General features: G+C 46.6%; 1 protein-coding gene across 2 annotated transcripts; it reads right to left on the bottom strand.

Moving 5' to 3' along the window:
* Positions 1–70,182: 70,182 nt before the first annotated feature.
* Positions 70,183–457,962, bottom strand: NPHS1 (NPHS1 adhesion molecule, nephrin). Of its 2 annotated transcripts, XM_030213102.1 has the most exons (30): positions 457,858–457,962; positions 436,408–436,513; positions 407,441–407,638; positions 360,208–360,330; positions 335,973–336,104; positions 326,612–326,693; positions 325,459–325,562; positions 320,979–321,100; positions 311,373–311,544; positions 310,524–310,681; positions 289,989–290,130; positions 289,519–289,643; positions 255,813–255,981; positions 255,227–255,356; positions 254,499–254,671; positions 229,541–229,681; positions 228,182–228,322; positions 218,471–218,592; positions 207,913–208,078; positions 207,619–207,775; positions 200,701–200,852; positions 191,154–191,265; positions 180,395–180,576; positions 179,568–179,627; positions 171,005–171,127; positions 147,070–147,094; positions 135,673–135,796; positions 107,824–107,938; positions 82,022–82,179; positions 70,183–70,691 (listed from the first exon to the last, which is right to left on the bottom strand). In XM_030213102.1, the coding sequence occupies exons 2-30, from the start codon at positions 436,466–436,468 to the stop codon at positions 70,557–70,559; spliced, it is 3,804 nt and encodes a 1,267-aa protein (XP_030068962.1). In that variant the 5' UTR covers positions 436,469–436,513; positions 457,858–457,962; the 3' UTR covers positions 70,183–70,556. The 2 variants fall into 2 exon arrangements, with proteins under 2 accessions (XP_030068962.1, XP_030068963.1); XM_030213103.1 differs by lacking the exon at positions 360,208–360,330.
* Positions 457,963–497,532: the final 39,570 nt, after the last annotated feature.

The raw sequence follows: 497,532 nt of genomic DNA, 5'->3' as shown, positions 1-497,532 counted from the left end.
GTCTGTGCTCCAAATTTGAATAGTGACTTTTTCCATATCCACTGGCCTTTCTGTATTGCTATTTACCATGGCAGATAAGCACTTTTTGATCCACCTGGTCTATCCAGTTATCCTTGAATATTGCGGACCCCATGATGCAAGCTGCTAGGCAACCGCCTATACTATGAGCTCTGTGCGCAACTAACCCACAGCCTCTATGGCCTGCCAGCTAGACAGTTTCTACTACAAGCTCTCAGCTACAGCCTATCCTGCCTTCCCAATCTGGGTCATGAGGCAGCCCGCTGTAAGCCCTTTACTGCTTGCAGTCTATACCAATATTGTCTCTCCATGACTGCAGTTCTTTAAGTTTCCCAGAGACATGTACAAATAACTCAGACATTTAATAAAGTTAAAATGACTTATCTTTTTATTTGCATAGTGTAGTTCGATGTATCTCACAAGATTAAGGTGAGCAGGTTTCAAATATACAGCATACAAGTCAGAAGCCAGGAACATACAGAAACAGCATCCAAAATTCTTCTTGTCTGTCTTCAGAGCTCTGCTTAGCTGTAGAGCTTCTTTTGCATGAAAAAGGCCAATAGTCCCATGAAAAAGGAGGTGAAAAGGCAGAGAGTCAAGGAGAAAAGGGCGCCAAAATAGGCACCAAAATAGACAGGCACTCTTCAGCTCTGACCATCCCAGGTTGGCTATTTATTTTATTTTATTTGTTACATTTGTATCCCACATTTTCCCACCTATTTGCAGGCTCAATGTGGCTTACATGGTACCGTAAAGGCGTTTCCCAATTCCAGTATGAACAAATACAGTAGTGTTGTGGTAGAATAAGGTTTGTGTGTACAGACACATTAGGGAATTGTAGAGAGGAAGACATTATATGTCCATTACAAGCTTTGGTTTCGTTGTGTTGCAGGGTACAGGCATTTAAGTTGGGTCAGTAGGGTATGCCATTTTGAACAGGTTAGTTTTTAATGATTTCCGGAAGTTTAGGTGATCAGAAGTTGTTTTCACGGCTTTTGGTAATGTGTTCCATAGTTGTGTGCTTATGTAGGAAAAGCTGGATGCAAAGGTTGATTTGTATTTGAGTCCTTTGCAGCTTGGGTAGTGGAAATTTAGGTTTCCATATCATCATGCTGATCAATCCATAGACTGGTGGGTTGTGTCCATCTACCAGCAGGTGGAGATAGAGAGCAAACTTTTGCCTCCCTATATGTGGTCATGTGCTGCCGGAAACTCCCCAGTATGTTCTCTATCTCAGCAGGTGGTGGTCACACACAGCAGCAGCTCTGGCTAGGCCTCCAAGCCTAATTTTTAGGTTTTGTTGAGTGCCTGGGGTTGAGGGCTCTTCTTGAGCAAGTGCAAACCTGGTGGCGCCAGGTCCCTCCTCTTCTCCCCCCTCCCGCTGGCTCCGTTAAAAAAAAAAAAAAAAATTTTGAACGTCCTTAAAGGCGTTTATTTCAACGTTTATTTAAACGTTTATTGCAGCTACTCACTGGGACACCAGGTCGTTACAGCTCGGAGCTGAAAGCAGGTACTTTTTACCTTTTTATAGCGGGCAGGGGGTTCCCTGATTGATCTCCACGTGGCCTATGGCGTCGGAGGGCAAGGGCGCAAAGAGTCGCTCCCCGGATCGCTTGGGCGCTTCTAGAGGGGATGCGGGGGTCTTAAAGTCTGATTCGCCCTTGTTGGGTGACAGTTTCGTGACCGATGAGTATCCCGGTCCTTCCTCCGGTGTGGCGGTTTTTCCCGCCATAAACGCCCATCCCCCGCTGCTCGCCTCCGCCATCTTAGCCGGCCACACGGCTCGGACGGCTTCTTCTTGGGCCGCCCTTGAGGTAGGAGACATTAATGCCATGAACGCCCTTAATTTGGGCGACGGCACAAAAGCGGCTAAAGTTAAGCGCCGTTCTTCCCGCGCGGCTCCTTCGCGGAGTGTCGCGCCGGACGCCATCTTGGATGCGCAGCATGTCTCTCCCCCGCTCTTGCGAGCGCCGGTTGAGGGTGCGTCTAGGGCTGTAGCCCAGGCTGCGGAAGTGCACAGTCTGGGGGGTTTCTCCCCCGAGTTTGTTTTGCTGCTGCATCAGGCCTTCCTTATGCAAAACGCTGCCCCTGCTCCCTCGTCTGGTAAAGAGGTTGAGGCCCCCGGAGGTAAATGCCCTCGGGTTGATTCCCAGGCCTTGGAGGACTTTGTCTCCTCCGATGTAGATGAGGGCAGCGTATCTGAGTTCTCCCAACGGTCCTTTGCGGATTCCTTGGAGGAGACGGATCCCCGCTCGGATGGAGCGGATGACCCCTCTGCAGCGCGGCTCTTTAGCTCAGAGGATTTGCCCAACCTGTTAGTGCAGGCCATGGGCATTTTGAAGATTTCCTCTCCGGAGGACGTCTCTCCCTCAGCCCCTGTGGGTTCTGCCATTATGCTGGGGACGAAGCGCCCGCCTAGAACCTTTCACGTGCATGTTGCCATGCACACCTTAATTTCGGCTCAATGGGATGTCCCGGAAGCGAGCCTTAAAGTGGCTAGGGCTATGTCCCGCCTCTATCCTTTGCCTGAAAGTGAACGTGAGGCCTATCTGTGGCCTACCGTGGATTCTTTAATCACTGCGGTGACTAAGAAAACGGCGTTGCTGGTGGAAGGTGGCACGGCCCTAAAGGACGCCCAAGACAGAAGATTGGAGGCGGCCTTAAGGTCGTCCTTTGAGGCGGCTGCTTTGTTTGCAGGCCTCAGTTTGCGGCTCCTATGTGGCCAGGGCGTGCCTGACTATGGTGCAGCGGGCTTCCCCCTCGGATCATTCCTTGAGGGCTGATTGGCCGGCCCTGGAATCGGGCTTAGCCTATTTGGCAGACTTGCTGTATGATGTCTTGAGGGCCTCAGCTAAAGGCATGGCTCAGACAATCTCTGCGCGGCGGTGGCTTTGGCTGAAGCATTGGTCTGCTGACCACGCCTCTAAATCCCGCCTGGCTAGATTGCCTTTTAAAGGCAAGCTACTCTTTGGGGTCGAGCTGGACAAAATCGTGACCGATCTCGGCACGTCTAAGGGCAAGAAGTTACCAGAGGTCAGGGCTCGGGCTAGTACTCGCCCCGGTACCTCCAGAGGACGGTTTCAGGAAGCCCGTCGGTACCGCCCGGGCAGGTCGGTCTCCTCTGCCTCCTCTTCCTTCAAGAGGAACTTCTCCCCCAAGCAGCATTCCTTTCGCAGAGACCGCCGTCCCGGAGGTGCTCCCTCCGGTCCTCCCCCAGGGTCTCGTACCCAATGACGGGGCCTTGGTCCACGCCCCAGTGCAGATTGGAGGACGGCTGTCCTCGTTTCTGGGCGAGTGGACCATAATAACTTCAGACGCTTGGGTGCTGGAAGTCATCAGAGACGGCTACAAGCTAGAGTTCTGCCGACCCTTAAGAGACGGGTTTGTACTCTCTCCCTGCAAGTCTCCGGTCAAAGCTGTGGCAGTGCAGCAGACCTTGGACAATCTGATCCGCCTGGGTGCGGTCGTCCCGGTGCCAGAAAATCAGCTTGGCAAGGGGCGTTACTCCATTTACTTTGTGGTACCAAAGAAAGGAGGTTCTGTACGGCCTATCCTCGACCTCAAAGGGGTCAATTGGGCCTTGAAAGTTCGGCACTTTCGCATGGAGACTCTCCGCTCTGTTATAGCGGCAGTGAAGGCAGGGGAGTACCTGGCATCCTTGGACATCAAGGAAGCGTACTTGCATATTCCCATCTGGCCTCCTCATCAACGCTTTCTGCGTTTTGCAGTCCTGGGCCGACACTTCCAGTTCAGAGCCCTCCCGTTCGGGTTGGCTACTGCGCCGCGGACCTTCTCCAAAGTAATGGTGGTCATCACGGCCTTCCTGAGGAAGGAAGGAGTACAAGTCCATCCTTATCTGGACGACTGGTTGATCCGAGCCCCCTCTTATGCAGAGTGCGGCAAAGCTGTGAACCGGGTGGTTGCTCTTTTGAGCTCCCTGGGGTGGATCATCAACTGGGAGAAAAGCCAGCTGCGCCCAACTCAGCCCCTGGAGTATCTGGGAGTTCGATTCGACACCCAAGTGGGCAGAGTGTTCCTGCCGGACAATCGGATTGTCAAGCTTCAGGCTCAGGTGGACCAGTTCCTATTAGCCTCTCCTCTTCGGGCTTGGGACTATGTGCAGCTGTTGGGCTCTATGACGGCCACGATGGAAGTAGTGCCCCGGGCCAGGGCTCATATGAGACCACTACAACACTCTCTGCTGCAGCGCTGGACTCCGATGTCGGAGGATTATGCTGTGCGCCTTCCCTTGGACCCAGCAGTGCGCAAGGCGCTGAGCTGGTGGACGCAGACAGACAAGTTGTCTGCAGGAATGCCTCTGGTGACCCCGGAGTGGATTGTTGTAACAACGGACGCCTCTTTGTCGGGCTGGGGAGCCCACTGCTTGGGAAGGACAGCGCAGGGGCTCTGGTCTCCTGCAGAGGCAAAGTGGTCTATCAACCTCCTGGAACTCAGAGCCATTCGGTTGGCGCTTTTGGAGTTCATCCCGGTACTGGCGTTGAAGCCAGTACGGGTCCTGTCGGACAATGCCACGGCTGTGGCCTATGTCAACCGCCAGGGAGGTACCAAGAGCGCCCCTCTAGCCAAGGAGGCCATGAATCTATGCCAGTGGGCGGAAGCGAACCTGGAACAGCTGTCAGCGGCCCACATTGCCGGAGTCATGAATGTCAAGGCGGACTGTCTCAGTCGCCATACCTTGGAGCCCGGAGAGTGGCAGCTATCTGCTCAGGCGTTCTTGGACATCACGAAGCGCTGGGGCCAGCCGAGCCTAGATCTGATGGCGTCATCGGCCAATTGCCAAGTGCCGCGCTTTTTCAGCAGAGGACGGGACCCTCGATCCCTGGGAGTAGATGCTCTTCTCCAACAGTGGCCGACACAAGAGCTTCTCTATGTGTTCCCGCCCTGGCCCATGTTGGGCAGGGTGCTAGACCGGGTGGCAAAGCATCCAGGCCGGATAATCCTGGTGGGTCCGGATTGGCCCAGACGTCCCTGGTATGCGGACTTGATCAGGCTCTCAGTTGACGATCCTCTGCGGCTGCCAGTGGAGCAGGGCCTGTTACATCAGGGTCCCGTGGTGATGGAGGATCCCTCCCCCTTTGGTCTTACGGCCTGGCTATTGAGCGGCAGCGTCTGAGAAAGAAGGGCTTCTCAGACAAGGTCATCGCCACTATGCTGAGAGCGAGGAAGTGCTCTACTTCTACGGCTTACGCCAGGGTTTGGCGTACCTTTGCAGCGTGGTGTGAAGCGGGCGCACTTTCTCCCTTCACTGCTCCAATTTCTTCAGTGTTGGCGTTCCTGCAAGAAGGTCTGGAGAAAGGCCTGTCGCTCAGTTCCCTTAAAGTCCAGGTAGCGGCTCTGGCTTGCTTCAGGGACCGCCTGAAGGGTGCTTCCCTGGCTTCACAGCCAGATGTGGTGCGCTTTCTCAAGGGAGTTAATCACCTGCGCCCTCCTCTGCACTCCGTGGTGCCTGCGTGGAATCTCAACCTGGTACTAAGAGCTTTGCAGAAGCCGCCTTTTGAACCCTTGTCGAGGGCATCTCTGAAAGACCTGACGTTGAAAGCAGTCTTTTTGGTGGCTATCACTTCAGCCAGAAGAGTTTCCGAGCTCCAGGCACTCTCATGTCGAGAGCCTTTTCTGCAGTTCACTGAGGCAGGAGTGACTATTCGCACAGTGCCTTCCTTCCTGCCCAAGATTGTTTCTCGCTTCCATGTGAATCAGCAGCTCTGTCTCCCTTCCTTTCGTAGGGAGGACTACCCAGAGGAATTCTCTGCTCTCAAATATCTGGATGTGAGACGAGTTATCATCAGATACTTGGAAGTGACCAATGATTTCCGGAAATCGGATCATCTGTTTGTCCTGTTTGCAGGTCCTCGTAAGGGTCTGCAGGCTGCTAAGCCTACAGTGGCAAGATGGGTCAAGGAAGCCATTGCAGCGGCTTATGTGGCCGCGGGGAAGGTGCCGCCTATCCAGCTGAAGGCTCACTCCACTAGAGCTCAGGCGGCCTCGATGGCAGAGGCCGGGTCCGTCTCCTTGGCAGAGATATGCAAGGCGGCAACTTGGGCATCGGCCCATACATTCTCCAAGCATTACCGCTTGACTGTGGCTGCTCGGGCGGAGGCCCGGTTTGGAGCTTCAGTGTTGAGGTCAGGGATTTCAATGTCCCGCCCTGGGTGAGTACTGCTTCGGTACATCCCACCAGTCTATGGATTGATCAGCATGATGATATGGAAGGTAAAATTATGTATCATACCTGATAATTTTCTTTCCATTAATCATAGCTGATCAATCCATAGCCCCTCCCAGATATCTGTACTGTTTATATTCTGGTTGAATTTTAGGTTCAAGTTTAGTCTTCAGTTACTTCAGGAGGACTTCGTGTTCAAGTTTTTTCACTTGGATTCTTCAAGAGTTGAGACGAGTTTGTGTTACAGTGAGCTGCTGCATTCCTCTCCCCTCCGTTTTACGGGGCTGGATTGAGACTTAAATTCTGCCGGCACTCCCTCCCGCTTCGTGCGGCTGTAGGGCAGCTTTGTACCCCTCCCGCTTCGGCGGTGTTAGGGTCAGTCAGCTCCTCCTGCGGTTGCGGTTGCAGGATAAGCCAGATCCCCCCGCATCGGCGGGGTGGTGTCCCTCCCCCGCTCCGCGGGGATGAGCTGGACGGATTCCCCTCCCCCACTTGTGTGGGGATGAGCTGGGTTAATTCCCCTCCCCCGTTTCGGCGGTGGTGAGCTGGGCAGAGTGTCCCTTTGTGGGTGTAATTCTCTAAGTGCTGAGTCCTGCGGATGGAGCTTTGATATCGACATACTGAGGAGTTTCCGGCAGCACATGACCACATATAGGGAGGCAAAAGTTTGCTATCTCCACCTGCTGGTAGATGGACACAACCCACCAGTCTATGGATTGATCAGCTATGATTAATGGAAAGAAAATTATCAGGTATGATACATAATTTTACCATATTCGTGTTGATCCTGTTGTATTTCTGGTTGGTAGGTCTATGAGGTCTGTCATGTATCCCGGGGCTTCGCCGTAGATAATTTTATGAACCAGGGTACAGATTTTGAAAGCATTATGTTCTTTGATTGGGAACAAGTGCAGTTTTTCTCGGAGGGGTTTGGTGCTTTTGAATCATGTTTTTCCAAATATAAACCTGGCTGCCATGTTTTGAGCGTCTGAAGTTTCTTTTATAATTTGTTCTTTGCATCCCGCATAAATTCCATTGCAGTAGTCTACATGGCTTAGTACCATTGATTGTATCAAGTTGCAAAATATTTCCCTTGGGAAGAATGGTTTCATGCGTTTGTTTCCACATTGAGTGGAACATTTTCTTTGTTGTAAATTTCACTTGGTTCTCTAGTGTTGAGGTTAAGGGTTGATTGTAACACTGAGAATTTTCAGGCTGTCTGAGATAGGGAGGGTATAATCTGGGGTGTTTGTGGGTTTGTTCGTATTGTATTGGGATGAGAGGATGAGACAGTGTGTTTTTTTTCTGTGTTGTTTTAGTTGAAGTGCGTTTGCCCATGAGTCCGTAATATTCAAGCTGAGTTTGATTTCATTGGTGATTTCTGTCAGATCACATTTGTAAGGAATGTATATTGTGACATCGTCTGCATAGATGAAAGGGTTAAGTCCTTGGTTGGCTAAGGATTTGGCTAGTGGAGTCATCATTAGATTGAAAAGGATCGGTGATAGTGGTAATCCTTGAGTTACTCCGCATTCTGCTTTACACGGTGGTGATATGTTTGAGCTTGATTTCACTTGATATGTTCTAGTGGTTAGGAAACCCTTGATCCAATTAAGTATGTGTCTGCCAAAATCCCAAAGTAATCTAGGAGTCTTAGTAGTATTTTATGGTTTACCATGTCGAACGCACTGGACATGTCGAATTGGAGGAGAAGTATGCTTTTGCCTGTTGCTATTTCCTGCTTGAATTTGGCTAGGAGGGTAATTAGTACTGTTTCAGTGCTATGGGGGGGGGGGGGGGGGGGGGGATCCAGATGGTGATTCAACTAATATTGTGAATTTGTTTATATAATCAGTAAGTTGTTTGGTTACCATGCTTTCCATCAGTTTGGCCACCAGTGGGATTGATGCTACTGGGCGGTAGTTAGTGATTTCATTTGATTTTTTCTTGGGATCTTTTGGTATTAGGGTGAGTAGGATGTTGCCATTTTCCTTAGGGAAGAGACCTTGTTGAAGCATGTAGTTTAAGTGGGATATAAGGTCTGCTATGAAGCGGTGGAGGGGGCAGATTTTATTAGGTAGCTGGGGCACGTATCCAATTTACAGTGAGAGTTGGAGAACCTATTATTCGCCTGGGTGACAGTTTCCGCGGTGGGGAGTGAAGTTTGACCAGGTTCGGTCCGCTGGGTATTTACCAGGGGTTGGGTCCAAGCCAGTGATGAAATTTTCGATATCGGTGTTGTCCTGAGGTAGCGTGTTGTGTAGGTTTGCAAATTTTTCATTGAAGTATTTAGCAAGGTTGTCTGCAGATAGGATGTCTGTATTGGTTGTAGTGACCAAGGTGATGTCTAGTAGTTTGTTCACAAGTTGGTATAATTTCTTCATGTCTTTGTAATCTGGCCCTATTTTAATTTTATAGTATGATCTTTTGGTCTGCCTTATTGCGTATTTGTATTTTCTTTGTATTTGTTTCCATGCTTTGAGCCAATAGGGAAATCCCTGACAACTCAGAATGCAGTTTACTAATAGCTAAAATAATGTAATTTATTTTTTGTTACATTTGTACCCTGCACTTTCCCACTCATAGCAGGTTCAATGTGGCTTACATATTATATACAGGTACTTATTTGTACCTGGGGCAATAGAGGGTTAAGTGACTTGCTCAGAGTCACAAGGAGCTGCCCATGCCTGCAGTGGGAATTGAACCCAGTTCCCCAGGATCAAAGTCCACCACGCTAACCACTAGGCCACTCCTTCACTCCACTTTGGCAGCGATTTTTCAACCAGGTCAACTTTGTAAGTAGTCTCATTATGCATCTCAAAAGTTATAGCGATAAGCTAACATTTTCAGAGTGTGATCTTTTATATAAGAAAAAGAAGAAAAAAACTATAAAGAAAAATTGTTTGACAGCCATGGGTAGATCAATGAAGATTTGTACAGCGCCATGAGTATATGGGATGTTGTTCCCGAATGGTTCTGCTGTCAGTTACTCTGAAGATCCCCGTTAGGAAAGAAATTAAGTTGGGACAGTATTGCATGTATTCCTATGGGCACCTCTAGTGTTTAGCATGCCCCTATTTTTAGTGCGTGCTAAAAATGGCAGCACGCCTTAGTAAAAGACCCCCTCAAATTGTGATCCCTGCAGGGACAGGGAAATATTGACTAATGTACCTGAATGTAACTCACCTTGAGCTACTACCAGAAACGTTGTGAGTTACATCCAAATAAACACAAAAATATTCTTTCAAAGTTTTGATCACTTCCAGGCATGTACTACCCTCTCAATGAAACAGCATTTCCTCACATTGCTCTGAGCCTTCCTTTCTCTGTCCAACTTGAGAGGAGGAGTAGTATAATGTTTAATTCAGTGGGATGAGAGCTGGGGAACTGGGTTCAATTCCCACTGCAGCTCCTTGTGTCTCTGTGCAGGTTACTTAACCCTCCATTGCCCCATGAACAAAACTTAGATTGTGAGTTCACTAGAGACAAAGAAAGTGCCCACATATAATAAGATATAAACCATGACTCTTTACCCCTTTAATCTGTAAGCTTGATAGGGCAGGGAAATACCTACAGCACCTGAATGTAACTTGCCTTGATTCCTTATATGTATGCTCAATCACTGAGATCATCTCAACAACACCACCTGATCATTCTGTCCTTCAAATTTGTTTACACATCATCCCCCTAATTCTATATACATAGCACTCAAAATTGCACATGCAAATTTGGGCATGCACCCAAATTAGTGTACAATTTAATTGCTTAAGTCAATTAGGGCTGATATTTAGGTGCTAACATTTATTGGTGCAGGCTGGCAATATTTGGAATTTACATATGCATCTTTATAGTCACTACTCTATAAAGACGTGTGTGTAAATTTTCCATATGGATCCAAAAAGGGGGGGTGGCCATGGGAGGAGTATGTGCAGGTCAGGGGTGTTATAGAATGTGAAGGATCCACACCTAATTTAAGCACGAGGACCAGGGTTTCAGTTGGTGTAAATCCTTGCGCTCAAAAACTGGGCACTAATCTATGAACGGTGCCTAATTTAGATCACTGTTTATAGAAAGCGAATGCTACATACCTGTAGAAGGTATTCTCCGAGGACAGCAGGCTGATTGTTCTCACTGATGGGTGACGTCCACGGCAGCCCCTCCAATCGGAATCTTCACTAGCAAAAACCTTTGCTAGCCCTCGCACGCCGATGCGCACCGCGCATGCGCGGCCGTCTTCCCGCCCGAAACCGGCTTGTGCCGGCCAGTCTCATATGTAGCAAGACAAAGAGAAGGGAAGACACAACTCCAAAAGGGGAGGCGGGCGGGTTTGTGAGAACAATCAGCCTGCTGTCCTCGGAGAATACCTTCTACAGGTATGTAGCATTCGCTTTCTCCGAGGACAAGCAGGCTGCTTGTTCTCACTGATGGGGTATCCCTAGCCCCCAGGCTCACGCAAAACAACAACCATGGTCAATTGGGCCTCACAACGGCGAGGACATAACTGAGATTGACCTAACAATTTATCCAACTAACTGAGAGTGCAGCCTGGAACAGAATAAACATGGGCCTAGGGGGGTGGAGTTGGATTCTAAACCCCGAACAGATTCTGAAGCACTGACTGCCCGAACCGACTGTCGCGTCGGGTATCCTGCTGCAGGCAGTAATGAGATGTGAATGTGTGGACAGATGACCATGTCGCAGTTTTGCAAATCTCTTCAATAGTGGCTGACTTCAAGTGGGCTACCGACACTGCCATGGCTCTAACATTATGAGCCGTGACATGACCCTCAAGAGCCAGCCCAGCCTGGGCGTAAGTGAAGGAAATGCAATCTGCTAGCCAATTGGAGATGGTGCGTTTCCCCACAGCCACTCCCCTCCTGTTGGGATCAAAAGAAACAAACAATTGGGCGGACTGTCTGTTGGGTTGTGTCCGCTCCAGATAGAAGGCCAATGCTCTCTTGCAGTCCAATGTGTGCAGCTGACGTTCAGCAGGGCAGGAATGAGGACGGGGAAAGAATGTTGGCAAGACAATTGACTGGTTCAGATGGAACTCCGACACAACCTTTGGCAAGAACTTAGGGTGAGTGCGGAGGACTACTCTGTTATGATGAAATTTGGTGTAAGGGGCCTGGGCTACCAGGGCCTGAAGCTCACTGACTCTCTACGAGCTGAAGTAACTGCCACCAAGAAAATGACCTTCCAGGTCAAGTACTTCAGATGGTAGGAGTCCAGTGGCTCAAAAGGAGGTTTCATCAGCTGGGTGAGAACGACATTGAGATCCCATGACACTGTAGGAGGTTTGACGGGGGGCTTTGACAAAAGCAAACCTCTCATGAAGCGAACAACTAAAGGCTGTCCTGAGATCGGCTTACCTTCCACACGGTAATGGTATGCACTGATTGCGCTAAGATGAACCCTTACAGAGTTGGTCTTGAGACCAGACTCAGACAAGTGCAGAAGGTATTCAAGCAGGGTCTGTGTAGGACAGGAGCGAGGATCTAAGGCCTTGCTGTCACACCAGACGGCAAACCTCCTCCATAAAAAGAAGTAACTCCTCTTAGTGGAGTCTTTCCTGGAAGCAAGCAAGACACGGGAGACCCAAAGAGGCAAAGTCTAAGCTCTCAACATCCAGGCCGTGAGAGCCAGGGACCGGAGGCTGGGATGCAGAAGCGCCCCTTCGTTCTGTGTGATGAGGGTCGGAAAACACTCCAATCTCCACGGTTCTTCGGAGGATAACTCCAGAAGAAGAGGGAACCAGATCTGACACGGCCAAAAGGGAGCAATCAGAATCATGGTGCCTCGGTCTTGCTTGAGTTTCAACAAAGTCTTCCCCACCAGAGGTATGGGAGGATAAGCATACAGTAGACCTTCCCCCCAGTCCAGGAGGAAGGTATCCGATGCCAGTCTGCCGTGGGCCTGAAGCCTGGAACAGAACTGAGGGACCTTGTGGTTGGCTCGAGATGCGAAGACATCTACCCAAGGGGGTGCCCCATGCTTGGAAGATCTGTCGCACCACTCGGGAGTTGAGCGACCACTTGTGAGGTTGCATGATCCTGCTCAACCTGTCTGCCAGACTGTTGTTTACGCCTACCAGATATGTGGCTTGAAGCACCATGCCGTGACGGCGAGCCCAGAGCCACATGCTGACGGCTTCCTGACACAGGGGGCGAGATCCGGTGCCCCCCTGCTTGTTGATGTAATACATGGCAACCTGGTTGTCTGTCTGAATTTGGATAATTTGATGGGACAGCCGATCTCTGAAAGCCTTCAGAGCGTTCCAGATCGCTCGTAACTCCAGAAGATTGATCTGCAGATCGCGTTCCTGGAGGGACCAGCTTCCTTGGGTGTGAAGCCCATTGACATGAGCTCCCCACCCCAGGAGAGACGCATCCGTAGTCAGCACTTTTTGTGCCTGAGGAATTTGGAAAGGACGTCCCAGAGTCAAATTGGACCAAATCGTCCACCAATACAGGGATTTGAGAGAACTCATGGACAGGTGGATCACGTCTTCTAGATCCCCAGCCGCCTGAAACCACTGGGAAGCTAGGGTCCATTGAGCAGATCTCATGCGAAGGCGGGCCATGGGAGTCGCATGAACTGTGGAGGCCATGTGGCCTAGCAATCTCAACATCTGCCGAGCTGTGATCTGCTGAGACGCTCGCACCCGCGAGACGAGGGACAACAAGTTGTTGGCTCTCGCCTCTGGGAGATAGGCACGAGCCGTCCGAGAATCCAGCAAGCTCCTATGAATTCGAGTCTCTGCACTGGGAGAAGATGGGACTTTGGATAATTTATCACAAACACCAATAGCTCCAGGAGGCGAATAGTCATCTGCATAGACTGTAGAGCTCCTGCCTCGGATGTGTTCTTCACCAGCCAATCGTCGAGATATGGGAACACGTGTACCCCCAATCTGCGAAGTGCCGCTGCTACTACAGCCAAGCACTTCGTGAACACTCTGGGCGCAGAGGCGAGCCCAAAGGGTAGCACACAGTACTGGAAGTGATGTGTGCCCAGCTGAAATCGCAGATACTGTCTGTGAGCTGGCAGTATCGGGATGTGTTTGTAGGCGTCCTTCAAGTCCAGAGAGCATAGCCAATCGTTTTCTTGAATCATGGGGAGAAGGGTGCCCAGGGAAAGCATCCTGAACTTTTCTTTGACCAGATATTTGTTCAGGGCCCTTAGGACTAGGATGGGACGCATCCCCCCTGTTTTCTTTTCCACAAGGAAGTACCTGGAATAGAATCCCAGCCCTTCCTGCCTGGATGGCACGGGCTCGACCGCATTGGCGCTGAGAAGGGCGGAGAGTTCCTCTGCAAGTACCTGCTTGTGTTGGAAGCTGTAAGACTGAGCTCCCGGTGGACAATTTGGAGGTTTTGAGGCCAAATTGAGGGTGTATCCTTGCCGGACTATTTGGAGAACCCATTGATCGGAGGTTATGAGAGGCCACCTTTGGTGAAAAACTTTCAACCTCCCTCCAACCGGCAGGTCGCCCGGCACTGACACTTGGATGTCGGCTATGCTCTGCTGGAGCCAGTCAAAAGCTCGTCCCTTGCTTTTGCTGGGGAGCCGAGGGGCCTTGCTGAGGTGCACGCTGCTGACGAGAGCGAGCGCGCTGGGGCTTAGCCTGGGCCGCAGGCTGTCGAGAAGGAGGATTGTACCTACGCTTACCAGAAGAGTAGGGAACAGTCTTCCTTCCCCAAAAAAATCGTCTACCTGTAGAGGTAGAGGCTGAAGGCTGCCGGCGGGAGAACTTGTCGAAAGCGGTGTCCCGCTGGTGGAGCTGCTCTACCACCTGTTCGACTTTCTCTCCAAAAATATTATCTGCACGGCAAGGCGAGTCCGCAATCCGCTGCTGGATCCTATTCTCCAGGTCGGAGGCACGCAGCCATGAGAGTCTCGCATCACCACACCTTGAGCAGCGGCCCTGGACGCAACATCAAAGGTGTCATACACCCCTCTGGCCAGGAATTTTCTGCACGCCTTCAGCTGCCTGACCACCTCCTGAAATGGCTTGGCTTGCTCAGGGGGGAGCTTGTCCACCAAGCCCGCCAACTGCCGCACATTGTTCCGCATGTGTATGCTCGTGTAGAGCTGGTAAGACTGGATTTTGGCCACGAGCATAGCAAGCACCCCCGGTAGCGGAGGGGAAGGGCGCAACAGCTCTCCCAGGATCTCTGGGAGGACGGCCCGGAGACTCTCGTGCAGAGCGGCTGTGGAGAAAGACGTGGAAGCCGATGCAGGTGTCGATGTCAGAGTCTGTTCCGGGCGTGGAGGCTGTTCCGGGCTGTCCATAGTGGAGCGCATCGACACCTCTTGAACAGAGGGTGAGCGGTCCTCTCGGTGCCGATGCCTACTGGGTGCCGACTCCCTCGGCGACCCAGAGCTCTCGGTGCCGATACGGGAAGGGGACCGGTGTCGATGCTTCTTCGACTTTTTGGAACGAAGCATGTCACCGGAGCTTCCCGGCACCGAGGAGGAGGACGTAGAATCCAGCCGTCGCTTCCTCGGGGCCGAGGCCGAAGAAGGTCGGTCTCGGGGGGGCTGTACCGCAGGAGCCCTCAGGGTAGGGGGAGACCCACCCGAAGGCTCACCGCCACCAGCAGGGGAATGGACAGCCCTCACCTGCACTCCAGTCGAAGCACCACCGTCCGACGACATCAGCAGAAGTGGAGGTCCCGGTACCTCCGACGCAGCCTTCCGATGTCTCAGCCCCGATGCAGAGGGTCGATGCCTCGATGCACTCGCGGCCGAGGACGGAAGTCTAGACACTGGCGACGTCGATGCACTCGATACTCCCGGTGCCGATGCCGACGAAGAGCCCGAGAACAAAATGTTCCACTGGGCCCAATCTCGCTACCTGAGTCCGCTTTTGTAAAAGGGCGCACAGACTACAGGCCTGTGGGCGGTGCCCAGCCCCCAGACACTGAAGACACGACGCGTGCCTGTCAGTGAGCGAGATTACCCGGGCGCACTGGGTGCACTTCTTGAAGCCGCTGGGAGACTTCGATGACATGGGCGGAAAAATCACGCTGGCGATATCAAAACTCGTGATTGCGTAAGGCACCAAAAAGAGGGGGAGAAAAAATTCGACCCGAGGCCTCAAAAGGGCCTACCCTGAAGATGAAAAGAAACTTACCGGGGCAAAAACTGGAAATAGAGGAAAGGGAAAGACCGAAAAGGTCTTCTTCCGAAATCCTCTTTCTTTTTTTTTTTTTTTTTAGCGAAAAGTCAAAAGAGACGTGCGAGGTCAACTTAAGGGGCGCGAAGGGCGTAACACGACCGTACCGAGCGCGGACAAAAGAAGACTGGCCTGCACGAGCCGGTTTCGGGCGGGAAGATGGCCGCGCATGCGCATCGGCGCGCGAGGGCTAGCAAAGGTTTTTGCTAGTGAAGATTCCGATTGGAGGGGCTGCCGTAGATGTCACCTATCAGTGAGAACAAGCAGCCTGCTTGTCCTCGGAGAATAGCGTTTAGCACGCATTTTTTTGGGCGCCCAAATTTGGGTACCATATACAGAATTGAGTTCTGTTCATCTATTTTCAGTGTTGGTGGCCCTTGTTGTTTTACATATGGAATCAAATTACATAAATTCAATACTGGATTTAATACCTCTCTTTTTGACAAATGTTTTCAATAGTAGTATACTCTACTGTTGCGGACCTTCCTGACGGTAGGGTACATGTGGGAGGCAGCAGCATGCATGACACAGGATTTCTAGTCTATTAGGTTATTGTAACTCTTTTCTTCCCAGTATGTTTTTGTACCATTGTAAACTCTGTATGCTCTGGTGGATCCTCCTTCACTTCTATCCCACTATCAATTGGTGTACCTCAGGGCTCTGTCTTCGGACCTCTTCTTTTCTCCATCTATACTTCTTCCCTTAGTGCTCTGATCTCCTATGGTTTTCAGTATCACTTTTATGCTGATGATTCCCAGATCTATCTCTGCACACCAGAAATTTCAGTAGGAATCCAGGCCCAAGTATCAGCCTGCCTGTCTGACATTGCTGCCTGGATGTCACCCCACCATCTGAAACTAAACATGGCCAAGACTGAGCTTCTTATCTTCCCCCTAAACCCACCTCTCCTCTTCCCCCATTCTCTATATCTGTGGATAACACTCTCATCCTCTCTGTCTCATCAGCTCATAACTTGGGGTCATCTTTGACTTCTCTCTGTCTTTCTCTGCACATATCCAACAGACTGCTAAAACTTGTCATTTCTTTCTGTATAACATCACCAAAATTCATCTTTCTGAGCACACTACCAAAACCTTTATCCGCACTCTGATCACCTCACTTAGACTACAGCAACTTGTTTCTCACAGGTCTGCCACTAAGCCATCTCTCTCCCCTTCATTCTGTTCAAACCTCCATGACTTATATTCCGCCAGTGTCGATATGCTAATATTAGCCTTCTCTTTAAGTCACTTCATTGGCTTCCTATCCATTTCCGCATACAGTTCAAATATCTCTTACTGACTTACAAGTGCATTCACTCTGCAGATACTCACTACCTCTCTACTCTTATCTCTCCCTGCACTCCTCCCGGGGAACTCCATTCATCATCTCTTATTTGTACCCTTCTCCTCCACTGCAAACTCGGAGTCTGCACTATATACCTGGAATAGCCTTTTTGAATCAGTACGTCAAGCTCCAACTCTGGCAGTCTTCAACTTAATGTCTTGTCGCACCACCTTTTTGAGGCTGCTTTCAACTTCTAACTCCCATTCACTTGTTCAGTACCCATGCCTTGTTTTATAATTCCCACATCCTTTAATTGTCCTGCTTGTCTGTCTTGATTAGATAGTCCCTGCTAGAGAGCTTACAGTCTCTTACATGTTCAGTGTAATTGAGACTAAGGTATGATTGATGATAAGGGGTTGTAATAGAACCGTCGAATCATCAGAACGTTATGTTAAAGGAATGAAAAGGGGGAGTAGGGAGGGGGGGGGGGAAAGGATTGTTGATAATTCAGTCTATGTTATTACAATGTTGATAGCATTATTATAGGAAATGTTGTACAATTGGATTAAGTGTTGTATTATTTTGGAATATACTCAATAAAAATGTTTGAAACTACATGTTCAGTGTACAGTGCTGCAAACATTTGGTAGTGCTATAGAAATGATAAATAGTAGTAGTAGTAAACTGCCTGGATGGCATTTGCCAATGGTGTGCTATAACAAATAATAAATACACTTGGAAAAGGTGAGAAATTAAATACAATCTTTCCCAAATTCATATCACTGCTTGTCCTGGAGAAATTCTCTTATGGAAAATGCCACCATTGTCTATCATATAGAATCCAATGCCTGGGAATGGAAGGTTGGTTTCTTTTGGCAATACGTACCTTATATATGACCCCACAAGCATCACTCCTAACAAATGAACAGATTCTCCGAGGACAAGCAAGCTCAATATTCTTACGTATAGGTCGTTGTCCGCGACGGCCCAGGAGTCCGGAACTTAGAAAAAAACAAAACTCTCCAGAACGCGCCATCATGCGGACCGAACGCACTGCACATGTGCGAATGGCTTCCAGCCTGTGACGCGAGCATGCCCCAATTAGTTCTTTTTCCGTGACTGACAATTGGAATAATGAAAACAAAGAAGAAGAAAAATAAAGCGATAAACGCTCAAACATGGTTCTCCTGAGCCAAGAAGGAACGAGGTGAAAAACCAACTTTCCTCAAATATATATATATTTTTTTTTAAAAACCTTTTTCCCTTTATTTCTTAGGTTTTTCTTCCTCTTTAAAGTTTCCTTATTTTTTCAACGCAGCCGTCTTTTAGGCTGCTCGGCCGGGCTGTTTTTCCCTTTTTGTGCCCTTTTTTCTTGGCACCATCGAGCCTTTAGATTTCGTGACCGCCGTTTTTCCCTCCATGTCATCAAGGACACCCAGCAGCTTCAAGCGTTGTACTCGGTGCAACCAGACCATTTCAAGTACTGACCCCCACGCCTGGTGTCTCCAGTGTCTTGGGCCTGACCATCTGCCAGCTTCTTGTAAGCTGTGTAAGTTGATGAAAAAGCGGACTCAGGTGGCTTGAGAGCCTCAGCGTGAGAAACTTTTTTCCCAGATCGGTCTGGTCCTTTGATGTTGTCATCAACATCGGTACTGAGGTCGGCGGCATCGACATCGGGAGCGCAGGTAATGGATGCCGAAAGACCACAATGTGCTGGGAGCAGCGAGGCATCGAGCGGGTCTCCACCTGTCTCGAGGCCTACTGCTATGCAGGCCCCCCGGGACCAACATTCGTCGGACCCGGCCCCGAGGAGGTGTGAGGATTCCACGTCCTCTTCGGTACCGAGGAGTCTTGATGACGGGCATCGAGCAAAGGCGAAGAAGCACCATCATCGATCTCCTTCCATGCATGGTACCGAGAGCTCCGGGGAGCCGAGAAAGTCGGCACCCGAGAAGCGTCAGGGCCAGGAGGATCGCTCACCCTCCATTCAGGAGGTGCCGATGCATTGGTCAGCTGTCGGCCTGGTACCGGCTCTCAAGCCCCCTCAGATTCTGGTACCGACTCCTTCACCGGCCTCCCAGCCTTTTCCGATGGAAGTTCTCTACGAGTGCATCCGGGCCCTTCTTCCAGAGCTCCTGGAAGGCTTGCTGCACCAGTCTGCCTCGGTGTCGGGGGTGCTTGCGCCTTCTGTACCGACTGCAGAAGCACCATCTGGGCTATCACCTGTGAGGAGGTCCCCGTCCTCTGTGCCGCTTGCGGTACCGGCGTCAGCTGCCACCCGGGTCGATTCCCCCTCGACGTCGGTGGAGGAAGCTTCGCCGGAGTCTAGGCAGGGGTCGACTTCTCGACACCCCCCACGAGGTCGTCGATCCTCGACGTCGAGACAGGCTCGGGTTCGGGCTGCTCTTAGGGAGCTATTGTCCGACACCGATGAGGAGCGCTCGTGGGAACAGGAGGAAGACCCTAGATACTTTTCGGAGGAAGAGTCATGTGGGGTTCCTTCTGATCCTACTCTGCCAATTGAGAGTAGAATGTCTCCACCTGAGAGTCTCTCTTTCATCTTTTTGGGAAATGTTTAAGGACATTCCATTCCCTATGGAGGTTGTGGATGTGCCCAGGGCCGAGATGCTCGAGGTCTTGGACTATCCTCCGCCTGCAGAGGTTGCTACTGCCCCCTTGCATAATACACTGAGGGAAGTGCTTATGCGAAATTGGTCGTGCCCTCTAATCCAGTTGTCCCCAGAAAATCTGAGTCCCAATACAGAGTCCATGGAGAGACTGTAACGGTGAAGGCCCAACTTCCTCATGATTCTATGGTGGTGAACTCTGCTCTCAGAAGTGCCAAGAGTACTAGAGACTATGCCTCGGCGCCCCCAGGCAGAGAGTCTAGGACCTTGGATTCTTTTGGGAGGAGAACGTATCAGGCCGCTATGCTCGCCGCCAAGATCCACACGTACCAGCTCTACGCAAGCATCCACTTGCGGAACTCGGTGAGGCAACTGTCCAGTTTAGTTGAAGCACTTCCTCCGGAGCTTGCTGAACCTTTTCACCAGGTAGTCAGGCAGTAGATTCCTGGCTAGGGGGTCTTACGAGTAGCTGCTCAAGGAATAGTGATGCGCAGACTCTCATGGCTGCGTGTCTCTGACCTGGATCAGAAGACCCAGCAGCGAATGGCGGATGTTCCTTGCCGGGGGGAAAATCTTTTTGGTGAAAAAGTAGAGGACATGGTCAATCAGATAAAAAAGCATCATGACGCCATGGATTCTCTCTCCCGCCGGACATCTGCTACTGCCTCCTCTTCTAGGAGGTTTTTTGGAGGGAAGAGGAGTGCTCCCTATTCCTGTAACAGGCATAGGTACACTCCTGCTCCTCAGCAGCCGGTTCAGGCTCAGCCCCAACATGTGCGTTCCCATTAACGCCGTGCGCCTAAGGCCCCTAGGGCTCCCCAGCAAATGAGACAGGCTTTTGACTGGCTCCAGTGCAGCATAGCCTCGGAAACAGTGTCCATGCCGGACAGCTTGCCCATCAGGGGAAGGTTGATACTTTTTCACCAAAGGTGGCCTCATATAATCGCCGACAGGTGGGTTCTTCAAATAGTCCGGCTAGGATACAATCTCAATCTGGTATCAAAACCTCCAAATTGCCCACCGGGAGCTCAGTCCTTCAGCTCCCAGCACAAGCAGCTACTTGCAGAGGAACTCTCCGCCCTTCTAAAGGCCAATGCGGTCGAACCCGTTCCACCAGGGGAAGAAGGGCTGGGATTCTATTCCAGGTACTTCCTTGTGCAAAAGAAAACAGGGGGGATGCGTCCCATCCTAGACCTAAGGGCCCTGAACAAATTCCTTGTCCGAGAAAAGTTCAGGATGGTTTCCCTGGGCACCCTTCTTCCCATGATTCAGGGAAACGATTGGCTATGCTCTCTGGACTTAAAGGATGCCTATACTTAAATCTCGATACTCTCAGCTCGCAGGAAGTATCTTCGATTTCGGTTGGGAACTCGGCATTTTCAGTACTGCGCATCTGCGCCCAGAGTTTTCACAAAGTGTCTAGCTGTGGTCGCAGCATCGCTACGCAGACTGGGAGTGCATGTGTTCCTTTATCTCGACGATTGGCTGGTGATGAGCATCTCGGAGGCAGGGGCTCTACAGTCCTACTACTGGAGCTACTGGGGTTTGTAATCAATTATCCCAAGTCCCATCTTGTCCTGGTACAGAAATTGGACACATGGACGTCTCGAGCTTATCTTCCCCGGGCAAGGGCAGACAATCTCCTGGCCCTCGTGTCCATGGCTCGAGCATCTCAATAGATCACAGCTTGGCAGATGTTGGGACTCTTAGGACACATGGCCTCCACAGTTCATGTAACTCCCATGGCACATCTACATATGAGATCAGCTCAATGGACCCTAGCTTCTCAGTGGTGTCAGGTCACCCGGGATCTAGAGGATGTAATCCATCTCTCTGAGTTTTGCAGCTCCCTTCAGTGGTGGACCATTCGATCCAATTTGACCTTGGGACGTCCATTCCAAATTTCTCAGCCACAAAACTACTGACGATGGATGCATCCCTCCTGGGGTGGGGAGCTCATGTAGATGGACTTCACACTCAAGGAGCTTGGTCCTTTCAGGAAAAAGATCTCCAAATCAACCTCCTGGAATTACGAGCGATCTGGAACGCTCTCAAGGCTTTCAGAGATTGGCTGTCCAATCAGATCATTTCAATTCAGACAGACAACCAGGTTGCGATGTATTACACCAACAAGCAGGGGGGCACCGAATCTCACCCTCTGTGTCAGGAAGCCGTCAAGATGTGGCTTTGGGCGCACCATCAAGGCATGCATCTCCAAGCCACGTATCTGGCAGGCGTCAAAAACAGTCTGGCCGACAGGTTGAGCAGGGTCATGCAACCTCACGAGTGGTCACTGAACATGGAAGTTCTCCACAAGATCTTCCGAGTGTGGGGCACCCCCTCAGTGGATCTTTTTGCCACTCAGACCAATCACAAAGTTCCTCAATTATGTTCCAGACTTCAGACCCACTACAGATTAGCGTCAGATGATTTTCTCCTTCATTGGGGGACAGGCCTTCTGTATGCGTATCCTCCCATACCTCTAGTAAGGAAGACTTTGCTGAAACTCAAGCAAGACCGTGGAACCATGATTCTGATTGCACCCTTTTGGCCCCATCAAATCTAGTTCCCTCTTCTTCTGGAGTTGTCCTCCGAAGAACCGTGGCGATTGGAATGTTTTCTGACCCTCATCACACAGAACGGGGGGTCGCTTCTGCATCCCAACCTCCAGTCTCTGGCTCTCAAGGCCTGGATGTTGAGAGCTTAGAAGTTGCCTCTTTAGGTCTGTCGGAGGGTGTCTCACGAGTCTTGCTTGCTTCCAGGAAAGATTCCATGAAAAAGTGTTACTCTTTCAAATGGAGGAGGTTTGCCATCTGGTGTGACAGCAAGGCCCTAGATCCTTTTTCTTGTTCTACATGGACCCTGCTTGAATACCTTCTACACTTAGTCTGGTCTCAAGACCAACTCCGTAAGGGTTCACCTTAGTGCAATCAGTGCTTACCATCAATGTGTAGAAGGTCAGTCTATCTCTGGACAGCCTTTAGTTGTTCGTTTCATGAGAGGTTTGCTTTTGTCAAAACCCTCCACCAGTGTCATGGGATTTCAACGTCGTTCTCACCCAGCTGATGAAAGCTGCTTTTGAGCCACTGAATTCCTACCATCTGAAGTACTTGACCTGGAAGGTCATTTTCTTGGTGGCTGTTACTTCAGCTCGTGGAGTCAGTGAGCTCCAAGTCCTGGTACTGCATGCACCTTATATCAAGTTTCATCATAACAGAGTAATTCTCTGCATTCACCCTAAGTTCTGTCCGAAGGTGGTGTCAGAATTCTATCTGAACCAGTCAATTGTCTTGCCAACATTTTTTCCCCGTCCACATACCCGCCCTGGTGAGGACAAGTTGCACACCTTGGACTGTAACAACAACAACAACAGTCATTTCTAAAGCGCTACTAGGGTTACGCAGCGCTGTACAATTCAAACATAGGACAGTCCCTGCTCAAAGAGCTTACAATCTAAAAGACAAGAGAACAAACTAAGGACAAGTGAACAATCTAGAGGACGAGTGAACAGTTAATCTGATAGGGTGGTTAGATTGGGGTATTTTATATTTCTCGAGCGGTTAGGCGCCGAAGGCAGCATTGAAGACGTGAGTTTTAAGCAGAGATTTGAAGATGGGTAGGGAGGGGGCCTGGCGTATGGGTAAAGGAAGATTATTCCAGGCATAGGGTGAGGCAAGGCAGAATGAGCGGAGCCTGGAGTTGGCAGTAGTGGAGAAGGGTACTGAGAGAAGGGCTTTGTGTTGTGAGCGGAGGTTGCGGGCGGGAACATAGGGGGAGATGAGGGTGGAGAGGTAGTGAGGAGCCGCGGCCTGAGTGCATTTGTAGGTAAGGAGGAGGAGCTTGAATTGTATGCGATATCTGATCGGAAGCCAATGAAGTGATTTGAGGAGAGGGGTGGTGTGAGTATAAAGGTTTTGGCGGAATATAAGACGTGCAGCAGCGTTCTGAACGGATTGAAGGGGGGATAGATGGCAGAGTGGGAGGCCGGTGAGGAGTAAGTTGCAGTAATCGAGGCGAGAGGTAATGAGAGCGTGGACGAGAGTTCTGGTGGTATGCTCAGAGAGGAAAGGGCGAATTTTGCTGATATTGAGGAGGAAGAAGTGACAGGTCTTGGCAGTCTGTTGGATATGCGCAGAGAAGGAGAGGGAGGAGTCGAAGGTGACTCCGAGGTTGCGGGCAGATGGGACGGGGAGGATGAGGGTGTTATCAACAGAGAAAGAGAGTGGAGGAAGAGGAGAAGTGGGTTTAGGAGGAAAGACAAGGAGCTCGGTCTTGGACATGTTCAGCTTCAGGTGGCGGTTGGACATCCATGCCGCAATGTCGGATAAACAGGCCGATACCTTGGCCTGAGTCTCCGCAGTAATGTCAGGTGTGGAGAGGTATAGCTGGGTGTCATCAGCATAAAGATGATACTGAAAACCATGAGACGAGATCAGCGAGCCCAGGGAAGAGGTGTAGATTGAGAAGAGAAGGGGTCCAAGGACAGAACCCTGGGGAACTCCAACAGATAGTGGGATGGGAGTGGAGGAAGATCCATGGGAGTGTACCCTGAAGGTGCGGTGGGAGAGATAAGAGGAGAACCATGAGAGGACAGGGCCTTGGAACCCAAAAGAGGACAGCGTGGCAAGAAGTAAGTCATGATTGACAGTGTCAAACGCGGCGGAAAGATCGAGGAGGATGAGGATGGAGTAGTGACCTCTGGATTTGGCCAGGAGCAGGTCATTGCAAACTTTAGAGTGCCGTTTCAGTCGAGTGCAGAGGGCGAAAACCGAATTGAAGTGGATCGAGGATGGCGTGAGAGGAGAGAAAATCAAGGCAGCGGCTATGAACGGCGCGCTCAAGTATTTTGGAAAGGAAGGGTAAAAGAGAAATGGGGCAGTAGTTGGAGGGGCAGGTAGGGTCAAGTGAAGGTTTTTTGAGGAGAGGTGTGACAACGGCGTGCTTGAAGGTGTCGGGGACAGTTGCGGTGGAGAGAGGTTGAGGATGCGACAGATGGCGGGGGTGACGGTATGGGAGATGGTGTTGAGTAGGTTGGTGGGGATGGGATCAGAGGAACAGGTGGTGCATTTCGAGGAGGAAAGAAGGCGGGAAGTTTCATCCTCGGTGATCTCAGGAAAAGAGGAGAAAGAGACCTGGGTAGGTTGGTTGAGGGAGAGGGTTAAGGGGTGAAGAGGAGGTGGTGGCTTGGTCGTGAACTCAAGGTTGATCTTTTGCACTTTGTCGCGGAAATAGTCGACCAGTGATTGAGGAGAGAGAGAGGGGGGAGTAGGAGCGGGGGGGCACTTTTAGGAGGGAGTTAAGGGTGGTGAAGAGACGACGAGGGTTGGAGCTGAGAGAATTGGTCAATTGGGTGTAATAGTCCTGTTTTGCACGGAATAGGGAGGAGTGGAGGGAGGATAGCATGAATTTGTAGTGGAGGAAGTCTGAAAGGGTACGAGATTTCCTCCAGAGGCGCTCAGCGGATCGGGTGCAGGAGCGAAGGTGACGGATGCAAGGAGTCAGCCAGGGCTGGGGATTGGTGCGTTTTGTGGGACGGGAGATTGAAGGTGCGAGGGTATCCAATGCAGAGGAGAGAGCGGTATTGTAAGCGGAGACCGCTTTGTCGACAGTTGCGGAGGACGTGATGGAGGGGAGGAGATTAGAGATAGTAGATAAGGTGGAGGGGTCAATAGCCTGGAGGTTCCTGGAGGTGGTGGTTAAAGTTGGACGGGGTGAAGGGGGGGGGGGGTGAAGAAGTGTGAATGTGATCAGGTGATGGTCGGAGAGAGGAAGAGCTGAGACGTGGAAATTGGAGGGTGAGCCGGAGGAGGAGAGGACGAGGTCAAGACAATGGCCGTCACGGTGAGTAGGGGTGGTGGAGCACAGCTGGAGGTTGAAGGAGGATGTTAGGGTGAGGAACTTAGAAGCATGGGGGTCGGATAGGTCATCAGCATGTACGTTAAAGTCTCCGAGAATGAGGGACGGAGATGAGGGGTCAAGAAGAGCAGTAGCCTTTTACATGGAGCGGACAAAGCCCTATCGACAGTCCGCCCAGCTGTTTGTTTCTTTTAATCCCAATAGGATGGGAGTTGCCATCGGAAAACGCACCATCTCCAATTGGCTAGCAGATTGCATTTCCTTCATTTACGCCCAAGCTGGGCTGACTTTAGAGGGCCAAGTCGCGGCTCACAATGTTAGAGCCATGGCTGCATCAGTGGCTCACTTAAAGTCAGCCTCCATTGAAGAGATTTGCAAGGCTGCAACGTGGTCATCTGTCCACACATTCACATCTCATTACTGCCTTCAGCAGGATACCCGACGCGACAGTCGGTTTGGGCAGTCGGTGGTTTAGAATCCAACTCCTCCCTCCTAGGCCCATTTTTGTTCTGTTCCAGGCTGCACTCTCAGTTGTGTTTCAGGTCAATCCAGGTTATGTCCTTGCCGTTGCGAGGCCCAATTGACCAATGTTTTTTTTTATTTTAAGTGAGCCTGGGGGCTAGGGATACCCCATACATAAGAATATTGAGCCTGCTTGTCCTCGGAGAAAATGAAGATACATACCTGTAGCAGGTATTCTCCGAGGACAGCAGGCTCAATATTCTTATAACCCTCCCTCCTCCCCGTTGGAGTTGTTACAGTTCTCTCCTTTGCTTTTCACTAACTAATTGGGGCATGCTCGCGTCGCGGGTGGGAAGCCGTTTGCACATGCGCAGTGTGTTCATTCCGTGCGACGGTGTGTTCTGGAGAGTTCTTTTGTTTTTTTTCTAAGTTCTGGACTCCTGGGCCGTCGCGGACGATGACCCATAAGTAAGAATATTGAGCCTGCTGTCCTCCGAGAATACCTGCTACAGGTATGCATCTTCATTGTCCTTTCTGATTCAAAGAGGCACAAGACAAGGGTGTCCACTCTCACTTTTACTGTTTTTAATTTATTTAGAACCTTTAAGAAATGATCCAAGAAATCCAACTAGGCCCTATTACCATCAAAGCCCTTGCCTTTGCTGATGATACTCTACTGGTTCTCACTAACTCCCATGATTTGCTGCATTCTCTAGATAAATTTTTATTTCTATTTTCAGTTTGTGGTTACTTATTCTATACTGGCTGAGGGTCTGTGTTCTGCATTACTACTACTATTTAGCATTTCTATAGCGCTACAAAGCGTACGCAGCGCTGCACAAACATAGAAGAAAGACAGTCCCTGCTCAAAGAGCTTACAATCTAATAGACAAAAAATAAAGTAATCAAATCAATGTGTACAGGAAGGAGGAGAGGAGGGTAGGTGGAGGCAAGTGGTTACGAGTCAAAAGCAATGTCAAAGAGGTGGGCTTTCAGTCTAGATTTAAAGGTGGCCAAGGATGGGGCAAGACGTAGGGGCTCAGGAAGTTTATTCCAGGCGTAGGGTGCAGCGAGACAGAAGGCGCGAAGTCTGGAGTTGGCAGTAGTGGAGAAGGGAACAGATAAGAAGGATTTATCCATGGAGCGGAGAGCACGGGAAGGGGTGTAGGGAAGGACGAGTGTGGAGAGATACTGGGGAGCAGCAGAGTGAGTACATCTATAGGTTAGTAGAAGTTTGAACAGGATGCGAAAACTGATAGGGAGCCGGTGAAGCGACTTGAGGAGAGGAGTAGTATGAGTAAAGCGACCCTGGCGGAAGACGAGACGGGCAGCAGAGTTTTGAACCGAGGTGGGAGGCCAGCAAGAAGCAGATTGCAGTAGTCTAAACGAGAGGTGACAAGGGTGTGGATGAGGGTTTTGGTAGAGTGCTCGGAAAGAAAGGGGCGGATTTTACGGATGTTGTAAAGAAAGAAATGACAGGTCTTGGCGATCTGCTGGATATGAGCAGAGAAGGAGAGAGAAGAGTCAAAGATGACCCCAAGGTTTTGAGCTGAAGAGACAGGGAGAATGAGAGAGCCATCAACAGAAATAGAAAACAGGGGGAGTGGGGAGGTGGGTTTGGGGGGGAAAAATGAGAAGCTCGGTTTTGGTAATGTTTAATTTCAGGTGGTGTTGAGACATCCAGACAGCAATGTCAGACAAGCACGCTGAAACTTTGGTTTGGATGCAAGGTGAGATATCAGGGGTAGAAAGGTAGATTTGGGAGTCATCAGCATAGAGATGGTAGGAAAAGCCATGGGATGAGATTAATGAACCAAGGGAAGAAGTGTAGATAGAAAAGAGGAGGGGACCATGAACAGAACCTTGAGGTACGCCGACAGGCAGAGGGATGGAAGTAGAAGAGGATCCACCAGAGTGAACACTGAAGGTGCAGAGGGAGAGGTAGGAAGAGAACCAGGAAAGGACAGAGCCCTGGAATCCAAGTAAGGACAGGGTATCGAGGAGTATGCTGTGATCGACAGTGTCAAAAGCAGATCAAGAAGAATGAGGGATAGAATAGAGACCTCTGGATTTAGCCAGTAATAGGTCATTGGAGACTTTAGTAAGTGCAGTTTCGGTTGAGTGGAGAGGCCGAAAACCAGATTGTAGTGGGTCAAGAATAGCATGTGAGGAGAGAAAATCAAGGCAGTGGTGGTGAACAAGCCCGCTCAAGTAATTTGGAGGGAGATGGGTTGGTAATTAGAGGGACAAGTAGGGTCGAGTGAAGGCTTCTTAAGGAGAGGTGTGACCACAGCATGTTTAAAGGCAGTAGGGACAGTTGCAGTGGAAAGTGAGAGGTTAAGAATGTGACAGATAAAATGAATAAGAGCAGGTGAGATGGCATTAAGAAGTTGGGTGGGAATGGGATCAGAGGAACAGGTGGTACATTTTGAAGAAAAAAAGGAGAAGTGTAGTTTCCTCTATAATAACTTCAGGAAAGGAGGAAAAGGAATGAGGGGAAGGAGAGAGAGGGGAACGGACTAGTGGAGGGAGAGGTGGCGAGGTAGAGAATTCCAGGTTTATCTTTTGAACCTTGTCGTGAAAGAATTCAGCAAGGGTCTGAGGAGATAATGAAGGGGGAGTTGGGGGAGGGGGTTACCTTGAGGAGAGAGTTCAATGTGGTGAAGAGAAGTCAAGGATTAGAGCCAAGAGAGTTGGTCAGTTGGATATAATAATCCTGTTTGGCGCGTAAAAGAGCAGATTGGAAGGAGGTCAGCATGAACTTAAAATGTAAGAAATCAGCAAGGGCCTGAGATTTCCGCCAGAGACGTTCGGCGGAGCGGTACAGGAACGTAGGTAGTGGATATTAGAAGTCAGCCAAGGTTGGGGTTTTGTACGCCTTATAGGGCGGATGATCAAAGGTGCAAGAGTGTCTAAGGCAGAGGATAGACCCTGCATGTGTGAAAGACATGGTTTTCTGTTACCACAGACTGCAGGATCAATCTGTATCTATCTGGCTTGTTTAGTTTTCCAGTCAGTATATTGATGTTCTAGTGCCCACTGTAGTGCTGTTTTCCTTGTTGTGTGACTCATGGACATTATTGCTATTATGGTATGTTGGAATTGCTGTGCGGGTATGTAGCGTTTTATATTTCTGGCTTTTCAGTTTGGAGAAGAGACGGCTGAGGGGAGACATGATAGAGGCATATAAAATAATGAGTGGAGTGGAACAGGTGGATGTGAAGTGTCCACGCTTTCCAAAAATACTAGGACTAGGGGGCATGCAATGAAACTACAGTGTAGTAAATTTAAAACAAACCGGAGAAAACTTTTCTTCACCCAACGCATAATTAAACTCTAGAATTCTTTGCCGGAGAATGTGGTGAAGGCGGTTAGCTTGGCAGAGTTTAAAAAGGGGTTAGACGTTTCCTAAAGGACAAGTGCATAAACCACTACTAAATGGGCTTGGGAAAAATCCACAATTCCAGGAATAACATGTACTATTACTACTTAACGTTTCTAGAGTGCTACTAGGGTTACACAGCACTGTACAAATTAACAAAGAAGGACGGCCCCTGCTCAAAGGAGCTTACAATCTATAAGACGAAATGTCAAGTTGGGGTAGTCTAGCTTTCCTGAGTAGAGGTGTAGTGGTTATGTGCCGAAGGTGACATTGAAGAGGTGGGCTTTGAGCAATGATTTGAAGATGGGCAGGGAGGGGGCCTGGCTTATGGGCTCAGGGAGTTTGTTCCAAGCATGGGGTGAGGTGAGGCAGAAAGGGCGGAGCCTAGAGTTGGCGGTGGTGGTGAAGGGTACTGTCTTGAGAGCGGAGGTTATGAGTAGGAATGTAAAGTGAGATGAGGGTAGAGAGGTAAGGAGGGGCTGCAGATCGAGTGCATTTGTAGGTGAGTAGGAGAAGCTTGAACTGTATGCAGTACCTGATCGGAAGCGTGAAGTGACGAGGTGAGGGGTGATATGAGTATATCGGTCGAGGCGGAAGATAAGACGAGCAGCAGAGTTCTGAACGGACTGAAGAGGGGATAGATGGCTAAGTGGGAGGCCAGTGAGGAGTAGGTTGCAGTAGTCAAGGCGAGAGGTAATGAGAGAGTGGATGAGAGTTCGGGTTGTGTGCTCAGAGAGGAAAGGGCGAATTTTGCTAATGTTATAGGAAGAAGCGACAGGTCTTGGCTGCTGGATATGTGCAGAGAAGGAGAGGGAGGAGTCGAAGATGACACCGAGGTTGCGGGCAGATGAGACAGGGACGATGAGGGTGTTATCAACTGAGATAGAGTGGAGGGAGAGGAGAAGTGGGTTTGGGTGGGAAGACGATAAGTTCGGTCTTGGCCATGTTCAGTTTCAGGTGGTGGTTGGACATCCAGGCAGCAGTGTCGGATAAGCAGGCCGATACTTTGGCCTGGGTTTCCGCAGTGATGTCTGGTGTGGAGAGAGAAAGCTGGGTGTCGTCGGCGTAAAGATGATAGTGGAAACCATGAGATGAGATAAGGGAGCCCAGGGAAGAGGTGTAGATTGAAAAAAGAAGGGGTCCAAGGACAGATCCCTGAGGAACTCCAACAGAGAGCGGGATAGGGGTGGAGGACGAACCATGAGAGTGTACTCTGAAGGTACGATGGGAGAGATAAGAGGAGAGCCAGGAGAGGACAGAGCCCTGGAACCCGAAAGAGGACAGTGTGTCAAGAAGTAAGTTGTGATTGACAGTGTCAAAAGCGGCGGATAGGTCGAGGAGGATGAGGATGGAGTAGTGACCTTTGGATTTGGCGAGGAACAGGTCATTGCAGACTTTAGTGCCGTTTCAGTCGAGTGTAGGGGGCGAAAGCCGGATTGAAGCGGATCGAGGATGGCATGAGAGGAGAGAAAATCAAGGCAACGGCTGTGAACGGCGCGTTCAAGTATCTTGGAGAGGAAGGGTAGGAGGGAAATTGGGCGGTAGTTGGAGGGACAGGTAGGGTCAAGTGATGTATAGAATGTTTGTACGTTTGGGAAGCTTGCCAGGTGCCCTTGGCCTGGATTGGCCGCTGTCGTGGACAGGATGCTGGGCTCAATGGACCCTTGGTCTTTTCCCAATGTGGCATTACTTTTTACATGAATTTGGACTAATATCAGGATTTAGATTGAATTTGCAGAAATCTAAAGCTCTTCCCATCCATTTAGAGAGATGCCAGAATTGGGGAGGAGATTTTCCAATAACGTGGGCAACTGACCCTCTTATTTGGATGGAATTATTCCAGCCAACTTAGCTCATTTGTATGTCCTTAATATCCAACTGCTTTTGGAGAACCCAAATAAGAAATTACAAATGTGGCAGGCTTATTCCTTATCCCTCATGGGGAGGGTACATGTTTTTAATGATTGTATGCCTCAATGAGGTGGCTAGCTGGCTTACAAAACATCATCTAATACTGAATCCGGATAAGACAATAGCATCTTGGATAACACGTCATGGGCCAACGCCATCTTCAATACCTACTCTATTTGATAAGCAGATAGTTCCAGTACAATCCTGTAAATATTTAGGTGTAATTATTGACTCTGCCCTTTCTTTTAACGAACAAATATCTCATGTAGTAAAATCTTTTTATCACCTACGGAAACTGCGTTCTATTAGAAACTCGATAGATAAAGATTCCATGTGTAACCTAACGTATGCCTATATCATAACATATCTCGATTACTGTAATATCATTTATGCAGGTCTCACTAAGGTCAGTTTAAAACGTTTACAAACAATCCAAAATACGGCTACCCGTATTATTTGTCAGGCCTCAAAATATGATATGATCACACCTTTCTTTACACTATCTTCACTGGCTTCCGATTGAAATCAGAGTAAAATTTAAGGTCCTCATTTTGACATATAAAGCACTTAATTTATCAACCCCATCGTATCTAGCAAATCTTACTATACCGTACTCACTGACACGTACACTTCGTTCACTTACAGCTAACAGATTAGTAATGCCTTCACCCTTAAGGGCTAGATGGGAATCTACGCAAGCTTCAGCTTTCTTTTTTTATCCCCTACACTGTGGAACTGCCTTCCAAAAGCAATTAGAATGGAAGAATCATATACTTGCTTTCGTAAAGCTTTAAAAACATATTTTTTTCAGTGTATTCAAAAACATCACATCATAAGGGGAAAGAAAATCAAATAGATATAAAGGATGTTCAACTTTATAATGCAGCATTATAACTTTTTGGTTTTAGAATGAATGGTATCATATTTGTTTAGTTACTACTTCAGTGTGGATGTTTTTGGTTTGTGCTTTCCTATCAAATATGGATTTCTTAGTTTTATTTTTTGTTTTAAATGTATATTTTTATAATGTAAACTGTTTGATTTGCTGATGCAATAAGTGCCTGTATAGTAAACAAACAAATGATAAATGCTAAAAATAAGAAGTGGCTTAAAGGGATAGTGACATTTTTATGGCAAGGTAAAAAAAAAAAAAAGCTAGATTACCAATCTTGAAGGCAATATCCCTATGGGAGACAGTATCTCAAAGTAAAAGTCAATTTCAGGAGATTAATGTGTTGGAGGAAAAAAACGGAGACTGTAGAGACCTCGGTCATACAGCGTCAAGAGACTCAAGTTGCTATTATAAAAGACTAGTAAGAAATGCCCGTTTCTTGCAAAAATGAAACGGGCGCTAGCAGGGTAATCCCCCCCCCCCCCCCCCCCGTCCTCCCTCCCGAGTTGCAGACACCCCCTCCGTGCCTCCGTTCCGAGTTGCACACCTCTCCTCTTCGTCCCTTCGTCCCTCAGTGATGTGGTTGCGAGGGCCACCCCGCCCTCAACGTCATCGCGTTTTGACGCGAGGGCCACCCCGCCCTCAACATCATCACGTTTTGACGCGAGGGCGGAGTTACAGTGACTGGAGCCTGCAGGCCAAACCGGATATCTCGGGTGCCTCAAGTTTCCGGCTTGAGGCTTCAAAGTGCCTTTTATATATATAGATATATATAGATGTTTCGGCATTAAGGTAAAATTGGAAATTGTGGGAAATAATGTACAAAGTTCTAATCTGCAATTTATTAATTTTCCACATGTTGGGGGAATTTCTCCAAAAGATGTCTTTTTCAGAACATCTTCAAATACCAGCACAGGATATACCATCTATCTTATCTACCAGAGAAGCAGCATGGATTAGCCAGAAGAGGGAGGAGATCTCAGTGTAGATTCATTGGAATTATCACTTAATATTGAGGCCAAACCTGAAAAATCTGAAATTGCTGGAACAACTTTAGTTGTAAATTTTACAGTTCTGATGATAGAGATCATATGCTACAGCAATATTTTAGGAATAGAGGGAGACCCTATTTCAGACTAAGGGGTCCTTTTATCAAACCACGGGATGCATGCCCTATTACTGAGCAGTAGGCCCACATTAGGCCTACCATGCCTTAGTAAAAGGGCACCACAATCTTATGGCTTTTCCGGATGTGTCTCGAGAGAATCAGAGGAAGTGGAAACAATTTCCTTTGCCAAGGGGTGTGGTAGCCGTGTTAGTCCACTCTTAAGGTTATCAATAGAAATCAAACAAAATAAAACATGGAAAAGAAAATAAGATGATACCTTTTTTATTGGACATAACTTAATACATTTCTTGATTAGCTTTCGAAGGTTGCCCTTCTTCCTCAGATTGGAAATAAGCAAATGTGCTAGCTGACAGTGTATATAAGTGGAAACATTCAAGCATTACTATGACAGTCTGACAGGGTGGGAGGAGGGGGGTGGGTAGGAAGTATGCATGGGGACATCAAAGCATATCATTGATATTCTAACAGGGTGGGTGTGGATAGGTGAGGGGAGGGTGATATGCTTTGATGTCCCCATGCATACTTCCTACCCACCCCCCTCCTCCCACCCTGTCAGACTGTCATAGTAATGCTTGAATGTTTCCACTTATATACACTGTCAGCTAGCACATTTGCTTATTTCCAATCTGAGGAAGAAGGGCAACCTTCGAAAGCTAATCAAGAAATGTATTAAGTTATGTCTAATAAAAAAGGTATCATCTTATTTTCTTTTCCATGTTTTATGTTGTTTGATTTCTATTGATAACCTTTGCCAAGGGGTACTTCAGTTAGGGGCCTCATTCTATCTAAGATGTCTATGTAAATATATAGTAGTATATAAGCCTGTTAGGTATATCTTTTGGGATCCTTCCCGCTTGCCCTCCTTTTTAGCTACCAATAGGATCACTGGTTCAGAGGCCCTAGGGCAATTGGAATACATTATCCCTTATGTTCAGCATACTGTTTCATATTTTCCTTTCTGGTTTTTTTTTTCTTTTCCTTTTAAATTAACCTTTATTTGAAGGCTCCTCCATTGTGGATTTGAGCAGTGTTAAAGTATTTTTCCCTTTAAAAATCTTTCCTTTTTCAGGGGAGAAAGTTAAGTACACCAGAATCCTACATGGTAGCATAAGCATGGGGTTCAATCCCAGTAAGTTCTAATTTGGAGATAAAGACCCTGATTGCCATTATCTCTACCTTCTAGTAGCCCGGGAGAGATCCTATTAGTCCTGAGGGTTACTTTTCGAAGAGAACTGCACAGAAAGCTTCAATGCAGCAGATAGTGAATGATACATACCTGTAGCAGGTGTTCTCCGAGGACAGCAGGCTGATTGTTCCCATGAAGTCCGCGGCAGCCCCCACCAACCGGAAGAAGCTTAGCGGGCGGTCCGCACGCAGGGCACGCCCACCGCGCATGCGCGGCCGCCTTCCCGCCCGTGCGCGACCGTTCCCGCCAGTTGAATGACAAGCAAAAAGATGAAAACGCAACTCCAAAGGGGAGGAGGGAGGGTAGGTGAGAACAATCAGCCTGCTGTCCTCGGAGAACACCTGCTACAGGTATGTATCATTCACTTTCTCCGAGGACAAGCAGGCTGCTTGTTCTCACGACTGGGGTATCCCTAGCTCTCAGGCTCACTCAAAACAAGAACCCAGGTCAATTGAACCTCGCAACGGCGAGGGTACAACAGAAAATTGACCTACGAAGAACAACTAACTGAGAGTGCAGCCTGACCAGGATAAATTCGGGTCCTGGAGGGTGGAGTTGGATTTACACCCCAAACCGATTCTGCAGCACCGACTGCCCGAACCTTCGACTGTCGCGTCGGGTATCCTGCTGGAGGCAGTAATGTGATGTGAATGTGTGGACAAATGACCACGTCGCAGCCTTGCAAATCTCTTCAATAGTGGCTGACTTCAAGTGGGCCACTGACGCTGCCATGGCTCTAACACTATGAGCCGTGACATGACCCTCAAGAGCCAGCCCAGCCTGGGCGTAAGTGAAGGAAATGCAATCTGCTAGCCAATTGGAGATGGTGCGTTTCCCGACAGTGACCCCTAGCCTGTTAGGGTCGAAAGAAACAAACAATTGGGCGGACTGTCTGTGGGGCTGTGTCCGCTCCAAGTAGAAGGCCAATGCTCTCTTGCAGTCCAATGTGTGCAACTGACGTTCAGCAGGGCGGGTATGCAGCCTGGGGAAGAATGTTGGCAAGACAATTGACTGGTTAAGATGGAACTCCGACACCACCTTCGGCAGGAACTTTGGGTGGGTGCGGAGTACTACTCTGTTGTGATGAAATTTGGTATATGGAGCATGAGCTACTAGGGCTTGAAGCTCACTGACCCTACAAGCTGAAGTAACTGCCACCAAGAAAATGACCTTCCAGGTCAAGTACTTCAGATGGCAGGTATTCAGTGGCTCAAAAGGAGGTTTCATCAGCTGGGTGAGGACGACGTTGAGATCCCATGACACTGTAGGAGGCTTGATAGAGGGCTTTGACAAAAGCAAGCCTCTCATGAATCGAACGACTAAAGGCTCTCCAGAGATGGCTTTACCTTCCACACGATAATGGTAAGCACTAATCGCACTAAGGTGATTCCTTACTGAGTTGGTCTTGAGGCACGGACACTTTGAGGGCGGCTATGTTCCCGTGGATCCAGTCAAAAGCCCGTCCCCGGCTTTTGCTGTGGAGGCGCAGGGGGCTGCTTAGGCGCACGCTGTTGACGAGAACGAGCGCGCTGGGGCTGTCCCTGTGCCTGACGAGGCCTTCGGGCCGGCTGGGTGTACCTACGCTTCGCAAAAGAATAGGGTGCAGCCTGCCGGGCCCGGGAAAAACGTCCACCTGTTGAGGTGGATGCTGAAGGCGCCCGGTGGGAGAGCTTGTCGAGGGCGGTTTCCCGCTGATGCAGTTGGTCCACCAGCTGCTCGACTTTCTCACCGAAAATATTATCCCCCCGGCAAGGGACGTCGGCCAGTCTCTGCTGGGTGCGGTTGTCCAGGTCAGAGGCACGCAGCCATGAGAGCCTGCGCATCACTATACCTTGGGCCGCAGCTCGAGATGCCACGTCACAGGTGTCATAGATACCCCTGGACAGGAACTTTCTGCACGCCTTCAGCTGCCTGACCACCTCCTGATAAGGCCTGGACTGCTCCGGCGGGAGCTTATCGACCAGGTCCGCCAGTTGCTTCACATTGTTCCGCATGTGGATGCTCGTATAGAGCTGGTATGACTGGATGCGGGTCACGAGCATGGAGGATTGGTAGGCCTTCCTCCCAAACGAGTCCAGAGTGCGAGACTCCCGCCCCGGGGGCGCCGAGGCGGTATTCCTCGAACTCCGTGCCCTCTTGAGAGCAGAATCCACGACCGCCGAGTCATGGGGCAATTGGGGCCGCATTAACTCTGGGTCAGAGTGGATTCTGTACTGTGATTCCGCTTTCTTGGGGATGGTGGGATTAGATAGCGGTCTCATCCAGTTCCGAAGCAGTGTCTCTTTGAGGACATTGTGCAACGGCACCGTGGAGGACTCTCTAGGTGGTGATGGATAGTCGAGGACCTCGAGCATCTCAGCCCTCGGCTCATCCACAGAGACCACGGGGAAGGGAATGCAGATAGACATATCCCTTACAAAGGAGGCAAAGGAGAGGCTCTCCGGGGGTGAGAGCTTCCTCTCCGGTGAAGGCGTGGGGTCAGAGGGGAGGCCCGCAGACTCCTCTGAGGAGAAATATCTGGGGTCCTCCTCTTCCCCCCACGAGGCCTCTTCCTCGGTATCGGACATAAGCTCATGTAGCTGAGTCCTGAACCGGGCCCGGCTCGACGTCGAGGCACCGAGGCCTCGGTGTCGTCGAGTGGTGGACTCCCGCGCCGGCGGGGACGAAGCTCCCTCCATCGACGTCGACGGGGACTCCACCTGCGTGGCGGTCGAGACCGGCGCCGCAAGCGGCGGCGGTGTCGACGGCCTCGGCACCGGGCTAGAGCTCGCCGGTGCCACAGTCAACGGCGCCGAGGGCGCAAGCACCCCCGGCGCCGGCACAGCCTGGCGCATCAGCCCTTCCAGGATCCCCGGAAGGATGGCTCGGAGGCACTCGTCCAGGCCCGCTGCCGGGAAAGACGGTGGGGCCGGTAGAGGTGTCGGTGCCGGAAGCTGCTCGGGTCCAGGAGACTGCACCGAAGTGCTGTGACCCTGACGCGTCGGTACCTCCACAACCGAAGGGGATCTCTCCTCTCGACGAGGACGCTTCGGCGTCGACTCCTCACCGGCACCGGTATCCTGGTGCATCGAGGGCGATCGATGACGGTGCTTTTTTGACTTTTTGCGGTGCCCGTCATCGACGCCAGGTGGAGCAGAGGAGGAGGAGGTCAAACCCCCTCGGTCCCGAGTCAGACAGGGTTCGGTCCCGAGGGCCATGGGCCGATTGCCCACGCGGCCTCTCACCCCTACCTTCACCGGAGGACCGGCGGGCCGACGGGACCTGTGCTCCTGGGGTCGATGCCATCGGTGCCGATTTCTCGGGCATCGATACCGGTACCGAAGAACCGCCCGTCGATACCGATGCCGTCGAGGTCGACATCGAGGGGCCGGCGCAAGTTCCAAAAAGACGGTCCCGAAGAACTTGCCTCGCAACCTGAGTCCGTTTCCGGAGACCGAGACACAAGGAACACGACTTGATATTGTGCTCCGGCCCGAGGCACTGGAGGCACCAAGCGTGGGTGTCGGTCTGCGAGATCGGCCGGCCGCACCGACCACACTTTTTAAATCCACTCGGGACCTTCGAGGACATCGACGGAAAAATCGCGTCGGCGAAGTTAAAGTCGTCGATGGTGGCGGTAATCGTACCTCGAAAAATAAAACGACCGTGCGGCCACTAGGCCGCAACGCGACGCCCCCGCTAGAAACGAGGGAAAAATGGGAGCGCGTGCTCCTTTTTTTTTTTTTTTTTTGAACAGAAAGAAAAGGGGAGCGCGCGGCACCTAAATAAAATAAAACAAAGAAGTTCGCGTAAACGCGACGGTTTTTCCGGGGCTGAGAACAGAGAGAGCGGCGAAGGCACGACTCTCTCCAGTCGCAGAAAAAAAGGAACTGGCGGGAACGGTCGCGCACGGGCGGGAAGGCGGCCGCGCATGCGCGGTGGGCGTGCCCTGCGTGCGGACCGCCCGCGAAGCTTCTTCCGGTTGGTGGGGGCTGCCGCGGACGTCACCCCAGTCGTGAGAACAAGCAGCCTGCTTGTCCTCGGAGAATTAAGAGGTTCTCCATTGGTGTGTGTTCTGATCATCTTAAGATAGTGCCAGTTAACTCCGAGGAATCAGAGGCTGACTGCAGCACTGATGCTGAGTGTTTGTTTGACACTAACTTAGACTTCACGCTGTATAGGCAAACGGATGTTGGACCTTAAAAAAGACTTCTTGATAGTGCGACAAGACATTTAAGTTGGCGCTTGATGATATCAAGGAGGAGCTTGGCATTCTCCGTGAGTGGCAAGAGGCCGCAGAGCAGCGTTTAGCTGTCTGTGAAGAACAGTTGGAAACCGCTAGATCTTCATGGGAAGGCTCAAGCAAGGATATCCAGGCCTTATGGGATAAGACGGAAGATCTTGAAAATAGATCTCACCAGAATTATATTACAGTACATAGGATACCAGAGAAAGCTGCTTTTAATGACTGTATAACAGTTGTGCAGGAGTTGGCTAAAATATTATTTGATCCAGAAGGATCAACTGAAGCTGCGACTGGTATAAAAGTGAATCGGGTACATAGGTCTCTTGGGCCATGATGAGAGAACCAGGCTCCATGACTAATCCTTAAAGAAGCAAATTTTAGCAGCGGTCCAGTCTAAGGGACAGATTAAGTAGAAAGGGACAATGATAGGCGACAGGTCCAGAAACAATTCTATCATTTTGCAAAAGCGGCATGAATTCAAATGTCTGACAGCTTTCCTGCAAAGGGAACAGATTAGATATTGGTGGAGCTTTTCTTCTTGAATAATTATCACTATATAAGGCTCTCAACAGAGGGCTCTGGATGTTACAGAAGCATGGAAATTACTGTTGGATCTTAAAGTATTGAATCTACCAGAGGAGGCATGCGCAATCCCTGAGCTTTCTGAGAAGTTCCGAGAGAAGAGAACATTTCTCTGGTAAGTGAATGCTATTTTGCTTTGTGCTTTGGGAACTTAAAGATTGGGGTTTAAAGGAGGAATTGTAGGTTAGTGTTAGGCAAAATAAAAATATAAAAAGTAAATTTTATCAACTAATCTCCATAGTCTTTTCCACTTAATTTTAAAAACTTTGTACCACAGCATTAACAGAATCTAACAGGCACTGCAGGATCTAGTTTAGTCTTCCCACCCACCTCTAGGACAACTCTTCATTTATAGGCAGTTGTTGTAATTAGGGTAACAAGCAAGGATTGCTCTTACAGAGTTTTAAATACATTTCATTACCAAAGAAGGAAACACTACTATCCTACTTATAATCGAAAGAGAAAAACGCCTATATTGCGACCCAAATCGGGAGATGGGCGTCTTTCTCCTGTAGGCGCCCAAATCGGTGGTATCGAAAGACGATTTTGGGCGTTTCCAACTGCAATCCGTCGCGGAAACAGGTAAAGTTGACTGGGGCGTGTTGGAGGCGTGGTGAAGGCGGAACTGGGGCGTGGTTATCGGCCGAGGAGAGATGGGCATCTTTAGCTGATCGAATAAAAAAAGGCATTTTTACTGCGATTTTGGATCACTTTTTTTTACCCGTTTTTTTTCACGAACAGGTCCCAAAAAAGTGCCCCGACCAGATGACCACTGGAGGGAATTGGGGATGACCTCACCGGACTCCCCCTAGTGCTCACTAACCACCTCCCACCAAAAAGACCCCACTTTAAAAACTTTTTTTCTAGCCTGTATGCCAGCCTCAAATGCCGTACCCACCTCCATGACAGCAGAATGTGTTCTATCCTGTGACAGCCTTTCCCTGGTTCTGATGTGGCTCTCGGGTGAGTGTGACACCTTTTCTGTTATGCGCACTGCAGAGTCACATCAGCAATGCATTGTGGTGGGTGTAGGATATTGGGCTCCGTGATTCCACTAGCTTGTGGCAAATGCTCACGATGTTGGTAGTTGGTAGGCTCTACTCCCATGGTGCTTTTCCCCCTGCTTACTGGGTCAGAGTGTGCCCTGTTTTGTTTCCGGTAGTCCATGAGGTAGTGGCCATTTTTGTAAGCCAGTTTTAGATCCCTTTCATGTGTTAGCCACGTTACAGAACTTAGTTCTTACCTTGAATGTGGCTGAAAGAGGGCATTGTACACCATTCTGCCAGCTCGGACCTACTGCTCATCTCAGTACAAGGGAGACTCATTGCCAGTGGGGCACAACCTCTGATCTGCAGTTAACTGTGAGTAAGCGTGCTTATTCCAATAAAGGACGTTTTCGGAGAGATTAGTCTTCAGGTGTCAACTGCTGTGCCAATGTTATATAGCAGCAACAAGTCCTAGAGGCCTGCGTGTATGCAGGTCCCTGCAGCACTTTTAGTGAGTACTGCAGTGCACTTAAGCCAGGTGGACCCAGGCCCATCCCCCCCCTACCTGTAACACTTGTGCTGGTAAATGGGAGGCCTCAAAAACCCACTATACCCACATGTAGGTGCCCCCTTCACCCTAAGAGCTATGGTAGTGTTGTACATTTGTGGGTAGTGGGTTTTGGGGGAGGGGGTTGGGTGCTCAGCACCCATGGTAAGGGAGCTATGCATGTGGGAGCGTTGTCTGAAATCCACCGCACTGACCTCTAGGGTGTCCATTTGGTGTCCTGGCATGTCAGGGGGGCGAGTGTACTACGAATTGTAGCCCGTCCCATGACCAAATGGCTCGGATTAGGACGTTTTTGAGCTGGGCATTTTTAGTTTCCATTATCGTTTAAAAAAAAAAAAAAAAACGCCCAGTTGAAAAACGTCCATTTTTTCAAAATACGGTCTGTCCCGCCTCTTCACGTACCCGTTTTCGAACATAGACGCCCATGGAGATAGGCCTTCGATTATGCCCCTCCACATAAACTAAAAGACACTTTTATATTAGGCTAATATCCTTAATACTGTAGCAAGTTCTAAATTATTGAAAAACTCCAAAACACTAAGATGGAGTCAGAAGTCCAGCAGCGAGAGGGGTGCTATCCAGTCTTTTGCATTGTCACATATATGATTATCTCCCAGTTGGTGAGATGTCATATGTGTGTGCCCGATGCAAAGAGCTCCTAGCTCTCAGTTCCCTTAAGGCTAGAGTAGCAGACTTGGTGGAGTTGAGGGAGACAGACAGGTACGTAGAGGAGACCTACAGGGATGTTGTAGAGAAGTCCCAACTCCAGTCTGGTAGCCCTTGTGCTAACTTGGAGGAGGGAGGTCTCCTAGAAGGAGAGCATCACCCTGGTGAAGTAGGAAGTACTCCTGTAGCCAAGACCTGCCCACCAGGAGATGTGCTATCCTCTCGCACTGAGGATATGTCTCCAAGTGCTGCCCGGGAGGGAAAGGTTAGGACAGCTGTTGTAGTTGGTGATTCGATCATTGGCATATAGATAGCTGGGTGGTTGGTGGACATGAGGATCACCTGGTGACTTGCCTGCCTGGTGCGAAGGTGGCGGACCTCACGCTTCAGCTAGATAGGATTTTAGATAGTGCTGGGGAGAAGTCAGCTGTCTTGGTACATGTGGGTACCAATGACATAGAAAAATGTGGGAGAGAGGTTCTGGAAGCCAAATTTAGGCTCTTAGGTAGCTCAAATCCAGATCCTGTAGGGTAGCATTTTCTGAAATGCTACCTGTTCCACGCACAGGGCCAAAGAGACAGGCAGAGCTCCGGAGTCTCAATGTGTGGATGAGACGGTGCAGGGAGGAGGGTTTTAGATTTGTTAGGAACTGGGCAACATTCTGGGGAAGGGGGAGCCTATTCCGAAAGGATATGCTCCACCTTAACCAGGGTGGGACCAGACTGCTGGCATCAGCATTTAAAAAGGTGATAGAGCAGCTTTTAAACTAGAAATGGGGGGAAGGCCGACAGTCGCTCAAAAGCGCATGGTTCGGGATAAGGTATCTTTCAAAGATATCACCAAAACAGGGAAGATAGGGTATCCTGATAGTGAGGTTGCAAAAGAGACCATAGTAGATCAGGTGTTCTTAAATAAAAATAAAAATCAGACAAAAGATTGCAGATTAGTAGTGTCAAGTACTAAGCATGGTGTAAATAGGATCAACAAACACAGTTTGAAATGTCTATATGCGAATGCCAGGAGCCTAAGAAATAAGATAAGAGAGTTAGAATATATTGCACTAAATGAAAAATTAGATATAATAGGCATCTCTGAGACCTGGTGGAAGGAGGCTAACCAGTTGGACCCTGTCATACCAGGGTACAAATTATATCGTAGTGATAGGGTGGATCGAATTGGTGGAGGGGTAGCATTGTAAATAAACATAGTAAACATAGTAGATGACGGCAGAAAAAGACCACGGCCCATCCAGTCTGCCCAAGAAGATAAATTCATATGTGCTACTTTTTTATTTGTACTGTCCTCTTCAGTGCACAGACTGTATAAGCCTGGCCAGCCCTATCCCCGCCTCCCAACCAACAGTTCTGGCACAGACCCTATAAGTCTGCCCAGCACTATCCCCGCCTCCCAACTACCAGTCCCGCATCCCACCACCAGCTCTGGCACAGACCATATAAGTCTGCCCAGCACTATCCCCGCCGCCCAACCACCAGCCCCGGCACAGACCATATAAGTCTGCCCAGCACTAGCCCCGCCTCCCAACCACCAGCTCTGCCACCCATTCTAGGCTAAGCTCCTGAGGATCCCTTCCTTCTGCACAGGATTCCTTTATGTTTATCCCACGCATGTTTGAATTCCGTTACCGTTTTCCTTTCCACCACCTCCCATGGGAGGGCATTCCAAGCATCCACCACCCTCTCCGTGAAAAAATACTTCCCGACATTCTTCTTGAGTCTGCCCCCCTTCAATCTCATTTCATGCCCTCTCGTTCTACCGCCTTCCCATCTCCGGAAAGGTAAAATTATGTATAATCATACCTGATAATTTTCTTTCCATTAATCATAGCTGATCAATCCATAGACTGGTGGGTTGTGTCCATCTACCAGCAGGTGGAGATAGAGAGCAAACTTTTGCCTCCCTATATGTGGTCATGTGCTGCCGGAAACTCCTCAGTATGTCGATATCAAAGCTCCATCCGCAGGACTCAGCACTTAGAGAATTACACCCACGAAGGGACACTCTGCCCAGCTCACCACCGCCGAAACGGGGGAGGGGAATTAACCCAGCTCATCCCCACACAAGTGGGGGAGGGGAATCCGTCCAGCTCATCCCCGCGGAGCGGGGGAGGGACACCACACCCGCCGATGCGGGGGGATCTGGCTTATCCCGCAACCGCGGGAGGAGCTGACTGACCCTAACACCGCCGAAGCGGGAGGGGTACAAAGCTGCCCTACAGCCGCACGAAGCGGGAGGGAGTGCCGGCAGAATTTTAAGTCTCAATCCAGCCCCGTAAAACGGAGGGGAGAGGAATGCAGCAGCTCACTGTAACACAAACTCGTCTTAACTCTTGAAGAATCCAAGTGAAAAAACTTGAACACGAAGTCTTTCTGAAGTAACTGAAGACTAAACTTGAACCTGAAATGCAACCAGAATAAAAACAGTACAGATATCTGGGAGGGGCTATGGATTGATCAGCTATGATTAATGGAAAGAAAATTATCAGGTATGATTATACATAATTTTACCTTCCATATCATCAAGCTGATCAATCCATAGACTGGTGGGATGTACCGAAGCAGTACTCACCCAGGGCGGGACATTGAAATCCCTGACCTCAACACTGAAGCTCCAAACCGGGCCTCCGCCCGTGCAGCCACAGTCAAACGGTAATGCTTGGAGAATGTATGAGCCGAAGCCCAAGTTGCCGCCTTGCATATCTCTTCCAAGGAGACGGATCCGGCCTCTGCCATCGAGGCCGCCTGAGCTCTCGTGGAGTTGAGCCTTCAGCTGGATAGGCGGCACCTTCCCCGCGGCCACATAAGCCGCTGCAATGGCTTCCTTGACCCATCTTGCCACTGTAGGCTTAGCAGCCTGCAGACCCTTACGAGGACCTGCAAACAGGACAAACAGATGATCCGATTTCCGGAAATCATTGGTCACTTCCAAGTATCTGATGATGACTCATCTCACATCCAGATATTTGAGAGCAGAGTATTCCTCTGGGTAGTCCTCCCTACGAAAGGAAGGGAGACAGAGCTGCTGATTCACATGGAAGCGAGAAACAATCTTGGGCAGGAAGGAAGGCACTGTGCGAATAGTCACTCCTGCCTCAGTGAACTGCAGAAAAGGCTCTCGACATGAGAGCGCCTGGAGCTCGGAAACTCTTCTGGCTGAAGTGATAGCCACCAAAAAGACTGCTTTCAACGTCAGGTCTTTCAGAGATGCCCTCGACAAGGGTTCAAAAGGCGGCTTCTGCAATGCTCTTAGTACCAGGTTGAGATTCCACGCAGGCACCACTGAGTGCAGAGGAGGGCGCAGGTGATTAACTCCCTTGAGAAAGCGCACCACATCTGGCTGCGAAGCCAGGGAAGCACCCTTCAGGCGGCCCCTGAAGCAAGCCAGAGCCGCTACCTGGACTTTAAGGGAACTGAGCGACAGGCCTTTCTCCAGACCTTCTTGCAGGAACGCCAACACTGAAGAAATTGGAGCAGTGAAGGGAGAAAGTGAGCCTGCTTCACACCACGCTGCAAAGATACGCCAAACCCTGGCGTAAGCAGTAGAAGTAGAGCGCTTCCTCGCTCTCAGCATAGTGGCGATGGCCTTGTCTGAGAAGCCCTTCTTCCTCAGACGCTGCCGCTCAATAGCCAGGCCGTAAGACCAAAGGGGGAGGGATCCTCCATCACCACGGGACCCTGATGTAACAGGCCCTGCTCCACTGGCAGCCGCAGAGGATCGTCGACTGAGAGCCTGATCAAGTCCGCATACCAGGGACGCCTGGGCCAATCCGGACTCACCAGGATTACCCTGCCGGGATGCTTTGCCACCCGGTCTAGCACCCTGCCCAACATGGGCCAGGGCGGGAACACATAGAGAAGCTCTTGTGTCGGCCACTGTTGGAGAAGATCATCTACTCCCAGGGATCGAGGGTCCCGTCCTCTGCTGAAAAAGCGCGGCACTTGGCAATTGGCCGATGACGCCATCAGATCTAGGCTCGGCTGGCCCCAGCGCTTCGTGATGTCCAAGAACGCCTGAGCAGATAGCTGCCACTCTCCGGGCTCCAAGGTATGGCGACTGAGAAAGTCCGCCTTGACATTCATGACTCCGGCAATGTGGGCCGCTGAAAGCTGCTCCAGGTTCGCTTCCGCCCACTGGCAAAGATTCATAGCCTCCTTGGCTAGAGGGGCGCTCTTGGTACCTCCCTGGCGGTTGACATAGGCCACAGCCGTGGCATTGTCCGACAGGACCCGTACAGGCTTCAACACCAGTACCGGGATGAACTCCAAAAGCGCCAACCGAATGGCTCTGAGTTCCAGGAGGTTGATAGACCACTTTGCCTCTGCAGGAGACCAGAGCCCCTGCGCTGTCCTTCCCAAGCAGTGGGCTCCCCAGCCCGACAACGAGGCGTCCGTCGTGACGACAATCCACTCTGGGGTCACCAGAGGCATTCCCGCAGACAACTTGTCTGTCTGCATCCACCAGCTCAGCGCCTTGCGCACTGCTGGGTCCAAGGGAAGGCGCACAGCATAATCCTCCGACATCGGAGTCCAGCGCTGCAGCAAAGAGTGTTGAAGTGGTCTCATATGAGCCCTGGCCCAGGGCACAACTTCCATCGTGGCCGTCATAGAGCCCAACAGCTGCACATAGTCCCAAGCCCGAAGGGGAGAGGCTACTAGGAACTGGTCCACCTGAGCCTGAAGTTTGACAATCCGATTGTCTGGCAGGAACACTCTGCCCACTTGGGTGTCGAATCGAACTCCCAGGTACTCCAGGGACTGAGTCGGGCGCAGCTGGCTCTTCTCCCAGTTGATGATCCATCCCAGGGAGCTCAAAAGAGCAACTACCCGGTCCACAGCTTTGCCGCACTCTGCATAAGAGGGGGCTCGGATCAACCAGTCGTCCAGATAAGGATGGACTTGTACCCCTTCCTTTCGTAGGAAGGCCGCGATGACCACCATTACTTTGGAAAAGGTCCGCGGAGCAGTAGCCAACCCGAAAGGGAGGGCTCTGAACTGGAAGTGTCGTCCCAGGACTGCAAAACGCAGAAAGCGTTGATGAGGAGGCCAGATGGGAATATGCAGGTACGCTTCCTTGATGTCCAAGGATGCCAGGAACTCTCCTGCCTTCACTGCCGCTATAACAGAGCGGAGAGTCTCCATGCGAAAGTGCCGCACTTTCAAGGCCCGATTGACCCCTTTGAGGTCGAGGATAGGCCGGACAGAACCTCCTTTCTTTGGTACCACAAAGTAAATGGAGTAACGTCCCTTGCCAAGCTGACTTTCTGGCACCGGAACGACCGCGCCCAGGCGGATCAGATTGTCCAAGGTCTGCTGCACTGCCACAGCTTTGACCGGAGACTTGCAGGGAGAGAGTACAAACCCGTCTTTTAAGGGTCGGCAGAACTCTAGTTTGTAGCCGTCTCTGATGACTTCCAGCACCCACGCGTCTGAAGTTATTGTGGTCCACTCGCCCAGAAACGAGGACAGCCGTCCTCCAATCTGCACTGGGGCGTGGACCAAGACCCCGTCATTGGGTACGAGACCCTGGGGGAGGACCGGAGGGAGCACCTCCGGGACGGCGGTCTCTGCGAAAGGAATGCTGCTTGGGGGAGAAATTCCTCTTGAAGGAAGAGGGGGCAGAGGAACCCGACTTGCCCGGGCGGTACCGACGGGCTTCCTGCAACCGTCCTCTGGAGGTACCGGGACGAGTACTAGCCCGAGCCCTGACCTCTGGTAATTTCTTGCCCTTAGACGTGCCGAGATCGGTCACGATTTTGTCCAGCTCGACCCCAAAGAGCAGCTTGCCTTTAAAAGGCAACCTAGCCAGGCGGGATTTAGAGGCGTGGTCAGCAGACCAATGTTTCAGCCAAAGCCACCGCCGTGCAGAGATTGTCTGAGCCATGCCTTTCGCTGAGGCCCTCAAGACATCATACAGCAAGTCTGCCAAATAGGCTAAGCCCGTTCCAGGGCCGGCCAATCAGCCCTCAAGGAATGATCCGAGGGGGAAGCCCGCTGCACCATAGTCAGGCACGCCCTGGCCACATAGGAGCCGCAAACTGAGGCCTGCAAACTTAAAGCAGCCGCCTCAAAGGACGACCTTAAGGCCGCCTCCAATCTTCTGTCTTGGGCGTCCTTTAGGGCCGTGCCACCTTCCACCGGCAACGCCGTTTTCTTAGTCACCGCAGTGATTAAAGAATCCACGGTAGGCCACAGATAGGCCTCACGTTCACTCACAGCCAAAGGATAGAGGCAGGACATAGCCCTAGCCACTTTAAGGCTCGCTTCTGGGACATCCCATTGAGCCGAAATTAGGGTGTGCATGGCATCATGCACGTGGAAGGTTCTAGGCGGGCGCTTCGTCCCCAGCATAATGGCAGAGCCAACAGGGGCTGAGGGAGAGACGTCCTCCGGAGAGGAAATCTTCAAAGTGTCCATGGCCTGTAACAACAGGTTGGGCAAATCCTCTGGGCTAAAAAGCCGCGCTGCAGAGGGGTCATCCGCTCCATCCGAGCGGGGATCCGTCTCCTCCAAGGAATCCGCAAAGGACCGTTGGGAGATCTCAGACACGCTGCCCTCATCTACATCGGAGGAGACAAATTCCTCCAAGGCCTGGGAATCAACCCGAGGGCGTTTACCTCTGGGAACCTCAACCTCTTTACCAGACGAGGGAGCAGGGGCAGCGTTTTGCATGAGGAAAGCCTGATGCAGCAGCAAAACAAACTCGGGGGAGAAACCCCCCAGACTGTGCACTTCCGCAGCCTGGGCAACAGCCCTAGACGCACCCTCAACCGGCGCTCGCAAGAGCGGGGGAGAGACATGCTGCGCATCCAAAATGGAGTCCGGCGCGACACTCCGCGAAGGAGCCGCGCGGGAAGAACGGCGCTTAACTTTAGCCGCTTTTGTGCCGTCGCCCAAATTAAGGGCGTTCATGGCATTAATGTCTCCAACCTCAAGGGCGGCCCACGAAGAAGCCGTCCGAGCTGCGTGGCCGGCCAAGATGGCGGAGGCGAGGAGCGGGGGATGGGCGTTTATGGCGGGAAAAACCGCCACGCCGGAGGAAGGACCGGGACATTCATCGGTCACGAAACTGTCACCCAACAAGGGCGAATCAGGCTGTAAGACCCCCGCATCCCCTCTAGAAGCGCTCAAGCGATCCGGGGAGCGACCCTTTGCGCCCTCGCCCTCCGACGCCATATGCCACGAGAAGAATCGGGGAACCCCCTGCCCGCTATAAAAAGGTAAAAATTACCTGCTGTCCGCTCCGAGCTGTAACGAACTGGTGTCCCAGTGAGTAGCTGCAATGAACGTTTAAATAAACGTCGAAATAAACGTCGAAATAAACGCCTTTAAGGACGTTTAAATTTTTTTTTTTTTTTTAACGGAGCCAGCGGGAGGGGGGAGAAAAGGAGGGACCTGGCACCACCAGGTTTGCACTTGCTCAAAAGAGCCCTCAACCCCAGGCACTCAACAAAACCTAAAAATTAGGCTTGGAGGCCTAGCCAGAGCTGCTGCTGTGTGTGACCACCACCTGCTGAGATAGAGAACTTACTGAGGAGTTTCCGGCAGCACATGACCACATATAGGGAGGCAAAAGTTTGCTCTCTATCTCCACCTGCTGGTAGATGGACACAACCCACCAGTCTATGGATTGATCAGCTTGATGATATGGAAAGGTTTGTTTGCGGATTAATACCTTTCAAAAATTTGAACGTCTGTATCATATCACCCCTGTTTCTTCTTTCCTCCAGGGTATACATGTTCAGGTTCGCAAGTCTCTCCTCATACGTCTTGTAACGCAAATCCCATACCATCCTCGTAGCTTTTCTTTGCACCGCTTCAATTCTTTTTACATCCTTAGCAAGATACGGCCTCCAAAACTGAACACAATACTCCAGGTGGGGCCTCACCAACGACTTGTACAGGGGCATCAACACCTCTTTTCTTCTGTTGGTCACACCTCTCTCTATACAGCCTAGTAACCTTCTAGCTACGGCCACCGCCTTGTCACACTGTTTCATCGCCTTCAGATACTATGACCCCAAGATCCCTCTCCCCATATTAACGAGAGCCTTGAATCAAATAGATTGAAAATTCTGCAGGAAACAAAACACTTCTTGGAATCACTGTGAATTGAAATTCCATGTGTAAAGGGGAAAAGGATAATGATAGGTGTACTACTGTCTGCCTGGCCAGGATGAACAGACGGATGCAGAAATGTTAAAGGAAATTAGGGACGCAAACAAACTGGGCAACACAATAATAATGGGTGATTTCAATTACCCTGATATTGACTGGGTAAATGTAACATCGGGCTATGCTAGGGAGGTAAAATTCCTTGATGAAATGAAGGACAGCTTCATGGGGCAGCTGGTACAGGAACCGACAAGAGAAGGAAAAATTCTAGACCTAGTCCTTAGTGGAGCGCATGATCAGGTGCAGGAGGTAATGGTGCTGGGGCCGCTTGATAACAGTGATCATAATATGATCAGATATGATATTAGCTTTAAAGTAAGTATACATAGGAAAACAAATACGTTAGCGTTTAACTTCAAAAAAGGAGACTATGATAAAATGAGAAGAACGGTGAAAAGAAAACTTAGAGGAGCGACTGCGAGGGTCAAAAATTTACAGCCGGCTTGGTTAAATAGTGACGTGAAGGAAGCTATTAAGAGCTAAAAGAAAATCCTTCAGAAAATGGAAGAAGGAACAGATTGAAAATAATAAGAAACAGCATAAGAAATGTCAAGTCAAATGCAAAGCACTGATAAGGAAAGCTAAGAGTGACTTCAAAAAAAAAAAAGATTGCGTTGAAGGCAGAAACACATAGTAAATTTTTTTTTTTTTTAGGTATATTAAAAGCAGGAAGCCGGCAAAAGAATCAGTTGGACCGCTAGATGACCGAGGAGTAAAAGAGGTGATCAGGGAAGACAAAGCCGTAGCAGAGAGATTAAATGAATTCTTTGCTTCGGTCTTCACCGAGGAAGATTTGAGTGTGATACTGGTGCCGGAAATGGTATTCGAAGCTGACGAGTCGGAGAAACTTAATGAATGAGGATGTAATGGGGCAGTTCTACAAACTGAAGAGTAGCAAATCTCCTGGACCAGATGGTATTCATCCCAGAGTACTGATAGAACTGAAAAATGAGCTTGCGGAGCTATTGTTAGAAATATGTAATTTATCCTTAAAATCAAGTGTGGTACCAGAACATTGGAGGGTGGCTAATGTAACGCCGATTTTTAAAAAACGTTCCAGAGGAGATCCGTGAAATTATAGACCAGTGAGTCTGATGTTGGTGCCGGGCAAAATGGTAGAGATTATTATTAAGAACAAAATTACAGAGCATATTCAAAAGCATGGATTAATGAGACGACCATGGCATATTTTCAAAGCACTTAGCCTTCCAAAGTTCCATAGGTTTCTATGGAACTTTGGAAGGCTAAGTGCTTTGAAAATATGTAGTTAACATGGATTTAGTGAAGGGAAATCTTGCCTCACCAATCTACTACATTTCTTTGAAGGGGTGAACAAACATGTGGATAAAGGGGAGCTGGTTGATATTGTGTATCTGGATTTTCAGAAGGCATTTGACAAAGTACCTCATGAAAGACTCCAGGGGAAATTGGAGAGTTGTGGGATAGGAGGTAGTGTTCTATTGTGGATTAAAAACGGGTTAAAAGATAGAACACAGAGAGTAGGGCTAAATGGTCAGTATTCTCAATGGAGAAGGGTAGTTAGTGGGGTTCCCCAGGGCTCTGTGCTCGGACCGCTGCTTTTTAACATATTTATAAACGACCTAGAGATGGGAGTCATTTGGGAGGTAATTAAATTTGCTGATGACACGAAGTTATTCAAAGTCGTTAAATCGCGGGAGGATTGTGAAAAATTACAAGCAGACCTTACGAGACTGGGAGACTGGGCGTCTAAATTATAGCTACGTCATGCAAGGTTCCACGTTAGGAGTCGCAGACCAAGAAAGGGATCTAGGTGTCGTCGTTGATGACGCGTTGAAACCTTCTGCTCAGTGTGCTGCTGCGGCTAAGAAAAGCAAATAGAATGTTAGGTAATATTAGGAAAGGAATGGAAAACAAAAATGAGGATGTTATAATGCCTTTGTATCGCTCCATGGTGTGAGCGCATCTCGAATATTGTTCAATTTTGGTCGCCGCATCTCAAAAAAGATATAGTGGAATTAGAAAAGGTGCAGAGAAGGACGATGAAAATGATAAAGGGGATAGGACGACTTCCCTATGAGGAAAGGCTAAAGCGGCTAGGGCTCTTCAGCTTGGAGATAAGGCAGCTGAGGGGAGATATGATACAGGTCTATAAAATAATGAGTGGAGTTGAATGGGTAGATATGAAGCGTCTGTTCACGCTTTCCAAAAATACTAGGACTAGGGGGCATGCGATGAAGCTACAATGTAGTAAATTTAAAACAAATCGGAGAAAATGTTTCTTCACTCAACCTGTAATTAAACTCTGGAATTTATTGCCAGAGAATGTGGTAAAGGCGGTTAGCTTAGCAGAGTTTAAAAAAGGTTTGGATGACTTCCTAAAGGAAAAGTCCATAGACCATTATTAAATGGACTTGGGAAAATCCACTATTTCTGGGATAAGCAGTATAAAATGTTTTGTACATTTTTGGGATCTTACCGGGTATTTGTGACCTGGATTGGCCACTGTTGGAAACAGGATGCTGGGCTTGATGGACCTTTGGTCTTTCCCAGTATGGCAATACTTATGTACTTATGAGCTCAGTAAGACACTTCCGGTGCCCTCAAAATGGGAGCACAACACCAAGAGCCAGAGATTGTCCAAGTTATTAGATGGTACTTTGCGTTTCATGAAGGCTTAAGGAAAGTTAGATCAGCTGGATGGTTCTACTACTTACCAGGAGGAGACTGGTTGTTATTTTGAAGTTGTTGGGTTTTTTCTCCGCTGGGTTCATGAACTGATTGCAGTGGGAATGTATTTGCTTTTTCACCTCTTGAGTTGGAAATGTTACTTGCAGTTATTAGCATGTTTAATGTCGCTTCTAGGTATCTCTGACAAGTGTACACAGGTATTATTGGGCATTAGTTCTTGAAGGGCATGTGGGAAGAATATTTTTTTTCTTTGATAATTAAATTGTATTATTCCATGGTCCTTGTTATCTTTAAATGTGCTGTCTGAGACATTGCTGGGCACAGCCTCATACATACATCTGAGAGGGTGGATGAGGCGGCTCAGGGACATTTATTCAGGGCCGGTCCAACCCAGTAAACGAGGTAAGCATGGCAGGAGGGCGCCACCATGCCATGTTGACCCTCGCCGCTTACCTCAGCTCCCGGACCCCGACAACAGCCCTGCTTTTGGTTTCCTGTTCCGGTACCCGCGCCGCCCTAGGGCATTTAAATCTTGTATTTAAATTTACCTCCGACGTCGCAGCAGCTGCGCAGCATCAGTGAAAGCGCTGCTGCCTGACGTCTCTAGCTTTCCCTTCGCTTGTTCGTTCCCTTCTCAGTGTCCCGCCCTCGCAAGGAAATGAAGTCAGAAGAAGGCGGGACACTGAGGGAACGAACGAGCAAAGGGAAGGCTGGGAGACGTCAGCAGCAGCGCTTTCACTGACGCTGCGCAGCTGCTGCGACGTCGGAGGTGAATTTAAACACAAGATTTAAACCTGAGAAGAGGGCAGGCAGGTGGACATGGGAGCGGGAGGGCAGGGAAGAGAGGAGCATTGATCGATGGCCATGGATGGGAGGTCAGGGCCCTGGGAGACAGGAGAAATTGCTGGACATGGAGGGGAGGGAGAATTGCTGGATATGGATGGATGGAGGAGGGAAGTGGAGAGAGGAGCATCGATGGACAAAGATGGACATGGATGGGAGAGCAGGGCCCAGGGAGACAGGAGAAATTGCTAGACATGGAGGGGAGGGACGAGAATTGCTGGATATGGATGGATGGAGGAGGGAAGGGGGAGAGGAGCATTGATGGACAAGGATGGACATGGATAGGAGGACAGGGCCCAGGGAGAGAGGAGAAATTGCTGGACATGGAGGGGAGAAAGGAGAATTGCTGGATATGGATGGATGGATGGAGAGGGGCAGCCGGGGAGAGGAGAATTGCTGGAATTGGATGGATAGATGGATGAAGGGCAGGGGAGTTGCTGGACATGGGTGGATGGAGGGGGAAGGCAGGGAGAGAATTGTTGGACATAGATGGAGGGGAGGGAAGGGAAGACAGGTGTAATATTTTCAATGATGCCATGGCTAGTAAAAGGGGTGTGACTACTGTAGGGGCGGAGCCATAGTGATCCCGCCCCTGGATGGGTAGGGGCGCCGACTAATAGGCTGCAGGAGGGCGCCAGAAACTCTAGGACCAGCCCTGCATTTATTGATGGTGGGGGGGACTATAACTTTGTGCATAACCCAGGCATCGATATGCAACCTAGCAGGCCTAAGGTGCAGAATGAGGCTGCTTTTTAACATATTTTTAACATATTTATAAATGATCTAGATGTGGGAATAACTAGTGAGGTAATTTGCTGATGACACAAAGTTATTCAAAGTTGTTAAATCGCAAGAGGATTGTGAAAAATTGCAAGACGATCTTATGAGATTGGAAGACTGGGCATCCAAATGGCAGATGATGTTTAATGTCAGCAAGTGAAAAGTGATGCATGTTGGAAAGAGAAACCCAAACTATAGCCTCGTGATGCAAGGTTCCATGTTAGGAGTCACCAACAAGGAAAAGGATCTGGGAGTCATCGTTGACAATACTTTGTAACCCTCTGTTTAGTGTGCTGCGGCAGCAAAGAAAGCAAATAGAATGTTAGGTATTATTAGGAAAGGAATAGAAAATAAAAATGAGGACGATATAATTCCTTTGTGTCGCTCCATGATGCGACCGCATCTTGAAATACTGTGTGCAATTCTGGTCACCGTATCTCAAAAAAGATATAGTGGAATTAGAAAAGATACAGAGAAGGGCGACAAAAATGTTAAGGGGAATGGGATGACTTCCCTATGAGGAAAGACTGAAGGCTTGGGCTCTTCACCTTTGAGAAAAGACAGCTCAATCCGCTTCAATCCGGTTTTCGCCCTCTACACTTGACAGAAACGGCACTCTCTAAAGTCTGTAATGACCTGTTCCTTGCCAAATCCAGAGCCACTACTCCATCCTCATCCTCCTTGATCTATCCGCTGCTTTTGATACTGTCAATCATGATTTATTTCTTGCCACACTGTCCTCATTTGGGTTCCAGGGTTCTGTCCTCTCCTGGTTCTCCTCCTATCTCTCCCACCGCATCTTCAGAGTACACTCTCATGGATCTTCCTCCACCCCAATCCCGCTCTCTGTTGGAGTTCCCCAGGGATCTGTCCTTGGACCCCTTCTTTTTTCAATCTACACCTCTTCCCTGGGCTCGCTGATCTGATCTCATGGTTTCCAGTATCATCTTTATGCTGATGACACCCAGCTATATCTCTCCACACCAGATATCACCGCGGAGACCCAGGCCAAGGTATCGGCCTGCTTATCCGACATTGCTGCATGGATGTCCAACCGCCACCTGAAACTGAACATGTCCAAGACTGAGCTTATCGTCTTTCCACCAAAACCCACTTCTCCTCTTCCTCCACTCTCTATCTCAGTTGATGGCACCCTCATCCTCCCTGTTTCATCTGCCCGCAACCTCGGAGTCGTCTTCAACTCCTCCCTCTCCTTCTCTGCGCATATCCAGCAGATAGCCAAGTCCTGTCGCTTCTTTCTCTTTAACATCAGCAAAATTCGCCCTTTCCTCTCTGAGCACACCACCCGTACTCTCGTCCACGCTCTCATTACCTCTCGCCTTGACTACTGCAACCTACTCCTTACTGGCCTCCCACTTAGCCATCTATCCCCCCTTCAATCTGTTCAGAACTCTGCTGCACGTCTTATATTCCGCCTGAACCGATATACTCATATCACCCCTCTTCTCAGGTCACTTCACTGGCTTTCAATCAGATACCACATACAGTTCAAGCTTCTCCTTTTTACCTACAAATGCACTCAGTCTGCAGCCCCTCATTACCTCTCTACCCTCATTTCCCCTTATGTTCCCACCCGTAACCTCCGCTCACAGGACAAATCCCTCCTCTCAGTACCCTTCTCCACCACCGCCAACTCCAGGCTCCGCTCATTCTGCCTCGCCTCACCCTATGCTTGGAATCAACTTCCTGAGCCCTTACGCCAAGCCCCCTCCCTACCCATCTTCAAATCCTTGCTCAAAGCCCACCTCTTCAATGTTGCTTTCGGCATCTAACCTTTATACCTTTCAGGAAATCTAGACTGCCCCTATTTGACTGACTGTACATTTGTCCTTTAGATTGTAAGCTCCTTTGAGCAGGGACTGTCCTTCTATGTTAAATTGTACAGCGCTGCGTAACCCTAGTAGCGCTTTAGAAATGTCAAGTAGTAGTAGTAGTAGAGGTATATAAAATACTGAGTGGAGAGGAACAGATAGACATGAATTGCATGTTTACTCTTTCCAAAAATACTAGGACTAGGGGGCACGCAATGAAGCGTTTAAGTAGTAAATTTAAAACTAACAGAGCAAATATTTCTTCACTCAACATGTAATTAATTAGCTTAGTAGGGTTTAAAAAAAGGTTTGGATAGCTTCCTAAAAGAAAAGTCCATAAGCCATTATTAAAACAGACTTGGGAAAAGCCCTGTATCTGTTTCAGTGTTGGGGTATTATAATAAGCCTGAAATAAGTCTTCAAATCTAGGACTGACTTTTATCCCCAAATACTTAAGATGGGTTGAGACCCACCTGAAGGGAAAATTTTCCTTAGTTGAAACTTGAAAAGGCTCAAGGAAATATTCAGGGCTTCTGTTTTATCAGTGTTGGCCTTAAAACTCGACACCTTCCCGTATGCTTTCATCTGCTGGATAAGGATGGGATAGAGACAATATCACGTCGTTGGCAAAAAGGGAGATTTTATGTATCTTAGACCCTATCCACACTCCATGAATCATCTCTTATGTGTTGTTCATAGGACTCCATCATTAAGGCGATTAGAAAGAGGGAAAGGGGGTGCCCCTCCCTAATTCAAAACTGGATGTGTACCTCCCATTAATTTTTATAACAAGCCCTTGGATTGGTATACAGGGCATTCAACCACGTGCAGAAGCCCTCACCTATCTGAAATTTCCAGAAAACTGCAAACAGCCAGTGCATGCACTCAAATACCTTCTCAGCATCTATGGCAACCAGAACTGCTGGGTTCTTATGTTTCATGACCTCCCAATTAATGTGAAGAATGCATTCAATATTATCAAATCTTTGCCTGCCAAACACAAATCCAGCCTGGTCCAGGTTTATAAGAGTTAGCAACCACCGAACCAGGCGATTATCTAAAAGCTTGGCTAAGATTTTTAAATCCACGTTGATCAAAGATATCCTATATAATAAAACGCACCTCCCAACGTTCTGAAGCTGGCAGCATGGACAAAAACCTTGAAGCATTCGTTCGTGCTTCTGTATCCATATCCTTACATGATGACGTCTCCCACTTCAGGGTGTGTCACCAACGGTACTGCCCTATCACAGATAGCAGCGCAAGCCACCGTCAACAGACTTTAAACAAACAGGCTCGGGACAGTACATTCCGAAAAGGGGAGATTGGGACGGAGGTGGATGCTGTAACCTATAGAGAAGGGCGAGCGCCACCCCACCCTTCCTTTCATAGCTCTACGTCCTCTCCGCCGCTGCATCACCCCACCCGTCCTTTCAGACCTCTCCATCCTCTCAGTCTCCTTGGTACGTGCTATCTCCCTTCTCAGCTTCCTTTTCGCTGAGGCATTCGTGCTTCTGTACCCATCACCTGAGATGATGACGTCTCAAATCACTCACGTGACAACCTCCCCCCCCGGGGTACAATCCATCGCCCATCCAAAGTCGTCACCGGCCAAAGCCCCCCTCACCCACCCTCCTCCCCAAAACGCACCCGTATAATTCTCTCTCTTCTCCAACCTCGAAACAGCACCCTCCCCCTCCTACCCCAGCAACTCCCTCCCGATTCACCGTTAACCCCACCCCTCCATAATCTCCCCCCTCCCGTCAAAAATCGCCTATGGACTTGGAGGAAAGGAACCCAGCAAAGGCAGCGTATCAGGCAGCAGCAGATTGCATTTGGATCGTTCTGAGAGAGCTTTCGGTTTGCAAAAACACAGGAAGAAGCTGAAGCTTTGAAAGCAGCAGCTTGGCAGGCGCAACAGATTAAAATAGAAGCTAGGAAATAAGTTGTTCTGAAGGAAAGAAGTGCAATAGCCAGAATTCAATCCTGCCTTTCAGACGGCTCATCTTTTACTAACCAGTTTCGAGTGTCAGAGAAACGTGGAGATGAGTTTAAAAAAAAAGGCACAATTTATACATTGAGGACTCAGGATGATGACGAAGAAAACACTTGGAACGGGATCTCTACTCAGCAAATGTAGTTTCTTCAAAGAAATGGATGTGCAATAACCTTTTTTTCTTCTATGATTACATTCAACAAAATATCTGCAGGATGGGGTATGGGGAGAAAGTTTGGCTCTCAACAGGGAGGCAGAAAAAGAATAGGACATGAAATGTTTAATATTTCCATATGAAGGTAAAGAATTCGGACCTCTCTCTCTCTCTCTCTCTCTATATATATATCTATATATGTATGTATGTATGTAAAAAAGCCCCGTTTCTGATGCAAATGAAACGGGGGCTAGCAATGTTTTCTTCTGTGTGCATGTGGGAGTGTGTGTGTCCCTGCCCTCTGGCTCTCTCCCCTCCCCCCTCTGAGTCCTTCACTGTTACAGAGCCAGCGATTTGATTTTGTGCTCTGCTGTTTTTCCTTCACTGACTGTGTTACAGAGAGGGCGGGGCAGACACTCATAGGGAAACCGGATATCTCGCCCCCCTTCACAGTGTTGCCAGGTGGGCGGTTTTACCGCCCAATTGGGCGGTTTTCCGCGACCCGCCGCGGGAAATTTTTGCCCGCGGCGGGTTGCGGTTTTTTGGGCTGGTTTTTGTGCTTCGGGCGGTTTTTTTCGGCCGCGGGGGGGCGGGGTTAATGACGTTTTTGGGTGGGGTTAATGACGTTTTGGGCGGGGTTAGTGACGTGGGAGGCGGGCCGATGACGTGGGAGGCGGGGCCGATGACGGGGAGGCGGGGCCGATGACGTGAGAGGCGGGGCCGATGACGGGGAGGCGGGGCCGGTGACGTGGGAGGCGGGGCCGGTGACGGCGGGGGGCGGGGTTGATGACGGCGGGGGCGGGGGTGATGACGCGGGGGCGGGGGTGTCAGGGGCGGGGTTTGTGTTTGGGCGGTTTTTGGGCTGTTTTTTGGGCTCCAGTGGGCTGGAAAAAAATTTTCCACCTGGCAACCCTGCCCCTTCACACTTCTGGCTGGAGGCTTCATAGAACGTTGCTTTTGCCTTTTATATAGAGACTAGTAAAAAAGGCCCGTTTCTGACACAAATGAAACGGGCGCTAGCAAGGTTTTCCTCGGAGTGTGTGTGTTTGGGAGAGTGTATGTGAGAGTGAGTGTTTGAGAGTCAGAGTGAAAGTGTGAGTCCAATCCATGCTCCTCTGTCACCTGGCCCCTCCATTCATCCCTATCCAGCAATTCCGCTGTCTCCCTGAGGCCTGCCCTGCTATCCATATGCATCCATGGCCATCTGTCCCTTCCATTCATCCCTATCCAGCAATTCCCCTCTCCATGAGTCCTGCCCTTCCAATCCATGCTCCTTTGTCACCTGGCCCCTCCATTTTTCCCTATCCAGCATTTCCCCTCTCTGCCTGAGGCCTGCCCTGCAATCCATATCCATCCATGGCCATCTGTCCCCTCCATTCATCCCTATCCAGCAATTCCCCTCTCCCTGAGTCCTGCCCTTCCAATCCATGCTCCTCTTTCACCTGGCCCCTCCATTCATCCCTATCCAGCAATTCCCCTCTCTGCCTGAGGCCTGCCCTGCAATCCATATGCATCCATGCCCATCTGTGCCCTCCATTCATCCCTATCCAGCAATTCCCCTCTCCCTGAGTCCTGCCCTTCCAATCCATGCCCATCCATGCTCATCTGTCACCTGGCCCCTCCATTTTTCCCTATCCAGCATTTCCCCTCTCTGCCTGAGGCCTGCCCTGCAATCCATATCCATCCATGGCCATCTGTCCCCTCCATTCATCCCTATTCAGCAATTCCCGTCTCCCTGAGTCCTGCCCTTCCAATCCATGCCCATCCATGCTCATCTGTCACCTGGCCCCTCCATTTTTCCCTATCCAGCAATTGCCCTGTCTCCCTGAGGCCTGCCCTGCAATCTATATCCATCCATGCCCATCTGTCCCCTCTATTCATCCCTATCCAGCAATTTCCCTCTCTCCCTGAGTCCTGCCCTCCCAATCCATGCCCATCCATGCTCCTCTGTCCCCTGCCCCCTCCATTCATCCCTTTCCAGCAATTGCCCTCTCTCCCTGAGCCCTGCCCTCCCAATCCATGGCCATCCATGCTCCTCTGTCCCCTGCCGCCTCCATTCATCCTTTTCCAGCAAGTCCCCTGTCTCCCTTCCATGACCCCCCCTTGCATCCATGCTCCTCTCTCTCCCATGTCCCAGCCTGGGCCGCCCTCTTCTTCCCCCCCCCCCCCCTTCGCATCCATGGTGTCGTTTCTCCCCTGCCTTCCCGCTCCCATTGTTTTTCTTTTGTGGCCACCCTCTTCGCTCCCCCCAACATGGTTTTTATTTTTTTTCTTGTTTTTAAATGTACCTCCGTGGTTCCGGCAGCGAAGCGTCAGGGAAGGAGGCGGTGCTCCCGACGTCTAGGTTTCCCTTCGCTGTGTTCCGCCTTCTTTTGACGTCATCCTTGACGTCAGAAGAAGGCGGAACACAGCGAAGGGAAGGCTAGACGTTGAGAGCGCCGCCTCCTTCCCTGACGCTTCGCTGCCGAGCGTTGCGATTGGATGAGTGTCATTGCTCCGCCCTCGACGTCATCACGTTTGACGCGTGGGCGGGGCAGACACAATGCGATCTCACCCCCTTCACTTTTGGCTAACAGAGGCTTCATTCGAACGTTGGAGGTGCGTTTTATATAGAGAGATATATATATATCTCACACACACTCACACTCTGTCACAGTCTATCTGTCTCTCACTCACTCACACACACATACAATCTCACATTCACACTCTCTGTCACACACAGTCACTGACAAACACACACACTGTCAAACATACACAGTCAAAGGAAAACCTTGCTAGCGCCCGTTTCATTTCTTACAGAAATGGGCCTTTTTCACTAGTATGTCTTTAAGACCCACAGACAGTGCTGTCCCTGCCAGGCTTACACAGAATTGTTATCCCTGCAGTACTGGCATGAGGTGGAAGCACAGCTCCTGTTCTTAAGGCATTAAAACATTGTACCAAAATGGGGGAAACTCTTGTGATACAGGTTTTATTTAAAAAAAAAAAATTATGAACATATCTAAGCCTGGGGATTTACCATTAGGAAAGGCCTTGATTGTCTGTTCTACCTCATGCAAAGTAATATCGTATCAATGGCTTTTGAGCTTCCTCATCAAGACCAGGAAACATCACCCTCTCTAAAATAGGAATGGTTATCCCTTTCCACTATAGAGTCATCAGTGCCATATAGGCGAGCATAAAAATTTAAAAACCTATCATTTATTCACTCTTGTTTTAAAGAAGGTCCCCCTTCTCATCCCTAATTTTAGCTATGTGTTTCTGCACTTGATGTTTCTTAAGGCATCTAGCTAGCAGCCTGCCTACTTTATCCCCATGTTCATAGAACACTTGTTGAGTTGCCGTAGCAGATACTCTGCCACCAAACTGCATTTGTTGGAGGTCATCATGTAATTTATCCAGTAAAAGCCTATCTTTATGTGTAGCCCCCTTTTTGCAACTTTCTCCCCAGAGCCAAGATTTGGGACAATAACAAATTCAACCTTTCCATTTTTTCTCACTTAACCATGCAACCCACTTCACTAATGTCCCCCTGAAGACAGACTTCAGCCCCTGGCCAAGAACTACACGCCTTCTGCTGCTTAACCAGCTGGTGAATAGATTTAGCCTGCTCCGGTGGGAGAGATTCTACTAAATCAGTCATACTATGCACTAAGGACCCCAAGTTACAGGCTCATGTAGAGCTGGTATGATTGAATAAGGGAGATGAGCATAGAGACCTGATCTTCCACCCAAAAGAATCCAGGGTTCTAGCTTCTCTGCCAGAGGGTGCCGAAGCATAGTCCCTAAAACTCCTGGTCCTTTTGAACGCAGATTCCACTGCTAGGGAATGATGAGCCAACTGAGACCTATCAAATCAAGGGGAAGACTGAATCTGGTACATAGTGCCAATCTTTTTGGGAAGGACAGTGACCAACAGAGGGGACTCCCAGTGCTTCACTTGAAGATCCTGTAAGATCTTGTCAAGTGAGGCCATCACAACCTTTCCAGGAGGAGACTCGTAGACCAGGACCTCGGACATCTTAGCCCTGGAATCTTCCTCTATTTCCAAAGGAACTGGAATGGCATTCACCATTTCCTTAACAAAAGATGGGAAGGAAAGGCTCTCGGGTGGAGACTTTCTCCTTTCCTGTGGATGGGAGGGATCAGACAGGATGCCATAAGAATCCTCCAAGAAGTACCGTGGACAGTCCTCCAACTCCCATTGGTGTCAGCCAAGAACTCCTCATGGGAGGGCTGAGACTGAGCCTGCCTCGATGAAGAGGAACCATGTCCCTGAGAGGGGCATCGAGATGTTGGCCCCTGTATGGAGGGGGAGTGGTCCTCTTGACACCAATGCTTTTCAGGTGCCAGGGAATCCCTTAGTGCCCTGGAGCTCCTGGCATCATGTGTCAAGGGCAATCGATGCTGATGCTGGGCATCGACGCTCCTCTGTGTCAACGAGGATGATATCAAGTCCTCACGTTGCCTCAGGGTTGGGTCTAACACCCGAATAGTCTGAAGTCGATCGGTCCTGGGGGGCCTACATAGCGGCCAGCATTGAGGCAGGTGGAGGAGACCCACTCGGTGCAAGGTCACTCCTAGTGTCTATGGGTCTCGCAGCCATATGGACTAACGCACCCGATGCCGACACCAACGTCAAGGTTTCAGACCTGGCTCCAAAACGTTTCTCTCATTGAGCCTCTCTGGCTAACTGTGTTCTTTTCTTCATACGAAAAGAGTTAAAAGGCGTATGCTCAGGACCCAAACACTATAGACACCAAGAATGGATGTCTGGCAGCGCATAAAGCCACTGGGAACCTTCAATGGCATGGAAGGAAAAACAATCATAGCTAAATCAAAAGACTCAATGGTGCCAAAAAAGAGGCAAAGCACCAGGGAAAAATGGAGGGAAAATCCTGACCGAAGCTCAGGCCTAAATGCGGCCTACTGAGCATGGTAAAATAAAGGAAACCTAAAAAAGGGGAAAAATTAAACTAAAAATGTAAGGGAAAGGGAGGAAGAATAAAAGAGAAACCGAGACAGCACAAAAAGAAGCTCTGTCAGCAAACAGAACCAGTATTGTGAGGAGAAAAGAGAAAAACGTGTTCACTCCTGACCATGGAAAAACAACAGAACTAATGTTCCTGCACTCTTGCAGCAGGTGGGAAGGTACTCGTGCATGTGTGGTGGAGTACGACTCATGCTCGAAAGAGCTCTGTAAAAGCTTGTTTCAAGCTCCGGACCAGCAACACCAGATCGCGTTACCTACATGTGAAAATCATAGGCATGCTTGTCTTTGCAGAATAGTAATACACGTTCTATAAATTTAAAAAAAAAAAAAAAAATATATATATATATATATATATATATATATATATATATATATATATATTTATATAATATAAAAGAAAAGGCGCAATCAAGAACTGATCCATACAGAACATAAGTACATAAGTAATGCCACACTGGGAAAAGACCAAGGGTCCATTGAGCCCAGCATCCTGTCCACGACAGCGGCCAATCCAAGCCAAGGGCACCTGGCAAGCTTCCCAAAAGTACAAACATTCTATACATGTTATTCCTGGAATTGTGGATTTTTCCCAAGTCCATTTATTAGCGGTTTATGGACTTGTCCTTTAGGAAACCGTCCAACCCCTTTTTAAACTCTGCTAAGCTAACCGCCTTCACCACTTTCTCCGGCAACGAATTCCAGAGTTTAATTATACATTGGGTGAAGAAACTTTTCTCCGATTTGTTTTAAATTTACTACACTGTAGTTTCATCGCATGCCCCCTAGTCCTAGTATTTTTGGAAAGCATGAACATACTAGGACTAGGGGGGCATGTGATGAAACTACTGTGTAGTAAATTTAAAACAAATCGGAGAATCCCATTGGTGTCAGCCAAGAACTCCTCATGGGAGGGCTGAGACCGAGCCTGCCTCGATGAAGAGGAACCATGTCCCTGAGAGGGGCATCGAGGTGTTGGCCCCTGTATGGAGGGGGAGTGGTCCTCTTGATACCAATGCTTCTCAGGTGCCAGGGAATCCCTTAGTGCCCTGGAGCTCCTGGCATCATGTGTCGAGGGCAATTGAGGGCAGGGAGATGGCTGGACACCCCCTAACAGTTTGCCACTCTTGGCTTGTTTTTAATTTGTTTTTAGTATTTCTCTCTTTTCTGTCAACGATTGTAGTTCTTTTTCTATTTTCTGAATTTTATTGATATATTGTAAACTGCTCAGATGGTGTACTCATGGGTGGCATATCAAGATGTAAATAAAACTTGAAACTTACCGCAGAGACCTTTTGTTGATTTTTACTGTTAGTCCGCATTATGTGCAAAATCCTAATGCTCTTTATAAATCTGCCCCTTCCATATCATCAAGCTGATCAATCCATAGACTGGTGGGTTGTGTCCATCTACCAGCAGGTGGAGATAGAGAGCAAACTTTTGCCTCCCTATATGTGGTCATGTGCTGCCGGAAACTCCCCAGTATGTTCTCTATCTCAGCAGGTGGTGGTCACACACAGCAGCAGCTCTGGCTAGGCCTCCAAGCCTAATTTTTAGGTTTTGTTGAGTGCCTGGGGTTGAGGGCTCTTTTGAGCAAGTGCAAACCTGGTGGTGCCAGGTCCCTCCTTTTCTCCCCCCTCCCGCTGGCTCCGTTAAAAAAAAAAAAAAAAAAAAAATTTTAAACGTCTTTAAAGGCGTTTATTTCGACGTTTATTTAAGCGTCTATTGCAGCTACTCACTGGGACACCAGGTCGTTACAACTCGGAGCGGACAGCAGGTAATTTTACCTTTTTATAGCGGGCGGGGGTTCCCCGATTCTTCTCCTCGTGGCACATGGCGTCGGAGGGCGAGGGCGCAAAGGGTCGCTCCCCGGGTCGCTTGAGCGCTTCTAGAGGGGATGCGGGGGTCTTAAAGCCTGATTCGCCCTTGTTGGGGGGCAGTTTCGTGACCGATGAATGTCCCGGTCCTTCCTCCGGCGTGGCGGTTTTTCCCGCCATAAACGCCCATCCCCCGCTCCTCGCCTCCGCCATTTTGGCCGGCCACGCGGCTCGGACGGCTTCTTCTTGGGCCGCCCTTGAGGTTGGAGACATTAATGCCATGAACGCCCTTAATTTGGGCGACGGCACAGAAGCGGCTAAAGTTAAGAGCCGTTCTTCCCGCGCGGCTCCTTCGCGGAGTTTCGCGCCGGACGCCATTTTGGATGCGCAGCAGGCCTCTCCCCCGCTGTTGCGAGCGCCGGTTGAGAGTGCGCCTAGGGCTGTTGCCCAGGCTGCGGAAGTGCACAGTCTGGGGGGTTTCTCCCCCGAGTTTGTTTTGCTGCTGCATCAGGCCTTCCTCATGCACAACGCTGCCCCCGCTCCCTCGTCTGGTAAAGAGGTTGAGGTTCCCAGAGGTAAACGCCCTCGGGTTGATTCCCAGGCCTTGGAGGAATTTGTCTCCTCCGATGTAGATGAGGGCAGCGTGTCTGAGGTCTCCCAACGGTCCTTTGCGGATTCCTTGGAGGAGACGGATCCCCGCTCGGATGGAGCGGATGACCCCTCTGCAGCGCGGCTTTTTCGCCCAGAGGATTTGCCCAACCTGTTGTTACAGGCCATGGACACTTTGAAGATTTCCTCTCCGGAGGACGTCTCTCCCTCAGCCCCTGTTGGCTCTGCCATTATGCTGGGGACGAAGCGCCCGCCTAGAACCTTCCACGTGCATGATGCCATGCACACCTTAATTTCGGCTCAATGGGATGTCCCAGAAGCGAGCCTTAAAGTGGCTAGGGCTATGTCCCGCCTCTATCCTTTGGCTGTGAGTGAACGTGAGGCCTATCTGTGGCCTACCGTGGATTCTTTAATCACTGCGGTGACTAAGAAAACGGCATTGCCGGTGGAAGGTGGCACGGCCCTAAAGGACGCCCAAGACAGGAGATTGGAGGCGGCCTTAAGGTCGTCCTTTGAGGCGGCTGCTTTAAGTTTGCAGGCCTCAGTTTGCGGATCCTATGTGGCCAGGGCGTGCCTGACTATGGTGCAGCGGGCTTCCCCCTCGGATCATTCCTTGAGGGATGATTGGCCAGCCCTGGAATCGGGCTTAGCCTATGTGGCAGACTTGCTGTATGATGTCTTGAGAGCCTCAGCTAAAGGCATGGCTCAGACAGTCTCTGCGCGGCGGTGGCTTTGGCTGAAACATTGGTCTGCTGACCACGCCTCTAAATCCCGCCTGGCTAGGTTGCCTTTTAAAGGCAAGCTGCTCTTTGGGGTCGAGCTGGACAAAATCGTGACCGATCTCGGCACATCTAAGGGCAAGAAGTTACCAGAGGTCAGGGCTCGGGCTAGTGCTCGTCCCGGTACCTCCAGAGGACGGTTTCAGGAAGCCCGTCGGTACCGCCCGGGCAGGTCGGGTTCTTCTGCCCCCTCTTCCTTTAAGAGGCATTTCTCCCCCAAGCAGCGTTCCTTTCGCAGAGACCGCCGTCCCGGAGGTGCTCCCTCCGGTCCTCCCCCAGGGTCTCGTACCCAATGACGGGGTCTTGGTCCACGCCCCAGTGCAGATTGGAGGGCGGCTGTCCTCGTTTCTGGGCGAGTGGACCACAATAACTTCAGACGCTTGGGTGCTGGAAGTCATCAGAGACGGCTACAAGCTAGAGTTCTGCCGACCCTTAAGAGACGGGTTTGTACTCTCTCCCTGCAAGTCTCCGGTCAAAGCTGTGGCAGTGCAGCAGACTTTGGACAATCTGATCCGCCTGGGTGCGGTCGTTCCGGTGCCAGAAAGTCAGCTTGGCAAGGGGCGTTACTCCATTTACTTTGTGGTACCAAAGAAAGGAGGTTCTGTCCGGCCTATCCTCGACCTCAAAGGGGTCAATCGGGCCTTGAAAGTGCGGCACTTTCGCATGGAGACTCTCCGCTCTGTTATAGCGGCAGTGAAGGCAGGGGAGTACCTGGCTTCCTTGGACATCAAGGAAGCGTACCTGCATATTCCCATCTGGCCTCCTCATCAACGCTTTCTGCGTTTTGCAGTCCTGGGCCGACACTTCCAGTTCAGAGCCCTCCCGTTCGGGTTGGCTACTGCTCCGCGGACCTTTTCCAAAGTAATGGTGGTCATAGCGGCCTTCCTGCGAAAGGAAGGAGTACAAGTCCATCCTTATCTGGACGACTGGTTGATCCGAGCCCCCTCTTATGCAGAGTGCGGCAAAGCTGTGGACCGGGTAGTTGCTCTTTTGAGCTCCCTGGGATGGATCATCAACTGGGAGAAGAGCCAGCTGCGCCCGACTCAGTCCCTGGAGTATCTGGGAGTTCGATTCGACACCCAAGTGGGCAGAGTGTTCCTGCCAGACAATCGGATTGTCAAACTTCAGGCTCAGGTGGACCAGTTCCTGGTAGCCTCTCCTCTTCGGGCTTGGGACTATGTGCAGCTGTTGGGCTCTATGACGGCCACGATGGAAGTAGTGCCCTGGGCCAGGGCTCATATGAGACCACTACAACACTCTCTGCTGCAGCGCTGGACTCCGATGTCGGAGGATTATGCGGTGCGTCTTCCCTTGGATCCAGCAGTGCGCAAGGCGCTGAGCTGGTGGATGCAGGCAGACAAGTTGTCTGCAGGAATGCCTCTGGTGACCCCAGAGTGGATTGTCGTCACGACGGACGCCTCATTGTCGGGCTGGGGAGCCCACTGCTTGGGAAGGACAGCGCAGGGGCTCTGGTCTCCTGCAGAGGCGAAGTGGTCTATCAACCTCCTGGAACTCAGAGCCATTCGGTTGGCGCTTTTGGAGTTCATCCCGGTACTGGTGCTGAAGCCTGTACGGGTACTGTCGGACAATGCCACGGCTGTGGCCTATGTCAACCGCCAGGGAGGTACCAAGAGCGCCCCTCTAGCCAAGGAGGCTATGAGTCTATGCCAGTGGGCGGAAGCGAACCTGGAACAGCTGTCAGCGGCCCACATTGCCGGAGTCATGAATGTCAAGGCGGACTTTCTCAGTCGCCATACCTTGGAGCCCGGAGAGTGGCAGCTATCTGCTCAGGCGTTCTTGGACATCACGAAGCGCTGGGGCCAGCCGAGCCTAGATCTGATGGCGTCATCGGCCAATTGCCAAGTGCCGCGCTTCTTCAGCAGAGGACGGGACCCTCGATCCCTGGGAGTAGATGCTCTTCTCCAACAATGGCCGACACAAGAGCTTCTCTATGTGTTCCCACCCTGGCCCATGTTGGGCAGGGTCCTAGACCGGGTGGCAAGACATCCCGGCAGGATAATCCTGGTGGGTCCGGATTGGCCCAGACGTCCCTGGTATGCGGACTTGATCAGGCTCTCAATCGACGATCCTCTGCGGCTGCCAGTGGAGCAGGGCCTGTTACATCAGGGTCCCGTGGTGATGGAGGATCCCTCCCCCTTTGGTCTTACGGCCTGGCTATTGAGCGGCAGCGTCTGAGGAAGAAGGGCTTCTCAGACAAGGTCATCGCCACTATGCTGAGAGCGAGGAAACGCTCTACTTCTACTGCTTACGCCAGGGTTTGGCGTATCTTTGCAGCGTGGTGTGAAGCAGGCTCACTTTCTCCCTTCACTGCTCCAATTTCTTCAGTGTTGGCGTTCCTGCAAGAAGGTCTGGACAAAGGCCTGTCGCTCAGTTCCCTTAAGGTCCAGGTAGCGGCTCTGGCTTGCTTCAGGGGCCGCCTGAAGGGTGCTTCCCTGGCTTCCCAGCCAGATGTGGTGCGCTTTCTCAAGGGAGTTAATCACCTGCGCCCTCCTCTGCACTCAGTGGTGCCTGCGTGGAATCTCAACCTGGTGCTAAGAGCATTGCAGAAGCCGCCGTTTGAACCCTTGTCGAGGGCATCTCTGAAAGACCTGACGTTGAAAGCAGTCTTTTTGGTGGCTATCACTTCAGCCAGAAGAGTTTCCGAGCTCCAGGCGCTCTCATGTCGAGAGCCTTTTCTGCAGTTCACTGAGGCAGGAGTGACTATTCGCACAGTGCCTTCCTTTCTGCCCAAGATTGTTTCTCGCTTCCATGTGAATCAGCAGCTCTGTCTCCCTTCCTTTCGTAGGGAGGACTACCCAGAGGAGTACTCTGCTCTTAAATATCTGGATGTGAGACGAGTCATCATCAGATACTTGGAAGTGACCAATGATTTCCGGAAATCGGATCATCTGTTTGTCCTGTTTGCAGGTCCTCGTAGGGGTCTGCAGGCTGCTAAGCCTACAGTGGCAAGATGGGTCAAGGAAGCCATTGCAGCGGCTTATGTGGCCGCAGGGAAGGTGCCGCCTATCCAGCTGAAGGCTCACTCCACAAGAGCTCAGGCGGCCTCGATGGCAGAGGCCGGTTCCGTCTCCTTGGAAGAGATATGCAAGGCGGCAACTTGGGCTTCGGCCCATACATTCTCCAAGCATTACCGCTTGACTGTGGCTGCTCGGGCGGAGGCCCGGTTTGGAGCTTCAGTGTTGCGATCAGGGATTTCTATGTCCCGCCCTGGGTGAGTACTGCTTCGGTACATCCCACCAGTCTATGGATTGATCAGCTTGATGATATGGAAGGTAAAATTATGTATAATCATACCTGATAATTTTCTTTCCATTAATCATAGCTGATCAATCCATAGCCCCTCCCAGATATCTGTATTGTTTTTATTCTGGTTGCATTTCAGGTTCAAGTTTACTCTTCAGTTACTTCAGAAAGACTTCGTGTTCAAGTTTTTTCACTTGGATTCTTCAAGAGTTAAGACGAGTTTGTGTTACAGTGAGCTGCTGCATTCCTCTCCCCTCCGTTTTACGGGGCTGGATTGAGACTTATAATTCTGCCGGCACTCCCTCCCGCTTCGTGCGGCTGTAGGGCAGTTTTGTACCCCTCCCGCTTCGGCGGTGTTCGGGTCAGTCAGCTCCTCCCGCGGTTGCGGTTGCAGGATAAGCCAGATCCCCCCGCATCGGCGGGGTGGTGTCCCTCCCCCGCTCCGCGGGGATGAGCTGGACGGATTCCCCTCCCCCACTTGTGTGGGGATGAGCTGGGTTAATTCCCCTCCCCCGTTTCGGCGGTGGTGAGCTGGGCAGAGTGTCCCTTCGTGGGTGTAATTCTCTAAGTGCTGAGTCCTGCGGATGGAGCTTTGATATCGACATACTGAGGAGTTTCCGGCAGCACATGACCACATATAGGGAGGCAAAAGTTTGCTCTCTATCTCCACCTGCTGGTAGATGGACACAACCCACCAGTCTATGGATTGATCAGCTATGATTAATGGAAAGAAAATTATCAGGTATGATTATACATAATTTTACCTTAATACTCTCTCCTGGGTATTCTGACCCCTTTTTCTAAGAGGTCATCTCAATGGCTCTTCTACAGTAGTACTGCACCTCAGACCCTTTACTACAGAGCGGCTATTATTAACCTAGCTTGTTTTTTTTTTTTTCACTGGTCCCTAGCCGGTTTTCTTTTGGGCTGTGGTAAAAGTGAGAGAGAGGAGGAGCCAGAAAAAAAGGCTTCACTACAGCATGGCTGATCATGAATTCCAGATTTGTGTGCAAACTGAATCACGATATTGTGGGATACTTTGTTGTCAGTATTTTCTATAGTTTTTCTTTAACAAAAATGGCAAAAAAGTTCAGATGTAGAAATTATGGTCTTTATATTTTACAATCTAGAAAATGATTTGGAGGCAACACATGTGCTAGTCTAGTACTATTAGGGGACAAGTTGATATCTTAGAGATTAAAGCATTGAAATATAAAATTTAACTCATGTAATGCGAATTCACATCCTGTCTCTGACTACAGATGCACTCTGTGACCTCAGAAATGTCACCATACCTTTCCATACCTTAGTTGTTTCTTCCCTCTCTTGTGGAAATGTTCATGTAGTCCCATAAACCAGAAAGCTGCTGTGAGACCTTGTAGCCCAGAAGAGGAATTAAGCTTTAAAGCACTTTGAGGTTGTTTGGATGAAATATGCTGCATAATTTTGGTAATTTTTCTATTATGGCAATCCGTCCAACTTATAGGTGTCTTACACCAGCTGACCCCTCATCTCAAAAGGCACCTCATAATCCTGACCCAAGGGAGAGAGCTCTGCTACATCACTGTAGTATCTCTTTGGTTCCTCAAAGCTAGCCAGCGACTTTCCTTTCCAGTGATTGACTCTCTGATAGGAAGAGGAAACAAAAACAAAGCTGTGAGATTTATTAATAGTTGCTGTCAGTAGGGTGCTAATAGGCTCATACTGAAAGGGTCAGGATATTATAACATAAGAATTGCTGTACTGGATTAGACCAAAGGTCCATCTAGCCCAGTAATCTGTTTTACCAGAGACTAATCCAGGTCATAAGTACTTGACAGGATCCCCAAAGTACATAATTTATATGCTACTTACCCCCCCCCCCCCCCCCAATCAGGAATAAGCAGTGGCTTTCATCCAAGTCTACCTTAACAGTTTAGACTTTCTCCAGGAGCTTGTCCACCATATTTATTTTTTTGTAAATTTACAGGTTTTCAAGAACAATACCTATGTAACATTACACAAAACTGGTATTTTCCATCCCCTCCCACCACCCCTTTCCCACCTTGGCAACATATGGAGTCAATATTCAAAGTGATTTGAGAGGCTCCTGCCTAATTAAATCACATGTGCAGGGCTATCCAATGATATTCTGTGGCAGGGCTGGTCTTAGGCAGGGGCGACAGGACCAGTCGCACAGGGCCCTGCACCTCCAGGGGCCCCGCAGCACTCCCTCCTGCTCCCTTCCATTGCCACGATCTGACTCCTTGCCTCACCTCCACCGAGCCACAGAGTGCCCTCCCAGCACTTACCCGAACCACCCTGGTGGTCTAGTGGAGTCTTTGGGGCAGGAAAGATCCGCTGTCTTTTCTGCCCACTGCTGGTGCTGACCCCCTTCTTGCTGCCTTGCTCTTTAAAAATGGCTGCCGAGACTTCCAGCGGCGGCCTCACAAGACTTCCGCTGAAGTCTTGTGAGGCCGAAGTTGGAAGTCTCACAGCCATTTTAAAGAAGATGTGGCAGCAAGAGGGTCAGTGCTGGCAGCGGGCAGGAAAGACGGGGGATCTTTCCTGTCCTGAAGACTCCACTAGACCACCAGGGTGGCTTCAGGTATGTGCCGGGAGGGGGCACCCTGCGGCTCGAAGGAGCAGGGAGGAGGTCTGAAATAAGTGGGTGGGAGGGAGGGAAGGGAGGATACTGTTTTAAAAAAAAAGGTAATATCTGTGTCGTTTGGAAGGGCTGGTTAAAGGGGAGGGGAGGATACTGTAAAAAAAAAATCAAGGTAATATCTGTCATTTGGAGGGGCTGGTTAAAGGGGAGGGGAGGATACTGTAAAAAAAATCAAGGTAATATCTGTCATTTGGAGGGGCTGGTTAAAGGGGAGGGGAGGATACTATAAAAAAAATCAAGGTAATATCTGTGTCATTTGGAGGGGCTGGTTAAAGGAACACCCTAGTACTATTATATTCATGCAGAGATTTTTTTTTCTCCTGATAAAGGGCCACTAAACAGACATCATGCTATGAGAATTAGGTGCTCAACATTCAGAGTTTCTATCTATTTATTTACTTATTTATGGCATTTTATCCCACATTAAAAATCTATTTTTTCCCTGTGCCTACATCAAAAGAAAAAAAGATGGAATGTGGGAACTTGTTCCTTTTGTGGAATGCAGTGGTATATTATAAAAATACACTTGACTTTTTTTTTATTATTATTACTATATTTCACAGAGAAGGTATTGATTAATGAGGGAAAGGTTTCCTTCATGCAGAACTGTCCAATGTCAGTCTAAATGTGCCAACATTGTCCAGTTCAGCACACTATTAGCAGCCAAGTTCATACAAAGTTAATTATGTTCAGTGGAAAATAAATCTGTTGGCTCGGGCTGCTTGCTGTGTGAATATTCAATCACTGTTTCATTATTGCTACCAAGTATTACATATTAAGGGAATTTGTTTTAATTCATTTATCCAGTCCTTACCAGCATGTGTTTTTTTTGTTTTTAAACCCAAAGGTTTCCTTTGATAGCATTGTGCATATTTGAATTAGTTTTTCTGTACAAGTTTTGCTTGCTTTGCCTTTATTTGACATTTTAAAAAACACATCTTGTCAACAAGGGGTGGGGCTACGTATGAAGAGGGTAGGTGGGACAGGGGGGTCCCACCAAACTGGTCTGCACAGGGCCCCGCAATTGCTAAGACCAGCCCTGTTCAGTGGCACTTAACTGGACAGTGCCCTTGAATATCAGCACTAACCAGTTGGTGAAACTGGCTATTTTGTGGGCGTTCCAGAGGCGGAGTCAGGTCAGAGTTGACACTTAATCAGTTAAGTGCCGATATTCAGCCTTAGCTGATTAAGTTTAACTGGCTAAATAGGACTATGGTCCTATCTTTCTCCAGCTGCATTTAACCAGTTAAAGCTGAATATAGGCACTTAACCACTTAATTCCCGGCCAGCCTCATCAATTTAGACATTAACAAGCTTTTAATGTTCTATCTGATAGCTGCAAATTGGAGACGGAAAGACTGATCCAATGATTAACTGTTCTTCAGAGTAGATGTCCTCCTGTCTCCAATCTGCAGACAGCACTACCAACTTCTCTTCTCAAAAGATAATGCCGTAGACAAGATTATTATATTCCAATAAGCCCATAGTTTTACTCATGCCCACCAAATATGAAAGTCCCCTTACCAGGGCCGCCGAGAGACTAGGCCGGGCCCGGGGCAAGGCCGGCTTGCTGCTGCCGCCCCCCCCCCCCCCCGTCGCTCCCCCTGTCGCTGCAGTCCGTGGTCTCACCTGCCTGCCATCACGGCTCCGGGCCTCCTGCATTCAAGGCGGCAGTCGCAGATCGCCTCTCTTCTGGCCTTCCCTCCCTGTGTCCCGCCCTCATCTGATGTAACTTCCGGTTTCCGTGAGGGCGGGACACGGGGAGGGAAGGCCCAAAGGGAGGCGATATGTAACTGCTGCTTCGAATGCAGGGGGCCCGGAGCCGAGGAGGCAGGCAGATGAGACCGGGAACTGCAGTGCCGGCAGCCTGACCCCGGGGCCGGGACCCCCTTGGAGGTCCGGTCCTGGGGAATTTTGTTCCCCCTGCCCCTTACCCTCACACTCTCTCCAACAGCACTCATCAATCTTTTGGAACACTTTTACATCTGTACTATAATGTGCACCCATTTTCTAAGAGATTTCCAGGCAATGATTTCTAAACCTTTTACAAACCCACTTAAACTAACTCCTTTTACCTCATGCTTTGGTAACTAATTCCAGAGCTTAATTATGCATTGAGTGAAATAGTATTTTCTAAGATTTGTTTTAAATGTACTACTTTGTAACTTCATGGCATGTGTCCTTGTTTTTTATATTTTTTTGAATGTGTAAACAATTGATTTACATTTACTGTTCAAGCTGAAGAGTCCTAACCTCTTTAGCCTTTCCTCATAGGGGAATCATTCATAAGTACATAAGTAATGCCACACTGGGAAAAGACCAAAGGTCTATCGAGCCCAGCATCCTGTCCACGACAGTGGCCAATCCAGGCCAAGGGCACCTGGCAAGCTTCCCAAACGTACAAACATTCTATACATGTTATTCCTGGAATTGTGGATTTTTCCCAAGTCCATTTAGTAGCGGTTTATGGTCTTGTCCTTTAGGAAACCGTCTAACCCCTTTTACACTCTGCTAAGCTAACCGCCTTCATCACATTCTCCGGCAATGAATTCCAGAGTTTAATTATGCGTTGGGTGAAGAAAAATTTCTCTGATTTGTTTTAAATTTACTACACTGTAGTTTCATCGCATGCCCCCTAGTCCTAGTATTTTTGGAAAGCGTGAACAGACGCTTCCATATCATCATGCTGATCAATCCATAGACTGGTGGGTTGTGTCCATCTACCAGCAGGTGGAGATAGAGAGCAATCCTTTTGCCTCCCTATATGTGGTCATGTGCTGCCGGAAACTCCCCAGTATGTTCTCTATCTCAGCAGGTGGTGGTCACACACAGCAGCAGCTCTGGCTAGGTCTCCAAGCCTAATTTTTAGGTTTTGTTGAGTACCTGGGGTTGAGGGCTCTTCTTGAGCAAGTGCAAACCTGGTGGCGCCAGGTCCCTCCTTTTCTCCCCCCTCCCGCTGGCTCCGTTAAAAAAAAAAACAAATTTTTGAACGTCCTTAAGGGCATTTATTTCGACGTTTATTTAAACGTTTATTGCAGCTACTCACTGGGACACCAGGTCGTTACAGCTCGGAGCGAGAAGCAGGTACTTTTTACCTTTTTATAGCGGGCAGGGGGTTCCCCGATCGATCTGCACGTGGCCTATGGCGTCGGAGGGCGAGGGCGCGAAGAATCGCTCCCCGGACCGCGTGTGTGCTTCTAGCGGGGATGCGGGGGTCTTAAAGTCTGACTCGCCCTTGTTAGGTGTCAGTTCGGAGGCCGGTCAGTGTCCCGGGTCTTCCTCCGGTGCGGCGGTTTTTCCCGCCATAAACGCCCATCCCCCGCTGCTCGCCTCCGCCATCTTGGCCGGCCACGCTGCTCGAACGGCTTCTTCTTGGGCCGCCCTTGAGCTGGGAGACGTTAATGCCATGGCCGCCCTTGATTTGGGCGACGGCAAAAAAGCTGCTAAAGTTAAACGCCGTTCTTCCCGCGCGGCTCCTTCGCGGAGTGTCGCGCTGGACGCCATCTTGGATGCGCAGCATGTTTCTCCCCCGCTCTTGCGAGCGCCGGTTGAGGGTGCATCTAGGGCTGTGGCCCAGGCTGCTGAAGTGCACAGTCTGGGGAGTTTCTCGTTTATTTTGCTGCTGCATCAGGCCTTCCTTATGCAAAACGCTGCCCCTTCTCCCTTGTCCGATAAAGGGGTTGAGGCCCCCGGAAGTAAATGCCCTCGGGTGGATTCCCAGGCCTTAGAGGACTCTGTTTCCTCTGATGTAGATGAGGGCAGCGTATCTGAGTTCTCCCAACGGTCCTTTGGGGATTCCTTGGAGGAGACGGATTCCCGCTCGGATGGAGCGGATGACCCCTCTGCAGCGCGGATCTTTCGCTCAGAGGACTTGCCCAACCTGGTAGTGCAGGCCATGAGCATTTTGAAGATTTCCTCTCCAGAGGACGTCTCTCCCTCAGCCCCTGTTGGCTCCGCCATTATGCTGGGGACGAAGCGCCCGCCTAGAACCTTCCAAGTGCATGATGCCATGCACACCTTAATTTCGGCTCAATGGGATGTCCCGGAAGCGAGCCTCAAAGTGGCTAGGGCTATGTCCCGCCTCTATCCTTTGCCTGAAAGTGAACGGGAGGCCTTTCTTTGGCCTACCGTGGATTCTTTAATCACTGCGGTGACTAAGAAAACGGCGTTGCCGGTGGAAGGTGGCACGGCCCTAAAGGACGCCCAAGACAAGATTGGAGGCGGCCTTAAGGTCGTCCTTCGAGGCGGCTGCCTTAAGTTTGCAGGCCTCAGTTTGCGGCTCCTATGTGGCCAGGGCGTGCCTGACGATTGTGCAGCGGGCTTCCCCCTCGGATCCTTCCTTGAGGGCTGATTGGCCGGCCCTGGAATCGGGCTTGGCTTATTTGGCAGACTTACTGTAAGATGTCTTGAGAGCCTCGGCTAAAGGTATGGCTCAGACAGTCTCTGCGCGGTGGTGGCTTTGGCTGAAACATTGGTCTGCGGACCACGCCTCTAAGTCCCGCCTGGCTAAGTTGCCTTTTAAAGGCAAGCTGCTCTTTGGGGTCGAGCTGGACAAAATTGTGACCGATCTCGGCACGTCTAAGGGCAAGAGGTTACCAGAGGTCAGGGCTCGGGCCAGTGCTCGCCCCGGTATCTCCAGAGAACGGTTTCAGGAAGCCCGTCGGTACCGCTCCTCTGCCCCCTCTTCCTTCAAGAGGAACTTCTCCCCCAAGCAGCATTCCTTTCGCAGAGACCGCCGTCCCGGAGGTGCGCCCTCCGGTCCTCCCCCAGGGTCTCGTACCCAATGACGGGGTCCTGGTCCATGGCCCAGTGCAGATTGGAGGACGCCTGTCCTCGTTTCTGGGCGAGTGGACCAGGGTAACTTCAGACGCTTGGGTGCTGGAAGTCATCAGAGACGGCTACAAGCTAGAGTTCTGCCGACCCTTAAGAGACGGGTTTGTACTCTCTCCCTGCAAGTCTCCGGTCAAAGCTGTGGCAGTGCAGCAGACCTTGGACAATCTGATCCGCCTGGGTGCGGTCGTTCCGGTGCCAGAAAATCAGCTTGGCAAGGGACGTTACTCCATTTACTTTGTGGTACCAAAGAAAGGAGGTTCTGTACGGCCTATCCTCGACCTCAAAGGGGTCAATCGGGCCTTGACAGTTCGGCACTTTCGCATGGAGACTCTCCGCTCTGTTATAGCGGCAGTGAAGGCAGGGGAGTTCCTGGCATCCTTGGACATCAAGGAAGCGTACTTGCATATTCCCATCTGGCCTCCTCATCAACGCTTTCTGCGTTTTGCAGTCCTGGGCCGACACTTCCAGTTCAGAGCCCTCCCGTTCGGGTTGGCTACTGCTCCGCGGACCTTCTCCAAAGTAATGGTGGTCATCGCGGCCTTCCTGCGAAAGGAAGGAGTACAAGTCCATCCTTATCTGAACGACTGGTGATCCGAGCCCCCTCTTATGCAGAGTGCGGCAAAGCTGTGGACCGGGTGATTGCTCTTTTGAGCTCCCTGGGGTGGATCATCAACTGGGAGAAAAGCCAGCTGCGCCCGACTCAGTCCCTGGAGTATCTGGGAGTTCGATTCGACACCCAAGTGGGCAGAGTGTTCCTGCCGGACAATCGGATTGTCAAACTTCAGGCTCAGGTGGACCAGTTCCTAGTAGCCTCTCCGCTTCGGGCTTGGGACTATGTGCAGCTGTTGGGCTCGATGACGGCCACGATGGAAGTAGTCCCCTGGGCCAGGGCTCATATGAGACCACTACAACACTCTCTGCTGCAGCGCTGGACTCCGGTGTCGGAGGATTATGCTGTGCGCCTTCCCTTGGACCCAGCAGTGCGCAAGGCGCTGAGCTGGTGGCTGAAGACAGAAAGTTGTCTGCAGGGATGCCTCTTGTGACCCCGGAGTGGATTGTCGTCACGACGGACGCCTCTTTGACGGGCTGGGGAGCCCACTGCTTGGGAAGGATAGCGCAGGGGCTCTGGTCTCCTGCAGAGGCAAAGTGGTCTATCAACCTCCTGGAACTCAGAGCCATTCGGTTGGCGCTTTTGGAGTTCCTCCCGGTCCTGGCGTTGAAGCCAGTACGGGTCCTGTCGGACAATGCCACAGCTGTGGCCTATGTCAACCGCCAGGGAGGTACCAAGAGCGCCCCTCCTAGCCAAGGAAGCCATGAATCTATGCCAGTGGGCGGAAGCGAACCTGGAACAGCTGTCAGCGGCCCACATTGCCGGAGTCATGAATGTCAAGGCGGGCTTTCTCAGTCGCCATACCTTGGATCCCGGAGAGTGGCAGCTATCGGCTCAGGCGTTCTTGGACATCACGAAGCGCTGGGGCCAGCCGAGCCTAGATCTGATGGCGTCATCGGCCAATTGCCAAGTGCCGTGCTTTTTCAGCAGAGGACGGGACCCTCGATCTCTGGGAGTAGATGCTCTTCTCCAACAGTGGCCGACACAGGAGCTTCTCTATGTGTTCCCACCCTGGCCCATGTTGGGCAGGGTACTAGACCGGGTGGCAAAGCATCCGGGCCGAATAATCCTGGTGGGTCCGGACTGGCCCAGACGTCCCTGGTATGCGGACTTGATCAGGCTCTCAGTGGACGACCCTCTGCGGCTGCCAGTGGAGCAGGGCCTGTTGCATCAGGGTCCCATGGTGATGGAGGATCCCTCCCCCTTTGGTCTTACGGCCTGGCTATTGAGCGGCAGCGTCTGAGGAAGAAGGGCTTCTCAGACAAGGTCATCGCCTCTATGCTGAGCGCGAGGAAGCGCTCTACTTCTACTGCTTACGCCAGGCTTTGGCGTACCTTTGCAGCGTGGTGCGAAGCAGGCTCACTTTCTCCCTTCACTGCTCCAATTTCTTCAGTGCTGGCGTTCCTGCAAGAAGGTCTGGAGAAAGGCCTGTCGCTCAGTTCCCTTAAAGTCCAGGTAGCGGCTCTGGCTTGCTTCAGGGGCCGCCTGAAGGGTGCTTCCCTGGCTTCGCAGCCAGATGTGGTACGTTTTCTCAAGGGAGTTAATCACCTGCGCCCTCCTCTGCACTCAGTGGTGCCTGCGTGGAATCTCAACCTGGTGCTAAGAGCCTTGCAGAAGCCGCCTTTTGAACCCTTGTCGAGGGCATCTCTGAAAGACCTGACGTTGAAAGCAGTCTTTTTGGTGGCTATCACTTCAGCCAGAAGAGTTTCCGAGCTCCAGGCACTCTCATGTCGAGAGCCTTTTCTGCAGTTCACTGAGGCAGGAGTGACTATTCGCACAGTGCCTTCCTTCCTGCCCAAGATTGTTTCTCGCTTCCATGTGAATCAGCAGCTCTGTCTCCCTTCCTTCGTAGGGAGGACTACCCAGAGGAATACTCTGCTCTCAAATATCTGGATGTGAGATGAGTCATCATCAGATACTTGGAAGTGACCAATGATTTCCGGAAATCGGATCATCTGTTTGTCCTGTTTGCAGGTCCTCGTAAGGGTCTGCAGGCTGCTAAGCCTACAGTGGCAAGATGGGTCAAGGAAGCCATTGCAGCGGCTTATGTGGCCGCGGGGAAGGTGCCGCCTATCCAGCTGAAGGCTCACTCCACTAGAGCTCAGGCGGCCTCGATGGCAGAGGCCGGGTCCGTCTCCTTGGAAGAGATATGCAAGGCGGCAACTTGGGCATCGGCCCATACCTTCTCCAGGCATTACCGCTTGACTGTGGCTGCTCGGGCGGAGGCCCGGTTTGGAGCTTCAGTGTTGCGGTCAGGGATTTCAATGTCCCGCCCTGGGTGAGTACTGCTTCGGTACATCCCACCAGTCTATGGATTGATCAGCATGATGATATGGAAGGTAAAATTATGTATAATACCTGATAATTTTCTTTCCATTAATCATAGCTGATCAATCCATAGCCCCTCCCAGATATCTGTACTGTTTATATTCTGGTTGCATTTCAGGTTCAAGTTTAGTCTTCAGTTCCTGTTCAGGAGGACTTCGTGTTCAAGTTTTTTCAATTGGATTCTTCAAGAGTTGAGACGAGTTTGTGTTACAGTGAGCTGCTGCATTCCTCTCCCCTCCGTTTTACGGGGCTGGATTGAGACATAAATTCTGCCGGCGCTCCCTCCCGCTTCGTGCGGCTGTAGGGCAGCTTTGTACCCCTCCCGCTTCGGCGGTGTTAGGGTCAGTCAGCTCCTCCCGCGGTTGCGGTTGCAGGATAAGCCAGATCCCCCCGCATCGGCGGGGTGGTGTCCCTCCCCCGCTCCGCGGGGATGAGCTGGACGGATTCCCCTCCCCCACTTGTGTGGGGATGAGCTGGGTTAATTCCCCTCCCCCGTTTCGGCGGTGGTGAGCTGGGCAGAGTGTCCCTTTGTGGGTGTAATTCTCTAAGTGCTGAGTCCTGCGGATGGAGCTTGGATATCGACATACTGAGGAGTTTCCGGCAGCACATGACCACATATAGGGAGGCAAAAGGATTGCTCTCTATCTCCACCTGCTGGTAGATGGACACAACCCACCAGTCTATGGATTGATCAGCTATGATTAATGGAAAGAAAGTTATCAGGTATGATACATAATTTTACCTTTACATCCACCTGTTCCACTCCACTCAATATTTTATATACCTCTATCATGTCTCCCCTCAGCCGTCTCTTCTCCAAGCTGAAAAGCCCTAGCCTCCTTAGTCTTTCCTCACATCCCCTTTATTATTTTGGTTGCCCTTATCTGTACTTTTTCTAATTTATATACAGTGACCAGAATTGCACACAATACTCAAAATGCAATTACACTACCGAGCAATGCGGGGGTGTTATAATATTCTCAGTTTTATTCTCCTTTCATTTCCTAATAATTCCTAGCATTCTGTTTTGCTTTCTTAGCCACCACTGCACACTGAACAGAAGATTTAAACATATTATTCATCATGATACCTAGACACTTTTCCTGGATGGTGATTCCTAATGGGCAACCCAACCTCATGTAGTTGTAGGTTGGGTTGCTGTTCCCTATGTGTATCACATTGTTCTTGTCCCCCCCAAGCTGCGCTAGTCCTGGTTTTTTCCACATGGCAGCTACCAGCCCTATAGTTCCAATTTTGCTAAGGAATGCAAAAACCAAAAGCCTGTATATGCTGTAGGGGTAACACTAGGAATAGTTCAGTTGTCATTTATAACATAGAACACCTTGGCAATTCCAGCTGTCAGTTACACAAGGATTACAAATTGTACTATATGGTACTTCTGCCTATAATAACCTCTGCCTGTAACTTATCTTGGAACACTTTTTTTCTCCCCTAATAGAAGATCAGAGATGGAGACTCTTACAGAACTACTACTACTACTACTATTTAGCATTTCTATAGCGCTACAAGGCCTACGTAGCGCTGCACAAACATAGAAGAAAGACAGTCCCTGCTCAAAGAGCTTACAATCTAATAGACAAAAAATAAAGTAAGCAAATCAAATCAATTAATGTGTACAGGAAGGAGGAGAGGAGGGTAGGTGGAGGCAAGTGGTTACGAGTCAAAAGCAATGTCAAAGAGGTGGGCTTTCAGTCTAGATTTAAAGGTGGCCAAGGATGGGGCAAGACGTAGGGGCTCAGGAAGTTTATTCCAGGCGTAGGGTGCAGCGAGACAGAAGGCGCGAAGTCTGGAGTTGGCAGTAGTGGAGAAGGGAACAGATAAGAAGGATTTATCCATGGAGTGGAGTGCACGGGAAGGGGTGTAGGGAAGGACGAGTGTGGAGAGATACTGGGGAGCAGCAGAGTGAGTACATTTTGTAGGTTAGTAGAAGAAGTTTGAACAGGATACGAAAACGGATAGGGAGCCAGTGAAGCGACTTGAGGAGAGGGGTAGTATGAGTAAAGCGACCCTGGCGGAAGACAAGACGGGCAGCAGAGTTTTGAACCGAACGGAGAGGGGAGAGGTGACTAAGTGGGAGGCCAGCAAGAAGCAGATTGCAGTAGTCTAAACGAGAGGTGACAAGGGTGTTGATGAGGGTTTTGGTAGAGTGCTCGGAAAGAAAGGGGCGGATTTTATGGATGTTCTAAAGAAAGAAATGACAGGTCTTGGCAATCTGCTGGATATGATCAGAGAAGGAGAGAGAAGAGTCAAAGATGACCCCAAGGTTTCGAGCTGAGGAGACAGGGAGAAGATCAAAGCATTCTGCCTGAGCCCTATGTTTACAGTGTGAGTCAGGGTCTATTTGGCCTTTAACAGGACCTTTAAGTTTGTCTTGGCTTATCCAACTCTAGCCTCAGTTCTTCCTCCTAGCAGGGAAGGGTGGTGTCCATACCTTGGACCCCAAAAGAGGTCCTTACAGCAGATGCTAAGGAAAATAGAGGCGTTAAAGTAGAAAAGAGGACTTAGAGTATATCTCACCAAAAAGTTATCATTTGGCCAGTTGGTTCTGGTAGAATAGGTAGAAGTGAGGGATTGTGGGTAAGGCCCGCCCACTTCTTCATAGACAGCATGATCTGCCACTTCATCATACTCATAAGGGTCCAGTGGGTCTGACCAAGTGGACTGGAACGTCCTGCCTAAATCATGAAAAAGAAAGGAAAGACTTATTTATTTAATATTACACCTAAAACCTGGGCTAATACTATGTAAAAAAAAGTAATGACCCAGGAAACACCCCTACGGAAGAAGCTGATAACTAATGAGTTACATTCAATGCCTTATAAAAGTTTCACCCATTTCCACATTTTTCACATTCAATTACCCAAAAGAAAAATTCAAAATGCACTGAAGAGTTTGTTTAATTGATCTATTTAACATACTCTACAATTATCAACATGAAACAAATGTGGAAAGCATGCATGCAATGTGTGTGTGTGTTGGGGCAGTTGTGTTGAGTTGTATTTCTGTTAGGTCAGATTGCAGGGTGTTGAAGCAGTTACAGGGTGGTGGTGGGTAGTTATGGCATGTAGGTTTGGCAGTTGGAACAGTTGTGGGATACTTTATGGGGGTGGGGCATTTTGTATTGTAGTGGAACACTTTTGGAAATATTTCTTAGAGAAACAGCTTTCAGGATGTGGAGAACCTATAGGTAGTGTTTGGGGTAGAGCATTTTCCAGGGTGGTGGTTTTTGGGGTGAGGTAGTTTGTGGGGTTTGCAACAGTTTTGAGGGTAGTTTTTGAAGTGGAGCAACTTATAAGGTGGTGGCACAGTTACAAGGGTAGTTTTGGGGGATAGGGCTTTTTGCAGGATATTGGCGCAGTTGTGAAGAGTGTTGAGGGTGAGGGCAGCTTGTGGGTTGGTGGGACTGTTATGGAAATTGTTTTTGGGGTGGGAACAGTCTGCAGGGTAGTGGGACAATATGGGTGGGGTTAGTTTTTGGGGTGCAACAATTTGGGGAGTTGGGAGAGTAGAGAACAAGGAGAAGTTTGAATGGAGGAATTCCTTAGCTGCTACATTTCATTGTATGCTAAATTCCAGCTTCTGTAACACAGAGAATTGCATTGGGCTGTTTTTTTCTGGGGATAGGGTGCAGCTTATTTCTTAGATCCCCCAATCTGATTTGGCCTATTTTCAAAATTGATGTGTGTTTTTTTTTTACTGTTTTTTCCCACATGCCAGAATATCTACAATAAATATATGTATGCATTTAAATCACAAGGGGTGTATGTTGGAGACTGGATTTGGCTGTTCCCAAAACTTGGACTTTCTGCCATAATGGAACAAAGCGTCCAGGGCTTAAAAGTTAGACGTTTTGGTCTAGACCTATTCAATCACGACTAAGTTACAAGAAGGTGCCCTAAATGACCAAATGACCCCCAATGCCGCTCCTCTTCCTTGAATCCCCTCAGGCTGCTGCTCCTACCTCTTTCCACTCCTGCTATGGCCTTTCTCCAACTCCTTCCATGCTTTATTTAGGACAATGCCTCCCTTCTGCACCTATTCCCTACCCCAGGCCCTCCACCTCTCCTAGCCTCTGCACCTCAACCATAATGGGCTGAAGCACCTTTCCATCCTTCCACCTCCCAGGATGTCTATCCTTTGCAATACTCCTTTTATCAGCTACAGGATCAGCTGCAAGATCCACTCACTCAACTGGATTGGGATCCATCTCATAAGTACATAAGTATTGCCATACTGGGAAAGACCAAAGGTCCATCAAGCCCAGCATCCTGTTTTCAACAGTGGCCAATCCAGGTCACATATGCCTGGCAATATCCCCAAAAAGTACAAAACATGTTATACTGCTTATCCCAGAAATAGTGGATTTTCCCCAAGTCCATTAATAATGGTCTATGGACTTTTCCTTTAGGAAGCTGTCCAAACGTTTTAAACCCCGCTAAGCTAACCGTCTTTACCACATTCTCTGGCAACGAATTCCAGAGTTTAATTACACGTTGAGTGAAGAAACATTTTCTCTGATTCGTTTCAAATTTACTACATTGTAGCTTCATCGCATGCCCCCTAGTCCTAGTATTTTTGGAAAGTGTAAACAGACGCTTCACATCTACCCATTTAACTCCACTCATTATTTTATAGACCTGTATCATATCTCTTCTCAGCCGCCTTTTCTCCAAGCTGAAGAGCCCTAGTCGCTTTAGCCTTTCCTCATAGGGAAGTCGTCCCATCCCCTTTATCATTTAGTCGCCCTTCTCTGCACCTTTTCTAATTCCACTATATCTTTGAGTTGCGGCAACCAAAATTGAACACAATATTCGAGGTGCAGTCGCACCATGGAGTGATACAAAGGCATTATAACATTCTCATTTTTGTTTTCCATTCCTTTCCTAATAATACCTATTTGCTTTCTTAGCCGCAGCAGCACACTGAGCAGAAGGTTTCAACGTATCATCAACGATACCTAGATTCCTTTCTTGGTCTGTGACTCCTAACGTGGAACCTTGCATGATGTAGCTATAATTCGGGTTCCTCTTTCCCACATGCATCACTGCACTTGCTCACATTAAACGTCATCTGCCATGTATACTCCCAGTCTCGTAAGGTCCTCTTGTAAATTTTCACAATCCTCCCGCGATTTAACAACTTTGAATTTAATTAACTCACTAGTTACTCCCATCTCTAGGTCATTTATAAATATGTTAAAAAGCAGCGATCCCAGCACAGAACCCTGGGAACCCCACTAACTACCCTTCTCCATTGAGAACACTGGCCATTTAACCCTACTCTCTGTTTCTATCTTTTAACCAGTTTTTAATCCACAATAGAACACTACCTCCTATACCATGACTGTCCAATTTCCTCTGGAGACTTTCATGAGGTACTTTGTCAAACGCCTTCTGAAAATCCAGATACATAATATCAACTGGCTCACCTTTATCCACATGTTGTTTGTTCACCCCTTCAAAGAAATGTAGTAGATTGGTGAGGCAAGATTTCCCTTCACTAAATCCATGTTGACTTTGTCTCATTAATCCATGCTTTTGAATATGCTCTGTAATTTTGTTCTTAATAATAGTCTCTACCATTTTGCCTGGCACCGACGTCAGACTCACCGGTCTATAATTTCACGGATCTCCTCTGGAACCTTTTTTAAAAATCGGCGTTACATTGGCCACCCTCCAATGTTCCTGTACCACGCTCTATTTTAAGGATAAATTACATGTATTACTAACAATGGCTCCGCAAGCTCATTTTTCAGTTCTATCAGTCATGGGCGTAGACTGGGGGGGGGGGGGTGAGGAGAGGCATTGCCCCTCCCCAAACGACGATGACTGGAATGGCGACTTTTTTACCTGAAGTCGCAGCGACGAACGGGCAGGAAGCGCTGAGGTAGTAAGTAAAAGCAACAAGGAGGCAGGTTCGACTCCGCCATTCACTTCCCTACCCTCTCAGCGTTCCGCCCGCCCGAAAGGAAATGACATCAGAGGAAGGCGGGATGCAGAGGGCAGGGAAGTGAAGGGCGGAGTCGAACCTGCCTCCTTGTTGCTTTTACGTACTACCGCAGCGCTTCCTGCCCGCCTGTTCATCGCTGCGACTTCGGGAGTGGAATGGAAGTGAGCCAGCCTATCTCGTCCACTGTAAGTAAGGAAGATATCACTGTTTCCACTCCCCCGCGCAGCCGTCGCCGTTCACTTAATACAGCAAGCAAACCTGTGAGCTGCTGCATCCACGTCGTTTTACAGATGCTGCGAAGGGGGAGAGAGGGGGGGGAGACGCTGGATAGAAGGGGGGAGGGGATGACAGAAACAGGATGGGCAGGGGAGAGAGGAGAATTGCTGGACAACAGGGATTGATGGAGGGGACAGGGGAGAGGAAATTTGCTGGAGATGGATGGAGGAGAGGGCAGGGGAGAATGGAGAGTTGCTGGATGGAGCGGAGGGCAGGGGAAGGAGGAGAATTGCTGGACATGAATGGATGGAGGGAAAAGGGGAGAGAGGAAATTTGCTGGAGATGGATGGATGGAGGAGAGGGCAGGGAAGAATGGAGAGTTGCTGGACGGAGCGGAGGGCAGGGGAAGGAGGAGAATTGCTGGACATGGATAGATGGAGGGAAAAGGGGAGAGAGGAAATTTGCTGGAGATGGATGGAGGAGAGGGCAGGGGAGAATGGAGAGTTGCTGGATGGAGCAGAGGGCAGGGGAAGGAGGAGAATTGCTGGACATGAATGGATGGAGGGAAAAGGGGAGAGAGGAAATTTGCTGGAGATGGATGGAGGAGAGGGCAGGGGAGAATGGAGAGTTGCTGGAGGAGAAATGTTGGATATGGATGGAGAGAAAACTGATGCATTTAAGGGCTGGATCGGAACACTTTGAGGGCAGATACTGAAACTGGAGGAAGGATAGGGACAGGGCTACAGATGGTAGACTGGACGCATAAGGACACAGGAGGATGGTGGACATGGTGAGTGAAAAAATATCAAATGGAAAGAAGACACTGGGACCAAAGCGAATAGAAAAACGAAATGATCAGACAACAAAGGTAGAAAAAAGTATTTTATTCAGAATTTATTAATTGGAATATGTTAGCTTTTGGAAATGTGCATCTGTGGTATGGGAAAGGGGGTGGGGAAATACTACTGGAGAGGAAGAGGGAGTTCTGGGTAAGGAGGAAAGAAGGAAGGAAGGGAGGGAGGGAGAAAGAGCTGGCTTTTTTGGGAATAACCATAATGTATATGTATGAGATATCTCATACATATTCATTATGGTTATTCCCAAAAAAAAGCCAGCTCTTGCTCCCTTCCTTCCTTCCTCCATATTAGCATAATTTGCATATGCATATATGCAAATGAATATGCTAATATGCCCGGCCCTTCCTTTGCCCCCCCCCCCCCCCCCCCCCCCCACAAATGAAACAGTCAAACTACGCCTATGCTATCAGTACTCTGGGATGAATAGCATCCAGTCCAGGAGATTTGCTACTCTTCAGTTTGTAGAACTGCCCCATTACATCCTTCAGGTTTACAGAGAATTCATTAAGTTTCTCCGACTCGTCAGCTTTGAATACCATTTCCAGAACCGGTATCCCACCCAAATCTTCCTCGGTGAAGACCGAAGCAAAGAATTCATTTAATCTCTCCGCTACGGCTTTGCCTTCCTTGATTGCCCCTTTTACTCCTTGGAAATCTAGCAGCCTGATTCTTTTGCCGGCTTCCTGCTTTTAATATACCTAAATTTTACTATGTGTGTTTGCCTCCAACGTAATCTTTTTTTCAAGTCCATCTTAGCCTTCCTTATCAGCGCTTTGCATTTGACTTGACATTCCTTATGCTGTTTCTTATTATTTTCAGTCGGTACCTTCTTCTATTTTAGCAAGGATTTTCTTTTAGCTCTAATAGCTTCCTTCACCTCTCTTTTTAACCACGCCGGCTGTAATTTGGTCTTCCATCCTCCTTTTTTAATACGCGAAATATATTTGAGCTGGGCTTCCAGGATGGTGTTTTTGAACAGCATCCACACCTGATGTAAATTTTTGACCCTCGCAGCCGCTCCTCTAAGTTTTTTTTTTGTTTGTTTTTTTGTTTTCACCGTTCTTCTCATTTTATTATAGTCTCCTTTTTTAAAGTTAAATGCTAACGTATTTGATTTCCTATGTATACTTACTTCAAAGCTAGTATCAAATCCGATCATATTATGATCACTGTTATCAAGCTGCTCCTGATCATGCGCTCCACTAAGGACTAGGTCTAGAATTTTTCCTTCTCTCGTCTTCTCCTGTACCAGCTGCTCCATAAAGCTGTCCTTGATTTTATCAAGGAATTTTACCTCCCTAGTGTGCCCCGATGTTACATTTACCCAGTCAATATTAGGGTAATTGAAATCACCCATTATTATTGCGTTGCCCAATTTGTTTGTGTTCCTAATTTCCTTTAACATTTCTGCATTTAACATTTAAAAGCTGCTCTATCTCCTTTTTAAATGCCAATGCCAGCAGCCTGGTCCCACCCTGGTTAATGTGGAGCCCATCCTTTCAGAATAGGCTCCCCCTTCCCCAGAATGATGCCCAGTTCCTAACAAATCTAAAACCCTCCTCCCTTGCACCATCATCTCATCCACGCATTGAGATTCTGGAGCTATACCTGTCTCTTGGGCCCTGCGCGTGGAATGGGTAGCATTTCAGAAAATGCTACCCTAGAGGTTCTGGATTTGAGCTTTCTACGTAAGAGCCTAAATTTGGCTTCCAGAATCTCTCTCCCACATGTACCAAGACAGCCGGCTCCTCCCCAGCACTATCTAAAATTCTATCTGGGTAACGCGTGAGGTCCGCCACCTTCGCACCAGGCAGGGAAGTCACCAGGCGATCCTCACGTCCACCAGCCACCCAGCTATCTATATGCCTAATGATCGAATCACCAACTACAACAGCTGTCCTAACCTTTCCCTCCCGGGCAGCACTTGGAGACATATCTTCAGTGTGAGAGGATAGTACATCCCCTGGTGGGCAGGTCTTGGCTACAGGAGTACTTCCTACTTCACCAGGGTGATGCTCTCCTTCTAGGAGACCTTCTTCCTCCAAGGTAGCACAGGGGCTACCAGACTGGGGGTGGGACTTCTCTACAACATCCCTGTAGGTCTCCTCTATGTACCTCTCTGTCTCCCTCAGCTCCACCAAGTCTGCCACTCTAACTTCAAGAGAACGGACACATTCTCTGAGAGCTAGGAGCTCCTTGCATCAGGCACACACATATGACATCTCACCAACTGGGAGATAATCATACATGTGACACTCAATGCAAAAGACTGAATAGCACCCCTCTCGCTGCTGGACTTCTGACTCCATCTTAGTGTTTGAGTTTTTCAATGATTTAAAACTTGCTACAGTATTAACGATATTAGCCTAATATAAAAATGTCTTTTGGTTTATATAGTATATTGTATGATTTATTTAGTGTTTCCTTCTTAGATGGTAATGAAATGTATTTAAAACTCTGTAAGAGCACTCCTTGCTTGTTACCCTAATTACAATAACTGACTAAATGAAGAGTTGTCCTAGGGGTGGGCAGGTGTTGGGGATGGTGGGCGGGAAGACTAAACTAGATCCTGCAGTGCTGTGGTACAAAGTTTTTAAAACTGAGAGAAAAAGACTATGGAGATTATTTGATAAAATTTGCTTTTTATATTTTTGTTTTGCCTATCACTAACCTACAGTTCCTCCTTTAAAACCCAGTCTTTAAGTTCGCAAAGCACAAAACAAAATAGTGTTCTCTTACCAGAGAAATGTTCTCTTCTCTCGGAACTTCCATCTATTCCTTTTCTCACCATCCCTCGCCCTCTCAGGAATTTTGGTCAGACACAGAAGTGGAGCCTGTATCCGCACCTGAACTGCCTCCTCCTCCTCAGAACCAACGGAGGAATACTCCTACCCTAAGTTCTCCAAAAAATCTCCAATTTTCTCAGTCTCAGGCACACATTTCCTTTCAGGCTCTCAGATTTCTCTTCCCCCTGCCAGACAATTCCTCTCAGATCACCCCCACATCCACATATTTTCTCACCACCATAACTCTCATGCAGCATCTCTCCCCCTATCACCCCTCTCCATTGAACATCTTTCCCTCCCCCCCCCCCCCCCCCCCCATGCAAAGTCTCTCCTTCCTGCCCAAACAGCCTTGTTTAAATGCAGAGAAAAGCATTTCAAATGTTAATACCATGCTGGAATTTAGGGAATCCCAGTAGAGAGGTTTCAACAATGCTGAAAATAAGCCAGGTATGCTTAATGATCTACATCCCATTCAAACAAGACCTAAAAGAAATTTCCAATGACATCAACCAAAGTCTCCATATCATGCATTCTTGGGCGGACGCATTTCTGCTGAAACTCAATGCAGAAAAAACCCAGTGCCTAATACTCACCTCTCAACACAACAAGAGAGAATTCACCGCCATTAACATGCCAACTCTAAACCTTCCTATTTGACACCCTAAAAATTCTTGGAGTCACCATTGATTGACACCTAACACTAGAGAATCCGCGAAAAACACAACCAAGAAGATGTTCCACTCAATGTGGAAATTTAAAAAGAATAAGACCTTTCTTCCCAAGGACTGTATTCCGTAACCTGGTACAATCAATACTGCTCAGTCATCTAGACTATTGTAACGCACTATATGCCGGCTGCAAAGAACAAATAATCAAGAAACTTCAAACAGCCCAGAACACTGCAGCTAGACTCATGTTTGGCAAAACAAAATTTGAAAGTGCTAAGCCCCTACAAGAAAAATTACACTGGCTCCCACTTAAGGAACGCATCACGTTCAAAATATGCTCACTAGTTCACAAAATTAGCCATGGTGATGCACCAGCTTACATGTCAGACCTGATAGACCTACCACCTAGGAATGCCAAAAGATCATCCCGCACATTCCTTGATTTGCACTTCCCCAACTGCAAAGGTATGAAGCATGCATCAAACTTTACCTACCTGAGCACACAATTATGGAACGTGTTCAGGGCCGGTCTTAGCAAGTGCCCTATGCAGACCAATTTGGTGGGGCCCCATCCTAGCCACGCCCACCCTAGCCCCGCCCTACCCTAGCTCCACCCCATTGATAAGATTATTCCATTTTTAGAACATTTTTTTATTTATGAAATTTCAAATAAAGACAAATGAAGCTAAACTTGTACAAAAAACTGATTGAAATAATAAGCACAATGCTATCATGAAACCTCCCCTCCCCAGAAATTATTCAGTTCAAGTCCACTACAATTAGTAGTTCCAATTCTCATAACAAAGGAGAATAAAGGAAAAATATTAAGAAAAGATCCAGTACTTTCAAATTCCCCTATTACTCTGTAACCCATCAAACCAGAGAGGCAAGTAGCCACATCAGTTACTAAATAGTTTGAACTGATTGTACCTACTTTATATCAGATTTTGCTACTTCATGATTTCCATTCTCAGATTTTAGCGTAGTAATCTTTTCTTCCTGTGATTGCAGTCTAGCTTCCAAATGATTAATTCGAGGTGTCATATCATTAATTACTGGAAGCAGTGTTTTAGCTAAATCTGCTATTGCCATCCAAATTTTTATCAGGAGAAATATCTGCAGATCTATGTGAAAATAACCCAGATATGTTAGAAACAGCCTCTTCCAAGCCAGAAGATCTTACTTGCTCAGCTTCTCCAGCAACTAATGTTGTTGGGCCAAATTCCTCTCAGGGAGGCAGACATTTCCAACCCTTGCACCGTCCGCAAGCGTCGTTAGATGAGAGAGACACTTCTCCTGATCTCCTGCCTGCATGGAATCCGATTTCGATTTGGCATAAGTGCACAACTGTTGGCGTCAGCAACGATGGCTCACCTCACGTCCTCACCAACTCCGACCAGGCTCCAGCTTTTCTCGCTCAGTGACTCCCGCCCTCGCGTCCAGAAACAGGAAATACATCAGATGGCGGGACATTGAGCGGGAAGCTGGAGTCTGGAGGTGAGCCGTCGCGCTGCAACTGTCTGTTGTCGCCGTTGGGGCCATCACTGCCTGGGCTGGCTCGCTGGCATTGCTCAGTTAGTCACCGGGGTCTGGGGACTTGGGAGCTGACGGCGGGCTCAGTGGGCCCAAGCCGGGAGTGGGTGCCGCACCGGTGGTGACGGGAGCAGAGCGGCCGAGCCGTGGGAATGGGGATCATCTCAGGCGACTAAGGTGAGCAGCGGCGGAGGTCGGAGCGGAGTTACGAGCGAAGCAGAGTTGAGCACGGGGCCCCCTTAGGCACGTCGTGCGGGGCCCCCTTAGGCACGGGGCCCTATGCGGTCGCCTTGGTCGCCTCTGCCTAAGACCGGCCCTGAACGCGTTGCCGCGCAGCTTGAAATCGATCTACGAAAGAACGAACTTCCGCACACTACTGAAGACCCATCTCTTTAATAAAGCGTACCACAAAGATCAACCAATGTGAATATGCACAACTCGCCCATTTATATTCAGAACTGTATCATAATATATGCTTGTATACTATTACTATGTCTTATTATCATCATGTTGACCAAAATCCTTCTGTAATACTAAATGTTTATTTTCTAGCACTCTTCCACTACTCATGATGTATTGCAAGCCACACAGAGCCTGCAAAGAGGTGGGAAAATGTGAGATACAAATGCAACAAAATAATAAATAAATAATGAGAGAGCAGGATAAAGGATGCACATTATCCCCTTCAACTTCTAAGCAGCTTGTAGATCCAAGGAAAAAGCACAATCTGAAGTGCTTGTATACAAATGCTAGAAACCTAAAAAATAAGATGGGAGAGTTAGAGTATATAGCACTAAATGATGAGGTAGATATAATAGGCATCTCAGAGATTTAGTGGAAAGAGGACAGTCAATGGGACACTGTGTATCACAGTGATAGGATCAAATTGAAGGGGGGGGGGGTTGTGCTATATGTTAAAGTGGGAATTGAGTCAAATAAATTAAACAATCCACATGAAACTGATAGCAGAGTGGAATCAATCATTATGGATAGAAATTCCATGTGTGAATGGAAGGAGTATTCTTGTAGGGCTGTACTACCGTCCGCCGGGACAGAACGAACAGACAGATGAAGAAATGGTTACAGAGATTAGGAAAGCTGGCAAACTGGGCAACACTTTAACAGTGGGTGATTTCAATTACTCTAATATTGACTGGATAAATGTTTCATCAGGGAGTGCCAGGTAGATAAAATTTCTAGATGTAATAAATGACTGCTTCTTGGAGCAACTAGTCCAGGAACCGACACGAGGGGGAGCCATTTAAAATCTAATCCTTGGTGGCATACAGGGCATAGAACGAGCGAAGTGTTGAGTCCCCTGAGAAGCAAAAATCATAATATGATCAAGCTTGAGCTACTATCTGGAATGAAGCCACAAAGGAAATCTACTGTAGCTGCATTTAATTTTCGAAAGGGCAACTACAATAAAAAGAGGGAAATGGTTAAAAGGAAGCTAACAGGATCAACTTCAAAGGTTAGGACACTAAATCAGACATGGACGTTGTTTAAAAATACCATCTTGGAAGCCCAGGCCAGATGCATTCCATGTATTTACAAAGGTGGAAAGAGAAAATGACAGCCAGCATGGTTAAAAAGTGAAGAGAAAGAGGCTATTATAGCCAGAAGAATGGAAAAGGACCTAAATGAAGAAAATAACAAGCAACATAAGCACTGGCAAGTCAAATACAAAGCACTGATAAAGAAAGCTAAAAGAGAATATGAAGAGAAACTTACAAAAGAGGCTAAAACTCACACTGAAAAATCAGAAGCAGAAAGCCTGTGAGGGAATCTTTGGGACCGTTAGATCATGAAGGAGCAAAAGGGGCACTTGGGGGAGGACTAGGCCATAGCAGAGAAACTGAATGAAGTGTTTGCTTCAGTCTTTATGGAAGAAGATGTAAGAGATCTACCTTTACAAGAAAAGGATTTCAAGGGTGGTGATGCAAAAGAACTGAAAGAAATCTTGATGAACCTGGAATACTGAGCCAAATCGGCCAATTAAAGAGTACTTTGAGGCTCATTTTCAAAGCACTTAGCCTCCCAAAGTTCCATAGAAACCTATGGAACTTAGCCTCCCAAAGTGCTTTGAAAATATGCCTCTAAGTCACCCGGACTGGATGACATACATCTAAGGGCACTGAAAGAACTTGAGCGTGAAATTGCTGATCTGTTGTTAGTAATATGTAACCTGTCATTAATATTGTCCATAGTACCTGAAGTTTGGACGGTGGCCAATGTATCACCAATTTTTAAAAAGGGTTCCAGGGGTGACCCGGGAAATTACCGACCAGTAAGCCTGACGTCAGTACCAGGTAAAATAGTGGAAACTATTATAAAGAATAAAATTATGGAACACATAAACAAGGTTTAATGGGACAGAGTCAGCATGGGTTCAGCCAAGGGGAAAGGGAATGGGACTTAATATACTGCCTTTCTGTGGTTTTTCCAACTGCATTCAAAGCGGTTTACATTATATACAGGTACTTATTTATACATGGGACAATGGAGGGTTAAGTGACTTGCCCAGAGTCACAGGAAGCTGTAGTGGGAATTGAACCCAGTTCCCCAGGATCAAAGTCCGCTGCACTAACCACTAGGCTACTCCTCCACTCCTGTTTGCATCACCAATTTGCTTTATTTCTTTGAAGGTGTGAACAAACATGGATAAAGGTGAGCCAGTTGATGATGATGATTTTCAGAAAGCTTTTGACAAAGTTCCTCATGAGAGACTCCTGAGAAAATTAAAGAGTTATGGGATAGGAGACAATTTTCTGGTCTGGATTAGGAATTGGTTATTGGACAGAAAACAGAGGGTAGGGTTAAATGGCCACTTTTCTAAATGGAGGATAATGAATAGTGGAGTGCTGCAGGGATCAATACTGGGACTGGTGCTATTTAACATATTTATAAATGATCTGGAATTCGGAATGACAAGTGAGGTGATTAAATTTGCAGATGACACAAAACTAATCAAGATTGTTAAATCACATGTAGACTGTGAAAACTTGCAGGAAGATCTTAGGGAATTGGAAGACTGGGCATCCAAATGGCAGATGAAATTTAATGTAGACAAATACATAGTGATGCACATTGGGAAGAATAATCTGAATCATAGTTACTTGATGCTAGGATGCACCTTTGGAATCGGCACAAAAATAAAATCTAAGGGCCCTGTTTACTATGGTGCATTAGCATTTTTAGTGTGCGCTAATGCTAGAGACACCCACAGCTTAGTAAGCAGGGCCCCTAAGTGTCATCAAAGACAATATGCTGAAATCTTCTGCCTAGTGTGTGGCGGAAGCCAATAAAGCAAACAGGATGCTGGGAATTATTAGGAAAGGGATGGTAAATAAAACTGGAAATACTATAATGCCTCTGTATCACTCCATGATGCAACCTCACCTTGAGTACTGCGTTCAGTTTTGGTTGCCGTATGTCAAATCAGATATAGCGGAATTGGAAAAGGTTCAAAGAAGAGCAACCAAAAGAATAAAGGGGATAGAACTACTCTCGCATGAGGAAAGGCTAAAGAGGTTAGGGTTCTTCAGCTTGAAAAAGAAAATGGATGAGGGGAGATATGATTGAGGTGTACAAAATCCTGAGTGGTATAGAATGAGTGAAAATGAATCAATTTTTTACTCATTTCAAAAATACAAAGACTAGGGGACACTCAAGGAAGTTTCATGGAAATACTTAAAACAAATAAGCGGAAATATTTTTTCACTCAATGAATAGTTAAGCTGTGAAACTCTTTGCTGGAGGATGTAGTAACAGCACTTAACATATCTGGGTTTAAAAAAGGCTTGAACAAGTTCCTGGAGGAAAAGTCCATAGTTTGCTATTGAGACAAATATGAGGAAGCTACTGTTTGGCCTGGGATTTGTAGCATGGAATGTTGCCACTATTCAAGTTTCTGTCACTATTTCTGGGATAAGCAGTATAAAATGTTTTGTACTTTTTTGGGATCTTGCCAGGTATTTGTGACCTGGCTTGGCCACTGTTTGAAACAGGATACTGGGCTAGATGGACCATTGGTCTGACCCATGATGAAATCAAGGACAGCTTTATGGAGCAGCTGGTACAGGAACTGACGAGAGAAGGAAAAATTCTAGACCTAGTCCTTATTGGAGCGCATGATCTGGTGCGGGAGGTAATGGTGCTGGGGCCGCTTGATAACAGTGATCATAATATGATCGAATTTGGTATTAGCTTTGAAGTAAGTATACACAGGAAATCAAATACGTTAGCGTTTAACTTTAAAAAAGGAGACTACGATAAAATGAGAAGAATGGTGAAAAGAAAACTTAGAGGAGCGACTGTGAGGGTCAAACATTTACATCAGGTATGGATGCTGTTCAAAAACACCATCCTGGAAGCCCAGGCCAAATATATTCCGCTTCTAAAAAGGAGGACGGAAGACCAGCCGACGTGGTTAAATAGTGAGGTGCATAGGAGCCAACTTTTCAAAATGATTGGGGGTGCTGAATTTTTTTTTTTTTTACAGGCAGTGCATGCGTCCCCTGCCTCAATACCTTAAAATTCTGTCTACTACAGTCTTCACCTGGGCAGTAGCAGCGCCACTCGTAGGCTGCCTGCAACCTGCATCAGGACTTCTTCCCTGAACAGTCCCACCCCTCAGTCCCCCTGTACTGTGCAAATATAAAGAGATGCAAATTTCAAAAACTGACATATTTCAATCACTATAGTATAGGCTAACAAATACAAATAAAACAAAAAATGGAAAATATGATATCATTTTAGTGGACTAAATACATTTTTCAATTAGCTTTCAAAGGCCAAAACCTCTTTCCTCAGGTCAGGACAGTATACTGCTGTTATGGTATTCTATTCTGACACAAGAAAGGAGGGTTTGGTCTCCAAACATTAGTCAAAAATGTATTAAAATTAGTCCAGTAAACATTACTTCCATTTTCTGTATTTATTAACACAGGTACCACACTACTTTATCCTAAACTAAAATTCATTTTTCCTACCTTTGTGATCTGGCCGTTTATTGTTTCTAATTGTGTTGGTCCCAGTCTCTTGTTTCTTCTTTCCTCAATCTTTAACTTTCCCCCCTTTTCATCCAGCATCTACCCCCTCTTTCTTTCCAGCATCTGCCCCCTCTCTTCCTCCTTTCCATCCAGCATCTGACCCCTCTTTCTCTCCTTTCCATCCAGTGTCTGCCCCCTCTCTTCCCTCTTTCCATCCAGCGTCTATTTTCTCCATCCATGTGTAGTTTTTCTCCTCTTTTCCCTTTCTCTCATCTGTCAGTATGCATCTCCTTCCTCTTTTTTCACTCCCCTCCATCCATATGCTACTTCTTCCACTCTCTTCCCTCTCCTCCATCCATGTCCACCATTTTTCCTCTCTCCACCCCTCCATCCATGTTCATCTCACTTCCTCTCTTCCCTCCCCTCCATCCATGTCTAGCACTTTCCTCTCTCCCCTCCATCCATGTGCATCTCCTCCTGTCTTCCCTCCCCTGCATCCATGTTCAGCGATTTCTCCCTTCTTCCCTGCCCCCTGCAACCATGTTAAGCGATTTCTCCCCTCTTCCCTACCCCCTTTCCTCCCCTGCATCCATGTTCAGCGATTTCTCCCCTCTTCCCTGCCGTGCATCCATGTTCAGCGATTTCTCCCCTCTTCCCTGCCCTGCATCCATGTTCAGGGATTTCTCCCCTCTTATTTATTTATTGCATTTGTATCCCACATTTTCCCACCTCTTTTCAGGCTCAATGTGGCTTACAATACATCATGAATAGTGGAAATAAGAAGAGAAAAGACATTTGGTATTACAGAAGGATTTTGGGTTACATGACAATGAAAGAAACATGATTGTAATATAACAGAAAAACATTATAAGACAGTTCTGGATACATGTGGTTGCCCTACCTCTTAAAACTCATTTTACCTGTTGCTCAGAAGAGCAGTGACAGCTGAGATATGTGCTGGAAATTCAACTCACTGGTGGCCCTAGAAGACTGAAAGTGAGCACAGCTGACCTAGCAATTAACTGCAATTAATTCCACAAATTCTGTGTGGAGTATCTCTAAAAGAGTGCCACACTGAAGAATAAAGTTGATAGTCTAATTGGGAAGGCTTTAAGATCGCATACACCTGCTATATTATCAGATTTTCTGTTTTCGGTCCACTGTAACTTTCAATATGAGGTCAGTTTCTGTCAGAACAAGCACAGCAGGTAAGCAGCATGGTGAAAGGCTGGATAAATGTGTTAACATAAGATTTAATGACTGGCTTCCAATTCTCCTAGGATGCAAATTGTTGACCCCCGGGCATACAGAAGAATAAACCATGTTTGTCACTTTGCTGTGTTGATTTGAAAATTGAGTATGTAAAATTACAGCATAACAAGTATTTCACAGATTCCCATACAGCCAGTGGTTAAAGTCAATCTGCACAGCTACTATGTTAGGTTTGACAGTTTAGGGCAAATTTTTCAATCTTCTTTACTTGTGTAACAGCAAATGAAATGCATCAATTTACAACAAATTACAGATAACCTGTGAATCACTGTTAATGCCTTGCAAGCATAATTTGTAGACCTTTATATTAAAATAACTGGTGATTCAGAACTTAAAAAAAACAAAAACAAAACAACAACCAAAAACTCATTTTACCTGACTGAATGGAAGTGAAAGGAGCAGAGTACAGGCTCCGTCTTCAGCAGCTTTCTCCTTCCCTCCCAGCTGTGGTCCCGCCCTCATTTCCTGTTTACGCAAGGGGGGACGCTGAGGGAAGGAGAAAGCTGCTGAAGACGGAGCCTGTACTCTGCTTCTTTCACTGCCGTTCAGTCAGGTAAAATGAGTTTTAAGCTGGCTGAGCGGCAGGAAAGCAAGGAGGGCAGGTTTGAAAATATTGGGGGTGCTCAAGCACCCACAGCACCCACGGAGTCGGTGCCTATGGTGAGGTGAAGGAAGCTATTAGAGCTAAAAGAAAATCCTTCAGAAAATGGAAGAAGGAGCTGACTGAAAATAATAAGAAACGGCATAAGGAATGTCAAGTCAAATGCAAAGCGCTGATAAGGAAAGCTAAGAGGGACTTCGAAAAAAAGATTGCATTGGAGGCAAAAACACATAGTAAAATTTTTTTAGGTATATTAAAAGCAGGAAGCCGGCAAAAGAATCGGTTGGACCACTAGATGACCGAGGAGTAAAAGGGGTGATCAGGGAAGACAAAGCCGTAGCGGAGAGAATAAATGAATTCTTTGCTTCGGTTTTCACCGAGGAAGATTTGGGTGGGATACCAGTGCCGGAAATGGTATTCGAAGCTGACAAGTCGGAGAAACTTAATGAATTCTCTGTAAACCTGGAGGATGTAATGGGGCAGTTCTACAAACTGAAGAGTAGCAAATCTCCTGAACAGGATGGTATTCATCCCAGAGTACTGATAGAACTGAAAAATGAGCTTGCGGAGCTATTGTTAGAAATATGTAATTTATCCTTAAAATCGAGCGTGGTATAGGAACATTGGAGGGTGGCCAATGTAACGCCGTTTTTAAAAAAGGTTCCAGAGGAGATCCGGGAAATTATAGATGGGTGAGTCTGACGTCAGTGCCGGGCAAAATGGTAGAGACTATTATTAAGAACAAAATTACAGAGCATATTCAAAAGCATGGATTCATGAGACAAAGTCAACATGGATTTAGTGAAGGGAAATCTTGCCTCACCAATCTACTACATTTCTTTGAAGGGGTGAACAAACATGTGGATAAAGGTGTGTGCAGGCCTCTAAGACTTGTTGCTATAAGTCCTATATCCTGCCGTACAACCTTGGCACACCAGTTCACACCTGGAGACTCTATCTCTCTGAAAAGTCCTTTATTGAATAACAATGCTTGCTCACAGTTAACTGCAGATCAGAGGTTCTGCCCACTGGCACAGAGTCTCCGTGGTACTGAGATTAACAGTAGCTCAGAGCTGGCAGAATGGTGTACAATGCCCTTTTTCAGCAACATACAAGGTAAAAACTAAGTGCACTAACCAAGGGTAACACAAGAAAGGGTTCTGAGCTGTCTTACAAGATGGCAACTACCTCATGGCTAGAGGGAATAAAACAGGGACGCTCTGACCCAGTAAGCAGGGGGGAAACCCACCAAAGGGAACAGAGCTTACCAATTGGCAACAGCTTAAGCAATCATTTAACAGTTCTAAACAGACAGGCAAGTGGAATTACATTGCCCTATAACTACACCCACCATAACGTATTGCTAATGTGACTCTGCAGTGAGCATAACAGAAAAAGTGTCACACTCACCCCAGAGCCACATCACAACCAAGGAAAGGCTATCAGAGAACAGAACACTCTCCGCCTGGTATCGCTAGATACCATTATTACTATTATTACACTTTAACAGCTTAATAACATGCAAAGTCCATTATCTGTATTCAGGCTATCTGTCAGCTACAGGGTCATCTTCTTCACCACTCAGGACCTGCAACAAGAGACAGACAACAACAACAACACTATACACAAAAGAGAGAGAAAAAGTCTTTGAGTCTCTGGTCTTCATGGGTAGATGATGACTCGCTGAGCTCATGCCTCTTCATGCGGTACAAGGTGCACAACTTCAGTGATGGATCTGCAGAAGTTCTTTGCTGTTCTTTGTTTCACAGTTCTGACTTCAATTTTTCTGACTTCCATCTGCACTGAGAATGGTTTTGGAGACTAACGCCAGGGGCCAATCATTGCGTTGAGTCTGGTTGTCCTAGAGTAAGACAATGTCACCTTCATGTATGTTAGTCTTACTGGTCTGCCATTTACTGCGAATCTGTAGGGTCAGGAAGTACTCTTGCCTCCATCTGCTCCAGAAGATGTCGGCAAGACTTTGGACTTGTCTCCATTGACGTCTACACAGATCTTTTTCATCAAAGTCTCCGGGCAGATTTGGTGGTACACCTATCTTTTGTGTTAGGAGCGTGGCTGGAGTCAGGATCAAAGGCGACTCTGGATTGTAGAACACTGGAATTAGAGGTCTTGCATTGATAATGGCAGACACCTCTGCTAGGAAAGTAGTCAAAACCTCATGGGTGAGGCGGTTAGTCTCTTTTTATGATAGCATAGAATCAAGGATGCGGCGAGCGAGCCCAATCACGCGCTCCCAAACTCCTCTCATATGTGAAGCATGGGGAGGGTTGAATATCCATGTGCAGTGGTGATCATTCAGGTACTTTCCAATGGACAAATCGTTAATCTTATCTGAGTTTATTTTCAACTCTTTGCAAGCACTAATGAAGTTGGATCCACAATCAGAATGGATCTGCTTAACTGGACCATGGATTGAGAAGAATCTTCTAAGCACATTTATGAAGCTCGAAGTGTCCATCGACTCTATCACTTCAGTATGGACAGCGCATATGCTCATGCACGTGAACATAACAGCCCATCGCTTGCTGTTCGCACTTCCTCCTCTGGTCCGTCGTGAGATAACTGACCATGGCCAGAAGATGTCCAACCCCACATAGGTGAATGCTGGGTCAACGCTCAGCCTTTCAGGTGGCAAGTCTGCCATTCTCTGATCCTGATGTTTGCCCTGCAGCTTATGGCACTTTACGCACTTGTGGATGACTGCAGTGAAACAATGCTTTGCTCAGACGATCCACACGCCTGCGGCCCTGATTGCTCCTTTGGTAAAGTGTCGACCTTGATGCTTAACTTGCTCATGGTAGTGGCGCACGAGCAGGGTGGATACTGGATGTCGACCTGGGATAATCAGAGGATTCTTTTCATTCTTGTCTATTTTGGCATGGGTGAGATGACCGCCTACTCTTAGCAAACCATCCTCATCCTTATAGGGGTTTAGCTTCCAAAGGGGGCTATATTTCAGAATGTTCTTCCCTTTACTGATGCACTGAAACTCTGTAGCATATGCTTCCTGCTGCACACTATGCAGGACTACCTTCTCTGCTTGCACAAACTCTTCTACTGCCAAGGGCTTGCTGTAAAGGTGGCAGTGGTGACACCTGTTTACTCTACTATCAGGTCTTTGCTGGAAAGAACGTGTGATGTGGATAAGATGGGCTATGGCTTTTTTCAATGTCACCCATCGCGAAAATCGCTTAAAGCAGTGAGCCCCCAGGTTATCATTAATTGAAATACTTGTGGCGAGGGTGGTTACAACTGAGTGAACTTCCACATCGTCTTCAGGGTTCACTAATTCAAAGGAGTTCACTGTAGTTAGAGGGTCGCTTGCTGGTTCTGTGAGAAAAGTCAGCCCTGTTAACCATGTCATTTGTGCTAGGTACGCCGCTGAGACAACTCTTGTGGCATGGTCTGCTGGGTTCTGGTCAGAAGATACGTAGTGCCATTGTTCAGGTCTGGTAGATCTTCGGATGCGTTCTACCCGATTGCTCATGTATACATAGAATCTTCTACTCTGGTTGTATATATAGCCAAGTACAACCTTGCTATCTGTATAGAACTTAACTGTACAACCAGTTTGGCTATTTCTACTGCCAGGACTGCACCACAAAGTTCTAGGCATGGCACAGTCTGACTAGGCTGCAGGGCCAACTTGGCTTTGCCGAAGATGAATCCCATCTGAACATTGCCGCAGGCATCTTTGGTTATAAGGTATGACACTGCAGCTATGGCTTTCTCTGAGGCATCAGAGAAGACGCACACCTCTTTGTGACAAGCATTCACGAGGGACATGGAGGCATAGGTCCGTGGGATGTGAAGTTCTTCAAGTGTCTTTAGAGAGTTTCTCCATGTGTTCCACTCTTGCATCTTTTCTTGTGGTAGTAGAGCATCCCATTCATTTGAGCTCAAAGAAAGTTCACGAAGCAATGTTTTCTCTTGGATGGTGACTGGTGCCACAAATCCTAGTGGGTCATAGAGGCTATTCACTATAGACAAGATCCCTCGTTGGGTGTACGGTTTCTCTTGCATACAGACCCGGAAGATGAAGGTGTCTGTCTTCAGGTCCCAATTTAGACCAAGGCTGCATTGTAATGGGGGTGTATCCACTCTTAATTCTAGATCTTTCAAGTTTGTGGCATGATCTACTGTAGGAAACGCTTTCATTACATTGGCACTGTTAGATGAAATTTTGTGGAGCCTCAAATTAGCTTCCGCTAACATCATCTGTGTCCTTTTCAGCAGGTCGATGGCTTCTGCTTCAGTAGGCAAGGACTTCAACCCATCATCCACATAGAAGTCTCTCTCTACAAACTGTCTGGCATCAGCCCCATTTTCTTTCTCTCCTTCTCTTGCAGTTCGTCTAAGGCTGTAAGTGACCACTGCTGGTGATGAGCTGTTCCCAAAGACATGGACTCGCATCCTGTATTCAACCACATCTCCGTTGATGTCATCCTCACGGAACCACAGGAACCTTAAATAATTTCTGTGATCTTCGTGAACAGTGAAGGAGTAGAACATTTGTTGAATGTCAGCCGTCACAGCAATAGGTACTTTCCTGAAGCGGATTAGGATTCCCAGTAGGCTGTTGGTTAGGTCGGGCCCAGTAAGCAGCACAATGTTAAGTGAGATGCCATGGAACTGGGCACTAGAATCAAACATGATTCGGATTTGCTGTGGTATCTGAGGATGGAATACCCCAAAGATAGGTAGGTACCAGCACTCTTCATTCTTTCAATGGTGGGGCCAGCTCTGCGTGACAGTTGATGAGCATATTCTGCATGAAAGTTATGAAATGTTGCCTCGTCTCTGGTTTCCTCCTCAAGGTTTTCCTCAATGAGACAAGTCGGGAGAGAGCATAACTTCTGTTTGGGAGTCAAAACCTGGGCCTATGGAATGGGAGGGGTGCCACCCAGCTGTTTGACTCATCTTTTCTAAGCTCTTTGTTCATAATATTCAAGAATTTTTTATCTTCTATGGAGAAACCAGGTTTGTCATCATCTTTGGTGGTCTGGAACACTGAACTTCCCAGATGTTCTCCTAAATCTGCTGCGGAGATGGTTTTATAAAGTGTTGAGCCAATGCCCCTCTCTTTGTAAACAGGAGCCTCTTTGGTAGTTAGGTGGTTGTTACATGCTTCAAACAGTGAAGTGCACCCATTTTCTAAAACACTGGTGAAGAGCTCATTGACATTTGCTTTTCTCAATTGGTTGAGGCAGACTTTGCCCACGATTGTCTACCCCAGGTCGAGACGCTGGTCATAAGGAGCACCACGTGGACCCTTGCACGATTCATGGATCTCCAGGAGTTCTGGTGCATCTCGGCCCAGCAAGGGTAAGATTTCAGCATCTGGATCTAAAGGTGCAAGTTGATTGGCATCAGATGGGGATGGTTCCAAGCAACCTTTGGTGTAGGAATCTCATCCTTATCATCTGGAATCTGGTCACATTCAATTGTTGCAGTTAATCGTGACTTGGTGCTTCCATTCATTGCTTCTATCACAAAGCCGCTTGCTACTCTCCCCGACATTTGTGCAACTCCTGCACAAGTTTTGGTGCTATATGAGGAGTAGTCTTGCTGGATCTCAAACAGGTCGTAAAACTCTGACCTTGCAAGGGACTGGTTGCTCTGCTCATCTATGATGACATACATTTTGATTGCCTTCTCAGGCCGCCCTTCAGGATACAGTTTGGCCAGGCATATCTTGGTACAGGATCTACCTTCATGGCCTTTCCCACACACTGTTGTGCATTTCGGAGTGACTTGGAGTACATAAGTATTGCCATACTGGGAAAGACCAAAGGTCCATCGAGCCCAGCATCCTGTTTCCAACAGTGGCCAATCCAGGTCACAAATACCCAGCAAGATCCCAAAAATGTACAAAACATTTTATACTGCTTATCCCAGAAATAGTGGATTTTCCCCGAGTTCATTGAATAATGGTCTATGGGCTTTTAATTTAGGAAGCCGTCCAAACCTTTTTTAAACTCCGCTAAGCTAACCACCTTTACTACATTCTCTGGCAATGAATTCCAGAGTTTAATTACACGTTGAGTGAAGAAAAATTTTCTCTGATTTGTTTTAAATTTACTACATCGTAGCTTCATCGCATGTCCCCTAGTCCTAGTATTTTTGGAAAGCGTGAACAGACGCTTCACATCTACCCGTTCAACTCCACTTATTATTTTATAGATCTCTATTATATCTCCCCTCAGCCGCCTTTTCTCCAAGCTGAAGAGCCCTTGCCGCTTTAGCCTTTCCTCATAGGGAAGTCGTCCCATCCCCTGTATCATCTTTGTCGCCCTTCTCTGCACCTTTTCTAATTCCACTATATCTGTTTTGAGATGCGGCAACCAGAATTGAACACAATATTCGAGGTGCAGTCGCACCATGGAGCGATACAAAGGCATTATAACATCCTTATTTTTGTTTTCCATTCCTTTCCTAATAATACCTAACATTCTATTTGCTTTCTTAGCCGCAGCTACCACTGAGCAGAAGGTTTCAACGTATCACCAACGACGACACCTAGATCCCTTTCTTGGTCCGTGACTCCTAATGTGGAACCTTGCATGACGTAGCTATAATTTGGGTTCCTCTTTCCCACATGCATCACTTTGCACTTGCTCATATTAAACGTCATCTGCCATTTAGATGCCTAGTCTCCCAGTCTCGTAAGGTCCTCTTGTAAATTTTCACAATCCTCCCGCGATTTAATGACTTTGAAGAACTTTGTGTCATCAGCAAATTTAATTACCTCACTAGTTACTCCCATCTCTAGGTCATTTATAAATATGTTAAAAAGCAGTGGTCCCAGCACAGAGCACCGGGGAACCCCACTAATTACCCTTCTCCATTGAGAATACTGTCCATTTAACTCTACACTCTGTTTTCTATCTTTTAACCAGTTTTTAATCCACAATAGAACACAACCTCCTATTCCATGACTCTCCAATTTCCTTTGGAGTCTTTCATGAGGTACTTTGTCAAACGCCTTCTGAAAATCCAGATACACAATATCAACCGGCTCCCCTGTATCCACATGTTCACCCCTTTAAAGAAATGTAGTAGATTGGTGAGGCAAGATTTCCTTTCACTAAATCCATGTTGACATTCTCATTAATCCATGCTTTTGAATATGCTCTGTAATTTTGTTCTTAATAATAGTCTCTACCATTTTGCCCGGCACCAACATCAAGACTCACCGGTCTATAATTTCACGGTTATCCTCTGGAACCTCCCTAGCGTGTCCCGATGTTACATTTACCCAGTCAATATCGGGGTAATTGAAATCACCCATTATTATTGTGTTGCCCAGTTTGTTCGTGTCCCTAATTTCCTTTAACATTTCTGCATCTGTCTGTTCATCCTGCCAAGGGGGATGGTAGTACAGTCCTATCACTATCCTTTTCCCCTTTACACATGGAATTTCAATCCACAGTGATTCCAAGAAGTATTTTGTTTCCTGCAGAATTTTCAATATATTTGATTCAAGGCTCTCGTTAATATACAATGCTACCCCTCCACCAATTCAATCCACCCTATCACTACGATATAATTTGTACCCCGGTATGACAGTGTCCCACTGGTTATCCTCCTTCCACCAGGTCTCAGAGATGCCTATTATATCTAATTTTTCATTTAGTGCAATATATTCTAACTCCCCCATCTTATTTCTTAGGCTTCTGGCATTCGCATATACACATTTCAAACTATGTTTGTTCCTATTTACATGATGCTTAGTACTTGACAGTATTAATTTGCAATCTTTTTTCTGATTTTTATTTTTATTTAAGGACATCTACTACGGTCTCTTTTGCAACCTCACTATCAGGATACCCTATCTTCCCTGTTTTGGTGATATCTTTGGAAGGTACCATATCCCGAACCATGCGCTTTTGAGTGACTGTCGGCCTTATCTCTCTTATCTGCACCATCTTCTCCTCCACCACTAACTCCAGACTATGTTCCTTTTATATTGCTGCACCATATGCCTGGAATAGACATCCTGAGCCAGTATGTCAAGCTCCATCCCTGGCCATATTCAAATCTAGGCTAAAAGCTCACCTTTTTGATGTTGCTTTTAACTCCTAACCCTTACTCACTTGTTCAGTACCTGTATTTTATCATCCCCACATTAGTAATTCCCTTATCTTTATTTGTCCTGTTTGTCTGACCTAATTAGATTGTAAACTCTGTCGAGCAGGGACTGTCTCTTCATGTTCAAGTGTACAGCGTTGCATACATCTAGTAGCGCTATAGAAATGATAAGTAGTAGTTGTTTTGGCGATATCTTTGAAAGATACCTTATCTCGAACCATGCACTTTTGAGCGACTGTCGGCCTTCCCCCTGTTTCTAGTTTAAAAGCTGCTGTATCTCCTTTTTAAATGCCAATGCCAGCAGCCTGGTCCCACCCTGGTTAAGCTGGAGCCCATCCTTTCGGAATAGGCTCCCCCTTCCCCAGAATGTTGCCCAGTTCCTAACAAATCTAAAACTCTCCTCTCTGCACTGTCTCATCCACGCATTGAGACTCTGGAGCTCTGCCTGTCTCTTGGGCCCTGCACGTGGAATGGGTAGCATTTCAGAAAATGTTACCCTAGAGGATCTGGATTTGAGCTTTCTACCTAAGAGCCTAAATTTGGCTTCCAGAACCTCTCTCCCACATTTTCCTATGTCATTGGTACCCACATGTACCAAGACAGCCGGCTCCGCCCCAGCACTATCTAAAATCCTATCTAGGTGATGCGTGAGGTCCGCCACCTTCGCACCAGGCAGGCAAGTCACCAGGCGATCCTCACATCCACCAGCCACCCAGCTATCTATATGCCTAATGATCGAATTGCCAACTACAACAGCTGTCCTAACCTTTCCGTCCCGGTCAGCACTTGGAGATGTATCCTCGGTGCGAGAGGATAGTACATCCCCTGGTGGGCAAGTCCTGGCTATAGGAGTATTTCCTATTTCACCAAGGTGGTGCTCTCCTTCTAGTAGACCTTCCTCCTCCAAAGTAGCACAGGGGCTACCAGACTGGAGGTGGAACTTCTCTACAACATCCCTGTAGGTCTCCTCTATGTACTTCTCTGTCTTCCTCAGCTCCACCAAGTCTGCTACTCTAGCCTCAAGTGAATGGACACATTCTCTGAGAGGTAGGAGCTCTTTGTATCGGGCACACACATATGACATCTCACCAACTGGGAGATAATCATACATGTGACACTCAATGCAAAAGACTGGATAGCACCCCTCTCGCTGCTGAACTGCTGACTCCATTGGACAACTAACAAAATTCTGCCCTTCTCATTAGGAACCTGTCACAATCACAGTTTGCTGAGAATTTCACTAAAAAAACATCAACTATGGCCTGGTCATGATTTGTTTTCTTGGCTAAGTCTAGGTTTTTGAAGCTGTTGCATAAAATCTGGTCACCAACCTTGGAAGCTCTGTGTGTCATCTGTTTCCCCCTCTGTCATTTCATGGTGAATCATCAGGGAGGGTTTGTAATCTCTTATGGGATAGTAATAAAGCCCAGCGTCTGATGAGCTGTCCTGAAAAGAGAACAAGTACAGGCAGCCTAAATAAAATGCTCAGATTTTCATCAACTTCTCCATCTCAACTATTGTGCTTCGATACCGTTATCGCTAACGTGTGCTCAAAAATCTCAGCTGGTGAAAGGGACACGTGGTAAAGGCGGTTATCTTAGTGGAGTTTAAAAATGTTTGGATAGCTTCCTAAAGGAAAAGTCCATAGAGCATTATTAAATGGACTTGGGGAAAATCCACTATTTCTGGGATACGCAGTATAAAATGTTTTGTACTTTTTTGGGATCTTGCTATGTATTTTTGACCTGGATTGGCCACTGTTGGAAACAGGATGCTAGGCTTGATGGACCTTTGGTCTTTCCCAGTATGGCAATACTTATGTTCTTATGTACCTGACTGAGAAGTAAAATACAGGGCTGACAATGCACACCATGAAGATGCTGAAGTAGTGTGCCCATATTTGCTCACTGGCCCCATGGCAGACCTACTACCTCACCTACTTGCATTACTTTTGCTGACTTTTGGAAGCTGCTGTACAAGTAAAGGAGACAGCATGACAACTGAGGAGATGGTTTTCTCCTAACCAGTATATTAAGTACTGAATAAACTTGAAACTGAAGAAATGCTGAGCACACATGCACACACTCTGTCACTATCCCTGTGTTGGCATCCTCAGCCCTGCATTCTGCTGCTTGCACTTAAAGTGGGGAAGGCTGAGGTTTAGGGAGGGGTCAAAATGAGTGAGGGAGATTAAAGCTGGTTGGGTATTGAGGAAGGAGCTTGCATAGGTCATTGAATGAGAAGGATTATACAAAGGGGCCAAGAATGGAAAATAGGTAATGTAGATGCCCCTAGTGACTTAAGAGGTGACTTTTGCCACTCAGAATGTTCCAGTGTTTACAAGCTTCCCATGTCAGTGATGTAATGCTGAATTCATCGAAATGAAGGGAGAACTGACTGGTATAAATAGTATGCCCCAAGGCAGTTTCCTGTCTTTGGCAAGCAAAGTCATTGTATCACAGTAACATAGTAACATAGTAGATGACGGCAGAAAAAGACCTGCTTGGTCCATCCAGTCTGCCCAACAAGATAAACTCATATGTGTATACCTTACCTTGTTTTGTACCTGCCTTTTTCAGGGCACAGACCGTACAAGTCTGCCCAGCAGTATTTCCCGCCTCCCATCACTGGCTCCGGCACACACCGTATAAGTCTGCCCTCCACTATCCTCGCCTCCCAACCACCAACCTCTCTTCCCCCACCTGCTCCACCACCCAATTTTGGCTAAGCTTCTGAGGATCCATTCCTACTGCACAGGATTCCTTTATGCATATCCCACGCATGTTTGAATTCCGTTACCGTTTTCATCTCCACCACCTCCCGCGGGAGGGCATTCCAAGCATCCACCACCCTCTCCATGAAAAAATACTTCCTGACACCTTTCCTGAGTCTGCCCCCCTTCAATCTCATTTCATGTCCTCTCGTTCTACCGCCTTCCCATCTCCGGAAAAGATTTGTTTGCGGATTAATACCTTTCAAGTATTTGAACGTCTGTATCATATCACCCCTATTCATCCTTTCCTCCAGGGTATACATGTTCAGGTCAGCAAGTCTCTGCTCATACGTCTTGGAACGCAAATCCCATACCATTCTCGTAGCTTTTCTTTGCACCGCTTCCATTTTTTTAACATCCTTCGCAAGGTACGGCCTCCAAAACTGAACACAATACTCCAGGTGGGGCCTCACCAATGACTTGTACAGGGGCATCAACACTTCCTTTCTTCTGCTGATCACACCTCTTTCTATACAACCTAGCAACCTTCTCTCTACGGCCCCCGCCTTGTCACACTGTTTCGTCGCCTTCAGATCCTCTGATACTATCACCCCATGATCCCTCTCCCCCTCAGTACCTATCAGACTCTCACCGCCTAACACATAAGTCTCTCATGGGTTTCTACTCCCTAAATGCATCACTTTGCATTTCTTCACATTGAATTTTAATTGCCAAACCTTAGACCATTCTTCTAGTTTCCTCAGATCCTTTTTCATGCTTTCCACTCCCTCCCGGGTGTCCACTCTGTTGCAAATCTTAGTATCATCCGCAAATAGGCAAACCTTACCTTCTAACCCTTCGGCAATGTCACTCACAAATATATTGAACAGAATCGGCCCCAGCACCGATCCCTGAGGCACTCCACTACTCACCTTTCCCTCCTCCGAGTGAACTCCATTTACCACCACCCTCTGTCGTCTGTCCGTCAACCAGTTCCTAATCCAGTTCACCACTTCGGGACCTATCTTCAGCCCATCTAGTTTATTTAAGAGCCTCCTGTGGGGAACCGTGTCAAAAGCTTTGCTAAAATCTAAGTAGGTTACGTCTATAGCATGTCGATGATTCAATTCTCCAGTTACCCAATCAAAGAATTCAATGATATTCGTTTGGCACAATTTCCCTCTGTTAAAACCATGTTGTCTCGGATCTTGCAACTTATTGGCTTCCAGGAAATTCACTATCCTTTCCTTCAGCATCGCTTCCATTACTTTTCCAATAACCGAAGTGAGGCTTACCAGCCTGTAATTTCCAGCTTCTTCCCTATCACCACTTTTGTGAAAAGGGACCACCTCCGCCATTCTCCAATCCCTCGGAACCTCTCCCATCTCCAAGGATTTATTAAACAAATCTTTAAGAGGACCCGCCAGAACCTCTCTGAGCTCCCTCAATATTCTGGGATGGATCCCGTCCGGTCCCATGGCTTTGTCCACCTTTAGCTTTCCAAGTTGTTGATACACACTCTCTTCCGTGAACGGTGCTCTATCCATTCCATTCTCAGGTGTACTTTTGCCAGTCCCTCACGGTCCTTCTCCAGGATTTTCTTCAGTGAAAACAGAACAAAAGTATCTATTTAGCAAATTGCCTTTTTCTTCATCATCTACATAGCGGTTCGCTGTATCTTTTAGTCTCACAATTCCCTTTTGAGTCATTTTCCTTTCACTAATATACCTGAAGAAATTTTTGTCGCCCCTCCTTACATTTCTAGCCATTTGTTCTTCCGCTTGCGCCTTCGCTAGTCGTACCTCTCTCTTGGTTTCTTTCAGTTTCATCCGGTATTCCTCCCCGTGTTCCTCTTCTTGAGATTTTCTATATTTCTGGAACGCTAACTCTTTAGCCTTTATTTTCTCAGCCACTTGCTTGGAGAATCATATAGGTTTCCTTTTTCTCTTGCTTTTATTTACTCTCCTTACATAAAGGTCTGTGGCCCTATTTATTACTTCTTTCAGCCTGGACCACTGCCCTTCCACTTCTTGTACGTCCTCCCAGCCCATCATCTCCTTCCTCAGTATTCCCCCATTTTACTAAAGTCGGCACGCTTGAAATCCAGGACTTTGAGTTTAGAGTGCTAGTGGGCTAGGCTGCTATAACTTCTTTTATTTATTAAACTGAGGAGCCAGAGGCAGAAGGAGAGCTACTGTCAGACTGGTGAGTTCTTGTACCAAGTAGAGCGCTGCTGAGCCCGGTCCTCAGACCAGGTTCTGCTTGGCGGCCGGACAACCCCGAGTTTCACCTGCACTGACCGCCATTCCCCAGAGGTTGAGCCCCTAGGTGCGGGTGGCCTGCAGGAATTACGAGACGGAGCTGGAAGCGGGGTGGTGAACATATCGGCCAGGCAGGCAGCAGGCAAGAGAGTGTTCCAGGTACAGGCTAAGTCAATAGGCAGGCAGCAGGCAGGGGAGTAATCAGGAACAGACAAGCAGCAGGCAGGGGAGTAATCCAGGAACAGACAAGCAGCAGGCAGGGGAGTAATCCAGGAACAGACAAGCAGCAGGCAGAGGAGTAATCCAGGAACAGACAAGCAGCAGGCAGGGGAGTAATCCAGGTACAGGCAATGTCAATAGGCAAACAACAGGCAAGAGAGTAATCCAGGCACAGGTAATGTCAGTAGGCAAACAGGCAAGAGAGTAATCCAGGCATAGGCAACGTCAGTAGGCAGGCAGCAGGTCAAGAGAGTAATCCAGGTACAGGCAAAGTCAGCAATGAGGGTCAAAGTAGAGAAGAAGCAAACTACTGACCAAGTAACACCTACCAAAGTAGAAGCCGAAGCATGGAGTCCAGGAAGAGCTTAGCTGATAAAGTGCTGGTGTCTGACATTAGCAGGAACCAGCAGGGAGAAGGAGCATAGCCATAGGACAAGAGCAGGGGAAGGAGGAACCGGAAGACCAATAGGAGAGAAACAAGGGAAGCCAGGCAGAGGGAGAGCAGACCCTGGTGGGTTTAAGCAAAGCAATCAAGGAGCCTGGAAGCCAGGCAGAGAGAGAGAGAGCAGATACAGGTGCATGGAAGCAAAGTAATTAAGGAGCCTGCTACCACAGCTCTCTGAACAAACCCAGAGAAGAACTACACACACATGGCTCAGGGCAGTGCCAATCAAGTGTGCGTGTCGACGGGACCCTGTGCAGCCCAAGGATGCCGCTTGCATTGAGGTAGGGGACATGAAAGCTACAGATTTCCTTTATCATAGTAGAGGAGAAAATTCAAACAACTCTAGGAGTTGAATCCAGGAGGATCAGGGATCAATGGGAAGACATGCCTGTTGCTTGACCCTGCAACCTGTCTATAGTAACTTCAAGATATCTGACACATGTTCACAGGAGAGTGGACTTCCCTTTACTTGGGAAGAATCTCAATCTGAGGTAGAGAACCAGGTGAACTGAACTATACTATTTCTATTATTTTGAGACACAGCAGTTTCAATTAATTTCTACTGTTTCCACTATTTATAGAATTTCAGAGTAAAGTACTAGAAAAATTGCTATATGCTTAGTGTTTTAAGTATATAGGAGAGAAACCTTTTCCAAAATAAGTTGAACAAGTTTCAAACTATTTTCCACATTTGTTCATGTTTGTTAAAAAATGAATGTTAGTTACTTAATTTTCTAGCTAAAATATTATTTTCAAATTCCAACTATATAATGTGTGTCCCGGAAGTACAGGAGCTTGTATCCTAGCAAGAGTCCCCATACCATCAGGCACACCAGACTAACAAAGCTTCCAGGTGTTAAGGAGTGGAGGAGTAGCCTAGTGGTTAGTGCAGTGGACTTTGAACCTGGGGAGCTGAGTTCAATTCCCACTGCAGCTCCTTGTGACTCTGGGCAAGTCACTTAACCCTCCATCGCCCCTGGTACAAAATAAGTACCTGAATATATGTAAACCGCTTTGAATGTAGTTGCAAAAACCTCAGAAAGGTGGTATATCAAGTCCCATTTCCCTTCCCCCCCCTCTTAACAAGGTGTACTATTTATTAACCATTGGAACTGGGACTGCCTTACCTCTGACGCTCCATCTCCAATGATCTCCACTCCCCCAGCCCCACTTTGAAAGCTAGATCCTTGGAGCAAGCAGGGGCCTCCCTGCCCTTTCACCGGGGTCTTGCAACCTATTTATTTATTTATTGCATTTGTATCCCACATTTTCCCACCTTTTTGCAGGCTCAATGTGACTTACAATACATCATGAGTAGTGGAAATATATTAAAAAGACATTTAGTGGTACAGAAGGATCTTGTACAACATGATAATGATAAAACATAATAATAGGATAACAAGCAGATATTAAAATACAGTTCTAAATAGATGTAAAGGAGTTATTTATATTCATATTGGTTGATCTTTGTGGTATGCTTTGTTAAAGAGATGGGTCTTCAGTAGTTTGCGGAAGTTCGTTATCTCGTAGATCGTTTTTAAGTTGCGCGGTAGTGCGTTCCATAACTGTGTGCTCAGGTAGGTAAAGTTTGTCGCGTGCATTAGTTTGTATTTTAGACCTTTACAGTTTGGGAAATGCAAATCAAGGAATGTTCGGGATGATCTTTTGGCATTCCTGGGTGGTAGGTCTTTTAGATCTGACATGTAAGCTGGTGCATCACCATGGATGATTTTGTGAACTAGTGAGCATATTTTGAACGTGATGCGTTCTTTCAGTGGGAGCCAGTGTAGTTTCTCTCGTAGGGGCTTAGCACTTTCATATTTTGTTTTGCTGAATATGAGTCTAGCTGCATGATAACCTACCATGATAATCAAAACTTGACCCTTGCTTATTATTATGGCTTATCCCCCCATGAGCTATAACCCCTGTAGCTCGGGTGTCCGCCGCAGGGGCCAATGACATCATGTGCCCACCCAATCATGTCTAAGCTGATAGCCCCCCTGAGCCAACAGCCAAGCCCCAACCAGCCTGTTGATTTTTACCATACCCCCGAGTCCACTTCTGCAGTGCTACATGAGCAGGCCTGGGAATGATGTCAGATCAAACCACCCAGGAAGAAGAGTACCAAGACTTTATGACTTTTAAATCATTCTTTACAGTGTCTATAAGTCGCTTTCCAGTCCAGTTGTCCGAATTATTTCCTCCCAGGTGGATGATCATCAGGTGTGGGTGTTGGGCTCAGACTGCAGATAATACAGGAGCAGGAAGAGCTGGCACCACTGCATGCCTCGCTCCCCAAGCCAAAAGATCTATATCCCCCAATGCGCCATGCCCAAATGGCTACAGTCCAGCCAATGTGGAGCTCTGTGGCCAGCCAATGAATATACGAATGTCTAATAATTCAAATAGACCACACTCGACCAGCTGCATCTGGAAGAAACAACCCAGTCAAAGGGAGAAAGCAAGGGCATTATTGCCTGGATCACAGACAGTGCCCAAACCACCAGCATAAAGAGGAGTTGAGCAAGAAGCTTGAGATGAAAAGGAGGGAACCTTGCATCATGTAGCTATAGTCTGGTTCCTCTTTCCAACATGCATCACTTTGCACCTGCTCAAATTAAATGTAATCTGCCATTTGGATGCAGTCTCCCAGTCTTGTAAGGTTCTCTCGCAATTTTTCACAACATTGAATAACTGTAATCAGCAAATTTAATTACCTCACTAGTTATTCCCATCTCTAGAACATTTATAAATATATTAAAAAGCAGCAATCCTAACACAGACCCCTGTGGAACCCCACTATCTGCCCTTCTCCATTGAGAATACTAACCATTTAACCATACTCCCTGTTATGGGATAGGAGGCACATTACCTCCTATCCCATAACTCTAATTTCCTCAGGAGTCTTTCATGAGGTACTTTGTCAAATGCCTTTGGAAAATACAGAGGCCAACAGATTGTTTGTAATTGGTCATCTAGAATCTGGCATGGTAGGGTGAATCCTCTCCCACCCTGCAAACATCCGATGCCCATGAAAGCCAAAGACTAGATTCCCCCAACCAAAGGCCATACAGAAAAAAGCAAAACCAGCCACCTGTCTGACAACTGCGCCCTTAGATTATCATACTCTGCCTATATGGCATCCACCATCGGCCTCGTATTCCAGTCACCATGCTGTAGAAAGGATTTTTCAAAACTCGCAATATAGGCCGACCAAGTTGATAGTGCTACAGAGTTTTTCAGCATTGCTCAAACCTTTGTCTCCCCAATCTCCATAAATGAACTGGCATTGGCACTCCCTTCACGTCCATGTCTGATGTGAGGGTCTGAAACAGATTGAACTGGAAATGAGAGAGAGCAGATTGAACTGGAAATGAGAGAGAGCATCAGCAATCCTATTAGTGGCTCCTGGGACATGTCTAGCTCTAATGTATAGGTTAAGTTTCAAACAGCATAGGACCACTTTCCTGACTAGGAAGTTCACCAGCAAACAACTCGCCACCTGCTTGTTCACAACCTCCACCACCCCTTTGCTATCACACCACACAAGGATCCACTTGTCCCGCAACCTGCCTGGCCAAATCTCACAAGTTACCACAAATGGAAAAAACTCAAGAAAGGTGATATTCTTTGTCAAACCGTCCTCTATCCAGGATGTAGGCCAGGATGTAGGCCAAGATGCCGTGCACCACGAATCCTTACAGTATATGCCAAAACCCAAACCACTGGCTGCATCCATGAACAATTCCAGGTTGACACTGAACTCCTCTGCACTGCTAAGGTCCCATTAAAAGAACCCAAGATCTCCAGCCAAATATGGAGATCTATCCCGATACCTGGCGACAAACGCACAAAACGATGAGGCCCCTTAATTCTAGCTGTTGCTAAGGCAAGTTGCGAGAAAAGACTCAGCCCATCGTAATGACTCTACATGCAAAATTTAAACTACCCAAAAAGGACTGGACAGTACATAGAGTGGTTTTCTTAGCACCAAGAACAGAAGTACTGAGGTCACCTAACTGCTCTACTTTGTCCTTCAGCAATCTAGTAACCATCTGTACTGAATCGATTTCAATACCCAAAAAGGTGATAATAGGAACTGGACCCTCTGTCTTGACTTCAGCCAAAGGTATCCCAAAATGGCCAGCCACCTCAATAAAGGTATACATGAGTTCCTGTCTGCAGTCCACAAATAGGAAGTCATCTAGGTAGTGGACTATGCTGTCAAGGCCTGCCCTCTGAGCAAATGAGCTGAACAATTCAAAGTACACACATGAAATAGAACAGCCCATGAGCATGCACTTGTGAAAACAGAATGCATTGTTGAAGCTCAACAATGGAAAGGAGGAAGGATGAACCACCAACTGCCGAAAGGCAGATTCAGTTATATACACTTTCACTAACCTGGCCCCTTTTCTGTACCTGCGGATGAGTCCTAGGGCACAATCAAAGGAAGCATATTGCACCGTACACAGTTCCTTCAGGATACCATCACTGAATGACAGACCAGATGGGTGAGAGAGGTTATGAATCAATCTGTACTTCCTGAGCTCCTTCTTAGGGATCACTGCCAATGGTGACAGTATCATTGTCAGGAAAGGCCTTGGAACCAAAAGGGCCTGTTATCCGACCCAAATGGCTCTCCTCACCTAATTTTCTTTCAACAATCTCCCTCAACCACCTAGTGGATGGTGAATTGTGAACTATGTTATGAACAAGCATGCCCAACCCGAAAGAGTGAAACGAGCGATTGGCCCCAGTGGGGGACACCAAAGCCTTTCCAGCACCATTCCCACTGGTCTACTACTACTACTATTTAACATTTCTAAAACGCAAATCGAGAGGCCATGTGCACAAGCCACAGGTTAATATCCTTAATTCCTTATGACATATGGAGGTTTTCCTCCATTTTATCATGGAATCAACTACAACCACCCCCTATAGCACTGGAAAGCATCAAGCGCCGTGTTGGCATAAGCCAAAAAAGGCTGTATTGATCAGGGTCTCTGTGTCCCCACATGCTAGCTAACCTGAGAAAGGAATACATCCAATTAACTATAGTTCTCTAAATCCTTTTTTGCTTTCCTGCTTCATCCCATAATTTAGACCTCAATCATATCTCCCCTCATCTGTCTCTTTTCCAAGCTGAAAAGCTCTAACCTCTTAAGCATTTCCTCATAAGAGAGGGGTTCCATCCCCTTTATCCTTTTGGTCACTCTTTGAACCTTTTCTAATTCCGCTGTATATTTTTTGAGATATGGCAACCAGAACTGAATGCATTACTCAAGGTATGGACACATTATGGAGCGATACAAAGGCATTAAAGCATTTTCGGTCTTATTCACCATCCCTTTCCTAATAATTCCTAGCATCCTGTTTGCTTCTTTGGCTGTTGTTGCCGCACACTGAGCAAAAGATTTCAATGTATTATCTATGACGACACCTAGATCTTTTTCTTGAGTGCTGACCCCCAAGATGGACCCTAGCATCAGGAAACTATGATTCAGATTATTCTTTCCAATGTGCATCACCTTGCATTTGTCCACACATTAAATTTCATCTGCCATTTGGATGCCCAGTCTTCGAATTTCCTAAGGTCTTCCTGCAATATTTCATAGTCTGCATAGTAACATACATAGTAACATAGTAGATGATGGCAGAAAAAGACCTGCACGGTCCATCCAGTCTGCCCAACAAGATAACTCATATTTGCTGCTTTTTGTGTATACCCTACTTTGATTTGTACCTGTGCTCTTCAGGGCACAGACCGTATAAGTCTGCCCCGCACTATCCCCGCCTCCCAACCACCAGCCCCACCTCCCAGCCACCAGCTCTGGCACAGGCACAGACCGTATAAGTCTGGCCAGCACTATCCTCACCTCCCCACCACCAGCCCTGCCTCCCAACCACCGGCTCTGGCACAGACCGTACAAGTCTGTCCAGCACTATCCCCGCCTCCCAACCACCAGTCCTGCTTCCCACCACCGGCTCTGGCACAGACCGTATAAGTCTGCCCAGCCCTATCCCCGCCTCCCAACCACCAGCCCCGCCTCCCGATCTTGACTAAGCTCCTGAGGATCCATTCCTTCGGCACAGGATTCCTTTATGCCTATCCCACGCATGTTTGAATTCCGTTACCGTTTTCATTTCCACCACCTCCCGCGGGAGGGCATTCCAAGCATCCACTACTCTCTCCGTGAAAAAATACTTCCTGACATTTTTCTTGAGTCTGCCCCCCTTCAATCTCATTTCATGTCCTCTCGTTCTACCACCTTCCCATCTCTGGAAAAGGTTCGTTTGCGGATTAATACCTTTCAAATATTTGAACGTCTGTATCATATCACCCCTGTTTCTCATTTCCTCCAGAGTATACATGTTTAGTTCAGCAAGTCTCTCCTCATACGTCTTGTAACGCAAATCCCATACCATTCTCGTAGCTTTTCTTTGCACTCCTTCAATTCTTTTTACATCCTTAACAAGATACGGCCTCCAAAACTGAACACAATACTCCAGGTGGGGCCTCACCAACGACTTATACAGGGGCATCAACACCCCCTTTCTTCTGCTGGTCACACCTCTCTTTATACAGCCTAACAACCTTCTAGCTACTGCCACCGCCTTGTCGCACTGTTTTGTCGCCTTCAAATCCTCAGATACTATCACCCCAAGATCCCTCTCTCCGCCCGTACCTATCAGACTCTCCCCGCCTAACACATACGTCTCCCGTGGATTTCTACTTCCTAAGTGCATCACTTTGCATTTCTTCGCATTGAATTTTAATTGCCAAACCTTAGACCATTCTTCTAGCTTCCGTAGGTCCTTTTTCATGTTTTCCACTCCCTCCGGGGTGTCCACTCTGTTACAGATCTTAGTATCATCCGCAAATAGGCAAACTTTACCTTCTAACCCTTCGGCAATGTCACTCACAAATATATTGAACAGAATCGGCCCCAGCACCGATCCTTGAGGCACTCCACTACTTACCTTTCGCTCCTCCGAGCGAAATCCATTCACCACCACCCTCTGGCGTCTGTCCGTCAACCAGTTCCTAATCCAGTTCACCACTTCGGGTCCTATCTTCAGCCCATCCAGTTTATTTAAGAGCCTCCTGTGGGGAACCGTGTCAAAAGCTTTGCTGAAATCTAAGTAGATTACGTCCATAGCTCGTCCCTGATTCAATTCTCCTGTCTACCAATCAAAGAACTCAATGAGGTTCGTTTGGCACGATTTCCCTTTGGTAAATCCATGTTGTCTCGGATCTTGCAACTTATTGGCTTCCAGGAAATTCACTATCCTTTCCTTCAGCATCGCTTCCATTACTTTTCCAATAACCGAAGTGAGGCTTACCGGCCTGTAGTTTCCAGCTTCTTCCCTATCACCACTTTTGTGAAGAGGGACCACATCCGCCCCCTCGGAACCTCTCCCGTCTCCAAGGATTTATTAAACAAATCTTTAAGAGGACCCGCCAGAACCTCTCTGAGCTCCCTCAATATCCTAGGGTGGATCCCATCCAGTCCCATGGCTTTGTCCACCTTTAGCTTTTCAAGTTGTTCATACACACTCTCTTCCGTGAACGGTGTTCTATCCACTTCAATCTCATTTGTACTTTTTGCAGTCCATCGCGGTCCTTCTCCAGGATTTTCTTCTGTGAAAACAGAACAGAAGTATCTATTTAGCAAATTTGCTTTTTCTTCATCATTATCCACATAGCGGTTCGCAGTATCTTTTAGTCTCACAATTCCCTTTTTAGTCATTCTCCTTTCACTAATATACCTGAAGAAAATTTTGCCACCCCTCCTTACATTTCTAGCCATTTGTTCTTCCGTTTGCGCTTTCGCCAGTCGTATCTCTCTCTTGGCTTCTTTCAGTTTCATCCGGTATTCCTCCTCGTGTCCTTTTTCATGAGTTTTTTTTTGTATTTCTGGAACGCCAACTCTTTAGCCTTTATTTTCTCAGCCACTTGCTTGGAGAACCATATCGGTTTCCTTTTTCTCTTGCTTTTATTTACTTTCCTTACATAAAGGTTCGTGGCCCTATTTATAGCTTCTTTCAGTCTGGACCACTGTCCTTCCACTTCTTGTATTTCCTCCCATCCCATCAGCTCCTTCCTCAGGTATTCCCCCATTTTACTAAAGTCAGCATGTTTGAAATCCAGGACTTTGAGTTTTGAGTGGCCACCCTCCTCTTCAGCCGTCATATCAAGCCAAACTGTTTGATGGTCACTGCTGCCCAGGTGGGCACCCACTCGGACATTTGACACATTATCCCCATTTGTGAGTACCAGATCTAGCGTCGCTCCCTCCCTCGTGGGTTCTGACACCATTTGTCTGAGCAAAGCACTTTGAAAAGCATCCACGATCTCTCTACTTCTTTCCGATTTCGCAGACGGAACCGTCCAATCTACATCCGGCAGATTGAAATCTCCCAGCAACAGCACCTCTCTTTTCTTCCCCAACTTTTGAATATCAGCGATCAGATCTTTATCTAGGTCCTCCAATTGTGTCGGAGGTCTGTAGACAACACCCACATGGACAGAGGTTTTATCCTTTCTTTTTAAGGTGATCCATATCGCTTCTTCCTTTCCCCAGTTCCCTGTCATTTCAGTCGCTGTGATATCATTTCTCACATACAGAGCTACTCCTCCACCTTTACGCCCCTCTCTATCCTTCCTAAAAAGATTATAGCCTGGTATGTTTGCATCCCATTCATGGGAACCATTGAGCCATGTCTCTGTGATTGCAACTATGTCCAAGTCTGCCTCCAAGATTAGGGCATGAAGGTCATGAACTTTATTGCTTAGACTGTGAGCATTTGTGGTCATCACTTTCCATCTACATTTCCAAGTATGTGTTTTGGTTTTAGTGATTTGGGGGGTGTCTTTTCTCTTTGGGTACCTTCATATCTTTTTGTTCCACCTTCTTTGCTTTTTCTTTCTCTTCCGCCTCAGTTTTATTTTCAGGAGCATCACAGTGCTGTAGTGGAGCAAAGGAATTCTATAGGGGCAAAACTTGTGAGGGCGGATGCTTCTGTGTCACATAACGAAGCCTGCCTGAGCCTACTGTGAACCATCTATTCTTAGGTGGTATTATCCTTTGAGGCAATGGTGAGAATTTGGTATGATTCTGTGCAGTATGATTTTTTGCAGTCCTAGAAGTTGCTTTAAGTGCATTCAATTCCTGCTTTACTTTGCTGAGCTCCTGTTTTAAACTAGCAAGCTGAAGACAGATAGGACAAGCTTTAAGTCTCCAGAAGCTTGGTCTTGAAACTAAAGCACCACAATTATTACAGAGAATAAAAGTCATCTTGATTTGTTGAAATGGGTATGAACAGGTGTACTATGATGGGGTTGTAATTAGGGTGGGGTTAATTTATATGTAGTATATTTGGTAAAGCTATATAGGAAGTGTCAGTCTTGGGGTGGGTGGGCTTAAGCATAAGACCTATGGAATGTGTTTGCTGTAACCTATCTCTAGAACAGCATTGAAATGCCCAGAGCCACAAGTATAAGGTGGGGGGAATCAGAAAATAATCTTATCTGAGAAGATCCGTCCAGCTTCTGTTCTGTGTAGAGACAAAAACCACGTGGAGAGAAAAAAGCTCCACCTGTGCTATGCAATTACCTTACAACAAAAGCAGATGGGGGAGGGGAGGAGTTTCACACAGAATGGAAGCAGAGGGGAAAAAAAAATACAAGAGAAACTACTACCGATTTTAAAGCACTTGTTAAATCCAGTTCCTAGATTATCAACTATCAAATACAAATAGCCAATAAGCAGTTTTAAAATCAGTTACATAGAGTACAGATATCAATTAGAAATAGCCACTAAGCAGTTAGTTAGGAAACACAGATTATGAGATCACAAGTTTAGCTGAGCAGTTTTAACAACCTTGAATAGTTTTGTGTCATCTGCAAATTTAATCACCTCACTCATCGTTCCAATTTCCATATCATTTACAAAGATGTTAAAAAGCACCAATCCCAGTACAGATCCCTGCGGCACTTCACACTCCTCCATTGAGAGAAATGACCATTCAACCCTACCTTCTGTTTTCTGTCCAATAACCAATTCCTAATCCATACCAGAACCCTTCCTCCTATCCCATGACTCTTTAACTTTCTCATAAGTCTCTCATGAGGAACTCTATCAAATGCTTTCTGAAAACTTAGATATACCACATCAACAGGCTCACCTTTATCCACGTGTTTATTCACGCCTTCAAAGAAATGAAGCAAATTGGTAAGGCAAGACTTCCCTCGGCTGAACCCATACTGACTCTATTCCATTAATCCATGTTTGTCTACGTGTTCTGTAATTTTATTCTTTATAATAGTTTCCACTATTTTGCCTGGCACCAACGTCAGGCTTACCAGTACATCCTTAGAACCCTTTTTAAAAATCGGCGTCACATTGGTCACCCTCCAATCTTCAGGTACTATGGATGATTTTAACAACAGGTTACATATTACTAACAGCAGATCAGCAATTTCATGCTTGAGTTCTTTGAGTACCCTTGGATGTATGCCATCCGGTCCAAATGATTTACTACTCATTTGTCAACATGGCTCTGTACATCTTCCAGGTTCACTGAGATTTCTTTCAGTTCCTCCACATCATCACCCTTGAAAACTATTTCTGGTACAGGCAGATCTCGTACATCTTCTTCTGTAAAGACAGAAGCAAAGAATTTATTCACTTTCTCCGCTATGGCCTTTCCTCCTTGAGCACCCCTTTCGCTCCTTCGTGATCTAAAGGTTCCACAGTTTCCTTTGCAGGCTTTCTGCTTCTGATGTAAGTGAAAAAGTTGTTACTATGAGTTTTAGCCTCTGTGGCAAGTTTCTCCTCATATTCTCTTTTAGTCTTCTTTATTAATGCTTTGCATCTGACTTCCCAGTGCTTATGTTGCTTCTTATTTCTTCATTGGGTCCTTTTACATTCTTTGAAGGACAATCGTTTGGCTGTAATGGCCTCTTTTACTTCACCTTTTAACCATGCTGGCTCATGTTTTCTCTTCTTTCCATCTTTGCAAATACGTGGAATGCATCTGGGCTGGGCTTCCAAAATGATATTTTTGAATAGCGTCCATGCCTGATTTAGTGTCCTAACTTTTGCAGCCGATCCTTTCAGTTTCTTTTTAACCAGTTTCCTCATTTTGTTATAGTCGCCCTTTTGAAAACTAAATGCAGCTACAGTAGATTTCCCTTGTGGGTTCATCCCAGATAGTAGCTCAGACTTAATCATGTTATGATCACTGTTTCCTACATGCTGAAGTAGAGCCCTCACCCACTACTCCTCGATGAGGTTCCCCCACCACAGGTGTCCTGACCCAGCAGGACCAGACCCAACAAAGACATTTGTAAAGGTTGTTGCAGATTGCTGGAATGCCACTGGCCCCCTTGCAGCTGTAGTCACACTTGAAGGTTCCACTGGAGGTGCTGTCCTCTCCCAGTCACCAGCCAAAGACTCCTATGATGAAAAGCAGAGATACTAGCAGACTCAGCCCCCAGTTCACATATTCGTGTCCTCCCCCTCCCCAGCCAAGGGAAGCACACCATCACCATTCCCACCCACAGTTGGGCGCTGATCTGTGGTTATGGGCCCTGCTCAACCCTCCACATGAACCCAGAGGGCCCACAGGCCAGAATCTGGCTACAGCAGGCCAGAAGTAAGGGGACCAGTCAAAGACCCAGGGCACCACAAGGCCAAGGGGGCCCTGTTGTGACCAGCCCTAGCAGGTGCTCGGTCCATTTACACAGACCCAGCATTAGAAGGCAAAATTGGGACTGGAGCAGCTGTAACAGGAATCACCCCAGCCAAGGTACCAGTGGGACACGAACTTGCAACCTCCCGCACTCTAACAGTATTGCCACTGTTACTCAGGGCCGGGATCAGCAGGGCTGGAACAACAACTGCCAGCACAGACAACAATGAGCCACAGGAAAAAGCAGATGCAGTTGACAACTCGAGAACCAGCATAACAGGAGAGACCAGCAAATGCACCGTATCAGAGCCAGCAAGGGGAGCAACTGCCAGCACCACAGGATCTGCAACCTGAATTGGGACTGCAGGAGCAGAAAAGACTGTAAATCCAGCAAGGTCATGACCTCCTCCCAACAGACCCCCACCAAGCCAGACCAGTTCTCTCCTTTTCCCCGCCACAGGAAGCCCCTTTTCTATGGTATTTGGTACCATGAGCGGAGGCAGCCTCCACTGAAATAGCGACCCAAGCACTTTCCTTAGAGTTACGCACTGGCAACAGAGGGGGACCTGTAAAAGGGTAAGATGATGCATCCACCTGCTCAGGGCTCCCATTGCCATCCAATGAATCACTGGACCACAGGGAGACCTCATCACCAGCTGGGTCCTTGATCACCACCTCAGGTATGTCACCCAACGCCATCCTAACCCACCTCCGAGGAGCAGGGAAAAGGCCCTGATCCTCAGAGGTCACCTTAAATACCCTCATCCTCACACCCACATCTCCAGGGGGTCAGCCCAATCAGGAGGTCTAGGTGTGAGGATGTTATAATGCCGTTGTATCGCTCCATGGTGCAACCACACCTTGAGTATTGTGTTCAATTCTGGTCGCCGCATCTCAAGAAAGATATAGTAGAATTGGAAAAGGTGCAGCGAAGGGCGACTAAAATGATACCGGGGATGGGACGACTTCATTATGAAGAAAGACTAAGGAGGCTAGGACTTTTCAGCTTGGAGAAGAGACGGCTGAGGGGAGACATGATAGAGGTATATAAAATAATGAGTGGAGTGGAACAGGTGGATGTGAAGCATCTGTTCACGTTTTCCAAAAAATCCTAGGACTAGGGGGCATGCAATGAAACTACAGTGTAGTAAATTTAAAACAAATCGGAAAAAACGTTCTTCACCCTACACATAATTAAACTCTGGAATTCATTGCTGGAGAACGTGGTGAAGGCGGTTAGCTTAGCAGAGTTTAAAAAGGGGTTAGACAGTTTCCTAAAGCACAAGTCCATAAACCAAAACCACTACTAAATGGACTTGGGAAAAATCAACAATTCCAGGAATAACATGTATTGAATGTTTGTACATTTGGGAAGCTCGCCAGGTGCCCTTGGCCTGGATTGACCGCTGTCGTGGACAGGATGCTGGGCTCGATGGACCCTTGGTCTTTTCCCAGTGTGGCATTACTTATGTACTTATGTCTCAGCGGGAAAATACATTTTTATTTAAAGTTCCCAATCCCGTAACCCCACCAGGGCTACAGACACCATCTCCTCCTGTGATCCCATGCCTTCTAGAACCTACATCTGATCCTCGAGCTCGGTATCTTGCATAAGTAGCCCAGCCCAGGGTTAACTGGGCCATTCAAGACAAGCTTTCAGGGCTTGTCTCTAATGAATTAGTCTTCTAGGGGCCAAGAACACTTCCTCTAAATCCAATTTGTACTGGCAACCCTAATCTACCTTAACAGCTAATTACAAAAAAGAAATAGCATACAGCAGGTACAAGCACCTTGTGTATGAAGGTGATGCCTATATTGGCAGTTATGCATGCTAATGCACTATATGCTATTCTGTAAGATTGCATGTAAGTGCCCTAGGCACCGATGCTCAAAACTCTGGTGCTGTTCTGAATAATGCTGTAAAAATACTGCTGGAACAGTGCAGAAGAACAACGCCCTAATGCTCAATCCTAATGACATGTAAATATAGGCAAGTTCATTGCATTGAGCATTAGGGAGTTTGGTGGCAGGATTGAGCTTTGGCACAGAAGGGTTGTGCTTGGCGCAAAAGAGTTCCTCGGTAAGTTCAGCTCCTGTGCTCATGGGCCTGGTAAAACCCGAACGTGAAGCACACATTGCTGTCTATTTTCTGTGAATAAATAAAAGCGTTTTTAATTTTTTTTTTTTTAGCTTGAACGCTTATATTTAGACACAAGAAAGAGAAAATCCAATGAGTTTTTTCACTTTGGTTGTTTTAAATTTTTTTTTAGCATGGACACTTTCAATTTAGATGCAGGAAACATACGCCAATGTGTGCTTTTGCTTGGGCCTGCTGTTTCTCACAACCAGTGCTTAAGGGGTTGCATGGGCATCCTTCTGTTTCCAAAAGCAATCAAAACCAGCAGATTTTGTAGAAAGAATAATGAGCAATCCTTTTTTCCAACACCCTAATGCCTGCTCCGACCTGGCGTTATTTTTTGCAGCAGTAAGGCAGTTTTGTTTCAGGCACTGTTTACTGAGCATTGGAAAGGAATACAAAATGTCCTCATTTATATGAGCTTTACTACATCAGCATGCTACTTGCATTGTTTGTCTGCTCTCTTATTTGTTCTCGCATTCTAGGCCTCTGAATATTCTGCACAGGTAAATGTGGGCCCTAGTGTGTTGCTAATAGTCTCTAGTGCCCACGTTTACTTTTGAGCATTGGGGCCTGAGTGCTTACCTACACAGGGCAGGGTATGAGTAGGCCATCATTTCATGCATCTTACAGAATGCTATCCACTGCCCACGTTGAGTAGCGCATTTAAGTGCACCCACTTAGCTTGCAATTAACTTGGGATAAATGTGCATGCTTTCCTTTTGGGTGCGCCGATGCAGGTTTGCACTAAAATTCTGTAAGAGAATCAGAGTGCCCCGATTCCATTATAAGATTGACGTTCCCTGTGCTGCCATCAACAAACAGGGTGGAGGAATGTTCCAAAGAATGAACAGAAGTCAATAATCTTCCAAAAGGTTTATTCTCCTCAGAGTCACATGTGTCACATGGACCCAACACGGTCCATATTTCGGCTGTAAGCCTTCTTTTAGGGGTCACAGTTATGTTACATTTACAGCTGTAATTGTCTATAGCTTATGTCTGAGTTGTTCTTGCTGTAGACTGCCTTGAGTGAATTCCTTCAAAAAGGAGGTAAATAAATCCTAATAAATAAATAAATAAATAAATATCTTCAGCATTTAGGCACCCACAGCTACACAAGCTCTATAGATGGTGTAAGTGCTTGCGCCTGTTATAGGCACATATTTTTGATGCCTATGTTCCCTTTCAGAATAGGCTTCTATTTGTAGGTGCCCTGTTATAGAATTGCCCTTTATACAGACAGTGCTGCAGTGGTTAGAGTGATTTTTGCTATATATCACTCCTAAAAAATTGGTACCAAAACAAAATATGCCTAGGTGTATTCTATCAAGTACACCTAAATTTAGGCATACTTTATAGAATAAACCTAAACTTCCACGTGGTTTACAGACTACACCAAGCACCCGCCCACACGATTAAATTTAGTTGCAGACAGTTATGCTAAGTAAAACTTGGTGTTAATGCAGATGTCTAAATTAGACACATACTGGGTTTATGCTCATAGATTTTTTAAAAAGCCCATGACCCACCCGTTCCATGCCCATAGCCACTCCCCCTTTCCAACTATGCGACTTAGAATTTATGCACATCATGTTATAGAATATGCTTAGACAGTTCTGCCCATAAATTCTAATTAATGCCAATTAGTCTCTAATTGCTTAAGTGGCAATTATTGTTGATTGGCTTGTTAACTAATTAAGCTGCACAAATAAATCCAGAATATGACTGGATCTGCATGTGCAACTTAAGTCGCACTATAGAGAATCCCAGGGATTCTATAAAATAGGTGTGAACTACATGCACATAAATGTTTAGAGTACTACCATATGTATGTGTGAAACTTCCACATAAGCACTATCCTGAAAATATTTGCCTATCCTGTATAGCGCATATTTGCAAAGGCGACATACACACGGGTGGAGCACATGCAGGACACACATACATGCCTACCTTATAGAATGCTGTAAAGCACATGGGTGTCGTCAGCATTTAAGCGCCTGCTGTTACTCCAGCTCTAGGTCTGGTATATGTGCTCATGCCTAACCACTAGGTGCATATATAACTGGTTAGGCTAATTATCTTAAAGGTAGATGCCTACCAGGCACCCACTTATAGACTTGCCCTTATAGGGGGTAATTTTATGAGTGCATCTATCAAGCAGAACAAACATCCACTTTCCTTTATAGAATACTAGAATGATTGTGTCCATGCATACATTTGCGCTTAGTTGTAAGCGCTTATGCCAGCCACAGAGTTAGCGTAAGTGTGTGCACCAAAGTTCCAGTAAAGCGAATGCTACATACCTGTAGAAGGTATTCTCCGAGGACAGCAGGCTGATTGTTTTCACTGATGGATGACGTCCACGGCACCCCCTCCAATCAGAATCTTCACTAGCAAAGACGTTTGCTAGCCCTCATGCGCACCGCGCATGCGCGACCATCTTCCCGCCCGAACCGGCTCGTGTTCGTCAGTCCCGTATGTAGCAAGACAAAGACAAGGGAAGACATAACTCCAAAGGGGAGGCGAGCTCTATAGATGGTGTAAGTGCTTGCGCCTGTTATAGGCACATATTTTTGATTGTTCGTGAGAACAATCAGCCTGCTGTCCTCGAAGAATACCTTCTACAGGTATGTAGCATTCGCTTTCTCCGAGGACAAGCAGGCTGCTTGTTCTCACTGATGGGGTATCCCTAGCCCACAGGCTCACTCAAAACAACAATTATGGTCAATTGGGCCTCGCAATGGCGAGGACATAACTGAGATTGACCTAACAACTTATCCAACTAACTGAGCGTGTAGCCTGGAACAGAATAAAAAATGGGCCTAGGGGGGTGGAGTTGGATTCTAAACCCCAAACAGATTCTGAAGCACCGACTGCCCGAACCGACTGTCGCGTCGGGTATCCTGCTGCAGACAGTAATGAGATGTGAATGTGTGGACAGATGACCATGTCGCAGCTTTGCAGATCTCTTCAATAGTGGCTGACTTCAAGTGGGTCATTGACGCTGCCATGGCTCTAACATTGTGAGCTGTGACATGACCCTCAAGAGCCAGCCCAGCCTGGGCGTAAGTGAAGGAAATGCAGTCTGCTAGCCAATTTGATAAGGTGCGTTTCCCCACAGCCACTCCCCTCCTGTTGGGATCAAAAGAAACAAACATTCGGGCGGACTGTTGGGCTGTGTCCGCTCCAGATAGAAGGCCAATGCTCTTTTGCAGTTCAATGTGTGCAGCTGACGTTCAGCAGGGCAGGAATGCGGACGGGGAAAGAATGTTGGCAAGACAATTGACTGGTTCAGATGGAACTCCGACACCACCTTCGGCAAGAACTTAGGGTGAGTGCGGAGGACTACTCTATTATGATGAAATTTGGTGTAGGGAGCATGGGCTACCAGGGCCTGAAGCTCACTGACTCTACGAGCTGAAGTTACTGCCACCAAGAAAAAGACCTTGCACGTCAAGTACTTCAGAGGGCATGAATTCAGTGGCTCAAAAGGAGGTTTCATCAGCTGGGTGAGAACGACATTGAGATCCCATGACACTGTAGGAGGTTTGATGGGGGGCTTTGACAAAAGCAAACCTCTCATAAAACGAACAACTAAAGGCTGTCCCGAGATCGGCTTACCTTCCACACGGTAATGGTATGCACTGATTGCGCTAAGGTGAACCCTTACAGAGTTGGTCTTGAGACCAGACTCAGACAAGTGCAGAAGGTAGTCAAGCAGGGTCTGTGTAGGACAAGAGCGAGGATCTAAGGCCTTGCTGTCACACCAGACGGCAAACCTCCTCCATAAAAAGAAGTAACTCCTCTTAGTGGAATCTTTCCTGGAAGCAAGCAAGACACGGGAGACACCCTCCGACAGACCCAAAGAGGCAAAGTCTACGCTCTCAACATCCAGGCTGTGAGAGCCAGAGACCGGAGGTTGGGATGCAGAAGTGCCCCTTCGTTCTGGGTGATGAGGGTCGGAAAACACTCCAATCTCCACGGTTCTTCGGAGGACAACTCCAGAAGAAGAGGGAACCAGATCTGACGCGGCCAAAAAGGAGCAATCAGAATCATGGTGCCTCGGTCCTGCTTGAGTTTCAGCAACGTCTTCCCCACCAGAGGTATGGGAGGATAAGCATACAGCAGGCCTTCCCCCCAATCCAGGAGGAAGGCATCCGATGCCAGTCGGCCGTGGGCCTGAAGTTTGGAACAGAAGTGGGGGACCTTGTGGTTGGCTTGAGATGCGAAGAGATCTACCAAGGGGGTGCCCCACACTTGGAAGATCCGGCGCACTACTCTGGAGTTGAGCGACCACTCGTGAGGTTGCATAATCCTGCTCAACCTGTCGGCCAGACTGTTGTTTACGCCTGCCAGATATGTGGCTTGGAGAAACATGCCGTGACGGCGAGCCCAGAGCCACATGCTGACGGCTTCCTGACACAGGGGGCGAGATGCGGTGCCCCCCTGCTTGTTGATGTAATACATGGCAACCTGGTTGTCTGTCTGAATTTGGATAATTTGGTGGGACAGCCGATCTCTGAAAGCCTTCAGAGCATTCCAGACTGCTCGTAACTCCAGGAGATTGATCTGTAGACCTTGTTCCTGGAGGGACCAGCTTCCCTGGGTGTGAAGCCCATCGACATGAGCTCCCCACCCCAGGAGAGACGCATCTGTAGTCAGCACTTTTTACGGCTGAGGAATTTGGAAAGGGCGTCCGAGAGTCAAATTGGACCAAATCGTCCACCAGTGCAGGGATTCGAGAAAACTCGTGGCCAGGTGGATCACGTCCTCTAGATCCCCAGCAGCCTGAAACCACTGGGAAGCTAGGGTCCATTGAGCAGATCGCATGCAAAGACGAGCCATGGGAGCCGCATGAACTGTGGAGGCCATGTGGCCGAGCAATCTCAACATCTGCCGAGCTGTGATCTGCTGGGACGCTCGCACCCGGGAGACGAGGGACAACAGATTGTTGGCCCTTGTCTCCGGAAGATAGGTACGAGCCGTCCGAGAATCCAGCAGAGCTCCTATGAATTCGAGTCTCTGTACTGGGAGAAGATGGGACTTTGGATAATTTATCACAAACCCCAGTAGCTCCAGGAGTTGAATAGTCATCTGCATGGACTGTAGAGCTCCTGCCTTGGTATTCTTCACCAGCCAATCGTCGAGATAAGAGAAAACGTGCACTCCAAGCCTGCGGAGCGCTGCTGCTACCACAGCCAGGCACTTCGTGAACACCCTGGGCGCGGAGGCGAGCCCAAAGGGTAGCACACAGTACTGGAAGTGACGTGTTCCCAGACGGAATCGAAGATACTGTCTGTGAGCTGGCAGTATCGGAATATGCGTGTAAGCATCCTTTAAATCCAGAGAGCATAGCCAATCTTTTTCCTGAATCATGGGAAGAAGAGTGCCCAGGGAAAGCATCCTGAACTTTTCCTTGACCAGATATTTGTTCAGGGCCCTTAGGTCTAGGATGGGACGCACCCCCCCTGTTTTCTTTTCCACAAGGAAGTACCTGGAATAGAATCCCAGCCCCTCTTGCCCCGGTGGCACGGGCTCGACCGCATTGGCGCTGAGAAGTGCGGAGAGTTCCTCTGCAAGTACCTGCTTGTGCTGGAAGCTGAAAGACTGAGCTCTCGGTGGGCAATTTGGAGGCATGGAGGCCAAATTGAGGGCGTATCCTTGCCGGACTATTTGAAGAACCCAACGGTCGGAGGTTATAAGAGGCCACCTTTGGTGAAAAACTTTCAACCTCCCCCCGACCGGCAGATCGTCCGGCATGGACACTGTGATATCGGCTATGCTCTGCTGGAGCCAGTCAAAAGCTTGCCCCCTGCTTTTGCTGGGGAGCTGTGGGGCCTTGCTGAGGCGCACGCTGCTGACGAGAGCGAGCGCGCTGGGGCTTAGCCTGGGCCGCAGGCTGTCGAGAGAGAGGATTGTACCTACGCTTACCAGAAGAGTAGGGAACAGCCCTCCTTCCCCCATAAAAACGTCTACCTGATGAGGTAGATGCTGAAGGCTGCTGGCGGGAGAATTTGTCGAAAGCGTTATCCCGCTGGTGGAGCTGTTCTACCACCTGCTCGACCTTTTCCCCAAAAATGTTATCCGCTTGTCAAGGGGAGTCCGCAATCCGCTGCTGGATCCTATTCTCCAGGTCGGAGGCACGCAGCCATGAGAGTCTGCGCATCACCACACCTTGAGCAGCGGCCCTGGACTCAACATCGAAGGTATCAAATACCCCTCTGGCCAGGAATTTCCTACATGCCTTCAGCTGCCTGACCACCTCCTGAAACGGCTTGGCTTGCTCAGAAGGGAGCTTGTCCACCAAGTCCGCCAGCTTCCGCACATTGTTCCGCATATGGATGCTCGTGTAGAGCTGGTATGATTGAATCTTGGCCACGAGCAAGGAAGAATGATAGGCTTTCCTCCCAAAGGAGTCTAAGGTTCTGGGGTCTTTGCCCGGGGGCGCCGAAGCAGGCTCCCTAGAACTCTTAGCCTTCTTCAGGGCCAGATCCACCACACCAGAGTCGTGAGGCAACTGAGTGAGCATCAGCTCTGGGTCCCCATGGATCCGATACTGGGATTCTATCTTCTTGGGAATGTGGGGATTAGTTAGAGGCTTGGTCCAGTTCGCCAGCAATGTCTTTTTTAGGACATGATGCATGGGTACTGTGGACGCTTCCTTAGGTGGAGAAGGATAGTCCAAGAGCTCAAACATCTCAGCCCTTGGCTCATCCTCCGCGACCACCGGGAAGGGGATGGCCGTAGACATCTCCCAGACAAAGGCCGAGAAAGACAGACTCTCGGGAGGAGAAAGCTGCCTTTCAGGGGAGGGAGTGGGGTCAGAAGGAAGGCCATCAGACTCCTCGTCAGAGAAATATCTGATGTCCTCCTCCGCCTCCCACGAGGCCTCATCATCGGTATCAGACACAAGTTCACGAACCTGTGTCTGAAGCCGCGCCCGTTCCGACTCCGTGGAAACACGGCCACGGTGGGAGCGTCGAGAGGTGGACTCCCTGGCCGGCAGCTGCGAAGCTCCCTCCCCCGACGTCGTCGGGGAGTCCACCTGGGAGGCAGCCGAAGTCAAAGGGCCAGCCGTCGCCTCACTCGACGGCACCGGTGGCGCAAGCACCCCCGGTACCGGAGGAGAAGAGCGTAACAGCTCTTCCAGGATGCCTGGAAGAACGGCCCGGAGACTCTCGTGCACAGCGGTTGTGGAGAAAAACTGAGAAGCCGGTGCAGGCGTCGAGGTCAGAATCTGTTCCGGGCGCGGAGGCGGTACCGGGCTGTCCGAGGTAGAGCGCACCGACACCTCCTGGATGGAGGGTGAGCGGTCCTCCCGGTGCCGATGCCTGCTGGGTGCCGACTCCCTCGGCGACCCAGAGCTCCTGGTACCAAGTCGGGAAGGTGACCGGTGACGATGCTTCTTCGACTTCTTCGAGCGAAGCATATCACCGGAGCTCCCCGTTGCCGATGAGGAGGACGTTGAATCCAGACGTCGCTTCCTCGGGGCCGGGTCCGAAGATGGTCGATCCCGGGGGGGGGGGGGGCTGTACCGCAGGAGCCCTCAGGGCAGGAGGAGACCTACCCGAAGGCTCACCGCCACCAGCAGGGGAATGGACAGCCCTCACCTGCACTCCAGATGAAGCACCACCGTCCAACGACATCAGCACCAGCGGGGGTCCCGGTACCGCCGACGCACTCTTCCGAAGTTTCGGTACCGTCAATGCAGGAGGAATACGCCTCGATGCCGTCGACGCCGATGCACTCCCCGAAGACTTCGGTGCTGCCGACGCCGATGCACTCGACGAATCCCGAGATGCTGTTGCCGTCGAAGCAACGGAGAACAGAACGTTCCACTGGGCTAATCTCGCTACCCGAGTCCTCTTCTGCAAAAGAGCACAAAGACTACAGGCCCCAGACACTGAAGACACGAAGCGTGCCTATCAGTGAGGGAGATTATCCGGGCGCACTGGGTGCACTTCTTGAAGCCGCTGGAAGGCTTCGATGACATGGGTGGAAAAATCGCGCCGGCGAAATCAAAATTTGCAATGATGACAATAGGCACCAAAAAAAAAAAAGGGAGAAAAACCCGTACGGGCGGCCAACAAGGCCGCTCCCGAAAGCAAAAGGACACTTACGCTGGGAAAAAGCTAGAAATACAGGAAAAAAAAGGGGAATCCTCTTTTTAATTTTTTTTTTTTTTTATAACAACACACAGAAAAAAAGTAGAAAAAACGCGAAAGACGCGCGAGGTCTTCTGAGGGGCACGAAACGGCGGGAAAACACGACCGCCCCGAGCGCGGACAAAAGAAGACTGACGAACACGAGCCGCTTCGGGCGGGAAGACGGTTGCGCATGCACGTTGTGCATGGGTGCGCGAGGGCTAGCAAACGTCTTTGCTAGTGAAGATTCTGATTGGAGGGGGTGCCGTGGACATCACCCATCAGTGAGAACAAGCAGCCTGCTTGTCCTCGGAGAATACATGGATTAATTATAGAATTCTATAAATGACATGCATAAATGTTAGCCCTGCAGATATCCACATATATAGAGAATAGCACACAGATGCACATTTTAGCATGTACAGGCATCTATTTGCACATATATATGCAAGTATTCTAAACATTTACATTTGTAACTGGTGCTTTATTGTCAGCACCTCTTTTGTAGAATTAACCATATAGTGCCTTTGTAAATCAGGCGCTTAAGGAGTTTTATGTTTACCAGCTGCCAATAAAAGTAAAACTCGGTTAGAACATTGGCCTGATGATGTCATAGGACAAGAAAAGTTCCGGGCGCGTCTCCAGTGGTGAATCGTCTATTAGTCTCTACTTTTGCCTTCTGTGATGTCATAGGACAACCTAGCTCCTCCCCTGTTTTGTCCTCTCCCTTTCCCTCTTGTCTCTTGCAATATCTTCTGAACCCTCTAGTCTCTATTTTACCTGTCTCTACCCTGCATTTTCTGTTCCCTTTCTGTGCTTTATTCCTTCCCATGTGTTTTTTTTGTTTTGTTGTGTCTTTTTTTTTTTTTTTTTTTTTGCACCTGCTTCTTTGGGCCTTCAGCTCAGTCAGACCCAGGGCTGGGATCCAGCATCATGAGCTATCATTCATAATTGCCTGGAGATTTCCCCCGAGTCTAGTCATTGCACTGACAGGCCTTTGGCTGAGGACCATGCACCAGGGCTCCTTCCAGAATCATGTAATCATGGGTCCTGAAAATGGTTATGGGTGCAGACCCCAATTCACTTCCACCTCAGTATCTCCAGGCCAGCCTTAGCTGAGCCAGGGAGTGAAGAACATTTAAATATTCACATGACCCTAGATGATGATGAAAACAAAATAGTAGACTATCAATCCCCTCCACTTTCTCTTCCCCCCCCCCCCCCCCCCCACTTATCCAAAGCATAAAGACAATAGCAGCACTTAGGGCAGGGCCCTGTATTATGCATGACTTTCCAGTATAAGAGGAAGCCCACAGGAGGAGGTAAGACCTGTGAATTTTTATGAACTTGCACACCCAATGCTTACTGCCACTACAGTACACAGATAACAGTGGAGATCCAGAGGGCAATGGAGCAACCATGTTCCTGTGGACCCAACCACTATTTGAGAACCACTGTCCTAGGTATTGAACCATGAACTTTCCACATAGTAGTGCACAACACTCTCACTGAACCACCAGGCTGGCTCACCTTCCTTCATTTCAGATTGCTTTTTCTTTACCTGCTCATAGCTCTCATAGAGACTGGAGCTCCTTTCAGATGTGCTGTCAATCAATAAAGTTTGTTTTGCTCCCACATTGATTAGTTCTCCATTTCCATATTCATTCAAAGAACCTGATTTAGGACTAGGGAAAAAGAAGTGATAATAGAAAATATGGAAATTACCAGCTGGGTTTCAAAATATTTTTGGATTTTCTTCATAAGTTTAAACCAAGACAAGTGTGTCACTGAAAGCTATGATATCATGTACTGAGTGATAGAACCTAGTCATACTAATTATTACACGGGCCAATATTCAGCCTATTGGAATCAGTGTTATTTTAAATGTTGACCACTGTGGAGTTTTTATACCCCAATATTCAGCACCAAGCTATACATGAATTGATTGTTTACTTTTTCAAAAAGTACAAGGACTAAGGGACACTCGAAGTTACACAGTAATTTACTTTAAAACTAATAGGAAAAAATATAAAAGGAATATTTAAGCTCTGGAACTCACAGCTGGAGCAAGTGGTAAAAGCAGTTAATGTAGCTAGTTTTTTTTTTTATGGTTCAAACTTTTTATTCAGCAACATAATAGGAAAGAAAACAAACAAACAAACAAACATTATAATTTTCAATTAACAATCCAACCCAAATCCCCTCTCCCTCTTCCCCTACCTGCAAACACTAAATGGGCACAGTTTATAAGCCCACCAACGCTTGTCTAACATAATGAAAAATTTTAAAAATTTAATAGACAGCTCCGGGCAGCCAGAGTCAAAGTGTTCCAGAAAGGGCTCCAACACTGTTGAAAACGTTCTCCAGCACTAGTGTTAAATTCCCATACACTCCAGACACATTAAAAATAGCATGCGCGCACGCCACTGTTGAGTCAAAGGATACTTGTAAGATAACCACTCCGCTAAAATGATTTGCTTGGATACTATAGTAGCTTTTGAAACAAATGATGCAAATCCTCGTGGAGCTGGAGGGCCCAGTTTGGGATGGCCAAACAAGAGTGCAGGATCATAGTGCCAGCCTGCCTTCCACATGCGAGAAACTTGAAATATGATTGCTTTCCAAAAACACACAATGCCTCTACAGGACCAGAACATATGTCCTAGTGTTACACCACTAGCTCCACATTTTAGGCACGATCCCCAAGAAGAAAATCCCATGTGGAAAGCTTTTCAAGGGGAGATATATAAGCAGAGAACAAATTTATATTGAAGCTCCCAATGGCATTGGAAAAAAACTGGAACAAATTGGCTTCAACACATTTATGTATGCAGATGGCATCACCATCTACGTACCTTTCCAAAACAATATCACAAACATACAGGACAAAATTAAAAAAGGACTGGACCTCATGGAAGAATGGGCAACAACCTTCAAACTCAAACTGAACAGAGAAAAAAAAACAAATTCCTAGTACTATCCAGCCCGCACAACCCCACATCCTACCAACAATTCATATTCAACCAACAAACATATACAAAATCGAAACGCATCTTAAAATACTAGGGATCATGCTCGACAAATACCTAACACTGGAAAACCAAATATCAGCGGTAACAACAAAATGTTTCAGAACACTCTGAACACTAAGAAGGATGAGAGACTATTTCCCTAGACAATCTTTCCGAATACTGGTCCAGTGAACTATACTATCACAACTAGACTACTGCAATGCAGCATACATAGGGTGCAAGGAAAACACAATAAAATCACTGTAAATAGTCCAAATTATGGCAACAAGACTGATTCTCATGAGATATGAAAGAGCAACCCCACTGTTTGAAAAATGACATTGGCTACTAGTCAAGGCAAGAATATTTTTCAAAGCGAGCACCCTAATCAATAAGATACTATTCGGAATGGCACCCGAATATATGCTTGACATAATCAAACTATCGACAAGACATTCAAACCCAGAAAACAGAAACTACATACTCCTACCTAACTGCAAAATTACCATCCACAAAACCATCTACACAGCAGGATTTAGCTACCTGGATTCCAAATGGTGGAACTCAATACCAAAAACCATAAGAAGCATTACAGATCTCCTCCAATTCAGGAAAGAAATCAAAACCCATCTCTTCAAAAAATTCTACAGCTAACACAAAGATATTGCCACCTCCTCGCAACATTACCTCCACAAAACTATGGGGCCCTTTTACTAAGCCGCGTGGAGGGGCATAATCGAACGGGGCCGGCCATCTATATAGGCGGCCATCTCTAAGGCCAGCCCTGTAAAGCGGTATATCCGACCGTATTATCGAAACAAGATGGCTGGCCATTTTTCGTTTCGATAATACGGTCAGGACCAGCCAAATCTCAACATTTCGGCCGGCGTTAGACATGGGCACCATTGGTGTCCCGCCGATAATGGAAACTAATGGCGGTCATCTCAAACCCGGCCAAATCCAAACCATTTGGTCGTGGGAGGAGCCAGCATTTATAGTGCACTGGTCCCCCTCACATGCCAGGACACCAACCGGGCACCCTAGGGGGCACTGCAGTGGACTTCACAAATTGCTCCCAGGTGCATAGCTCCCTTACCTTGTGTACTGAGCCCCCACAAAACCCCCCAAACCCACTCCCCACAATTATGGGTGAAGGGCGGCACCTACATTACTACTACTATTTAGCATTTTTATAGCGCTACAAAGCGTACGCAGCGCTGCACAAACATAGAAGAAGAAAGACAGTCCCTGCTCAAAGAGCTTACAATCTAATACACAAAAAATAAAGCAAGCAAATCAATTAATTGTGTAGAGGAAAGAGGAGAGGAGGGTATATGGAGGCGAGTGGTTACAAGTCAAAAGCAATGTTAAAGAGCCTGCCATGAGTGGGAAAGCGCAGGGTGCAAATGTAACAAAAAAAAAAGAGGTGGGCTTTCAATCTAGATTTAAAGATGGTCAAGGATGGGGCAAGACATAGGGGCTCACGAAGTCTATTCCAGGCGTAGGGTGCAGCGAGACAGAAGGAGCGAAGGCAGTACTGGAGAAGGGAACAAATAAGAAGGATTTATCCATGGAACGGAGTGCACGGGAAGGGGTGAAGGGAAGGATGAGTGTGGAGAGATACTGGGGAGCAGCAGAGTGAGTACATTTATAGGTTAGTAGAAGAAGTTTGAACAGGATGCGAAAACGGATAGGGAGCCAGTGAAGCGACCTGAGGAGAGGGGTAGTATGAGTAAAGCGACCCTGGCGGAAGACGAGACGGGCAGCAGAGTTTTGAACCGACTGGAGAGGGGAGAGGTGACTTAGTGGGAGGCCAGCAAGAAGCAGATTGCAGTAGTCTAAATGAGAGGTGACAAGGGTGTGGATGAGGGTTCTAGTAGAGTGCTCGGAAAGAAAGGGGCGGATTTTACGGATGTTGTAAAGAAAGAAACGACAGGTCTTGGCGATCTGCTGGATATGAGTAGAGAAGGAGAGAGAGGAGTCAAAGATGACCCCAAGGTTACGAGCTGAAGAGACAGGGAGAATGAGAGAGCCATCAACAGAAATAGAAAACGGGGGGAGCAGGGAGGTGGGTTTGGGGGGAAAAATGAGAAGCTCGGTTTTGGTCATGTTTAATTTCAGGTGGCATTAAGACATCCAGACAGCAATGTCAGACAAGCACGCTGAAACTTTGGTTTGGATGCAAGGTGAGATATAAGGGGTAGAAAGGTAGATTTGGGAGTCATCAGCATAGAGATGGTAGAAAAAGCCATGGGATGAGATTAATGAAGAAGAGATGAACAAGACTATGGGGAGGGATACGTATATCCATGGATGAAAAAGGAACAGACAGAGAAAGGTAATAAGAAACAGACTAGATTTCAATTTTCCTCAGATAGCTCCAGTAGTGGGGAAGAAGTGAATAATACATCTGGGGAAAAGAAAACAGTACTCGAGAAAGATATTAAAACAGAGGTTGGCGTGCTCATGGAAGGATAAATCGAGGTCAAAACCAACGACCACAAACGAGATCACAGAGACGCGGCCAGCAGTGGTAAATATATCTAATAAAATATTGAATAGGGAAGAAATCAGTGTGCTCAGTAAAGGTCTTACATTCATACCTACAAGTTTTCATGATGCCTTTCAGATACGTATGGATGTGGAAAAGTTTATTCGAAAATTAAATCTTAAATTGTTTTTTTCTATGTCTAATCAAGAACAAATCCCAGACAGGTCTATTGTTAGTGAACCCTCAAAATGGACACCAGTGGGAACTTTAGATACAGGATTAGCTACGTTTAAAAAATGTATTTTACAGGATATGGAGGAGACAGAGCCTAATTTACCTAAACATGGTCTGAATTTGAATGCCAAAGAGCCGACTGCCCTAAAAAATTTGAGAAAGGATACGGCTATTGTGATTCGTCGAGCCGATAAGGGAGGGGTGGTGGTAATTCAAAATACAGCCGACTATATGTCAGAAATACAGTGGCAATTAGCAGACATTAATACTTATATGGAAATGGATCAAGACCCCTCTATCCATATACAAAAACATCTACAGGAGCTAATTGGTGAAGGTAGAAAATTAAGATTTCTAACGAAGAAAGAGTATGCATTCCTCGATTATCGTTCCTTTAAAATCCCTGTATTCTATACCTTACCAAAAATACATAAAAATATACAGAAACCACCTGGGCGCCCTATAGTAGCAGCTAGGGGGTCATTATTAGAATGCCCAGCACAGTATATTGATAAAATCTTGCAACCTTTTTTGTCTAATATTAAATCCTATATACAAGACAGTTCTCATTTTTTACAGTTACTTGAAGCAAAAAAGACCGAAGTACACTCTACCACTTTGTTAGTCACTTTAGATGTCTGTTCACTTTATACCTCGATTCCTCAAAATGAAGCTATTCAGATCTTGGAACACATTTTGGACAGTAGAGAATGTCCCCATTTGGTACCAACTGATTTCGTTTTAAATTTAGTGAGAATAACGCTAACAGAAAATTATTTCACATACAATAAAAAATACTATATACAAAAAACAGGAGTTTCTATGGGGGCAGCATGCTCGCCTACAATTGCTAATTTATTTATGGAATCATTTGAATGTCAAAGGGTTTACAAATCGAGATGTAATCAATTTTTAAAGTGTTGGTGGAGATACATAGATGACATTTTTGTCCTCTGGGAAGGTACCGGAATTACAGCAATTTGTGGCATATTTGAATTTGTATCACGATACTATTAAATTTGAATACAGTAGTAGTTACTCTACCATCTCCTTTTTAGATGTACAAGTGAATATAATTCAGAATAAATTGGAAACATCTGTGTTTGTGAAACCAACTGATAGAAACACAACTTTACATTTTCAGAGTATGCACCCGAGTCACTATAGAACTAATATTCCTTTTGCACAATTTTTGCGGTATCGTAAAATTTGTTCTTCAACAGAGCAATATTTTTATCAGACATCTAATCTACAAGAAAAATTGGAAGAAAGAAGATATCCTAAGAATCTAGTAACTAAAGCAAGGAAACGGGCATTTTATAACCATAGAGAATGGTTGTTAAATCCCTATGAACATCAGACAGAAGATGAAGTGATAACATTTGTAACAAAATATCACACACACATGAATAAAATGGTTAAAATAATTAAAAAAAACATGCTTCTATGTTAAGGATTTATCCTTGTTTTCGAAATTTGAGAATTATGTTTGCGTATCAACGACAGAACAATTTAAGTGATTTATTATGTCCAGCAGATACGTGGAATCGACGGAATAATAATGATAATATAAAGGAACATCATAACGCATGTGGGCAATGCTCGGTGTGTCAAAATATGATAAATGGAGATAATTTCATTGATGTACATACTGGTAGGATGTATGTTCTTAAAGCGCTAACTAATTGTCAATCTATGAATGTGATCTACCTTTTGAAATGTCCTTGTGATTTATACTACGTGGGACAGGCATCACAAATGTTGAAAACATGGTTGATTGAGCATAGACACTGCATACAGGCAAAAAAAATCTTATGAACCTTTAGTTTCTCATTGCCTATTGAAACAACATGAGTTTTCGGACTTACAATGCATGGTCTCTTGGAACAGATTCAAGTGACAGAGCGAAGAGGAGATGTCAGGAGAATGTTAAGACAAAAGGAACAGAGATGGATATATTCATTGCAAACAGTAATCCCTAAAGGTCTAAATATATCAATTGAGTGGAAAGCATTTCTCTGAAGGGATCGTTTATTTGTGAAGCTCTAATGCTGATTAAGTCTTTATTGGTATACGTCAATGAGGAAGTTGGTGAAGATGGAGGAAATGACGTATATATGGTGAAGTGAAGTCTCCCAAAAGCCAAAGACGCCAAGAAGAGGCTACTAGCGTGGTGATTGCGAGAAACTTGGGATAGAAATTATGGATGCAGTGTTTAGCCCTTGAAACAGCCCGATAGTGGTGAAACAGGGTTCTCCTGTTGGGCTTTGTGGTTAATGTATGCTGTTGAAGATTATGCAAATGGGTTGCACCACTACTTTCCAAGTTAAGTAATGAGTTAATGTTTATTTCACCGGAGGAATGGCGTTTTAATGAGCCTCTACCATAAGGTATTGTGAAAGGTGTATTTACATATAATTCATGAATAAGAAGAGTGGAGTTTTTTTTTGTGAAGACTAGTGATTGAAGAGGGTCCTCTAGATATTGAAAGGTTTTCCTTTAAAGAGACAACTCCATGGTTTCTGAAGTCTTTTTTTCTCCACATTTATATTCATGTAAAATTGTGACTTTACACCTTCAATACTGGGTTTCATAGGGTAGAATTCTTTGTGATAATAGTTGATTTGTATTCTACTAATTCCAATATTGATATCAATGAGATTAATGAACCAAGGGAAGAAGTGTAGATAGAAAAGAGGAGGGGACCAAGAACAGAACCCTGCGGTACGCCTACATGTGGGTACAGTGGGTTTCGGGTGGGTTTTGGGGGGCTCACATTTATCACCACAAGTGTAACAGGTAGGGGGGGATGGGCCTGGGTCCGCCTGCCTGAAGTCCACTGCAGTACCCACTAAAACTGCTCCAGGGAACTGCATAGTGCTGTCATGGAGCTGGGTATGACATTTCAGGCTGGCACAAAAATGTTTATAATTTTTTTTTTTGGGTGGGAGGGGGTTGGTGACCACTGGGGGAGTAAGGGGAGGTGATCCCCAATTCCCTCCGGTGGTCATCTGCTCAGTTGGGGCACTTTTTTGAGGCTTGGTCCTAAAAATAAATGGACCAAGTAAAGCCGGTCAAGTGCTCATCAGAGCCGGCCTTCTTTTTTCTATTATCGGCCGAAGCCGGCCATCTGATATCCACGGCCCCATCCCACCTTCGGTACACTGCCGACACGCCCCCTTGAACTTTCGCCGGCTCCGCGACGGAAAGCAGTTGAAGCCGACCAAAATCGTATTTCGATTACCATATTTTTCGGACTATAAGACGCACTTTTTTCCCCCCAAATTTGGGAGGAAAATGGGGGTGCGTCTTATAGTCCGAAGGTAGCGATTTCCCTCCCTCCCGCCCTCCCCCCGGCCCTGTCACCACTTCTCCCTACTCACGTCACGCGATCTTCCCTGGTGGTCTAGTGACGTCGGGGCAGGAAAGAGCCCCCTCTTTCCTGCCCAGCGCGCTGCTCTCTGTCCTCCTGTATGCAGCCTGACGGTCTCGGCGAGATTCAAAATGGCCGCCGAGACTTCAATTCTCGGTGGCCATTTTGAATCTCGCCGAGACCGTCAGGCAGCATACAGGAGGACGGAGAGCAGCGCGCTGGGCAGGAAAGAGGGGGCTCTTTCCTGCCCTGACGTCACTAGACCACCAGGGAAGATCGTGTGACGTGAGTAGGGAGAAGTGGTGACAGGGCCGGGGGGAGGGCGATCCCGAACTCGGACAAGATGCACCGGAGCACCTAGGTTTTAGAGGAGGGAAAAAGGAAAATTTTTTTTTTCCTATTTCCCTCCTCTAAAACCTAGGTGCGTCTTATGGTCCGGTGCGTCTTATAGTCCGAAAAATACGGTATACCGATTTGGCCGGGTTTATGAGATGGCTGGCCATCTCCCGATTTGTGTCAGAAGATGGCTGGCCTTCTCGTTCGAAAATAAGCAGGATAGACACCTACGCGCACCCAACATGCGTCAATTTTGAGTTACCGCCCGACTACCGCGTGGCCCTTCTGGTAATTTCATTTTTGACATGCGTCCGCTATGTGCACCGGAAAATATTTTTCTGGTGCGCGAGTAGTAATCGGGATTTTATGTGCGTAGACCATTACCGCCCGATTACCTCATGAGACCTTACTGCTAGGTCAATGGCTGGCAGTAAGGTCTCAGACACAAAATGGACACGTGCCAATTTTCATTTTGCTGCACGTCCATTTTCAGCAAAAATTTAAGAAAGGCATTTTTTACAGGTGCGCTGAAAATGGTTCTGTGTACGCCCAAAATATGTGTCTACACTACCGCAGGCCATTTTTCAGTGTACCTTTGTAAAAGAGCCCCTAAATGAATAAACACCACCAAAACTCAACAATGAACACACGAAACAGAAATTATATAAACAACTACATGAGCTATGGATGCCCTCTCCACATTGCACAACATTATTCTAACACCACCAAAATGTAAAATGTTCGCCACTTTGAACCAAAACTTGTTTTTGGATAACAGTAGGATACAAGAATGCATAAATAAATAAATATTGGACTATATACATTTTTTTACTAACTTTCAGAGACCAAATCCTACTTTTTCAGGTCAGGACAGTATACTGCTGTATTAGTAAGCTTGTCCTGACTTAAGGAAGGAAAGAAGTTTGGGCCACCAAAAACTAGTAAAAAAATGTTATAAGTTACTCCAATAAAAAGGCTTCGCTTTATTTTCTACTTTTGCTTTATTTTGTTAATTTTTAATGTAGTAATTGGAATGTGTCAGTTTTTGAAATTTACATCTGCTCTCTCTATATTTTACATGGTACAAAGGGACATTTCACTGGTTTTGCACTGTATGCAGAGTATGGCTTCTTGGGGGTTCAGTTTAATTTGTGTCTACATATATCTATTTTTAGTTTGTGGTTACTTATTCTATATTTCATGAGGGGCTACCTTTGTTATGTGTGAAAAAGGTGGGGTACTCTTAATATCAAGTGCCTGTGTAGGACTAATCTATACCAATCCAGTTGTTTTGTTTTCCAATAGGTGTATTAATGTTTTTCTGCCCATTGCAATGTTCAGGGTGGGGTTTTTTTTTCTAGGAAGGACCTTGTGTAACCCCCTGGAAATTACCTTGTAAACATACTAGATACTGTGATCCAACTTGTTAAAAATACTTTTTACACTGTAGTAAAAAAAAATTAGTTTTAAGAGCTGTACTTTATTACTTTTACTTGAGTACATTTTTTGGATAAGACTTTCTATTTTTACTTTCCTACTTTTGAATCCAGTACTTTTACTTTTACTTAAGTACGTTTAAAAAGTAACAAACCCATCTCTGGAAGTCATCTGCTCATAAAGTACTCAACACTATCATTTTTGTTCTCCCTTAATAGTGCACTGTGAAAACGTAACCCAATATAACTATAACTGAGTTCAAGGTTTATTTAATTTGATATACTGCTCAAGAGAAAACCATCCAAATGGTGTACAATACATTTCAATTGGAGGGATAGAGAATAAAAATCAGAAAGGAGTTACAAACAATATAGGACAGAGAAAAGAAACAGTCAGTCTGCTGCTGCACCCACAGTACACTGTGCTCCAGCATCAACAAACCTGAGGGATGCAGAGGGACAAAATAACTAGCTAACTACCATATGCTGGGGCCCATTCTGTTCAATATATTTGTGAGTGACATTGCCGAAGGGTTACAAGGTAAAGTTTGCCTTTTTGCGGATGACACCAAGATTTGCAACAGAGTGCACACCCCGGAGGGAGTGGAAAACATGAAAAAAGATCTGAAGAAGCTGGAAGAATGGTCTAACATTTGGCAATTAAAATTCAATGCGAAGAAAAGCAAAGTGATGCACTTAGGGAGTAGAAATCCAAGGGAGGCGTATGTGTTAGGTGGGGAGAGCCTGATAGACACGGACGGGGAGAGGGATCTTGGGGTGATAGTATCTGAGGACCTGAAGGCGATGAAACAGTGCGACAAGGCGGTGGCAGTAGCGAGAAAGTTACTAGGCTGTATAGAGAGAGGTGTGACCAGCAGAAGAAAGGAGGTTTTAATGCCCCTGTATAAGACGTTGGTGAGGCCCCACCTGGAGTATTGTGTTCAGTTTTGGAGGCCGTACCTTGCGAAGGATGTTAAAAAAATGGAAGCGGTACAAAGAAAAGCTACGAGGATGGTATGGGAGTTGCGTTCCAAGACGTATGAAGAGAGACTTGCTGACCTGAACATGTATACTCTGGAGGAAAGGAGGAACAGGGGTGATATGATACAGATGTTCAAATATTTGAAAGGTATTAATCCGCAAACGAATCTTTTCCGGAGATGGGAAGGCGGTAGAACGAGAGGACATGAAATGAGATTGAAGGGGGGCAGACTCAGGAAAGATGTCAGGAAGTATTTCTTCACGGAGAGGGTGGTGAACGCTTGGAATGCCCTCCGCGGGAGGTGGTGGACATGAAAACGGTAACGGAATTCAAACATGCGTGGGATAGGCATAAAGGAATCCTGTGCAGAAGGAATGGATCCATAGAAGCTTAGCTGAAATTGGGTGGCGGGGGGAAGAGGGGTTGGTGGTTGAGAGGCTAGGATAGGGGAGGGCAGACTTATAAGGGGTCTGTGCCAGAGCCGGTGATGGGAGGCGGGACTGGTGGTTGGGAGGCGGGAAATACTGCTGGACAGACTTATACGGTCTGTGCCCTGAAAAAGACAGGTACAAATCAAGGTAAGGTATACACATATGAGTTTATCGTGGGCAGACTAGATGGACCGTGCAGGTCTTTTTCTGCCGTCATCTACTATGTTACTATGTTACATAAGCCATGCAAAGAAAAAAATGTCTTCAGTAGAGTTGATTCCTCTAACAAAATACAGCTACATTGTCCATTCCAATACTCATTCATGTTCAGCAAACACTGCAGGAATGGAAACTTGGTCTTTTCTGCAACTTACGTGGTCCTCATTGCACAGTGTTTTTTCAGCAACAGTGGTGACCGTGAGAATTTAAACACCATAGCTGGCATTTAAATTTTTATGTATAAGCAGTACCACTATATGCCTGAATATATATGCAATGCAGTCAGTCACTTTTCCCCCATTTTTTCATGTTTTCTTAAAAACCTTAAGTCTATTCTGTGATCGACCTCTAAAATCAGGTGGGAGGAATTGTATGGTAGCTTCAGTACAAACCACATTAGTGTGAAGACAGGATGCTGAAAACTAGAAGTTCATGATTTACTCACCTGCCTCCCTTCTTCATGGCATCACCTGCAGTTTGAAGGAAAACACCTGAATCATTCAACATGGCTTTAGAATCAGAAAAAAATGTCACTTTACATTTTCAGATGCTTCTAAAGGATCACTGCTCTTGATGTGTATACATTACGGGGTCCTTTTACTAAGACATGGTAAAAAGTGGCCTGCAGTAATGTGGGCATGTTTTTTTGGCGCACCTTGGGCCATTTTTTAAACACAGCTGGAAAAAAGGCATTTTTCAATGAGGCAATAAATGGCCGTGTGCTAAAACTAAAAGTAGTGTGTGGCTATTTATTGCTTGCGCCCTTACTGCCACCCATTGACTTAGCAGTAAGGGCTCAAGCACTACTTGTATGGTAATAATGCAATGCGTTCCAATGTGGCCACACTGCTGATTACTGCCGGGAACACCTCCCTCGGTAGAAAACAGAAAAATATTTTCTACCGTGGGAAATACCATGCGCCAATTTTGAAACTACTGCAGGGTGCCCGCGTTATCCCTGCGATAGTGCCGATTTGGCGATAATTGGGAAGCAAAACTAGTGCTGGGCAGACTTCTACGCCCTGATTGTGACTGAATAGATATGGATGGACTAGAGTGTAAATTTTAAGGGGCTTCAACGTTAATTTCAGAAATGTTAGTACAAGAACAGTGCTGAGCAGACTTTCATGGTCTGTGCCCTGAGAATGGCAAGGACAAATCAAACTCGAGTATACGTATAAAGTACCACATACCATGTAATTTTACATGGTATGTGATACTTTATATGGTACAAGATAAACTAATTTTAGAGTTTACCTTGATGGGCAGACTGGATGGACCGTAAGGGTCTTTAACTGCCGTAATTTACTATGTTACTATTATTTGGTGTGCGCTACCAGTGTGTTAGTCCTACCACTGCTTAGTAAAAGGACCCCTAGGTGAACTAAACTCCAGTGAAAATTCTGCAGTCTTAAAACGCAAAATTCAAATGATGGATAAAAGCTCCTATGAATTTGGTACTGTAGTTTCTCACTACTTTCTTCTTCACGTTTCATGACCAACTGCCACATCACAGGCAAACCCAAGAAGAGGAAGCCAGTGGTTGCAGCATTGGATTGTAATTCAGGAAAAATTCTCCAAGATATAAGTTAATGAATCCCTCTTTGTGACCATCTTCAAAAAGGTGCATAGCCAGCCCTCCAATTTTGAGGGTGCCCAGGGGTCAACACATTTCCTCCTTCCTCCTCTCTCCCCCTTCTCCTGTGCGTGTGTGTGCATGTGATAAGTATATCTACTACTACTTAACATTTCTAAAGCGCTACTAGGGTTACGCAGCGCTGTACAATTTAACATAGAGGGACAGTCCCTGCTCAAAGAGCTTACAATCTAAAAGACAAGTGAACGATCAGTCCGATAGGGGCAGTCAAATTGGGGCCGTCTGGATTTGTTGAACGGTAGGAGTTAGGTGCCGAACGCAGCATTGAAGAGGTGGGTTTTAAGCAAAGACTTGAAGATGGGCAGGGAGGGGGCTTGGCGTATGGGCTCAGGAAGGTTGTTCCACACATAGGGTGAGGCGAGGCAGAATGAGCGGAGCCTGGAGTTGACGGTGGTGGAGAAGGGTACTGAGAGGAGGGATTTGTCCTGTGAACGGAGGTTACGGGTGGGAACGTAAGGGGAGATGAGGGGCAGCAGACTGAGTGCATTTGTAGGTAAGAAGGAGAAGCTTGAATTGAATGCGGTATCTGATTGGAAGCCAGTGAAGTGACCTGAGGAGAGGGGTGATATGAGTATATCGGTTCTGGCGGAATATAAGACGTGCAGCAGAGTTCTGAACAGATTGAAGGGGGGATAGATGGCTAAGTGGGAGGCCGGTGAGGAGTAAGTTGCAGTAGTCAAGGCGAGAGGTAATGAGAGTTCGGGTGGTGTGTTCAGAGAGGAAAGGGCGAATTTTGCTGATGTTAAAGAGGAAGAAGCGACAGGACTTGGCTATCTGCTGGATATGCGCAGAGAAGGAGAGGGAGGAGTCAAAGATGACTCTGAGGTTGCGGGCAGATGAGACGGGGAGGATGAGGGTGTTATCGACTGAGATAGAAAGTGGAGGACGAGGAGAAGTGGGTTTTGGTGGAAAGATGATGAGCTCGGTCTTGGACATGTTCAGTTTCAGGTGGCGGTTGGACATCCAGGCAGCAATGTCGTGTAAGCAGGCTGATACCTTTGCCTGGGTCACCGCGGTGATGTCTGGTGTGGAGAGATACAGCTGGGTTTCATCAGCATAGAGATGATACTGTAAACCATGAGATGAGCCCAGGGAAGAGGTGTAAATTGAGACGAGAAGGGGTCCAAGGACAGATCCCTGGGGAACACCAACAGAGAGGGGGATGGGGGTGGGGAAAGATCCATGAGAATGAACTCTGAAGGTGCGGTGGGAGAGATAGGAGGAGAACCAGGAGAGGACAGAGCCCCGGAACCCAAATGAGGACAGTGTGGCAAGAAGTAAGTCATGATTGACAGTGTCAAAAGCGGCGGATAGATCGAGAAGGATGAGGATGGAGTAGTGACCTCTGGATTTGGCAAGGAATAGGTCGTTACAGACTTTAGAGAGTGCCATTTCTGTCGAGTGTAGAGGGCGAAAACCGGATTGAAGTGGATCGAGGATGGCATGAGAGGAGAGAAAATCAAGGCAGCGGCTGTGAACGGCACGCTCAAGTATTTTGGAGAGGAAGGGTAGGAGGGAGATGGGGCGGTAGTTGGAGGGACAGGTAGGGTCAAGTGATGGTTTTTTGAGGAGAGGTGTGACTACGGTGTGCTTGAAGGTGTCAGGGACAGTTGCAGTGGAGAGAGAGAGGTTGAGGATATGACAGATGGAGGGGGTGACAGTATGAGAGATGATGTTAAGTAAGTTGGTGGGGATGGGATCAGAAGAGCAGGTGGTGCATTTTGAGGAGGAAAGAAGGCGAGCGGTTTCCTCCTCGGTGATGACAGGAAAGGAGGAGAAAGAGGCCTGGGTTGGTTGGTTGAGGGAGAGGGTTGAAGGGTGAAGAGGAGGAGATGGCTTGGTAGAGAACTCAAGGTTGATCTTTTGCACCTTGTCGCGGAAGTAATCAGCCAGTGATTGAGGAGAGAGCGAGGGGGGGGGGGGGGTGGGAGCGGAGGGCACTTTGAGGAGGGAGTTAAGGGTGGCGAAGAGATGACGGAGGTTGGAGCTGAGAGAATTGGTCAGATGGGTGTAATAGTCCTGTTTGGCAAGGAATAGGGAGGACTGGAAGGAGGATAGCATGAATTTGTAGTGGAGGAAGTCTGAAAGGGTGCGAGATTTCCTCCAGAGGCGTTCAGCAGATCGGGCGCAGGAGCGAAGGTAACGGATGCAAGGGGTCAGCCAAGGCTAGGGATTAGTACGCTTAGTGGGACGGGAGGTAGATGGTGCGAGGGTATCTTTGCTGGCAGGGATGCCGAGGCCCTGCCAGCCAAAGAAATACAGTTTCCAAGCCTCTCCGCTCCTTCTTGCATGCTTCTTTAATGCAGAAGTCGGCAGGGTGCCTCCAGCCACCAACTCCAGGACTCCCTCAGCATGCATGAGAATTCCTGGCATCGGCGGCTAGATGCATGCCACTGACATCTGCATTAAAGAAGTATGCAAGAAGGAGGGGAGAGGCTTGGAAACTGTATTTCTTTGGCTGGCGTGACTTCGACATCCTCACCAGTCATTTAAAGGGGTGCTACAGTTCCGGAGGAGGCCTGAACCCAAAGTGGGGGGTCCAGGCCCCCTTTGGATACGCCACTGGCTACCTCCATGAGCAAGCTGAAGTCAGTAAGTATGACTTTCAAAAGGTTTAGCCAGATAACTTCACCAGTTATCCAAGTAAACCTAAACTTCAAAAGGTGTACAAATTAAACCAGTGAGGAAAAGACCAGCTCTGGAAGCATTTCTAGGGTGAGTTTTCAATTTAGCCATGTGAAGGGCAATTCTATACCTAAGCACCCGCAGTTACACACACCTTATATGTGTGAGAAAATTGGCAGTTAAGGTGGTGCACAAGTGTTTGAGGGGCTGTGGTAAAAAGGGCCCTGTGGCAGCGGCAGGGGCTGTTTTTTCCACATGCCAGGGCCCATTTTTACCGCAGCAGGTAAAATGTCCTTTTAAAAAATGGCCATGTGGTAAGATTACTCTTACCACGTGGCCATATGGCAGGGAGCACTTACCGCCACCCATTATAAGTACATAAGTAATGCCATACTGGGAAAAGACCAAGGGTCCATCGAGCCCAACATCCTGTCCACAACAGCGGCCAATCCAGGCCAAGGGCACCTGGCAAGCTTCCCAAACGTACAAACATTCTATACATGTTATTCCTGGAATTGTGGAGTTTTCCAAGTCCGTTTAGTAGCGGTTTATGGACTTGTCCTTTAGGAAACCGTCCAACCCCTTTTTAAACTCTGCTAAGCTAACTGCCTTCACCACTTTCTCCGGCAACGAATTCCAGAGTTTAATTACACGTTGGGTGAAGACAAATTTTCTCTGATTTGTTTTAAATTTACTACACTGTAGTTTCATCGCATGCCCCCTAGTCCTAGTATTTTTGGAAAGTGTGAACAGACGCTTCACATTGAGGTGAAACAGAAATTTAAAAAGCTGGCAAATTAGGCAACAGTATAATAATGAATTAATTCTTTGCAGAAATGGTTTTCAAGGGTGAAGATGCGGAGGAGCTGAAAGAAATCTCAGAGAACCTGGAGGACGTACTAAACCAAATCGACAAATTATAGTACTACTACTACTACTACTTAACATTTCTAGAGCGCTACTAGGGTTACGCAGTGCTGTACAAATTAATAACTAAGGACGGTCCCTGCCCAGAAGAGCTTACAATCTTAAGGACGAAATGTCAAGTTGGGGTAGTCTAGATTTCCTGAGTGGAGGTGTTGTGATTAGGTGCCGAAAGCGACATTGAAGAGGTGGGCTTTGAGCAATGATTTGAAGATGGGTAGGGAGGGGGCCTGGTGTATGGGCTCAGGGAGTTTGTTCCAAGCATGGGGTGAGGCGAGACAGAAAGGGCGGAGCCTAGAGTTGGCGGTGGTGGAGAAGGGTACTGAAAGGAGGGATTTGTCTTGAGAGCAGAGGTTACGGGTATGGACGCAAGGGGAGATGAGGGTAGAGAGGTAAGGAGGGGCTGTAGATCAAGTGCATTTGTAGGTTAGTAGGAGAAGCTTGAACTGTATGCGGTATCTGATCGGAAGCCAGTGAAGTGACTTGAGGAGAGGGGTGATATGAGTATATCAGTCAAGGCGGAAGATAAGACGTGCGGCAGAGTTCTGGATAGACTGAAGGGGGGATAGGTGGCTAAGTGGGAGGCTGGTGAGAAGTAGGTTGCAGTAGTCAAGGCGAGAGGTAATGAAAGAGTGGATGAGAGTTCGGGTGGTGTGCTCAGAGAGGAAGGGGCGAATTTTGCTAATGTTGTAGAGGAAGAAGCGACAGGTCTTGGCTATCTGCTGGATATGCGCAGAGAAGGAGAGGGAGGAGTCGAAGATGACACCGAGGTTGCGGGCAGATGAGACGGGGATGATGAGGGTGTTATCAACTGAGATAGAGAGTGAAGGGAGAGGAGAAGTGGGTTTGGGTGGGAAAACAATAAGTTCAGTCTTGGCCATGTTCAGTTCCAGGCAGCAATGTCGGATAAGCAGGCTGATACTTTAGCCTGGGTTTCCGCAGTGATGTCTGGTGTGGAGAGATACAGCTGGGTGTCGTCCGCATAAAGATGATAGTGGAAACCATGAGATGAGATCAGGGAGCCTAAGGAAGAGGTGTAGATTGAAAAGAGGAGGGGCCCAAGGACAGATCCCTGAGGAACTCCAACAGAGAGCGGGATAGGGGAGGAGGACGAACCATGAGAGTGTACTCTGAAGGTACGATGGGAGAGATAAGAGGAGAAACAGGAGAGGACAGAGCCCTGGAACCCAAAGGAGGACAGTGTGTCAAGAAGTAGGTTGTGATTGACAGTGTCAAAAGCGGCGGATAGGTCGAGGAGGATGAGGATGGAGTAGTGACCTTTGGATTTGGCGAGGAACAGGTCATTGCAGACTTTAGATAGTGCCGTTTCTGTCGAGTGTAGGGGGCGAAAGCCGGATTGAAGCGGATCGAAGATGGCATGAGAGGAGAGAAAATCAATGCAGCGGCTGTGAACGGTGCGTTCAAGTATCTTGGAGAGGAAGGGTAGGAGGGAAATGGGGCGGTAGTTGGAGGGACAGGTAGGGTCAAGAGATGGTCGACAAATTATAGAGTAGTAAATCACCTGGACCACATGGTATGCACCCCAGGGTACTGAAAGAACTCAAACATGAAATTGCTGATCTGTTGTTAGTGATTTGTAACTTGTTGTTAAAATTGTTTGTAGTAACTGAAGATGGCCAATATAACACCAATTTTTAAAAAGAGTACTAGGGGTGATCCAGGAAAATACAGGGGTCCTTTTACAAAGCTGCGGTAAAAGAGGGCCTGTGCTAGTGTCAGTGTGTGTTTTAGACACATGCTGAGGCCCCCTTTTACCGCAGCAAGTAAACAGCTGTCTTTTTGCTGGAAAAGAAATGGCCATGTGGTAAGAGAAACACTTGCTGTGCAGCCATTTTAGGGGGGAGCACTTACCAGGTGGTGGTAAGCAGTGGCGTAGCCAGGGGGCACCAGGGGAGCGGCTGCTCCCCCAAACGGAGTTCGGCCGGCGCCTATTTTTTTCAATGTGTTGCATTGAAAATGTGCGCTGGCGCCGGTGGAAGTCCACTCTCGTGCCGCTCTCGCTCCCCCCGCGCTGTCAACCTGGCTCCACTTTTGGTGGTAAGGGCTCCTACGCTAATCAGCGGTAAGCACCAGCACTACAAAAATAAAAATCATTTTGTAGCATCGGAAATGGCGCACGCTGGTGGTGAGAACTACCACCAGGCTCCTGCAGTAGCCCAGCAGTAGTTCTGGATTGATGCGTGGCAAGCCTGTTGCCGAGTGATAACACTTTAGTTGAAGGGTCTCACAGACTGGTAAGCCTGACTTCAGTGCCAGTCAAAATAGTGGAAACTATTATAAAGAATAAAATTACTGAACACATAGACAAACACGGCTTAATGGGACACAGTCAGCATGGATACGGCTAAGGGAAGTCAAGCCTTGCAAATTGCTTCATTTCTATGAAGCGTGAATAAATATATGGATAAAGGTGAGCCAGTTGATGTGGAGAGGCATAATCGAACGCGAACGCCTATCTCCATGGGCGTCTATGTCTGAAAACGGGTATGTGAAGAGGCGGGACAGACCGTATTTTCGAAAAAATGGACGTTTTTCAGCTGGGCGTTTGGTTTTTTTTTTTAGCGATAATGGAAACTAAAAACGCCCAGCTCAAAAACATCCTAATCCGAGCCATTGGGCCGTGGGAGGGGCCACGATTCATAGTACACTCGCCCCCCTGACATGCCAGGACACCAACTGGGCACCCTAGAGGTCAGTGCGGTGGACTTCAGACAACGCTCCCACATGCATAGTTCCCTTACCACGGGTGCTGAGCCCCCAACCCCCCTCCCCCAAAACCCAGTACCCACAAATGTACAACACTACCATAGCTCTTAGGGGTGAAGGGGGCACCTACATGTGGGTTCAGTGGGTTTTGCAGGCCTCCCATTTACCAGCACAAGTGTTACAGGTAGGGAGGGGATGGGCCTGGTTGTGCCTGGCTGAAGTGCACTGCGGTACCCACTAAAAGTGCTCCAGGGACCTGCATACACGCAGGCCTCTAGGACTGGTTGCTGCTATATAACATTGGCACAGCAGTTGACACCTGAAGACTAATCTCTCCGAAAACATCCTTTATTGGAATAAGCACGCTTACTCACAGTTAACTGCAGATCAGAGGTTGTGCCCCACTGGCAACGAGTCTCCCTGGTGCTGAGATGAGTAGGTCAGAGCTGGCAGAATGCTGTACAATGCCCTCTTTCAGCCACATTCAAGGTAAGAACTAAGTTCTGTAACGTGGCTAACACGTGAAAGGGATCTAAAACTGACTTACAAAAATGGCCACTACCTCATGGACTACCGGAAACAAAACAGGGCACACTCTGATCCAGTAAGCAGGGGGAAAAGCACCATGGGAGTAGAGCCTACCAACTATCAACATCATGAGCATTTGCCACAAGCTAGTGGAATCACGGAGCCCAATACCCTACACCCACCACAATGCATTGCTGATGTGACTCTGCAGTGCGCATAACAGAAAAGGTGTCACACTCACCGGAGAGCCACATCAGAACCAGGGAAAGGCTGTCACAGGATAGAACACATTCTGCTGTCATGGAGGTGGGTACGGCATTTGAGGCTGGCATACAGGCTGGAAAAAAAGTTTGTAAAGTGGTTTTTTTTTGGTGGGAGGGGGTTAGTGACCACTGGGGGAATCCGGGGAGGTCATCTCCAATTCCCTCCAGTGGTCATCTGGTCAGTTGGGGCACTTTTTTGGGACCTTTCGTGAAAAAAGGGTCCAAAAAACTGACCCAAAATCGCGGTAAAAACGCCTTTTTTTTCGATTATCAGCTAAAGACGCCCATCTCTCCTCGGCCGATAACCACGCCCCAGTCCCGCCTCCACCACGCCTCCAACATGCCCCCATCAACTTTACCCATTTCCGCGACGGATTGCAGTTGGAAACGCCCAAAATCGTCTTTCGATTATACCGATTTGTGCCCACGGGAGAAAGACGCCCATCTCCCGATTTGGGTCGCAATATAGGCGTTTTTCTCTTTCGATTATAAGCTGGATAGTGTATCTATATCCAGATTTTTAGAAAGTTTTTGACAAAGTGCCTCATGAGAGACTCCTGAGAAAATAAAAAAAGCCATGGGATAGGAAACAATGTTCTGTTGTAGATTAGGAACTAGTTCATGAATAGAAAATAAAGGGTAGGGTTAAATGGCCATTTTATTTATCTATTTATTTTATTTATTTATTTATTTATTTATGATATTTATATCCCACATTAGCCTGAGTAGAACTCAGGTTCAATGTGGCTTACATAATAATTAGAAAAGCATGAACATGTTCAAAATATATTAACAGAAAGTAAAATACATCATATACTGTAATGTTAGATCAGTAAAACTTGAGTTAGGAGCAGATGTAATTAAGTACTTAAGGTCCTGTTTACTAAGCCAGGCCGTAGGCGCACTAACATTTTTAGCGCACGCTAAAAATTAGCATGTGCTAACACTAGAGACACCCATCGGAATATATGGGTGTCTCTAGCATTAGCATACGCTAATTTTTAGCATGCGCTAAAACACTAGCACGCCTTAGTAAACAGGACCCTTAGGTGCCATTTTACAAAGGCGCATAAGGGCCTATGCATGTCCAGCGCACACCAAATCAGCATTACTGCCCAGCTACCATGTGCCCCGGGCGGTAATTCTGAATTTGGTGTGCGCCAAAAACACATGGTAGAAAATATTTTCTATTTTCTACAGTGTAGTGCTTACCCAGTGTGATGCCTACTGCCTGGGTAGCACGTGAGACCTTACCGCTAAGTCAATGTGTGGCGGTAAGGTCTCAGGCCGAAAATGGATGCGTGTTGGTTTTTATTTTGACGCATGTCCATTTTCCAGCCCCTTAAAAAAGGCCCTTTTTCCAGGATGCGCAAAAAACTGGCCCGGCATGTGCCTAAAAGATGCACTCACACTGCCACAGGTCACTTCTTGTTGTGGCTTAGTAAACGGGCCCAGTGGAGGGGCATAATCAAATGGGGATGACCATCTCTAAGGACGCCCATCTCTAAGGACGTCCCGGCGAAGGGGCAGGGAAACCCTTATTATTTATTTTATTTTATTTGAGGGTCTTCTCAGGGGACCTTTACCGCTGACTGCTGCCGCTTCAGGCGCTTCGGCCCCGTCCCCACTCGTTTCCATTTCGGCTGGGCGGCTTGTAGGTTTCTTCTTTGAGTGCTGGCGGCATCCGTTAGATCTTTCTCTGGCTCGACATCCGGGCATATCGCTCTCGCCTCCGCTATAGAGCGTACCTGATGTTGTTTACCATCCTTATAAAAAACCAATGCAAATGGATACCGCCATCTATACTTAATGTTCTTCTCTCGCAGCATTCTCGTGAATGGACGCAGGTCATTTCTCCTCTTCAGTGTTGCAGCAGCCAGATCCTGGTATACTTCTATCTTATATGAATCCCAGGTAAAGTCCTGCACCTGACGAGACGTTTTAAGGACTTGTTCTTTAAGCTTGTAGCTGCTGAAGCATGCGATGATGTCTTTCGGCGCGTTATTTCTAGCGGGGCCCAGCGCCCTGTGCGCTCTCTCAATCTGGATAGCGTCCTCTGTGGTCTGCGTGCCACCCGTACCCAGTAGCTCCACTACCATCTTTTGGACCACTGCTTCGCAATCCTGATAGGTTGGCGTTTCTGGAAGGCCCTGGAACCTCAGGTTGCTCCGGCGGCTCCTATTCTCAAGATCTTCTAGCTTGTCTTGTTGCTGTTGCTGGGCAGATAGCAATTCCAATACTTGCTGATCCATCTGGCCCAGGGCCTCCCCCTGGTTCTCCATCTGCGTTTCAATCTCTTCAATTCTGGAGCCCAGGTCCCGTATGTCGGTCTTAAGATCAGACCCCATCTTCGCCACTTCATTCCACAGCATCTGCAGGTAAGTGCTGATCTCTTCGAGCCAGCTCTTCAGCTCCGCTGGTAGTGCTGACCCTGGTGGGAGTTCCTCCGCCGGCCCGGGCATTGTGGCTGATGTTTTGTGCTCCTTCGGGCCTTCCGGCGCCGATTTAGTCTCCGGAGCCGCCATTTTGTTCGCCCCTGCTTCCACTCGTGACGCGTATGCAAAATGCGCTAAATTCGCCGATGCAGATTGCTGGATCGATTGGAGGAATCGCGCTGTTTGCAGCTACCGTCGAGGTGCTTTTTTGCAGTTTTCTCTCTTGGCTTGCACTGATTAATCGCCTGTTTTAGCGAGGGGTGAGTGGGAGCTCTTTGCTCAGACGTCCATTTTTCTCGGTGACGTCACTTCCTCCCCCTATTTTATTTTATTTGTTACATTTGTATCCCACATTTTCCCACCTATTTGCAGGCTCAATGTGGCTTACATAGTACCGTAAAGGTGATCGAACAAATACAGAGTGATGCTGTGGTAGGGTACAGTTCATGTGTGACAGACACATTAGGGAATCGTAAGGAGGAAGAGTTATATCCAGTACGAGCTTTGGTTTCGTTGTGTTGCAGGGTTAAGGCATTTAAGTTGGATCGTTAGGGTATGCCTTTTTGAACAGGTTAGTTTTTAGTAATTTCCGGAAGTTTAGGTGGTTGTTTGTTGTTTTCACGGTGCTTGGTAATGCGTTCCATAGTTGGGTGCTTATATAGGAAAAGCTGGATGCATAGGTTGATTTGTATTTGAGTCCTTTGCAGCTTGGGTAGTGGAGATTTAGGTATGTTCATGTTGATCTTAATGTGTTTCTGGTTGGTAGGTCTATGACGTCTGATTTTATGAACCAGGGTGCAGATTTTGAATGCAATGCGTTCTTTGATTGGCAGCCAGTGCAGTTTTTCTCGTAGGGGTTTGGCACTTTCGAATCTCGTTTTTCCAAATATAAGCCTGGCTGCTGTATTTTGAGCGGTTTGGAGTTTCTTTATGATTTGTTCTTTGCATCCCGCTTAGATTCCATTGCAGTAGTCGAGATGGCTTAGTACCATGGATTGTACCAAGTTGTGAAATGTTTCCCTCGGGGAAAAAGGTTTCACTCGTTTGAGCTTCCACATTAAGTGGAACATTTTCTTTGTTGTAGCTTTCACTTGGCTCTCTAGCGTGAGATTTTGGTCAATTCAGGCTGTCTGAGATGGGGAGGTTGTAATCTGGGGTGGTTATGTTGATGGGTTTGTTCGTGTTGTATTAGAATGAGAGGATGAGACAGTGTGTTTTTTCTGTGTTAAGTTTAAGTTGAAATACATTCGCCCATGAGTTCATGATGTTTAGCCTGAGTTTGATTTCATAGGTGATTTCTGTTAGATCATGTTTGTAAGGGATGCATATTGTGACATCGTCTGCGTAAATGAAATGGTTAAGGCCTTGACTGGATAAGGACTTGGCTAGTGGGATCATCATTAGGTTGAAAAGGAGCGGTGATAGTGGTGATCCTTGGGGTACTCCACAGTCTGCTTTCCATGGTGGTGATATGTTCGAATTTGATTTCACTTGATATGTTCTAGTAGTTAGGAAACCCTTGATCCAGCTAAGTACACTTCCGCCAATCCTGAAGTATTCTAGGATGTTTAGTAGTATATTGTGGTTTACCATGTCGAACGCACCAGACATGTCGAATTGTAGGAGAAGTACGCTTTTGTCTACTGCAATTTCTTGTTTGAATTTGGCTAAGAGAGTAATTAGTACTGTTTCGGTACGGTGGTTGGAGGAAAATCCTGATTGTGATATCGAAACAAGATGGGCGTCCATCTTTTGTTTCGATAATACGGTCAGGGACGCCAAAATCAACATTTAGGTCAACCTTAGAGATGGTCATCCCCGGTTTTCGGCCATAATGAAAACCGAGGTCGCCCATCTCAAAAACAACCAAATCCAAGCTATTTGGTCATGGGAGGAGCCAGCATTCGTAGTGCACTGGTCCCCCTCACATGCCAGGACACCAACCGGGCACCCTAGGGACTTCACAAATTGTTCCCAGCTGCATAGCTCCCTTACCTTCGGTGCTGAGCCCCCCAAAACCCACTTCCCACAACTGCACCACTATCATAACCCTAAGGGGTGAAGGGGGGCACCTACATGTGGGTACAGTGGGTTTTGGGTGGGTTTTGAAGGGCTCACATTTACCGCGACGGACTGCAGTTGAGGGTGCCCAAAATCGGCTTTCGATTATACAGATTTGGGCGACCCTGAGAGAACGCCCATCTCCTGATTTGTGTCTTTCGAAAATGCCCGTTAGTGATTTAAGCTAGATCATTGTAGTGGGAGGTGGGAGAAGGTATTAATACCTTGAGTTTATTTGAGAAGGGTGCTTATTTCCTTAAAGGCTAGACTGAAGAAGTGAGTTTTCAATAGACTTGAGAATAACAAATAATCATTGTTGCATTTGATGGTTTTAGGTAAGGAGTTCCACATTTTGATGCCTTGATATGAAAAGTTAACAGTATGGATTGTTTTGTAGGTTACTTTCTTACAATTTGGGAAATTTAGGACAAGATATTCTCTAGATGATTCAGAGGCAGTACCTGAGGGTAATTCAGTGAGGCTGTTCATGTAAATTGGGGCCGAACCATACAAAAGTTTGTGAATGAAGGTACATAGCTTGAATGATATTCTATCTTTTATTGGCAGCCAATGCAAACCGTACAGAAGGAGGGATCGCTTTGGCGAAGCGTGAAAGTCTGAATATGAGATGTGCAGCAGTGTTTTGAGCAGTTTGTAGTTTTTTTTAGGAGATCCCTTTTAAGTCCTGTGTAAATAAAATTGCAGTAATCAAATTTTGTTAGGACTAGGGATTGAACTATGGTATGGAAGACTGATTTTGCGAAGAATGGTCTTAGTCTCTTCAATTTCCATAATGAATTGAAGACACTTGAAACTACTTTGGAAATTTGGTTATCTAGAGAAGAGGTTTTCAACCCAGTCCTCAGGGCACACCCAGCCAGTCAAAGTTTTCAGGATATTGCCATTGAATTCAATGGGGATACCTTGAAAACCCTGATCTAGAGTGAGGAATTGGTCAATTGTGACTCCTAAGATTTTCATAGTTGAGTCAAGGGGATATGTGATGCTCTCAATGGTAAATAATTTAAGATTTATAGCGTGATGAGAATTAGTAACTATTAAGAATTTAGTTTTATCAGTGTTGAGTTTTAATTTGAAATTGGATGCCCAAGATTCCATTACAGAGATACCTAATCTGATGATTTGAGTAATTTCATTAATTTCTTTAGTGAGTGGGGGGCTGGAGGGGTTGAGTGTGATGTATATGGCTAAAGCCTGGCAGTGCTCTAGAGCTTTAATGTTTCATTTTCTGATATTTGTGATAAGCACTATCTTACCTAATGAAGTATTCAAGTGTATGATATTAGGAATATGAGTCATTTAAAACCTAATGTTAACATGGGCCAAGGAATCGTTAAGAGGGGAGGGGGGAGAAAAATGGGGACGAAAAGTGTTTGGCGAAGTTGAATATGTTGCAAGAATGCTGTTTTGTATATCAAGCAATGCTATATGCATATTCTCCACTACTTTGTATTGTGATAATCGTTAATAAAACAGTTTAAACATAATTTCTTTAGTGAATGGAATATAGATGGTAACATCATCTGCATAAATGAATGTTGAGAGACCATTTTCTCCAGTAAATTGCCTAATGAAATCAACCTTGTGATTGGTTTGTTACAATGCAGTGGTAAAGGAAGGTCCAGTATAGCCTCCTAGGTGGACTGGGGCTCTGAACTGCAGATACTAATGATGTTTAGAGGGTGTAGGGTGGATTTCAATGCTTCAGTAGTTGTATTCAAGTTCAAAGAGGATAGGAGACCTTATTAGGTACTAGAATGTGGGCCCTTCTTCTTCTGAGGAATCCTACCTTGATAAAGTTCGAAGTGATGCACAAAGGGATGTGCCCCTTTGGCGCGACACCTCAGAAGCAGGTTGCCTATTGTGGGAAGTGCTTGCTGATGTCACCAACCATCTGCCTGGTTTGAAATTTTGTTGTGAAAGATGGTAGATGATGGCTAAGGAAAGCTTTCCCCAAGAGCAGGCTGCAATGAAGGCTGGAGCTCAGCAACTCTAATAAGAGTGTAGGCTATTGTAAAAATGGGAGCTCAGCAACTCTAATAAGAGTGTAGGCTACTGTACAAACGGGAGCTCAACAGTTCTAAAGTAAGTGCAGGCTTTCAGTGAGAGTGGGAGCTCAGCAGTTCTGATAGGAATGCAGGCCACATTTTTAAATGATCTGGAAATCAGAATGACAAGTGAGGTGAATAATTTTGCAGATGACACAAAACTATTAAAAGTTGTTAAAATGCATGCAGGAAAAATTGCAGGAAGACCTTAGGAAATTGGATGACTGAGTATCCTAATGGCAGATGAAATTTAATGTGGACAAATGCAAGGTGATGCACATTGGGAAGAAAGCGAATGATACATACCTGTAGCAGGTGTTCTCCGAGGACAGCAGGCTGATTCTTCTCACGACTGGGTTGACGTCCACGGCAGCCCCCACCAACCGGAAGAAAACTTCGCGGGCGGTCCCGCACGCAGGGCACGCCCACCGCGCATGCGCGGCTGCCTTCCCGCCCGTGCGCGACCGTTCCCGCTCAGTTGAATGACAAGCAAAAACATGAGTAAACGCAACTCCAAAGGGAGGGTAGGTGAGAACAATCAGCCTGCTGTCCTCGGAGAACACCTGCTACAGGTATGTATCATTCGCTTTCTCCAAGGACAAGCAGGCTGCTTGTTCTCACGACTGGGGTATCCCTAGCTCTCAGGCTCACTCAAAACAAGAACCCAGGTCAATTGAACCTCGCAACGGCGAGGGTATAACAGAAATTGACCTACGAAGAACAACTATCTGAGAGTGCAGCCTGACCAGAATAAATTCGGGTCCTGGAGGGTGGAGTTGGATTTAAACCCCAAACAGATTCTGCAGCACCGACTGCCCGAACCGACTGTCGCGTCGGGTATCCTGCTGGAGGCAGTAATGTGATGTGAATGTGTGGACAGATGACCACGTCGCAGCCTTGCAAATCTCTTCAATAGTGGCTGACTTCAAGTGAGCCACCGACGCTGCCATGGCTCTGACACTATGAGCCATGACATGACCCTCAAGAGTCAGCCCAGCTTGGGCGTAAGTGAAGGAAATGCAATCTGCTAGCCAATTGGAGATGGTGCGTTTCCCGACAGCGATCCCTTTCCTATTGGGGTCAAAAGAAATAAACAATTGGGCGGACTGTCTGTGGGGCTGTGTCCGCTCCAGATAGAAGGCCAATGCTCTCTTGCAGTCCAATGTGTGCAACTGACGTTCAGCAGGGCGGGTATGCGGTCTGGGAAAGAATGTTGGCAAGACAATTGACTGGTTAAGATGGAACTCCGACACCACCTTCGGCAGGAACTTAGGGTGAGTGCGGAGCACTACTCTGTTATGATGAAATTTAGTGTACAGAGCATGAGCTACCAGGGCTTGAAGCTCACTGACCCTACGAGCTGAAGTAACTGCCACCAAGAAAATGACCTTCCAGGTCAAGTACTTCAGATGGCAGGAATTCAGTGGCTCAAAAGGAGGTTTCATCAGCTGGGTGAGGACGACGTTGAGATCCCATGACACTGCAGGAGGCTTGACAGGGGGCTTTGACAAAAGCAAGCCTCTCATGAATCGAACGACTAAAGGCTCTCCAGAGATGGCTTTACCCTCCACATGATAATGGTAAGCACTAATCGCACTAAGGTGATTCCTTACGGAGTTGGTCTTGAGGCCAGACTCTGATAAGTGCAGAAGGTATTCAAGCAGGTTCTGTGCAGGGCAAGAACGAGGTTCTAGGGCCTTGCTCTCACACCAAACGACAAACCTCCTCCACTTGAAAAAGTAACTCTTTTTAGTGGAATCCTTCCTAGAGGCAAGCAAGACACGGGAGACACCCTCAGACAGACCCAACGAAGCCAAGTCTATGCCCTCAACATCCAGGCCGTGAGAGCCAGAGACTGAAGGTTGGGGTGCAGCAACGCCCCGTCGTTCTGCGAAACGAGAGTCGGAAAACACTCCAATCTCCATGGTTCTTCGGAGGACAACTCCAGAAGAAGAGGGAACCAGATCTGACGGGGCCAAAAAGGCGCGATCAGAATCATGGTGCCGCGGTCTTGCTTGAGCTTCAGTAAGGTCTTCCCCACCAAAGGTATGGGAGGATAAGCATACAGGAGGCCGGTCCCCCAATGAAGGAGAAAGGCATCCGACGCTAGCCTGCCGTGTGCCTGAAGTCTGGAACAGAACAGAGGCAGCTTGTGGTTGGTCTGAGAGGCGAAAAGGTCCACCGAGGGGGTGCCCCACTCTCGGAAGATCTTGCGTACCACTCTGGAATGGAGCGACCACTCGTGCGGTTGCATGACTCTGCTCAGTCTGTCGGCCAGACTGTTGTTTACGCCTGCCAGGTATGTGGCTTGGAGGAGCATGCCGAACTGGCAAGCCCAACGCCACATCCCGACGGCTTCCTGACACAGGGGGCGAGATCCGGTGCCCCCCTGCTTCTTGATGTAATACATTGCAACCTGATTGTCTGTCCGAATTTGGATAATTTGACAGGACAGCCGATCTCTGAAAGCCTTCAGTGCATTCCAGATCGCTCGGAGCTCCAGGAGGTTGATCTGAAGATCTTTTTCCTGGAGGGACCACAGTCCCTGGGTGTGAAGCCCATCGACATGAGCTCCCCACCCCAGGCGAGATGCATCCGTCGTTAGCACTTTCGTGGGCGTCCCAGGGTCAAATTGGTCCAAATGGTCCACCAGTGCAGTGAAGTGCGGCAACTGGTGGAGAGGCGGATGACATCTTCTAGATTCCCGGTGGCTTGAAACCACTGGGAAGCTAGGGTCCATTGAGCAGATCTCATGTGAAGACGAGCCATGGGAGTCACATGAACTGTGGAGGCCATATGACCCAGAAGTCTCAACATCTGCTGAGCTGTGATCTGCTGAGACGCTCTGGTCCGAGAAGCCAGGGACAGGAGGTTGTTGGCCCTCGCTTCGGGAAGGAAGGCCTGAGCCGTCTGAGTATTCAGCAGAGCTCCTATGAATTCCAGAGACTGGGCTGGCTGGAGATGGGACTTTGGGTAATTTATCACAAACCCCAGCAGCTCCAGGAGGTGAATAGTGCACTGCATGAACCGGAGAGCTCCTGCCTCCGAGGTGTTCTTGACCAGCCAATCGTCGAGATATGGGAACACGTGCACTCCCAGCTTGCGTAGATATGCCGCAACCACCACGAGGCACTTGGTGAACACCCGTGGGGCAGAGGCGAGCCCAAAGGGCAGCACACAATACTGAAAATGCCGTGTGCCCAGACGGAATCTGAGATACTGTCTGTGAGCTGGCAGTATCGGGATGTGGGTGTATGCATCCTTTAAATCCAGGGAACATAGCCAATCGTTTTTCTGAATCATTGGCAGAAGGGTGCCCAAGGAAAGTATCCTGAACTTCTCTTTGACCAGGTATTTGTTCAGGCCTCTCAGGTCTAGGATGGGGCGCATCCCCCGTTTTCTTTTCCACAAGGAAGTACCTGGAATAGAATCCCTGCCCTTCCTGCCCGGGTGGCACGGGCTCGACCGCATTGGCGCTGAGAAGGGCGGAGAGTTCCTCTGCAAGTACTCGCTTGTGCTGGGAGCTGAAGGACTGAGCTCCCGGAGGACAATTTGGTGGAGGGGAGACCAAATTCAGGGCGTATCCGCACCGCACTATTTGGAGAACCCACTGGTCAGAGGTTATAAGAGGCCACCTTTGGTGAAAAAATTTCAACCTCCCTCCGACTGGCAGATTGTCCTGTACGGACACTTTGATGGCGGCTATGTTCCCATGGATCCAGTCAAAAGCCTGTCCCCGGCTTTTACTGTGGAGGCGCAGGGGGCTGCTTAGGCGCACACTGTTGACGGGAACGAGCACGCTGGGACTGTCCCTGTGCCTGATGAGGCCTTCGGGCCGGCTGGGTGTACCTACGCTTGTTATAGGCGTAGGGCGCAGCCTGCCTGGCCCGGGAAAAACGTCCACCTGCTGAGGTGGATGCTGAAGGCGCCCAGTGGGAGAGCTTGTCGAGGGCGGTTTCCCGCTGATGTAGTTGGTCCACCAACTGCTCGACCTTCTCACCAAAAATGTTATCCCCCCGGCAAGGGATGTCGGCCAGTCTCTGCTGGGTGCGGTTGTCCAGGTCAGAGGCACGCAGCCATGAGAGCCTGTGCATCACTATACCTTGGGCCGCAGCATGAGATGCCACGTCACAGGTGTCATATATACCCCTGGACAGGAACTTTCTGCACGCCTTCAGCTGCCTGACCACCTCCTGAAAAGGCCTGGACTGCTCCGGGGGGAGCTTGTCGACCAGGTCCGCCAGTTGCTTCACATTATTCCGCATGTGGATGCTCGTGTAGAGCTGGTAAGACTGGATGCGGGTCACGAGAATGAAAGATTGGTAGGCCTTCCTCCCAAACGAGTCCAGAGTGCGAGACTCCCGCCCCGGGGGCGCCGAGGCGGTATCCCTCGAACTCCGTGCCCTCTTGAGAGCAGAGTCCACGACCGCCGAGTCATGAGGCAATTGGGGCCGCATTAACTCTGGGTCCGAGTGGATCCTGTATTGGGACTCCACTTTCTTGGGGATGGTGGGGTTAGATAATGGTCTCAACCAGTTCCGAAGCAGTGTCTCTTTGAGGACATTGTGCAACGGTACCGTGGAGGACTCTCTAGGTGGTGATGGATAGTCGAGGACCTTGAGCATCTCAGCCCTCGGCTCATCCACAGAGACCACAGGAAAGGGAATGCAAATAGACATATCCCTGACGAAGGAGGCAAAGGAGAGGCTCTCAGGTGGCGAGAGCTTTCTCTCTGGTGAAGGAGTGGGGTCGGAGGGAAGGCCCACAGACTCCTCTGAGGAGAAATATCTGGGGTCCTCCTCCTCCCCCCACGAGGCCTCTTCCTCGGTGTCGGACATGAGCTCCTGCAGTTCAGTCCTCAACCGGGCCCGGCTCGACGTCGAGGCACCGAGGCCTCGGTGGCGTCGTCGAGCGGTGGACTCCCGCGCCGGCGGGGATGAAGCTCCCTCCATCGATGTTGACGGGGACTCCACCTGCGTGGCGGTCGAGACCGACGCCGCAAGTGGCGTCGGCGTCGAAGGCCTCGGCACCGGGCTAGAGCACGCCGAGGGCGCAAGCACCCCCGGCGCCAGCACAGTCTGGCGCATCAGCCCTTCCAGGATCCCCGGAAGGATGGCTTGGAGGCACTCGTCCAGGCCCGCTGTCGGAAAAGGCGAGGGGGCCGGTAGAGGCGTCGGTGCCGGAAGCTGTTCGGGTCCAGGAGACTGCACCGAAGTGCTGGCACCCTGACGTGGCGGTACCTCTACTACAGAGGGGGACCTCTCCTCTCGACGCTGCCGCTTCCTCGGCGTCGACTCATCCCTGGCGCCGGGAGCCGGATGCGTCGTGGTCGACCGATGACGGTGTTTCTTCGCCTTTTTGCGGTGCCCGTCATCGGCGCTCGGTGGAACCGACGAGGAGGAAGACGATCCCCCTCGGCCTCGAGGGATCGGGTCCGACAGGGTTCGGTCCCGAGGGCCCTGGGTAGAGGGAGTGACCGGGGCCGATTGCCCACGCGGCCTCTCACCCCTGCCTTCGCCGGAGGACCGGCGGGCCGACGGGACCTGTGCTCCTGGGGTCGATGCCGTCGGTGCCGATTTCGTGGACGTCGATACCGATGCCGTCGAAGTCGACGTCGAGGGGCCGGCGCAAGTTCCAAAAAGACGGTCCCGAAGAACTTGCCTCGCTACCTGTGTCCGTTTCCGGAGACCGAGACACAAAGTACACGTCTTGGTATCGTGCTCCGGCCCGAGGCACTGGAGGCACCAAGCGTGTCGGTCTGCGAGATATGCCGGCCGCACCGACCACACTTTTCAAATCCACTCGGGACCTTCGAGGACATTGACGAAAAAATCGCGTCAGCGAAGTCAAAGTCGTCGATGGTGGCGGTAAAAATCACACCTCGAAAATAAATCGACCGCGCGGCCACAAGGCCGCAACGCGACGCCCCCGCTAAGATACAAGGGAAAACAAGTTAGCAGGTTTTTTTTGGTTTTTTTTTCTGAAGGAAACTAAAAAAGAAAACGGAGAATCAACGAAAAAGAGAAAATTCGCAGCGAAAGCGCGATCCAATTTCCGGGGCTGACAGAGAGAGAGATGAACGCGGCTCTCTCCAGCGCGGAAAAGAAAAGACTGAGCGGGAACGGTCGCGCACGGGCGGGAAGGCGGCCGCGCATGCGTGGTGGGTGTGCCCTGCGTGCGGGACCACCCGCGAAGTTTTCTTCCGGTTGGTGGGGGCTGCCGTGGACGTCAACCCAGTCATGAGAATAAGCAGCCTGCTTGTCCTTGGAGAATAATCTAAATCATAGTTACTTGATGCTAGGGTCCACCTTAGGAATCAGTACTCTAGAAAGAAATCTAAGTGTCATTGTAGACAATATGCTGAAATAAGGGAAAGGGGATGGGACTTGATATACCACCTTTTTGTGGTTCTAACCAATGTGGTTTTACACATTATATACAAGTACTTATTTTGTACCTGGGGCATTGGAGGGTTAGATGACTTGCCCAGAGTCCTTGGGAGTTGTAGGGGGAATTGAACTCAGTTCTACAGGTTCTCAGGCTGCTGCACTAACCATTAGACTACTCCTCCACTCCAATCTTCTGCCCACTGTGTGGTGGCTGCCAAAAGAGCAAACAGGATGCTAGGAATTATTGGAAAAGGATGGAAATTAGAAAAGGTTCAAAGAGGGGCAACCAAAATGATAAAGAGAATGGAACTCCTCTCATATGAGGAAAAGAGACAACTGAGGAGGGATATGATAGAGGTCCACAAAATCTTGAGTGGTGTAGAACAGGTAAAAAAAGAATCAATTTTTTACTCTTTCAAAAAGTACAAATACTAAGGGACACTCAATGAAGTTACATGGTAATATTTTTAAAATGAATATGAGGAAATATATTTTGTCACTCAATGAATAGTTAAGCTCTGGAACTCATTGCCAGAGGATATGATTACAGCGGTTAGCATATCTGGGTTTAAAAAAAAGTTTGGACAAGTTCTTGGAGGAAATGTCCATAGTCTGCTATTGAGACGGACATGGGGGAAGCCACTTTTTGCCTTGGGATCGATAGCATGGAATCTTATTACTCTTTGGGATTCTGCCAGGTACTTGTGACCTGGATTGGCCACTGTTGGAAACAGGTTACTGGGCTAGATGGACCATTGGTCTGACCCAGTATGGCTATTCTTATATTCTTATGTATATTAAGTCCAGCATTGAATATCCAGGTCACATTCAGCCCTCAGCTGTCAGCGGCTTAAATACCACTGACTGCAATGGGCTGAATGTTGTGTGTGTGTGTGGGGGGGGGGGGGGGGGGGGAGGTTATTTTAATCACTTCCTAAAATCAAATTTTCAATAATATCTCTTTAACAATCCATTAATTCAAAGAGAGCCACTTAAATGGTACCATTTTTTTCCCCAAATATCCTATCACTAACAAAGATTTTAAAAAATATGGCATTCAATTTGGTTACTCTTGACTTGCTGTTTATGTTGTAAAACTTAAACAGAATGGAACACACAAAAAAAACATATGGCTCTCAAAACTACCCAACACTAATGATGTTTCAGCCTCAGCCTGCCTCAGGGGTCTCAAACACTTTCCTCTTAATTCTATAATCTTAGACCCTAAATGAATACTAGCCCTTATACAGTTAAATGTAATGCACATGCATTTTCTCCCAGTTTGTGAGAGAATTGCCTTTAAAATGACTTGTTTTGCTTTTAAAATATTTCAAGGAGACATATTAGAAGACTTTATTTCACTAGTACGCTATTTTTTTTCTATTAAGTTGGTCAGGAGTAAGATCACCCAGTAACTGTTGGATATACTGAATACAGAAAAAGCCAGTAACTTGAGTAAGACCATATAGTGAGTCTAGCAGAGCTGGGATTTGATCTCACGAGTCCTAGGATTTGTCCTTTTTCATAGCTTGCTGTTGCATGCACTCTATCTCCTCACTTTCAATTGTTCATTAGCAGTACAGTGAAGGAGGATGTTGTGATACTGAGGCAGCATGGGCAGAAAAATTATATTTGTTAATTCTATTTTAACTCTTCAGTCCTGCAAGTGATGGAGGAATGTCATATGGTTTTAATTATTCAAATGTCTAGCTTTTGCTAGGCTACAGGTTAGAAAGGTCAGAGAGAAATGGAACTTTCACTGTCCCTTTTTGGGGTTAATGTTAGTTCAAAGGTATTAGTTTACCACATCTGTATACCATTATCAGTAAGGCATACTGAACGGCTTTGTAGGCAGATTAAAGGATTAGTTTAAAGTGCTTAGAAGAAAATAGTTAGATTTTAGAAGTTCTTGATATGTAGATTTTGTCTTATAAGGAATTCTGATTTCTGTTTATTTTAGAATATGTTTTATTCTGTGTAATTAATAAGTTCTATTTCTATGTAGAATATTCTTTTAAATCCAGTGTCCTGACTTTTCAAGTGGAGCTTTGTCTGCAGTTTTAAGAGGTCAGCATCTGGTTTGAATTATCTACAGTCCTAGCGAGTTCTGTGAAGGAAGCTAATAGGTGAAAGAGGTCAGAAAAGTCAACTTACTTCCTTGATGGATTATAGCAAAATTTATAGCAAAATGTAGGACTGTATGCCATTAAGCAAGACTGGCCCCTTAGCCCCTAAATGAACCCAGTTTAAGCTATGACTGGGATTATGTGAATAATAATAAAATGCCAAGAGATAGGTGCCCTATTGTCTAGCGTGAGAGGCCCCAGGTCATAGGTTAGTTTGGGAAAATATCTTAAACCTATGTAACTGATATTTTTGAATATATGTGTAGAGATGATTGGTTCAGACAGGGTAATCAATCTATTCTTTACCATCTGGAAAGTAAGGGGGGCTAGAGGGGTTTAAAACTGTATATAACTGGGAGCAGAAGCAGTTTACGTCAGAAGAGAGCTGAAGAGGACAGACAGAAGCCACAAGACACAGAGAGCTGAGAAAGAGAAGAAGAGACTTAGTGCTGATGTCCTACTTTGTTTGCTGGCAAATAAAGAAGATTTCTCCCTCATTCTGGTGTGTGGTGTTTGACTCTTGAAGTACCACAGATTCTGCTAACAATAGTGGTAATTCCTGCAACAATACAGTACCTGCCAGGGGATGGATGTAACACTTCCGGATGAAACACCCCAGGAAAGATGCATTGGAAAGAAGAAGGATGCCCCCAGCTACAGATAGGATGGCAATGAGGTACAATGGCAACGCATATGCTTCTAGGAAAGGAAACATTAAAAAGAGAAATTAGTTCCATTCTGGATCTACAGGGTTATATGTAAAAGCCTGCAATCAAACAGGAAAATGTCAAACATGAGGTGCTGAGTAAACTGGGTTTGAAAATCAGATTGCACTGCTGTCACAGATTGTCTGTCTTGGCCAGATGGCAGCGTGCACAGGTGAAAGGGCACATCCTGTGATTGTTTCTATCTATGTAATGGTGATAGTCATTGCAATCTATAAATGAAGCTGGTTTGCTTATTTTCCCTAAGTAGAGATATGTGGTAGCCGTGTTAGTCCACTCTTAAAGGTTATCAATAGAAATCAAACAAAATAAAACATGGAAAAGAAAATAAGATGATACCTTTTTTATTGGACATAACTTAATACATTTCTTGATTAGCTTTTGAAGGTTGTATTAAATGTATTAAGCAGTGGAAATACAATGGTAGATTTCAACCCTCAGCTGTACTTAAGCATGTGCACTGTTGGGTGTACTCCTTCCCCAATCTCTCTCATAGGTACTTGCCAATTCTGTCTATTGGTAAATCTGCCCCTGAACAAAAGCCTAAAAATAGCCCTAGGACTGCTTCTTTTTTTTCATATGGGAAATTTGGTATGTTATTTATTTTTGTTACATTTGTACACCGTGCTTTCCCACTCATGGCAGACTCAGTGCAGCTTACATATTGTTTATAGGTACTTATTTGTACCTGGGGCAATGGAGGGTTAAGTGACTTGCCCAGAGTCACAAGGAGCTACCTGTGCCTGAAGTGGGAATTGAACTCAGTTCCCCAGGACCAAAGTCCACCACCCTAACCACTAGGCCACTCCTCCACTATGTGCATATTTTTAGGTGGTCGAAAATTCATTTAACTCACATACCACTGGCTTATGTTTATAGGAAGTAAATTTATCTCTGTATGTTCCGGAGCCTGAGGAAAGAGTTACTCGGTGGAATACATTCACATGTAGAAAGTTGTGAGGCATGAAGCCTCTGTTCAGCACATTACAACAGGCTACTAAGGAGAGTGTCATTATTAGTTTTCCAATTACGTTGAAACTTTTGGAATGGATGTAATCAATACTGTTTGTATAATTGTTCTCTTTTACTATGAGTGTTTTTTCTGTACTCTGCCCAGGGCCAGCCCCCCCCCCCCCCCCCCCCCACCTCAGTTCTCACCCATATCAGCTCCCTTCTAGCCAATGAGCCTGTCTGCATAATCCCAGCAGGGAAGATGGAGTCAGGGTCAGTCCCCACTTGTTCTTGCCCTTGTGACTGCCTTCTTCAAAATGGTGTTGCAAGAGGGTTCAAGCTGTCATATAAGAGAAAAAGCCCCCCCCCCCAGTAGTACTGCAAGACTGCTACTAGGTGTCAGTGGTACCATTTTGAAGAAGCCTGTAGTCTAGATCATCAATACACCTACTGGGAAAACTAAACAAGTCAGATTATTAAACATCCCTACATAGAATTTCAATGCTAACAGAATACCTACTTTTATTTTTCTAATCATGTTGATCTCAGTCATTGGTTTCTGCTTTCCTCCGTCTTCTCTTAGCTCTCCTTCCAGGGTCTTCAGTCCATCTGATACTTCTTCTTTTCTCTTGTGTCTTCCTCACTTTCTCTCCTACATCCATCTTGCACATTGATTTCTACCTCTCAGCTTGCTTCCATTTATGTATCATCCTATGTATCATCTGTTCCTCAATCTCCCTTTTTTACTGCGTCTCGCTACAGTTTTTCACCATTTTCTCTCAGCACCCATTCCCCATCTCTCTTATTTTCCACAGCCTTTCAATAACTTGCTCCTCCCCGTGTCCAGCATCTCTCCCCATTTGACCAAAATCTCCCCCTCACATTTCTCTATTTAGCATCTTCCCTCTTTTGCTTTCTCTTCCTATTCCCCTGTGCCTAGAAATCCTGTCTCTGTCTCTCTCTTTCTCTTTTCCTTCCTTGCGTCCAGCATCTCCCTCTCTCCCTCCCTCCCTCTCTCTCTGTCTCTCTCCCCTCCCTGTGTCTTGCATCTCTCTCTTTCTCTCTCTAACCTCTGTGTCCCACATCTTTTGCTCCTCACATATCCTCCCTATGTCCAGCAACTTTCTATATTTATCTTCCCTTTGTCTGCATCTCTCTCTCTCTCTTCTCCCTTTGTCCAGCATCTTCTCCATTTTCTTTTCTCTTATGTAGCATCTGCCTTCCTCTTTCTCTCCTCCTGTGTCCAACATCTTCCCTCCATCTCCCTATGCCCCCTGAATCCAGTATCTCATCTCTCAGTTCCCATCTCTCATGTCCAGCATCTCCCCTCTCAATTCCCACCTCCTGTGTCCAGCACCTGCACTCTTTCCCTGTCTCTCCCAAAATCCATTTCCTTCTGCCCCATATCCAACATTTCCCTCCATCTCTCTATGCCTCATGTCCAGTATTTCCCATCCATCTCTGTTTCCCTCTTTGTCTAGCCATCCTCCCTCTATTTCTTTATATCCCCCTGTCTCCATATGGTCTTTCATGGCCAACATCTCCCTTCAATCTATGTGTCCCATCTCCTTTGTTCTTGTGTTAAACATCTCTTTATTCTCCCCTCATATCCAGCATCTCCCCTCTATCTTCATATGCCCCTCACTATGTTCCATATCATCCTTCTATCTTCCTATATCATCCTATGTCAAGAATTTCTATCTCCCAACTCCCACCTCTCATGTGTCCACTATTTGAACTCTCCTGATCTCTTCACATATTCAGCATCTGCACTGTCTTCTCATCTCTCCCCATATCCAGATTTTACCCATTTCTCTCTCTGTCCAACATCTTCCCTCCATCTCCCTGTGTCCAGAATTTCCCTTACAACCCCCTTTGATCCAGCATCAGCCTCCCATCCCCATGTCCAGCATCTTTTTATGTTCCTCCTATGTCCTGCATCTTTCCTCTTTCCCCTCCATCCCTAAGTCTAACATCACTCACTCTCTCTCTTCTCTTCCTCCCGCCATCCCTTAGCCCAACATCATTCCCTCTCTCTTCCCTCCCGTAGTCTAACATCTCTCCATCCCACCTCCCATTTTGCAGCATCTCTATCTCATTTTGCAGATCTCTCCATTCTCCCTCACATTTTCCAGCATTTTCCCTTACCTCCCCTCCATGTCTGAGTCTAGGCCCAACATCTCTCCCTCTCTCTTCCCTCCTTCCCCTCCACCCTGAGGTCCAACATCTCTTCAGCTCTCCTTCCTCTCTCCCAATGCCCAGCATCTCTCCCTCCTATCCCCTTACCTCTAGGTCTAGGTCAAACATCTCTCACTCCCCTCCTCCTCCCATTTGCTCTCAGGTCCAAGATCGCTCCTTAACTCTTTCTTCCCCACCCCTCGCCTATTGTTCATCAGGTCTTTCTCTATGCCTAGGTTGGGTATCTACCCCTCTTTCTTTTGACCCCCCCCTCCCTACTTGCCTGTGATACAGCAGCTCCCCACTCTATTTTCAAATGCAATTTTCCTCTCCCAAGCAATGGCAGTAGTAGCATTTTACATAATGCTGCCTGCATTGGCCCCAGTGTTTTCCCTCTGCCATGCCCTACATAAACAGGAAGTTACTTCAAAGAGGGTGGAGAGTGGCAGAGGGAAGATGCTGGGGCCTATGCAGGTGGAGTTACTGAAATTTTACAACTGCTGGTGCTTGGGAGGGGGAAAACTGCATGTAAATGTAGACCGGGGTGGCCTGAGAGGGAGGGGAGTTGTAGGACCTGGGGTGGAGGGTAGGCAGAGAAATGTGATATGTTGGAGGGAAGAGAGATGCTGCCACTAGCCACAGGGGCATGGAGTTGTCTGCTGCAAGGGAGCTGGTGAGGCACACTTTCAATGTCCTTGAGGCTTAGTACTCTGAGATAGTGCTCACCTGGCCCTTGCCTTGAGCCAGCCCTGACTCTGCCTTGGGTAAAGGCAGAATAGAAATGAATGAATAAATATATAAAATAAACATTTTGGAGCACTCTGTGCAATTAACTGAAATCTAAAGTTAATGGATCCTCTTTTAGAAAAAACGAAGTACTATATTTTAGGGAGGCTTTTGATAGTGTTACATAAAAGATCTCTGATGGTTTATTTTTTTCAGTCTTTATTCTGGTGTAATATCCTTCATAACAATATTGAAACATTGTGGTAGGCCTTTTTTTATTTAAATGACAGCTGTGGCATTTAAAAATATTCCAAATATTCACCACTGCTATCTGAATTGCAAGTGGCACTGAATATCTGGCTAAGTGGCAAGAGGCCATACTCTGGATAGCAGCGATATCCAAACAGCTGTCTGGATGGCTTTATGGATAAAGTTAGCAATTTTTCTAACCTAACTATTCAGTTAATTATCTGGTGTGAATTTCACTGCTCTCCAAATACTTGTTGCTAAATTCTTGTTTCGCCAATGCAACATCCTGGATGGTGCAAAGGAAGTCCTTAAGGATATTCAGATGCATCATCCAGATAGTACTGCTTAAGGAAATTATGCAGACAACAGCTGCTGTTATCAGGGATAATTCCTTTTGATTATCAGGCCTACTTTTCAGTAGTTAGCTTTACTTTTTTGGAGCATTTTCCATTAGATACAGCTGATGTTTTATTTCTGATGTGCTTATTTTTGTTGTCGTTTTCCTTGTTTTTTTTATAATTGTAGGTTTTTGAACTAATTTATTTTATTCAGCAAAAACTGACAATCTGGGAGAAACCTTTCACCAATGGCAAGATCACAATAAAACAATAAAAGGCTTTCATTTCTAATTGCATTACTGTTGTGTTAAATAGGATGGTTTTAACATTTTTTGGCTACTGGTAAATGATGTAAGTTATGAGCCACATTTTGCATAGAATATCTATGTAGAAATTGAGAAGGTCCAAGTCAGGATATTCTGAGTTTCCCAAGAATTTTACAAAAGACTCCATGGAATACAGAGGGGTAGATATTCAAAGCAATTTAAATGGCCAGGAGAGGCTCCTAGCCATTTAAATCACTTGGTTGGGACTAAGTGGGATATTCAATAGCACTTAACTGGATAGTGCCAATGAATATTCCCACTAACTGTGCTAAAGTTAGCAAGTTAAGGGCCGGCTGGGGACAGAGTTTGGGTGGAGCTGTGACCAAGTCAGTTAGGAAAGAAAAAAAGCTGTCCTAATTTTATGCGGTGAGGTTAACCGGGCACCAATTTGAATATCGGACGGTGCCTAGTTAATCTCCAGGTAGCGGTTGATAAGGTCCAGCAGCTCTCCTACCCCCCAGAACTTCAGAACTCCTGCCACCCCCCCCCCCTAAAGAAAATCTAAGCTGGTCCTCCTAGGCCCACATTTGTGGGTCCATGCTGGTCTAGGGGAAAATGGGCAGGGGCAATACCCAATCGCTCCTATCCAGCACAGCCTGCTTTTCACTATGGCTTCCACAACTTCTAGCGGCAGCCTCATGATACTTTAGCTACCCCCCCCCCCCCCCCACGAACTAAATATCAGCCAGAGATGTTTTGTAAAATACAAATATCATGTGCTTGCCAGCATGCCCAGCTGCAAAAGCCATTTCATTAAAAAGCATGTTCAGAAAAGGAATGGTATTATCTGGGGTTTACACATATAAGCATTGGCAACTCATCTGTAAATGCCGATTGAGCAAAAACAGAGAAGTGGGAAATAGACCAGGCAACCCAGAGACAAACATTTTTCTGTTTGTAGCTGTATCAGCTTGATTACGCACCAACGCATTGCTCACCTAAAAGTCTTTTTAAAGACCAAATTGTTCCTTTTTCTTGAATTTATGGTTATTGACCATTTGATGATGTTGCATTTTATTTAAAGACTCCTGATGCAGGCTACCAGCCAAAACACGGTGCTGTGGCGAGTCTGCACCTCATAATCGACTGATCTCTCCTCATTTGTCTCTGGATTGCCTGGTCTATTTCTCACTTCTCTGTTTTTGCTATTGCTTCCTCAAGGGATCCTCGGTGTTCCCCCGCCTCAGCGGACTCTCACCATTGCTGATTGAACAACATACGCTGATATTTGCATATACACATATTGGATTTCACAAAACTATATGTAACAGAGGAACCTATTAAGGAACCAAGTGAAATAACTCTTTTTTAAACATTTTGAGGTGGTGGTAAACACCACAGAGTTGCCCCCTCAGCCAGTGGTTTAGACCCCAAGTCCAGGTTAGCAGGCAGCTGATAGTTATGCATGCCTCCGAGTAGGTGTAAATGCCAACAGGGAAATATTTAAAAATATACGTAAAATGAGAATACAGCCCAAACTACAACCAGAACACACTCCCTGTAAATCTGTGCAACCCTCAACATCTGTACATGTCAATAGTGGTAATCTAAAATCAGCATTTCCACATATATGCCATTTACAGGCTTCAGAACTCTTCTAAAATGACATCCTATAAGTTACTGTTTTAACAACAGCAGAGATAGTACATTTCCCTTTCCTGATGAGGCCCAGGGGACGGTGTGTTAGGTGATCATCTTTTGGTGTCCTGGTGCAATGTCATTAAGGGGTTAGCTTTGTTGTTTTATTAGGCATGTTTATTGTAATCCACCCAAAACTGTAGATGGTGTGGATTATAAATTTAAAAAAAAAAAAATAAAATAAAGATGTTGACTTACTGGAGGTAATTTCATTAGGAGCTGCCTAAAGTTACGTCATAAGTACATGTCTAAATGCCAGTATTCTAGTTATGTATGCGCATATGTGAACACAAACCCATGTAAAAAATAATCTGGCTATATGCAATCTTGTCCATATGCACATATCTTTGAAAGCACATGCTTCACAAATAGGGGTTCATATGAGCAGAGTTTGAGCAGTGCATTTATGCACATTGTGAGAAGGGAGAGGCTGTCCTACCCTGGTTAGGCCCCTAGAGGGCGCTGTTCCCCTAAAATGTCCAGGGAGAAGGGCTGGGTGAGTTGCTGAAGGGAGCCAGTAAGGGGAGGTATAGCTGGAGGTCGCTAGGACCGAGGAGAGTCCTGGGGATAGAAACAGGTGCAGCAGGTTATGGGCTGGGTCCTGTTTGGTCATTAACCACTTAATACCCCACCTGAGTGTGAGGGGGGAGGAGGAGAGCTAGCAGCTGAAGAAGAGAGCTGGTAACTGAAGCAGGAGAATCCCCATGAGAAGTACTGGCTGAGCCCTTTGGACTGGTGGTGAACTGTGAGCAAAGCAAGGAAGCTGACTGGGGTAAGAAGGCCCTAGATTATCAGGTATAAGAACTGTGTGTTACAAGGAGGGACTGTGTGTCCAGGTTACAAGGAAGGACTGGGTGTCCATGTTACAAGGAAGGACTGAGTGTCCAGGTGCTTAAGCTGGAAGATTGAACTGACTAGGAAAAAATGTTTAAGCTGGAAGGACTGTTTAAGCTTGTAAAGGTGTTTTAAGCTGGAAGAAGTGTGCCCCAGGAAGGGGGAATAAAAGATTTGTATGAGAAATATCCTGTTGGTGAGACCTGACTGTGTTTGCCTTTTGAGAAGCAGGTCACCCTGAGCAGAAAGGGGTAGTAGAATAATTTGCATAAACTCTGCATACTGTGAACCAGCTCACCCTGAGTGAAAGAGGGACCTGGGATCCTGAGGTGGGAGCTTCAGCTTCACAACATAGAGGTGAATTCTATAAATTGTGCCTAAAAAATTGGCATGGAAAAAAAACACAAGCGCTATGGCACGATTTACAGAATAGCACTTAAGCACAGGGGTCACATGTAAATTTAGGTGTGTCCATTTGCACCAAAGAAAACGTGGTGTAAATGCCCCTGCCTAAGTTTATGAGGGAACCCCCTTATTCTATAATTGCACACGTAACTCGATTCCATGCCCATGACCCTCCTATTTCCGTGCCCCCTTTTCCAGAACTCCTGTGAATTTTTGGCGTGGATCAAGTGCCTAAATTTATATGTGCACATATTAATTGGTTTCAACTTGCACCAATAATTGCTTGTTAAAAAGTGAATTATTGGCATTAATTGGCTCATTATTCAATTAAATTGTGCACATGCCCAAATTTGCAAGTAAAATTTTTGACAACTTTTATAGAAGTAGGGGAATAATTTATAAAATGCTATAAGCGGATAAAACAAGCAAGGTAGAAAGAAATTGCTTCCAAGCTAATTTGTTATATACACTACAACATGTAAACATTCATTAAAATGTTTATAGTGTCTTTGTGCAGACCACAACCTCTCTTATTCTTTACTTTTATAGAACAGGCTCCAAATAAGCATCCTTTAGGTGCCTAAGTATAGTCACTCTTTTACAGAACTGCCCTCATTATGTCTGAGGCTGGTAGGGTGGTGCAGTGACGACAGTACTGCCATGTTTATTAATACAAAGAGTACTTTGGCCCATTCCTCCTTTCCTTTTCCGTTTATCTGCTGTCCCTGGGGGAGGGGGGAATAGTATGAAAAGTGATGCATGACCTCACCTGGCTTGGGTAAAGTAGGAGCACTAGGAGTCACCCAGGGAACGTCTGGCATTATTTTCTCTGAAAGAGATGATTATGATATCAGTACAGTAGTTATAAAGCAAGTAGAGCAACAGTGACCTTCCCTCTACAGAACAGGTTCTAAGGGTTGCCAGGGTTTGAATCAGGTGCTGCAGAGTACTTAGTGCAGCTGTTAAGCCAAAGAACTGGTGAACATAATAACATAGTAGATAGCAGATAAGGACCAAAATGGCCCCTCTAATCTGCTGCTCAAGGTTGTAACTGCCACTCCATGAAGATTACCCACCCATGCCTCCATTTATGATTGAAGATATGGCATCTTCAATAGGTGACTGGCTCTTCCTCCAAACATGAGAGATGCCATGAGAAACTCTGACTGGGCCAGAACATGACAGGTTCATATTCAACCTCCAGTCAGAGATCTAACAGCTGCAAGGATCCTTTTCTGGTATAAACAGTTCCTCCTGAGATTTTGCCTGTTTCTCAGCTTCTTTGTTGACACCTGTGTTTGGACCTCTTGCCTGGTATTCTCCTGGACCTTAGTTTTGTCTGGGACCTCAACCTTCAAACGGGTCTCCAGCTCCAACATGCACTGTAGGCCTTGCCCTGATCAGGAACCCTTGATGGGTTACATAGACTCCGTATTTAAGGTATCTGTTACTACCTCAGGTACCCATGTGTCTCCTAGTTACCTAACACAGGCATAGAACAAATCTCTGCAGTTTCCTTCTCTATATATGGCCTCCTGCCCCTTTGCTAGGCTACTTTCCCGCTCAACATCCATCTTCTCTCAGATTCTTAGGTACCCTGTGTTGTGACAGTCAGCACAGCACCACCATCAGCATAGTCACTTTCTCCGAGGATATTGATGGCATTGACAGAGAAGTTGTATGGTGTGTCTGGATTCAGGCCTGTGATGGTGAAAGTTGTAGCTTGTGGTGGAAACACATCAACATACATGAAACTGGGAGCCTCCTTCCAGTGGTACCTAAAGAAGGAGAAACATGTGCAGGTAACAGAAGTCTCCTTATACACCGAAACATATATATCCAGACTTCTCCCCACATACATCCATTACTTCTTAGACACACTCTTCTGCTACTTACTTCCCATACTTGGCCTTTTACACCTACCCCTTCCCCTGTACTATACACATAACTCCTACCCCTTCAATCTCCACCCATCATATACGTCATAGCCTTTCCATCTCTGCCCATGTCCCTCCTACCTTTTTTGTCTCCACCTGGCATACACCCAATCAAAGCATAGAACATGACAGCAGATAATGAGCAGGCAGGGCTCTTATGTGCAAAATGCAGTTCTTTCTTTCCTCTCCCCATAACAACTGATCAACACTGTGGACGAAATGAAGGAGCAACTAGAACTGGGAGCCCACAAAGCAGTAGGTAAGGATCAGAGCAAAGCCAAGGAGTAGCCTAGTGGTTAATGCAGTGGACTTTGATCCTGGGGGAACTGAGTTCGATTCCCATTGCAGCTCCTTGTGACTCTGGGCAAGTCACTTAACCCTCCACTGCCCCTAGTACAAAATAAGTACCTGAATATATGTAAACTGCTTTGAATGTAGTTGCAAAAACCTCAGAAAGGCGGTATATCAAGTCCCATTTCCCTTTTCCTTCTTTCCCTGATCTGTTATTTCCCTTCCTGTTCTCCAGTCAGCCTGGTTGCAATATAGACAGGAGGGAATGGCTAGAACTTGGAGTAGAGGCTTTGTACTGCTCTTGCCTGCTATGTTCCTCTCCTCCTATACCACAACCAGCAGCACTGGAGGACAAAAGTGGAGGGGGGAAGATGGAGCTGAAAAGAGCCACTCATCTCTCTGCTCCAGTACTCCCTATCCTGTCCTCTCCTCACCACTCCTGGGGTCCTCTGGATTAGAGGGCTTTTACCTTCTGTCTAAAAAAAGGAGCAAGAATGGACACTGCACCAAGCCCAGCAGATTATAGTGCTTTATGTTTTATTTACATTTACTATACCACTATAACTGAGCACAGACCTAAGCAATTCACAGACTAAATAATAAGAGCTACAAAGGAACTACAATATTAAAACAGGAAAGCAAAGGAGCAACAATTGATGAAGAAAAAGCCAATTGATGAAGAAAAAGCCAATTGATGAAGAAAAAGCCAATTTGCTAAATAGATACTTTTGTTCTGTTTTCACTGAAGAAAACCCTGGGGAAGGACCGAGAGGGACTAGCAAAAGTACACCTGAGAATGAGGTGGATAGAGCGACATTCACAGAAGAGAGTGTGTATCAACAACTTGGAAAGCTGAAGGTGGACAAAGCCATGGGGCCGGACGGGATCCACCCCAGAATACTGAGGTAGCTCAGAGAGGTTCTGGCAGGTCCTCTTAAAGACTTGTTTAATAAATCCTTGGAGACGGGAGAGGTTCCGAGGGATTGGAGAACGGCGGAGGTGGTCCCTCTTCACAAAAGTGGGGATAGGGAAGAAGCTGGAAACTACAGGCCGGTAAGCCTCACTTCGGTTATTGGAAAAGTAATGGAAGCGATGCTGAAGGAAAAGATAGTGAATTTCCTGGAAGCCAATAAGTTGCAAGATCCGAGACAACATGGTTTCACCAAAGGGAAATCGTGCCAAACGAATCTCATTGAATTCTTTGACTGGGTGACAGGAGAATTAAATCAAGGACGTGCTATGGACGTCATCTACTTAGATTTCAGCAAGGCTTTCGACACGGTTCCCCACAGGAGGCTCTTAAATAAACTAGACGGCCTGAAGATAGGACCCGAAGTGGTGAACTGGATTAGGAACTGGTTGACAGACAGACGCCAGAGGGTGGTGGTGAATGGAGTTCGCTCGGAGGAGGGAAAGGTGAGTAGTGGAGTGCCTCAGGGATCGGTGCTGGGGCCGATTCTGTTCAATATATTTGTGAGTGACATTGCCGAAGGGTTACAAGGTAAGGTTTGCCTTTTTGCGGATGACACCAAGATTTCCAACAGAGTGGACACCCCGGAGGGTGTGGAAAACATGAAAAAAGATCTGAAGAAGCTAGAAGAATGGTCTAACGTTTGGCAATTAAAATTCAATGCGAAGAAATGCAAAGTGATGCACTTGGGGAGTAGAAATCCAAGGGAGACGTATGTGTTAGGTGGGGAGAGTCTGATAGGCACGGACGGGGAGAGGGATCTTGGGGTGATAGTATCTGAGGACCTGAAGGCGACGAAACAGTGCGACAAGGCGGTGGCATTAGCTAGAAGATTGCTAGGCTGTATAGAGAGAGGAGTGACCAGCAGAAGAAAGGAGGTTTTAATGCCCCTGTATAAGACGTTGGTGAGGCCCCACCTGGAGTATTGTGTTCAGTTTTGGAGGCCGTATCTTGCAAAGGATGTTAAAAAAATGGAAGCGGTGCAAAGAAAAGCTACGAGGATGGTATGGGATTTACGTTCCAAGACGTATGAAGAGAGGCTTGCTGACCTGAACATGTACACCCTGGAGGAAAGGAGGAACAGGGGTGATATGATACAGACGTTCAAATATTTGAAAGGTATTAATCCGCAAACGAATCTTTTCCGGAGATGGGAAGGCGGTAGAACGAGAGGACATGAAATGAGATTGAAGGGGGGCAGACTCAGGAAAGATGTCAGGAAGTATTTTTTCACGGAGAGGGTGGTGGGCGCTTGGAATGACCTCCCGCGGGAGGTGGTGGAGATGAAAACGGTAACGGAGTTCAAACATGCGTGGGATATGCATAGAGGAATCCTGTGCAGAAGGAATGGATCCTCAGAAGCTTAGCTGAAATTGGGTGGCGGAGCAGTTGGGGGGAAGAGGGGGTGGTGGTTGGGAGGCGAGGATAGGGGAGGGCAGACTTATACGGTCTGTACCAGAGCCGCTGATGGAAGGCGGGACTGGTGGTTGGGAGGCAGGAAATACTGCTGGGCAGACTTATATGGTCTGTGCCCTGAAAAGGACAGGTACAAATTCAAAGTTGCAAGTTAAGGTATACACATATGAGTTTGTCTTGGGCAGACTGGATGGACCATGCAGGTCTTTTTCTGCCGTCATCTACTATGTTACTATGTAACCATTTCACACTTAGTGGGAAGGGGGGGGGGGGAGTAAGAACATAAAGATGAGGGGAAAATAGTAAGAAAGAAGAAAGGGAGGAGAATGAGGAAACACCTCAGTGGTTTGGCTACCTAGCCACCGAAGGCCTGCCAAAAAAAACAGGCTTTAATAGCTGTTTTAAACCTGGGAAGGGATAGCTCAGCATGGCTATCAGCAGGGAGGCTATTCCAATGCATTGGGGCAAGAAAGTAAAAGGTAGTATTTCTAGTTCTTTCATGTTGTGCTAGCCATGGACCCAGCAAAACCATGTGATGGTGGTCAAGGAAGCACAGAGTGTGAGAGGGGGATTAAGGAATGATGAGGGAAGCAAGATAGTGTAGAAGCCCAAAGCGAAAGGCTTTGAAGGCTAACAGAAGAACCTTATACTGGAAATGCTGAAGAAATATCTTAAAGAAGTTTTAAAGACCTTTATGGATGATATGCCATCCATTATGCAAGCTTACTATGTTGTTGAAAGACATTGTGGCCCTAATGAAGATGTGGGAAGGGACATCGCTTGACTAAATTTGGCAGACTTTTTGGAGAATTCCCCGGCTGTATTATCTAAAGCTACTCTCATCGTTACCTTTGCCTTAGATCTCAACTATGTTTGGGATCTACATTTACATTTCCACTATAAAGATCAGAAAGTTTCTGTATTTCCTGACTTCTCTAGGGAAACACAACTTAGGAGGAAGGCCTTTTTGGTTCTTCAACCTTAGCTGGTAGCCCTAGGGGGGACGTTTTCCCTAATATATTCATGTAAATGTATTGTTAAGTTAGGGGGTAAAATTTATGTTTGTGGATCTAATTCATTTGAAGAATTTTGTTGAAACCAGGTCTCAACTGGCCTCCTTCACCATCTCATCTCTTATAATGGAAAATTCACCTGCTAATTAAAGTGAAAAATCTGTTTACTTTTTCTTCTCTATTAAGAAATCACTTAGAATTTATTATTTGTATTTTATTCGGATAGTGACTTCCAACTTTCTGAGTTTTGTTTTCTTGTCCTTCCCTCCCCTTTTTTCTTAATTAATGGGGTTAGTTTGTAATACATTCTGTCATACGTAATTTTTTTACGTATGACGCTGGATCTGGTGCTCACAAATGGGGATAGCGTGTCAAATGTCCGAGTGGGTGCCCACCTGGGCGGCAGTGACCATCAAACGGTTTGGTTTGATATGACGGCTGAAGAGGAGGGCGGCCACTCAAAACTCAAAGTCCTGGATTTCAAGCATGCTGACTTTAGCAAAATGGGGGAATACCTAAGGAAGGAGCTGACAGGCCGGGAGGACGTACGAGAGGTGGAAGGACAGTGGTCCAGGCTGAAGGAAGCTATAAATAGGGCCACAAACCTTTATGTAAGGAAAGTAAATAAAAGCAAGAGAAAAAGGAAACCGATATGGCTCTCCAAGCAAGTGGCTGAGAAAATAAAGGCTAAAGAGTTGGCGTTCCAGAAATACAGAAAAACTCAAGATGAGGAACACGGGGAGGGATATCGGAGGAAACTAAAAGAAGCCAAGAGAGAGATACGTCTGGCGAAAGCGGAAGAACAAATGGCTAGAAATGTAAGGAGGGGGGACAAAAATTTCTTCAGGTATATTAGTGAAAGGAGAGTGACTAAAAAGGGAATTGTGAGACTAAAAGATACTGCAAACCGCTATGTAGATAATGATGAAGAAAAGGCAAATTTGCTAAATAGATACTTTTGTTCTGTTTTTACTGAAGAAAATCCGGGAGAAGGACCGCGATGGTCTGGCAAAAGTTCATTTGAGAATGGAGTGGATATAGCACCGTTCACAGAAGAGAGTGTCTATGAACAACTTGAAAAGCTAAAGGTGGACAAAACCATGGGACCGGATGGGATCCACCCCAGGATATTGAGGGAGCTCAGAGAGGTTCTGGCGGGTCCTCTTAAAGATTTGTTTAATAAATCCTTAGAAACGGGAGAGGTTCCGAGGGATTGGAGAACGGCGGAAGTGGTCCCTCTTCACAAAAGTGGTGATAGGGAAGAAACTGGAAACTACAGGCCGGTAAGCCTCACTTCTATTATTGGAAAAGTAATGGAAGCGATGCTGAAGGAAAGGATAGTGAATTTCCTGGAAGAAAATGAGCTGCAAGATCCGAGACAACATGGTTTTACCAAAGGGAAATCGTGCCAAACGAATCTCATTGAATTCTTTGATTGGGTGACAGGAGAATTGACCCGTGGACGTGCTATAGACGTAATCTACTTAGATTTCAGTAAGGCTTTTGACACGGTTCCCCACAGGAGGCTCTTAAATAAACTGAATGGGCTGAAGATGGGACCCAAAGTGGTGAACTGGATTAGGAACTGGTTGACCGACAGGCGCCAGAGGGTGGTGGTGAATGGAGTTCGCTCGGAGGAGGGAAAGGTGAGTAGTGGAGTGCCTCAGGGATCGGTGCTGGAGCCGATTCTGTTCAATATATTTGTGAGTGACATTGCCGAAGGGTTAGAAGGTAAGGTTTGCCTATTTGCGGATGATACTAAGATTTGTAACACAGTGGACACCCCGGAGGGAGTGGAAAACATGAAAAAGGATCTGAAAAAGCTCTAAGAATGGTCTAAGGTTTGGCAATTAAAATTCAATGCGAAGAAATGCAAAGTGATGCACTTAGGGAGTAGAAATCCACGGGAGGCGTATGTGTTAGGCGGGGAGAGTCTGCTAGGTACGGACGGGGAGAGGGATCTTGGGGTGATAGTATCTGAGGATCTGAAGGCGATGAAACAGTGTGACAAGGCGGTGGCCGTAGCTAGAAGGTTGCTAGGCTGTATAGGGAGAGGCGTGACCAGCAGAAGAAAAGAGGTGTTGATGCCCCTGTACAAGTCGTTGGTGAGGCCCCACCTGGAGTATTGTGTTCAGTTTTGGAGGCCGTATCTTGCTAAGGATGTAAAAAGAATTGAAGCGGTGCAAAGAAAAGCTACGAGGATGGTATGGGATTTACGTTACAAGACGTATGAGGAGAGACTTGCTGACCTGGACATGTATACCCTGGAGGAAAGGAGAAACAGGGGTGATATGATACAGAAGTTCAAATATTTGAAAGGTATTAATCCGCAAACGAACCTTTTCCGGAGATGGGAAGGCGGTAGAACGAGAGGGCATGAAATGAGATTGAAGGGGGGCAGACTTAAGAAAAATGTCAGGAAGTATTTTTTCACAGAGAGGGTGGTGGATGCTTGGAATGCCCTCCCGCGGGAGGTGGTGGAGAGGAAAACGGTAACGGAATTCAAACATGCGTGGGATAAACATAAAGGAATCCTGTTCAGAAGGAAGGGATCCTCAGGAGCTTAGCCTTGAATGGGTGGCAGAGACGGTTGGGAGGCGAGGCTAGTGCTGGGCAGACTTATACGGTCTGTGCCAGGGCTGGTGGTTGGGAGGCGGGGATAGTGCTGGGTAGACTTATACGGTCTGTGCCAGAGCCGGTGGTGGGAGGCGGGGCTGGTGGTTGGGAGGCGGGGGATAGTACTGGGCGGACTTATACGGTCTGTGCCCTGAAAAAGACAGGTACAAATCAAGGAAAGGTATACACAAAAAACTAGCACATATGAGTTTATCTTGTTGGGCAGACTGGATGGACCGTGCAGGTCTTTTTCTGCCGTCATCTACTATGTTTCTATGTTTTAAAACTATTGTATTTGAATATGTGATATGTTTTTTTTCCTTATATTTATGTATTTCTACTGATAGACTGTATTTTCTGTTTTCAGGTTTTATACTTGTGGTAACCGTGAATTCAAATAAATAAAAAAAAGAAAGAAAATTGCTGAACTAGACAAATGCAGATTCTGTGAAATAGGACTGGAAACAGTTACACTTCTTATTGCTAGCTGTAACATTTTGATGTAGGAAGACCTCTATATGGAAAGACAAAATAAGGTAGAACATCTCATCCACTGGAAACTGGGTAAACACTATCACATATCTTTACATGAAAAAAGAGTGAGATCACAGCTCCAACAAAATTGTGGAGAAAGAAGAAGTCATATTCATTGGGGGCTTTCCCATTCCAGTTAACAAAATTTGGTGCATGAAAACCAGATTTAACTGTAAAGGAGAAAAATACAAGAACCCATGCCTGATACAAGTATAAAGTACCAAGTCACTATTCTGTAGAAGAAGATCCTCAAATTCTGAACAGTGCATTCAAAGAACAAGAAAATGTGGCAGAAAGACACAAAATGTTCCCAATTGTAATGAGTGCCACTAGCCTGAACGGAAAGAATTTCCAGGTGAACCTAAATATGTGGTCTGTAAATATGAACTCTAGCAGGGAGGCATTCTTTGGCACAGAGAAAGTATTAAGGTGAGCATTAGCAGTAAATCTGAGAGAGACTGTGATCGTACCTATCCCCCCTCACTTAGGAGTGAATTTCATTCCTATAATGGTATGTACAAAAGTGACAAAGAGCACTAGCAAAAAATGGCTTCGATTTTTTTCAATAAAACACTAATATGTCCTCATCCAATCAGTGTTCTCCACATCATGGAATTACGGTGTGCAGCGAAGACCAAACATGAAGAGCTGTTGATAGTAAATCAGGAGTAACTTGCTGTCATATAAAAACAGACCATCTTAATATTGTCACAAATGCAGTTCTAAACAGCACGCCCTATAAAAAAAAACCAGCAGCCCTTTCAATAACAGTATTCAGCACAGCAGGTTCCAAATATTTCTAATTGTAAATCCACCTCTGTTCGTGTTGCAGAAGGAGGCAGGCTCGATCACCACCACGGGTACTGCTCTTCTGATCAATAATAAAACAGAAAAACTGGGTAAAAGTATGTTTTGTAGTTGTACAGTGGGCTACTAATGGCGCTCCGATTTTGAGCCTAGAAATGCATGATTTATGTTCCAAAAGACAAGTTTGTAATTTCCTGGTGGTTTCACCTACACACAGTCTATTACAAGGACATTGCAAAATGTACACCACAAAATCTGATGTACAGTCTGTTTTAGATCTTATTTTGTAACACTTGCAATCCACAGGATTTACAAATTCTGTACATTCTTTAGTAACATTGCTAGTGCTGCATCCACCACATTTAGAGTGTCCTGAGGTTACAACTAAAGAATCAAATTCATTTGCCTTGGGTAAATCAACTGGTTTTAACAGTTATTTCAGATTGCAACTCCTTGAGAAGGCAATCTGTAAACTATGATCTTGATGACACGGGTGTGTTTGAATGATGTCCCAGTATTTCTTATTAAGATTATTAAGAAAAACTGGGACATCATTCAAACACACCCACTTCTTGAACATCATAGTTTACAGATTGCTTTCTCAAGGGTTATGGAATGAGGCTGTGTATTTCTTAATTTAAATTCATTTTCAAGCTTGGTTAAAAGGTCTTTAGAAATTCAGCTTGGAATCCAAGATGGCCGCAGTCTATTGAGGCGCTGTGAGTCGCGCTTTACTTTTGTTTCTAAAATGCCTAAACGACGAGGGCGAGTAGCAGCCAGAGCCCCGCTATCTACTCCCTCCTTACCTGGTCCTATTGATCGCTTCGTTCGACCACAGAGTGTTGCTTTTGAAAGCGGGACGTTACCAGTTGGGACGTCCGGCATGTTAGGAGATTCGGTCTCCCCTGGTTTGGAAACCACCCTTAGTCCCGCTATGCGGATTCCGCCTCCCCAACCGGTTGCAGCAAGCTCCTTTCTTGTTGACTCGATCGGGTCTCCCAACGAAGATGAGAGGGACCCGGAAGAATATCGAGTGGAGGACTCGCTTTCATCTCAAGTTGGAGAAACGCTACCACCGTTTAATGCGGGGAGAGGTACCGAGGAACAGAGAGAGATCCATGCGACGGCATATGAGAGGTTTGAAATGCCTAAAGAATTAATTGTTAAACCAAAAGAGGTAACTTTAGACAAACTATGGGATTTGGTTTCTGCCTTGGGACAAACTTTTCTGAAACAGGCAAATGAAATTGCCCCAAAAGTAAATTTATTAGAGAAAGACTTGAGACAGCTGGAGGGAAAAACTAAAGAAATGGACAATAAAGCCGAAAAGGCTGAACAAAGAATTGCAAAATTGGAAACATTACAACCTTTGATGATAAATGACTTGGCTAATCTTCGAAAAAAAATGGAAACATTTGATAATTATACTAAAAGTCATAACCTAAGATTTGTAAACTTTCCTAAGATACAGACAATACCTCCTCTTGATATGTTAAAGAGATACTTCCGAGATGTCTTGAATGTAACAGACCAGAATTTACCACCATTTACTTCCGTTTATTATGTCCCAGGAAAAGAACTGAATCAAATTCCTGAAACTCCAATAGATGTATCTCTTTTGCTTGAGACTTCTGATTCTGAATTAGCAACGGCCGCGACTTTGGTCGCTACCGTTGCTTTGCTGCCGGATAAGGGTTGGATCTTCCGTCTTTTCTTTCGTAATAGAGAAAAACCCTTTTTGGGTTATAAGATATTATTATTTCCTGATGTCTCTAAGGAGACAAGGAAACGGAGGAAACAATTTTTGCTCCTTAAGTCTGGAATAGTGCAGTTGGGGGGTACCTTTTTTTTAAGATACCCCTGCAAGTGTATAGTTAGACTTGATGGAAAGAAATATGTGTTTACAGAGCCTACGCATGCATCAGCTCTTATAACTTCGAGAAAAAAGGATAACGCTTAATAAACAAGTAATACACCTCAATGGCACTTGCTTAATCCTGTTAATTTTCAAAATTTAACTAGATTCTCCTTGTATTCCTGAATCTTGGATTCTCAGTTTATGGACTTGAGTAGTAATGATTTCTTTATAGATTGTTAATCTTTATTGTTATATGGTTTTTTTTACTCTTTATGTTCTTTTCCGACCAAGATGTTTTCTTGAATGTTTGATGAAAATGAATAAATAATAAAATAAAAAAAAAAGAAATTCAGCTTTATAATATTAAAGTGCGTGTTCTACTTGTATAAAGGAAAAAAGAAAGTAATGTTAGTTTCCTCAAACATATCTTTAGTAGAGTCTTTTGAGAAAAATGGGTCACCCTTAATGAAATGAACATCTTTAAGTAGGATTATTGAAGTAAATATGTAATCTAATCCTGCACACATGGAAAGGAGTAGGAAAGAATTCCATGAGCCATGCTTTCCCCACTTGTTCTACTGAAAATACCTCTCTCTCTATGTATTCAAGCATTCGTCTGACTCTCACAAATACTTTGTCACATTCTCTTGCAACCTTGAGATCAGAAGACACATTAGTGCCTCATCCTTCTCCCCTTCTTTTGGATTACTGTATCTTAAAAGTATAGCTCTACACCTTCGGTTTTAAATCTTAGTTGCCACACTCTTGACCATTTTTCAAGCTTCTGCAGATATGCATTGTTTTTAGCTTTATCTGTTCATTCTATTGCAGATCTTAAGATTATCCCTTCAACCCTGAGTTTGCTCCCTTCACTCACTGCACCCGCAACCCTGAGTTTGCTCCCTTCACTCACCGCACCCGAAACTTCTGATCCAGTCCCCCATCAAAGCCGGCACTCCATGCCAGGGTCACAGAATTATGGGTAAAACTGACAACTGTTAGATGCGTTGGAGGGTCAGGGCGACCTGTTTATTGTAGAAAATAGAGACAACAGTACTGTTAGTTCAGTGTAATCTCACAGTTGTTAAAACAGAGTAATCAGATTGCTCTAGTTTAGCAGAGAACAGATAACCCAGTCCTGGTTTTGCTCTGGTGCATCCTTCAATTTATATTTCCTGCTTTTGGTAGAGTAACTCAGTACAAGCTGACAAGCAGGACTTGCCTAGTTTAACTCTGATGACCTGAAACTAGTTGATGAACCTCCACTAAAGCAAATGTCAGTGTTACAAACTGAACTCCGCGACATCATGAAATGCTAGTCCAGTCCTGGTTTTTACTGGTTTTACTGGTTTTTACTGCCTACATTCAGACAGCCTGCTGATGTGGGTTACAAAATTAGGACAGAGAGAATTTGGGACCTAGCAGTAGATATTGAGTTGTGTGTATAACGTACAGTTATTCTGTCTAAACTGGCATCTATATGTGATTTACCAAAGCTCGCTCTCTCTCAAGATCTGGCAATAGATGAATAAATAAATGTGTGCAAAATAGCAAGTCTAGTATAGCTTTTATTCTTATTTTAAGCCATTTTCTAATGAGGAAAAGACCTCAGGTGTGCAGTGCTTTCATGTGAACTTTTATACACAGAATTGCCGATGGAACCTCTTCACCAGTCTTAAAAACCTCTGGGTTAGTTTATTAGTCTTTTTTCTAGGCTTGAGAAAGATATTTCTTTAATATATTTTTGTACTTTTTATATTGTGTAGCCAAGAGAGGGAGCAGAGTACAAACAGAAGTCCAAGAAGCAAAACAAAAAGTACCAAGAGCCTTCAAAAAAAGGGAAATGAAACCTTTAATCATGTATTTTGAAGAACAAATCTTTAAATGGACCCGACACGGTCCGTGTTTCTACGCTGAGCGCCTGCGTCAGGGGTCTTCATTGAACATAAACATAATTGAAAAATATACGCATATATATGCAAATACACATATATACGACTTTAAACCAATAAAACAATAGGAACCATAAATATTGGAACATAAAAACTACATATGCATAACATATTACTTTATAATATAAACAAAATACAGATGAAAATATATGTAAATAAAATCACCTTAAGATTTCTATAGGAATGCTAGTCAAACAATTAGGTAAATTGCAGTAGTAACGGCGGTCATGTATCATAAGTAAATAGCTGATTGGTCATTCTGATTTTAGCGTCCCTTTAAAAGAAGTAGACGCCATCTTTAAACCAGACCTGCCGAAAAAAAAACTTCTGCGAGTCGGTAAACAGGTAATGGCCAGTACAAACCATGAAGGTTATTCTTTAAATTTTAAGTTATGTTAATCCATATTTTGTATTGCTTTATCGACAGGACATGTGAACTGAAGAATCTGTACCACAATGACTTACAAATAGCTGGTTGTCTCTCAAAGAAGCTGTTTGTGAAACGGAGATGCTCTGTTGAGATAACCGCTGAGAAAATCTTTGCACTAAGATAAGTGTCTATATATTCTCTCCTACTCATGATGAGATGTCCTTTCACTGGAAAGTCGTATACAATAAGTTAACGTTAAAATAAAAAGTACAAAAAATATATTAAAGAAATATCTTTCCCAAGCCTAGAAAAAAGACTAATAAACTAACCCGGAGGTTTTTAAGACTGGTGAAGAGGTTCCATCGGCAGTTCTGTGTATAAAAGTTCACATGAAAGCGCCGAACACCTGAGGTCTTTTCCTCTTTAGAAAATGGCTTAAAATAAGAATAAAAGCTATACTAGACTTGCTATTCCTATTAGATATCCTTCTTTTGACCTGGAAAAGAGGGGAAGAAGCTGAATAATAGGGAGACCAAAAAAGAAAAAGAAAATAATACATTTAGATAAAGCTCAGCCTAGCTCAATCCACGGTCCAAATAATAATAACTCAACTTAATGTTCTTAATTTCTGGATATCTTCTTCAAGTCCAAAAAAAGATCTCAACTGTGAAGATGTGAAGAAAACATACTTTACACCTAAAAAACGGATCATACAGTTGCAAGGAAAATGCAATAAAAATGTAACCCCCAGAGATCTGGTCTCTTCTCTCATGAGCAGGAACTCCCTTCTCCGCTTCTGTGTAGATCTAGTCACATCCGGGCACATCCAAAGTCTTTGACCACAAAATAGCTGTTGGGGCTTTTTAAAGTAAAAAGTCTCACAACTGCATTTAATTCTTGTTCAAAGATAAAGGAAACCAACAGTGTGGCTCTAGTTGTAACATCTGATAAGGAATCTTCCAAAATTGCAGATGTTTTTCCAATATTATCATTATTATTGGCTCCACCCTCAGATTGAACTTGATCGATCTGTGTGGTGCTTTATCCAAAGGGGTGACCTTAGATGGCAAATAATAGCCCTTATTTAAAAAAGGAATCATTTGAAAGGAAAACTTTAAAACTTCTATTAAATACTTTTTGAAAAGATCTAATGTGGTTACACCTATGGCCTTAGGAAAATTCTCAAGTTCAAGTGCCTGTTATAATTTTCTATCTGATCCAATCTTCAATTTATATTCATATTATCCTGAACCACAGTGGAAACAGTATCTTTAAGATCTTTAAGCTCAGACTGAGCTTGCTGCATTTTCTCTGAAGATTCCACTTTAAAACTCTCAAAGGATTTTGAAAAAGTTCCATTTTACTCATGAGTTGAGCCATTTCCTGTGTAGATTTAGAAATCATTGAGTCCAGCGTATTAATGGCTCTCCAAAGCATCTCCAAAGTCACTACCGACTGAACCTCAGAAAAACTCTGGGCATTTTATCTTTCATTTCTGTAGACCTTCCCACTGGGGGGGGGGAGGCTTCCTTCACCACCAAGTACTTTCTCAGGGACTTACACTGCAGTGAAACTCAGCAGCCCTTCCCGCTGTGCTGCAGGGCACGGTGGAAGGTTGATCACTTGTGGGTGAAGGTAAGCTCTTCACAACGCCTTTTCTTTTGGTATGAGGCATCTTTAGAATAAGGAAAATGGACAACACCAGCAGCTCAGACACACAGTTTGCTTAGTCACACTAGACCACCATCATGGCTCCTCCCCCAATATTTTCATAAAATATGTATCTACACACAGTCTTCAGCTGTATATGTTTACACCAGCTTAGGGGGCCCTTTTAAATGTCCTACTTATCGGGTGCAAAATACATAACAGTCTCTTTCCCCTCATTTTACTGATCCTGGTAGGAACTATGCTCACACTGTGAGGGAGGGGGAGGGAAACCTAGTTCCTAAGCAGGCTGTACATCCCACCCCTCATCTCAGTTTTGTTTTATCCATTGTAGTGATCAGACCTGTTAACTTACGAATGTTTATTATTTTACCACAATAACTTCTCCTGAAAAGAAGCTGAGATTTAAGCGTTGTACACGCTGCAATCAAAAGATGTCAGCAATGAACCCACATGAGCAGTCTCCACAGTTGGGGCCAGAACATCGCGTTGACAAATGCCCTAATTGTGCTAGTATATTGCCAAGGGTGCTTAAAATCATAGACCTCAAATTGAGGGATTATAGTCAATCTAAATCCCAGTCAGAAAAACCCTCTTCTTTGGGCTGTATACAACAGATACACTCCCATAAGTCTAAACACTCTAATAAGAAAAAGGCTACCTTAGCTACTGATCATCAATCTTCACCCATTGTTCCAGTGGCTATTTCCCCTGCACGCTCCAAAGCTAAAATGCTTGGAAATCAGGATCTAGCTGAAATCTAGTCAAAATCGGTCCCAATGCTGATGCTGGTAGCTCGATGATCCAGTACTCCTAGGATGCGAAGCAGCAGTCACATGACATCATTGACTTGCCCCGAAAGCGCACCTTGATGCCAAGGGACTCTCTGGATTCTCTGACACCGAAACAGTGCAGGCTAAGTGCTCACCTTGAGCCTCCTAGCCACTGCAGCCATTCAAGGGACCTTTTCTCTTCCCACAGCTGACACCAACATCATGTTCATGATGCCGATGAGCACCATCGACATCATCACCACCACCACTCCTCCCATCACAGATCTTCAGGGGCTACACATTCCAGTAGGTCAGAAAAGTCCTCCAGTTCCCTCCATCTCTCTGCCTCTCATCCTTGTCTCACTGTGTAGCCAGTCCAGCCACAGCAACAGGCTACAACTGCCTGCAGATTCTTTTGCAATTGCTTAAACAGTTGATCCAGCAGCAGCAGCAGCCTTCTCCTGTTGTATGATCTTTAGACCAAGCCCAGCAACTGTCAGGCCATCTGCATCCAGGAAAAGATCTTGGTCCATATCCAGCTTCTATGGAAGCAGGGATACAGTCCTGCACACTCAGCACTTCGTATAAGAACTCATCTCCCAGCACCAAGTATAGGAACTCCAGGGCTCCCGTCTGATCCCTCATATCCGAAGTTTTTAATAAAAATGGTGAAAGTGCTGTCCCTGCCAAAAACCTGTAAACCTGACCCAAGGGCAAATAGTCTCAATATCCTCAAATACTTAGACGCGCCTAAGGACATCATCACCCTGCTGAAGCAGCATAAGACCCTGTTTACACCCGACCAACCAAGCGCAGTCTGGACACTAAGTATAGGGTGCAAGAAATTATGGGCCATGGGAAGCAACAGTTATCCCATAATTCAATTGCTAAGTAAAAGTAAAAGTTCCAGAGATTTTTCAAATTGTCCACCTAAGAAAGTTTTAAAATTCATGGATCTCATGGGCAAGCGCTTCTATCAAAGTGCAATGTTGGGAATACACATCGCAGTCCTTAGCTTTCACTATACTCAGTATCTCTATACCATTATGGATGAGCTCCATAAGATGTTGGAATTGTTACAAGTCTAGCAGACCATCTTTCTGTATAATCATGGAAAATATGATACATGCTTCACATGATGGGTATGACATAGCAGCAAGAGGAGTCACCATTGCTATTTCCACCAGGCATTTGGCTTGGTTAAAGGCTCCTGTTCTGAGGGAAGATGGTCATGAAAAAGTTGCGGATGCGCAGTGCATGGGGGAAACCTTGTTTGGGGATAAAGTCAAGGAGACAATCGGTGGCATAAAGGATGATTGTACCACCTTGGACTTCCTAAAGGAAGATAATTTGGACAGTTCAAAATCCTCATATAAAACCATGCCATATTACTCCTCTAAGATGAAATATCAAGTGAAAAGAAATTTCCAGTATCAGAAATCATTTTACAATCCCAGAAATAATCCACAGAGAGCACAATATAATAACAAAGGTGGCAGGGACAAACAAATTGCAAAAACCAGCAGCATTGCAGCCAGCTGTGAGGCACTGGGTTTTGACCCACCTCCGCAATTGGAGATTCCAGTAGAGGGTCGGCTTCAGTTTTTCTGCATATTTAGAAGACTATCACTACAGACATGTGGGTGCTGAAGATCATTCAGGATGGTTTTCAATTCATCTTCCTTCAGTCACCACCAACAAGGCTGCTGCCTACTTGCATGACACTGTCTTCACAAACACAACTTCTAGAAGAAGAATTGTCCAGGCTTTTGGCAGTTCATGCGATCGAAGATCTTCCAGCCACAGAAACCTGCCCATCCAGCTAGAGTTGCTACCAGCTTCAGGAAGGAACTGAGGTGAGGGGTGGGATGTACAGTTGATACAGTAAGTACAGTATGGTGGGAAAGTAGGGGCATGCGCAAAAAGCTGTTCTAGAGCTTTCTGAGCTTTGAAAGGGCTGGGTCAGCTCCATCACTGTGACGTCATTTCAGTTGTGTGGCTGAAAAATCTTTTGTCCATGGAGAATCATCGTTAAAAGTAAGCAAGTCTTTTTTCTGTCCCAGGGCTTCAGACTGCTTCTAGCTGGCCCTGTTTTAGAAGCCTGCCTGAGACCAGAGAAATAGGCAGACAAGCAGATGGATTGGGATGCAGCCAGTCAGGTTCCCGAGCTCCAAGAAATAGCCTTGGGGAAGACATGGACACCTCCTAACTAGATAGTCAGTTTTGTATCACTGTTCTGTGATTTTGGGTTGGACTTGTAGAGCTCTGAACACCTCCCTGGGGTGGATTTCTCAGTGGTTTCTGTAGCTGAGAAGAAATGAGAGATTCATAGGTTGGGAAATGGGGCGAAGCGTTTTGCTGCCACAGGAACGGTTAACAAATGCTACAGCACTCTGTGTGTGTGTGTGGGGGGGGGGGGGGGGGGGGGTTCCCATGGCCTGAACTGTTGTTTGAACTTACATCCAGCCAGGCTCTGAAACTGCTGAAGCCTTGTTTTCTAGTTTTCATATTGGGATTTACTGAACTGCTAAATTGAATTAAGCCGAGGTTTATGTATTTGGGTTTTCATTTTTGAACAGAGCAGGGGAGAAACTCTCCCCTCTGATTTGGACATCTGCACTGCAAAGTAGTACTGATTTTTAGTTGACTGTTGAGGTCTTTTTTTTTTTTTTTTGCTTGGCCGGGGCAACTCATATTGGGACAAATTTGAAAGAATATAGAGAGTATTTGGATCAGAACTCTGTTAACCTGGCCAAGAGGGTTTTTTTTTCCACGAGAGTGTTTATTCTGTTGTTTTTGTGCTTTTAACGAATTTGGACTCAACCCTGCTGTTTGCCAGTAGCACAATGATCTGACTGCCTTCCTGTTTTTCTTCCCATAGTACTGCAGTGTTAAAGTGTCTGCTGATTACCTTGCTGTCCACCAAGGAGTTGAAGTACAGTCTTCTGCCTTCCCTGCTTGCACTACGCCAGCGCAATGCCCTGGCATGACAGTGTACACAGCCACATTGTGCTACTGGTTTATAGAATAGCCTCAAAACAGACACCTAATATGGCCTCCCTATCTAGGCAACCTGGATAAAGAGTGGGCGGAGCGGGAGCAGAATCAGCATTTAAAATAGTAGTCTTTGTCTTTCTTTATCCTTCTGTTCCTCTCTGGTGCTAAAGTTGTTTTTAGTGTTAATAATTGAGAGGTATCATGGACAGCTGACAGCTTGTTGTTCTAAGCAGTGTGTGCTAGTGTGTCCACAGTCATATCAAGTATATTGTCTTTCTATATTTTAAAATAAAATACATGATAAGTTCGCAGGAAGTAGATGTAAATCAATATTAGACAATATTGCCCCAATTCAAACTAGAACCTCACACAGAAAGAATTCAATACCATGGTTCAATGAAGAACTGAAAAAACTCAAAACACAAGTCAGAAGATTAGAACGTGCGTGGAACAAAAAGAAAATCGACTCCACATTGAATGCTTGGAAACAACTTCGAAGAAAATATAAATACACCATAAGACAAACCAAAAGACTATATTACAAAACTGAAATTGGACCAAACTACAAGGACACACATAAAATCTTCCAACTAGTGAATAAACTATTAGACACCACACCAGTCTCCAATAATAGTAAAGACACACTAGGAGTCGACAACCTCGTGAAATACTTCAAAGAGAAAATCATACAATTGCGAGCCAAAATACCTGTCAGCCCCACCGAATACGCTGTACTCTTAGACTGCCTATACCCAGAACCTGGAGTATACCCAGTAGATAGAACTTGGACTGAATTTGAGATACTATCAGAGGATCTCATCACACAAACGCTTAAAAGATTCGCCAAATCTCATTGTAAACTGGACATATGCCCAAACAACCTTATGACAATGGCACCTCAACAATTCATAACAGACCTAATGAACCACGTGAACATTATGCTACAAAATGGAAACCCCGAAGGAGAAAGGAAACATTCTACTCACCCCCATACCCAAAGATGCAAAGAAAAATGCTAGTGAACTAACCAACTATAGACCAGTAGCATCTATTCCCTTAATAACCAAAATAACAGAAGGGATGGTGACCAAACAACTCACAAACTATTTAGACAAGTTCTCAATACTACACGACTCCCAGTCAGGTTTTCGTTCTAACCACAGTACTGAAACAGTACTAGTCACGCTCATGACGAAATTCAAATAAATGATAGCAACCGGCAAGAACATACTACTTCTACAATTCGACATGTCTAGCGCCTTTGACATGGTCGATCATGGAATTCTACTGCATATCCTCGAATACTTCAGTATCGGAGGCAACATTCTCAATTGGTTCAAGGGGTTCCTAACCACACGCTCATATCAAGTGACATCAAATTCGAGTACATCAGCCACATGGACACCTGAATGCGGAGTTCCACAGGGATCCCCCCTTTCACCGACCTTATTCAACCTAATGATAATACCCTTGGCCAAACTACTATCAAACCAAAACCTCAACCCATACATATACGCTGATGATGTAACGATCTACATCCCATTTAAGAAAGACTTAAAAGAAATTTCCAATGACATCAACCAAAGTCTACATATCATGCACTCATGGGCACATGCATTTGTAGCTGAAACTTAACGCTGAAAAAACCCAATGCCTAATACTCACCTCTCAACATAACATGAACAAATTTACCACCATCAACACACCAAAACTGAACCTACCAATTTCGGAAACCCTGAAAATTCTTGGAGTTACCATTGATCGACACCTAACACTTGAAAATCACGCGAAAAACATAACCAAAAAGATGTTCCAATCAATGTGGAAATTAAAAAGAGCAAGACCATTCTTCCCAAGGACCGTCTTCCGTAATCTGGTACAATCATTGGTACTCAGTCATCTAGACTACTGCAATGCACTTTACGTCGGCTGCAAAGAGCAAATACTTAAAAAACTCCAGACTGCCCAGAACACTGCAGCTAGACTCGTATTTGGAAAACCAAAATATGAAAGTGCCAAACCCCTACGAGAGAAGCTACACTGGCTCCCACTCAAAGAATGCATCGCATTCAAGATATGCACCCTAGTTCACAAAATCATCCATGGTGATGCTCCAGTCTACATGTCAAACCTGATAGACTTACCACCCAGAAATGCCAAAAAATCATCTTGCACATTCCTTAATCTTCATTTCCCCAGCTGCAAAGGCTTAAAATACAAACTAATGCACGCATCAACCTTTTCCTATATGAGCACACAATTCTGGAACACGCTGCCGCGCAACCTAAAAACGATCTACGAACTAGCCAGCTTCCGCAAACTATTGAAGATCCATCTCTTCAACAAGACATATAACAAAGATCAAGACATGTGAAATTCCCCACATGCACCTAGAACTGTCTTATAATGTATATTTTGTTTATCGCTACTATGCTTTATCATTATCATGTAACCCAAAATCCTTCTGTAATGCCAAATGTCTAAACTGTCCTATCTCCACTATTCATGATGTATTGTAAGCCACTTTGAGCCTGCAAAGAGGTGGGAAAATGTGGGATACAAATGCAACAAATAAATAAGTACTGTACTAAATCAAAATCTGCTGAGGACACAGAATGGCTATGAACAGAAGTATCCCCTTTTTCCCAGCCTGATGATAACATGTCTTTTCCGCCATCCCCCATCTCAAACCCTTCTTACTGGTGCTAACGAGCTGGATATCGAAGCTATCCACACCCAGCAGGTTGGTGGCAGTGCAAGTGAAAAGGGCGTAGTCCAGCACTGCACTGACGTTCACAATGGTGAGAGTGCTGGTGTGAAGAGAGCCTTCATGCAGGGTCTTCATAGAGTACCTTTGAGCAAAGACAAAATCGATGAGAAGGCACAACAAAGAAGAGTCTAAAGCATGGCTCCCATCCGCCCCATCTGTACTCTAGTAGTTACCAAAGAGAAAGTAAAATTACCAGATTTACCATATGGTTCCAGATCTTCAGGAACTAGTTGACCCAGTCCACACCTGTTGTGCTCTTATGCCTTGGTCTTCACTACTAGTCATTGAGGGCTGCCAATGGGTCAGGTTTTCCAGATACCCCTAAAGAATATGCATAAGAAAGATCTGCATGCTTACTGCCTCCACTGTATGCAGATCTTTCTCATTCATATTCATTACATATATCCTGAAAACCTGACTTATTGGCAGCCCTTGAGGACTGGGAGTGACGGCCAAGGCTTTATGGACTTGTACCAGAGTTCTATAAGATGTACAAGTGCTGACATGTGTTGGGTGTTACATACGTACATAAATACATAAGTGTTGTCATACTGGGACAGACCAAAAGTCCATCAAGCCCAACATCCTGTTTCCAATAGTGGCCAATCCAGGTTACAAGTACCTGGCAAGATCTCAAAACAGTACAATACATTTTATGCTGCTTATCCTAGAAATAAGCAGTGGATTTTCCCCAAGTCCATCTTAATAATGGCTTATGGACTTTTCTTTTAGGAAACTATCCAAACCTTTTTTAAACCCCGCTAAGCTTACTGCTTTTACCACTTTCTCTGGTAATGAATTCCAGAGTTTGATTACACATTGAGTGAAGAAATATTTTCTCTGATTTGTTTTAAATTTACTATGTAGCTTCATTGCATGTCCCCTAGTCCTAGTATTTTTTGGAAAGAGTAAACAAGTGATTCATGTCTACTTAGTCCACTCCATTCATTATATTATAGACCTCTATCATATCTTCCCTCAGCCGTCTTTTCTCTAAGCTGAAGAGCCCCAGTCGCTTTAGCCTTTCCTCATAGGGAACTTATCCCATCCCCGTTATCATTTTCATCGCCCTTCTCTGCACCTTTTCTAATTCCACTATATCTTTATTGAGATGCGGTGACCAGAATTGCACACATTATTTAAGGTGCGGTCGCACCATGCAGTGATACAAAGACTTTATAATGTTCTCATTTTTGTTTTATATTCCTTTCCTCATAATACTTAACATTCTATTTGCTTTCTTAGTGTCACGCTCCTCACCTCCTCACTGAGGGCGCTCCCACGGCGGGGAACGTTGGCCATCTTGACCCCCACTGGTGGGCTTGGCGCCCGAGCTTGTCCTAGTTCTCGGGAGTGGAGCGCCGGCCATTTTGGTGGGGCTGGCGCTCCGAGGGTTGCTCCGGCTCTCGTCTTTCAGGCGCGGAGTTTGCTTCCTGGGTCGGTTTCTGCTGTTTGCCTGCGGTGTTGACCTGTGTGGCCCTGGAGCGTGGCTGTTTTCTTCGCCCCACCTCCTGCCTCAGCAGGATTGGAGCTCGTCGCTGCCTGACTCCTCCTCCTCGGCGGACCAGCCAGTGGGAGGCTCTCCTTCCCAGCTGATTCCGTGGCTCCTGATGGGGGGGCTATTTTAGGAGCATCTTCTCTCCACTTCTGTGCTTCGGCTTCTACTCCTGTAGGTGATTGCACTGTATCTATTTTCTGTTTGTTGCCTCCTCATTACTGACCCTGTATGTATCCTGACTACTCTCTGCCTGCTGCCTGTCACTGACTACTGCCTGAACTTGGATTACTCTTTACCTGCTGCCTGCCTCTGCCTGAACCCGGATTACTCTCTGCCTGCTGCCTGTCTCTGACTACTGCCTGAACCCGGATTACTCTCTGCCCGATGCCTGTCACTGACTACTGCCTGAACTCGGATTACTCTTCCTGCTGCCTGCCTCTGCCTGAACCCGGATTACTCTCTGCCTGAACCCGGATTACCCTCTGACTACTGCCTGAACTCGGATACTCTCTGCCCGCTGCCTGCGGCCACCTCTGACCCCTGCCTGCATCTGGAAGTCCTGTCAGCCGCCTGCACCTGGGGACTCAACCCTTGTGGAATGGCGGTCACCACAGGTGAAGCCATGGGGTTGCTCGGCTGCCCAGCTGAGCGCAGGTGTGAGTCCTCATCTCTGTGCTCCACCTGGCACAAGGACTCATGAACGCGACAGTAAGCCGAAGCCATGAGTTCGCCGGACAAACCCGACATGGCGGACACCCATGAGGGCCACATTGAGTATCTGATGATGCCTTTTGGCCTCTGCAATGCCCCAGCTGTCTTCCAAGACTTCATTAACTTTATCTTTCGGGATCTCCTGTACTCGTCCGTAATTGTCTACCTAGATGATATTTTGGTTTTTTCTACCTCTGTTCGAGACCATACCCATCATGTACATACCATTCTCCAACGGCTTCGGGACAATCGCCTTTTCGCTAAATTGGAGAAATGTGCATTCCATCAGCAGGTAATTCCCTTTCTGGGGTATATTGTCTCCTCTGAAGGGCTCCAGATGGATCCCGCGAATTATTAGTGACCGAGGGTCTCAATTTACATCTAAATTTTGGAGGGCCATATGCTCCGCTTTTGGCGTTACCACACACTTCTCCTCGGCCTACCATCCCCAAACCAACGGGATGGCGGAAAGGACCAATCAAACACTCAAGACATTTCTACGGGTCTTTACTAACAGTCACCAGGATGACTGGTCACTTTTATTTCCCTGGCCAGAGTTCACCTACAATAATAGCCTCCCAGACATCACCATTCTTTGCTATATATGGACATCACCCTCATCTACCACCTCCGATTCCGATGAATCAAGCCTCTCCGCAGCTCAAGCATACCCTTACGAATATCTGAGAAACTTGGAGCAAGGTCCACCAGCATCTGCGGCAAGCTACAGCGAAGTATAAACGTTTTGCTGACCAAAAAAGATGATCAGCTCCAATTTTTCAACCAGGACAGAGAGTATGGCTCAGTACCAAGTACCTGAGGCTCCGTTTGCCATTTCTTAAATTTGCTCCTCGCTTCATTGGCACGTTCCTATTCAGTCTCGAATTGGGACAGTAACCTATCACCTCCAATTGCCTGGCAATCTCCAAATTCATAATGCCTTTCATGTATCCTTACTGAAACCATTCGTGGCATCTAAATGGCATAAACCTGATCCTGAATTTGAAGTGGAAGAAATTTTGGACTCCAAACGTCAGAGGGGGCAACTCTTTTATCTGATTTCATGGAAATACTTTGGTCCGGAGGACAATTTCTGGGAACCAGCTAATAATGTCCATGCACCAGAATTGGTCCAAGAATTCCATAACCGTTATCCTTCTAAACCCGGGCCGAGACGGAGAGGGGGTCTTCCGGGGAGAGTACTGTCACGCTTCTCACCTCCTTGCTGAGGGGGCTCCCGTGGCGGGGAGCACAGGCCATCTTGACCCCCTGCTGGTGGGCTCGGCGCACGAGCGTGTCCTGGTTCTTGGGAGTGGAGCGCCAGCCATCTTGGCGGGGCCAGCGCTCCGAGGGTTGCTCTGGCTTTCGTCTTCGGGCGCGGGGTTTGCTTCCGGGGTCGGTTTGCGCTGCTTGCCTGCGGTCTTGACCTGCATGGCTCCGGAGCGTGGCTGTTTTCTTCACCACGCCTCCTGCCTCGGCAGGATTGGAGCTCATCACTACTACTACTACTACTTAACATTTCTAAAGCGCTACTAGGGTTACGCAGCGCTGTACAGTTTTACAAATAAGGATAGTCCCTGCTCAAAGGAGTTTACAATCTAAAGGACGAAATGTCAAGTTGGGGCAGTCTAGATTTCTTGAATAGAGGTATAATGGTTAGGTGCCGAATGCGACATTGAAGAGGTGGGTTTTGAGTAGGGATTTGAAGATGGGTAGGGAGGGGGCTTGGCGTATGGGCTCAGGGAGTTTATTCCAAGCATAGGGAGAGGTGAGGCAGAAAGGGCAGAGCCTGGAGTTGGCGGTGGTGGAGAAGGGTACCAAGAGAAGGGATTTGTCCTGTGAGTGGAGGTTTTGGGTAGGAACGTAAGGGGAGATGACTCCTCCTCCTCAGTGGACCAGCCAGTGGGAGGCTCTTCTTCCCAGCTTTCCGTAGCTCCTGATGGGGGGGGGGGGGGGGGGGGGCTATTTTAGGAGCATCTTCTCTCCACTTCTGTGCTTCGGCTTCTACTCCGGTAGGTGATTGTTTGCGCTGTATCTATTTTCTGTTTGTTGCCTCCTCATTACTGACCCTGTGTGTATCCTGATTACTCTCTGCCTACTGCCTGTCACTGACTACTGCCTGAACTTGGATTACTCTCTACCTGCTGCCTGCCTTTGACTACTGCCTGAACCCGGATTACTCTCTGCCCGCTGCCTGTCTCTACCTACTGCCTGAGCCCGGATTACTCTCTGCATGCTGCCTGCCTCTGACTACTGCCTAAACCCAGATTACTCTCTGCCCGCTGCCTGCCTCTGACTACTGCCTGAACCCGGATTACTCTCTGCCCGCTGCCTGAACCCGGATTACTCTCTGCCCGCTGCCTGCCTCTGACTACTGCCTGAACCCGGATTACTCTCTGCCTGCTGCCTGCCTCTGACTACTGCCTGAACCCGGATTACTCTCTGCCCGCTGCCTGCCTCTGACTACTGCCTGAACCCGGATTACTCTCTGCCCGCTGCCTGTCTCTGACTACTGCCTGAACCCGGATTACTCTCTGCCCGCTGCCTGTCTCTGACTACTGCCTGAACCTGGATTACTCTCTGCCCGCTGCCTGTGTCTGACTACTGCCTGAACCCGGATTACTCTCTGCCTGCTGCCTGTCACTGACTACTGCCTGAACTCGGATACTCTCTGCCTGCTGCCACCTCTGACCCCTGCTTGCATCTGGAAGTCCTGTTGGCCGCCCACACCTGGGGGCTCAACCCTCGGGGAATGGTGGTCACCAAAGTGAAGCCTCGGGGTTGCTCGGCTGCCCAGCAGAGCGCAGGTGCGAGTCCTCATCTCTGTGCTCCACCCGGCACAAGGACTCACGAACACGACATTTAGCCGCCACCGCCGCACACTGAGAAGAGGGTTTCAACTTATTATCAACCATGACACCTAGATCCCTTTCCTTGTCAGTGACTGCTAATGTGGAACATTGCATCACATAACTATAGTTTAGGTTCCTCGTTCCCACATGAATCACTTTACACTTGCTCACATTAAACGTCATCTGCCGTTTGGATGCCCAGTCTCGTAAGGTCCTCTTGTAATTTTTCACAGTCCTCCTGCGATTTAACAACTTTGAATAACTTTGTGTAGTCAGGAAATTTACCTCACTAGTTATTCCCATCTCTAGATCATTTATAAATATGTTAAAAAGCAGCAGTCCCAGCACAGACCCCTGGGGAACCCCACTATCTACCCTTCTCCATTGAGAATACTGACCATTTGTTATAACTGCAATTGTGAGCCCTTGTGCCCCGACAGAGCACGGTGGACAGAAAGGTGTCGCCGCACTTGGTCGGGCAGCTGAACAACCCCAGCTTCACCTGGGAGCGACCACCGTTCCCCAGGAGTTGAGCCCCCAGGTGCAGGTGGCCACCAGGACTTCCGGTCACAAATGGGGTCAAACGGCCGCCGGCCATGGCAGGCAGCAAAGCAGAGAAGAGTCAGATCCAATCCACAGTCAGGGCAGGCAGCAAAGCAAAGAGGATTCAGGTCCAATCCACAGTCAAGGCAGGCAGCAAAGCAAAGAAGAGTCAGATCCAATCCACGGTCAAGGCAGGCAGCAAAGCAAAGAAGAGTCAGGTACAATCCACGGTCAAGGCAGGCAGCAAAGCAAAGAAGAGTCAGGTACAATCCACGGTCAAGGCAAGTGAAGAAGCAGACGGAGTAAAGCACAATCCAGAGTACCAGACCTCTAACAAGATAGAAGCCGAAGCAAACTAATGACAGTGTTCTGTTCTTAAATAGGCCTCTCATCAGGAGATCCCTGCCACAGCTGACAGGCGAGGAACCTCATTGGGCACACCCATAGGAATAAGCCTCTCAAGATGGCTGCCCCTCAGGAACTGATGCAGATGCTCTTCTCAAGATGGCTGACCTTCAGGAACTGATATCGAGCCTCTCAAGATGGCCGCCCCTCAGATGAACCTCTCAATATGGCCGCCACCAGGAGCAGCAAGGTAGGAGTGTAACACCATTTAACCGTACTCTCTGTTTTCTCTCTTTTAACTAGTTTTTAATCCACAATAGAACACTACCTCCTATCTCACGACTCTTCAATTTCCTTTGGCAAATGCCTTTTGAAAATCCAGATACACAATATCAACTGGCTCACCTTTATCCACATTTGTTCACCCCTTCAAAGAAATTAGTAGATTGGTGTTAAAGGAGGCTGGTCTCATCCTCTCTCTGATCATCCTGACACTTGGGGACCAAATCACTTTAGGATGGATGATGAAAGTGGAAGTGGCAATCTTTCATTTACAGTATATTTAAAACCAGGGGATATGGGAAATTTGTTTTGAAATTTGGGGTGTCAGTCATGAACTTTGGGCACCAGGGAGATTTTGTTTGTTTGTTTGTTCAATTTTCCTACTTATTTTTGCTCCATTTGTTGTGTATTTTGCTTTTAATTTTTCCATCTTTTGACCCTTTACTTTCTTTTTTTCCTTTCTTCTCTTCTCCACCCCCCACCTTTTAGCTTGCTGTTTCCCACTAGTTTCTCTGGTAATTACATGGTAATCTGAAGATAGATCCGCAGCAATGTTATTTCCACTTTTTAGAGAGTCATGAACATGCTAAAATTCTTCCACAGAGATATGTGATCACCTGTGACTTTGGGAGTCCAGGGCTACCCCTTTCTTAGCCCAACTGAACTGAACGTTGGGGATCCCCTCTGCTTTGCACACAAGAACTGCAGCACTAGTCCCATCTCCAGATGCAGCAACCTTACTCAAGTGGACTCCTTTCTGAATCTCTGGCTTAACTGGAAACAGAAAGGGAAATAATTTTAATATCTGCTCTCTCTTTTCGGGAAAGACTTCAAATCATAGGCTTTTGTAATCTGCCTTGAGTTGGAAAGTAAAGCAGAATATAATGCTCATATTAAATTAAATTACACACAGCGCACAATGAGCTTGGCATCTGCCTTGACAGATGGTGCAATGCCATTGTCCACGGCACATTCATATCTCCCTGCGTCACTTCTCTTGGCATCTCTGATGATCAGCTTCCCAATTTCATCCTGTGTCACCTTCTCGTATGACCCCAGGTCCCTTTCGTCATCACCCTGCCAATCAAGAAGTCAGAGGTGAAGAAGTCAGAATGCCATAAAGATCATAGAAAAAATGCTGATGACAGGGACAGAATCAGGAAAAGATAGCTCAAGAAAGAAATGATAGGTTAGACAATAGAATAAAAAAATGAGGGAGGAAGGCAGAACTGGAAATACAAAAGGAATGAGAAGGTTGACTGGAGGAGAGCAATAGGAGTTTATCGAACAGTCAGCTTCCTAAAGGATTAATCAGCTAATTTATGGACCCTTTTACTAAAGCTTACTATGCATTAAAAGGTATAAAATAGGACATGCAGCACTCATAGCCTGATTCTATAAATGGCATGCAAATTTACTGAGATGTGCACACAACTATTTTGGCTAATGAGCCAATTATTGTCAATCATTGGGGGCTAACAATCGTTATTGGCATTTATTGGCAACCATTTGGATTTGCGCACACATCTTGCTGAGCGCTATTCTATAAAGATACAAACATAAATTTTATAGTCCGCAGCTCAAAAGGGGGCATGGTCGTGGGAGAGGCATGGGTGGGTCAGATTTGCATACAATGGATGTAGTAGACATGCAAATTCATTTGGAATATACTGATATACCCATTGGCAGCGCTCAGAGGATGAGAGTGAATACTAGTGACCTAGCTAGTTAGATTTGACTGGAAAATAGCTAGTTAAAATGAGCTGGTTATTTTTACCAACTTTTTGAAAGTTGACCCCTTGAGGAATATAAATCCATGAAGCCGAAAAATAGTCTAGAGTTATTAATCCACTTCTAATATGACATGTTAACATACATTGTTATTAATCTCAATGCACATTAACACATTTTGGTAAATAGGCTTCTTAGTTGTGCAATGGACATTCCTTTATAATGTGTGACATAGTTTGTGTCTCTCCACTGTCCACCATGGGTGGTTCTGAGGCTGAACATAGGCAACCATTTGGCTTTTGCATATCCTGAGCCTGTTTAGCAGGGACAGTTCTTGTTTAGTTAATTCAAAGCCAGGAATTTCATGGGAGGGGGGGGGGGGGGTAGAAGGAATTTCTTTGCAGCTTATTGGTTATCAATAGAAATCAAACAAAATAAAACATGGAAAAGAAAATATGATACCTTTTTTATTGGACATAACTTAATACATTTCTTGATTAGCTTTTGAAGGTTGCCCTTCTTCATCAGATCGGAAATAAGCAATGTGTTAGTTGATAGTATATATAAGTGAAGCATCAAAGCATTTCAATGACAGTCTAGCAAAGTGGGGGTGGGTAGGAGGTATGCATGGGTACACCAAAGCATTTCATTTCATTGATAGTCTAACAGGATGGGTGTGGGTAGGTGAGAGGAGAGTGATAAACAGAGAAATACAACTTTATGGTTTATAATGGGCTAGAAAACCCAGATCCTTGTTAAGTCCTGTCTGTTGGGTGTCAAAATATTCAATCATTCTGACTTCAAAGGTCTTACGTTCCTGTATTGTTTTAAAGTTACCCTTCATGATTCTTACTGTGAAATCACTGGTGCAGTGTCCTGGTCCTGTAAAGTGTTAGCCCACAGGGATGGGAATCTGACTGGCACCAGCTTTCTTCATGTTGTGTCTATGTAAATTGAATCTTGTCTTAAGCATCTGGCCTGTTTCTCCAATATAGCATCCTTCGTTACATTTTTTTACACTGAATGATATATACCACATTGGAAGATGAGCATGTGAAAGATTCCTTTATGTTGAACGTTTCTCCTTTGTGAATGACTGTGGGGTCCTGTGAAATGTTTTGGCCCCCTGGGGGCCAACACTTTACAGGACCAGGACACTGCACCAGTGATTTCACAGTAAGAATCCTGAAGGATTCTGGGTTTTCTAGCCCATTATAAACCATAAAGTTGTATTTCTCTATTTATCACTCTCCTCTCACCTATCCACACCCATCCTGTTAGACTATCAAGGAAATGAAATGTTTTGATGTACACATGCATACCTCCTACCCACCCCCACCTTGCTAGATTGTCATTGAAATGCTTTGATGCTTCACTTATATATACTATCAACTAACACATTTGCTTATTTCCGATCTGACAAAGAAGGGCAACCTTCGAAAGCAAATCAAGAAATGTATTAAGTTATGTCCAATAAAAAAGGTATCATCTTATTTTCTTTTCCATGTTTTATTTTGTTTGATTTCTATTGATAACCTTTAAGAGTGGACTAACACGGCTACCACACATCTCTACTTTGCAGCTTATTGAAATTCCCAATTCTTGATCCAAGTGGTATGCTCAGATAAGTCTTGATGAGGGAAGTTGCTTTATAAGGTATACTGTAAAGAAAGACAGGCTCTGCGTAGGTTAAAGTAGTCTTTTTGGAGTGATAGGGAAGGTGCAGCATGAATAGTTTCAACTACTTGATGGGTCATCATCAGCTGATGGATGATATTTGCAAGGACATGAAGCCCATGGAGGGGAGCTGCATGGAGGGTTCCAGTTACAATATATATGCATTTGCTTTTGCCAGACAGTTACACAGTACTCTGCAGCTGAGTTCAATAGAGTGAGAGTTGATGTCCAAAATGTTTGTAAAACGTGTTGATCTAGTAAGCTTGACAAGCAGGTTGTTTTGGGATTTGATCTTTGCTGATGTTCCTTTCAGGCAAATTAGTAATATAGGGTTGATATTCAGACAGACTTAACTAGGCGACCCTCAGGGGGAGGAATGCTGGCTTTGGCCTAACCCCTGGTAAGCCTTCCTCAGCTGAGAGGTGCCTAGCTCTACTACCGGCTGCCTTTCAGGTGCTGTGGAGGACTTGCAGCTCATCTGCATATTCTTTACAGCCTTCTCCAGGGTGACTCCCAGGTCCACTCCGATCCACTCAGGGCCTCCGCTCTTGGTGCCGCAGACATTTTTCTCTTTACATCTATTTTCTCCCAGTCACTACTGACCTCACCCAATTATACCTAATTCTGAATCACGCTATGGCCCCTATACACATTCTCTTCCTTGCCCTGTCCCTTCCTAATCTTTTCCCTCACGCCCTACTCAGGGGCGTACCTACGGGTGGGCCTGGGTGGGCCCAGGCCCACCCACCCACTTTTCCTCCAGGCCCGCGCCAGCCCCAGCTCCCATTGCCAGCCACTGCTGCTTTTTCTGTTGAGCAGCAGGGCCAGCGCTACAAAAAGAAACGCTAACGACGAGAAAAATGTTTTTTAAAAAGCGCGGCACCGCAGGCAGCCTCGAAGCATTGGCTGCTGGCTCTGCAGGCTCCTCCCGTCTCTTACGTCACTGCCCCTGTTTCGCTCCAGGGGCAGTGACATAAGAGACGGGAGGAGCCTGCAGAGCCAGCAGCCAATGCTTCGAGGCTGCCTGCAGTGCCACGCTTTTTTTTTTACATTTTTTCTCGTGGTTAGCGTTGGCGCTCAGCTCAGTCAGCTGAGCGCTTCTTCTTTTTGTAGCGCTGGCCCTGCTGCTCAACAGGAAAAGCAGCAGTGGCCGGCAATGGGAGCTGGGGCTGGCAGGCCTGAATTGGAAGAGGGAAAACGGATGGCAGGATGGGGAGAAAGAGGGAAAACGGAAGGATGGGGAGAGAAAGAGGGAAAACAGACGGAAGGATGGCAGAGAAAGAGGGAAAACAGACGGAAGGATGGGGAGAGAAAGAGGGAAAACAGATGGAAGGATGGGGAGAGAAAGAGGGAAAACAGATGGAAGGATGGCAGAGAAAGAGGGAAAAAAGATGGAAGGATGGCAGAGAAAGAGGGAAAACAGACGGAAGGATGGGGAGAGAAAGAGGGAAAACAGACGGAAGGATGGGGAAAGAGACACTGGATGGAAGGATGGGGAGAGAAAGAGGGGAGATGGATGAAAGGATGCAGAGAGAAAGGGGAGAGACTGGAAGGATGTGGAGAGAGAAGGGACACTGAACAGAAAAGGGTAGAGAGATAGACACTGGTTAGGAGGGAGAGAGACATTAGATGGAAGGATCAGGAGAGAGGGTAGATGGGTGGAAGGATGGGGAGAGAAAGAGGGAAGACGCTGGATGGAAAGGTAGGGAGAAAGAGGTGACACTGGATGGAAGGATGCAGAAAGAAAGAGGGGAGACTATTGGAAGGATGGGGAGAGAGAGGGGAGACGCTGGAAGGATGGGGAGAGAAAGAGGAGAGCTGCTGCATGGAAAAGGGGAGTAGTGAAAGATTGGAGAATAAGAGGAAGGGGCATGGGGAGAACAAAGGTGAGAAAAAGATGAAAAGCCATAAGTAGATGAAGGAAATTAAAGAATGGATAGTAAGAATGAATTAAATCTGGACAGAGAGAGAGGCAGAAAAATATTGAAGAAAGCAAAGAAAAAGGAGAGAAAAATGACAAATGGTCAGGAAACCCTGGCAGAAGAGTTAAGCGAAAACGAAGGAAAGCAGAATCTACAGACTGGGAGCAACACAATGAGAAAAAGTAAATGGCCATACAACAAAGGTAAAGAAAATAATTTTATTTTTAATTTAGGATAAAGTAATATGGTGTTAATAAAGTTTCAGAGACCAATACTTCCTTCCTTAGGTCAGGAGAGGATACCGTAACAGCATTATACTGACCTGAGGCAGGAGGTTTTGGCCTCTGAAAGCTCACTGAAAAGGATTAGGCTATTAAATAAATTGTCTGAAATCGGATGCACTGAAACACAGCACTTTACCCTGTGTGACAAATGCATCTGAGTGTTACTAAATTTTGCTGGGGGGGGGGGGGGGGGGGTAGAGAGAAAATTTTGTGCCCACCCACTTTGGGTTCAGGCCCACCCAAAATTGGCAGTCTGGCTACGCCACTGCCCCTACTTCTCTCCACTACAGGAACTCACTGCCCATCCATCGACTTCATCACCTCACCTTCTCTCCTACCCTCTTCCTCCCTCTTAGCTTTTAATCTTCATCTCTTTCTTCCTTCCATTTTGCCTTCCCCATTCCACCTAAATACCTCTCACCTTCGACACCTTCATGGCCTCCTACTCTCCTCCGCTCTCTTTTACTCCTTCTCTTACTCTCAGCTGGTGACATCAATCCCAATCCTGGCCCTCCTCACCAACTATTATCCCAACTCTACAGATCTCACCGTGACCTCTCTAACCTCATCACTATTCATCTACTCCCCTCCTCTTCTCTGCCCTTCTCTTACGCCCTTTGGAATGCCCGCTCTATCTGCAACAAACTCCCATATGTTCATGACCTCTTTATCTCACGTCACCTCCATCTGCTCGCCATAACAGAAACCTGGCTCTGCCCTGATGACTCTGCTTCAGTCGCAGCCCTCTGCCATGGCGGTTATCTTTTTCCACATACTCCTCGCCCTGCTGGCCGAAGGGGCAGTGTTGGATTACTTCTCTCTCCCTCCCCTTCTTCCACCTCAATCTCACTGTTTTTCCTCCTTTGAAGTCCACTCTATCCGCCTTTTCTCTCCTCTGCCTCTTCGAATAGCGGTCATTTATCGTCCCCCTGATAAGTCCCTTTCATCCTTTCTCAGTGACTTTGATGCCTGGCTTGCATTCTTCCATGATCCTTCCTCTCCCTCTCTCATCCTTGGTGACTTTAATATTCCTGCTAATGATCCTTCTAACTCTTATATTTCCAAGTTACTCGCTTTAACATCCTCCTTTAATCTCCAACTATGCTCCACCTCCCCCACTCATCAAAATGGTCACTGTCTTGATCTTATCTTCTCCTCCAACTGTTCACCCTCTAGTTCCCTTGCCTCTGATCTTCCCCTCTCTGATCACTATCTTATAACTTTCACACTTAAATCTCCTCCCTCCCAGTCCCGTCCTATCTTATCTAATTTATCTAGGAATCTACATGGTATTGACCCTTCATCTCTATCCTCCCATGTTTCAAACCTCTTCTCGACTGTGGCATCATCCACGTCTGTCAACTAGGCTGTTTCTTCTTACAACAATATTCTATCATCTGCCTTAGATACTCTTGCACCTTTGATGACCCGCCCTATAAGGCTGACTTCTAATATCTGCTACCTACGTTCCTGTACCCGCTCCGCCGAACGCCTCTGGTGGAAATCTTGGGCCCTTGCTGATTTCTTACACTTTAAGTTCATGCTGACCTCCTTCCAATCTGCTCTTTTACGCGCCAAACAGGATTATTATATCCAACTGACTAACTCTCTTGGCTCTAACCCTCGACTTCTCTTCACCACATTGAACGCTCTCCTCAAGGCGCCCCCTCCCCCAACTCCCCCTTCATTATCTCCTCGGACCCTTGCTGAATTCTTTCACGATAAAGTTCAAAAGATAAACCTTGCATTCTCTACCTCGCCACCTCTCCCTCCACTAGTCTGTTCCCCTCTCTCTCCTTCCCCTCATTCCCTTTCCTCCTTTCCTGAAGTTACTATTGAAGAAACTACACTTCTCCTTTCTTCCTCAAAATGTACCACCTGTTCCTCTGATCCCATTCCCACCCACCTTCTTAATGCCATCGCTCCTGCTCTTATTCCTTTTATGTCACATTCTCAACCTCTCACTTTCCACTGCGACTGTCCCTGCTGCCTTTAAACATGCTGTGGTCACACCTCTCCTTAAGAAGCCTTCACTCGACCCTACTTGTCCCTCTAATTACCGACCCATCTCCCTCCTTCCCTTTCTCTCCAAATTACTTGAGCATGCTGTTCACCGCCGCTGCCTTGATTTTCTCTCCTCACATGCTGTTCTTGATCCACTACAATATGGTTTTCGCCCTCTCCACTCAACCGAAACTGCGCTTACTAAAGTACTACTACTACTACTATTTAGCATTTCTATAGCGCTACAAGGCATACGCAGCGCTGCACAAACATAGAAGAAAGACAGTCCCTGCTCAAAGAGCTTACAATCTAATAGACAAAAAATAAATAAAGTAAGCAAATCAAATCAATTAATGTGAACGGGAAGGAAGAGAGGAGGGTAGGTGGAGGCGAGTGGTTACAAGTGGTTACGAGTCAAAAGCAATGTTAAAGAGGTGGGCTTTCAGTCTAGATTTAAAGATGGCCAAGGATGGGGCAAGACGTAGGGGCTCAGGAAGTTTATTCCAGGCGTAGGGTGCAGCGAGACAGAAGGCGCGAAGTCTGGAGTTGGCAGTAGTGGAGAAGGGAACAGATAAGAAGGATTTATCCATGGAGCGGAGTGCACGGGAAGGGGTGTAGGGAAGGACGAGTGTGGCTAAATCCAAAGGTCAATATTCCATCCTCATTCTTCTTGATCTTTCCGCTGCTTTTGACACTGTCGATCACAGCATACTTCTCAATACCCTGTCCTCACTTGGATTCCAGGGCTCTGTCCTTTCCTGGTTCTCTTCCTACCTCTCCCTCCGCACCTTTAGTGTTCACTCTGGTGGATCCTCTTCTACTTCTATCTCTCCACCTGTCGGCGTACCTCAGGGTTCTGTTCTTGGTCCCCTCCTCTTTTCTATCTACACTTCTTTCCTTGGTTCATTAATCTCATCCCATGGCTTTTCCTACCATCTCTATGCTGATGACTCCCAAATCTACCTTTCTACCCCTGATATCTCACCTTGCATCCAAACCAAAGTTTCAGCGTGCTTGTCTGACATTGCTGTCTGGATGTCTCAACGCCACCTGAAATTAAATATGACCAAAACCGAGCTTCTCATTTTCCCCCCCAAACCCACCTCCCCGCTCCCCCCATTTTCTATTTCTGTTGATGGCTCTCTCATTCTCCCTGTCTCCTCAGCTCGAAACCTTGGGGTTATCTTTGACTCTTCTCTCTCCTTCTCTGCTCATATCCAGCAGATCGCCAAGACCTGTCGTTTCTTTCTTTACAACATCCGTAAAATCCGCCCCTTTCTTTCTGAGCACTCTACCAAAACCCTTATCCACACCCTTGTCACCTCTCGATTGGACTACTGCAATCTGCTTCTTGCTGGCCTCCCACTTAGTCACCTCTCCCCTCGGTTCAAAACTCTGCTGCCTGTCTCGTCTTCCGCCAGGGTGGCTTTACTCATACTACCCCTCTCCTCAAGTCGCTTCACTGGCTCCCTATCCGTTTTCGCATCCTGTTCAAACTTCTTCAACTAACCTATAAATGTACTCACTCTGCTGCTCCCCAGTATCTCTCCACACTCGTCCTTCCCGTGCACTCCATTCCCTGGATAAATCCTTCTTATCTGTTCCCTTCTCCGCTACTGCCAACTCCAGACTTCGCTCCTTCTGTCTTGCTGCGCCCTATGCCTGGAATAGACTTCCTGAGCCCCTACGTCTTGCCCCATCCTTGACCATCTTTAAATCTAGATTGAAAGCCCACCTCTTTAACATTGCTTTTGACTCGTAACCACTTGTATCCACTCGCCTCCACCTACCCTCCTCTCCTCTTTCCTCTACACATTAATTGATTTGTTTACTTTATTTTTTGTCTACTAGATTGTAAGCTCTTTGAGCAGGGACTGTCTTTCTTCTATGTTTGTGCAGTGCTGCGTACGCTTTGTAACACTATAGAAATGCTAAATAGTAGTAGTAGTAGTAACTAAGTATGAAAACCACTGAATACTTGGGTAGACCACCGCAATATGATCTGAGTAGTGCCAGAGTGGTCCAGGGGTGAAGCCTGAGCAGAGCAGAGAGTTACCCAATTAGCAGTGGTTTTCAGTCCACTAATCGGGTAACTATCTGTATAAAATTAGGACAGCAAAAAGGCTGTTATAAACTTGTCCGGGTAGTTATCCATGTACTGGTTTGAATATTGCTGGTACCTGGATAAATCCCATGGCTGTATTACACCCGAATTTAGCAGGGCCAACAGAACGCAGTAAGCAGGATATGCATGGCAGGGGGGTGCCAACATTTGAGGGGAATCAGAAGCTGCCATGTTTACCCTGAACTACACTATAGCCCTCCCAAGAAGATCTACCTAGATCCTTGAAGGCCGCCCTGGTGGTTCAGTGGCCTCTGTGTCTGCGGGGGCAGGAAAGAATCCCACTCTTTCCTGCCCTCTGCTGCTCCTCCTTCTCCGCTTTGCTCTTCTGTGCTGCAGGCGGCGCCACAGTATTCTCAAAATGGCTGACGAGGTTTCCTAATTGGCCAGCAGATGGCGTTTGTTTTGACCCTGGAGTTCAAATCTAGCCAGGAGGTACTGGATTTTCTTTAGTCTCAGCTTGGGAGTACAGAGGAGAAACATCTCTGTCCTAAGACCCTGTTCAAGACTTGTGAGCAGTTAATTTCCTGAAACTCTTCAGGTGCTACCCAGGCAGTAACAAAGTGTTTAGATAGTTTTAATATTGATCCTTATTCAGTTACCTGTTGTTGCTTGTTGCTTTTCCATCTGTTTTATATTGTTCAAATTTTTCATGATAATTTATTAGCTCTGTTTGTCCTGGACTGACTAAGAATCCTGGTGGTTTATGTTTTGGGTCTGTGGGTGCTTTCTAGGAACTCTGGGACCCCTGGGAGTGCGGCCCCAGTGTCCTAGAAATCATTGCAGAATAACTTGAGAGTGGGAGACTCGCCCAGAGGCAAGTGAGACCCAATTGGTGGGGTTGAGGGTGCTAGTATAGAGCACATGCCCAGGTGTAAGTAGGCCTGAACAATGTTGGGGACAGACCCTCCAGGTGGCCACAGGCTTAACCCCAGGCAGCTGCTAGGCATTCTGTGACAGTCTCTGACTACCCATATACTATAGATGTTAAATTTCTCTTTGGTTCTGGCATTGTGAATGTGCAAGATACTGGAGAGGCCAGCTTGAACTTCCAGCTTTATCTGATCTTCATTCAGGACCTGGGCCAGTAGATGAGAACATGATGCTCATGTGGCCCAGTAACAATTTGTGAGGGGTAATCATTGAGAGGTAATTCTGTATAGGAGTAGAACAGAGTTGGGGCTATCACTAAACTCTGTGCAGTCTCATTGGCATGTCTCCTCCTTGAGCTTATCCGGTGCCTATGATGGACTCTGAACCTTCTATAAGAACCCAACAGGCCAGTGAGCCATACTGTACCGTGTGATAGCAGAGGATGGTGAAGAGGGTACAATAGACAAGAAGAAAGGAAAGGAAACACACAGGAGAGCAACAGAATAACAGGACAGAAAACAAGAAAACATCACTGGAGAGAGACAGGAATAAAGACACAATAAGGAACAGTAATGAAAAGTGTGGAATAAGGATGATAAAGAATTAGAGAGATGGTGGAAAAAGGGCAAAAATAAGAAAGTGAGAGGAACAGGGGGAAATGAACAGACAGAATAGGAATGAAGAGGATGGGCAGAGGGAGGAAAGGGGATAGAAACAAAGATTGAACGGAGGCAGAAAGGGTGAGTGAGAGAAAAAGACAGAAAGCAACGGAAATAAGGACAGATAGGGAGAAGGCGGAAAGAAGCAGAAATAGAGGGAGAGGGAGGGATTTGAGCATCTGCAGGCTGTTTCTTACCAGCCATGTCCACTCGAACATGGAAGGAGTGACTGGATTGGCATCAGCAATGCATATTATCTCCGCTATTCCCCCAATGTCTACCTCCGTCGGATCACCGATGCTCTTAATGGATGGTGAGTCTGCCAGGAGAGAACATAAGGTTATTCCTCCAGCAGTAATACTGCAGCCTTTGGATTCATCTTTACCAGAGGTTGAGGAGGGGCAGGATGGATTGATAACACTATTGCATACTCTTTTAAAAGGTTTGGGAATTTACTACCATACATACGCAGATGATATCCAATTTTTTTTCAAAATTGAAAATTCTATGAAAAAGAGTATTCCATTGTTATGTTTATATTTCAAGATGATTAAGCAATGGATGAGAGCAAATCATCTTAGTTTGAACATGTCCAAGACGCAAGTTATTGTTGTATCTGGCAACCCATTGGTTGATGTTCCAGAATCCTTTTCAAAAGAGGACATTAAGACTATGAAAATTTGACCTCTGGATGTCTTGATTGATCCATGTCTTAATATGAACTCTCAGGTAGCCAAAGTAATTAGCACTGTATTTTTCAAATGAAAATGTCAGAAGATTTATCTTTTGAAAATTTTCATTTGGTGGCTCAAAGCATAGTAACACCTCATGTTGACTGTTGTAATGCTTTGCTCTTAGGTCTTCCAAAATATGCTTTACAGTCAATACAGTTAGAACAGAACGCTATAGCCCGTGTTGTTTTATGTGTGTTTGATTTTTTATTTTTATTCCTTATTTCTGATATATTCTTTGCAGTTTTCAATATTGTAGTCTTATTCAGGGCCGGTCTTAGGCAGAGGCAACCAAGGCGGCCGCATAGGGCCCCGCGCCTAAGGGGGCCCCGCTCTGCCTCCGCTCCGACCTCCGCTCACCTCGGACGACCGTCCACATCATTCATGATGATCCCGCGGCTTGGCCACTCCACTTCTGGGGAGGGGAGGTTTCATGATAGCATTGTGCTTATTGTTTCAATCAGTTTTTTTGTACAAGTTTAGCTTCATTTGTCTTTATTTGAAATTTCATAAATAAGATTATTCCATTTTTAGAATTTTTTTTATCAATGGGGTGGAGCTAGGGTGGGGGCGGAGCTAGGGCGGGGCTAGGATGGGGCCCCACCAAATTGGTCTGCACAGGGCCCCGCACTTGCTAAGACCGGCCCTGGTCTTATTTATTCATTTATTTAATGATTCAATTATTTATTAATCATTTACTTGTTTATGTTTATTTTTATTGCTGTGTATTGATTTTAAACTTTGTGTTTTTAGACCCCTGAAGAAGGCATTTTTGCCGAAACATGGACAGTGTAGGGTCCTAATAAAACTTTGTTTGGAGCTCTTACTCCTGTGTTTTGGCTGATCACTTGGTTTTCTTCCACCTTTTGTTTGGTGTGCTTTTAGGAATGAGGCATTTTGTACATTTTTTTTGTTTGTTTGTTACATTTGTATCCTGTGCTTTCCCATTCGTAGCAGGTTCAATGCAGCTTACATATTATATACAGGTACTTATTTGTACCTGGGGCAATGGAGGGTTAAGTGACTTGCCCAGAGTCACAAGGAGCTGCCCATGCCTGCAGTGGGAATTGAACCCAGTTCCCCAGGACCAAGGTCCACCATGCTAACCACTAGGCCACTCCTCCACTCCATATTACTCCTGCACTTGTTTATTTACATTGGCTGCCAATTCAGAGTGCAATATAAGATGCTGTTGCTAGTATTTAAACAAAATTTCTCTGGTGATTGCAGCATGATCACATGTACATCAGCCTCCTCGGCCTTCTTCTAATTTGCTTGAAATTCCATCTTTTAAGACTGCTTATTGAGGAATATAGACACTCACTTTTCTATATTGCAGGACCAAGGCTGTGGATCTCTCTGGCTAATGAGATTAGAGCTTTAAAGACTGTTATGTTTCAGCAAAACATTTAACATTTCTTCTTAATGGGCATTTTTCTTTGGATTGAGTGTTATCAGTAATTGCTATTTTTGTGATGTTTTAGAAGATAATCTGTGTTGTGAGTTTTGTGATGTGAAATTTTATGATTATGAGTGTAAATTGTCCCCCGCTTTGAATGGTAGCTGTGCAGGCTACAATTTTTTTTAAAATAAATACTAGTGCCTAATTTTTCTTCAGATTCTGTCAGTGTTTAGCAAAATATGCTAAAAAAAAAAAAAAAAAGTGTGTGTGGAGGGGGGGGGGGGGGGGGGGGGGGGGGGGGGGGAGAAACACTTCCAGCAGTCAAATGTAAAACAATGCACTTTTATTGACAAAGCACTGCTCATAAAAATACCCTGCCTAGTTCAGGGGTCACAAATGCTCTGTCAAAAATGTATCTGGAAACAACCAAAGAAATGATGATTTGAAGTGCAGAAACCAGTGAAGAAAATGTCACCTGACCCGAGAGGTGTTGTTTCCAAATATACTTTTGACAGAGCATTTGTGACTCCGGAAACAGGGCCCCATGTCAGGCCCTGCTGTGACAGGAACAGCATATCATTTTACATTTGACTGCTGGAGGTGTTTTGGTCCCCCCTACTCTGGTTTTTGGAGCTTTTTACGTAGGGTGTTTTTCCTTTTCTTTGGGTTGGCATCCCTAGTAAAATATGCTGCCAAGTTCCTTTGTTGATCCTAAACAATTGAGATTGTTTCTGTATACTATGGAATAAGTCCCTGAAAACAGGACTTGCTGAGTTAGGATGTTTGTGGCCAGGACCGGGCCAAGGGTTTAGATACGCTTGGAAAACTTTCAGCTGGGCCACCTGGATTCCCCCTCCCCCCTCCCATAGTCAAGCATCTCCCTTCCCCTTTCTACCTCCCCCCAACAGCCTGCAGGTGTCCAGCATCTCCACTTCCCTTCTAAACAGCCCCCCACCACCACCAGTTTCTCAACATCTCATCTCCCTTTCCTTACCTGACAGGAGGATGATCAGAAGCAAACACCAGCGCTAGAAGCTGTTAGCGCCATACTAGCGCTGGCGTTTGCTACCGCCCTATGATCAGAGTCCCCAAGCGCGTGAAAAAATGCGCTCGAGGGCTCTGAACGCAACTAACATGCAAATGCATGCAAAACAGGGCTAAACATATTCATCCCCAATGATCAGCGACCAGCGCACCAAAGATTGGGTCGCTGGCTGCGGCAAACCCTACGCCAGCACCAAGCTGGCGATAGGGTTTGCAGACCATTGGGGAGGAATGGTGAGCCCTGTCCAACATGCATTTGCATGCTAGCAGCCCCCATTCCCCCCAACAAAGCAAACCCGAAGACCCCCCCCCCAGCGACAGGGGGCTGGAGGTCCGGCAGACCTCCGGTCCCCCCGACGATCCCCCCCCACAGGTTCAGGGAGGGCTTGAGATCCGGTGCGTCTCCAGCCCCCCTAACTCCCCTCAACATTCCCAAAAAGTCCCTGGTTGCCCAGTGGGTGACCAAACCCCCTCCCCCAAGCAACAGGGGGGCGGTCCGCTGGACCTCCGGTCCCCCCCGACACAGTTCAGGGAGGGCTGGAGATCCAATGGGTCTCCAGCCCCCCCCTAACCCCCCAGCATTGGCAAGGGTCCCTAGTGGTCCAGTGTCAATCCGCCCCCTCCCCCCCCCTACCCTGGGTTAGAGGAGGGAGATAGCCTGTCTCCCTCTTCTTCCTTCGACACCGCAAAATGGTGGCGTCCAGCCCTGCCCAATGTATCCTGGGATGCGCTGGGCAGAACTTCACACCATATAAGGGATCTCCAGTCCTCCCTGAACTGTGTCGGTGGGACCGGAGGTCCAGCAGATCTCCAGCCCCCTCCCCCATCGCTCGGGGGGGGGGGGGGGGTTGGTCGCCCACTGGGCCACCAGGGACTTTTTTGGAACTGTTGAGGGGAGTTAGGGGGTGCTGGAGACTCACCGGATCTCCAGCCCTCCCTGAACCTGGGGGGGGGGGGATCATCGGGGGGACCGCAGATCTGCCGGACCTCCAGCCCCCGTTTTGCCTTGCTCGGGGCAGGGGTAGTTGGGGCCTGGTGGTCCAGACCTGTCAAACAAGTACAGGAGGATTGTGCTGAGCGCATGCTCAGGCACAATTCTCCAGCACTTCTACCCCATGATCAGAGATAATTGCTTGCTTAAATTTGCATGCAATTATCTCTGTTCATAGGTCTAATAATGCCCCACGCTGTTCCAGCGCTATTTTTGGAGCACTGTTTGGAACAGCGCAGACTTTTGATCATCTGTCTGTATATCCAGTATCTCCCCACTTCCCTTCTCACTGATAAGCCTGCTGTTGCTGCTCCCCATTACCTCCTCCCAGGCGGCCAGAAGATTAGACTGCACAGACGTTATAAGCACAGAGCCACACTGAAATGCCACTTTGTATCTCCCCCCTCCCACAGAAAGTCTGCCTAAGGGGCAGGACGAAAGAGTGCTTCAGCGCTGGTCTGTGCTTACAGAACGCATGTAGCACTGATATTTCTTTAATCTTCGGGCTGGCCCAGGAAGAGGTACGGAGGCAGTAGCGGTAGTCCTGGCAGTGAGAAGGGAAGGGAGGGAAGCATGACAACCACACTCCCACCCCCTCCCCCACCCCCAATGTTGCTACCCTAGGTGAGAGCCTAGTCTACCGAATGGCTGGGCAAGTCCTGTTTGTGGCTAGTATCTGATGATAGCTCTGTATTTAGTATTATTTTTATCTTGTAAAACATTTTCTTTAGGAGAGATTCCTAAAGGACAAGTCCATAGACCGCTATTAAATGGACTTGGAAAAATTCCGCATTTTTAGGTATAACTTGTCTGGAATGTTTTTACGTTTGGGGAGCATGCCAGGTGCCCTTGACCTGGATTGGCCACTGTCGGTGACAGGATGCTGGGCTAGATGGACCTTTGGTCTTTCCCAGTATGGCACTACTTATGTACTTATGTACTTAGATAAAATAAATGAGTGATTTTTCTGTTTAAATCGGTGTGATGTGAGTTCAACAGAGAAAATATGATCTACCAACTCAGATGCTTTTCTGATTTTTGTTTATTCCCAATAACTGCATCCCACTTCCTGTTTTTGAGTTATATGTTTGGAGTAAAGGTATATTTTTCTTCTGGGCTTGTCTGACATTTCCTTTTCCTTTGCTTATGGTAGAATTGTTTTCCAAATTTCTTCTGTATTGCAATATTTGAAATCTATTCAAAATGTTATAAAATAATCTAGTCAGTATTTAGCCGTCAGTGGTCAGCGTTTTTTAAAATACTGATTATTGTTGACTAAACTAGCCCCAGATATTTAATACCGGCCCATGTGTGGGAACTGGAATTTAATATTCAGGCCTGACCAGACTGCTACTAACAACTGAAACTTATGTGGGTCATGTTGATATTCAGCCGGAACATGTGTAAGTCTCATATGCGGGTCCCAGCTGAATATCAGTTACCTTCATAAGTGGAAAACACTATCCTGAAGCAGCTCCGTCCAGCTGAAGCAACTCTAGCCCTCCCCCACTTGCTCCTGCCCCTTGTGGTCCCTCGCTGAAAATAAGTGCCATGACTTCTAGAGTTTGTTTCTGTCCCAAGGACTACTAGGGTCAGTAAGTAGGCCTGATGAAGCCTTCTGGGGCTTGGGGGATCAGAGCTGCTTCAGGGGAGTGGGAGGAGAAGCGTAACTGCTTCAGGAGAGGCAGGAGGGGGAGCATAGCTGCTCAAGGAGGGCAGGAGGGGAGATATGAGCTACTTCTGGAGGTTGAGAAGGTGGACTGGTCCAGTTTTGGGGGCAGTGGGGGTCAGAGCTGCTGCGGAAAGGAGGAGTGATGAGTTTCAGCTCCATGTGAAGATACTAGAAATCATAGGCCCAAAAAGGTCTAAGAACCTAAGGATAGCTATACTGGGTCAGAACGATAGTCCATCCTACCCAGTATCCTGCTTCCAACAGTGGCCAATCCAGGTCACAAGTACCTGACAAAATCCCAAATCGTAAAGAATCCATGCTACCAATCCCAGGGACAGCAGTGGTTTTCCCCACATCTATCCCAAGAACAGACTATGGACTTTTCTTCTAGGAACTTTTCCCAACCTTTTTAAACACAGATACTCTAACTGCTGTAACCCACATCCTCTGGTAATAAGTTCCAGAGCTTAACTATTCATTGAGTGAAAAAATATTTTCCCCTATTCATTTAAAAAGTATTACTATATAACCTCATTCTAGAAGTATTCTAAATAAAGGTAATAAGATGAGCTCAAGGCAATGAAGTGAAGGCAGTCTCTCCATATTCAGAGAGATCACTCTAATAATGTTGAGTAGTCCAATGCTTTTAAATGCTGCTGTTCTCAGATTGATCCTTTGGCTCTTAGTGATGAGCAGATGAACTGACCCAACATTTTCAACTCCCTGCCTGACAGATTTTCACCATGAGCAGCTCCCAGAATACTTTCAAAGAGGTGTTGGAAGCACCAGGATCAGCTTACCTGTTCCCTAAAATCCAGAGGTAGATGAATTTCCTGAACTTTACCACTGTGGATCAGGAGCCCTCCGAATGCAGGGATGTATTTGCTAACACCGAATGCAAATAGAGCCCTAGGGATAGCAAAATGCTCTGTGTTGTACATAAGAACAAAAATGTTGCCATACTGGGACAGACCGAAGGTCCATCAAGCCCAACATCCTGTTTCCAACAGTGGCCAATTCAGTACCTGGTTACAAGTACCTGGCAAGATCCCAAAACAGTACAATACATTTTATGCTGCTTATTCTAGAAATAAGCAGTGGATTTTCCCCAAATCCATCTTAATAATGGCTTATGGAAGCAATAGGTGCTGAGATCCAAGATGGCGACGGTTCAAACAGCTTAAGCGGACACACTCGGAAATTGCAGCAGCCGACTCTTGTGAGAGCGTCTTACCTATCTAGCGATGGGGAAGAGGAGAGGCAAAGTCCGGGAGGCTCCCCATGTCCCGGGCGGAGCGCCCCAGCTACTCCAGACGACGTTGGAGCAATTCCGAGTTTTCTCCGCTCCTGAGTTGGCGTCTACCCCTTCAGCCGAAGCTGGCGCGTTGACGCTAGACGGCAGTGTAGACGGGGCTTCCTTGAGCCCCGTCGAGCGTGCGGCACCCCCACAACCCGGAAGAGAAGCTCTAAGTGCGAGCCCTGTCGCTACAATCCTGGGAGGAATACAAGGCGAACAGAGAGGGAGCCAGCACGAGAGGACAACTGGAGCCGATAAGCAGGAGGGACCGGGACTGCCATCTACTCACGTTGTTTCTAAAACAGTGAGTATCCTGGAGCAAGCCTCCAAGGCCCCTCTCCCGGAGTTTCTAGTGGGAATGGTAGTGAAACCTGCCGTAGTGACTGGAATCACTATGGGACCTAACCTCTACAACCCAATCTGCATTACAAGCTTTAGTTTTGAAAAATATGGAGACAATTAAAGCACTTTCGGAGACTGTCTTAAATCAAATACAAACTTGTGAACTCCAGGCTTCGGAGGTCAAGAAATTGTCAGAAAAAACTGAAAACCTTGCACTTGTGGAACAAACTTTAATTAAGGACAAAAACTTTACCTTAAGACGCTTGGAGTATCTGGAGAATTACTCTAAGAGATTGACTTTACGTTTTATAAATTTTCCTAGATCCCCCTTAATACTTCCAATCCAGATGGTTAGAAAATATCTAATAGAAACTCTGGGAATGCCTGAAAATTCATTGCCACCTATAACTTGTGCTTATTATATACAAGTGGTTGGGAATAACCCAGAAAATTTACAGAGGCAAGATGCAATGAATCTTACGGCATTCCTCGAGTCTTCTCTTGAGGTTATAACCCAAAGGACCACTTTATTGGTCACATTTGCATTGGAAATAGATAGAGACGCTGTGCTCAAACTTTCTTTGAGATATTTGGATTCGCTGTTTTTGGGTTCAAAAGTTAGAGTATTTCCTGACCTATCTAGGGAAACTCAGAGGAGACGTAAGCTGTTCTTGTTGTTACGCCCTAGGGTGATGGCAATTGGGGCAGACTTTCTCCTCAGATTCCCATGTATATGTAGAATAAAATTTCAACTTAAACAATATCAATTTTTTGAACCAAAACAGCTGGAGGACTTTATAATAAGCAGAGAAGAGGTTAGAGTACAGGTTTAGTCTCATATGCAACACTGTATGGCAGATTAGAGTAACCCACTCAGGAATTAAGCTGTTTTTTTTTTTTTTTTTTGAAATTGCTTAAGTTTTAAGTATAGATATTTCCTTTTCTTGGATCAGTTACCTAAATTTGTGGGCGATAGTTGACTATCCTTGAGGTTGATCATATATGTATATTGAACGATGATTTTTCTTTTGGTGTATTTTCACTCATAAGTATATATTATGAATGTTAAAATTAATAAATAAAGAATAAAAAAAAAAATAATGGCTTATGGACTTTTTTTTTTTAGGAAAATATCCATACCTTTTATAATCCCCGTAAGCTAACTGCTTTTACTAAATTCTCTAGCAACCGTTTAATTACACGGTGAGTGAAGAAATATTTTCTCTGATTTGTTTTAATTTTACTACTCTGTAGCTTCATTGCATGCCCCCTAGTCCTAGTATTTTTGGAAAGAGTAAACAAGCAAATCACATTTACCCGTTCCACTCCATTCATTATTTTAGAGACCTCTATCGTATCTCCACTCAGCTGTCTTTCCTCCAAGCTGAAGAACCCTAGCTGCTTTAGCCTTTCCTCATAGGGAAGTCATCCCATCCCTTTTATCATTTTCGTCATCCTTCTCTGTACCTTTTCTAATTCCACTATATCTTTTTTGAAATGTGGTGACCAGAATTGCACACAGTAATTGATGTGTGGTCGCACCATGAAGCGATACAAAGGCATTACAATGTCCTCATTTTTGTTTTCCATTCCTTTCCTAATAATACCTAAAATTCTATTTGCTTTCATAGCTGCTGCCGCCGCCGCACACTGAGCAGAGGGTATCAACATATCATCAACGATGACGCCTAGATCCCTTTCCTGCTCAGTGACTCCTATTGTGGAACATTACATTACATTACATAACTATAGTTCGGGCTCCTCTTTCCCACATGTATCACTTTGCACTTGCTCACATTAAACGTTATCTGCCATTTGGATGCCCAGTCTACCAGTCTCATAAGGTTCTCTTGTAATTTTTCACAATCCTCTTGCAATTTGACAACTTTGAATAACATTGTGTCATCAGCAAATTTAGGGGTATGTTTACTAAGGTGCGTTAGCTTTTCTAAAACACCTTTAAATTTAAGTTGGTTAAATGCTAATGCACCTATACATTTCTAAGGGCGCATTAGCATTTAATGTTTGTAAACCATTTACGCACAATAAAAATGCTAACGCGCCCATAGCACACCTTAGTAAACATAGGCATTAATTACCTCACTAGTTATTCCCATCTCTAGATCATTTATAAATATGTTAAAAAGCAGCACAGACCCCTGGAGAACCCACTATCTACCCTTCTCCATAGATACAGCCCTGAGTTTTCTCCATGCTATGCAAATAACTGAGGGGAAGAGGAGACCAGTGATCATTCTGCCATGTAGAAATAAATCCCTTTATCAGTGTCTATTACAGTACGAATATCCCCATTGACACTGCCAACATTCTTGTCCTGACTTTTTTTTTTAATTTTTATTACAAGTGCTTGATATACTGCCCTTCAAACAATAGTGCCTTTAGGTGGTTTGCAAATTCCAAATACTTACACTGGATATCCAATTTGATGGTGGTCTCGTTCTCTCCCTCAGCATTCTTGCAGTGGATCCTGTAGTTGCCTGCATCAGAGCGGGTCAGATTCCAGATCTCTAGGCTCCCTCCATCGCGCAAGTGATGCCTGGGAGCTACATCTGTAATCCAATGTGACATCTATCATTTCAAGCAAGACAGACACACTAGAAGGCAATACATCATCCCCAGAGAGAGACAGAGAGACAGAATCCTGCAATTGGGATAGGGTTCACCAGCCACATCTCATAGTACCCTGACGCAGCTATATGCGAAACATGCTGCATGTCGGTGAGTGGTCCCAGGATTACTAACTACATTTAAGTTAAGTACACTTCATTTTAGTCAAGAATAAGATGACATTTTTTTATAAAACTAAAATATTGAAAAAATAAAAGAAAATGTTTGAAGATTTATTAAAGTAATTATTGACCTTTGAAGAGGCAAGCGAGTCAAGAGCAAGTTGGCTCTTGTGAAACGAGTCGCTACTGAGGTCCATAAATAAAGCATTTTGATTATGCATGCTGGTTGTAGTGTGGAGGCTTGCTAAGAACACATTTAGCACTGGGTGATTTGTAATTCTTGGATATATGACCTCCTGCTATTTAAATTTCTATTGTGGCCAAACAATAAGATTTATCGTTCTTCCTTAAAGACATATATATCTCAGCTTTGTGAAATCAGGATTTTGATGTTTATGTATAAATATAAATGTCTAAATGACGGTTTATGCACATCTAAAATGTGAATAACATTTTTAAAATAAGCACCTTAATGGGGTTAATGTCATGTAGATAGTGGTTGTAAGGATGAGTTTTTTAAAATTATAACTGTAGTTGTCTGTTTATATTAGTATATTGTGTAATATGTTGCTTTTTATGAATACTTTATATTAAATCTCAGAGACCAGTTTTGTACTTGGTGTGTGTGATATAAGTGCTATAAATTAGATAAATATTCGCTGGGCAGACTTTCTGGAACATGTTGATCATTATACTGTTGGCAAAGCTTCCTTCTGATACGAGCTAAATGTACTGAGTGGTAACATTTGCAATATCTTTGTATTACTCTTGTGCACTTTAAACTGTTTCTTATTCTCCTGGGGAAAACTTTCTCTCTGCCACTGCCTCTCCATCTTCAGGGATGCACCCTTTCTTTATTTCTGCTTATTTCTCCCCACTATCATTTTTCTTTGTGATCAAGCCTTTTTGTCCCTCTCTTTCTTTCCCTCTTCTCTGTCTCCTCTTTCTCTTACTTTCTGTTACTCTTTTCTCTCCAGCGTGCCTTCTGTAACTGTTTTTGCAGCTGGCTCTCATTTTTCATGCATGCGTCTCACTCACCTTTAATCAGCATTTCTCCTCGGAAGCTCCAGGTGTAAGTGATCTCAGTGGGGTTGGCAGAGACAAGAAGAGGGATCAACACAGCACCATGCTCCACCGCCTGCACAATCTTCAGCTGCAGCTCCGAGAACTCAGGTGGAACTGTGACCAGAGAGAAACACAACTATCAGACACTCAGGAGGAAAGGGTTCTCCCTATGGACAGAGTTTCCCCTCTAGATAATCCTGGTTCTCTGATTCCTTATCGATGAGCAGGTGTGGCAGCTTGAGCAATTCAGCAGTGAGGAGTGTTTTACTCCTGGGGGAATTTTGTGCGACTTTTTTTAAAATTCTGCACACAATATTTAATTCTGCATTGTGTATTGATAATGTTTTATATAGAACTATCCCATCATAAGGCATGAAATCCCTTCCTGCTTTTTCCTTTCTCGGACTCCAACCTCTTCCAGTTCCTTCTCCCTCTAACTCCCAACAAGACCCCTAATTCTGTTTGCTCCCAAAGTCGTCTCCCACATGCAATACCCCACTTTTCATTGTTCTTCTCCCAGGCACACTTTCCCATTTCTCATTCTGTCTTCTCCCCTCCCCAGCTATCATTGTATCCCTTTTCCCACCCTCCTCCATGGCACACTGAAACAGGACTAATTAGCAAGTAAATCAGGAGGCCGAGACGCTGACTTCCAAAGCAAGGCAACTTTTATTAGCTAGCTGTCACAGTACTAAGTTCAGACTCAGGATACTGCGCCACGAGCGTCACCTGACACTCGTTCTTATACAGATTACTGGTCATGCACATAAAACACACCATACATCACACATACACATGCGCAGTACATGCACATGCGCAATACATTAGTAGTTCTGTAGTTCTCACAGAGAAAAGATACGTCAGTTTCATAGCTTTCATAGAAATTGTTACTTTGCAAGAAATGTAACTTATTGCAGTGTTCCAGCACATTTACACAATACAGCCTCTATGCATGGATCACGAGACTGCACTGGCAGAGCCAGCTGCCTTCCTTACAAACCTAAATTGCTGACTACTACAACTTGTTATCTAGCTGCTGGTTAACAAATAGATACTACTAGTAAAAGTCCAAACTGCACAGGTTTAGGTTTTAGTCTAAGCTCATTATATAAAAGCAGAGGTTTTGGTACAAAGTAAAGGTGCAAGTGTGAATGCAAAGTCCAAATAGAAAATCCTGCTAGTGCAAAAGTCCACAAAAGTCCAAATAAAGTAAACAGTGAAAATCAATTTTTGCGAGTTCAGTGGCAGTGCAAGTTCTGCCCCCTACAACACCATCAAGCTTGATCTCCCCCTCCCTCCCCCCACAACAGTGGCACACTTTCAGCTTGCTGCTGCCACCCCTATGAAACAAACTCAACTTTCTCTACTTTCCCCAATCCCCATATTATAGGCCAACTGAATTTTGGGTTCGATTTTGGTTACAGTGCAAAAACTGGCCCAAAATCCTTTTCCGCCCAGTTTTAGTTTCGACCAAAAGGCTATGGCTGCTATTTCGTCCAAAACTGACCATGTGTTTTCGATGAAAGCTGAAAATTTGTGCTTTGTCCTGTTTGTCTCCCTCCCTCCCCCTTCTCTCCCCCCTGTCCACCTGTAGGTGTCCACCCCTCAGGCCTCTCTTACAATCCCTGGTGGTCTAAGGGTGTAGTCAGGGCAGGAATGCTGGCTCTGCTCTCAAAATGGCTGCCATGACCTCTAGTGGTGATCTCGCAAGACTGCCTCAAGAGGTCACAGCAGTCATTTTGAGAGTAGAGCTGACATGGGCAAGAGTGACTTGGGATCACTCCTGCTCTGACTACACCCCTAAACCACCAGTGTCATCTTGGAGGGGGGGGGAGCTACTATTTGCATTCTTTTTGTTTTCTGTAATGCAATTGCAAGTAATGCAGTTATGATCTTGCATAGTAGTTTATATGGTAAATAGAGTACACCAAATAAATGCTTTTTGATACAAAAGTTTAGCAGGAATTTAAGTCTGTAAATTTAGAATGATAAGTTCCTTAGGAATTATCCTCTCTGTGGAGTATGACATCTGCCGTCACTCCAAATGTGGTGCAAAGTCAGCCATTGTGGCTTTTAGTTTTCCATGTGTGTGGAGGTATTTTGCTTGGAGGTAAAACATGGTCTTTCATTATTTAAATTATTACATATATTCTGGCTTTGATACTATTTGGGTGATTCTAAAGAATTTCCAGGCTCTGTCAGGAATGATGAAGATGCAGCATTTTAATCAAATGTGTGGCATGCAGAAACTACATTCTATGAGAAAGGAAACTGCAGTGATTGTTTTCAAGCACAAGTACTAGTCAGCTTATAGTCTTAGTAGGGAAATGATATATGTTTATGTTTATTTGAAAATTTTGATTTATCGTCAAAATTGGACTGGCCAAGACTGGGCGATGTACATAGGCGCCCGGTATAAGAGGCTTGGCCCCAAGCAAGCCACGTCCCTCACCTGGTTTTTGTCACGCGGCGGCGGCACGACATCGACGGGCCACGGGTTGGCGAGCGTGGCGCTCTACGATTGGCTGCAGCGTGCTGAGGCTTCACGTCGGACTCGGAGTTGTTTGGCGCTTGGGGCTGCGCCTCGCGTAGCGTGTGTAGGCTGGTTTCGGCCTACATCAGGCTCGTCTGGCTGGCTCCGCCTCCTAGGGTCTGGATTGGCTCCTCAGGTTCTGGACTCCTCCTGCCTTGTGATCAGGAGCCTATCAGGAGCGTTTCCTGCCAGCTGATTCTTTGCTGCTCCTGCGTTTAACAAGGAAGCTTTCCCTCGTCTCAGCCGCGTGTTACCCGCGCTCCTCTGACCTACTTCCAATCCTCCTGTTCCCGCAGGGGTGGCACGCGGCAGACGGAAGGCTGCAGGCAGACCAGGAGTTAAACACTGCTGCCAGCATGGATGAGGAGCGAGAAGAAGAAAGAAGAAACCAAGGACTTCAGGTCATATCAAATTTCCTTGGAAAAAAAACTCTGGACCGGGAGGGAGGGAGGGGGGGAGTGGGAAAAAAGTTGGTGCCATGGTATAGGGGGAAACAAACAACTGGAGAGATGCTGCACCACAACAGAGAGCGCTACAGAGGGCGCAGTGAGAGAGGCACAGATGCTGGATATGGGGGCGAGGGATGAAAGAGACAAAGATTTTTTTTGGGGGGGGGGGGATAGGAAAAATTTTGGACATAAGGAGACGGGAGAGTTGCTGGATATGTTAGAGCATAAGAATAGGGTCATGGAGGAAGGATATGGTTAGAGAGAGAATATTGGAGATGGGCATATGAACATAGGGAGCAAGCACAGGGTAAGGATACTGAAGATGCTGGACATGAAGGGGGGGTTGCTAGGAACAAGGATACACAGGGGTGATATGACAATGGAAGGGTTTGAGACAGAGGGGTGATATAGGGAAAGGGATGATGTTAGACATGTAGAGAAGGATATAGACACAGACTATGCAGGACAAGGAAAGATAGGGACACCGAAAGGGGAAATGATGTATCTCTGAAGCTAAAGATACAGAAAAGGGAGATGCTGAATTTGGGGGCAAGATAGACGCAGAGTGGCATAGCTAGGTGGGGTGCAGGGGGAGTGGTCGCTCCCCTAAACAGCTCGTGGCAATAAATATTTTTTTCTGCTCCCTTCCTCCTGAGTCCTCTTCTGCCCGTCTCTCCCCACCCGTCCGCGTGGTCACTTTTTACGTCCCTAAATCCTTCTCCCCCTCCTGCACAGCACCGGCGATTCAATTCACAGTCAGCCTTCTGCCAGCGTCAGGGCCTCTCTCTCCTCAGGCGCATCTCACCTCTGCGGAAAACAGGACGTTGCAATAGAGTAGGCGGGACGCACCTGAGGAGAGAAAGGCCCCGACGCTGGCAGAAGGCTGACTGTGAATCGAATTGCCGAAGGCTTCAGGGATGTAAAAAGTGACCACGCGGACGGGACGGGAGAGACACTGGGACCAAAGCTAAGAGAAAAACTAAATGCTCAGACAGCAAAGGTAGAAAACATTTTTTATTCAGAATTTATTAACTGGAATATGTCAGCATCTGTGATATTTTGCATGTAAGTTTCAATTTTTCTAGTATTGCTGCATGCTGAGTCTGACTTCTTGAGGTAACTTTCCAGTTCAGTATTTTGCCTTCATATCTGTTGTGTCATGTGTTTTTCATGTGTGATCAAGATGCTGTATTCTGCTAGCGTGTAGTATTTGCATCCCTTTTTGTTTCACTAGGTTGTGTACTGGTGTTTTAGAGCCCGGTGTAATCATAGTGCTGCCTTTCCACGCATAAGATTGTAGCTTGTCTTGTCCCTGGAATTAGTGCTGTTATGGTTTGGTAAGGTTATGAGTGTGTTTTTGCACAAGTTTGTGTATAGTGTTTTGCAGTGGAGAGATTGTGTGTTGGCCTTACTGAGGTGGCACCAAAACATCAGAAAGGGTGTAGAGGCTAAATCATGACTACTCTTCAAGGATCTACATATGGTCGTTAATAAAGGGAGCTCATTGTGAACACTATCCACCGTAAAAGGGTGTTTTGTGGCTCTACATGAGAATTGTGATATTATGATCCCTTGTTTCATATTGTTGACGGTCTGCATTTTCCGTATGGGTGGTATATTGGTGTATTAGGTCTGCCCAGTGTAATATTTATGGTACAGTAAGATTCTGAGTGTGTTTTTGCACAAAGTTGTGCATAGTGTTTTGCAGTTGAGCGATTGTGGTTAATATATGCTTTGAGCAACCACTTTATTCTTTGACATATGATACATATCTAATATCTAAATTTAATAAAAGGTACTAATTGTGATTATTTTATTTTACTTATTTTGTTTCTGTGTTGTCAGACAATTATGGATGTAAGCCCCGCCCCTGGCCCCACCCCTAACCCCACCCCCTTTAGCCTCCCCAAACAGTTGGGCCACCGACCGCCTATGGCGATGTGTAATTTAAACTCATATAAAAAAACTGAAAAGAATTCCATTTAAAACAGAAAAGGCATACCAATCACACCAGTAAGCGAGGGAAAGAGAAGAGGTAGACAGCCTTACACTAGTTTATATTGAGGGGCATAATCAAATGGTGCCGGCGAAATCGATGGCCAGCCATCTTCGGGGCCGGCGCCATAAGCGGGCGAAGCCAAGCGTATTTTCGAAATACACTTGGCGCCGGTCAAATCGCTCGCCGAGTTTAGAATAGGATCACCGGCGGATCACCGGGTTTAGATGAGAGGGCCGGCTCCATTTTCCAGCCATAATGAAAACCGGACCCGGCCATCTCAAACCCGGCGAAATGCAAGGTATTTGGGCGTGGGAGGAGCCAGTATTTGTAGTGCAGTGGCCCCCCTCACATGCCAGGACACCAATCGGGCACCCTAGGGGGCACTTCTAAAAATTTATAAAAATTACACAATTAGCTTCCAGGTGCATAGCACCCTTCGCTTGGGTGCTGAGCCCCCAAATCCGCCCCAAAGCCCACTGGACACAACTCTACAGCATTACCATAGCCCTAAGGGGTGAAGGAGGGCACCTACATATGGGTACAGTGGGTTTTGGGGTTTTTTGGAGGGCTCCCATTTACCACCACAAGTGTAACAGGTGGTGGGGGGTGGGCCTGGGTCCACCTGCCTGAAGTGCACTGCACCCACTAAAAACTGCTCCAGGGACCTGTATACTGCTGTCAGGGAGTTGGGTATGATATTTGAGGCTGGCATACAGGCTGGCAAAAAAATGTTTTAATTTTTTGTGTGTGGGAGGGGGTTGGTGACCACTGGGGGAGTAAGGGGAGGTGATCCACACTTCCCTCCGGTGGTCATCTGGTTAGTTGGGGCACTTTTTTGGGACTTGGTCCTAAAAATAAATGGACCAAGTCCGGCCAGCGAAATGCTCCGGCCTTTTTTTTCCCATTATAAGGGGAAGCCGGCCATCTCGTAACCACGCCCCGCCCCACCCCCCTTCCTGCCTTTGCTACCCTACCAACACGCCCCCTTGAAGATTGGCCGGCGCCGCATTGAAAAAGCAATTGGGGCCGGCCAAAATCGGCTTTCGATAATACCGATTTGGCCGGGATCAAAGGCGATCCCTTTCGAAAATGGTAAAATTATGTATCATACCTGATAATTTTCTTTCCATTAATCATAGCTGATCAATCCATAGACTGGTGGGTTGTGTCCATCTACCAGCAGGTGGAGATAGAGAGCAATCCTTTTGCCTCCCTATATGTGGTCATGTGCTGCCGGAAACTCCTCAGTATGTCGATATCCAAGCTCCATCCGCAGGACTCAGCACTTAGAGAATTACACCCACAAAGGGACACTCTGCCCAGCTCACCACCGCCGAAACGGGGGAGGGGAATTAACCCAGGTCATCCCCACACAAGTGGGGGAGGGGAATCCGTCCAGCTCATCCCCGCGGAGCGGGGGAGGGACACCACACCTGCCGATGCGGGGGGATCTGGCTTATCCTGCAACCGCAACACGGGAGGAGCTGACTGACCCTAACACCGCCGAAGCGGGAGGGGTACAAAGCTGCCCTACTGCCGCACGAAGCGGGAGGGAGCGCCGGCAGAATTTAAGTCTCAATCCAGCCCCGTAAAACGGAGGGGAGAGGAATGCAGCAGCTCACTGTAACACAAATTCGTCTCAACTCTTGAAGAATCCATTGAAAAAACTTGAACACAAAGTCCTCCTGAACAGGAACTGAAGACTAAACTTGAACCTGAAATGCAACCAGAATATAAACAATACAGATAACTAGGAGGGACTATGGATTGATCAGCTATGATTAATGGAAAGAAAATTATCAGGTATGATACATAATTTTACCTTCCATATCATCATGCTGATCAATCCATAGACTGGTGGGATGTACCGAAGCAGTACTCACCCAGGGCGGGACATTGAAATCCCTGACCGCAACACTGAAGCTCCAAACCGGGCCTCCGCCCGAGCAGCCACAGTCAAGCGGTAATGCCTGGAGAAGGTATGGGCCAATGCCCAAGTTGCCGCCTTGCAAATCTCTTCCAAGGAGACGGACCCGGCCTCTGCCATCGAGGCCGCCTGAGCTCTAGTGGAGTGAGCCTTCAGCTGAATACGCGGCACCTTCCCCGCGGCCACATAAGCCGCTGCAATGGCTTCCTTGACCCATCTTGCCACTGTAGGCTTAGCAGCCTGCAGACCCTTACGAGGACCTGCAAACAGGACAAACAGATGATCCGATTTCCGGAAATCATTGGTCACTTCCAAGTATCTGATGATGACACGTCTCACATCCAGATATTTGAGAGCAGAGTATTCCTCTGGGTAGTCCTCCCTAAGAAAGGAAGGGAGACAGAGCTGCTGATTCACATGGAAGCGAGAAACAATCTTGGGCAGGAAGGAAGGCACTGTGCGAATAGTCACTCCTGCCTCAGTGAACTGCAGAAAAGGCTCTCGACATGAGAGCGCCTGGAGCTCGGAAACTCTTCTGGCTGAAGTGATAGCCACCAAAAAGACTGCTTTCAACGTCAGGTCTTTCAGAGATGCCCTCGACAAGGGTTCAAAAGGCGGCTTCTGCAAGGCTCTTAGCACCAGGTTGAGATTCCACGCAGGCACCACTGAGTGCAGAGGAGGGCGCAGGTGATTAACTCCCTTGAGAAAGCGCACCACATCTGGCTGCGAAGCCAGGGAAGCATCCTTCAGGCGGCCCCTGAAGCAAGCCAGAGCCGCTACCTGGACTTTAAGGGAACTGAGCGACAGGCCTTTCTCCAGACCTTCTTGCAGGAACGCCAACACTGAAGAAATTGGAGCAGTGAAGGGAGAAAGTGAGCCTGCTTCACACCACGCTGCAAAGATACGCCAAACCCTGGCGTAAGCAGTAGAAGTAGAGCGCTTCCTCGCTCTCAGCATAGTGGCGAAGACCTTGTCTGAGAAGCCCTTCTTTCTCAGACGCTGCCGCTCAATAGCCAGGCCGTAAGACCAAAGGGGGAGGGATCCTCCATCACCACGGGACCCTGATGTAATAGGCCCTGCTCCACTGGCAGCCGCAGAGGATCGTCGACTGAGAGCCTGATCAAGTCCGCATACCAGGGACGTCTGGGCCAGTCCGGACCCACCAGGATTATCCGGCCCGGATGCTTTGCCACCCGGTCTAGCACCCTGCCCAACATGGGCCAGGGCGGGAACACATAGAGAAGCTCTTGTGTCGGCCACTGTTGGAGAAGAGCATCTACTCCCAGTGATCGAGGGTCCCGTCCTCTGCTGAAAAAGCGCGGCACTTGGCAATTGGCCGATGACGCCATCAGATCTAGACTCGGCTGGCCCCAGCGCTTCGTGATGTCCAAGAACGCCTGAGCAGATAGCTGCCACTCTCCGGGCTCCAAGGTATGGCGACTGAGAAAGTCCGCCTTGACATTCATGACTCCGGCAATGTGGGCCGCTGACAGCTGTTCCAGGTTCGCTTCCGCCCACTGGCATAGATTCATAGCCTCCTTGGCTAGAAGGGCGCTCTTGGTACCTCCCTGGCGGTTGACATAGGCCACAGCTGTGGCATTGTCCGACAGGACCCGTACTGGCTTCAACGCCAGTACCGGGATGAACTCCAAAAGCGCCAACCGAATGGCTCTGAGTTCCAGGAGGTTGATAGACCACTTTGCCTCTGCAGGAGACCAGAGCCCCTGCGCTGTCCTTCCCAAGCAGTGGGCTCCCCAGCCCGACAAAGAGGCGTCCGTCGTGACGACAATCCACTCCGGGGTCACCAGAGGCATTCCTGCAGACAACTTGTCTGTCTGCATCCACCAGCTCAGCGCCTTGCGCACTGCTGGGTCCAAGGGAAGGCGCACAGCATAATCCTCCGACATCGGAGTCCAGCGCTGCAGCAGAGAGTGTTGTAGTGGTCTCATATGAGCCCTGGCCCAGGGCACTACTTCCATCGTGGCCGTCATAGAGCCCAACAGCTGCACATAGTCCCAAGCCCGAAGAGGAGAGGCTACTAGGAACTGGTCCACCTGAGCCTGAAGCTTGACAATCCGATTGTCTGGCAGGAACACTCTGCCCACTTGGGTGTCGAATCGAACTCCCAGATACTCCAGGGACTGAGTCGGGCGCAGCTGGCTCTTCTCCCAGTTGATGATCCACCCCAGGGAGCTCAAAAGAGCAACCACCCGGTCCACAGCTTTGCCGCACTCTGCATAAGAGGGGGCTCGGATCAACCAGTCGTCCAGATAAGGATGGACTTGTACTCCTTCCTTTCGCAGGAAGGCCGCGATGACCACCATTACTTTGGAGAAGGTCCGCGGAGCAGTAGCCAACCCGAAAGGGAGGGCTCTGAACTGGAAGTGTTTTCTTGGGCGTCCTTTAGGGCCGTGCCACCTTCCACCGGCAACGCCGTTTTCTTAGTCACCGCAGTGATTAAAGAATCCACGGTAGGCCAAATAAAGGCCTCACGTTCACTTTCAGGCAGAGGATAGAGGCGGGACATAGCCCTAGCCACTTTGAGGCTCGCTTCCGGGACATCCCATTGAGCCGAAATTAAGGTGTGCATGGCATCATGCACGTGGAAGGTTCTAGGCGGGCGCTTCGTCCCCAGCATAATGACAGAGCCAACAAGGGCTGAGGGAGAGACGTCCTCTGGCGAGGAAATCTTCAAAATGCTCATGGCCTGCAGTAACAGGTTGGGCAAATCCTCTGAGCGAAAGATCCGCGCTGCAGAGGGGTCATCCGCTCCATCCGAGCGGGAATCCGTCTCCTCCAAGGAATCCCCAAAGGACCGTTGGGAGAACTCAGATACGCTGCCCTCATCTACATCAGAGGAAACAGCGTCCTCTAAGGCCTGGGAATCCACCCGAGGGCGTTTACTTCCGGGGGCCTCAACCCCGTTATCGGACAAGGGAGAAGGGGCAGCGTTTTGCATAAGGAAGGCCTGATGCAGCAGCAAAATAAACTCGGGGGAGAAACCCCCCAGACTGTGTATTTCAGCAGCCTGGGCCACAGCCCTAGACGCACCCTCAACCGGCGCTCGCAAGAGCGGGGGAGCAACATGCTGCGCATCCAAGATGGCATCCGGCGCGACACTCCGCGAAGGAGCCGCGCGGGAAGAACGGCGCTTAACTTTAGCCGCTTTTTTGCCGTCGCCCAAATCAAGGGCGGCCATGGCATGAACGTCTCCCAGCTCAAGGGCGGCCCAAGAAGAAGCCGTCCGAGCAGAGTGGCCGGCCAAGATGGCGGAGGCGAGCAGCGGGGGATGGGCATTTATGGCGGGAAAAACCGCCGCGCCGGAGGAAGACCCGGGACACTGACCGGCCTCCAAACTGACACCCAACAAGGGCGAATCAGACTTTAAAACCCCCGCATCCCCACTAGAAGCGCACACGCGGTCCGGGGAGCGATTCTTCGCGCCCTCGCCCTTCGACGCCATAGGCCACGTGGAGATCAATCGGGGAACCCCCTGCCCGCTATAAAAAGGTAAAAATTACCTGCTTCTCGCTCCGAGCTGTAACGACCTGGTGTCCCAGTGAGTAGCTGCAATAACGTTTAAATAAACGTCGAAATAAACGCCCTTAAGGACGTCCAAAATTTTTTTTTTTTTTTTTAACGGAGCCAGCGGGAGGGGGGAGAAAAGGAGGGACCTGGCGCCACCAGGTTTGCACTTGCTCAAGAAGAGCCCTCAACCCCAGGCACTCAACAAAACCTAAAAATTAGGCTTGGAGGCCTAGCCAGAGCTGCTGCTGTGTGTGACCACCACCTGCTGAGATAGAGAACATACTGAGGAGTTTCCGGCAGCACATGACCACATATAGGGAGGCAAAAGGATTGCTCTCTATCTCCACCTGCTGGTAGATGGACACAACCCACCAGTCTATGGATTGATCAGCATGATGATATGGAAAAGCCTGATTGTGACCCTAAAATGTGTTTAATGACTTTACTGTTATTCTCACTTCTAAGGATTTTTACTGCTGCAATCCTCACTGCAAAGGTATATGAGCAATGCACTGTGTTTAAGGTAGTCCAGTGGCGTACCAAGGATGGGGCGGTGGGGGCGGTCCACCCCGGGTGTAAGCATTACGGGGTGCTCCGCTCCGGAAACTCCTGACCCAAAGGCCGCTGGCGCCGCAGTCCCCAGTCTCCACCTGCCTAACCTCAGCTCCTTCGACAGCCCCCTTCTCTCTGCCACCCGGCCCCCTACATTTTAAAAATCTCTGAATCTGCGGTGCAATGCCTCGCGTCTGCCTGTGAAAGAAGCGGATCGCTTCGTCAGACCTTCTCTCACTGCGTCCCCCCTCCTCCTTTGATGTAACTTCCTATTTCTGCGAGGGCGGGACACAGTAAGAGAAGGTCCGACGAGGCGATCCACTTCTTTCACAGGCAGACGTGAGGTGCTGCACGCTGGTGCAGCACCGCCGATTCAAAGATTTTTTAAATTCAGGGAGCCAGGTGGCAGAGAGAAGGGGATTGTTGAGGGAGCTGAGGGTAGGCAGGTGGGGACTGGGGGGGTGCTCAGATGGGAGAAGGGGCTGGAACTGGGGTCTGAGAAGGGGACAGGAGGGAGAATGGGCCCTGGCAGGGGCAGGTGGGAGAATGGGTCTGGGGCTGAAAAGGGGGGGGACAGGTGGGAGAAGTGGGCTGGGGCTGGAACTAGGGGCAGGTGCGATAATGGGGCTGAAAAGAGGGGGCAGAGAGAGAGAGGGACAGATCCTGGATGGAGAGGACAGAGAGGGAGGACAGACCCTGAATGGAAGGGAAAGAGAGGGAGGGCAGACCCTGGATGGATGGGAGAGGGAGGAGAAATGGTGGATGGAAAGAGCAGAGAGAAAGGGAAGACAGTGGATGGAAGGGATAGAGAGAGAGAGAGCAGACAGTGGTTGGAAGGGGGAGGGAGAGAAGGAGGGCAGACAGGGACAGATGGTGGCTGGAAAGGGCAGAAATAGACGGCAGACACTAGATGGAAGGGAGAGAGAGGGCAGATAGTGGTTGGAAGGGGCAGAGGGAGAGAGAGGGCAGACAGGGCCGGTCTTAGGCAGAGGCGACCAAGGCGACCGCATAGGGCCCCGCACCTAAGGGGGCCCCGTGCGGTGCGCCTCAACTCTGCCTTGCTCGTGCCTCCTCTCCAACCTCCGCCGCTGCTCGCCTTAGTCGCCTGAGATGATCCGCATTCCTGCGGCTCAGCCGCTCCGCTCTCACCACCACCGGCGCGGCGCCCATCCCCGGCTTGGGCCCACTGAGCCCGCTGTCAGCTGCCGAGTCCCCAGACCCGGCGACTAACTGAGCGATGCCAGCGAGCCAGGCCAGGCAGCAACGGCCCCGCCCCCGACGGCGACAACAGACAGTTGCAGCGCAACGGCTCACCTCCAGGCTCCAGCTTCCCGCTCAATGTCCCGCCTTCTGATATATTTCCTGTTTCTGGATGCGAGGGTGGGAGTCACTGAGCGGGAAAAGCTGGAGCCTGGTCGGAGGTGGTGAGGACGTGAGGTGAGCCATCGTTGCTGACGCCAACAGTTGTGCACTTATGCCAAATCGAAATCAGATTCCATGCAGGCAGGAGATCAGGAGAAGTGTCTCATCTAACGACGCTTGCGGACGGTGCAAGGGTTGGAAATGTCTGCCTCCCTGAGAGGAATTTGGCCCAACAACATTAGTTGCTGGAGAAGCTGAGCAAGTAAGATCTTCTGGCTTGGAAGAGGCTGTTTCTAACATATCTGGATTATTTTCACATAGATCTGCAGATATTTCTCCTGATAATAATTTCGATGGCAATAGCAGATTTAGCTAAAACACTGCTTCCAGTAATTAATGATACGACACCTCGAATTAATCATTTGGAAGCTAGACTGCAATCACAGGAAGAAAAGATTACTGTTATGAGAATTGGAACTACTAAGTGTAGTAGACTTGAACTGAATAATCTCACTTTTCTTCTCTCCCTCTGACAGGCCTCTCAAGACTTAATATCTTTAAAGCCTTAATATCCTGGAGTATAACCTTGGCATACCAGCACACACCTGAAGCCTCTTTATTTTCTGAGATTTCCTTTATTGAATAAATATAGGTTACTCAGATGTTCAGAAGTATTGTCCCAAAGCAACAGAGACTCCGTAATTCTGAGAGCAGTGGTTGGAGAAGATAGAAGTCTGAAGAAAGGCAACTTTATTGCAGAGATAGGAAAATAGTTGGACAGAAACAAGTAGTTAGAGATGGGTAGCTGGAATGTGCAATATCTTATTAGAGAGAGAGATATTAACAAGATAAAAAAAATGAGTTCATTACAATGGGTTTAGCAGGACAAGTGCTGTCTGAAGCAAGATGGAGAATGCCTCATGGAGAAGAAGAGGCCAAAAAGGGGCTCACACAGGCCCAGGGAGGAGGAGGTAAAGGGACCAATAGGGATAAAGCCTGCCATCAGGTAGCAGGGGTGGTCCCAGAGGGCAGCCCTCGATTGGAGGGAAAGGTCATACCTGGCTGACCTCTCAGGACAGAGATAGTAAGAATGACCAGTAAATAATAGCAGGTAGACAAAGGAGCCAAGCTTGGCTCAGAAAGAGAAGAGGTCTTTGTAGCAGAATAGACCAATAGTAACAGTCCTTATACAGACAGATGGGGTGACTGCATTACATGTGAGACTATATCAGTGGTGTACTATTACAGTATCCTGTCCTGACCTGAGGAAAGGTGTTTTGTTTTCCGAAAGTTAGTAAAAATGTATTAAAATTAGTCCAATAGAAAGATTACCTTATTTCCATGTTCTATTTATAAACATTTATTAATACATGTCTCCTCTGCTTTTCCTGGATCTCCTGTCCCTCCCCCTTTTTCCTTCTTTTTTCTAGTCCCTCTTTCCATATTTGTTTTTTTTCTTTCTTTTTTTTTTTTGTTTTTAATTATTATGCAAGTTTATCATGCCTATTGTTTTTTGCTAAATGCATGGTTGCACATACACTTGGATTTACAAGTGTATGATGATTGTTATATACATCATTATTTATTTATTTATGGCATTTATATCCCACATTATTCCCACCCACGGGCAGGCTCAATGTGGCATACAATAGTCTATCAAATAACAATATTAAAAAATACAGTAATTAGAGTCGTTAGGGAAAGAGGAACAGCAGGAGGGAGCAGGAGAGAGGGGAAGGTGACAATTTGTCGCTGTGGCAGCCGTGGTTCAGAAGGATGAGGCACCAGGAGGGCTCACGGCGTATGCTCTACCGAAAAGGAAGGTCTTGAGCCGCTTCTTAAAGGTTGGGTGATCAGTGGTGAATTTAACCACTTGGGGCAGCCCATTCCAGAATTGAGTGCTAAGATAAGAGGAAGCATACACAGTCTTATACTTTAGGCCACTGAAAGCTGGATAGTGGAGATTGAGATACGAGCGAGCTGACTTGCAGGAGTTCCTGGGTGGCAAGTTAATGACAGCATCCAGGTAAGCAGGAGCATCTCCATAGATGATTTTGTGCACCAATGCGCAGATCTTGAAAACGATACGGTCCTTCACAGGAAGCCAGTGCAACCTCTCACATAGTGGGCTTGAACTTTCAAATTTCGATTTACCGAAGATGAGTCAAGCTGCCGTGTTCTGAGCAGTTTGCAGTTTTTTTAGTAACATGGATGTGCATCCCTCGTAGATACTGTTGCAGTAATCGAGACGACTTATAACTAGGGACTGAACTAGGCTGCGGAAAACCTCTCTAGGGAAATAAGGCTGGATACGCTTAAGCTTCCAAATGGAGAAGAACATTTGCTTGACCATAGACTTCACATGCTGCTCCAGTGTCAAAGATCTATCAATTATGACTCCCAAGATTTTTAGGGACTCCGAAATTGGCAGGACAAGCTCAGGAGTGATTAGTGTAGGAGGCCTAAGTTTGTTAAAGCGAGAGGAGAGGATCAAGCAATGTGTTTTCTCGGCGTTGATTTTGAATCGAAACGAGTTGGCCCAGTCAAGCATGGTGCTAAAGCCTTGTCGGATCTTACTAGTTATTTCATTTGGGTCTTTCTCAAAAGGGATGATGTCCGATTGTCCGATATGCCATTTTTATTAGTGATATATATATATATATATATATATACACACACGTTTATATATACTGTGATAACCACAGTGTCTGCCCTTACAGGAGGAGACCGCCAGAGGGCGCTCGCCCACTGAAATTGGGAAAATGCCCATTCTGGCCACTAGAGGGAGCTCCAGGGATCGAGCTGAGTATGGGCATGTATGGGCCAGTAGAGGGAGCTCCAGAGAGATAGCTGTGGGGAGTGAGAAGAGGCTTCTAGGCCAGATCTGTCTGGAACCAGAGGGGCGAGGTTTCAAGAGGTGGGGAGGTTTATTGGACACCTCATAAATAGCTTCCTCTTAGCAGAGGGGAGAGGTTTGCCCGAAAGAGAGAAGTTTTGCCCAAGGGAGAGAAGATGGGGGGACCTGCAACACCCAGAACTGGAGAATTATAAGCCAGGGACTGAAGAAAGAGGCTGGCTGAAGTAGAGCTCAAGAGAGAGATCAGGAGAAGGTTCCCTCCAAAGGCAAAGAGGTACTTACCTGATGGGGGCCAGGCAATGGATAAGATTGTTATGCACAATTGCTACTGAAGTGTTTAAAAGAACAAACAGCCGTGGGGTGGAGGATAGGACCGTAAGGTTAATGTGAATAAAGAAGGTCCTATCCAGGGGAGGAGGCTGTTACACCCTGAGACCCAGATGTCCCCAGTAAATGGTCTCAGGGGTGAATCGCAGTAACAGATTAATAGTGGGCAAGCCAGGTTCCCACAAGACTGTAACCTAGCTAATAAACTGAATTTACATGCAACCAGCTAATTTGCATATTTTTGCAAGCAGAGGAAGCTGTGAGATCTTCCAGAGAAGGGTGACCTGGGGGCCCCACCAGAAGAACTGGTAAGGTGGGTCGGTTACCAGGTGATACAGTGGTGAGGCCAGGCAGGAGCCCCTAGAGGACCAAGGCACACCAGAGAAGGCTCCGGTGGGGGGGGGGGGGGGGTTTACAAAGGGCACTAGCCCAGAGAGTCCTGAGGGTGGAATAACCCCCAGGAAGACAAGGACAGGCAATAATTGTATCCCCCCAGGAAAGGGTGCAGAAAGGCCCACTGACTACAGGAAGGTTCTGGAGGACTAGAGAACTCGAAAAGAAAGCTGAGTGGAGCAGGCGTCCGTCTCCAGAGGATGCCCCGGTATGAGGATAGCGGGAGCGGTCAAGTTCCAGAGGTCAGTCAGTCGAGGGACACGACGTCTACTGTGATCCTTTTTACAAATGGTGGCAGTGGTGGGATGTACAGCGGACGTCCACGCAGAAGGCAGACAGACCGAGTCGGAGGAGTTCCAGAGTCCAGAGACCAGACGAGTGGCCAGAGTGTGAAGGTGGTGTCCAGGAGGTTCCTGAAGCCCGTCGAGGGTGCCAACGCTGACAAAGGCGTATTACTCGCCTACCCAGGTAAAGGGTACCTAGGGGGGAGGCGAGGGAGGATCCAGTAAACGGAGAAGAGCAGTTCATGTAAATGCTAGAAAGGCTCGTTCTTGTGGAGATTCTGGTACGAGTTTAAGAAGTAGAGCAAGTGTAGGACCAGGGGAAAAGACAGTCCGCACTTGGATATCTCTCTTGTGTTGCAGGCTACATCCCATCAGACGGTCGAGAAGGACGTCGGAGCCATGGGAGGGCGGAGACGGTTCAGACCGAAGAGAAAAGTCCAGAGGCCCGAGAAGCCGGAGCCCAAGTCGCCAGCAGAAGGAATGGACATGGCAGAGTTGGACACCATGATCCAGGTTCTGGGACTTGGAGGGGGACTGTGTTCAGTGACTGTTGGGACATTGTTTAAGCCTGAAGGGGTGTCTGGGGAAGACAGGACCCCGAGAAAAAGAGAAGGGATTGAGCCAGAGTGTGACCAATGTGGGGAAATGGGCCATGTTGGAGAGTGGTGTCTGGCAGTAGGCAGTTCAGAGGATGAACTGGGAGACTGGGAGGAAATAGGAAATCCTACAGTCAGTTGGTTGGGGTTAAGTAACATGGCAGGCAAGAGGAAGCCCAAAGGCCATGGGAGTCGAGAGGTAACCCATTCCTCAGGGGCAGACTGCATGGGTAGTCCGGGAACCCAAAGGGAAAGAGGTGTCTGCAGGGAAGAGGGTCAGGAGGAACCCGCTGCAGGGAAAGCACCCAATGTCCCAGGGAGAGGGGTGGCCACAAACCTGAAAAGTGCCAAGAGGGAGGATGGGTGCCGGGACAAGGAAGGAAAGCCCCAGTTGCAGGATAGTGAAAGTCCTGGTAAGAAGGGTAAACCCTCTAGGAAAGGGAAAGGGGGTGTAGGCCCAGGTGAAAACTTCCCAGGTAACAGGATAAAGAGTAGTCCTGATTGTGGAGGGGAAGTCAATGTACACTGTGAGCAGGGGGGCGAGACAGCTGAAGATAAAGTAGGCTGCCCATGCTACGGTGAGGACCGGGCAGTATTTCCATGGGGTGGGGAACCAGGGAGCGTTGCCCCAAGGGAGAAATACTGGGAGGCCCGGGAAAAGAATGAGAACCTGCTGTTAAAATCCCTTACAGAAAATGTCTGGCAGTTAGAAGGGGAATTACAGGCCCTAGGTAAACTGGGGCAAGTCTATAGGCGCCCGGAGCAATACCTGAGGGAGGTCCTGGAACTAAATAAAGGACTAATGGTAACTTTAGTGGGCCATATACAGCAGCAGCAGGGGGCGGCCCAGAAGGCGATGGAGAATAGTCTGAGGGAGAATGAACAGAGATGGGTCCTATTCGAGTCAGCTTGTAAGGAGGAGTTGGCTGCTTCAATGCAGGCCTTAGAGGCCAAACTGGCAGAGTCCCTTAGGCAGAAGGAAGGCTGTGAGGCACTGCTAGCCGCGGTTAGGGCTGAGCTGCGCACAGAAGTTAAGCTAAGGGAGGAGAGGGAAGCAGAAGTAGCCCAGCTTACCACTACCCTGAAAGAGACCCAAGCCTTGAGGGAGACCCAATTAGCTAAGCTGCAGTCCACACATGAACAGGAGATAAGGGACCTCACAGACAAATTGCAACAAGACCAGGAGCAGAGGGTATCCCTAATTAAAGCTGAGTTCCAGAATGCTCGTCAGGAGTGGCATGAAGAGCGGGAGGCCCTGAGGGAAACTATTAGGGAGATGGGTAAACTACAGCACACAGCTATAAGAGAGCTGAGGGGGAGTTTAACCCAGGTAAAGGCTTGGCTGGGAGAATTAAAGGGCCAGCAGGAAAGCCAGCTGAGGGAAGTACAGCAGGGGTATGATAGAGCTGTGGTAGAGTTAATGGTGGCCTTGCAGCAGACCCAAGCTGAGTGGGCTGTAGAGAGACAGCAAGCCAAAGAGACCACAGAAAGGGCAGAAAGATGCAGGGAGGCCATGGAAGAGAAGTGCAGAGTGCTGACCCTAGCAGTTGATGTGCTCTTCCAGGATGGGCAAGGGAGGTTAAGAGAGCTCCAGGAAGCCCACTCCTGCATTGTAGCCCTACAGGAAAAGCTCAAGGGGAAGGAGCGACCAGGAGGGGTCAGTCAACTCCTACCCATGAGTAAGGGTCAGGATAGGGAGAGTCAGAAGGACCCAGGAGGGGCTAAATTAAGTAAACCCCTGCCCAAGGGGCAAGATAGGGAGAGTCAGAAGGACTCTGGTAGAACCACAGGAAGAGATGGTGTAAAGTTTAAAGTGGGTGAGAAACCCCAGAAGGGCAAGCAGAAAAGGGAAGGGGCTGCCCAGGGGAAGGAAAGGTTCAGGTCCCAGAAGAAAGGGTTGATCCTAGGGCCCAGATACTGCACAATAGAGTTGGGGGATGAAAGAGCTCCTAGGCAGGGGACCCCGGCTCAGGAAGGGTGCCAGGGGGAGGCTAGATCACCCAGAGGCTGGGGGGAGTCTTGTGCTAAAAGTGGTTATCCTAGTCCAAAAGGGAGGAATAGGAAACACTTAAAAGCCTCAGGGAAAAGGAGACTTAGAACCCTACACACAACCCACAAAGGTCAGTCAGGGCCTAGTGGGCGTAGAAGTACAGCCCAGGGGGGTAGACAACAGGAGGGTAGGCCTAGAGATTGCCCTGGGGTGGTAAGGAAACCCGGACATAGGAAAGTATGCCAGAAACCCACAGTGAGGAAGGGGGTGTACCCATGGGCTAGGAAAGTAGGGGAAGAGATTAGACGCCGAGGCCTAGGAAGGCGTAGAAAGAAAAGCTTAAGGATCTTTGAGTTTCTAGGGGTTTCAGAGGAAGGTCCCCTAGAGCAAAGAAGAGCCTTTGTGGTAAGGCGGACCACTGGGTACAAAGCCTTCCTGAGAATCCCTCCTAAGTGATAGGGGAGAGAAGGAACCTGACCCCAAGATGAGTTAGGGGAGTCAGGAATTGCTGCACCTCAAAGAAGAGATTTGAGGGAGCAGCAATATCTTAAGGGTGGGGGTATGTGATAACCACAGTGTCTGCCCTTACAGGAGGAGACCGCCAGAGGGCGCTCGCCCACTGAAATTGGGAAAATGCCCATTCTGGCCACTAGAGGGAGCTCCAGGGATCGAGCTGAGTATGGGCATGTATGGGCCAGTAGAGGGAGCTCCAGAGAGATAGCTGTGGGGAGTGAGAAGAGGCTTCTAGGCCAGATCTGTCTGGAACCAGAGGGGCGAGGTTTCAAGAGGTGGGGAGGTTTATTGGACACCTCATAAATAGCTTCCTCTTAGCAGAGGGGAGAGGTTTGCCCGAAAGAGAGAAGTTTTGCCCAAGGGAGAGAAGATGGGGGGACCTGCAACACCCAGAACTGGAGAATTATAAGCCAGGGACTGAAGAAAGAGGCTGGCTGAAGTAGAGCTCAAGAGAGAGATCAGGAGAAGGTTCCCTCCAAAGGCAAAGATGGTACTTACCTGATGGGGGCCAGCAATGGATAAGATTGTTATGCACAATTGCTACTGAAGTGTTTAAAAGAACAAACAGCCGTGGGGTGGAGGATAGGACCGTAAGGTTAATGTGAATAAAGAAGGTCCTATCCAGGGGAGGAGGCTGTTACACCCTGAGACCCAGATGTCCCCAGTAAATGGTCTCAGGGGTGAATCGCAGTAACAGATTAATAGTGGGCAAGCCAGGTTCCCACAAGACTGTAACCTAGCTAATAAACTGAATTTACATGCAACCAGCTAATTTGCATATTTTTGCAAGCAGAGGAAGCTGTGAGATCTTCCAGAGAAGGGTGACCTGGGGGCCCCACCAGAAGAACTGGTAAGGTGGGTCGGTTACCAGGTGATACAGTGGTGAGGCCAGGCAGGAGCCCCTAGAGGACCAAGGCACACCAGAGAAGGCTCCGGTGGGGGGGGGGGGGGTTTACAAAGGGCACTAGCCCAGAGAGTCCTGAGGGTGGAATAACCCCCAGGAAGACAAGGACAGGCAATAATTGTATCCCCCCAGGAAAGGGTGCAGAAAGGCCCACTGACTACAGGAAGGTTCTGGAGGACTAGAGAACTCGAAAAGAAAGCTGAGTGGAGCAGGCGTCCATCTCCAGAGGAGGCCCCGGTATGAGGATAGCGGGAGCGGTCAAGTTCCAGAGGTCAGTCAGTCGAGGGACACGACGTCTACTGTGATCCTTTTTACAATACACCATATGTATTCTCTATAGTTGTGATTTTATTTGTATTTGCAGCTTATTCTATTGTATTCAGTGTTTGAATCATTATTATGACTTTTGATCCCTTGATTTATGAAATTGTTTTACCCTATTTATTCATGTTCATGCCGACACAGACATTTATTATTTACTTAAGTAAAAGTACAGTGAACATTTAAAACATTTACTTAAGTAGAAAAATAAAGTTATTACTTAATACTTGAGTAAAAGTAAAAGTACCACAACCACAATGAATGCAACTCTTTCATGCAGGTGTGCATTATTCCCTACAATCAAAGTGGTTTACATATTATATACAAGTACTTAATTTGTACCTGGGGTAATGGAGGGTTCAGTGACCTGCTCAGAGTCACAAGGAGCAGCAGTGGGAACCTGGTTCTCCGGGCACTGCACTAACCACTAGGCTACTCCTCCACTCCAAAATGTCAGGTTTCATTCCAGTACATTACATTTCAGGGTTTTTAATTCCTGTGTTAATAGCAATCAGGCACAAGCCAGCTTTGAACCTGCAACCTTTGATTGGAAGACAGCTGCTTTCCAGGAGGAACTATTCTGCCTTGGTCAATGACTGTACTGGCAGAAGTGGCATATTCAGTCTGATAAAGATTTCCTTCAAATTAGACTATGTTGCAATACTACTACTGTCTGAAGGTATTGATCAAGGGAATCTGTCTGAAACATGTGAATTCCTTATAGCAAAGAATGCTTTATCATCATATCAAATCCATTAGAATTAGTATTGTCAAATCACCACTTGCATCATCATCATCATCATCATCATCGTGTCCAATTACAGAGAAGGCTTTCACAAAGTTGGAATCACTGTCTGTTGTACTAAATTTTTCATCAGATGGTAAATTCCATATGAAAGTCTTTGAGAACTGATGCAAAAACATCAATGTGTGCAAACCCTTCAATCAGACAAGGAGACTTCCTCTCTAAAAACTATCAATCCATTGAACAGCCACCCCAATTTACAATTATCTATGGGATAAAAGCAGTCTGTTGTAGAGGAGACATATGTCTGTTCACCAAAAATTGTAACCAGCAGCTCAGCTTTGTATCTGCTTCAAAGTGACTCATTACTGTTTTGTTTTGTTGAACTAGTTACTGGTCTCCAGCAAAATACAGAAAGCTCAGAGCAGAGGCAGCTTATTCCACAAGGCAGGGGCCAAAAAGATAAAAAGCAGATGCTTCAGTAGATTTCCAGTGGGCTCTTGACATAAATATAAACAAAATGGTATATATTGCTCTTGATTGTAATTTTTCAAAGCATATAGTCCTCGCATTTTCAGTAACATCAATGTGCTTTTGTATTCTGAATTGTGCATCAGGCTGGTATAATGTCCACAGTGTTGACCAGTGTCTGGACTCCTTTACCCTATTTTATGAAGAATCTATATCATGCTGTCCTTTAACTAAATACAAAACGGGAAACATCTCAATGTTACTTTCTATTGTTACTTGTGCACAGTTTGGGTAAGCATCAAAATCTAGTAATCATGATGGGTTTTTTTTTAAACACGTTCTCATAATGGTCCTACTGGAAGATATTTAACTACATCTACATTGACTTGGGAACCTAAATGTGCTAGACTTGATGAGAAGTCCTTGTTAAAATGGTTCTCCCAGTTTTCAGCTTGTGCATGCAGTTCCTGGGAATGGAGGGTAATAATCTCCTGTGGATTTAGCAGAGGGCTGCAAACTTCGAACTCTGACAATCTCCAGTGAGCCTCATTGGTTCACATTCACACAACCAAACTTTAGTTTTCAGTTTCAGGTGATAAGTTTTGGCTGCAGTTTCGGTTTCAGCTGGAAGTGTTTAAACAGTTTTGGTAGCAGTTTTGGTTTCAGCCAAAACTGAAAAAAGCTCACCTTGCTCTGCTCCCCTTGCTCTGCCCCCCCCCCCCCCAATCCCCATTGCACACTCATCTTGCTCTGGCCCCTTCTCGTTCTCAGCTATGAGCATCGGCAGCTGATCTACTACGCTCACTCTCTCTCACCCTTCCCTGCTGAACCCCACAGTAAGACGAGGTCACAAGGAGGAAATGAACTGGTGCACATTGGATCACTTCCTCCTCCTGTTTGGCTTAGTCAGGACTAAACTGGCATGAGGAAATGACACGAAATGAGCAGAGCTGTTGCTTGCCCATGGCTGTACTGGATTTTGCACCTCCTGCAGAGATGGGGGAATTCTGAGCAAATTCTGTGCTAAGCAGTTGTGAAGAAAGGAGTAAGTGTTTGCTTGAATTCTCAGTGCTTCTAATTTAGTCCACCAATAAAATAAAACCCTCTGACTGACCTCCTTTGCAGGCAGGCAGACTGGTGTCCTACAGGTGAACTTTCTGACTTTCCAGAGGAAGGTGGAAGTTACAGGAAACTGTTAGAATAAGAGGAGTGTCCAGTATAATCATTGGGAGACTCTAGTTGCAGAAGAATCCTCCTCTGACTATAAAACAGAGACTCCCCATAGGAGTCTTATGGGCCGATGATCAGAAGAAAACACAGACGCTACAGGCTGTTAGCTCCACACTAGCACCTACGTTTGCTACCACCCTATGATCAGAGCATGAAACAACACGCTCGCGGGCTCTGAACGCAACTAGCATGTAAATGCATGCAAAACAGGGCTCTTAGTACAAGTCATGTTAAATGTATTCCTTCCCAATGATCAGCAAGCCAAACATTGGCAGCTTGGAGCTGGCGCTAGAGTTTGTAGACCATTGGAGAGGAATGGTGAGCCCTGTCCAGCATGCATTTGCATGCTAGCAGGCCCCCCATTCCCCCCAAAGCAGCAGCCCCCCCCCCCCCACAGGAGCAGGAACCCCAATCTGACCCCCCTCCCAAGCAACACGGGGACTGGAGTCCCCCGACCCCCCTGACACAAGTTCAACCCCCCCTAACCCCCCTAGCATCACCTCAAATAGAGCCCTGGTGGCCCAGTGGCCATGAATAAACCCCCTCCAGACCTTTGGTCTAGTGACCCTCTTCCTCACCTCCCTACCTTCGTTGGAGGAAAGAGGTGACCTCTCTTCTCTTCCATTGGCGCTGCCTCAACAATGGCAGCACCCAGCCCTGTCGCACTGGATGGGGCTTCACACCATATAATGGCAGAGCAGAGCTGGGCGCCGCCATTTTTGAGGCGGCGCCTGGGTGTTCATGACTGGTTAAGGATCATTTAGCTAGAGAGATCCTAAGCAGAGAATCACCATTGGAACCCAGTCTTCCTAAGTTTTATCAAGGTTGCCAGCTAATTGTAAGTGATAACCAACTGTCAAGAGAACTGATAACCCTATCTGCACCCTGCAGTTGGAGCAAGAACCCTTCTACTCCTAACAGAGTTGAGGGAATGTGGCACTGCTAAGAAACAGGAATGAAGTGCTGGAGGGACATTTGTAAATACTTCTGCTACAGTTCCTTTTCTGTTTGCTACATGTTGATTGCCTCTGCCATTAGTACAAATTATAACAGACTTTGAGAAACAGCAAACATCCTGGTTCAGAACAACTTTATCGGAATTAATTGAGTTATTGAGTGGAGATTTATAAAAGTATGAACTACTTATTTGGCCCCCTGGATATTTATCCAGTCCTAGCCTTGGTCCCAAAATCAACAAAATTATTTGTGTAACCGGCTCCCATTTCACAAGGCACGCACTAGGCAGCCACTCAGGCAAACACACTTGAATCTAGGGATTTAAGATGGATTGCCTGTCCTGTTATCCATGTGTTGTTATTTTTCTATACAACACTCTCTCCCATGTCCTTATTTCTCTCTTCCCTTTCCTCTCTACTAATCATATTTGTTAGTTTCTTCATCTAATTCTACACAACACCCCCATCCTTTTCTCTGATCTTTAGTCTTACCTCTCCTCTTTTGTCCCATTCATTTTCTCCCTTTCCTCACTCAAATCTCATTTGACAATTAGTTTACTTCCAATTATTTCTACAGCTCATACCACTTCCTTCACTCAGAAGTGGAAACCTATTTAGAAGACCTTGGCACCAACCAAAAACATGAAGGGGCCGGGGGGGGTGATTTTATAATGTATTTCTGCTACATTTCTTTTTGTTTTCTTTTATGTTTCATCTCTTTTTTTTTGTAAGATCCATTTTCTCTCTCCAGCTTCTGTTCCTTATTGGCTACCTGGCACTGGTTCCTCTCATCCCTAGCAGTGGTAGAAAAACTTGACCTGGGTTGCTGCTAAGCCCAAAGTGCCAAGCATTAGACATCTTAAATGTTTCCCTTCCTGCACTCATCTCAACCTTCCTTTGCCACTCAAATATTTTTGGCTAGCATTTCATCCTCTTCCTTGACTCCTCACCCTATTCATGCTCCATTCTCCCCTTCCCCCCTCCAAGCACTCACAGAGGATGTTGAGCTTGTAGAAGGTGTTGACAGCTTCATTCAGAACAGCATTGTACGCCTGGCATGTCACACGCCTTCCGTTGTCAGAAGATGAGGCCACGAGGGTCACTTTACTGAAGGTGGACAACCCTCCAAACTCTGTGTTCCTCCTCCCCAGATCCACACCCTTCAGTCTATGAGGCAGAGTGAAAGTAAAAGAGAAGTCAGGAGAGGGTACATCACATTGTGACGGAGAATGCTAATGACATGGACCAATTCACGGGAATTCAACACTGCTTGAAGCTCCTCATCATAGTGAGCAGTATACACTACACGGAATTACAGAGCCATGTCACATGCCACACCAAGATGCACAGTCTTATTACCCACAATATGCAGATGCACAGTTATGTCTGTTCTCTGGAAAATCTCTTATTATCCAAAAATATGGAGGGAGAGCTTCCATTGTGTAAAAATAACCACTATCCAAAATGAGCTTGGCTGTATTGTTATTAACAGATGAAATAAACAGAAATGCCATTGCCATGAGAAACAAAATATTCTCATTGTGATCTCTGTCTACTTACAGAAACTCTTTTTAACTGTGTATCGCTCTAGAAATTAATGAAAGTAATAATGATACAGTCCCTGAGGTTGGAGAATGGCAGTACTATTTACAGGAAATAGGTTTGCTGAGGTAGTGACCAGTACAGGCACTGATGAAATCCCAGGGCTCAATTATATCTCACTTTTCTCCATCTTTTAGCCAGGATACTGTGGAGTAGGGATTACTGCTTCCTGTGGCACAGTTCAGTGTGATGGACTGTCCACGTCGGATATCCTTTGCTGTGGTACTAATCTTCACATGGACTGCTGGGACTGTGAGAGAAGAAAGCAATCACTGTAACTGAGGTAAGAAGGAGGAATGTTGCACTTACCATTATAAAATACATTGCAGTTAGTATATGCTAGGCCTTAGGAACCTTTCTTCACCTGTCCATAGTACATCTGTATACTGCTGAATGTTGCATATGGAAAATATGAGATTTCCTTGTTATGGTTATGACCTATAGATCAAAGATGATCCATTTTCTACAGAAGATTCCAACTTACTCCCATGGTAACTGGCATGCGGTAATGTGTTTTTCCTGCTCAGTGCATCTTTAATTACTACAATGATCACTAGTTGATGCCATGAGGAAAAGAAATACAACCCAAGCTATACAATTTGTTTTCCCAAAATGTTACCACAATAAACATTATTTTTCAACCTCATTTTCCCTACAAATATTGTGCACTCTTTTTGGGGAAAGGGGAGTGGCACAGCACACTCACACTGGATCTGAAGCTTCGTATGCGCGGTCAGTGCTGGAGTCTTGGCATCATTGCTGGCATTGCAGCGGTACGTGGCCAGGTTGTCATTGGGAGCTGTGATGATGACAATCTCCTTCGACACAATCTTCCCAGAGGAGATCTGGGACCCATCCCTCAGAGCCTTGTTCTCCTGGAAAGCAAATGGAGAGAAAGGAATAACACAAAACATCCTTCAGATCTACAAAGCCACAAGACTACCTGGCTCCAGGTCAACTGAACAGGCTGATCAAGTCTAGGTTTTAACCTATTGCTACCTGATTCTTTCACAAAAAGGAGTAGTAAAATCCAGTCTATTTTAGAACAATACAAACTGATGCAGCCTAATGCTAAGGACAGTCATGTACCAACTTAGTTCCATTTCTAAAAATGAACTAAGAAAAAGAATCATTCTAAGCAAAAATCAAACAAAAAATATTCTCTTGATGTTCTGCCATAGTGTTCCCTTTGGAGTGAGCTGTGCTGCCTTGTGACACTCTTTAAGCTCCCTGATGAAGCCCGTGGAGAGTGAAGCCAGTTGGAGCAGCAGCTGCTATGGCGAATTGATTGTATAAGCAGTTTTCAATGGTTTTGTGAGTCTTTGTAGTGTACCACCATGTTTGATGGTTGGAATGGAGTGCCTATTACAGTGGGAGAGTCTGTGACCTTGTGCTGAATATCCCTGACATTTGGGAAATATAAAAGACTAGTAAAGCTTGTTTTTGTTTTTTATCTTCATTGTTTATTTGTGATAAGATACCACATTTTGTGTAATATTTTGATACCCTTTGGGGTTGGTGGTCTCTTGTTATATTTTTGTTTCAGTGGAAACATTTTTGCTTCTTTGAGAGTAACTATGAAATAGGTTGGTCAATATCCGGTTATTTGTTGGCCACCGGGAGTTACCTGTAAGTGACCAGGTGATGGGTAAAAGATTTCACTCCCTGCTGCTTAATGTGTAGAAGGCAATGGTCAATTTTCATGGGGTAAGTAGTCTTGGTTAGGCTTGAGACAAACTTCAAAACAGTAGTCCAAAATGTTTGAGCATGAGGACAGGCCCACCAGATATGGTACATATCTCCCTCCAGCCCACAGTGGCACCATCATAAAGCTGATCCCAAATGAAACATTCTGGCCAAACGCTGGGGGGTTTAGTACCAGCAGTAAAGTATTTTGTACCCATTTTCCACCAAAGTATTAGATATGGATACCTTGAGCAAAACCCAATGCCTTCTCCCACTTTAGCAAGTAGAATATGATAGGCTTATGATGGGAAAGAAGGGCCCTATATAATCTGGAGACTCCCCCCCCCTTCCCCGTCCACTAACCATCGCTTGCTCTAGAAGGGTTTCTGTTAAACTCAACTCCCCTTTTGCCCTCCCGGAGACAAAATCTTACAGCTGATGGTACTGAAACGCATTGGAAGTGGGAAGCCCATACTCCTCTTGCATATCCTCAAAGGAAAGTGATTCTCCTTCTTCCCATACCTGTCCAAGCTTGCATAAACCTAATCCCTCCCAGGAGCGATAGCAAGGATCCAATGCCCCTAGGACAAACTGTAGAGCAAAATGAATAAACTTATGCAAAAAATATGTGCGGGTTGGAAAACATTTTCCCTGAATCGTATGTCAGGTGGAGAGAGGCCTCTAAAGTAGAGGTGGGGCCTCCTGCGTAACCTCCCTCAGAAGCCGATCGGGCAGCCAGGGTATTGCTCTCAATGGGTAAGGGTCAAGCCAGGATTGCTCAAGAGATTTCTATATCCTACTGGTGCCCTGGAGCCAGTCTGCCAAAATCCTAAGACGTGCTGCTTAATAATAAGTAAAAAAGGAAGGAACTCCCATTCCACCCAGTGCATGCAATTGGCACATCACCTCCCTATGCACCCGGGGGGGGGGGGGGTCTCCTCTTCCAAATGAAAGAGAAGACTTTGCGTTGTAAACCCCTAAAAAGCTTGTGAGGTATAGAAATGGGGAGTGCCAAGAATAAGTATTTTAGGGAGCAAGATCATTTTGACTGCATTAATACGCCCAAGCCAGGAAATTGTTAAGCCCCCCCAGCAGTGTAGTTCCAAAAACAGCTCGTGGAGCTTAGCTGGAAAGTTAACCTCATACAGATCATCCAAGTGTTGTGTCAAATTGACCCCCAGATACCGAATGTAGCGCGGTGCCCAGCAGAATGGAAAGCAAGATCGCCCAGGGCCACTTGCCGATCAGGGAGATTAATATTTATGGCCTCCAATTTGTGCATATTAATGTTAAAGCCTGAAACCTGGCCATACTCTTGCAAAAGGGATGACACAGCCAAAAAGGAAGTATTCAGATCTGTTAATGTTAAAAATACTTCATCAGCAAACAAAAGGATCCGAGACTCAATCTCCCCATGCCTCAGTCTCTTAATATCTGGGTGTGTGGATACAGGCAGCCAAGGGTTCAATAGCCAGCACAAAAAGGAGAGGGGACAAGGCACAGCCTTGACGCATACCACAAAACAAGGGAAAAGGAGCAGAACACTGACCATTGATCTGAACTGAGGCGCATGGGGCCATATAAGTAAGATGAAGCCAATTGGAAAAGTGACTCATTATACCCACCCTCTCTAAAACCGCAAATAGGAATGGCCAATGTACATGATCAAACACCTTCTCAGTGTCAAGCAATAGTAGACACAATGGGATTCCCACAGTTTGAGCGCAATACAAAAGATAGAGCTCTCTGCGTATATTATCAAAAGTTTGATGACCTTGAACAAAGCCAGCCTGGTCCTTGTGAACTAAAAGTGGGAGGTAGGTTTGTAAGCGGGAGGCTAATATCTTAGTGAAAATTTTATAAACAACCCCCAACAGAGAAATTGGCCGATAAGAACTACATAGTTGAGGGTCCTTACCAGGTTTAGGTAGAAGTTATAACTTCCAAATTCCATGTCTCTGGGAGTGACTGGTTAAGAGAATTAAACACCCATAAGAGCAGTGTTGTTCTGGACGTGAGCCCTTGAGCCCAGGCCAAGGCCTAGTATAGGATTTTGGCCAAAGCCTAGGGTAGACCGAACAGGCCCTATGCATCACCCCAGCCACCAAGCCCCGCACACACACAACAGCCAACAGGCACCACCAGAAAGTGGGAGATACAGCATTCAGGTGGGCCTCACGGCCGAACAGGAACCCACTCGCACAGAGTCCAAGCAAGCGGGCCTCACGGCCGACCGGGAACCGAATCACACTCTGGGAAGGGAGAAAGAACAGCAAGGGTGCCCCACGGAACTGGGCCACTAGCAGCGCACACAGTGCAAGGTAGAGACACAAAGGATAGGATGAGAGGCAGGAGCCTCTAAAGGTATACAAGGCTGTGCCACAGGGCAAACAAGAATACAGGAAGCCCCAGAAACACTCAGAACTCAAGGGAAGAAGGGAACCAACGAGAGGACTACACTCTAGGCTGAACCATTCAGCACACAGGGAAAGGGGAAGCCACTCAAGGAATTCTCTAAGGTATGCCACGAGGCACTCAAGGAAAAAGGAAACCAACTATAGGAATACTCACTAGACTGAACCATTCAGCACACAAAGCAAATAGGCTGTACTTACAGCATACAAAGATACAGGAAGCCCCAGAAGGGAACACACTAGGCTGACTATACAGCACACAACGGGAAGGGAGAACTACCTAAGGAATACACAAAGCTGGCCCCACAACACCCCAAGGGAAAAAGGGAACTGCTAAAGGAATAAACAGAGCAGTGCACTCAGGGGTAGATGCACTAAAAAAAAATGAGCCATTAACATGGGTTTTAAACTGGTTCTAGCCAGTTTAACATACAAGTAGTAAACCAGGACATGCACAAAAGGGCATTTTCCTGTCACGGTAGCAGCTAACGAAAACGGAATGCAAACTATTATAATGAGATGCACTGCCATTGCAAACTATTATAATGAGATGCACTACCGTTTTCCGATCCCCTTACCGTGGAAAACCTAACGGGAGGTCTGCACCTCTCGTTGGGGCTGCTGTGAGGGAATTGGAAAGGGAAAAAAAAACGTTCAACAAGTGCTCAGAAGAGCAAGAGGGAAGGGAAAAAAAAAGCCAAGTGCTCGTCAGGGACATCCTTCTAAAATGCCTAACATGGACGTCCTTCAAGGATGTCCCTGATGAGCACTTGGCTTTCTTTCCCCCCCCCCCTAAGGTCGTCATCGCTGCTCCCCCCTTCCTTGAAATCACAGCTTCCCGCAGCCCTGGCCTCCCCGCCATCCTCCACGCCCTGGGCCCCCACCCCCTCCGCCCCCCCTGAGGTCGAGGTCGTCGTCACCGCTGCCACCGCTCCCCCCCGCCCCCCTCTGTCTACTACCGGGCCGGGCCCTCACAGCGCCTCTCACCTGTGAAGGCGCTGCAGCAGGCAACAGCAGATCACTTCCCTTCAGGCCTCCCTCCTTCCCTCCCTGGCCCGCCCTCATCTGACCTAAGTTATGCGAGGGCGGGACACAGGGAGGGAAGGAGGGAAGCCCGAAGGGAAGCAATCTGCTGTTTCCTGCTGCAGTGCCTTCACATGGAGGTGAGAGGAGCTGTGAGGGCCCAGCCTGGTGGCAGACGGAGGGGGACGGTTGGAGGGCGGGAGTGGTGGCGATGAAGACCTCGACCTCAGGGGGGTGGAGGGGGCGGGGCCCCGGGGCGCGGAGGATGGCGGGGAGGCAGGGGCTGCGGGAAGCTGTGATTTCAATGCAGGGGGTAAGGGGGAGCGGAGACAGAGAAGGCGACCTCGGGGGGGGGGGGGGCGGCGGCGGCGGCGGAAGAGAAAAAAAAAAACGAAAAGTGCTCGTCAGGGACATCCATAAAGCACGTCCTTGGCAGGCGCAGAGCAGCCAGCATAATGCTTGGCTGCTCTGCGCATGCTCGACTGGCCGACTGTTTAACGATGGAATAGAGAATGCAAGTGAGCTACAACGAGCAGCTCATTTGCATTCCTTTTCCTTGATGCATGCCCGTTTCTTACCGATTCGCTAAGGGAATCGGTAAGGGAAGGGCTTTAACGATTTTTTAGTGCATCTTGGCCTCAGCAGACAAGGATAAAGGGGAGTGATAAACAGGGAAAGCTGCCTTGAAACACATAGATCAGAAAAGGCACGCTGCTCCTCGGAAATAGGAGACAGATACAGAAAATATACAAACAGGAGCAAAATACGGGGGAGGCAGAACCACAGGGAGCAGAGCAGAAGCTCAGCACAACAAAGGGAACAGAGAGAGAGAGATAGCTGTAGCGCCCCGCGCCCCTACCTGCTCTTCCGCCGCGGGGGGTGGGAGCCAGCGTCCTCCGCGGCAAGGGGTAGCGGCCCGAAGGCCTCGGCGTGGAGTCGGGCTCCGCCGCAGTGATGGCTGTTCCGGCCGGGATCAGAGGCCGGCGACTGCGGCCGCCGGTCTCTCGGTCGCCGGTTGTGGAGGTGAGGTTCGCGCCGCCGAAGGAGGCGGCGCCAGGACGCGATGGTCGGCGTCTTCCTCCCTCCTGGGCAGGAGGGCCCGGAGCTCCGCCTCTGAGGCGCCGGATTGGGAGGCCGGGTTGGTGGTCCCGCCTGGGAAATCGGACAGAGCCAATCAGAGGGGCTCTGCCGATACCCAGGGCCGGATTGGTGGGCTGCTCCTACGGGGGTGGGGCGGCTGATGCTGTACTGTATTTAAAGAAGGGAACTGAGCTAGCACTTTGCTTCAGGTTCTGTTCCCGAAGCCTATCTCCGTGGTTCCTGTGTTTGGTTGTCTTCCTGGTTTTGCGGATTTTGGAATTTGGACTGTTTCCTGGTATCTCTGCCTAGCTGCCTGCCTCGACCTCCAGCCTGACTTTGACTTCTTTACTAGCCGCCGGCCTTGACCTCTTGCCTGACCCCGACTACGCTCTTGCTGCCGGTCCTGATCTGCTGCCAGTCTTTGGACTCTTCTTTCCACCTGCCCACTTCTCTCCTGGTTCCAGCCCAGGCCAGTCCGGTAACCCCGCGGTTCCTGAAGTCCCGTTGACCGCCTGCAGCTGGGGGCTCAAACCTTGGTGAACGGCGGTCGCCGTGGGTGAACACTTGGGGTTGCGCGGCTGTCCTTTGAGGTCCTTTTGGGCCTTGCGGGACCTAAGGGCTCACCCTCCTTGTGGACAAGACAGGAACCTGAAGCCATGAGCTCGCCTACGCAACCTGACCTGCGGGACCTGGCTAAAGTTCTCCAGCAGCAGTAGGAGCAGTTGAATGCCCTGTCGGGGGCCCTCCAGAACGTATGCTCTCAGCTCTCTTCTGTCCAGGTACAGAACCAGGCTGCTGCGGTCCAGGGTGCCGCAGCGGCTCCCCGTCTGGGAGGGTCCTTCCCGGGACCTCTGTTCCCTGAGCCTGCACGATTTGATGGCGTTCCCGGAAGCTGCCGGGGTTTCCTCAACCAGTGCAACTTATACTTCAAGATGCAACCAGAAGCTTTTGCATCAGACCAGATAAAAGTGGCCTATGTTATTTCCTTGCTTACGGGACGGGCCCTGGCATGGGCATCCCCGTTATGTGAACAACAGGATCCACTCTTGGACAATTATGCGGAGTTCCAACGCCGCTTCCGCATGGTGTTTGACCTTCCAGGAAGGCCGTCTTCCGCCGCGTCTGAACTCCTGCGGATTCAACAGGGCGAAGGGACCGTGGCAGACTATGCTATTCGATTTCGGACTTTGGCAACCGAGTTGCGTTGGAATCAGGAGTCCTTATCTGCAATCTTCCTGGAGGGACTTCAGGATCGAATCAAGGATGAGCTGGTGGGCCGGGAGGTCCCGGGGCAACTGGATGCTCTGATCTCGCTCTGTGTCCGGGTGGATACCCGTTTCCAGGAGAGGGCTAGAGCTCGAGCAGACCGGCGGAAGGGATCCAGGGGTGTGTCTCAGCCTGGTCAGGGACCGTCTCCCCGCCGTGGCTCTCGAGACTTTAGGGAGACCTCCGAAGAACCTATGGTAATCGGCCGCCAACGATTGACTCCATCGGAGAGGACTCAACGTTTGCGGGGTGGTCTTTGCCTGTATTGCGACGAGGCGGGTCATTTCATTTGCACTTGCCCCGCATGGCCGGGAAACGCCACTCCCAAGGCGCCCGGAGGGGAGGGGTCTTGGGGCACACTACTCCCCTACCTGATCATTTGATAACACTTCCGGTAACTTTACGGTGGCAGGAGACGATGGTTCACACCCGTGCCCTCTTGGACTCTGGGGCTGGGGGGAATTTCATTTGCCAGGAACTCCTGCAGCAGATGGAATGGCCCACACTGCCCTATCGACCTGCGCTGCAAGTAACATCCATCCAGGGTACTGCGTTACCCCAGCCTATCACGGAGGTAACCCCCTTTTTGGGGCTTCAGGTGGGGGAGGATCACCATGAGGAGGTTCAATTTCTGATCTTACCCCGCACCATTCATCCTGTGGTGCTGGGCCTGCCCTGGTTACGGCGCCATACCCCCGTTATAGACTGGACTTTAGGGAAGATTCAGGCCTGGGGTGACGCCTGCATTGAGGCCTGTTTGAAGGGCCGGGAATCCAGCTGTCCCGCGGTAGTAGCTACCCCTAGAACTGTGCCAGCCTGTCAAGCTACTCTGCCAGAGGAATACCGGGAGTTTGCGGATGTATTTAGTCCCGTGGAAGCGGATGTGCTACCGCCACATCGGTCCTTTGATTGTGCTATTAAGTTGATGGCTGACACAATGCCACCTCGGGGCCATCTCTACACATTGTCCCGGGAGGAATCTAAGGTAATGCAAGCCTATATCCGGGAGAATCTCCAGAAAGGGTTCATCTGTCCCTCTACGTCCCCTGCCGGGGCGGGATTCTTTTTTGTGACCAAGAAAGATGGCTCCTTGAGGCCCTGTATTGACTACCGGGGCCTAAATGCCATCACCGTGAAGGATCGATATCCTCTGCCCCTTATCCCAGAGCTGTTTGATCGGTTGCAGGGGGCCCAGATCTTCACCAAGTTGGATCTCTGTGGGGCCTACAACTTGGTCCTTATCCGGCAGGGGGACGAATGGAAAACTGCATTTAATACACATGAGGGACATTTCGAGTATCGGGTGATGCCTTTCGGCTTGTGTAACGCTCCCGCAGTGTTCCAAAGGTTTATTAACTTCACTCTCGAGGACCTGTTGTATACTACGGTAATTGTTTACTTGGATGACATCCTGATCTTCTCCAAAGATCCCATGGAGCATGTGACCCATGTTCGAACTGTGCTTCAGCGCTTACGACAATTCCGCTTGTTTGCCAAGCTCAGCAAATGTTCTTTTCATCAGCAGTCTCTGCCTTTTCTGGGACATATTCTGTTACCAGGGGGTTTGCAGATGGATCCAGATAAACTCCGCGCTATCCGGGAGTGGCCTCAACCTCAGGGACTGAAGGCTCTACAACGGTTCCTGGGGTTTGCGAATTACTACCGTCAATTTATTCCTTACTATTCGCAGCTGACAGCTCCTTTGACAGCGCTCACCAAGAAGCAAGCTGATGTCCGAAACTGGCCAGCCGAGGCGCAAGCAGCATTCAGTCAATTGAAGAAAGCCTTTGAATCTGCTTCTATCCTTCAGGCTCCGGATCCTGACAAACCATTTGTGGTAGAGGTGGACGCTTCTGCTTTGGGCGCCGGGGCAGTCCTCTCTCAAGTTAACGCCAAGGGCCGCGCGCCAACCTTGCTTCTTCTTCTCCCGTAAGTTCTCCTCAGCGGAACGCAACTATACTGTGGGAGACAGAGAACTACTAGCCTTGAAGTTAGCTCTGCAAGAGTGGATACATTTGCTGGAGGGGGCGGAGCACCGGTTTACGGTGATTACGGACCACAAGAATCTCTTGTATCTACAGGAGGCCCAAAGACTGAATCCACGGCAAGCCCGTTGGTCATTGTTTTTCGCCAGGTTCCACTTTCAGCTTATATTCCGGTCTGCTGCCCAGAATACCCCTGCGGACTCCCTCTCCAGAGCCTTTGAAGCTCCAGAGGAGATTGAAGAGCTTCATCCTATGCTGGATCCAGTCTGCCTCAGTGCGGCCCCAGGAGGGGTCGCCCCGGTGAGAAAGCTTGTGCCTCCCCAGGACCGGGGAAAAGTAATGCATTGGGGACATTCCTCCGTATGGGCCGGACATTTTGGGTTCCAAAAGACCCTTCGTCTAATTTCTCGACAGTACCAGTGGCCTCACATGAGGCAAGATATCCTTCAGTTTGTCACGACCTGCCCTACCTGTGCCCGGACTAAGCCTGTGGTAGGGCCCCCTTGGGGAGACCTGCAACCGTTGCCCATTCCTGCAGCTCCCTGGGAGGAATTGTCTATGGATTTCATCACGGACCTTCCCCACTCCCAGGGACACACCGTGATTTGGGTTGTGGTAGACCGGTTTTCCCGTATGGCACATTTTGTTCCCCTGCCATGACTTCCGTCGGCGGCATTGTTAGCCCAGCAGTTCATCCAGCATATTTTCCGACTCCATGGGCTACCTGTCAGGATTATCAGTGACCGTGGAACCCAGTTCACTTCACGATTCTGAAGAGCCCTGTGTTCCGCTCTGGGGGTTGTGACCCATTTCTCCTCGGCCTATCATCCTCAGACCAATGGTATGGTCGAACGGATTAACCAAACATTGAAAGGGTTCTTGCGGGCCTTTGTCAATAAGCGGCAAGACAACTGGGCATCCCTTCTTCAGTGGGCCGAGTTTGCCTATAACCACAGTGACCATTCTGCCTCTGGGCAATCTCCCTTTTTCATGGTGTATGGACAACATCCGCGGCTTCCTTCGCCCATTCCCTCTGACTCATCTACGCCCATGGTCACTCAAACCCTGGCTGACCTGCAGGAGGTCTGGAATATGGTCCGTGAACAACTACAAAGAGTGGCCGCCAAGTACAAGTCGTTTGCTGACCGACACCGGCGTCCCGCCCCGATGTTGCAGCCGGGGCAAAAGGTATGGCTAAGTACTAAATACCTAAGGCTCCGGGTACCCTCTCGGAGGTTGGGACCACGGTACATCGGGCCGTTTACGATCCAGTCTCGGATCGGAGCGGTGACATACCGCCTGCGGCTACCTAGTACTCTACGGGTTCATAATGCCTTCCATGTTTCTCTGTTGAAGAGTTACGGGGATCCAAATGGCATCTACAGAATAAAGAAACTGTCGTTCCGGAGGCTGACCCCGATCCCGAGTATGAGGTTGAAGAAATCATTGACTCCAAGAGGTGGCGGGGGAAGCTACACTACCTGCTATCTTGGAAGCATTTCAGTCCCAAAGACAATTCCTGGGAACCAGCTCCCAACGTACATGCTCCGGAGTTGGTAAGGGCTTTCCATGAGCGTTATCCTCTTAAACCTGGCCCTGGGAGGAGGGGGGCATCCGGGGGGGATACTGTCGCGTCCCGCGTCCCTACCTGCTCTTCCGCCGTGGGGGGTGGGAGCCAGCGTCCTCCGCGGCAAGGGGTAGCGGCCCGAAGGCCTCGGCTTGGAGTCGGGCTCCGCCGCAGTGATGGCTGTTCCGGCCGGGACCGGAGGCCGGCGACTGCGGCCGCCGGTCTCTCGGTCGCCAGTTGTGGAGGTGAGGTTCGCACCGCCGAAGGAGGCGGCGCCAGGACGCGATGGTCGGCGTCTTCCTCCCTCCTGGGCAGGAGGGCCCGGAACTCCGCCTCTGAGGTGCCGGATTGGGAGGCCGGGTTGGTGGTCCCGCCTGGGAAATCGGACAGAGCCAATCAGAGGGGCTCTGCCGATACCCAGGGCCGGATTGGTGGGCTGCTCCTACGGGGGCGGGGCGGCTGATGCTGTACTGTATTTAAAGAAGGGAACTGAGCTACCACTTTGCTTCAGGTTCTGTTCCCGAAGCCTATCTCCGTGGTTCCTGTGTTTGGTTGTCTTCCTGGTTTTGCGGATTTTGGAATTTGGACTGTTTCCTGGTATCTCTGCCTAGCTGCCTGCCTCGACCTCCAGCCTGACTTTGACTTCTCTACTAGCCGCCGGCCTTGACCTCTTGCCTGACCCCGACTACGCTCTTGCTGCCGGTCCTGATCTGCTGCCAGTCTTTGGACTCTTCTTTCCACCTGCCCACTTCTCTCCCGGTTCCAGCCCAGGCCAGTCCGGTAACCCCGCGGTTCCTGAAGTCCCGTTGACCGCCTGCAGCTGGGGGCTCAACCCTTGGTGAATGGCAGTCGCCGCGGGTGAAGACTTGGGGTTGCGCGGCTGTCCTTTGAGGTCCTTTTGGGCCTTGCGGGACCTAAGGGCTCACCCTCCTTGTGGACAAGACAATAACTAAACAAACAAAGTGAAACGACTCATGGCACAAGCTTCCCCAGACAGCACAACTTTAGAGCAGGAGAAAACCAAACCAGGTGTGGGGAAGTGAGGCAATCAGGCTCATGCTGGGAATACACAGCACACACACACACACACACACAGAATAAACAAGCACGAGGAGAAAGGCAAAACTCCAATGTGAACACCAGCGCCTAAGTACAGGCTGGCTTCAGCTGAGCAAACAAAGCTATCAACGCCAAAGCAATGATTGCAGGGGAAAGGCAGGCTTAAATGGATCAGGCTTCTGACGTCTGATAGCTCAGCCCCTGACAAGCCAATCAGGAGTGAGTTCCAAACATTCCCCTGCCTATCCAGTAGAATCAAAACAAGCAGCAGGGCCAAAAGCCTACCAAAAATCTTATAAAATTTATTGGTAAATCCATCAGGTCCAGGAGCCTCACTAGGAGCCAGAGCATGGGTGGCTTGTAAAATCTCATCTAATTCAATGGGCCTAGAGAGTCTTTGCTATAGCCTGGATACTGTAACCTGATCTGAATAAGTGGAGATAGCGTCCTCCGAAGCATAGATATCAGGAGTATAGAGCGTCTCATAGAACTGTTGAAACAGTGATTGGAAGTAGATCAGGTCCGATGTCACCACACCATTATTGTCTTAAAGGTTAGAGACATATGCTTGACCAATCTTTTGTTTGTTTGTGAGCCAAAAGTCTACTGGCCTTATTACTAAACTCAAAATGGACCTGACGAACCCGTTGAAGATGCTCAGAAATGTCAGCAAGCTGTAACTCATAGATCTCCTGGCTGAGTTTATGTGCTTGGTCTAACAAATGAGAGGGAGGTCGAGAGGCCTGCTGACACAGTAGGCCCTCCACCTCCACCAATCGTTTTCATAATAAATCCTCCACCAGATGACGTTCCTTCTGTACATGGGCCCTCAACGCAATGAAATGCCCACGCATAACAGCCTTAAGGCCTTCCCACAAGATGCCTGGTGAAACCTCCCCATTATCATTTAGCTACATATACTCCTTAATTTGGCGTCTGATAGTACTGTGGAACCCTCGATGTCAAAGGGGGGGTGAAGTTATAACAAAACCGGGTTGTGATCTGACCACATATGGGACACTATTTTGTGGCCCTGGACATGATGAGGTATCGAGGCATCGCCCAACCAAAAATGAATTTGAGAAAAAGAATTGTGAACAGAAGAAATATACGTATACTCAATGCTGACTAACCTCACTGCCAAACATTATCACTTTTACCCTAATGTCGATACCTAAGCAAAAACATAATGCTGACACCTACGCAAGATCACAATCCAGCTTATAATCGAACGAGAAAAACGCCCAAGTTCCGACCTAAATCGGGAGATGGGCGTTTATCTCACAAAAATGAATAAAGCGGTATAATCGAAAGCCGATTTTGGACGTTTTCAACTGCACTCCGTCGCGGATGCGGACAAAGTTGATGGGGGCGTGTCAGAGGTGTGGCGAAGGCGGAACTGGGGCGTGGTTATCTGCCGAACAGAGATGGGCGCATTTCACAGATAATGGGACAAAAGTATGCGTTTTTAGCTAGAATTTAGGGCACTTTTCCTGGACCCTGTTTTTTCACGAATAAGGCCCCAAAAAGTGCCCTAAATGACCAGATGACCACTGGAGGGAATCGGGGATGACCTCTCCTGACTCCCCCAGTGGTCATAAACCCCCTCCCACCACAAAAAATGATGTTTCACAACTTTTTATTTTGACCCTCAAATGTCATACCCACCTCCCTGGCAGCAGTATGCAGGTCCCTGGAGCAGTTGTTAGGGGGTGCAGTGGACTTCAGGCAGGTGGACCCAGGCTCATCCCCCCCCTACCTGTTACAATTGTGCTGCTTAATGCTTAGTCGTCCAACCCCCCCCGAACCCACTGTACCCACATGTAGGTGCCCCCCTTCACTCCTTAGGGCTATAGTAATGGTGTAGACTTGTGGGCAGTGGGTTTTGAGGGGGATTTGGGGGGCTCTACACACAAGGGAAGGGTGCTATGCACCTGGGAGCTCTTTTACCTTTTGTTCTGTTTTTGTAAAAGTGCCCCCTAGGGTGCCCGGTTGGTGTCCTGGCATGTTAGGGGGACCAGTGCACTACGACTCCTGGCCCCTCCCACGAACAAATGCCTTGGATTTATTCGTTTTTGAGCTGGGCGATTTCATTGTCTATTATCGCTGAAAAGCAAAAACGCCCAGCTCACAACTTGGCGAATAAAACATGGACGTCTAATTTTTTCGAAAATACGCTTGGGTCCGCCCCTTCACGGACCCGTTCTCAGAGATAAACGCCCATGGAACCACTGGGAAGCTAGGGTCCATTGAGCAGATCTCATGTGAAGACGAGCCATGGGAGTCACATGAACTGTGGAGGCCATATGACCCAGAAGTCTCAACATCTGCCGAGCTGTGATCTGCTGAGACGCTCTGGTCTGCGAAGCCAGGGCCAAGAGATTGGTGGCCCTCGCTTCGGGAAGGTAGGCCTGAGCCGTCTGGGAATTCAGCAGCGCTCCTATGAATTCCAGAGACTGAGTTGGCTGGAGATGGGACTTTGGGTAATTTATCACAAACCCCAGCAGCTCCAGAAGCTGAATAGTGCACTGCATGGACCGGAGGGCTCCTGCCTCCGAGGTGTTCTTGACCAGCCAATCGTCGAGATATGGGAACACGTGCACTCCCAGCTTGCGTAGGTAGGCCGCTACCACCACGAGGCACTTTGTAAACACTCGTGGGGCAGAGGCGAGCCCAAAGGGCAGCACACAATACTGAAAGTGCCGTGCGCCCAGGCGGAATCTGAGATACTGTCTGTGAGCTGACAGTATCGGGATGTGAGTGTATGCGTCCTTTAAATCCAGGGAACATAGCCAATCGTTTTTCTGAATCATTGGCAGAAGGGTGCCCAAGGAAAGCATCCTGAACTTTTCTTTGACCAGGAATTTGTTCAGGCCTCTCAGGTCTAGGATGGGACGCATCCCCCCTGTTTTCTTTTCCACAAGGAAGTACCTGGAATAGAATCCCTGCCCTTCCTGCCCGGGTGGTACGGGCTCGACCGCATTGGCGCTGAGAAGGGCGGAGAGTTCCTCTGCAAGTACCTGCTTGTGATGGGAGCTGAAAGACTGAGCTCCCGGAGGACAATTTGGAGGCAGGGAGGCCAAATTCAGGGCGTATCCGCACCGCACTATTTGGAGAACCCACTGGTCGGAGGTTATGAGAGGCCACCTTTGGTGAAAAAATTTTTAACCTCCCTCCGACCGGCAGATCGTCCGGTACGGACACTTGTAGGGCGGCTATGTTCCCGTGGATCCAGTCAAAAGCCCGTCCCCGGCTTTTGCTGTGGAGGCGCAGGGGGCTGCTTAGGCGCACGCTGTTGACGAGAACGAGCGCGCTGGGGCTGTCCCTGTGCCTGACGAGGCCTTCGGGCCGGCTGGTTGTACCTACGCTTCGCAAAAGAATAGGGTGCAGCCTGCCGAGCCCGGGAAAAACGCCCGCCCGCAGGGGCGGGTGCTGAAGGCGCCCGGTGGGAGAGCTTGTCGAGAGCGGTTTCCCGCTGATGCAGTTGGTCAACCATCTGCTCGACCTTCTCGCCAAAAATATTATCCCCCCGGCAAGGGACGTCAGCCAGTCTCTGCTGGGTGCGGTTGTCCAGGTCAGAGGCACGCAGCCATGAGAGCCTGCGCATCACTATACCTTGGGCCGCAGCACGAGATGCCACGTCACAGGTGTCAAAAATCCCCCTGGACAGGAACTTTCTGCACGCCTTCAGCTGCCTGACCACCTCCTGATAAGGCCTGGACTGCTCCGGCGGGAGCTTATCGACCAGGTCCGCCAGCTGTTGCACATTGGTCCGCATGTGGATGCTCATATAGAGCAGGTAAGATTGGATGCGGGTCACGAGCATGGAGGATTGGTAGGCCTTCCTCCCAAATGAGTCCAGAGTGCGAGACTCCCGCCCCGGGGGCGCCGAGGCGGTATCCCTCGAACTCCGTGCCCTCTTGAGAGCAGAATCCACGACCGCTGAGTCATGGGGCAACTGGGGCCGCATGAGCTCTGGGTCAGAGTGGATCCTGTACTGGGACTCTGCTTTCTTGGGAATGGTGGGGTTAGTTAGTGGTCGCACCCAGTTCCGAAGCAGCGTCTCCTTCAGGACATTGTGCAGCGGTACCGTGGAGGACTCTCTAGGTGGTGATGGATAGTCGAGGACCTCGAGCATCTCGGCCCTCGGCTCTTCCACAGAGACCACGGGAAAGGGAATGCTTATAGACATATCCCGCACAAAGGAGGCAAAGGAGAGACTCTCAGGAGGTGAGAGCTTCCTCTCCGGTGACGGCGTGGGGTCCGAGGGAAGGCCCGTAGACTCCTCTGAGGAGAAATATCTCGGGTCCTCCTCTTCCCCCCACGAGTCCTCATCCTCGGTATCGGACATTAGCTCATGTAGCTGAGTCCGGTACCGGGCCCGGCTCGACGTCGAGGCACCAAGGTCTCGGTGTCGTCGAGCGGTGGACTCCCGCGCCGGCGGGGACGGAGCTCCCTCCATCGACGTCGACGGGGACTCCACCTGCGTGGCGGTCGAGACCGGCACCGCAAGCGGCGGCGGTGTCGACAGCCCCGGCGCCGGGCTAGAGCTCGCCGGCGCCACAGTCATCGGCGCCGGGGGCGCAAGCACCCCCGACGCCGGCACAGCCTGGCGCATCAGCCCTTCCAGGATCCCCGGAAGGATGGCTCTGAGGCACTCGTCCAGGCCCGCTGCCGGGAAAGGCGGTGGGGCCGGTAAGGGTGTCGGTGCCAGAAGCTGCTGGGGGCCAGGAGACGGCACCGAGGTGCCGGAACCCCGACGCGTCGGTACCTCCACCACCGACGGAGATCTCTCCTCTCTGCGATGACGCTTCGGCGTCGACTCCTCTTCAGGGTGCACCGAGGGCTCCCGGTGACGGCGCTTCTTATCTTTTTTCCGGTGCACGTCACCGGTGCCGGAGGGCATGGAGGAGGAGGAGGTCGATCCCCCTCGGTCTCGAGGTACCGGGTCCGACAGGGTTCGGTCCCGTGGCTCACGAGTTGAGGGAGTGACCGGGGCCGACTGCCCACGCGGCCTCTCAACCCCACTCTCACCGGCGGACCGGCGGGCCAACGGGACCTGTTCTCCTGGGGTCGCTGCCATCGGTGCCGATGTCTCGGGCATCGATACCGGTACCGAAGAACCGGCCTTCGATACCGATGCTGTCGAGGTCGACGTCGAGGGGCCGGCGCAAGTTCCAAAAAGACGGTCCCGCAGAACTTGCCTCGCAACCTGAGTCCGTTTCCGGAGACCGAGACACAAAGCGCACGACTTGAGATTGTGCTCCGGCCCGAGGCACTGGAGGCACCAAGCGTGGGTGTCGGTCTGCGAGATCGGCCGGCCGCAGCGACCACACTTTTTAAATCCACTCGGGACCTTCGAGGACATCGACGGAAAAATCGCGTCGGCGAAGTCAAAGTCGGCAATGGTGGCTAAAATCACACCACGAAAAAATCAACCGACCGAGCGGCCACTAGGCCGCAACGTGGCGTCCCCGCTAGAAAGCGAGGAAAAAGGGGGAGCGCGTGCTCCACACGCGCAAAAAGAAATTTCTTTTTTTTTTTTTTTAAACAATACAAACAAAAAACAGAGGGAACCGAACGGTCCAAGCGACGATCCGCGTAAACGCGGTCGAAAATCCGGCGGCTGAACAGAGAGAGAGGCAAACGCACCACTCTCTCAGTCGCGGGAAAAAAGTAACTGGCGGGAGCGGTCGCGCACGGGCGGGAAGGCGGCCGCGCATGCGCGGTGGGCGTGGCCTGCGTGCCGACCGTCCCGCGAAGCTTCTTCCGGTTGGTGGGGGCTGCCGCGGACGTCAACCCAGTCGTGAGAACAAGCAGCCTGCTTGTCCTCGGAGAATGAACGGTTTACATTTTTCAAAAATACAACCCATACATACAAACAAATAGGAACTCCAATCATTGACAGAAAAGCACAGCAACCCAAAATGACAAAGAAGGACATCTATATCTATATATATAAAAGGCACTTTGAAGCCTCAAGCCGGAAACTTGAGGCGCCCGAGATATCCGATTTGGCCTGCAGGCTCCAGTCACTGTAGCTCCGCCCTCGCGTCAAAACGCGATGATGTTGAGGGCGGGGCGGCCCTCGCGTCAAAACGCGATGACGTTGAGGGCGGGGCGGCCCTCGCAACCACGTCTCTGAGGGACGAAGGGACGAAGAGGAGAGGTGTGCAACTCGGAACGGAGGCACGGAGGGGGTGTCTGCAACTCGGGAGGGAGGGAGGGAGGACGGGGGGGGGATTACCCTGCTAGCGCCCGTTTCATTTTTGCCAGAAACGGGCATTTCTTACTAGTAACTAGTAAAATCTACAAATTAAATACAGTTAAACCTGAACTTCTACACCTTCTCTACTATTATAAGTTCTGTTCAATACAGTTTGTGAAGAGAAAAGATTTCAGAAGTTTTCGAAAGTGAATGTAGGACTTCTCTAATCTAATCTCTTTTTGAAGCCCATTCCAAAGAGAGGGAGACAGAAAGAAAAAAGCTGATCCCCGTGTAGATTCCCAACTAGCCTTAGCAAAGATTAGAAGCAAAGTACATGAGAGGATGTTTACGATGATGACACAAGTGTTCACGCACTGGTTTCAAACGTGTCTCCTGAACTAAGGCAATATTCACCCCCAAACGAACCAACTCCCGAAAGAGGAGTTGGCGCTTCATAGGAATATTCAGCTCCCTGACATTCAGGAGCACTAATGTTATATCAGACATCAGAGTAAAAATTCAAGGGAATGAGATATCTAACCAGCGACCATACAACAAACACCCTATCACAATACACCAGATTTCAACAAACACCATCTCACACCACCGACCAGCAATTTCATTCTGAACACTGCACCACAAATATCAAAGCCAATATGAATATCTTCTTCCCCTAATCTACTATGCATGGTCAACTTCCTGCACAGACAACAATATACTCACATCACACAAACCCTACAGACAACCCGGCTACAAAATAACAGAACAAAAAAGTAACAATCAATCAAAAGGAAAATCAACTACACACGGAAACTACCAACAGAAGGAGAAGAAAGGACACAACAAAACCAGATACCAAGAAAACAGACAACTAATAAAAATCAACACCTCCACGTCTCAAACCGACCACCACCAAGCAATTCGATTAGGTTAAATGCTGGATTAGAAGTTAATAAAACAACAACTATTACAGATTGGATCACAACAGACAAAATTGATCTCTTAATTATTACTGAAACCTGGATCCATGACCTTAAAGACCCCATAATCTTAGATCTTTGCCCCCCAGGATACAAAATCACCCACTGGACAAGGAATGGAAAAAGAGGAGGAGGAATAGCCATAATCTATAGATCCCAGTTCACCACTACAACTGTAGCTTGATCCATCCTGCCCCACCTCAAAATTGCCTCAGTTAGGATCAGCCACCCAAACCTAATGGAGCACCTCAACTTAATCCTGCTCTACAGGCCACCAGTTAACTGGCAAGAATCCCAAACTAACCTTATGGACTTCGTATCGAACATATGTATTACTACCTCAAACCTATTTATAGTAGGAGATATCAACCTACACCTAGAAGACTCTACCTCAACAAACGTCCAAGAATACGAAGTTCCTTCAACTATGGGATTTCCACAGGCCAACTACGCGGCAAACCCATATTAAAGGACATGCACTGGATATCATTACACACAAATTCGCCCCTGACTCAAATTTAGCATTAACGGATATAAACTGGTCACCCATACCATGGTCCGACCACTATATGGCAAACTTCACCCTCTTATGGCGAATGAAAGAATCAACCCACAAACAAGAACGAACCACCTACACCACGAGAGGAAAAATAGATCCTATAATATTCTGGCAACAATTCTACGATAACGGATGGTCTATAAAGACAGATACAAGCCAATTCCTTGAAGAATGGGACAATAGATGTAGAAGCATATTAGATAACACAGTACCAATTCAAACCAGAACCTCACACAGAAAGAAATCAATATCATGGTTCAACAAAGAACTGAAGGGGTTAAAAACGCAAGTTAGAAGGCTAGAACGAGCATGGAAGAAAATGAGAGACGATTCCACTTTCACTACCTGGAAGCAATTGCAAAGGAAATATAAATACACCATAAGACAAACTAAAAGACTATATTATAAAACTATAATTGGACCAGAATTCAAGGACACACACAAACTCTTCCAACTCATGAACAAATTACTAGATACTACACCGGTAACTTCTAACAACACAGACAAACCAGCAGCAAACAATCTCGCCAAATTCTTCAGTGAGAAAAGCACAAAACTACGCCTTCAAATACCTGTCAATACCATAAACTATACAGAGCTTCTTGACTGCCTAGACCCAAACCCTGGGGAATACCCAGTGGACAGAATCTGGACCAATTTTGAGACACTATCAGAGGACATCGTTTCCCAAAAACTCAAAAGATTTGCCAAATCACACTTCAAACTAGACATATACCCTAACAACCTGATAAAATTAGCCCCTCAACAATTCATAAAAGACCTCACAGAGCACCTGAACTACATGCTACAAAACAGACTCTTCCCAAAAGACCAAGGAAACATTTTACTCACCCCTCTACCCAAAGATGCAAAAAAAAGCACAAGCGACTTAACCAACTACCGACCAGTAGCATCTATCCCACTGTTAACCAAATTAACGGAAGGATTGGTGACCAATCAACTCACCGACTACCTAAATAAATTCTCCATACTACACAACTCCCAATCAGGATTCCGGTCTAACCACAGCACAGAAACAGTACTAGTCACTCTTATGGCTAAATTTAAACATTTGATCGCAACTGGCTATAACATACTTCTACTACAATTCGATATGTCCAGCGCTTTCGACATGGTTGATCACGGAATATTACTACACATCCTTGAATACTTTGGAATTGGAGGCAACGTCCTCAAGTGGTCCATAGGCTTCCTAACCACAAGATCTTACCAAGTGATATCCAACTCTGCCACCTCAGACACATGGACACCTGAATGCGGAGTCCCACAAGGATCCCCCCTCTCACCGACTCTCTTCAACCTAATGATGACGCCCTTGGCCAAACTATTATCCAATCAAAACCTCAATCCATATATATACGCAGATGATGTAACGATCTACATACCGTTTAAACAAGACTTACTGGAAATCACAAACGACATCAACCAAGGTTTACAGATCATGCACACATGGGCCGATGCATTCCAGCTGAAACTAAATGCAGAAAAAACGCAGTGCCTCATACTCACCTCACAACATAACAAGAACAAATTCACCACCATCAACACACCAAAACTATCCCTTCCCGTATCGGATACATTGAAAATTCTTGGAGTGACCCTCAACCGACATCTCACACTTGATAATCATGTGAAAAATACAACTAAAAAGATGTTCCATTCCATGTGGAAACTAAAAAGGATAAGACCATTCTTCCCAAGGACCATTTTTCGAAACCTGGTACAATCACTAGTGCTTAGTCACTTAGACTACTGCAATGCACTCTACGCAGGTTGTAAAGAGCAAATCATCAAGAAACTGCAAACCGCCCAGAATACCGCAGCCAGACTCATATACGGAAAAACAAAATATGAAAGTGCTAGGCCCCTAAGGGAGAAGCTACACTGGCTCCCACTTAAAGAACGCATAACGTTCAAGATATGTTCTTTAGTTCATAAAATCATTCACGGAAATGCCCCAGCCTACATGTCAGATCTAATAGACCTGCCGCCCAGGAACGTTAAAAGATCATCCCGAACAGTCCTTAATCTGCAGTTCCCCAGTTGTAAAGGCCTGAAATACAGACTAACGCATGCGTCAAACTTCTCCTACCTGAGCACACAGTTATGGAACAAACTACCGCGCAGCTTAAAAGCTACTTACGAACTAACCAGCTTTCGCAAATCCCTGAAGACTCACCTATTCAACAAGCCATACCAACAAGATCAACAACTAGAAAAGTAACACAACGCAACCTTGCCTGTCAACAACAATAATCCTGCTTATTTCTACTTGCTTGAACTTCGATTTCGCCTTTCTAACAGCATGTTTTTTACTTATTCTCACTTGCTTAATCTTCAATGATGCTACTTTCCATTTAACACTAACTAGTATCTCCTAATCTACTATCTACTAACAACGACACATTGTAAGCCACATTGAGCCTGCAAAAAGGTTGGAAAATGTGGGATACAAATGCAATAAATAATAATAATAATAATAATAATATAGACCCTATGTGCATGCCCCTCATCCTCCCTGTCCCTCCCATCTAGCAACCTCCACCAATCCATTACTAACAAATCCAGGGTCCAATAAGCCCACTGTCTCTGACTGCTCATCTAATCAGCTTTCCATTTCCTCCAGCCGACTGCTGAGATCTCCCCTCGCAGGTCTGCTCCCAATGTCGCAAGAACAGATTGGACTGCCTTAAGGTCAGTCCTAATTTCTTGGAGCCAATCCTTTAATTCGGGAAAAGATGCCGCCTCTATCACTTCATGACCATTTCCCATGCTAAACACGAGATTTGTGGCTGATCCTCTGGTAAAGGCATACTGTGAGAGGTTTGTTTGTAAACTCATTGCCGAGCAATGTCTACACCACAAGCAATATTTTGCCACTTGAGCAGGACCACAAATGTCTCTAGACGCTGGGAAATCGCTAGGAAAACACCGCGGGTGAGCGGGAGCTTGCTCTTCAAGCAACCCTGCTGCCCAGTGACGTCACTTCCTCCCTCCCAGTATGGCTATTCTTATGTTCTTATGATATAAAACCTTTTCCCAGGATCAGGATGCCGAAGGATCGGAGCAGTCATAAAGGCCTGCTTCAGATGGTCAAACACGGCTACAGCTTCAGATGGCCAGTTCCAGGGACTCGCCTAATTCTGGGTGAGAGTTATCATAGGTGCTGCAAAAACAGAGTAATTCAGGATGAACTGCCAGTAATAATTGGCGAAGACTATAAATTACGCTAGAGAGCTCGGTGGCCCAGAGGTCGAAGCCAGTCAAGAATGGCAGACAGCTTGGTCGGGTTCATTCATAGTTCCTAATTCAAGATGATGTACCGCAAAATGGGTAATTCAGAGCATTCAGACACATTTTTCCAATTTGGCAAATAGCTGGTTCTGACGCAGACAGTGTAGCACTATCTTGACGTGCTGCCTATGCTGTTCCAATGAACAGGAGAAGATCAGGATGTCATCAAGATAGACAAGAATGTATTTGTACAACAGATCTCGGAATATATCATTGATGAAATTCTGAAGACAGCAGGAGCGCTGGCAAGACCAAAGGGCATAACAAGATATTCTTAGTGCTCATCTCTGGTGTTAAAGGCAGTTTTCCATGCATCCCTTTCCCAGATACGGATGAGGTTATAAGCTCCTCATAGATTTAATTTGATGAAGACACAGGCACCCTGGAATTGGTCAAAGAGTTCAGTTGAGGGGTAGGGGATATTTGTTCTTCACAGTAATCGCATTCAAGCCCCTATAGTCGAGCATGGCTGCAGCCCCCCCCCCCCCTCCTTCTTCCCTATGAAAAAGAATCCTGCCCCTGCCGGGGATGGAGAGGGATGGATGAAACCCTGCTGCAGATTGTCCTTGATATAGGTGGACATGGCTTCGATATCAGGGTGCAAAAGCAAGTAAACTGTGCCCTGGGGGGATGGGGGTGTCTTCCCAGGCAACAGCTCAGTGGGACAGTAGTAAGCCCAGTGAGGCGGAAGGGTCTCTGCCCGTTGTTCTGAGAAAACATCTGCAAACTCCTGGTAGACCCGAGGTAAGGTCTTCCTGACTTCCAGCTTATTAATGGCCATCGACATGTGCAGTGTAATGGAGCTCAAACACTATCCTTGAAAGGGCTGACCCCAAGCTACTATCTGACCCTGATCCCGGTAAATCTGGGGGTTGTGCCATTGTGACCAAGGGAGGCCTAGTATGATGGGGTTCATGGTCATCTGTAGAACATTCAGACTTATAGCCTCCCTTAGCAACATTCCAATCTGGAGACAGTAGGAGTGTTATGGTCTTGATGACTCCCTAAATGTACCCATACACAGAGGACATGAGGATGGGTTGAAGTATGATAATATGATAATGACAGACCAGGGCCTCATTAATGGAGTTGCCTCCTGCCCCAGAATCTATGAATGCTTCAGTGAAGAACTCGATTTCCAAATCAATTGCTGCTAGAACCAATAACTGGGTGTGGGTAGTTCGTCAGGAGGGTTCTAGTCCTGCCTCCCTGGCCAGAACTAGACTCGAAGGGTTTCTTGGCTTCTTAAAACACTGGTGGGTGTAGTGCCCTTTCTCACCGCAGTAAAAGCACAAACCCTGTGCCTGTCTCTACTGCTTCTCTTGGTCCGATAGCCCCAGCCGGTCCACCTGCATAGGTTCCCCGTTGCTGGCAGGTGAAGCAGACTGTGAAGGGGGAGATGCAGGTTTACGCTGCAATATGAGAGCCAGACGAAAAGGCCTGCGACTAGCCTGGCGCTCTAGGGCTCGCTCATGGAAGCAGATATCCACTTGTGTGCACAGTAGAATTAGATCATCAAGACTCGTAGGGAGCTCATGCCTGGCCAGTTCATCCTTAATCTGGGAGGATACGCCTTGCCAGAACAAGGCAGCTAAGCTCTCATTGGTCCATTCCAGTTCAGCCACTAGGGTCTGGAATCGAGTGGCATTGTCACCTAGGATCCTGTCATAAGTTCAGTAGCTACAAAAATGAAGAAGAAACTTTGCCAGGTTGTTCAGTATAGATTCATTCCTCTCCCAAATAGGGGAGGCCCAGGCTGTTGCAGGGCCGGTAAGGATGGAAATAAGATAGGCCACCTTGGCCCTATCAAAAATGAAGTCTCTTGCTCCCATTCCCTTCAACTGCTCGCCCTAACTGAAACCTGGCTCACCCCTGACAACTCTGCCTCAGTCGCGGCCCTATGCCATGGAGGCTATCTTTTCTCCCATTCACCTCGCCCAGTTGGCCGCGGTGGCGGCGTTGGTCTACTACTTTCGCCCTCCTGCAGTTTTCAACCCCTCCTCCTACCACAGTCTCACTGCTTCTCATCCTTTGAAGTCCATTCCATCCGTCTATTCTACCCACTGCCACTCAGAGTTGCAGTCATTTACCACCCCCCTGATAAGTCCCTCCCTTCCTTCCTTACCGACTTTGATGCCTGGCTCTCCGTTTTTCTTGAGCCCTCATCCCCATCCCTCATTCTTGGTGACTTCAACATACACACTGATAACCCATCCGACTCATACACTTCTCAATTCCTCACTCTAACCTTCTCCTTCAACCTCCAACTGAGCTCCACCACCCCTACTCACAAATCTGGTCACTGTCTTGATCTCGTCCTCTCTTCTACCTGCTCACCCTCCAATTTCTGCGCTTCAGCTCTTCCTTTCTCTGACCATCACCTGATCACATTCACACTTCATCACCCTCCCCCTCAGTCCCGCCCAACACTAACCACTACCTCCAGGAATCTCCAGGCTGTTGAACCCCCCCCCCCCCCACACACCTTATCCTCTCTGATCTCCTCCCGTCCATCATGTCCTCTCTCGATAAGGCTGTCTCCACTTACAATGCCACTCTCTCCTCTGCTCTAGACACCCTTGCACCGTCCATTTCCCGTCCCACAAGGCGCACTAATCCCCAGCCCTGGCTAAACCCTTGCACCCGATACCTTCGCTCCTGCACCCGATCGGCTGAACGCCTCTGGAGGAAATCTCGCACCCATACTGATTTCATTCACTACAAATTCATGCTATCCTCCTTCCAGTCCTCCCTATTCCTTGCCAAACAGGACTACTACACCCAATTGACTAATTCCCTCAGTTCTAACCCTCGTCATCTCTTCGCCACCCTCAACTCCCTCCTCAAAGTGCCCTCCGCTCCCACCCCCACCCCCTCACTCTCCTCAATCACTGGCTGACTACTTCCGCGACAAGGTCCAGAAGATCAACCTCGAATTCACCACTAAACCTTCTCCTCCTCATCATCCTATAACCCACTCCCTCAACCAACCAACCCAGGCCTCCTTCTCCTCTTTTCCTGATATCACCGAAGAGGAAACCACCCATCTTCTCTCCTCCTCGAAATGCACCACCTGTTCCTCAGACCCCATCCCCACCAACTTACTTAACACCATCTCTCCTACTATCACCCCCCCATCTGTCATATCCTCAACCTCTCTCTCTCCACTGCAACTGTCCCTGACACCTTCAAGCATGCTGTAGTCACACCGCTCCTCAAAAAACCATCACTTGACCCTACCTGTCCCTCCAACTGCCGCCCCTTTTCCCTCCTACCCTTCCTCAGCCGTTGCCTTAATTTTCTCTCACCTCATGCCATCCTCGATCCTCTTCAATCTGGCTTTCGCCCACTACACTCGACAGAAATGGCACTATCTAAAGTCTGCAATGACCTGTTCCTCGCCAAATCCAAAGGTCATTACTCCGTCCTCATCCTCCTCAACCTATCCGCCGCTTTTGACACTGTCAATCAGTGTGTCAATCTCGACACACTGTCCTCTGTTGGGTTCCAGGGCTCCGTCCTCTCCTGGTTCTCCTCTTATCTCTCCCATCGTACCTTCAGAGTTCACTCTCATGGTTCATCCTCCACCCCTATCCTGCTCTCTGTTGGAGTCCCTCAGGGATCTGTCCTTGGACCCCTTCTTTTTTCAATCTACACCTCTTCCCTGGGCTCCCTGATCTCATCTCATGGCTTCCACTATCATCTGTATGCTGATGATACCCAGCTTTATCTCTCCACACCAGACATCACTGCAGAAACCCAGGCCAAAGTATCGGCCTGCTTATCCGACATTGCTGCTTGGATGTCCAACTGCCACCTGAAACTGAACATGGCCAAGACTGAACTTCTTGTCTTCCCACCCAAACCCACTTCTCTCCCTCCACTCTCTATATCAGTTGATAACAGCCTCATCGTCCCTGTCTCATCTGCCCACAACCTCGGTGTCATTTTTGACTCCTCCCTCTCCTTCTCTGTGCATATCCAGCAAATAGACAAGACCTGTCGCATCTTCCTCTATAACATTAGCAAAATTCGCCCTTTCCTCTCTGAGCACACCACCCGAGCTCTCATCCACTCTCTCATTACCTCTTGCCTTGACTACTGCAACCTACTCCTCACTGGTCTCCCACTTAGCCATCTATCCCCCCTTCAGTCCGTTCAGAACTCTGCTGCACGTCTTATATTCCGCCTGGACCGATATACTCATATCACCCCTCTCCTCAAGTCACTTCACTGGCTTCCAATCAGGTACCGCATACAGTTCAAGCTTCTGCTACTAACCTACAAATGCACTCGATCTGCAGCCCCTCCTTACCTCTCAACCTTCATCTCCCCTTACGTTCCTACCCGTAACCTCCGCTCTCAAGACAAATCCCTCCTTTCAGTACCCTTCTCCACCACCGCCAACTCCAGGCTCTGCCCTTTCTGCCTCGCCTCACCCCATGCGTGGAACAAACTCCCTGAGCCCATACGCCAGGCCCCCTCCCTGCTCATCTTCAAATCATTGCTCAAAACCCACCTCTTCAATGTCGCCTTCGGCACCTAACCACTACACCTCTACTCAGGAAATCTAGACTGCCCCAACTTGACATTGTAAGCTCCTTTGAGCAGGGACCGTCCTTCCTTCTTAATTTGTACAGCACTGCGTAACCCTAGTAGCGCTCTAGAAATGTTAAGTAATAGTAGTAGTAGTAATATGATTTGACATTGGTTCAAGAACCCCTGGCAGGTCTTTGGGTTCCTATCAAAGCAAGAAGGTGGGGAGATGAGGATCCCCGCACCACTGGGGACAACAGCCGGTCCAGGTTCTATGACAGGAGGCGGGGCTGTTGCTAGAGCGACATCCGGCCCTTGGATATTGTCCATCCGATGGGTCAACGTTTGCACAAGTACATAAGTACATAAGCACTGCCACGCTGGGAAAAGACCAAAGGTCCATCAAGCCCAGCACTCTGTTTCCGACAGCGGCCAATCCAGGCCCCAAGAACCTGGCAAAAACCCAGAATTTAATAACGATCAATGGACTTTTCCTTCAGGAATCTGTCCAGACCCCCTTTAAACTCAGCAAGGCCAGCTGCTGTCACTACCTTCTCTGGCAATGAGTTCCAGAGTCTAACCACACGCTGAGTAAAGAAAAACTTTCTCCAATTTGTTTTAAACCTACTACATTCTAATTTCATCTTGTGTCCCCTAGTTCTATTATTGTTAGAAAGCGTAAACAAACGCTTCACATCTGTCCGCTCTACCCCACTCATTATTTTGTAGACCTCTATCATATCACCCCTCAACCGCCTTTTCTCCAGGCTAAAGAGTCCTAGCTGTCTGAACCTCGCCTCATAAGGTAGTCGTCCCATCCCTTTTATCATTTTCGTCGCCCTTCTCTGCACCTTCTCCAATTCCTTTATATCTTTTTTGAGATGAGGCGACCAGAACTGAACACAATACTCCAGGTGCGGTCGCACCATGGAGCGATATAACGGCATTATAACATCCTCATGCTTGTTTTCCATCCCTTTTCTAATAATACTCAACATTCTGTTCGCCTTCTTAGCCGCCGCAGCACATTGAGCGGAAGATTTCATCGTTCTATCCACGATGACTCCCAGATCCCTTTCTCGGTCCGTAACTCCTAAAGCGGAACCTTACATGACATAGCCGTAATTCGGGTTCCTCCTTCCCACTTTGCACTTGTCAACGTTGAACTTCATCTGCCATTTGGACGCCCAATCCCCCAGTCTCACGAGGTCCTCTTGTAATCTTTCACACTCCTCCCGCGATGAGACGACCCTGGATAACTTTGTGTCATCTGCGAATTTAATTACCTCACTAATTACTCCCATCTCAAGGTCATTTATAAATATGTTAAAAAGCAGCGGTCCCAGCACAGACCCCTGAGGGACCCCACTAACTACCCTTCTCCATCGAGAATACTGACCATTCAACCCTACTCTGCTTCCTGTCTTTTAACCAGCTCTTAATCCATAATAATACACTGCCTCCGATCCCATGACTCTCCAGTTTCCTTTGGAGTCTTTCATGAGGCACTTTGTCAAACGCCTTCTGAAAATCTAGATATACAATATCCATCGGCTCCCCTTTGTCCACATGCTTGTTCATCCCCTCGAAAAAATGCAGTAGATTTGTGAGGCAAGACTTCCCTTCACTAAATCCATGCTGACTTTGTCTCAGCAGCCCATGCTTTTGTACGTGCTCCGTAATTTTATTCTTAATAATAGCCTCCATCATTTTTCCCGGCACCAACGTCAGACTCACCGGTCTGTAATTTCCAGGATCTCCTCTGGAACCCTTTTTAAAAATCGGCGTTACATTGGCCACCCTCCAATCTTCCCGTACCACACCTGATTTTAGGGATAAATTGCATATTACTAACAGCAGCTCCACAAGTTCATTTTTCAGCTCTATTAATACTCTGGGATGAATACCATCCGGACCCGGCGATTTACTACTTTTTAGTTTGCAGAACTGCCCCATTACATCCTCCAAGTTTACAGAGAAATCATTTAGTCTTTCCGACTCGTCCGCTTCAAATACCTTTTCCGGCACCGGTATCCCTCCCAAATCCTCCTCAGTGAAGACCGAAGCAAAGAATTCATTTAATTTCTCCGCTACAGCTTTGTCTTCCCTGATCGCCCCTTTAACACCACCGTCGTCCGGCGGCCCTACCGATTCTTTAGCCGGCTTTCTGCTTTTAATATACCTAAAAAAAATTTTGCTATGTGTTTTTGCTTCTATCGCTAACTTTTTTTCAAAGTCCTCCTTAGCCCTCCTTATCTCCTTTTTGCATTTGGCTTGACATTCCTTATGCTTTATCTTATTGTCTTCTGTCGGTTCCCTTCTCCATTTTCTGAAGGATTGTTTTTTGGCTCTAATAGCTCCTTTACCTTACAGTTTAGCCACGCCGGCTGACGTTTGGTCTTTTTTCCTCTTTTTTTAATACGCGGAATATATTTGTCCTGTACTTCTAGGATGGTGTTTTTGAACAGCATCCACGCCTGATTCAAGTTTTTTACCCTTTCAGCCGCTCCCCTCAGTCTTTTTTTCACCGTTCTCCTCATTTTATTGTAGTCTCCTTTTTTAAAGTTAAACGCTAGTGTATTTGATTTCCTGAGTTCACTTACTTCGTAGCCAATATCAAAACCGATCATATTATGATCACTGTTATCAAGCGGCCCTCGCACTGTTACCCCCCGAACTAGATCATGAGCCCCACTAATGATTAAGTCTAGTATTTTTCCTTCTCTCGTCAGCTCCTGAACCAGCTGTTCCATGAAGCCGTCCTTGATTTCATCAAGAAATTTCACCTCCCTTGCGTGTGCCGATGTTTCATTCACCCAGTCTATATCCGGATAATTGAAGTCACCCATTAATATTACATAGCCTTTTTTATTCGCTTCCCTAATTTCCCTTGTCATTGCCGCGTCCATCTGCTCGTCTTGGCCAGGCGGACGGTAGTACACTCCTATCACCATCCCTTTTCCCTTTTCACGTGGAATTTTAATCCACAAGGATTCCAGTCAGGGTTTTGTCTCCTGCAATATTTGCAGCCTATCTGAGTCAAGGTTCTCATTTACATACAGCGCTACCCCTCCTCCAATCCTATCCACCCTATCGCTGCGATATAATTTGCAGCCCTGTATGACTGTGTCCCATTGCTTATCTTCCTTCCACCAGGTCTCAGAGATGCCTATGATATCCAGTTTTTCATTGTGCGCAATGTACTCCAGCTCTCCCATCTTATGCCTCAGGCTCCTGGCATTTGCATATAGACATTTCAATATATGCTTGTTGTTCTGATTATTATTACGTTTAATACGTGGCATTATTAATATGTTGTCTTCCGTCTGGTCATTATTAATTTTATTTAAGTCTATCTGATTCTCTATGATTTCTTTGTCGTCCTTACTCACGAGCCCGGATAGTTGTTGCAGCTGGAGTGCAAGTTGCTGAAACAGCTGCAGGGCTGATGACTCTGTTGAGCTCATGGCCTTCACAAGCTGTTGTGATCCTGGGTGGTGAGTCCTAGGGCCGCAGCCAGTAAGTCTGACTATGGAAGACAGGTCACCTTTGAAGTCAAAGGAGCATGGCACAGCAGGAACCAGCAGGAGCTTGGCACAGCAGGCTTCTTGGAGACAAGGCAGGAGCTGGGCAAGGGAGGAACCAGGAGACAAGTGACAAGGCAGAAATTTGGTAAGGCAGGAATCAGTTGTGAAGGAACTCGAGTTTCTGAGCTCCCTTAAAAGCCTCCCGCCCCATGATGTGCCGCTACTAACCCTATACCCAGTGAGTGAGTTGCGGCACGTGTGCACACCCTAGGAGGTGTGCGCAAGTGTGAAATGCCATAAGGGCACCATCCTACTGATTGCTCCAGTAAGTCCATCAGAGTTGGGACAGTATTTTATTTATTTATTTTAGTTACATTTGTACCCCGCGCTTTCCCACTCATGGCAGACTCAATGCGGCTTACATGGGGCAATGGAGGGTTAAGTGACTTGCCCAGAGTCACAAGGAGCTGCCTGTGCCTGAAGTGGGAATCGAACTCAGTTCCCCAGGACCAAAGTCCACCACCCTAACCATTAGGCCACTCCTCCACACTGCGTTTAAAATGGCTTGTTTGATCTTCAAGTCTCTCCATGGTATGAATAGAGAGCTTAACACAAATGATTATTATTTCTAAAAATTGGAATACTTCTAGAGTTCAACATAATTCGAAGATTTCATTTCCTCCAATGAAAAATATTTAGAATAAAAAACAACTTGAGCAGTGTTTTTCATTTCATGGAGGAAAAATATGGAACCAACTACCTATACAGATTTGTCAGCTTTTGTCATATTACCTATTCCTAAAGGCTCTGAAAACTTTTTTATTTTCATGACAGGATTGTAGTTTAAAAGTATTATAAATTATGTCATTGTATTATTTGGTTTATCCCCCTTTTTTGTTGGTAATCCGCCTTGAATCTATGATGTTGTAGGCGGAATAGAAATATTTTATAGTATAGTATCTCGCTGTGACAGCTATGACTGAACTGGTAGCAGCAGGCCTGGGAAGAGGGAATGAGATGTGAATGACAGTGCATGTGTGAGAATGCATAGAAGAGAGGGTGAATGTTTAGGGGGGGGGGGAGAGAAAGCTAATAGATGCCAATCTGAGGTTATGGGAAAATTCCCCTCCTCCCTTCACAAATCTAAGCCTTTACCCCTTGCCTCCCCCTTCTCCACAGAACAAAGTAGACAAACTACACCTATGGAAATCACTGTGAGTATATTGGAGATAGGGGGGGAGAGATACATGTGGTAGGTTGCTGGTAATCACAGCGGGTATAAATAGGAGATGGGGTGACAAGTGATAACCAGTAATCTGTTCTGACAGGAGAAAGGAGGGTTTGGTCTCCAAACATTAGTCAAAAATGTATTAAAATTAGTCCAATAAAGATATCACCTTATTTCCATTTTCTGTATTTATTAACACAGCTACCACACTACTTTATCCATGTGCATCTCACTTCCTCTCTTCCCTCCCCTCCATCCATGTCCAGCATTTCTCCTCTCGCCCCTCCATCCATGTGCATCTCCTTCCTCTGTTTTCCCTCCCCTTCATCCATGTCCAGCATTTCTCCTCTCTCTCCTCCATCCATATGCATCTCCTCCTGTCTTCCCTCCGCTCCATCCATGTCCAGCATTCCTCCTCTCTCCCCTCCCCTCCATCCATGTGCATCCCTTTCCTGTCTTCCTTCTCCTCCATCCATGACCAGCATTTCTCATGCCCTCCCCTGCATCCATGTCCAGCAACTCTCCTCTCTCCCCTGCCCTCCCCTGCATCCATGTCCAGCAACTCTCCTCTTTCCCCTGCCCTCCCTTCCATCCATATCCAGCAACTCTCCTCTCTCCCGTGCCCTCACCCATCCATATCCAGCAACTCTCCTCTCCCCTGCCCTCCCCCATCCATGTCCAGCAACTCTCCTCTCTCCCCTGCCCTCCCCTCCATCCATATCCAGCAGCTCTCCTCTCTCCCCTGCCCTCCCCTGTATCCACGTCCAGCAACTCTCCTCTCTCCCCTGCCCTCCCCTGCATCCACGTCCAGCCTCTCTCCCCTGCCCTCCCCTCCATCCATGTCCAGCAACTCTCCTCTCTCCCCTGCCCTCCATCCATGTCCAGCAACTCTCCTCTCTCCCCTGCATCCGTCTAGCAATTGTCCTCTCTCCCCTGCCCTCCCCTCCATCCATGTCCAGCAACTCTCCTCTCTCCCCTGCCCTCTCCTCCATCCATGTCCAGCAACTCTCCTCTCTCCCCTGCATCCGTCTAGCAATTGTCCTCTCTCCCCTGCCCTCCCCTCCATCCATGTCCAGCAACTCTCCTCTCTCCCCTGCCCTCTCCTCCATCCATGTCCAGCAACTCTCCTCTCTCCCCTGCCCTGCCCTCCATCCATGTCCAGCAACTCTCCTCTCTCCCCTGCATCCATGTCTAGCAATTGTCCTCTCTCCCCTGCCCTGCCCTCCACTCCATCCATTCATGCCCAGCAACTTTCCTCTCTCCCCTGCCCTCTTCCTCCATCCATATCCAACAATTCTTCTCTCTTCCCTGCCCTCCATCCATGTCCAGCGACTCTGCTCTGCCCTCCCCTCTCCTCTATGTTCAGCGATTTCTCCTCTCTCCCCTGCCCTCCCCTCCATGTGCAGCGATGCTCCTCTGCCCTCCCCTCCAAGTCCAGTGACGCCCCAAACCCCACCTGCCCCCCGAGTTCCAGTTCCAACCCCCCCCCCACCCGACCTCTTCTCCCTCAACAGCCCTCCTTGCTTTCCTGCCACCCAGCCAGCGCTTAAAACTCATTTTACCTGACTGAAGTCATGACTGCAAAAGAAGCAGAGTAGAGCAGGCTCGCCTTCATCCTTCCCCTTCTCTCTCAGCGTCCCGCCCTCATTTCCTGTTTTCTGCTCTATTCTGCTTCTTTTGCAGTCACAGCTTCAGTCAGGTAAAATGAGTTTTAAGCACTGGCTGGGCGGCAGGAAAGCAAGGAGGGCTGTTGAGGGAGAAGAGGGCAGGTAGGTCAGGCTGGGGACGTTGGAACCAGAACTTCGGATGACTGACGGCCGGAAAAATATTGGGGGTGCTCGAGCACCCACAGCACCCATGGAGTCGGCGCCTATGCACAGGGGAGGATAATGATGATGACTGTGGGTAAAGAAGATGTTAGAAAGATAAAGATCTGAGCCCTCTTCTTCCTATTAACTCCCACATGAATAACTTCTGACCTTAATCCACGTAAGTCGAGGGGTGGGGTTCCCTCCACTGGAGAAGCATGTCATCTTCACTGTGGTTCCAGCCCGAAAATACTTATCCCTAGGTGGAGCCTCAAGCCATACTTTCTGAGGTGGGTCTGGAAAGAGAGGACAACACTCTTTCAGTTAAACCAACTGACACAGGACCTGCTATCCTCCCCTCCTCCACCTCTTTACACCCTTTATTGCTTTTGGTCCTTTACTTGGCTGTTATTCTTCCCTTTTATCTTTTGTCTCTCTTGTTTTTTCTCTCTATACATCTCCTTCTCCCTCTGTAATACACGAGCACGCAGCAAGTATAGTATGGTCTTATATTTTCTATGTTTCCTTTTCCTCTCTCTCTCTCTGCACAACTCTTTCTCTTTTTCCCTGTATTAGATTAGACCCAGAGGGGCTCACTCTGCCCTACTGCCTGTCCAAACCATTCCTCTTTTTGTCCTCACACTGCACATTGATGGTCACAGAGGATGTCTTGGTATATAGGATGGCCTCGTTGAAGGCCTCACAGGTTAGAGGCAGCCCATTCTCTTCTCGCAAGGCTGTGTGGGTCAGGTTGGACATTGTCACCTTCCCTCCATAGGATGCCTGTAGAAGAGATGACAGTTTGGCAATCTGCACTTTGAGTTTTTCAGTTATCAGCTAGATGAGAAGTATTTTGTTCTAATTTGTATTATTGTTTAGTTACAATGCTGGGATAAGATCAAAAGCACAGGGTGATGAAGTAAGTTGTATGAGGGTTAAATAAAAAGTAATGTCTCCACCTCGATAATTCATCAACAGATGGCAGCACTTACATGCTACACATGTTCACTTGTTCTTTGAAATCTCTTCCTTCACTTCAAAGATGTGTCTTTGTGAAGAGCAGTGGCATAGCAACAGGGGTGCCTTAAGGGCCTGGCCCTCCCCCAACCCAACTGAACTCAGACCCCCCCCCCCCCCCCCCCAAAGTCAGCTGGTTTGGCTGGCGGGGGTCCCCAAGCCCCACCAGCAGAAAAACCTTCCTCCAGCACTGTTCACAGCCGCATTGTGTACACTGCTTCACCCCCCCCCCCCCCATGTGGGTGAAGGCTCAATTTCATTAAAACCAAGCATGTGCACCATGGGGGGGGGGAAGCTGGGCAGATGAACAGCACTGAAGGAAGGCCTCTGCTGGCAGGACTTGGGGGACCCCCACCAGCCCAGGTATGTGGGGTTGCGGCAGGGGGCAGAGAGCAGAAGGAATCCAAAGCAGAATGTACTCCCCCCCCCCCCAGTTTGAGCTCAGCCCCCCCCCCCCCCCCCCCTCCAAATAAATTGTCTGGCTATGCAGCTGGTGAAGCATGCAGTGAGCACTTGTCGGGGAAATTTAAGCAACATGCCGTCAGAATTTCTGACTGTTGAAGGAGTCCTTCAATTGAAATTCAGCACTACATGCAGGTTGTTGATGGTGATGACTGTATTGATGTGAGTAATGTGTGCTGCTGGGTGAAAAAATACAAAGATTGTGGACCGGGAAGGGCTGATTTTTGTGATCAAAAACAAAGTGACAGCAACGCATGAGTCTCATACTAGAAAGGTTGAGGATCACTCAAAGCATTACATTGCAACCCTGAAAACTCTGAAGAGTTTGGAAGAACCCAAAGGAAATTTTGTTGCAACATGACATTACTGGGCCTCACACAGCATGCCCTGGCTTAGGAGTGAGGTTTATTCCTGTAATGGTATATGCAAAACTAATCCACTTAGAAAAATTGCCCACAAAACACCACAGAGGCAATTGTGAAGATGGGTCTCACCATCCTCCATACAGCCCAGACTTAGCGCCATGCTATTTCTATTGTTTCCCAAAATTGAAGGAATACTTTAAAGGGCATCTGTTCGACTCAGATGAAGAGGTGGAAAGGACTGTGAGCAACTGGTTGAAGAGACAAGATGGACAATTCTTTTGCAATGACTAGAGAATGACACAGGGATGGGGACACATGGAGGGGAATAATCGAACAGCGCCGGCGAAATAGATTGCCGGTGATCTATTTTGGCGGCACCGCAAACAGCTGGCCAAACCGTATTATCGAAAAAGATGGCTGGCCATCTTTTCTTTCGATAATACGGTTTGGCCCGGTCAAATGCCAGAGTTTGCTGGGTTTGAGATGGCCGGTTTTGTTTTTCAGCGATAATGGAAAAAAATGCCGGCGATCTCAAACCCGGCAAAATCCAAGGCATTTGGTTGTGGGAGGAGCCAGCATTTGTAGTGCACTGGTCCCCCTGACAGGCCAGGACACCAACCGGGCACCCTAGGGGGCACTTCTAAAAATTAAAAAAATATATACAAATAGCTCCCAGGTGCATAACTCCCTTACCTTGGGTGCTGAGCCTCCCAAAACCCACTCCCCACAACTCTTCACCACTACCATAGCCCTTATGGGTGAAGGGGGGCACCTACATGTGGGTAGAGTGGGTTTTGGGAGGGTTTGGAGGGCTCAACACTTAAAACCGGCGAAATACTCATTAACGCCGCTTTTTTTTTCCATTATCCGCGAAAGCAGGCCATCTGGTAGCCACGCCCATGCCCACTCATGTCCCGCCTTTGCTACACCGCCGACACGCCCCCTTGAACTTTCGCTGGCTCGGCGACAAGAAAGCAGCAATGCTGTCAAAAAAGCAGCTTTCGATTATACCGATTTCGCCGCTTTTGAGAGATCGCTGGGGATCTCCCGATTTATGTCAGAAGATCACCGGCGATCTCTTTCAAAAATAAGCCTGATGGTTAACTATAGGGATGGGGACAGAGCCCACAGGGACAGGACTTTGTCTCCGTGTCATTCTCTAAAAGCTTGAAACTAGGCTGCTCCAATTAGATGGAACAGCATCTACAAAATGCTAGTATGAATATGGAAAAACTTGTACATCTTAGAAAACTGGCAACTGAATCCAATGATAACTGCAGAAGCTGCTTTTAGATTTAAATGAAGCACTATTAAAAGACATCATTTATGTCTTGTCTGCTGATCAGATTCCTATCATCTGCAATGTCCTTCCATCATATGCCTAGTTGCTCAAGCATCTTACTATTACTGCAACAGATACATCTATTGTTGCTGACATCAAAGAGCATTTCCAACACTTAGCTGACAGTTATTTTCCTGTTCATCCACTACACAGTGTTGGTTCTTTTCTACAGCCACCTCCTTCACAATTGGTTCCTGCCTTTCCAATTATCTTCCCAGAAGATGTAAAAGCACAGGCAACTGAATCTTTGAAAAAGTTGTACCAAAACCAGACTGAAATGGAAGGCTTGAGTCCATCAACATCAACAACTCAGGATCCTCCACAATCCACATTCCCAGAAAGTGTCACATCTGTAGAACAGCCATAAGTACAGAAGTATTGCCACACTGGGACAAACCAAAGGTCCATCAAGCCCAGCATCCTGTTTCCAAGAGTGGCCAATCCAGGTCACAAATACCTGGCAAGATCCAAAAAAAGCTCAATACATTTTATGCTGCTTATCCCAGTCAATTTAATAATGGTCTATGGACTTTTACTTTAGGAAGCCATACAGACCCTTTTTAAACTCCACTAAGCTAACCGCCTTTACCATATTCTCTGGCAATGAATTCCACAGTTTAATTACACGTTGAATGAAGAAAACTTTTCTCCAATTTGTATTAAATTTACTACTTTGTAGCTTCATCGCATGCCCCTTAGTCCTAGTATTTTTGGAAAGAGTACCAGGTACTTCTTAGCCAAGATCAGGTGACCCTCAGGGGGAGGAATGCTGGCTTCGGCCTAACCCCTGGTAAGCCTTTTCTTGGTTGAGAGGTGCCCAGCTCTCCCACCGGTTGCCTTTTCAGGTGCCGTGGAGGACTTGCAGCTCATCTGCATATCCTCGGAGCCTTCACCGGAGTGACTCCCAGGTCCGTTCCGATCCACTCGGGGCCTCTGCTCAAGGTGCACAGTGCTCCTACCAGGTGCTGTGGAGGACTTGCAGCATTCTGCATATCCTCACAGCTGCATCCGGGGTGACTCCCAAATCCACCCCGACCTTCCCAGGGCCTTCGCCACAGTTACCCAGGGCTTTCGCTCCACCTACCCAGAGCTACCAGGTACTTCTTAGCCAAGATCAGGTGACCCTCAGGGGGAGGAATGCTGGCTTCGGCCTAACCCCTGGTAAGCCTTTTCTTGGTTGAGAGGTGCCCAGCTTTCCTTCTAATAAGTTCTGGGAGAAGAGGATATTTCTCTGGTAAGTGAACAAATTTTGCTTGTGCTTTCGGAACTTGAAGATTGGGGTTTAAAGGAGGAACTGTAAGTTAGTGATAGGCTGATATCCTTAATACTTTAGCAAGTTTTAAATTACGGAAAAACTCAAAAAACACTAAGATGGTGTCAGCAGTCCAGCAGCGAGAGGGGTGCTATCCAGTCTTTTGCATTGAGTGTCACATGTATGATTATCTCCCAATTGGTGAGGTGTCATATGTGTGTGCCCGATGCAAAGAGCTCCTAGCTCTCAGAGAACGTGTCCGTTCTCTTGAGGCTAGAGTAGCAGACTTGATGGAGCTGAGGGAGACAGAGAGGTACATAGAGGAGACCTACAGGGATGTTGTAGAGAAGTCCCACCTCCAGTCAGGTAGCCCCTGTGCTACCTTGGAGGAAGGAGGTCTCCTAGAAGGAGAGCATCACCCTGGTGAAGTAGGAAGTACTCCTGTAGCCAGGACCTGCCCACCAGGGGATGTACTATCCTTTCGCACCGAAGATATATCTCCAAATATTGCCCGGGAGGGAAAGGTTAGGACAGCTGTTGTACTTGGTGATTCAATCATTAGGCATATAGATAGCTGGGTGGCTGGTGGACGTGAGGATCGCCTGGTGACTTGCCTGCCTGGTGCGAAGGTGGCGGACCTCACGCGTCACCTAGATAGGATTTTATATAGTGCTGGGGAGGAGACGGCTGTCTTGGTACATGTGGGTACTAATGACATAGGAAAATGTGGGAGAGAGGTTCTGGAAGCAAAATTTAGGCTCTTAGGTAGAAAGCTGAAATCCAGATCCTCCAGGGTAGCATTTTCTGAAATGCTACCTGTGCCACGCGCAGGGCCCAAGAGACAGGCAGAGCTCCAGAGTCTCAATGCGTGGATGAGACGATGGTGCAGGGAGGAGGGCTTTAGATTTGTTAGGAACTGGGCAACATTCTGGGGAAGGGGGAGCCTATTCCGAAAGGATGGGCTCCATCTTAACCAGAGTGGGACCAGGCTGCTGGCATCGGCGTTTAAGAAGGAGATAGAGCAGCTTTTAAACTAGAAATGGGGGGAAGGCCGACAGTCGCTCAAAAGAGCATGGTTCGGGATAAGGTATCTTTCAAAGATATCACCATAACAGGGAAGATAGAGTATCCTGATAGTGAGGTTGCAAAAGAGATTGTAGTAGATCGGGTATCCTTAAATAACAATAAAAATCAGACAAAAGATTGCCAATTAATACTGTCAAGTACTAAGCATGATGTACTTAGGAACAACAAACATAGTTTGAAATGTCTATATGCGAATGCCAGGAGCCTAAGAAATAAGATGGGGGAGCATATACAAAAACATGGACTGATGAGACAAAGTCAGCACGGATTTAGTGAAGGGAAGTCTTGCCTCACCAATCTAATGCATTTTTTTGAGGGGGTAAGCAAACATGTGGACAATGGGGAGCCGGTTGATATTGTATATCTGGATTTTCAGAAGGCGTTTGACAAAGTGCCGCACGAAAGACTCCTGAAGAAATTGCAGAGTCATGGAATCGGAGGTAGGGTATTATTATGGATTAAGAACTGGTTGAAAGATAGGAAGCAGAGAGTAGGATTGCGTGGCCAGTATTCTCAGTGGAGGAGGGTAGTTAGTGGGGTCCCGCAGGGGTCTGTGCTGGGTCCGTTGCTTTTTAATGTATTTATAAATGACCTAGAGATGGGAATAACTAGTGAGGTAATTAAATTCGCCGATGACACAAAATTATTCAGGGTCGTCAAGTCGCAGGAGGAATGTGAACGATTACAGGAGGACCTTGCGAGACTGGGAGAATGGGCGTGCAAGTGGCAGATGAAGTTCAATGTTGACAAGTGCAAAGTGATGCATGTGGGTAAGAGGAACCCGAATTATAGCTACGTCTTGCAAGGTTCCGCGTTAGGAGTTACGGATCAAGAAAGGGATCTGGGTGTCGTCGTCGATGATACGCTGAAACCTTCTGCTCAGTGTGCTGCTGCGGCTAGGAAAGCGAATAGAATGTTGGGTGTTATTAGGAAGGGTATGGAGTCCAGGTGTGCGGATGTTATAATGCCGTTGTATCGCTCCATGGTGCGACCGCACCTGGAGGATTGTGTTCAGTACTGGTCTCCGTATCTCAAAAAAGATATAGTAGAATTGGAAAAGGTACAGCGAAGGGCGACGAAAATGATAGTGGGGATGGGACGACTTTCCTACGAAGAGAGGCTGAGAAGGCTAGGGCTTTTCAGCTTGGAGAAGAGACGGCTGGGGGAGATATGATAGAAGTGTATAAAATAATGAGTGGAATGGATCGGGTGGATGTGAAGCGACTGTTCACGCTATCCAAAAATACTAGGACTAGAGGGCATGAGTTGAAGCTACAGTGTGGTAAATTTAAAACGAATCGGAGAAAATGTTTCTTCACCCAACGTGTAATTAGACTCTGGAATTCGTTGCCGGAGAACGTGGTACGGGCGGTTAGCTTGACGGAGTTTAAAAAGGGGTTAGATAGATTCCTAAAGGACAAGTCCATAGACCGCTATTAAATGGACTTGGAAAAATTCCGCATTTTTAGGTATAACTTGTCTGGAATGTTTTTACGTTTGGGGAGCGTGCCAGGTGCCCTTGACCTGGATTGGCCACTGTCGGTGACAGGATGCTGGGCTAGATGGACCTTTGGTCTTTCCCAGTATGGCACTACTTATGTACTTATGTACTTATATGCTCTGCAATTTTATTCTTAATAATAGCCTCCACCATCTTGCCCGGCACCGACGTCAGACTCACCGGTCTATAATTTCCCGGATCTCCTCTGGAACCCTTCTTAAAAATCGGAGTAACATTGGCTACCCTCCAGTCTTCCGGTACTACACTCGATTTTAGGGACAGATTGCATATTTCTAACAGTAGCTCCGCAAGTTCATTTTTTAGTTCTATTAATACTCTGGGATGAATACCATCAGGTCCCGGTGATTTACTACTCTTCAGCTTGCTGAACTGACCCATTACATCCTCCAAGGTTACAGAGAATTCGTTTAGTTTCTCCGACTCCCCCGCTTCAAATATTCTTTCCGGCACCGGTGTCCCCCCCAAATCCTCCTCGGTGAAGACCGAAGCAAAGAATTCATTTAATTTCTCCGCTACGGCTTTGTCCTCCCTGATCGCCCCTTTAACACCATTTTCGTCCAGCGGCCCAACCGACTCTTTGGCCGGTTTCCTGCTTTTAATGTATCTAAAAAAAATTTTACTATGTATTTTTGCTTCCAACGCTAATTTCTTCTCAAAGTCCTTTTTTGCCCTCCTTATCTCCGCTTTGCATTTGGCTTGGCATTCCTTATGATCTATCCTGTTACTTTCAGTTGGTTCTCTTCTCCACTTTCTGAAGGATTGTTTTTTGGCTCTAATGACTTCCTTTATCTTACTGTTTAGCCACGCCGGCTGACGTTTAGTCTTTTTTCCCTTTTTTCTAATACGTGGAATATATTTGTCCTGAACCTCCAGGATGGTGTTTTTAAACAGCATCCACGCCTAACGCAAGGTTTTTACTCTGCGAGCTGCTCCTTTCAGTCTTTTTTTCACCATTTTTCTCATTTTGTCGTAATCACCTTTTCTATAGTTAAACGCTAGCGTACTTGATTTCCTAGTTTCACTTCCTTCAATGCCAATATCAAAACCGATCATATTATGATCACTGTTATCAAGCGGCCCTCGTACCGTTACCCCCTGCACTAGATCATGAGCACCACTAAGGACTAAGTCTAGTATTTTTCCTTCTCTTGTCGGCTCCTGAACTAGCTGTTTCATGAAGCTGTCCTTGATTTCATCAAGAAATCTTATGTCCCTTGCGTGTACAGATGTTACATTAACCCAGTCTATATGCGGGTAATTGAAATCCCCCATTATTATTGTGTTGCCCAGTTTGTTTGCGTCCCTGATTTCCTTTAACATTTCCGCATCCGTCTGTTCGTCCTGGCCAGGCGGACGGTAGTACACTCCTATCACTATCCTTTTCCCCTTTGCACATGGAATTTCAATCCACAGTGATTCCAAGGAGTGTTTTGTTTCCTGCAGAATTTTCAATCTATTTGATTCAAGGCTCTCGTTAATATACAATGCTACCCCTCCACCAATCCGATTCACCCTATCACTACGATATAATTTGTACCCCGGTATGACAGTGTCCCACTGGTTATCCTCCTTCCACCAGGTCTCAGAGATGCCTATTATATCTAATTTTTCATTTAGTGCAATATATTCCAACTCCCCCATCTTATTTCTTAGGCTCCTGGCATTCACATATAGACATTTCAAACTATGTTTGTTGTTCCTAAGTACATCATGCTTAGTACTTGACAGTATTAATTGGCAATCTTTTGTCTGATTTTTATTGTTATTTAAAGATACCCGATCTACTACAATCTCTTTTGCAACCTCACTATCAGGATACTCTATCTTCCCTGTTATGGTGATATCTTTGAAAGATACCTTATCCCGAACCATGCTCTTTTGAGCGACTGTCGGCCTTCCCCCCATTTCTAGTTTAAAAGCTGCTCTATCTCCTTCTTAAACGCCGATGCCAGCAGCCTGGTCCCACTCTGATGAGACAAAGTCAGCACGGATTTAGTGAAGGGAAGTCTTGCCTCACCAATCTAATGCATTTTTTTGAGGGGGTAAGCAAACATGTGGACAATGGGGAGCCGGTTGATATTGTATATCTGGATTTTCAGAAGGCGTTTGACAAAGTGCCGCACGAAAGACTCCTGAAGAAATTGCAGAGTCATGGAATCGGAGGTAGGGTATTATTATGGATTAAGAACTGGTTGAAAGATAGGAAGCAGAGAGTAGGATTGCGTGGCCAGTATTCTCAGTGGAGGAGGGTAGTTAGTGGGGTCCCGCAGGGGTCTGTGCTGGGTCCGTTGCTTTTTAATGTATTTATAAATGACCTAGAGATGGGAATAACTAGTGAGGTAATTAAATTCGCCGATGACACAAAATTATTCAGGGTCGTCAAGTCGCAGGAGGAATGTGAACGATTACAGGAGGACCTTGCGAGACTGGGAGATTGGGCGTGCAAGTGGCAGATGAAGTTCAATGTTGACAAGTGCAAAGTGATGCATGTGGGTAAGAGGAACCCGAATTATAGCTACGTCTTGCAAGGTTCCGCGTTAGGAGTTACGGATCAAGAAAGGGATCTGGGTGTCGTCGTCGATGATACGCTGAAACCTTCTGCTCAGTGTGCTGCTGCGGCTAGGAAAGCGAATAGAATGTTGGGTGTTATTAGGAAGGGTATGGAGTCCAGGTGTGCGGATGTTATAATGCCGTTGTATCGCTCCATGGTGCGACCGCACCTGGAGTATTGTGTTCAGTACTGGTCTCCGTATCTCAAAAAAGATATAGTAGAATTGGAAAAGGTACAGCGAAGGGCGACGAAAATGATAGTGGGGATGGGACGACTTTCCTATGAAGAGAGGCTGAGAAGGCTAGGGCTTTTTAGCTTGGAGAAGAGACGGCTGAGGGGAGATATGATAGAAGTTTATAAAATAATGAGTGGAATGGATCGGGTGGATGTGAAGCGACTGTTCACGCTATCCAAAAATACTAGGACTAGAGGGCATGAGTTGAAGCTACAGTGTGGTAAATTTAAAACGAATCGGAGAAAATTTTTCTTCACCCAACGTGTAATTAGACTCTGGAATTCGTTGCCGGAGAACGTGGTACGGGCGGTTAGCTTGACGGAGTTTAAAAAGGGGTTAGATAGATTCCTAAAGGACAAGTCCATAGACCGCTATTAAATGGACTTGGAAAAATTCCGCATTTTTAGGTATAACTTGTCTGGAATGTTTTTACGTTTGGGGAGCGTGCCAGGTGCCCTTGACCTGGATTGGCCACTGTCGGTGACAGGATGCTGGGCTAGATGGACCTTTGGTCTTTCCCAGTATGGCACTACTTATGTACTTATGTACTTATGTACCCATTGCACTCCATTCATTATTTTATAGTCCTCTATCATATCTCCCCTCAGGCATTTCTTCTCCAAGCTGAAGGGCCCTAGACGCTTCAGCCTTTCCTCATGGGGAAGTCGTCCCATCCCCTTTATCATTTTTGTCACCCTTCTCTGTACCTTTTCTAATTCCACTATATCTTTGTTGAGATGCGGTGACCAGAATTGAACACAATATTCGAGGTGCAGTCGCACCATGGACCAATACAAAGGTATTATAATAGCCTCATTTTTGTTTTGCATTCCTTTCCTAATAACATAGTAGATGATGGCAGATAAAGACCTGTGCAGTCCATCCAGTCTGCCCAACAAGATAAACTCATTACACATGGTATGTGATACTTCATATGTATGCCTGACCTTGGATTTGTCCTTGCCATTTTCAGGGCATAGACATCTGCCCAGCACTGGCTTTGCTTCCCAATTACTGGTGTTGCCCAAGCTCCACTAAGCTTCTATGGATCCATTCCTTCTGAACAGGATTCCTGTGTGTTTATCCCATGCATTTTTTAATTCCATTTTCATCTCCACCACCTCCACTGGAGGGCATTCAAGTATTTATCATCTTCTCTGGAAAAAAAAAAACTTCCTGACATTATTCTCGAGTCTGCCTCCCTTCAACCTTAATTCATGTCCTCTAGTTCTACCACCTTCCCATCTCTGGAAATATTTGAACGTCTGTATCATATCACCCCTGTTTCTCCTTTCCTCCAGGGTATACACATTCAGATCAGTAAGTCTCTCCTCCTACGTCTTGTAACGCAAATTCCATACCATTTTTGCAGCTTTTCTTTGCACCATTTTAAGTCTTTTACATCGTTAGCAAGATATGGCCTCCAAAATTGAACACAATACTCCATGTGGGGCCTCATTAAGGACTTGTTGAGGGGCATCAACATATCCTTTCTTCTGCTGGTTATACCCCTTTCTATGCAGCCTAGCATTCTTCTGGCCACAGCCACCACCTTGTCACATTGTTTCTTCACCTTCAGATCCTTGAACATCATCACCCCAAGCTCCCTCTCCTAAGTCAAGGTTACCAATCTCTTTCCTTCTATCTGGTATCTCTCTTTTGGGTCTCTGCACACCAAGTGAATCACTCTGCACTTCTTGGCATTAAATTTTAACTCAATTCAATAAATACAGTCACCGTAACTCAATTTCCTTCGAAAGCTAATCAAGAAATGTATTAAGTTATGTCCAATAAAAAAGGTATCATCTTATTTTCTTTTCCATGTTTTATTTTGTTTGATTTCTATTGATGATTTTTGATTAAATTTTAACTGCCAGACCCTTGACCATTCTTCCAACATTTGTAGATCCCTTCTCATGGTTTATACTCCTTCCAGGGTATCCACTCTATTGGCTATCTTCATGTCTTCCCCAAAAAGGCAAACATTTCCTTCTAACTTGTACTAAGTATTCGCTGCCTTGTATATTGAATTGGTTGTTGCTGACTGAATTTAAAAGAATATATATATTTAACCACAAGTTCAACATCTGAATATGCCCCAATCAATCCAAAATTGTATTTAGGAATTTAGAGAATAAACAAGAAGTCAAAAATATATTGAATAGGGTAACAATTAAAAAAAAAAAAGAATTTAATGCTGTGATGGAACAACATAAATTACAGTTGTCTGTCATGTTCTAAAGTAAGGTCTTTTATGCTGCAGCTGTGGCTTGCTAAATTAAGCTATAATTGTCTGACATCACTATGGTTGGGTGCACACAAGCATCACAGAAAGAAAAAAAAATGGAGGAATCCATTTAGGAGTTGTGGTTATATCAAAAATGAGCCTATATGGAAGGATGTTTCCTAAATTCTGCACCACTAAAATCATATTGAACATAATGCACTCTTGAGATCATTCAGGGGGCCCTTTTATAAAAGCTTAGCATGTGCTAAATGCTAAGAAGTCTATTTTATTCCTAATAGAATTAGAATGTGCTATGCTTTTGAAAAAGGGCTCCCTAGTATTTTAAGTACAAATATTTTTTATAGAAATTCAAGAAATGTAAAAATATAGATTACTCTTTGCAATTAGCATTAACAGCACTAAAAATGCCTAGCAATTGAGAAGGGAATATTAGAATAATCTTAAAATCAACTACAGCGCTGATAATTCACTACATTAACATTTAGTTTCAAAAAGGAAAAGCTAAGATCATGAATACGCATTCTAAACAAATCAAATCACCAGCTTTTCAATTTACCCCCGTTTACTAAGCTGTGCTAGCGGCTACTGTGAACTAATGATGACACAGCCCAATATTCTATTTGCTTTCTTAGCCACCACAGCACACTGAGCAGAGGATTTCAACGTATCATCAACAACGAAGCCGAGATCCCTTTCTTAGTCGGTGACTCCTAACATGGAACCTTGCATTATGTAGCTATAGTTTGGGTTCCTCTTTCCCACATGCATCACTTTGCTCTTGCTCACATTAAACGTCATCTGCCATTTAGATGTCCAGTCTCCCAATCCAGTAAGGTCCTCATGTAATTTTTCACAGTCCTCTCGCGATTTAACAACTTTCAATAACTTTGTGTCGTCAGCAAATTTAATTACATCACTAGTTATTCCCATCTCTAGATCATTTATAAATATGTTAAAAAGCAGCGGTCCCAGCACAGACCGCTGAGGAGCCCCACTATCTACCCTTCTCCATTGAGAATACTGACCATTTAACCCTACTCTCTGTTTTCTATCCTTAAACCAGTTTTTAATCCACAATAGGACACTACCTCTTATCCCATGACTCTCCAATTTCTTCTGGAGTCTTTCATGAGGTATTTTTTCAAACGCATTTTGAAAATCCAGATACACAATGTCAACCAGCTCACCTTTATCCACATGTTTTGTTCACTCCTTCAAAGAAATGTAATAGATTGGTGAAGCAAGATTTCCCTTCAGTAAATCCATGTTGGCTTTGTCCCATTAATCTATGCTTTTAAATATGCTCTGAAATTTTGTTCTTCATAATAGTCTCTACCATTTTGCCCAGCACCGACGTCAGGCTCACCAGTCTATAATTTCCTGGATCCCCTCTGGAACCTTTTTCAAATATCAGCATTACATGGGCTACCCTCCAGTGGAGCTGCCCCAGAAGCATGGGAATTAAGGAGGCATGAGGGAACCACCAAGGCCGTCGAGGGCTCAGTCGACAGCACCGAGACCAGAGCGCAGCAGCAGCGACAAGAGGAGAAAGGGGCAACGCAGCGGAGGCCCCGGAGACAGGCTCCGAGGGGTTCAGAGCAAAGCAGTAGCAGCAGCCTGAGGCTCCTGCCCCCCCCCCCCCCTCTGGTGTCTACCTCCAACATAGACATAGCTCCCAGGGTTGCGGAGTCTCTGTGCCCTGGGCAAGACGTCCGATCACCAGACTGTGAGTAAAGTGCCTATTATATTTCAAGATATTGAGACTTTACAAGTACATAAGTGCATAAGTATTGCCATACTGGGAAAGACCAAAGGTCCATCGAGCCCAGCATCCTGTTTCAAACAGTGGCCAATCCAGGTCACAAATACCTGGCAAGATCCCAAAAATGTACAAAACATTTTATACTGCTTATCCCAGAAATAGTGGATTTTCCCCAAGTCCATTTAATAATGGTCTATGGACTTTTCCTTTAGGAAGCCGTCCAAACCTTTTTTAAACTCCGCTAAGCTAACCGCCTTTACCACATTCTTTGGCTACGAATTCCAGAGTTTAATTACACATTGAGTGAAGAAATATTTTCTCCAATTCGTTTTAAATTTACTACATTGTAGCTTCATCGCATGCCCCCTAGTCTGAGTATTTTTGGAAAGCGTAAACAGACACTTCACATCTACTGTTCAACTCCACTCATTATTTTATAGACCTCTATCATATCTCCCCTCAGCTGCGTTTTCTCCAAGCTGAAGAGCCCTAGCCGCTTTAGCCTTTCCTCAAAGGGAAGTGGTCCCATCCCATTTATCATTTTCGTCGCCCTTCTCTGCACCTTTTCTAATTCCACTATATCTTTTTTGAGATGCGGCGACCAGAATTGAACACAATATTCGAGGTGCGGTCACACCATGGAGCGATACAAAGGCATTATAACATCCTCATTTTTGTTTTCCATTCATTTCCTAATAATACCTAACATTCTATTTGCTTTCTTAGCCACAGCAGCACACTGAGCAGAAGGTTTCAATGTATCATCAACGACGACACCTAGATCCATTTCTTGGTCCGTAACTCCTAACGTGGAACCTTGCATGACATACTGTAGCTATAATTCGGGTTCCTCTTTCCCATATGCATCACTTTGCACTTGCTCATGTTAAACGTCATCTGCCATTTAGACGCCCAGTCTCCCAGTCTCGTAAGGTCCGCTTGTAATTTTTCACAATCCTCCCGCAATTTAACGACTTTGAATAACATTGTGTCATCAGCAAATTTAATTACCTCACTAGTTACTCCCATCTCTAGGTCATTTATAAATATGTTAAAAAGCAGCGGTCCCAGCACAGAGCCCTGGGGAACCCCACTAACTACCCTTCTCCATTGAGAATACTGACCATTTAACCCTACTATCTGTTTTCTATCTTTTCACTGACAAGGCTTGAAAGGCCTGACAGTAAAAACCAAAGTAAAAACTGAATAATTGCTAATGAACTGAAAGGAAATGACATCAGAGGAAGGCGGGACGCAGAGAGGGCAGGATTCAGAAAGCGAAGGACAGAGCACTTGAGCCTGGCTGCGCTTGCTTGCTGCTTTTACGCTTGCCCGTTTGCCGCTGCTAGAGAAGAGAAGCATTTATTTAAAAGTAGATGGGGGGGGGGGGGGAGCTGCAGAACCATGGAGGATATGGGGGGAACAGAGAGAGGGGCTGCCCTGCCCTATGGGGGGAGCTTGAGAGAGAGGCTGTTGCCTGATTGGTAGGTGGTGAGAGGGGGGAAAGCTGCTGGGACCCTGGGGAGGGGGTTAAGAGAGGAGGAGAAGATGCTGGGTCACAGTGTCTGAGAAAGTGGTTCAGAGAGAGGTATTGGTGCGGGTGAGAGAGAGGGAAGCTGCTGGATGGATGGAGTATTTGAGAGAGAGGGAGCTGCTGGGGGAGGCTTGAGAGAGAGGAGAGTTATGGGGTGGTTGTTTGAGAGAGGGAGCTACTGAATCACAGGGGCAGGAGGGGTTAAGAGAGGGGGAACTGCTGGATCGCACAGGCTGGGAGTGATTGAGATAGGGGGAGCTACTGGATTACAGGCACCTGGGGGGTTGAGAGAGAGAACTGTCGAATTGGAGGGGGTCAGAGAGAGGGAAGCTGCCAGATCAGTGGGGGGGGGGGGGGGGGTGAAAGGGGACTAGGGAGGTTGAATGAGCTGAATCACAAGCTGGGGTGGGGGGTTGAGAGAGAGAAGGCCTGCAGAATCAGGAGGTGACAGGGAGAAGGGTGAGCTGCTGGACAATAGGAGGACAGTTGAGAGAGAGGCCAGCTGCCAAACTGCAGAGGAGGGGATGCTTGAAAGAGAGGGAACTGCAAATTAAGCATACATATCATTTGCGAATAGAAAAACTAAATGATCTGACAACAAAGGTAGAAAAAAGTATTTTATTCAGAATTTATTAATTGGAATATGTCAGCTTTTTGAAATGTGCATCTGTGATATTTTCCATGTAAGTTTCAATTTTTCTGGTATTGCTGCATGCTGAGTCTGACTTCTTCAGTTAACTTTCCAGTATTTTGCCTTCATATTTTTTGATTTCTAGTTCCTTGGGGCATGTGTTTTTCATGTGTGATCAAGGTGCAGTATTCTGCTAGCGTGTAGTATTTGCAGCCCTTTTTGTTTTGCTTTTTTTTCAAGAGGTAGTGTATTGGTGCTTTAGAGCCTGCCTGGTGTAATTACAGTTCTGCCTTTTCACACATAAGGTTGTAGCTCGTCCTGTCCTTGGAATTAGTGCTGTTATGGTTTAGTAAGGATATGAGTGTGTTTTTGCACGAGTTTGTGTATTGCATTTTGCAGTGCAGAGATTGTGTGTTGGCCTTACTGAGGTGGCACCAAAACATCAGAAAGGGTGTAGAGCCTAAATCATGACACACTGCCTCTTGAAGGATCTACATATAGAGCCTATGCATTTCTGAGGTCAACACTGGCATGGCATGGGAAAGGGGGTGGGGAAATACTACTGGAGAGGAAGAGGGAGTGCTGGGTAAGGAGGAAGGAAGGAAGGAAGGAAGGGAGAAAGAGCTGGCTTGATATCTCATACATATTCATTATGGTTATTCACAAAAAAAGCCAGCTTTTTTTCCCTTCCTTCCTTCCTTCCTCCATATTAGCATATTCATTTGAATATATATGCAAATGAATATGCTAATATGCTCCACCCCATCCTTTGCCCCCCCCCCCCAAATGAAACAGTCAAACTACGCCCATGCACCACACCTCACCAAACTGTTAACAACCTAAACAAAGGTAAAACACTTACATGCGAACAACCACAACAGAAGGGAAAGAAGGGCCCAAACAAACTCACCTCAACAAGGAAACAACAACTAACAAAAGTCCACTTAACACCAAATACAAAATAGGTGGGAAAATGTGGGATACAAATGCAATAAATAAATAAATACAGAAGACCCATTCCAAACAATCCAAGTGGGCTACGTCAACGCCAGATCCGCTGTAATACTAACAGACTGGATCATGTCAGAAAACCTCGATCTACTCTTCCTCACTGAAACTTGGATCCATGACCTAAAGGACCCTATAATCCTAGACCTGTGCCCTCCAGGATACAAACTCACACACTGGACCAGAAAAGACAAGAGAGGTGGAGACATAGCACTAATCTATTGGTCCCACTTTACCACCGAAACCACTGCCGAGTCCATAACACCTCAACTTGAAATTGCCTCAATCAGAATCCACATCAAAACCCTACACGATCATGTGAATTGTGTCTTGTTTTACAGACCTCCAGGTAATTGGAACGAAGGCCAGACCAACTTCATGGACTTCATTTCAAACACTTGTGTAACCAACTCCAATATACTAGTATAAGGAGACATTAACCTTCACCTAGAAGACCCAAACTCTACCAACGCATGAGAATGCATGGAATTCCTCTACTCATGGGATCTTAAATGGCCACACATGCAAGCAACCCATGTCAAAGGGCACACACTCGACCTCATCTCACACAATCTGTCCACAGACCAGAACCTAATAATAACAGAAATTAAATGGACAGAAACACCATGGACCGACCACTACAAACTAAACCTATCCCTAAAATGGCGGAAAAAGGGTTCACACCATATACAAGAACACACAACCTACAGCACAAGAAGCCAAATAGACTCGGAAACATTCTGGCAACAGATATACAAAAACAAATAGACAGCACAAACGGACTCCATATACTACCTCTCAGAATGGGATAAAAGATGCAGAAACATACTGGACGAAATAGCACCCTTACGAACAAGAACCTCATGTAGGCATAACTCGTTACCGTGGTTCAACGAAGAACTGAAAAAAATAAAAACATAATCCAGGAAACTTGAACGAGCTTGGAAAAAAAATAAAAAACGAACACACACTCAACGCATGGAAACAAATACAAAGAAAATACAAATACGCAATAAGACAGACCAAAAGGTCATACTATAAAACTAATATAGGGCCAGATTACAAAGACACGAAGAAATTATACCAACTCGTGAACAAACTACTAGACATCACCTTGGTCACCACAACCAATACAGACATACCAACTGCAAACAACCTTGCTAAATACTTCAATGAAAAAATTGCAAACCTACGTAACACACTACCTCAGGATAACTCTGATATCGAAAATTTCATCACTGGCTTGGACCCAACCCCTGGTGAATACCCAGTGGACCGAACCTGGTCAAATTTCGCTCTCCTCATCGCAGAAACAGTCACCCAGGCGATTAATAGGTTCTCCAACTCTTATTGTAAATTGGATACCTGCCCCAGCTACCTAATAAAATCCGCCCCCCACAGCTTCATAGCAGACCTTACATCCCACTTAAACTACTTGCTTCAACAAGGTCTATTCCCTAAGGAAAATGGCAACATCCTACTCACCCCAATACCAAAAGATCCCAAGAAAAAATCAAATGAAATCACTAACTACCGCCCAGTAGCATCAATCCCACTGGTGGTCAAACTGATGGAAAGCATGGTAACCAAACAACTTACTGATTATATAAACAAATTCACAATATTATATGAATCACAATCAGGATTTCGCCCCCTCCATAGCACTGAAACAGTACTAATTACCTTCCTAGCCAAATTCAAGCAGGAAATAGCAACAGGCAAAAGCATACTTCTCCTCCAATTTGACATGTCCAGTGCGTTCAACATGGTAAACCATAAAATACTACTAAGACTTCTAGATTACTTTGGGATTGGAGGACACATACTTAGTTGGATCAAGGGTTTCCTAACCACTAGAACATATCAAGTGAAATCAAGCTCAAACATATCACCACCGAGGAAAGCAGAATGTGGAGTACCTCAAGGATCACCACTATCATCGATCCTTTTCAATCTAATGATGACCCCACTAGCCAAATCCTTATCCAACCAAGGACTTAACCCTTTCATCTATGCAGACGATGTCACAATATACATTCCTTACAAACGTGATCTGACAGAAATCATCAACGAAATCAAGCTCAGTTTGAATATCATGGACTCATGGGCAAACTCATTTCAACTAAAACTCAACACAGAAAAAACACACTGTCTCATCCTCTCATCCCCATACAATAGGAGCAAACCCACAAATATAAACACCCCAGATTATACCCTCCCTATCTCAGACAGCCTGACAATTCTCGGCATTACAATTGACCGTAACCTCACACTAGAGAACCAAGTGAAATCTACAACAAAGTAAATGTTCCACTCAATGTGGAAACTCAAACGCGTGAAACCATTCTTCCCGAGGGAAACATTTTGCAACTTGATACAATCAATGGTACTAAGCCATGTAGACTACTGCAATGGAATTTATGCGGGATGCAAAGAACAAATTATAAAGAAACTTCAGACCGCTCAAAACAAGGCTTATATTTGGAAAAACGTGATTCAAAAGCGCCAAACCCCTCCGAGAAAAACTGCACTGGCTCCCAATCAAAGAACGTATTGCTTTCAAAATCTGCACCCTGGTTCATAAAATTATGTACGGCGAAGCCCTGGGATACATGACAGACCGCATAGACCTACCAACCAGACACACAACAGGATCAACACAAACATACCTAAATCTCCACTACCCAAGCTGCAAAGGACTCAAATACAAATCAACCTATGAATCCAGCTTTTCCTAAATAAGTACACAACTATGGAACGCATTACCAAAAGCCGTGAAAACAACTTATGATCACCTAAACTTCCAGAAATCATTAAAAACTAACCTGTTCAAAAAGGCATACCCTACCGACCCAACTTAAATGCCTGAACCCTGCAACACAAAAAAACCAAAACTCGTAATGGACATATAATAACTCTTCCTCTCTATGATTCTCTAATGTGTCTGTACACACGAACCTTATTCTACCACAACATTACTGTATTTTTTCATACCAGAATTGGCAAATGCCTTTACGGTACTATGTAAGCCACATTGAGCCTGCAAATAGGTGGGAACTTGTGGGATACAAATGTAACAAACAAATAAAATAATATGGATGTTAGCAGTTTTTTGAGTGACTTTTATGGAAGAATGCCTCTTTTGAAGTCTATTGTTAATGAACTGGACAATTATTTATGTTCGAGTGATGCAGACGAAGGTGTTTAGATTTTTTGGAAAAACAAAAATGCTGACCAAAACTGCATGATTCCTGCTACCAGCATGTCTTCTGAGAGGATATTTTCTATTATGGGAAGGACTGTGGAAGACAGGAGAGCTAGACTGAATCCTGAGATTGTTGATGACTTATTATTGATCCACAGTTTAAAAAATCACAACAGTGCTTCATAGGGCATATTTCTCCCCCGCTAGGGCATACAGAGTTGGTTGTATTTTGTCCCCCTGGACATTTTAATAGGGTAGATTAGGGTTTCTTGGGTTAGTAGAAGTCAGATATTGGTGGGGTTGGAAGGATAAAGGGTGGTGGTGAGGGGATTATTTCAGTTGCTCTTTGTTATTATTGCTTTCTAAGTGTGATGTATAAATAATAGGTGTACAGAATATTGTTCTTTTACTATTTTAATAAAAAGATTTAAATATAAAATCATAAGTGTTCAAAGCTTGTGCAGATGAGGACAGAGCCTGTGGAGACGGGGTGGGGACATGGACAGAACCCAGGCAGATGTGTTGGGGATGGGGACAGAGCCTGTGTGGATGGGGAGAGAGCCCATGGGAACAGGGCTCTCTTTGTCCCCATGTCATTCTCTAGTAGCAGCTTTCAATAACTTGTCCATCATTGGCAGAAATGTGTGGCGTACAGCAGCAACCATGTAGAAAAGTAAATATGTGTAATAAAGGAGCAAGTTTCAAGCATTTTTTGCTTTTTATTCTTACTATATATTAATTTAAACAAAAGTTAAGGATGCAGAGTCATTACTTTTCATTTAATCCTCATACATGGTCGCACTATTGTTTCTGGTGATTCCATGAATTTTTGTTCTGTACATTGTGAATTTTCTGTCATCTCTGGTCTGCTCTGCAATGGAGACTCCCCACCACCACCAGAGCTCTACCAGGTCTTAGTGTGACTGCAGCGATACCCATGCATGTCCGGTACTTACATCCGTGATGGTCACTTCAGTCGTGGTCAGCTCCCGCCAGCCCAGCCACCAGCGGATTTGTACTGGAGGGTTACTGGCTGCAGTGAAACAGGACATGTAAATACTCATGTTCTGTTGAACACTGGCAGAGCCCAGAATTGTGACTTCAGTTGGAAGGACTATGCAAGGAGAAGGAAGGGAACAAGAGAAAGAGAACAGATAGGAGAGAAGACAAGGGAGAAAAGGAGTTATAAGGACAAGCTCTATCCAGTTTCAAACCAGGAGAAGTGTTTCAGGGAACTGGGCTAACATGAACAATGAAGGAGCTGGATGAGGAGATCCCAGCTCCAGCAATAGCAGACTTTCTCAGCAGGAGGCACTGTAAGGAACAGTTAGGAACACTATTTGTAACTAAATTGTAAGGACTGGTGCAGGAGTACTGGCTGTAGGAGAGCTCACAGCTCCTGCAGTACCAGCCTTCCCCAATAGGAGGCACTAGAGGGAACAGCATAGGACACGGTTTGTAACACCAGAAGCACCAGGTTTACAGGGAATAATATAGGAGCATTAAGTTTAATAAGCTGCAGGAAATGGTGAAGAAGCAGTGGCTTTGGGGAGCCATGCACTGCCATCCTTTTCCAGTAGGTGGCACTGTAGGAACAGCATACAATTACTGATTATAACAGTGCAGGAGCACCAACTGTGGGGGAACTCATAACTCCTGCATTCTCAGCCCTTCAAAGAAGGAAGCTCTTCGAGGAGCTGTAGGAGCAATATAAAAGAGCTATAGGGTATGGTAGAGAAGCACTGGCTATGGGAGAGGGGGAGGGAACGGATGTTATGGAGAATAGTATAAAGGTTTGTACTTACAGACAACGTTCAAGGCAATGCTGGTTTTTAGGGGCACAGGAGTGACCTGGTTGAGTGCTTCACAGCTCAGCACTACCATGTTATCTTCTGGTTTGACATTTAGAGACAGGAGGCTCCGGGATGACCGAAGAGAGTCGTCTGTCTCCCAGCTGGTGGAAATGACACTTTCATTCTGTACAGAGAGAAATGTATGCCATGAGAGTAGACCTAGACCAGCTGTTTTTACTTCCAGTGTTTGGGGGCCACAATTAGGGCAAGTTTTCAGAATATCCTTAATGAATATCCTTACAAGGTTGGTAAGGCACATTGAAATCTATCTTGTGCGTATACATTTAAGGTATCCTGAAAACCAAACATGTACTGCCCTTAAGGACCATCAGTGAAAATCACTGACCTTCAACATGAATCATCAGAGTTTTACAGATAGGGCTTTGAAGGAACATTTAGAATCCACCTTAGATTAGCCTGCAAGAGATGTTGAAAGCCATCTAGAACAGCATTTTTCAACCAGTGTGCCGTGGCTGATCCCCAGGTGTGCTGTGGGAATTGGGCCAGCTTAATTTGTGCCACAGTGGAGTAAGTTTTCTTGTATCTAGCGGTGAGTAGCAGAGAGCAGTGATTCATACAGCCTGCTTATGCCAACCCTAGAGCCTTCTCTCTGATGTAACTTCCTAATTCCACATAGTCAGGAAGGATCAGGGTTGGCACGAGCAGGCTGTATGAATCGCTACTCCCAGCCACTGATTGCTACAGACCAAAACACTTTTAAAAGATACACGGGGGGGGGGGGGGGGGGGGGGACGACAAGGGAAACAAACGTTGATGCCTGATTACTGGCTACAGAGTGGACAGGACAGAAAGATACTGGACTATTTTTGTGGAGGTGGGGGAAGAGGTAAGAGAAGGTAAATGCTAGACTATTTGTGAGAGGAGAAGAGAAGGAAATGCAGGATTATTTGTAAGGGTTGGGGGAGAAGATAAAAGCTGAATTCTATGTGAGAGTGGTGGGAGGGAAGAGATGGTAACATGCTGGACTGTGTGTGGGGGTGGGGGAATGAAGGTAAAATGCTGGACCTTGTGTGCAGGTGGGGGGAAGAAGGTAAAATGCTTGACCATGTGTTGGTGTGGGGGTGGGATAGAAGGTAAAATGCTGAATCATGTGTGGGGGTGTGCCTTGACAATTTTAGTGCTGTGTAAGTGTGCCATGAGATGAAAAAGATTGAAAATCTCTGATCTAGAACAATAAAAATATAGGGCTGCTAGGGATCTTAAAAGGTAACAAGAACCATAAAGAAACAGGGCCAGAAAAAACTTTAACCATTATTTAGGGCATGTTGGATGGTTAATCCGGGAGTGACTATGCACTAACATTGCAGACAGGCCCGTTCTAAATATTAATGTGGCTTTAACAGCACCCAGTTATTTCTGCATTAGCCACCTAACGCAGAAGGGGACTGGGAATATGCCTGGCATGTTGCTCAAACTCCTTAGAGACAGTAGACCTGCATTTTTAGGAGTTAGACACAACTGATATCATCCTGTATATCATCCTGTCAGGTGGGTAAGATTACACAGAGGGGCATAATCAAACGCGAACGTCTACGTCCATGGGCGTCTGTGTCCGAAAACGGGTACGTGAAGAGGCGGGACAGACCGTATTTTCGAAAAAATGGACGTTTTTCAGCTGGGTGTTTGTTTTTTTTAGCGATAATGGAAACTAAAAACGCCCAGCTCAAAAACGTCCTAATCCGAGCCATTTGGTCGTAGGAGGGGCCACGATTCGTAGTACACTTGCCCCCCTGACATGCCAGGACACCAACTGGGCACCCTAGAGGTCAGTGCGGTGGACTTCAGACAACGCTCCCACACGCATAGCTCCCTTACCACGGGTGCTGAGCCCCCAACCCCCCACCCCCAAAACCCACTACCCACAAATGTACAACACTACCATAGCTCTTAGGGGTGAAGGGGGCACCTACATGTGGGTACAGTGGGTTTTGCAGGCCTCCCATTTACCAGCACAAGTGTTACAGGTAGGGGGGGGATGGGCCTGGGTCCGCCTGGCTGAACTGCACTGCGGTACCCACTAAAAGTGCTCCAGGGACCTGCATACACGCAGGCCTCTAGGACTGGTTGCTGCTATATAACATTGGCACAGCAGTTGACACCTGAAGACTAATCTCTCCGAAAACGTCCTTTATTGGAATAAGCACGCTTACTCACAGTTAACTGCAGATCAGAGGTTGTGCCCCACTGGCAACGAGTCTCCCTGGTACTGAGATGAGCAGTAGGTCAGAGCTGGCAGAATGCTGTACAATGCCCTCTTTCAGCCACATTCAAGATAAGAACTAAGTTCTGTAGCGTGGCTAACACGTGAAAGGGATCTAAAACTGGCTTACAAAAATGGCCACTACCTCATGGACTACCAGAAACAAAACAGGGCACACTCTGACCCAGTAAGCAGGGGGAAAAGCACCATGGGAGTACAGCCTACCAACTACCAACATCGTGAGCATTTGCCACAAGCTAGTGGAATCACGGAACCCAATACACTACACCCACCACAATGCATTGCTGATGTGACTCTGCAGTGCGCATAACAGAAAAGGTGTCACACTCACCCGAGAGCCACATCAGAACCAGGGAAAGGCTGTCACAGGATAGAACACATTCTGCTGTCATAGAGGTGGGTACGGCATTTGAGGCTGGCATACAGGCTGGAAAAAAAGTTTGTAAAGTGGGGTTTTTTTGGTGGGACAGGGTTAGTGACCACTGGGGGAGTCCAGGGAGGTGATCCCCGATTCCCTCCAGTGGTCATCTGGTCAGTTGTGGCACTTTTTTGGGACCTGTTCGTGAAAAAAAAGGGTCCAAAAAAAATGACCCAAAATCGCGGTAAAAAAGCCTTTTTTTCGATTATCAGCTAAAGACGCCCATCTCTCCTCGGCCGATAACCACGCCCCAGTTCCGCCTTCACCACGCCTCCAACACACCCCCATCTACTTTACCCGTTTCTGCGACGGATTGCAGTTGGAAACGCCCAAAATCGGCTTTCGATTATACCGATTTGGGCGCCCACGGGAGAAAGACGCCCATCTCCCGATTTGGGTCGCAATATAGTCGTTTTTCTCTTTCGATTATAAGCAGGATAGTAACATAGTAGATGACGGCAGAAAAAGACCTGCACGGTCCATCCAGTCTGCCCAACAAGACAACTCATATGTGCTACTTTTTGTGTATACCCTACTTTGATTTGTACCTGTGCTCTTCAGGGCACAGACCGTATAATTCTGCCCAGCACTATCCCCGCCTCCCAACCACCAGCCCCGCCTCCCAACCACCGGCTCTGGCACAGACCGTATAAGTCTGCCCAGCACTATCCCCGCCTCCCAACCACCAGCCCCGCCTCCCACCACCGGCTCTGGCACAGACAGTATAAGTCTGCCCAGCACTATCCCTGCCTCCCAACCACCAGTCCCGCCTCCCACCACCAGCTCTGGCACAGACCGTATAAGTCTGCCCAGCACTATCCCCGCCTCCCAACCAGCAGCCCCGCCTCCCGATCTCGACTAAGCTCCTGAGGATCCATTCCTTCTGCACAGGATTCCTTTATGCTTATCCCACGCATGTTTGAATTCCGTTACTGTTTTCATTTCCACCACCTCCCGCGGGAGGGCATTCCAAGCATCCACTACGCTCTCCGTGAAAAAATACTTCCTGAGATTTTTCTTGAGTCTGCCCCCCTTCAATCTCATTTCATGTCCTCTCGTTCTACCACCTTTGCATCTCCGGAAAAGGTTCATTTGCGGAGTAATACCTTTCAAATATTTGAACGTCTGTATCATATCACCCCTGTTTCTCCTTTCCTCCAGAATATACATGTTTAGTTCAGCAAGTCTCTCCTCATACGTCTTGTAACGCAAATCCCATACCATTCTCGTAGCTTTTCTTTGCACCGCTTCAATTCTTTTTACATCCTTAGCAAGATACGGCCTCCAAAACTGAACACAATACTCCAGGTGGGGCCTCACCAACGACTTATACAGGAGCATCAACACCCCCTTTCTTCTGCTGGTCACACCTCTCTCTATACAACCTAACAACCTTCTAGCTATGGCCACCGCCTTGTCACACTGTTTCGTCGCCTTCAAATCCTCAGATACTATCACCCCAAGATCCCTCTCCCCGTCCGTACCTATCAGACTCTCCCCGCCTAACACATACATCTCCCGTGGATTTCTATTCCCTAAGTGCATCACTTTGCATTTCTTCGCATTGAATTTTAATTGCCAAACCTTAGACCATTCTTCTAGCTTCGTCAGATCCTTTTTCATGTTTTCCACTCCCTCCCGGGTGTCCACTCTGTTACAGATCTTAGTATCATCCGCAAATAGGCAAACTTTACCTTCTAACTCTTCAGCACAGTTGACACCCACTTATAACATATATGATCAAGCTTGAAAGAGAGAAACCCACTTATAACTATCACCGCCCTGTTACAGCTCTAACTTCAAGAAAAAATTGAAACTATAAAAAAACATAAGAATGTTGGTCCAGATAGATGAAACATTTACACAGGTACCTAAGTTGAAATTTAGCTCCCAAAGCTATAACATGTTGTTTAAAAGACAAAAATTTCTTTCTCCTATTTTGATTCCACTTAGAAATGACCAGAAAGGTATTTTCCCCTCAAAAAAAGAAATTTCAGAGGACCTAAAAAAAGAGTCACAAAAGCGAATCCTTATCCTGCTGAAATACAAAAGTAACAAGCAATGTAGATCTGGAGACTACTACTAATCATTTCTATAGCACTACAAGGCATATGCAGCGCTGCACACCATACACAAAAAGACAGTCCCTGCATAAAGAGCTTATAATCTACATAAGACAGGAGACAGACAGAACAATTAAGGGTAGGGGAATAAAGAGGTGAGGATAAAGGATAGGGCAAGTGAGCAGTGGTTAGGAGTCAAATGCAGTGGTAAAGAGGTGGGCTTTAAGTTTGGACTTGAAAACGGCCAAAGAGGGGGCTAGATGTACAGGCTCGGGAAGTTTATTCCAGGCGTGAGGTGCAGCAAGATAAAAGGAACGGAGTCTGGAATTAGCAGTAGAGGAGAAGGGAACAGATAAGAGAGATTTATCAATAGAACGGAGTACCCGAGGGGGGGGGGGCGTAGGGAGAGACAAGAGTGGAGAGGTACTGGGGAGCAGTAGAGTGAAAGCACTTATAGGTCAATAAGAGAAGTTTAAATTGAATGCGGAAATGGATAGGGAGCCAGTGAAGTGACTTAAGGAGAGGGCTAATGTGAGCATAGCGACTTTGGCAGAAAATGAGTTGCGCAGCAGAGTTTTGGACTGATTGAAGAGGAGAGAGATGGCTAAGAGGGAGGCCGGTAAGAAGCAGGTTACAATAATCAAGACGAGAAGTGACAAGAGTGTGGATAAGGGTTCTGGTAGAGTGCTCAGAGATGAAGGGACGGATTTTGCTGATGTTATAGAGAAAGAAACTTTGGCAATCTGCTGAATGTGAGCAGAGAAGGAGAGAGAGGAGTCAAAGATGACCCCAAGGTTATGAGCAGATGACACAGGGAGAATGAGAGTGCCATCCACAGAAATAGAGAAAGGGGGGAGAGGAGAGGTAGGTTTAAGGGGAAAGATGAGAAGCTCGGTTTTGGCCATGTTAAGTTTCAGATGACGTTGAGACATCTAGGCAGCGATATCAGATAGGCAGGCTGAAACTTTGGTCTGGATGCTGGTTGAGATTTCAGGGGTTGAGAGGTAATTTGGGAGTCATCAGCATAGAGATTACCTCTTCAACTGAATTTTCTAAAACATTACTTATATTAAGACTATCAGAAGACACTTCTACCAAGGCATTACCTGCAAGAGAACTAGTACATCTAGGAACTGGCAAATAATATATTTTATATAGTGGTGGAAGTCCAGTATCCAAATATTTAAGTTTTTCTTTCAAAAACCTATAAAATAGGTCTTTAGGTGTAACAGTCAATATTTTAGGAAATTTCAAAAGTCTTAAATTTAAATGAATTGTAAAATTATCCAAATTTTCAATTTTTCGCTGTAAAATTAATTTATCTTGAACCAAAGTCATCTGAACATTCTGCGACTTCTGAATAGAAGAGTCTAATATATTCAACTTATCTGTCTGGATCTTCAACGCTTCTTCACATTTGGCAATCCTTTGTGCCTGCTGATTAACTTGAGGAGAAATTCTTGCACACATTGTGTAGATGGAGTCCAGGACTCCAGGCAACACAGGAACGCAATGTATATTGCCAGTTTTAACAAGTGGAGCAAATCAATACTCGGTCCAGGACCTTCACATATGTAATTTGAAGAAACTGTTTGTTTTGGGTGCAGGTCCTGGTCTGATTATTAATTTGCTCCACTTGTTACAACTGGTAATATACACTACGTTCCTGCGTTGTCAGCCATAAAATCAAATTCTTTTCAGATAAGTGCAGCACAGAGACTTTTGTAACTTTGTTTTGTTAGGGCACTGATTGAAATCATCTCATTGATTTATTCTTGTTTTTTGATGATATTTGTTGCCTTAATTGTATTTACATCAATAGTTTCTGTATGCACTTTGTAAGGTCTGCAAGCATGAGAACACAAGTGGTGCAATAATGGATCTTTACTCAGCCAGTCACTTATAATATGACTAATATGTGAACTGAGCCGTTCTTAAAAATTATATATAATATTTATTTTAAAATGTTTTCTTTTTCTTTTTTTATTTTATCTTTGTTTATTTTGGTTTCTTGGTTTTTGTTTAATATACCTAGTTATATGATAGTTAAATTTTAATGCCAAGAAGTGCAGAGTGATGCACTTGGGGTGCAGAAATCCAAAAGAGATGTACCAGATAGGTGGGGAGAGATTGGTAAGCTTAGCTCAGGAGAGGGATCTTGGGGTATTGGTGTCTGAGGATCTGAAGTTGACAAAACAATGTGACAAGTTGGTGGCCATGGCCAGAAGGATACTAGGCTGTATAGAGAGGGGTTTAACTAGTAGAAGAAAGGAGGTGTTGATGTCCTACTACAAGTCATTGGTGAGGCCCCACTTGGAGTATTGTGTTCAGATTTGAAGGCCGTATCTTACTAAGGATGTAAAAAGACTTGAAGTGAGGAGGAGTGGCCTAATGGCTAGTGCAGCAGGCTTTGATCCTAGCAACCTGGGTTCAATTCCCACTGCAGCTCCTTGTGACCTTGGGCAAGTCACTTAATCCTCCATTGCACCAGGTACAAAACTTAGATTGTGAGCCCTCTAGGGACAGAGAAAGTACCTGCATATAATGTGTACAGTGCTGTGTACATCTAGTACAGTAGCACTATAGAAAATCAGTAGTAGTAGTAGTAGTAAAGTGGCTCAAAGAAAAGCAAAAAAAATGGTATGGGATTTGCATTGCAAAACATATGAGAGAGACTTATTGACCTGAACATGTATACCCAGGAGGAAAGCGGTGATATGATACAGATGTTCAAATATTTGAAAGGAATTAATCTGCAAACAAACCTTTTCTAGAGACGGGAAGGTACTAGAACTAGAGGACATGAACTGAGGTTGAAAGGGGGCAGACTGAGGAATAATGTCTGGAAATATTTTTTCACGGAGACGGTGGTAGATACCTGGAATGCCCTCCCGCGGGAGGTGGTGGAGATGAAAACGGTACTGGAATTCAAAAAGGCATGGGATAAACACAAAGGAATTCTGTTTAGAAGGAATGGATCCAAAGAAGCTTAGCAGAGATTCAAAAGCAACACCAGCAATTGGGAAGCAAAGCAAGTACTAGGCAAACTTTCACAATCTGTGCTGTGATCGTGACTGGACAGATTCAGCTTAAGAAGTTGGAGAAAAGACCAGTGCTGGGCAGACTTCTATGGTCTGTGCCCTAATCATGGCTGAATAAATTTGGATGGGCAGGAATGGAGCTTTTCACGGGCTTCAACATTAAATTCAGAAATTTTACAACAAGGGCAGTGCTGTTCAAACTTCTACAGTCTATGCTCTGAAAATGGCAAGGACAAATCAAGGCCAGGTATACATATGAAGTATCACATACCATATATAATGAGTTTATCTTGTTGGACAGACTGGATGGACTGTACAGATCTTTATCTGCCATCATCTACTATCACTATGCTACTACATTACTATGTAGCCGCAGTGTGATGGAAGGAGACACCTTTGGATATTAAGTTTGAGCTAGATATCAGGGTGTTTAGCACAAAACGTTAAAAGAATGTGTGTTTCCTTTTGTATAGATGATGTAGAAAAGATTAAACAAGTAGGAACACACCATGGGGCTCATTTTCAAAAGAGAAAAACGTCCAAAAAGTGTCATAAAGCACCATTTGGACATTTTTCTTCTCAAAACATCCAAATTGGTATTTCAAAACCTATTTTGCAGACGTTTAATGCAATTTGTCTGCAGTGTGTCCAAACCACAAGGAGGCATGTTGGGGATGTTTCAAAGGCAGGATTAGGATGTGTCTAATATTTGGATGTCTTACAGCCATAATGGAACAAAACAAAAACGTCCAGGATTAAAACTAAGATGTTTTGATCTAGACCTGTATTCAGAATGAATAAGGCAGAAAAAGGTGCCCTAAATGACCAGATGACCACTGGAGAGAATCAGGGGTGACCCCTCAATACCCCCCAATGGTCGTTGACCCCCCTCCCACCTCAAAAAATGTGAATAAAAATATGACTTACCAGCCTCTATGATAGCCTTAGATGTTAAAGTCAGGTCTATTAGAGCAGCATGCAAGTCCCTGGAGTAGTGTAGTGGCCGGTGCAGTGCACTATGGAATGGGGGACTCAAGACCCTATCTCCCTCTACCTGTACACTTGTAGTGGAAACTGTGACACTTCCCAAAGTAACCAAAACCCTACTGTACCCACATATAGGTGGCCTCTTCACCCATAAGGGGGGGGGACAGTGTTTTGGCTGGGTTTTGGAGGGCTCAGGGGACAAGATAAGGGAGCAAAGGTGAGATGTGTACATGGGAGCATTTTTATGAAGTGCACAGAAGTGCCCTCTAGTGTGCCCCATTGCTCTCCTGGGATGTCTGGAGGACTAGTCTACTAAAAATGCTGGCTCCTTCTACATCCCAATGGCATGAAACTCTACATTTTGTATTTATTCGTTTTTCCGAAAATGGACCAAAATAACAAAACGTCCAAAGCACAAAACTTTGTTCAAAACAGTATTTTTTTTTTTTTAAAGACATTTTTCTTTTTTCGAAAATTATCTTCTTTCTTGTTCAGATTTTGGACTTTTTGTGCAAAATGTCTAAAATCGGACTTAGACGTCATATCAAAAATGCCCCTCCACGTCTCTCAAGCAGGTATAAATGTACACAGGTGAATTTCAGCCACAATTGTACAGATTTGGTGAAGCTGTGTTAAAGGGGCTTTGGCACCTGTGTGTCTTCTTAGAACACCCTCAAAACTGGCATCTCTTTGACCTCCCAACCTCAGATATGTGTTACAAAATTACCCCTGCCCCATATATGTTACTGAATTTGCAAATGTCACATTTGACAGCTATTCTCATTTTCATGTATCTTCCATCCTTACCTTTGACCACTGCAGAGTGGCCAGTGGGTTCCCGCTGTGGGAGATGCAGATCAGTTTGAGGATCTCTCCAGCTTTTACCAGTGGCTGCTTATAACCTTCAATGGTGGGGGCCAGTGGTGGGACTGTACAGAAAGAAAAAAAGAGGGAGCTTTATGGTTCAAAGCTACCAGACAGCCTTAGGACAAGTCAAGTCTCTCATGATTTGCCCACTTTAACACCGTGTGTAAAATAATAGGACCTCTTTTATTTTTCTCCATTTGGCTAGGTGTACAATAATAAAACTTGGTTCATAAAAAGGCCTAAAATAGACCTATAAAATTATCATGCAACAGATATGCAGCATGATAAATATTCCTTGTAAATTTCATTTAATAAAGGCGTGGAGTGGAGGAGTGGCCTAATGGTTGAGATCCTGGGAAACTGGGTTCAATTCCATCTGCAGTTCCGTGTGACCCTGGGCAAGTTACTTAGCTCTCCATTGCCCCAGGTACAATAGATTGTGAGTCTATTAGGGAAAATGTCAGTACCAGTAAATAAATTGTAAACTGCTTAGGTTTAGGAAGTATATAAATATTGAAAATAAATAAATATATCCTGGAGGAGTGTTTCTATGTTTGTTCCATTACCTCTCGCAAACAGGAGCTGAGTGGCCAAGGAACAGAGTAAATGATATCAGATTATAACAAAAGGGGCTCATCTAGTCTGCACATTACATATTCATCCTCTTTTGGTCAGTATGTGTATAAAATTCCCAGTACATCCCAGCATCATCTCTCCTTTTGCCCACGTCTTCCACCCAACCTCCCAACTCAAATCTAGCCGAAGCATACCCAGAATCCATCACCGTGCTGGCTTCCCCATGCTTTCTTGAAGCTCTGAGTCTACCACACTACTGCAGCTTAGGATTGTAACTGCCACTCCATACAGGTTACTCCAATTTGCTCTATTTCTATCCTCCAGCTCTCTGTGTTTATCCCATGGTTTTTTAAAATTCTGTTACAGATTTTCTTTTGAGTGGAGGAGTAGCCTAGTGGTTAGTGCAGTGGACTTTGATCCTGGGGAGCTGAGTTCAGTTCCCATTGCAGCTCCTTGTGACTCTGGGCAAGTCACTTAACCCTCCATTGCTCCTGGTACAAAATAAGTACCTGAATATATGTAAACCACTTTGAATGCAAAACCTCAGAAAGGTGGTATATCAAGTCCCATTTCCCTATCTCATCCTGAAGGATATTCCAGGCATTTACCACCCTATCTATGAAAAAGAAATCAAACAAAATAAAACATGGAAAAGAAAATAAGATGATACCTTTTTTATTGGACATAACTTAATACATTTCTTGATTAGCTTTCGAAGGTTGCCCTTCTTCCTCAGATCGGAAATAAGCAAATGTGCTAGCTGACAGTGTATTTGCTTATTTCCGATCTGAGGAAGAAGGGCAACCTTCGAAAGCTAATCAAGAAATGTATTAAGTTAAGTCCAATAAAAAAGGTATCATCTTATTTTCTTTTCCATGTTTTATTTTGTTTGATTTCTATTGATAACCTTAAGAGTGGACTAACACGGCTACCACACTCCTCTACTTATGAAAAAGAAAAAATCATGACATTGTTCCGGAGTATTCCTACTTAGATCTGAACATCATGATCTCAAATTCTATAGAAATTTTTCCTTCCATTAAAAAAGGGTAATTTCTTCTGCATGAATATCTTCAAGGTATTTAAGGGTCCAATATTCAAAGGAGACGATATACAGACCATGGGAGGCAGCCTAGCTAACTCCATTGATTGGCGGCAAACCCGGAAATTCAATTCCGGCCCATATCTGGTGACCAGCATTGAATTTCCTTTTTTGGGTCGCTGTGAACATAGCCGGTTATATGTTATAGCAGCCAAAGAGACCTGCTATTTATATGGGTCTATCTGGCCGCTAAATTTAGCTGGTCAGCCGATGAATATTGGTGCCAACTGGCTATGTTACGCAACACAGCTGGTGACAGGGCTAGCCACTAAGTGCTAATATTCAACCGAGATTGTCAGCTATCTTGTACTGAATATTAGTGCTTAGACTGCTTAAGGCTATGTAGCAGGGCCAGGAGCTGTTCCTGGTCGCTTAAGTAGCACTGAATATCAGAAGGAAAGTGATTTAACCAGGCAGGAGAAACCTAGCATCCCAGCCGCCGACACTCAGCAGGATTTAACCAGATATTGCTGCTGAATATCAGCTTTGACTGCCACGGCCCTGCCCAGTTGGTGCCAGGATGGCCCCCAGCCATATTCAGTGCTGGTACCCACTCAGTTAAGTGGTTAGATAGGACTGCACAAACTGACACATGCAATATATAGAATGTGAGTGATGGCACGGTGGGGTACTGATGCCTGGGAGTGAGTGAGAGTGATTGTTTACACTGTTATTTCTTGGTTGTTTTTGTTACGGTTCTATTATATATTGTAATTCTTTTCTTTTTCTTTTAATTAATTATATTATTAAGCGCTTTGCACTGTTCGTCAGTTAAGGTGGTATATCAGGGAGTTGAAGCCAGGATCTCCTGTTTACTAGGCAGGAGATATATAAGAGGAGATCCCAGGCAGGTGCTTTAACTATGAAGAGATCCTTTTACCAAGCTGAGGGAAAAAGGGCCCTGCGCTGGCGGCAGGGGTCATTTTTCCCGTACACCAGGGCCCTTTTTACTGCAGCGGGTAAAACCACCCCAGGCACACATGGCCATGTGATAAGAGAACTGAGGCACCACTGGCAGTTGAACTAAGCTATGGCACCATATATTTTATTTTTGTTATATTTGTACCCTGTGCTTTCCCACTCATGGCAGGCTCAATGCGGCAGGCAATGGAGGGTTAAGTGACTTACCCAGAGTCACAAGGAGCTGCCTGTGCCAGGAATCAAGCTCAGTTCCTCAGGACCAAAGTCCACCACCCTAACCACTAGGCCACTCCAAGCAATGGAGGGTTAAGTGACTTGCTCAGAGTCACAAGGAGCTGCCTGTGCCTGAAGTGGGAATTGAACTCAGTTCCTCAGTTCCCCAGGACCAACGTCCACCACCCTAACCACTAGGCCACTCCTCCACCATAGCTTAGTTGGTTAAAGCACCTGCATCCTAAACAGGAGATTCTGAGTTCAGCTCCCCCACTGGTGCCTCAGTTCTCCTTCCCTAAAGCCCCCTTTTCATGTGCATTGTCTGTAATAGAGGGCTATTAAGCCTTTCACCTTCATAGATCAGGGGTGGAAAAACAGAGATGATTAGTGGGTTTTAAAACATTTAGGAGTGGAGGCAGAGGCATATCTGGACTTCGGCGGGAGGGGGGGGCAGAGTGAGGGGGCATATTTTAGCCCCCCCCCCTGCCATTGCTGGATCCCCCCCCGCCACCAACTTTGACCACCCCCCTGCTGACGACCCTCTCCACCCCCCTCCCGCTGCCAACCCTCCCCTGCCGCCGTCGCCTACCTTTGCTGGCGGGGGGACTCCAATCCCCGCCAGCCGAGGTCCTTCCATTGCAAAGCTGGCGGGGGACCCCAACCCCCGCCAGCCGAGGTCCTCTCTTCTGTTGCAGCAAAGCTTCCTTCAGTTTCAAATTCTGAGTCTGACGTCCTGTCAGACTCAGAACAGGAAGCTTTGCTGCAACAGAAGAGAGGACCTCGGCTGGTGGGGGTTGGGGTCCCCCGCCAGCAAAGATAGGCGACGGCGGGTTGGCGGTGGGAGGGGGGTGGAGAGGGTCGTCGGCAGGGGGATCCAGGGCCAAATCTACAGGGACCCAGGCCCCCATGGCCCCACGCAGATACGCCCCTGAGTGGAGGAGTAGTCTAATGGTTAATACTGCAGGTGTTAATCCTGGGGATTGGGGTTCAATTCCCACTACAGCTCCTTGTGACCTTGGGCAAGTCATTTAACCCTCCATTGCCCCACATACAAAAACTTCAATTATGAGCCCTCTTGGTACAGGGAAAGTATCTGCATATAATGTGTACATCTAGAAGCACTATAGAAATAATTGTAGTAGCAATTGGCATGCCTAACTTTGCACTAAACAGCTTTATGCTAGAATTCTATAACAGCTTAGGTGCTCACAGAAGCCAATATACAATTGGTGCTAATGCACACCCCACTGTGATACCTATATGGTTTATTGAATTTAATATACCATCTTTCATGCAATGCAGAACAAGGCTTTTAACCATCAATCCTATAAAATAAAGAGGAAATGAATACCAAGGGTAGCAGGATGAAGAAGGGACAAAGCAGGCAGAAGTTGACTCCCACTGCCATAGGATTACTGCAACGAGAAGACTTGAGCAAAAGTTGGGCTTTTAATGACAATCTTGTCACCAATTTATAGAATTGCCCCGTAAGCTCTTTTCAGCTGGTGTAAGGCAGGATCACTACTGTATTTGTTCCCTGCTGCTCCCACCCCTGCAGTCATTCTGGTTGATGGAGTTTTCTTTTCCACAGCAGTCTACGGTACTCACACAGTACATTCATGATGAAACTGGTCACCAGTGGAGTCAAGGTGGCAGGGTTTGTGGCCCCACACTCCAGGAGTTTGCCATTATCAGTGCTTTGAGGGATGACTCTGATGATGGAGAGAGAGAAATGTATGAGAAATAGTTCAAGAGGAGGGAACAGGAGACATGGACATGACAAACAGAACCACCAAGCAGTCTACCTCCTGGTAAAAGACTTTTAGCCATGCCTAGTTTTTTAGTTTAAAGTCTTGTGCATTGTTGGGCCAATATTCAGCAGCAAAAAAAGAATCCAAGGCCCTCCAATTTTGCATGGTCAGGGAAGAGAGGTTGGGGTTGTGTGACAAAGAAGGGGCATCTGAGTCCCAGAACTAAAGGGGGGAGGGAATTAGGGGGGGGGGGGGGCGGAGAACTTCTGGATTTTTTTTTTTTTTTGTTATGCAGATCTGGGATGATATTCAGCCAGGGTCCACATAGCTAAGCACATGAATTTAGGACAAGTTTTGAGCTGTTCTAAATTTGCCTGATTAGCTAAGCAGGTGTTAGCACTGAATACTGCCTGCACAATACTACTCCTCCACAACGCTGCCTCCTGTTCAGCCCCTGACTTGCCCACTTTCTTGTTTGGCTGGTCAGAGCCGATACTCAACAGCATTGCCTTGTTAAGTGCAGCTGAAATTTGGTGGTTGGGCGGCCCTGAGTGATTTAAATGGGCAGGAGCCTCTTCTGCCCGCTTAAATTGCTTTGATTATTGGCCTGTGTGTTTTTTGCAGTCCATTTGAAATTTCACTATAGTTACCAAAATGCATGGGGAGCAGGGTAATAAAAATCCAGCACAGGTCTAAAGTTTCCCTCTAAGTACTAGGGGTGTACAGTTACAAACTTTTCATTTCATATTGTTTTGTTTGGTTATTCATTTGTATCTTTCTGTTTCATATTAAACAAAATAGTGCACATTATCACAAACCAAAACAATAGAAAAATGCACATCCCTGATAGGATGAGGGTCAATGGGTGTTAAGAGATCAGAAAGCATATGATAGGATGAGGGATCATAGCAGAGGCTCAAGGACAAAAGCCACACAGGAGCTATGGAACTCCACCAAGAAGAGGTCCTGTAAATGAAAATAGAAAAGACTTCAGAAATTAAAGACTCTACTTCACAGTTGCCTGAGTACTGGATAGCTTCTCGCTGGATCCAGATATGACATGGGACATCACACTGGAGAGTTCATTCCCACCTGCAGACACATGAAAACAAATAATAATAACACTGAATAGGGTCCTTCTCTATCATTCACAGTGTCCATAGATCTCAATTGATAAACCATAGGACTAGCCCAGTAGTGCAATAGCAAATACTGTGCACTGCCATGAAGAAGGATTTGGGTTTGATTTCTGTTCCTCAAGTTCAGCCAGGGTGGTGGCTGCTGCTGAGGCAGTGCTCACAGCCCTGCAGAGAATGAAGTTTCACTTGTTTGCACAAAGCTGACATAGAGAGTAATTAAAGAACTTGTAAACCATTAAAATACCAGCCCATATATATGTACACACTCTGGCCGATATTCAGCCTCCAGGAGGCAGGCCGGCTAAATGCTGCGATTATTGTTTCCAGTGACCAGCACTGAATAGCTGGGGGGGGGGTTGGCCATCTTAAACTTAACCAGCCAAGTTAATATTCAGCGCTGGTCAGTTAAGTTTTATAGTGGCCAAAGATAAGCCTGCTATTTGGGAGGCCAGATTTGGCTGCTAAACTTAGCCAGCAAAGCACTGAATATTAGCAGTTAGTCAGTTAGCCACTATACACTAAGCACTAATATTCAGTGAAGATAACCAGCTATCCTGAGTTGCCAGAAGCTGTTCCTGGCCAGTTAAATAGTGCTGAATATCGTCCATACTGAATTTCCGCCTCAGCAAATACGTGCATATCTCATAGGACCAAATTTATAAATAGCGCCTTAAAAATTGGCGCTGAAAATCCATGTGCTTAAAGCGATTCTATAAACTACGCCAATATGCTCACGTGCCATTCTTACAACTAAAATTTAGGCGCACCCATTTAGGCCACCTAAAACCAGGCCTAAATACTTGTGCCTAACTTAGATGCAGACTGGATGTATTCCATAATAGTGTGCATAGTTTTTTGAAATACCCACAACCCAACCATTCCACACCCATGGCCACTCCCCTTTTTCAGCAGCACACATTAGAATTTACGCAAAACACGTTGTAGAATATGCCTAGAAAGTTGTGTGTGTAAATTCTAATTAAAACCAATTAGGGCTCAGGGAGAACTTGGCCTGGCAAGGGGGGGGGCAGTATTTCTAATTTGTACTCAGCTCTGTTGTTGTGTTCTACCCCCCTACACCGATATATATCTAAGTGGGAGGGGGATTTGCATACTACCTTTCCATCTGAGGCTTGGGAAAAAGGATTTAAATAACTGTTTAAAACTTCAGTGGCAAGTAACCTCTCTGTAAATGGTTTTTAAGTTGTTTATATCATTGATACTATACTCTCGAGAGGTTAAAAAAAAACAATGTATCCTCTGGGTTCTGAGCAATGTTAGAAGAATTGCAGGGAAAGGGGTACGTTTTTTCATATATGGTGGACAAGTACTGTGCTTCAGTGTTACTGGACATCCGTTTTGGACTTGGTGCAGCAGGTACTACTAAAACCTTATCTGTGGTGGGGAGAGTGTTGCCTGTTGCATTTCAAGCCTGTGGACATCACTGTAGAACAACATACATTGGCTCTACTTTCTTTACAGCAGCTAACTTGGCTTTGGCACGCCACTGGAAACAAAAGACATTGCCACATATTATTCAAAAGTGGGTTTTCTTTTTCAAATATCCACATTGACTGCATTGAGACATGGTTTTGTTGTCTTTTTCATTGGTGATCTTAATCGGGTCTGTGAACCAAGTGAAAGTGGCATTGTGACTCCAAGGGGGAGGGTTCGGGAGGGTCTTGTGTTTGTAGTGGTTATTGCGCTATTATTTTCGCTGTTGTTTGTGGTACCTTTTTGCAATAAACTGTTAATTTTTTTTAAAGCCAATTAGTGCCGCTCATTGGTGGTTAAATATTAATTGAAGGATAGGAAACAGAGAGTGGGCTTAAATGGGCAGTATTCACAATGGAGAAGGGTAGTTAGTAGGGTTCCTCAGGGGTCTGTGCTAGGACTGCTGCTTTTTAATATATTTATAAATGATTTAAAGATGGGAGTAACTAGCGAGGTAATTAAATTTGCTGATGACACAAAGTTATTCAAAGTCGTTAACTCGTGACAGGATTGTGAAAAATTACAAGAGGACCTTACGAGACTGGGAGACTGGGCGACTAAATGGCAGATGACGTTTAATGTGAGCAAGTGCAAGGTGATGCATGTGGGAAAAAAGAACCCGAATTATAGCTACGTCATGCAAGGTTCCACGTTAGGAGTTACGGACCAAGAAAGGGATCTGGGTGTCGTCGTCGATAATACACTGAAACCTTCTGCTCAGTGTGCTGCTGCGGCTAGGAAAGTGAATAGAATGTTTGGTATTATTAGGAAAGGTATGGATAACAGGTGTGAGGATGTTATAATGCCGTTGTGTCGCTCCATGGTGCGACCGCACCTTGAGTATTGTGTTCAATTCTGGTCGCCGCATCTCAAGAAAGATATAGTAGAATTGGAAAAGGTGCAGCGAAGGGCGACTAAAATGATAGTGGGGATGGGACGACTTCCCTATGAAGAAAGACTAAGGAGGCTAGGGCTTTTCAGCTTGGAGAAGAGACGGCTGAGGGGAGACATGATAGAGGTATATAAAATAATGAGTGGAATGGAATAGGTGGATGTGAAGCGTCTGTTCACGCTTTCCAAAAATACATACTAGGACTAGGGGGCATGCAATGAAACTACAGTGTAGTAAATTTAAAACAAATCGGAGAAAATATTTCTTCACCCAATGCATAATTAAACTCTGGAACTCGTTGCCGGAGAACGTGGTGAAGGCGGTTAGCTTAACAGAGTTTAAAAAGGGGTTAGACGGTTTCCTAAAGGACAAGTCCATAAACCACTACTAAATGGACTTGGGAAAAATCCACAATTCCAGGAATAACATGTATAGAATGTTTGTACGTTTGGGAAGCTTGCCAGGTGCCCTTGGCCTGGATTGGCCGCTGTCGTGGACAGGATGCTGGGCTCGATGGACCCTTGGTCTTTCCCAGTGTGGCATTACTTATGTACTTATGTACTAATTATCGGTGCTGATTGGCTTGATAATCAATTAAGTTGTGTGTGCAATTTGGTCATGCGCTGCACAACTTATGTTCCATCAGTGTCGCTATGATCATATTAGCCCTCTCCTCAAGTCACTTCATTGGCTCCTTATCCGTTTACACATACAGTTCAACTCTTTTTAATGACTTACAAGTGCATTCACTCTGCAGCTCCTCAGTACCTCTCAACTCTTATCTCTCCCTACACTCCTCCCCGGGGAATTTATTTATTTATTTATTTATTGCATTTGTATCCCACATTTTCCCACCTCTTTGCAGGCTCAATGTGGCTTACAATACATCATGATAAGTGGAAATATAATTAGAAATATACATCCAATGGTACAGAAGGGTCTTGGGTAGCATTATAATAAAGAACATGACAGTAATATAGCAGCAGATATGTTGAGACAGTTCTGAACATATGTGGAGGATTTGTATATGTTCATATTTGCTAATCTTTGTGGTATGCCTTGTTAAAGAGATGGGTCTTCAGTAGCTTGCAGAAGTCGGTTAGTTCGTAGATCGTTTTTAGGCTGCGCGGCAACGCGTTCCATAACTGTGTGCTCAGGTAGGTAAAGTTAGATGCATGCATTAATTTGTATTTTAGACCTTTGCAGGTTAAGGAATGTGCAGGATGATCTTTTAGCATTCCTGGGTGGTAAGTCTATCAGGTCTGACATGTAGGCTGGTGCATCTCCGTGAATGATTTTTTGAACTAGGGTGCATATTTTGAACGTGATGCGTTCTTTAAGTGGGAGCCAGTGTAGTTTTCCTTGTAGAGGTTTAGCACTTTCATACTTTGTTTTACCGAATATGAGTCTAGCTGCTGTGTTCTGGGCTGTCTGAAGCCTCTTGATTATTTGCTCTTTGCAGCCGGCGTAGAGTGCATTGCAGTAGTCTAGATGACTGAGCACCATTGATTGTACCAGGTTGCGGAAAACAGTTCTTGGGAAGAAAGGTCTTACTCTCTTTAATTTTACACATTGAGTGGAACATCTTCTTGGTTGTGTTTTTCACGTGACTCTCAAGTGTTAGGTGTCGATCGATGGTGACTCCAAGACTTTTTAGGGTGTTCGAGATTGGTAGGTTCAGATTTGGTGTGTTGATGGTAGTGAGTATTAGGCATTGGGTTTTTTCTACATTAAGTTTCAACTGAAATGCATCCGCCCATGAGTGCATGATATGGAGACTTTGGTTGATTTCATTGGAGATTTCCTTTAGATCTTGTTTAAATGGGATGTAGATCATTACGTCGTCTGCATATATATATGGGTTGAGGTTTTGGTTTGATAATAGTTTGGCCAAGGGTATCATCATTAAGTTGAATAGAGTCAGCAAGAGAGGGGATCCCTGTGGAACTCCGCATTCAGGTGTCCATGTGGCTGAAGTAGTCGAGTTAGATGTCACTTGGTATGATCGTGTGGTTAGAAATCCCTTGAACCAATTGAGAACATTGCCTCCAATTCCGAAGTACTCAAGGATGTGTAGTAGTATTCCATGATCAACCATGTCAAAAGCGCTTGACATGTCAAATTGTAGGAGTAGTATGTTCTTTCCTGTTGCAATTATTTGTTTGAATTTGGTCATAAGTTTGCCTTATGGTACATTTGTATTTTCTTTGGAGTGGAGGAGTGGCCTAGTGGTTAGGGTGGTGGACTTTGGTCCTGGGGAACTGAGGAACTGAGTTCGATTCCTGGCACAGGCAGCTCCTTGTGACTCTGGGCAAGTCACTTAACCCTCCATTGCCTGCTGCATTGAGCCTGCCATGAGTGGGGTACAAATGTAATAAAAATAAATAACTAGTACTGTTTCAGTACTGTGGTTAGACCTAAATCCTGACTGGGAGTCGAGAAGTACTGAGAATTTGTATAGACAGTCTGTAAGTTGTTTGGTTGCCATCCCTTCCGTTAGTTTGATTATTAAGGGAATGGATGCTACTGGCCTTTAGTTGGTTATTTCACTTGCACTTTTCTTTGCGTCTTTAGGTATGGGGGTGAGTAGTATGTTTCCTTTCTCCTTCAGGAAAATTCCATTTTGTAACATGTAATTCAAGTGTTTCGTTATGTCTGTTATAAATTGTTGAGGAGCAGATGTCATAAGGTTGTTTGGACTTATGCCTAGTTTGCAGTTAGATTTGGCAAATCTTTTGAGCGTTTGGGAAATGGTATCCTCTGTTAATGTCTCGAAGTTGGTCCATATTCTGTCTGCTGGGTATACGCCAGGGTCTGGATCTAAACAGTCAAGGAGTTCAGCAAAGTCCATGTTACTGACAGGTATCTTGAGTCGCAATTGTACGATTTTCTCCTTGAAGTATCTCGCGAGATTGTCTACTCCTGGTGTATCTTTATTGTTGGTTGTGACTACTGAAGTATCTAGTAGTTTATTCACGAGTTGGAAGAGTTTATGTGTGTCCTTGTAATCTGGTCCAATTTCATTTTTGTAATATAATCTTTTAGTTTGCCTTATGGTATATTTGTATTTTCTTTGGAGTTGTTTTCAGGCTTTGAGTATGGGGTCGTCTTTCTTTTTTTTCCATGCACATTCTAACCTTCTAACTTGTGTTTTGAGTTTTTTCAGTTCCTCATTGAACCAAGGTATTGAATTCTTTCTGTGTGAGGTTCTGGTTTGGATTGGTGCAATATTGTCTAATATGGATCTGCATCTTTCGTCCCATTCTTGGAGGAATTGGTTTGTGTCTGTCTTTATTGCCCATCCGTTATAGTAGATTTGTTGCCAGAATATTACCGGATCTTTTTTCCTCTTGTGGTGTAGGTTTTACGTTCTTGTTTGTTCTGTAAGTCTTTTGTTCTCCATTGGAGGGTGATGTTTGCTTTATAGTGATCAGTCCACGGTGCGGGTGTCCATTTTGTGTCTATCAGTGTAAAGTTTGAGTCAGGATCGAGTTTGTATGTGACAATGTCTAGTGTGTGTCCTTTGATGTGTGTTGGCTGCGTGTTTGTCCTTTGGAGATCCCATAATTGTAGGAACTCTTCACATTCTTGGGTGCTTGTTGAGTTGAGATCTTCAAGGTGCAGGTTGATATCTCCTATTATGATAAGATTTGAGGTAGAGATGCAAGTGTTTGAGATAAAGTCCATAAAGTGTATTTGGGAATCTTGCCAGTTGCCTGGTGGTCTGTAAAGCAGGACAGCGTTAAGGTGTTCCTGCAAGTTTGGGTGATTAATTCTTACTGAAGCGATTTCAAGTTGTGGTAGAATGGATTTGGCTGTGGCCGTGATGGTGAATTTGGATTTGTATTTTATGGCTATTCCTCCTCCTCTTTTTCCGTTTCTTGTCCAGTGGGTAATTTTGTATCCTGGTGGACATAGATCTAAGAATATGGGGTCTTTAAGGTCGTGAATCCAGGTTTCAGTGATGAATAGGAGGTCAAGATTGTCTGTAGTGATCCAGTCTGTTATAATCTCTGTTTTATTTACTACTGACCTGGCGTTTACATATCCCATTTGGATTGGCTGGTAAGGTACAGTTTGGGACATGGATTTGTTAATTTTTATTAGTTGCCTATTTTCTTGGTATCTGGTTCTGTTGTGTCCTTTCTTCCCTTTCTGTTGGTTACTTCCGAATGTATTTGTTTTTCCTTTTAATTAGTTGTTATTCTTTTGGTCTGGTGAGTTGTAATTGGGTTGTTTGTAAGGTTTGTGTGCTGTATTGGTTTGTATTGTTGTTTATATTGGGAGTGGTTCATGCGTGGTAGATTCCATTCATCAGGTAAATCTGTCTTATCTGTACCATTCTCCTCCACTGTCAACTCCAGACTCTGTACCTTTTATCTTGTTGCACGGTATGCCTGGAATAGACTTTCTGAATCAGTATATCAAGCTCCATCTCTGGCCATCTTCAATTCTAGGCTAAAAGCCCACCTTTTAGAGGCTGCTTTAAAATCCTAACTCCTATTCACTTGTTCAGTGTCCATATCTGTTTCATCATTCCCACCTTAGTAATTCCCTTATCCCTTGTTTATCCTGTTTGTCTGTGCTGATTAGATTGTAAGCTCTGTGAGCAGTGACTGTCTCTTCATGTTCAATTGTACAGCACTGCATACGTCTAGTAGTGCTATAGAAATGATAAGTAGTAGTAGTAAGGCACCCTTTATAGAATTTGGGGGATAGTGCATATACATAGGCAGAGTCTGGGCAGACTACTAAGTTAGTCATGTAATATGGAATAATATAAGTTATGTGCGTATCACTGGAGCTTAAGTACACATACTTACACCAGCCATACGTGCACGTGCCTAAGTTATATGTGCATACCTTGCCTGTTACACTACTGTTCTATAAAGGAAAGTAGGCACCTACAATCCTGTACAGAATAGGCTATTACCAGCTGCTCCCTAGGCACCTAAGGTGAGAACCTATTCTGTAACAGCATGTGGGCACCCATATTCCATTATAGAATATTAGCATAACCCAGTATTGTTGCACCTTCCATTTACATGCCCACAATTATACCAGTGATAGATCTGCTGTAACCGTGGTTATGTAAATATGGTAGGGACATGTGTAACCTACAGTATTCTATAAGTGTGAGACTAGCCTGTATCTCACATATACACACAAGGAGTGACACAGGCTGCACATACTGCAGCAGGACATGTTTATCCACTCCTACCCTAGCTAAGATAATATTTAATCATCCCTCTGACCTCATGTGCAACTTTCTTCAAATTAGTCCCCTTATTTTCTAATTCCTCTTACTCTCTTACCTATCTATATGTTCCATCTTTGCTTATACCTTACGCCAGTAGATACCCACAATGAATATGCATGAAATTGATTTGCATACACTGCCTCCATTATATGCAAATGTCTATCATGCATATTCATTGTGGATATCCTGAAAACTTGACTGGCAAGGGGGTACTCCAGGACCAACTTGGGAAACACTGCCCTACGCCATCTATTACAATTTTTTATTACATATTGTGTTGACATTGTAAGTAGTATACTATGCCACTTATGTATGCCCTAGAATAACACGCAAAGTGCTGTGCCTGTACTTTCACGGATAAATGTTGTGATAAACACAGGACTGCCCTACCCTGAGGAGGCTGCCAGAGGGCACTCTCCTAGGGAAAAGACTGGAAAATGCCCTGATCTGGTCACTAGAGGAAGCCAAAAGGGGTACATCCATGTAATGACCTGAAGGGACAGCAAGGGGGTGCTCATGGTAAAGGACCTGCCCTTTCCTGAAGAGGCCACCAGGAGGATCTCTCAGAGTAGGTGAGGGAAAGGTGGAGAGAGTTCTGGGCCTGGATCTTTCAGTTATAGAACTGCCATTTCCATGTGTACACATGTATCACAATTCTGCCCAAACTATTCCTACAGTATGCCTATGCATAAATATAGCTGGTCTCTATGCACCTGCCTTTTCTGCGTGTATACCTTTGTGCAGTTTTTAATAGGCATTTTCCATAGGGATATGCACTCATTTGAATTGAAATAGGAAATACCAACAACATACCCTGTGTCTCTTCATATTGTTTTCAAAATGGAATGGAATAATAGAAAAACCCAAAATGTAGTCAGAAACGCACACTGTCCCTACTTTGTGTGCACTGTTCCAAGACGACCTATTTTTACATAGTGCATGCTGTATAAGAAGAGCATGCACTACGTAGAACGGTACACACTAATGACAGAAATACCTGAAATGAAATATTTCTTAAACAAAGCAGAATCAATCTTTTAAAAAACATGGGAACAATGGAAAAAGTGAAACAAGACAAAAACATTTCCAATGCACATCCCTAATTTTCCAGAATACTTCTCTCCCCTTCCTCAGTAACCACTAACTTCTCCTTTTCCTAAGGGATCCCACAGGAAAAGGAGAAGTTAGTTGTTTACTGAGGAAGGGCAGACTGAATGGGCCATTTGACCCTTATCTGCTGTCATGTTTCTATGTGTAAAACAAGCTTTACATGTGGAAATGCTTTTTAAAATCGCCCTCATACTCTTCAGTTAGTGTGTTAGTTGTACATGACAGATATAACTGAATTAACTGACCCAGACTGGATATTGACCTGGGCTTGTATGATCTTATTATGCAGAAGTGTAAATCAGGTAGCTGTTTTGGCTCTATTTAAACATCTCTGATTAAATCCTTCTTTATACTAGAGTTGACTCATACTCTGTAGGGCTTTTTAACCACCTGATTCTTGAGGGAAAAGTATCTATCATTCTCCCTTCCCCACTTCGCTATCCCTCATCCCTCCAACCCTACAGATGTGTACTTACTTTTGGTGAGTGTGATATCAGATGGAGGTTTTGAATCAGAGGCACTGCAGGTCACGCTGTATTCCAACCCTGCTACCCAGGTCACCACACTGTCAGCCTCATACTCTTCGATGTGCGGTTTCTTTGGAGGGACTGCAGGAATGAGAGTTGTACTATGAAATCTTTCTGCCCTCTTAAAGAACTAAAATGTGATTATTCCTTGTGATCCTGTGATGAATGGTTGGATATGCAAGGGATGAAGAGATATTGAGATGGCAGAATGGAGAGATGAATGTAGGAACAGAAGAGCTCTATTAAAAGATGGATTAATAGATAAGTGAATGCATAACATAGGTGAATGAGAGTTAGATGAATGACAGATTTGTAAGATATAAGTGGGAAAGTGACAGTACAAAGGATTTGAAGCATAGATGCATTTTTGAAGAGAAAGAAATGGTTGGATGCAGGGCCATGCCTAGGGTCTCTGGCACACCCCTGCAGACTATCAGTTGGCGCCCCCCCCCCCGTGAAAATGATCGCTCACCACTTGCTACACTGACAGGAATTGTCAGCAATATTCTTAGAAACAAATTGCTATACATTGCAAAATAAGATAGCAGATGTAAATTCTCAAAGTGGACATATTCCAAACGCTAAAATAAAAATAAAATGATTTTTTTTTTTAATTTGTAAATATTTATTGATTTTGTATATTAACAAACATATTGCTTATCAAACAATCAATCACTGACACAATCCAAAATATTCCCCTCCCCCTCCCCCCCCCAAGCAAGTTATACATTTAATTTTTTATGTCATGTGAGTTAAATTCCGATATTCAGTCCATAACTCTGAGGATTCATTATAACGTCCCAATCTCTTGTCCGTAAGTTTCTCCATTTCACCGATCAAAAATAGCTTCAAGAGCCAGTCCTCTTCCGAGGGTGCCTCTAATTGCTTCCAATGCCTTGCTATGACAGTTTTTGCTGCTGCTGCACACATTCTTTTAAACCGGCTCTGCCATTTAGCTCCTTGTCTATTACCCAATCCAAGCAGACACCATTGAGGTTCGCACGGGAATGGCTTCCCCGTGAGGGCTGCTATCTTTGCAGCAACATTTCCCCAGAAGACCTGTATTTTTGCACAGGACCACCAAATATGTAGATAGGTCCCCTCCTCGTCTTCACATCTCCAACACCATTGTGAAGTCCCTAGAAACATAACATGCAATCTGTGTGGGGTATAATACCATCGTGACAAGATTTTAAAAGCATTTTCCTTTATCAGCACACAGGTTGAGGCTTTAGTAACTTCAACTAGAATCGCCTTCCACTCGTGTGCTGTAAATTCCCTTTGCAAGTCCCGTTCCCACTGAAGCATATAAGGACATTTCTCAAAGGTCCTACCCCTTAAAAATCTATACAATATAGAGATAGTACCTTTCATTTTCCCCAAGGAGCCCCATAAGTTCTCCAGTCCCTCATACTCCTCCGGATCCACCTTCAACCACCCTTGTGTTTGTATATAATGTTTAACTTGTATGTAGAAGAATTGTTCAGTGTCTAAAATCCCATTTTGCTCTTTAAGCTCTGCAAAGGGAACCATTTGTCCATCATCCAGTAGATCTCTAAAACAGATTATCCCCTTCTCTACCCATCTCCTCGCCACCAGATGACCCATCCCTATCTGAAACCCTGGTTCCCCCCCAATGTGTGCATAAGATGAAGTAAGCCTGGACCACCACAATTTACTTCTAACCACTGCCCACAATATTAAGAGGTGTTGCACGAATGGGTTGGAAGTCAATGTTGTGTATGTCCTACGTGGAAAGGAGGCCCAGAGTATTGATTTTAAACAATGGTTCGGCACCATAGATTGATCAAGTTGGGCCACCACTGAAAGCCTGTCTTGGCTCCATGCGGAGATAAACTTTAATTGAGCAGCCCAGTAATACCATTTGAGGTTTGGAACCCCTCGTCCCCCCAAATCCACTGACATCCATAACAACTTTCTGCTTTGCCTAGGCGCTTTGCCCTCCCAAATAAATCTCAAAAGAGCTCTCTGCAATTTCTCCAACTCCCCCTTAGGCACCAATATTGGTAATGTCTGAAAGAAGAATAGCACTCGAGGTAAAATATTCATTCGAACAACTGCTATGCGCCCCCACCACGACAGCCATTTCCCCGTCAATGCTTCCATGTCTGTTCGCACCTGTTGAAAAAGTGGTATATAGTTCAGATTAAATAATTGTGAAATCTCTATAGGTATCCTGACCCCCAGATATTTAATCTTATCTTGCCGCACACGAAACGGGTATGTTCGCATGAGCTCTTGCATCCAGGCCTGTGTGATGGAAACCCCCAACAGCTCCGATTTGTCATAATTGATCTTAAAGCCTGACATGCGTCCATACTCTGCTAAAGCTACCATCAGATTTGGGAGGGTCAATGCAGGGCTTCCCACAAAAAATAACACGTCGTCCGCAAATAATGCTAATTTATGTTCTACAGTCCCGATTACTATCCCTTTTACATCCGCAGATTCTCGAATCTTCTGCGCTAACGGCTCTATATAGAGCGCGAAAAGCAGTGGAGACAATGGGCAGCCCTGGCGAGTTCCACGTTCTATCTGAAATGTCGACGTGTACCCACCATTGATTTTTAATCGAGCTATTGGCCTTTCATATAACCTATGAAGCCATCCCATTAGACCAGTCCTAACTCCCATATGTTCCATAACTTCTCAAAGATAGGGCCACTCCACCCTATCAAATGCTTTTTCTGCATCTGTACTTAGTAAAGTGACCGGTATAGCCTGTCTCTTAGCCTCCCATATAACATGCAGTGTACGACGTACATTATCCGCTACCTGTCGGCCCTTAACAAACCCAGATTGGTCAGTATGTACTAATTTTGGTAGAATTGCACCTAGCCGATCTGCCAATACTTTAGATAATATTTTTATATCTAAATTGATCAGCGAGATTGGTCTATAGGACCCACATATAGCCGGGTCCCTTCCTGGCTTTAATAGCAGAGATATTCCCGACTCATGCATACTAATGGGCAATGACTGACCATCAAAACAAGCATTACCCACTCTCATCAACAAAGGTCCCACTTCCCCCGCGAAAAGTTTGTAAAATTTGGCGGAGTAGCCATCCAATCCAGGGGCCTTTCCTCCCTTAAGATTCTTGATGACTCCTGTGATTTCATCAAGACGAAATGGAGCTTCCAGCTTACGGCTCTCCTCGCTAGTCAGTTTGGACAGCCCAAGTCCCTCAAAACTCTGTCGAACCTCAGCAGCTTCCAACCTTAATTCTCTTTTATAGAGCTCTTTATAAAAAGTTAGAAATTGAGTTCTAATTTCGTCATCCCTGTAACATAGCTGGTCCCCTGGGCCTTTAATTTTTGTAATGGTATGATTTCTCTGCCTAGCCTTAAGGCAATTGGCCAGCATTTTCCCTGACTTATTACTATATTCATAAAATTTATGTTAGAGAAGCTTCCTCATAAATTCCACCCGCACTACTTGTAATTTTTCTAGTTACATCCGGCACCTCTTGAGCTCTTGCAGGTCTTGTGCCAAACCCCCCGCCTGATGTTGTCTTTCCAGATGAACCAGTCTAGATCTCAAATTGAGTTCCGCTGCTTCCCTGGCGCGCTTTCTACGAGCCCCCCACTTTATGAGATGCCCTCGTACTACCACCTTCAGTGCATCCCATAGAGTCCCATCCGAAACCTCCCCCGTGTCATTGCTTGTACAGTAAGTCTGGATCACTTTACGAATATCTGCACAAATTCTGTGATCCCCCAGTAATGACTCATTTAATCTCCAGAAGAGGAGCCGATCCTCCTCCCTCCACCCCTTCAGTTCAAGATCTACTGGAGCATGGTCTGAAATATTAATGGGGCCAATCTCAGAATCTAACACACTATCCCAGAGTGTGCGACTACACCAAATCATATCTATTCTGGTATATGTGGTTTGTGAGTGAGAAAAAAATGTATATGTCTTTTGGCCTGGGTGTCTGAGCCTCCAAACTTCAACTAAATCTAACTGTGAGGTCAACTGTTTTAGTTTTTTACTGTGGGTCACATTTATACTACCTCCTCCTCTAGAATGGTCCATTGGTGACATACATGTATTAAAATCACCTCCTAAAATCATATGACCTTGTTGGAATTGGGAAAGCTCCTCTGTCATCTTATCAAAAAAGTCCCCCTGCCCCATATTCGGAGCATATACATTCACAATGGTCACAGGCTTTCCATATATAAGTCCCTTTACCGCCAAACATCTGCCTAGATCATCTTTATAAATATCATCAATTATAAATGGTATACCCTTCCGAACATAGATTACAAGCCCTCCCACTTTTCCTCCCCTTTTATCAAAATGGGCTATACAATCAGCAAAAGCTTTGTGTTTGAGCAAATGGGCGTCACCACTCCTAATATGTGTTTCCTGTAGCATTACTATGTCCCAATGAAGCCGTTGCACCTCTCGAAATACAAGACTGCGTTTTGATGGGGAATTCAACCCATTGACATTCCATGTACCCACTCTTAGCCCCTGACCCCCCTTCCCCTCCCCTCCCCCCCTGAAGTAGCTGGTATAAAACCTGCCAGCTAATGGTTCTGAGGAAGTAACTCCTCGCCAGAGCAGACTATTATTAGACTGCATATGAAAAACCCAACTGCTATAAACTGTTCCTATCTTTATCCCTCTCTCTTATCTTGTAATACATATTCTTAATATTATTGCTAGCCAACATAAAACATATTTATTAACAGCATTTCAGGAGCGACATGAAACTGTCACCTAATATAAACATATTCAACCAACTGGTTATATAATTAACACTATATGATATGCATCCAGTTCTCACGATCATGTGCTCAAGTCCCGCTCCTCTTTGGAGATCCCCGAGGACCTGATTCCTTTCTGGATCCCACTCTCTGCCATGTAGGTACCATGCGTGACTGAGTCATAATTGTAGAGGTTGGTCCAGAAGCTTCTGGTGGCAAATCCTTACAGCCCAGATCCTTCAATATAGTCCACGCTTCTCCTAACCGCGACACCCTCCGGGATTGACCTCCAACTGTAAATTGCAATCCGAAGGGAAAAGTCCATCTATATCTAATGCTGGAGTGTTGAAGATACTGAGTAAGATCTTTAAATGCCCTTCTCCGTTGGAGGGTGCCTGATGCCAGATCTTGAAATATCGTAATTTTCTGGTTTTCCCAGAGGACCTCTCCCTTAGCTCTTGCTTTTCTTCAAATCATGTCCTTGATTGTATAACTTGAAAAGCAGACGACTATATCTCGAGGTTGGGAGGACCGCCTGGGTCCCAGGCTTCTATGTACTCTGTCAAACTGGATTGCAGAGTCTCCTTGTTCCTGCTGAGTCTCTCCAATCTCTCCCAGAATAAGAGCACATATTTCTCTAATGATTTTAGCACAATCCATATTTTGATCAGTATCCGGTATACCTTTAAATCTGAGATTACTTCGCCGTGAGCGATTTTCCAAGTCCTCCAGGTCCAGTTCCATTTTAGCCTTATCCTCTTTCAGGGATTGAAGTTCTGACTTTAACTCTTGTACCTCGCTCCCCACGTGCTCCAGCTCACCCTCTGCCTGCTCCATTCTATGTCCGATTTCCCGCATATCTTTCTGTAAGTCAGTGACTGCATCCTTGATCGTCTTGCAAACAGCTGACATCTCCGCTTTCAGGGCCTTAAACCAGCGAGCGACTTCCTTCTTGGTGAGCTCCGTGTCGCTTTCATGTTGCTCTATGAGGCCCTCCGTCTCCGACTCGGAGTCTGCGGCCGCCATTTTGGCGCGTGTCATGTGCGATATACTGCCGGAGTTCGCTGCTCCGTCGCGTTTCTCCGCCATAAATTTAAACTTGTCTAGTTTTTTTCGGGTCGCCATAAGCTTGTGCTGGCCGCTATGTTCCTTATCTGGAGGCCGGATTTTCAGGGTTTTTTTTCGCCGTTTTCACCGTCGCTCTAGCAGAGCTCCGGAATCATGCGTCCATCCCCGACGCTGATGTCACTTCCTCCCAATAAAATGATTTTTCTCTACCTTTGTTGTCTGGTGACTTTCTTTTTCCAATCATGCTAGCCCAGTATCTGAGTCTGCTGCTATCTGTCCTCTTAACTCCATTTCCAGGGCTTCCTTTCCATTTATTTCTTTACTTTCCTCCTTTCTTCTTCATTTCTTGCTCTATATCCATTTCCAGCAATTTCTTCTCTCTCCCTGGGTCCTGTCCTCCCATCCACGTCCATCCTTGTCCCTCTCTGCCCTTCACTCCTCCATCCATAGCCAGCAATCCTCCTCTCTCCCCTCCCCTCCATTTCCAGCAATTTGTCCTCTCCCTGGGCCCCCATGTCCATCCTTGTCCCTCTCTGCCCTTCCCTCCTCCATCCATCCATAGCCAGCAATCCTCCTCTCTCCCCTCCCCTCCATTTCCAGCAAATTGTCCTCTCCCTGGGCCCCCCATGTCCATCCTTGTCCCTCTCTGCCCTTCCCTCCTCCATCCATAGCCAGCAATCCTCCTCTCTCCCCTCCCCTCCATTTCCAGCAAATTGTCCTCTCCCTGGGCCCCCATGTCCATCCTTGTCCCTCTCTGCCCTTCCCTGCTGCATCCATAGCTAGCAATCCTCCTCTCTCCCCTCCCCTTCCAGCAATTTGTCCTCTCCCTGGGCCCTGCTGCTGCCCTCCCATCCATGCCTCTCTGCCCTCCCATCCATGCCCTCCCATCCATGCCCGTCTCTCTGCTCTCCCATCCATGCCTCTCTGCTCTTTCCTCCGCGCCCTGGGGCCTTTAAATCTTTTACTTCCGGTCGCAGCAGCGTCAGTGAAAGCGGAGTGCTGCCGACGTCTCCCTTCCCTTCGTGCTCTTGGTTCCCTCAGTGTCCGCCTTCTTCTGACGTCAGAAGAAGACGGGACACTGAGGGAACCAATGAGTGCAAGGGAAGGGAGACGTCGGCAGCGCTTTCACTGACGCTGCTGTGACCAGGTAAAAGATTTAAAGGCCTCGGCAGCACAGGGCGAGGGTAAGCACCGCGACGGCGCCCTCCAGAGGTGGGCGCCCCCCTGCGGCGGCTTACCCCGCTTACTGCATCGGCACGGCCCTGGTTGGATGCATGGTTAGAGAGGGAAAGGGAAATGGGACTTCATATACTGCCTTCCTGTGGTTTTTGCAACCACATTCAAGGCAGTTTACATGGTATATACAGGTGCTTATTTTGTACCTGGGGCAATGGAGGATTGGGTGACATGGCCAGAGTCACAGGGAGCTGCAGTGGGAATTGAACCTGGTTCCCCTTGATCAAGGTCTGCTGCACCAACCACTAGGGCCCTTACTTAAAAGACCTGGTTATGATTTACCCATGTAAATACTGGCCTATATATGTTTGACTGAATTAACGTAGACAACCTAATTTTAGAAAGCAAGGGTTTACTCATGCAAATATACAATGCATGCATATGGCAAGGGGGCAAGTTTTGGGAAGGACTAGGGTGGAACCAAAGAATATACGCATATTTCCCAAAGGGAATACACATCTATGATCAATGACATCTACGGGTACATATAGGTTTTATAAAAGTGCTTGTTTTGTGCAGCGCTCCACAAGAGCAATACGGGGAAGTTGCTCCCTCAATTCCCCAGTATTCATTCCCTCCCCTTCCCCCCAAATTGATATGCCAAATGATTACAACCTCAGCACTTAATTTGGGATATTTAGACCAGGGGCGTATCTGCATGGGGCCACAGGGGCCTGGGCCCCCGTAGATTTGGCCCTGGGCCCCCCTGCTGACAACCCTCTCCACCCCCCTCCTGCCGCCAACCCGCCGTCGCCATCGCCTATCTTTGCTGACGGGGGACCCCATCCCCCGCCAGCCGAGGTCCTTCCATTGCAAAGCTGGTGGGGGACCCCAACCCCCGCCAGCCGAGGTCCTCTCTTCTTCCGTTGCAAAGCTGGCAGGGAACCCCAACCCCCACCAGCCGAGGTCCTCTCTTCCGTTGCAGCAAAGCTTCCTGTTCTGAGTCTGACGTCCTGCACGTACAACGTGCAGGACGTCAGACTCAGAATTTGAAACTGAAGGAAGCTTTGCTGCAATGGAAAAGAGAACCTCGGCTGGCGGAGGTTGGGGTCCTCCGCCAGCTTTGCAACGGAAGGACCTCGGCTGGCGGGGTCCCCCGCCAGCAAAGGTAGGCAACGGCGGCGGGGGAGGGTTGGCGGCAGGAGGGGGTGAGAGGGTCATCGGCAGGGGGGGGGTCAAAGTTGGCAGCGGGGGGGTGGGTCTGGCAATGGTGGGGGGGGTCAGCGGCGCCGGGGGAGCTAAAATGTGCCCCCTCACTCTGGCTCTGGCCCCTCCTCCCGCTGAAGTCCAGATACGCCTCTGATTTAGACATGTAGGTGTCCAAAATGACATACAAACATCTTCCCTGCATGCTTATCAAGCTATATGGGTTTGGAGGTGTTTCTACATTCTCTCTAAAATGGGTTTTCAAATGTATAAGAGATGGATAGTTAAAAGGGTGGATCTGTAAAGAATAAAAGATGGAGGAAAGAAGAGATAACTGTCTTGATGAAATGAAAAGACAAGCTGACTCATAAAGGATGGCTGGTAATAGGGTTACCAGATGGATCCAGGTCAACAGAAGTAAAATCAGGACTGGCTCAGCCTGTCCTCTGTGACCTGGATCCATTAGGTAACACTACAAGCAGTGATACACTGTAGAGAGCTCTCGAGGGCCCCTTTGTTAAATTATGTTATGAAACCAAAACTGTCACCAGCAAGCAGGGCTGATGTTAGGAGGGTGCATACAGGACACTTGCTCTGGGCTCGCATGCCCAAAACTAAGGGCTAGATGCACTAAACTTAACGAGCCATTAACGTGGGTTTTAAACTGGTTCTAGCCAGTTTAACGTGCAAGTAGTAAACCAGGACATGCACTAAAGGGCATTTTCCTGTCACGGTAGCAGCTAACGAAAATGGAATGCAGATGAGCAAATTAGTATTATAATGTGTATAAATCGTATTGTAATGAGATACACTACCATTTTCCGATTCCCTTACCGTGGAAACCCTAACGGAAGGTCTGCACCTCTCGTTGGGGCTGCTGTGAGGGAATCGGAAGGAAAAAAAAAGTGCTCATCAGGGACGTCCTTCTAAAGTACCTAACATAGACGTCCTTCACTCACAAAAACAAAAAAGGACGTCCCTGACGAGCACTTGGACGTTTGCAGCTTAAGTGAAGGGCTACTACTCTGCATTCTCTCTCCAAAACACTCACGGGAAGCAGTGATTAGACGGGGCTCTTTTCCTGCGCTGCTTATTTGTCTTGTCCCCTGGAAATATGGGTAGTTTGGAGGGTTTGTGTGCCTCGGATACTGCTGTCCCCACACAGGGTGGTGCTGCGAGGGAATCGGAAGGAAAAAAAAACATCCAAGTGCTCGTCAGAGACATCTAACACGAGCTGGACGTCTTCCTGCAGTTTTTGTGATGGGTGTCCTTCTTGTGAAAGTCTGCAATGATTATGGGGACGAGTTTTTTTTGTTTTTTTTGAGTGAAGGATGTCCATAAAGGACGTCCTTGGCATGCGCAGAGCAGCCAGCATAACGCTTGGCTGCTCTGCGCATGCTCAACTGGCCGACTTGCTTCCGAGGGAATAGAGAATGCAAGTGAGCTACAACGAGCAGCTCATTTGCATTCCATTTCCTTGATGCATGGCCGTTCCCTACTGATTCGCTATGGAATCGGTAAGGGAAGGGCTCTTCCGAGGACCTTAGTGCATCTACCCCTAAATGCAGACTTTGGGCCCCCTTTGCAACTTTCCACATGGGCTCCAGCATGTCTAACACTGGCCCTGCCAGGAAGTATAGCAGAATTAGTGAGTGTCATTTGATAAGAATTTGGTAACACTTTTCTGATGGATAGAAGAGTAAATGCCTAAAGAGATGGGCAGATGAAGGATGGATTAATGGTTAGAAAGATGTATGAATGCGTAAATGAGTTGCCAGTGGTAGCTTGTGTTAATATGTGATGGTGTAATTGTAATTCTTAAAAGAAAAAAGGCTGTTTTGGGGCTCTCTTCAGAAAGTTGTAGTAATGAATGCTCTTCAATTCATTGTGTACAGTTACCAGCAAGTAGACATAATGAAGACAGAGGTCCTGTGTCCAGTGACACCCTCACTGTAATCAGACCTTCCGCAGTGACTAGTTCTGTGCTCAACCATTTGTTCTGAAGGTGAAGGTGAAGGTAACATGATCAGATTTGATATAAGCTCTGGAATAAATACACACAGGAAATCCAATACGGTAAAATTATGTATCATACCTGATAATTTTCTTTCCATGAATCATAGCTGATCAATCCATAGACTGGTGGGTTGTGTCCATCTACCAGCAGGTGGAGATAGAGAGCAATCCTTTTGCCTCCCTATATGTGGTCATGTGCTACCGGAAACTCCTCAGTATGTCGATATCAAAGCTCCATCTGCAGGACTCAGCACTTAGAGAATTACACCCAGAAAGGGACACTCTGGCCAGCTCACCACCGCCGAAACGGAGGAGGGGAATCAACCCAGCTCATCCCCACACAAGTGGGGGAGGGGAATCCGTCCAGCTCATCCCCGCGGAGCGGGGGAGGGACACCACACCCGCCGATCTGGGGGGATCTGGCTTATCCTGCGACCGCAACCGCGGGAGGAGCTGGCTGACCCTAACACTGCCGAAGCGGGAAGGATATAATGCTACCCTACTGCCACACGAAGCGGGAGGGAGCGCCGGCAGAATTTAGATCTCAATCCAGCCCCGTAAAACATAGCAACATAGTAGATGACGGCAGAAAAAGACCTGCACGGTCTATCCAGTCTGCCCAACAAGATAACTCAGATTTGCTGCTTTTTGTGTATACCCTACTTTGATTTGTACCTGTGCTCTTCAGGGCACAGACCGTATAAGTCTGCCCAGCACTATCCTCACCTCCCAACCACCAGCCCTGCCTCCCAACCACCGGCTCTGGCACAGACCGTACAAGTCTGTCCATCACTATCCCTGCCTCCCAACCACTAGTCCCGATGCCCACCACCGGCTCTGGCACAGACCGTATAAGTCTGCCCAGCACTATCCCCGCCTCCCAACCACCAGCCCCACCTCCCGATCTTGACTAAGCTCCTGAGGATCCATTTCTTCGGCACAGGATTCCTTTATGCTTATCCCACACGTTTGAATTCTGTTACAGTTTTCATTTCCACCACCTCCCGCGGGAGGGCATTCCAAGCATCCACTACTCTCTCCGTGAAAAAATACTACCTGACATTTTTCTTGAGTCTGCCCCCCTTCAATTTCATTTCATGTCCTCTCGTTCTACCACCTTCCCATCTCCGGAAAAGGTTCGTTTGCGGATTAATACCTTTCAAATATTTGAACGTCTGTATCATATCACCCCTGTTTCTCCTTTCCTCCAGAGTATACATGTTTAGTTCAGCAAGTCTCTCCTCCTACGTCTTGGAACGCAAATCCCATACCATTCTCGTAGCTTTTCTTTGCACCGCTTCAATTCTTTTTACAACCTTAACAAGATACGGCCTCCAAAACTGAACACAATACTCCAGGTGGGGCCTCACCAATGACTTATACAGGGGCATCAACACCCCCTTTCTTCTGCTGGTCACACCTCTCTCTATACAGCCTAACAACCTTCTAGCTATGGCCACTGCCTTGTCACACTGTTTCGTCGCCTTCAAATCCTCAGATACTATCACCCCAAGATCCCTCTCTCCGCCCGTACCTATCAGACGCTCCCCGCCTAACACATACGTCTCCCGTGGATTTCTAATCCCTAAGTGCATCACTTTGCATTTCTTGACATTTGTATAAGGAACAAGCTGACGTCAAATCCAGGAGTGACTAACCCATTCCCTTATCGTGTACCTGTGGAGGACTGAAAGACTTTACATTTAGACGGAGAATTGCGTCAGAGACTATTTTACACCAATTTCTTGGGGAGAACTTTGGAGTCACAATATACAGAGTACCTGTGTGGAAAGCCGGGGCGAGAAATCTAAGAGGAAACTAGTAGTAACTTGATATCCTAGTAGAATATAATAATTAAGTGTAACATCATTACCTGTATATTTTAGTAAGAGAATTTGGAGTGCTGTTAGTCAGGTACTACGAGTGAATGGGGAATGAGTGAGTGGGTAGTATTATTGTTTTTAAATATGATAAGCGCTCAGGATAAAAGCGCATTTTCTCAATAAAGATATTTGTTATAATAAGCTGGAGTGTTTTTGAAATCAATATATTGAATTTTAATTGCCAAACCTTAGACCATTCTTCTAGCTTCCTCAGATCCTTTTTCATGTTTTCCACTCCCTCCCGGGTGTCCACTCTGTTACAGATATTAGTATCATCCACAAATAGGCAAACTTTACCTTCTAACCCTTCGGCAATGTCACTCACAAATATATTGAACAGAATCGGCCCCAGCACCGATCCCTGAGGCACTCCACTACACACTTTTCCTTCCTCCGAGCGAATTCCATTCACCACCACCCTCTGGCGTCTGTCCGTCAACCAGTTCCTAATCCAGTTCACCACTTCAGGTCCTATCTTCAGCCCCTCCAGTTTATTTAAGAGCCTCCTGTGGGGAACTGTGTCAAAAGCTTTGCTGAAATCTAAGTAGATTACGTCCATAGCTCGTCCCTGATTCAATTCTCCTGTCACCCAATCAAAGAACTCAATGAGATTTGTTTGGCACGATTTCCCTTTCGTAAAACCATGTTGTCTCGGATCTTGCAACTTATTGGCTTCCAGGAAATTCACTATCCTTTCCTTCAACATCGCTTCCATTACTTTTCCAATAACCGAAGTGAGGCTTACCGGCCTGTAGTTTCCAGCTTCTTCCCTATCACCACTTTTGTGAAGAGGGACCACCTCCAATCCCTCGGAACCTTTCCCGTCTGCAAGGATATATTAAACAAATCTTTAAGAGGACCCGCCAAAACCTCTCTGAGCTCCCTCAATATCCTGGGGTGGATCCCATCCGGTCCCATGGCTTTGTCCACCTTTAGCTTTTCAAGTTGTTGATACACACTTTCTTCTGTGAACGGTGCTCTATCCACTTCATTCTCAATTGTATTATTTCCAGTCCATCGCAGTCCTTCTCCAGGATTTTCCTCTGTGAAAACAGAACAAAAGTATATATTTAGCAAATTTGCTTTTTCTTCATCATTTTCCACATAGCGGTTTCCACATAGCAGTTCGCAGTATCTTGTAGTCTCACAATTCCCTTTTTAATCATTCTCCTTTCACTAATATACCTGAAGAAATTTTTGCAACCCCTCCTTACATTTCTAGCCATTTGTTCTTCCGCTTGCGCTTTTGCCAGTCGTATCTCTCTCTTGGCTTCTTTCATTTTCATCCGGTATTCCTCCATGTGTTCCTTTTCTTGAGTTTTTGTGTATTTCTGGAACGCCAACTCTTTAGCCTTTATTTTCTCAACCACTTGCTTGGAGAACCATATCGGTTTCCTTTTTCTCTTGCTTTTATTTACTTTCCTTACATAAAGGTTCGTGGCCCTATTTATAGCTTCTTTCAGCCTGGACCACTGTCCTTCCACTTCTCGTATTTCCTCCCAGCCCATCATCTCCTTCCTCAGGTATTCCCCCATTTTACTAAAGTCAGCACGCTTGAAATCCAGGACTTTGAGTTTTGAGTGGCCGCTCTCCACTTTAGCTGTTATATCAAACCAAACCGTTTGATGGTCACTGCTGCCCAGGTGGGCACCCACTCGGATATTTGACATGCTATCCCCATTTGTGTGCACCAGATCCAGTGTCGCTCCCTCCCTCGTGGGTTCCATCACCATTTGTCTGAGCAAAACACTTTGTAAAGCATCCACGATCCCTCTACTTCTTTCCGATTCCGCAGACGGAACCTTCCAATCTACATCCGGCAGATTGAAATCTCCCAGCAACAGCACCTCTCTCTTGCTTCCCAACTTTTGAATATCTGCGATCAGGTCTTTATCTAATTCCTCCAATTGTGTCGGAGGTCTGTAGACAACACCCACGTGGACAGAGGTTCTATCATCTCTTTTTAAGGTGATCCATATCGCTTCTTCCTTTCCCCAGGTCCCTGTCATTTCAGTCGCAGTGATATCATTCCTCACATACAGAGCTACTCCGCCACCTTTATGACCCTCTCTATCCTTCCTAAATAGATTATAGCCTGGTATGTTTGCATCCCATTCATGGGAACCATTTAGCCACGTCCCTGTGATTGCAACAACATCCAAGTCTGCCTCCAACATCAGGGCCTGAAGGTCATGAACTTTATTGCTTAGACTGCGAGCATTTGTGGTCATCGCTTTCCATCTACATTTCCTGGTATGCGTTTCAATATTAGTGATTTGGGGGTTTCTTTTCTCTTTGGGTACCTTCATATCTTTTTGTTCCACTTTTATTATTTTTTCTTTGGCTTCCGTTCTGTTTTCAAGAACATCACAGTGCTGTAATGGAGTAAAAGAATTTTGTAGGGGTAACACTTGTGAGGTCGGATGTTTTCTTGTCACATAACGAAGTCTGCCTGAGCCTACAGTGATCCGGAGGGGAGAGGAATGTAGCAGCTCACTGTAACACAAAATCGTCTCAACTCCAGAAGAATTCAATCGAAAAAACCTGAATACGAAGATCCTCCTGAACAGGAACTGAAGACTAAACTTGAACCTGAAATGCAACCAGAATATAAACAGTACAGATATCTGGGAGGGGCTATGGATTGATCAGCTATGATTAATGGAAAGAAAATTATCAGGTATGATACATAATTTTACCTTCCATATCATCATGCCGATCAATCCATAGACTGGTGGGATGTACCGAAGCAGTACTCACCCAGGGCGGGACATAGAAATCCCTGACCGCAACACTGAAGCTCCAAACCGGGCCTCCGCCCGAGCAGCCACAGCCAAGCGGTAATGACGGGAGAAGGTATGAGCCGATGCCCAAGTTGCTGCCTTACAAATCTCTTCCAAGGAGACAGACCCGGCCTCTGCCATCGAGGCCGCCTGTGCTCTAGTGGAGTGAGCCTTCAGCTGGATAGGCGGCATCTTCCCCACGGCCACATAAGCTGCTGCAATGGTTTCCTTGACCCTTGATCGTGCCACTGTAGGCTTGGATGCCTGCAGACCCTTACGAGGACCTGCGAACAGCACAAACAGATGATCCGACTTCCGGAAATCATTGGTCACTTCCAAGTATCTGATGATGACTCGTCTCACATCTAGATATTTGAGAGCAGAGTACTCCTCTGGGTAGTCCTCCCTACGAAAGGAGGGAAGACAGAGCTGCTGATTCACATGGAAACGAGAAACAATATTGGGCAGGAAGGAAGGCACTGTGCGAATAGACACTCCTGCCTCAGTGAACTGCAGGAAGGGCTCTTGACATGATAGCGCCTGGAACTCGGAAACTCGTCTGGCTGAAGTGATAGCCACCAAAAAGACTGCTTTCAATGTCAGATCTTTCAGAGATGCCCTCGACAAGGGTTCAAAAGGCGGCTTCTGCAAGGCTCTTAGCACTAGATTGAGATTCCACGGAGGCACCATCGAGTGCAGAGGAGGGCGTAGGTGATTAACTCCCTTGAGAAAGCGCACCACATCTGGCTGCGAGGCCAGGGAAGCCCCCTTCAGGTGACCCCTGAAGCAAGCCAGAGCCGCTACCTGGACCTTAAGGGAACTGAGCAACAGGCCTTTCTCCAGACCTTCTTGCAGGAACGCCAGCACTGAAGAAATTGGAGCAGTGAAGGGAGAAAGAGAGCCTGCCTCACACCACGATGCAAAGGTACGCCAAACCCTGGCGTAAGCAGTAGAAGTAGAGCACTTCCTCGCTCTCAGCATAGTGGCGATGACCTTGTCTGAGAAGCCCTTCTTCCTCAGACGCTGCCGCTCAATAGCCAGGCCGTAAGAGCAAAGGGGGAGGGATCCTCCATCACCACGGGACCCTGATGCAACAGGCCCCGCTCCGCTGGCAGCCACAGAGGGCCGTCCACTGAGAGCCTGATCAAGTCCGCTTACCAGGGACGTCTGGGCCAGTCCAGACCCATCAGGATTATCCGGCCTGGATGCTTTGCCACCCGGCCTAGCACCCTGCCCAACATGGGCCAGGGTGGGAACACATAGAGGAGCTCCTGTGTCGGCCACTGTTGGCGAAGAGCATCTACTCCCAGAGATCGAGGGTCCCATCCTCTGCTGAAAAAGCGCGGCACTTGGCAATTGGCCGATGACGCCATCAGATCTAGGCTTGGCTGGCCCCAGCGCTTTGTGATGTCCAAGAACGCCTGAGCAGATAGCTGCCACTCTCCGGGATCCAAGGTATGGCGACTGAGAAAGTCCGCCTTGACATTCATGACTCCCGCAATGTGGGCCACCGACAGCTGTTCCAGGTTCGCTTCCGCCCACTGGCATAGCTTCATGGCCTCCTTGGCTAGAGGGGCGCTCTTGGTACCTCCCTGGCGATTGACATAGGCCACAGCCGTGGCATTGTCCGACAGGACCCGTACTGGCTTCGCCGCCAGTACCAGGAGAAACTCCAAAAGCGCCAACCGAATGACTCTGAGTTCCAGGAGGTTGATAGACCACTTTGCCTCTGCAGGAGACCAGAGCCCCTGCGCTGTCCTTCCCAAGCAGTGGGCTCCCCAGCCCGTCAAAGAGGCGTCCGTCGTGACGACAACCCACTCCAGGGTGAAAAGAGGCATTCTTGCGGACAGCTTGTCTGGCCTCAGCCACCAGCTCAGCGCCTTGCGCACCGCTGGATCCAAGGGAAGGCGCACAGCGTAATCCTCCGACACTGGAGTCCATTGCTGCAGTAGAGAGTGCTGTAGAGGTCTCATATGGGCCCTGGCCCAGGGCACTACTTCCATCGTGGCCATCATAGAGCCCAACAGCTGCACATAGTCCCACACCCGAAGAGGAGAGGCTACTAGGAACTGGTCCACCTGAGCCTGAAGCTTGACAATCCGATTGTCTGGCAGGAACACTCTGCCCACTTGGGTGTCGAAACAAACTCCCAGATACTCCAGGGACTGAGTCGGGCGCAGCTGGCTTTTCTCCCAGTTGATGATCCACCCCAGGGAGCTCAAAAGAGCAATCACCCGGTCTGAAGCTCTGCCGCACTCTGCATAAGAGGGGGCTCGGATCAACCAGTCGTCCAGATAAGGATGGACTTGTACTCCTTCCTTTCGCAGGAAGGCTGCGATGACCACCATTACTTTGGAGAAGGTCCGCGGAGCAGTAGCCAACTCGAACGGGAGGGCTCTGAACTGGAAGTGTCGGCCCAGGTCTGCAAAACGCAGAAAGCGTTGATGAGGAGGCCAGATGGGAATATGCAAGTAAGCTTCCTTGATGTCCAAGGATGCCAGGAACTCCCCTGCCTTCACTGCCGCTATAACAGAGCGGAGAGTCTCCATTAGGAAGTGCCGAACTTTCAAGGCCCGATTGACCCCTTTGAGGTCGAGGTTAGGCCGTACAGAACCTCCTTTCTTTGGTACCACAAAGTAAATGGAGTAACGTCCCTTGCCAAGCTGATCTTCTGGCACCGGACGACTGCACCCAGGCGGATCAGATTGTCCAAAGACTGCTGCACTGCCACAGCTTTGACCGGAGACTTGCAGGGAGAGTGCACAAACCCGTCTCTTAAGGGTCGGCAGAACTCTAGCTTGTAGCCGTCTCTGATGACTTCCAGCACCCAAGCGTCTGAAGTTACCCTGGTCCACTCGCCCAGAAATGAGGATAGGCGTCCCCCAATCTGCTCTGGGCCATGGACCAGGGCCCCGTCATTGGGTACGAGACCCTGGGGGAGGACCGGAGGACGCACCTCCGGGACGGCGGTCTCTGTGAAAGGAATGCTGCTTGGGGGAGAAGTTCCTTTTGAAGGAAGAGGGGGCAGAGGAGCCCGACTTGCCCGGGCGATACTGACGGGCTTCCTGAAACCGTCCTTTGGAGGAACCGGGGCGGGCACCACTGGCCCGAGCCCTGACCCCCGGTAACCTCTTGCCCTTAGACATGCCGAGATCGGTCACAATCTTGTCCAGCTCAACCCCAAAGAGCAGCTTGCCTTTAAAAGGCAACTTAGCCAGGCGAGACTTAGAGGTGTGGTCAGCAGACCAATGCTTCAGCCAAAGCCAGCGCCGTGCAGAGACTGTCTGAGCCATACCTTTAGCCGAGGCTCTCAAGACATCATACAGCAAGTCTGCCAAGTAGGCCAAGCCCGATTCCAGGGCCGGCCAATCAGCCCTCAAGGAAGGATCTGAGGGGGAAGCCCGCTGCACAATCGTCAGGCATGCCCTGGCCACATAGGAGCCGCAAACTGAGGCCTGCAAACTTAAAGCTGCCGCCTCGAAGGACGACTTTAAAGCCGCCTCCAATCTTCTGTCTTGGGCGTCCTTTAGGGCCGTGCCACCTTCCACCGGCAACGCCGTTTCTTAGTCACCGCAGTGATTAACGAATCCACGGTAGGCCAAAGAAAGGCCTTCCATTCACCTTCAGGCAGAGGATAGAGGCGGGACATAGCCCTAGCCACTTTAAGGCTCGCTTCTGGGACATCCCATTGAGCCGAAATCAAGGTGTGCATGGCTTCATGCACGTGGAAGGTCCTAGGCGGGCGCTTCGTCCCCAGCATAATGGCAGAGCCAGCAGAGGCTGAGGGAGAGACGTCCTCCGGAGAGGAAATCTTCAAAATGCTCATGGCCTGCACTAACAGGTTGGGCAAATCCTCTGAGCGAAAGATCCGCGCTGCAGAGGGTTCATCCGCTCCATCCGAGCGGGAATCCGTCTCCTCCAAGGAATCCCCAAAGGACCGTTGGGAGAACTCAGATACGCTGCCCTCATCTACATCAGAGGAGACAGAGTCCTCTAGGGCCTGGAAAGCCACCCGAGGGCGTTTGCTTCCGGAGGCCTCAACCCTTTATCGGACAGGGGAGCAGGGGCAGCGTTTTGCATAAGAAAAGCCTGATGCAGCAGCAAAATGAACTCAGGGGAGAAACCCCCCAGACTGTGCACTTCTGCAGCCTGGGCCACGGCCCTAGACGCACCCTCAACCGGCGCTCGCAAGAGCGGGGGAGAAACATGCTGCGCATCCAAAATGGCATCCGGTGTGAAACTCCGAGAAGGATCCGCACGGGAAAAATGGCGCTTAACTTTTGCCGCTTTCTTGCCGTCGCCCGAATCAAGGGCGACCATAGCATTAACGTCTCCCACCTCGAGGGCGGCCCAAGAAGAAGCCGCCCGAGCAGAGTGGCCAGCCAAAATGGGGGGGGGGGGGCGAGCAGCGGGGGGATGGGCGTTTATGGCGGGAAAAACCACCGCACTGGAGGAAGAACCAGACACTGACCGGACTCCAAACTGACGCCCAAAAAAGGCGATTCAGGCCTTGAACCCCCGCATCCCCGCTAGACGCGCACACGCGGTCCGGGGAGCGATTCTTCGCACCCTCGCCCTCCGACGCCATAAGCCACGTGGAGACCGATCGGGGAACCCCCCTTCCCGCTACAAAAGGTAAAAATTACCTGCTTCTCGCTCCGAGCTGTAACGAACTGGTGTCCCAGTGAGCAGCTGCAATAAACGCTGATATAAACGTCGAAATAAACCCCCTTAAAGGACGTTCAAAAAAATTATTATTTTTTTTTTTTAACGGAGCCAGCGGGAGGGGGGAGAAAAGGAGGGACCTGGCACCACCAGGTTTGCACTTGCTCAAGAAGAGCCCTCAACCCCAGGTACTCAACAAAACCTAAGAATTAGGCTTAGAGACCTAGCCAGAGCTGCTACTGTGTGTGACCACCACCTGCTGAGATAGAGAACATACTGAGGAGTTTCCGGCAGCACATGACCACATATAGGGAGGCAAAAGGATTTTTTCTCTATCTCCACCTGCTGGTAGATGGACACAACCCACCAGTCTATGGATTGATCAGCATGATGATATGGAAGTTAGCATTTAACTTTCAGTAAGGACACTACGATAAAATGAGAAGAGCGGTGAAAAAAAAAAACTTAGAGGAGCAGCTACAAAGGTCAAAAATTTACATCGGGCATGGATGCTGTTCAAAAATACCATCCTGGAAGCCCAGGCCAAATATATTCCATATATTAAAAAAGGAGGCAGGAAGACCAAACGACAGCCGGCATGGTTAAAAAGTGAGGTGAAGGAAGCTATTAGAGCTAAAATAAAATCCTTCAGAACACGGAAAGAAGAATCCAACTGAAAATAATAGGAATCAGCATAAAGAATGGCAAGTCAATTCTAAGGAAGGCAAAGATAGACTTTGAAAAGAATTTGCAATGGAGGCAAAAACGCATAGTAAAACTATTTTAGGTATATTAAAAGCAAGAAGTTGGCAAAAGAATTGGTTGGACCGCTAGATGACTGAAGGGTGAAAGGGGAACTCAGGGAAGACAGCCATGGTGGAGAGATTTAATGAAATTCTTTGCTTCAGTTTTCACCTAGAAAGATTTGGGCGAGATATCAGTGCCAGAAATGGTATTTTAAAGCTGACAAGTCAGAGAAACTGAATGAAATCTCTATAAACTGAAGGATGTAATGGCGCAATTTGACAAATTGAAGAGTAGCAAATTGCCTGGCATCAGGCTTCTTCCCTGGAAGCACTGGGTTTGTGAGCCCTTGGACCACTACCGTGGAGCGGCAGTGGCAGGCAAGGTCACCTTCAAAGCAGAGACGAGGCAAGGCTGGACTGGAACCCCGGACTGGAGTTCTGCACTGGAATACACAGGACTGGAACGCACCGGACGGGTGCACACTGGACTGGAACCCACTGGACTGGAACACACAGGACCGGAACCCGCTGGACAGGAACACACTGGACCTAGGTTTCACCTGCGCTTAGCCACCGTTCCCCGAGGGTTGAGCCCTCAGGTTCAGGCAGCCGGCAGGGCTTACAGGAAAACCGGAACTGGAACTAGCAAGCAGGAACAACAGGAATCAGGATACAGAAGTGCCCCCAGGCACCTAGGCGAAAGCAAGGCAGACAGGCAGGGAATGTCCGGGTTTCCAGCAATAGTCAGGTCTGGCCACAGGCAGAGAATATCCGGGTTCAGGCAGTAGTCGGGTCAGGCAGCAGGCAGCGAGTAGTCAGATACAGGCAATGGTCAAGTCAAGTAGCAAGACTATGGCTGGAGCTCCAGTAGCAAGGAGTACTGGCAGCAGACAGGACTGGGGCTGAAGCTCCAGAAGCAAAGGAAAACACACATGGGAAAACCAGAAAGCTAAACACAAGAAAACTAGTAAAGCTGTACACAAGCTAACAAGAAAGCTATGCCCAAGCTAACTAGTCACAAGCTAGAAACTCACACTAAGCAAAACACAGGAGAACTAGTAAAGCTGTACACAAGCCAACAAGAAAGCTATGCCCAAGCTACTAGTAACAAGCTAGAAACTCACACTGAACTGGACAAGGTAGCAGTGCACAGAGCACTCTAACATACCAGGGACCTTAGACGATGCAAAGGCTGCAGTCTCTAAGTGATTAATAAAGTCCTTCACCACCTGAGGAGCAGCTGCCAGCCATCAGTAAGCAACTATGGAGGCTGTCCAGGCAAAAACAAGAGAGACAAGTCTGGCAGCCTGGAAGAACCGGACCAGGCTGGGCTAAAGTCTGGACGGGTAGGAACAGCAAGACCAAACTATGGCAGCCACTGGCTCTGGCCACCAGCGGGTGAGAGGAGCACAAACCAAGGAGCAGGCAGAGCACACACAGACATAGAGAGACTTAGAATACCTAGGTGCAGCCACGAGGAGCAAATATAGCCAGGCTGGAGACAGAGGTAGAGCTAACTCAGGCAGCACCCCCAGGTGCAGTAGAGTGGAGTAATTAGAGCATGCTGGAAGCAGCCAGCACACAGGAGGAAAATACTCCAGAAAGGATAGGCAGAAGCCAGCTTAGAAGTTGACCCCCAGAAATAGGTAAGTCTGAGGGTGGTCACAGCCACAGATGTGACACCTGGACCAGATGGTATTCCTCCCAGAGTACTGATAGAATTGAAAAACAAACTTGCGAGAACTATTGTTAGTAATATGTAATTTATATTTAAAATCGGTACCGGAAGATTGGACGGTGGCCAAGTAACGCCAATTTTTTAAAAGGCTCCAGGGGTGATCCAGGAGATTACAGACTGGTGAGCTGACGTCGGTGCTGGGCAAAATGGTAGAGACTATTATAAAGAATAAAATTGCAGAGCATATTCAAAAGCATGGATTAATGAGACAAAGCCAACATGGATTAAGTGAAGGGAAATCTTGCCTCACCAATCTATTACATTTCTTTGAAGGAGTGAACGAACATGCGGATAAAGGTGAGCCGGTTAATATTGTGTATCTGGATTTTCAAAAGGTATTTGACAAAGTACCTCATGAAAGACTCCAGAGGAAATTGGAGAGTCATGGGATAGGAGATAGTGTTCTATTGTGGATTAAAATTTGGTTTAAAAGATAGAAAACAGAGAGTAGGGTTAAACGGTCAGTATTCTCAAAGGAGAAGGGTAGTTATTGGGGTTCCACAGGGATCTGTACTGGGACCTCTGCTTTTAAATTATTTATAAATGATCTAGAGATGGGAGTAACTAGTGTGGTAATTAAATTTGCTGTCAACACAAAGTTATTCAAAGTGTTAAATCGCAAGAGGATTGTGAAAATTACAAGTAGACTTTACAAGAGTGGGAGATTGGACATCCTAAATGGCAGATGATGTTTAATGGGATGGGATGACTTCCCTATGAGGAAAGGCTAAAGTGGCTAGGGCTCTTCAGCTTGGAGAGAAAAGACGGCCTGAGGAGAGAGATGGTAGAGGTCTATAAAATAATGAGTGGAGTGGAACAGGTAGATGTGAATCGCTGTTTACTCTTTCCAAAAATACTAGTACTAGGGGGCACGCAATGAAGCTACAAAGTAGTAATTTAAAACAAATGGGAGAAAATATTTCTTCACTTAAAGTGTAATTAAACTCTGGAATTCGTTGCCAGAGAATGTAGTAAAAGCAGTTAGCTTAGCAGTGTTTTAAAAAGGTTTGGATAGTTTCCTAAAAGAAAAGTCCATAAGCCATTATTAAAATGGACTTGGGGAAAATCCACTGTTTATTTCTAGGATAAGCAGCATAAAATGTAATGTACTGTTTTGAGATCTTGCCAGGTACTTTGCTACTGCTTTCGGCTCCTAACCATGACTCTCTTACTCAACACCCTCACTTATCACCCCTACCACTGCAATTTCCCCACCACTAGCTGTCTGTTCGTCTGTCCAATTTAGATTGTAAGCTCTGTTGAGTAGGGACTGTCTTTTCATGTTAATTTGTATAGTGCTGCGTAAGTCTAGTAGCGTATAGAAATGTTTAATAGTAGTAGTAGTAGTCGTAGTAGGACTTGTAACCTGGATTGGCCACTGCTGGAATCAGGATGTTGTGCTGATGGCCCTTCAGTCTGTCCAGTATGGCAATACTTATGTACTTAAGGTAGCTGCAGTGCAGGAGGGAGGGACGGAGAAGATACAGCTCCCAGATCTCCTGGCAGCTGTAGCCTGAGCCCAAAAAAAAGGCTATACACCACTGGACTAGAGATGTATGTTGAACTGGAAACTGCCAGCACAAGTGAGAAAGAGGCAGAGAAAGTAAGTGTGTGTGTGTGTGTGTGTGTGGGTGTGTGTGTGTGTGTGTGTGTGTGTGTGTGTGTGTGTGTGTGTGTGTGTGTGTGTGTGTGTGTGTGTGTGTGTGTGTGTGTGTGTGTGTGTGTGTGGGTGTGTGTGTGTGTGTGTGTGTGTGTGTGTGTGTGTGTGTGTGGGTGTGTGTGTGTGTGTGTGTGTGTGTGTGTGTGTGGGTGTGTGTGTGTGTGGGTTGTGTGTGTGTGTGTGTGTGTGTGTGTGTGTGTGTGGTGTGTGTGTGTGTGTGGTGTGTGTGTGTGTGTGTGTGTGTGGTGTGTGTTGTGTGTGTGTGTTAGCGGGGGGGGGGGGGGGGGGAATTGGGAGGTGGAGGCAGAGAATAATGGGAGTGGAGAAAGAGAGAGGAAATGAGGGGTGGGAGACCGAGAGGAAGTGAGGGGTGGGAGACCCCACCCTGTCACACCACTTTTGTTGTAGGCCACCAGCCACCACGATGAAATGAAAACAAAACAAAAAAAAAACAGGAGATGTATAAAAAATGAGACAGAGAAATAAGGCACAATAGTTCCTTACTGAGCACATTGACCAGAGATGTGCGGGAGATGATTCCGTAACTGCTCTCCGATCGCCCGACTTGACACTTATAGGCCGCATCATCCTGTAGAATGCAGCCCTCTATCTGTAGGTGATTCTCTCCTAGGAAGGCCAGCAAAGGTCAGAGGTCAGAAGCAGTCATGTTCAGCGGCTCAATATTGACAGAATTTGACCAGTTTAATAATTAAAATTTACATCAGGCGTGGATGCTGTTCAAAAATGCCATATATTAAAAAAGGAGAAAGGAAGACCAAACTTTAATTTAGTTAAATGTGATATATCACCTTCCAGCAGGACAGCAAAGTGGTTTACAATTTACAGAATTGCAAAACAAACCACAAACAGCAGACTCAGACTTATGACAAAGAATACAGTATATGGGAGAGGGGGGGAGACTTGAGAAGAGCTTGTGTTACCACCCCTCTCGGCTGGACTGTAGTGATATGCTCCCAGATACCTGTTGTTGTAGTCGTGGCGAATATCCAAGGAACACACACTCACAGCCGAGGGAGTAGAATAATAAACTAACCTCGTCCTTTACTCTCAAAGAATAAAGGAGGAAAAGAAGCTAAATTTAGGATTTGTTCCTGAAATGGAAGAACCGCACTTTCAGATTTGCAAATTATTCTTTTTCTTTATTGAATACAAATGCAAGCAAATTTTCATTCAAATAAACTCAAATTCACAATTAGTGTGTAGCTTAATAGAACTGCACTAACATATTCAACATTCCAATGTAGAACTACATGTATACAGTTAACTTTTTCTGTTTCTTTCAACAAAATCACCTAAAAAGGCAGAAAAAAACCTTTTCAGATAAATATTTAAATTGTCTTTTTATCAAAATCAGATATTTGTTTATTTGAGTCTTTATGGGTATTATGAATGTTTGTGCAGTGATCTCACTTGAACCCAGAACACTTAGGCAAGTCAGGAAAACATGGATTTTTTTTTTTATCTTTGATGTGTTCTGTTCTTTAGTTTTCCCTTAAAATGTTGTAACCAAAAAAACAATATGCCCTTCAACCCCTTTGCAAATGTCACTTAGCTGTGGTTGAATTTATTTAGGTGAGGTCTTTCTTGCGTTGGAGCTCAGCCGGAACCCTTCAGAGGATAATTCCCCGATCTCTTCCTCCTAAACCTCACTTATAAAGAAATAATCAGGGAAGCAAAAGCTTAAACTCCCTGTGCTTGTTCAGGAACTGACTCCACTCTGGTGACAATTAAGCCATTCTCAATACTGTGGCCACACTCTCTAATTGAAATAAAATAAGTTAAAGGTTTTCTCACTACAAACCTATTTCTCACTGTTGTTTCCCTATTCTAAAATGAGTAGGCAGCCATGTGTCCACTTAGTACCTTCCATTACCTTAAATTCCCTATAGTTTAACCATCCATTCACTGTATGCAAAAACATACAGTACCTCTTCACCACTAAAAACCAAATTTAATATGGTTTAAATTTTCTCACAGCTTTCTAGTAGTACAGCTCTCTCGCCCAAAATGGTAAATCACTGTTTATCCCTTGAAATACAATGCTAACACTGGAACATTCACACTCACCTCAGCTCACTTTCAGTAACTGGCACATAAGCCTGTCTCTAAATTACTCTTCCTATCACTTATTTCACTTTAAAGCCATAAAATATATACTTTTATTTCTTACATTTCACACACTCAGCAAACGTTTTATTCCCTTTCTCTCCATGCTCACAGCCATCTCTCTCTCCATGTTCAGCCACAGGGTTGCCAGGTAGAAATTTTTTTTCCAGCCCAATCTGGGCCAGAAACCAGCCCAAAACCCGCCCAAACACAAACCCCGCCCCTGACACCCCCACCCCCGCGTCACCGGCCCCGCCCCCGCCGTCACCGGCCCCGCCCCCGCCGTCACCGGCCCCGCCTCCCATGTCATCGGGCCCGCCTCCCGTCACCGGCCCCGCCTCCCACGTCATCGGGCCCGCCTCCCTGTCATCAGCCCCGCCTCCCCGTCATCGGCCCCGCCTCCCACATCATCGGCCCCGCCTCCCACGTCATCGGCCCCGCCCAAAACGTCACTAACCCCGCCCAAAAACGTCACTAACCCCGCCCCCCGCGGCCGAAAAAAATCAAAAGCCGCCCAAAAAGCCGCCCGGAAGCCTAAAAAACCGCCCAAAAAAACCGCAACCCGCCGCGGGCAAAATTTCCCGCGGCGGGGCGCGGAAAACCGCCCAATTGGGCGGTAAAACCGCCCACCTGGCAACACTGTTCAGCCAGCCCTCGTCTTCAGTTCACACACGTCTCCCTAGCAACTCACCCCCCCTAGAGGAACATCTGACATCCCTCAACCAATCAGCTTGTCAGGAAAATACTGTTTTTTTCTCTTAGATGTTTTAGAATCTTGGCTGTTTTCCCTTCCCCCATAGAAGTTAATGCAAAACTTACTATATAGAGAATTTTAAAGTCAATTTTAACCTGACCTGTACCCAAAACAGCAAGAAACATTTTATAGTACAATCCCCACCTAATCATGGGTTATTTCTTGTAAAATAAAACCATATTTAAGAAACATAGTAACATAGTAGATGACGGCAGAAAAAGACCTGCACGGTCCATCCAGTCTGCCCAACAAGATAACTCATATGTGCTACTTTTTGTGCATACCCTACTTTGATTTGTACCTGTGCTCTTCAGGGCACAGACCGTATAAGTCTGCCCAGCACTATCCCTGCCTCTCAACCACCAGTCCTGCTTCCCACCAGGGTTGCCAGGTGGAAAAATTTTTTACAGCCTAAAGGAGCCCAAATCCAGCCCAAAACCCGCCCAAACTCAAACCCCGCCCCTGACACCCCCGCCCCTGCGTCATCACCCCCGCCCCCGCCGTCATCGGCCCCGCCTCCCCGTCATCGGCCCCGCCTCCCCCGTCACTAACCCCGCCTCCCACGTCACTAACCCCGCCTCCCAACATCACTAACCCGCCTCCCAACGTCACTAACCCGCCTCCCACGTCACTAACCCCGCCCACCGCGGCCGAAAAGCCGGCCAAAAAACCGCCCAAAAAACCGCAACCCGCCGCGGGCAAAAATTTCCCGCGGCGGGTCGCGGAAAACCGCCCAATTGGGCGGTAAAACCGCCCACCTGGCAACACTGCTTCCCACCACCGGCTCTGGCACAGACCGTATAAATTGCCCAGCACTATCCCCGCCCTCCCCAACCACCAGCCCCGCCTCCCGATCTTGACTAGCTCTGAGGATCCATTCCTTCTGCACAGGATTCCTTTATGCTTATCCACGCATGTTTGAATTCCATTACCGTATCTCACACTTTCTTCACTTAACTCTATTAAAAATTCCTAAACTAACTTTAAACCTTTTCCTGCCAGCACCATCCACCAAAACCCTGGAACAGCCCCCCACAGAGCCCCAGGAAAAAAAAACATTTCATATATCTTACCATATATTACACTTGTAGAAGTGTAGGAGTGGATCACTGAACACTGGATACTACTAAACCAACAGGACAACCCTCAAGCTCTGTGTATACTACTGATGGACTTTTACTTGTGCTTACTACCTCTGCTTCTGCCGTTTGGGCATACTCCATACATTAATGTATTGGGCATTTAAGTTCTCTTGTACTGTGCCTTAACCACAACTTGTCAGCTCCTGCTGCTTTAATGCCTATCTGTGGGAGACAGGATGCAGATGCATTAGATAAACAGCTTGTAACTGTAGTTGGCAAGGCTTGCACACAGAAAACCAAGCCTGCACTAGACGCCACATGAATAGATGGCCTTGGAGGGTGTTGCTAACCCCCACCCTGCATCTCTGAGCCTAACGACCTTATCTCCTCTGCTAGAAAGGAGCTTTGTATTATGTGTGTGTGTACAGCAAGATGCTAAGTTTCGTTCCCTAGCCAGTATCATTTCAGTATTATGAGTGTGTATGTACTGTGAACTACAAATGTGTAATGTGAGAACTACAAATGTTTACTGCGCATGTCAACTGTGATGTATAAGGGGCCTAATGCGCAGGCCCAGCAGGGAAGTATAAATGTAGGTGTCAGATGATTTCTGACACACAGTATCCTGAGAGAGAACTCAGTGCTGTTCATTGCTAGCAATAAAGCTGCATTGCTTTGGAACCAATTTGCCTTTCGTCTCCTGATTTCCGAGCCTGTTTCAGTGGCGAGCCAGCCAGGAGTACAAAAGGGAAATCGGATTATATTCTTTCCCCTCCCCACTGCAGCCGGATTGGGTCCCCGACCCCCCTCCCGAGAAGGTGGTGAGTGGCCACCGCTGATTTCAGCGTCCATCTCCTGGCGGAGGGCCGATCGATTCCGGCCGACTGAAAGTAGGGCTGTGTGGTTCCGGCAAGGCACCTTTTCCGACTCCGGAGAGAAGCGCACCGACGGCGCGGCCTGCAACGATGACGGACAGACGAGTATACTCAACGTAGTGACCGGCCCAGTAAAGGACCGAAGAAGAGGCTTGATCACCCTCTTAGCCAGTGACTAATACGGACTAGGTCCCGAAACCTCACTAGGCTTTTGGCGAAGGAACCGACGGGAGGGTTTCTGTGGCGTATGAAAGTTGTGTGAGTGGGCTTGCATTTCCGGGCCGGGAGACCGCGTTCCGGTCAGGCCGAGTGTTGACCCTTTGTGTCCGGTGGAACGAGGACCCCCTTACTCCTCCACCATCCTTTTCCCCCTTTGTCTGTCTCCTATCCTTTGGCACTCAGGTTAGGATGGGCGGGGGTGGATCCACACCTTTAGACTTAATGACGGAACACTTTAGCGAAGTGTTCGACCAAGATAAATGCAGTAGGGCCGGGATGATACAGCGATGTCAATTTATGTGGCCCGGGCTAGGGATTGCTGAATGGCCCCCGGAAGGGTCATTTGAGTATGAAAAGGTGGCGGCGGTCATGAATATTGTTATAGTTGAGGGGAACCCAGGCTGTCCCGAGGACATCCATATATAGAAGCGTGGTTGGATGTAGTCCGGGATCCGCCGGGTTGGGCCAATGCAAGGTAGAAAAGGCCGCCCTCATGGTGGTTAAACCAAAGAAAGGGGCGCAAAACTAAACTCAAGGCCCTGCAGACCCTGCCTTCGCTCTCCAAAACCCCGGCAACCCGTTGCCGTCCTGAAGGCGCGGGGACCGCCCCCATTAAGGCCGACAGCCCCCAGCATGAAGCCCCAGAGACCACGCCCCGCACTACCATCACTAAGACCAAGGCCACGCCCCGTACCACCAGTACACTTCCCAGAACGAAACCCCTGAAGGGAACCCGAGGGAAAGTTCAGGGCTCGCCCGAAAAGATACCTCCGAGGGCCCCAATACTTGCTACGACGGAGGCCTACGTAAGATGATGCTGCGCCCCCTCCCTATGCCCCCAATATATCCCGACCTCGTGGACTTGGCAGAGGGCCAGGATAACGCCGGGGCCTCCGAGTCCGCGTCGGACGCTGAAGACACTTCCCGGCCAAAAACCACCCGAGACAACAGGTGCAGGTCCTGCAACCTCCAGGAAGAGCCAAAGGGTAGTAAAGAAAATTACTCGATTCCCCCAATCGAGTCCGGTAAGCACCCTCCCTTCCAACCGGAGAGCGGAAAGTGACCGACCTATACCCGGTCCGGCAATCTACGACCTATACCCCTAACCCGACGGCAGGAGCCCAGCCCATCAGTCGACGTCTACAGCCACGTTCCCTTCTCCAGTGCGACCTGTATAACTGGAAACTGCATGGGCCTTCGTATGACCAGAAACCCGAACAGCTGATAGAGCTGGTGGAAGGCATCATATACAGTTATAATCCCACATGGGGTGACCTCAGGCAATTGAGCGCCCACATTCTGACACTGAAGAACGCCGTCTCCTACAACAGAATATGGAACAAGCCGTTCGGGACGCCAACCCGGGCCATGCCAACTTGCAGAACCCTCTAGACACGGAAGTGCCCACCGCGGTCCCTGCGTGGGACTACCGAACCGATGAGGGCCAAACCGTCATCCGCCGGTATCAGCAGGCATACCTGGCGGCCCTAAGAAAGGGGAAACAGAAGATTACCAATATGGGCAAAATCCACAATGTAGTCCAGCAGAAGAACGAAAGCCAGGGGATTTCCTTGAATGCCTTATGGACGCATTTAGGAGACATAGCCCGATAAATCCCGAAGATCCCAAAACGTCCCTACAGTGGTCATGAGTTTGTTAGTCAGTCAGCACCGGACATAAGAAGAAAACTCCAGAGACTGAAGGATTTGAAGGGATGAGTATCAGCCAACTGAAAGCCATAGCTGATCGCGTATTCGGATACCGTGACCAAGAAGAGAAGACCGAAGCCCGGAAGGAGTCGACCAGACGGTATGCGGAGAATGCGGATGTGCTGGCCACGGTGCTGGAAGAACGCTGGGGTCCAGACCGCGTGGCAGAGGCAGGGGCCGAAGGGGGAGAGGAACACGGTCCCCCATAGGACGCAACCAGTGCGCTAATTGCCGGGAAGAAGGGCACTGGTGGGCGGACTGCCCGGAGAAGCCACGAGACCAGAAGAGAGAGGAGGAGGACGACGATCCGCCCCAGAGGCCCCAGACAAGGACAACGAGGACGGGGCCGCGGCCGGGGACGAGTCGAACAACAGGAATGGCAGATGGCCCTTGACGCCACCCGGGACCATACTGCATGAAGGGACCGGGAGGGCAGAGTCCCCACTGACCCTCTGGTGGAGATCGGGTGGGGACGCAGTTGATGAAGGCCCTACTAGACACTGGGGCCCAACGATCTGTTCTCACCACTGCCATAGCCCCGGCCACGAAAGAAACCCATACCGATTGTGGGTGCCTCTGGGAAGTCACTCACTGCTCCCCTCCTCAAGGAACGCCAAGTCCAGATCGGAGGGACGATGGTGTCTCACCAGTTCATACATATCCCTGACTGTCCAGTCCCCTGATGGCCGAGACCTACTGTGCAAGCTCCAAGCCACCTTGAAGTTCAAGACTACGGGTGAAGTAGAAGCTCACTTTGAAGACCGACCGGTGACGCTTATCTGCCCTGTGCGGGAAGAATGGAGACTACACGCCCCCCTAATTGCAGGCCCTGACGACTGCCGTTACTGCCAGGACACCCCTTTCGCACGGCAGAGGAAGGCCCTAATGGCTGGGGTGCCCGACGTATGGGCAGAAGTGAACCCCGGCGGACTGGCCGTTAACGCCATCCCCATCTGGATTGAACTCAAACCAAATGCTCAAGTCGTCAACCAAGGACAATACCACATCCCTTATGCAGCCCGGCATAGTATGCAAACTCATCTACAGAAACTCCTTCAACAAGGGGTCCTTAAACCGATCAGATCGCGTGGAACACCCCATTGCTGCCCGTTAAGAAGCCAGGAACATCAGAGTACAGACCCGTCCAGGACCTGAGGAAAGTCAACAACCAGGTAGCCGACATAGTCGCCCTCGTACCAAACCCTACTCAATCCTAGCCCAAGTGCCAGCCCAGACCAAGTGGTATAGTGTCATTGATCTGAAGGACGCCTTCTTCTCCATCCCTCTTGCTGCCGCAGCCAGAAGTTGTTTGCCTTCACGTGGGAAGACTTACAGACTGGGAATAAGCAGCAATTTACATGGACCCCGGCTTCCCCAGGGATTCAAGAACTCGCCTACCCTCTTTGGTGACCAACTTGCCCAGGACCTGAAACGTATCAGGACGAGTACGGGCCGGTCGTTCAATACGTGGACGACCTGTTGGTGGCCCGTGAAACGTACACGGACTGTGCAGAAGCCACCCTTTACCTCTTGAAAACCCTGGAAGCCCAGGGGTACCGAGCCAGCCGAAATAAGGCCAGATATGTGAGATCGAAGTCGAGTACCTGGGTTTTCACCTCCGAGAAGGAACCCGAAGGCTCGGTACCCCCCGAACCCAAGCCATCCGCAACCAACCCACTCCTGCAAATAAGAAGGAATTGCGGGCATTACTAGGAGCAGCTGGGTACTGCCGGATCTGGATCATTAACTTCGCTGTTCTGACCCAAGACTTGTACGCCAAACTGAAAGGACCTGAACTCGAGGGCCAAAACCTCCAGTGGGAGAAACACGAACTGAAGCCCTTCAGGACCTAAGGAGGCCCTTGTGGCCCCACCAGCGCTCGGACTGCCAGATGTGACCAAGCAGTTCCACTTGTTCATCGACGAAAAGAAGGATTGGCACTTGGAGTCCTTACCACACTGGTCGGCACCTGGCAACGCCCTGTAGCATATCTCTCCAAGGGCATGGACAACGTGGCACGAGGATGGCCGGGGTGTCTCCGAAGCATTGCGGCGGCTTGTCTGCTGATACACGAGGCCAATAAACTCACGTTTGGCCAAACCCTCTTTGTGACTACACCCACACCATCCGCGGCCTACTCGAGAGCCACGGACCCAGATGGATGACCAACTCCCGATTGGTCAAATACCAGGCCCTCCTGTGCGAAAATCCGGAGGTACGGATCCTGGACACAACTAACCTTAATCCCGCTACTCTCCTTCCGGCCCCTGAACCACCACTCCACGACTGTGAAGAGGTAATGGCCACTGTGCATTCTAGCAGACCTGACCTCAAGGACCAACCCTGGCAAGGGGGCATCACCCTGTTCACCGATGGAAGCAGCCAAGTAATAGAGGGAATTCGAAGAGCTGGCTATGCTGTTGTGTCTGAGGACCATGTGATCGAGGCTATGGCCTCTGCCGCCCGGAACGTCAGCCCAGAAGGCGGAACTGATCGCCCTCACCAGAGCCCTCCTGTGGGCTGAAGGAAAGGTTGTTAACATCTACACCGATTCCAAATACGCCTTCCTCACCCTCCAGGTGCACGGGGCCTTGTACAAAGAGAGAGGATATCTAACCGCTGAAGGGAAGGGGACTCGCAACGCCACTGAGATCTGTCAACTACTCGAGTCAGTGTGGAAGCCAAAGAAGTAGCTGTGATGCATTGCAGGGCCCACCACGGCCGGACGGACCCTATCGCCCGGGGAAACCATACGGGCGGATGATGCAGCAAAAAGGGCAATGTCAACTCCCTTACCTCTCTCATTCCTCTGACCCCGTACTCGTCCTTCACCTCCCCCAAGAGACCCCCATTCTATGCCCCACAAGAAATTGAGTGGGCCCGGCAAGAGGGCCTGGGAGTCGCGAAATGGCTGGTGGGTACTACAGGATGGTCGGATATGGATACCCGAAGCCTTGGCCTGGACGGTGGCCAAAGAGGCCCACAACCGCACCCACCTGGGCAGGGACACCCTGGGGGCGCCCTGCTCGAGAAGACCTACTACATCAACAAGCTGTCCCTGTGGACCAAAAACGCTTCCAGCCAATGCGCGACTTGTGCTCGTAACAACCCAAGGACGGGACCCGGTCCTACGCCAGGACATGTCCTCCAGGCACCAGCCCCTTCACGTCTGCCAGATTGACTTCACGCATATGCCCACCAGCCCGGGGCTACAAAGCCATCCTTGTCGCCGTGTGTACCAGAACGGAAATGGCTAAAGAAGTCACCTCCTTATTGATCCATCACATCCTGCCGAGATACGGCCTCCCTAAGCAGATAAACTCCGACAACGGCCCTGCATTTGCCAGCGAAGTTACACAACAGCTCAGTACAAGACTGGGCCTCGATTGGAAGTTTGCATTGTGCTTGGAGACCCCAGAGCAGTGGAATAGTGGAGGAGAGCTAACCGATCCCTGAAGAACCAGCTAGCCAAGCTATGCCAAGAAGCCAAAGCCAAATGGCCCGACCTGCTCCCACTGGCCTTGCTGCATCTTAGGTGCACCCCCAAGGCTACAGGCCTTACTCCTTATGAGATGATGTACGCCAGGCCACCACCACTACCCTCCTTTCCCGACTCCTTGCAGATACAGGGCGAGAGCTCCTTAGTAAAACAGATGAAGGCCCTACGCGAGGTAGTGCAGGACATCCAACAGTACACTGAGAGTGTAGGTCCCCTGGTCCTTACTAGTCCTACACACCAGTTTAGGGTGGGGGATGAAGTCTGGGTAAAGGAGTGGGATGAATCTGACTGTCTAAAGCCCAAGTGGAAAGGGCCCTCCCTTGTTCTCCTAACTACCCCAACCGCTGTTAAAATTGCAGGAAGTCCCGTGTGGATACATTGGACCAGGCTGAAACCCGCTGCGCCTACCGGCGGCACACCTAAAGTTTGGACTGCCCGTCAACATCCTGACGCTCCACTACGGCTGACCCTAACGAGGAAGTGAGCCAGGTCCATGCCTACCCAACAACAGAAGCTCAGCTACTGGACCCACTGCGTCTTTGGCTCCCTGTTTATTGGAGCCGTCATCCTAAGCCTCCTTATCTTCCTACTGCAGAGACTTGGATACCTCCCCCCGTACATATGATGCTCAACCTACTCCTCATCATCCTCCTTTGCCCAGCCCCGAGCCATCCTACCACCCTGAGCCAGAACTGTACTGAGTGTGTGCGCTCAGTACGTCACCGCATAGAGGGGGGATATCACCTGGTCACCACCCTCATTCATCAATCACAGCCTCCGGAAGGCGATTGCCGGTCCCTTCCGGTCTGTGCCATTACGACCCCGACTGGACCCCAACAGTTCCACAGGTGCCTCCAGAACAACCTCACTATCTGCCACAGCCCAGTCAAGCCAAGATACTACAATGTCACCCTCAGTGTGGGGCTCCCTCAGTATGTCGGATCTATGGGAGTCCAGGGAGATGGCGTCCTGTATTACGTAAATTCCACCCGCATTATTGCAGGTGGTACTCAAACTGTGGCTACCCTTACCTTTGACGTTTGTGTTGCTATAGACAGACACCCCTGGTCCCACAAGTGCGGAAGTCTAGCTTGGCGCAAGGCCTACGCGAATGATCACAAGTATGTTTGCCCCCTTACCTTAGACGGAAGATATGGATCCCCTTGGTCTTGGCTACCTTGTGCAGCAGACACCCGGACCTCGGGATGGGAACGAGTGTGTGCCTACACAGGAGGCGGATACCCCGGATGTCCCGGTCTAGGTGAAATTCGCAGGGGCTCTGACAACACCGTGCTCCTTGAATGGCCGCTAAGGGGACCTGGGACCCCCTGGAGACAAACTTGGGGTTTTGGCATCGACGGGGCCGGAACGGACCCTATAACCTTCATCACCATCAGCCAGAGCCATGAGGAGAAGGCACCCACACACTATCAGACCACGGTTGTCGGGTACCAGGATGTATTCGACGAAATTGCTCGCGCTGAGGAGGCAGCGACTAAGTTCCCCATTTCTCCCGAAGCTCGGAACATGTTCCTCAACCTGGCCGAAAACATTGCCCTCTCCCTAGGAATTGCCAATTGTTTCGTCTGCGGAGGCACCGATATGGGTGAGCAATGGCCCTGGGAGGCGAAGGAGATTCACCAGCACATATGGGACGCCCTCAACGCTACCAACATTACCTTTCCCCGGCATCCGAGGCCTTATGAATGGGCTCTGAGGACCAACATCATAGGTACCCTCTGCGCTAGCCGGGCTCCCTCGAAGCGCTATTCCGTCCCAGTGGGAGATTCCGCTTGCACGGGGGTCCTCCAGTTTAATGGAAGCCGAACCACTTGGTGGCAAACGGACAACCTGCCCGCCCCGGTGCCCATTTGGACCGGACCCACACTGAATACAACCTGGACATACGGGGGCAACGCCTCCCTTAAATGGATAGCCCCGGAGGGCTACTACTACATTTGTGGTCGCAGGGCCTATGAGCAGCTCCCAGCCCGCTGGTACGGCACCTGTCTCTTGGGCACCGTCCGACCTAGTTTCTTTCTCCTGCCCCTGCGCGTAGGCGAGACGTTAGGTATACCTCTCTATATGGAACAGGGGCCTGGAAACATAGGCAGGCGTAAACGGTCCCCTCGAGACAGCAAGCCCAAGGTCCAGATAGGAGACTGGAAGGACAACGAGTGGCCACCAGAACGTATCATTCATTACTATGGGCCGGCCACGTGGGCTGAAGATGGCACGTATGGGTACCGTACCCCTATCTATATGCTGAATCGCATTATCCGTCTGCAGGCGGTGCTCGAAATACTCACTAACGACTCGGCCCTTGCACTTAACGTCCTGGCGCGACAAAACACCAAATTGATTACCGCAGTATACCAGAACCGCCTGGCTCTTGACTACCTCTTAGCCCAGGAGGGCGGGGTGTGCGGCAAATTTAATCTCAGCAACTGCTGCCTGCAGATTGATGACCAGAGTCACGTCATCAGGGAGATCACTGACCGGATGGTAAAGTTGGCTCACGTCCCTGTCCAAACTTGGAACAGCGCCTGGGATTGGACATCCTCTTTAACCGACTGGCTACCGACCTCTGGGAGTCTCAAGAGTATCCTTGTCATGGGTGGCCTGTTCTTGTTGTCCTGCTTACTAATACCCTTGTCTCTCCCCCTTGTTTTCAGGTGTCTCCGCTCCACCATGGAAAGCATCGCCGACCGCCGGGCAGCCGCCCAACTTATGGCCCTCCAGATGTATTCCCCCATACCACAATCAGATGTGGATGAAGCAGAACTCTGTTCCCCCGAGGCTATCAACGGGCCGATGCCCTTGTGACAGCATAAGTCCGGCTACAAAGGGGGGGGGGGGACTCCACTAGGGACCCTCCGTCTCAACCCCGGCGAAGTAACCAGCGGCTGCGCAAGGGCCTAAGGCTCTCTTATTGCCTCTCTCTGCTAACTTTTCTTGTCTCTCTTTTCCCTTCCAGGGCTTATGGAGATGATACTCTCCACCAGAATGGATGTTCAAGTATCAAAAGGGGGGAATTGTAGGAGTGGATCACTGAACACTGGATACTACTAAACCAACAGGACAACCTCAAGCTCTGTGTATACTACTGATGGACTTTACTTGTGCTTACTACCTCTGCTTCTGCCCGTTTGGACATACTCCATACTTTAATGTATTGGGCATTTAAGTTCTCTTGTACTGTGCCTTAACCACAACTTGTCAGCTCCTGCTGCTTTAATGCCTATCTGTGGGAGACAGGATGCAGATGCATTAGATAAACAGCTTGTAACTGTAGTTGGCAAGGCTTGCACACAGAAAACCAGCCTGCACTAGACGCCACATGAATAGATGGCCTTGGAGGGTGTTGCTAACCCCCACCCTGCATCTCTGAGCCTAACGAACCTTATCTCCTCTGCTAGAAAGGAGCTTTGTATTATGTGTGTGTGTACAGCAAGATGCTAAGTTTCGTTTCCCTAGCCAGTATCATTTCAGTATTATGACATGTGTATGTACTGTGAACTACAAATGTGTAATGTGAGAACTACAAATGTTTACTGCGCATGTCAACTGTGATGTATAAGGGGCCTAATGCGCAGGCCCAGCAGGGAAGTATAAATGTAGGTGTCAGATGATTTCTGACACACAGTATCCTGAGAGAGAACTCAGTGCTGTTCATTGCTAGCAATAAAAGCTGCATTGCTTTGGAACCAATTTGCCTTTCGTCTCCTGATTTCCGAGCCTGTTTCAGAAGGGCAACTAATTCATTCACTTAAAAAAAAGAAAAAAATCTAACTAAATTTGTGGCTGAAAATTAGCCACTCTTTTTTAGTTGCTAGGTTTTAACCAGCCATTGCAACGACCTAGATTAACTGACTAGCACAGAAAGCCAGCTAACCTTCATCCTGTGGCCTCACTTCATCCCTGGACCACTCAGATGTGAAATGCTAAATGTAGTCGCTCAGCATCAGCACATTTTCATAGACACTGATGTTATCAATTTTCAGATGACTTTTGGGCTCATTTTCAAAAGAGAAGGATGTCCATTTTTCGACATAAATCGGAAGATGGACGTCCTTCTCCCAGGGACGTCCAAATCGGTATAATCGAAACCCGATTTAGGACGTCTCCAACTGCACTCCATCGCAAGGATGGCCAAAGTTCAAGGGGGCATTTCAGAGGCGTAGCGAAGGCGGGACTTGGGCATGCCTAACACTTGGACGTCCTTGACCCATAATAATAAAAAACAAGGACGTCCCTGACAAACACTTGGACGTTTTCACCCATATGTGTTTTTATTACGACTAAGGCACAAAAAGGTGCCCGAAATGACCAGATGACCACCAGAGAGAATCGGGGATGACCTCCTGTTACTCCCTCCAGTGGTCACTAACCCCCTCCCACCCTCAAAAAACATCTTTAAAAATATGTCGTGTCAGACTCTATGCCAGCCTCAGATGTCATACTCAGGTCCATGACAGCACATTTAGGTCCCGGGAGCAGTTTTAGTGGGTACTGCAGTGCACTTCAGACAGGCGGACCCAGGCCCATACCCCCCCTACCTGTTACAATTGTGGAGAAAACAGCGAGCCCTCCAAAACCCACCACAAACCCACTGTACCCACATCTAGGTGCCCCCTTCACCTATGGTAGTGGTGTACAGTTGGGGGTAGTGAGTTTTGGGGGGATTTGGGGGAGCTCAGCACACAAGGTAAGGGAGCTATGTACCTGGCAGCAATTTATGAAGTCTATTGCAGTGCCCCCTAGGGTGCCCGGTTGGTGTCCTGGCATGTCAGGGGGACCGTGCACTACAAATGCTGGCTCCTCCCACGTCCAAATGGCTTGCATTAGGACATTTTTGACATGGACGTCTTTGGTTTCGAAAATCGCCGAAAGTCAGAAACATCCTTGTCTAGGGACGTCCAAATCTGGGGACGTCCAAATTTAAGGATTTGGATGCCCCTGACGGTATTTTCGAAATGAAAGATGGACGCCACTGGATTTTGCCGTTTTGCAAGGATGTCCAAATCGCAACTTGGACGTCCCTTTCGAAAATGCCCCTCTTTGACTGTCAGCCCCAAGGTGTCTCAAAGTATGGGACACTAGTAGATATGTGTTCATTTGAAACGAATCAGCCATACAAGAAAATGACACCATTTCATTTCATCTGATTTATATACCTCTTTTCTAATTGCATAATTGTATACAAAAATCAACCATACCATCTAATATAACATTAAACACAACAGTAAATAAACACTCAGGGGTCGACATTCAAAGCAATTTAACTGGGCAGGAGAGACTCAGTACAGAGGGCGGCTACTAAAATGGTCAGTGATCTTCGACATAAAGAGTATGGGGACAGACTTAAAGATCTCAATATGTATTCTTTGGAAGAAAGGCGGGAGAGAGATATGATGGAAACATATCTACGTGGCATAAATGCACAGGAGGCAAGTCTCTTTCAATTGAGAGGAAGCTCTGGAATGAGGGGATATAGGATGAAGGTGAAAGGGGATAGACTCCAAAGTAACCCGAGGAAATATTTCTTCATGGAAAGGGTGGTGAATTTGTGGAAGGGCCTCCCGGTGGAAATGGTGGAGATGAAAACAGTATCTGAATTCAAGAGAGCTGGGGAAAGTGCATATGATCTCTAAGGGAGTGATAGGGAGAGTAGATGGCATGGATGGGCAGACTGGTTAGGCCATATGGGAGCCAATATGCGATTTAAGTGAGCAGAAGCCTCTTCTGCCCACTTAAATTACTTCCTGCCGCCAAAGTGGGGATATTAAGCTGCAGATCAGGGGTGGCACTGGGAAGGAGCCCAAGATTATACCCAAGGTTATGCAGGTGCTGGCCATATTCAGTACCAGCACTCGCATAGCTAAGCAGCTTAATTTAGGACAGCTCAAAAGCTGTCCTAAATAAGACTGCTTAGCTATGCGGGTGCCAGCATTGAATATTGCTGGCACCTGCATAACTTTAAAAAAAAAAAAAACCTGCAGCTCTCTCCCATCCCCCCCTGTCAATGCTCCCTCACCTCAGCCTTTGCCAATAAGAACCCATTCCCCCGGAAAGCCCCCACCCCCCCCCTAGCCATCCAGGTAGGCCCCCCTGGGGCCCTGGTGGTCCAGCGGTTGTCACTGGGGCAGGAGCATAGCCCCTTGTACCACCTTCCAAAATAGCTGCCATGACCTCTTGTGGCAGCTCTCAGTACCACACAAAGTACCACGAGCCACCACAAAAGGTCGCGGCAGCTATTTTGAATCAATGCCGCAAGGGGGCTGTGCTCCTCTCCCTACCAACCACTGCTGGACCTGGATGGCTGGGGGGATTTCAGGGGGGGGGCGCTTCTTATTGGTTAGGGCTGGGGAGGGGAATGGAAGGAAGGACATCGTCGGGGTGTAGGAAAGGACACTTGGGAATTTTTTAAAATTTGTATGCAGGTCCCAGCCCAATATTCAGCCAGGCCGTATAACTGTTATGCAGGTCCTGGCTGAATATCGGCCAGGCCCAAGTAAGTTCCAGCACCCACCCTGCCCAAAATTATCTACCGATATTCTGTGCCAGTGCCCGGATGTGGCCCCAGCACTGAATATTGGGGAATAATTTAGCCGACGACAATCAGCATTTTTAAAAAACTCTGACCGCTTCCGGCTGAATATCAGGGGGGGGGGGGGGGCGGGGGCTCGTGGTATTTATCTGCCTACATTTTTCTTTGTTTCTATGTAAACATTTCACTTTGTAAAATGTTGTTCAGGATGGACATCTCCATTGTAAGGACGTAAATCTGGATGTCTTTCCTGTTCAAAAATTGCTGTGAGATGGATTTTTTTTCTTTTTTGGATGTTAAGAGCAGGATGTCCCAATTCAACTTGGACGTTCTTTTAAAAATGCCCCTCCTAGTATTTTTAAGCAAATTTGAGAATATTTAAGTGTTTTTTTAATGATTTTGATTTTGAAAAAAATTGTCAAGAACCTGGTAGGTGCACACAATCAGCAGTGATTCACACAGACCTTTTTAAGTGATAACAACATTTTAAACTACATTCTTCCAGTTTTGGAGAAGATGGTTTAGAAGAACCTCATAATATTCTATTATTAAGATGGCCAGTATGAAGCAACAAGAATGTCTTAAACTGTATCTCAAACAATCTTCTAGATGACTCAAGATATGACAGGAAAAGTGGAAATGCATATAGGAGACCATTCCTCATCAAGAGGTCAAAATATCGGGGGTCACGTGATGCTGGCAGGCTGAGAGGATGCTTGTAAGCCCTGGTCCGCTCCGCGAGTATTTCTCACCTGCAAATTTATCTACTTCTTCTACCCCCACGGGGGCGTATTACACCTGATCCTGCGCAGAATTTCTTGAAGTTTTGGAGGACAGAGCCCGATGCCTGACTGCTGCGGGGTGACGGGGCATGCCAGCGAAAACGCCACGGCCTGCTCCGGACTGCGCACCAGTATCTACTTCCAAGATGGCGACCCCCCCCCCCCCCCACTCACACCGCTGTGGTAACTCTACAGGAGGAGGCAATACGAGAGCTGACAAAGAAGCTCACGGCTGTGCTCGATGACCGACTGTCAAAGTTACAAGCGTCGGTGGATACTATAAATGAGAACTTGGAGAGGCAAGCGGTGCACCTCCAGGAAGCAGAGGAGCAAATCAGCCGACAGGAGGATAGATCGGAGACCATAGAAGGAAGAATGGCGGCGATGGAGACATTGACAAAAACACTCTCCCAGATGACAGATGATTTAGAGAACAGAAGCTGGCGTAGTAATATCCGGATTATCAGCTTGCCGGAATCTGTACAGGACAGGGACTTAAGGGATTTTGTTGTCAGATGGCTGCCTGAACGCTTAAAAGTAGAACACTTACAGGGCCAGATGCGTGTGGAACGTGTGCATCGAGTGGGGGTAGTTAGAGATGCGGATCAGTGCCCGAGGCCAGTATTGGCAAAAATTCTGGACTACTCTGACAAAGAAAGGCTAATGCAAGCACATAGGGTGGCCCGGTCAGTGGATTACAACGGTGCGTGCATCTTGTTGTTTCAAGACTATTCGGCTCGGGTATCAGAGCAGAGGAGGTGAATGGGATAACACTGCAAGATTCTGCACGATAAAGGGATTCGATTTGCATTGCTGTACCCAGCGAAGGTGCGTGTGACACACGACAACAAGACCTTATTTTTCACTGACCCTTTGGATCTCAAAGCATTCATGGACAGGTTTTAGCAGAGCACTGTTGACCAGAGGGATCATTCTGAACTGAGATGTATGGACCGGGTGAGGGGAGAGTTGTATTCGACATTAGCAATTTGTAATCTAAGGATCTAGACTGTTAGATAGCACCAGGGGGCACTGTAAATGATGGCCGTGGTACGCGGAATTAATACTGGGGTAACAGGGGAGTTGGACCTACTGACTGTTGAACTTTATTATTGAGTTGGCTGCTCGGCTATACTGAGTATCGAGGAGCTGGTTTGAGAAAATTACCCTAGGCACTGTTGCCGTTCTTATTGCTGTATTAAGGATGGGGGTGAGCCTTGGGTGGGGGAGGGGTAGTTGGGAGCAGGGAGGGGTAAGGGTTGTGTGGAGGCGGGTGAGGTATGAATGTTGGGGCAGTTGCTTGGGATTTGTTGTGGGGGCAGATGGGTTTGGCTGATAGAGAGGGGGGGAATGAGGGGGGAGGGGGGAGTTGTAATTGAGGTCAGGGTATGGGGACAGGGGTGGGATGGATGGTCTCCACAAGAGGGAGGATGGCTAATGAATAGATGGGACATAGAGTTTGGGGGGGGGGGGAAGAGAGCCATTAGAGGGGCCTAGCTGGGGGGCCCATCTGACTCATAAGTACATAAGTATTGCCATACTGAATATACATTCGGAGCATAAAGACTGCACAAATCTAGCTTTGCCCCCTGTAAGACACCCGTGACAATTACCCACCTCCCCTCAGGGTCTTGAATAATGTCATGTAACGTGAAAGCCAGGGATTTCTTTATCAATACCGCCACGGTGCCACCCCTCTCTGGCAACCACTAAAGGAGGCAAAGAAAAGTTCCCCCACCCAATCCCTATGTAGCTTAACATCCTCTCTACCCGTTAGGTGAGTCTCCTGTAATAGTGCCACATCTACCTTCAAACGCTTTAAATACTGTAAAAGTTGGGTTCTTTTCACAGGAGAGTGGATCCCATATACATTCAAAGTGAGAATTCTAAGGTTTGCTAGAGACATTCCACTCCCTTGAGTACTACTCACATATGGTCCATATGTTCACGCTTTCCAAAAATACTAGGACTAGGGGGCATGCGATGAAGCTACAATGTAGTAAATTAAAAACGAATTGGAGAAAATGTTTCTTCACTCAACGTGTAATTAAACTCTGGAATTCGTTGCCAGAGAATGTGGTAAAGGCGGTTAGCTTAGCGGAGTTTAAAAAAGGTTTGGACGGCTTCCTAAAGGAAAAGTTCATAGACCGTTATTAAATGGACTTGGGGAAAATCCACTATTTCTGGGATAAGCAGTATAAAATGTTTTGTACTTTCAACTTCGTTCAAAGTTGGCGGCGTTGGATGAATATTCCATTGTATTAGGAGGTGATTTCAATATCACAAGTGACCCTTCCATTGATTGTAAGCCGCCTAGACAACCCTTGAAGGAGCATGCCCATAAGGGATTTAACTATATGATTGAGGAGCTGGCATTGGTAGACCTATGGCGCCTTCTGCATGAGGAAGAGCGAGATTTTACTTTTTTTCACACCCACATCAAGTTCATGCTCGACTGGACTACGTGCTGATATTGGGAGCGTTGCTGAGTGCTGCGCAGCAGGCGTTTATTGGAGAGGCTGATGTGTCAGATCATGCCCCAGTGTGGGCTGACATCTGATGAATTCCAGGATGAGGTCAGTTCGGTGGCATATGAATCCAGGACTGTACCAGAGTAATGAGTTCAAAGTTTATCTAAGAAAGGCCTGGCTGGAATACGAGGCTGAGAATAGGATGGAATATGTTGGGTCGTGGGTATATTGGGAGGCAGTTATTAGAGGGAAATTTATTGCCTATACAACATCGGAGCGCAGGAAGCAGGATCAGGATTTAGTGTTGGCAGGGGGTCGACTCGGTGATGCGAGCCGGAGGTATATGGCTCGTCCGGAGGAGGAGAACAAGCAAGTTTATGGAGAGTGGAGGAAGGAGATGCAGAGGTTATTGAATGCACGAGCCCTATATAGTATCAGACTTTATAAGTATAGGCTCCACAGGTGGGGCAACAAGACTGGGAAGTTATTGGTCCCTGGTTAAGCTGCATTCTGGTAAAGGTTATATTGCTAGGCTGAAAGATGCAGGGGGAAGGATTATTAGCTCTCAGGAAGCTATACAGGGCGAATTCTCACGATTCTATGCCTCTTTGTATGAATCAGGCTTTTATCCGGGCCCTGAATGTGAGGCTTTTTTCCAGCACTTGCAGCTTCCGAGCCTGGCTTCGGAGCAAGTAGATAAGATAAACGCGCCTATAACGGGGAGAGAAGTACAGGAGGTGATTAAGCACTTGAAGCTGGCAAAGGCACAGTGTCCAGATGAACTGAGTTTTATAAAATTCTGCAAGATCTTTGTATACCCTCATTTATAGGAATGTGCGATAGTATTCGGGACTCTCAGATAATGGGTCCATCATTAAATCATGTTTTTATTTCTGTGCTGCCGAAGCCAGGAAAGGACCCGGAGTTGGTGGGATCCTACAGACCTATCTCATTAATAAATCAAGATCTTAAGATTCTGGCAAGTATTCTGGGTAATCGTTTAGGAGAGTTTCTTCCCTTGCTGGTGCATCAGGACCAGGCTGGATTTGTCAAAGGGCGCTTTGCATCGGTTAATATTTTGAAGGTTTGCAGGATTTTGCAGGAGGGGGCGTGTAGGTCGGGGGATGCCATAGAGGGGCATTTTTGACCGGGGACGCCCATCTCTAAGGGCACTCATCTCCGAGGACGGTGCCATGAAGGGGCGAGGCCGATCGTATTTTCGAACGAGATGGGTGTCCATCTTTCGTTTCGATAATACGATTGGGGCCGGCCAAATGTCAGAGATGGCCGGGTTTGAGATGGCCGGCCTCGGATTTCGCCGATATTGGAAACCGAGGCCGGCCATTTCAAACCCGGCCAAATCCAAGGCATTTGGTCGTGGGAGGGGCTAGCATTTGTAGTGCACTGGTCCCCCTGACATGCCAGGACACCAACCGGGCTCCCTAGAGGGCACTTCTAAAAATTAAAAATAAAATAGCTCCCAGGTACATAGCTCCTTTACCTTGGGTGCTGAGCCCCCCCAAATCCCCCCCAAATCCCATTCCCCACAACTCTACACCATTACCATAGCCCTAAGGGGTGAAAGGGGGCACCTACACATAGGTACAGTGGGTTTGGGTGGGTTTTGAAGGGCTCCCATTTTCCACCACAAGTGTAACAGGTGGGGGGGGGGGGGGTGGGCCTGGGTCTGCCTGCCTGAAGTTCACTGCACCCACTAAAACTGCTCCAGGAACCTGTATACTGCTGCGATGGACCTGAGTATGACATTTCGCCGAGGCTGGAATAGAGGCTGGCAAAAAAAAGTTTTTAAAGTTGTTTTTTTGAGGGTGGGAGGGGTTAGTGGCCACTGGGGGAGTCCGGTGGTCATCTGGTCAGTTCAGGCACTTTTCTGGGACTTGGACCTGAAAAAAAGGGACCAAATAAAGTGGACCAAATTCTCGCCAGGGACGCCCTTCTTTTTTCCATTATCGACCGAGGGCGCCCATCTGTTAAGCACGCCCAGGCACGCCCCTGTCCCTTCTTCGCTACCCTTCTGACATGCCCCCTTGAAGTTTGGCCGGCTCCGCAACGGACTGCAGTTGAGGCCGGCCAAAATCGGCTTTCGATTATACCGATTTCGCCGGCCTTGAGAGATGGCCGGCCATCTCCCGATTTGTGTCGGAAGATGGCTGGCCTTCTCTTTCGAAAATAAGCTGGATAGTGGCCAGTTTAGATGCTGAGAAGGCTTTTGATAAGGTCTTATGGGAGTATATGTTTTGGGTTCTGCAACGATTTGGCATTTCAGGAGCCTTTTTAGACTGGGTGCGGGTGTTATATAGTAACCCAACGGCTCAATTTCTTATCAATGATGCTCTCACAGCCAGCATCTCTCTGGGGCGGGCTCTCCTCACTGTTGTTCGTTTTGACCCTGGAGCCCTTGGCTGCTCGGATACGACAGGAAGGGGGGGGTGAAGGGGATTAGAATGGGTAAAAATGAGTATCGCATCAACATGTTCACGGATGACATGTTACTGCTGCTTGATGACGTAGCGACTTCGTTACCTGCAGAGATGGAGCTTATACAGATGTTTGGAGTCTTTTCGGGGCTGTGTGTTAATTTCGGGAAATCTGAGGCTCTAGTTGTCTCGTCTCCCTGCTTTAGCACTACACTGGCGGATTTCCCGCTGATTTGGGCCCACACAGGGATTAAATATCTGGGAGTTTATCTTAGTTCGGATTTTGACTGGATGTACAGGAAAAATGTCATAGAAAAACTGGAGGCGGTTCGTCGGTTGTGTGGACAGTGGAAGGATATACCGGTAAATTTTAGGGATCGCATAGCACTGGTTAAAATGGTGCTACTTCCCAAGATATTATACCCCCTTCAGATGCTCCCTTTGTGGGTGAAACGGCGAGAGGAGGGGCTATATCGCAGCATGGTGTGTTCATTTATTTGGCATGCTAGGCGTCCTCGCATTGCTTTTGCTAAGCTGTCTAGACCCAGCAGGCAGGGAGGTTTACGCCTTCCAGATCTTAGGATGTATAATGTGGCAACTCTTTTACGGTGGATTCACGAATGTCACTCTAAGTACTCCAGGTATGCGCCACCGGGTTTTTGGCAGGGGTGGTGTGCTCCCTTTGATGTGCTTTCTGTCTTAGGAGGTTGGCGGAGATCTTATGGTAAAGTGCTGGGGAAAGCGTGGAAATGGTGGAAAGGAATTATTGGGGGTGCAGGGAAGGGATACCCGTTCTTCTCCCTTGTAGACAACCCTGGGTTCCTGGCCAGGCAGGGGGGCTTTCTGCTCATGGGCTCAAGGAGGATGCCAGTATATAGGACATCTGCTGGAGCTGGGAGATTCGTCTTTTCCTACCTTCAAGACCATCAGACGAGCATGGCACCTGTCTCAAAAGCAATTTTTTCAATTTTTACAGGTGAGGGATTACTGTTCAAAGTTGGCACAAGTGGCGGGGTCCCCGGTGGGATTCACGGCCCTTGACAAGGTGTTTCTAGCTATGCCAGCCTCCTCAAACAGCCTTTCCCAGTGGTATCAAACTATAATGAATTGGGGGGAGGGGGCTAGGTATCTGGAAGGGTTGGCATCATTGTGGAGTGAGACAATTGGTGATATAGTAACAGGGGAACAGAAGGGGGAGGCATTTGAGGCTATTTCTAAAGTCACTCCTAATGCGGCCCTGCAGGATATCCAGTTTCGAATACTCCATAGGGTGTACATTACACGGCAGAGGGGTAGGGAGATGGGACTTTGGGAAGATGATCGATGTGTGAAATGCCATGCTGCGGTGGGCACCTTACTACATTCCTTTTTAGAATGCCCAGAGCTGACACAACTGTGGACACACTCCCTGGCGACCTTAGAGTGATTGCTACAGCAGCCTTTTGAGTGGACATATAACCTGTTGTTGCTAGGAGAAGTAAGACATCTCGGAGGGGCGGGTCTCTCGGAAGCTCAGTGCCAATTTGTATTATTGGCCACCCTATTGGTTAAACAGTGCATTTTACAATCATGGGTGGATCCGTCTCCCCCACTGCTAGCCAAGTGGCATGGCTTAATGAAGGAAATGGCAGAGTAGGTAGAACTTCAATATTCCCTTAGCACCTCTAGGAGGCAAAATGTGTTTCGAGACCTTTGGCGGATGTACTCCCTGCCAAGCCCGGGTACGGGAGTGAGTCTTCCTTAAGGCTAGTGTGCCTAGTAGTCGGAACTCCATTTGGAGACGGTGATATGTGGAGAATAGGGACAGGAGAGGGAGGGGGAAGGGGGGATGGGGGAAGGGTGATAATTATAAGAAAAGTTGGAGAGAAGCGATTTCGATGCTTGGTTTGGTTACTGTTTTTTAAGCTGGGCTTTATAGATTTAGCATTGTTGTCTGGCAGTTAGACCAGTGGGGTGTTATTATTAATGCAGAGCATCATACGGGCTTGTCATGTTTTGTGCAATTTGTTGGTAGTTGTACACTGCAGCTTCTGTTCTGACTCAAATAAAGATATTTTCAAAAAAGAGGTCAAAATATCATGTACGAGACACTGAGCTGCTGGTCTCATACAGCAGAAAAGAATGCATTTGGTATTTTCTGGTGAGGCAAACAGATACACAGCTGGGGTTCCCCATCTGTGGGAGAGAGACTGAGTTACTGACCAGTTGAGGGACCGTTTGTGTGGATCTAAATTGAAGCTCAGGGGGTCCACAATCTAATTGTTGTCACCTGGAAGGTAGGAGACTTGAAGGTTGATCTGCATAGACAATGCAAGGCTCCAAATCTTCAGTGCTTCCTAGCATAGAGGGTAAGAACCTGAACATCCCTTTTATTTATGTAAAACATTGTTACTTGATTATGCAAACGAGAACTGTTTCATCCCTCAGCCAAGGTCAGAAAGTTCTGAGAGCATTAAAAATAGTCCATAAGCCCAGAGTGGACAGATTGGATAGGCAGGAGGATGCATCTATGATAAGAATCACTAGCTGTTGCAGCTGAAAAGAACATCCCTCTTGAAAATTTTGTGGCCTATGCCACAAATAGAAGGCACATTTGATCATATGAGTGAGAGGGGTCCTGTTGGACAAAAGTTGATTTTGGTTCTAGTAGAATTTGGCATGCCATTGAAGAGGTTTCATGTACTACCTTGCAAAGGACACAACGTGGACAGTGACTACCAATAATGTGACAATGTTGTGAGATGCAATCAAGCTGACTGTGGAGATCTTGCTGCAAAAGTATAAAGGTGTCTGATAACGGTCTTCAGGAAGAAAAGCTCTGGCAGCTAGATCTGCTCCTGTGGAATGAATATGTTGAGCTGGCTGCAGTATGAATTTCTTTGTACTGATGAGAGAGTGAGAAGGGTTACCTTTGAAAGCTAATCAAAAAATGTATTGTTAGTCCAATAAAAAGGTATTATCTTATTTTCTCTTCTATGATTTATTTTATTTCTATTGATTACCTTTGTACTAATGAGAAACCCCAAGCTGCATAGAGTGATAATTGTCTCTTGTAATGTAACTATTAATGCACTGGAGAAAGGGCTAAAACAAGTCAATTTTCTAGATAAGGATAAATGAAACAGCAGAGTTTGTAGAGGTAGGCCATCACCACCATCAGACATTTTGTGAAGACGAAGCCAAATGGCAGCACCTGATACTGAAAATGGAGGTCGAGTAATGTGAATCAGATGAACTACCAGTGGCTTGAATATATGGGGATATGAGTATAGGCATCTTTAAGGACTAGGGAAGCTTTTGAGTGGTAGAATCATGGTTAGTGTATTCATTTTGAATTTTTCTCTTTTGACAAATAAGTTGAAGTCTCTCAGATCAAGGATGAGTCTGAGGGACCCTCCCCCCCCCCCCCCCAACTTTTTGGGGATGTGGGCAGATGGAACTTTGACTATGGTGTTGTTTTGTAAAATAGCTTGTAGCTCCCTCTGTAGAAGAGGAGTAAAATGGCATGGAATTTTGGATACCACCATCAGTCCTTTTGTTGGAGAAATACTGATGAAATTTATCCTGCTGCTGTGATCAATGATTTGTAAAGCCCATCTATCTGTAGTGATGGCATACTGTCACTTGTCTGTGCTCACCTCGCCCTCTGGTGGCCAGAACTAGTGGCTGCTATGGACTGTCACACGTTCCAGACTTCAGCCCCGTCCGGTCCAGATCTTCAGGGCTGCCAGACTTGCTTTTCTTGTTTGTGCCTGAACAGCACCCGTAGCTGCCTTGTGATTCCTGCAGTGAACTTCAGCTGCTGATGGGCTTTATTAACCACCTGGAAACTTCTGTGTTTGCCTTTGCATCGTCTAAGGTCCCTGGTATGTTGGTGTGCTCTGTTGCACTTCTGGTTATTCTGTTTCTTGTCTGAAATCCTTGCCTGGTTCTAGTCTAGTCTTTGTGTAGTTAGCTTGTACTTTGTTGCTTGTTTTCTAGTCTTGTTTCTTGTCAGGTCCCTAGTTAGTTTATGTGTAGGTTAGATGGTAGCTTTTACTGCTAGTTCCCTTCTTAGTGGCTGCTTGGCAGCTTTCTGTTCTTGCCCTCTTGTCTGTCAGTGTTTTTCCCTAGTGGCTGCTTGGCAGCTCTCAGTCCTTGCTGTTACCTGTCTTTGTACCCTTTTCAGTGGCTGCTTGGCAGCTTTCAGTTCTTGTCCTTTAGCCTGTCCACTTCCTGTATTGTCTGTCTGTGAGTCCTAGCCCAATTTTCTGCCTTGCTTCCCATGTATATTCCTTTCCCCTCTGACCCTCAGTCCCTGTTCAGCCTAGTTGGTATCCAGTTCCTGCCCTGTCCGGTAAGTCCCCCAGGGGCTCAACACCTGGGGAACGGCGGTCAAGCGCAGGTGAAGTCTAGCTGTTCCTGCTCTGCCTGTTCCAGCTTGTTTGCCTCAGCTGCAACTCTAGTCAGGGGTTTCAGTCCTGTTCTGCCTGGTCTCTGGTTTGGGGGGTGGTTTTGCCTGCCACTGCTGCTCCACGGCAGTGGCCCAAGGGCTCACAAACCCAGTGTTTCAATGAGAAGCCCAACAGAATGCAAAGGCCATGAGCTCGGCAAGATCACTTTACCCACTGGGTTTCCAGCCTAGAACTGTTGCCCCTATTGGCAATCCGGGTCACCACCCAGGTTTGGTTCCTGTTTCCCGTGTGAAGGTTGGTTCCAGCTTCATTATTGTTCTTGATCCTTTCATGACACTTTATGAATATCGTGGGAAGCTTTTATCTGATCCAGCCTTAAAGAAGCGTCCTGAAGCTTCAGCAGAGAGAAAGCGTATCCGGCAGCTTGGGCTCATTGTAAACTCAGTTTCTGCTATTGACCCTTCTACCCTGCTCTGCGAATACCGCCGCCTACTGGTCTCCTGTCCAGCCCTGTGGAATACCCTGGATGCTGCCACTGAAAGAAAGGGTCTTGAGAGTCCCAAGCTCCAGGCTTACCTGGAGTCTAACCTGAGGGGCGCTTCTAGCCGAGTTGCTCCGGAGTCCATTCAGAGGTCCAGTTCCAGCCAAGCTCTGAATCCTGTCCGAGTGGCGCTTCCAGTCAAGCCTCGGATTCCTGTCCGAGTGGCGCTTCTTATCGAGCCTCCGATTCCAGTCCAAGTGGCGCTTCCAGTCAAGCCTCAGATTCCTGTCTGAGCGGCGCTTCTAACTGAGCCTCCGATTCCAGTCCAAGTGGCGCTTCCAGTCAAGCCTCGGATTCCTGTCCGAGCGGCGCTTCTAACTGAGCCTCCCATTCCAGTCTGAGTGGCGCTTCCAGTCAAGCCTCCCATTCCAGTCCGAGTGGCGCCTCCAGTTAAGCCTCGGATTCCTGTCCGAGTGGCACTTCATGTTGAGGTTACTCCGAGTTCCAGTGCCAGTCAAGATGCTGAGTCCAAGCTGAGTTCCAGTTCCAGCCAAGATGCTGAGTTCAAGCCGAGTTCCAGCCCAGCTGCTGAGTCCAAGCTGAGTTCCAGTTCTAGCCAAGATGCTGAGTCCAAGCCGAGTTCCAGTTCCAGCCCAAATGCTGAGTCTAGTCCGAGATCCAGTTCCAGCCAAGATGCTGAGTCCAAGCTGAGTTCCAGTTCCAGCCAAGCTGCTGAGTCCAAGCCGAGTTCCAGCTCCAGCCAAGATGCTGAGTTCACGCCGAGTTCCAGCTCTAGCCAAGATGCTGAGTTCATGCTGAGTTCCAGCTCCAGCCAAGATGCTGAGTTCACGCTGAGTTCCAGTTCCAGCCAAGATGCTGAGTCCAAGCCGAGTTCGTTCCCACCGAGATGCTCAGTCTAAGCCGAGTTCCAGTTCTAGCCAAGATGTTGAGTCCATGCCGAGTTCCAGTTCCAGCCAAGATGCTGAGTCCACTCCGAGTTCCAGTTCCAGCCAAGATGCTGAGTCTAAGTCGAGTTCCAGTTCCAACCAAGATGCTGAGTCTAAGTCGAGTTCCAGTTCCAGCCCAGATGCTGAGTTCACTCCGAGTTCCAGATCCAGCCAAGAGGCTGAGTCCAGACCGAGTCCCAGTTCCAGCCTAGATGTGGAGCCTACGCCGAGTTCCAGTTCCAGCCAAGCTGCTGAGTCTACTCTGAGTTCCCGTTTCAGCCAAGATACTGAACCAAGTTCCAGTTCCAGCCAAGATGTTGAACCCATTCTGAGTTCCAGCTACAGCCAAGAGGCGAGTTCCAGTCCTGATGCCAGTCTGAGGTCCAGTCCTGATGCCAGTCCGAGCTCCAGTCCTGATGTCAGTCCGAGTTTCAGTCTTGACTCCTGTTCAAGCTCCAGCCCAGCTACCCCTGGTCATGTTTTGAAGCTCCTCCATAGGTTTCATCATTGTTACCCATGGAGACCTGAATTCCCCGTGGAGGTCGGGGGGGCCTTGAGGGGGAGGTACTCTCATGATGGTGACTGTTTCCTTGTCTGTGCTCACCTCGCCCTCTGGTGGCCAGAACCAGTGGCTGCTATGGACTGTCCCACGTTCCAGACTTCAGCCCCGTCTGGTCCAGATCTTCCGGGCTGCCAGACTTGCTTTTCTTGTTTGTGCCTGAACAACACCCGTAGCTGCCTTGTGATTCCTGCAGCTGAACTTCAGCTGCTGATGGGCTTTATCAACCACCTGGAAACTTCTGTGTTTGCCTTTGCATTGTCTAAGGTCCATGGTATGTTGGTGTGCTCTATTGCACTTCTGGTTATTCTGTTTCTTGTCTGAAATTCTTGCCTGGTTCTAGTCCAGTCTTTGTATAGTTAGCTTGTACTTTGTTGCTTGTTTTCTAGTCTTGTTTTTTGTCAAGTCCCTGGTTAGTCTGTGTGTAGGTTAGCTGTTAGCTTTTACTGCTAGTTCCCTTATTAGTGGCTGCTTGGCAGCTTTCTGTTCTTGCCCTCTTGTCTGTCAGTGTTTTTCCCTAGTGGCTGCTTGGCAGCTCTCAGTCCTTGCTGTTACCTGTCTTTGTACCCTTTTCAGTGGCTGCTTGGCAGCCTTCAGTTCTTGTCCTTTAGCCTGTCCACTTCCTGCCTAGTGTTGTATTGTCTGTCTGTGAGTCCTAGCCCAATTTTCTGCCTTGCTTCCCATGTATATTCCTTTCCCCTCTGACCCTCAGTCCCTGCTCAGCCTAGTTGGTATCCAGTTCCTGCCCTGTCCGGTAAGTCCTGCCGGCTGCCTGCACCCAGGGGCTCAACTCCTGGGGAACGGCGGTCAAGCGCAGGTGAAGTCTAGCTGTTCCTGCACTGCCAGCTTGTTTGCCTCAGCTGCAACTCCAGTCCGGGGTTCCAGTCCTGTTCTGCCTGGTCTCTGGTTTGGGGGGTGGTTTTGCCTGCCACTGCCACTCCACTGCAGTGGTCCAAGGGCTCACAAACCCAGTGTTTCTGTGAGAAGTCTAACACATACATTGTCTCTGAAAAATTGGAGTCTGCCTCCCACTGGAAGGTAGTAAAAAAGATGGATTTGGCTTTGTCAGTCACTATGGAACTTTATTGCTGCTTCCTTTCTCAGGTACGTCTGGCAAAGACGCAAGCGGAAGAACAAATGGCTAGAAATGTAAGAAGGGGAGACAAAAACTTCTTCAGGTATATTAGTGAAAGGAGAAAGACTAAAAACGGAATTGTGAGACTAAAAGATACAACAAAACGCTATGTAGAAAATGATGAAGAAAAAGCCAATTTGCTAAATAGATACTTTTGCTCTGTTTTCACAGAAGAAAATCCTGGAGAAGGACCGCTAGGGACTGGCAAAAGTACACCTGAGAATGGAGTGGATAGAGCACCATTCACGGAAGAGAGTGTTTATCAACAACTTGGAAAGCTAAAGGTGGACAAAGCCATGGGACCAGACGGGATCCACCCCAGGATATTGAGGGAGCTCAGAGAGGTTCTGGCGGGTCCTCTTAAAGATTTGTTTAATAAATCCTTGGAGACGGGAGAGGTTCCGAGGGACTGGAGAACGGCGGAGGTGGTCCCTCTTCACAAAAGTGGTGATAGGGAAGAGGCTGGAAACTACAGGCCGGTAAGCCTCACTTCGGTTATTGGTAAAGTAATGGAAGCGATGCTGAAGGAAAGGATAGTGAATTTCCTGGAAGCCAATAAGTTGCAAGATCCGAGACAACATGGTTTCACCAAAGGGAAATCGTGCCAAACGAATCTCATTGAATTCTTTGACTGGGTGACGGGAGAATTAAATCAAGGACATGCTATGGACGTAATCTATTTAGATTTCAGCAAAGCTTTCGACACAGTTCCCCACAGGAGGCTCTTAAATAAACTAGATGGGCTGAAGATAGGACCCGAAGTGGTGAACTGGATTAGGAACTGGTTGACGGGCAGACGCCAGAGGGTGGTGGTGAATGGAGTTTGCTCGGAGGAGGAAAAGGTGAGTAGTATAGTGCCTCAGGGATCGGTGCTGGGGCCCATTCTGTTCAATATATTTGTGAGTGACATTGCCGAAGGGTTACGAGGTAAAGTTTGCCTTTTTGCGGATGACACCAAGATTTGCAACAGAGTGGACACCCCGGAGGGAGTGGAAAACATGAAAAAAGATCTGAAGAAGCTAGAAGAATGGTCTAACGTTTGGCAATTAAAATTCAATGCGAAGAAATGCAAAGTGATGCACTTAGGGAGTAGAAATCCAAGGGAGACGTATGTGTTAGGCGGGGAGAATCTGATTGGAACGGACGGAGAGAGGGATCTTGGGGTGATAGTATCCGAGGACCTGAAGGCGACGAAACAGTGTGACAAGGCGGTGGCCGTAGCTAGAAGATTGCTAGGCTGTATAGGGAGAGGTGTGACCAGCAGAAGAAGGGAGGTTTTAATGCCCCTGTATAAGACGTTGGTGAGGCCCCACCTGGAGTACTGTGTTCAGTTTTGGAGGCCGTACCTTGCGAAGGATGTCAAAAAAATGGAAGCGGTGCAAAGAAAAGCTACGAGGATGGTATGGGATTTGCGTTCCAAAACGTATGAAGAGAGACTTGCTGACCTGAACATGTATACCCTGGAGGAAAGGAGGAACAGGGGTGATATGAGACAGACATTCAAATATTTGAAAGGTATTAATCCACAAATGAATCTTTTCCGGAGATGGGAAGGCGGTAGAACGAGAGGACATTAAATGAGATTGAAGGGGGGCAGACTCAGGAAAGATGTCAGGAAGTATTTTTTCACGGAGAGGGTGGTGGATGATTGGAATGCCCTCCCGCGGGAGGTGGTGGCGATGAAAACGGTAACGGAATTCAAACATGCGTGGGATGTGCATAAAGGAATCCTGTGCAGAAGGAATGGATCCTCAGAAGCTTAGCTACAATTGGGTGGCAGAGCAGGTGGGGGGAAGAGGGGTTGGTGGTTGGGAGGCGAGGATAGGGGAGGGCAGACTTATACGGTTTGTGCCAGAGCCGGTGATGGAAGGCGGGACAGGTGGTTGGGAGGCAGGAAAAACTGCTGGGCAGACTTATACGGTCTGTGCCCTGAGAAAGACAGGTACAAATCAAGGTAAGGTATACACATGAGTTTATCTTGGGCAGACTGGATGGACCGTGCAGGTCTTTTTCTGCCGTCATCTACTATGTTACTATGTTACTATGTATGGTCTTTGCCTCTAGGAGTATGTCGGGGGTGGTTGGCATTGAGGAGGCAGCCTAGCATATGGTTGGTAATGTCTCCTTGGATAGAGCTGCTGTCACATCTGTGGCCGTGACCCCTCTCAGACTCACCTTATTTCCTGTGGTCAGCTTCTGAGCTGGCTTCTGTCTGTTCTTTGTGAGTTAGTTCTGTCTCTGTCTCTGTGTGCTGGCTGTATTAGATTGTTGGTGTGCTGTCTCCCGTTCCAGATTTCAGCTCAGTCCAGTCCGGATCTTCCAGGCTGCCTGACCCTTAGTTGCCTGGTGATTGTTGCACCTAAGTCTCAGCTGCCTGCTGGGCTTATTAGCCATTTGGAACCTCTCTGCCTTTGCCTTTGCATTGCATCTAAGGCCCTGGTATGTTAGTGCTTGTTGCTCTGCTGCCTAGTTTTGAATCCTTGCCTTGATTCTTGTCTGTTCTAGCCAGTCAGTGTGTAGTTAGATTAGGTTGTTGTTAGTTTGCTAGTCTTGTCTCTGGGCTTTAGTTTTGTGTTTAGTCCTTGTCTGTTTGTATCCTGCTGGCTGCTCTGCAGCTTTTAGTTCTGTGTCTTGTTAGTCAGTGTTTTGTTCCCTGTTTCAGTGGCTGCTTGCAGCTTCCAGTTTCTGTCCCCTAGCTTGTCCTGTCCCTGCCTTGTGTAGTATTGTCTAGCCCAGTTTTCTGCCTTGCTGCCTATGTTCCTTCTTTCCCCTCTTGCACTCAGTCCCTGTGCTGCCTAGCTGTTATCCAGCTCCTACCCTGTCCTGCAAAGTCCTGTCGGCCACCTGAAGCTGGGAGCTCAACTCCTGCTGGAAAGTGGCCAGGTACAGGTGAAGCCTAACTGTTGTCAGAGTTCTGCCTTGCCCCTGGTGTGGGGTGGTTTTGCCTGCCACTGCCGCACCTCGGCAGTGGCCCAAGGGCTCACCACCCAGTTCCTGCTTTGAGAACAGCTGCTGAATGTTGAGGATATTGTTTCCTTTCGAGGGGCTGTGAGCCCTTTCGATACGATCCTGTGTGTTTTGGAGGAGGGGATGAGAACTCTTGTACTGTAGAAGAATTATCTTTAATTCAGGAAACAGTATCCTTAACTTTATCATCTAGCGGGTTATCTCGCATACCTGGTACATCAGACAAATGGTTGTGTAAGCCCTCGTGGAGGACTAATGCATGTAGCCACTCAGTTCTATGAGCACGGATGCTATTGCTGCTGTCAAGCTGTATATGTTACAATTCAACATATCAGCTGCTTTTGATGCTATTAACCATTCTGTGCTTTTTTATAAATTAGCTGAATTAGGTTTCTCAGATAAGTGCTTGACTGGTTTGAACAATTTCTGTGTAGTAGAATATATAGTGTGAAAGAAATAAATGGCAGGTCATCTAACTGGAAACCTGACTGTGGTGTTCCACAGAGCTCACCTTTATTACCATCATTGTTTAATATCTAGCTTAGCTCCCTTGGCCTTACTCTTTCAGAGATTGGGGTTACCATTCTGTCTTGTGCAGACGTAATAAAACATTTAGTTGAGATTCCTTTTGCTGGACGTAGCTCTTGCTTTTCTTGTACTTTAAGAATAGGCTACCCTACCCCTAAAAGTATATGTTTTAAGTCAATTTTTCAATACTCATTTCTGTTTTAGGCGGCAAGAATCTGGAACATGCTTCCTTGGGAATTAAAATGCTTGCCATCATATTTATAAAGACTTTGAAAACACTTTTATTCGAAAAGTAAAATGCTTCTATATTGATGATTGTATATTCCTCTAATTATACTTTCCTGTTACGAAGGTTTACATGTCTGTTAACCACTATGATTTCTTCTGGCGAGCAGACTGTATACAAAACAATAATAGAACAGAACAAGAGAATATCTTTCTTTTGTGTCTAGTTCCAGAAAAGTTTTAGGATACTGTATCTTCTATTAAGTATTATATTTCACTTATAGGTAATTGGGCAGTGGATCTCTTTCTGAAATTAAATAAACAAAAGACTAACCCCCCTGTTTACTAAGCCATGAGCTAATGCCGACACAGACCATTCACTTTGAATGGGCTGTATTGGCATTGCAGCGTGGCTTAGTAAACAGGGGGGTAAGATTTTGTGGTTTGACTATATAGATAATATTCCTGCTAGATCTCTGTCCTTGGCTTCAGGAAAGATTCTAAAAATTGAAGGGTTCTTGGGATAATTTTGGATTCTAGATTATCTTTTGATAAGCAGCTTAGTGCCTTGAGTAAGAGATTTTTTTTAATGCTTAGACAACTGCGAGCTATCAAAATTAATTCGACCTTAAATACCCCTTACCAAATAATTCAAGTGGGATACATAAACGCCAGATCAGTAGTTAACAAAGCAACAACAATAACAGACTGGATCACATCAGAGAACTTGGACCTACTATTCATTAGTGAAACCTGGATCCACGATCAAAAGGACCCCATAATTCTAGAGCTATGCCCCCCCAGGTTATAAAATCACTCATTGGACTAGAAAAGAAAAACGAGGCGGAGGCATAGCACTAATCCATAGATCCCACTTCACCATAGCAATCATAGCCGAGTGCATTATACCTCAACTTGAAATCGCCTCAGTCAGAATCCACCATAAATCCTTGCTCGACCACCTTAATTGTGTCTTGTTTTACAGACCACCAGGTAACTGGCACGAATGCCAATCACACTTCATGGATTTCATATCAAACACCTGTGTGTCTAATTCCAATCTAATTATATTAGGGGACATAAACTTACACCTCGAAGACCCAAACTCCAATAATGCACGAGAATGCAAGGAATTCCCCCAATTATGGAGCTTTATTTGGCCAAATATGCAAGCAACCCATGTCAGAGGGCACACACTCAACCTCATCACACACAAACTATCTTCAGACCAGAACCTAATATTATCAATTACAAAATGGTCAGATATACCATGGTCTGACCACCACAAATTAAACCTAACCCTACAATGGCGATAAAAAGGCTTTAACCAAAAACAAGAACGCACAACCTATACCACGAGAGGCCAAGTAGACCAGGTAATTTTCTGGCAACAGATCTACAAAAACAAATGGACAGCCCAAACGGACTCGATACACTACCTACTAGATTGGGACAACAGATGCAAAAACATATTAGACAAAATAGCACCACTACAAACAAGAACCTCACGAAGACAAAACTCGATACCATGGTATAACGAAGAACTGAAAAAACTAAAAATACAAGTTAGGAGGCTTGAACGAGCATGGACAAAAATAAAGGATGAATACACACACAATGCATGGAAACAAATGCAAAGAAAATACAAGTATGCAATAAGGCAAACCAAAAGGTCTTACTACAAAACCAAAATAGGGCCAGACTACAAAGACACCCACAAACTTTACCAACTCGTAAACAACATACTAGATACCACACGGGTTACCACAACCAACACAGACACCCCATCTGCAGACAAACATGCCAATTACTTTAACGAGAAAATTGTAAACCTACCCAATATACTACCACAGAACATCAGTAATATCGAAAAATTCACTGACTGTCTGGACCCAACCCTGGATGAGTACCTAGCAGACCGAATCTGGACACACTTCACACTCCTCAACGTTGAAACCGTCACACAAGCGATTAACAGATTTGCCAAATCCCACTGTAAACTGGACATATGTCCCAACAACCTAATAAAATCCACCCCGCAACGTTTCATAGCAGACCTCACTTCACACCTAAACTACTTGCTACAACATGGACTCTTTCCTAAGGACAAAGGCAATATACTACTCACCCCAATACCTAAAGAATAAAAAAGCAAATGATATTACCAACTACCGCCCGGTAGCATCTATCCCTCTGGCAGTTATTATTATTTATTACATTTGTACCCCGCGCTTTCCCACACATGGCAGGCTCAATGCGGCTTACATAGTAACAATATAAAGAATTACAAAGTCGTAAATGAAATGAGCGTTAGGAGGTAGGCATAGGAAGATGGAGAGGAATAGATATGGGATAGCAAAGGATTATAGTCAATGTATAACAGTCGTTGGTAAAATTCATGTGGGCAGGCTTTAGTAAGTTGAATCATTAGGGTAGGCTTTCTTGAAGAGATGGGTCTTCAAAGCTTTTCTGAAGGGCAAAAGGCCATTGATTGTACGGATGGATCTTGGTAGCGCATTCCAAAGCTGGCTACCCAAAAAGGAAAAGTTGGATGCGTAGAAGGATTTGTACTTCATACTTACTAGAAAGATATATTCAAGGTAAAAAGACCGAGTTCGTTCCAGGGAGTTGGGAGCAGGGCAAGAGCTGGTCAGAAGCAAGATGGAGAATGCCACATGGCCAGAGAGACAGGGGGTTAAGAAGGCTCACAAGCCCAGGGAGGAAGAGGTAAAGACCAATCGGGACAGAGCCTGCCGTAGGGCGGTAGGGGTGGTCCAAGAGGACGGCCCTCGACTGGAGAGAAAGGTCACGCCTAGCTGACATCTCAGGACAGAGTCAGTAAGAATGATCAGGAAATGACAGCAGTTAGACAAAGGAGCCAAGCTTGGCTGAGAAAAAGAGGAGGTCTAGGCAGAGACACAAACCAATGGTAACAGTTCTTACACAGGCAGGCAAGTGTGGCTGCATCTGCCTGCAAACTACATTACACATAATGCACTGCACTCATGTCTTTGCAGTGAGAACTGCAGCAATGAACATCCTTAGAAATGAGAACAACAGTGAAGGCATTAAACACATCTTAGGGTCAAGTTATAAACTAGTGTAAGGCTGTTGGAGGACAGAACATTGGTTACTTTTGCCTTGGAGCCTGATCGAAATGCAGTTAGACATTTGGAAACGCTCTTTTGGGTTCAAAAGTGCGCATATTTCCTGATCTTTCAAGAATAACACAGAAAGGCTTTTTTGGCCTTACGCCCTAGAGTGTTAGCCTCAGGAGCTAATTTTGTTTTACGTTTTCCTTGTTTATGTTTAGTATTGTATGAAGGTAAACAATTTCAATTTAAACTACTGGAAAGCATGGTAACCAGCAACTTACTGACTACCTGAATAAATTTTCAATATTACACGAATCACAATCAGGATTCCGCTCCAACCACAGCACCGAAACTGTACTAATCACTCTTTTAACCAAATTCAAACAAGAAATTGCAACCGGCAAGAGTGTACTTCTCCTACAATTCGACATGTCAAGTGCGTTCAATATGGTTAACCATAAAATACTACTAAACATACTAGAATACTTCGAGATCGGTGGAAGTGTACTCAGTTGGATCAACGGCTTCCTAACTGCAAGAACATACCAGGTGATGGCAAACTCAAACACATCACTACCATGGAAACCAGAATGTGGAGTACCCCAGGGATCACCACAATCACCCATCCTTTTCAACCTAATGATGACCCCACTAGCCAAAGCCCTATCTGACCAAGGCCTTAACCCCTACATCTACACAGATGATGTCACGATATACATCCTGTTCAAACATGAACTAACAGAAATCACAAATGAAATCAAACTTAGCCTCCAGATCATGAACTCATGAGCGGATACATTTCAATTAAAGCTCAACGCAGAAAAAACACATTGTCTCATCCTCTCATCTCTACACAATACGAACAAACCCACATATATAAACACCCCAGACTACACCCTTCCTGTTTCAGACAACCTGAAAATTCTTGGAGTTACAATCGACTGAAACCTCACGCTAGAGAGCCAAGCGAAAAACACTACAAAGAAAATGTTTCACTCAATGTGGAAACTTAAACGAGTGAAACCTTTCTTCCCGAGGGAAATATTCCGCAACCTGGTACAATCAATGGTTCTAAGTCACCTAGACTACTGCAATGCAATCTATGCTGGATGCAAAGAACAAATCATGAAGAAACTCCAAACTGCCCAAAACACCATAGCTAGACTCATATTTGGAAAAATGAAATAGAAAAGTGCTAAGCCCTTACGAGAAAAACTACATTGGCTCCCAATCAAAGAGCGAATCACGTTCAAAATCTGCACCGTGGTTCATAAAATTATTCACGGCGAGGGCCCAGCCTACATGGCAGACCTTATAGACCTCCCAACCAGAAACAAAAAAAGATCAGCACGCACATACAGTGGTGGAAATAAGTATTTGATCCCTTGCTGATTTTGTAAGTTTGCCCACTGACAAAGACATGAGCAGCCCATAATTGAAGGGTAGGTTATTGGTAACAGTGAGAGATAGCACATCACAAATTAAATCCGGAAAATCACATTGTGGAAAGTATATGAATTTATTTGCATTCTGCAGAGGGAAATAAGTATTTAATCCCTCTGGCAAACAAGACCTAATACTTGGTGGCAAAACCCTTGTTGGCAAGCACAGCGGTCAGACGTCTTCTGTAGTTGATGATGAGGTTTGCACACATGTCAGGAGGAATTTTGGTCCACTCCTCTTTGCAGATCATCTCTAAATCATTAAGAGTTCTGGGCTGTCGCTTGGCAACTCGCAGCTTCAGCTCCCTCCATAAGTTTTCAATGGGATTAAGGTCTGGTGACTGGCTAGGCCACTCCATGACCCTAATGTGCTTCTTCCTGAGCCACTCCTTTGTTGCCTTGGCTGTATGTTTTGGGTCATTGTCGTGCTGGAAGACCCAGCCACGACCCATTTTTAAGGCCCTGGCGGAGGGAAGGAGGTTGTCACTCAGAATTGTACGGTACATGGCCCCATCCATTCTCCCATTGATGCGGTGAAGTAGTCCTGTGCCCTTAGCAGAGAAACACCCCCAAAACATAACATTTCCACCTCCATGCTTGACAGTGGGGACGGTGTTCTTTGGGTCATAGGCAGCATTTCTCTTCCTCCAAACACGGCGAGTTGAGTTCATGCCAAAGAGCTCAATTTTTGTCTCATCTGACCACAGCACCTTCTCCCAATCACTCTCGGCATCATCCAGGTGTTCACTGGCAAACTTCAGACGGGCCGTCACATGTGCCTTCCGGAGCAGGGGGACCTTGCGGGCACTGCAGGATTGCAATCCGTTATGTCGTAATGTGTTACCAATGGTTTTCGTGGTGACAGTGGTCCCAGCTGCCTTGAGATCATTGACAAGTTCCCCCCTTGTAGTTGTAGGCTGATTTCTAACCTTCCTCATGATCAAGGATACCCCACGAGGTGAGATTTTGCGTGGAGCCCCAGATCTTTGTCGATTGACAGTCATTTTGTACTTCTTCCATTTTCTTACTATGGCACCAACAGTTGTCTCCTTCTCGCCCAGCGTCTTACTGATGGTTTTGTAGCCCATTCCAGCCTTGTGCAGGTGTATGATCTTGTCCCTGACATCCTTAGACAGCTCCTTGCTCTTGGCCATTTTGTAGAGGTTAGAGTCTGACTGATTCACTGAGTCTGTGGACAGGTGTCTTTCATACAGGTGACCATTGCCGACAGCTGTCTGTCATGCAGGTAACGAGTTGATTTGGAGCATCTACCTGGTCTGTAGGGGCCAGATCTCTTACTGGTTGGTGGGGGATCAAATACTTATTTCCCTCTGCAGAATGCAAATAAATTCATATACTTTCCACAATGTGATTTTCCGGATTTAATTTGTGATGTGCTATCTCTCACTGTTACCAATAACCTACCCTTCAATTATGGGCTGCTCATGTCTTTGTCAGTGGGCAAACTTACAAAATCAGCAAGGGATCAAATACTTATTTCCACCACTGTATCTAAATCTCCACTTCCCAAGCTGCAAAGGACTAAAATATAAAACAACATATGCATCCAGCTTCTCTCTTATATAAGCACGCAAATATGGAATGCACTTCCAAATGTCATGAAAACAATGCATGACCTAACAAACTTCCAGAAATCATTAAAAACCAACCTGTTCACAAAGGCATACCAGAATGAACCAACCTAAACTCCTGAACTCTGCAACACAATCAAAACTCTTACCAGAACTGGACAAAATTTAACTCTCTCTCCTTGATCACTTAAAATACTCTGTCATCTATGAACATCAATACTAGACCACTCTGTATTTCTCTTACCGGAACTGGCGATCACCATCACGGTACTATGTAAGCCACATAGAGCCTCCAGATAGGTGGGAAAATGTGGGATACAAATGCAACAAACAAATAAATAAATAAATAAATAAATAAATAACTGCTGCTACCACAACCTCCAGCAAAGAGTTCCAGAGCTTAACTATTCATTGAGTGAAAAAATATTTCTTCCTATTTGTTTTAGAAGTATTTCCATGTAACTTCCTTGAGTTTGTTTTAAAAGTATTTCCATGTAACTTCCTTGAGTGTCCTCTAGTCTTTGTACTTTTGGAACGAGTAAAAAATCGATTTACTTCTACTAGTTCTTCACCACTCAGGATTTTGTAGACCTCAATCATATCTCTCCTCATCCATTTCTTTTCTAAGCTGAAGAGCCCTAACCTCTTGTCGCATTCTCGAAGCCCTTGGAATGCTGTCAGGTCCTCGAGGCAGCACTGGGGTTCATGAGCCCATGGGCCCCTGCCGAGGAGTGGAACCGGCAGAACAGGAACCGCTTCACCTGTGCTTAGCCACCTTTCCGCTGGAGTTGAGCTCCAGCGTGCGGGCGGCCGACAGGACTTGCTGGCCAAGGCCGGACTGGAGATCCAGAGGACCCACCGAGGATCAAGGAAACACAAGGAAACTGGACTAGGAACTAAACTCAGACGGAGTGCTGCTGCACAGCCACTAGCAAGAACCAGAAGGCAGACCAAGGAGACAAGACATAGGAACAAAGACTAGGGCAACATGCCAGCAAGGCAGACTGGGGATCAGGGAATACCCAGTGGGAAACCCACTAGCTAGGAAGCAGCAGGAAACAGGGACCACACCCTGGCAATAAACACTAGCTAGACAGAGAGACAGGATTCAGGATATACACACAGGAAATACAAGCAGGGTAAGCACACAGACAAGGCAAGGCAGGATTCAAGATAGGCAACAGAGCGAACAGAGTAAACCAGGAAGAACAGGCCAAGGGTCTTGGGCCAGCAGCAGAGTAAACAGAGAACAAACACGGACAGAGGCTTCACCCCCAAACACAGAGTAAGCCAGGAACAGAGGCTTCACCCCAAACACAGAGTAAGCCAGGAACAGAGGCAACACCCCAAACATAGTAGCATAGTAACATAGTAGATGACGGCAGAAAAAGACCTGCACGGTCCATCCAGTCTGCCCAACAAGATAACTCATATTTGCTGCTTTTTGTGTATACCCTACTTTGATTTGTACCTGTGCTCTTCAGGGCACAGACCATATAAGTCTGCCCAGCACTATCCCCGCCTCCCAACCACCAGCCCCTCCTCCCAATTTTCCTTACACAGATTACTGCAACTCCTTGTATAGTCAAGTTTCTAATAAATCCTTGGGCCAACTACAGTTGTTGCAGAATTCTGCTGCCAGGTTGATTTATGGGTTGGGTCGTTTTGACAGAATATCACCGTCCATTAGGGATCTTCATTGGTTGTTAATACATCAGGGTGTCAAGTTCAAAATAGCTTGTCTGGTGTACAAATTGATTTATGGTTTGAATTCAGATTCCCCTTTTGGAAGAAAATTTTGTTTTCTTTGTACCTTGCAACTGGGCTATCCTGGACTTTAACTATTAGGTTAAAGTCAATTTATGAGAGTTCATTTCCTTTTTATGGAGCGCGGATTTGGAATGAATTACCTATGTCATTGAAAGCTTTATCATCTTACTTATCTTTTAGTAATCATTATTTTCTTAAAATGAATTATGTACTTCTCACATTGTAACTATGTATTGTTCACATTGTAATTCCTCTGAAGTTTGATAGCCTCTTTTCTGTTAACCGTTGTGAATCCTTCTGTGGAACAATGGTTGGTATACAAAATTCAAATAGAACAGAATAGAATAAAAAGTATGTGACTTTAATAAGGTGAAAAGAGCTATTCTGTATAGTAGCATGGAGGGGCATAATCGAACGGCGCTGTCCATCTATATGGCCGGCGCTGCAAACAGCAGTTGCGAACCGTATTATCAAAAAAGATGGCCGGCCATCTTTCATTTCAATAATACGGTTGGAGCCGGCCAAATGTCAGAGATGGCCGTGTTTGAGATGGCTGGCATCGGTTTTTGCCGGTAATGGAAACCGAGGCTGGGCATCTCAAACCCGGCCAAATCCAAGGCATTTGGTTGTGGGAGGAGCCAGCATTTGTAGTGCACTGGTCCCCCTCACATGCCAGGACACCAACCGGGCACCCTAGGGGGTACTGCAGTGGACTTCAAAAATTGCTCCCAGGTGCATACCTCCCTTACCTTGTGTGCTGAGCCCCCCAAATCCCCCCCAAAAACCCACAACTGTACAACACTACCATAGCACTAAGGGGTGAAGGGGAGCACCTACATGTAGGTACAGTGGATTTTTTTTTGGGGGGGGGGGTTGGAGGGCTCCCATTTACCACCACAAATGTAACAGGTAGGGGGGGGATGGGCTTGGGTCCACCTGCCTGAAGTGCACTGCACCCACTAAAAACTGCTCCAGGGACCTGCATACTGCTGTCATGGAGCTGGGTATGACATTTCAGGCTGGCATAGAGGCTGGCAAAAAATGATTTTTAATTTTTTTTTTGGGTGGGAGGGGGTTGGTGACCACTGGGGGAGTAAGGGGAGGTGATCCGCGATTGCCTCCGGTGGTCATCTGCTCAGTTGGGGCACTTTTTTGAAGCTTGATCCTAAAAATAAATGGACCAAGTGAAGCCGGCGAAGTGCTCGTCAGAGCCAGCCTTCTTTTTTCCATTATCGGCCGAAGCCTGCCATTTCATAACCACGCTCCCATCCCGCCTTCCATACCCTGCAGAAACACCCCCTTTAACTTTGGCCTGCTCTGCGACGGAAAGCAGTTGGAGCCGGCCAAAATCGACTTTCGATTATACTGATTTGGCTGGGTTCAGGAGATGGCCGGCCATCTCCCAATTTGTGTCAGAAGATGGCCGGCAATCTTCTTCGAAAATAAGTAGGATAGTAACATAGAGGGGCATAATCAAACTGGGCGCCCATCTTTAAGGGCGCCCATTTCTAAGGACGTCCCGGCGAAGGGACAGGGCATCCCGTATTATCGAAAGAAGATGGGCGTCCATCTTTCGTTTCGATAATACGGTTGGGGGGCCCAAATCTCAACACTTAAGTCGACCATTTTGACATTTAGGTCGACCTTAGAGATGGGCGACCTCAGTTTTCAGCGATAATGAAAACTGAGGACGCCCATCTCAAAAACGACCAAATCCAAGGCATTTGGTCATGGGAGGAGCCAGCATTCATAGTGCACTGGTCCCCCTTACATGCCAGGACACCAACCGGGCACCCTAGGGGGCACTGCAGTGGAAATCACAAATTGCTTCCAGCTGCATAGCTCACTTACCTTGTGTGCTGAGCCTCCCTTACCCACCCGAAACCCACTGTACCCACATGTAGGTGCCCCCCTTCATCCCTTAGGGCTCCCATTTACCACCACAAGTGTAACAGGTGGGGGGGGGGGGGGCTTGGGTCCGCCTGTCTGAAGTGCACTGCACTCACTAAAACTGCTCCACTGACCTGCATACTGCTGTGATGGAGCTGGGTATGACATTTGAGGCTGGCATAGAGGCTGGAAAAAAATGTGTTTTAATTTTATTTTGAGTGGGAGGGGGTTGGTGACCACTGGGGGAGTAAGGGGAGGTCATCCCCGATTCCCTCCGGCAGTCATCTCGTTAGTTAGGGCACCTTTTCAAGGCTTGGTCGTGAAAAAAAAGGGCCAAGTAGAGTTGGCCAAATGCTTGTCTGGGACGCCCTTCTTTTTTCCATTTTCGGCTGAGGATGCCCATCTCTTAACCACGCTCCCGTCCTGCCTTCGGTACACTGCCGACATGCCCCCTTGAACTTTGGTCGTCCTTGCGATGGAAAGCAGTTGAGGACACCCAAAATTGGCTTTCAATTATGCCGATTTTGGGCGACCTTAGGAGAAGGACGCCCATCTCCCTATTTGTGTCTCAGTGGAAACCAGAAATAATTCTTATTTTGAGTAAAAATTTGAGATAGAAAGTGTCCTCCTGTGGTTCTTGTTCTTCGTGCTTCGTTTACTCAGATAGTAGTATCTGAAGTGCATCCTGCTGCTCTTGACTACAGTCTATGCCTGGGCAGAAACCTCGTACACCACAAACCAAGTCCCTATCATTACGATCACTCAAGGGGGTGACCAGGTCTGGAAATGATCAACACTCTTTCTCTATGAGGGGAATAACGTCCAAAGGAGAGATGCTCTCCAGGACTCTCATCAATCATATAACCATCTGGAAAGACCATTTGGGCAGAGATTCTTGGAACAGGGTTATCCTATTCAGTTCCTGGGCTCTATGAGCAAAGTCGATCTCTTTTTAAAATTTTCTGGTTAGAACCACAGCATTTTGTTTCCAATAGCCTGCTGTTTAGATGTAGGTTCAGGGCACAGTATCTGCAATACTAGCAGCCCATTTGGGGTGAGAGGAGCTTTCCAGAGAAAAAGAATGATGCTTACCAGAATGCATGAATGCGAGTCATGTCCCTTGGTCATCACATTGTCACTGTACTTTTTCCTAGACTTATGAGCAGTACTGCTTTGTATTTTGTGGAGCTTAACAAGCTGAGACCTCACATTTTCAGCTCATCATGTTTCTTTTTTAGAACCTTCTGCTCAGAGAGTGGGGTTGAATACTGAGGGAAAGTCGGTCCCTGATTATCAGGCCATAAGCTTCACTAGTCTGCAGTGCCACTAGAGTAAGCTGAACACCTAGTCAGATTAAGACTTTTGCTTTCTTTTTGATGCTTCCCTCCATAGGAGCGAGGGAGTCACTTGGACGAAGCAATTCCATTTGTATGCGCGTACCTGTCAGTCCCAGAAGGGAAGCTAAAGTTGGAGTTGTTATGCCTGTTTCTCAGAGTTTTTTTACATTTTGTTTTGGGGTTTTTTTTTTTTGGGGGGGGGGGGGTTGAGAGAGAAATGGAGAGAAGAGCTGGAATGTCTGCTCAGTGCAGTGGAGAAAAAAGCCTGAGGAGAATGATGAGGAGGTATGACGAGTGCAGGAACACCTGCACATGCTCAGGGGCCTTAAAAGAAAAGATTCTATGAGCTAAAAGGAGAGCACTGCACACAGGATCCATTCGGAGAATGTCTCCAGCAAGAGTTCCTGTATACCCGCTGCTTGTTGATGGAGAATGTTAAAGATAGCTTTTGCCAGCCACCAAATAGCTGCATATTCAGAGCCAGTATCCAGATATGGCCCAGTGCTACTATCTGTGTATAGAAAAATTCACAATAGACAATGTTTGCATAAATGCTGACCACAGTGGGTTTAATATTACTCCCCTTACTGCACATAATCAATATAATACACATTAACCTACAAATAAAGTGTGTTCATTTGATTTGCATAAATTAAGTGTTAATGCATATTAATAAATTTTGTATTCAAACAAATGTTTAACATATTGAAAAAGAGTGTCTGCAAATCAGGAAAATGTCCAAAAAAATCCAAAGGCAAACAGAAAATATTTTGCTTATGCATATACCTATAGACCTAAGTTCAATATATGGAAAAATCACTCTAAAAATTGCAAAGAGAGTACAACCCTCAATACCTTTATATGTATGCTAACATTGCTACTTTTTACATTATAGCTTTTTCACTTTTTTCTTTTATATAATTATGAGACTTATTGATTTAAAACAAGAAGGAAGGAGGTTTTGGGATCAGCCAGCCCACAAAGCGAGCTATTGGACCTCTTATAGCACTTACAGCTATTTCAAGTCCAAGCTCTTAACTGCAATCTTTGATCATTTGCCTCAGCTCCCCCTACAAGAATTTTTAAAGAAACAGAAAAGCGACAGCTTAGCTTAATAAACACATGAATCCAGCGCTGTGGTTTCAAAACATACACCTGACGCCAACATTAAACAAATGGCGTTTCGGTCTCCTGACCTGCTTCGGGGGATATATGCATTGTTGCTAAAAGCTGTGAAATAAAAGAACAAAAATCACCATTAAAAAAACTATACAACATTGCCACTAAGGGCCATGTATACTAAGCAGCGTTATAAGCGCATTAACGTTTTTAACGCACGTTAAACATGTACGCACATTAACCATGTATGTGCCTACAATATCCCTATAGGCGCCTACATGGTTAGTGTGTGTGCTAAGTGTAGATGCACTAAAAAAATAACGCACCTTAGTAAACAGGGCCCTAAACCAAAAACGCACTAAAAAATACAGAACACCGCCATCTTAAACCAGAGTAGGGCTCCAACTGTTGTTCACCTCTCTTGGAAAACAAAATGCAATAATGGGTAGTAACCTCCCTCTACATCACTAGACAACTTACAAAAGTGTTGATCTTCACTCACGAAAAATACTGTGTTTGGTTTAGTGGCAATGTTGTATAGCTTTTATGGTGACTTCTGTTCTTTTATTTCACAGCTTTAATGCATACATCCTCCAAAGCAGGTCAGGAGACTGAAACGGCATTTGTTTAATGCTGGCTCGGGTATATGTTTTGAATCCACAGCGCTGGGTTCATGTGTTTATTAAGCTATGTTGTCACTTTTCTGTTTCTTTGAAAATTCTTAGAGGGGGAGAGCCGAGGCAAATGATTGAGATTGCAGTTAAGAGCTTGGACTTGAAATAGCTGTAAGTGCTATAAGAGGTCCAATAGCTCGCTTTGGGCCCCTCTTACAACGCGGCGGTAAGCCCAATGCGGGCTTACCGCTCGCTAAAACGGAACTACTGCTGGGCTACTGCTGCAGCCTGGCGGTAGTTCCCACCCTCAGCACGCCATCATATCTGGTGCTACAAAAATATATTTTTTGTAGTGCCAGTGTGTACCTGGTGGTTATCGGGCAGTGCCACATGCTGCCCGTTTACCGCCGGGTTAGTGTGGAGCCCTTGGGTAAAGGCTCCCCCCTGAAATGGCCGCACAGCTAGTGCTTTACTTGCCACACAGCCATTTCCTGCAGAAAAAAAAAGACCTACCTTTTTTCCCCCGGCTGCAGTAAAACAGTGCCTTGGGGTATGTCAAAAACACCAGCACAGGCCCCCTTTTGCTGTAGCTTAGTAAAAGGGGCCCTTTGTTAGCTGTCTGATGCCAAAGCCCCCTTCCTTGTTGTTGTTGTTGTTGTTGTTTTAAATCAATGTCTCAAAATTATATAAAAGAAAAAAACCTATAATGTAAAAAGTAGCAATGTTAGCATACATATAAAAGTACTGAGGGTTGTATGCTCTCTTTGCAATTTTTAGAGTGATTTTTTTTCCATTGCCATGTTTGGTAATACTCCTATATTGACCTTGGGACTATCTCTGAGGAGTGGCCTTTTCCCCTCTTTTGTAAAATATATTTTGGATATACTTATAGACCTGCCATTTCTTCACGCTGAAAACATACATCCTAACGCCCCTTTCTACCTTCACATATGAAAGTGACTCTTGGTAAGATAGGACCCCTTAAAATTATATGCACAGTATACATTTCTCTCCTTAAAAGCATTAACATGCTCGTAATTTCTTTTCTAGGATGCCACATCAGGTAAGTGTAATGTGCGAGTACAATCTATATAGTAGAATAATTCAGGGAAAGTTTTATTCATGGAATTCTCTCATACCTTTATCAGCGTCCCCAATCATGCTGTAGTGTGGGAAGCTTGAGATTGTTCTCTCGGGTCCTAGCAAGAGCCCATCCTTTACCCACTGGACTACCCCAGAAGGGTTCTCTATTTCACACAACAAGATAGCTGTGCCTCCTTCCAGCACTGTCACATTGTCCGGCTGGATTCGGAATGCCTGCTGTTGGGACCATGAACCTATGAGTTCAAAACATAGGAAGTAAGTACTGGAATGGAACAATTTCTAGACAAATTCTCAGGTGAGAGGTGGGACAGAATGACAAATTAATAAGTACTATACTCAGAGAATATAATGAAGGATTGAAAAGAAGTAGTATGAACAAATTAGAAGAGATGCAGAGAATGCAAAGCTGCTTACCTGTAATGGGTGTTCTCTAAATACAGTATGAAACCCACCCATCTCTCCTATCCTAGCTATGTATGGAACTGAGGTGGCCCTGCATAAGCTGCCATGTGCAGTTTACTATGCTATAAAACTACAGAAGTTTAAGAGAGCTTTGTTTCACTTTTTCTGGTGAGACTACTTCATTTGAGCAAAGAAAACCACCCCAAAGGGGTGAGGGTACACTGGTTCCTACGTAAAAGGTTGCAGAAGCAAGAAGTAGGAAAGGTAGGCTCTTCTAAAAACCGGAGGAGACGTCTATAAAGAAACAATTCTTTATTGCAAGCGAAGTGACAACGACTCAACACAGCTGTGTTTTGGCGCTAGCTCGCGCTTTCTTCAGGAGTCTAAAACATAAGATTTATAAAAACGCAAAAACAAATAATCAAAGTATGCCTAATACCATAGATAAAAAAAACGTATCTTTGTAATAAAAATGTATAGGAATTAAAAACATATATATCAAAACATCGACAGAAATAATTTTTGTGACCCATTTGTGTTTTTTATGCTTGTATACAACACCATTTATCTTATACAAATAATATTTTATTCACAACTTTTATTTTACATCATTTTTTATCCTACGAATTGTTGTATTAGTCAATTTGTGTATCACATATATACATATATATACTTTTTAAATTATGAGTTTTATAGTTATTCATGTATATGTTGCATATAATATATTTTTATTATCATATGTCCATATGCTGTTATCATTTTATACATTTGTGGATAAATTAATATTGATTTGTTTGTTTATATATAAAAAATTATTATTTCTGTCGATGTTTTGATATATATGTTTTTAATTCCTATACATTTTTATTACAAAGATACGTTTTTTTTATCTATGGTATTAGGCATACTTTGATTATTTGTTTTTGCGTTTTTATAAATCTTATGTTTTAGACTCCTGAAGAAGGCGCGAGCTAGCGCCAAAACACAGCTGTGTTGAGTCGTTGTCACTTCGCTTGCAATAAAGAATTGTTTCTTTATAGACGTCTTCTCCGGTTTTTAGAAGAGCCTACCTTTCCTACTTCTTGCTTCTTGAGACTACTTCAGTTGTCATCACCCATAGATGAGGGCAAGCAGGATATATAGTTCTCAACTATGCAGATCTCAAACTATAGATCCCCTTTAACAGAAAAGAGGGGAAAGCATTTTTTAAAAACTCAGAATGTCAACAGCAAACATGTTTTCACATTTTTTGTCATTTTCTGTTGTTCTATTTTTTTTTCTTCAAACAAGGGAAACCTGTAAATGGGCCTTTGGAGAATACCGTTAGATTCTCAAAAAGATTCCACAAGACATATTGATCAAAACCTACTGTCTCATCAGGAATCTCTCTTTAAAGAATAATATGATTTGAATGTATGAACAAAAGTTCATATTGCAGCCTTGCAGATGTCTATTGAAGCTTGTGAGGAAGAAGGAATATAGGGACAGGTGAAGAGACCTTGGCCCTAAGGCAACTGAGAAAAGATGGTACAGGAAAACAAAATGGTTCCTGAGAATGTAATTTTTTCCTCAGGATCTTGGCCCATTACTTTATAACTGCAATAAGAAGTTTCTAACAAAGAATGTGCCCATTGAGGACCCAGGAAATGCATATTTTATGTGCCTTCTCAATCATGTAATAAAAAGACAATGACATATTACAGAATTAGCTTTTTTTGTACTCTGAGCTAAGAGAAATTGTATATAAGTGCCCTGTATGGGAGGGACAAAGAACAACACTGAAAATGTCTCAATGTTGGTCTTACCCAGCAATGAGATATACAGTGGTGGAAATAAGTATTTGATCCCTTGCTGATTTTGTAAGTTTGCCCACTGACAAAGACATGAGCAGCCCATAATTGAAGGGTAGGTTATTGGTAACAGTGAGAGATAGCACATCACAAATTAAATCCGGAAAATCACATTGTGGAAAGTATATGAATTTATTTGCATTCTGCAGAGGGAAATAAGTATTTGATCCCCCACCAACCAGTAAGAGATCTGGCCCCTACAGACCAGGTAGATGCTCCAAATCAACTCGTTACCTGCATGACAGACAGCTGTCGGCAATGGTCACCTGTATGAAAGACACCTGTCCACAGACTCAGTGAATCAGTCAGACTCTAACCTCTACAAAATGGCCAAGAGCAAGGAGCTGTCTAAGGATGTCAGGGACAAGATCATACACCTGCACAAGGCTGGAATGGGCTACAAAACCATCAGTAAGACGCTGGGCGAGAAGGAGACAACTGTTGGTGCCATAGTAAGAAAATGGAAGAAGTACAAAATGACTGTCAATCGACAAAGATCTGGGGCTCCACGCAAAATCTCACCTCGTGGGGTATCCTTGATCATGAGGAAGGTTAGAAATCAGCCTACAACTACAAGGGGGGAACTTGTCAATGATCTCAAGGCAGCTGGGACCACTGTCACCACGAAAACCATTGGTAACACATTACGACATAACGGATTGCAATCCTGCAGTGCCCGCAAGGTCCCCCTGCTCCGGAAGGCACATGTGACGGCCCGTCTGAAGTTTGCCAGTGAACACCTGGATGATGCCGAGAGTGATTGGGAGAAGGTGCTGTGGTCAGATGAGACAAAAATTGAGCTCTTTGGCATGAACTCAACTCGCCGTGTTTGGAGGAAGAGAAATGCTGCCTATGACCCAAAGAACACCGTCCCCACTGTCAAGCATGGAGGTGGAAATGTTATGTTTTGGGGGTGTTTCTCTGCTAAGGGCACAGGACTACTTCACCGCATCAATGGGAGAATGGATGGGGCCATGTACCGTACAATTCTGAGTGACAACCTCCTTCCCTCCGCCAGGGCCTTAAAAATGGGTCGTGGCTGGGTCTTCCAGCACGACAATGACCCAAAACATACAGCCAAGGCAACAAAGGAGTGGCTCAGGAAGAAGCACATTAGGGTCATGGAGTGGCCTAGCCAGTCACCAGACCTTAATCCCATTGAAAACTTATGGAGGGAGCTGAAGCTGCGAGTTGCCAAGCGACAGCCCAGAACTCTTAATGATTTAGAGATGATCTGCAAAGAGGAGTGGACCAAAATTCCTCCTGACATGTGTGCAAACCTCATCATCAACTACAGAAGACGTCTGACCGCTGTGCTTGCCAACAAGGGTTTTGCCACCAAGTATTAGGTCTTGTTTGCCAGAGGGATTAAATACTTATTTCCCTCTGCAGAATGCAAATAAATTCATATACTTTCCACAATGTGATTTTCCGGATTTAATTTGTGATGTGCTATCTCTCACTGTTACCAATAACCTACCCTTCAATTATGGGCTGCTCATGTCTTTGTCAGTGGGCAAACTTACAAAATCAGCAAGGGATCAAATACTTATTTCCACCACTGTATGTTCCTCTGGATCAGGTACAACAGCCTGAGGGACAGTAAGAGAGAGGGGATATTAGGGAAGAAAAGGGACGGTAGATGCTTAGAATGGATGAAAGGAAGGTAGCATGAGAGCAGGGAGGTAAGGGAAGGAAAAAACAAACTGGGTGTGAGAGGGAAGAAGAAAAGCATAGAGGAGTGATACATACACCAGACTATCAGTGCAGCCACAAATTTAGTTAACCCCTCCCTCTCCCAATGTACTCTTTCACACTCAGATCTCAATTACGAAGATATCCCCTCTCTCCCACTCACTCAAACACACACTGCACCCACTCCCTCCTGATGGCATCATATATACTATGACCAGCCTTTCCTGGTAAGGCAAACGATGTTGCCAATGAGTTCTCAGAATGTGGGATGTCGGTAGTCGGTAGTCGTGGCTCACACTCAGGAACTTTCTGCCAAAACCGGGAGTAGGTACAAAATAACTAACCTCGTCTCCCGTCCTCAAAGGGCGGGAGAGGAATATTTTTTTTATTTTCAAATTTGTTTATTAGTTTTCACATAATATGACATAACATACAATTCCCCTTAATCACCAATATTCAGTGAGCAAAGAAATCTGCTGAACAACTACACACTAAACTATAACATTAGTCAAACTCCTTGCCATTATTGAGTCTTAACATTTCCAACTATCATGAAAACTCACTATGGCCTCAGCTAATTACATCAACTTAATTATCTGAGTGAAATCGTTTCCAGCTCCTATCTAACCCTCCCCCCCTATTCCCCCCACCTCCCGCCCCTTCCACCCTCCTTAAGGGATTAACCATTCTGACTGATAATTGTTACATGTCCGTACAGCTAATTTACATATTCAGGATGTGCCCTCTGCCTCCCGAGGGGATGGTCTGCCAAAATGGAGTCCAAATCTTGTAAAAGTCTTTTTCTGTAAATCTCCGATCTCTGGTATATTCCGCCATTCTCTTTTCAAACCTCATATAATCTATCATCAAGCCCCGCCACTGTTGTAGCATAGGTGGTTTATTTGTAATCCACTCGGTAAGTATTATCTTTTTGGCTGTCATTATAGCTCTGTGGGTGAAACCTTTGAACCCTGCTGGGACCGGGCGCACCAAAACGGGTCTCCCAAACAACATTTGAGGACCCTTCTTCCAGGTTACACCCCACATCCTTGAAGTTGACTGTGTGATTGAAGTCCAGAATTTTTGTATGGTAGGGCATGTCCAAAACATATGCCCAAGTGTCGCTCCTTGTGCCCCACACTTGGGGCAATCTCCATCTGGAGAAACTCCCATGTGAAACGCCCTCCTCGGAGGAATATGGGTCCGCGTGAAATCATCTTGGAGGCGTTGTGGATCGAATAAATATACTCCTGTAATGATTGTGGTGGCAAACTTGTTCCCAAGTCCCTGTTCCATTTCTGAGACAAAGATTCATAGTCTAGCTCTGCTGTCATATCTCTTAAGTGACGATGATGCATTGTCAATGGTACTCTACCCTGAGATTGCAGGGAATAAGCTGACGAGAGTTCCTCCTGCACATCTTCTGTAAGACACTCCCAGGGCAAGCTTTTCACATAGTGTTTTAATTGCCAGTAGTGGAAGCGGTCTGTGGGTTTTAGGGAGAACTTGAGCTGGAGTTCTTCAAATGTTCTCATTGTCCCCTTCTCAGTCAAAACCTGATGGAGGTATACCAACCCACTTCGCCTCCAGTTGTGAAACCTTCCATACAGAGTTCCAGGGGGAAAGTTTGGGTTATCACATATTGCTAAGAAAGGGGTGACACTTCCGGAGAAATGATGAAACCTGCAGACCCACCGCCACACTGCTCGTGCTGTAGTAAATATATGGGACTGACTCAAGACAGGAGGTATTTGTCCCATATGCAATAAGCAACTAAAATGAACTCCTTGCGTTAGGGAGGTCTCCAAAGGTGTGTCAGAGAATTCTGAAGTAGATCTATACCAGTCAGAGACGTGACGCATGCCGCTGGCTATTGTGAGATATCTCATACTCAGTAAGCCCAAGCCTCCAAACTCCTGTAGTATTTGCAATGTCGAGATTGGGAGTCTTGCTTTCCGGCCTCTCCACAGGAACCTTTGTACAAATTTGTTAAGACGCTTTTCATCCTCTGGTTTTAAGAAAAGTGGTAAAGTCTGGAACACGTACATCCATTTGGGAGCTATCATCATGTTGTAGACAACAATCCTTCCCATTAACGACAAAGGGTAATTCTCCCACAATTGAAGCTTTGTTCGTGTTATCTCAAGTAAGGGTTCAACATTCTCCTGGTATAGTCGAGCCAGATTCTGTGGTATGTTTGTACCACTCTTGTCAGGGGGCAGACCCCCCTGACTGGCCCTGGCTAGGGTACACCTCCATAGCCAATGACTTCTTGTTGTTTAGGGTGAACCCCGAAAGCCGGCCAAACTCCTTAACTAGTTGTAATGTCCAGTCTAGGGAATCTGAAGGATGGATAGTCACGATCATCAAATCATCTGCAAATGCTAGGGCTTTGATAACTTCTCCCCCAACCTTCACCCCAGGAATTTCTTTTGCATTTCTCAATACCCGAAGCAAGGGCTCCAAAGACAGGATGAACAGGGCCGGGGATAGGGGGCAGCCTTGCCTGGTGCCTCTAGTGATCGCAAAGGGTTGTGCTCTTATCCCATTCACTAGCACTGAGGCTGTTGGATTTGTATATAGTGTGGCTATGGCTCTGTATACCCATCCCCCTATGCCCATGTACCTTAAGACCGTAAACAAGTACTTCAACCCTACTTGATCAAATGCTTTTTCGGCGTCTAATGAAAAAAGGGAGGTTGGGGTTTCTGTCAGCTGTCCCATTGACATGGCCAGCAACAATCTACGAACATTTCTGGCCGCTTGTCTGGTCCTAACAAATCCTACTTGTTCCTCTCCCACTACCCTTGGCAATATTTGGGCCAGACGATTAGCAAGGACCTTGGCTATGATCTTTATGTCTATGTTAATGAGTGAGATGGGTCTGTAAGCGTCTGCCTGAAGATCTGGCTTTCCAGGTTTTTTTATCAGTGAGATTAATGCTGTGTTTGCATATCGTGGAAAGTGGCCCATACTAACCACCTGTTCATAATAAGCAATGATCATGGGATAAAATGAGGGGGGCAAAGATCTATAGAATTCCCCTGTAAATCCATCCGGACCCAGGGCTGATCCTGTGGGCAAAGACTATTACCTTCTGTATTTCCTTTGCGTTAAGGGGCACCTCCAAACTCTCTAGCTCCTCGTCGGTCAATTTTGGGAGTCCTGCTTTTTCTAAGTATTTTGTAATTTGCGCTTCATCTGGTTCACTAGGTGATTTATATAAGGTGGAGAAAAATTGTGTTAAAATCTTGGCTATTTCTTCACTCTTATTTTGTATATTTCCCTTTTGGTCTCGGAGCGCTACTATCAGGGAGCGAGGCCCCCACGCTTTGACTAAGTGCACTAGCATCTTGCCAGACCTGTTTCCAAATCTACGGAATTTATGCTGCTTAGAAGCTAGATATCTCTGCCTGCGTTCATGCAATAAAGCATTGAGAGTCACTTGTATGGCTCTCAGTTGTTCCCTTGACTCAGCTGACAGACGTTTAATATACTGTAGTTTAGCTTGCCTCAGACTTTTCTCTAGCCTTACTATTGCTATTGTTTGTTTTTTATTCCTTGCATGAACAAAGGCAATGACCTCGCCTCGCAAGACTGTTTTGGCTGCGCTCCAAAGCAAATGTGGCTGGTCCAAATGCGCACTATTATTATGAAGATAGTCTTCCCATCTCTGTCTTATGAATTCTTGAAATTCTCTATTTTGGGAAAGGTAGCATGGGTATCGCCAAGTTCGTGCCTGCTGATAAAAATTCGGTATCTCAATATCTAACCACACCAGGGAATGGTCCGATATCTCCTCCGGGCCTATCTCGGAGGACAGCACCCAGGGAAATGCTTGTTGGGATATAAAAATATAACCTAATCTAGAATACGTGCCGTGGGCCCTAGACAGATGTGTAAAGTTACGCTCCCAGGGGTGCAAGCAACGCCATGTATCTACTAAGTTAAGAGATCGTTGGAAGGATGAGAGCGCATGTGCTCGGGGCCCCCCTCTCGTGGCCACTCTCGGGTTGGAACAATCTTCTCTGGGGTCCACGACTAAATTGAAATCTCCCATCACTAAAAGATGTGCGGACTTATAATGAAGGCACATCTGTACTAGGCTCGAATAAAATTTTGCATCATATACGTTTGGTCCATACACCCCCAGTACCAGAAAATCCCTTTGCTGGACCCATAATCGCACCAATACATATCTTCCCTGTGGATCTGCTTTTACTAGTTCTGATTTTGTGGCCATCCCCTTACGGATCAACACAGCCACCCCAGCTCTGCGGTCTCCTGAAGATGCAGCGTGTACCTCTCCCACCCACTGTCTCTTTAGCTTGTTATGTTCTTCGATGGTGAGTCTAGTCTCCTGAAGGCAGCCTATGTCTGTTTTGTGCCTTTTAAGGTTCGCTAATATCTTTGCCCGTTTTATCGGCGTGGAAATACCACCCACGTTCCATGAGGTAAACCGTACAGTCCTAATGACATGATGTTCTATGGGCGTCTGCCTGCTGGCTATGCCTGCAATTAAGCCTTCCCGGGCGCCCAGCCTCGCCCCGGAAAATAATGGTGCCTGTACTGTTCCAACCCCCTGCTATCCTTAATGGGAACATCCATATGTTTCTGTGTGTATTGGACATGATTTTTGGTCTTCCCTCCTTTTTATTCCTTATAGCTTCCTGATAGCTGAATCTAATCCCTATGCCCTCCCCTTCCCCCCCTCCCCGACCCATCTCGTTCCCTACAGCCTCCAATCTACCCCGCTTCTATGTGTGGGGTAGAGGGATCAATGATGTGGGGCTCCCCCCTCCCCCGCCAATTTTGATGATGTGGAGGGGCATAATCTAACAGAAACGCCTATCTCCATGGGCGTTTATCTCTGAGAACGGGTCCGTGAAGGGGCGGACCCAAGCGTATTTTCGAAAAAATTAGACGTCCATGTTTTATTCGCCAAGTTGTGAGCTGGGCGTTTTTGCTTTTCAGCGATAATAGACAATGAAATCGCCCAGCTCAAAAACGAATAAATCCAAGGCATTTGTTCGTGGGAGGGGCCAGGAGTCGTAGTGCACTGGTCCCCCTAACATGCCAGGACACCAACCGGGCACCCTAGGGGGCACTTTTACAAAAACAGAACAAAAGGTAAAAGAGCTCCCAGGTGCATAGCACCCTTCCCTTGTGTGTAGAGCCCCCCAAATCCCCCTCAAAACCCACTGCCCACAAGTCTACACCATTACTATAGCCCTAAGGAGTGAAGGGGGGCACCTACATGTGGGTACAGTGGGTTCGGGGGGGGGTTGGACGACTAAGCATTAAGCAGCACAATTGTAACAGGTAGGGGGGGGATGAGCCTGGGTCCACCTGCCTGAAGTCCACTGCACCCCCTAACAACTGCTCCAGGGACCTGCATACTGCTGCCAGGGAGGTGGGTATGACATTTGAGGGTCAAAATAAAAAGTTGTGAAACATCATTTTTTGTGGTGGGAGGGGGTTTATGACCACTGGGGGAGTCAGGAGAGGTCATCCCCGATTCCCTCCAGTGGTCATCTGGTCATTTAGGGCACTTTTTGGGGCCTTATTCGTGAAAAAACAGGGTCCAGGAAAAGTGCCCTAAATTCTAGCTAAAAACGCATACTTTTGTCCCATTATCTGTGAAATGCGCCCATCTCTGTTCGGCAGATAACCACGCCCCAGTTCCGCCTTCACCACACCTCTGACACGCCCCCATCAACTTTGTCCGCATCCGCGACGGAGTGCAGTTGAAAACGTCCAAAATCGGCTTTCGATTATACCGCTTTATTCGTTTTTGTGAGATAAACGCCCATCTCCCGATTTAGGTCGGAACTTGGGCGTTTTTCTCGTTCGATTATAAGCTGGATAGTGTGTCCAGTACCTCCAGTATAATATCCTTTGAGTTGTTCTCACTCTGGAGCTTCGTGCAGCCATCATGGCTCTTGTTTCAATGTAAGACTGTCCTTTGGATTTGCGATATTTAGGTTTTCAGCCATCCATGTTTGTGCTTCCTTAGGGGTTTGGAAAGCGTTCCATTTGCCCTGGTAATGTATCCGCAGCATGGCCGGGTAAGTCAGCATGAATTTATGGTTAGTGTCCACAAGAGATTGGCACACCGCCCCATAGGCCTGCCGCCTTTCTTGTAGGGCAAAAGAGTAATCTTGAAAGATTTTGATTGGGGAGCCATCATAGTTCAGAGTGCCTCGCTTTAGTCGTGCGCCTCATAAGATTTCCACTTTGTGGATGAAGTTGTGTACTTTAATCATAACTGCTCTAGGCCTCTGATCACTGTTTATTTTCCGTCCCACGCGGTGCGCGCGCTCCAGACAAAGTGCTCCGATGCTGTCAGACAGGGCAAACTCTGTTTGAAGCCACTTTTCCATCATAGAGGGTAAAGAGCTGTCAGATACCGTTTCTGGAATTCCAATGATGCGGAGATTGCCCCTTCTGGAACGATTTTCGAGATTGTCAAGTAAGTTAGATTATTTTGCTACTGTGCGTCGCAATTCCTCAAGCTCCGTTGTTGTGCCGGCCTGCTCATCTTCTATGGTGGAAATTCTTTGCTCTAACTCTCCCGTTCGCCTGGTCGTGTCCGCTAACAGATTCTCCACCATCTTCAGCTGGCTGGAAAGCTGCTGCAATTGCGGGTCTAAAGCTATCTTCACAGCCTCCGTTATTTGGTGGAGTTGTGATGGGGTAAACAGTGTTGCCGGCTCTTCGGGTGCTGGGCTCATCGCCATCTTGAGTTCCATGCCGCTGGGCTTTTCCGCCTCTTTTTTCGTTGTTTTCGGTGGCATCTTAGTATCTAACCGAGTTACAAAAGGGTCCATGCACCCGCGGGTCCCTCTCTGCAGGATCTTCGGTTGTGGAGGTTTATTCTGCGGACTTTAGCTGGCGGGAAGGAGGGTTCGGCCTAAGAGAGGAGCTTTCCTACCTCCGCTCCCTTCAGCACATCACGTGATTTTCGGGCGGGAGAGGAATAAAAAACTAAGTTTAGGATAGATTCTGAATTTGAATGAGACCAGTTTGGATAATTGCAAAATATAAATTTTATTGGTGTCCAAAAATTACTATAACTTTTTTTAACAACAAGATAATTCGGTTTAGCTTAGCTCTGAAAACTTAAATAACAGTACAACTATTCCATTTGGAAATTATAAGAGCTTTCTTGTATTCTTTCTATTTCAGGCAGACTGAGCTGTCCTACAGCAGTATTAGATAAGTACCCTTTCTTGCATTTACTATTACTATCTGTCCACCAGTTGCAACTGTTTTCTCTACTTGCATTTAGCAAGAATTTGATACTTTGTCCCTTTTTGTTTCTTTAGGATCCCATTCAGTGACTACAGATTTCCCCTCAGGTAAGTATAAGTCTAAAATTTATCTCTCAGTTCAGATTAATTGAAGTAGAACTTCCTTGGATGTTACTTAGCTGGTTTTCCTCTTCTCCTTGAGATCGATGCAGCTCAATTCTTGCTTGCATGGGGGCCCGGGCACCTCTTCAGACGCTTGGCTTCCACGTTTTTCTTCCTCCTTCACCTCACTCTTAATTAAATATTTGTGGAAGAAAACCCTATCTCCTTATTCTCTTTACCATAAAAAGCTATACTAGGGGACAATTAAAATGGACCGCAAAATACTGGGGCTGATAACTATTAGAAATAAAAATAATCAAAAAGCACCTCACTTCCCTGCCTATTCTATCACTTACTTCCCTATATTGAAAGGGTGTGTTCCATATAAGCATACACAACATCCAATCCCATAACATAAATCAAATTGTTATTCACACTTCACAAGATATTCACCCTTTCAATTCAGTGTTAGAATTTTAATTTCATGCACCCAGCACTCTTTTCAGATACCTATTACCTCCCTATTAATTTCTCTCTTCAGACACCATACACATCGCATCCACTCTCTCCAACAGCCTTCACCCTTCTACCTAACGGTCAGCAGCACCGTTGCCCAGGTAACAGAATCTCGGCTTGAGATTCCGAGACCACTCAGCCAATCAGAGTACTCCTGGAATTCCCATTTTTTTTCTCTGCAACTGTGGAATCTTGGCTGAACACTCCAAATCTCCATTTTAATTCCCTTTTCCCCATAGAAACTAATGGTAAAACTAAATTATTATTTTTTTAAAACAACTCAAATTACCCCAAATTTTTCCCAACAATTAAACCCCTTACCCATTACTGAATTATGACTTTAAATTTCAAAAATACCCTTTGTTTAATGTCCGCACACAATTATCTCCCCTAAAACCCCTCTAAAAATCCCAAATCTAATTAAAACCCATATCAAAAATTATATTGCCTCATTCTCTTCCTATCACGTCAAATTCAAAATTTTAATCCCCAATTTAGACCCCTTTTTGGTCCCCCTTTTAAAACCCCTATTAAAAATATTTAAATTCAAAATTTAACCCACCAGAAAAATTCAAAATAATTCCCTGAACCCAAATCCACAAACCAAATTCAAATTACATTAACCCCTTAATTTTTAAAAATCAAAAACCCAATTTTTACAATATTAAAATAAACCAAACAAACTTTTGGGCTAAAAAAAACCCTTACCTCAATCCAGATTTTCCCCTCTCTCGACCACCACCGGCAGTTCTGGTCCCCGATGTCCCAATCTGAAAACGGAGTTAAAAATAAAAAACGGCCCCAAAAGCAGCAAAAACGCCTGGAGCACCAATCTAAAATTGAGGCCCAGGCTCCAGTAACAGGACGGTAATGTGCGCACATTACGCTCGCATGCACCCATTACCTCGCCGCCCCTTTCGCAGACCGGCCACCCTCCGGTTCCTTCTCAGCCCAAAACCTGGATTTCTCCTTTTCCTGCGTCCCCGCTCGCGGAGGATGCCAAAGACGCAGCGCTCCTGCATCGGAACCACCCGGTCCTTCCTCTGACCCCCCAACTTGCCACCATCTGACCCACCACGGGCCTGCAGACCTCCAAGAAGCCTCGGTCCATCCAAATGGTTGGTACCAGCTGCAACACCCCCAGCACCCGGAACCACGGCGCCGACTTCTGCAGTGCCGGCTCCCTCTTTCAGCGCTCCTCCCTCCGGAATACCGCCGCCAGAGGGACAACTAGATGCCCCGGACCCCATAGGACGCAACCGGAACACCTCAGGTCTCCCCGGAGCCGTTGCCAGCCGCCACCGGCCCTAAAACTGGCCCAAAGACATCAAGGAATCCCTGGTTCCACACCTCAAGCCCGGGGACGTGCCCAACCGGCCCGGGCTCCGAAAACAGCACCGCTGCCCCAGGCCATCACTGCCAGCCCCCGCAGATCTGGAGCCCCCCCCCCCCCCCCCAGGTAAGAGGGAAAAAAATAGTTTATTATTTTTTCCTTCTCTAGGTTACAATACCCCTTCCTAAATCTACACCCCTTGCTCTCACATATATACTTGCACACAGAGACCTCACCTATATACTTGAAGGCACCCTCTTATTTCCTCCCTCTCCCCACCTTCAACCTCCACCAAAACAAGGAAGGCTGACCTATTCAATAGCTTAGTGGCTGTGTGCAGATGTCTGAAAAACTGAATCTCAGTGTTTTTAAGCTTGTGTGTCTCAGGCATAATTACTTTAACAAATATAGATTTATATATGAATCTTTAACAAACACACGGAATGTACTTCTTATTGAGTAACTAGTAAAACAGGCCCGTTTCTGAACGAAATGAAACAGGCGCTAGCAAGGTTGTCCTCTAATGGCAATTATGTTTTAAAGGGAACTGTTAGGAGAGAGTATGTGTGTGAGAGAGTGAGTATGTGTGAGAGAGAAAGAGTGTGTGTCAGAGCGAGAGAGTGCGTGTTTGAGAGACCGAATATGTGTGTCTGTCTGTGTGAGTGTAGTGTGTGTCCCGTGTGCACCAATTATGCTCTCTCCCCTGCATTCATCCATATGCAGGCAACGTCCTCTGTGCCTGCCCCCTCCATGCATCCATGTGCAGCATCTGTCCCCTGGCCCTCTATCATCACACCTCCCCCCTCCACCTCCCTCCGAGTTCCAGGCCCCCCTCCCTCCCAGTTTCAGGCCCCCCTCCAAGTTCCAATGTCCCCCCCCCCATTTCCAGGGGGTCCCCCCTCCCTCCCTCCCATTTCCAGGGTTCCCCCCTCTCCCATTTCCAGGGTCATCGTCCCTCCCTCCCTTCCTCCCTCCCTCCCAGTTCCACGCACCCTCCCTCCGATCTTTAAAACTCATCTTCACTTACCACATCGGGGTTACGGCGGGCGCCAGCAGCAGTACACAGCGTGCAGCCTCGGCCCTTCTCTCTCTCTCTCTCCCAGCTCTGGTCCCTCCTTTGCAGAAACAGGAAATGAGGGCGGGACCAGAGCTGACAGAGAGAGAAGGGCCGAGGCTGCACGCTGTGTTCCGCTGTTGCCAGCCGCCATAACCCTGACATGGTAGGTGAAGATGAGTTTTAAAAATCAGAGGGAGAGTGCCTGGAACTGGAAGGAAGCGAGGGAGGGAGGAAGGGAGGGGGGGATCCGTGAAGCTGTGCGTCTTGCTTGATTCTGTTATAAACCCAAAGGCTCTTTTCAGAGCCACCACCACACAGATCAAAGAAAGAGTAAGATGAGTTTGGTTCTTATTAAATGACTTGAAAGCCTGCTTCTGCACAGTTGCTCCTCCAACATTCCAAGTGACACGTACAACGTTCCAAGTGATGTCAGGAGATGGTTACGATCCCAGTGAGCCACATTGGAATGTTGGAGGAGCAAATTATTATATTAGATTGGCTTTGTTTGTCATCTGGGGTCATGTGAATTTTCAATGGGGTCACATTGGAAAAATGTTTGGGAAGCACTGATGTAGAGGATGGGCCAGAAGTGGTGATAGAGAGATCTGAAGTATAGCATAGGGGACATCAGTAAGTTTTCCCTGCACATCGGACCTGGGGTCTAAAACCCACAGCCATATGAGTCTGTGGGCACCAATACTCATGGCAGAAGCTCTTGATGCTATCTCAAAAATATTACAGCTTTAGTCATGGATTGATGATGAGTGTGACTGTTAGGTTGGATAGACAATTCAGGTCCTTATCTACCGTCATCTACTATGTTACTTTGAGGTTGATATTTAAAATGATTTAACCAGCCAGAAATGGCTCCAGGCTGGTTACATCGTCTGTTCAGGGCTAACTGCTGAGATGTTTTCTGCACTGCTTTGTGACTTGTGACCATCACATTCCTGTTAAAGGAAAAAATCTCTGACATTCTACCTTTTCCATAGTGTTTCACAGGTATTGGCCCATGGTATAAAGCTATATGGGAAATGAGCATAGCATTCTGAAAAACTTTCCTCCCAAGAAGATCCAGGGTATGAGTGGCCCTCCCATGGGGTATAAGGAGTGGGGTCTTCTCCATCTGGCCCTTTTGAAATCAAATTCAACCTCCATTATTTCTTAAATCCAGAAGCCTTCTGGACTCTGTCTACAGAGTCCATTTTTTTATTCACATGTAGCATAGAGAGGAGAGGTGGGCGGTCCTGATACATTCTCCTTTGCCTATCTTTTAGGATGCTGTGAACAGGCACTGTCATGCCATTTTAGATAGGTTGGGGGGTTGAGACCAAGGAGGTTTAATAGACAGGAGATGAAGTGACGTCAGAACGCTGAACCCAATTAGGTCAGTCTAAGTTTTCCCTTCCCAGCACAGCTGTCATCCCCGTTCACTCAAAACAAAGCAAGCAAACCTATGAGCTGCTGCATCCACCTTGTCATTCTTTATTGTTGGTAGTGTAAACCCCCTAGTCATGGAGCTGGTAAATACAATAATTAAAGGAATAAATATATAGGAATGTCATAGTTTCAAATAGGGTTCCTAAATAAACTCCACGCAGCCAAGGGATTTGACAAAAAAAAAATATTAAATGGTCCAAATTTGTGCCCTTTAGCAGACCCTGGCTCCTATTGGCTGCCTTCCACACTGCCCATCCTCTAGCTCCCAGCTTGCTCTGGGGCCTCAGACAGCAAATCAGGAGACTTGTAACAGATTTCACTGCCCATCCTCTAGTTCCCAGCTTGCCCTGGGGCCTCAGACAGCAAATCAGGAGCCTTGTAACAGGTTTCACTGCCCATCCTCCCACAGTTTCACTCATAGAATTTTAATCAAGGTTGCCAGATTGGCGGTTTTCCCGCCCAATTGGGCGGCTTTCCGCAACCCGCTGCGGGAAATTTTTGCCCGCTGCGGGTTGCGTTTTTTTGGGAGGCTTTTATTTGGCCGGGCGGGTTTTTTTCCACCGTCTGCAGTTTTTCGCCCCGCGGGGGGCATGGTTAGTGACGTTGGAGGCATGGTTAGTGGCATTGGGGGCGTGGTTAGTGGCATTGGGGGCGTGGTTAGTGGCGATGGGGGTGGCTAGTGACGGTGGGGGTGGGGTTGATGATGGCGGAGGCGGGGTTGATGATGGTAGGAGTGGAACTGATGACGGCGGGGGCGGGGTGTGAAATTTTGGGCGGGTTTCAACTGGTTTAATCTGGCAACACTGATTTCAATAGTAAGCTCCTTTGTCTGACTCTTCAACCCACCACACCCTCTTACTGCTTTACAGTGTGTGTGAAAGTGTTTTTTTTTTTAAACCCTAACCAGGAAACTCACAACTTGTAACATTTTATGGTTAAAACTTCAACAAAAAAAAGTCAGAGCACACCTCTGGCATCTATGGGCTGCCCTGAGACCTCTGTACCTGCCTGTCCTCTGCAAAATGCCCCCCCCCCCAGGAAAAAAAGGGGGGGACAAGGTAAAGGCTTCTTTTTTTATATATTTACAGTAGCATTTTTATTTAATCTCACATATATTTTCCAACATGCCAGCTTGTGCAGCATACGGATGTACACAGCGGAAGTATAAAGCGAATGCTACATACCTGTAGAAGGTATTCTCCGAGGACAGCAGGCTGATTGTTCTCACTGATGGGTGACGTCCACGGCAGCCCCTCCAATCGGAATCTTCACTAGCAAAGTCCTTTGCTAGCCCTCGCGCGGCCGTCTTCCCGCCCGAAACCGGCTCGAGCCGGCCAGTCCAGTATGTAGCAAGACAAAACTCTGAAGGGAAGACACAACTCCAAAGGGGAGGCGGGCGGGTTTGTGAGAACAATCAGCCTGCTGTCCTCGGAGAATACCTTCTACAGGTATGTAGCATTCGCTTTCTCCGAGGACAAGCAGGCTGCTTGTTCTCACTGATGGGGTATCCCTAGCCCCCAGGCTCACTCAAAACAACAACCAAGGTCAATTGGGCCTCGCAACGGCGAGGACATAACTGAGATTGACCTAAAAAATTTACCAACTAACTGAGAGTGCAGCCTGGAACAGAACAAACAGGGCCCTCGGGGGGTGGAGTTGGATCCTAAAGCCCAAACAGGTTCTGAAGAACTGACTGCCCGAACCGACTGTCGCGTCGGGTATCCTGCTGCAGGCAGTAATGGGATGTGAATGTGTGGACAGAAGCCCACGTCGCAGCTTTGCAAATTTCTTCAATGGAGGCTGACTTCAAGTGGGCTACCGACGCAGCCATGGCTCTAACATTATGAGCCGTGACATGACCCTCAAGAGCCAGCCCCGCCTGGGCGTAAGTGAAGGAAATGCAATCTGCTAGCCAATTGGATATGGTGCGTTTCCCTACAGCCACTCCCCTCCTATTGGGGTCAAAAGAAACAAACAATTGGGCGGACTGTCTGTGGGGCTGTGTCCGCTCCAAGTAGAAGGCCAATGCTCTCTTGCAGTCCAAAGTGTGCAGCTGACGTTCAGCAGGGCAGGAATGAGGACGGGGAAAGAATGTTGGCAAGACAATTGACTGGTTCAGATGGAACTCCGACACGACCTTTGGCAGAAACTTAGGGTGAGTACGGAGGACTACTCTGTTGTGATGAAATTTGGTGTAAGGGGCCTGGGCTACCAGGGCCTGAAGCTCACTGACTCTACGAGCTGAAGTAACTGCCACCAAGAAAATGACCTTCCAGGTCAAGTACTTCAGATGGCAGGAATTCAGTGGCTCAAAAGGAGGTTTCATCAGCTGGGTGAGAACGACATTGAGATCCCATGACACTGTAGGAGGCTTGACAGGGGGCTTTGACAAAAGCAAACCTCTCATAAAGCGAACAACTAAAGGCTGTCCTGAGATCGGCTTACCTTCCACATGGTAATGGTATGCACTGATTGCACTAAGGTGAACTCTTACAGAGTTGGTCTTGAGACCAGACTCAGACAAGTGCAGAAGGTATTCAAGCAGGGTCTGTGTAGGACAAGAGCGAGGATCTAGGGCCTTGCTGTCACACCAGACGGCAAACCTCCTCCAATGAAAGAAGTAACTTCTCTTAGTGGAGTCTTTCCTGGAAGCAAGCAAGATGCGGGAGACACCCTCTGGCAGACCCAAAGAGGCAAAGTCTACGCCCTCAACATCCAGGCCGTGAGAGCCAGGGACCGGAGGTTGGGATGCAGAAGAGCCCCTTCGTCCTGCGTGATGAGGGTCGGAAAACACTCCAATCTCCACGGTTCTTCGGAGGATAACTCCAGAAGAAGAGGGAACCAGATCTGACGCGGCCAAAAAGGAGCAATCAGGATCATGGTGCCTCGGTCTTGCTTGAGTTTCAACAAAGTCTTCCCCACCAGAGGAATGGGAGGATAAGCATACAGCAGGCCCTCCCCCCAATCGAGGAGGAAGGCATCCGATGCCAGTCTGCCGGTGGCCTGAAGCCTGGAACAGAACTGAGGGACTTTGTGGTTTGCTCGAGATGCGAAGAGATCCACCAAGGGGGTGCCCCACGCTTGGAAGATCTGGCGCACCACTCGGGAGTTGAGCGACCACTCGTGAGGTTGCATAATCCTGCTCAACCTGTCGGCCAGACTGTTGTTTACGCCTGCCAGATATGTGGCTTGGAGCACCATGCCGTTCCGGCGAGCCCAGGTCCACATGCTGACGGCTTCCTGACACAGGGGGCGAGATCCGGTGCCCCCCTGCTTGTTTACATAATACATGGCAACCTGGTTGTCTGTCTGAATTTGAATAATTTGGTGGGACAGCCGATCTCTGAAAGCCTTCAGAGCGTTCCAGATCGCTCGTAACTCCAGAAGATTGATCTGTAGATCGCGTTCCTGGAGGGACCAGCTTCCTTGAGTGTGGAGCCCATCGACATGAGCTCCCCATCCCAGGAGAGACGCATCCGTGGTCAGCACTTTTTGTGGCTGAGGAATTTGGAAGGGACGTCCCAGAGTCAAATTGGTCCAAATCGTCCACCAATACAGGGATTCGAGAAAACTCGTGGACAGGTGGATCACGTCCTCTAGACCCCCAGCGGCCTGATACCACTGGGAGGCTAGGGTCCATTGAGCAGATCTCATGTGAAGGCGGGCCATGGGAGTCACATGAACTGTGGAGGCCATGTGGCCCAGCAATCTCAACATCTGCCGAGCTGTGATCTGCTGGGACGCTCGCACCCGGGAGACGAGGGACAACAAGTTGTTGGCTCTCGTCTCTGGGAGATAGGCGCGAGCCGTCCGAGAATCCAGCAGAGCTCCTATGAATTCGAGGTTCTGCACTGGAAGAAGATGGGACTTTGGGTAATTTATCACAAACCCCAGTAGCTCCAGAAGGCGAATAGTCATCTGCATGGACTGCAGGGCTCCTGCCTCGGACGTGCTCTTTACCAGCCAATCGTCGAGATATGGGAACACGTGTACTCCCAGCCTGCGAAGTGCCGCTGCTACCACAGCTAGGCACTTTGTGAACACCCTGGGCGCAGAGGCGAGCCCAAAGGGTAGCACACAGTACTGGAAGTGGCGTGTGCCCAACTGAAATCGCAGATACTGTCTGTGAGCTGGCAGTATCGGGATATGTGTGTAGGCATCCTTCAAGTCCAGAGAGCATAGCCAATCGTTTTGCTGAATCATGGGGAGAAGGGTGCCCAGGGAAAGCATCCTGAACTTTTCTTTTACGAGATATTTGTTCAGGGCCCTTAGGTCTAGGATGGGACGCATCCCCCCTGTTTTCTTTTCCACAAGGAAGTACCTGGAATAGAATCCCAGCCCTTCTTGCCCGGATGGCACGGGCTCGACCGCATTGGCGCTGAGAAGGGCGGAGAGTTCCTCTGCAAGTACCCTCTTGTGTTGGAAGCTGTAAGACTGAGCTCCCGGTGGACAATTTGGAGGTTTTGAGGTCAAATTGAGGGTGTACCCCTGCCGGACTATTTGCAGAACCCACTGATCGGAGGTTATGAGAGGCCACCTTTGGTGAAAAGCTTTCAACCTCCCTCCGACTGGCAGGTCGCCCGGCACGGACACTTGGATGTCGGCTATGCTCTGCTGGAGCCAGTCAAAAGCTCGCCCCTTGCTTTTGCTGGGGAGCCGCGGGGCCTTGCTGAGTCGCACGCTGCTGACGAGAGCGAGCGCGCTGGGGCTTAGCCTGGGCCGCAGGCTGTCGGGAAGGAGGATTGTACCTACGCTTGCCAGAAGAGTAGGGAACAGTCTTCCTTCCCCCGAAAAATCGTCTACCTGTAGAGGTAGAAGCTGAAGGCTGCCGGCGGGCGAATTTGTCGAATGCGGTGTCCCGCTGGTGGAGAGACTCTACCACCTGTTCGACTTTTTCGCCAAAAATGTTGTCCGCACGGCAAGGCGAGTCCGCAATCCGCTGCTGGATTCTATTCTCCAGGTCGGCGGCACGCAGCCATGAGAGCCTGCGCATCACCACACCTTGAGCAGCGGCCCTGGACGCAACATCAAAAGTGTCATAAACTCCTCTGGCCAGGAATTTTCTGCACGCCTTCAGCTGCCTGACCACCTCCTGAAAAGGCTTGGCTTGCTCAGGGGGAAGAGCATCAACCAAGCCCGCCAACTGCCGCACATTGTTCCGCATGTGTATGCTCGTGTAGAGCTGGTAAGACTGGATCTTGGACACGAGCATAGAGGAATGGTAGGCCTTCCTCCCAAAGGAGTCTAAGGTTCTAGCGTCCTTGCCCGGGGGCGCCGAAGCATGTTCCCTAGAACTCTTAACCTTCTTTAGGGCCAAATCCACAACTCCAGAGTCGTGAGGCAACTGAGTGCGCATCAGCTCTGGGTCCCCATGGATCCGGTACTGGGACTCGATCTTCTTGGGAATGTGGGGATTAGTTAAGGGTTTCGTCCAGTTCGCAAGCAATGTCTTTTTTAGGACATGGTGCAAGGGAACGGTGGACGCTTCCTTAGGTGGAGAAGGATAGTCCAGGAGCTCAAACATTTCAGCCCTGGGCTCGTCCTCCACAACCACCGGGAAGGGGATGGCCGTAGACATCTCCCGGACAAAGGAAGCAAAAGACAGACTCTCGGGAGGAGAAAGCTGTCTTTCAGGAGAGGGAGTGGGATCAGAAGGAAGACCCTCAGACTCCTCGTCAGAGAAATATCTAGGATCTTCCTCTTCCTCCCACGAGGCCTCACCCTCGGTGTCAGACACAAGTTCACGAACCTGTGTCTGCAACCTCGCCCTGCTCGACTCAGTGGAGCCACGTCCACGATGGGGGCGTCGAGAGGTAGACTCCCTCGCCCGCATCGGCGAAGCTCCCTCCGCCGACGTAGTCGGGGAGCCTTCCTGGGAGGTGGCCGCTGCCGGCACCGCACGCGGTACCGACGTCGGGGACCTCAACCTGGGCGATGGGCCAGCCGGCGCCACGCTCGACGGTACCGGAGGCGCAAGCACCGCCGGTACCGGAGGGGTAGGGCGCAACAGCTCTCCCAGAATCTCTGGGAGAACGGCCCGGAGGCTCTCGTTTAGAGCGGCTGCAGAGAAAGGCTGTGAGGTCGATGCAGGCGTCGACGTCAGGACCTGTTCCGGGCGAGGAGGCTGTTCCGGGCTGTCCAGAGTGGAGCGCATCGACACCTCTTGGACAGAGGGTGAGCGGTCCTCTCGGTGCCGATGCCTGCTGGGTGCCGAATCCCTCGGCGACCCAGAGCTCTCGGTGCCGACGCGGGGAGGAGACCGGTGTCGATGCTTCTTCGACTTCTTCCGAAGCATGTCACCGGAGCTCCCCGGCACCGACGAGGAGGACGTAGAATCCATCCGTCGCTTCCTCGGGGCCGAGGCCGAAGAAGGTCGGTCTCGGGGGGGCTGTACCGCAGGAGCCCTCAGGGTGGGAGGAGACCCACCCGAAGGCTCACCGCCACCAGCAGGGGAATGGACAGCCCTCACCTGCACTCCTGACGATGCACCACCGTCCGACGACATCAGCAGACGAGGTCCCGGTACCACCGGCGTCGATGCAGCTATCCGATGTCTCGGCGCCGATGCAGAGGCCCGATGCCTCGATGCACTCGATGCAAGGGCGGCCGAGGAAGATGGTCTGGACGCTGACGACGTCGATGCACTCGAAGATCCCGGTGCCGATGCCGACGAAGAGCCCGAGAACAAAACGTTCCACTGGGCTAGTCTCGCTACCTGAGTCCGCCTTTGAAGCAGGGAACACAGACTACAGTTCTGAGGGCGGTGCTCGGCCCCCAGACACTGAAGACACGACGAGTGTCGATCAGTGAGCGAGATAACCCGGGCGCACTGGGTGCACTTCTTGAAGCCGCTGGAAGGCTTCGATGTCATGGGCGGAAAAATCACGCCGGCGAAATCAAAGTCCGAAATGACGGAAAAAGAGCACCAAAAACATTAGAGGGAGAAAATCTCGACCGAGGCCGAAAAGAGGCCTACCCCGACGACGAAAGAAAACTTATCGGGGCCAAAAGCTGGAAATACGGGGAGGATTGAAACGGAACCCGGTGGAGGGGTTCCGGAGCACTTCCCGAGTAGAAGAAAAGCTTTTCCGAAGAAAAAACACGTTCAACAATATGGACGCGCGAGGTCGACTCTCCGGGGCTCGACACGGCGAAAAATACGACCGTACCGAGTGCGGACAAAAGAAGACTGGCCGGCTCGAGCCGGTTTCGGGCGGGAAGACGGCCGCGCATGCGCGGTGCGCGCGGGCGCGCGAGGGCTAGCAAAGGACTTTGCTAGTGAAGATTCCGATTGGAGGGGCTGCCGTGGACGTCACCCATCAGTGAGAACAAGCAGCCTGCTTGTCCTCGGAGAATAACGGATTAACTTTCATAGGTAGAGTAGTAATTTGTTATAAATCTTAATCAGTGGTCAGTTGGAGGAGCTGGTTACAGGGACACCCTAGCATGTGTTATCTTCAAGCAGAGATTTTTTTTCTCCTGGTAATGAGCCACTAAAATCGATATCATGTTTTGAGAATCAAGTGCTCAATATTAAGAGTTTCTATCTATTTATTTATTTATGACATTCATATCCCACATTTAACATGTATTAGGTTGAATCCAGGGAGCATTTGAAAACGTTTTTTTTTTCCTTTGCCTAGATCAAAAGAGAAAAGATGGTTTGTGGGAACCAGTGATGATCCTAGATCGGCTGCCACCCGGGGCGGATCGCACCCTGGGTGCAGCACGACACCCCCCCCCCCCCCCCCCCCCCCCGGGTGCATTCTTAGCTACGCTGGCTCCCTGCTCCCTCTGCCCCGGAACAGGAAGTAACCTGTTCCGGGGCAGAGGAAGCAGGGAACCAGCGGAGCCGACAGGCGTGTGGCTGCTCTCTGCACCCCCTCCAGCGGCGTGCACCCGGGGCTGACCGCCCCCACCACCCCACCCTTGGTACGCCGCTGGTGGGAACCTGCTCCTTCTAAGAATGCAGTGATATTGTAAACCCCCTAGTGGTGGAGTGGGTAATTACAATATGTAAAGAAATAAATATATAGGAATGTCACAGTTTCAAATAGGGTTCCCAAATAAACTCCATGCAAACAAGGATTTGACAAGAAAAATATTAAATATTTTATTAAATGGTAAAATAAATAGTTATGTTCCTTAAAGTTGGTACCAATTGTTAGTTTGCTAGTATTCGAGTTTCTTGTTTTGAAATAGTGCAGTCTGTGTTAACAAGCTTCTCAAACAGAACTATCTTCTCTGTTTTGTCAGGTCACATGTATGAATATGATCCAGTAGAAAATCATGTGCTTTTGTTAATTAAAGCCGTGGCAGAAAAATATTTGCAAGTGCGATTTTTATTATGCGGCATAGGCGGTCGGTGGCCCAACTGTTTGGGGAGGCTACAGGGGGCGGGGTTAGGGATGGGACCAGGGGTGGGGCTTACATCCATAACTGTCTGACAATGCACAGAAAAAAAAAAATAAGTACAACATCCCAAATGTGAAAAGTTACAAGCACCAACCTAATTAGTGAGATTGAAGGTTAGCAAGTGAAAGTTTTCTTGCAGTGTATTCGGTATGTAATTTTGTCATGTGGAGAAGAGACTGAGTCCCAAGGAAGGGCAGCTGGTTATTGACAAGTAATGCTGAGAATTAAAAAAAACCCCAACCAGAGAATGAAATAATTAAACCACTGTTTATAACGCACAGTGATATTTAAAAAGTAAATATGGGCCAAATCAGCTTTTTCACTGTAACAAATACAAGATCACTGGTTAGCACGGTGTTTGGGGAGAAATTATGACTGGTTTATTGCTGTAAGAAGAATTCAGAAGCCATAAACATAGTAATAAATTGATTTTATCATTGGTTTGCTCACAGAATTTTAAAAATAATTAATCTCCCTTTTTAAATCCTGGTTTATGTCATGATTCACCAGAGAGGAATGAAGGCTCATTATTTTATATAAATGTTTTTTTTCTGCTTTTTTTTTGGGGGGGGGGGTGGAATTCTAAGGACCCAATTCATCACGGTCTTTTCCCACAGACACAAAATGAGTGAAGAACCTTGGTGAATCCTAAGAGATCAGAGGAGTGTTTTGACAGGCTTTTAACATTTATCAAGGTTAGCTGGAAAATTGCAAGCTAGAAAGAAGTGCATCTGTGTCTTCATCAGAGCCTGAGGGGGGGGGGTGGCAGGAGACGGAGACACGTACAGCACTGACAACTGAGAGAGAACAGCACAGCGGGGAGTAGCTAAGTTTAGGGCGAGATCACCTAGAGTCAATGGATTGAGAAAGATGTTAAACATTTACATCTAATGGGGCCATCTTGGGCATGGGAGATTTTGCATGCAAAACCCACCTCATTTAGGCACCACTGGCTGACAGGGTCCCTAACACATTCAGCAGAAGCATGTGTAGAATCAGAGCAATAGCTGGAAATCAGGCCCTCATTGCTGTCATTTGTAATAAAAGTGAAAGGTTCCCAGCTATCCAGCGGCGGCTCGCCTTCAGCCTTTCCCTTCCCTTCCCTTCCCTTCCCACTCAATGTCCCGCCCTCGTGGAAACAGGAAATACCTCATCAGAGGAAGGCGGGACACTAACGGGAAGGGAAAGACTGGACTTGAGCTGCCGCTGCGACTTAAAATAACAGCTTTAAACGCAGGGCGGCTGTGTGGGGGACGGAATGGAAGGTATGTTGGGGAGTTGAGGGCGGGCTCAGCCGGGGGGGGTGGAAGATACAATTTGGAGGAGAAAGGCGGGAAGGTCACAGCTCGGCTGGGGAGGCTTAGCTTCCCTAAGCCTCTTATACGGGGGCGCCTATGTTATGCGAGGAGACAATACACTGCCAAAATACAAAATAGCAAGCAGCACAGAATTAGTCGCCAAGTTTATATGTGGAGGGGCATTTTCAAACGGGGACGCCCATCTCTAAGGGCGCCCATCTCTGAGGATGTCCCGTGAAGGGGCGGGGCATCCCATATTATCGAAACAAGATGGGCGTCCATCTTTAGTTTCAATAATTTGGTCGGGGACACCCAAATCTCAACAATTAGGTCGACCTAAGAGATGGTCGACCTAAATGTTGAGCTGGTCGACCTTAGAGATGGGCGACCTCGGTTTTTGCCGATAATGGAAACCGAGCATGCCCATCTCAAAAACGACCAAATCCAAGGCATTTGGTCATGGGAGGAGCCAGCATGCTGCCTGCTATGTGAATATTCCATCACTGTTTAATTATTGCTACCAAGTATTACATATTTAGGGCATATGCCTTAAACATAGATTGTTTAAATTTGTTTATCTAGACCTTACATGCACATGGTATTGCTTATTAAACCCAAAGGCAAAACCAAAGTGTGGTTAAACAATTTGGTATAAACTGTGTTGTTTATGACTTTACTTGTTATGAAATGCTTTGAGTCCTACTGATCTGTACATCTGTTGTGTTACTTTGGTGGGTGGAAACAGTCAGGTGGGCTTATAGGAAGGGAGGGGAGTACAGGAGGGGAAGGGTTCTTGGGGTATGTTCTTTGTAAAAGTTTTTATTGTGCCTTGTTGGATGGTTTACTGTTTTTTTTAGTTATGTTTCAACAAATGAGAGACGTTTGACAGAAAATATTTTTTATTTTGACTTACAAACCACTTGTTCCTAAAACATGTTCAAACAACATTTGTGTATCTAAAAGGTAAACTTCTACAAAACAGATGAAGATGTCATTCCATGTGCCCCAGTGAAAGCAGCGTTTAATTCTACTTCCATTTAATTTCAATATATTCCATCATCTTTATAACACCAGGTTTCCCAAGGCAGATTATAACATTTAAGGATAAACCCATCAGGAAACAGGATATCCTCACTGAAATTTGGCCATTTGTATTGTATACAGTGTATTTAATTAGTTTTTAGTGTAGAAAAATGAGCACAAAATACAGAGTTTAAAATTGCTGTTTCTACCAGCTATAATATTTTTTAAAGCTGTTTTTTATTTTATTTTTACATTTATTCAATACATTTATGCAATCAACATAAATTCACTTTTAGAAATAAAACAAATATCTGAAATGGGAATTAATTCCCTTAATAAAGGCAAAATCTATAACAATTTAGTCCACATAATATTGATCCAAGAACTAGGAAATATAAGTGTAGGTAAACTAAAAGTAAATTAATACATTTTTGAGACCGACAGAGCCTAGAGGATTGCAGCTGGGCTTCACGCTATCACTCAGGAACTACTGCAGTACTTTCTTTAGAGGAAACAAAATCTGATAATTTCTCAGGTTCAAAAAAGATATAATTAACGGAATTCAAAGAAATATAACACTTACAGGGGAACCTTAACATAAAGGTTCCTCCTATACGTAATACTCTTTCTTTTAACAAAAAAAATTTCTTTCTTTTTCTTTGAGTCTCTCGTGCAAAATCAGGAAATACTTGTATTTTTGAGCCCAAGAACGGTGAATTCGTGTGACGGAAGTAAAGTTTGAAAACATTATTCCGATCTAGTTGCAATGCGAAAGTAACCAAAAGCGTAGTTCTCTCGGTTACAACATCCAATAAGGACTCTAAAAATTCTGTTAAATTTAAATCAGATTGGGATTAGGCAATCTAGTCGCTCCAGCTCCGGAAATATATAATGCTTTTGTAATGGGTGGATATCCCTCAGGGGGAATACCTAGTACTTCATTAAAATACTTTTTTAACATATCTAGAGCTGGCATAAGAGGAGACTTCGGAAAATTCAAAAAACGCAAATTATTTCCCCGAATCTGATTTTCCAGATACTCTATCTTCCGCTTTTGGAGACTATTGTCCTTCATCAATGTCTGTGTAATAGAGTTCACAGTTTTAAGTTCTTCATCAAAATGCTCTATCTTTGTAAGCTGTTCAGCAGTTTTTGTTACTAGGTCATTTTGTATTTGTTTTATCTCCGCTACTTCACCCCTCAAAATACCTGTTATTTGCTGCAGGTTGGTAGTTAGTCCCTGTAGTGCTTCCCACAAGGAATCCAGTGTAACGTTCGATGGTTTATTCAAAACTCCGAGACTGGTAGAAGGTTCGTCAGGGTTTCTATCAGATAACAATGCCTGAGATGGTATTCTCACTGGCGTCGAAGCGGCAACGGGGTCACCATGCACAGCCGCTGAGAACTGACTTCCAGATTCAGCTGGCTGTGCACTCGCTCCCGCGGTTTCCCTTCCTGGTCTCGGAGGAGCCGTTATCGACGGAGGGCTCAAAGACGCTCCTTCAGCGCTTAGGTCTACATGTTCTCCCGGACCACCCAAAGCATTCTCTCCGGTTCCCGGCATTCGGAGTCCTGATTCTTCCAACGTTAGTTGCCGCAGGAGAGAGGGATCAACTCTATCTGTGGAGGTAGGTACTCCGAGTTTGCCCTTCCGCTTTCCCATTACGGGGCCGTGGTTTCTTGATTAGCAAACTTTCGGAGAATGTCTGGAACTCTTTCCTGCACATCTGCTCAGGCGGCCATCTTGGATTAGTTTTAAAGCTGTTTTAGTGATATTCAATTGTTATTTCATGATATTTATATCTACGTATGGGAAGCTTTCAAATAAATTAAAAAGCTGTCCAATAAGTAAAAAACAAAACCAAAAAACTTTTGTCCTCCACTTTTTAAGGCACTTTACACCTGTTACAGATGGACCAACAATAAAAAAAAATGACAATGTGGATGCAGCAGCTCATAGGTTTGCTTGCTTTGTTTTGAGTAAACGGGGATGACAGCTGCACTGGGAAGGGAAAACTTAGATTGTCCTAATTGACTTCCTTGCTTACAGTGGACTAGATAGGCTCTCTTCCACTCCTGTCTATTAAACCTCCTTGGTTGAGATATTAGAGGATATCCAACATTTCTGTCTTGGGCTAAACCTTGTTCTCTAACTTAAGTTAAATGGTCTTAGCCATTTCCATGACAAAACTGGTGGAGAGATGCTCCAGCAGACATTTTCCCCTTTCCTGTGGAGGTGAGGGACAAAAAAAGAGACTGGTATGTAGACGCTAGCTAATCAGAGAAGCTTTCTGAGCTATAAGCAGAATCCTGGTACCGTTCAGACATCTGTGGATAGATGTCAAGATGGAGGATAAAGAAAGAAAAGGACAGACAAATGAGTGATAAATCTGTAAATGCAGTAACTGAGTATGAGAACATTAGATGGGGTGAAATGGATTGAGAGATAATGTGATGATGATAGGAAGCAGAATGTGTTGTTAGAAAGGATCTTATTGTCTATAGGAGCGACAATTGTTTAATTAAAAAAAAAGAGCAATAGTTAATTGACAAAGGAACTGGAAAAAATGGAAGATCAAAGCAATACAGAATCTCCTTGCATTTCTGTGATCTCTTACCCCTCCAGAAGAAGCCAAGCAGAATGCAGACAGGAAGGATGAATGTGTTGCCAAAAGCCATTCTCAGAACAGATTCTCACATCATGTCATGAAGTGCAATAAGAACCTGAAAGAATGAAAAGACTGCTGATAAAAGATGCAGACCTCTAACTCCCCACATATATTTCCTAGCGAGGAGTTTGCATTTATAAATCTGTGCCAGGACATATGTAAACATAACCCCAGCCAAGCCACCAATTTCAATTCTTCTTAAACCTCACCAAAGAAATGATTCTGAAATGGGTATCTTCCTAACATCTTCTGAAGTAAAGACTAAAGCAAAGAATTCAGTTTCACTTTTCTTGTACTCTTTCCAATCCAACAGAAATTGGAAAGAATTATACAAAAGAGGTCAAGAATGCCTGCCTGCCTGCTTGTCTGTCTGTCTAGAGGCCAAATCACTCTCTGAATATTTAATGTAATGGGATGAAACTTTGCATGAGGAAAAATATGGGAAGAAGACAAGAGTTTAAAATGGGCCAAATCGGACCAGGAGTTCCAGAGAAATGAGCCCCCCCCCCCCCCCCCCAAAATATGACCAAATGCATTTCTATGGGGCATGGAGTTCCTCTTCTGTAGCATAGAAATTTAGATTGAAATGTAGCAAGAAGACAGTAGGGCAAGGCATTTTAAAAGGTAAAATTCCCTATATGTCAAAACCTCAAAACTACCCTCCACACACACACACACACACACACACTTGCAACTGGCCCACCCACCGCAAATTGCCTCATCCCCAAAAACACCCCTGCTACAGCCAAAACATCCTGCATACTGTCCACTGTAATTGCCACATCACCAAAAAAAAAAAAAAAAAAAAAAATATATATATATATATATATATATATCCTTTGTAATTGCCCAACCCCCTAAAACTACTCCCTGCAAACTGCCTCGTTCCAAAAAACTACTCTCCAACTGACCCAGCAGCCTGTAAACTCCACAACTCCCCAAAACTACCCCCCCCACAAGTACCCCACCATCCTGCAAATTGCCCCCACACCCAAAAACTAAGCCCCCTGAAACTGCTCCATCAACCCACAAACTGCCCCAACCCCAAGAACTACTCCATGTAAATGCCCCACCACCTCCCAGATTGTTCTACCACCTTAACTAGTTCCATACAATTCCCCTACATGCCATGAGCAGAGCCATATTAAGACATCAGCAAACTTTGCACATACTTTGTGTCCACGTGTTTAAGGAGCCCTGTGAGATGTGCTCAGAACTCAGGAGGATAGGCTTTTATCAGAAGTCTGGTTTTTATCAGAAGTCTTCAGAATTTTACATTAATGTCCAGAGGGTGGAAGGATGGATAATATGTCTGTACATTTTTCTGAGTTTTAAGCATCTATCACAAGTTCTCCAGTTCCCCCACCCAGGGTCAGCCCAAGGATTTCTGACACCTCGCAAAAAATTTCATCCCACTCCCACCAATGGCTGAGTCAACGGCCCTCCCACTCCATGTCCAGTACCTCCCTTTTCCTACCTCCCTTGTCCAAGGTGTTCAGCACCTCTCCTTCATTTCCGTGGCCTTCCAAATGTGTCCATCACCTGCTTCCCCCTCCCCCCCAAAGTGTTCAGTGGCTTCCCTTCCCTAACCCCTCCAGCGCAGTACCGGTGAAGCAGTGATCATGTGTAAAAAAAGACTTACCACTGCTAGCGTAGGGCCTGGAGCATCTTGCCCCTTCCAAAACAAGAAGTTTGAGAGAGATGAGACCCAGCAGGCCTTGAGCATGCACAGATGCTTAAAGACCCACATCAACAGCTATGAGTCTTTTGTGGACTTACTGACTGTTGCCCCCACCCCTCAAAGAGTGCTGCCTTAAGAGTCTACCTACTCTGCCTAGTAGTCAAGCACTCCTAGCCCTGCCTCAACTCCCTTGTGTATGAACCCAAGGAGGTTAGATAACAGGAGATGGAATGACATTAAAACATTGAAGCCAATTAGGTTAATCTCCCTTTCCCTCTCCTCTGCATAGTCATCATCCCCATTCACTCAAAACAAAGCAAGCGAATCTATGAGTTACTCTATCCACGTTGTCATTCTTTATTGTTGGTAGCGGTTTTATTTGAAAATATACTTTTTAACATGCCAGCTTGTGCAACATAAGAATGTAAACAGAGGAAGTATTGGTTTCATCGGTTAGAGTAGTGTCTCTCTGTGTCAGGTGTTCAGCGCTGCGTGTGTCTGGTACACAAATGCTAATAATGATAATTAGTTCTAAATTGTAAATCATTGTATAATTTGGAGGGGCTGGTTATACTCCCTGTATTCGTGCAGAGATGTTTTCACCTAGCAAAGGCACACCAAAACATACATCATGTTATGAGAATCAGGTGCTTAATAATCAGACTTACTATTTATAAGTACATTTTAAAAAAAAACATTAATTAGGTTAAAACCTGGGAGCATTTAACATACTGTTTTTCCTGTGTCTACATCAAAAGAAAAAGATGGCATGTGGGAACTTGCTCCTTTTGTCTTGTGGATTGCATGGTATATTATAAAAATGCACACGCCTTTTTTAATTACTACTATTTCACGGAGAGGTATTGAATAATGAGGGATAGGCTTCCTTCATGCAGATGTTCTGTCAAGTCAGTCTAAATGTGCCAGTATTGTCCAGTTTAGCACACTATTAGCTGCCAAGTTCATACAAAGGTAATTATGTTCAATGGAAAATAAATCTGTTGACTCAGGTTGCTTGCTATGTGAATATCCCATCACTGTTTCATTATTGCTACCAAGTATTACATATTAAGGGTATTTGCTTTAAACCTTATTTTAATTTGTTTATCCAGTCCTTACATGCACATGGTTTGCTTTTTAAACCCAAAGGTGAATCCTAAGGGTGGTGGAACAACTAAGCATAAACCGTGTTGTTTCTGACTTTACTTGTTTTGGACTGCTTTGGATCCTGCTGATCTGTACATCTGCTGTCTAGAATTTTGGAAGATGGAAATGAGAAAATAAAAATTAAGTTTTGGATGTACTCTGTAGAAGTTGTTGTTTACTTTTTTATTTTATTTTATTTTATATTACATTTATGTCCAATACATAAATGGGAAAGAAAAGAGAAAATATCAATTAAAAGAAATATTAAGGAAAAATATCATCTTTGTTAGTCCACATTATTGTCCACAATTGGGGGATCCAAGATCAGGAAAACAATCTCAAAGAAAATAAGAAAAACATAGAATGGTTAATCTTACAATTCATATTTTCTGAGGGAGGAAGGTTAATCGGTAATTGCAGCCGGTAGTTGTTGTTTACTTTTGCAGTGTGTGTATGGATAACTGTTCTGGTGTATGCATGTGATAATATTTGAATAATTGTCTATACTTATGGCTAGATGATTTCTGAACATGCTGCATCATTAAAGGACAGACTTTTAAATGCCCAGTTGGGTATATATTCTAATCTCAACTTTGTTAAATGTTTCAGGTATACCTATCTACTTGCTCCTATGATTTAACTGAATTCTATTCTTCTATCTCACTGTATTTTCAATATATAATCCACGTAGAACCCGAGTTTGCTTGGGATAATGTGTGATATAAATCTAAAAAACTCTTTATCCTCCACCTTTTAAGACACTGCCTATCCAGCTGGATGGTGATGGCACAAGGAAAGCAAGCTTGGTCCAGTGAAGACCAACTCAAAATAACCTGATCCTTAGTATGCGACCATACCATGCCTAAGTGGTTAGGTTCCACTAATAAGTTAAACGATTAACTGGCTTTCTTGAAAGGATATCATAATTCCTCATGTACAGCCACAAAACAACATTTTACGGTGGATAGGGTTCACAATGAGCTCCTTTTATTATGAACCAGATAGAGATAAAAGTTTTGGCACAGTATAAGTCATTACAAGAACAAAATATAATAAAACCACAGGACTACATTAGGGGCATATAGCCCATTTAGTTATGTTTAAATAAAAGAGATCTGCATGAAACAAAATATTTATTTTTATTTTGACTTATAAAACCACTTGTCCATGTTCAAAACAGAATAAAATATTTGTGTTTCTAAAATATAAACTCCTACAAAACAGATGAAAATGTGATTCCATGTGCCCCAATGAAAGGAGAGTTTAATTTTACTTCCATTTAATTTCAACATATTCCATCTTTATAACACACTAGCAGCTTTATTTTCGAAAGTGATGGGCGCCCATATTTGGACCCAAATCGGGAGATGGGCGCCCATCTCGCAAAGGCGCCCAAATCGGTATAATCGAAAGCCGATTTTGGGCATCTTCAACTGCAATCTGTTGCGGAAACGGGCAAAGTTGACGGGGGTGTGTCAGAGGCGTGGTGAAGGCGGGACTGGGGCATGTTTATCGGCCGAGGAGAGATGGGCGCCTTCTGCCGATAATCGAAAAAACAAAGGCATTTTTAGCGCAAATTTGGGTCATTTTTATTTTAAAGTGCCCTAAATGACCACATGACCACTGGAGGGAATCAGGGATGATCACCCCTGACTCCCCCAGTGGTCACTAACCCCCTCCCAGCATAAAAAAAAACTTTAACATCATTTTTTCCAGCCTCTATGCCAGCCTCAAATGCCATACCCAGCTCCATCACAGCAGTATACAGGTCCCTGGAGCAGTTGTTAGTGGGTGCAGTGGACCAGGCAGGTGGACCCAGGCCCATCCCCCCTACCTGTTACACTTGTGGTGGTAAATGGGAGCCCTCCAAACCACCCCCAAAACCCACTGTACCCACATGTAGGTGCCCCCCTTCAGGCATAAGTGCTATGGTAATGGTGTAGAGTTTTGGGCAGTGGGTTTTGGGGGGGATTTGAGGGGCTCAGCACCCAAGGGATGGGAGCTATGGACTTGGGAGGTATTTAATTTGTTTTTTTTAATTGTTACAAGTGCCCCCTAGGGTGCCCGGTTGGTGTCCTGGCATGTGAGGGGGACCCGTGCACTACAAATCCTGGCCCCTCCCACAATCAAATGCCTTGGATTTGTTCATTTTTGAGCTGAGTGCCTTCGGTTTCCATTATCGCTGAAAAATGAAACCGCCAGCTCAAATCCGCACAAATCCGATGCATTTGATTGTGGGAGGGGCCAGGATTTGTAGTGCATTTTTTTTTTGAAAATACGGTCTGTCCCGCCCCTTCAAGTACTCGTTCTCGGACATAGACGCCCATGAAGATGGGCGTTCGCGTTCGATTATGCCCCTCCACGCTTCCCAAGGCAGAGTACAACAACAGTTAAGATGAACCTATCCGGAAACAGATGTCCTCACTGAAATTTGGCCATCTATATTGTATAGAACAGTGTAGAAAAATGAGCACAAAATACAGAGTTTCTACTAGCTATAATAATTTTTTAAGCTGTTTTAGTGTTATTCAATTTTTATTTCATGATATATATATCTACATATGGGAAGCTTTCAAATAAATTAAATACCTATCAAATAAGTAATAAAAAGTCCAAACCTTTGGTCCACCACCATTTAAGGCACTGCCTATCCAATGAAACAGCTTTAGACTTTTTACAGAATGGACCACACATAGGCAGTCCTTTATTTCTAATAATCTTTGGCTATTATTTTCAAAAGCTTTTGCTATTGTTTTGGGTGAGCGAAGATGGCAGCAATCTCTGCCTAGTGCCAGCAAGCTCCATCTACTGGCTAGATAGGGTCACCCCATCTCTTGTTTTTATCTAACCTCCTTGGCTCTAGTTACAGAGACTATAGGTAGGATCCAGCGATTGGGAAGTAAGTGAGGGTGAGACATTGGAAGGCAGTTCTGGTCAGGCCACAGGGTAAAGGGAGGAGATGATCTGGAAGAAGTTTCTGAATCCTGGTGAGGGGAGGAAGAGAAATGAACTATGGCCCAATACATTTCTATGGAAGAAGCAATTCCTGCAGTTGAAGTACACATACACTGATTTATTGTAACATAGTGATTACCTTCAGTGGCACACCTACCTTAGTTTCCACCCGACGTGGAGCCCCCTCCCCCCCAGGCAGAGAACCCTGCTCCTCCGAGCCAGTGGCATAGCCAGAAGGCAATTTTTGGGTGGGCCAACAAGTTGGATGGGTGGGCACTAGACAGTGGTGTGCTGGTAAATGTTTAACAGCAGGCTCTCTCCCCGGTCCACCTCTGCGCCCCCCCCCCCCGGTCCACCTCTGCGCCTCCCCTCAAAATTGCAGAGCTGGCTATAGCCGGGGAGAGAGCCTGGGGGGGGCAATGCATTACTCTCTCCAGGAAAAAAAAATTAAATGATCCCAGGTTCCAATCTAATTCATGTTTAATGTGGGATAAAATGCCATAAATAAGTAAATAAATATAAACTTTTAATGTTGAGCACCTGATTCTCAAAGTGGACATATTCCAAACACTATAATTAAAATAAAATGATTTTTTTTCTACCTTTGTTGTCTGGTGACTTTGTTTTTCTGATCATGCTGACCCAATATCTCTGGTTAGTGCTGGAGTGGTCTGGGAGTGGAGTCAGGGCAGATCTGAAAGTTATTTAGGATCCGTAGATGTTCAGTGCTGGTTCTCAGAAAGTGAACCAGGCATACTGGACTGTATATAGGGCTAGATTCAGTAAATGGTGTTCAAAAATCGGTGCCCAATGTTATTTTATAATGAGCAAGATGAGCACATTTGGGCACCAGGACTTCCGCCTGCTGAAACCAGGTGTAACTCCCAGCTCCCAATTTGGGTGCTCATCCCCAGTATTCTATAACACTGCATACAAATTTTAGGAATGCCCCTAATCCACACATACACCTCCTATGGCCACAGCATCTTTTTGATGGGCGCTATGAGATTTTGGCGCACATTATTATAGAATAGCATATAGCAAAACATATGCCCAATCCCAAACTAGTGCTGATTATTGCAGATTAGCACTCAATTATTAGTAGTGCATTTCTTATATTGGTGCCCAATTTTGGGTGCCATATATAGAATTCAGGAGATAATGCCTGCTTAGCTATCCAATTTTGGCATTGGATATTGGCCAAACCTGGATAACTTCTGGGCAGCACCAAACACCCTGATATTCAGTGCAGTAGAAGAGTTTATAAACAGCTTGAGAATCTGAAGGTGGACAAAGTTATGGGGATGAATGGGATACATCCCAGGATAATGAGGGAGCTCAGAGAGGTCCTGGCAGGACCTCTTAAAGATTTATTTAATAGATCTTTAGAAACAGGAGAGGTTCCGCGGGATTGCAGATGATCGGATGTGGTCCCTCTTCACAAAAGTGGAGACAGGGAAGAAGTGGGAAACTACAGACTGGTAAGTCTCACGTCGGTGGTAGGAAATATAATGGAATCGCTGCTGAAAGAAAGGATAGTTAACTTTCTAGAAGACAACGGGTTACAGGACCCGAGGCAACATGGCTTTACCAAAGAAAAATCCTGCCAAACGAATCTCATTGACTTCTTTGACTGGGTGACAAAAGAAATGGATGAAGGCCATGCACTAGATGTAATCTACTTGGATTTCAGCAAAGCCTTTGATACAGTCCCCCACAAAAGACTTGTGAATAAGCTGAAAGGGCTGAACTTAGGACCGAAAGTGGTGAACTGGATAGAAAACTGGTTGACCGACAGGTGGCAGAGGGTGGTGGTAAATGGAATCCTCTCGGAGGAAAGGATGGTGAGCAGTGGGGTTCCTCAGGGGTTGGTGTTGGAGCCCATTTTGTTTAATATATTTGTGAGAGATATTGCTGAAGGGTTGGCCTTTTTGCGGATGACAAGAAGATAGCCAATAGAGTGGATACCTTAGAGGGAGTACAAATGATGAGAAGCGATCTCCAAAAGTTAGAAGAATGGTCGAGGGTCTGGCAGTTAAAATTTAATAGCTCAACTCCTCTGGGGTATATATCAACGTTCGGTTTTCCTATTATTTGAAATAATCTTGCTTTCAAAAAACCATAAAAAAATGAAAACCTAAAAATTACCTGTAGTGCAGAGTGCAAAAAAACCTGTCAATTCTTATATAGATTTTTCAGGAAGCTTAAGTTGCAGGCTTACTTTGGGAATGACACAAGTGATATGCACCCCATGGAAGACACCCCTTTGTTCACCAGTAAATACCATATACCGTCGATGTGGTGGTGGAAACGTTTCAGAAATTAGTACTGCAGGACATTGAGAGAATGGAGCAGCGACGTCAATATTCATACACTAACTTAACAAAGTCCCAGAAACAAGCACTTATACAATTACAACAGGACACAACCATTATAATACACAAAGCGGACAAGGGAGGGAGTACAGTAATACAGGATATAGTAAAGTATAGAGAGGAAGCATTGCGCCAAGTGGGAGACCATAAGTTTTACAGGGTCTTAGACCAAGACCCTACCAAACAATATCAGGAAGATATTAAATCCCTCTTACAAACAGCCAACATTAGGGAAATAATCTCCACTAAAGAATTCCAATACCTGTGCATGGCGCACCCAAGGATACCCCAAATCCGCTTTGTTCCAAAAATACACAAAACGTTACTAGACCCCCCGGGGAGACCAATAGTGACCAGCAGCGGTGCTTTAAACGAACCACTTTCTCAGTATTTATATTTCCATTTGCAACCGTCAGTACTAAACATTCCCTCATATGTTAAGGACTCCATCCTACAAGATCTACCAATTGTTGAGGGACCTTTAACTTTGGTTACCATGGATGTACGATCTTTATATACTGTTATACCCCAACGGCAAGCTGAACAGTTGGGAATGATGGATTATTCTAGTGAAAAAATATCATTATTGAATCAGATGGCCCAACAGGTGATATTGAAAAATTACTTCCAATTTGAAGACCACAATTACTTACAGATTTGTAGGGTGGCTATGGGCGCCACGGTAGCTCTTACCGTGGCGTGCCTATACATGGCCCAGTTTGAGCAGTCATTTATATACTCATCAAGGTTTGCCACCCACATTCGCTCTTTGGAAAAGATTCATTGATGATACTAGTAAAAAAGACCCGTTTCTGACAGAAATGAAACGGGCGCTAGCAAGGTTTTCCTCGGAGTGTGTATGTTTGATAGAGTGTGTGTGAGAGTGACTGTGTAAGAGAGAGTGAGTGAATGTGCGAGTGTGTATGTGTGACAGAGAGTGAGACTGGGTGAGAGTGTGTGTGTGAGAATGAGAGTCCAAATAAAGTCATCCAAGTGCTCATCAGAGACGCCATTTTTTTTCCATTATGGGTCTAGGACATCCATGTGTTAGACGTGCCCAAGTCCTGCCTTCACTATGCCTCCGACACGCCCCCTTGAACTTGGTCATCCCCGTGACGGAAAGCAGTTAAGGACGCACAAAATCGGCTTTCGATTATACCGATTTGGGCGACTCCGTGAGAAGGACACCCATCTTCCGATTTGTGTTGAAAGATGGGTGTCCTTCTCTTTCAAAAATGAGCCTAATGGTAACCCTACTCTGGGGACGCACCTAGGCTGAAGCCAGCCATTTTTATAGCTGTTCTGTCCCCAGGAAACCTCATTCCCGGACCAGACAGAGTCGAAAATGGTCATGTCTGGTGCATCCTCTGCTCCAGGACCCCAGGGATACCTCTGGAGCCTAAGACTCCCTCAGCCCTGGCCACCACCTTCACAGGACACTAGAGGGTCCAGAACATCCCGGAAATGAGGCAGCTGCCTCAAGGCCACCCTCTCAGATAAAAAATAAAGTACAAAAAATTAATTTTATTCCCTTGAGGGGGGTTAAAGTCACCCTGCCAAAAAAAATAAATGTTGCCCTCAAAAGTTTCAGGTGAATAAAAAATAAAACAAAAAAACCCTTGGGAATATTCACATTGTCAAACAGATTACATTATATCCCTTTATTACGCTTTACCGTCTCCTCTGTTTCCTCTGATCTTTCCAAATCAAGTTTGAACAACTTCAGAAAATTTCTGAACATATTTTTTTCCCACTAGCTTAATACGGAACTGCAAACTACAATGGTGTAAAAATGCACCTAAAAAAACCAAATTATCACAAACCTCCCCCGAGAGAGACCTTGGTTCCTGACAAAACTCCAGACACTGGTTCGCCAATGCCCCTTTTGTCTTGAAACCTTGGAGAGAGAAATGGGTTCACCAATTCTTTCCTTCTCAAACAGCTGGAAAATACCCACACTTTTTCTTCCTTTTCTTGTAATTGAAGTTGTAACGCTCTAATTGTCATGAGAAGGCATTGAACACATCCTTCACCAGACCTTTAGCCTGTGTCCCCGTAGAGTTCAACCTCCCTTTCTTCTTTCCCGACTCCTTTGTTTCATCATCTCCCAGCACACTAACTGTAATGTCAGATACCTGCTAGACAATGCCAATATATACCATCAGAACACTACTATGGTTTCAGACCAGAACTAAATGGCTAACATTCAACAGCCTAAAAAACTCATTACCTTTTGAAATTACCCAAACAGGATAGGAATTGATCTAATGGTGAAAGAAGGTATATAATAACAGGGGAATTTGTATAGAGTTAGACAACAACCTCCTGCTTGTGTGTTGGATTTATCTCCTGTGTGCTGGATTAATCTCCTGGATGATGTCTCCTTGCAAGTAATAAAGCTGCTTTAACTGCTTTAAGCCTGACTTGGTCTCATGGTGTTCGTGAGTATTGGTAAATTCTTTTAACAACTTGGTCCTTCGAGCCAGAAACCAATAACCTTTTCCTTGTGTCAGGGTCGGAACTGTTGTGCACACGAATTTTGAAGAAATCCCTTGATCAAAAGTCCCCTGGGGAGATCCCGTAAAAAGGGGCCAGTTCTGACACTTGGAAGGGTGACGGTTTTCTTTCTTAGATGTCACGAGTATTGGTAAATTCTTTTAACAAACTAGCAGCTGTATTCTGTATGATTTGCAGACTAATATACAGATTGAATAGATATACTAGTGTTTCAACTCATCTTAACAAACTGCATTGGCGTCACATAGCAGAAAGACTCAGGTTCAAAGCTAAGACCACTTCGCTGTGTTTGGTCCAGTCTAACAGACAGGCATCACCATATTAAAAACAACTCAAAATCAGAAGATTTTCAGTTCTCTACTCCCTGTACTTGGAGTTAAAATATGGAACGCTCTACCTATTGCCAACAGAACAGAAAATAGCCACCTTAGCTTCAGAAAGAGGCTAAAAACCTTTCTCTTCCCAAAGACTTCTTCATAACAATCCATTGACTTCTACCTTCTATTATCATCCATTATCCTTTCCTAAAATGTTTTTGGTCTCATGCATTACACCAATGGGCTCTAATTGTTCTCATACCTCACACTAACATTATCGGCTTTTGTCTCACCTAGAATGTAAACCACACTGAACCAGTGGCGTACCTAGGGTAGTTGACACCCGGGGCTGGTCATTTTTTAACACCCCCCTCCAAAATCCAGTACTAGGCATGCCGAGAATACAAAACACTCAGGACCTATAGAGCAATTCTACCATACCATAAGCAGTCATTTCTACGAGTCACACAAGGAAAAGGAAAGCATCTTAAACACTACAGTGAGCACTAGAACGTCAATTCAACTATTGTAAAACGAAACCAGACAGAATAGTACAGATCGTCAATCCTGCACAGTCAATGCCAACTGAAAGCCATGTCTTTTTCACAAACACAGATACACCCTAATCCACTATAGAATAAGTAATAATAAACTTTCTATTTAGACAAAAATTAAACTGAACCCCCAAGATGCCAGACTCTGCATACAATGCAACACCACAGAAACAGAAAATGTCCCCTAGTACTGTGCAAAATATAAAGACAGCAGATGTAAATTTGAAAATACTAACAAGTACCGATCACCACTTTACACATTAACAAATAGAAATAAAACAAATATAGAAAATAAAATAATACCATTTTATTGGACGAATGCATTTAGCTTTCAGAGGCCAAAACCTCCGTCCTCAGGTCAATACAGTATAGTGCTGTTACAGTATCCTATCCTGACCTGAGGAAGGGGGTTTTGTTCTCCGAAAGTTAGTCAAAATGTATTAAAATAAGTCCAATAAAAAGATTACCTTGTTTACATGTTCTATTATAAACATTTATTAACACAGCTACTTTATCCTAAAGCAAAAAAATAAAAATATATTTTTTATTTACAGTTTGTTGTCTCTGGTTTCTACTTTCCTCATCTTCTTTTCACTGTCTTCCTTCCATCCAGCATCTGTCTTTGTTCTCTCTCTGCCATCCAGTGTCTGCCCTCTCTGCTGTTCCCTCCATCCAATGTCTGCCCTCTCTCCCTGCCCCTTCCATCCACATCTGCCCTTTATCTCTGCCCCTTCCATCCACCATCTACCCATCTGTCCTCTCTCTCTCCCCCTTCCATTCACTGTGTGCCCTTTCTCTCTGCCCCTTCAATCCACCATTTGCCCTCCTTCTCTCATTCATCTAGGGTCTGCCCTCCCTCTCGCTCCCCCTTCCATCCAGGATCTATCCCCTCTCTCTGCCCCTTTTTTTCAGCCCCCAGTTCCATCCCCCTTATCCCACCTGCCCCTAGTTTTAGCCCCAGCCCACATCTCCCACCTGACCCCCCTTTTCAGCCCCACTATCCCACCAGTCCCGTTTCAGCCCCAGCCCTTTTCTCCCACCAGTCCCAAGCTTCAGCCCCCAGCCACTTCTCCCTGTCCCCTTTTCAGCCCCCAGTTTCAACCCCAGCCCTTTTCTCTCACCAGTCCTGAGCTTCAGCCCCAGCCACTTCTTCCTGTCTCCTTTTCAGCCCCCAGTCCCCACAGTTTCAGCCCCTGCCCCTTTTCAGCCCCCAGTCCCAGTACTAGCCCCCTTATCCCACCTACCCTCCTTTTCAGCCCCCAGTTCCACCCCCCTTCATCCACATGCCTTGCATTAGGGCCCCCCTTTTCAGCCCCAGACCCATTCTCCTACCTGACCCAGGCATGCCCCATTTTCCCACCAGCCCCAGGCATGGCCCCCATTTTCCCTCATGGCCCCTTCTCAGACCCCAGTTCCAGCCCCCTTCTCCCATCTGAGACCCCTCCCCACTCCACCCCAGTCCCCTTCTCCCATCTGAGAACCTCCTCCCCAGTCCCCCTTCTTCCATCTGAGAGAGCCCCCTCCCCACCCCACCTCCCTCCCTCCCTCCCCTTCTCCCATCTGAGAACCCCCTCCCCACCTGAGAACCCCCTCCCAGTCCCCTTCTCCCATCTGAGAACTCCCTCCCCACCCCACCCCCTTCTCCCATCTGAGAACCCCCTCCCAGTCCCCTTCTCCCATCTGAGAACCCCCCCCCCCGACTCGACCTGACCACCAGCTCCGTCGACAGATGACAGCCCTCTTCTCCTGCCACCACCCTGCCTTTAAAAAAAATCTGTGAAGCGGCGTGGCAGGCAGCGCCTCGCGTCTGCCCTGCTTGTAAAAGAAGCAAATCTCCTCCTTGTCGTCGGGCCTTCCCTCACTGTGTCCTGCCCTCGCGGAAATAAGAAGTTACATCAGAGGAGGGCGGGACACAGTGAGGGAAGGCCCGACGATGATGAGATTTGCTTCTTTTACAAGAAGGGCAGACACGAGGCGCTGCCTGCCACACCGCTTCACAGATTTTTATTTAAAGGTTGGGAGCAGCGGGAACGGAGCCCCCCCCCCACACCTGCTGACACCTGGGGCAGACAGCCCCCACCGCCCCGCCCTTGGTACGCGACTGCACTGAACCCTGGAAACGTTGAGTGATAGACAACGGAGGGTAATGGTAAATATCATTCACTTTGAAGGAAGGAGATGAGTGGAGTGACTCAGGGATCAGACTTAGAGATGGTTCCATTCCAAGGGCTCATTTTACAAAGCCGCACTAGTGAGTCCGGCGCGGCAAATAAAACGAAGCCCATTCAATTCCTTTGGGCTTTGTCACATTTGCTGTGCCAGAATTGCTAGCACAGCTTTGCAAAAAGAGCCCAAGTGTTTGTGAATGATATTTTGAATGGGTTAGAATGAAATCAAGATCTGCAGCAGAGTGGACAGAATGAGAAGTGATGTAAGAAAGCTTAAGGAATAGCTTGCGTAGCTGCTTGGCTACTGCATTTTAATAGTAAGAAAAAAAATGCAGGGGATGATATTCAGAACGATTAACTGGGCTAGACAGGCTCCTGCCTGGGTTAAATTGTGCTAACCGTCTCAGAGGGCAATATTGAGCGGCTCTTAACTTGACAGTGCTGCTGAATTTCAGCTCTGACCACTACAGCGCTCACTAGTTAGCGCTGGAGCGGACTCAGGGTGGAGCCAGGAGTGATGTGAGCACTGATAGTTTTCAGTGCCAGTGCCGCATAGCTAGACAAGCATGTAGAACCACATAAAAGGCAGCTCTGATTTGGACTGCTTATCTATGCTGGTATGGCACTAAATATCAGTCATACCCGCATAACTTCCAAGTGCCTCCAAAACCCTAGATATTCAGTGTGGGCACCCTGATAGGGCCTGGCATTGTATATCTGAGTCTAAATTAACCAGGGATTCCCAAACCTGTCTTGGGGAAACCCCTGCAGTCAGGTTTTCAGGATATCCACAATGAATATGCATTACAGAATGTTGCATATCAAGGAAGTAACTACTATTTATAACATACTTGAAACAACTTCATTAACATTACTATAAAAAGTATTCTAAAATTTAAAATGTAACCCAACCCAAACCCCCATTAAGGTAATCTATGCTTACAAATTGCAACCATTAAATAAACATAGTAAGTCCCACACTGTCAAGTAAATAGTGAAGCAATCGATTCCTTCAATAGTTTACACACGTTGGAAACAAATCTTCTTGGCAGCTCAACACAGTCCACAGTTTCGGTAGATCTTCAACAATACTATCATATACATTACCTTCATGATACTGCAAATACTGGACACCTCAGTCACAGAGGCTTGCAGGTCGTGCTTCAAACAGTTTTGAATCCTGTCACCAAATCAGTTTCAACATGGCTTTGTGTTTCACCCCAAAGTGTCTTCAGGAGACTAAACCATACTACTAGTACAAACTTTCACTCGGACACTGCCGGTGTGAAACTCCAAACTGATGGGACCTCTAAAACTGGAAGTCAAACATCAGAAGTGTTAATAAAGTTGTTTGAAGTATATTATAAATAGTACTTTAATGATTTAATATTTTTGTCTTTATAGTGATAATCATTGTACAAATGGAAACCTAGTTGATAGGTAGAAAATGAATATTTATTGTGGATATCCTGAAAACCTGGCTGGTTGGGGTTCCCCCAAGACAAATTTGGGAATCACTGGTTTAAAGAAACACTGACTGCTGTTGGCTCACTATTGATTGGGCATAGTTTTGCATTTGAAGTGCAGACATCTAAAAGACTGATACACTAAAAGGGATGATATATTAAGCTCAATAAAACTGATGGGACCTCTAAAACCGGAAGTCAAACATCAGAAGTGAATAAAGTTATTTCAAGTATATTATAAATAGTACTTTAATGATTTAGTATTTTTGTCTTTATAGTGATAATCATTGTACAAATGGAAACCTAGTTGATAGGCAGAAAATGAATATTTAATGTGGATATCCTGAAAACCTGGCTGGTTGGGGTTCCCCCAAAACAGATTTGGGAATCACTGGTTTAAAGAAACACTGACTGCCGTTGGCTCACTATTGATCGGGCATAGTTTTGCATTTGAAGTGCAGACATCTAAAAGACTGATACACTAAAAGGGATGATATTTTAAGCTCAATAAAACGGAAGAGAGACCTCTAGTCCTGGTCACAGCCATGTTACACTGTTTTTTCTTCTTTATATTTATTAAAATTTTCAAAGGATAATAAAGCAAATCAAGCAGTGATGACCAATTTACAAAGGAAATTATGTGTCAAAAACAAAAAACAACATTTTAAACATGCACGTAACCTTGAAGTAATCACACAGCCATTGCTAAGCTTATAAACCTCCATAAATCACCTCAAACTAGCCCTTTTGGACTATATTATCTCAGGTGGCATGCAGCCATGTGCTGAACGGTTAACTTTAGTTGGCTTAGGTAGAGTTGTAACATAAGTAACTTATAGTAGATGATGGCAGATACAGTCCATCCAGTCTGCTCAACAAGATAAACTCATTACATATAGAGGGGCATAATCGAAAGGGGCGCCAAAGTTTTCCTGAGGACATCCCTGCAGGATGTCCCGGCGAAGGGGTGGGGAAACCCTTATTATTGAAACAAGATGGGCGTCCATCTTTCGTTTCGATAATACGGTCGGGGACGCCCAAATCTTGACATTTAGGTCATCCCTAGAGATTGTCGTCCTTAGACTTGGTCATTTCTGATTTTTGGCAATAATGGAAACTAAGGATGCCCATCTCAGAAACGACCAAATGCAAGCCCTTAGGTCATGGGAGGAGCCAGCATTCGTATTGCACTGGTTTCCCTGACATGCCAAGACACCAACTGGGCACTCCAGGGGGCACTGTAGTGGACTTCATAAATTGCTCCCAGGTACATAGCTCCCTTACCTTGTGTGCTAAGCCCCCCAGCCGCCACCCCCCCCCCCAAAACCCACTACCCACAACTGTACACCACTACCATAGCCCTTACAGGTGAAGGGGAGCACCTACATGTGGGTACAGTGGGTTTGTGGTGGGTTTTGGAGGGCTCACATTTACCACCACAAGTGGTCCGCCTGCCTGAAGAGCACTGCACCCACTAAAACTGCTCCAGGGATCTCCATACTGCTGTCATGGAGCTGGGTATGATATTTGAGGCTGGCATAGAGGCTGGGAAAAAATATTTTTTTAAAAATGTTTTGAGGGTGGAAGGGGGTTAGTGACCACTAGGGGAGTAAGGGGAGGTCATCCCCGATTCCCTCCGGTGGTCATCTGGTCAGTTCAGGCACCTTTTTGTGGCTTAGTCGTAAGAAAAAAAGGACCAAGTAAAGTCATCCAAGTGCTTGTCAGGGACGCCCTTTTTTTTCCATTATGGGTTGAGGCCACCCATGTGTTAGGCATGCCCAAGACCCGCCTTTGCTACGCTTCCGACACACCCCTGGGAGCTTTGGTTGTCCCCGCGACAGAAAGCAGTTGGGGACGCCCAAAATCGGCTTTTGATTATGCCGATTTGGGCAACCCTGGGAGAAGGACGTCCATCTCCCGATTTGTGTCAAAAGATGGGCGTCCTTCTCTTTCAAAAATAAGCCTGATAGTATTGTATTGTATAGTATATGTATTCCTGGTCTTGATTTGTCCTTGCCATTTTCAGGGCACAGACCTGTGCTGTGTAGAGTCTACACAGCACTGTTCTTGTTCTCCAGCTTCTGAAGCTGAAGCTGTTCAGCCATGATCAGAGCACAGCCCACAGAATCTGCCCAGCACTGGCTTTGCTTCCCAATTACTGGTGTTGCTTCCTAATCTCTGCTAAGCTTCTTTGGATCTATTCCTTCTAAACAGGATTCTTTTGTCCTTATCCCACGCATTTTTGAATTCCATTACCATTTTCCTCTATGCCACCTTCCGCAGGAGGGCATTCCAGGCATCTACCACCCTCTCAGTGAAAAAATGCTTCCTGACATTATTCCTGAGTCTGCCCCCTTTCAACCTCAATTCATGTCCTCTAGTTCTAGCGCCTTCTTGTCTCTGGAAAAGGTTTGTTTGTGGATTAATATCTTTCAAATATTTGAACATGAATAGACTGCTCATGAGGGAACTTGTTGGGGGGGGGGGGGAGGTTTGGAGTAGGTAGGGGGTTGGGGTGGGGGACAAGTTGTTAGGAGTGTTGATTCATTATGCACTGTACTGTTTTCCCCAACCCTTTCCCTCCATCCCATTCCCACCTAGAAACCCAGCCCCCTCTCCCAGGCAGAATATGCTATCACAGGTGAAAATATCCCTGCTATTTTACAAGTTGCTGCTCTGACTAGGCTTATGACAGCTGTTTAAAAGAGTTTACAATATAAATAAGATAAAACATTTACAAACAATGTAATATGATACACATTAAACAGAAAAGCAGTATATCAAATCCATGACCATTTAAACAATAACAATTAAATATCATTCAAGACCCAAATCATAAACAAAAACAAAATCCTAGAAAGTTATAAGTACATAAGTATTGCCACACTGGGACAGACCAAAGGTCCATCAAGCCCAGCATCCTGTTTCCAACAGTGGCCAATCCAGGTCACAAATACCAGGCAAGATCCCAAAAAAGTACAAAACATTTTAAACTGCTTATCCCAGAAATAGTGGATTTTCCCCAAATCCAATTTAATAATGGTCTATGGACTTTTCCTTTAGGAAGCCATCCAAACCTTTTTTTTTAAACTCTGCTAAGCGAACTGCCTTTACCACATTCTCTGGCAACGAATTCCAGAGTTGAATTACACCTTGAGTAAAGAAAATTTTCTCCGATTCATTTTAAATTTACTACTTCATCTCATGCCGCCTAGTTTTGATTTGGGAGCCATGTGCTTGTGATTTGACTGTGTTTTGACTGTTTGTGGCATGCGCAGAGCAGCTAACATAACGCTTGGCTGCTCTGCGCATGATTTGGGGGCCGATTAACGATGTGTATTGTGATTCTTTGATACATTGTACGTTTCTATACCGATCTGAGCATGTGTGACTTTTTTTTTTGGTGCATTCTTCGTTTTTTAAAAATCGTTAGGGCCTTTAACGATTTTGATTTTTTTACGTTTGCTTGATGCATCTACCCCTAAGTCTGCCTCCAACATCAGGGCTTGAAGGTCATGAACTTTATTGCTTAGAGTGCGAGCATTTGTGGCCATCGCTTTCCATGTACATTTCCTGGTATGTGCTTCAACATTTGTGATTTGGGGTTGTCTTTTCTCTTTGGGTACCTTCATATCCTTTTGTTCCAACTTCATTTCTTTCTCTTCTGCCTCAGTTCTATTTTCAGGATCATCACCATGCTGTAATGGAGCAAAAGAATTCTGTAGGGGCAACACTTGTGAGGGCGGATGCCTCTGGTGCACATAGCGAAGTCTGCCTGAGCCTACTGTGAACCATCTATTCCTAGGTGGTTTTATCCTTGGAGGCAGTGGTGTGAATTTGGCTTGATTCTGTGCTGCATGGTTTTGTGTATTCTTAGAAGCTGCTTTAAGTGCATCTAATTTCTGTTTTACCTTACTGAGCTCCTGTTTTAAACTAGCAAACTGATGACAGACAGGACAAGCCTTAAGTCTCCAGATAATTGGCCTTGAAACTGAAACACCACAATTATTACAGAGAATAAAAGTCATCCTGTTTGTTGGAATGGGAATGAACAGATATGCTATGATGGGGTTAATACTGTGCAGATTAACTTTACTCCTCAGCCATACATAGGCAACCAGAGGCAGTTGTAATTTGGGTGGAGTTAATTTGTAATAAGTAGAATATTTAGGAAATTTATTTAGGAAGTGTCAGTCTTGGGGTGGGTGGACTTAAAGTTTAAAACCTGTGGAATGTGTTTGTTTTAAAACCTATCTCCAGGAAAGGAAAAAAGTTCTAATACTTGCTAGCAGTTTTGAAATCTGAAATCTCCTTTTCAGATTTACAGATATCAATAAACCAGTTAGAAACAACAACAATCAAATCACATCAAATCAAATCAAATCAAATCAAATCAAATAAAACAGCAGAGCAGAATGAAACAGTCAGATCACACTATTTTCAGAGCCAAGAGGTTTTTTTTTTCTTTCTCTTTTTAGGAAAGATAGAAATGCAGTGACAATGATAGACAAGGGAAGTCATCCCATCCTCTTTGTCATTTTCGTCGCCCTTTTCTGCACCTTTTCTAATTCCACTATATCTTTTTTGAGATGTGGCAACCAGAATTGAACACAATATTTGAGGTGCGGTCACACCATGGAGCGATACAAAGGCATTATAGCATCCTCATTTTTGTTTTTCATTCCTTTCCTAATAATACCTAACATTCAATTTGCTTTCTTAGCTGCAGCAGCACACTGAGCAGAAGGTTTCAACATACCAAAAATATTCTCAAAAATCCAGGTTTTCAGAACTTTATGAAAGCCAAGGTAGCTGGACACAGAGCCAGAACATTCTGCAATGATTTTCAGCTGTATGATCTGGATTTTGCCACTGTAAATCACTGACTGGCTCTGCTGTGTGGCATTTATTTGGATAGCAGGTGCAGATAAGTGCTTTTAAATATCAGGCCATATATGTTTAACTATTGAAACTCAGCAGCCAAGCAGCTCACTATTTCTTTTCTTTCATCATGTCTTATTCTACCTGGAGCATTTCTTCCTGTACTGGAAGCTGTAACTCCAAAGGGCATAGCTAAGCTGAAGACAGTTCAGACAATGGGCTACCAAAATAGATGAGATTTCCTTCAGCTAGAAGATGATGCTGCACATTGTTAGGGGGCGTTGGAGTATTTCAGAGTTATTTCTTGTCCATTAATCAAATAGATGAAGTTCTCTGCTCAGTCAACTCCTACACACAGGGAAAAGTGACAGCTGTTCTTAGAACATCTTTTCACAGTCCCCTTGCATCCCTTCCTCTGTAAAACAATACCAGCAATTTCAGATCTTAAAAACAGGCAGTAGTCATGATGGTGGTAATTTTATAAGGAGGACACCAAGAATGCACAAAAATAACCTGGATAGCGGCATTTACATCTGTATGTGCACACATATGTGCATAAATGCCAATATTCCAGCTACGCAATATTATAGAAAATGATGCCTAAATGCAATGGCTTGTAGTCTGCAGTGGTCATAGCATACATTTATATGCATAGGTTAGTGGTTTAACTGTGAATTAGGTTTGAAAAATGCTGCATATTTAGACTTTTTTGTTGTTTGGTTTTTTTATATATATAACTTTTTATGGTAAATTTATGATTATTTTGATATTTTGTTATATACCACTTTAACCTCCCTATTTACTAAGCCACGTTAGTGGCTGCTGTGCGCTAATGCAGACCCCTTAACTGGTTAAATATGGCATGGGAGAGAGGCATGGCAGGGCCACAGCTACACTTTAACCAGATAGTGTGAATATTCACCTGGTTAAAGCTATCCAATAAAAACAAGCCACACAAATACCTGGCCTACAGTTAACTGGATAAATTATCTGATTATCTTTAACTGAATATAAGTATATTAATGTCCAATTAAAGTTATACTGCAGCTGAATGTTGGCTTCTGAGTATCCAGTGTCAGGGTACAGCACTGCATATATCTAGTGGCACTATAGAAATGATTAGTACTAGTAGTTATCTTTACAGCTCTGTGTAAGGGTACACATGCTTATGATGCTCTATATGCAGAATTGATATCCTGCAGTAATATAGGAAGATAATGTTCTACTTCCCTGGTCCCCCTTCAGTCAAGAGGTTCCTGTCCTGATTCATCAAAGGTGATATATACAGAAACCTTCCCAGTTTGGATTTTATTAGTAGCAGAGAAAGGTCTTCACTAACCTGGCTAAACAAGGTCCAGAGACTCCTCCTAGCCTTGGTTACCTGCTCCTCCACTTTCCTGGCTTGATGGTGACTGCTCAGCAGAGACTGTTTTCCTTGGTTATCTGTTCCTCTTTTTCCTCAAGGCTCAGTGCTGCTGTTGTGAGAAGTTACTCTGCTCACCAGCATCACTGACAGTAATTCCACGCCAATCTTCGACCCATCCCACACTATCACTGACATGAAAACTGTGAATCGTACAGCTGGAAAAACAAATAGGAGATTCCACAGCTGCTCTGAGTGGAGAGAGTCATGCAGCAATAAGAAATATGTTTGTTTAACTGTTCATAACTCTCTGCCATCCTAGATTTAATTAAAGTGAAACCAAACAGTTGGAGAATTGAAAGTCCTGTTATTGTTGACAAACTGCCAACCATGTACACAGCACTATACAAGAGAACAGAGATTAAGAAAAAATATCTAGGGTGCTGAGTAATATACATGATTACTTTAGACTTTATTGATTCACTGAATAGTATGGAATTGAGCCCTTAACAGTGCAGATAGAAAGCATTGTAACTGATTACCATATAGAGCAAGGGGCAATTTTTATTTATTTTCAGCACTTGATATACCGCAAGTGATCCCTGAGGTGACTATGCAGTTTACAATTTCTATTACAGGTACTTCGCACTGTCCCTAATGGGCTCACAATCTAAGTTATATATTGTACCTGGGGCAATGGAGGGCTAAGTGATTCACCCAGTGTCACATGGAGCTGCAGAGGGAATTGAACCTGTTTCCCCAGGATCTCAACCTACTACTAACCATCAGGCAGCAGTAGGAATCAAACACAGTTCTCCAGATCTGCAACTTGCTGCACTAACCATTAGGCCACTCCTTCACTCCATATATTCTAGAAAGGACACCAAAAGTCAGGAGCCCATATAAAGTATGCTAAACACTAATTCTATAATGGCATCTGGGCACCCAGATTCCATTATAAAATACTAGTGTAAGTCGATATTTACATGCCAATGTTTTGGAGCATCCACTCACATCATGTCAATAGCAGGTGTAAGTGGGTGCGCATAAATGCAGCAATGTAGTACTTGACCAGTTACACACATACTATACTATATTGATATTTCTATAACACCCCTTTAATGATGTCTTCAAAGCGATTTACATTAAAAGAGATGTCATAGTTTGACATGAGTAACATTTTATAAATACAAAGAAAAAATTTTAGTACACAGTTAATTAAAACAGGTGAGATTTTAAGGCCTTGCAAAATAAGCTATAATTAGCAATAGTCCGTAGGGCAAATGGAATAGAGTTCTAAACCTTAGGACCGTGGAAGGAGAAAGAATGTTCCCAAACTGATTTTAGCTTCAGGTTTTTTATGATAGGTATATCTAAGATTACGTTTTTTGAGCTCCTAAATTGTCCTCTAATTTCTAAAGGCAGTAACAATTGGCCTACCATAATCAAATGCTGCCCATATACACTTACATAAGTACATAAGTACATAAGTAGTGCCATACTGGGAAAGACCAAAGGTCCATCTAGCCCAGCATCCTGTCACCGACAGTGGCCAATCCAGGTCAAGGGCACCTGGCACGCTCCCCAAACATAAAAACATTCCAGACAAGTTATACCTAAAAATGCGGAATTTTTCCAAGTCCATTTAATAGCGGTCTATGGACTTGTCCTTTAGGAATCTATCTAACCCCTTTTTAAACTCCGTCAAGCTAACCGCCCGTACCACGTTCTCCGACAACGAATTCCAGAGTCTAATTACACGTTGGGTGAAGAAAAATTTTCTCCGATTCGTTTTAAATTTACCACACTGTAGCTTCAACTCATGCCCTCTAGTCCTAGTATTTTTGGATAGCGTGAACAGTCGCTTCACATCCACCCGATCCATTCCACTCATTATTTTATACACTTCTATCATATCTCCCCTCAGCCGTCTCTTCTCCAAGCTAAAAAGCCCTAGCCTTCTCAGCCTCTCTTCATAGGAAAGTCGTCCCATCCCCACTATCATTTTCGTCGCCCTTCGCTGTACCTTTTCCAATTCTACTATATCTTTTTTGAGATACGGAGACCAGTACTGAACACAATACTCCAGGTGCGGTCGCACCATGGAGCGATACAACGGCATTATAACATCCGCACACCTGGACTCCATACCCTTCCTAATAACACCCAACATTCTATTCGCTTTCCTAGCCGCAGCAGCACACTGAGCAGAAGGTTTCAGCGTATCATCGACGACGACACCCAGATCCCTTTCTTGATCCGTAACTCCTAACGCGGAACCTTGCAAGACGTAGCTATAATTCGGGTTCCTCTTACCCACATGCATCACTTTGCACTTGTCAACATTGAACTTCATCTGCCACTTGCACGCCCATTCTCCCAGTCTCGCAAGGTCCTCCTGTAATCGTTCACATTCCTCCTGCGACTTGACGACCCTGAATAATTTTGTGTCATCGGCGAATTTAATTACCTCACTAGTTATTCCCATCTCTAGGTCATTTATAAATACATTAAAAAGCAACGGACCCAGCACAGACCCCTGCGGGACCCCACTAACTACCCTCCTCCACTGAGAATACTGGCCACGCAATCCTACTCTCTGCTTCCTATCTTTCAACCAGTTCTTAATCCATAATAATACCCTACCTCCGATTCCATGGCTCTGCAATTTCTTCAGGAGTCTTTCGTGCGGCACTTTGTCAAACGCCTTCTGAAAATCCAGATATACAATATCAACCGGCTCCCCATTGTCCACATGTTTGCTTACCCCCTCAAAAAATGCATTAGATTGGTGAGGCAAGACTTCCCTTCACTAAATCCGTGCTGACTTTGTCTCATCAGTCCATGTTTTTGTATATGCTCTGCAATTTTATTCTTAATAATAGCCTCCACCATCTTGCCCGGCACCGACGTCAGACTCACCGGTCTATAATTTCCTGGATCTCCTCTGGAACCCTTCTTAAAAATCGGAGTAACATTGGCTACCCTCCAGTCTTCCGGTACTACACTCGATTTTAGGGACAGATTGCATATTTCTAACAGTAGCTCCGCAAGTTCATTTTTTAGTTCTATTAATACTCTGGGATGAATACCATCAGGTCCCGGTGATTTACTACTCTTCAGCTTGCTGAACTGACCCATTACATCCTCCAAGGTTACAGAGAATTTGTTTAGTTTCTCCGACTCCCCCGCTTCAAATATTCTTTCCGGCACCGGTGTCCCCCCCAAATCCTCCTCGGTGAAGACCGAAGCAAAGAATTCATTTAATTTCTCCGCTACGGCTTTGTCCTCCTTGATCGCCCCTTTAACACCATTTTCGTCCAGCGGCCCAACCGACTCTTCCTATATAATAATTCTCACCTCCAACGTTCTGACTTGCCTGGGACCGTGGTTCATTCCGAGTTGGTCTGCTAGGCTCCGTAGATCAGGCTGGCATCACCATAGCCATTATGATGTCAACTTCAGAACCCGGGGGGGGAAAAAGAAAACATGCCTCACAGCTGAACCATGCCCAGAGGAGGGTCGCTGGACATGGGTGGCTAGAGGGGGGGCAGGGGAGAGAGGAGGGTCGCTGGACATGGGTGGATGCAGGGGGGGGCAGGGGAGAGAGGAGGGTCGCTGGACATGGGTGGCTGCAGGGGGGCAGGGGGTCGCTGGACATGGGTGGCTGCAGGGGGGGCAGGGGAGAGAGGAGGTTCGCTGGACATGGGTGGCTGCAGTGGGTGTAGGGGGAGAGGAGGGTCGCTGGACATGGGTGGCTGCAGGGGAGCCGAAGAAAACCTTGCTAGCGCCCGTTTCATTTGTGTCAGAAACGGACCTTTTTTACTAGTTTATATATAAAGGGAAATGGGATTTAATATACTGCCTTTCTGTGGTTTTTGCAACTACATTCAAAGTGGTTTATGCAGGTACTTACTTGTACCTGAGGCAATGGAGGGTTAAGTGACTTGCCCAGAGTCACAAGGAGCTGCAGTAGGACTCAAACCCAGTTCCCCAGGATGAAAGTCCACTACACTAACCACTAGGCTACTCCTCCACTTGTAAAGAGATTACCTCTACTTCGGGAAGCAGGTGAAAGCCTGGATCTTCTCCCAAGCCTTTAATATACAGGGTGACTGATTGTACACCACTCTGTACCTGGACTAGCTTGCTACAAACACTGTAACTTAGATCAGTTCCTTATATCTTATTTAACTGTACAAAATACTTGCCTAGATTTTAGCTACCTATCTATCTATTCCAACCAACTCTGTACCGCTCATCTTGTCCCCATCTATATATCTGCCCTTGGCCCCTCGGCTGCATGGTAAACTGTATTGTAGAAAAGCATTAACATCAGATCTATGTTATTTGAATGTTCTAATGCATGCTTATTAGATGTTTCATTAGTATTATGCAGATATCATGTTACATCTCTGTTATTTCAATTTCAGTGCTGTTAAATGGGTATATTTTTGATATTGTTTCATGGTAGTTCTATTATTAGGTTTTAATTTGCTATTCTCAAGTTTACCTCATGTGTAGGTGTATTTTCAAACCATTTAGATGTACAAAATTACGTGGAGGGGCAAAATCGAACGGGGCCGGCCATCTATAAGGGCGGCCATCTCTAACGCTGGCCCGGTCAAGTGGCGTACCCTACTGTATTATCGAAACAAGATGGCCGGCGATCTTTCGTTTCGATAATACGGTCGGGGCTGGCCAAATCTCTTAGAGATCGCCGGCATTACAGATGGCTGCCATTGGTTTTCACCGATAATAGAAACTAATGGCGGCCATCTCAAACCCGGCCAAATCCAAGGCATTTGGTCATGGGAGGAGCCAGCTTTTGTAGTGCACCGGTCCCCCTCACATGCCAGGACACCAACCAGGCACTCTAGGGGGCACTGCAGTATGTTTGGGAGACTAATCAGGTGCCTTATCCATCTGCTGGTGGCTAATATTATTTGAAACAAGAGACTGACTGAGATATATCAGAAGTATTTATTTTTATTTTCACCACTAGATATACCACAAGTGATCCCTGAGGCGACTATGAAGTTTATAATTTCTATTACAGGTACTTTGCACAATCCCTAATGGGCTCAAAATCTAAGTTATATATTGTGCCTGGGCAAGGGAAGGCTAAGTGACTTGCCGAGTATCACATGGAGCTGCAGAGGGAATTGAACCTGGTTCACCAGGATCTCAACCCACTGCTGACTGTCAGGAAGCAGTGAGAATCAAACCCAATTCCCCAAGTCTGCAACCCACTGCACTAACCATTAGCCCACCCCTCCACTCTAGTAGTTTACTCTATGACATTTTCATGCAACTTGTATTATATAGGACACAATAAAAGAAAAAAAAATTAGAATAGTGGAACATTTAAGTAACTTACATTTCTCTAAGTTAGAGGCCAACCGAATTTCAGATTTGGCACCAAACCCAGACTGAAATCCGGGTTTGGGTTTCCATTTTCAGCTGAAACCCAGAACTCCCTCCTCCCACCTCACCAACAATCACTCTTCCTCCATCCTACCCCCCCCCCCCCCCAACAATCACTCTTCCTCCATCCTACCTGACCACCAGTAGGCTCTCTCTGGGCCTACCTTAGGAGCAAAAGGGATACTCTAGAAGGACAAGGCCATAGCGGAGACACTGTATGAATTATTTGCTTTGGTCTTTACAGAAGAAGATGTAAGAGATCTACCTGTACTAGAAATAGTTTTCAAGGGTGATGATGTGGAGGAACTGAAATAAATTTTGCTGAACCTGGAAGACATACTGAGCTAAATTGATAATTTAAAGAGTAGTAAATCACTTGGACTGAATGGTATGCATCTGAGGGTACTGAAAGAACTCAAACATGAAATTGCTGATCTTCTGTTAGTAATCTCTAACCTGTCATTAAAATTGTAGAGAAAATGTTCTGTTAATATAGGGTTAATCATTCTTACAATTTCTACGTAAATGCAGATTCCAAAAAGAGGAACAGTTCAATTTCTAAGTAAATGTAGATTCCAAAAAGAGGAACAGTTGAGCTCTGACCTTGTAAGTAGAACTGAATGTTCTTAGATATGCTTTTGGCCAGATACCTTACTAACAGTCTAGAACTGTAACGTGTTAAAATGTAGTTGTGATGACAGACACACAGGCACTGTGGAACTGCATGTAGGCATTGTAAGGGAAATATTTATAAGAGCAGAGGGGGGGGGGGGGGGGGGGGTTGGAGTCAGACAACCTCCGGACTGATGTTGGATTTTTGTCTCTCTTGCAAGAAATAAACCTGTTTGTGTCTAAGCCTGTTTGATCTCTTGGGATTCGTGAGTATTGTTAATAAAATTCTTTTAACAAAAATCATCCATAGTACCTGAAGATTGGAGGGTGGCCAATATAACGCCGATTTTTAAAACAGGTTTCAGTGGTGATCCTAGAAATTACAGACCAGTAAGTCTGACATCAGTACCGGGTAAAATAGTGGAATCTATTATCCTATATAATAATTTGCACCTCCAACGTTCCATGGCTGGCTGGCTGGCTGGCTGAGTTCGTAACATCTCCTGACATCAGCCAGCCTCCAGCGTTCCATTCCCCCTCACTGTCCTGCCCTTGTGTCAAGATGTAATGATATCAGAGGGTGGAACAGTGAGAGGGAAGGGCACACTGGAGGCGAGCTGACGTCAGGAGAGATGTTACGAACGGAACAGAAGCCAGCGCCAGCCAGCCAGAGAACGTTCAGGTACAAATCGAGGGGAGGAGAGAATTGTGGCCAAAACACAACAGTTATGTCGAGTCTTTTCATCAATAAAGAAGTTTTTAAGATATTGTCTCCAGGATTTGTATTTCCGTGGTCAAAACATCCCACTTTTACCTGTATTTGTGTTTTCCCGTGGGGCGTTCGAGTTCTCCGCTTGATTGCAGATTTTTCTGAGGAGAGAATTGTGGGACATTGAGGGGAGGGAAGGGAAGGGGAGGGCAGGGCAGGGCAGAGGAGAATTGATGGATGTGGATGGGATGGGAGAACAGTAGAGGAGAGAATCGCGGGACACGGATGGGAGGGCAGGGTAGAGAGAAAAAAAAGCTGGACATGGAGGGGATGGGATGGGAGGGGAGGGGAGGGAAGAATCACTGGACATGGAGGGGAGGGCAGGGGAGAGAGAAAAAAAAAGCTTACATGACAGCCTTCTTAGAGCCCGTTTCATTGTTGAGGAAACGGGCATGGTTCCACTAGTAAAGAATAAAATTATGGAACACATAGATAAACAAGGTTTAATGGGACAGAGCATAGGCGTAGACTGGGGGGGGCGAGGGGGGGCAATGCCCCCCCAAACGATGCGAGGCGCCGCCGCGCCATTAGTTTAAAAAAAAAAAAAACACATGCAGGCACGCGCTCCTCTCCATCGCTTGGCTTCCCTGCCCTCTCTATCTGCGTCCCGCCTTCCTCTGATGTCATTTCCTTTCGGGCGGGACGCAGACAGAGAGGGCAGGGAAGCCAAGCGGACGGAGAGGAGCGTGTCCGTCTACCCCTCTCTCTTCCTCCCTCCCTCCGGCGCAGGCAGCAGTCTTCCAGCGTTCCTGGCAGCGGTAGCGTTGTACACGCTGCCTTTGGCTCTGCCCGAAGCCTTCTCTTCAATTTCCTGTTCCCGCATAGGTGGGAACAGGAACTTGAAGAGAAGGCTTCCGGGGCAGACCGAAGGCAGCGTGTACATCGCTACCGCTGCCAGGAACGCTGGAAAAAACTGCTGCCTGCGCCGGAGGGAGGGAGGAAGAGAGGGGGTAAACGGAGTCCCATCTTGGACCTCGCGGGGGGGGGGGAGCAGAGGGAAGATGGATGGGACTGGGAGGGGTGGGAAGCAGAGGGAAGGAGCAGGAGATGGATGGGACTGGGAGGGGTGGGAAGTAGAGGAAAGGAGCAGGAGATGAATGGGACTGGGAGGGGTGGGAAGCAGAGGGAAGGAGCAGGAGATGGATGGGACTGGGAGGGGTGGGAAGCAGAGGAAAGGAGCAGGAGATGAATGGGACTGGGAGGGGTGGGAAGCAGAGGGAAGGAGCAGGAGATGAATGGAACTGGGAGGGGTGGGGAGCAGAGGGAAGGAGCAGGAGATGAATGGAACTGGGAGGGGTGGGAAGCAGAGGGAAGGAGCAAGAGATGGATGGGACTGCGAGGGGTGGGGAGCAGAGGGATGGACCAGGAGATGGATGGGATTGGGAGAGGTCAGGCACAGCAGAGGGAAGGAGCAGAAGATGGATGGGACGGAGGGATGGTGAGCAGAGGGAAGGAACAGAAGATGGATGGGACTGGGAGCAGAGGGAAGGACCAGGAGATGGATTGGACTGGGAGGGGTGGGAAGCAGAGGGAAGGAGCAGGAGATGAATGGAACTGGGAGGGGTGGGAAGCAGAGGGAAGGAGCAAGAGATGGATGGGACTGGGAGGGGTGGGGAGCAGAGGGATGGACCAGGAGATGGATGGGATTGGGAGAGGTCAGGCACAGCAGAGGGAAGGAGCAGAAGATGGATGGGACTGAGGGATGGTGAGCAGAGGGAAGGAACAGAAGATGGATGGGACTGGGAGCGTTGGGAGCAGAGGGAAGGACCAGGAGATGGATTGGACTGGGAGGGGTGGGGAGCAGAGGGAAGGAGCAACAGATGGATGGGACTGGGAGCGTTGGGAGCAGAGGGAAGGAGCAAGAGATGGATTGGACTGGGAGGGGTGGGGAGCAGAGGGAAGGAGCAGGAGATGGATGGGGTTGGGAGAGTTGGGAGCAGAGGGAAGGACCAGGAGATGGATGGGACTGGGAGCGTTGGGAGCAGAGGGAAGGACCAGGAGATGGATTGGACTGGGAGGGGTGGGGAGCAGAGGGAAGGAGCAAGAGATGGATGGGACTGGGAGCGTTGGGAGCAGAGGGAAGGAGCAAGAGATGGTTGGGACTGGGAGGGGTGGGGAGCAGAGGGAAGGAGCAACAGATGGATGGGACTGGGAGGGTGGGGAGCAGAGGGAAGCCTACTGGAAAGAAGACACTGCATAAAACAGAAGACACTGGGATCAAAGCGAATAGAAAAACTAAATGATCAGACAACAAAGGTAAATAAAAGTATTTTATTCATAATTTATTAATTGAAATGTGTCAGCTTTTTGAAATGTGCATCTGTGATATTTTGCCTGTAAATTTCATTTCCTTCCTCCATATTAGCATATTCATTTGCATATGTATATATGCAAATGATATGCTAATATGCTCCGCCCATTCTTTGCCCCCCCCCCCACATGAAACAGTCAAACTACGCCTATGGGACAGAGTCAGCATGGATTCAGCCAAGGGAAGTCTTGCCTTACCAATTTGCTTCATTTCTTTGAAGACGTGAATAAACATGTTGATGAAGGTTAGCTGGTTGATGTAGTGTATCTAGATTTTCAGAAAGCTTTTGACAAATTTCCTCATGAGAGATTCCTAAGAAAATTAAAGAGTCATGCAATAGGAGGCAATGTTCTGTTGTGGATTAGGAATTGGTTATTGGACAGGAAACAGAGGGTAGGGTTAAATGGCCATTTCTCTCAGAGAAGGAGAATGAATAGTGGAGTACTGCAGGGATCTGTACTAGGACCAGTGCTATTTAACATATTTAGAAATGATCTGGAAATTGGAATGACAAGTGAGGTGATTACGTTTGCAAATGACACAAAACTATTCAAGATTGTTAAAACACGTCAGACTATGACAAATTGCTAAAAGGCCATGTTTTATTTTGTTTGATTTCTATTGATAAAAGGCCTTAGGAAATTGGAAGACTGGGCATCCAAATGGCAGATGAAATTTAAATGGATAAATGCAAAGTGATGCACACTGGGAAGAATAATCCAAATCATAGTTAACTGATGCTAGGATCCACCTTGGAAATCAGCACCAAAGAAAAAGATCTAGGTGTCGTTATAGACAATACGCTGAAACCTTCTGCCCAGTGTGCAGCAAGGCCAAAAAAAGCAAACAGAATGCTAGGTATTATTAGAAAATGGATGGTAAATAAGACCAAGAATACTGTAATGCCTTTGTATTGCTCCATGGTGCAACCTCAACTTGAATATTGAGTTCAGTTCTAGTCACTCTATCTCAAAAAAGATGTAGCAAAATTAGAAAAGGTTCAAAGAAGAGCGACCAACATGATAAAGGGGATAGAACTCCTCTCATATGAGGAAAGGCTAAAGAGGTTAGAGCTCTTCAGCTTGGAAAAAAGATGGTTCAGGGGATATATGACTGAGGTCTACAAAATCCTGAGTGGTGTGGAACAAGTAGAAGTGAATTAATTTTTTACTCTTTAAAATAAAATACAAAGGTTAGAAAATATCTAATGGAAATTCTGGGAATGCCGGAGAATTCTCTGCCGCCTATAACTCGTGCTTAGTATATTCAAATTGATGGGAAACCATCAAGTAATTTACAACAAGATGCACTGAATCTCACGGCATTCCTGGAATCCTCCCTTGAGGTTATTACTCAAAGAACTACACTTTTGGTAACTTTTGCAATGGAGATGGACAGGGACGCTGTCCTTAGACTCTCTCTGAGACATGGCATATTTTCAAAGCACTTAGCCTTCCAAAGTTCCATAGGTTTCTATGGAACTTTGGAAGGCTAAGTGCTTTGAAAATATGCCTCTTGGACTCCCAATTTTTGGGTTCAAAAATTAGAGTTTTTCCTGACCTGGCTTGTGAGACTCAACAGAGACGTAGGAGGTTCTTATCCTTACGTCCTTGTGTAACTGCTATAGGTGCAGATTTTCTCTTAAGATTTCCATGTGTGTGTAGAATAAAATTTCAGTCTAAGCAATTTCAATTTTTTGACCCAAAACAATTGGAAGACTTTTTATTAAGCAGAGAAGAGGTTGATGTACAAGTTTAGTCACATGTGCAACACTGTATAGCAGATTAGAGTTACCCGCTCAGAATTAAGCTGTTCTTTTTGATTTAATTTTATTTGTGTGCTTAATGTTTAAGTATGGAGACTTATTTCTATGTCTTGGATCGATTACCTTAACTTGTGGTCGTTAGTTTGGAAAAATACTGTGGATTGTATATTTGCTTATTTTATTTGAATGTTTAATTTCAGTTTGGTGTATTATCACTCATAAGTATATATTATGAGTGTTAAAATGATAAATAAAGAATTTAAAAAAAAAATAAAATAAAATAAAATACAAAGACTAGGAGACACTCAATGAAGTTACATGGAAATACTTTTAAAACAAATGGGAGGAAATATTTTTTTTACTCAATGAATAGTTAAGCTCTGGAACTCATTGCCAGAGGATGTGGTAACAGCGTTAGCATGTCTGGGTTTAAAAAAGGTTTGGACAAGTTCTTGGAGGAAAATTCTATTGAGACAGACATGGGGAAACCACTACTTGCCCTTAGATGGTAGCATAGAATGTCGCTACTATTTGGGTTTCTGTCAGATACTTGTGAACTGGATTGGCCATTGCTGGAAACAGGATACTAGGCTATATGGGCCATTGGTCTGACTCAGTATGACTATTCTTATGTTCATATATTCTTATGTAAGACCTGGTGGTCTAGTGGCCACCTCAGGGACATGAACAAATTCCAGTTGATCCTGCCTTGTGCTGCTGCTCCCGACACAATGGCTGTTGAGACTGCTGCTGGAGGTCCTAGCAGCCATTTTGCAATTGAAACCAGCATGGGCAGGAGATCTGCTCCTGTCTCTGCTGGTTCCAGTCACAAAATGGGTGCTGGGACCTCCCACAGCAGTCTCGTGATACTCACCAAGGCTTCCTAAGTTAGGCCCAGAAAGGCCTAGTGGTGGTCAGATGGCAGTGGCATGCAGTCAGGGCCTTCAGAGATTCACTGAATCCCCAGCCTTACGAACATGCTATTTTACCTTTGATTCAGTTGTTTTTATTCCCTTGTCAGCAACAGAACAGACAGCACGATTGGTGCAATGGAATAATCAGGGCTTTCAAGGGATATACTGAATCTCCATCCCTGGGAACAGGCTAATTGCTTTTGTTTGTTTACCTTTGATCTGATTGGTCCCTTCCCTTATCAGCAACAGAGCAGGCAGGGTGCAAAGGAGTAATCCCGCCTTGGTGGGGTACAGACAGAAACATGCTATTTTTTTGTTTGCTTACTTTTGATCCGATTGGTCCCTTTCCTTGTCAGCAACAGAACAGAGAGCATGATTGAAAAAGTAATCCCGCCTCCTTAAGTCTTCATGCTAAACTGAGCTGTTCAACATTGGTTGCAATGCCACTGATTTGGCTCTACCTCTGGGCAGATTTGGTAAGAAAACTTTGCTTTTTTGGAGGGGGGCTTTGGGGTTTAGAGGTTATATGTTTGAGCCACTGAGCCCCTCTTATTTTCTCTGGGGGTGAGAGGCATACTTTCGAAAATGATTGGGGGTGCTGAACTGATAACTCACAAGAAATTTCCCCTTATCCAGCAAAAAAACCCAATATACATCTAGTAGTGAATGACCAGCCTACATCTAAATGTCAAGAGCAGGGCAAGTAATATGGACAAATCAAAAGCTAGGGTCATGCCACTCTCTCCTTCCAGTTCCCCTTACAACTTATCAGCATCATTCTCTCTCTCTCTCTCTCTCTTTCTTCAGGCCATTCATAGCTCTTCCCTCAGTCCATCCATACAACACTCTTTTCCTCCATTTTTTTTTCACTTTCCCATAATTTCTTCTTCTTCTTTGAACCTCCTTGTCCTCTTTCCCTCCTCCTTCTATATTTTAAAAATTTTCTCCTCCACAGGCATAATTTGATGTTTTATATTTGGGGGTCAGGGAATCTAATAGCTCTTTTTAGCCTGTTCTGTTTCTCATTTCCCCTTGACCCAGCCTTCTTTTTCCCTCCACTCCCCCCCAGCAAGCTCCAATGCACTTTTCCCTAGCCAGTTGCTGTTCCATGAAGGTTTAACTCACCCATCCCTTTACTGGTTCTCATTTCTGTTGGATTATTTGTAGTAAATAATTAGCAGATTTTAGTACACACAGCTTCAGCTTTAGAAATGTTAATTTCTTTCTTCATCTCTCTCTCATTCACCCCTGAATAATTCACTGCTGAGTCACTTTAAAGTTGAAGTAACAAAACATCTGTTTACTCACAGTTTGTAGTTAGATTATAATCAGACAGGCTTATATATACATATTACTATACATTTGTATTATCAGCTCCTTCCATGTGCTTAGATGGTAATGGATGCTCACACCACCATAGATCCTCTCAGGTTAGGAGAGAACATGAGCTCCATGTGCTCCATGTGCTTCATCTGCTGTGTCTGACCCCCACAGGAAGTTGCATAGCTATGTGACCTCTCTAAGTAATTCACATCAGAGGTCACAGAGTAATCACAGAGAAATAATAGGTGACAGGCAATGCATGTAAAATACAATAAATTCCAACAAACCCCTTCTCATGCATAACTGTCATGCAATTATTTATTCATACAAAGTCCAAGCTTTATACGCAGATTCACAAAATGTTCTCTGGGTAACGGTTTGGTCATGATGTCAGCTGTCATCTCACTGGTGTGACAATAGTGTAGACTGATGACCCCTTCTTTCGCCAACTCTCGCACGTTGTGGTATTTCGTTGCGATGTGCTTGGTGCGTGACTGAACCTTGTCATTCTGTGACAGTCGGATGCAGCTCTGATTATCTTCCATTATCTGGATTGGTCTCTGTTCAGCTATACCGAAATCCAGCAAAAGTTTTTCAATCCACATCAGTTCTCTGCACGCTTCCGATGCGGCCACGTATTCAGCTTCTGTAGAAGACAAACTCACAATACTTTGTTTATGACTGGCCCATGAAATTTGTACATTTCCATACATAAACACATATCCACTTGTGGATTTATAATCAGAATGATCCCCTGCCCAATCTGAATCACAGTAACATATTAGTTTTGGATTACTATTGGCTGAAATCTTTAATTTACAATCAATGGTACCTTTTAAATACCTTACCATCCTTTTAACTGCAGTCCAATCTGATTTGGTAGGTGAGCTGACCCTTCTGCTCAAAATTCCTACTGCATTTGCTATATCAGCCCTGTATGTGGTAGCTAGATATAAAAGCTTACCTATGGCTGATCTATATTGGATGTTATCTGGTAAAGGTTCTCTTACTGTTTCATCCTTCAGAAAATCAGTGATCATGGGAGTGCTTACAACTTGGGCATCTTGCATACCTAAACTTTCAATAAGCTCATTTATTTTCTGCTTCTGGCTTAGAAGATAAGAACCATCATTTTGTTTCTCAATTTCTATACCAAGATAGTATGACACATTTCCAAGTTCTTTTATCTCAACATTCTGATTTAAACATTTTACAATGTCCTTGTACTCTTGCTCACTTTTGCTTGCAATGAGCAGATCATCAACAAAAGCTAAAATGTATGCATATTGTCCATTTCTGCACCTAGTGTACAAGCATTTATCTGCTTCACCTTGCTTAAAACCTAAATTTGTCAATATTTCATGCAATTTTTCATTCCAACATTTTGCACTTTGCTTTAATCCATAAAGACCTTTGTTTAATTTACACACTAGCTGTCTTTGTTTTGTATTTATGAAACCTGTTGGCTGTTCCATGTACAAGTCTTCAGTTATATCTCCGTGAAGAAACGCTGTTTTCACATCAATGTGTTTGACTTGCATGCCTTTTGAGACTGCAATGCTCAGAAGTGTTCTTATTGTCGTGTGTTTCACTACAGGTGCAAACACTTCATCAAAATCTTCTCCATATTTTTGAAGATATCCCTTTGCGACTAATCTGGCTTTATACCTTTCCACTTTTCCTTGTGCATTCCTTTTTAACTTGAATACCCATTTGCATCCTATAGCTTTCTTGCCAGGAGGTAATTTTGTAAGAATCCAAGTATTATTTTTATCCAATGCATCAATTTCTTCTTGTGCAGCTTTACGCCATTCAGCAGCTTCTTCTGCTGACATTTTCTCAATCTCATCCCATGTTAAGGGCTCTTGAGCTTCTGCTGACTTTGTTAGGTAAGACAGTCTTGGGGGTGGAACACCTTTGTTTTCCCTGGATGAGCGTCTGACAACAGGTTGGTCTGACCTTTCCGCATCCTCAAAATCTGAGAGTCCTTCTCCAATTGATTCCCCTTCTCCAACTGTACTGTCTTCTTCAATGATCCTTTCTGTGTCTGCTTCCTCTGCCTGTTCCTCGTTAGATACAGGTGAGTTGCTTTCAGACATCTGCCTTGGTATGGCATTTATATACACTGGCATGTCTATTATGGTTCTAGTTTCATATTCTGGATGATAAGGCTCATCTGGGATAATCCAGCCTTTATCAACCCTTTTGTTTTCATCAAAATATGTAACATGTCTTATGCCAACAATGCCAGTTTTCAGATTCAAAATTCTATATCCTTTGTGTCCTGGAGCATACCCAACTAAAATGCCCCTTTCTGTTGTGGAATCCAGCTTATGCCTTCTTTGCTTTGGTACTTGAGCATATGCTGTACTTCCAAATGTTCTTATGTGTGACAGGTTTGGCTTCCTACCATGCCATGTCTCATGTGGTGTGCGCTCAGCGCCTTTAGTTGGCATTCTGTTTTGTAGGTACACTGCTGTGAGAATGGCTTCCCCCCATAGTCTTTTAGGGAGATTGCTATCTGACAGCATACACCTGGTCATTTCCACAAGTGACCTAAATTTTCTCTCTGCAACAGAATTTTGCTCTGGTGTATAAGCTACTGTTGTGATATGTTGAATGCCTTCTTGTTCTAGAAATGTGCGCATGCTGTGTGAAGTGAACTCACCACCATTGTCGGTCTGAAGAACCTTTGGTTTTCTTTCAAATTTATTGCTCACCATGGCTACGTATTTCTTCAGCATGTCTGTGACTTGACTTTTCTCTTTCAGCAAATAGGCCACACAATATCTAGAGAAATCATCCAAGAATATTAGCACAAATCTGTTATTTCCCAATGATGGGATATTAAACGGTCCACATAAGTCACTGTGTATTAAGTCCAGCACTTTATTACTCCTATTTCCTGTGTATGCAGGAAATGAGGGTCTTACACCTTTTTGAGTAACACAGTCTATGCATTTCTCCATTTTACCAGCATCTGCACTTATCTGAATGCCGGTGGCCAGTTGCTTACTGTAAAGATCCTGGATCACCTTAGAATCACGATGTCCCAGGCGGCGGTGCCAGATTTCCAGACTACATTTACCATCATTCTTCCTTACTTGCACCATATGTGAGGCTTCACCTGAAATGTTCAGCTTATAAACATCATTATGCATAAAAGCTTCAGCATACACTTCATCATTTTTAGAGATTGTGCACTTACTGTTTTCAAAATGAATCACAAATCCCTTCTTATCTAATGTAGATACACTAAGCATATTGCAAACTGCTTGGGGAATATACAAGACATCACTTACAGGAATTTCTTTAACTTCATTAGACACTTTGCATTTTAAGAATCCAATACCTTTTGCTTGGATCTTAGCAGTCCCTGCGTTTGCAGTTTTAAGAATACCTTCCTCTGGACACATTTCCTGAAAGAAATCCTTACAATTGGTTAAATGGCATGTGCTCCCTGAATCCAAAATCCAAGTACTTTCATTTGAATTATTATTTACCATAGTCAAAGATTTTTCTGCCATTAGAAAGCCCTTGTGTTTATCTTTGTCCTTCATACATTTCCTGGTTTGAAAATTCTTTAGTTCCATTGGCTTAGGTGAGCTAGAGGGAGTGTTTTGTGTTTCCTTACACCATTTAGATACATGTCCCTCCTTTCCACATGAGTAGCAAATCAGCTTGCCCTTGGGTGGAGTTTTCCCATAGCTCCGCCTTCCTCTGTTCTTTGCCAAGAAATTTGTTTCATTTCTCTCTGACTTGCTTTGAGAACACATCTCCTCAGAATCATTTATTATGCATTCCTGCCTTAGTTTTGATGTTGCCTGTTCAAAAGATTGCCCTTCAATGGCCTCATTTACAGACCTAAAAACATCAAACTTCTTTGATAGTGAGGTAAAAAGAAATGCTCTTTTCAATGCATCACACATGGGAATTCCAGAAAGTTCTAGCTTTTGAAATGAAGACATAAGATGCATAATGTGATCATTACATTTACTTTTATCCCTTAATTTGGTTTCATTCAACTCTGCCAGCCAAATTGGTTGCTGCTTTGCATATGTAGTTGCATACATAGTTCTCAGTTTATATAAAATGTCCTTTGGTGTATCTTTTCCCTCCACTAATATGGCTTGTTTCTCTGAGAGAGCTTCCAAAAGCATGCACTTCACATAATAGTTTGCATTGTCCCATTCAGCCATATTTTCAGCTGTTCTGTCTTGGTCTAAGCATATATTTAATCCTTTTGCTCTAAGGAGACATATGAATCTTAGTTCCCACTGCTGATAATTAAATTCAGTTAATTTAGGCACCTTGAGAGAATAGAAAAATGGTGAATTTCTTCCCTCAGCCATTTTCTTAGCCTTCTGTCTGCTGTGTGGGGGGAGAGAGAGACAGACTGAATCTTTCCTTTAAAACTTAAGAGAAAAATGTGGCTTTTTTTCCTGCCTGGTAATATTTCTCTTCTTTTTCAATTCCTAAGCCTGGGCCCATAACCCTTTTGTTGGATTATTTGTAGTAAATAATTAGCAGATTTTAGTACACACAGCTTCAGCTTTAGAAATGTTAATTTCTTTCTTCATCTCTCTCTCATTCACCCCTGAATAATTCACTGCTGAGTCACTTTAAAGTTGAAGTAACAAAACATCTGTTTACTCACAGTTTGTAGTTAGATTATAATCAGACAGGCTTATATATACATATTACTATACATTTGTATTATCAGCTCCTTCCATGTGCTTAGATGGTAATGGATGCTCACACCACCATAGATCCTCTCAGGTTAGGAGAGAACATGAGCTCCATGTGCTCCATGTGCTTCATCTGCTGTGTCTGACCCCCACAGGAAGTTGCATAGCTATGTGACCTCTCTAAGTAATTCACATCAGAGGTCACAGAGTAATCACAGAGAAATAATAGGTGACAGGCAATGCATGTAAAATACAATAAATTCCAACAATTTCTCACTCTCCTCTACAGGTGAGACTTCCTTTCGTTGGTAAGTTTAACTCATCTTCAGTTTGGTACGCAAAGATTCTAGGCCAGTTGCCACCCTCTGCCAGTAGGGGTCATGTTTCCTTACACAGAAATATGATTCCTAGCGGTAGTCACACCATTTTGCAGCAGGTGCTTAATTGGACAGGAGTGACTGCCATTGCTCTTGCCTGAAGACCATTCTGGACCACCACTGTTCTAAAGGTAGCCCTTAGAGGGAGCAAGGGCTACCTTAGGAGCAGGGCGGGCTTGAGGGTCTGGAGCCTGGGGGACCCTGCTCGGTCAGCCTGAAAGCATCAACATTATTTTATCATCATTTTTTGGCCCTATTGTGACTAGCAGTATATCACCGCAAGTCGCGTTAGGTTATTTGCATAGTAATGAGATACAAAGCATGGAATTGCCTTCACAAAGAAGTCTCTTAAATTCTACCTTAGATAAGGTTCTGTTTCTCTCCTTTCCGGACTTAAATATTTTTCTCAGTTATTGCCCCCCCACCCCCAGTGTTCTTTATGCTGCTGGCTCTATTAGTTCTGATATTTTGCTTACTAATGGCATTTTATTACACACCAACATCTTGGGTGATTTTAACCTGCATTTTGATTCAGTTGGTACTGATTTAGTTGTTTCTGTTTTTTCTGTGTCTCTTTTTGGTTTAGGCTGGAAACAGGTTCTTTGTTCCTGTTCTCAAACCACAGGACATTTACTGGATTTATATTTTTTGGATGTATATTTTCTAAACAGCGATTCTGTGTCTCTTTCACAGTCTCCTGTCCCTTGGTCTGATCATTATTTGATCTCTCTTTTAATTCCCATATTAAGGAAACCCATTGATTTGCTTCTAAGCTACATAAGACCTTTAGAGGTGCAATTGATCCTTTAAAACTGAAAGAATTTTGGATACCAAAATTAGGTGATTTGGATACTTTCAGGCTTATTTTTGAAAGAGAAGGACGCCCATCTTTCAACACAAATCGGAAGATGGGCGTCCTTCTCACAGGGTCGCCCAAATCGGCATAATCGAAAGTCGATTTTGGGTGTCCCCAACTGCTTTCCATCGCGGGGATGGCCAAAGTTCCCGGGGACTTGGGCATGCCTAACACCTGGGTGTCCTCGACCCATAATCGAAAAAAAGGGCGTCCATGACGAGCACTTGGACGACTTTACTTGGTCCTTTTTTTGTTATGACCAAGCCATGAAAAGGTGCCCAAACTGACCAGATGACCACAGGAGGGAATCGGGGATGACCTCCCTCCCACCCAGTGGCGTACCAAGGGCGGGGCGGTGGGGGCGGAAGCGGCGTGGCAGGCAGCACCTCGTGTCTGCCCTGCTTGTAAAAGAAGCAAATCTTCTCATCATCGTCGAGCCTTCCTTCACTGTGTCCCGCCCTCCTCTGAGGTAACTTCCTATTTCTGCAAGGGCGGGACACAGTGAGGGAAGGCCCAATGACAACGAGGAGATATGCTTCTTTTACAAGCAGGTCAGACACGAGGCACTGCCTGCCAAGCTGCTTCACAGATTTTTTTTTTAAAGGCAGGGTGGTGGCAGGAGAAGAGGGTTGTCGTCTGTCGACGGAGCTGGTAGTCGGGTCGGGGGGGGTCTCAGATGGGAGAAGGGGGTGGGGTGGGGTGGGGAGGGGGTTCTCGGGAGAAGGGGCGGCTGGGGAGGGGGTTCTCAGATGGGAGAAGGGGACTGGGGTGGGGTGGGGAGGGGAGGGGTTCTCAGGTGGGAGGCTGGAACTGGGGTCTGGGAAGGGGCCATGAGGGAAAATGGGGGCCATGCCTGGGGCTGGTGGGAAAATGGGGCATGCCTGGGTCAGGTGGGAGAATGGGTCTGGGGCTGAAAAGGGGGGCCCTAATGCAAAGCATGTGGATGAAGGGGGCTGGAACTGGGGGCGGAAAAAGAAGGGTAGGTGGGATAAGGGGGCTAGTACTGGGACTGGGGGCTGAAAAGGGGCAGGGGCTGAAACTGTGGGGACTGGGGGCTGAAAAGGAGACAGGAAGAAGTGGCTGGGGCTGAAGCTCAGGACTGGTGAGAGAAAAGGGCTGGGGTTGAAACTGGGGGCTGAAAAGGGGACAGGGAGAAGTGGCTGGGGGCTGAAGCTTGGGACTGGTGGGAGAAAAGGGCTGGGGCTGAAACGGGACTGGTGGGATAGTGGGGCTGAAAAGGGGGGTCAGGTGGGAGATGTGGGATGGGGCTAGAACTAGGGACAGGTGGTATAAGGGGACTGGAACTGGGGGCTGAAAAAAGGGGCAGAAAGAGGGGATAGATCCTGGATGGAAGGGGGAGCGAGAGGGAGGGCAGACCCTAGATGAATGGAAGAGGGAGGGCAAATGGTGGATTGAAGGGGTAGAGAGAAAGGGCAGAAAGTGAATGGAAGGGGGAGAGAGAGAGGACAGACGGGCAGATAGGGGATGAAAGGGGCAGAGATAGAGGGCAGATGTGGATGGAAGGGGCAGGGAGAGAGGACAGACATTGGATGGAGGGGACAGCAGAGAGGGCAGACACTGGATGGCAGAGAGAGAACAAAGACAGATGCTGGATGGAAGGAAGACAGTGAAAGGAAGATGAGGAAAGTAGAAACCAGAGACAACAAACTGTAAATAAAATATATTTTTTATTTTTTTGCTTTAGGATAAAGTAGCTGTGTTAATAAATGTTTATAATAGAATATGTAAACAAGGTAATCTTTTTATTGGACTAATTTTAATACATTTTGACTAACTTTCAGAGAACAAAACCCCCTTCCTCAGGTCAGGATAGGATACTGTAACAGCACTATACTGTATTGACCTGAGGACGGAGGTTTTGGCCTCTGAAAGCTAAATGTATTAGTCCAATAAAATGGTATTATTTTATTTTCTATATTTGTTTTATTTCTATTTGTTAATGTGTAAAGTGGGGATTGGTACTTGTTAGTATTTTCAAATTTACATCTGCTGTCTTTATATTTTGCACAGTACTAGGGGACATTTTCTGTTTCTGTGGTGTTGCATTGTATGCAGAGTCTGGCATCTTGGGGGTTCAGTTTAATTTTTGTCTAAATAGAAAGTTTATGATTACTTATTCTATAGTGGATTAGGGTGTATCTGTGTTTGTGAAAAAGACATGGCTTTCAGTTGGCATTGACTGTGCAGGATCGACGATCTGTACTATTCTGTCTGGTTTCGTTTTACAATAGGTAAATTGACATTCTAGTGCTCACTGTAGTGTTTAAGATGCTTTCCTTTTCCTTGTGTGACTCGTAGAAATGACTGCTTATGGTATGGTAGAATTGCTCTATAGGTCCTGAGTGTTTTGTATTCTCGGCATGCCTAGTACTGGATTTTGGAGGGGGGTGTTAAAAAATGACCAGCCCCGGGTGTCAACTACCCTAGGTACTATATCACAAAAGAGAAAGAGAGCAATACTACCAAGTATCTTTATCTATACCTGCATGTTTAAAAGTTAAGTTCAACTTGTTATTATTAGTTCTTTTGATATGGATCCCCTCATTTTTTGATTTTGTGGATTCTTTTAGTATCCTTTACTTTTTGAAACATAAGGGTTTTTCTGTCTGTGATGAGAACCCCCTCCGATGTTAGAAGAGCACTACAGCTCTCAATGTGAAGCCTTATATATATATAGGCTGGAGGTTGGGGAATTCTGAGGCTTTTCTCTTGTTGTATTTTCAAAATTAGAACAGATACACTCCACAGAATCTTTAGTGGGATAGATTCAAATACTTTTTTCTGTTCCACAGCTATTTTGAGAGCTTTTTTCTTTTTTTGTTTAACTACCCTAGGTACGCCACTGCTCCCACCCTCAAAAAAATAGTTTGTGCCAGCCTCTATGCCAGCCTCAAATGTCATACTCAGGTCCACGACCACCGCAGCAGTATGCAGGTCCCTGGAGCAGTTTTAGTGGGTGCAGTGCACTTAAGGCAGGCGGACCCAGGCCCATCCCCCCCACCTGTTACACGTGGTGGTAAATATGAGCCCTCCAAACCCCACCACAAACCCACTGTACCCACATGTAGGTGCCCCCCTTCACCTGTAAGGGCTATGGTAGTGGTGTACAGTTGTGGGTAGTGGGTTTTTGGGGGGGGGGTTGGGGGGCTCAGCACACAAGGTATGCTATGTACCTGGGATCATTTTGTGAAGTCCACTGCAGTGCCCCCTAGGGTGCCCGGTTGGTGTCCTGGCATGTCAGGGGGACCAGTGCACTACGAATGCTGGCTCCTTCTATGACCAAAGGGCTTGAATTTGGTCGTTTCTGAGATGGATGTCCTTGGTTTCCATTATCACCGAAAATCAGAAATGACCAAGTCTAAGGCCGACCATCTCTAGGGACGTCCTAAATATCAAGATTTGGGCGTCCCCGACCGTATTATCGAAACGAAAGATGGACGCCCATATCAAAAAAGATATAGTGGAATTAGAAAAGGTGCAGAGAAGGGCGACGAAAATGATAAAGGGGATGGGACGACTTCCCTATGAGGAAAAGCTAAAGGGCTGAGGCTCTTCAGCTTGGAGAAAAGGCGGCTGATGGGAGATGTGATAGAGGTCTATAAAATAATGTGTGGAGTGGAATGGGTAGACGTGAAGCGTCTGTTTATGCTTTCCGAAAATACTAGGACTAAGGGGCATGTGATGAAGCTACAATGTAGTAAATTTAAAACGAATCTGAGAAAATGTTTCTTCACTCAACATGTAATTCAACTCTGGAATTCGTCACCAGAAACTGTGGTAAAGGCGGTTAGCTTAGCAGAGTTTTAAAAAGGTTTGGACAGCTTCCTACAGGAAAAGTCCATAGACCATTATTAAATTGGACTTGGGGGAAAACATTTCTGGGATAAGCAGCATAAAATAGTTTGTACTTTTTGGGGATCTTGCCAGGTATTTGTGACCTGGATTGGCCACAGTTGGAAACAGGATGCTGGGCTTGATTGACCTTTGGTCTTTCCCAGTATGGCTATACTTATGTAGTTATGTACTTAAGTGTACAGCCCTTCTCACCCCTGTTCATACATACTATGTGTCAGGATCGAGATTTACAACTGTGGTTTGCGGAAAACATCACACAGTGTGTGGTATAGGATTTTCCACTAGGAGTTAGACCCTGATATGTTTCCACCTGTGCAATGCAATGCTATGCTTTCTTTCCCTATATACATCATGATGATTGCAGTTACCATCTTCTTGTGTATTGCACATTATTACCAACATATACTTAGATATTGATGAGTTCATAACTATCCAGCTCATTTTCGAAAGTGATCGCCGGCCATCTTCCGACACAAATCGGGAGATGGCCGGCGATCTCGCAACGGCGGCCAAATCGGTATAATCGAAAGCCGCTATTTTGACATCATCGCCACTTTCCCGTCGCAAAGCTGGCGAAAGTTCAAGGGGGCGTGTTGGCAATGATGCGGAGGCGGGACATGGGCGGGGTTACGAAATGGCTGGCTTTAGCCCATAATGGGAAAAAAAAGGCGGCGATGAAGAGCATTTACTTGGTCCCTTTTTTTTCAGGTCCAAGCTTCAAAAAGGTGCCCGAACTGACCACATGACCACCGGAAGGAAGCGGAGATGACCTCCCCGTACTCCCCCAGTGGTCACTAACTCCCTCCCACCAAAAAAAACCCCACTTTAAACACTTTTCTTTCCAGCCTGTATGCCAGCCTCAAATGGCATACCCACCTCCATGACAGCAGAATGTGTTCTGTCCTCCGACAGCCTTTTCCTGCTTTTGATGTGGCTCTGGGGTGAGTGTGACACCTTTTCTGTTATTTGCACTGCAGAGTCACATCAGCAATGCATTGTGGTGGATGTAGGTATTGGTAGTTGGTAGGCTCTACTCCCCTGGTGCTTTCCCCCTGCTTACTGGGTCAGAGTGTGCCCTGTTTTGTTTCCTGTTGTAGTCCATGCGGTAGTGGCCATTTTTGTAAGCCAGTTTTAGTTCCCTTTCCTGTGTTACCCACGTTAGAGAATGTAGTTCTTACCTTTAATGGTGCTGAAAGAGGGCATTGTACACCATTGTGCCAGCTCTGACCTACTGCTCATCTTAGTACCATGGGACTCTTTGCCAGTGAGGCACAACCTCTGATCTGCAGTTAACTGTGAGTAAACGTGGTTATTTCAAGAAAGGACTTTTTCAGAGAGATTAGTCTTCAGGTGTGAACTGGTGTGCCAAAGTTATACAGCAGCAATAAGTCCTAGAGGCTGTATGCAGGTCCCTGGAGCAGTTTTAGTGGGTGCAGTACATTTGTGGGTAGTGGGTTTTGGAGGGGGGTTGGGGGGCTCAGCTCCCAAAGTAAGGGAGCTATGCACGTGGGAGCTTTTCTGAAGTCCACCGCAGTGACCCCTAGGGAGCCCGGTTGGTGTCCTGGCATGTCAGGGCGCCAGTGCACTAAAAATGCTGGCTCCTCCCACGTCCAAATGTATTGAATTTGGCCGGGGTTTGAGATGGCCGACATAACTTTCTATTATCGCTAAAAAACGAAGCCGGCCATCTCAAACCCCGGCCAAATCCAAGGCATTTGGCTGGCCGGAACCGTATTATCGAAACAAAAGATGGCCGGCCATCTTTTTTGAATACACGGGTCTGGCCAGCTGTTTGCGGCGCCGCCAAAATACATCGCCGGCCATGTATTTCGCCTGCGCCATTCGATTATTCCCCTCCACGTGTCCTCCACCCAGTGAATGTGATGACAATTAAATATGGGGGCATCAGTATGTGTTCTAAGGGCATAGCTATGGGAAACCTCTCCCTCAGTCCCTCAGGACTCAGTTACAGTTATCTCATTTATATCTGGCTGATATCAATAACTAAGATACTAGTTTAAAGAAAAAAAATCTAGGATGGAACAATAATTCAGTTAAATTTGTCATAAGCAGAATTATCCCGGTCTATGATAATCCTAACATAACAACTTACATTGCGCTATAATTACTTCCCTAAATCAAATTTACAAAACAGCGATGTCTTCAAAATATCCTTAAAGGTAGCATAACTAGGAATGCATCTTAAAATGGGTGAGAACATGGGCCATAAAGTAACTGCTTGAAATGAAAACAAGCATGTAAACAATTTCTTTGAAGTTATGCCATGAGGACTAGAGAAGGAGGGAAAAAACAAATTACATATATTATATTGTTGAACTGAATTTGGGTAGCATACTAAGGGGTCCTTTTACTAAGGTGCGCTGAAAAATGGCCTGTGGTAGTGTAGACTCCTGTTTTGGGTGCGCACAAAATTATTTTTCAGCGCACCAAAAAAAAATGTCTTTTTAAAATTTTTGCCGAAAATGGACGTGCGGCAAAATGAAAATTGCCATGCGTTCATTTTGGGTCTGAGACCTTACCACCAGCCATTGACCTAGCAGTAAAGTCTCACATGGTAACTGGGCGGTAATGACCTACGCTCATCAAATGCTACTTGGCGCGCGTCCGATATGCGTGTCCAAAAATAAAAATAATTTTTCGGGCACGTGTATCAGATGCATGCCAAAAATGAAATTACCCCAAGAGCTACATGGTAGACAGACGGTAACTCCATTTTGGTTCATGTTAGGTGCGTGTAGGCACTTAGTAAATGGGCCTCTAAGGAAAGCATTTATCAAGGGCTTAAGCCAGAAACAATCTTATATAATAAGCACCCCAATTAAACAACACTCTAGCCTTCACAGGAAGCCAATGCAACTTAACAAAAAATGGAGTAATCCGGTCTGATTCTTAAGAGATAAAATTAGACGTACAGCAGCATTTTTCTCAAAATCTGTTTTGACAAATCCAAATATACAATGTTGCAATAGTCTAATTCAGTGGTGTAGCCAGACCTGACATTTTGGGTGGGCCCAGAGGTAATATGGGTGGGCACCATGTATATAAGTATGGGTAGTGTTTCTCAGGATACTAGAAAATAGTGCCTTAGAATGCACTTGATGATGGATTTCTAATTAGTCTGCCCAACAGCTGCCCTGCATCAACATGAATCACATACATACCTAATTGAAAAAAACAATATTTTAAAATAATAGTTACATTATGCCATATCTTAAACTTCCCCAAACATAAGTCTACCATACTAACCTATGGTACTTTGTGTGTCTAAGTGCTCTGAAAATGAGCCACTAAGTTGCAAATCTTAACACCAATTCTGAACACAAATACCAATAACAGTACCTTTAAAAAGGCAGCAGTGAATGTACACAACAGCAATATACATCCCATTGGAAAAGGCAGACAACTCAGAGATCTCCACACAAACCACATGCCAGCTGAATCTCTCACCTGCTTGGTCACAAACTGGGCGGGCCTGAGCTGAGATTGGGTGGGCCTGGGCCCATCCAGGCCCACCCGTAGCTACGCCCCTGGTCTAATTTACTAAGAATAATCAATTGTACCACCAGCAGTTGCATTGCCAGCCAGTCAATTTTGGGTGGTACAAAAGAGAATTTTATTTTGAATGCTTTAAATGGAATATGTTAGCTTTGGAAAATGTGCATAGTAAATGTCTTTGAACTGTGTTCAGTAGAAAAAGAAATGCATTTCTGTTTTTCTTTCTCTGCTGTTGTAGTACATGCTAAGTTTAAGTTCTTGGTGTTCTTGGTGGTTCTCAATTTTTGTCTAAATATTTTTATTTCTAATTTGTGATCCCCCGTTCTGTATTGGTAAGGGTCTGTCAGTGTGTTGATCCAGGGGCGTAGCTACGGTTGGGCCTGGATGGGCCCAGGCCCACCCAATCTCAGCTCAGGCCCGCCCAGTTTGTCCTGATCCTCCAATCATAGCCGGTCTTCTAGGCACCGGTTAGCCTGCAGTGCACACAGCCTTTTAGTTTAGTTGTGTCTCAGCCATGTGCATTCAGGCAGCTGGCTGGCAGCAAACACAGCAGCTCGATTCCTCCTTCTGCCTTAATTGTTTTAGTGCAGTGCTCAGTCGGGAAGTCAGGAGTGCGACTTTACTTTTCAGTCTCAGCTGCTCTGTGGACAATTATCTTATCGGTGGTTCTGCCTTAATTGTTTTAGTGCAGTGCTGAGTCTGAGCACCTTAAGACCTGATCCCGGACTTCGGGCCTGCTGGATTCAGCTCAGTAATTAGCTCAGCTGGAGAAGTTGGGCCCTATTCTGTTACAGGAACAGAGAAGTTGAGAACTGTTGGGCCACCAAATTTCCAAGAAATATCCTGGTCAGCAAAATAACCAATTCTGTCTGGTCAAGAGACTTGGCTTCATTAATAAAATGCGATGCTAAGCAGAGCTAGAATAAGCTTTTTCTGCACAAGGTTTGCTTCTTGATTTTACTTTTTAAAATGTTTTATTTTGTGATATAGGCAAGACACACTTCTTATTGTTTCCAAGTTTGTATTGATCCTATTGTATTTATTATGTATTACATGCTCACTGCACAGGTTTTTAAAACATTTTTTGATTTATCCATTTTTTAATCATCTATTATAGCACAAAGCACTTTATAATGATTTTAATGTATATATTGTGTATACGTCGGCACAGAAAATCCATACGCATGATACATTTAGTTTGCTTAATTTTAAGTTTTTATTTGTGGAATGCTTGTCGTCGGTTATACTCTTTTTCATTAGGACACAATGCACCTAACTTGTTTGCTTAAGTTTTTATTTGGAGAGTGCTTGTTGGTATATTCTTTTTAATTAGATGGTGTTCATGTTGGCATGTCTTCTTTTATTAAGGTGGCCATAAATTTAGGTTTTTTTTCTTTTATATTAAGATAATTGGTTTGCAAACACTCTGTTTTCATTATCCCTTAGCATCAATATTCAAATGACATCATTCACGTTGTTCCTTTAAATTTCCCACCTTGTATTTTTAGCTTTTTTTACTTTATACACAGATTCAGTGTAAACTGTGTACAAGGTGTTTCAAGGTAAGGAAAGATCATGCATCCCTTTTTTTTTAAGCAGCAAAATGTTTCACTGTCCTGTTTACATCATTAAACCATAAATTGGGTACAATTATATTTTATACATATCACTTTCACTTTTTTGTTTGGGGCACAGTCCAGTCTTTGGTCACAGAACCTTTTTGGTGTTTTAGTTTAACTTCTGGAGATTTCACTCAGGGGTAAATACTCATAATTACACCCTCTGCTTACTTAAAAAAAAAAAAATTGAACTCACTTTAGTTGTGAGAGTAGGGCTTTGCATGTGTGACCCACAAGGTGGGCCAGAGACACCCCGGGGAAAGGGAGAATAGAAATGAACTCCTTTAAGTCCCCTGCAGCCCACAGCCACCACACACAGGTACAGGAGCCAACACACTGAGCACAGTCTACCACCATATACACAGACTGCACACTGTGCAACTAATTTGGGAAACTCAAGCCCAGCTGCCCAGGTAACACAGATGTTTTTTTTTTTTTGTAATAGTTACAGTGTAATGCTGGTGGGCTTCTGGGTGGGGGGGGGGGGGGGGGGGGAGAGATTCGGAAGGGCAAGGGAGATGCCAGACTATGGGGAGATCGGTAGGGGGATAGGACAGGGCTGACACTAGGCTAAAGGGAGGGGTGGAGGTAAGGTAGATGCCTAGCTATGGGATGGATGATGGGGAAAGGTAGGGAAGGGCTGATGCCAGGCTACAAGGATGTATGGGGTGGGGGGCAAGGTAGGGAAGGGATGATACCGGGCTACAGTGATAGGTGGGTGAAGGGTAGGGTTGATCCCAGACTATAGGGATGAATTTGGGGGTATGGAAGGGAAGGGCTGATGCCGGGCTAGGGGGCTGGATGGGGAAGGGAAGGGCTGATGCTGGGCTAGGGGGCTGGATGGGGAAGGGAAGGGCTGATGCTGGGCTAGGGGGATGGATGGGGGGTGGGGGGGGGGGGGTAGGTCTGATGCCAAGCTACAGGATAACTTCTAATTTTTCGTCCTTTATTCTGTAATTTATGTCGGTTGGTCTGTGTTCTGCATGTGACCAAGCAGGTGAGAGATTCAGCTGGCATGTGGTTTGTGTGGAGATCTCTGAGTTGTCTGCCTTTTCCAATGGGATGTATATTGCTGTTGTGTACATTCACTGCTGCCTTTTTAAAGGTACTGTTATTGGTATTTGTGTTCAGAATTGGTGTTAAGATTTGCAACTTAGTGGCTCATTTTCAGAGCACTTAGACACACAAAGTACCATAGGTTAGTATGGTAGACTTATGTTTGGGGAAGTTTAAGATATGGCATAATGTAACTATTATTTTAAAATATTGTTTTTTTCAATTAGGTATGTATGTGATTTATGTTGATGCAGGGCAGCTGTTGGGCAGACTAATTAGAAATCCATCATCAAGTGCATTCTAAGGCACTATTTTCTAGTATCCTGAGAAACACTACCCATACTTATATACATGGTGCCCACCCATATTACCTCTGGGCCCACCCAAAATGTCAGGTCTGGCTACGCCACTGTGTTGATCAAGTCTCCCTCTATCACCCTTCCTGAAGCATCTCTCCCTCACCTCTCACCCTTATGTCTAACATTTCTTCCTCTCTCTTCCCTCTCACCCTCCATGCAGACTCTCTCCCATCCCTCCGCCCTTATGTCCAACAATTCGTCCAACATTTCCCATCCCATGTCCATCAATTCTTCATCACCCACCACCCCCATGCAGCATCTCTCCTTTCTTACCCCATCTCACAACTTTCCTTCTTGAATGAACTGGTCCCTGGCAGCAGCAGAATGGAGGGCTCCCGCAGTCCTGCATCTCCCTCCTTTAAGTGTCACACTTGATGTAACAAGTCCCTGGCAGCGACAAAGGCAGCGATTCCCTCACGCTGCCTGCCACTAAACCAGAAGCCTCATTTCTGCTGCGTCCCACCCGCGCCTAGTGAGAAACAGGAAATTAAGACAGAGGGGGGTCGAGACGCAGCAGAAAGGAGGCTTCCAGCTTAGCGGCAGGCAGCATGAGGGAATCTCTACTTCCACCATGGAACCCATTCATGCAAGAATGATGCTTAATGGAGGGAGATGCAGGATCACAGGAACCAGTCTGCTGCCTTTCACGTCAGCGATATTAAAGGTGCAGCACTGCTGGGTGGATTAAAAACTGGTTAAAAGATAGAAAACAGAGAGTAGGGTTAAACAATCAGTATTCTCAGTGGAGAAGGGTACATAGTGGGGTTCCCCAGAGGTCTGTGCTGGGACCGCTGCTTTTTAACATATTTATAAATGATCTAGAGATGGGAGTAACTAGTGAGGTAATTAAATTTGCTGATGACACAAAGTTATTCAATGTTGTTAAATCTCAAGAGGATTGTGAAAAATTACAATAGGACCTTACAAGACTGGGAGACTGGGCATCTAAATGGCAGATGACATTTAATGTATGCAAGTGCAGAGTGATGCATGTGGGAAAGAGGAATCCAAAAAATAGCTACATAATGCAAGGTTCCACATTAGGAGTCACCGACCAGAAAAGGGATCTAGGCGTCATCGTTGATAATACATTGAAACTCTCTGCTCAGTGTGCAGCGGCAGCTAAGAAAGCAAATAGAATGTTAGGTATTATTAGGAAGGGAATGGAAAACAGAAATGAGGATGTTATAATGCTTTTGTATTGCTCCATGGTGCAACCGCACCTTGAATACTGTGTTTAGTTCTGGTCACTGCATCTCAAAAAAGATATGGTGGAATTAGAAAAGGTACAGAGAAGGGCAATGAAAATGATAAAGGGGATGGAACAACTTCCCTATGAGGAAAGGCTAAAGCGGCTAGGGCTCTTCTGCTTGGAGAAAAGATGGCTGAGGGGAGATATGATAGAGATCCATAAAATAATGAGTGGAGTGGAACAGGTAGATGCGATTCGCTTGTTTACTCTTTCCAAAAATACTAGGTCTAGGGGGTATGAAATGAAGCTACAAAGTAGTAAATTTAAATCGAATCTGAGAAAATGTTTCTTCACACAACATGTAATTAAACTCTGGGATTCGTTGCCAGAGAATGTAGTAAAAGCAGTTAGCTTAGCTGGGTATAAAAAAGGTTTGGATAGCTTCCTAAAGGAAAACTCCATAGACCATTATTAAAAGGGACTTGGGGACAATCCACTGCTTATTTCTAGGATAAGCAGCATAAAATATATCATACTTTTTTGGAATCTTGCCAGTTACTTCTGACCTGGATTGGCCACCGTTGGAAACAGGATGGTGGGCTTGATGGACCTTTGGTCTGTCCCAGTAAGGCAATGCATATGTAATTATAATATTAGAATTCTGGGAATAACTAAAACTCAGAAAGCATCAACATGATTGCTTATCTCACTAATCTGCTTCCACAATTTCTTGGAGAAACTTTTACACCTTTATTGGAGATTGAGAGAGCACACCCACATGCCTTTGAGGCCTGTGTTTAATATAAAGAAATGCAGTCTATCTTAGCAAACATTCTCAGATACCATCAAATTCTGCAAATCTTAAACTATGCAAAAACTAAATAGCATATAGTCCTGGATCTATCACCAACCACCACCAAAGAAAGATCAGAGTTCTTGAAAATGCGACAACTGAAAGATCTCGGAGCCAGCTATGGACTCATATACCCCACCTGAATGCACGTTACTTTGAATAATCAAACTTCTTCTTACACAGACCCTTCAAGACTTTATTAACTCATTAAAAATGTCCTGAAGCAGCATGGCATTGAAGCAAATCTTCTTATCTTCTCCTTAAAGAGTGAAAATCTTTCATATCCTTTTATGGATCTGCACTGCTATCAATCCTTGCTTCATGTTTGTGAGTATGTTCTTAGATTTGCCAATCAGACTAATCTTATCTTGGCACTTAGAATTTATATTTCATAATGAAAATGTATATTACAATGAGTCACTATTTGTGCTTCTATTGATGTGCTATCACCTGGAAAATGAAACTCTATCAACCCAATGGTGTTATTCAGTTTGTGCAGCTAATGTTATGCTTCCACTAGATGGCGCCATGACCTTAATTATGATACCTGGATTCATGAGTGTTTTGTTTCTAGCACTACATTTTTATATATTGAACTTAAATCTTATATTTTTTTTGCCCATATTCACATTTGTTAACTCTAGTATGTTGTCTACATAATTGTATATGAACAAAATCTTTAATTACATATACTGTCAAATGTTTTGGTGCTTATGTACTAAGTGTAAGTAAGAGAATAAAGCGTCTTCATGCTATGAGAGCCTTGACCCGTCCTGTTTAGTATGAAGACTATACCCGATTTGGAGTTTTTTATTAGAGGGTTTAGATTTACCTGTTGCAAATCTAATGAATCCTGGTTTGTTTATATAGTGAGAGTCTAGCCATTACTATTTGAAATTTCTGCCTGTGCAAATTATAGCACTAGTGGTCCATACAGTAGTTTGTTTGTTTGTTTGTTTATTTATTTATTTATTGCATTTGTATCCCACATTTCCCACCTTTTTGCAGGCTCAATGTGGCTTACAATACATCATGAATGGTGAAGATATATTATAAATTAGACATTTAGTGTTACAGAAGAATCATGGGTAACAAGATAATGTTAGAACATGATAATAATATAACAAGCAGATATTATAAGACAGTTCTGAATATATGTGGAGGAGTGGTGTATGTTCACATTTGTTGATCTTTGTGGTATGCCTTATTAAAGAGATGGGTCTTCAGTAGTTTGCGGAAGTTGGTTAGTTCGTAAATCGTTTTTAAGTTGCGCGGCAGTGTGTTCCATAACTGTGTACTCAAATAGGTAAAGTTCGACGCATGCATTAGTTTGTATTTTAGACCTTTGCAGTTGGGGAAGTGCAAGTTAAGGAATGTGCGGGATGATCTTTTAGCGTTTCTGGGTGGTAAGTCTATCAGGTCTGACATGTAGGCTGGTGCTTCTCCGTGAATGATTTTCCAGCTTATTTTTGAAAGAGAAAGACGCCCATATTTCGACCCAAATTGGGAGATGGGTGTCTTTCTCCCGTGTGCGACCAAATCGGTATAATCGAAAGCCGATTTTGGTCGTCTTCAATTGCACTCCGTCGCAGGAACGAACAAAGTTGATGGGGGCATGTTGGAGGCGTGGCGAAGGCGGGGCTGGGGCGTGGTTATCGGCTGAGGAGAGATGGGCGTCTTTAGCTGATAATCAAAACAAGAAGGGCGTTTTGGACGAGAATTTGGTCCGCTTTATTTGGACCCCTTTTTTTTCAGGTCCAAGTCCCAAAAAAGTGCCCCAACTGACCAGATGACCACCGGAGGGAATTGGGGATCACCTCCCCTGACTCCCCCAGTGGTCACTAACCCCCTCCCACCAACAAAAACCCACTTTAAAAACTTTTTTTTCCAGCCTCTATGCCAGCCTCAAATGCCGTACCCACCTCCATGACAGCAGAATGTGTTCTATCGTGTGACAGCCTTTCCCTGGTTCTGATGTGGGTCTCGGGTGAGTGTGACACCTTTTCTGTTATGCACACTGCAGAGTCACATCAGCAATGCATTATGGTGGGTGTAGGGTATTGGGCTCCGTGATTCCACTAGCTTGTGGCAAATGCTCACAATGTTGGTAGTTGGTAGGCTCTACTCCCATGGTGCTTTCCCCCCTGCTTACTGGTCAGAGTGTGCCCTGTTTTGTTTCCGGTAGTCCATGAGGTACTGGCCATTTTTGTAACACAGTTTTAGATCACTTTCATGTGTTAGCCACATTACAAAACTTAGGCCCAGATGCACAAAACTTTAACAACCCTTTAACCACCCTTTATCGAAGAAATTGCCAACCGTTTCATGTACTAAAGCCCATTTTTCGAGGACCGTAGCAGCTAACGAAAATGGAATGCAGATGAGCAATTAGTGTAGAAACCCTTTTGAAATGACATGCACTAACATTTTCTGAATGGTTTAACGAAGGAAAACGCCGAGAAATCTAACGAGAGGTCTGTACCTCTCATTAGGGCTCTCCGGCTAAAAACTCTAATGTAGAACTAAAAAAAAAAAGAACAAGGGGGTGAAAACATGCGCCAGGGGCGTCCTTTATTGACGCCCCAGGTCGCCGCTGCTCCCCGCTCCCTCTGCAAGCAATCCAGAAGTTAAAAAATAAAGGACCGGGAGGGGGCAAAGGTGCTCGTCAGGAGCGTCCTGTTTGAACGGCCTTGCCCCCCACCCCATCCGAGGTCGCCGCTGCTCCCCACATTATAAATTTAAAAAGCAAAACGAAGAAATCCTTACTTTAGAAGCCTCGGCCGGCCCCCCTCCATTCCTCTTCTGTCAACCCCACAGCTCCGCCTCCTGACTGACACCCTCCGTCCTGTGCCCCGCCTCCTCCGCGGGTCCTTGCCGCCATTCCCCCCCTCCATCGGGCCCCCCTCCCTCTTACCGGGCCCGTGCAGCGCCTCTCACCTCTATGTGACGGCGCTGCACGGGCAAGAAGATCAGCTGACGCCTCTGTCTTCCATTCTTCCTAACGTCAGACGGGGGCGGGCCCAAAAGGAGAGAGACGCGAAGGAAGAATGGAAGACAGAGGCGTCAGCTGATCTTCTTGCCCGTGCAGCGCCTTCACATAGAGGTGAGAGGCGCTGCACGGGCCCGGTAAGAGGGAGTGGGGCCCGATGGAGGGGGGCCCGATGGAGGGGGGGAATGGCGGTGAGGACCCGCGGAGGAGGCGGGGCACAGGGCGGAGGGTGTCAGTCAGGAGGCGGAGCTGTTGACAGAAGAGTACAGAGGAATGGAGGGGGGCCGGCCGGGGCTTCTAAAGTAAGGATTTCTTTGTTTTGCTTTTTAAATTTATAATGCGGGGAGCAGTGGCGACCTCGGACGGGGTGGGGGGGGGGCAAGGCCATTGAAACAGGACGCTCCTGACGAGCGCCTTTGCCCCCTCCCGGTCCTTTTTTGAGTTTTGTTTTTATTTTGGGAGCCATGTGTTTGTTTGTTTTTGTTTTGACAGTGGCATGCGCAGAGCAGCCAGCATAACGCTTGGCTGCTCTGCGCATGCTTTAGGGGCCTTTTACCGACGGGGATTACGGACGTATGATACCTTGTACTTTTCAATACCGCACCGAACATTTCTGAGCTGTTTTTTTAATGCATTCTTCATTTTTTAAAATTCGCTAAGTACTTTTACGATTTTGATTTTTTTACGTTTGGTTGATGCATCTGGGCCTTAGTTCTTCTCTTGAATGTTGCTGAAAGAGGGCATTGTACAGCATTCTGCCAGCTCTGACGTACTGCTAATCTCAGTACCAGGAAGACTCTTTGCCAGTGGGGCACAACCTCTGATCTGCAGTTAACAGTGAGTAAATGTGCTTATTCAAATAAAGGACTTTTTCAAAGAGATTAGTCTTCAGGTGTCGACTGGTGTGCCAAGGTTATACAGCAGCAACAAGTCCTAGAGGCCGGCGTGTATGCAGGTCCCTGGAGCACTTTTAGTGGGTACCGCAGTGCACTTAAGGCAGGCAGGACCCAGGCCCATCCCCCCCCTACCTGTAACACTTGTGCTGGTAAATGGGAGGACTCCAAACCCACTGTACCCACATGTAGGTGCCCCATTCACCCCTAAGAGCTATGGTAGTGTTGTACATTTGTGGGTAGTGGGTTTTGGGGGAGGGAGGTTGGGGGCTCAGCACCCGTGTTAAGGGAGCTATGCATGTGGGAGCGTTTTCTGAAGTCCACCGCACTGACCTCTAGGGTGTCCAGTTGGTGTCCTGGCATGTCAGGGGGGCGAGTGTACTACAAATCCTGGCCCCTCCCACGACCAAATGGCTTGGATTAGGACGTTTCTGAGCTGGGCATTTTTATTTTCCATTATCGCTAAAATAAACAAACGCCCAGCTCACAAATGACTAAATCTATGGCATTTTGGTTCGTACAAACTGTATTTTTGAAAAGAAAGAGGGGCGCCCATTTTTTTCGAAAATACGGTCTGTCCCACCCCTTCACGTACCCGTTCTCGGACATAGACGCCCATCTAGATGGACGTTCGTGTTCGATTATGCCCCTCCATGTGAACTAGGGTACATATTTTGAACGTGATGCGTTCTTTAAGTGGGAGCCAGTGTAGTTCATTTAGGGGCTCTTTTACAAAGGCACGGTAAGCTCTACATGTGTGCAGCATGTATCAGAACAAGACTACTGATGGTAATTTCAGATTTGGCATGCGTCCATACTGCTGGGACAAATTCTTTTTTTAATTTCCTACCATGCGCGGCATTTCCGGTTTTAATCAGCAGTTGACGCACACCGACTGGTCATTGCGCATATAGCATGTGAGCCCTTACTACTAGATCAATGGGTGGTGTTAAGGGCTTAGGCTGTAAATAGGTGCGTGCTGGTTTCAATTTTACCGCAGGACCTTTTCCCAGCCCATTGAAAAAAAGTATCCCAGATGTGGTAAAAACTGGCCTGGCATGTCAATGGATTAAATCATCCTATTAAAAGAAGGAAAATCTTCAATTATATTAACAAAAGAGCAAGCAGATATAACACTCCTTCGAGAAACACATCTTCCTAAGAATGAATGCTTAAAAGTAAAAATACCATGGATATCATCATGTTTTCTCCCCTCCATTACAAAAGAAAAGGAGTGTCAACCTTGTTTAGATCCAATCTAAATATTAAAAATTTTTCCCAATCAGCAGACCCTGAGGGTAGATGGGTTGCTGATAAAAGACAACTTCACAATGAAACATTTTAATTTTTGAATATTTATTTATTTATTAGGATTTATTTACCGCCTTTTTGAAGGGATTCACTCAAACGCGGTGTACAGCAAGAATAAGTCAAACATAAGCAACAGACAAGTTCAGCAGTAAAAATATTCAAACAACAGTACAAAGTATGATAGTATGCTACATTATACACAATATCCAATAAAACATTTTAAATAGACAGCATAGAGTGTAAGCAAAGAAGGAACATATAGATAGATAAGGTAGAGTAACAGGAGTAAGGAAGTAAGGGACCCTTTTACTAAGCCGCGGTAAAAAGTGCCCTGAGGTAGTATGGGTGCATGTATTTGGTGCATGCTAGGCCAGTTTTTACCGCATCTAGGAAAAAGGGCCTGTGGTAAAACTGAAACCAGCACATGCCCATTTATGCCCTGAGTCCTTAATGCCACCCATTGATCTAGTGGTAAGGACTCACTGCCTACACACGTGGTGACTGGTCGGCGCTCGCCAACTGCCGATTAATGCCAGAAATGCCACACTCAGTAGGAAATAAAAAAATAATTTGTCCCAGTGTACGGGTACACGCCAAATCTTAAATTACCACCAGGGGGGAACGCTAGCCTGGCGGTAGTCTCGTTTTGTCGCACACTACATGTGCATTGAGCCTCCCGGTCTTTGTAAAAGGACCCCCAAGGGACTTGTTAAAGAGACTTGCAAATGAGATCAGAAAGGTGCTGGAACATTATCTTGGCTAGGGTAGGAGTGGATAAACATGCCCTGCTATAATATGTGCTTCCAATGCCATTTACTTCTTCTGTTAAAGGCCTGGTTGAAGAGTCAAGCTTTCATCTGCTTCTTGAAGTACAGATAGTCTTGTGTTAAGCGAAGCCTTTCAGGGAGTTTATTCCAGAGCATGGGGGCTACTCTGGAGAAGGCTAGCTTGCAGGTATCATATCGTGTGATGTCCTTTGGAGAGGGTGTGGTTAGAGAAACTCCTTGGGAGGATTTAGTGACCTTGAAGGTGTGTAGAGGGAATTCCTGTTCTTCAAGTACTCTGGGCCATTTCCTTTAAGGGCCTTGAAGGTCAAACAGAGAGTTTTAAATTTGGCTCTGTACTGTACTAGTTTATGCAAAAATTGTGTGATGTGGTCACATCACTTACAACCTTCTATTAGCCTTGCTCCCGCATTCTGAATCTATTGGAGCTGGTGCAAATCCTTTGTAGTGAGACCAGTACAATAATCCAGTCTTGATAAGTACATACATAAGTACTTAAGTATTGCCATACTGGGACAGACCAATGATCCATCAACCTAGCATCCTGTTTCCAACACTGGCCAATCCAGGTCACAAATACTTGGCAAGATCCCCAAAAGTACAAAACATTTTATACTGCTTATCCCAGAAATAGTGGATTTTCCCCAAGTCCAATTTAATAATGGTCTATGGACTTTTCCTTTAGGAAGCTGTCCAAACCTTTTTTAAACTCTACTAAGCTAACCGCCTTTACCACATTCTCTAGCAACGAATTCCAGAGTTTAATTACACTTTCAGTGAAGAAAGATTTTCTAAGATTCATTTTAAGTTTATTACTTTGTAGCTTCATTGCATGCCCTCTAGTCCTAGTATTTTTGGAAAGTGTAAACAGACGCTTCACGTCTACCCATTCAACTCCACTCGTTATTTTATAGACCTCTATCATATCTCCCCTCAGCTGCCTTGAAGAGCCCTAGCCGCTTTAGCCTTTCCTCATAGGGAAGTCATCCCATCACCTTTATCATTTTTGTCGCCCTTCTCTGCACCTTTTCTAATTCCACTATATCTTTTTTGAGATGCGGCGACCAGAATTGAATACAATATTTGAGGTGCGGTCACACCATGGAGCGATACAAAGGCATTATAATGTCCTCATTTTTGTTTTCCATTTCTTTCCTAATAATACCTAACATTCTATTTGCTTTCTTAGCCGCAGCAGCACACTGAGTAGAAGGTTTCAATGTATCATCAACGACGACATCTAGATACCTTTCTTGGTCTGTGACTCCTAATGTAGAACCTTGTATGATGTAGCTATAATTCCCACATGTATCACTTTGCACTTGCTCACATTAAACGTCATCTGCCATTTAGACAGTGGCGTACCAAGGGGGGGGGGGCGGTGGGGGCGGTCCGCCCCGGGTGCCAGTGGGTGGGGGGGTGCTCTGCTCCCGCCGCCTCCCGTGGCCGTTCCCGCGGCGCAGCACATTATAAAAACCGGCGAAGCAGCGTCAAATTGATTGGAAGGCCCGAGTCGACGTCAAGACAAGACGAGGAGGAGAAGGAAGGAGATTTGATTTTTTATTTTTACAAGCAGGGCACGAGGCGCTGCCTGCGACGCTGCTTCGCCGGTTTTAACGGGACTGAGGTGGGGAAGGAGAGGAGCGAAAGGTACTCGGGTGGGGGTGTTCAGAGAGGAGATGGGGACTGGGGTGGGGGTCTCAGGGGAGGGGAGAAGGGGACTGGGGTGGGGATCTCAGAGGGGAGAAGGGGACTGGGGTGGGGGTGTTCAGAGGGGAAAGGGGAGGGGAGAAGGGGACTGGGGTGGGGGTGTTCAGAGGGGAGAAGGGGACTGGGTTGGGGATCTCAGACAGGGGAGGGGAGAAGGGGACTGGGGTGGGGATCTCAGAGGGAGAAGGGGACTGGGGTGGGTGTGTTCAGAGGGGAAAAGGGGAGGGGAGAAGGGGACTGGGGTGGGAATCTCAGACATGGGAGGGGAGAAGGGGACTGGGGTGGGGATCTCAGAGGGGAGAAGGGAAGGGGAGGGGAGAAGGGGACTGGGGTGGGGGTGTTCAGAGGAGAGAAGAGGACTGGGGTGGGGGTCTCAGACAGGAGAAGGGGAGGGGAGAAGGGGACTGGGGTGGGGGTGTTCAGAGGGGAGAAGGGGGCTGGAACTGGGGG

The sequence above is a fragment of the Microcaecilia unicolor genome, chromosome 8, assembly GCF_901765095.1.
Source record: "Microcaecilia unicolor chromosome 8, aMicUni1.1, whole genome shotgun sequence".
Taxonomy (NCBI): domain Eukaryota; kingdom Metazoa; phylum Chordata; class Amphibia; order Gymnophiona; family Siphonopidae; genus Microcaecilia; species Microcaecilia unicolor.
This window is presented reverse-complemented; position numbering and strand designations above follow the sequence as displayed.

What these genes read in the sequence shown, in the direction of transcription:
- NPHS1 (XM_030213102.1), bottom strand. Translation starts at nt 436,468, where the DNA reads ATGGCTTTTGGCAACACATTCATCCTTCCTGTCTGCATTCTGCTTGGC. An exon ending in TATCCAGCTCGTTAGCACCA is followed by an intron (nt 191,266 to 200,700) that starts GTAAGAAGGGTT and finishes TACAATAAACAG; the next exon opens with GTCGCCCTGACCCTCCAACG. An exon ending in TTACATCCATCCCCTGGCAG is followed by an intron (nt 147,095 to 171,004) that starts GTACTGTATTGT and finishes TTCAAACTGCAG; the next exon opens with GTGATGCCATGAAGAAGGGA.